We start from the raw sequence: 576,716 nt of genomic DNA, 5'->3' as shown, positions 1-576,716 counted from the left end.
GGAGGGAGTGGAGAAGACAGTGAAGACAAAGAAAAGAAAGACAAACAAATGCACAGAGAAATGGTGTGGAAGAAAATTGGAAAGAAGTAAAAGACCATGAGTGGTTGCACTACAGCCAAAGAGAAGAGAAACTTGTTTGAAGGTAAAATAGTGCCTAAATGATTCGCATGTGCAGTGTAAGATTTGTAAAAGTGTAAATGAAGTTACAAGCATGATAGAAAAATGTGCAGGCACAGAGTAAGATTTGTGAAAGCACAAGTCAAAATGCAAGCGTAAAAATAAATTGCATGCACACAGAATGTTTTGTAAATGTGTAAATAAAGTTCCAAGCGTAAGAAAACATATTAGCTATACTTTTATGCTTTGCATATGTGGAATTCATGTGTTGTGAATCTGTAATTGTGTATTAACACAAAGTAAATTTGGTGTGTATTCTTCTGCGCTTATACTTTTGGCACTGTTTTTGTGCCTAAACATGGCCAAAAACATTGCAAACCTGTCAGTGATATGCAAGTAAAATAAAGGGTGTCCTGACTGATTCTACACGGATTGACCATGTAGAATCAGTCTGTATTTGTAAAATAAACTTCTGCAAACGTGTAAATGACTTGTGTTTGTGGCATAAATACATTCCAGAAATAATCCGATATACACTGTTCCGTCTTCCCTTTGTTGCGCTCACACTTTTGGAACTAATTTCTCATTGAAAAGAGTTTTGCAGCAACAAGAAGAAACATTTGAACACCATTTTGACATTTATATCAATAAACGGTGTCAGCTCAACTTTACACTCGTAATAATGTATATATTAATATTTCAGTTTAATATTTAAGAGAGGAGAGGTACCCAGAGGAACGACGCTGTGCCATATGAAGCCATCTGTCATGTTATTAAACCAATTTAAAACAAATTAAACCAAACAAACCAGAGAAAACTGTTCAAGGAAATCCTCATTTGATTGGTTACTAGAAGAAAGTAGACCCGCCTTCCCCCTTGCTCTTGCAATTCTCTTTTCAGTGAGTAATTCGTGCCAAAAGTATGAGCAAAACAAAAGAGAAGATGGAACAGTATGCAATTACAGATTCACGACACATGAATTCCACTTATGCAAAGCATAAAAGTATTGCTAATATTTTTTCTTACACTTGCAACTTGATTTACACATTAACAAAACATTCTATGCGCATGCAATTTATTTTTACGCTTGCAATTTGATTTATGCTTTCACAAATCTTACTTTGTGCATGTCAATTTTTCTATCACGCTTTTAACATCATTTACACTTTTACAAATCATTCTCTGTGTAGGCAAATCATTTAGACACTATTTTACCTTCATAAACTTGCGTTTACAATTAATGACATTTAATGTTTACAGTATTGCATTTACAGTTGTTGTCTATGGGGCAAGGTATGCTCATATTTTTGTTAAAGCACTTGTGTTAATTCATCCATATAAATACAGTAATGTGCAAAAGTTTTGGGCACATGTTTAAAATGTTTCATAGTGAGGATTTCTTTAAAAATAATACCATAAATAGTTTTCATTTATCAATTAACATCATACAAAGTCCAGTAAACAAAAAGCTAAATCAATATTCAGTGTGACCACCTTTGCCTTTAAAACAGCACAAACTCTCCTAGCCATTGGCCAAGCCATTTGTTGCAGTGGTCCCTTTTCTTCTATTCTAATTGCAAAAGGAATGTTTAAGAGTCTAAAATGTCTATTTCCTATTGATACACTAAAGCTGAAGATATAAATACCCATCTTAAGACAAATGTTTTTTGAAACACCTTATGTGCCTAAGACTTTTACACAGTATTTTATATGTGTTATTAAGTTGTCTAAATTGACAGTTTAGTGGTGAATCTAATGACCGATCTGATCTTTTTCTAGCGGACCTTACTGACATAATACTTGTGGGTGGATGCACTCTATGTTAACAGTACTTGCTTCACATCCTTTTCTGGTATTCTTAAACATAGCATGAAAGTTATCAGGTTTACAGGGTAATATAGTGAAGAAATGGATTGAAAGACTTGATATAACTTTACACAAACAAGGTTGGTGTGCCATTCTATCACACTAGACTCATGTTAACGTGTATAATGTTTCAATTGTGCTTCGGAATAGTGTGTATTTTAAAGTTTATTCCTGTGCAAAGACCTGCTCCATAGATTCCCCCATTCTAAGTGTATTACTTTTGTGTAAATGCTTTTTGCTCATTTTATAAAATTGAGGGATGAGTAAAAATGATTGTCTGTGGTAATCAACAGCATGGCAAAGATTGTCCACAAAGTAGAGCTAAACTTGTATGGAACCTGGAATATTCCTTCACTTCAGATCTTCATCATTATAATGGGTTTTGGCACTTACCATCCATCGAGTTCAGCTTTCACCATTATAAATTTTTTACCTTTTCTAAATCCCCAAGCAGTCTTTAGCTAGATTGCAATCAGAATCATTTTTAATTTATACCTTGATCAGTCTCTAACCCCTGACCCAACCCTTCCTTTGACCACTTGTTCCTGTCCAGTCTCAATCCCCCATCCCACCTGCTTGTTGAGATTCGCCTCCTGGGTCTCGCTGGGCGAGGTGACACAGCTAGCCATGGCCGACTTGCTGTTGCTGTGCTCCCGGCTGCCGTAGCGATCACAAGAGTAAAACTGCTGCTTCTCTGTGGATGAAGAATGGTGCCTCCTCTCATGGGAACGACCCCGGTCATGCACCCTCTCCTCTATGGGGTCAACTGCTGTGCCTGAGAACCAACCACAAAAATTAGGAGAAAAGGGCAAACTATCATAACAAGGAAAGTTAGCATCATCTGTTTCTGTTTATATTCACATCTGTTTTCAAAGAAAACATGTCGAGTGCCCTATATTGAGCACTGAGAGGTTAAACACTTCCTTATTCACTATGTATCATACGGTTTTGTAAAAACATGTTGAGGCCATGCCAACTTGAGTGCATGATGTAAAGAAAAACAGAAAAGGGGTACATACTAAGAAAAATTTAAATTGACGTAAATTATTTTTGTTTTCACTCAAATTAAGTTGATAAAATAATCCGTAATGAAAATAATGTAAAACAATTTTAATAGGGGTCACTCGATTTTGGACCCCACTATGTACAATTTTCAAATTTTACAATGAAATGCAATTTTTAACATCCTGCTGAATTTTCTAGAGAGAACTGAAGGAAAACAGAAACAGAAATGTCAGTATTACTTTACAATGAGGTTCCATTCATTCCCTTTAGATATTGCATTGGGTATCGTGAACTAACATTGAACAAAGTTAAAATACAACTTTTCATTTTAAAAATGTATGCAAAATTAAAATTAACCAAGATTAATAAATGCTGTAAAAGTATTGTTCATTGTTAGTTCATGTTAACTAACGTTATTAACGAATGTTAACAAATAAAACCTTATTGTACAGTACAGTGTTTCTGAAATATCTTGAGTTCCTGAGACCTGGTGCGGCATCACAGTCTCCCCTTTCTCTGGATTTCACATTCTTCAGCAAAACACAGGACATTCTTCAGTCAGAAAACTGACTGCCTCTGAATTTTTCTTCCCTGTTCTCGATTGGCCTGCTGAGAGGTTGCCATAAATTAGCAGGTCATGGGTCTGCATGTCTGTCAGTCCCTTTTATCTGGCTAATAGAGGCCAGCTGCAGCCTAACGCTTCAATGCTCTCACACCAGCCCTGCTGCTGCTTCTGCACTTCACCAGGCTGAATCTTCTCAAGGTCTATGAACAGTCGAACCAATGCAACAAATGAGCCCCAGAGTGATCTTTCAGTGAGCTGCTCTGCTTTAACAACATGCAGCTGTTTTCTACCATTTATAGAGTTGTACTTTACAGTGCTGTGGTTGGGCGGAGGGTGGGGCCGGGCCGTGATTCTGCACACCCCACCCCTAATCAGGCTGATCAAGCCTCAGAGGGATAAAGCTGACCGGAGACTGCAGTTCGGGAGAGAGAGAGTTATGGGCAGCTGTCCGACACCTGTGTGTGTGTGTTTGTCTTTTTGGTTATTAAAATATTATTTATATTGTAAAGCTGGTTCTCGCCTTCTCCTTTCCCTTTTAACTCATTACAAGTACTTTGACATATTCATTTATTTTTAGGAATCTTATGATTAATAAACTGTTAACTTCACTATTGTAATGCACTTTATACTGTTTTACCTAAGAAATACATAGATAAACTAGTACAAAATACTGTAGGTTTAGTGCATACAAAATCTAGAAAGAGAGACCATATCACTTCTGTTTTAGCTAATTTGCATTGGTTGTCCATTAAATACAAGATTCATTTTAAGGTTCATTTGTTAGTTGTTAAAGCACTGAACGACTTTAGAATCTTCATGCATTTGTAAAATCGTGACTTGACTATAAAATCGTAGATTTGTTTAGCACTCAACAATGTAAATAATAAGAGGTCAGGTGAATCTGTTTTTATCTTTTATGCCCCCAAAATGTTGTAACTTTTACTAAATTAAATGACTATAGACAAGCATTCACATTTTTTAAAATCTTCTGAAGACATAACTTTTAAAATAGCTTTTGATTTTTAATTAGCTCTTTATTCATTGCATTAAGTTTTTAGCATTGTGTCCCACTGTGTATGACTCTTTCTTCTGCAGAATACAAACAAATATTTAAAAAATTGTATTTCAGCTGTAGGTCCATACAATGCAAATGAATGGAGACCAGAACTTTCAAGCTCAAGAAATCTCATAAAGCCAGCATAAAAGTTCCATATGACTCCAGTGGTTAAATCTATGTCTTTAGAAGCGATATGATAGGTGTGGGTGAGAAACAGATCAATATTTAAGTCCTTTAATTACTATAAATCTCCACTTTCACTTTCACATTTTGAAAGTGAAAGTGGAGGTTTTAAATATCCTTCTAAAAATCTCTGTTTGTCTTCAGCAAAGTACACTTTACACTTATATTTACATTCTTGATGTTTTTCAGTTTTCTTTATTGTTTTTATAACTTTCAAAAATGAAAGGTGCTATACAAATACAAACATTTACAATAATGGTGATTATTCAACTGTTGGACAATGGAAGTATATATAGGTATTGACCTGTAGTCTTGTGTTGGCCAGTTGGTGACCTGTCCAGTGACCTCTGTTTCTTATCTCTGTCCCTGCGACGATGGCATCTGTGATGATGGTGATGATGTCGTTCTTGAACAGGTTTCTCCAGAATGTAGTCATTAAGATTGACCTCCCGGGGGTGCTGTGGGGCAAAAGTGGATGCAGAGCGTCTCATGGGGGAATCAGGAATAGGCTGCGAAAGAGCACAAGTGGAAGTTAAATGGGCATTGTTAACTGAGAATATGGCATTTGGGCATTGTTAACTGGGAATATTACATATGGTGTATAATAACATTGTGCTGTCTGTTGAGCATCCTTTTAATCTTAGATGCATCAAAACATGGATAAACTGTAAACCACAGTGCTCTAATGAATCACTATGTTATCAAAGTATCAGAGGTGACATTAAAACACAGTGTAACATCTGTAGCAGCTGCCTTAATTCTCATTGAGGAATACACTCATTTTGGGCTTAGACCCTGAATTGATGCTGCTATACACAGGTGCATTTTAACAGTGTCTGTGCCTCTTAATCTGTCTGAAATGTTCAAAGGTCAGATGTTTCCTCTGACTCACAGTACTAGACTTACATTAATTTCATGTTTTGCAGTACAACAGACGGCTAATCTCTAGATTCCTATTGAAACTAAGCAAAAGCAGTCATGTGACTTGACAAATTACATAAAAGTTTAGCTTAGTTCCTTTGGTGGTTCAAGACTATATAATATATTCATGATAGAACATGTCAAATTGAAAAAGTTGATCATACTTCCAGTAAAGTCCCAGGAAATTGACGAGAGTGACTCCTCTGATGAAGTACATATTAGCAAACCAAATGGAAGCCATGATGAGGGAAGACAAGAAGAGACAAAAAAAGACTAATTTTAGTTGCAGTTTCAGTTAGTTAAAGGTGAAGTGTATTATTTGTGTCAATAGTAGCACCAAATGCAGAAATCGTTCCAAAAATACACAGAAGTCCACAGAGGCCATAAATTAAGTTGTCACGATTAGGAAGAAAAATTTAAAATAATGCATGGCCTCTGTTGGCTTCCAAATGTTTGGAAACCATAATTGTGGTGCTGCTATTTGTGCAGAAATTACACACTTTGCCACTTTAAATAGAAGAACCAGATATATCTACAAAATCTGTGAATTTGTGAATCAAGTGGATTAAGGGGGTTCGTCCAATGAAGGCTTCGTCAGACTGATTCAAACAGATAACTTGTGAGTTTAAGACTTTTGAGCCATTCATTAAAAGAACCAACTAATTTTGTTCGTTCATGAATCAGACTATAATAGTCATGCTGCATGTTTGTTTTTGCATGCAGTAAATATAATGCAATGGAAAGACCTGCTGTCTTGGCTTTATTTTACAGTTCACAATTTTCATATCTCATCACATTCAATTCACACTGTAAGCTTATACAGTATTGCGCAAAAGTCTTAAGCACATAAGATGTTTCACAAAAACATTTGTCTTAAGATGGTTATTTATATCTTCAGCTTTAGTGTGTCAATAGAAAATATAAATTATAGACTCCCAAACATTCTTTTTACAAACAGAATAGAATAGAAGAACAGAGAGCCCTGCAACAAATGGCATGGCCCCCACAGAGCCCCCACCTGAACATCGAGTCAGTATGGGATTATATGAAGAGACCGAATCAATTGAGACAGCATAAATAGATAGAAGAACTGTGGTGAATTCTCCAAGATGCTTGGAACATCCGATCTGCCAACAACCAAGAAAAACTGTGTCCAGATGTATCTAGGAGAATTGGTGCTATTTTGAAGGTCACACCAAATATTAGGTCTATTAGATTTAGTTTTTTTTTTATATTTACTGGACTTTGTATGATGTTAATTGATACATGAAAACTATTTATAGCATTATTTTGAAGACATCCTCACTATGCAATATCTTTCACAAGTGGCTAAAACTTTTGCACAGTTCTATATATTCTCTTTATTATTAATATATTCGTAAATAGTTTTTTATACTTTTAAGATTTCTTTTGCCATTGCACTGTAGATTTAGCTGCAGCATTGTGCCGTTATTGAATAGCGGTGCAGACAAATACACTGACTTCTCTGAATGCTCAAACTAAATAAAAAATAAAAAATGGGTTGTATTATTTGATTAACTTTTTTATTTTGTTTGGGCATGCCATCTGTTACTATAAGGCAACTTAATTTTCCCTCTGCAAATCTAGATCATCAGTTGTCATCCATCAATCTCCCATTCATCTAAGCCAGACATCACGTCATACATTTAAGGCACACTTTCTGTATCTTTGCAGTGATCTTACATGTACTACATGCATAGAACATTTGCAAGGCTTTTATGTCATCATGATGCTGTTAGGGTTGTTACTAAACTGAAAAATCTTTAGGAGTTTAATGTATCTAAGGCTGTTATTTGGCTCTGTTGCTTACCTTCTCTTCCGATGAGCATAAGGCTTGGTGGTGGCTTGGTGCCAGTAGAGAACGGGTTTCTACCATAGAAATCAGAGTGATTTTGGCCATATTGGCAGGTGCTGAAATGTTACATACAGCATCTAATGTCTCTTATCGGCCAGTTCAGCACTTTAAAGAGATTTGGATGGGAATCAAATTTGGGAGTGAAATAGAGGCACTCAGTCAGCCCATTAGCAGTGCAGACATGAGGTATATGTGTGATTTGATAGGAGAAATATCCTGATGAGTCTTAATGGACTGTTTTTTGTAGAGTCCAAATGGAATGTGAATTTCTACTCAAATGGTTTTAGGTCTATTTTTCCCATGATGCAGTGGTTTTGATATACTACAACATTAAGCAAACTGAGATACCAAAACAACACAACCCATTAGTGAAATCCAATAGTCCTTTAGCCAGTTCTGCAACTGTGCAAGTTGCATTTAAAACAAATACAGAGAAACGCCATATCATTTTCAAACAACACTCTCATTGTTAAATTATTCAGAATCCATCTCAATGATTTTGTGACTAAAAAGTACTCTATACTTAATCTCTTTCTTGGTAGCCTACCTATTTTCATTGTGAGCATCTCTCCATTTCACTCTTTGCCAGCACAAGCATAAAAGTGATCCAGGACACTAGAAACCTACCAATGACTAATCATGTTCTGTTTGCTTCCCCTGTGCCCTCAAATAAAAGAAATATCCCATTTTCATTAGAGCTGACCTGTAAAAATGATGCACTTACATGCATCAATATATCAACATTTGTCTTGTTGTTTAAAAAATAGGAGTGAGGTTACCGAAGAAGCATAGAGGATATACACCGATCAGCCACAACATTAAAACCACCTGCCTAATGTTGTGTAGGTCCCCATCGTGCCGCCAAAATAGCGCCAACCCGCATCTCAGAATAGCATTCTGAGATGATATTCTTCTCACCACAATTGTACAGAGTGGTTGGCAGTCTGGCCATTCTCTGTTGACCTCTCTTCAACAAGGCTTTTCCGTCCGCAGAACTGCCCCTCACTGGATGTTTTTGGTTTTTGGCACCATTCTGAGTAAACTCTAGAGACTGTTGTGTATGAAAATCCCAGGAGATCAGCAGATACAGATATACTCAAACCAGCCCGTCTGGCACCAACAATCATCCATGGTATGCGATTATCTAATCAGCCAATCCTGGGATTTTCACACACAACAGTCTCTAGAATTTACTCAGAATAAAAACAAAAAACATCCAGTGTTTGAGAATCCCAACCAGCCCAAAACAGCAACACTGACTTAACCAATGGCTTGAGTTTGGGGTTGGACCATTTGTTTTTCTGACTAATGGAAGATGGTGGAGTTTTCAGGAAAACCTGTTTAAAGTGTAACAAATAAAGATCCATTTAATTTTTTATACATCATGTTGCAATTTTAATTACATTTTTTTGCTTCTGTGTAGGATTTCAATGCTGGCAGAATGGTTAATAGCACAATAGTCTGACAGTGTCACTAGTCTGACAGTGTATAACTAGTCACCCAAATATGTGTTAAGTTTACCTGCATCTCTGTGTTGAGTTTTGGCATGGATACTGCACGTCCTTGGCTTTCAAGAGCGGCAGCAGTCGCTGTGTTGGCACTGTTTTCCATCTTCCTCATTTCTACTGACTCCTGACACATATGTGCACACAACAGGGTATTTAATATGCACCAAAAAAGACACAGTATGGTGTGTGACAGATGTTCAATGTTTTTGATCGCAGCACCTGGGCAGTATTTGCATTTGAAGCTTCTTCTGATTGACCTCTCGAGATTGGCCGTCGTTTAGACCTGTGGACCTCCCTGGACTTCTCTGAGGCCCAGGATGAAGATCCTTTAATTGTGTTGTCAAGACTGATCAAGAGATTTGAAAGAAGGGAGAACATGTTGATGTAGATACACAATTAAACGAATCATTTTATTGAGTTAAGCCTATGTGGAATTGGGTTTTATGCTCACTGTGTGCGTCCATTGTTGAGTGTGGTGGAGCTGGATCTGGTTTGAGCTTGAACCTCTGAGGGAAAATCCACACTGTTCATGGCCTGATCTTGCATGTGGGTTAGAGGAAGAATTGGCTCTAAGAGAGCACTGACTTTATTCTTCAAAGGGAGAGAATGGCAACACATTGTTATATTATGAGGGTCATTTAAAATTCTTATTCTGAATATATATATATATAACTGAATATACTATATACTACAACTGAACATTCATTTAAATAAAAAAAGAAGGCAATTCTGGGTGTTATTAGATACAGAAAGTTGTGAAAAATCAAGTTATTGAATACACACATTTTTGGAGCAAAAAAGAGACAATTATTCTGTACATTTTGTTTAGTGTTTTTCAAAATCCCTAAACCAAAATTTATAACACTTACTCCTCCTACAGCTTTCAAGCTACATCCACCAAACTTGGCACAGACATCCAGACTGTTCAGACTTAGTGTTTTATGTATTTTCTAACTAATCAGACTTATGGTTTTCTTAGTTTGGTCTTAGTTTATTCAGAATATGTTGATTACCATGTACACATAAATATTGCAATAGCTGTAGAGCATGTAAACTCTAATTGGAATAAAGGCTAAACCAGAATATGGACATTAATTTGTAAAAGGAAATCTTTGTAAACATGGTCAGTGTTTAATGGATGTGAGTGTTCATATGTATCACCTGTGATCCAGGTCCTGTCTGTTCTCTTTGCTGCTGTTGCTGCATCTGAAGCCTTTTTGCTCTGTTCTGCTTGTAATAGTCAAAGATCATAAGAGCTGCATACACCTTTCCCACTGTAAGCTCATTGGCTGCAAAAAAGAGAAATGCATTGTCATGTGATGTCTGAAATTTCCAATCGTAGCCACAAGAGGTCACTGTAAATTATCTGTTGAAGCTGTTTTGATGTATGATGATGTGTGACTACATGTGTTCTGTATAGATAATTCATGTTTGTCTGTACTTGTGATGTGGGGTTGCATGTCTTTTTGAAAGTTTTTATTTATTAAATTTTTTTTTAACTTTCCATGGCAAACGTAAGAAAGAACTTCCTGGTAGGTGATTCATAATATGTTTACGTTTATGTGGGGTGACTAGCAGGTCCATAGTCTTCTGAGACAGGTTTGGCCAGACTGTAGCGAGCTCTTTCTTCAGTTCAGCATCTGACAGACGCTGGGCCACCATGCCTGTGGAGATCCATGAACACATATGCAGGAGGCTAATAAGCTTGTATCCATTAGAAATCACTTCCCAAAGTAATCTCTGGGTGCTGTGAAAGCTTACAGGAGTTAATTTACTGACATGATTGTGTCACAAAAACAAAACAAAAAAATCCTCTAGAAAAACATTGGTAGTTTTTATTTTTAATAATGTTTTTTTTTTTTGGATGAGTAGGCAAAAATTCAATTACAATGCTTTATTAAATGATGATCTGCATTATGAAATTTGTTTACAATTCAGTTTTGTTCAAATCCTCTTTTCATCTTTTGCCATTGCTACCTCAAATGCACTTTTATTGAGAGTAGATTGGGATCTGGATTTATTGGATTAGTCCAACTGAAAATAGGTCAAATATTTAATTTTTTTATAAGAATTGAATACACAATTTTGTTAATTATGATCAATTAAATTACACAATCAAATGCATTGAATTTCCATTGTATCCCAATGCATTTTTCCACCTACAGAAGGCGACTGTATTTTTCGGTGTTGCTGAGGATTTGGACTGGGCAGTGAAGCTACAGAAACCCCTCCAGTGCCAAAATCCCATAGAGATATGGTAGATGCTACACACCAACCCACACACACTGCTCTAATGAGTGGAGATGACACTAGTAGCAACAAAAGTACCAATCACACTAAATGATGTGGGCAGTGTGAGTGAGTATTTCTCTACATTAAATCAGGCAGTAATTACATTTTGAGTAATTCGTAAAAGATTTCAGTGTAACATTTGAAATGTTCTTTAAATCTGCAGTCTTCAAAAAGAGATGGAGGGCTGGGGACTTTTATCTAGATTTGTAGACAATAATTACACAATCATTTAGAAAGTATAATAAGGGCACTAAAAAGTGCACTAGACTGACCTGATGCCAGTTTGATCTCCAGGGCAGTACGGATCAGAGCCATCAGGGTGGAGGTAAAGTGCACAGTGTTGTCATCTGCAATGGGCATATTCATTTTCACCAGCCGCTAGGGGAAGCCAGGAGGGTCATTAGTAAGATAATAACACTTCTCAAAGTTAGCATTACCCAGAACAACCCAAAAAAACTCAAACAAAACCGTTTGTGTACATCTAAAATAATGCATGTTTAATTAATTGATACAATTAATTTATTCTTGTTGTAAATCATTAAATATAATGGACATATTCTGTAAAGCATGATGTTCTTATCTTAAGGCAGATAAGTTTAATGTTTTAAGCACACAAACCGTTTTGTTCACATAGAGAGTAGAAACGTACAGAATCAAACATTCACATTCACTGCTATAGGCTGCAACCAAAGTGCACTGGTGATAAACCGACACCAATTCGAGAGTGAAGATAAGCATGTACACATAACCATGAGGTGCTTTAGAAGACATGGGAGCTCAACTCTGAGATTTACTGATCAATAAAGCAAAAAGCTACTTTAAGATTTTAGAATTTCACAGTAAGCCAAATAGTGAGCAGAAAAAAGCACTAAATACACCAGGATATTCCATCATCCTAATACAGTCCGCTGTAATTTGTGCCCCACAAGTGGCACTAAACAAAATTATAAAGAAAGCTCAATAAAGATAATAAAGAAATCTATCCAGGTTTGAAGAGATAATGAAAAGATAATGGACATGCAGTATATACAGTCTCTTTATTATTTATTGTACCAAATTAAATTGCCAAAATAACTGTTAACCAAATAACTGCTAAACTGTTTTCAAACAAATCTCCCTCCAGCCACTGTTCGGTCAAACAGGTAGTACCTCCCTATACTCATTTGTGAAGCCAGTGTTGTTTGGACCGGTCCCCACAAACAAATGGATTATTATTCCATTTAGTTCCGTTAGTGGTGCAAAAATTACTCCGGTGTTAGTGTCAGTTACTGTATAGTGAAGAGTTGAGCTCCCCTGATCCAAAAGAGCATACATTTACTAGCAGTAGCAGTGCAAGAGAAATAGAGCAAAGTCAGAATGGAAAGAGAAAAACAGCCTGACACACACACACACACACACAGACATACATTCTCACACACAGCAAAGAGAGAAATAGAAAGAAGGGCAACAGGAGAGAAAATGGTCAAGTGGATGAGAAATAGACAGCACAAGCAAGATGGAGAATATAAACGAACGACTGCCAAGAGAGGAAGAACGAGGTCAAGCGCATAGTTCTCATGATTGAAAGCAACATAGGTTATACATACACTGCTCCATGAAAACAAGGGTGAGGAGGAGGGGCCCTTTTGGAGTGACACCATCTACTCTAACATAAGGGCTTCGAAGGTAAATGTGGGGCCCTTAAAGGTTCAATACATGTTAAGCTCAATAAGACAGCATTTTGTGCCCTAATGTTATTACCTCAAAACATTATTTGGACTCGTCCCTCCTTTTCTTTATATATATATATATAAAGATCAAGGTTACAGCGAACCACTTACAATGGAAGTGGGGGCACATTTATTTTTAGGGTTTAAGGCAGAAATGTGAAGCTTATAGTTTTATAAAAGCACTTACATTAATTCTCTTTTTAAAACTCATGTATTATTTGATCTGTAAAGTTGTTTAAGTAGTAATTTTTTACAGTCATTTTAGGGTTTGACATTACTTCATCATGGCAACAAAGTTGTAAAATTGGCTATAACTTTAAACAGAAAAGGTTAGTACAGTATTTAATCATACTGAAATCATGTTAACATGCATATTGTTTATGTCTTGTAGCTATACTTTTGAAAAAGTGAGAATTTTAACGTAAAAAAATTGGCTCCCATTCACTTCCATTGTAAGTGCCCAGATTTTTGCGTTTTTTAAAGAAAAGACAAGTCAATATTTATTTTTGTGGTAATCAATATTATGCCACAAATGCTGTTGATTGAGCTTAACTTGTACTAAACCCAGAATATTCCTTTAAGGGAATCACAAAGAAACCCGGAATGATCCCAGCAGAAAGAACCAAAGAGCAATAAGGAAAATTTTTATGCAAACTGAGATTACATAAATAATTTTGCATATAGTGCATATGATTGTTATTGAATTTTTAGTATTGTCGTGCACAAACCCTTACACAATGCAACTTATGGGTCAGATTTTATACACATGAGGTATGAAAACAAATCATAGAAAATTTGGGGTCTATGTTTTAATCGTTAATAATTAGACTTTTGTTTATAGTTAAATGGGTTAATAAAATTATGCTAAAAGACTTTGACCATCCCTAGATGACACAGGAAGTGGAAGGGGGTCTAAAATAAATAGGAAAAGGGGGAGGGACTACACCAAAGAGAACAACAAACAAACAAGGAGGGAAACAATGCAAGAGCACAGAGATTGGCTGAAGAATAAGCCAATGGGAAGACAGTACGAGCTGAGGGGGGTGGGGCATGTGAAGTTGAGCTACCTTGTAGGCGATTCTTGGAGGACATTTCTTTCCCAAACCTAAAGGTGGGGACATGTGGAGCAGCATCTCATACATATCGAGGTACTTGATACAGCCACTTCACAGTGCAGACAATGCAAAAATCCCAAAATAAAGAAAAGGATGGGGAGTTAGAGAGACAAGGGGGACAGAAAGTAAACCGAACAAGATGAAATGAAAAGAGACAAAACAAACAAAAAGACATACAGACGACAACAAAAACAAAAACAGAAATCTGTGTTATTTAGATTTCCAAGAGTATCATGGACGGGGATGCCATCCTGGCCTGGCAGGGTCAGAGATGGATCCCAAAGGTTAGAGGTTAGAGGTGAGAGAGTGGTTTCCTGATAAGGAGAGATGAAGAGGTGAGTGATATGGCAGGAGAAGTGGATGGTGACAGCATGGCTGCATTGTTTGGACGATGTCTGCATTTGCATGCTGAGACATCGAGGGGAGTTTCCACTTTCAGTGCACGGAAACAAAGGTTTCAATGCCAGTTTTGTTTTTTATCAAATCACAGTTCCTGTTCTGCTTAGTGTCTTTCAATGCAAATTTAATGTATCTAAATAATGGATATTAGCATTAACTCTTTCCCCGCCAAACACGGAATTTTCCGGGTTTTATGAAAAAACGCTTCCCCGCCAAACACGGAATTTTCCGGGTATCCATGTTTTAGGTGGTATACGGTAAGGAAGACCCGTGCACATGTTTTGAAAGAGTACGCAACTCTTTGATCAAAGAAACAGACTGCGATCGTCTCAAACGTGAAGAAGTGGAACACCATACTAATACTAAAGCACTTGTTTGATAAAAATGCCTTTTTCTCAGCTTTTTGTCCGAAATGTTGTTTTTGACAAAACCTACCTCTGTTCAAGTGGCAATAAAAAAAAGAACAGATGAAGATAAAATAAAATCGTTTTTTTTACCTAAAAGCAGAGGCTCAGATCTTTATTTTGATATATAGCATCTTCATATATTCATGGAAGAAAATATTCTGCGGGCCATTAAAGTTTAGCAAAAATCGTCAAAAACCCTGGCGGTGGCTAGCAACTTTTTTTAAAAACGCTGGCGGGGAAAGAGTTAAAGTCAACCGGTAAGTATTAGCTATAAATGTAAAACTCTATATCACATGAATGAAATTATTTTGGACAAAACCCTGAGATTTAGTCAACTGTGAATATGATAACTGTTCTTAAGTGAGATAATGGTTCAATTATACTTTCAATTTGATTAGGTAATAAGGTTGATCTGTGGCTTTGAAAGCTTTGTTTCCCATTCAGCATTATTAACCAAAGCCAGTCAAGTCTGGTGGGGCAAGTGCTTGTGTGTAGGCAAGTCATTTGTGCACAGCCATTCAAGTTCGGGTCTCTGTTCATTTGCACACAGAGCCCATACGAGTGGAAGAAGTTGCTTGGGTTTCAAACCTTGTATGCTACCCTATTAGGGCAGTTCTTCCCTAAGCCAAGGGGGGGTGAGATAATGCGCAACAAATTGTACATATCCTTATAGGAAATCCGTCCGCTGTGAAAAGAACAAGCAAAACAGGACACACATATATAAAGAAAGCTCGGAGACCACATTTGTGTTTGGACAGATCACATCCACACAAGGATGACCACAATTCTTATTCACACATTATCAAAAGGAACATGGAGGAATATTCAGCATTTCTGTTATTTATGTGTTTGGTCCTGAGAAGACACAAAGCCAGAATCACTCTCCTCTCAACTGCTGCCAAACTGAGTTACTATATCTATCACAAGAGAAGGTCTCCATCTGGTGGGGGAGTGAAGGCTAAAACATACCATGCAGCCGGGTCGTACTCCGCCCACACTCTGATAAACTCATCCAGATGGTGAGGTCCCAGGATAGAGGAGTCGCGTGTAAGATATTCAAAATTGTCCATAATGACAGCCACAAACAGGTTCAACATCTATGAAAAGTGGAAGAAAAAAAGACTTTGTAGGAAAAACATTGGGGTATGATATGAATTTCAAACGCAATGGAATATTTCAGTGCCACATCCAACCAGGTTTGTGTGTTTTAGATAGGACTGTCTATTGATTACAAATTTTGAGCTGGTTAATCATATGATATGTTGCTTAATTAATCAAACAAATCCCAATTAATTACACATATTAAAAGCATAGTTCACCCAAAAATGAAAATTCTATCATCATTTACTCACCCTCATGCCATCCTAGATGTGTATGACTTTCTTTCTTCTGCTGAACACAAACAACGATTTTTTAGAAGAATATTTCTGCTCTGTAAGTCCTCACAATGCAAGTTAATAGTGACCAAAAATGTGAAGCTTCAAAAGCATTTTTTGCTGTCAATCTCCATATTCACTTTCACTTCACTTTTCAATTATTCTCCTGTTGTTTTTGGTGATTCACATTCTTTGTGCATATCGATATCTACTGGGCAAGGAGGAGAATTTATAGTAAAAAGCACTTAAATATTGATCTGTTGGTCACCCACACCTATCATACAGTTTCTGAAGATGTACATTTAATAACTGGAGTCATATGGATTACTTTTATGCGGCCTTCATGTGCTTTTTTGAGCTTCTAAATTTTGGTAACTTAATAACTTGCATTGTATGGACCTGCAGATCTAAGAAATTCTTCTAAAAATCTTTGTGGTCAGCAGAAGAAAGAAAGTCATATACATCTGGGATGGCATGAGGGTGAGTAAATCATGAGAGAATTTTCATTTTTGGGTGAACTATTCCTTTAATATTTTTTTAGAAAGATGTTGTGGCAGGCGAGTAAAAAATTGATAGACACAATAGACATGACAATAAGTTGCTTTGAAAGTCAATATATTGTTTGTTTTATTTCCATATAATTGGACATAAGCCTATCACTTGCCTACAGTCTACAGCAATCTATAATTTTTGTGTTTAACTTAGAACACTTAGGGGTGTTCTTATGTTATATCTGCACTATGTTTCAGTTGCTGGTCTATGTGCACATACTCTATGGTCATAGAGGGTTTCATATGTCATTTATGATTCAGCACTGGTGTTGACTTCACAGCAGACTAATATATAACCAGCAAAGTGTAGACCCAGAGGAAAACTGCATGGGCTGAGGGTGAAATTTGGGACAAGGCCAATAATGAGCATGTGTTGTGTGGTAAAACTCAGCACTGACCAGGAAGGAGCACAGGAAAATGAAGGAGACAAAGTAGAAGTAGGCAAAGTTGCTGCCGCACTCCTTTCCGTGGGTGCCCGAGCGCTCGTCACAGGTGCGCTTGCCCAGACAGGACAGCATGATCTCATGCCAGGCCTCACCAGTTGCACTCCTGCAGGAGACAAATGATGGATCTGCAATTAAAACTAAATTCATGTACTGTCATTTGAGAGCACTGAAGGTTATTTTGCAGCTACATTAGAAACATGATACACTTAAACATACAAAAGCACACAGAGCCTTTGATCAAACATCACAGTAGTGTTACCATCCTCACACTCCTAACACACTGACAACCTCCTGTCAACACAGCCAATTAACAGATATCCTGAGAGCACACAAACCCTGCCTGTGTGTGTGGGAGAATGTGTGTTTGCGACTGAGAAAGAGAGAAAATATGAAACAGGGATGGATGGATGGATGGATGGATGGATGGATGTTATTACATGTGTATAAGGTGTGTGTGCAGACCTGAACAGTAGCATAAGCGCTTGGAGGAAAGTGCGAAAGTTGTTGTGATGATTGATGGCAGTGTCTTCATTCAGCTCAATGTTCCCAAACACCTGCAATCAAAATATTACAATGAATGAATATTTGTTTTAAAACAGAACAATAAAAGAAAAATATATACTTTAATTTGCCAATGATGCCATTGCCATTTCAGTGCATTGCAATGACCTTTTACTGGTAATCACTATTAGTAGATGAAACAGTTCATTGCAGTACCTGCATTCCAATGATGGCATAGATGAAAAACAGCATGGCGATTAGAAGGCAAACATAAGGCAGGGCCTGGAAACAACAAATGAAGAAATCAAGTCTTCTTTCAAGTGAACAATGCAATGCAAGTCGAAGCAGTCAAAACAGAGGAGAGCTACCTTAAAAGACTGGACAAAGGTCCAGAGTAAAATGCGGATGGTGTATCCCTGTCGGAGGAGCTTGATGAGTCTGGCTGCTCTGAAGAGCCTCAGGAAGCTCAGGTTCAGCAGACGGTCCTGTGGGAACACAAGCTTTTTCAATTTGAATCGTCACCCATTTACTCTTTCATTCAGCACTTGACTCAATTCAATTCAACATCCAACTCTCTTAATTGCATCAAGAAGCATGTATAACAGTATTTTAAAGGATCTCTATAAAACAAGATGAAACCCTATGAAACCCTTCACAATGAATCCAAAATATCAGGCAAAAATCCATGGTGTTCTTTAATTCAGAAGATGTTTTTTAGAGTTTTCAGAGAATTACAAAAATATGGCATTGTATTCTGTGAAAAGCATGAAAATTATTTTGGAATATTTTGATGACTGTGATATCACCAAGTAGCACATGTTCCTGTATCAGGATCTTTTCCAGTGACATTTCAAACATGCATAGTATCGCTAAATCACAGTAAGTGGCCTGTCCTGCAACTATTGACAGCAGCTGTGAAGAAAGTTATTGAACTGGCACTTTTATTAAGACATAACTTCAAACCAGACCTATGTACTAGATACATACCTACTAACATGAAAAACATGGGGTTATTGCAAAAATGATAACAGTGGGATATAAGCCGACACCAGTTGGTGGCTCAGCGGTTAAGTTTCTGGGTTACTGACCAGAAGGTCAGGGGTTCAAGCCCCAACACCACCAAGACACCACAAGGCCCTTGAACCTATCTGCTCCAGGGGCGCTGTATCATGGCTGACCCTGCACTCTGACCCCAGCTTAGCTGGGATATGTGAAAAATAAATAATTTCACCATGTATATGCAGAAATGTATGTATAATGTGTGACAATTGATCAATTTATTTTATTTAATTAATTATCAGGAAGGTGGAATAGACATAAATTCAAAGACAAGAGAACAACTCACCGTAGTCTATACATGAAGATGTTAAATCGTGGCAGGAGCCAGCCAAGATTTGAGTGAAGACATTTAATGAGAGATAAAGACAGAGAGAAGGAACACAGGAGAACAAAAACAGCTATCACACACAAATATAGTTACAGTACAAACACAATTACACTACAAGCAGCTTTTGACAACGACATGGATCAAGACATACAGTGTAAAGGGCCGTTCACACAAACATGTTTTTGCATCTATGTAAACATAGATGGAATGTATATTAGATGGATGTATTTTACCATTGTGCCCCCTCAAGCTGCTTTTTCAGAATCTTGCGTAGACGAGATGCGTTTTTTAAACAAGTTATAAAACTTCAACTTTTAAAAATGCGTCTCGAGACACCTGAGCACTGTTCTATTCATTGTACTGGGTCCAGCTTTTTTTGTATTCTCAAAATGAATACGTTCAGTCTGAATGGCCCCTTATACAACACAAGATTGTGAACATCATAAAAACACAAATCAGAGCCACAAGTATGTGCAAACTCTCTCAATCTGATTCAATCAAAGTGAGCATTACCAAATGGATTAATTTTAAACTACAATACTGTTATTATATATGCATTAATAAAACAGAGCCCTCTCTTTGCTGTTACTATAGCAAGAGCAAGGCTATGATGGTTATCCAGCTCATCATCCGCTGGTATGTGCCTGGATGTGTCTATGTCTGGGCATCTCTTCCCAGCCTATTTCTGCTGTCTACCTGCTGAGGGTATTACACCCAGTCCATCTGGCTCTGATACTTTCTTCTATAGAGAAAACAGAGCTCAATGCCACACACTTACATTAATCTCAGTCACTAAGATGTCAGTGATGCTCCCCAGCACAGTCACAAAGTCAAACACGTTCCAGGCATCTTTCAGGTAATTCTGGTAGGAAAAGAATTAAGAGAGATTATTGAGGGAGAGCTGGAGAGGCCTTGAATTTGACACACTCAGGACGTTTTCACTGTGCATTAACATGGCTTTTAGGTGCCACTTTTTGATCATATGGGCCATTGTGGAGTATGTTGTCAAAGGGATAGTCTTTTTTTCAGAAAATTACATTTCTGTCATAATTTCATGTGTTCCAAACCTTCAATACTTTCTTTTTTTCCATGGACCACAAAATAATATATTAGCAGAATGTTAGCTTCAGTCACCATTCACTTTCATTGTATGGAAAACATATGCACTGAAGGTGAATTGTGAATTGTGAGACTAAAATACTGCCTTTGTGTTTCACAGAAGAAAGTTAGTTATATGGGTTTGGAACCACATGTGGAAAACAAAGGATCACAGAATTTTAATTTATTTATGTACTATCCCTTTAAAGGTATGAGTGGAGGTACTTGCCAAGGGGCCGAAAGCAATAATCTTGAGAACACACTCCATTGAAAACAGCGCAGTGAAGACAATGTTGAGATACTTCAGCATCGCCTCGTAAAAGTCAGGTGCCTTGTAGAACTGCAGGTAAAAAAAATTATGTCTTTTGTTTGTTTTGAAGGGATTTACAGCACTGAAATAGTCACTGATCTGACACTAATATTAGCAAAGGGATATGAAAAGCACATGCAAAATTAAAGGCATATTCTGGGTTAAATAAACAAGTCAATAACTATAGATTGTAAAACTAAAACTGAACAAAAAAAAAAGAATGTGGGTACATATCAGTTTCCTGCTCAAAAGTTCAGTTTAAGGCAGCATGAATTTCATGCTGTTCTACTATATGCTGGCTTATGATGGTTAGTGCCAGTCTAGCTTAATCATACTATTCACAAGCGAAATTTCACTTATGAAGCTGGTCTTAACCGAACCAGCCCATGCAGGGGACCAGCAAGCCTTTTTTTTTTAGCAGGGTAACTTATCGTCAAAGCTTAACGGGTGTGTGCTGGAGAGTTTTAAAAGTAAAAATGTGAAGGCAAAGATACTGTCGATTGAGCTGAAGTTGTATTTCAAGGGAAAGTTCACCCAAAAATTACAATTCTCTCATAATTTACTCACCCTCATGCCATCCCAGATGTGTATGACTTTCTTTCTTCTGCAGACTACAAACAAAGATTTTTAGAAGAATATCTCAGCTCTGTAGGTCCATACAATGCAAATGAATGGTGACCAGAAATGTCAAGCTCCACAAATTACATAAAGGCAGCATAAAGGTAATCTATTTGATTCCAGTGGTTAAAGGTATTATATGTAAGATTGACAACAAGCCTTTGAAATTGGTACTGCAGTCCAAATTCAAAATATTGGAGAGTTGTCTGCCCACCCCAGACTCGAATCTCATGCAGGTTGCCAGAATGAGGACACAGAACAGGATCCATTTTAAAGGATTTCTGGGCTTTAAGCTGTCTCCATCTTCCAAAAGCATCTCTAATATTTGTTTTACTACGCCCCTGGTCATGGCTTTTTACGCTGGGTGGAATCTGTTATCTCTGATCCAGCTCACTGGCTGGCGTTCACGGCTGCAGCACGCAGTGTTGTTTGCCTGCAAACCTGTTCAAATCTGGCAACCCGATGGTGTCGAAATACTATTGGTGAGTGGGCAGTGGGTGGGATCATACAGGCAAAAACATAAACAGTAATTCCGGCCCGATATAGAAACTTCAAAGTGGAATATACTGGCTGTAGCATTGTTATCGGAGAAGCCAGTATTTCAACTTAGCATGTTTCCAAATTCTATAATGACATATTATGGACATTTCATGATTTAGTACACTAAAAATATGACATAGAGCAAATTTAAATGAGAAGTAAAAGTAGAGATTTATAATAAAAAAAAAAGGATTTAAATATTGATCTGTTTGTCACCTACCCTTATTTTGTAGCTTCTTATAGATTTAACCACTGGTGTCATAAAGATTATTTTTATGCTGCCTTTATGTGATTTTTTAAGCTTGAAAGGTCTGGTCACCATTCACTTGCATTAAAAAGACCTACAGAGCTGAGATATTCTTCTAAAAATATTTGGTTGTGTTCAGCAGAAGTCATAAACATCTGGAATGGCATGAACGCAAGTAAATGATGAGAGAATTTACATTTTTGGGTGAACTATCCCTTTACTGAAACTTTAACACTAACAAAGAAAGAATTTATTTTCTCCAGTAACAAAGATGGCTGATTAACTGTACCTTCATCATGAGCACCACAGTGTTGAGAGCGATCATGATCATGATGGAGTACTCAAATGGAGGAGAGACAATGAACTTCCACAAACGGTACTGAAAAGACTGCTGGTTCTGTGGCATATAACGAGTCAGCGGCTTGGCATTGATAGCAAAGTCAATGCAGGCTCTCTGAGAGAAAAAAACAGAAAATGTGGAATTAATTCACATAACAGATCCAAAGTGATATTAACATCATCATTGTCCACCTCTGGCTTTTGGAATCACATTTTCTCAAAAATAATCTGAAAGCCAGCAATGCCATAGAAAGACCAGTGGCCTCTGTGTAACACCCAGTCTAACCTGTTGAGAAAAAAAGCAAATAGATCTGTGAAGTAAATGATTTTTCTGGCTGCATCGGTTTGAGTGTTGATGATAAATTGCTTCTCTTGAGGTATGGGTTCTTGCCACAAACTGTGAGTCATGTTAGGCTGGCATATGGAGAGGCAGAATGTGAAACAGCACAGGCTTTTCAGATGACTGGGCCCATCTAATGGGGCCTCTGAGGAAATGGAGTAGGAACATCTTGCTGACTGCTCTTCCATGGGACTGGGTGTCTGTGTGTTTAGTCACTGTGCATCAGTGTATGAATGTATACCTGTTTCTGTACCTTTGTGTGTGCAGTACGCTGCAGGCACATGTATTAATCCGGTTCTGTCATAATCCCCTACCTGGAAATCTGCAGCTGTTTCCATGGCTGGCCTCAATGTAGGTACCATATCACATGACTGAGCATTAAAAAACACCACTGTTTGTGTGTAAGAGGGAGATTAAAGTCTGTCTGTGTATCTCATACACTTGGCCTGAAAGAGGGATTCTTTTTTTATCTTTATAAAAAACTACATCTGTATTAAAAGGAATTCATTAACCAGCTTATAATTATTTATACTGTATTCCATCTTGAAAAACTATCCATTAGCATGAGATTCTGAGTATGTGAGATGAGTGGAAAAACAGTCATTTCCCCTCACTGCTCCAACTGCATTAAGAGTTTCCCATTTCCCGCTTACTGGTAAGCAAAATCCATATTCACTCCATTGTTAAATTTGCAACAATTTACTAATCCACTGTAAAGTTCTTTCAATGTGTTTTTATCAGAATGCTAGATAGATAGATAGATAGATAGATAGACAGACAGACAGACAGACAGACAGACAGACAGACAGACAGACAGATTTGAAGGATGCAATGCAAAGTTTGAAGGATTTACAGAAGCTTAATATCTCTACAGGAATTAACTTTTGATAATTTTGGTCTTGCTTTAGGGATTTTGTAAAACAATAGATAGAACTATTTCTTCTGGTTAAAAATAGATACACAAAACTAGGAAAACATTGTTATGCTTTAGTTAAACATTAACATTAGCTCATTAACATATGTTACGCTTGTGACAGAGCAGCACATAGATTCTCAGACTTCCAAAAAACATGCTCCTCGCCTCCAAGCACAACTCACATACTCTGACTCGATTTTTACTAATATCCATGAGTTTGTGGAGTGACCATCTCTGTACGCTATTTAGTCATACCTCATTTTTCTCCAAACTGCACTCTGACAAGGCCTTATCACCCTGTTCCTGGAATGTGATGATTATCAAGGCCACGAAAATGTTGACAAAGAAGAAGGGGAAGACCACAAAATACACCACATAGAAGATGGACATCTCAATGCGGTAGCCCGGACTGGGACCCTGGTCCTCAAATGTGGCATCCACAGAATGCTTCAAAACCCTGTGTAAAGACAACATGCCACCATTATCAGGTAGGGCAAAAGATTATAAAATCACAGTTTTATTACAGTTTGAATGGACTGATCTAACAGGATTGAGTTTGGTGTAATGACATTTCTAAAAAGAATATATATATATATATATATATATATATATATATATATATATATATATATATATAAATAATATTTGTATTTGCGGTCAAGCCAAATTACTAAAAATTTAAACAAAATGTAGGCATGTGAAACCCTCCAGTGAACTTCCGATCTTAATCTGCAGTCCAACCAGTTCAGCATTTTTACATATCATGCATCACTAAATTCCCAAATACACTGAAATAATTTTATTAAAATTTGAGCGAGCAGAGAGGACAAGGAGTTGCATTACAGATGTGGAAAGCTTACCCGAAAAAAGCTTGTGAACTACTGAGAAATATAATTACATTAACATCCATAATTTGGATGTGAGTTTGGGTAGCCACAAAACTGATACAGATTCATGAATGTCTGCCCAGTCTGCCTGCTGAGAGTTAAGCTCTACCAATAACTCAGAGCCTCAAAGGGCTCCACTTCAAACTGATTATTGCCTTTAAAGTGAGAGAATAAAAGGCCACTGAGGGGTCAGAGGACACAAGGGAAGTGTTTGAAAAGGACAGAATCTTTTACGGAGTTTTAATCCTTACAAATAATATACTGGAAAGTAAACAGGTACACAGTATAAAACAAAATATACCCAACTGACAAAAATCTGTGATTTGTACATAATGGGCCTTTTTTTTTAATCAGGCAAAAATAGTTTATAAATGTGAATGCATGTGTATGTAACTTACGTGGGCCAGCCCTCTCCAGTGGAAACAGTGAAGAGAGTGAGAAACGCCCACAACACATTGTCATAGTGGAAGTCATATTTCCTCCACACCCTAGGCTGGGCTGCCACCCCGTCCTTTTCATAATCTAAGAACAGCCCTCTGATAAAAATAAACAAAATACAGAGCATCTTCATATAGTTCAAATACTATATGATAATTTTATAGAGCATTACTTGACTGATCATTTCACAGTACAATCATTTAACCTTAAGAGTCAGGGTTCCCAATGAATTTCAATGGCTTTTCACTAAGGAATCTTTCAGATTGATGGTGAAGTGTTTTGAGTGATTCATTGAAAAGAACTGACCCAAAAGTGTGATTGGCTCTGAAATCAATATTTGGTTGATGGAAATTATTAAATATTTAAAAGCTGAGCAAAAAAAGAATAGGCAGCATAAAAGGAATCATATGACTAATTAAAATTTCCATATGATCCATATCCATAATGATGCAGATAAATATTTAAGTCCTTTCTTACTATAAATTCCCTTCCCTGCCAAATAGGTGGCAAATGTACAAATCATTTGGATCACCAAAAAAAGGACATAAATATTGATCTGTTTCTCACCCACACCAATCATATCACTTCATGAGATATTGATTTAACTACTGGAGTATTATGGATTACTTTTATGCTGCCTATATATGCTTTTTGGACCTTCAAAGTTCTTACCACCATTCACTTGCATTGTATGAATCTACAGAGCTGAGATATTCTTCAAAAAATCCTAGTTTGTGTTCAGCTGAATACAAAAAGTCATACACATCTGGGATGGCATTAGGGTGAGTAAATGATGATAGAATTGTTTTATGTTGGGTGAACTATCCCTTTAAAGTGCCATAAATCGATTACATTTTCTTCCCTAAATTCAGCATAGATTTAGACAGTACTGCTGCATGCCTGCAGGGAGTACTTCAGGCGTCAGAAAGCAGCCCCCTATATTCAGTTTCCCTGTTTTAATCCCACTCTACCTGCAGTCTTTATCCAGGGACTTGGACTCATCTGTGCAGAAGAAAAACTTGCCCTTGAAGAGCTGCACAGCAATGACAGCGAAGATGAACATGAACAGGATGTAGACAATGAGGATATTTAGCACGTTCTTCAAGGAGTTCACCACACAGTCGAACACAGCCTAAGAGAGAGCATGCATACACATACACTAAATTTTGGCATAAAATCTGGCTCATTAACAACCAACTAAAGTTAAAAAGCTGAATGAGATCGTTTTACAGACCATTACAACAGAATTGAAGTATCAACAGATACAAATTCACACACTTAATCTGTCACAACTGAGAATAAATGATTTCCAGTTATCTGCAAAGCAACACTAACAGGTTTCAAAGAAGCAATACCCGCCTAGGTGGATAACCGGTCTCGAAGGCTGGCCAAAATGGTCAGGCTGGTCTGTTTTGTAGGTTCTAAAGGGGTTTTAGGCACTTGAAAACTGATCAGAATGGGAGACCAGTGGCCGACCAGCTCAACCAGCTAAACATTATGCTGGCAAGGCTGGCAGACAAGCTAGGCCAGCTAAATACCAGCTTTACCAGGCTGTGAGATCAGCTAAACACCACCTTGATCAGGCTGGGTGACCAGAGAAACACTAGCTTGGCCAAACTACCAGCTATACCAGCCTTCTTCTAGTTTTAGCTGATATCTCACTGTAACGAAAACTGCAGGAGTTCAGCATCATGTGTGATAGTTGCATTAACATAATGAAATTAAATATGTACCTTCAGTTTTGGTAGACGTTTAATGGTCTTCAGAGGCCGCAATACTCGCAACACCCTCAGGGACTTAATGGTGCTGATGTCTTTGCCCTTTGTCCCTCTACACAAGTCAAAACAAGCAAAAGGTCAGTAAATGCAGAATCAAACACATGCCAACAAGCTATGAATAGCCACAGACAAAACATGTGAGAATGTGAGTGAACATGATGCAAGTGTTTCCTTTGATTAAAATATAAACATTTGGGCACTAAATGAAACTAGTCTAAACATAATACTCACCCCTCTTTATAGACTCAACAAACTGAATAAAACAGCCAACTCTGTTTTGCACAAAGTTTTAAGTGTTGTAGCTTTAAATCGTTCAGAAATGGATTGGTGTTGTTCCACAAAAGCACATGCCTTGGTGACAAGAGTATGAAATGCAATCTGTATTACATGCAGGTACTGGTTAATACCTATACAATAAACAAGCTCTGTCGTAAATGTTATTAAATGATACATTAGTATTAGCACCACTCATGCAAAAAATAAGAAAGGCATCATGGATTCAACCCAAACACTGCTTAGCATCAGATTCTTACAGAACAAACACACCACCAATTATAACAAAGAAACCCCACCCTCAAAAAGGGCATTGTTTCTTGTCAGCAACCAATGCTGTTTTGTTTTAAGTCTTTATCAAGCTGATGTTCAAATGCTTCAACTCGATTAACTGACTGCACGTATTTGAATACACTGCATGTATTCAATGCAACACAAGGTTCATTGAAAGAAAATACATTTACAAGATGAAGACTAAATCAAATACAGTTTCCAAGTTATTTCACCCTTAAAGAAAAGAGCAGCCCTGAGTGGAAATCATTCATGCTTTAGCTTCTGAATGCTCAAATCATCACTGCCAAGCTTACAATGCCATTTAATGAAGTAAATGCAAGGACAAGCACAGTTGATAACGGATTTATTATATAAACAAATACTTCATGGTCATATGAACAATGGAAGCCTTAAACATTAAATAGGCATATAGCTAAAAGAATCATATTTATTATGAGACATTACATTCATTTAAATAACGCTTACTTTATAATGTTCACACAAAAATTTAAGTCCTGTCATAATTTACGCAACCTCATATTGTTTCAAACCCATACGACTTTTTTTATTCTCAGTGAAACAAAATAAAATGTTAGGTAAAATGACAGCATCAGTAACAACTCACTTTATTTATGTGGAAAAAGATGCAATGAAAGGAAATTAGTAATTGAGATATGCTGCCTAACATCTCCTTTTATGTTCAAAGATACAAAATATATAAAGTCATACGGGTTTTAAAAAACATTAGATTGAGTAAATGATGACAGAATTTTTATTTATAGGGTGAACTATCCCTTTAAGCCCCATGGTTAATGGGTTTACTTTCCATTGACTGCTACATTACAACTATTTAACAGACATCAATATAAAATTGAAGTCCAAATACAGTATGTTGAGTAATAGATCAGCAATCCTAACACTGCATGTGTGCCTGTTGATTTGGACATGGTGATGTCTGTTGGCTGAATCAGAAGTAATGTACTTTGCACTGGTTTGCAGTGACCGTTTGGTTCTTCCAGTAAAGCAATGGAAGAGAAAACAACAGGATCTCTGAGAGAGTATCAAAATCACATCGCAATCAATTAATGGTCTTTAACTCAGATAACAAAGCATTGGTATAAAAAAGGCATTGGCAGATGTATGATTGGTGCTGACAGAAGAATCAGTAGAAATAACTTCAAGAGATAATAGTGAAAATGTTTAAAATATAAAAATCCCAAAAGAGAACTATCCCTCTATTCAGCTTTCAAAATAAAATACCTACAAATTACCTTTCTATTTGAAGGGACAAGTGATGTATTATATTTGTAGGTTTTTATCATTAATCTAAGCGATCTTAACCCCTAGGCAGCAACAATGTCTACACACACATGCACAGTCCATACATTCCTCTCTAAATCCTCTAACACCAATCTAACCACCAATCAGCAGAAACCTTACAGCATGGTCACCAATCAGCATGGTTAAGTAACTCCTTTGGCACAATTACAGGGCTCGGTAAGTCATGCAACTCCACCCAAGCTCCCTGATGCACATGAATCTAGCATGCATTCACTGTACAGGGCCTGTTGTGATTCCCCAAACCCAATACACACAAATAGAACTTCAATAATATCTCAATAGACACTCTGATGACTTTCACAGAACCGCAGCTAATAATTTCGGTCATTAAAAGTTGTTTCACAATAATACAACATTCATTGCGAGGTCCTGATAAAAGATATCAGTGTTATTGTAGAGGCTCCAACCCTGTACAGATACTCTCACTCCACTTATATGCAGCGATAGTAAAGGACATTATCCCAGTCAACCCAGGACAATGGGATAACGAAGGATATCAATGAGAAGGTAGAATATCGGGGGTTCCCCACCTGTTTATGCTTTGCTGTGATCTAATGAGTGAAAAGAACACAAGCACAAGGCAAAACATTATGACATGCTGAGTACAGGAAGTACCTCTGCACTTAAAGTCGAAGGGATAGCTCACCCAAAAATTACAATTTAGTCATCACGGGATGGTTGGCAAAATGTCTAGGGAATGGTCACAGGGACTGACAGCCTTTGTCACTATTACATTTCATTGTACGGGAAAATAAAATGCAATGAAATTGAATGGTGACAGAAGCTTACATTCTTTCTAACATCTTTTGTGTGTGTGTGTGTGTGTGTGTGTGTGTGTGTGTGTGTGTGTGTGTGTGTGTGTGTGTGTGTGTGTGATCCACAGAAGAAAGTCAGTAATATGATTTGCAGCAACACAAGAGAGAGTAAATTACAGAATTTTCATTTTTGGGTGAACTATTCCTTTAACCAAATAATCTTTTTTAAACACTGGACTTAACATTTCAAACAGAACAAAAGAGAGATTTTTTACATTTTGTCACATTCTTTTGTGAGGCTTAAAATGCGAGAAAAGGCATAATGACTGTTCTGTATGCCGAAGTAAAAGGAAGCTATGAGAGTGTTTGTAGGCAAATGATTCGGCAACTGACAAAAGGAGGAAAAGGCTTTGTATGGTGGCTTAAACAGACAATTCCAAATGCATTTTGTTTGTTTTAAGGTTACAGAATGGCAGCTTCATTTGGTGGAGTCTGCAGAGACAGCTGTAGCAGAGATGAAGGGTAGACTTGACAGAGAGAGGAACATCTGAAAATGGATCTGAAAACCAACATGATCAATATCTGGAGTGGATACCAAGACACGCTAAAAAGAAATGCTAGAGATGTAGCACTAACAACAGTTCCGATCTGATTCAGATCATCTTGAGCATGGTTGAAAGGTAATATTCACATTTTGCTTGCTCTGCAATGCCAGCAATGTAATGTTATACTTTACTGTCCAAAAACTATGAACTAGCAAGTCTCAAAAAAGCATATGATTTGATTTTGGCATATGGGCAAAATGTTATGCTTTAATACTATGCTTCAACTCCACAGAGCACACTGGCCAATCCCAGCAGGATCTCATGTGAATATGATAGCAGGCAGTGAGATAAGCATGTAAATATGTTCATATTCTCATGCCCGTCAATTCAATGGAGAGCTGGAGTGATGTCTCAAGTGAACAATGCTGCAACATTGGCCAAAGAAAGCCAGACCTGCTCTGCTTGATATGCCATTAAAACCTTATCTGACAGGTCATCTTTTGATTTGATATGGCACAGGCACTGAGCTGCACAAAATACACATAAACAAACCATCCTCTCTACAGGCACTGTGGGGATTGTCCAGGATGCTCCATATACAGTAAGTACCACTGCGACATACTGACAGCAGTAGGAATATTTTTAAGGAATTAAATAGATGAATAGCATCTATCCCTCATGACTGGAGAATGAAACGATATGAAGAAAGAACAATTAAGAACTTAGGCTGCAAATTAGGGATGTGCAAAACTACATGTTTTCAAATATGTAGGGTGGCCTGAACGACCCTATACGAGACACTGAAAAAACAGCGAGATACAAATTTCACATGTAAAAATATATAAAAACAAATATACACTTACTAAGCACTTTATTAGGGTCACCTGTGCCCTAACTTGTTCATGCGGTTATCTAATCAATCGTGTGGCAGCACTGTAATTCATAAAATCATTCAGATATGGGTCAGGAGCTTCAGTTAATGTTCACATCATTTACATTTACATTTACGCATTTGGCAGACGCTTTTATTCAAAGCGACTTACAATGCAGTTATTACAGGGACAATCCCCCTGGAGCAACCTGGAGTTAAGTGCCTTGCTCAAGGGCCCAACAGTGGCATCTTGGTGGTGCTGGGGCTTGAACCTTCTGGTCAGTAACCCTGAGCCTCAACCACTGAGCCACCACTGCATTCTGATGACATCAATCATCAGAATGGGGAAAAAATTTGATCTCAGTGATTTAGAACGTGGCATGACTGCTAGTGCCAGACAGGCTGGTTTGAGTATTTCTGTAACTTCTGATCTCCTGGGATGTTCACACACAACAGTCTCAAGAGTTTACTCAGAATGGTGCCAAAAACAAAAAGCATCCAGTGAGCGGCAGTTCTGCAGACGGAAATGCCTTGTTGATTTGAGAGGTCAATGGAGAAAAGCCAGACTAGTTCGAGCTGAAAGAAAGGCTACACTAACTCAGATAACCACTCTGTACAATTGTAGAGAGCAGAATAGCATCTCAGAACACACAACATGTCGAACCTTGAAGTGGATGGGCTACAACAACAGAAGACCTCTAGGGAACTTTATTGGGACCATTGTGTCCTAATAAAGTGCTCAGTCAGTGGGTATATATAGATTAACTAGTCCACCTCATTAATTAAATAATCAGCTGTTGGAGACTAGTCAACCATCGTGACCCATCCCTACTGCAGATGCGCATGTGATGCTGCTCAATGATGGATTATGGAGAGGCTGAAAAACTGCAGAAAATTCCATGCATCAACATTTGCCTATGACCTAAGCATTATTCGACTCACAGAGACAGGCAGTAAGACGAAGAGTGAAAGAAAGAGACAAAGACAGAAACAAGGACACAGAGAGAGTTAAGGTGTTACCCCATGAAGCTCCTTCAAGTGATTCCAGGCAGAGAGAAACAGAGGAAGAGAGGGAAGTCAGTGACAGCACAACAGAACACACATATAACATGCCACAACAAAAAACACTAAGACAAACAGGAAGTAGACAGATTAGGCAGTACATGTCTGCTTTGAAGACAACAAGCCAAAAGACCACTTATTCTGAGATGCCCTTGTTATAGCTCAAATTCACAAGCCAATATCAGGAACCGTGCTGAAACCAAAAAACTAAAAAACAGCTTAAACTATCTTAAGCTGGTTTAAGATAGTCTAACTGGCCTCCCATTCTTAACAAGATGATATTCAGGTTGTCTCCCAGCCTGCCCAACAGACATGCGTCCAAAAACTCTCTAAAACCAGGCGGAACAACTACAACCAGCAAAACAGCTTAGGCGTTTTTTTTTTCAGCTCACTTTCTGTTTCTGTTGAACTGGCAAGTTTCCCTAACTGTTTCTAAAAGCATCTAATAGTATTTCCTCAATACTAAAGTGTAGCGGTGGCCCATCCATTACACCACCGAACATGAGCAAACAGCTGATCTTATCAGACAACTCCTTTATTAGCTCCCACACATACACAAACTCACACACACACATAGTAACACAGAGACATACATGCACTCATTCTCTTTAATGAATAACAACAAGGAACGCATTGTCGAAATGCGAATAAAGTGATTTTAATTGACCCAAAGGACAGGAAGGAAACAACAAATCAGAGAGAGCTGGCGAACATCTTAATCAAAGCTTTCTTTTTTTGCCCACTGCTCACAGCATGATGAATGAGAGGAATTTAACGCATATCAAATTTCCAGCTCTGGATTCACACAGCAAAGAAAATCAATGATAGAAGTTGTGCAAAGTAAAGGTTTTGAGAACCGTCTAATAGCTGTGTGGGTTTCAGTCAGGATTTAAAAATACTGGGACACTTACGAGAATGCAAATGCCACAAGTGCACCGCTGACCACAATGAAGTCCAGAATATTCCATAGATCTCTGAAGTACGAACTGGGATGCAGTAATAAACCTAAATCCACCATCTGATGAAGAAAAAAAACATTATACAGTCATTGACAGACCTCTACTATGATTGGACAAGCAGTGGTCCAAGAGTGTTGATATTCCAAGAGTGTTGATGCTTGACAGCTTGTACCACTCCTCTTGTCTGTGCTTTTTGGTGTTCAAAATACCATGTCATTCATTGCATTACTCAGGGTGTCACTCAATATGAACTTCTTGTTTATAGAATCATTGTACAAAAGTAATATTACACTAGCAATCGTGCATGATGTGGCATGATGCTGCCCAATCAGACCCACACAATACTCAATCAATATTCAAACTTGCTTGTGTGATTGCTTAAATATGTAATATCATTGAGGTTAAAACCCTGGCACCCAAATCTTTAACCCAAATAGCATATTAAGACATGCTCACAGTGTTTCATTCATAAGTAAATGAGAGTAGTCTAGAAATAAATACTCTTAGGAACAGAGAAAGAGAGACCAGCATCAAATATCCTCATATAAATCCAGCTCATGAGAGAACTTGAGAAGACTTCTGGGTCTATTAAAAGGATCCTGTGCAGATCTCCGAGAAATAGTGCACAGTAATTTACCTTACACTTACCTTAATGACCATCTCAAATGTGAAAACACCAGTGAAGACATAGTCCAAATACTTCAGCACCTATAAAGTGAATTGTACAAAAATCAATAAATAAAAGAGCAAAGGCATCAGATTGCCCTCGGTTCATTGTGACATATTGGAAAAAAAGGTCAGGTGAAAAAAAGGTGAAATGTGATTTTGAAAAGCCAGACAAAAGATATACATTTTTAAAGTGTTGACTCACATTGTTACGAGGGGCATTGGCTTGGACTGGGTCCTCAGCAGCCAGGGCTATACTGCTCATGGCAATAACCACCAGGATACACATCTCAAAGTAACGTAGACTTACAATGTAGTGGCACAGACGCCTCACCCTACACAAAAATTACACAGCGTCAAAGGGAGGCTAATGACAATTAGATCTTATTTAAAGGGATAGTTCACCAAAAATTATAATTCTCTCATCATTTACTCATGTCATCCCAGATGTGTATGACTTTCTTTCTTCTACAGAACAAAAGCAATGATTTTTAGAATAATATGTCAGCTCTGTAGGTCCACATAATGCAAGTAAATTGTGACCAAAATTTTGAAGCTCCAAAAAGCAAATAAAGGCAGCATAAAAAGTAATCCATAAAACTCCGGTGTTTTAATCCATGTCTTCTGAAGCAATTTAATCATTTTTGGGTGAGAACAGACCAAAATAAAATGAATTTTTCACTGTACATCTTGCAATTGGGGTCTCTTGGCACGATCATAATTTCAAGACCAATTACACTTCCAAGTGCTTGATGCATGGGCAGAGCGCTAGATGGAGCTAGGAAGTTTAATCGAGCTTGAAATCATGATAGTCAAGGAGACTGCAGATGACAAGAGTTATTGTGAAAAATATATTTTGGTCTGTTCTCACACAAAACCTATTGGATCATTTCAGAAGACATGGATTAAAACACCGGAGTCTTATGGATTATTTTTATGCTCAATTTGTGCTTTTTGGAGCTTCAAAGTTTTGGTCACCATTCACTTGCATTGTATGGGCCTACAGAATGGAGATATCCTTCTAAAAATCTTTGTGTTCTTCAGAAGAAAGAAAGTCATTCACATCTGGTATGACATGAGGGTGAGTAAATGATCAGAGCATTTTCATTTTTGGGTAAACAATTCCTTTAAGTCTGACTCCTATACATTTCTTTGGATGTATCTATAGACATATGATCACTGGTAATTAGTATTTTACAATAGTTGGTTCCAATCCTCTAATATTATTGGCCAAGCAGCATTCAAACAGTGCTGACATTTAGTGTAAATGCATTGAGGTGCTTTATTGTTTATATAACTTCACCCTTCTGTGTTTGCGAGGTTCCAATCATGCTGTATGTGGCTAAGCGGCAATACCACTTTGGCTTTGTTTGGAAAAATAGTCTATTTTGTGTCTTAAAATTTCGATATTAACGTATTTATTGAACTGATGCATAAAGGCAATGTCACACTCAAGGCACCGTTATAAAACAATACAATAAGACTGGTACCCCAACAGGGCCATAGACAGCTAGGTTATATATTATGTATTTGGCAGCTGCTCCTCAGTACACAGCTTTAAGTAGAGGTTTATGGCATTGGATGTCTTTTAGACTTGTTCTGTTCTGTCCTGATCTGTTTAACATGTAAAGTGTTTACCTAAAACACACACACAGTCAAACTTTACAGCAAATGTGAGGGATGGTTCAGAAGGGTAATAAGCAAAAACATTTGCCCATATAATAGCCTTGGTAGTTTGCCATTCGCCATCTACAACAGTTGTGCATGTTTGAGATTCCACACGCAAGTGTTGGGGAAGCTACTTTAAACTGTTGCTTGAAAAGGGGGAGGGACATTCTCATTCTAAAGAGCATTTGATTGGACAAAAATCTGTGTAGTGCAAGATGAGTAATCATTTTTTTTGGTCCTTTTCCAACAGTAGTAGAGAAACAATGTCAATTTGAAATCTGTACACCTGCTAAAGGTTCTTTTAGTCATCTTTTAAGCATGCACAAGATGGCTTCAAAGATACTAAACACATCATGAAAGCCACAACACTCATTTAAGTTAATAGCATTGCTACTTCCTGCTTGGTATTCCCCAGCACTGCCACACACTCACGGATTGGTTGGGCTGAAGATGAACATTGAGCTGAAAGGTAGGATGGGACGAGGGCAGCTCTGGTTCAGATCCTCCAGATTCTTCTCAGTCATAGGCATTGTTTCGCTGTCTATACTGTTCACTGAAGAGACAAACAAATGTCATGTGGAAATCAATATATTTTAAAACCTATTCACAACTCTATAAAATGCCAAAAGCTGCATTCTGTATAATTGTAATCTCTCCTAGAACATCTTTTTCCCAGCATCTATAATATTGGCATTTAAAATTGGGGAAGTGAGTAATTTTTCATATGTTAAAATACTTTTGTTTATCCCAGAGATTAATAACAATATTTGTAATACTCTTTCATTCATGGAACATAAAAGTATGTTAGTCTCAGTCACCATTAACGTTCACTGCATACATTGAAAGTGAATGGTGACTGATGCTGTAATTCTGTCTACCTCCTTTTGTGTTCCATGGAAGAAAAAAGTAATATAGGTTTGGAACATATTGAGGGTGGGTCAATGGTGACAGAATTTTCATTTTTTGGTGAACTATCCCTTTCATTTCCTTTAGAAAGTGGCACATGAATGCAACTTAATATGTGAGCATAAAAGCAGTGAAAAAAAAGTAATTGTGAGCTGAAATGGCCTGTATGAGAAATACTGACTGGGTATGAGGGTCGTCTCTCCTGGAGGAGATGTGACGGTCACAGGAATGTGTGTGCTCATTCCTCCAGTCTGACCAATGTTCCTCTTGTTGTCAGAGTCTTCTGGTTTCTCACTTTCACGTCTGAAAGTAAAAGTGAAGATATCTAGTAAAAAATTACTCTGTATATATTGATCTGTTTCTTACGCACACCTATATTTTTGCTTCTAAAGAAATAGATTTAACCACTGGATTATTATGGATTACTTTTATGATGAGTGGTGGTGGCGTAGTGGCTAAAAGCACAGGGCTGTTAATCAGAAGGTCACAGGTTCTAACCCCACGGCCACCACCATTGTGTCCTTGAGCAAGGCACGTAACTCAAGGTTGCTCCGGGGGGATTGTCCCTGTAATAATTGCACTGTAAGTCGCTTTGGATAAAAGCGTCTGCCAAATGCATAAATGTAAATGTATGATGCTTTTTTCTACAATTTTGGCCATCAGATTTCTGGTCACCATTCACTTGCATTGAAAGGACCAACAGAGCAGAAATATCTTTCTAAAAATCTTAATTTGTGTTCTGCAGAAGAAATAAAGTCATACACATCTGGGATGGAATGAGGGTGAGTAAAGGATGAGAGAATTTTCATAATTTGGGTGAACTATCCCTTTAAAGAGAACAAAGACCAATAGTCTCAATTGATAACATACAATGTTCTTTTGTATACAACTTCGGGAAAGTTCAATGTAAGAAATACATTTTACACAAGAAAATTCATTAAAGACTTTTTAGTAAGAAAGTTTTACCTGTGACTGTGTGACTTGCCCTCCTCATTCTCTCCATTCCCAAGTTGTTCCTCTCCCTCCAGCGTGGACTGAGCTTTACTGGTACGCGGCTTGTGACGCTTCCTCCCCCCGTTACCTCCAATCTCCCCTCTGGAGCACCTCTCCTCCTCTCTTGTTCCTGAATGCGAGCCCTCCTTATGCCTTGACCTCCTTTCACTCTTCCCCCCAGCACTGACCACTCCGTTGCCCTCCTTGTTATGTCTGTGGGAGTGATGGTGCCGATGTTCTCTCTCTCCACCCTCATCCACTGAGCTCTGGTGGTGGTGTCTGCGGCCCCCCTCTCGGCTCCGGCTCCTGTCGCTCTTCCCCTCCTTCCAGAGTGTCCCATCATGCTCTTTACTGCGACTGTGATGAACGTGATGTCTGCCCTCTTTGCCATGGACCATGTCTCCATTCTCATTGGTCACATTAGATGGCCGCTCCCTGTGACGGTGGTGCTTGCGTGGTGGGTGGGACTGCAGGGGTTCCATCAAAGGAGGATCTCTTTCATCCTGCATGACGGCATCCCTTTGCAGTTCCTGGGGCTTGTCCCTGTCTCTGTGTGGGCTGATGGGGCCATCACTGCGAGGTTCAACTACCAGAGGCCGGTCCAAGTGGGTCGTGATGTCAGGGCGAAGGAGAAGGTTGGAGGTCAAGCGAGGGTTGAGCTCCTCTTCATACAACGCCTCGCTGCTGGCCTGCATGTGCTTGCGGATCTGGGAGGTGCGCTGCTCCCACACAGACATCATCTTCAGGGAGCGCTGCTGCTCTTTACTAAAGAAGAGAAGATTCATGGAAATATATCTGTCAGCATCAGATAGATTATAGGGGTAGTTTGCCCAAAAATGAATGTTCTGTCATCATTTACTCACTCTCATGTCAAACCCAAATGACTTGTTGTGCAGTAAATTAGGCAGAATGTCAGTCACTATTCACTTTCATTGTAAAACTGAGGTTCTCAGTCCATAACATTCTGCCTTTTTGTGTTCCACAGAAGAAGTGCATAAAGGTTTTGAACAACGTGAGGGTGAGTAACTGATGAGTTTTTAATTAAAATTTTTGGGTGAACTATTCCATTAAATACAACACAGTTAGGCAAGATGTTGATGCTAGTCTCCATCCATGTCGAGACCCCCTTTAATGTCAGCAGATGTGTGATCGGATCTGAACACTTTTACATAAAATGTCATAAATTCATCATAGAATTCATAGAAAAGTGATTTCAAAATAGCGCTTCACATTGAATAGCTGCAATACGTCACAATAAGGGTGGAAGTTTTGAGCAGTTATTCAAACGAAAAGGTCTATATGGATGCCAAATCACAAAGCTAATTTATGGACATGCTTTACTCATCCTGCAAGTGTTTGTGGATGATGGTTTGACTAATGAAATTTAAAGTCAACGTGAATTGCAGATTGCAAACAATTTTACTTCCATAGTGTGAAATATTTCTGAGCAAAACGGTATTTTCATTCTCTGGAATTGAATGGATCTCAGAAAACATGATTCATCAGGAAGCACTTTAATTTATTTATACATTTACGATAAAATTTAGAATGAACAGAAACCACATGTACAGAACTTTATATAGTATACAGTACATTATATTATTATTATTAGAAACTGAATAACTAAGTGACAAAGTCTTATCTATTTTATAGTAACAAAAACGATGTGTATTATAGCTCACATACAGTGAGGGAAAAAAGTATTTGATCCCCTGCTGATATTGTACGTTTGCCCACTGACAAACAAATGATCAGTCTATAATTTTAATGGTAGGTTAATCTAAACAGTGAGAGACAGAATAACAAAAAAAAAAAAAAAAATCCAGAAAAACGCTAATAACAAAATAACAGAATAACAAAAATTGTATACATTTAATTGCATTTTAATGAGGGAAATAAGTATTCGACCCCTCTGCAAAACATGATTTAGTAATTGGTGGCAAAACCCTTGTTGACAATCACAGAGGTCAGACGTTTCTTGTAGTTGGCCACCAGGTTTGCACACATCTCAGGAGGGATTTTGTCCCTCTCCTCTTTCCAGATCTTCTCCAAGTCATTAAGTTTTCGAGTCTGATGTTTGGCAACTCGTGTTTTGGGTCATTGTCATGCTGGAATACCCATCCATGACCCATTTTCAATGCCCTGGAAGAGGGAAGGAGGTTCTCACCCAAGATTTGACGGTACATGGCCCCGTCCATCGTCCCTTTGATGCGGTGAAGTTGTCCTGTCCCCTTAGCAGAAAAACACCCCCAAAGCATAATGTTTCCACCTCCATGTTTGTCGGTGGAGATGATGTTCTTGGGGTCATAGGCAGCATTCCTCCTCCAAACACGGCGAGTTGAGATGATGCCAAAGAGCTCGATTTTGGTCTCATCTGACCACAACACTTTCACCCAGATCTCCTCTGAATCATTCAGATGTTCATTGGCAAATTTCAGACAGGCCTGTACATGTGCTTTCTTGAGCAGGGGGACCTTGCGGGCACATCAGGATTTCAGTCCTTCACGGTGTAGTGTGTTACCAATTGTTTTCTTGGTGACTATGGTCCCAGCTTCCTTGAGATCATTGACAAGATCCTCCCGTGTAGTTCTGGGCTGATTCCTCACCGTTCTCATGATCATTGCAACTCCACGTGGTGAGATCTTGCATGGAGCCCCAGACCGAGGGAGATTGACAGTTCTTTTGTTACTTCCATTTGCGAATAATCGAACCAACTGTTGTAGATCTACAATCTTGTGTAGATCTACAATCTTGTCCCTGACATCCTTGGACAGCTCTTTGGTCTTGGCCATGGTGGAGAGTTTGGAATCTGATTGATTGATTGCTTCTGTGAACAGGTGTCGTTTATACAGGTAACAAATTGAGATTAGGAGCATACTCTTAAAGGGAGCTCAGCTCGTTCCCTGTATAAAAGACACCTGGGAGCCAGAAATCTCTGATTGAGAGGGGGTTGAATACTTATTTCCCTTATTAAAATGTAATTCAATTTATAACATTATTGACATGTGTTTTAATGGATTTTGTTGTTGTTATTCTGTCTCTCACTGTTCAAATTAACCTACCATTAAAATTATAGACTGATCATTTCTTTGTCAGTGGGCAAACGTACAAAATCAGCAGGGGATCAAATACTTTTTTCCCCTCACTGTACATATGTGTGTACACAACAGTTGTAAATCCGGCAGGAATTTAGCTTGAGACCTACTTCTGCTACATATATGCATATATGAGTGAATGAGACCCAAGAATTTGCATTAAGAATGTAAACAGGGTCAATTTTGATTTCATGTTGACTTTAACCATGCATCCTATACATATGATACACAACAAATGCACAATTTAGTGGCCTTTGCCTGGTTTAATGGACTAATATCTACCCCTCCATTAAGAGAGAACCTCGATTAGAAATTAAATGTGAAATGTTCTACTAGGTAATGTTATCCTATGCCTTATTTCTTATTGGGAGTACAAGAATCCCAAGACGATTCTCAGGGTAAAGGAAAGATTCAGTAGAGGAAAAGTAACATATCTCTGCTTTCATTTGCCTTTTCTCTTCTCCTCACCACTTTAATCTGAGCACACCGCTAGCAGGAAGGTGGTGTTCCAGGGTGCAGGCTTGATGAGTGAACTACAGCGATGTGTAGACAGGTGTTGGGAAAGAGAACACTCTGAGTTCTTAGACTGATTTTCAGACACTACTGCTAAGGCTCCTGTGGTCAGATTGCAGTTCTTGCAGACAAGCGAGATGATGTGGTATTGACTCTCTGCATCCAACTCTATGACAGACCTCAAAGTATGATCTTGAAGAAATAGTTCACTCATAAAACTAAAATTCTCTCTCACCCACATGTCGTTCCAAAACCGTATGACTTCCTTTCTTATGGTGAACACAAAAGGAGATATTTTAATGCATATTGCAGGCTGTTTTAATACAATGGTTATGAAATGGCAAAGTCATACAGATTTGGAACAACCTGAGGTTAAGTAAATAATGACAGAATATTAATTTTTTGTTAAACTATCCCTTTTCTTTTTCTTTTCTTTTGGACTTTCTGCCATTTTATTGATTGAAGAAAGGAAAGATGGGGGAAAAAGAGGGGAATGGGATCTGTAAGTTGCATGAGTATTACCAGAGATTATTTAGTGAGACAGGCCACTTCTATTCAAATTAATGGGAGAAATTGGAACACCCAACAGACAACAGATGTAGAAAAGGAAGTCCCACCTTACAGCCAATCACCTTTTAGATACAGACATAGTTTGTCAATCAACTCGAGAATGCGAATGCGCATTAGCTATACAAACCAGGAAAATTGCGTTTTTTGGTGTAATCAGAGGTAAAGAAGCAAAATTTATGTTACCATTGTTGTCAGATTTTACTACTGATTTGAAATATGTTCTTTGATAGTAATCTTGACCAACCATTTTGGAAATTTCGGTCTTTCCCAATTCAAATAGATAGGAGTTGCACTTGTATGCCGCTTATTTTCATAGAAAAACTGTTGCCCAGCCTGCCTGAGAGCATCACGAGAGCTTTAGCTGCCGAGTGGACTGACTTGCTCATAAGAATTTTAGTTTTTACTATGAAACATAGGAATATTTCACCTGAAAATGAAATTCTCTCATCATTTACTCACCCTCATCCCATCCCAGATATATATGACTTTATTTTTTTGCTGAACCCAAATGAAGATTTTTAGAAGAATATCTCAGCTTTGTTGGTCCAAACAATGAAAGTGAATGGTGACAAAAACTTTTAATGGTCAAAAAGCATATAAAGGTAGCATAAAATAATCCATAAGACTCCACACCTATCATATTGCTTCAGAAGACATGGATTTGACCACTGGAGTCATATGGATTACTTTTATGATGCCTTCATATGCTTTTTGAACCTTCAAAGTTCTGGCCACCATTCACTTGCATTGTATGGCCCTATTCTTCCTATTCTCCATAGGATAACATTACCCAGTAGATATTCTTCTAAAAATCTTCATTTGTGTTTTGCAGAAGACAGAAAGTCAAACACATCTATGATGGCATGAAGGTGAGAAAATTATGAGAGAATTTTCATTTTTGGGTGAACTATTCTTTTACACTTGGCAAAATGCTCTGTTGCCATTATAATCTCATGAAAATTAACACACTTTTATTACAAAATTAGGACTGGGTTGTTCTCAACATGTTGGTACCACATTACATACAAGTAACAAGGTGCTGTAAACCGTGTTCCCTTTACAAAAGGCTTCACTACGATGTTGCGCTGCTAAGCGCTACGGGGAACAATCTTGCATTGTGAGCAGCTGTGAATTTGTGTGAAACACGTCAATGAACACTGACCTGAATTTATAGCCTCGGCTGGAGAAGATCATTAGATGCACCTGTGGCCAGGCTATAAAATAGAGGCGTCACCAGCGTGTCGACAGATATTTTTCATTCTGAGCATACTATGCTGTGTGTCTCACAACCTGCTAGAAAACTTTCTTCCCTCTTTGTTAGGAGTTAGAAATTGTTAGGCAGTGCGCAGAACTTACTTTCTTTCTCTCTCTGCTCTGAAAGAGTATATATATTTATATATTAAAAAAAAAAGAAAAAAGAGAGAATGACGGAGAAACAGAGCAAACAATGCGTGTTTCCTTGTCAACGTCTCATGACGGACAAGGACACGCATGAGTTTTGCTTTGTTTGTTTGGGGGAAGAGCACGCAGCTCTCGCATTGGGGCGGGATTGGTGACTTTTCGGTCGGGATGCTTCGCGCTCGCCTCACTTACTTCCGAGAGCCAGCACCCGCACTTCATTCGAGGGGCTCTCGTATGGATCTGGCTGAGGAGCGAGAGATGGGTGCGTCCCTTTCGCTCGCTCTCTCCCCAGATCCGGCTGGTCCTTCTCGTGTTCTTGAAGTGCGCTCCGGCGCCTCTTCAGTTCAGGAGGGGGACCTCGATTCCCTTGGGTCTATAGATTTCGAGTTACCCACATCAGAGCACTCAAAACATGATGCAAAATCCTCTGAGGAGTTACTCGATGTGGTGACTCGTGCTGTGGCCAGACTTCAATTAGACTGGCCACGTGACCAAGAAACCCCCAAACGCTCCAAATTAGAGGATAGATTTCTGTCTGATGGCCAAGGGAAGGGAACACCTCATCAGTCCCTTCCCTTCTTTGATGACCTCCACGATGAGCTTGCTCGTTCGTGGAGGAACCCTTATACCTCGCACATTCACGTGCCCTCGACGTCGTTATATTCGACTATCGTGGGTGCTGAGGCTGAGGGTATTCGAGGATGCCGCCGGTCGAAGAGACACTTGCGGGTTATCTCTCGCCGGGTTCGGCATCGTCCTTGAAAAAACCTGCTCTCCCCTCTAAGCCATGCAGGACTACCTCCATGCTAGTGGGGAGGGCTTATCAAGCGGCAGGTCAGGCTGGTGCTGCGCTGCACACCATGGCTGTGTTACAGGCGTACCAGGCTGACCTGCTAAAAGATCTGAGTGCGGGTGAAACTCTCGACTGAAGAGGCCTTTTCAGAGCTTCGTCGAGCTACAGATTTGTCTCTCCAGCGACCAAGCAGTCAGCCCGTGCCATTGGCCGGTCTATGTCCGCTTTAGTCAGTACGGAGAGGCATTTATGGCTTAACCTGTCAGGCATCCGTGATAGGGACAGAGTTTTCTTAATTGATGCCCGGTTTCGCCTTCTGGTCTCTTCGGAGACGCCATGAATACTGGTTATCTCCAGATTCCAGGAGGCTGAAAAGCCATGAGGAAGCCTTTGGGCAGTTTCTTCCTCGCCGCACTCAGGGGGCGGGGCCGTCGGCCACCCAGTCTCACCCCGCCTCTGCTAGGAGAGAGGCTCAAAAACAGAGCGTGGCGAGTCGTGCTCCCCCTCGTAGGGACTGGGGACAGGCTCGTCGCCCTCAGCAGCCGCCCAAGGAGGACCTCAGGGCTGTGATCTCTAAAAGAAAGAAGCCCTGACGTTCTTGTACCCAACTTTGTGAGGGTAGTTCCCTTCGGGATGGGGCGCGTGTAACATCCACTTCAGCCCTCCCGATACCCTCACAAAACCTCTTCACTCCCGCCGCCTTTGGTGTTTCGGGTGATAGAGGCTTCCAACAAAGAGTTGGGTGTACCGTTGCTTCCTGCCTTATTCCAGGACACGGAACACTCAACACCCCCTCAACAGGAAGTGTTGAAATTAGTACCCATCTCAGAGAACCTGGCAGCGTGGAAACTTCTGCCAGGTATTTCTATGTGGGTTCTAAAGACAGTAGAAAGAGGCTACAGAATTCAATTCGCTCGCCGCCCTCCGCGTTTCAACGGCGTGGTTCCCACTACCGTAAGACCGGAGCAGGCATGTCTACTGTGGAAAGAACTGCAAAATCTCTTGGCAAAAGGGGCCATAGAACATGTTCCCCTTCCAGAGAAAGAGTCAGGCTATTACAGCAGATACTTCCTGGTTCCCAAGAAGGGTGGGGGGTTGCGTCCGATTCTAGATCTTCGAGGCTTGAACCACTCAGTCAGGGTGTTCAAGTTCAAGATGCTAACTGTCAAGTCGGTCGTGTCTTAGATCCAACATCTCGATTGGCTGGTCACGATCGATCTCATGGACGCATATTTCCATATTGGTATTCTGCCACAGCACAGGAAGTTCCTGAGGTTCGCTTTCGGGGACGAAGCCTTCCAGTATCGGGTTCTTCCATTCGGCCTAGCCCTATCACCCCGCACATTCACGAAATGCATGGATGCAGCACTGGCTCCTTTGCGACTCCAGGGCATCCGCATTCTGAATTATTTAGACGACTGGCTGATACTAGCACAATCTCAAGAACTGGCAGTTCAGCACAGGGATATTGTCTTGGCTCATCTAGGTTCTCTGGGTCTGAGACTCAATGTCCAGAAGAGCGTTCTTGCTCCAACCCAGGAAATTACCTATCTAGGGATTATATGGAACTCGTTCACGATCCGGGCACAGTTGTCTCCCGCTCGTGTCAGCTCCATCCAGAACTCCCTGAGCAATCTCAGGCTAGGTCAAAGTTGCACTGTTCATCAGTATCAACGAATACTAGGTCTCATGGCGTCTGCGTCCACGGTGATTCCTTTGGGCCTTCTCCATATGAGATCGTTTCAGCTGTGGCTAAAAGCCAGGGGATTTCATCCAAGGGCCAGTCCCCTAAGGCAAATAAGGGTTACGCGCCGAGCGCTTCGTTCCCTTTCTATGTGGCTCAGACCCCGGTTCCTTACCTCTCTTAAGAGAATCGGGGATCTACAGGCTCTGTCTGTTTTGCCGGCCTGTTTAGAGTTTGCCCCAGGTATGGCCAAAGCTATCCTGCATCCTCATCCTGACTACCTTCCTAAGGTGCCTTTTTCGACACTACACCCTGTCACTCTGGAAGCCTTCTGCTCCCCGCCGTTTTTAACGCCGGAGCAGGAAAGTCTTCACGGACTCTGCCCAGTCCGTGCCCTTCACACTTATGTCCACCGCACTAGCCAGTGGCGTAAGTCTGGGCAATTGTTTGTCTGTTTTGGGGGCCGCAACAGGGGGGCAGCCCCTACCAAGCAGACTATGTCACATTGGGTGAGGGATGCTATTGCCCTGGCCTATGAGGCGCGTGGTCAAGCTTCGCCAGTAGGTGTCAGGGCTCACTCCACAAGAGGGGTCGCCGCCTCTAAAGCCTTGGCTAGAGGGGTCCCTCTGCAGCAGGTTTGTGATGCGGCAGGCTGGTCCTCTCCGCACACATTCATCAGATTTTATAGTTTGGATGTTCATGCTACTCCGGGCTCTTACGTCCTTGAGTCAACATCCCAAGCTCATGCCTGAACGCGTCACAAACCCGTTCAAGCTCATGCCTGAACGGGTTTGTGACGCGGCAGGCTGGTCCTCTCCGCGCACATTCTTCAGTTTTTTATGGCAGGCTCCTGCCTTAACACATTCGTGATGCGGCAGGCTGGTCCTTTCCGCACACGTTCATCAATCTTCATGGGTTAGATGTTTCTGCTACTCCGGATACTTACGTCCTTGAGTCGACATCCCAAACTCATGCCTGAACAAGTTTGTGACGCGGCAGGCTGGTCCTCTCCGCGCACATTCTTCAGTTTTTATGACAGGCTCATGCCTGAACAAGTTTGTGATGCGGCAGGCTGGTCCTCTCCGCACACATTCATCAGATTTTATAGTTTGGATGTTCATGCTACTCCGGGCTCCTATGCCCTTGAGTCGACATCTCAGCTCATGCCTGAACAAGTTTGTGATGCGGCAGGCTGGTCCTCTCCGCACACATTCATCAAAATTGAATGGTTTAGATGTTTATGCTACTCCGGGCTCTTATGCCCTTGAGTCGACATCTCAAGCTCATGTCTGAGACCTCTCACGTTTTTGTGAGTACACTGCACAACCATAGGGGTCCGGACAGCCCCAAGTGCGGCGGCATGGGTACTGCGTTCCCCGTAGCGCTTAGCAGCACAACATCGTAGTGAAGCCTTTTGTAAAGGGAACGTCTCGGGTTACATGTGTAACCCTTGTTCCCTGAAAAAGGCGGAACGAGATGTTGCGCTGCTTTGCCGCACTGGGACGTCCCAGGACTGCTCTTCAGAAAAAGGTATCTGTCGACACGCTGGTGACGCCTCTATTTTATAGCCTGGCCACAGGTGCATCTAATGATCTTCACCAGCCGAGGCTATAAATTCAGGTCAATGTTCATTGACGTGTTTCACACAAATTCACAGCTGCTCACAATGCAAGATTGTTCCCCGTAGAGCTTAGCAGCGCAACATCTCGTTCCACCTTTTTCAGGGAACAAGGTTTACACATGTAACCCGAGACGTTATCCATATTGCTAACTTCCACCAGCACTGAATTACCACAAGTGTTTTTTCTCAGGACACCTATTTCAGTAATATCTGTCAGGTAGAATGGGTATATTATGTGTTGTATTAAACAACAAACAAACAAATAAAACACTGTTTACAACAGCTTTAAAGTGAAAAGAGTGAAATGTTATGGATGAATTACTTTTTCTGGTGAGCAGAAAATTCAAATGAAATCGCAGGCTAACACAATGGGAATATATATAATGAATGTAAGAAAAGAATAAGGGTCAAGATTCTGGAATGTCCCATTTACAATAGTCACTGTCAAACACTATGAGGTGCATCATGGATGAGAATTTGTCTTTTGTCTTAAAGATGATGAAAATATGTCCATTCATACACTGAAACATTAGTCATAGCCTATGCGGAACTATTACCTCAGGTAGTGATGTGCAGGGGAGCAGACATAAATCCTAAAACACATATAGCACACAGTGAAATACACAGACACACACAGACAAATGAAAAATCCCCATATTGCCACAGAAAACCGGTCAGAACACAAATATTTGACAAGAAAATTAGTAAGGCACAACGAAGTATGGAAAGAATACGAATGAAAGAAAAAAAACACAGAAACGTACTATAACGAACAGTGGAGACAACTAAAATGAAAGCAGACTCATCCAGTGGTTGCACTGCAAATCTCTACAGCCTTAAAATGTACAGTAATGCACAAATGGAGTCATTTTATCATAACTATGCAAAATAAACAAATTCACTAATTTGAACAGAAATCCCAGTTAACCTTGTTCTTAAATTTAGCCTCTCAAAAAACAGACCTTAATCAGAGTAAACACTATGTTTACATTGACACCAATGAAAACAAGGCTGTGAGGGATAGCTGTACAATGGATTGTACTGTTGTTTACCTTTGTTGATTGTTCAGTCAACAAATTATTGAAAATAAATCTTCCAAAAAAAAAAAAAAAAAATTCCAGTGGACTAAAAATTTCAGAAACATGAGTGAAGATTTACGTAATCTAGGACTTGTACATACAATGAAAATGAATGGTGACCATGGCTGTCAAGCACGATTTTCAAGTCAAGATATTCAATGAGTAATGACTTAAACTTCAGTCTGTTTCTCCTATGAAGTTATTGTATGCCTTCAGAAGATGTAGAATATTACACAAACTATGTAATACTTTCATTATATTTTGGGGTATCTTTTTGGAGCTTAAAATCTCCTGTTCCCGTCCACTATCATTATATAGAAAAGAGACATTCTGCTACATTTCTCCTTTAGTGTTCCATAAAAGAAAGCCATACAGGTTTGGGACACAATAATGGCAAAATTAAAATGTTTGGGTAAACTATTCCTTCAAGATTTTGTATATCTATCCCTCAAACTCGTTTTCATTCTATCGTTAATTCATTTAAATGTGCTATATGTAAGATTGACAACAAGCATTTGAAATGGGTACTGCAGTCCAAATGTACAATTTTGGAGAGTTGTCTGCCCTGCCCCAGACTCATGCGGGTTGCCAGAATGTTGACACGCAAATTATCCAACTCAGCATCCGTTTTAAAGGATTTCTGGGCTTTAAGCTGTATCCATCTTCCAAAGGCATCTCCAATATTTATCCTTGTTTTACTATGCCTCTGGTCATAGTGGTTTTTAGATGGATGGTGAGGCTTTTTAGGTCAGGTGGAATCTGTTATCTCTGATCCAGCTCGCTTGCTGGCTTCCTGGCTGCAGCACACAGTGCTGTTTGCCTGCAAACTTGTTCAAATCTGGCAACCCGGCGGTGTCAAAATACTACTGGTGAATGAGCAGAGGGCGGGATCACACAGGCCAAAACACTATCAGTAATTCCGGCCTGGAAAGTAAACTTCAAAGAATATACTGGCTGTAGCATTGTTGACATATTATGGTCATTTTACAAATATTACATATAGCAACTTTAATTGTCTAATTAAATTTGGCATCTACTCTGACTAAGGTCCATAGTTGCACTCAACAATTTTGAATGTGACAACAAATTCTGGAATCCTAATTATATTACTGGATTTATTAAGAGCCTAGAGCCTCATTTCTGCTTGCTTTTAGTATGTATGTGTGTGTGTGTGTGTGTGTGTGTGTGTGTGTGTGTGTGTGTGTGTGTGTGTGTGTGTGTGTGTGTGTGTGTGTGTGTGTCTGTGTGTCCGCACTCACAGTGGGCCTGTCTGACAGGATTGCTGACTCATTAGGCACTAACAGTAAAAGAAGCTCTAGCAGTGATGCTCAGTGGGAAACAGACGGATGCTTCTGAGAACACAGCTCACTGCCAACAGCATCCAATGATCCCGCCTCAAAGCTAAACTACCGAATCCAGAGACTCTCTGACCCACTAGCTAATGAAATGCACCAAAGATAATGAGAGTTAAAAGATGAACATGAAACACATTCATTAATTAAAGTTCTAATAAAGTACTGCTAACATGGTTGCAGTAAACTGAAACAGTTTAACAATAATATCTTTCTGACACATCACTAATAGTATAGACTTATTTTTGTTTCTTTAGGTGACACTTTATAATAAACATTATTTAATGTAACATTCAAGCATGAATATAGACATAACGAAGTGGTTATATTTGAACTAATAATTTCAGTGGGGTTCAAAAGTCGACTTTGAAAATCTAGGATTTAAAATATAATTTAAACCTGGAAATAATCTCATACAAAACAATACATATTGTAGTATAAAATGATATTCTGTATATAATAACAATAATGTATTTAATCACACAAAAATGTTTAGGGTTTTAATCATTTTAAATGTCATAAAATTAAGAAGAAATATTTAAGATTCTGCAATAATTAAGATTTCTACATCATTGATCAAATGTAAGCAAAATTGTGACCATTAACTCATTTTTAATTAAACTGTTTACTCAATTTGTTATGCTGATTTCTGTTCATTTTATATATACCTATTTTCAGATTTTCATAATTTGTAATGAACAAAAAGATATTCAATCAAAAAATGCAAAAAGTAACCTTTTCACAAGTGGACTTAACACCACTTTATCATTAATCATAATTAATGAAATTTATATAAAAACAAAAGTCATTATAAAGTGTTACCTTTCTTTCAGCATATTTTTCAACATCTTTCTTATTATTCTCTATGACCCAAGTGAAACAGACTGAGTTGTGTTAAACCATGAACTACATATGAACTTTGGCCGGCGAGACTAGTTTGGCTGCCTGATGTGATGAAAGTGCAGTGTGCTGGGACAGAGGAGGAGAAGAAATTTTAACAGAGAGTAAATTAACTCACGGTGAATGAGAGCTGGAGTTGGAGGAGCTGCATGAAAGAGCACCAGGTTTTGGCCTTAAAAAACTGCATATGCCAAAAACAAAAACCATGAGAGGGTAAAGAAACAGTTTGGTGGGGGCAGAGTCAGTGGCAGGGACTACAGCCATAAATTACACTGTCTCTGACTCCGCTCAACTTAATAGAACGTACATATCAAGAATAGTGTGACTTTTAAAAATAAAAGAATACAAAACAAAAAAGGCATTACAGCATTGGGAAAGACATTAAACCTCCAGGTTAATTATATTGTACAGGAAAGTTATTAATAAAATAGTTTTAAATTAATATATTATTTAATTTCTCTGTATTATAATATAACGAGTAGAATTTAAAAAAAAATGTTCAAGAACTGGAACTCACTAATAACAGTAGGAAAATGTCTTTCCTAATTAAAAAAAAAAAAAAAACACAATAAAAACGGTTTTAAAAAACATTAAAATGTTAATCTTTTTAACTCTTAAAAATATCAAAAAATCTTTTTGAATTTCAATAGGAACATAAAATCAAGGGATCTTGAAAAAATATAAAATCCGCAACCACCATTGGGATTGAGGATGAAAATTCCACTAAATATTTTAAAAAGTGTTTGATTAAATGTGGGTTTTTCCATTAAAAATTCTTAAACTTTAAAGGGATAGTTCACTCAAAAATGAAAATTCTCTCATAATTGACTCATGCCATCCCAGATGTGTAAGTCTTTATTTCTTCTACAGAACACAAACAAAGATTTGTTTTAAATATCTCATACATATTTTGGTCTTAAATATTGATCTGTTTCTCAATATTGATCTGTTTCGCTTTTGAAGATATGGATTTAACCACTGGAGTGTTACGGATGAAGTTTATTCTGCCTTTGTTTATAATGCATTTTTCGGACCTTCAAAGATCTGGCCACCATTCACTTGCATTGTATGGACCTAAAGAGCATAGATATTTTTCTAAGAATATTCGTTCGTGTTGATTCATACAAATCTGGGATGGCATGAGAATGAGTAAATTATGAGAGATTTTTCATTGTTGGGTGAACTATTCCTTTAAAATTGGGTTCCCCCAGACCACATTTTAAAAGGTTTTTTTACATCAGTGGTCGTAACCTACTTTCAATATCTCTACACTTAAAAAAACAAAACAACTAAACAACCATTTAAAGTTCAATTGTAAACAATCAAGGTGGGAACAAATTATCAGATTATGGCATATGATTAATTTCTGATGAATATATTATCTAAATTACCACTTGTGCTGCCTACTACTAACTGATAGCTCAACATAAATCTGATCCATTCTAATCAAACACAGATTTATTTGTCAGCTACATTCAGTAAGAGTGAAGATCCTCAGCTATTTTAAAGAGTAAATCAAGCATACATGTAATTTCAGAGTGAAAACAACCAACTGGTGGAAGTGGGTGCAGGACCAAACATACAGAGAACACTTATAGAGACATACTGATGACCAAATAAATGTGACAACAGAAAATGTATAAAACAACCAACCACGAGAAAGACGCAAACACATATTTTAGACAAACAGAAATGTCTTTCTTGAATGGGAGAAACATAAAAAGCACATGACAGAGAGAACAGGGTTGAGTTATGAACAGGTGTTAGTCAAAGGGAAGGGCAATAGCCTGACTCCAGGTTTAATGCCCCCTGACTTACGCTGTGATGGAAATGTTAGCGGCCGACATGGGGCTGACCTCCTTTACCTCCTTGGCTTTCTGTAGAGCCAGTTTCTTACTGATGGCCTCTTCCTGTTCCTCCGCATCCTAAGAGAGGAGTAAAACAGAGAAAGACAGAAGAGTGAGAGAGGAGTATACATTTGCATCCAATTGCATGCATTGCTACCTTCAACAAATCAAAATGGTGATGTCTCAGGGGCCTTATGGCCTCATAGTATTGGTACCATTTTCAAGTAAGGCTGTAAATCCCATGACAGGTTGAAAGTTTCATTACTTTGATTTATTGACCAGGGCAAACATCAGTCAGATCAAAAGAGCCCTTACAGACAGTCTTATGAAACCAATAAAAGCTGTCAGTGCGTGAAGATAGGATCGCTCCCTCTTTAACTCAGCATCCTTAACATATGTGGAGGGAGATTCATGTGGTGCCGATGCAGGTACAGATGGCTAGTGGTTATTTCAACTATTCAGTAAATTTTCATATTCCCATAATGTATACTGGATGTAATTTCTAAAGTTTAGAATAATATTAGTTTTATTTTATTGCAGTATCACAATTAAGTGAACATAGGGGTTTATTTGAAATAGTTTCACTACTTTGGTTTCAGCATGTTGCAATTTTTGTACCCATGTGCTATAAAAAAAAATTGGCAATTTCTTCATATACTTCATTTTATCCTTACTCTAATCATTAAATTAAATATTATATCTATTTATATTTACTTTTTTCATAAAGTATTTATGGTTTGTATTATTAATGATTTATTAATTGTTTTTCTTTATCCTTTCTCTAATCAAAATGTTTCAAGCAGAACACGTTTTCCTGGGAATATTATTTAAATTAGTAATAAACAATTTATGTTTTAATTTATCAATATTACATTCTGTTCTGCTATTCTCTTGATGTATACTTTAAATAATAAAAGCAAGTTAGGAAGTGATGTCATTTTTTATGGAAAAAGCAACAGTTTTAGCAATTAATTGTATTAATTCTGCAATGTTTTGTGGTATTAGTCTCACTCTAAACATCCCATTCTGTTTGATAAAATTACAGAAAATTGTATTATAATATCAACAGTTCTAAAAGTTGTTTAACTTCTTCAACTTTGAGCCATTTTTCGACTGCTGCCTGCAATTTTTCAAACTCAAATTTAAAAGCTCACCATGGCATGATTGTCAAATAATAAAAAAAGACTCCAATTATTTATAAGAAATATTGTGTGTTTAAAATCATATGATAAATAGATTTAAAACAACTTTTGTTGTTGTCCTATCTTTGTAAGCATGTAATCTAGTTATGTTCACTCCATCTTCCTCCAAATAGTCTTATTCTATTCCACTATATAGCAGCAAGTACAAGAGATATTTTTTTCCTCTATCACATTACCTCACAAAATGCCGAATTGAAATGTAGGTGGTACTCTAATGCATTTTAGCCCTCACAGACTTGCTCATCCATAGATATTCAGTTTAATTTTCAGTCCACGCACCATCCCCATTGTTTCAGCAAATATCTTGGCCTCTGAGTGGACTAGAAACTCAATCAGTTGTCATTAGAGATCAGAGATCCTCCCCTTTGCGGTGATGTATACAATTTTATCAGCAATAGTTGAAAACTTATACTGTATTTGTAATGATTTGTTTAGCATGCTTTACCTGCTGGACCACATTGTAAGGTCGATGCAAAGATGTCTGATAGCCAACACACATCAATTCATGGAATAACAAAGAACTTTTGACTTCAGACAACATCTGAACTCTCTTACAAAAGCTGAAATCTACACCTGAATATCACCACGTGTGATAAATTGCAAATCGCCTTTGCATTGTTTTACAAAGCTAAAATCTTCACCTAAATATCACCACAGTGTGATAAATTGCATATCACCTTGCTGCCCCCTCTTCTCCCCTTCTCCCCTTCAACAGATCAGGACCAATACAAAGACACTAGATTTATATGTAAAAATATAACAAATACCATGAAAACAAAGAATGCAACTGAATGTGTTTGATATAATTTAAGAGGTCTCTCTGAAACTGGTATAATGGTCTCTTTCCCATGTCTGTAAAACTAATGGTGACAAAGTTATAAGGACTTTGCCAAATACTGCATAATTCTGGAGGCCTGTCCCCTCCTTGACCTACAATATAAATGATATCCTGTACATTAATAAGGTTATTCTCATTGTTCAAAGGATAGTCCCATTTGGTACACAATATTTTCTGTCTGGATACTTAAGGAGAGATGGCAAAGGAGCTCAGGGAATCCGTAGTCAGATCTCCCGCATATTTGCTGAGTGTCGTTTTCGCTACCAGGTATGCAATTCTGATTTCTTATGTTTTGATAAATGTTTAAATTTGACTTATTATTGTCTAATTGGAATTTATAAATATATTGTTTTACCTGGATAATAAATAGTTACATTTCAGTTTATTCAGATTTACTCTGAAAATATTGTCTTTAGTAGATTACGTTAAGTCCATGTTTCTGCAAATCTGCAACCGTGTACAGGATCGATATGGAATTTCCATTTACTGTAGGACAACATGAAGTTGATCAACCAAGCCTAAATAGGGTGTAGTCTAAACCTCTGGTTATTGTAATATTTTTCTAGCTAAGTATGCATATAGGAAACTAAGGCTTGATTATATAAAGCTATTTTTAACTTCGGTATAGTTCGTCTCTCTCTGTAAATTTTAGTGGTCATGACATCTGGGGAGAAATAATGTTACTCTAATTAAGTGCTTACTATCTAAGGGGACTATACAAAATATTTTAGATAAAAGGTTAAGTATGAGCAGCCATCTAATTAGTATTTAGTCAATTACCTCTGTCTGATGACCAAGGCTGGCTAATTTGTGACCGTGAGATCTGCGTACACTGCAGGCGTGAGACTCTCTAAGCGGCACAGGAATCAGAATGAACGAGTACAATATAACATAGTTAAATATGATGATAAAATGTTAAACCAAATTGAATAATAATTTAGATTGGAGTCATTACATTAATATATCCTTGGGAACTTTTATAATTGGAGTCAGATAAAATAAACAGGGATCATAAAACGAATAATATAGTTATTTAATCGAAACGAAATAACTTGAACGTAATGTACACGATAAGACAGAACACACAGGAGACCTTCAGCCACGCCATTGGATACCGTCCTTGTGCCTTTGGGTGGCCTCCCCCTTACAGCATATTTCTGGACATCTAAAATATAATATTGGATTATTCACACACACAAGCTCACAGACAAATTGTTTTGAAAACTGCCAAAAGGAAGAAGCTGATTTGTTTTTAGCTATTTGAGGCTTACATCAACAGTTATAAGCACATAAAACGAGACGTTTGTATTTTATATCTTACAGAAATCAAATTTCACTTTTCATCATTCTTTTAAAAATCTTTCGAGCTGTGGTGTTAGAACATCAAAGTATTCAGAGATTTGAACATTTTTAGCGTAAACTTTTTTGCGACATAGTGCCCCCTTTTGGACCTGCCGGCAGATCAGCAGAGTTGAAACCTTTATGCAATGTAAACTAACTCTTACATCCTGTTTGGCATATTGTTAATGTTCTTACCAATGGTTAAATGTTCCAGAGCATGTGAATATATGTCATGTACAGGATTTTCCAATATTTAGGCAGACCAACCTTGGTGAGTTCTTGTGCATTGGCAAGATTATCAACAGCGATGGCCAAAAAGACATTGAGGAGAGTGTCTGATCAAATGTGTTTTAAGGAATCCTGATAAAAGCAGTCATCTATAAAATTGTTAAAATTGTTAGTCAGTTGCCTGAAAAGGATACAGTTTCCAAACAGTGTGAGCACAATAAAGTACACAGAGCAGAACATTCCTCTGTGCACTCCTCCCTGGGACTCAATTCCATGATACATCACAGCATTCCAGTCCTCTCCTGTCAGAATCTGACAAGATAAAACACATTATGCAGATACTACAAATATCAAATGAGAGTGTTCACACACATATTTCCAGGCAGTCATTACCTGAAATACTGTCAAAATGGCAGCTGGGAAAGTGTCAAAGTTGGTAGTCGGGGTCTCATCTTCAAAATTGAACCTAGGAGAGAAATGGTAAGCTGTAAGTCGTTTTTTTTCGGATGAGTCGTATGTTTAGGCTGCAAAGTTCCGTGCTAGAAATCACAGAGCCAGCTCTGCCATTTCCAAAATCTGTTTACTAGTAAAAACTGCAAACAGAGTAACAATGAGATTAAATAGTAGCCTGCATACTTCAGAACCTAACTGAGATGTCCATGCACTGTATGTTTAAGATAATAATAAGATGATGAGATTAAGTGATATGAGTTCACACTCTACATGTGTTCCACACTGCAAAAGCAATACTAATGAATTTTTGTCTTGTTTTAAAATAAAAATATCTAAACATTCTTAAAACAAGACACATTTACATGAGAAGCAAGATACATTAAATATCTTGTCTTGTTTTCAGAGAAATCCCCCAAAAATAAAAATGGATGGATGGATGGATGGATAGATAGATAGATAAAAATGTATACTGATAGTGATACTCAAAAGGCTCCTTGCTAGCCTGAGTCAAATGAGCCAACCCGGAAGTGTCTACCATGTTCTGGTGCAGAGATATGTGTTTTGCTACTTGGTCGCTAGGGCGAGCTCATTTGGTTGCTAGGCAGTAACCAGGGTGATACTAAAAAGGCTGCTTGCTGGACTGAGTGTAATGAGCCAAACCTGAAGACTCTATGACATTCTGATCAGGAGATATCCACCTAAGCCATTTTGAATGGGAGTCAAAGGTTTTTGGTTGCTAGGGTACACTAAATGGTTGCTAGGTTGTATGCAGTTGCTAGGGTGTTAAAGTGATGGAGTGAAAGAAAGAATAAAAGAGTGGAGTGATGTAAAGATAGAAAAGAAAGTGATGGGGTGATAGATAGAATGTATGAGTGGTAAATTAGATAGAGCATCTAAAGGCATATTAAAGGCTTTCTATATGTCTGTATACTTCTGAAGTTTTAACATTTGGAGTTTGAATAGTCATGGCTCATCTTTCTGGATCTCTGCAACTAATAATAAAAAACATAATAAATATGCTTTTGCATTGCTCCATTCTCCTTCACACTCTCAGAGTTCAGCATGGGCCTCATTGCTAGAGAATATAGAGAGGTGAACAGAAATCCTTAAAACAGTAGAAGAAACATGATCTTGTTTCTGTTATTCTGTAGAAAAAAAATGCCTCCTTTCACTGCCCAAGCCCTATATTTTCAATTTTCACATTCTACCAATAGAAGTTTGATTATTATGAAAAACAACTAAAATGTTGCTAGAGTATACTATATATCTAAAGTACAGCTTTGTATCTGTATTAAAATAAGCTTTCAGTATTCAGTAATCATTGCAACTCATTTCATATTCTAACTACTAACATAATGTTTCATACCTAAAGTTTTCATGGTTTCTTAAACGTAATGTTAGGATTCAGACGAGGGCAGACGAGGAGTGAGGATCTAAGTGCAGCTCTTTATTAAATAAATAAGAAAACACAGAATAAATCAAAACACAGGGAACAAACAAAACATCCACGAGGGGATAACAAAAATGTAAACACTAGAAACAACCACGGAGGGCACGGCAGGACCACAGTAAAAGACAACCATAACATACAACGACCGACAACGAATGAACAAACAACAGGGCTTAAATAAGTGGTGGTGGCGAAGTGGTTAAAGCACAGGGCTATTAATCAGAAGGTCAGAGGTTCTAACTACATGGCCACCACCATTGTGTCCTTGAGCAAGACACTTAACTCCAGGTTGTTCCGGGGGGGATTGTCCCTGTAATAATTGCACTGTAAGTCGTGTTGTAGAAATTTTGATACTCATTGAACAGTAATAGTCATTGCAAGGGAATGCCTCTGTGTCTGAGGGATGCAGAGGGGGAGGATCTGCTTTTGTTGAGAAACCTTGGGATAAAAGAGTATAAAATACAAGTCAGCCCTCCCCTCTGGGTCCCACTCACGGCACAGATTAACTCCTGTGTAATGACCGGGTCCTTCTTGCAAGAATAAATAATTTTAAAAGACTGTTGAGTGATAATGGTTGGTTGATAATTTTTTGCCACAACAATTTGGTGTCAGAAGTGGGATTCCTTGGAAGTGCCTTCTGGACCTGAGTGTGGACGGTGTTTGGCCACCTGGACTGAGAAGTTCCAGCTCTACCTCGTAAGTTTAATAGAGAGTGGCCGACCGCACCAGGGCCAGGAGAAACTCCACTGGAATCAAATGAAAACGAACCCGTGGCAACCCAAATATCTCTGGTAAGGGACAAATAAATTATTTTCTTTTGGAAGTTCTCGACCAGAAACCGAGACCTATGTTCTGTGGAGCCAGTGCAAGAAGTTCTCGACCAGAAACTGAGACCTACGACAGGTCAAGAAGTTTTCTAAACAGAGACTGAGTTCTCGAACAAATTGAGTAGGTCAAGAGGTTTTCTAACAGAGACTGAGTCCTCGCAAAAAGTGTTAATTAGGTTAGGTGAAATACTGAGGTTAAGGTTCTTAACCCAATACTTGGGTTAAGAAATCAGATCTGTTGGAGACGTCCGACAGATTATAAGACGTGCGTCGAATGATAAATCCACAGGGAAACAGAAACAGCCAGTATGGGGAAATCTCAAAGCAAGCTTGCCAAATTTGATACACCGGTTTTCTGTCAAATGAGGGGAAAAACTATAGGAGAATCAGTGGAAAAGGGCAGCGGGGCACAAAAAAGTTATTGTGGCTGCGTTCAACATGTGTGTAAAGAATGTGAACAGACAGTGGGCTGTTGCCTTAAGGAAGCAGATAGAAGAGAACAAAAGCAAATGCAGAAAGAATTAGCATGTAGGGTTGAAAATATGGAATGTAAAAATAAAATGTGTGTCAGCACCACCAGAACATTTTTTTTTATTTTATTTTTTTTTGAAAAGTATGTTTGTGTTTTCCCACATGCAACGACAATTGTGCCGGCACCGCCGGCATACAATCATCACTATCCCGTGGCAGAGCTGAAAGCCCTGAAACTGAACCCTGACCTCGACTGCTCTCTGCCCAGAAGACAAGCACCACAAGCAGCTTCTCCCGACTCGGACAGAGAAGGAGACCTGAATGAACTTTTTTCCTGAGACCTGAGATCGCACAAGCAGTGAAAGCAAGTTACATTGAATGGAGTGGGCGATTGACCTCCACCCTAGCGCATGCTGTACACGCAGAGGAACAGCTGCTGACAAAGAAAGACAAAGTCAAGGCGAAGGGAGAGAGAGATCTTCAGCTGGCGACTACGGTCTAATGTCAGTACATCGAAACAACAGCAGAAGTGGGCCGACAGAAAGAAGAAAGTCTACAGAAACCAGCGGAAGTGGAATTGCGGCTTGTGTGAGACTGTCAGGAGAAGAAAAAGGCAGACTGAGGAGGATAGGAGAGCAGCGAAGGTGGGGGCCGGAGACAGGGCGACCGGCAGCTGCTACAGAACAGGGAAGTGAACATTTTTTTTACCCACGCACACATACACTGATTACATACTGCTATCTGCAATGAAGACAATGCTTGCAAATCTTTCAGTGTGACTGATGAAGTTTTATGTGATAATGTTTCCGATGAATGTTTGAGAATGTACAAAAGTTCAGGGTTTTTACAAATGCCTAGATATCAAATGTTAGATAATGTCATTTCATTAATAAACTTTTTGGTAGATTCTGGGGCTAGTCATACCACGATACGACTATGTGACTTGCCATGTGTCCCAGAATTGACAGGTTCAGTGCATAAAGAGCACTTTGGCCTAGGGCCATTTGATTTCTGAAAAATTCACAGACCCATAGAGTATGAGTCAAAGGAGAAGGGGAGAACATTTAAACATGCATTTCTGTGTTCACCAGCTTGTCCGGTACCTCTTATGGCCAGATATTTAATGTGTGAATTGAATTTGACCCTTACTTCCTTTGGAATTAGCATTGAGGAAGAACCACAAATATGTTGTTCTAAATTTGAACCGAAGGTGGCTTATGGATGGTGTGTGAAAAATTATGATTGGGAAAGAATTATCTTGAAATTGGCAAAAGATCGAACAATGTAATTTAACACAGAAAATATGACGCCTGACCAATTGCATTGCACGTCACATGTCGTGATTGAACGTGAACCTCAATATGGGGGGGTTTAACAGGGTAGAAAATGAGACTGTGAAATTTTATAAGATTTTCTGGGGAAAAAATGTGTGTGTGCTCTCAGCTTGCCTGACAGAACAACAAATGCAGTTCTATTTTGATAGCAGGAGAGCTGAGAAACTTTATCAGTGATCAAGGCCAAAGAGCAGCTGTGAGCAGATTTGGGCCCCTTTGTGAGAGAATGCATAAAAGCAACAGATTGAGCTAAATAAGTGCAGAAGTGAAACACAGCAAAAGTATAGGAGCATTTATGTCAAAATGTGATTTTGAGATCGAGGTACAGAGAACTGTAACTGCTATTGTGGAGAGTGCGGTGGAGAAACATGGAAGGGGGGGCTACTTCTGTCACAGACATTCACCCGGCTCTGACAGAAGTACCTCCTAGGTTATGGGTTAAACACAAATATGATGTGGGTTTAATCAAAGGATGTGAACCGGTTATAGTCAAACCAAAATCTGATTACAGACCGTGTCAAGCGCAATGCCCCCTAAAAGAGGAGGCATTGCAGGGTATTATGCCAGTTTTTGACTCCTTGTTGAAGGAGGGCATAATTATAACATGTCATGATTCTCCAGTGCACACTCCAATCTTCCCTGTGAAGACAAATCTGTGCATATGATGAAGCAAAATTGCAGTTTGTGAAACAGGAAATAAAGTTTTTGGGAAATGTTATCAGACCAAACAGTAAACCCATCTGTGACAAACGTGTACAGGCCATAAAAGATGTGCCAAATCCAATTACAAAAAACAATTATTGTCATTTTTAGGAATGTGTGCTTATTGTCGTACATTTATTCCTAATTATGCCATTCTTGAACAGCCTTTGCAAGCCCTGATGACAGGGAAAGGGCTGAGGTCATGTGACAAGTTTGTTTGACAAGCGAAGCCGAAGAGGCATTTGCAAACATGAAGGTGCAAATGGCTCTGGCTCCCACTTTGGGCCTGCCAGATGTAAACAAACCGTTTGTTCAGATGATTAATGAGAAAAATGGGTTTATGACTTTGCTCTTTTGCAGACTCATGGAGACAGACTGCGACCTGTGGCATATTTTTCAACCAAACTTTATGCAGTAGCAGCAGGGCTACCACACTATTTGAGGTCTGTGGCAGCTGCTGAACTGGCAGCACTGGCAACCAGAGAATTTGTGGGGTATTCTGATTTAACTTTGATGGTTCCACACGCAGTCTCCATGATTTTGCAAGAGCAGAGAACCTCACATTTATCTACAGCCCGATGGCTGAGGTTCCAAACAATTTTATTGAACATGCCAAACATAACTGTTAAAAGATGCACAACTTTGAATCCTACCACACTTCTCCCGACAGAGGAGGATGGCGAAGGACTTCACTGTTGTCTGTCAGCGCTTCAACAGGTGTGCACACCGCGCCCAGATCTATTAGACACGCCATTAGACAATTGTGACAATATCCTCTTTGTGGATGGGTCGGCTTCCAAAGATCCACAAACAGGAAAGAATAAAGGTTGGTTACACGATAACCACAGAATTTGAGGTCGTGACATCTGGCAAACTGCCATCAAATTATTCAGCTCAGGCAGCTGAACTGGTTGCTTTAACAGAAGCATGTAAACTTATGGCAGACAAATGTGTGACAATTTACACAGAGTCGCATTATGCCTTTGGGGTAACACACGATTTTGGTGCTTTATGGAAGCACAGAATTTTTTTTAAGTCAGATGGTCGTCCAATATGAAATGCATCTCTTGTGTCTGAGCTTTTGGACGCCATTCTTTTACCACACAAGGTCGCGATTTGCAAATGCGCAGCCTACACTAACGATAACAGTTCAGTCTCAACAGGAAACGCACGAGCAGACGCGGCAGCGAAGGCCGCGGCAGCGATGGAGACAACAGAGACTAAGTGTGCTTTGATATCTGACAATAACCTCAACATTTGTTCTTGTTTACAGAGCATGCAAACTTTTTCCACAGGCAAGGAGAAAACCGATGGAAGGCAGCTGGCTGTAGCTCTAAGGAGAATGTGTGGATGAGCTGTGATGGCATGCTTTGTTTACCCAAACACTTCTTTCCTCATTATGGAAAGTTGATACATGGGTTAGACCATGTATCAAAAGAGGGGATGGTTGCGCAAATGAAAGAATTGTGGTTTGCTGAAATTTTTTGCAAAAGATGTGTCATTTGTAACACACATAACGTGGCAAGAAGGATAAAAACACCTATAGTATCTCAACCACCATCAGGCGGGCCTCTTGAGTATCTGATGATGGATTTCATTGAGTTAACCCCTTGTGGGAAACAGAAATACTGCCTGGTGATGGTTGACATGTGGTCCAAATGGGTTGAGGCCTTCCCTACCTCGAAACAAGACTCGGCAGCAGTAGCGAAGGCTCTTTTAACCGAGATTGTTCCGAGATGGGGAATTCCAAGGAAAATCAGCTCGGACAATGGGACACACTTTGTCAATGAAGCAATAAAGCAGCTGGGTCAGTTTTTGGGAATTGACATGAGAACACACTGCAGTTATTGAGAGGGATAATCAAACAATCAAGAAAAATTGGCTAAGTGCTGTGAGGAAACTGGGCTCACATGGGTTAAAGCACTCCCAGTTGTGTTGATGTACACCAGAATGAGAAAAAGAGTCAAAACAAATTTAAGTCCATTTGAAATACTCTTTGGTAGACCACCATTCATGGCAATAGAAAGGGGTAGACAAGGGCTGCCATCAACAGATCTGTGTGAGAATGACATGTTGAATTATTGCAGAGAAATATCTTCTCTGTTGTCCAATGATTGTGTTCAGGTGAAAAGTTGCATAAGATCAGACCTGGCGATTTCGTTGTGATTCATGACCTGATGAGAAAGAGCTGGAAGGCGAAAAGGTGGCTGGCACCATTCCAAGTGCTACTAACGACTCACAGGCCAGTGAAGGTCGCAGAGAGAGCTACGTGGGTTCATGCCAACCATTGCAGGAAAGTTCAGCGCACATCGCAGGAGAATCAGCAACAGGAAGAGATTGTTCTGAGTGAATGTCAATAAACGCCAAGATCAAGTTTGAACACCAAGTACCACTATCAGTGGAAGAGCAAGGCCAACCACAGAGAATAACATGGCCTGTGTGCAGAGTGAACCCCATCGTGTGGTCACAAGCAGTAATCATCATGAAAACGTACGAACTGAAAAGAATTCAAGAACAACGCGAGACGGTTTAAAGCAGGATGGTCTGACTGCAGGGTCAGAATCAACGTGAAGGACAGAACAGCGGACAACTGCACAGCCGTCATCAACGACAAAGAAGTCAACTTCACATGCCCATTCAGCAAGCCACATGAAACTTCACCTGCAGCAGTGTGGGTGTGTGGCAACAGGGCATTTCATCGGATGCCAAAGAAATAGTCAGGGTGTTATTATCCAGCTTTTATGAATGTGGGTACATCTGTGTATTTGCCAAACAGGGCACCTGGGGTGGGAAGGGAAAAAAGAAATGTTGAAATTTTGCCTGGGGTTTTACCAAAGCACTATGCAGCAAATGTGGGGTGGTCATTGTTCTTATGGGTGGGTACAACGGTAACAATTAATAAGATAAATGGGCTAGCATGGACAGTATTAGCAATAGCTAATAGCACAGAAAATGCTTTGACAATGATAAATGATGAAATGAAACAGTTAAGAGATTCAAAACAGGTTGGTTCTTGATACGTTAACTGCAGAGAAAGGGGGAGTTTGCAAAATGTTGGGCATGTCTTGTTGTTTCAATATTCCAGATTACAGCGACAACATCACAAATGTAATTGAACACATGAGAAAAGCCGTACAGGAGCCAGAACATATTGAAAGTACATGGGTTACTTGGTTTATGAATCTCTGGGGAGGATGGGAGTATTGGCTGATTCAAACTGTGTTACCAATTGCGGTGGTAAGACTGTTGATATTGTTATGTTTACCATGCATCATAACATGTGTTTCCAGCTCAGTACAGAGACTGGTTAAAGCAGGGGTGTCTGTTCAAATGGTAAAAATGACAGTATATCCAGAGGATGATGAAAACAAATATGATGATACAAGTAGCAAGAGCTACTGTGAAATGTGTTAAAATGAGGCATGTCTTTTCTTTCTGAGAATGTTTTGATATGTAAAGAGGGTTATAAGCAGCTGTCATCCGTGTTACGAGATGGCGTACAAGGAGAGGGTTTGAAATGAGAGATTTTATTCTACTTTTATTCTTTGTATTTTTATGCCGACATAACCAAAATGTTAAATTGATGTGTTTTTCCTACTTAATCTGTACACTATCCCTTGTTTATACTGAGGTGACTGAGGGTCTGATTTTATGTCAGACGTGCAGTAACGGTGTTTACTCATTTAGCCCGGCTTCAGATAAAGTCTTTACCGTAATTTCCGGACTATTGAGCGCACCTGAATATAAGCCGCACCCACTGATTTTTACAAAAAATATGATTTTGAACATAAATAAGCCGCACCTGTCTATAAGCCGCAGGTGCCTACCGGTACATTGAAACAAATGAACTTTACACAGGCTTTAACGAAACACGGTGTGGCAGCGGGGCGTGGTCAAGCGCCGGCGCTTACACCTGAGCTAAATTATGTCTTAACACCGGTGTCTAATTTCAGTAAGCATGGGGAGAGCGGCATAAAAGGCAGCAGCCACAGAGCTGAGAGAGTGACACATGTCAGTCTAGTGTTGGCGCATAGAAGAATTGAGAAACTTTATAAAATTGATTGTAAACACTGCTGTGGCCATTAAAAGCCTTACCTGGAACGTCAAGTGCCCTGCTGAAAACTGTCACACTGGTGCCCGTGTGACAGTTTTCCCAAGAAGGACACGTGAAGCAGGGCACTTGAAATTAGACACCGGTGTTAGACATAATTTAGCGCAGGTGTAAGCGCCCTTACAGCTTTTCTCTCCCGGACGGGCGCTTGACCACGCCCCCGCTGCCACACACGTTTTGTAATAAAACATTTGCAGTAAACAGTAGCCTACCAAGAAAGTCATTGGTCACTATCTTCCTCGTCCTGTGCACTGAAACCACTGAAGTCATCTCCTTCGGTGTCGGAGTTGAATAGCCTCAGCTTTAGTTTAGAGTCAATTCCTCAGGCTGCTGTTTCCAACGTCTTATCATAGACTCATTAAGACCAAGCTCCTGTGCAGCAGCTCTATTTCCTTCTCCAACAGCCAGATCAATCGCCTTCAACTTGAAAGCAGCATCATATGCGTTTCTCCATGTCTTTGCCATGGTGAGGGTGACAAAATTACTACCGTAATCAGAATGATGGGAAGTTTGAGCGCGCTTGATTTAATCTAAACAGTAGGCTAAACAAAAAAAGTTGTTTGACCTTAACCCGTTCGGCAATTTCATTGGTCTAATGAAAGCTTCACGCCGCCAAAAAACTGAGCACGTCACAGAATGTTTTTTTTTTTTTTTTTTAATAAAATTTGAAAGCGGGAAAAATCCATATATTAGCCGCGTCATTGTATAAGCCGCGAGGTTCAAAGCGTGGGAAAAAAGTTGCGGCTTATAGTCCGAAAATTACGGTACTTGCTTGCTAATACTTAGGGGACTATCCCCACAAAAAAAAAACAGCCTAAGCTTTTTATTTTCCAAATGTTATTTCACAAATGTTTAAGAGAGTGATCATTTATGCGAAAATCAGAGATGAAGAGTGTAAGTGTGATGGTATGATTAAAATTTGTCTTACACCGTGTCCTAACTACACTCGACGCGACGCCGCGACACGCGATAAAAGGTATCTTTTCCATGTTAATCAGAGTTTTTGTCCTAACCAGACGCGACGGCAACACGCGAAGTTTCGAATTTAGAAACGGTTCCTATTTCTGCGACGTCGCGGCTGACAGATCCGCCCACACAGAGATCTCATTGGATGGAAGTTCTGCGTGTCATGAATATTTAATCATCAAACATGGACGACGAGGAACTGATTGTCGAAGTTCAAAGGCATTCAATTCTCTACGATAAATCCCACAAATTCCACAAAGACATCAGGAAAAAGGATTCCGTCTGGAGAAGTATAGCTGAAGCATTGAATACACATGGTAAGTTAAGTTTAGACTTTCATCTACAGCGAATGAATGAATGAATGTAGCATTTAGCTATAGTAGGCTACTAATGACGCATCAACCTGTGTAAAAAAAAATCCGCTTTATTTTCAATGTAAAGTAGAGTGAATAGGCATGACGATTTGTGTCCCTGTATCCAGGGGTGTCATTCCAGACAATCTACTGAAATACAGGCAGGGTGGGGAGTCGCAATGACAATGACAGTAGGCCGAGCTGTGCACACCATTTCCAATGCGAGTGCGGGCCAGCAGTGCGCTTTCACAGAGAGACTCCGCCCACACGCTGTTCTGAATGGCTGTGATTTTTGATTGACGTGTGGCGTCTCACAGTCGCATCGCGTCTAGTGTGAACAGACACACTTGCTGTCGCTGGAATTTTATCGCGTCGCGTGTAGTTAGGACACGGTGTTATTGTTTATTATTGTGATTGTGTAATCTGAATAATAAAAAGCGGGGAATTGTTGTAGAAATTTTGATACTCATTGAACAGTAATAGTCATTGCAAGGGAATGCCTCTGTGTCTGAGGGATGCAGAGGGGGAGGATCTGCTTTTGTTGAGAAACCTTGGGATAAAAGAGTATAAAATACAAGTCAGCCCTCCCCTCTGGGTCCCACTCACGGCTCAGATTAACTCCTGTGTAATGACCGGGTCCTTCTTGCAAGAATAAATAATTTTAAAAGACTGTTTGAGTCAGAGTGTCTCTTACGCAGTGATAATGGTTGGTTGATCATTTTTTGCCACAACAGTCGCTTTGGATAAAAGCGTCTGCCAAATGCATAAATGTAAAATGTAAATACACAGGGATGATGACTAAATTACACACAGGTGAGAACAATGACACTGGCAGTGATGAGGGCAAGGGATTATGGGAAGTGTAGTTCGGGATGACAAGTGACAGGGGAGAAACACTGAGCAGACAACGGGGAATCGTGACACGTAACTTCCATATAATATATCATACTGTAACCATGCGCAAAGCTTTCTAAAGCATCTGAACATTTTGTTGATCGCATGGTTTTTATTTCTATTAAACCCCGCCCACAGTGAAACATCACTGGTCCAAAATCCTGCTCCACATAACTGTATATTAAACATCAAATTGTAATTGTGTCATGTTGCAAAGCATTTTCGCTTTAAAGCTGAAGTGTGTAATTTCCTCAACGTTAAAATTCTATCTAATATCCCTGATCCAACCCAGAAAATTACTTCATGGACCAGACAGGCAGTTTATCATGTCAATCTACAGTCTTAAATATGAATTATTATGGAGCTAAACCCGGGTGCCAGAGAGGCACAAAAGCAATTTCTCATTTCACTAAGTACAGAGCTGGAAAGACTACACTGATATCAGAAGGGAATTGCCTCTCCTGCAGCTTTCTTCACATTGCTTTGTGTTTCAATATCATTTTCATATTTGTTTATCCAGCAAACTTCTCATTAATGTAGATCACATGACAGCATGTTTGTGCATCTAAGCTGATATTTACCTCTTGGGAAGCATGCACAGATGCAATTCCACTGTGGTAACGTACAATCAATAATTCATGGAACAGAGAAATGAAAACTTCTGCCGTCTGGATTTGCTCAGTCATGTTTGTTAACATGAGGCTGAGAGGTAAATGTAAAGGCAGTGCTTGAAGGAGTCACGGCTGATTATGCAGCAAGGAACATAAATGATAGGGGCTTTTAATCCCATGTCAAGGAGTGATTTCTTCATTGTCAGTTTATAAAAGCAAGTCAAAGGTACAGCACACGAGAGCTCTGAAAAGTAAAGGGCCTACATTAGATCCCCAGTAGTGCTTACTGTCCTCCGAAGAGCTGCATCCCCAGCAGAGCAAACACAACGATGAAGAGAAAGAGCAGGAACAGGAGACTGATGATGGATTTCATTGAGTTGAGCAGAGATACCACCAAATTTCGCAAAGAGTTCCAATACCTGCCGAAGTATTCCATAATAACTCAGTTTAGGGAATGGAATATACTTAGATTTTCAGGACATATGATACATATACAGGGTCCAAAGATTATTTTTTGGCACACTGGCTGGTAAATTAAAATAAATGTACAGGCCATAAATATTTCATACACCTATGAAACTTTATTTTGCAATATGTTTATTAAGAAATCATTTATCTTTATTACAATGGAATTATTTAGCTGTTTTTCCTTGTCACCTATGATGACTCTTTTTTTTTTAATTTATTTATTAATTTTGGTGTCTTAATGAATATTCCACATATGAGTCGCAAAAAGGAGTTCTGGAAAAATAAAAATATGCCACCTTAGATAGACTTTTCTACTGTATCAAGGTTAAAGGTGGGAGTGCACAACACATGTTGTCTTTAGCAGATGACATGATTTGAATGGCATATCACTCAGTGAAGTGAAAGTATCATTCTTACAATTCAGTTATAATTCCTTTTAAAATTACTGGCCAACTCCTTTTTTTACTCACAAATGACACTTATTACTTGCATTTAGTGCTTGGCAGATGTCAATTTTGGACCCTGTACAGATGAAGGGACATTTTGGATCTCTTACTTTGTAACCTTGAATATCCTCAGTAAACGCAGTGCTCGTAACACACTGATGCCAAAAGAGGCTCCTGGTTTTACCGCTGCCCAAATCACCTCAAAAATGCTTCCCACAATAACCTAAACACAGCAAAGACAGAAGACAAATATGCATATAAAGGATTAGTCCTGAAGGTCAGTTTCAAGGTGTTGTTTTTGCTGACCTGTAACAGCAGGGCTTTGACAGCATTCAATTACTCTTGGAAAAAAGGATTGTCAGTAACAATGAGGATCCATTTGTTGACATTAGGTAATTAATTAGGTATCATGAACAAACATTTAATAACATACTTTTTACATAATGTATGAATCTTTGTTAATGTTAGTTAATAAAAAATACCATTGCTCATTGTTAGTTCGTGCATAAACTAATGTTAACAAATACAACTTTTAATTATAAAAATGTATTACTACATGTTAAAATGAACATTAACTAAGATTAAAATTAATAAGTATTGTTCATTGTTAGTTTATGTTTAACTAATGTTGTAAACTAATGTTAACAAATGGAACCTTATTGTTAAGTATTACAGAATTGTCTTTTGCTTCTGAAAAGGCAGACCTCCAGGCATTAATTCCAAATAGAACATTCACTTTTCCAGTATATCATTTGTATCTGGTGGGATGGTACTCACACCAAAGTCAAAGCAGTTAAATGAGGAGTGAAAGTAGGTCCTGGGCCCAAGGCCATACATCTTCAGACTCATCTCTATTAGAAACAGTCCGAGGAATACAAACTCCGCCAAATCTGTACAAACAAAGCATTTATCAATGTGTCAGTCACTAATACAGTAGTAACAGCAATTAACATAGTAACCTATCAATATTTTTCTGTTTTACAGCAAAAAATAATTCTGATACAATTTTTACCCAATAGAGCGCAACAGACCCCGCTTAATTTTTAACTGTATGGGTTCCGGAAGTATTTTTCCCATTAATTTCTTTCATAGACTTTTCATAAAATCCATCATTAGAGAGTTGTAAAGCATGAACCAAACAAACCAGCTCCGAGGTGAATCACAACATTACAGAATTTGTTTTAAAGCAAAAAAGTATTTGAAAATCCCACAAAAAGACAAAGGTACAAGACTTTGTAACTACACAAATATAAAACTGCAGAAACATTTAAAGCTATTTATTTTACATTGTTGATAATAAGTATAGAAACAATATAGTGAACATGTTTTGGGAAATATTCTAATATACACTAATATATAAGTAGTTTGAGAGTGCAGGGAGAATGACTCGTGGAGAGGACGGTTGCTTAAGGTCTTATTTTGCGGGTTTTGTTAGCCACAATTCTCTGACTGGTGAAGCTTTCTCTGCTGGACCGTGGGTAATTTAGTTGTTCAACATGAATTCTGCTATTATTTTTGCATTAAGTGAGGTGTCTCACTATGGGATACATCCCTTACATGTATTCCTTGAAGCCCTATTACATTACGCCAGCCCTTATTGGCTGGCAGAAGTAACGCTTGTGTCAGGAGGAGGCTCCACTTCCCAGTACAAAAGGGCCGACACAGCATCATTACGTCATTCAAAACAAGCACACCTCTTCCTCGCTTCACACAGCAAGAGGGTGATCTGGTGAGACACCTCACGTAATGCTATAAGAGAACCGGGGTTACACAATTAACCTATAGTTCTCTTTCAAGCATCGGTTTTGGTGTCTCAAGACACCAAAGAGTCAAGAGTCAACGCTCAGTACAGCATGTGCTAAAGTCTGTGTCGTAACATCTCATTTATAAAACCTTGCAAATGTGTGTGGTAAATACCAGCTCACCACCTCACAAATATCTTGTATCAATACCCCTTTCAAGAGAGACCACAATGTAGCCATTTGTGTGCCAGCACATTTATTCCCTGCCAAACTGGCTCAAAACCTGCTCGACTACTTCTCTGTTCAATGTAATGTAATGTAAATGTAAATGTAATGTTCAGTCTCCACTTCCCTTAAATTACCCCTGAACATCAAATCCACACCCAGATTCATAATACCCTGTACGTGCATTGCTCTCAGGGGGTAAGAAGTGGGCATTGCACCATAGAATCAGTATGCATGCTAATGTGTGCAGAAGGCGTGATCTAAGACCTCTCTGTCGATTTATATACACTACCACTGTATTGTTGTCTGTTCTCACAAGTACGTCTGGGTTACTGGTGTAACCCCTGTTCCCTGATGGAGGGAACGAGACATTGTGTTGATGTAGTGACACTAGGGACACTAGGAGTTTGATCTTGAGAGCCCCAATCACCTTTGCTTAAAATAGAAAAGGCCAATGAGAATTGGCGAGTGGAATTTGCATGCCACTCTCCACCCCAGACATACAGGTATTAAGGGAGATGTTGTGCATCACTCATTTAGATTCATGCTGAGGAGCCGATAGAGAGTCCCGACCATGTCAGCATGTTCAGTCACAATGTCTCATCCCCTACATCAGGGAACAGGGGTTACACCAGTAACACAGACGTTCCCTGTCTGTCACTCACTCCATGTCGTGTCGATGTCCAAATACACGGGTTCACCAGAAAATGGGCATACCACGAGTATTGGGCAGGGTGCCGTAAATCCTCTGCCGAGTTCATACCCGAACATTGTTTAAAAATTTAAATGGTGTCCAGGGTTCACCGGATACGGGGAACTGTTGTGGACAAAAGGCGCACATTATCACCTTTGAAAAAGGGGAAGGCGCAATGCAAGGGTACACCTAACCGGCCGCCCGGCCTACCTGCTGTTACCACATAACACTCGGATTGAAACCGGCTCTATGCGTAGGCTGTAAAACCTTGTGAAGGTATTGGGTGTAGCCCAACCCACAGCTCTGCAAATATCTGTGTAAAGGGATTCATGGAAAAGAGGAGGCTAGAACCGGCTTGATGATATAAATAATAGTTTCATATAAAACTGAACCAAAAAGACAAATTTAAAGCTCTATGTGCAGTCCAGTTGATGCACAGGGCACGAACTGGACACAGCAACGACAAGGCAGGTCTTCCTCCTCAGAAGGGAGCGCTTGCAGGTTCACCAACTGTTTCCGAAAGGGAGTAGTGGGAACTTTGGGCATGTAACCGGGCCGGAGTCTCAAGATCACATGAGAGTGTGCCGGCCTGAGCTCCAGGCATTCGCTGGTGACGGAGAGCACCTGCAGGTCCACCACCCTCTTGATGTAAGTGAGCATCACCAGGAGGGCCATCTTCAGAGACAAAGTGCTGAGCTCGGCCTGCTCCAGGGGCTTGAAGGGGCCTCTCTGTAGGGCAGGAAGGACCACAGAGAGATCCTAGGAGGGAATCAAGAGTGGTCTAGGAGGATTCATCCTCGGGACTCGAGTCTGTAGCCAGTGCTGAAGCAGACTCATATGTATCAACCCGAAGGGGGAGAACCGCCGCCGAGGATACCATATACACCAGGAGCCTCTGAAATTGTTACACTGGCACTGCTACCTTCTGCTTGAAGGTCTTCAGGCAGGTCAGCAATGACTGAGCACGTTTGGTTGAAAGACATGCCTTGAGAGTGATGAGTCCAACTCCATACCGAGAAAAGTGATGCTCTGCACAGGGGAGAGCTTGCTCTTCTCCCGGTTGACCTGAAGCCCGAGTCGGTCAAGATGCTGAAGCAAAAGGTTCCTGTGTGCACACAATAGATCTCGCGAGTGAGCTAGGATTAGCCAGTCGTCCAGATAATTGAGAATGCATATGCCCTTTTCCCAAAGCAGGGCCAGGGTAGTCTCTGCAAACTTGGTAAAGATGCAAGTGAACAGGGAAAGACCGAAGGGGAGGACCTTGTACTGGTATGCTCGTCCCACAAAAGCAAACTGAAGAAAGGGTCTGTGTCGAGGAAGGATCGATTAGTGAATGTACATGGGATTCAGGTCAATGGCCACAAACCAATCCTGATGTCGTACTGATGCCAGGATGCGCTTCTGCGTTAAAATCCTGAATGTACGCTTGGGTAAGTCTTTGTTCAAGGCACGCAGATCCAAGATTGGGCGCGACCATCTCCCTCTCTTAGGCATGAAAAAATAAGGGCTGTAAAAGCCCTTGTGCAACTCGGCTTTGGGGACAGGCTCTATTGCTCCTTTTGCCAGAATGGTGGTACCCTCGCCCTGCACCATAGTGGCAAGCATCTGGCGAACTGGATCGCTTAATCGTCTTGGACTGCTTCCTCACCGTTGAGAACTGATGGGCGAAATCCTTGGCAGTGTTGCCAAAAAGCCCCCTTTGGGAGATGGGCACATCGAGAAAGTGGACTTTCTAGGCTTCACGCATCTCCGCAAGGTTGAGCCACAGGTGCCACTCTTTAAGCGCAAGAGTGGACATCGTCCGGCTCAGGGCGCATGCCTTGAATTTTTTCGCACATAAGGTGAGGTTGGTCACAGTACAAAGTTCCTGCATCAGCCCAAGGTCTGTCCTACCCTTGTGCAGATCTTTCAGCCCCTTGGCCTGGTGGACCTGCAGGATGGCCATGGCCTGTAGGGCAGAAGCGGCCTGACCCGCAGCCTTGTAAGCCTTCATCATTAAAGAGGAATAGAACTTACAGGCCTTGGAATTGAAAATTACTTCATCCGCTTCCGAAAGCAGAAGCCCACCCTCTGATGCAGCGACCGAAAGCTCATCCTCATCATAAGCCGAGAAAGACACATTAAACTTGCCCTGAGGCGGGCCGCCTGCATCACTCGAAAGCACTACCGGATAGAAAGAATGTGCTGGGGATGGGAGGTCCGCGGGGGCAGAGCCAGCGGAATCGTTCACATGTCCACATCCAAATCAGCCCAGGACAGACCAGGTTGGGGAGTAGCCACGGTGGCCGTGACCACAATGTTCTCATGGACATGTTCACGCAATGAGAACAAGACCCTTCCATGAAAGCTTCCTTGGCGTGCTGGCATCCAAAGCACTCGAGACAGATTTCATAGAGGTCCGGAGGGGAGAGATAACGACCACATCCAGTAGCACAAACGCGGAAGGACATTTTTAAAAAGATGCCAGGCATTTGCGTTAGCTCTTTTAGAAGGAAATATACTCTTATGAATATACTCTTTTAGTATATTCTGCAGACTGCAGAAGCGCCCAGGGGAAGTACAACACTCGAACATGTGAGTGTGACCACTGATATGCACAGTAAAATCCAGCAGCGTAAGCGAAAGTTGAGAGGACAAACATAAGCAAGCATTCAGCTCAGAAGAAAAAATCTGAAGAATTTTTCAAGAATTTCAAGATTGAAACCCTAGTGTTCCTAGTGTCACTACATCAACATAATGTCGAGTGAGTGACAGACAGGGAACATGATGCCCTCTAATAAGTGAAGAAAATGCTTCAGGGCTAAGAAAACCACCAGTATTTACAGATAATTGATATGGTGATTGGTCAAATGAAGACCCCATCTTCCATTTATTATCCTGCTCTCGTGAGTGATCAGAGCTGAGGCCATAACCCCAAAAGTCTGAGGCATGTTCGAAAGGAAACACTGCTTGCCCTCCGAAACTCAGCCATACATTGAGTAAACTTTATTTCTCTCTCCTCTGACAGTCACGCTCTAAATGTCACTGAGTCCAGTGACAGCCCCAGATATGTAATACACTGTGTTTTATCTCAAACAGAATTTTTGAAGATGAGCTATAAGCATCACAGTGTGCTCTCTCGCTATGTAATCCAATTGAGCTGTCACGAGCCAATCAACTATGCATATAATGAGACGAATACCTCCCACTCTGAATTGTCCATATATTTGACAAAGACCCTCAGGCTGAGAGACAGCCCCACCCTTGAAACGCAAACCTCAGTAATTTCCTGTGGGGTGGGTATATGTTTATGTGAAAATATGCATCCTTTAGATCAATGAACTTGAACCAATAGCTTGGATGTTTTGAGTGAGCATTCTGAATTTGTACTTTCTTAAATACTTGTTCAGTGCTCACAGATCTAATATGGGATGGAGAGCCTGAGTTCCTTTCTTTGGCATGAGGAAATACCTTGAATAAAATCTGCTCTGGCTTTGCTAGGCAGAACCACCCTTATTTCTTTCTTGTTCAGCAAGGAGGAAATTTCCTCTTGAAGGACATGAACTGATGCCCCCAAAACCCACGAGTGAATTTTCCGTCTGAATTCAGGGGGTGTGCAGTAAATTGCAGTCTGTAGCTGAACCATATTGTCCTCAATACCCAGCGGGACTTTCGGCAATTGCTTAGGTGTAGCGCTGTGTCGCCATCTCGTGGCTGAGGCCTGAAGGAGCCTGGGCTCTGCGCTGCGCATGTGTGAACACTTAGTGCTTGGACAGAATTTAAGTGGCTTACCACATCTAATGGAATGGTGACTCCCCGAGGTGGCATTATAATATGTTCTGTTAATGTATTTTTCAAAAAACTTTTGGGGCATTTTGTTTTGCAACATTTTTGGGGGGTACAGTAAAAACTTTATTGAACTGTGAGAGTGTAAAGTTGAGCTTGTGACTAGTGGGTGTGCACCACTGCACCATCTCTCGTCCTCTTCACTGCTCTGCATCCCCTTGCCCAGCCAGGCTCTGTTTGCAACATAGAACAATTGGGAACTCCTGAACTCGTTCCATCCTGAATGCTGAATAACTGAGGAGTGGGAGCCAGCATACGGGGGGGCTGTACTGGAAAGGATCATCAGGGTGCCACCTTCTTCCTCCTCGCTCCCTAATTGGGATGAGGAACTGGCTGCTCCATATGAGCTGGAGCAGGCCGATAGTTCTTCCTGGGCCAAGCATTCTTTTGCTCTGGAGCTCTACTCTAAGCTGCTGCATTCACATGTGGTCTCTGCCACCTCAGAATGCAGTAGCAATGAGGTAGATGAGCCGTCATCTGAGCAAATTTTGCTGAGGTTGTGGAGGGGGTCCAGTCTGTGTCTTCCTGGGTAGATAGAGCTGCACAGCTTCATCATCCCTCTTCTTTTCCTCACACCTCTTCTGCATCCGTGTCAGAGTCTATCCAAAAATACCGTCTGAAACCACTGTTGCGTCTAAAATGGCCTCTTTCTCCCTGTCAGGATAACCATGGTGGCCATGGCTTTACCGGCAGCCTGAACAGCACATCTCTGCAGATGGAGAGAGAGATCAGTGACCACACAAATCTCATCCCATTGTGCCTGGCATGGCATGGCAGGCATCTCATCTTGCAGCTCCGCTTGGTATGCGGTTAACATAGAGATTGCGTTCAAAGCCCTAACGGAGAGAGCGACCACTTTGTAAGCGCGTTCCATCATGTTTGACTGGAAAGGTCAGCTTTGGATGGCAATGTCGGATTCGCAGCCACCGTGCGTTTGGGGTGCAGATGCGCTGCTACTAATGGCTCAATGGGAGGCATGCGGAAAAGACCCTCCTTCTCCATTACTTCTACCTTGAGTGCGGAACCCCTTGAATGGACATTTTACTGGTAAAGGGTTTATCCTTCCAGGTGACCACAACCTCCTCCAGCAGCTCTGGGAATATAGGAATTAGCTGTCTCACCACCCATTTTGGTCTCTGCAGCCTTTTGCCCTAATAGCGAGACTTTGCAGCCTCCGCTACCACAGTCGGCCAAAGAATATTTAGTCTTTCAGCCATACATTTGCACACATCATGCAGATCAATGCTGAAAGGCAGAGAGGATGTTGCCCCGCCCACCTCTTCCGTGGTTGCCGCTGCAGTTGAGCATAAACTCCATAAACTCTATCATAATTGGCATGTACTTAGGTAAAGGTTTATGTAGAAGGTGGGGCAATGCACTTTTGTCATCATGGGCTAAAATCCAATTATACATGACTGTATTGTACACATAAAATATCTTTTGATTGGCTGTGATTGTGTCATGTCGCACAGCAGTTTCAAGGTTAGATAAATAGTTTGTTGTTAGAAACTTGTCACATAAACAAAAACATCTTTAGAAAAACTTTTAAGAGATGCAATTCACTTACACAGTGCATATGTGAGCCAGTCAGGCTGATTATAGTGGACTATAGCCACACACAGTGTGTTCAGTCCCACTATACACAGAACAGTCCAGTAGAAGCTCTGGGCCTTCACCATACGGCGGATGAAGAACCGTAACCTCTTCTCTTTTCTACGGAAGTATGATGAGCTCTCATTCTTGCTACTCTTCACGCTTGTACGGGTGAATGGAGAGCCCTGTGGAGCTGCAGAAAGAGAGAACAAGACAGAGAGAGAGAGAAAAAGACTGTTTCTTTTAGATGGTGGAGAGGAGAGCAGAGGAGAGCAATAGAACAAAAGAGATGTTTTACTCCTACACTTTAAAATATTCCTACAGTCTTCATTCATGTCCACAGCAAACACTAAAAGTTCCCCTTAAAAGTTTAATCAGTGTGTAAATTCAAGAGCAAGCTAACACAAGGAAAAACTTGCTCACGCTATATCCAAAGTTTAAAAACAAAATGTATATCAATATATAGATCACAAAAATAGAAATACGAATATAATTATTTGTGTTGCTTAATATCAATACACTATCATTAACATGCAAAATATGTACAATGTCTTCACAATAAATAATATTGCATAGTAATTATAATATAATATAATCTTATGCATGCAGAACTAAGTGTGCCAGTTCTTGGCCACTGATAAAGGGGTAAATGCAAAATTTGATGTCACCTTTTAACACTTTTTTGCCCTTTAAATATAGGATTGTAGGATTTCTTTATTCAGATAAAGTATGCAATTTTTATTTTCTTTAATTTGATACACATTGTGTCATATAGAGAGACAAAAAAAAAATCACATTGGGTAGGATAATTGTCTCCCCTTCCAGCTCTGTGACTAACAATTATCCAAAAAACTGCATATAACCCTGAGGATCTCACATTAAACACAGATGTCAAGTCACCTTGTAAAAATGAGAGGTGAAAAATCATTCCATTAGCATCTTGTTCCTCATCTATCATTTTGCTGGCTATTTTAATGAGGAAATGTGCCTTTAGTGAGGCTGCATAAACCAGCGAACTCCACCTATGTCATCTATCTATTTATCTACTATCTTTCCTCCCTTCTTTAGGTACTTATTCTCTCTGTCATACCACCCCCCACCCCCACCCCACACACACACACTGATTAAAATCAGTGTTTGGGAATAAGTAACTAAATACGTGAAGCTATTAACTTTCAACTACATTTTTTGGCATGACTGAACTTAAGAGCTATGGGGGGAAATAATGAAGTACAAGCATTTACTAACCTATTAAAGGTCAAAACCCTTAACTTAATAATTATTATCTCACTCAAAATAGATGATACATTGTTACAAGAGAAAAATAATCCCTTATACAGTATTAGCCAGTATATGAATACAGCACACATCATTTTCAAATGAAGTGCTTATGGCTTGTCCTCTGTTATATCAAAGGTCACAGGTGCTGGGCCTGTAGCTTACCAACTGATGAGATGTCAGTGAAGTGGTCTTCTCCCTCCTCTGCATTGATGAGGTCATTTTTGCTCTTCTTGGCCCTCTTCAATACTAAACATGTTGGAATGAAAGTATTGTATATTATAATAAAAGCGATAAAAAATAATAATAATTATAACTTGCATTGTATGGATCTACAGAGCTTTCATGACATCCCAGATGTGTATGACTTTCTTTCTTTTGCAGAACACAAACAAAGATTTTTAAAAGAATGTCTTAGCTCTGTAGATCCATACAATGCAAGTGAATTGTGCTACAAAAAGCACAGACAGTCATAGTAAAAGTAATCCATATAACTACAGTGGTTTAATATATGTCTTTTGAAGCAATGCAATCACTTTGGGGGAAAAACAGATAAATATTTCAATAATGTTCTACTCTAAATCTCCACTTTTGTATAGATATTTACCTATTATTTACCTATCATATAGCTTCTGAAGACATACATTTAACTCTGAAATCTTATGGATTACTTTTATGATGTCTAAATGTTATTTGTGGAGCTTGAAAGGTCCGGTCACCATTCACTTGCATTGTATGGATCTACAGAGCGGCTATATTCTTCTAATAATCTTAGGTTGTTTTCAGCAGAAGAAAGTCATACACATCTGGGATGGCATGAGGTGAGAAAATTATGAGAGAATTGCATTTTTTTTTTTTTTATAATTTCTTTGTCTTTTTATTTCTGATTGATTACCTGGGTTGTTGCATTTCCTCTTGTACCAGGCACCATCCTCCTTCTCTTCTGCATTCTTATCTTCCTCAGCGAGCATTACTTCCTCTGAGACAAAGATCACATTTTACTTCTAGAATCTTTGGTCAGGTTATTTTTTCTGCTTGATCTTGAATCCAAGCATCTGTCGGATCTGAGAGCCTGACTTTTTTGCCCAACATAAGATTAACAAATACAAACTACATTTTAAAATTTTCTGAAAAAAATGAGTGGTGCTTGCATGTGCAAAACACACTGCAACAATGCTAAGGTGTTGTGGGTGGTTGCTTCAGCATTACAATGTGGTTGCCAAGGTTATTGAGTGGTTGCTATGCAGTTACATACATTTCTGCTATGTTTTTTGTTTGTTACTAGGGCATTGCTAGGATTATCTGGGTGGTTGCTAGGTGGTACCATACTGGCCTAAATTAACAGAGCCCACAATAAGTCTCTGTGATATTCTGGTCCCTAGATATGGCGTGTGTGCCTCCTTCAGTGCAAGTATAGGGTAATTTATTATCATCAGGCAAAAATCTTTTCTTTTTTTTTTAAACAGGCTTATTTTAACATGCTGATGCCATGAACTGTAACCACTGCTGTCAGTGCATTTCTGATAAACATCCAGCAGGAGGCTGGGACTATAGAGAGCACTGTATCACCCAACACACTAAGGCAATGTTAATGTTTTACACAATTCAGTGAGATTGTAGAAGACAGTAGTGACTGCAGCAAACACCAGAAGAAGTAAAAGCACCAGTAAGCAGTTACTGTGATTTTAACATGACTTTACTGTGCTAAAACATTAAAGCTGGGCAACTATGAAGTAGTTTGGGAGACCACCTCTCTAAGCCAATTGGAACAGCCCTAGTGGTCTTCTAGGAAGCAAAAGTGAGGAAACTACATGCTGTGCCAGAATTAACTAACCCCTGAGCTGATGGAGCATCAGGCCTTTGAAAAACATGTAATTTCTTACCAAGGAAAATTACAATGGGATTAAAAAGTTTTAATCCATATTTTGACAAATATACAACAAAGAATTGTTTTTTACGTTAAAATAAAAAATAAATACTTCCTTGCTTCCACTGAAGAACACAACATGCTTAAATCATGCAAGGATAGCATGGCCAAAGAGAAGCAGATTGTATTAAATTAGAAGAATTAATTGGACTTTCAATGGGAAATCCCACTGAACAAAAAAAAGGGGGGGGGGGTCATTTTGTACTGATTCAATCTTGTTAAGATGGTTTAATGTAAATCATTCTTATCTTAATCCTATGCTTCAAAGCATCTGAGAAGACCATCACCAAACTGGCCCTAGAACAGTGCAAATCTACAGCAACAGTGCGCTCCATCACATTAATTTTGTGAGTCCCAGTGCATCGGCTGATGAAAGAGATGTTAGAGGAAGAGTGAGGGCATGAACCAGCTGGTGAAGCGAGTGGAAGGCTATTTGGTTGCCATGGACCTGCTGGCGAGAGGAAGTGTCAAGCAACAGACAGGCACACATGCATCAGCTCCTGCAGCGGCCGAGCAGAGATCCGGGAACCAAGTGAGATAAACAGTCATGATAGGGAAAGCACGAGGGGACAGAAGTCTCTATAAGGAACAGACCGAGGCCTTCTGGTGGTTGCAATGTAGATAAAGCACATTTTCATGTTCAGCGGTCTTTAAAAATGCATGCAACGAAAATGTGTCTCTAAATTTGAGGGAGTTAGAATTGCCTCTAGGGTAAAATTTTATCAACAGTGGCTAATAAATTGTTCATTATTAGGGGTTAAAGCAAACCAAAAATGTTGATGACTCATCTCGCAATACTAATTTTTTGTCCAATCCAATGCTCTCTAGAATGAGAATGTCTCTCCCCTAAAACCACCTGCAAGTAGCAAATGATGGTTAGGATGTACAGTAACTACAGCCTAATAGCTGTTTAAAATAAAAGGGACATGCTCTTTGATCTGCCCCACCCAAACATCCAGTTTCAACAGGAACACTTGAGTTTGGTTGGGCTATGACACTGACCTGCCTTGCAAATCCACTCCAGGTAGCCGGTCAGCTCTCTCTCGATCTGTTGCTGTCTGCGCAGCTTCAGGAACTCCTGCCTTTTCTCGACACGCTCTCGCTCTTTTGCAAACTCCCTGCGGGAACACAAACATTCACACACACACATGAACACACTATACTGCACACAGTCATCAGGGGAGCAATGCTTCATGGCATGAATTGTGTGTGAGTATAATTGTGTATATTAGCATTTCTGTGTGTATCTCATAATACAGTGATGCATCCAAAGCACAAACCAAAAAAATGTATTTAAAAAATGCCCCACTAACAAGACCACAGCTTATACACTCCAAAGGTAATTTTCGATTTCGTTATTTCTGTCTTGTTTTTCAGTATTAAAAAAATCTAAACATTATTAAAACAAGATAAATTTACTTGAGGAGCAAAATTTTGTAAGATACATATTATAGACTAATTGTTTTTAGTTTGCAAAATGTAAACCTCATCAACAACATTTTGAAACATTTAAGCTTAAAAGGGATAATACACCCAAACATGAATTCTCTCATAATTTACTAACCCTCATGCCATCTCAGATGTGTGAGACTCTTTCTTTTGCTGAACATAAACAAGGATTTTTAGAAAAATATTTTAGCTATGTAGGTCCACACAATGCAAGTGAATGGTGACCAGAACTTTGAAGCTTAAAAAAAAAACCATACAGACAACATAAAAGTAATCCATATGACTCCAGTGGTTTAATATTCTCTTCTGAAGAGAAATGATAGGTGTGGGTGAAAAACAGATCAATATTTATGATTAAGATTACAAATATTCACTTTCACTTTCACATTCTAAAAGTGAAAGAGGAGATTTATAGTATTATAAAAAGTACTTACATTTGTATCTGTTTCTCACACAAAACGATTATATCCCTTCAGAAGACATATCTTAAACATGTCATATGGATTCTTTTTAGGCTGTCTTTGTGATTTTTGAAGCTTCAAAGGTCTGGTCACCATTGACTTTGTGTTCAGCAAAAGAAAGGAAGACACATCTGGGATGGCTTGAGGTTGAGTAACTATCCATTTAAAAGAAGAATAAACAATTTGAAAATGGAATAAGAAAAATCAGCTTATTTTAAGATGTATTCTCTAAAAAATTATTCAAATTATTTTACATAATATTTCTTCTCAAGTCAACTCTGATAGCACACACACATCACACTATTTTCAGATGAAAACACATCTTTTTCGATTTTTGCTGATCTGCAATATGTCTACAATGATAGGAAAAAGAGCAACAAAAAGAAAAGTTATAAAGAAAAAGACAGAAATACAAGGTGTGGCATTCATATTTGCAAGAGCCATAGAAAAATAAATAATTTTAAAATCAATAGAAAACAACACCTAAAAGTCTATAGTTTATGTATTGCCACATGTACAGACACAAAACATTTGATTTGACTAATGCAAAATGGAGGATTAACACCCTCAAGTGATGTTATGATGAAACTCACATTGCTACAGGAGTCAATGCATTATTCTCTGTAATGCTGTAATGCACCCACAGGACTACACACATTATCTTTATCCTCTTTCTCATTTCTCTCTTTTTCTCTCGGCCTCCCTTTAACCTTTACACCACAATATGACAAAACTGCCAATGGAACCTTGTTTAGATACTTAGCCCATAGGTCACAAAAAAGTGGTACTTACTGAGAATTAGCCATGCACTGCCTCTAAGAGGCATATTCTACCCTGCTTTGGTTATTAAATATGTGTCATCCATTTTCCTAAGTATTAGCCATCTCTGCACCTTGATTATGCAGAAGCACTGAGGGGAAAACATACTCTGTGCCCCCTCACAACCTGCCATCTGTTATCATGCCAATTAGAGTAGAGTGTGATGATAGACCACCATTACTCTTTAACAGGTGCATTGAGTGTACATAGAGAAGGAGGTGAAAAAAGAGCTACAATGGGAAGGAAGGAAGGAAAGGAGGACAATAGAAAACAATATATTGTGGAGAGGCATTGTGAGTTGGAGTTCCTAAACACAGAGCATTCTGTCCTTCTGGTCAGAGTGACTGGTCTCGCAAGTGGATAATTGTAGCCATTAGGGATGCAGCAATATGGAATTTCTGAGCCAATACTGATAATTCATAGCTCATTGTGGCCGATACCGATAAATGTAAAACAAAAAAGTTAATTTAAAGCTAAAGAATTTCGTTTCTGCACCAATGGCACCAGCAAACGGAATTGCAAAAATAAACATTGTTTTTAAAACAGCTTTCTGAATACGCCCCATTTCAGCAGCTGATCAAACAAACATATAGTCCCGCCCAAAACTCATGCCTCTGGCCGAGTCAATGTTATTGTCTCTCTTGAGACGAGTTGCTCAAAAAAAAAATCATAGCATCACAGAAAAACTGTAGTCTGGCTTTTTTATGGCAGTTTTGGAGCAGTGGTTTCTTCCTTGCTGAGCAGCCTTTCAGGTTATGTCGATATAGGACTCGTTTTACTGTGGATATAGATACTTGTCTAACTGATTCCTCCAGCATCTTCACAATGTAATTTACTGTTGTTCTGGGATTGATTTGCAATTTTTGCACCAAACTACGTAAATCTCTAAGAGACAGAATGCATCTCCTTCGGTATACTTCCTTTCAGAAACTAATTGGCTAATTGTCTAAAGGCTTGACATAATTTTCTGGAATTTTCCAAGCTGCGTTAAGGCACAGTTAACTTAGTGTGTGTAAACTTCTGACCCACTGGAATTATGATATAGTCAATTAAAAGTGAAACAATCTGTCTGTAAACAATTGTTGAGAAAATTACAGGTGTCACGCACAAAGAAGATGTCCTAAATGGCTTGCCAAATTATAGTTTGCAAATATTAAATCTGTGGAGTGGTTAAAAAATTAGTTTTAATGACTTGTGTTTGTAAACTTCTGACTTCTACTGTGTGCTGATTTAAATTAGAAATAAATGACACACTTTAATGAATAAATTATGAAAAATACATTCATTAATGAATACACCTGCATAAATTGTAAGGTGCCCATTAATGTATTTGTGGTAATCCTGATGAATCTCTTCCATAAAAGTATCCCAATTGTTAACAGAGAGAGAAAAAAACAGACGTAATGCATTAAAACAAAATGAAGCAATAAATTAACAGCATGTAACGAACATTAAACAACAAAACACACAATACAAACTGTAATCTCATTATACATGGTGTAATATTTATGCCAGCAGCCAGACTGCGAGTGCAGCAGTGGTTTGTGTTTTTGTGTGCACATAAGGCCCTTTCTGACTGCATGGATTAAAGTCTGTTTTAGGTACTTTTCTGCGGCACTAGTACATTTCATTGTTTTTACATCTTAGGGTCTATAGTTCCTTGCAGCACTTTTAAGACCATTTTTAGCCCTTAATCCAGGGTAGGTGCTTTTGGGAGAAGAGGGACTGTGGTGCTAGTGTCTTTAGCCATCTCATGTCGGTTTGTGAGGATAATTTAAATGTCTATGCACTGTTACATTATTTTTGGTCTTGTTTTAATCGCCAACCTTTTCTGTAAGTAGCAATACACTATTTTCAATATTATATTTATGTTTCAAAAATGATTTCCCCCAAAAAACATTCATAAATATTTTGTCACGTTTTCGTTTATTGCATTATGAAACCTGAACAGAATTGATTACCGTTAATTACAGCAGATGATCCCGATTGAAACCAGCCCCAAAACCACACAAGTTGCAGAGATGTTGAAATAATCCCCACAGAGCGAGTTTGGCTTGCAATGCGAGCCTGGCTCTCACTGTCACAAATATATCAGCAAAAATATTGTCAGTAATTCCACTATAAACGTGCTAATAATATATAGATTTTTCCGGTTATCTGCCAATAATATATGGGCCATCATATTGTGTATCCCTAGTAGCCGTACAGCAAAAATTAATTGGTGAAGCTAGTCAGCCAGCATGGTCTTTCTGTTGAACCTGACAACAAAGGAAGTCTCACTGGTTGCAGGAATAGTTGACCCAAATATAAACATTTTGGTTCAACCTTATGAGATGCGTAAGCAGCTCCATAACAAAAACTCAATAAATCACATTAGATTTACACCCCGTTTACACCTGGTATTAAGATGCGTCTCTGGTGATCCGAGTTTTCGAGTGTAGGGTCTCTGATTTTATGACGATGTACAACAATCACTATGTCAGTATGTTTCTGCATGATATTATAGCGCAACAAGCTCAAAAGAAAGCGCAAAAGAAATGGCACGCTGTTTCTCCCAGATGCAGTTGAAATTGTATATGGCACAAAGCAGAATTATCTGTTTAGTGAATTACAGTATTAAAGGAACTTCAGATGTGTGTGCTTGTCATCTGTGTCGCTGCATGTTGATATCAGACACACTTAAGATGATCTGTGTAGTTCTCATGCTTGTGTATATATCCCCTTTTTACATTTTCAGGTTAGACAGATATTTCCTTTTAAAACTGTATGTAACTGGCAAAATCTAAACTCTTGTTTTAGCACAGCGGTTGATTGATAGATTAGGGGTGGCAAAAGCTGCTGCCTGGGACACATTAAGTACAGATAGCATTTACACCTCAAATGCAATGTGATCACATGCATTTTTGACTACCTTTGTATGTGGTTTTTAAATATCCAATCACAAAACTTTTCAGATTCCATTTACACCTGTAGTTAATGCTGACTACTTGTAATCGGATCAACTGAAATGCATCTTAATATCCTTAATGGACTACAATTATTACAGCGCCCATCCCTTTTTGTTTTCATTGAATGGAAAAGACCAGCCAGGATATTCTTCAAAATTTCAACTTTTGTTTTTCACAGAAGAAAGGAAGTCATACTGATTTGCAAAGACATGAGGATGAGTAAATAATAGCAGGCATTTTTGGGTTTAAGCTAGTTAAGAAACATGATGGGGACACCCACATCTCATTCTGGCAACCAGGATCCAAAAAACAGGATATGCTGGTATTTTCAGCAGGATTCCCGTGCCCTGTGCAACAATGTAGAAGAAGGACTCTCATCTCCTCTCCTCTTCTGCATTGCAGTGGCAGTGTGACTGTGAGTTAGAGTATATTTGTTTGTGAGTGTGTGACAGGGGAATACTAACTATGTAGCAACCTCTCTGTCTGTCTGTCTCTCTCTCTCTCTCTCTCTCTCTCTCACACACACACACACACACCCACACACACAAATACTCACAGAAGTCAGTGCAGTAAAAGTCAACTACAAACCATTATATCTTAGTATTAAAACAACTTCTCATTCTAAAAAATGAACTCCAGACAGAAACACTGTATAAAGTAGTTTGCACACACATGCACCCACACACACACAGATAAGCAAAACACACACAGAGGCAGATGCACAGAAAAAAACTAGCAATTCTTCATCTATCAGCATGATTTTATACTGTAAACAAAAACAGAATACAGAAACACAGGTGCTGTTTCAATTTCAGTGAAGAAGCTTGTTTAAATCTGTCCTTCCAGAGCAGACTACAAAAAAGTCTGTGTTACATAACTGAACTCAACAGTTGATTCACTGAAAAAGCTTTTAAACTTTTGCTCCTGTTCTTATCAGTGGCAGATGGTGTTCTTTAAAAGAGGGCTAGCACAGATGTCAGTTTTCAATGGCAAAACATGTATTACATTTACATGTACAATTTATTATTCTGGTGTTTGCAATGTTGCTCCCAAAGCAGCCTACTTTGCCTTCCTATCAAATTACTACTAAACAGGGAAATTGCCCAACACAAAAAATGACAAAGCTCAGAACTGTATAGATGCAGTTATTGTTTTCAAACAAACACACTTTGGCACTTCCACATTCATTCGTTTCCAACAGAATCTTGGTGATTTGGGCTTCTTTACATTTCCATCAAAACCGCTGGATCAGAAAAAAATCTGTTTTTTACCATAATTTATGAAATTTCACGGATCACCATAATTTTTGTTGCATCTGCTCTAATAAGACCCAATTGGCCTGCAGCTGATGTTGGTAGATTTGAACTTTTCACAGAGCAATCGCACAAACTCTGATCGCAAACTTCTGTTTTAAATGATCAAACAATGATCTTATAATGATCTCTCTCCAACACCGCAGCACATAAGTCTACTGTTTGTGAAAGGATACTCAAATAAAAATAATGTAATACTTCTAAAATTATGTCTTTGTATTTATTTTTAATACAGTACATAATTTGCTAAATTTTAAACCAGCTGTTAGTAAGACTGAATACTGAATATGATGATATTGAAGTAAAATAGTATTATTTACTGTATGTGAACCAATTACTATAAGCAGTAAAAAAAAAATATATATATATATATATATATATATATATATATATATATATATTTTTTTTTTTTACAAGACTTAAGAGTATTAAACATGAGGATGTGTCTTCATCAATCTGCTAAATGTCCAACATAATCATACAGGCCTATTGAGTCAAGTTAAAACTGGTTTACCGATAGTTCAGGAAGAACCTATATATATTTCTTCACTTTTAACCATAGATATCCTTATATAATAAATGTTATTATCATTAACAAACATTATTACATTATACAATGTTTATAAGATTATCCAAACTGCAGCGCTGCTCATATCATTGAAAGCTGCTGCTCAAAAGAACCTGGAAGCACGGTTGTCTGCTGTGTAAAGTCAGTGTAATTTCATCTGTATTTTCATTCTTTAAAAATTCTTATTTATAATTTCAACGCTTATAAATACTAAACTAAATGTCAGTACCAAAGGCCTGTAAGCATTAAACACTGGCCCCTAAGACTATAATGAGATAGAGAAACAGAGAGCAAAATATTTGATTCGGTATGTGCCTCTTGCTAGATCCCTGCTGTCCAACTGCCCAACTGCCCACTTCTCAAATCCCTAACCCCAGGGCTGTCCTCTAGTCTCTCCATGAGGTCTCAAAGTGGCCTTTAGCTTTGAAGGCAGCATGCTCAGACAGGAGAACTGACCTCCAGACCCCAGCACAACACATACACAAGCACTATGGCAACCAGTGGATCCACTAATGACTAAAACAAAGCAATATTCATACAGATATTTTTGAGGTGTTTAGAGTGTGTAATGCAGGAAACGGTTCCAAAAGTTATCTTGAAGAGCTTAGATATTCATCTGTCCACAGAACAAGAATCAGAATGAGCTTTATTGCCAAGTATGTTTACACATACAAGGAATTTGTCTTGGTGACAGAAACTTCCAGTACACAAACACATGAACAAGAAAGAGATAATAAAAAAATAGAATAAAAATAAAAAGCAAATCGAAAATATAAGTATATAGAAATACACAGAAAAGACAATATATATTTATACAAATACAAATATGAAGACTAAGCTGTTTATTGCACATAACTATTATTCAATGGGGCAGTTCTTGTGCCTGATGGTTTCCAGCCTTTTTCCTCACCCTGGAATTGTACAGTTCTTGAAGTGACAGCAGGGGGCAACCAATTATCCGCTCAGCAGTCCGAACCGTCTTTTGTAGTCTTCTGATGTCCTATTTCGTAGCTGAACCAAACCAGACAGTTATTTCTATCGGGAAGACATGCAGGCTTGAGTGAATTTTGAGATGCCATTTATTTGATAGAGGTAAAAAGGGAGGTGATGTCTCTCTCTTTGGCGTAGGCCCCGTCCGGCAGTCCGAGGGAGTTGTACCCGGAACGTCATGTCCTGCCGGAGATAGGAGGCAGGGGTGAGGAGCCCAGGGGTGAGGAGTATACTACTTTCTCTAAAAGAGAGAAAGTAGTATACTACCCCCAAAAGAGATGATCCAGTTTGGTACGAACCAGGTCTTGTGTTGGGCGTTCATTCTGGAGGAGGAATTAAGAGATGCGAGCATCAGAATTTGACGTGAAATATGCAATACCTCTGGTGTGGTTGTGTGAAGCCTTTGCGATGGGAAAGTTTTTTTTTTTTTGGGGGGGGGGGGGGGGGGGGTTAGTTTGGGGTAGTTCATCCCTGTGCATTTCCTCTTTGTCCTCGAGTGTGATTTTGGGCACTCCGTCGAGAGCCCCTGGTTGAGCAGAATCTTTGCTTTAGGCCGGCATTGCTGTGCAGTGTAGTTTGTTGAAAGATAAACGACATATGATATGAAAACCCTCCGGCGAGGGAAAAGTTGTTTGAGGCATCTTTGCCAAGGGGGACAACATGTGTAGAGCCATACGATAATGTCGACGTTGCGTGCAGTCTCTTCGTTGAAGACATTTGATATGAAAACCCTCCGGCGAGGGAAAGTTGTTTGAGGTATCTTTGCCGAAGGGGACAACATGTGTAGAGCCATACGATAATGCCGACGTTGCATGCAGTCCCTTCGTTAAAGACATCTGGTATGAAAACCCTCCGGCGAGGGAAAAGTTGTTTGAGGTATCTTTGCCAAAGGGGACAACGTGTGTAGTGCCATACGGTTATGGTGACGTAGCGTGCCGTCCCTTCGTTGAAAGAAAACAACATTGATATGAAAACCCTCCGACGAGGGAAAAGTTGTTTGATGGTTATCTTTGCCAGTGTGAACAGCATACATAACGCCATACGATATTGGCGATGTTGTCGTGCCATACCTTGTTGAAAGCCATCTCGTTATGATACGAGCTTCCAGTGAGGGCGGCTGGTTTGAGCAATACCAATGCGAAGGAACTGTGCTTGAGATTATGGAAGTCCGGCGAGGGGGGGACATAGTTATGTGCTGTCCTTGCGAACGGTGAGCTTGCTTGAATTGAATCATTGTGAAGGTAAAGATGAGCTGAGGAAGAGCCACCAACCACCACCAGATATGCATGAGAACTTATGGCTGATGGGGAGTTGAGCTTGTTTGATGATTTGGGTCAAGTTGACCATTTCAGGTACGATTGGGGAGAGCAGCGGCCGAGCATCTTCATTGTAGATTCCAGTATACCTCGAAGGGTGCCCGTCGAGCTGGTCTGTGGAACTCCTGCGATGCGAGGGAGGGGGTCAGAGACTACGTTGAAAAACCCGGGAATGTGTCTGGCTGGGATGATGAAGTTACAGGAAATGCTCTGCCATGTCAGACTTCTCATAGGGGACATGATGGTTCGAGGAGGGCCAGACTTTATTGATTGTAGTAGGCCTTTATTGACTTTATCTACGATGCGTTTCAGTTTCTGGAGGGAACCCATATGACGCTGGCCGTGATGATGGGTGTGGAATAAGAAAGGCCTATTTTAAACTTCTTTTGTAGATGTAGCTTGCTGTGTCAATGCGGAATGAGGCTGCAGTGGTTCTGGGAATGTATTTCCTATTTCTGAACTCAAACATATATTTTACCCCATATAGGGTAAAGAACCATTTCATTGGAGGGTAGAGGGGAAGGTTGTTTGCTGGACCGTATGATGAAGTGCTGTACGAATGCCGAGGAAGGATTTGAAGCTTGGGTCTCGGTGTCATTTCTTTCTTCCCTCCGCTGAGCCGCATCAAGACTGGGATTGTAGATCGAGAACATTTGTTAAATACATTCAATTATGAAATATCTAGCAATTGGATTACTTACGAAGAGAGTAATGGACGCTCCAGAACGTCTGGAATGTAGGAAGCTATATTGAAGAAAGTACACTTCTGGCCATTCCCCTGTGAACCATGGTCTAGACGGCAACCCCTGAATCCTATGGAGGGAGCCATGTCCGAGAAATAGGGGCGTGTCATCTGGAGATTCTCGCCAGCCATCATCGATTGGTGGGTAGGAGAGGCTGTCTATGGAATGAGCTAGTGTGAGCTAGTGTGAGGAGGTGGAAAAACAGTGGTTGCAGATTAGGAAAAACAGATTGCGTTAGGAGACCCAAACTGACCAGGGAACGACGTGAAAATAGACCTGATCCTGTCATGTTTCTTTAGGGCGGGAAGCTTGCATGGTTAGAGAAAGAGTGTGATGTCTAGAATTCTAGAGACATGGCTCGTTGTGGGTTGTTTGTTTTTTGTTTTTTTTCTCTTCTCTCTTGCTCGCTTTCTCTCTCTCTCTCTTTCTCTCTCTCTCTCTCTCCTCCCTCTTATTCCTCGAGCTGGAGCAAATACGGTGAGAAGAATAATGTCTCAGATTCATGAAAGTTCAGTTGTTGGCTGTAAAAAGGAACATGAGAGTCTTATGTAGTCTTGGCATAGAGCCCAGAAGATGCAGTGGACAGTTTAGTTTTTGAAGGAGGTGTGCCCCAAAACATACGAAAATGTGTGCATGTTTGTGCAAATCATCTTGCACGAGACTGCTTTGTGAATGTGTGTTGATATGAATCGGGATCTTCAAGAATGTGATTCTCGAGCATGGATCAGTTCCGGCTGTTCATGTCCCACCTTTACGACCTGAAGATGCAGTATCGCACTTTATCTTTTGTGAATATTTGCAAATCTCCTTCTGAATGTGTTTGATAGCTGATTCGACGGCCGATGTGCCAAGTTACCATTGTCTCTGACATATTCCGGAGACCAGATACACGCATGCATAAACATGCATGCCTGAATTCCGGCATTTACGCAGTCGATCATATTGGTTCTGATTAGTTGTTGCTGTAGTGGTCTGACCACGATGAGTGAATGATTTGTGAAGACAAGCCAACGAATTTCTGCTCTTTGATGATGCCTGAATGATAATAAAATGGAAGTATGCCATGAGATGGGAATTACTCGCTATATGACCTGATCATAGCGAAATGCCTCATCTGAACTGGCGATGAGATCATGGAAGTACGTCTGGAGTAAGAAAATGCTGCGTTTAATGGATCGTGTAAATGCGCCCTTGGAGGTGCTCTGTGAACCTCATCGAATGTTGTACTGAAAGAAGTAAATTCTTTCCCAAGGCTTGGTGAAGGCTATGTTAACCCGTTGATACGTATTTGTTTGCACTCGGGAGTGAAGTCACTCTGCTTACGTTTAATATATTTGCATTCTGATAAATGCATGCATGGATATGCGATTAATGTTAACAGATTATACGTCTTTTCGAAGGTCTAAGTGTTCGACGTTAATATCCGATCTCTGTTGCATGATAGCAGTCCTCCAGAAACAGCAATTTGTTTATTTGTGCCGGAAGTGCGGATGACAACATGCAATATCAAAAACGGGACTTCATACCTTATTATGAAATAGCGATCACCAGATGAATCCAGTTCAGCCTGCTTGGGTCAATTGTCCGTGACAGAGTTCATTCTATAACTTCCAGTAGCACTTTTGTATGTAATTATAAATCTTGATATGTTCTCTATGTTTACATGAGATCTCACCTGGAAGAATAACACTTCATCGTCGTTCTTCGACAGACTATGCAATCTGAGCAGCATTCCCGTTGTAAAACCGTATATTATCTTATATATGAAGTCTTCTAAACAGAATGAGCCCATCTCAAAGTCCAACACTTTTTTTTTTTTTTTTTTTGAGATTGTAGTTTTTTTTGCTTTAAAATAACAACATATATTAATTCTGAAACTTGAGAAGTGACGCCCAAAGTGTCTTCTTTCAAAAGATACTACAACTGTGTCCATACTCCAGGGGAGCCAGTAGATACAACCATTTAAGTTGGGTATGTAATTTGCATGGTTTGTGCTCGGGAAGGGGGGGTGCACATCACCAGGTGAAACTGTGATGTCATGCTCCCTCGGGTGCGCACTCCTTCCGCGCCGGGTTGTGCAATGCAATTGAGAGAGATCTCCTGAGTGAATGAGATATGGGTGAAGATCCGGGTTTGCTGGTTGTTTACTCCCCATGGGTTTGATATTGGCAGAAGTTGAGATGAAGTGAAGACGTCGTTGAAAAGGGAAGGCAGGCTTCCAGAGATGTGCTGTCTTCACTGTTTTGAATGTGTTCAGCTCCAGGTTGTTTTGACTGCACCAGACAGCCAGCTGTTCAGCCTCTATCTGTATGCAGACTCATCATCATCTTGGATGAGGCCAATGACTGTTGTGTTGTCTGCAAACTTCAGGAACTTGACAGATGGGTCCTTGGCGGTGCAGTCATATCAGAACGTACTGATCGTACAGGTGCTGTAAGTGAATTTCCATAGCTTCACTAATTGCTGACTATAGCTAAGTGAATATTGACGCTGACTACCACCCCTGGAGTTGTGAGTTCGAATCCAGGGTGTGCTGAGTGACTCCAGCCAGGTCTCCTAAGCAACCATATTGGCCCAGTTCCTAAGGAGGGTAGAGTCACATGGGGAAACCTCCTTGTGGTCTTGATTAGTGGTTCTTGCTCTCAATGGGGCATGTGGTAAGTTGTGCGTGGATTGCGGAGAGTAGAATGAGCCACCACATGCTGGGAGTCTCTGCGGTGTCATGCACAATGAGCCACGTGATAAGATACGTGGATTGACAGTCTCAGAAATGGAGGCAACTGAGGACAAGTCTCAGTGCCACCTGGATTTAGGTGCGTAACCGCGCCACCAATAGGACCTACTAAGTAGTGGAAATTGGGCATTCCAAATTGGAGAGAAAAGGGGATAAAAAAAAACAATCTGGTGATCCACTGACAGATAAAGGTGGGAAAAATTTAGTCCAGAGACAGTTGGGTTAATTTAGTCCAGAGAATAACTGGAATCATGGTGTTGAAAGCCACAAATGTCTGAAGTCCACAAAAAGGATCCTTGCATGTGTTGTGGCCCTGGTCTGTCCAGATGTTGCAGGATATGATGAAATCCAATGTTGATGGCATCATCCACAGACCTGTTTGCTCGATAAGCAAATTGAAGGGGATCCTGAAAGGGCCCAATGATGTCCTTCAGGTGGGACAACACCAATTTTTTACATGACTTCATGACTACAGATGTCAGAGTGATGGGTCTGTAGTCATTAAGTCCTGTGCTTTTGGGTTTCTTTGGGACCCATATGATGGTGGAGTGTTTGAAGCAGCAGGGTACTTCACACTGCTACAGTGATCTGTAGAAGATCTGTGTTAAGATGGGGGCCAGCTGGTCAGCACAGGATTTGAGAAAAGTAGGTGAAACACAATCTGGCACTGTGCTTTCCTTGTCTTTTATTTCTGGAAGACCCGGCACACATCCTCTTCACAGATCTTAAGTGCAGGTTGAGCAGCAGGAGGGGGGAGGAGGATGGCTGCAGGAGGTGTTGGTGTTTGTGTGAAGTGAAGGTCAGAGTGGGTGTGGCGTGTGAGACTGGGCTTTTCAAATCTACAGTAAAATACATCTCAGTTGTTGATTCCTTACAGTGTTGGTGGATGGTGTAGTTAGTAATATCTTTCAGGCCACTCCACACTGATGCAGGGTCTTTAGCTGAAAACTTGTTTTTCAGCTTCTCAGATTAGCTTCTTTTAGCCACTCTAATCTCTTTTGTCAGTGTGTTACTGGTCTGATTTTATCCCCACTTCTGTAAGCATCCCCTTTGGCCTGACGAAGCTGCCTGAGTGTTCTGTAAAAATCGTCTGTCATTGTTGAACATTAAATAAGTCCTAGTTGGAATGCACATATCCTCATAGAAACTGATATATGATGTCACAGTATCTGTGTGTTTGCAGCTTCAAAAACACTACAGCCAGTGCAGTCAAAGCAGGGTTGTAGTTCCAACTCTGCTTCATCGGCCCATCTTTTTACAGTCCTTACTATAAGTTTAGCTGATTTAAGTTTCTGCCAGTAGGTCGGAAGAAGATGAGCCAGACAGTGATCAGAGAGATGCAGAGCGATATGCATCCTTTAATGTTGTGTAGCAGTGATCCAGTATAGTTCTGTCTCTGGTGGGGCATGTAATGTGTTGTCTGTATTTTGGCAGATCACGAGTGAGGTTGGCTCTGTTATTCTCTGATCACAGAGAATAATAATAAGAGAGTCCGGGTATTTTTTTTCCATGTCCATGATCTGATCAGCCAGCTGTTGCAGCGCTGCACTCACACACGCTTGAGGAGGAATGTAAACACTCACCAGAATAAACGAGGAAAACTCCCATGGCAAGTAGAAAGGCTTACCATTGATAAAGAGCACTTCCAAATTAGGTCAGCACATCTTCTTTAATGTTGTTGAATCTGTACGGCAACTTTCATTGATGTAAAAGCATGTTCCACTGTCTCTCGTTTTCCCCATTAACAATAATCTGCTCTGAACAGCTGAAAGCCTGGCAGATGTAACGCCATGTCCAGAATGGCTTCACTCAGCCAGGTTTCTGTACAGCAAAAAGCAGAGTTTGAAAAATCCTTGTTTGTACAGGTGAGGAGATGTAGTTCATCCATTTTGTTAGGAAGAGAGCTGAGATTCGCTGGATGAATATTCGGCAGCGCTGTTCAATGGAGTTCGACCAGCGGCATGCTGGGCTTGATTCCCTCGCTTGCGTCTCATAGCGCGTTTGAACAACACACCTGCGCCTCTCAATAAAATTGACAGAAAAACGTCAGAAAACTGGTAAAAGATTGTCTGGTATATGCCAAAAAATGTTCAGCAGTTCGTCCCTGGTAAAAACTGATTGGAAAATATTTATAAACACAGGAAAAACAAAGAAAAACAACAAAAGAATTGGAGAGCTCCCCACCATGGCTGCCATCCACAGTGCCAACTTGTATCAATAGTTAGTATATTCTTAAAATGGAGATGAATTAATTCTGTGGCTACTCTCCCTGGAATTTGCCATCCAGCCAAGATGACTCAAAGGGCATGCTCTATGAGGTAAAATAATTCATCTAGAGTGACAGCTAAAGACTTGAAGGAATCACCGGAACTGTTTAACATCTTCTACTATATGAAAAACATTAAACAAGCAGAAATTAAAGATTATAATTGTTTGTGTGTTGTTAGCTTAAGCACATTGTGTTTTTCTATACTTGTGACTTTGATGAATATTAGATCACAATTTATGACCAATTAATTCAGAAAACCAGCTAATTAATGCATGTGTATTATCTTTAAGGTCTTCTATATTCCAGTATACTCCTAAACATTAACAAAATTCACTTTTAGCAGACACATTTAAGTGTATTCAGTATTCACATTTAACTTATTGTCTTCTTGGAAAACAGACCTAAGCTACTGATGACCCATGCAGCACTACACAGATTGTTGTCCAATCAAATGCTCTCATGAATAAGATTGTCCCTCCCCTAATACCACCTGCGCCAAGCCAGCAAATAGCAAATCTTGATTCATGATTGGGATATAACTAAAGAAAATTGTGTATTCTAAAAGAAAAAAAAAACTTTCAAAAAAGAAAATCAACACAAGAAAGAAAATTGTACTCATCAAAATATTTTAAGGGGTCTTTAAACTTCACATTCAACATTCTTTCCTTTTTTAAGCACACACAAAAAAAAAAAAAAACACTGCTAGAGAAGCCTGAGCCATGGCTTTATGTAACACTTTATTTTAGCCTAATTTGATCTGCTCCTGGGCTCCCGTCATCCTTTGCAGCCTGGGGTTTGAAGACATTTCACACTTTAGTAGTTTGTAGGAAAGCCTTTGGAAGTGTTATAATTTGGATGCTGCAAAGCACTCTTGAACTAGAATACTATAGATACTAGGGCTGCACTAGGGTTTTCCACATGTTCAACTGCAAAAAGCCTACTATGGTTTTTACACTTGAGCCCTCTTAAAAAGAACCAAACTGAGACCTTTTTTCAGTTCAACCACAAACAAATCAATATATAAACAGTGAAATAAAAAGTCTTCTTCATATTTAAATGTTACCATCCACTGTGTACATATTTTTGTCCATTTTTTGATAGGGTCTCAGCCCACTAATCATCAACATTAGTTTTTGAAACAGTCAACTTGAATATTAGGGATGCTCCAATCAGGATTTTAACATCTGATACCGATCTCCAATTTTCTTTTCATCTCATCAATTGATGCTGATCATTTACATTTTTATCAGCAGCTCTGTCAAAACGAATCGGTTACTAACGTAACCTCGGTTCTCTCTAGATGAGGGAACGAGTATTGCGTAAGCTAGCTTACGCTACGGGAAAGATTCATCTTTTCTGAGATATCGCTTGGGCGAACTCGCAACCAATGAGAGGCGTCCGCGCGCTCACTGCATCAAAGCCCGCCAAAAAGGGCGTGACTAGAGTGCATATAAGCGTAGTTCGTAGGCTGGAACCCTGGTTTTCATTGAATGAAGCGAAAAATCGCCGTGGCGCTGAAGCACGGCCGGTTACGCAATACTCGTTCCTCATCTAGAGAGAACCGAGGTTACGTTAGTAACCGATTCGTTCTCTTATGAGAGGTTCTCTCAGTATTGCGTAGCTAGCTTACGCTACGGAACCCTTTGTCAACGCCGCGTGCGCCAAGCATCCACTGCATGAGCCCCAGGGAATTAAGGGGACCCGGGGAGCCCTTGTGAGTGGGGAATTAATATTTGGCCGGCAAGAGTGCGGGCCAGTGTGTGTGTAGTACATAAGCACATAGACAGAGCGGCGGTGCCGGTCTGTGTGGACTGTGTCCCATTAATGCAGCTCACCAGGGGAGCTGTAGTGTATTAAACCGCTAGCAGTTTAGCCTGCAGAGCGGATACTTCCAGATTGTAAAATCTGACAAAGGTGGAGGAGGAAGCCCAGCCCGCTGCCACACATATGTCGTGAATGGAAATCCCGCTGGACCATGCCCACGAGGAGGCCATGCCTCTAGTGGAGTGAGCCTTAATACCTAGCGGGCATGGTAGGTCTTTTGACGCGTACGCGGCAGCAATAGCGTCCACTATCCATCTGGACAGTGTCTGTTTCGAGGTGGCGAGACCTTTGGTGTGCCCTCCAAACGAAACGAAAAGCTGCTCGGAGCTTCTGAAAGATGTGGAGCGCGCAGTATACAATCTCAGTGCTCTGACTGGGCAAAGGAGATTGCCGTCGCGTTTGCTATCAGATGCTGGTAGCGCCGACAAGGAAATGATCTGTGCTCTGAAAGGAGTACCGACCACCTTGGGGACGTAGCCGTGTCTAGGTTTTAAAATGACCTTGGAGTCACTTGGTCCAAACTCAAGACACGCAGCGCTGACAGATCTCCCACCTGTTTAACTGATGATAGGGCAGTTAGAAAAACGGTTTTAAGTGAGAGGTGTTTCACATCCACGGATTGAAGTGGTTCGAAAGGGGGGGCTTTCATAGCTTCGAGAACTATAGAAAGGTCCCAGATAGGAACCAATGGGGGCCGTGGAGGGTTCATCCTTCTAGCTCCCCTGAGGAAGTGGATGACCAGCTCGTTTTTACCCTGTGACTGGCCTGTGCAGGGGTTCAGCGAACGCCGCGACGGCCGCCACGTACACTTTGAGCGTGGATGGGGATCTGCCCTTATCCAGCAGCTCTTGTAAAAACACGAGCAGCGGCGACACCCCACATGTCCGTAGGTCCAGGTCTCTGTCGGTGCACCATTTTGAAAACACAGACCATTTTGACGCATAGAGTCTTCTCGTGGAGGGGGCTCTAGCGTGTATGATGGTGTTTATTACTCCTTCTGGCAAAGCGACGGGTAGTCGTTGATCACCCACGCGTGTAGCGCACAGCGCTCTGGGTGGGGATGCCAGATCGTTCCGCGAGCTTGCGAGAGGAGATCTGCTCTCACTGGGATGGGCCATGGCGCTGTCAGTGACAGCTGCGTAAGCTCCGGGAACCATGTTTGATTCTCCCAGCGCGGGGCTATGAGGAGCACCGAGTGGCGCGTTTCCCTGATCCTCTGCATTACCTGTGGCAATAGCGAGACGGGAGGGAAGGCGTAAAGCGGGCGGTTGAGGACTTCCCGATTGAGGTGAATGGGGAAAGAGTCACGTCTGTTAAGTGATACGCAAGCATAGTCACGGTCACAGGACTTACATACAGAGAAGTGTTTGCTGGCCGTGTGACAGAGCGGGCAGAGAATGGGCGCGCGCACGTATTCGTGAGCGCATTTACTGACTCTAACACTCGAGTGGTTGCTTTTGAGTGTGCTCTGATGGGGACACGGAACGTGTAATGCTTGTGTGTAGAGGTGAACACTGGATTGTGGGCACATTTTGTACACATAAGGCTGGTCGTGTGACAGAGCGGCCAGAGAATGGGCACGCGCACGGATTCGTGGGTGCGTTTATTAACCCTAACACTCGAGCGGTTCGTAACCGCTTTATGTGAGTGTGCCGTGATAGGGCCACGGGATGTGTAATGCTTGTGTGTAGGGGTGAACACTGGATTGTGGGCACATTTTCTACACATAAGACATGTTTGCTCTCTGGTATGGACACGGGATGTGTAATGCTTTTGTGTAGAGGTGAACACTGGGTTGTGGGCACATTTTCTACACATATGGCATGCTTGCTCTTTACCAGATTTATTTGGGTCGCCGTGAAAACGACGTTTGAGCGCAGGCAAGCGGGCGTTAACACCGGCTTGTTGGCTGCTGAATCTACCACTGTAGTAGCCTGAAGGGGACTGACAGGGGGCGAAGCTTTGACGGTGGTCCGGCCGCAGTGGGACTGATCCGTCGTTTTGTCAACAAAGCTAGGAGGACTTCGGTTGTTCAGGTTTCAGCGCAATTCTAGTCCGAGGCCCGCGGGGCGGCGGTCTCGCGGCGGCTGTCTGAGCCTGAACGAGGGCGGCCGCCCTGTCGACGCTGAGAAGTCTGGCTTTGTTGAGCTGGGCGCTGTGAAGAGGCTCGTGCAGGAGGCTCACGTGGGCGGCCTGCAGAGGAGCTAGCGCGACGAGGCAGAAAGAGATTCATGGCTTGTGTGGCTTTTTGGCCCTCTGAAAACCGGTCAATGATACCACTCACCGCGGAGCCGAAGAGACCGGATGGAGAGAGCGGTGCGTTGAGGAACGTAGAGCGCTCTGCTTCTCCCATGTCGGCTAGCGTTAGCCACAGATGTCTCTCGGTCACAGTCAGCGCGGCCATGCACTTCCCTATAGCTTGGGCTGCAGCTTTGGTAGCGCGGAGGGCGAGGTCCGTAGCACTCCGTATGTCTGCAACCGCCTCTGGATGCCTGCTTTCCTCATCCCACTCCCGCAGAAGGTCCGCTTGGAGGATCTGTAGGACGGCCATAGAGTGCAGAGCAGATGCAGCTTGGCCGGCGGCGGAATAGGCGCGGCCAACACAGGCGGAAGTTGTTCTGCAGGCCTTAGACGGCAGCACTGGTTTAGACCGCCATCTGTCGGAGGGCGGGCAAAGGTGTGCTGCTACCGCATCCTCGACCGGAGGGATGGAAACATAGCCCTTCTCAGTGGCGCCGTCCACCGAAGCAAGAGAGGTGGAGACGTGGGATCGGACCCTGGCCGAGAAAGGTGCGTTCCATGATTTGGAAAGCTCGGCGTGGAGTTCCGGCAGGAAGGGAGCGGCCCGGGTAGCGGGTGCTGCGCGGCGGCGGCTCTGTAGAAAGCAGCCGTCAAGTCTGTTGGGTGCCTGCTCAAGGGGTGGTGATCACTCGAGCCCGAGGCGGTCGACGGCCTGTGTGAGGAGGCGTGTTAGTTCCCCTTCGACTCCGGCGCGGGTCCTGCTGGATTCCTGGGCCGAGGAGGAGGCGTGTGAGCCTGACCACTCCTCGCTGTCCGAAGCCATGATGGAACAGCCCTTATCCTCCGCTTCTTCGTCCGAGATGGCAGCAGAGCAGCCGCTCGGCGGCAACTGCGCGTCCCGGATGGGCGGGGAGGGTGAAGGCGATGCTCGAGGGATGGGCTCCGGCGAGGCAATCGCTTCTCCCACTGTTTCCGGCAGCCTTTGAAAGCGGCGCTTTTTTCTGCGCGGCTGAACGGAAGGCGGCGCGGCGGCTTCGGTCCTGAGCGCTTCGAGTCGAGCCACAGGGTCGACATCGGCAGCTCCTCGCAGAGATCGCATCCACCTTCGGCGAGGGCGAGCTCTGCATGCCCCAGTCCCAGGCAGAGAGCGCAGATGATGTGGCGGTCTCCGGTGCTGAGAGGAGCGCGGCATGAGGCGCAAGTGGAGCGAGGCATCTTAAAAAAGATGCTCGTACTCTTTTGTGAAGTTCTTTAAGAACTAGCTTGCTTTTAAAAAGGATACGTCGCCGGATGGTGTAGCTCGCAGGACGGCTGAAGGTGGCGAAGACGGCTGGCTTCTTCGAGCGCTGTCCACGCTTGCTTGATGCCCCTCAAACGGCGACGCGGCTTCCGGTTCAGTGATGCGAAGAGCTTCGCTGAAGAGATGAAAATCAGGGTTCCAGCCTACGAACTACGCTTATATGCATTCTAGTCACGCCCTTTTTGGCGGGCTTTGATGCAGTGAGCGCGCGGACGCCTCTCATTGGATGCAAGTTCACCCAAGCTCGTCTATAGGCTGCAGCAGTTGCCGCAGCGCAACCAATGAGCTCGCTAGTTAGCCCGCTCAAGGTGTGCAGCTGCCGCACTGCGTTGACAATGGATACAAAATTAAGGATAATTTTTTGGCTTCAATATCTCAGAAAAGATGAATCTTTCCCGTAGCGTAAGCTAGCTTACGCAATACGAGAGAACCTCTCGTAAGAGAACTGGTTATATATAAGCTTTCTGCTCAGTGTCACTGTTAACTAAATTTCCCTGTTGGTAAAACCATAGTTGTTGCCTAGTGTTTTCTGTCAAAAATAATTTTGGTTGAATGAATAATGCAATAAACACAAAATATAATATAATATATATAAATAATATAATAAAATATAAATGTTACTCTTTATTCGAGGCCTTAAAAACTAGCAGGCTTATACAAACAATTCTTTACTGTATATAAGATAGTCCTAAAGAATGAGGCTTAATGTCAAACTGAAGTTGAACTGATAACCCATTGCTGTAATTACATTTTAAAGTGAACATTTTGGTTAGTTTGTCACCATTTCATTTAAATATTTGTATTCATTTTTTTATTATATTTAATTTAGTAATGCATTATAGTATAGTAACAAAATATTTGATATAGATTTATTATATGTACGTTCATTCCTTGTCATTTTGGTGGATGTTAGTAATATTAGTTTCGCTTTCACCTGTTTCCGCGGGGAGTATAATAAGGGCGACACGCACTCTCCTGAGGTAAACACATTTACATTTATATTTATGCATTTGGCAGATGCTTTTATCCAAAGGGACTTACAGTGCACTTATTACAGGGACAATCCCCCCGAAGCAACCTGGAGTTAAGTGCCTTACTCAAGGACACAATGGTGGTGACTGTGGGGATCGAACCTACAACCTTCTGCTTATCAGTTCGGTGCTTTAGCCCACTACACCACCACCACTCCACACATGACAGGAGAATGGAGGAAGAGAAGTTTCTTGACACTACAGGTGTTACTGTTAATGCTGTTTGCTCAGCAATCATTTACTAAAGATGTTTGAATTATACCCCATCTTGTATTCTGTGATATTATTATGACACCAGTGCCTTGTGGAGACAGAGATGCTGCTACCGCAGACAATAATTAAAAACTTTTCACGCAGGATGTGTCAGTTTAGTGTAAATAAAGCATTTAGAGCATGTAAGCAAATGGAACCGAACTCTGAGCACTTCTGTTACTCTAAGCATGAGAGGGAGTTGTGGAGTACATAAAACCTCTGAAAACACTGTAACAATGCTCTAACTTAATAGAGACTGGACAGAGCAGCGCAAATAAACTTTGAAGAGAGCAGAATATTTATTTAATTAAATTGCAGCCCTTTGCTGGTCATATCGTGATATGGTCACATCGTAATTTTGATTTTATTTTGATTAATTGTGCAGCCCTAATAGATACACAAACACAAACTTGAACATGCATTAATACACATGAACAGTTTCTGACACTAATAACCGTAAAATAGTTTCTGCAAATCCTAACAGGAACTGTGCATCTTTGATGGCCTCCTTCAATTTTAAAGCTTACAATTTAAAATTAATAAATTTCACACTGTGAATGGGGAGAGTGATAACTTCACTTGAAGGACACTGCCGCTAATATGGCTGTCACTTCTCTTTTGAGTGCTTAATCCCATTCTGTACACACAGAGAATTGTATTGTATACAATTGTATTTCTGTATTGTATACAGAAATTAGACTAGAGAGTAAACGGTGAATTTTGCTAAGCAAAATATTCTAGCAATCTCACATGTCTCCTCTAGAGTTTCAATAGTGATCTCAGATTTATAAAGATAATAAATTCTTTAATCAAAAGTCATATGTATAAATACTAATTTCTCATCAAATTTGTCCAGAACCAAAATATCTGAGCTATAAGGAATTTTAGGACAAACATCAGAGACAAAGATGACTCTTAAATTAAAAATAACCCGAGAACTCCAATAAATGGATAGTTCTGACATTGACATTTAGATTTATGCATTTAGCAGCTATACTGTATATCATACTGTCCATAATTCAATGCATTTACTTGGAATCAAACCTATGATAAAAGTTTGCTATAGATAGCACCATTCTCTACCAGTTGAGCTATAAGAACATGATGAACATAAATCATCTAAGCTCTGAAAGCAGAGTTGTCATAGGACTTTGGAGCCTCTCTGAAGGAGCAACAATAAATAGCTTATGCCAAACTGACGGCAGAATAGACATGAAGGGCTATTTAGTGAAATAGAGTAAATATTAGATTTGGTTCCCAGAAAATCATCCATTCAGATCCCAACAGCAGATAGAGTTCACCACAAAGTATTTATCTAGAGACCTTCCATTAAAACAGCCTGTCTGTGTTTGTGTGTGTGTGTGTGTGTGTGTGTGTGTGTGTGTGTGTGTGTGTGTGTGTGTGTGTGTGTGTGTGTCTGTGTGTGTGTGTGTGTGTGTGTGTGTGTGTGTGTGTGTGTGTGTGTGTGTGTGTGTGCATGGGCATGTGTGTGTGTCTGTGAGAGAGAGAGAGAGAGAGAGAGAGAGAGAGAGAGAGAGAGAGAGAGAAAGAGAAGCAACCAGAGAGACAAAGCATGTGGGAAAAATATAGATGCTTTTGCGTGTATGTGTGTGCATTTGGTACTCATTTTACAGAGTGCGTATGTGACTCTTGGCTTTATCACAAGTGATGGAGGAAAAATCTAATTCTGACCAACACTGCATTGGCTAAATACGGCTGCCTAATCAAATTCAGAAGCAGGTCTTTACTGCACTTAACATCGTTACTACGCTGTATATTCATAGGCTGTAGGTAAATGGATTTCAACCTGTAAGACAGATATTATTTTATGGTGCTTTCAATGCTATAGGAAGTCAGAAGTTATTTTGAAATTATTATGGGCATCTCAGTATTGCCATCTTTATCAACTCATGCCACATCCACACTAATACGTTTTCAGTTCAAAACTTTCTAACGTCATCAATTGCCAAAGTATGTGGTACTAAAAGTTGTTTTCAAAAGTCTGTTTTTGGTGAAGGAAAAGCCCAGCCTGATAATGTCGACTCATGCTCAGCAGGATTTGTACTATGTAGGCTAATGCAAACACTTGAGTTATGTTATACAAGCGTTAAATTGTATCGCTAGTGTCTAGATGTCATTAAATAGCATTTTGTGAGGAACAGGGCGAAATGTACATATTTATGAATTAATAATCTGACATTTACCTGTGATCTGTGTAAAAGAGAATAAAAGTAATTGTTATTGTGTGTTTATTTCACAAGGACATTTTGTGATATGTACATAAATCCATTTAATCATAATTTAGCAAAAATGTAGCTTAGGGATGCATGATATATCGGTGGACGATATATTATTGGCAGATAACTGGAAAAATCTAAATATTATTATTGTGTCGATAATGGAATTACCACTGATATTTTCGCCGATAATTTGTTACGGTTTATTTGCGTGCGGCTGAGAATCTCTGACTGCCTTTGGCTTCTTTCCTTCAGGCAGGGACTCGGGCAGCCTCAAGCGACAGTGCTTATGTGCACACACATGGTTTCTGTGTGTTTGAAAGACAAGCAATAGCAATGGCACATTATTACTTACAGAAAGGCATTACGATTAAAACAAGTGAAAGCACAACCGACAACAGTACATTTATCTTGAAATTATTCTCACAGAGTGACTCGATATGGCTAAAAACAATAGTTTGTGAGTGAAATGAATATGCTTGTTGTAATTTACGAGTTGAGACATTTCTAACGTTATGACTCATGACTATTCCATCTGCATGGTGTTACCTATACCTTTTATTATTGTTGTGTTCACATAACATAAGTTATACATTGGAACTGTCACAGATGAGCACTGTAACAAGCGTCTGTGAATAAGACATGCATAAACACAATCCGCGCACATACATAACACACAAACCCCTGCTGCATTCGCAGTCTGGCTGCTATCATAAATATTACACCATGTTTACAGAGATTAGGGTTAGTATTGTGTGTTTTGTTGTTTAATGTTTATTAAATGCCTGATTTTGAATCAGTGCATTATTACAGCTGTTAAAAGTTAATTATTCTCTTTGTGAGCGAGTCATCAGGATTACCATTAGCACTGATATAAATGGGCACTAAACAATTTATGCAAGAGTATAGTAATTTATTTGTCATACAAATCAGCATTTATCTGTAATATAGGTACATTTCTGGTTTATGTTACATCTGCCAAACCTGAAATAGCAGCAAGTCCAAAATCCAAGCTTTTAAATGACACATTTTTTAAATGAGAAGGTTTTAATAAATTAGCTAGCAGTTCCAGGAGGTTAAAATAAAAATAGGTGTAGTAACATGATTCTATGAGACCAGGTTGCAAACACTGTTCCAGTGTGGATGAGGGGTACAAATACAGCAAAATGTAAACGTATCAAGTTAAGAAGAACTTAAATACATCTTTAGACACTTTTGTATTGCTGTGGGAAGCGTTTAAATGCCATAACACATTCGGTCTGATCGGTCACTCAGTGTGGATGTGGCCTCAGTACTGCTATCTTCAGTAACATAGAGACACCCCTTCAGGTCATTTTCAAGAAGTTGCAAGTATTTTCAGAATTTTTTTTGAAAAGTTGGTTATGGGAAATTGGCATTGGTACAGTATATGGGTTGTTTAAATACTTTTGGAAAGTTGACATGTCAAGCAGTATGACAAGCTACAGTATATTGCATCTGCATCTATTTCAAACTGTGGAAGGGCGGAGGGCAGGGCCGGGTTGTGATTTTACACGCCCGGTCCCTTATCAGTCTAAACGCGGCGGGGGATCTCCTGCCCGAGAGAACGAGGGAGGAATGTGGCAAGGTGGAGGGCAGGCCGGGTCGTGATTCTACACACCCGGTCCCTTATCAGGCTAAGCAAGCCTCCGAGAGGGATAAAGGGTGACTGTGGAGGATTGTGCGGGAGAGAGAGATAGTTTACGGACATGTCAGTCATGTGTGTGTGTTTGTTGTCTTTTAAGTTTCTCATTAAATTATTGTTTATATAATCAAGCCGGTTCTCGCCTCCTCCTTTCCATTGACTGCTTTACACAAACATTTTGCTAATTCTTTTATAATTATTATGCATTCTGCATTCATGACGTTATATTACTGTTTTGTTTATTTATTTATAGTATTTGTATAGGGGCAGTACAAAAACATTATTTCAGCAAAAAACTAAAAAAGATGCATTGCACAATTTGCATCTCATTATAAATAACATTGTGATACCTGTGGACCATTTAAAATGATCTAGTGCAGGTAAAAGGTTTATAAGAGAATGTGTAAAATACTGATGACCTGACCCAAGATACAATTTAGTTTTTTTCAATTTTGATTTTGATAAAAAAGGTTCATGGTTATGCATCAACTACATATATGTGTAAAAAGCAGAGTTCTAATTTTGATGCAGCTAAAGATGAGATTCATTGGATCACTCTGGATACAGACTCACCCTGACAGCACCCCCAGAACCAGATTGAGCATAAAGAAAGAGCCGATGATGATGAGCGGAATGAAGTAGAGCCAGTTCCAGGTGTTCCCTGAGGCATCGTTGGTCTGCAATGAGAGAAGGAATAAAAGGGATAGTTCACCTAAAAATTAAAATTCTCTCAACATTACCTGTATGACAGTCTAACTTCTGCTGAAACCAAAATGAAGATTTAAAAAAAAATGTCAGCTCTGTAGGTCCACACAATGCTAGTGAATGGTGGCCAGAACCTTGAAGGTCCAAAATGCACATAAAAACAGCAAAAAAGTAATCCATAAGACTCCAGAGGTTAAATCTATATCTTTAGAAACTATATGATAGATGTGGTTGAGAAACAGATAAATATTTAAGTCCTTTTGTTTACTATAAATCTCCTATTTCACTTTCACATTCTTCTTTTGTTTTTGGCAATTCAAATTCTTTCTGCATTTCACCACCTACTGGGCAGGGAGGAGAATTTATGGTAAAAAAAACTCTTAAATCTTAAAAGTTTCTCATCCACACCTATCATATTACTTCTGAAAATATGGATTTAACCACAGGAGTCATTTGGACCTTCAAAGTTTTGGCCAAAATTCACTTGAACCTACAGAGCTGAGATATTTTTCTAAACATCTTAGTTTGTGTTCAGCAGAATAAAGAAAGTCATATAAATCTTCGATGGCATGAGGGTGAGTAAATGATGAGAGAATTTTCATTTTTGGGTTAGCAATCCCTTTATGGCAGAAATTTAGGAGTTGGGGAGAGACAGAGAGAATAGAACATCATTATGAAAACAAATGAGAGATCAAATCTCCGTGGCTCTTCATGGCCTTCCAATCCACCTATCCTTTACACCAGTTTCACAAAAATCCATTGTAATAATCTTTTTAACACATTTCATGCTAGCACATCCATATCAATAAAGTCTTAATCCTTCTTATTGCCCAGATAATTGCTTTTCTGTGAGATTCCATGGCCTTTTCAGGCTAAAAAAGGAAGTGAAATTTAATCTACTGGCCACTTTGTGAAGAAACTCCTTCTAGACAAGTGAGTGACATTGACGGACAATCCCTCTGTGATTCAGAGCATTTACAACACAGGGCCATTCACAAAGCAGCGGCAGAGGCATGGAAAGCCCTGCTGAAAGGACCAGCTTAGACCAGCATGAATTTCCAGCATGAATCGTTTCCAGCTTGTGGGTCAGCCTAGCCATGTTGTTCGCCAGCAATAAATGCTGGTCTGTTTAATGAAGCTGGTTGAACAAGGGAGGGTTGCTTTTTAACAGGGAGCATAAAGGAGAGACTTCTTCAAGAGGAATTTTATTGTAAATTACCCTCCCATATTGTCTGTAATTGTGAGGGGACCTGAGGGAATGCTGATTCAGCAAGCACACAGAGATCGGCATTGTTTTTTACATACTCCCCAGCACCATTCTTTTCTTGAACATCTTGATGCTCCTTGATTTAAGCGCTGCTTTTGACACAGTCTGCCATGAAATAATGATCTCTAGGCTTTCTGATATTGGCATCACTGGCTCTGCTCTTTCCTGGCTTATTTCCTACATCAGCGACAGAAAGTATTATATCACTATACAAGGTTTTAGATCTGCCACTGCTTCACTCACACAGGGTGTTCCTCAAGGTTCGGTTCTTGGCCCACTATTGTTCATTATCTACATATATCCACTCGGTGGCATCATACGCAGGCATGGACTTAAATTCCATTGCTATGCTGATGATATTCAAATCTATCTAACCACCAGCTCCGATAGGCCATCTCTGCCTGACTCACTCACTGCATGTATCAAGGACATCAAGCATTGGATGTCCTTGAATTTCCTCAAATTAAATGATAAGAAAACTGAGATATTAGTGATTGGCTCTACTGCCTCAGTTAAAAGGATGGACCAGTCCTTTGACATTGATGGAATTCACGTTAAGCCTTAGTCATCGATTCGTAACCTTGGTGTCTTATTCGATCCAACTCTATCTTTTGGCTCTCATATTTCTTCTGTTGTTAAAAACTCTTTTTTCCATCTTCGTAATATTGCTCGTCTACGATCTTCTCTCACTTTAGCTGATGCCGAAACCTTAATTCATGCATTAATCACATCACGCCTGGACTATTGCAATGCCTTATTTCTTGGTCTTCCCAAAAAACTTATTGCAAGATTACAGTATGTTCAGAACTCTGCAGCAAGAGTTCTCACCTCTACCAGGCGTTCTGCTCACATTACTCCTCTGCTTCATGACCTTCACTGGCTACCTGTGGCATCACGTATCCACTATAAGGTAGTGCTGCTAACATTCAAAGCATTAAATTGTCTTGCTCCCCAATATCTGTCTGACCTACTCTACCCTTACCGTCCTGCCCGGTCCCTTAGATCAGCTGAACTTGGTTTACAGTCCATCCCTCGTTTCAGGTTGTCTACTGTAGGTGGAAGGTCTTTCAGTATTAATGCTCCTCAATTATGGAATTCGCTACCTCTTAAACTACGTAATACCTCATCTTTGGCTACTTTCAAGACCCAGTTAAAAACATATCTATTTAACATGCATTTTTGATAAGGTGACTCTGTATCGTACGTGATTGTAATGTATGTGAGCGTGTCTAAATGTATTTGAAATGTACAATGTAAAGCGACCTTGAGCTATGGAAAGGCGCTATATAAATAAAACTTCTTCTTCTTCTTCTTCTTCTTGAACCCCCTCTACGCTTTCTCTCACACACACAACTGTTTCTACGGCAACCAGTTCACCATGCCTACCTCTATCCCTTTATCTCTCCAGTAACTTTAAAATTGCATTTATGGCAAGAACGATAAAGCAGTCTTAGCCAATTTCCACTGCTGCATCTTTCCTCCACTCCTTTGAGTGGTACATTTATTATACAGCTTTAGGGGTGTTTGACTGGTTCTGATTTGCGTTGAAAGATTTTTTAACTGATATTTTTAAAGCTAAAAATCTGTTCCTGTTTCATGCATAGGAATAAAAGATGACAGAAAAATTGTTTATATTTAGCAAAACTATTTCTTTATTTTTTTTTATCAAATTGACTCTGAACTGATCCTGTGAATGGTATGTAATGTCATCTCTGTGCTTTGAAAGAAAAGCTAGAGATTAATGTAACATTAATGATGCAGCTCTTTCTTTAAATACTGGATGAACTCCATCTGACATCAGACAAAAATGAGATTACACTGAATAGTTTCCTCTCATTATGAGGGTGTCTGAAACAATGGTGAATCACCCACACTTCATATAAAGCCTGGAATTTCTGAAATACCAAATGTGTCACGGCCCTGTCACTCTGTCAGTCTGGGTTTTGGTCTGACAGGACCATGGCATCATCATCCCATGTATGTCTTGTGCTTCGTTGTCTGTATTTGGTTCGTCTTGTTCCATGTCGGGAGCATGGTGTCTGGATCCTGACTTCCTGTCTGGTTCGTTATGGTCTGTGTCGGGATCTGGACACTCGTGCTCCATTAATACTGTATTGATGTGGAGGCCACATCACGGTGTTATGAGCCAATTATATATTATTAAATAATATGATTTGCATCAAATTTACTCTGCTAAGAAGCCACATTGAGGTGGCAAATATACCATGTTCACACAGACTTCTAAATGCTGGGCAAAGTCAGCATAAATGTATTTACACAGGAATAACAATCGTGGACAACCATTTATTATGCACTTGAATGTTGATTATTGATTCACAGCATTGACCCACTGCTCAGACAATGCTTGTATAATTTTTTAATGTGATGGCCAGGGTAGTTAAGCAATATTAGAATGTGTTCACCAGTAGCCATAGTGTCTGAAATTGTTTCTGTGGCCCATGCCCCCAGCCCATTGATCAGGTCTATGTTCCTCTGGGTGCTGACTACAGACTTCATCAGATTACCAAACTAAGGGCAACAGCATCTGCTAACAATACATCAGAGTGTCAGGAATATAGCAGTTCAGGATTGTAACCTAATTATCCAGTATTAAACCTCAATATACCCCATTTTATGAGGTGCGAATACATGTGTTCTTAAAATTATAACAGTACACAAATCCTTTTAAGCTTAATAAGGATGGCCTATGGGACATCAGAAAACACAAAATCTTAATTAGTTTCTTAATTACAATATAGTTTACACACTGCCCTAAAATACATGTTCTTGATAGAGTATGTGTGGTAACTAATATGTTTGAATTCACTCTTTCTTACACAAACTTCTATGGAGGCCAAAACCTGCATAAATAATAAATAAATAAATGTAATAATAAAAAAAATAAATAAAGGAATAAATGTCTTGACAAAACAAATATAATTAGTTTTTAATTAAATGTATTCCTGAATGTATTATTGTATGACTTTATTATTTTCTATATTTATTTTTATTCTTTTTAACTTTGAATTATTTATTCATTTAGCATATTTTTTTATTTATGTGTTAATTCATTTTTTATATTTATATATTCCCATATATATATATATATATTTATTTATTTATTTATACATGTATTTATTTTTACTTTTCTGTGTGCAACATGGAAATGAGGGAGGCGGTCCTTGCGTAGCTCCAGTGCATCATTGGTTAAGAGTTCAATAGTACTTATAGGAAGCAGATGGACGTCCCTCCTTAGCACCCTTTGACTCACACAGATTTTGAATATGTAGGAAAATGTTTTGCAGAGAGTTTAACAATCCAGGATGTGCTTCGACACTAATACCGGCATACAGCTCTCCTAAAACATCAATAAGCACCTCTACTCTAAATGAAATAGTAATTTGATGCGAGGTTATCGACTTCAGTCGCAAGTTGCGCAACTCTCTTGATATATTTGAAGTGTCAGCTATAGTTTTTTGAATTTTATTTTTTTTTATTGCAGAACTTATATATACATACCTACATAAATGATCAGGGAAATGAAGCATGGTTGTATCTTTTACAATGAACAATCATAACAACAGAATAGTATGGATTTGCGGACATCAAAATATGAAGTTATATACACAGAAAATAAAAGAAAAGCATAAGGTTAAATCATATCATTTATGAAACTTGCTCATTTTGTGGTTTTGTTGAAGAAACAGCTCCCCATTTATTTTGTGATTTTAGTATAACCAATAAATCTTGGATTGACTTACACTCTTATGTTTTTAGCCCCACAAATAGCTTTAGTTTACACAATATGGCAATGACCTAATGTCACATCAAAACAAGTCAAGAGTAATCGAGCACACGCTTGGTAAGCAGGAACCGCCCACATAATTATCATACAAGAGACAAAAATGTAAGAATAAATACAAAAATAAATAAATGTGGGAATATTTAAATATATAAATAAATACACGTGGGAATAAATAAATATAAAAATAAATGAATGCATAAATAAATAATAATTAAAAACAAAACAAATGAAAGAACAAAAAAGTATTGAATAATAAATTATATAGAGAAATAATAAATAAATAGAGAAAATAATAAATAAAGGAAAAAAGTAATACAAAAATAAATTCAGGAATAACTTTCATTAAAAACGAATTATATTTGTTTTATCAAGACATTTATTCCTTTATTTATTTTCTTATTATTACATTTATTTATTTATGTATTTATTTATTATTTTAGCATGTTTTGTCCTCCATAAACTTCCAGCCCTACATCTGGAAAATTCAACCTATCAGTGTTAGGTGTAATCTAATTACAAAGTAACTAGTTACTGTAATCTAATGGCTTTTTATAATAAAAAAAAAGTTGTGTAATGCATTACATTTAAAATTATTTTAATCGGATTACAGTTACCGACTTTCAATTAATTTCATTACTTTGAAGTACTTATTAAAGTAATACATTATATATTAAGAATACATGAATTATGGCCCTGTAACAAGTCATTGTGAAGGAGAAATGTGAGTGTATGACTTGAGTGTAACAATGAACAAGGAATAATAGACATTATTTTGTATTTGTTGAGCGGAAAATTATTTTAGAAACTAACTTAAACGTAAAGTAATTAGTAATGTGATTACTTTCAATTAATTAGTAAAGTAATCTGATTACAATTTTAGAGAAATAATTAGTCATTTGTAGTGGATTACTATATTAAATTATTTACCCAACACTGCCTATTATCTGTAGTCTGAAAGAAATTTGGAGACAGCATGAACACAGACAGAGGCTGTAATCAAACCTCATTCAAAGTGTTCTGCTTATTCCACCAAAGACAATTAGTGATTTGATTCATTTCCAGATAAGCATTTCTGGGACGCAGCTGTCTCTAAAGTGACATAATCATCAAGCAAGATGTTTCTCTTAGCTGAGAACGACTTTAGGCTTGTTTTATTACCAATATTTAAGTTACATTATTGGTTCCATTAATGCCTATTTCTTCCCATTAATATTGATTTGTGAGACAGAGCCTATATTGGCTAACTAATGGCTAGGTGAGCAACTACATTTGAATGAGATTACGACTTCAATATTAAGACAAAATGAAATGGTTGAAACAATGGCACAGTGGCTAGTGCACATGCTCATTTTGAATAATGGTGCGGTCACAAATCCTCATTACCCAAATCACCCCCCCACCACCACCACTTTCTCTCCCAGTCCTTTTCTGATATTTTCTTAGTTGCATAAAAAGCCCAAATGACCATAAATAAAAAAGACAAAAGAAAATGACAGCTGTGTCTTGTTGAGTTACAGATCATTCAGAACACTTCAGTTCACACAGGTTTTTGTCCCTATTAGTATCCCTATCTTTATACTGCACTTGCTTATTTTTCTTTTGCTTCATTCCCAATTTTTTGAAAGTGAAAACATGGTGAATTTAAAGTTTACATTTTATCGTAAATGTGTTGTTTGGGAGCAAAACTTTTTTTTAAAAGGTTGGCCAAATTTGAAGTCATGATTTATACCACTTTTGCTACCACTATGGCTGTAACTGTTCATGTTGGGGAGATTGCATTTTCTCAGCTCATTCATGTCATAAAAATCCTAGAAGAATATAGAGTAAACTGTATGGCGGAACTTTCCACAAGCTGTTACTATTTTAAGTATTTGCATGACTAATTGCGCAAAATAATTTTTCTTGTTGCAACATTGTCCTCTAAGCATTCAATAATTATAAGTTATTTTACTCAGAGCTTATTGACCATTAGATTTAGAAAGGTAGCCATACATAGTCCATCACGTTCATTACGATCGCAAAATTCTGGTCTGTTATTTTTGTCTAGAAAATCAAAATCCAGGAAAGGAGGTAGATCCTTTTCCTATTTGGCTCCCAAGCTACGGAGTAGTCTCCCTAACATTGCTGGTACGCAGACAAAATCCCTCAGTTTAAGTCTAGACTAAAGACTAATCTATTTAGCCAGGCATTCACCTAATTTATCCATCAACTCATAATTAGGCTGCCAGAACCAGAAACATTTCTCAGAAACATTTTTCATAATCTATAACTCTGCAAAAAAATGTATGGCATCTACACTAATATTATTCTATTTGCTTCCCGAGGTTACCAGAGCCGGCCAGATCCAGCTCTATTCCTGCTTGGTGTCGGACTCCACTGCTACGTGTATCTGAGTGATGACAACTTCATGCAGCCGGTGCCAGCCAGACATCACTTCAGTCTATTACGATGAACTTTAGAGGATGAACTGATGCCAACTCCAACCATAAGAAAAAAAGTCCTTATGGTGGCATAATGACCCATCTCAATCCGGTTACGGAGGACGAATCTCAGCTGCCTCCGCGTCTGAGATCGTCAACACGCGCATCTTATCACGTTGCTTGTTGAGCGTTACCGTGGATATATAGCATGTGTGGAGGCTTCACGCCATCCACCACGGCATCCAAGCACAACTCATCACACACCCCAACAAGAGCGAACCACATTATAGCGATCACGAGGAGGTTACCCCATGTGACTCTACCCTCCCTAGCAACCGGGCCAATTTGGTTGCTTAGGAGACCTGGCTGGAGTCACTCAACATGCCCTGGGATTCGAACCAGTGAACACCAGGGGTGGAAGCCAGCATCTTTACCACTGAGCTACCGAGGCCCCCCATAGACATTTTTATGGCCGGTTGAACTGCGTTGCACCTCACTGAACTCTGCCTGCATCACCTTGGTCTAATGATGGACTACACTCTTAAAATGGAATACAAAGACTATCAGTTTATTGCAAATAAAAATCTTCATCAGCCAACTAACAAAGGTCAATCTATGTGAACTTCTGCAGTTAATCCAGGATGACCTTCAAAGACATAAGTCATTAATCTTACAGTTCACACAAAATCTTTGTTTAAACACTGGCCCTTAACACTTGCTTGGTTGACCATGACTTGCACTGCACATAAATAACGAATATTGGCATTATATTCATGCTTTTTATCCAGCGGGGAACTGGCCCCCACAGTAAGCCTGGTTATTTTTCTTCATTAACCAACATCTTATGAAGTTTTGTGTTCCTTGCCACTATTGCCTTCTGCTTACTTGCTGGGGTTCTAAATACAATTATATTTAATAATTTATATTTATACACAATTTAAATAATATTTAATCAAACTACACAATGATTACTCTAAGACTTTATAGATATTATAGTTTCATGTTTTTATTAATGCATGATTGTCTGTAAAGCTGTTTTGAAAAGATGTGTGTTGTGAAAAGTGCTATACAAATAAAAATGACTTGACTTGACTTGACTTGATGGTCCAAAGAAAAACATGCATCCAGTTATTTTTTGCAGATATTTTTAATAACCTGCATTCAACTAATGATTACTGTAAAAGCATAATTTTTTCTGCAATTTCTAATTTAAATAGAAAATAAAAGTTCTTAATTGACAGAAACATGCCTTGCTTTCATTTATTTGTTTGTTTGGTTATATTTAATGTAAAACCATAATTTAGGCTATAATAATTTATAGGAGCAGATTTAAAGAGGGGTAAGAAAAAAAAAACCCTCCTTGCATTAAAAAGGTTCTTTATAGCACTAGTGAGGTTATAAATAGCATTTTCAAAGAAAAGTTATTTATGGAACCTTAAAAAAGGTTTCTATTTAGCACCAAAAATGGTTCTGCTATTGTAACACTTATTTGGTACTATTTAGAAAAATAATTTAACAGTGTAGGACAAGAAAGAAAGGATACTAGATTCCAATTTTCCCTGATGTAAAGTTCTTGTGTCCAAGATAATCAGATTATACCTATGAGAGCCAAGGTCTGGATGGTATAATCTGGGAACATCCATCCCTTATTAGACCTCATCAAGGACCCTAGAGACTGGAAGACCAGTGTGCAGGAGAACACTTAAGGAGGATGCCATCTTATAGGAGGAGAGACGAAGATGATTCTCTAAGAAAACTATATTGATCTGTCACTTTTCTGAATATTGGACAGGATGCAACCCCCACAATGTATATTGGTTACAGCCATTAAAGGAATAATTTATTCACCCTCACCCGTATGTGTTTCTCTCTTTTGCTTAACACAATAGGAGATAAATAATCGCCTGAATTTACCCAAGTGCTCCCGTGACGTAAGCGCATTGGCACGTTCCTTCGACTCATTGGTTGTGTGTCTGTTCACGTGCCATCGTGCTTATGTCACGGGAGCACTCGTGTAAATTCGGCCATTCATCAAATCCTGACTGTACGTGATCTTTTATTGTTAAAAAGTGCTTAAATATTGTTATTTTTCACACACAAAGTGATCGAATTGCATTAGAAGGCATTAATATCACTGCTGGAGATAGGATGTATTACTCTTATGTTGACTGTCTGTGCATTTTGGACCTACAAATTCTAATCACCATCCTCTCCCATTTTTGATGGCACTTTGATGGCTGAAAGAACACCAGTGAATAAATGGACTAAACTTGAAGCATTTAAGAGACAGAGCTTCTTGCAGAGGGTTTTAATGTGCTGACTGTTATTCACTGTTAAACACAGCAAACTACAATCATGCAAAAACACTCTCCAAGCAGTTGTGTCTCTCGATTAATATGAGAATGGCATCTCCCATTAAAATGACCACCACTAAAAATGTATGTTAATAGTCGACCACACTTATCAACTAGTTGGACTTGTTAGATGACTAGTCGATTAGTTGACCACTGTGGCACATCCCTACAGAAAATGTACACTACAAAAATGTGCCCGTTAGCCCCTAAAGGTAAATGCCGTAACTACACCATTCTGCTGCCAAATAGCATTTTTCTACATTGACGGCTGTTGACAGTCTATTATTTTCCCTGTTTTCTGCCTTTTAAGTCACAGATTGGAATAGTGAAACTTGGGAGTGTGTGCATTCTTTTGGTACCATCAAACAATCAGCATAGTCAGAATGTCAGGATGTCATTGTCCTGTGACTTCAGAGTGATTAGTAATATAGCATCTTCGGCTTAGGTGATTGGTTAAAAAACATGTGCCCTCACATAGGGCTGAACAAAAATCTATTTGCAATTATTTGGAAAACTATTGGGATTTTAACTGTGATATGATAAACATAAAAAATGTGTAAGTGGTTCTATTTTTATAGAAATATATATATATAAAATATATATATATATTTTTAATTTATTATTCAATAGTAATTTATTTATCTAATAATTTCTTAACTTGCTGGTGACATTGCTATGAAGTCTGGATAAATTCTCAAGCCTTTATTTTGGCTGAATGATGAAGAAACTGATGTTTCTGTTGTTTGTAGTTGAGGTGACAACAGCCTTTTAATGCAGTAAAATGCTCTTCCCTTTTCCCTTTCTGTCCACAGTGTCTTTCAGTGTCATAGGGAAATTTCAGATTTGTAGGCAAAAGTAAATAGAAGCAAACAAATTACGCAAATGTTCAATTACAGTAAATTTGGAGCACTTTAAATATAATGCACTCAGGGCACGTTAGCACACCGAAATGAACGCAAAGCACATCTGTCACTCAGGGCAACAGATAGATAAAATTTGAAACCACTGAAAAAACGTGTGATACACTGAGACCATGTTTATATTTATTTAAGAAAGCACAACACATCACAGACAAAAGAGTTTAGCACATAAGTGCAGCAAAGCGGGCAGCGTGTTCAGACTATTTATTTAATTAATTAAATTGCAGCCCTCGTGGTTTGATAATCGCATTGGGTCATATGCCGATTTCTATTTTATTTTGATTATTCATTCAGCCCTACACACAAACCAGCTGAGCAACTGCCATTGTGATGAAAAGGAATGCTAACATATATCTTTCTCCAGGTCTCCTTGGTTCAAACATGGTCTAAAACTGTAGTGTTTGGAATTAAGTAGTTATGAACCTCTAAGCTCAAAACAATTCTCAAAATAACTGGGTGTCTGAGTTTAAAAGGATAGTTCACCCAAAAATTTTAATTCTCTCATCATTTACTCTCCCTCATGCCATCCCAGATATATGCCTTTCTTCAGTAGAATGCATTTGAAGAAAAATAGAGAAATATCTCAGCTCAGAAGGTCCTTATAATGAATGTGGATTGTAACACGATTTTTGATGCACCAAAAAGCACAGACAATCAGCATTAACGTCATCTAATAGTTAAATGAATGTCTTATAAAGCGATACGATCAGTTTTGTTGCTGAAAAGATAAAAATGTAAGTACTTTTCAATCATAAATAATCGCGAACCGGTAAGCAGCAGTGTGCACTTTCATTAGAGAGCTGAGGTCCCTTTCCAGTGATGGCATGGCAACGTTCCATTCGTTACAGCAGATAATCTCTACCTCTGTTGGAATCATTGCCCACATGTGCACCACCATATCTCCTGAGCTCTCTGTCTCTCTGAGGCATGTTGGTACAGCCTCCTCCATCTCCCTGTGATCCTGGTAGGAGACCTCAGGTTCAAATAAATATGGCTGTGCAGAAACATTTATCTCCTCCTCTCCTCTTCAATCAAACTCTTCTAACAGCTTTGCTTTCAAATTTGCTTCAATTTGTTTATGGCATTCGGTCTGTACAGTGTTCCTTTGCAAACTGCGCTGCTCTTCTGGGTGTGTTGCGCATATGGCAGTTCTTGCATGAACATGCCAACACCAATACGCCACACGAGAGACCACGTGACCTCGGCCCTCTCGTGAATGTGCATACCACTGCTTAATGGAAGCAATTATTAATAGTTAAAAAGTACTTAAATATTAAAACATTTTGCATCAGAAGCGATCGTATCGCTTTATAAGACATTCATTTAATCACTGGAGTCGTATGGATGATGTTAATGCAGATTGTCTGTGCTCTTTGGAGCATTAAAACATATTTTACCATCCACATCCATTATCCACAAGGACCTACTGAGCTGAGATATTTTTCTATTTTTCATCAAATATGTTCTGCTAAAGAAAGTAAGTCATATGCATCTGGAATGGCATGAGGGTAAGTAAATTGTGAGAGAATCTTCATTTTTGGGTGAACACTCCCTTTAATGTTTCGGAGATATTGGAACACTGATTGGAGACCATCAAAGCTCTATTAGAAATTAGAAAATTAGGTACAGAGGGGAAGTATATTGATCTCTGGAGAGAAGCCAGTAATTTGATACAAATATTCTTCTTTTCAGCCTGGACTATGTAGCGAGAATACCTAATTAGAGAGGAGACGGTGATGTTTGCCTGCACAAATGCTCTTTAAGAATGAATGAATACTTGTCGTGCCTGAAATTAATCAGCACAGATGCAACACTTTAGTGTAATATCTGCCTAACAAAACAAGTGTGTCATTGTTTAGGGAGAAGACTAAAATACGAATTGATGTGATTTTTCATTAAGCGCAAAGCACAAATATTAGCTCAAGATTCCAGTTCTTTCTGTCTCTCTCTTTCTGTCCACTGAGGTTAAAGAGCAACACTGATTCTCAAAATGGTGAGTATTTGGGGCAGAACTATCTGTTTGTTTGATCAATGGCAGATGGAAGAGTTTTATCCAAAGTTGTTGGAAAGCAATTTTTATTTTCGCAATTCTGATTGGTCGCACTACTGACACATAAACTTCAGCATTAAGCAAATTAGCAGCAATGTGAAAAGAAGACTATCAATTGGAGTGAAGAAAGAGGACCTCACGTAATCCTCCAATTGATATAATTGGATAATGTAATAGAGTAGAGACACCTACTAGCAACCAAATACAGCAGACTTGGAAAGTGGCATGCACAGACCAGAGGCATTTTGTTTTATTTTTGACCAGTGTTGCTTGTTATTTATTTGTTAAACTCCATCCATTAAAAAAGATCTACATCCATGCTGTTAAAAAATGCAGGGCATTTTCAAGGATTGCAGCAGTCTACAACAAGCTCAGCTCAGCTACACATAGAAAACACATCAGGCTATTTCTGGTAAGTTTACAAGCATAAATGTGGTGAACTGAGAAAACATCTTAAAGGTCAGTGTGAAGAGAAGCATTATCTAGATTAAGAGCAGAAAAGGTTGCCACTGAGTCATATTTGCCTCTCTTGACAGCCTTGCTGTAATAAATTATGGAAAAAAGCACATCCCCTCTTACTCTACTTGGCCATCTGAAGGCAACCCACAACCCCAGCAGACCAGCCACCTCCATTAGTCTAGTGTGATATCATGTTGCAGTAGCCCTTAGCGAACCACAGCACCATTAGTGTCTATCCGTCTTTCTTTTCCCTGTCTTTTAGAATGCTGCTTACAACTTCAAGGACCAAATGTCTGGTTTATCATTATATTAAACAAACATTTACTCTGTCACTACCACTAAAGATACAGCTAACTGCAAACTAAGAAGTACATGATGAACAGTATAGAATAATTCCCCTGAAAATTACAACTATGTAATTATTTAGTTACTCTCATGTTGTCCCAAACCCATATGCTGTTGTTTTTTAAACGGAACAGTTTTTTAAGTGGATGCCAACAGATATGTAAATGTATGCAATAATTGATCCTACTCACAAAAAGATGTCGTTAGATATCTCACCGGTCTTTGTGACAGTTCTAGGCTTTGTAAACAGCAAACAAAATGTGTCTGCAGTCTGTGGTCTCTGACACTTTCGAACTGTCAATCGTTATGCATGTTCTAGTATTGTAGTTTCAGTGAATTATTGAGGCTTACAGCCAATTCTATGCCTTGTTGTTTATAACAGTTGACAGTTGTGGGTGCTATTTTGCTACTGTTGTTTTTAACAACTGTTTCTGCATGATGTCGGCCTCAATAAAGCTCATTTGGTATCTTTGGATTGCTGGGTTTTGGAAAGAGGGGGTGTGGCTAAAACAACGGCTCAGTCTCGTGAAAGTAGAACGGCTAAAATCGCTTACAGCACCTTTAACATAGTCGCCATTTTTTATTTGTACACTACCTACAGGAGTTCAATCAATAATTTGATTTGAAAGTGAATAAAAACCTATATTTCAGTCTGTTCATCACACTTAAGAGTTATTGTGTGGCTTCAGAGGACTAGGAAAATAGTGCATTGTAGACGCATTGACTACTTTCACTGTGGTTTTATGGTGTTTTTTGTCCTTAATGGAACTTGACAGCCCAGAGTCATTAGTCACATTCATTATCAAAACATTTGAAGGTATAAAAAAACTACCTTTGTGATAATGACAGAAATATAATTTTGGGGTGAACTATTCCTTTTATATTGTTATACCTAATACCTCAGTCAGATAATGGAGAGAGATAATTTCATGAGGATGAATTTGCGCAACCATATGGTAGCCTAGTGTATAAATGACAAAAGATACAGATTTTTGTCAAAGTGTGTGTTCTTTTCCATTTTGATCACATCTTATACTTCCAGAGCCATCAGCCGCTGTTAAGTAGAGATAATGAGTGAGGATGAGGACCAAGAGAGCATGGGCCCTTCTTCTACATCCCTACATCTCAATCAAACCCATCCCACATTAGCCTTTCTGACACTTCCTAAAGACACTTTATTAATATTACCTTGCTGTTAGATTCACACACACACGCACACACACACAATATATGATGGATAACAGACTAGTGGCAGGTTCTATGTATCCTTCAGTATCATGGGGCTAGATTCAACACTAATAGCCTCATAGGACAGTTATATTAATCATTATATTTTTGGCCTTGGAGAGAGGAAGGAAAGACACTAGGTAATTAAAATCCAGACACAGAGATTATTCATGATGGGATAAGAAAGATGAACCAAAGCAGCCTATAGCAATGGAGCAGAAATGAAGTGAGCATAATTTACTCTGTGATTGACAGCAGCGATTCCAGACACCATCTATAAAGAGAAACATGACACCAATGAAAAATTCTGCAGGGTGGAGTCCAGTCAAACCAAATATTTTAAGATCTTAGCACTATGTAATCTCAGCCACGCACAACTCACCACGCACCCCACCGAGAGCGAAACACATTATAGTGATCACGAAGAGGTTACCCTATGTGACTCTACGCTCCCTAGCAATCAGGCCAATTTGGTTGCTTAGGAGACCTGGCTGGATTCAATCAGCACGCCCTGGATTCGAACTCGCGACTCCAGGTGTGATAGTCATCGCCTTTACTCGCTGAGCTACCAAGTCCCCCAGGGTGCACAGGTTTTTCACAGTTTGTCAGAAAACGTAGTCACAGCGTTTCAGAGAAAGAACTAGTTGCTGGATTTGAAATAACTGGCAAGGTTCATGGCATCAAATCTTTGAAGCATATTTAAAGTTTTAAGGCACTTAATATTTTCTTCTTTGTTTATGAGTTGTTTAGACAAAATGTGATAAAGCAAGGCACAATAAATTACATCTCTTCCATGTTAATCTGAGATTTTGTCCTTTCCGGCAGCGATTGCGACAAGAAACAAGCAACATGGGATTAAATCGATCACTTGGTTTCTCATGTAAATCCAAAATCCTGCTCCTCATAACTACAGTACATTTAACAATAAATATGTTCTGACTGGCTGTGATTGCAGGTTTAATATGGACAGACAAATTGCTTGTCACTGAAATCCTATTGCTTTGCGACTGTTTAGGACACAGTGTTGAGTGGTACCATTAATGTCAGATTTACCCGCCACAAACATATCATAAAAATGCGAACTGTGATGGTTGCTCAGAATGCCCCTTGCTGAATAAATGGGCATTTCTTGGCCAGAATAAGTTCCAAAGTGGACCTCAGCAAGATTAGGTGCTAAGTTACAGTTAGATCCATAAATATTGGGACATCGGCACAATTCTAATCTTTTTGGTTCTATACACCACCACAATGGATTTGAAATGAAACAAACAAGACGTGCTTTAACTGCAGACTTTCAGCTTTAATTTGAGGGTATTTACATCCAAATCAGGTGAACGGTGTAGGAATTACAACAGTTTGCATATGTGCCTCCCACTTTTTAAGGGACCAAAAGTAATGGGACAGATTAACAATCATAAATCAAACTTTCACTTTTTAATACTTGGTTGCAAATCCTTTGCAGTCAATTACAGCCTGAAGTCTGGAACACATAGACATCACCAGACGCTGGGTTTCATCCCTGGTGATGCTCTGCCAGGCCTCTACTGCAACTGTCTTCAGTTCCTGCTTGTTCTTGGGGCATTTTCCTTCAGTTTTGTCTTCAGCAAGTGAAATGCATGCTCAATCGGATTCAGGTCAGGTGATTGACTTGGCCATTGCATAACATTCCACTTCTTTCCCTTAAAAAACTCTTTGGTTGCTTTCGCAGTATGCTTCGGTCATTGTCCATGTGTACTGTGAAGCGCCGTCCAATGAGTTCTGAAGCATTTGGCTGAATATGAGCAGATAATATTGCCTGAAACACTTCAGAATTCATCCTGCTGCTTTTGTCAGCAGTCACATCATCAATAAATACAAGAGAACCAGTTCCATTGGCAGCCATACATGCCCACGCCATGACACTACCACCACCATGCTTCACTGATGAGGTGGTATGCTTTGGATCATGAGCAGTTCCTTTCCTTCTCCATACTCTTCTCTTCCCATCACTCTGGTACAAGTTGATCTTTGTCTCATCTGTCCATAGGATGTTGTTCCAGAACTGTGAAGGCTTTATTAGATGTTGTTTGGCAAACTCTAATCTGGCCTTCCTGTTTTTGAGGCTCACCAATGCTTTACATCTTGTGGTGAACCCTCTGTATTCACTCTGGTGAAGTCTTCTCTTGATTGTTGACTTTGAGACACATACACCTACCTCCTGGAGAGTGTTCTTGATCTGGCAAACTGTTGTGAAGGGTGTTTTCTTCACCAGGGAAATAATTCTTCGGTCATCCATCACAGTTGTTTTCCGTGGTCTTCCGGGTCTTTTGGTGTTGCTGAGCTCACCGGTGCGTTCTTTCTTTTTAAGAATGTTCCAAACAGTTGATTTGGCATGTTTTTGCTATCTCTCTGATGGGTTTGTTTTGATTTTTCAGCCTAATGATGGCTTGCTTCACTGATAGTGACAGCTCTTTGGATCTCATATTGAGAGTTGACAGCAACAGATTCAAAATGCAAATAGCACACTTGAAATGAACTCTGGACCTTTTATCTGCTCCTTGTAAATGGGATAATGAGGGAATAACACACACCTGGCCATGGAACAGCTGAGCAGCCAATTGTCCCATTACTTTTGGTCCCTTAAAAAGTGGGAGGCACATATACAAACTGTTGTAATTCCTACACCATTCACCTGATTTGGATGTAAATACCCTCAAATTAAAGCTGAAAGTCTTCAGTTAAAGCACATCTTGTTCATTTCGTTTCAGATCCATTGTGGTGGTGTATAGAGCCAAAAAGATTAGAATTGTGTCGATGTCCCAATATTTATGGACTTGACTGTATTTTGTACAGTGCAGAGATACACCATCTTTAATACACAGTGGTCATATTCAGTGGGGTCATTGGTAGGCGTCTATTGAACCTGAATCACTAGAGCAGCATGGTTCTACTTCTCAGAGCATGGGGTTCAAAGAATGTAAGGACAACCAGCAGCAAGACATCAGAGACTGATGCGCAGTACGGTGCTCCGTATGACATTCAGCCAATGATTCAAGAAGAGCAGCACAGATAATGTGATGAAAACTAAAAGAAATTGGGACGAAAATCTCTAGAAGACTAAAAGTTTATGTTCATTTTCTGAAAATTCTGAATGGTTTCAGGGACACCCCGAACTGGCTGTGAGTTCTAGATTATTCAGTTAGTCAACATGAATATAAATTAACTTCAACTTTGAGCAGAGATCCAATTTGGCCATGCTCAGCATAATTTTGACAGAAGCCCATGAAATATGAGCATTACTGTGCATTCATGACAAAAAATGTTGCCAGAACTTTTTGAATTTACGATAGTGGTCCTTTTTCTGTGTATTTACCTAAGGAACTGATATCTGTTTTCTCCAGAGTGGGTGAAACACATTTACAGTAACTTTGTAACTTTGCACAAAAACACCCTTCAGCCATCAGCTCATTCCACCAAGGTGCTCTAAGAAGACTGTATAATGTCTCCTCTTCCCGTCATGCCTGTAGTATAGAAGCAAATGTATTTTTCCTTCTACATACTGTATATATTCTTGCATTGCCTGTTACTTTGTGAATTTTCCATCAGAATGAATTAATCATTAAATCAATGAATGAATCTATCTGTCTGTCTATCTGTCTGTCTGTCTGTCTATCTATCTATCATAAAATCATCTCTTTTCTTTTAAAGTTTGCTAAACAGTTTAAAAATGAGAATTTCTGATAATTTTATATCAATTGTTTATAAAAGTTGACAAAACAAGCTTGAATTCTGAACTCACATTATAAAGGATGTCCACCCATCCCTCCATAGTAATGCACTGGAAGACAGTGAGCACAGCAAACAGGATGTTGTCGAAGTTAGTAATGCCGAAGTTTGGACCGATCCAGTATTCCCGGCAAATGGTACCATTCTCACATGTCAGCGCTGGTGGTTCTGAGCCACAGGGGAATTCGGCTGCCTGTTCCCCTGATAGAGCAACATTACTGTCAGCAATCTTTACAGCAGTATAAGAGTATGAGTGCTTATTAACACAATAAACTATAACCACAAGCTCCATTAGTACGTTTTAGCTCACATACCGGTATCGATTCTGAAGCAGGTGCGGTGGAACTTGCCCATATAGAAGTCTAGACCAATGATGGCAAACATGAGGATAGCAAAGAACAGAAGAAGACCTATCTGAAGCAGAGGTACCATCGCTTTCATGATGGACTTCAGAACAACTTGGAGACCTGATTACAAATAGAGAATATATGTAATACAAATTATAACCAGCAATAATTGTCAATCAGTTGCCTGTCAATCAGGAAGTTATAGGTGTAACACTGTATTAACAAAAAAGGATACATTTGTCATAGGAAGGAGAACATTCTTAAATTTGAGTTTGGGGAATGTCAGTTGCAGTGTTACTGGGACTTACTGGGAATTCCAGATACCAGTTTGAGAGGCCGCAACACTCTCACTGCCCGGAGTGTCCGCAAATCGAAGTCTGGCCCCACTACAGTCAGAATCCTGTGGAGAAAACACATCAATTATACAGTATAGCTCTGTTACAAAACCTAGTGAGATGCCTTGCCTGTACAGTCATCCTAACTGAAATTAACAGATTAAAAAACATGTGTGTGGGAGGGGTGTATCTGTGTAATAGTTAGACAAAATACACTTATATTAAAAATACATTATCTGAAAAAGCCTAAATAACCTATGCAGAAAAAGTAAATTTATCTTGTTTTTAGGATTTGTAGATATTTTTCTAAGAAACAATTTAACATTTGTAAAAGGGTTAGAAATAGCATTTTAGCTTAGCATAATGATAAATGTTCATATGACAATTTACACAAGGTTAATTATTTCTGCTCCTCCGAAACTCCCCACGGTATGTACACAATGTCATCTGATCGTATGTGGATTCTCCCAAAACGAAAGTTCCTCTATTACGTCATATTCATCTTTTCAGTCATAACAGTTTGAAAGCACCCTTTGTCTGCTCCTATTACCAACAAATACAATTGTAACTGTAGCGGAATATTGTTACTAACATTTTGTATTTTAAATATACAATCTTGTTACATGTATTTTGTTACTCCCCAACCCTGCACATTGATGGCCTCAAAGCTAATATACTTATGCTAAAAGCTACAAAGTCCAATCTTGATGTCATGGGATCTGCAATTTTCCCATAAAAAAATAAATAAATAATAAACAGAACTAGATAATCTCACCACAAAATATACAGCCATTGCAGGCTGTCCTTGGAATCACTATCGATCACTCCTAAGAGTGTCCATCACATGTATATTTCACTCTGACATTTCAAATATATTTCCCCCTTATTGACCCGCTTTCCTGATGGAAGATCACAGCTGAATTGTGTGAAAAAAAAATCCTTCCCATTATCCTGTCTATCTCTCTCCATCTCCTGTCTCTCTCTCTCTCCATCACACACACACACACACACACACACACACACATCCGGTAACTAGAAAGAACTCTGACTGTTCATTCTCAGGCTTTTAAATGGAGAGAAGTTGAGGCAAGGACGCTCTGCATTGATATATTAATAGCTTTTACACTATCCTCAGTTCTCTTTCATGCTCTCATATCTCAGACATGTAGTCTCCTCTGATTTTTGTATAAAAACACCATACAGAAAACCCTGGCCTCATGGAGAAGGAAAGCTGGCAAATCATGGCCCAAAGTAGAGCTTGCCTTCACAGCTGGTATGGGGACGCAGTGACAGCTAACTAAATAGGTTTGGATGAGGCAGAAGGCAGATGTATGTTCACTCAAAGGATAGGTAGAAGGTAAGCACAGAGACCTTTCTCCTGTGCTTCAAGACACTGGCATGGTAACCAATCCTTGCAGCCAATGGCTTTACATTTACATGTATTAATTTTTAACAGACTATTGTATTCAAATTCCATCATACTGTAGGTGTGCTCCCAACGTGAAGGTTGTTTCGGAAGGTATGCCTCATGATCATGCTGTCTGCATCCTAACTAGATGTGATGAAAGTTTCCAGCGGCAAGCAATTTTTCTGTCCATAATAAATGCAAAACTGCTTAGCGATGTGATCACAGCCAACCAGAACACTACACGATATATTGTTTTATCCAAAGCAACTACAAATAAGGATATTCAGATTTAAAGATTCAAATATAAAAAGTGAGAATTTACCCTGTTCAGAGTATATAACCTCATTTGAACTGTTCAATTGGTTTATGTTTGTTGTGTCCTCAAGGAAAAAAAGAAGCTCAAGATAAAAAATTATAATATTTTTATGCTATGAACATGATGTAAATGAGGGTATGAGAATGAGATAAATCAGATCACTCCTCAAAGCAGAAAAATGCATCTTTGTTCTCATATATATATATATATATATATATATATATATATATATATATATATATATAAAAGTGTCACTGTAACACAGTTCAATGGAAATGAGGAGGCGAGAACCGGCTTAACAATATAAATAATATTTTAATAATAACCTTAAGCAAAAAGACAAACACACACACAGGTGCCAACTCCAGTCACCTTTATCCCTCTTGGGTTTAATCAGCCTAATTAGGGTCCGGGTGTGCGGAATCATGGCCTGGCCCCGCCCTCCGCCCTGCCACAGTCACCTTTTTTGTATCATTCTTGTAGCCAAGAATTTTGACACAGCATGGTGTCAATTCCCTTTACTTTCACGGCAATTGTATTGATTTACTAGCTGTGTCTCTGAGGCTCTGAATCAACCAGAGAGGACTTTAGTGCTATGGCTCAACCTGTGACAACACTGGGACATGAGCATGCTTTAGACATCCACCAGGGAAATCCAATCTTGAGCCAAACACAGCACACTGTTAAACGAGACTTGGCTGAAAGAAAGCACTGCACACTGCCATTTGAAAGCACAGGGAGTGTAAAACAGGCTAGTACATGCTCAGCTGTCTGAACAAAGGATTTGGTATTTAACTTATTAAGGCCCACCCCTTTCAACTTCACAGATTCTGAGAAGAGTCGATCAAAATGGATTACATGTGGGAGCTCAGAAAGTATTTTTCCAAAATAGTGTGAGTCTACAGCACCCCTTTACTACGTGAAAATGCTAGTGAGGTGTTTTCTGACACTCACAGATCAAAATTGGACCTGGCATATCACACATTCAGACAGCTATGAAACATTGCACTTTTTCATGAAACAAGCATTTCATTGTTATGCGTGTAATTCTGCTTAATTTTTAGGTTTCAAATTGTTAAATGTATAGTTGACATAAACTTTCCAAAAGTGAAAGTATTATTACACATGCAAGTTCATAAAATGTTTTACTTTTTAAAATGAACGACACCCTACATTGTTTTAGGCTTAAAAACGTTCACTTTCACATGTGTGTGTGTGTGTGCAGAGGTGTGTAGTGTAGCCAAAACTTTACTCAAGTAGAAATAAAAGTAATCTCATTAAAAAATTACTCAAGTAAGAGTAAGAAAATATCCAATAAAAAGAATACTCAAGTAGGCTAGTAAGTAGTTGCTTTCACATATAACATAATGGATGTTTACTCTCCTATATTGCAGTAAATGATATTCATTTAACATTCATTACAGAATTATTAATAATAATAATAATAATAATATTAATATTATTTTTAATAATGGAAATTGTCATCATTCACCACCATGTAGTTCCAAACCCATATTAATTCTTTCTTCCAAGCATCAATTTAAAGGGATAGTTCACCAAAAAATTTAAATGCTCTCATTTTCTCACCCTCATGCCAACCCAGATGTATATGACTTTCTTTCTTCTGCAGAACACGAATGAAGATTTTTAGAAGAATATCTCAGCGCTGTTGGTCCATACAATGCAACTTAATGGTGATCACAATCAATATGATAGGTGTGGGTGAGAAACAGATAAATATACTGTATATATAACTTTATAATATATAAACTCCTTTTATTTACTATTAATTCTCCTCCCTGCCCAGTAAGTGGTAATATGCACAAATAACATCAGTCTAACATCTTTTGGGTCCCACAGAATATGGAAAGTTTCACGTGCATTGTCAATTACAGCTTCTAAGCTTTAAAACAATACCAATTTTAAGAAATCTGTAGGTCAGCACATCACTGTAATTCAAAATGTAGATATAGCTTTTGGGGACTATATTAAATATAATTGCATGTTTAATATAGGACTTGTTGAATAATAATAAGCTACAGGTCTGAAAATGCCCTGAGATTGTTCGTTGGGTGATGGGACATTATGGTCCTTTGTATGTTTTATCCTCACTAGTTATGCCTTAAACTCCATTGAATCCCTGCTTTTGAGTAGGTTATTTGATCAAATTTGATGGTATCTGTACTCTTGTATACTTATTTTCTAGCAATACACTCTTACAAATTAACAACATATTATTACATATTATAATAAAGATAATGACTGATTAATCAACTCATGACAATGAATAAAAAGTAATATTAATAACGTAAATTTGTGATCATTGGTGTATATTTCACTTCAATAACATAACTGCAAGCAGGTTTGTTCTAACTGACAGACTGACTTACTAAACAACTAACCAACTAAATAACTGACATAAAATGTATAAATTTGAATCTGCAAATCAATTACAGACTAACACTCTCCTCCTGAAAACACTCACTTTCCAGAAAATGTAATAGATTTGAAAATGTGTAGGAGAACATTTCCATAATTTTTATTAAATATCTTCTTTGCTATCAAAATATTGACTCAATCAGCCCCACACAGCAACATTGGCTCAACCAATGTGGTGATTTAGGGTGGAGCTATTTGTTTGTCTCACCAATATAAAATAGAAATCTGCAATGTTTTTTGCAATTCTGTTTGGTGAAGGTAGTGGCACAGAAATTAAATTTCACCAATTAATACCCTATCATTTACCCTAAAGAGCTATCACATGCAAACTTACGAACACCTCAAGCAAGCAACATCTGCACAAGCAGGCATAAAAACACATGTCAGCTCTCCATGCTGGGAGATATGCAACCTAATGGAGCTCATTGCCCAGTACAGAGGGACTGTTCTTTAAAAAAAAAAAAAACGCTATTCCAGCTGATGGGTACGATATTCCAAATGTTGTTACAGACTTTTGAATGTCCATGTACTAAAATAAAATATTTAATGCCATGAGTGTACCTTCATTTACTATTACTATCATTTTGAATGGCCATGGAAAATTAAGCAATGTGATAACAAATTTACCGGGTCGCAAAATGTAGTCTGTTAATTTACCTGATGAAGCATGGGAATTTTCAGCTGCCATTTACTGCTACTGTCAAGCAACTGTTTGATGCTGAACACAACAGCACTTTGTGCGTTTGTGGAGCGATTGACATGCAGGAATTTGGACAATAGTTGCAGCAAGCCTCTTATAAATCGACCAATTGGTGTGCGAGAAGGCACGACTTACAAAGACGGGTTAAAACAATGCAAATTTGCATGCACACAGCCACACACAACAAAGTATTAGACCAGATGCACATCATAATGCAACTAAAGCCGAGTCCCGGACATTTTTGCAAATTTAGAAATCCTGGCTGGATGCTTTTTTTAAGGTCTGAAAAAGAGGATATGTCCAGGAAAAAGAGGACGTATGGTCACCCTACCCCTGAGAGATGTGGATGAAACATTTATGACAACAGAAAGCAGTGGTGAATTTGAGTTCTTTATAATGCACTTTTAAGTATGTGTGAGTGACGTCACAGTTTGTTAAGTAAACCCAAGATGGCAGACAAGGCGAGAGAAATGTTTGTAAAAAATATTTATTCAATCAAAACTGAAAAGTAATTAAAAGTAGTTTTTTTTGTACCCAATATTTGTGTGTGCTATGTATTTGTATATTTATTAGAGTATCACACTGTTAGCTTAGCAGCATGCTAACGTTAAACTCTATTGAAATCAATTACGAGTGGAGGCCCAGGTGTGGAGGGCTATTTGTGTGGTGCACAGAATTGCTGTCAATGCAGAGCATTCAAAATCAGTCACTCAAGAGGTTCCAATGTGCTTAAGAGTCGTAGAATGTAGCTACCTATGTAGGCAGTGATGCAGAATGCCTAGCAGCCACTTTAAAGGAAACATACTTCAACAAAGCTACAGCATAAGCAAAAAGATTCAACCTGTTTAATTGGCTGCACTGTGAATTGAATGAACCTCTGTCTTATGGCTTTTTTAGAAGCTGTATTGACACATCAGGGGAGAGAGCGAAGGGCTTTTCCAACCTCTGAGCAGGAAGGGAACGCTCACTGGAGACAGCCAGTCTCATCACCATAGGAACAAAGGTGTCTACACACTGTTCTCATTAGAACACAATGACAGATAGAGCAAGAGAAAGAAAGAAACAGAGATGAGTTTTGCAAGCTGGGGACAAAAGGAAACAAAAGGAGAGAAGATACAATGTGGAACATGAGGGAGGTTATCTGATGTGAACAGATCATTTCACAGATGTTTTTCAAACAGTATTGACTGGCCCTAGTGAAGGGATCACTCTTTATTAAAACATTTTAAATAAGGCTAATTATATTACAGCCCTTAACCATGAGTTGCTACTTGGCCCATGATTTGCTACTTGGCAAGTCAGTTTCAGGTGGCATTAGTGGGGTGGGACATTCTCATTGTAGAGAGCATCTGAGTGGACAAAAATGAGTCATCAATACTTAAAATGTTCACATTTAATTAACTACTCTTAGGAGTACATTGCATATACATAGCTGCAAATCTAATAGACATGGACTAAAAGCTACAAAACATGGGGTTTTAAGACATCAGTCATTTATATCAAAACTAACTACCCTCCTTTAACTACCCTCTTAAGATCAATTAATTTGAACATAGATGAGTTAAATGAACTTATGGACAATACACTGTAGAATTGCACAGCTAATTTAGGCAGATAAACAGAACTTACACCATAGTAAAGATTACTGGTCTTTCCATGACAACCAATGTCGTCCATAAAAGAGCAACAGGAGTACCAGAAAAATACAACTCATTAAGAACTTGTGACAGCAAATAGGTCATAGGACATTGGCGGCCACTTCAATTGGAGAAATCAATCAAACAGCTCAGTGCTTTTCTCTTAGCTTTGTAGGGCATTTAAAAATTAGATGTGGTGAACACAAAAATAATATAGCTATCAAGAAATAATTAGATTTGAGTGAACAGTGTTTGTGAAAGCTGCTTTATCTTTAAGAAAACATCACATTTTTATCAAACAAAATGTATTTAACTTAAGATGGCCACTGTCAGATGATTCTAAAAGGAACAACATAAAAGCTTCTAAAATTATTTCCTCAAGTCAAGTGGTTTTTATTGTCGTTTCAACCATATACAGTTAGTACAGTACACAGCGAAATGAGACAACCATGGTGCTACATAAAAACAACATAGGACAAACACAGGACCATATGAGACTACACAACGAAATAAAATACCTATATCTATATAAAGTGCACGTGCAAATTACTTGTACGGGACAGTACAAGTCATTTCTGACAATGAACAGGACAATAGGCACAGTGAGAGACAGTGCAGCGCCGACCAGTACACAGTAGTGCAAAAAGATGACAGTTTCTAAAAACATAAACATAACGTACTATGAGATAGAGTTCTATGCACATAGCAGTTATTGAGGTAGCAGACAGTTATAAAGTGACAGTAATTAAAGTGCAACTCAGGACACGTGTGTGTGTGTGTGTGTGTGTGTGTGTGTGTGTGTGTGTGTGTGTGTGTCAAACCAGTCTCTGAGTATTGAGGAGTCTGATGGCTTGGGGGAAGTAGCTGTTACACAATGCTTCGGTACCTCTTGCCAGATGGCAGGAGGGTAAAGAGTTTGTGTGAGGGGTGTGTGGGGTTGTCCACAATGCTGGTTGCTTTGCGGATACAGTGTTTTTTGTAAATGTCATTGATGGAGGGAAGAGAGACCCCGATGATCTTCTAAGCTGTCCTCACTAACCTCTGCAGGGCTTTGCAGTCCAAAACGGTGCAAGTCCCAAACCAGGCAGTGATGCAGCTGCTCAGGATGCTCTCAATAGTCCCTCTATAGAATGTAGTGAGTATGGGGGTGGGAGATGTGCATTCCTCAGCCTTCGAAGAAAGTAGAGACGCTTCTGGGATTTCTTGGTGATAGAGCTGGTGTTGAGGGACCAGGTAAGGTTCTCCGCCAGGTGAACACCAAGGAAATTTGTGCTATTGACGATCTCCACAGAGGAGCCGTCGATGTTCAGCGGAGTGTGTTCACCCTGTGCTCTCCTAAAGTCAACAACCATCGCTTTTGTTTTGTCCACATTCAGGGACAGGTTGTTGGCTCTACACCAGTCCGTTAGCCGCTGCACCTCCTCTCTGTATGCTGACTCGTCGTTCTTGCTGATGAGACCCACCACGGTCGTGTCATCGGCGAACTTGACGATGTGGTTCGAGCTGTGCATTGCTGCACAGTCGTGAGTCAGCAGAGTGAACAGCAGTGGACTGAGCACACAGCCCTGGGGGGCCCCCGTGCTCAGTGTGGTGGTGGTGGAGATGCTGTTCCCGAATCGGACTGACTGAGGTCTCCCAGTAAGGAAGTCCAGGATCCAATTGCAGAGGGAGGTGTCCAGGCCCAGCAGGTTCAGCTTTCCAATCAGGTGCTGAGGAATGATTGTGTTGAATGCTGAGCTGAAGTCTATGAACAGCATTCGAACGTATGAGTCCTTTTTGTCTATGTGGGTGAGGGCAATCTAACAAGAGCTTTTTTCACCTTTAAACAGACCCCAGCAATTATTTGCAAAGTCTGTGTAATGTGAGTGCATTCAAGCTCTTAAGACAATAGCCACAGATCAATGCTTTATGTGCAGATAATGAGAGCAGTACCAGACACAATGCATCATGTGACTCATGTTATAGATAATAGCCTCTCTGTGTGAGCAGCACTCAGCTCAACAGAACTCTAATCATGATTTTAGGGCATCTTATCAGCAGGAAGATATGTATGAGCGTTTAACACATATTCATGGTTTTTTAATTATCTATAAAGATGCCACCTGAAATGGCCAGAAAGCCATTTCAAAAGTTCATCAAAGCTATCTTTCCCAAATCTTTCTGTTAACAAGAGATATACATGTCCAGGGGAAACATGGTAATGGTAAACAAAATAAGGTAATCAATGCAGATAGCACTTGCTGTCACTTCTTATATTCAGTCAACACGGTCGGCTAATAACAGTAAGGCATCATTTTGGTCTCATTCACTAATAATTGTGTACAAGTTGCAAAAGATATATGTGCATAAAAGCCTCTCACACAAATTTCCCACTGGACTCACAATAGGTGAATATTATTATTTATTTATTGTCTCGTTCTAATTTTGATTAATCCAGTTAGCAGTTTGTCACTCTCTGCAAACTTATAATTATGCACTTGAATGAGAGCACATGCAGTGTGCCATTCTGAGTGATATTCTGAATAACTTTGATTCAAAACTAGCTGAAACAGAGCCTTGTATATACATTTGATGTCAGAAGTTTACATACACCTTAGCCAAACACATTCAAAAAATATTTTTTCGTAAGTCCTGACATTTAATCATAGAAAAAACATTCCCTGTCTTAGGTTCAATTCAGATCACTACTTTATTTTAAGAATGTGAAATGTCAGGATAATAGCTGAGAGAATTATTTATTTCAGCTTTTATTTCTTTCATCACATTCCCAGTGGGTTATAAGTTTACATGCATTTTGTTAGTATTTGGTAGCATTGCCTTTAAATTGTTTGTTCTTGGGTCAAACATTTTGGGTAGCCTTCCATAAACTTCTCACAAGACGTTGCTGGAATTTTGATCCATTTCTCCAGACAGAACTGGTGTAAATGAGTCAGGTTTGTAGGCCTCCTTGCTCACACATGCTTTTTCAGTTATGCCATTATCAGATAGAGGTCAGGGCTTTGTGATGGTCACTTTAATACCTTGATTTTGTTGTGCTTAAGCCATTTTGCCACAACTTTGGTGGTATTCTTGGGGTCATTGTCATTTGGAAGACCCATTTGCGACTGAGCTTTAACTTCTTGGCTGGTGTCTTGAGATGTTGCTTCAATTTATCCACATAATTTTCCTTCCTCATTATGCCATCTATTTTGTGAAGTGCACCAGTCCCTCCTGCAGCAAAGTAAAAAATTATGCTGCCACCCCCACGCTTCATGGCTAGGGTGGTGTTTTTCGGCTTGCAAGCCTCACCCTTTCTTCTTCAAACATAAAAATGTTCATTAGGGCCAAACAGTTCAAATTTTATTTCATCAGACCAGAGGACATTTCTCCAAAAAGTAAGATCTGTGTCCCCATGTGCACTTGCAAACTGTATTCTGGCTTTTTATGGCAGTTTTGGGGCAGTGGCTTCTTCCTTGCTGAGCAGCCTTTCAGGTTATGTCGATATAGGACTCGTTTTACTGTGGATATAGATACTTGTCTACCTGTTTCCTCCAGCATCTTCACAAGGCCCTTTGCTGTTGTTCTGGGATTGATTTGCAATTTTCACACCAAACTACGTTCATCTCTCCTTCCCGAGTGGTATGATGGCAGCGTTGTCCCATGGTGTTTATACTTGCGTACTATTGTTTGTGCAGATGATGTGGTACCTTCAGGCATTTGGAAATTGCTCCCAAGAATGAATCAGACTTGTGGAGGTCCACAATTTTTTTTCTGAGATCTTGGTTGATTTCTTTTCATTTTCCAATGATGTCAAGCAAAGAGGCACTGAGTTTGAAGTTAGGCCTTAAAATACATCCACAGGTACACCTCCGATTCAGTACACCTCCTATCAGAAGCTAACTGTCAGATTGCCAAAGGCTTGACATAATTTTCTGGAATAAGTTGCTTAAAGGCTCAGTTAACTTCCATGCACAGTGTATGTAATATTTTGATCCACTGGAATTGTGATACAGTCAATTAAAAGTGAAATAATCAGTCTGTAAACAATTGTTGGAAAAATTAATTGTGTCATGCACAAAGTAGATGTCCTAAATTACTTTCCAAAACTATAGTTTGCTAATATTAAAGCAGACAATAAGTGCCCAACATAAATTGGAACTCCTTCATTACTGTTTAAAAAGCATCCCAGGGTGATACCTCAAAAAGTTGGTTGAGAAAATGTTAAGAGTGCATGTCTGCAAATTCTAGGGGACAAACATCAGCCCCTGTCACATACCCAATAAAATATTGGGATTCACACTACAGGCTGTTTTTGTTTGCTTGGCCAACTGCTTAAAATTCTAGGGGACAAACATCAGCCCCTGTCACATCCTCACTACATTCTATAGAGGGACTATTGAGAGCATCCTGAGCAGCTGCATCACTGCCTGGTTTGGGACTTGCACCGTTTCGGACCGCAAAGCCCTGCAGAGTATAGTGAGGACAGCTGAGAAGATCATTGGGGTCTCTCTTCCCTCCATCAAAGACATTTACAAAAAAACACTGTATCCGCAAAGCAACCAGCATTGTGGACGATCCCACACACCCCTCACACAAACTCTTTACCCTCCTCCCGTCTGGCAAGAGGTACCGAAGCATTCCGGCCCTCACGGCCAGACTGTGTAACAGCTTCTTCCCCCAAGCCATCAGACTCCTCAATACTCAGAGACTGGTTTGACACACACATGTCCTGAGTTGCACTTTAATTACTGTCACTTTATAACTGTCTGCTACCTCAATAACTGCTATGTGCATAGACCATTATCTCATAGTATGTTATGTTTACATTTTTAGAAACTGTCATCTTTTTGCACTACTGAGTACTGGTCGGCGCTGCACTGTCTATTGTCCTGTTCATTGTCAGAAATTTGTTGTACTGTCCTGTACTTTTTGCACATGTTTGCACGTGCACTTTATATAGGTATATGTAGGTTTTTTTATATAGGTATTTTATTTCGTTGTGTTGTCTCATGTGGTCCTGTGTTGGTCCTTTGTTGTTTTTATGTAGCACCATGGTCCTGGAGGAATGTTGTCTCGTTTTTCTGTGTACTGTACTAACTGTATATGGTTGAAACGACAATAAAAACCACTTGAATTGACTTGACTTGAAAATATCCACTGCAATAACACACAGCATCGACTGACATCTGGCTAATAGACTGGTATGGCAAGCTAAATTCTGCTTACACAGGAACACTGCATTCCTTTCAGGCATCTTCTGTTTTCAGCATTAACAGAAACAATAGGATGTTTGCTGTGTGATCATGGGTGCGTTTAATGAACAGTTTTTGTTCTACACCATTATGATGTCAAAAAGCATGTTTTATTATTTCATTTCATATGTCGAATTATTATAAATTAAACTCTCATCATTTACTTACCCTTATGTTTTTACAAACCTGTATGACTTTCTTTATTCCATGGAACACAATTTTGGGCAAAATGTTAGCCTCAGTCACCATTCACTTTCATTGTATGGGAAAAAGATGCATTGCATCTCCTTTTGTGTTCAACATAGGATAGAAAGTCTTATGGTTTTACCATGAGGATGAGTCAATGATGATAGAATTCCTGTTTTTGAGTGAATTATAAGACAGGGCAATGAGGTGCTGTCCCATATGGGGTTTCCCAACATTTGTGAGGTTCGTGGCATTGAATGTTTGAAAGATACAGTTTTTTGAGACACTTTGTAAACAATATCCTTGAGCACACCTGCATACAGTATTGTGCTTTTTTTTCTCAAAGGTATGTCAGATTTACCCACCCCTAAAGGTTTTACACACACACACACCAAAAAAAAACACTGCGCTTTATATGCGAGTCAGACTGCTCCTTCCTGTCTAAGTGGGCTGTTCTTGGCCAGAATAAATTGCAATGTGGACTAGACTTGATGCCAATATTCAAATATCTGGCACTATACCATTGATCCTCATAACAGAGATGTTAATGGACCATAAATAGGTAATGGTGAACAGGTGCTGCTTTTATATTTAAAAAAAAAAAGAAAAAGAAAAGAAAAGAAAAAAGGGAAACAACAGCAATGTGCCACTTCAGGAAAAAGACAAAAATAATCATAGATTTAAATGTAGTGTAACAAAGAAATATGATGACCTGTGTCTGAGTCTGGATACTGAGCAGGCAATAAATTGAAACCCCTATTTAAGGCCACTTTCATGGTGGCTATATCTATGCTTGTAATGGGGATCCATCATCCTAATGGCCAATAAATGAAGGAAAAAGACAGTAAACTACTGATCATGCATACTCTTAAATGACATTTTCACAGCCAGGCCATCCAACCTCAAACAGAGTTGAATATGATTCATAAATCTTTGCAGATTTTTATATCTGTGTATTTGCTCATCAATCCATAGAGAATAGCTGAGTTACAAAGGTCATTTGACTCTTCTGGCTTTACCCAAAGCAAACAGTTTGAATGTCTGTGTGTAAACTGACAATCCCTCTTTAAGAGATCCATGTGACTCAGGACAGATTGTGATGAAATAGACTTCAAATTAGGTCTGTCAAAGGGACTGAAGAGGTCCAAGCTAAATGGACAAGCTCAGATATATTGTTTGCGTTTGTTTGATGGCTGCCTTTATTTGACAGAGCAGCATTCAAATATCTGACTGGGTCACTGTTCACTGTTTAGGATTAAATGACAGATGATGTTGTGCCCAACTGCTCCCCCAAACCACTAGATTTCAGAGTGCTAACAGAATTGGTACAACAGCAGAGAATATAGTCAGGTTTATTTTACATGCAAGCATACACAAGAGCAAACAGACAGTTGCACAAACACAGAGGTGAGACGAGGACAACTGAATACAGTAAGAGACAGTAAGAGATGTTTCCTGGACAATGTACAAATGCAATATAATGAGCACCACCTTCTAATTAATGGGTTTCGCTATTGCAGTTATTTATGTGAAGACACATTTTATTGCTACATTATACAATGACATTTCAGAGAACTCTGTTCTTTCAACTTTGTTGCAACCATTTGGGAAGGGCCATGTTCCTCTTCCAGCATGACAATGGCTCTGTGCTCAAAGCCAGACCCATAAAGAAATGGTTTATGGTGTCTGGTGTTGAAGATATTGACTGACCTGCACAAAGCCCAAACCCAAACCCCACTGAACACATTTGGGTTGAACTGGAACGCAGACAATGAGCCAGGCCCCATCATCTAACATCAGTGCCACTGTCATTATACAACAGAAAAGGTACACAATTCTCAAGAATGACACTGTATGGTGCTGCCTTAAAGGAATATTCTGGGTTCAATACACGGTAAGCTCAATCAACAGCATTTGTGGTATAATGTTGATTACCACAAAAAAATGTTTTTAATTGTTCCTCCTTTTCTTAAAAAAAATGCTAAAACCTAACTTGCAGTGAGGTGCTTACAATGGAAGTGAAAGGTGAAAAAGTGAATTTTTTAAGGGTTTAAAGGCAGAACTGTGAAGCTTATAATTTTATAAAAGCACCTACATTAATTCTTCTGTTAAAAACTATTGTATTATTTGAGTGGTAAAGTTGTTTAAATCCTAATTTTTACAGTCGTTTAAGTTTTTTTTCTTTACATTACATCATCATGGCAACGAGGTAGTAAAATTGGCTATACATTTACACAGAAAAGGTTAGTAAGCAATTTTTATCGATTTTATATTGTTTACATCTCGTGGCTATACATTTGAAATAGTGAATACTTTAATGTTTATGGTTTGGCCCTCATTTCCTTCCATTGTAACTGTCTTACTGGAACCAGGAGGGGCAAGTCAAAATGTATTCTTGTGGTAATCAATATTATGCTACAAATGCTGTCAATTGAGCTTAACTTTTATTGAACCCGGAATATTCCTTTAAGATTTGTTTTGACTAGAATTGCCAAACTTGTTAATCTTAAAATAAAAAAAACAAGATTAAAAGTACTTGTTAAAAGTATGGGGGAGTCCACATACTTTCAGGCATATACGGTATGTTACAGGTGAGAGAGTAATTAAAGATGCTGTAAGCAATTTCAGCCATTCTACTTTGACGAAACTGAACCGATTAATTAGCCACACCCCATCTTTCCAAAACCCTGCACTCCAAAGACAACAAATTAGCGTTATTGAGACCGAAATCATGCAGAAATGATTGTTTAAAACAATACCAGCAAAATAGCGCCATCAACAACAGACAACTGTTATGAACAACATGGCATAGAATTGTCAGTAATCCTCAATAATTAGCTGAAACTACAATACTATGAGAATGTGAAACACTATTGACAGGTCTAAAGCTTCATTGTCCGTGGACCACAGACACATTTTTATTTGTTGATTTCAGAGTCCAGTGCTGTCACAGAGACCGTTGAGATATCGTACGACACTTATTTCATTAAAATCTTTCAATGGGTAGGAACAGTATTTGCATACCTTTCCATTCTTTAAGCCCACAAAGGGTGGTTACTGAAATATTGTACTGAGAATGAATAAGTCCATAATATCACAACTATTTGCGTGATTTAAGAGGTAATGCCTTTACTCAAAGAATATATACTGGGGCATCATTGTTAACACTAAAATACACCACATGCAACATCAGCTCAATATTTTAGCTAGATAACAATGTAAAAAAAAAAAGTTTTAAATCCAGAGCAGCATTAATGTGTGAAAGATTAGGCATTTAGAGCAGTAGTGAACCAACATAACCCCTTGTGCTTAAGTTTAGCAGCTGGTTTTTGCACCCCTCTCTGTTCCTATAGTCCTTATACACGGTAGCACCATTTTTTATTTTTAATGGGAATTACAGGCTGTATCTCTTCAATGGCATGCACAGTATAAAGCTGTAAAAAGCTCCTAGTGCATATCAAATTTTCCACAACTCAAACTCACTGGATGAGTAATACTGTTGGGTGGGGTCTAGGGCTGGGATAAACGATTATTTTTTAAACGATTAATCTAGCGATTATTTTTTCGATGCAACGATTAATCTAATGATTAGTTTTTTCAGTCCGATTCGATTTCGATTCGATTAATCGACTTGTGACAACACCGGTAATACCGGTTTCATCGGGGGTGGGGGTGTATAAAATGTTAAAAAAAAAACACACATTTGCCGGGAGTTTGATTGACTGGCGATCTGATCAATCAATCATAATACGCCATTTTTGTCCGAAAAAGTAGTCAGGAGAGAGAAGATTAACGTCGGTGGATTTGAATTTGAATAATGGATTGTAGGCTACTGTACTGACATCTTTCCGCGGTTAAAACGACAGTCCTTCTGATGTAGGCTACATTCATGTTTAGCCTATTTAATGCTATAAATTAACCTAGGAAAAGATGATCGGTTCACAAGCAGCTTTAACTGAGGCAATCTGTCACGACACATTAAAGAGCCACAAAATAGTTGGCCTATTTATGGTTTAATTTTCTTTGAATGACCAAACTTGAAAGTTGAGACTTTATTAAATGTTACCTGCTTGGTCCTGTCTGTCAGCGCGTTGTCAGTGTCCTCTATGTATTTTTCACGACATTCATAGCTATAAGCGCATTATTAATAGCTATAAGCGAAAACTTTAGGTGTCGACAACGTATTATAGCCTACTCCAACATCGAGTGCAAAGTGGGGAGTCGAAAAAAAACTTACGGTGCTCTGTCATCTGCAGCTGCAACCGGGTGGCGCCTCTTAAGGTGCTGGTGCATTGCCGTGGTGCTAGAATGGAAGGCCATCTCCATTTTGCAAAGACGACATATCACGGAATTGTTTCCTTTTAAATTAAAGAATTCCCATACTTTAGAGGAACGAGTGCATGCCGCCTTGCACTTCTGATAGTCTGAGGAGCCACTCGTGTTGCTACTACAGGTCCTTCTCAAAAAATTAGCATATTGTGATAAAGTTCATTATTTTCCATAATGTAATGATAAAAATTAAACTTTTATATATTTTAGATTCATGGCACACCAACTGAAATATTTCAGGTCTTTTATTGTTTTAATACTGATGATTTTGGCATACAGCTCATGAAAACCCAAAATTCCTATCTCAAAAAATTTGCATATCATGAAAAGGGTCTCTAAACGAGCTATTAACCTAATCATCTGAATCAACTAATTAACTCTAAACACCTGCAAAAGATTCCTGAGGCTTTTAAAAACTCCCAGCCTGTTTCATTACTCAAAACCGCAATCACGGGTAAGACTGCCGACCTGACTGCTGTCCAGAAGGCCATCATTGACACCCTCAAGCAAGAGGGTAAGACACAGAAAGAAATTTCTGAACAAATAGGCTGTTCCCAGAGTGCTGTATCAAGGCACCTCAGTGGGAAGTCTGTGGGAAGGAAAAAGTGTGGCAAAAACGCTGCACAACGAGAAGAGGTGACCGGACCCTGAGGAAGATTGTGGAGAAGGACCGATTCCAGACCTTGGGGACCTCGCGGAAGCAGTGGACTGAGTCTGGAGTAGAAACATCCAGAGCCACCGTGCACAGGCGTGTGCAGGAAATGGGCTACAGGTGCCGCATTCACCAGGTCAAGCCACTTTTGAACCAGTGGCTACAGAGAAGCAGCACTGGACTGTTGCTCAGTGGTCCAAAGTACTTTTTTCGGATGAAAGCAAATTTTGCATGTCATTCGAAATCAAGGTGCCAGAGTCTGGAGGAAGACTGGGGAGAAGGAAATGCCAAAATGCCTGAAGTCCAGTGTCAAGTACCCACAGCCAGTGATGGTCTGGGGTGCCATGTCAGCTGCTGGTGTTGGTCCACTGTGTTTTATCAAGGGCAGGGTCAATGCAGTTAGCTATCAGGAGATTTTGGAGCACTTCATGCTTCCATCTGCTGAAAAGCTTTATGGAGATGAAGATTTCATTTTTCAGCACGACCTGGCACCTGCTCACAGTGCCAAAACCACTGGTAAATGGTTTACTGACCATGGTATTACTGTGCTCAATTGGCCTGCCAACTCTCCTGACCTGAACCCCATAGAGAATCTGTGGGATATTGTGAAGAGAAAGTTGAGAGACGCAAGACCCAACACTCTGGATGAGCTTAAGGCTGCTATCGAAGCATCCTGGGCCTCCATAACACCTCAGCAGTGCCACAGGCTGATTGCCTCCATGCCACGCCGCATTGAAGCAGTCATTTCTGCAAAAGGATTCCCGACCAAGTATTGAGTGCATAACTGAACATAATTATTTGAAGGTTGATTTGTTTTTCTTTGTATTAAAAACACTTCTTTTATTGGTCGGATGAAATATGCTAATTTTTTGAGATAGGAATTTTGGGTTTTCATGAGCTGTATGCCAAAATCATCAGTATTAAAACAATAAAAGACCTGAAATATTTCAGTTGGTGTGCAATGAATCTAAAATATATGAAAGTTTAATTTTTATCATTACATTATGGAAAATAATGACCTTTATCACAATATGCTAATTTTTTGAGAAGGACCTGTACTTGCCGGTGCCGCCATCTTTGTTTTGGGTCCGACGAATCGACGCGCATATTTTGATTACATATGAAATGGCTTACTTATAGTTCACTTATAGTTCTATTTAATAGAAAAATACTTCTATTAAATTCTTAGAACACCCTATTAACTCCTTCTGACAAAGATAAACATACATCCTTCTAAATCTAAAAGATAAAATTAAACATTAAAACTCAGTCCTACAAACTAATGTCATCACGTTCATATGACAGTGCTCACTCCGTCTTCATCCTGGCCGCTACAGCAGATGTCTACAGCACTGGAACACCTGATTTCATGATTCATGATTGGTTTAGATGATCATGATTTACACAGTCATAAAGAAATTGAAAGGCTCTTTATATCTTCTGTGTTCAGTCATAATAATTTACAGGAGTATTTATATTTATGATATTTCTTCTGTGTTCAATCATCTTATTTATGGGAGAATTTGATATATCTTAAATTTTTGGGAAACTTTATAGACTCTACGACAGGATGAGATGGTCACTTTTCAAACTAAGCTAAAAGAAATAAAGGAAATCCTGCTACTATGAATGATAAATCTGGCATCAGTGCAAAAACGTCATATGCAACCATTAAAAAACAAAAGACTCAAAACAGTAAAACTAACATTATACAATGTACAGTTACTCTTAATTCTGATTGGATGAGCCACATTCATAGCCATTGTAAAATAGACGATATTTGCACACCTGAATGAACACACATCAATTGAGTTATATGCAGCAAGTTGCGCTGTTGCTCGGCAAATTTAAACAACTAAACTCCTCACTTTTACTTTTTTGTGACCTGTCCTACTCTATATTTTCACTTAACTCCATGTTTCTTCATCATTCTTAGGCATAAATAACGTAAAGTAATTCTGTCCACTGACAGCCGTGTAAATATATGTACTACAGACTAAATGGTGTTACAAAATCTCATCATTGTGACATCATGCTAATAATACTCTGTCAGTATGTCCTGCGCTGTGGCACTGCAACACCGGCATTTAATAGGCAATGCAGAACATACAGCGCAATCAGTGTGGGCTAATTCCCGAATGAATTACTCTTTTGAGTCAAAACATAAAGTTCTACCTCCTAAACTAATGACTCTTACCAGACAGTTCTTTTAGTGAAGGAAACAATTTACTGAACCGCAAGTCATTCATTTTGTGATGTCAAACTCGAAATGAACCAATTGTTACTGTGTAAGGTGTACTTAAAGGGGTCATGTCATGAGGAAAGTGTACTTAAAGGGGTCGTGTCATGAGGAATTAAATTATCCACAATATTTTGTAATATATGAGGTCTTTCTACTATAAAAACATACTGTAAATTTCAGAAATCAAAACTTAATCCCCAATGCAATAAAAGCATTTATTGAAACCAAAAGGCAAAAACACTTCATTCTCTACTTCCGCGACTTCTCTATGTCACTTGGGAGGGTTATTAATTAATGAGAGCTTCTGCAGCTCAAAAACATCAATGCCTACATCACATCATCACACCCTTGGCCCCGCCCACTGGTGCTTCAGTTCGTAAGATAAAAGGACAAACAAGGCCCACTGTGGTCTAACTATTCACACGAAAGGGGACCCATCTGGACTATTTGGAATTAGTTTGGTATTTAAACATAAATCTTTGACCGCTTGATACATATCTTGTGCCGGTTTTAAAAGATGTGGTGTTACAGCTCTGAAGAGAAGAATCCATTCTCTGTCATTCAGCTGCTGCCTCTTGCTGTTTTGAGCCCAAATCAGTCCATGATACCCATCTGTGCTATTTTTAATTGTTGGTATATAAAAATCTGAGCTGTATGGACATCTTTGTTAGATGCGATTCCGGCTATGGAAATGCATCTAATAGTCCTGCTTTGGACTATGTATGTTCATCATGTGGATGTGGCTTCAGCGTATTTCTGTGTGGGTTGCTTGTGAACAGTCATAAAACAATTCGAGCTTTGCAAAGGAACTATTATTGAAGGATGGAACAGTTAAAACACCCGATGCAAAACGATTTCAATTATCATGACTATTTGATAGTTTAAGGTGCTATCACCCTGTTTACACCGGATGTGTCCATTGACACGACGAGATGCAACGGCTTGAGGCTGTATACACCAGCCACGTCAACACAGACTTTCTAAACCATTTATTTGTGTTGTTGTCAGTAGTAGCACCAGCGTGTACAGTGCACAATGGCATGGGACATCTGTTTACTGTCAGCCTAACGTGACACACCGCAACGGACACTTCCATGGTAAACAGCATCATTGATTATAATGGGTTCTATTTCTTTGACACGACTCTCACGTCTGGTGTAGACAGGGTGTGAGTGTTAACAGTTGTGCTTTATCTAAACAGCTTAATATATTCGGATGCAATGTGTTGGATGTACATTGTGTAAATTCAGAAATTTAGTTTTATAATGATGTGGAGCTTGTTCATTCTCTTCAGATTGAGTTTTAAAAATGCCTGAATTTGAGGGGCTGTACGATGTTAGCCAATCAGATCAGTAGGCGTTTACATTGAAGTTTTAAGGAGGTGCTTATGCCAAAACCTAGCAGTTCAGTCAGATGGCCAGAGACAGGGTGGAAAATTATCATATATGACGAAAAAAAAATTTTACTAACATTATCAATGAACCTCAGGGAAGATAATAAAATGACTAATATATATATATATATATATATATATATATATATATATATATATATATATATATATATATATAGGCTTGTGAGTCTTAAATCAGATGGGTGTACTGGATGGTTGTTTATATGAAAATGTTGTTAAAAAAAACACATTATCTCAATTAAAGAAATATTCGGGTTTCAATTCAAGCTCAATCAACAGCATTTGTGATGTAATGTTGATTACCACTAAAAATAATTTCAATGACGATTTTACATAAATTCTATTGGACCTGCTCTAGATTGTATAGGCTTGGTCTTAAAGACACACCCACCTGCTGGCCATGCCAATCAGAGGATGAGACATAACCCATGTCTTTTGGGGGTGTGTTAAGATCCAGGAGTTTTGCATGAATGTTCAGAGTCTTGTGTGTGATGTTTGGGGCACTCGAGTTTATTTTTGCCCCAGACACTGTATTTTGGGCGATGCGGCGGTCATCGACATTGAGAATAGACACATAAAGAGTGGGGTCCTAACCAGTGGAATGATCGCCAGACAGATACTTTTATTTTTGTCGCTTGAGCTTAACTTGTATTGGACATGGAATATTCCTTTAAAAAGTATTTTATAACAATATGTTCTGTTAAAATAGAGTTATTTTGTCATTAATTGCATCACTCCCTTTACTCCTGTGGTTGAGAAAATAGCTGTGAAAATAACAATGAGACACCTGCTTGAGATGCTAGTAGCAGTATAGATGCTATTGAAAGAAAGAGCGTGTGAGAGAGCCAGAGTGAGAAAGAGCTCTGCTAATTGGACGGTCTTTAATCTAAACCCCTCCCCCAACACAACACCCTGCTCTCACTCATAACATAACACACTGACTCTTGTCAGATTGAAGCCACCCCTGTGTCTCCGTGATGTGCCTCAACAGGAGGCCAGCTGCATGTCTGTAAGCCTCTCCTTGACAACAAAGTCAAGTGAAACCTCAAATGCTTTTCACAGTAAAACACCAAATCAGAACAAATCATTGTGTTGCGCACAACTGTTGAATCACTGTGGTACAGATCTGTTTATCGATATCTGAATAAACAAAGGACTGAATGCACATGAACTAAAGCTGCTGTCTCTGCCCTGAATCACAAACGCTGTAAGAAACAAACTCTGAGTGTTTTGAACATCATGACAGATGAAGAAAAAGTGGCAACAGTAGGAGAGAAGATTTTATGTTAGAGGTGGGGGAAAAATCAGAAATTCCAAAGTACTGCTATATTTCAACTAACATTACTGTATTGATATTCTAACACCACAACTTGATATTTTAGTTACATTTTTCACATTTAAATGTTTGGGAAAAAAGATTTTGGGTACCACTCACTAAACACTCACTGAGCAAGTGTGTTAGAAGAGGAAACAAGAATCATGAAATTTCACTCATATTGCTACTGACTACTAAAATATTTAAATTGTATAATATAAATAATTCTGCTACTAAAGGTTCTGCCCAATAAACATAAATTTAGCTCTACAAGAACAAAAATTATAGGAAACATTGGGCGGAAAAAGAGTAGAACTTGTTGAATGAGAGGTCTTCAAATTCCCCAGAAATTTGCAATGATTTTGTCTGGCCTCCTTAAAGAGCACACCAAAAAATGGCATCACTTTAATGCCATCCCAGATGTGTATGATTTTCTTTCTTATGCTGGGCACAAACAAAGATTTTTAGAAGAATATTTCAGCTATGTAGGTCTTTTCAATGCAAGTGAATGGGGCCCAGACCTTTGAAGCTCCAAGAATCACATAATGGCAGCATAAAAGGAATCCAGATGACTCCAGTGGTTTAATATGTCATCTGAAGTGATTGCATCGCAATACACATCTGGGATGTCATGAGGGTGGGTAAATGATGAGAGAATTTTCATTTTTGGGTGAACTGTCCCTTTAATGCAGTCAAAAGAGATTAAAGCATGAATACAGGGCAGAGAATCAGCACAGACCTACACAAGGTAAATCAGAAATTAGCTTCATCACCTTGTTTTTGAACAATGGCAACTCAAAGTGCTTGACACTGTCCTGATCCCATAATGACATCAGCATTTTTAGGTTGGTGCCTACAGAGAGGATTACGATACTCCAAATGTCTAGAATACTGTTTCTTTTCAAGCTAAGTACTTAAACAACCCACGGGAACACACCATTATTGACAGTTAAGGGTCTTCTGTAGCAACCACAGAAACACAATCTACTCCCTGAGATGTGCAAAATGAGAGAGGCGGGATTTAGGATATTGCTATAAGAGGTACAACCACTGCAAAATCTTCAACAGGAAACTGAAACAGAGACAGTGTAGGTTGTTATTCAATGCAGTGAATGCAATTAATAAATCAATATATAAACAACATATTTTCCACATGTGACATAGGAAGCCAGACTACTCTCAACAAAATATCTAAATAAAGAATAACAGAGCTACAATTAAATAAATAGTCAAATTTTTAAGCAAACATAACACTGCTTGAGGAAAACATTTCACACGTGCAACTACAGCTTTTTGGCTAAATGACTCCCCTGACTAAAGCGATCAAAGAGGACAAAGCAAAACCATAAACACTGGACAGATGGAGCTTAAAACTTGCATTTGTTTCCTGACATTTTGTTAGAAGCAGCAACATATTCCATACCACCTACACAGCCCTTAACAGATGGAGGCGTGAAATATAGAGCGAACGCATACATTTAATGAAATGCTGGGAATTCAAAGTCACATTCTCTTAGATGTTTAATATGTAACACTTTACAATATGATTGTATCCATTAACATTAATTAAAGGGATAGTTCACCCTTAAAGACAATTCTGTCATCATTTACTTACCCTCATGTTGTTCCAAACTCGTAAGACTTTCTTATGTGGAACACAAAAGGAGGTGTTAGGGTGAGAAAATTATGACTTTCCTGTTTGGGTGAACTATCCCCTTAATGCAATAGTTAACATTAGCACAGAATAATAAATTAACAATAACCAAGATGAATAAATGCTGTAAAAGTTATTGTTCATTACTAGTTTGTGATTCCTAGTGCATTTACTAATGTTAACACATAGAACCTTATTGTAAAGTGTAACTGATAAATATCTGAAACCTCAGCGGGTGTTTCCATCTTATTTAATACATGTAAATGTGTATTCAATGACTACAATATGAAGATAATTATTCTTTAAAAATGCTGTTAAATAATGTTCTTTATTTTCTTTAAACATCATATCTCGATACTGGGATTCACATGGTGCATGTAATAATCCATGATGTTATGTAACTCAAGGTGCATGACGTACAGTTTGTCATTAAATTTTTCTATTAAAGGTTTATTACAAGAGGCAAACAGAAAGACATCTAAAAACAGAGCTCTAGATATTGAAGAATAAAAAAAAAATCAGAATTATTGGAAACAGATTTAGAAGGATATGAGTACCTGCGTTCTTGTAATGCATTATTGGATGCATTGCATCATAAATTTTAATGCAAAATCTATTACATTTGTATTGATAGTATATCTCAGCAACTAAGCCTCACACTACACAAATTTCCCTATAAGGCCTAACAAAAGATCTGAAGCTGAGCCATCACAGTTCTTTCCATCCAAACACAAGATAATTTCCTCAACATAATTTTTAAAGCCCTCCTCGGGTCTCTTTTCTATAGGGGTCCACAGAAACACAAAACTGTGAACATAATCGTCCTCCAGGGAATGCAGGCAGCTTATTAAGAGCAATTGATCTGAGCAGGGAACCCCAGTGGACATGCGGTTCATCGCAGCACCAACAGCAGGATGATCCCAGGCTATGACCACACCCATCACCCACTAAAACTGGTTGGAATGAGATGAGAGTGAGAGATGGAAAGCGCTACTCGAACATACAGCCATAAAGAAGATTGGTGTAGCTAAGCCATTCTCTCACTGTTTGGTTCAATACAATATTGATCGGGATGTGAATCTAGGGAGTCAGATACATTCTCTTATTCCAAGTCTAAACATCTTATTGGGGCCATATAAGAGAAGTGAAAATGGATAATAGAGGGGGATAATACTTATTTTTATATTATATAATGGTGATAATTTTTTTTACATTTTATTATATACAATATTTTAGTATATATGCTATTTATACACAGTACTGTGCAAAATTCTTTGGCACATAAAAACAAAAACATTGGTCTTAAGAGGATTATTTTATATATTCTACTTTATTTAACAGGAAATATTAATTTTAGATTTCCAAACACTACTTTTGCAAATAGAACAGAAGTAGAACAGGGAGTCCTACAATAGATGTTATGGCCCCCACAGAGCCCGGATTTCAACATCATCGACAACGGTAGGGTCAGTGGACATTCGGGGCTTAGCCCAGACCTCTGTGGATATGGGGCCAAACTTTGATGAAATATCAGATAATACACTTTATAATAAAAATCTGAATACATCTATGATGTAATTTATATAGTAAACTAAAAAAGTCTAACGAATAGGGCTGCCCCCGTCCAAAGATTTTCCTAGTCGACTAAGTAGGAGTTAATTTAAGCCATTAGTCGACTAGTCGCACGTTTATGATATTAATTTAATTACTTTAATATATTGTTTTTACCCTAACTTTAAAATGTAATGTTAAAATAATAAAATGTAATATGTTTTTATATCAACTTGATGCACAGGTACTTATGACATCACTACAAAAAGATGATCAAAACATTTCAGGGCTCTAAGGAAAACATTTGTGGTTTAAGCCCCGGTAGTCCAGTCCTGGAGCTGCCCATGATCATCGAGTCAGTTTGGGTTTACATGAAGAGACAGAAGCAATTTAGACATAAACCTATGTATAAACCTGACAAGTTCACCAAAATGCTTCAAACAACTTATTGTATCTGCAGAGCTGGGTAGATTAGTTCTGAATTGTAATCTGGTGCTGATTGCAAATTACATGACTAAAACTGCAGTCAGTTTTTAAGGTGGTCTAATCGGATTGCTTTTAGAATACTTTTGGATTACTTATGACCTAATTCTTGTTTATTTAATGTCACATGCATTTAAGTAGGATACACTTGTACCATTTTGTAATAGATACATTTCAATAGATTAATAGATAAAAAATGTAGAATTTATATTCATTTTAGTTAGTGTGTTTTACTTGCTATTTGTCTGTTTCTGAGAGAAATACAAAAGACACTTAAAATTTTCTTAATCTGGTTATAGATCAGACCAGTTATATTAGTGAATCAGCGTCACAAAAAAAGTCTTAAAAGTTGACATAAAAGCAATTTCATATACATTTTTAAAGCTAAGTATAAAGGCAATTTGCAAAACTAAACAAAATTTTACCACACTAATGTAATCGGTTCTGCAATAATGTGTGGATTATTGCTCTCGAATTAAAAAAAAAATTACATTTTTAAATATAAAATATTTAAAAAGAAGAATTAGAGGGATTAATTAATTTTGAACAATTCACTGCCTTTGCCTGATTAATATATAATCATTTAATCCATAAAAAGTAACTGTAATCTGATTACAAGTCATTACAATTTTAATTTAATCTAACTACAAGTACTTTATTTTGTAATCTGATTATGTAATCCAGATTGCATGTATAGTAACCAGAACTGTGTATCTGCCAACAACCTTGTGTGCGCAAGTGTACCTATAGAATTGGTGCTGTTTTAAATGCAAAGGGTGGTTACACCAAATATAAATTTTGTGGGGTTTTTTTAGGTTTACCGTGTAATTTGTACACCACTAGTGTCACCACATGGATTTTGGGGAAAAAAAGACCTATTTTCGAACAGGTTTAGCGAACACTCCCCAACCCCTTTTATTGGTAGGACAAAGAGATAGTCCCGCCCCAAACATGCAACTGGTTGTGCCAATGTTGTCATGTCATGCTGGTCGGGATGCTTAAACAAACAGAGCAATGTTTTTAAGCTGCCTCTGCATTTCTTAGGTTAAGGAAAAGTATTGCAACATCAAAAACATCTCCTTTAAGAACACAACTCTGCTATTCTGTGTAAAACTTTACAGTATGTATTGAAAACAAGATTAACATAAATATAAAAGTGTGTCGAGTGAATGCAAAATCTAGTGTGCAGTTTGTTTTTTTGAATCAACTGTACGATCTATCTATCTAGATACTTCAAATAAAAAATAAGCCAAAATACTGTCACTGACCATTCGTGGTTCGAGACTTCATGGTTACTAATTTTGCCCCTTTCAGTCAAGCCAAGGTGAAGACTTGCATCAGTTCAACATTAACCTATAGAAAAATTTGCTTTATTGTGATGTTGGCACTGCACTGAATATCCTTACTATTGCCATGTCATCTCCACAGGAGACAAATAACCAATGAGGGGACAATTATTACAGTAAAAGGCCTCCATTACATCGTTCAAAAAGAAGTTGAAAACCAAGCACTTTTCCATATCCGAATTACACTCTGATCAACGCATAGCAGTCAGGGAGTTGAAAACTTGGATCAATAAATAATTCTTGAACGGGACTGATATTTCAACGAAACTGTTCATGTGCAGACACTTTTATGATAAGCTATGATTATAATCATTATCATACCATACCCTCCTGCCCCAGTTTAATGATGTACATCCATTTCCTGTCAGGCATATTATGATGTGAGCGATGAACAAGGCTACTTTGAGGGTGACAGAGATTGGTAAATCATCTGACTTTTCACCAGTAAAATACTAAGGAAAGAGACGAACAGGGTGAACTGTTTGTCTGGTGCATATGTCTGGTGCAAGAGTCACACAGTTATTATGTGACTATTTTATGTCTGTTATAAATTATCTCCACTGGTTGCCTCAGATTTCTAGAGGTCTCTTTATTGCAGGGAGGTGAAGGGCTGACGTAATCCTTTGTGGATGGACAAAATAAATCTCCCTGCCATTAGGCAGGACACTCCCTAGTGATGGCAGTAACCATACAGGGACCAGCTCCACCATAACACCATGACCGTCATGGCCTAGTCCCCCAGGATGAGTGCAGATCCCCTGGGCCTGTCAACCAGTGGAGGCAGTTCTGCTGTCTCACTTTATGCCAATATGACATCCTCCTCTACTTCAATACACAAAGAGCATTTGTGGTCAAATACAAATCTAGAAAACAAATATCACTGCTCTCACCCCTAGCACTCTTTTTAATATCTAATGATCCATTAACCAAGAATGTAATTGATGCCTAGCAAAGTTAGCACTACAGCATGCACACAGAACAGCAATAGACCATTCATTGGCTGTCTGGTGTACTGTATACTGCACACAAAAATAGCAAACATTGACAGAATTTGCCAGTTCTTACAATCATGTAAGAACTGGCAAATTGGCTGGCTATCACGCAACTTCTGGGTGCCTGCTTAAATAACAAAGTTGTGTTGTTTACAAGATAACAGGATGATGTTATGAGGACTTGCTAGGAAGAACTAATCAATGTTAGTGAAATCAAATCTTTGAAAGGGGGACACTTAGTAGCATATACTGTAAACTAGAGAAGTGCAAAACTACCAATTTTAGTTGGTCGGTTGTTTAAACGACTAGTCGTCTAGTCTGTGTTAAGTAGGGCTGGGTAAAAATATAAATTTTCCAAAGCATTGCAATCTTCCTTTGAACAATCTCGATTTTTAAATCCCAAAATCAATCTTTCGCTTTATGTGCCAACCCACTCACATTCGCATCCAAATCTTGCGCTATGTGACTAAAAATGTCTATGATTAGCCACTGGCTTGTAAACATTCAGTTTCACTCACCTGTGATTGGGTAGTAAAGTGGAGAACAAGTTATTAACACAAAGGTCCTTTCACTGCGTGTTGAAAGTAAATGTTTGGTTTAAATCATTCTGTGTGTCCAAAAGACAAGATCCACTGATCCATATGTCATTGAAAAATTTCATTTTAATACCCTTTCTGTTTTTTACAGTCAGTTGTTGATTAAAAACAACATGCAAGTTGATGCAACACTTTGATGGCTTAAACGCTTAAACACTTTTAAGCAAAGCAAGCTATAACCACATAAAAATGCTCTCCAAGAACTTGCATCTCTCAATTCATTTGAGAATTGCATCTCCCATTAAAACCACCACCACTAAATATATTAATGTTTGCAGTCGACCTATTAATCGCTAGTCAGTTGTTGGGCGACTAATCGATTAGTAGCATATCCCTACTGTAAACTAGCTCCACTAGCTGAACTGTATATACTGCTTTATGTCTGTAAATTAATTGTAACTTACTACTTTTGGACAGACAGAAAATCTCACACACAAATCTATAAAAATGTTTTGCAATTTTTTTCCCCCCAGTGTTTTATGAACAACCATTCACAGAGACAGTCGCCCCTTTATTTGATCTCTATTATTGCAGACTATTATTTTGGTATAACCTATTTCAGATAAACCCACCACTAATGCCGTGTTTACACTACACGATTTTAGACCCAATTTTCACTCGTCGACAGTTTTGCGGAGATCGTCAACAAAAGCCCGAAATCATAGGCAAATCGGAGCTCGATGGCAATGTACGAATTATCAAAGATGTGATCTGAGAGAAGTGCCGAAGCATCGCCGATGTCGGCGAGATATCTAGAATGTTAAATATCTGAACATGTCTGCGATTCCAAATCGCGCAATGTGAAATATGTTTTGGCTGAATACAACTGCAATGTTGACCTACAGCCAATTAGAGAGCAAGAAACGGGGCACAGGAAGTTTACATGGGAGGAGACCTGATGTACCTGCAACAGAACATCAACTAGCATGGCTGCGGTATCAAGAAAGTCTCATTGGACTGAAGAACTGGAGGAAAGATTAGTGGAACATTGGCAGGAGCGCCAGTACATATTTGATGTTTCATCTGAACTGTACCACAACCGGGTGGAGAAAGAGAAGAGTTGGAGAGAAATTGCCTACGGCACTTCTCTCAAACACATCTTTGATAATTTGTACATTGCGATAGTCACTCACGGGAGCGAGCTCCGATTTGCCTATGATTTCGGGCTTTTGTTTGCGAGCTCCACAAAACTGTCGGTGAGTAAAAATCGGGCCTAAAATCGTGTAGTGTAAACTCGGCATAAGCAAATAGGTGGATTTTTCAGTAGGAGGAACTTATTCATATTGTAACCAATAAAATATATGATGCCTTTAGGCGATTCAAAACATACACATCATATTCTGAAATGCATAGTATATGATCATGCATTTGTCTATTAAAGTGGGTGATTCTTTACCAAAATAAAATGCAAATGCATCAGACTTGAGGACCAGACAATGTCATTATCGAACGTCTGGCTACTTGAGACTGCCCCAGTATTAGGGCATTAGTATTAGTGTCAATACTTAAGATCCATGTATTGATATTTATATTTAACTAATTGTGTATTAATATCATGTATACCGCATATGCAACTAAAAATGTATGTGATTAGCCAATGGCTGGTAATTATTTAGATTGCACTCACCAGTGTTTGACAAAGATTAGAGTAGTGTCAAAGTTCAGCACAGAGATCTTTTCACTACATTTTGTGTGTAAAAGTTTGGTCCTGATTCTTTCTTTGAAATGCACATACAAAGTCAAGATCCATGCAATCCATTTGTCATTAAATAATGTCTCATTTTAATACCCTTTCTATTCCTAACAGTTAAAAACAACAAAAGAAACATTTCATTCTAAATCGTACATAGCACAGATGCTGTAAAGATGCCATTTGACCAAATTACTTCAGTCCCTGATGCTAGTCTTAAAGACACATTAATGTTTTAGCACTTCTACATCTCAATATAAATTCTTGTAAATACAACCCCAATTCTGAAAATGTTGGGACAGTATGAAAAATGCTAATAAAAACAAAAAGGAGTGATTTGTAAATTATATTCACCCTTTGATATATTGAAAGCACCACAACTACACATAATATGATGTTTACCTTGTGAATTTTTTTTAATTTTTTTTTTTTTTTGAGGGGCAATTTAAGGCTAATAATAATTTGACGAGTTGAAATAACAACGCAATGTGAAACAGGAGATGTTAAACAGGAGAGGCAATCGTGTTATTGTATATAGCCTAGTCCTTCAAGAGCAAGGATCATTCGAGACAGATGTTTCAGCAAATAATCCAGCACTTTGAGAACAATGTTCCCAAATACCAATTGGAAGGATTTGGGGCATTTCCCCCTCTACATTGCACAATATAGTTAAAAGATTAAAGGAATCTGGTCAAATTTCAGTGTGTAAAGGGCAAGACGAAAACCATTTCTGAAAGCATGTGATCTCTGATCTTTCAGATATATCAGTCTTAAAAAACAGCATTAATCTGTAATGGATATCATGAACATGGGCTTTGGATAACTTTAGTAAACATTTGTTAGTCAACACCATTCGCTGAAAGTTAAGACTTTACTATGCAAAACAGAAGCCCTACATCAACACTGTCCAGATGCACTGCTGAATTCTCCTGGCTCGGTCTCATCTTAGATGGAAAGTAGAACAGTTGAACTGTGTTTATTGGTCAGATGAGTCCACATTTCAAATAGTGTTTGAAAAACACAGCCGTTGTGTTATCCGGGCCAAAGAGAAAAAGGACCATCCAAGTTATCAGCATCAGGTCCAAAAGCCAGTGTCTGTATGGGCCAGGGGTGTGTCACTGCCCATGGCATGGGTAACTCGAACATCTGTGAGAACACCATGAATGCAGGCATCTATGTACAAATTTGAGCAACATATATTGCCAACCAGCACCCATTTTCCAGGGATGTCCCAGCATTTTCCAGCAGGACAACTTCAAACCACATAATGCCTAGATTATAAGTGCATGGCTGTGTAAGCAGAGAGTGTGGGTGCTAGATTGGCCTGCCTGCAGTTCTGACCATCTTCAATTGAGAATATGTGGTGCATTATGCAAAGAAGCACAATACAGCAAAGAAGAACCCATAAAATTGTGCAGCTAAAGACCTGCATAATGGATAAATGGGGGAAAATTCACCTTTCTAAACTTAATAAACTTGTGTCTTCAGGGCCCAAATGCTTAATAAGTGTTATTAGAAGAAATGGTGATGTTTCACAGTGGTAAACACTCAACTGTCCCAACTTTTTTTGGAGCGTGTTGCAATAATTTGAATTTACTATACATTTAAAAAGATAATTTCTTTCATACTGAATATAAGCAAAAAGAACATTATAACTGAAATATACCCAATGAATTGGAATTGGAAGCTTGTGAATTGGAATGGAATCAAATCATGACACTGTGATATATGTATCATGATGTATCGCGATATATAGAATCGTGATATGTGTATCACAATGCTTATCATATTGTGAGGTGGTGTAACAAAGACTCAGGTAGGTTGGGATCCATAAGCAGTGTTTTATTGAAACTCACAGATATAGGCAGGCAATGGTCAGGCAATGGGGGTATCAGGGCAAACATAGGCAGAGCAGGAGCGTAGTGAGTGAAGCAGGATGTCAGGGCAGGCAGCAAAGGGTAGTCACGAGGAGACAGGCAAGGTTCAGGTAGGCAGGTAGTGTTCAACCGTAGTCAATAGGCAAAGCAAGGTCGGTAGGCAAATAATCAAACAAGAATGGTCGTAGAACGCTCAGTAGAGTAGCCGGAACAAACAAGACTTCCCAGTGAGTGTGTGACTGCGTGTAGCTTAAATAGAGGGAGATGAATGGGGATCAGCTGTGGATAATTAAGCCCGGTATGTGGGTAATTAGAACTCAGGTGAATCGGATCTCCGGTGGCCGATCGAGGAGGCGCCTTCGTGGGCGTTTGTAACAGAGCCCCCCCCCCGTGAGCGGCTCCTGAAGCGAGGACCTGATCGACGCCGTGGTCGACCCCGAGGGCGGAGGGCCGGTTTCTCTGGGTAGGCTCTGTGAAATTCTGAGATGAGGTTGGGGTCGAGGATGGCCTCGGTTCCGACCCAGGACCTCTCCTCAGGACCGTACCCCTCCCAATCCACTAGGTACTGGATCTGACCCCGTTGACGTCTGGAGTCCAGCAGTGCTCGTACCAGGAATGCCTCTTCGCCGCCCACGGTGAGGGGGGGGACCGGGGTTCGCTACCTCCTCCTCCGTCCTCGGGCCACCGGCGGGTTTGAGTAGTGAGACATGGAAGGTGGGAGAGATGCGGTAGTTAGTGGGCAGTTGAAGGCGGTAAGACACAGCGTTGATCTGTTTAATGATTTTGAAGGGATCCACATACCTGGGACTGAGCTTTTTGCAGGGGAGACGTAGGCGTAGGTCCCTGGTGGAGAGCCAAACCCACTGACCCAGAGAGTAGGCAGGGCCTGGCGGCGGCGACGATCCGCCTGTCTCTTGGTTCGATCCACAGCCCGCTGGAGATGGACGTGTGCTTGGTCCCATACCGCTTCACTGCGATGGAGCCAGTCGTTCACCGCCGGGACCTCCGATGGCTCGCCGGACCAGGGGAACAGAGGAGGTTGATACCCCAGGATGCACTGGAACGGGGTTAGGTTGGTCGAAGGTTTCAAGAGGGAGTTCTGAGCGTACTCGGCCCAAGGGAGGAAGCGGCTCCAATCAGACTGGTTGTGGTGGCAGTAGGTGCGGAGAAACTTGGTGATTTCTTGGTTGAGCCGTTCTGTCTGCCCGTTTGACTGAGGGTGGTACCCCGAGGTGAGACTGACGCTGACGTCAAGTAGACGGAAGAAAGCTCGCCATACCCTGGAGGTGAACTGGGGTCCGCGGTCCGAGACAATATCCTCAGGTAGGCCATAGCAGCGGAACACCCAGTGGAGAAGAAGTTCAGCGGTTTCGAGGGCCGTGGGGAGCTTGGGCAATGGAATAAGGCGACATGCCTTAGAGAAGCGGTCAATGATGGTTAAGATGGTGGTGTGGCCTCGGGAGACCAGTAGGTCGGTGATGAAGTCCACGGCAATATGTGACCAGGGACGGTGAGGTATGGGAAGAGGTTGAAGTAGACCAGTGGGTGGTTGCTTCGGGGTTTTGACCGCGTTGCAGGCGACACACCCGTTCACAAAGTCAGTGGCGTCCTCTTGTAAGGTGTCCCACCAGAAACGGTTTTGTAGAAGGCGTATGGTAGTAAAAATGCCGGGGTGCCCGGAACTCGTGGCATCGTGGACCCAGCGAATTACCCTTTCACGGAGGTTGGGTGGAACAAATGTCCGGTTGAGCGGACACTCGGGTGGAGATGGATCGATCGCCTGGGCCTGGGCGATGTCCGCCATGATATCCCATTGGATTGGGGCCAGAATCAAAGTGGACGGGATGATGGGTTCAGTACTGGAGCTCAGGGCGCGGCATCGTGTTGGCGGGAAAGTGAATCTGCCTTGATATTCTTTGACCCCGGAGATAAGAGATGGAAAAGTGAAAGCGTGTGAAGAACAGCGTCCAGCGGGCCTGTCGAGGGTTGAGCCTCTTGGCAGAGCGCAAGTACTCCAAGTTGCGGTGGTCGGTGAAGACTTGGAAGGGGTGTTGAGCTCCTTCTAGCCAATGTCGCCACTCCTCCAGTGCGGCTTTCATCGCCAGGAGTTCGCGGTTGCCTACATCGTAGTTCTGCTCCGCGGGCGAGAGTTTGCGGGAGTAGAATGCGCAGGGGAACAATTTGAGAGGGTTGCCCTGGCGTTGGGAGAGAATGGCACCAATACCGGAGCTGGATGCGTCTACCTCCACCACGAACGGGAGGGCTGGGTTGGGATGATGTAGGATGGGGGCTGAAGTGAAGTGTTCTTTGAGCTGGTCGAATGCCCGGAGTGCATTGGTGGACCAGTGAAGCTTGGTTTGTCCCCCCTTCACCATAGCGGTGAGAAGCGAGGCGACAGTGCTGAAATTCCTGATAAAGCGGCGGTAGAAGTTAGAGAATCCTAAGAATCTTTGGAGTTCCTTCACTGTGTTGGGTTGTGGCCAGTTTTGGACAGCCCGCACCTTGTTCTCGTCCATGGCTACCCCCTGTGGGCTGATGATGTACCCCAGAAAAGCCACAGTGGTCAAGTGGAACTCACATTTTTCTGCCTTGGCGTAGAGTTGGTGTTCTGCTAGCCGTCTTAGTACGGCTCTGACCTGCATGATGTGCTCTGCAAGGGAGTTGGAGTATATCAGTATGTCGTCGATGTAGATGATGACGCACTGGTTAAGCATGTCTCGGAAGATGTCGTTGATATAAGACTGAAAGACGGAGGGGCTATTGGACAGGCCAAACGGCATCACCAGATATTCGTAGTGGCCGTTAGTAGTGGCAAAGTCTTCTGTAACAAAGACTCAGGTAGGTTGGGATCCATAAGCAGTGTTTTATTGAAACTCACAGATATAGGCAGGCAATGGTCAGGCAATGGGGGTATCAGGGCAAACGTAGGCAGAGCAGGAGCGTAGTGAGTGAAGCAGGATGTCAGGGCAGGCAGCAAAGGGTAGTCACGAGGAGACAGGCAAGGTTCAGGTAGGCAGGCAGTGTTCAGCCGTAGTCAATAGGCAAAGCAAGGTCGGTAGGCAAATAATCAAACAAGAATGGTCGTAGAACGCTCAGTAGAGTAGCCGGAACAAACAAGACTTCGCAGTGAGTGTGTGACTGCGTGTAGCTTAAATAGAGGGAGATGAATGGGGATCAGCTGTGGATAATTAAGCCCGGTATGTGGGCAATTAGAACTCAGGTGAATCGGATCTCCGGTGGCCGATCGAGGAGGCGCCTTCGTGGGCGTTTGTGACAGGTGGCTGACGATATCCAGACCAACCCAGTATAAGAAATTACATTAATTATACAATGTTTATTGCACACACAATCATTGGGAATGCAAATACAATGCAACTCCAATAGTTAGAATGCACTAATATTATCATTACAACCACAAGTTCAATAATACTAGGAACCTAAAAAAAATTCAAAAAAATAAAACAAGATCAAACAAGATTCAAAAAGGCCTTGAATTGAATCTTCACCTCTTTAATCATTTCTTTGCTGCCACTCACAAAACCATCCAATATTGTAAATTAATTTTAGAAACACTTAAAAAAAAAAGGATCCTGCAGTAACATATTCAAGTAAATAAAATGCTGACATTCAAAAATCATCAACACCAGGCTATAATGCCAATAAAATAAGAATCAGAATGTTCTTTCTGTATGCTTTTGCTAGATTAACTCCCACTGCACTCCCTCTCCACCTCATTACACCTCCAAAGCACTAGGCAGCCCTACTACTGGAGCCCAAGCACTGCACCCATCCACCTCGATCCCACTTGGTCTGACCGCAGGCAAGCTTCACAAGCATCATATATCTATGTACAGGACCTCTGCTACACTGCCTGTGCCAGGGTCAAACAGACCAAACTGCTTCCTCTACTCAATTCTGCTGAGCTTTTTTTTTTGTCAACAAAAGCATGAAAACGTCGCTTTATAAAAACTTTTTTTTTATGTGGACAGAACTGTATACTTTTTTACTTTTGTAAAAGGCTTTTCATTTGGATAAGAACCTTTGGTACCTTAAACATGCAATGTTAGCTAATGCAGCCATGTCATCACAAGAAACAATTTGATGAATATCAGGACTCACCCTGTCAACACTACAACAAAATCCATAACATTCCACCCGTTGCGGAGGTAGGAGCCTTTATGAAAAGCAAAGCCTAGAGCGATGATCTTGATCCCAGCCTCGAAACAAAATATTCCGATGAAGTAGGGTTCTGTGTCATCCTGTCATGAGAGATGTGACATGTTAGTGATACAAAATATGATGCAAGTTTACAATGAAAACGTTTGTAAAGATGTGTAAATCTCTTAGTGGCACGTGGTTATGCATTGTGTAAGATACAACTTTCATGTTGTTCTTCCACAAAACACCAAAGCAGCACAATTACTGTAAAATTAAGCAAATTCAATTTGGAGGATGGGGAGCCACTTCCTATAAAACCCACTGTATAGTATTTCTCAGTGTGAACATTTAAAGCAATTACAGCTTTCTATTACCAGAGTATCTAAAAACTGCTGCCCGTAAGTGAAGCAAATATTCAGTACCATGACGGTAAATTACAAATGTTAAGAAAGACATATCAAATCAATGGCATGCAATAAACTTAAATCGTTATAGCAACATATAAGCATACAGTATGTAAGATCTTGTGTTTGTTCATAAAATGCTAAAAGAATATTCTGGATTCAGTCGACAGCATTTGTGACATAATATTGTTTACCATAAAAATAAATTTTGACTTGCCCCTCCATTTCTTTTTTGATTTTCGACAAATCTCAGTTGCCTCCGTGTCTGAGACCGTCAATCCACGCATTTTATCACGTGGCTTGTTGAGCGCGTTACCGCGGAGACATAGACTTGGAGGAGAGTGTGGAGGCGTCCCACCTAGAGCGAGAACCACATTATAGTGACCACGAGAAGGTTACCGCAACCGGACCAATTTAGTTGCTTAGGAGACCTGGCTGAAATCACTCAGCATGCCCTGGATTTGAACTCGTGACTCCAGGTTTGGTAGTGGGCATCAATACTTGCTGAGCTGCCCAGGCCCCGACTGCCCCTCCTTTCTTTAAAAAAAGTAAAACTCTGGGTTCCAGTAAGGCATTTACAATGGAATTGAATTGGGCCAATCCATAAACATAAAGCCACAAGATATAAACAATATGCAAGTTAATAGAAGAATGAATCTAAGTGCTATATAAAATTATGAATTTCACATTTCTGCCTTAAAACCCTCCAAAGAATTGACCGCATTCATTTAATTTTGTGTAACCTACATTTTTGCCTTTTTCAAAGAAAAGGAGGTACAAGTCCATACAATTTTTTTGTGGTAATCAACATTATGCCACAAATGCTGTCGATTGAGCTTCACTTGTACTGAATCTGGAATATTCCTTTAACTAAATATCCATTGTTAAACAACTGACAGCAGCTTACACAAGCCTGTCCCTTTGACTACACAAATTGTAAATTGTAGACTTAAAAAAAACATATTTGGGTGAAAACAAAAACTTAAAGAAGCAAGAACTTCTGCACCTGTATAGAAAAATATTATATACATTTTCATTGTAGATAATGCTGCACAGCAGGGTAGCAAACACTGAGAGTCCTGCTCAAAGCACAATAATATGCAAAATTGAAGTGTTTTTACGAAAAGTCCAACTCACCAGACGCTTTGACATGGGTGTCTTGTCTAAAGCTGGTAAATGCTGTTCTAAGCCCAGTACAATACAGTTTGCTATGATGGTTGCGAGAATCATGTACTCAAATGGAGTGATGAAGTCAAGAAAAAGAACATGGGATACAAACAGTATAAATTCATTAATTCACAGTAATAACACGATCATCAATGGGAAGATTGTGTATAAATTAATAAAGAACAGTATAAAGAACACAGAACAGTGATATAACTTAAATTTACTTCAAGACATTTCTGCAAGAGGCAATCTGATTCTTTTGAGCAAATATTGCACCACACTATATCTCCACTATCACCTTTTCATTAAGTGGAAGTACTGTAAATAAATGTATTAAGTGATCTCACTGCAACTCTGGGACCTTGTGAACCAGCCAAGAGCTGCGTGAACTGCGTCACTCAGATCAGATCAGATCAGATCAGCTGGTTAGTGGGGATGATGAACATTGTTTCCTGTAGCACTCCTCTAAACATATTTGTGTGAGACTAGTGGAGACTCGTTCTGAGAGTCTCAACATAAGGTCAAAATCAATAAATGTGGTATTTCATTAATTATTTTACAGCTTACACGAAAAACATTCTCTACTACATGTGTCGGAGACATTAAGGCCGATAAATAATTCTGTACATTTAAATGCATAATCAATCCCCACTGCAAACCAAATCTACCTACGTGTATAAATAAAGTAACCTGAACCTGAATTGTTTGATATAACACCTCATTGCATAATGTTGATCCTGTGTCTAAGGGAGCGTTCACACTAAACACATCCTTATGCTAAAAAAGCTAGAGACAGCAGCAAGAATAGAGGAGAGTGCAAGTATCCCGATATGCGTTCTTAACAGTGTATGTTTTTTTTATACCTTAGACAGTGTCTAATAACACGGTGCAATGGTCAAAGATGTCAGTAAATCCTACACTGTAAGAAATGTACATAAATTTAACAGTAAAATAATGTAAAAATGCAGTAAAAAAATTAATAAATAAAAACTTAATTGATTAACAGGTAGTTACCCCAACATTTACAGTAGAAAAAAACAAAAACATGTAATTTTATATTAAAATGTATTGTTCTAGATGTAAAAATTATAATATTATTGTATAAAATGTTATATTTTATTGGTAGAACTGTACATTATGTTTAACGAGAATATATATAATTTTCGCGGTAAACCATTGTTAAAGTTATGCTGAAAAACAATAGTTGGGCGTTCCCAGAAGTCCCTGCATGACCCATCACAGTTTAGTTATTGTTTATTGCATTATGTCAGTCGTGTTTTGTGCTTGTGTGAGCAACATTGTGCAATGTCTCTACAGCTGTATTTATTATTGCTCCTTGATTAACTTTAAGTCATCATGTGGCCTTTTGTAATTACTATGGTGATTAAAAATACATGTTAAAGTGAAAAGCAGACTTTTATAGTTCCAGAATGTTGTATATTAAGTTTATATAATTTAATAATATAAATGGTAGTGAACTGTAAAATATACAGGCATCAAAATTGCATCCCATAAAGCCTGAAACATGGTCACTGTATTTTTTTACGATACATTTCTGGCAACCACAGATGGCAGTATTTTACTGGAACGAATGTTTTTTTTTTTTTTTTTCAGTGATATGGTTGCATAGAAATTAGAAAAACATTTGTAAAACAGATAGGTTTGTTCTGGGTAAAATTAACCATATTTTTACTATACTACAGTAACAATGTTTTTTTTTTTTTTTTTTGTGGAAGACCATAGTGGTTTTAATGCAATTAACCATGGTGTTACTACAGGAATATGGTGTTAATATAGTAGCCATGTTTAAATTTGTGGTGACTATGATTAAACACAAAATACCATGGTGATAATATGTTTACTGTAGTAAAATAAAATGGTTAATTTTTGTAAGGGAAGGTTAGGGTTAGATTTAGGGGTTGGTGTAGGGCGCTATTGTGATGCCCCTATGCTGTATGTTAGTATTTAATTAGGGGTGCAAATAGCATCTAACACTTTTTGCACTTAGTTCAAATTTGATACTTTTGGTTGCTATTAACACTATTATAGCTATTTGGATGCTTTCTATATGAAACTCTCTTAAATTTCGGAAACGTTCGTGTGCAATCTGGGGAGCTACACAAATCTGACATTTAGCCTGTGTTTAAGATCCAGACTGAGACTTGCGTTAAATTTACATAAAAAATTAGGTCTCCCTCACTTCCTTGAACGAGTTAAAACGCGTAGGCGTTTCAGCACCTTGGAGAGCGCTTCACAACCAGAACTGAAAATTGAACAGGAAAACGACTGAAACTTTTCAACGTAAAAGGAAAACGTAAATTTGATTAAAAAAGGACACGTTAAGATTATGAACAATTTTGAGTTTGAGGGTCCATTGTATAGGCCTGAAGAATGACTGTCGCGCCCATTACATTAGAAAGAGTAGAATAAAAGGTACATCTCAGTTACTTTATGACTGGTATTCCCAGGGGCAAGTCTCCAGAGACTGCACAGCAATTTAGGCAGCCTAATGTAAGAGCTGTTTTTGGTCGCCATGAGCGACAGAGAGGCTCGTCGTTGCCTCACTGAAAAGAATCAATACTGCAGTGACTTTATGTGAAAGGGACAAAGACACTAAAAACTCTAAATTGTACTTTCCAACGTAACTAGTTTAAAATTATATATTACATACAGGCAATCCGGAAATGTTTTCACATAAGAATCGTAATTATATTTAAAAGGCAATTTCAGACAACTGTTAGGGGCATATTTGTCAGAGGACGCCAACTGCCCTCCTTCTAATATTGTTTGTTCCATCAGTGAGACAACACCCTGAATAATGCATGTTATTTTGATCGAAAGTGTTTTTCCGCTGAAATAACAGACACAATATTCACACAATAATATTAAGCGCTTATGTTATAAAAATGCCCATATATTTCAGCTGAAAGATCAAACTTTTGCGACGTTTACTAGAGTATAACCAAAGGAGCACACAAACAAAAAACGCAACAGAGCGAAAAGTAAACCAGATTTTTGATATTACTGAATTATAAATGATCGGATTACAGTACATTTTAAAAACTTTGCATTATTACAAGTGCCCGTGATTTGTGTAAAGGATATGGCCACTCTGTTATTTTCTTTGCATATTTTCGAATGATATTATCTTCGCTAAAGATGAAAAGGGATCTGTTGACTGTGAGGCAGTTCTGTTTGACTGGTATCGGGTTGTATATGGCCATTGTCCTGGCTCTTTGGGCCATTGTTTGCTTATATACTCTCTGTCCAACCGGGGGGCCAGGCTGCCGGCTTGCCCCTCTGCCTTGACCCGCTGGGGAGCCACCGCCTCCATACCGGGTCGGAAGATCGTCTTCAAAGCGAGCCATTCTACAAACGCACAGATTTGACTACAGAAATCCAAATTCACATCAGACAGAGTGTAGAGAAGAAGCATCACAACGCGCAATGTAGTCCCAGCCACGAGTTCATCTCATCCGTATAGGTCTAGCATCCAGAAGAGCTTGTTCCCCCACCAAATAAAGCTAGAGAGTTTCTTAAAGTATTCCAACCATTAGAGCACATTTGGACACATATCTGCAAATCGCACCTCCTTACAAGCGCTGTTATGAACCGAAACTCAGAAGGCAATGTGTCTCGTTTTATATCCCACAATGATGCTATTGTTGCAATTGAATGGAGTCAAGAGCACAGATTTGAAGATCCTGCTTCTTTGCTTGTGATGCTGTTGCAGATGCTTCGATGTTTTCCTCCAATCTTGCGAATGCTCTTCCTTCTAACAGATGACAACACACACACTCCGTCGGTCTTACGTCTGTATCGTTCAAATGAAAATGAGCAAACTATATTGTCACATCTTTTCCACGAGAGAGAAGCCTGGCAATTACATTGTAACCTATTTCTGCAGCCGCTGCTTCTTCTGAATCAGATCACGTGACTCTGAAGCAGCCCGTCAATGGCTCCACCAGTACCACAGTATCCATGGCACTGGGGCAAGAGGGAAAAATACAGCATGTACCCTTTTCCACACCCCAGCACGTCTGTGATGCCAGCAGAGATTGAACGGTTACTTTAAAGCGAGTACATTCTGACTGTATGAGCAACCCGTGCGTTTACATTTCCCACAAAAGCAAACAAAACATATCGTTCAGTCAGAAAGGGCGGGAACAGGGTGGGGCAAATCAGGATTTCATCTCGTGACAGACGCCTTTCGGAGCGTCGATTTCAGATTTAGTTTAACGCAACTTTGTGGTAGAACTTCGAAAATGCTTATTAAAGCAGTATTCAGGGTTCAATAGGCCTACAAGTTGAGCTCATTCGACAGAATCTGTGGAATAATGTTGATTACCACAAAAATAATTTCGGTTAGGCTTATAATTTTATAAAAGAACTTGGATCAGTTATGTTGAAACTCATGTATTGTTTGAGCTGTAAAATGTTTAAATCGTAATTTTTACAGTCATTTTAAGGTTTGTTGACATTACATCGTCATGGCAATAAAGTTGTAAAACTGGCTATAACTTTATACAGAAAAGGTTATTTAGCAGTTTTATAAGAAAATCATGTTAATCACATATTGTTTACGTCTTGAGTCTATCATTTTGAAACAGTGAGTATTTTAATGTTTACGGATTGGCCTCGTTCACTTCCATTGAAAATGCCTCATTTAAACCAAGATTATTGTTTTATAGAAAAGGCGTAGCAAGTCAAAATAAATTTTTAAAGTAATAAATATATTGCCACAAATGCTGTTGATTGAGATTAACATGTATTGCTCCTGGAATATTCCTTTAATATGTTTTATAAACGTTTAATATCAAATAAATGTTGAGATTTAAAGAAAAAATTTACATCGTCAGAGCCCTAGCCTAGTGGGAAGGTAGTGCTCAGACATGTCTCGTGCAGCCCCCTTCTCATCAGTAATTTCTTGTCTCTCTCTCTCCACTAATCTCTCTAATAAAAGTTGAAAAATGCACACACACACACACACACACAAAGCTATCCAACGTGTGCGTGACCAATCTATACTGAATAAATGAAATTCAGTGTGTGCTAACAACTTGCCTTGTGTAAAAGACTCATAGATAGACCACAGCTAAACTACAATTTAAATTAATAATTAAAAACATAAATGAAAATATTTATTTCTCACAGGCACCATTTCAAAAAATGCAGTAATCATTTCATAGTTCCATTTCAATATATGGAAAAACAGACCTAAAACAGTCTTGTCCACCTAGTATAATTTTGTCTTTCATTCTTGCTCATGATAATCATCTAAAAACTTTTTGCTTTTAATACCAGCTGTATACAATCTTATGCTTAAAAATGTATAAATTGTCTAAGATGCTAATGTCTCTCTCTCATACAAGTCTTTTCATTATCCTAAACAAAAAATATTTGTTTGTGATACACATTCACTCTATACAAAGGCCAAAATTCCTTTGATTAAAAGCATTCTTTATACAAATGCTCTTAATGGATCTCTGAAAATAAATGTTCTATTATCATAGCACAAATTGGCTCCCCTTTAAGCAGAGATCTAGGAAATGATGCATTGTGCTCTGACCTTATTTTAATTTTAAAATGTTAGCTGACTAGATGTGTTCCACCTGAGCAATGGTCTGATTACTGATTGTTTGGGCAGAGGTGCCCTGAATGGTCTCAGAGTAACTACATTTCGCAGAACGACACTGACAACAGGAGTACTTGTTTTTGATTTGCCAGTAGGGATCACCATAGTCAAACCTGACAGAATAGAAATGGCAATTAGTTTTAATTCTAGCAACTGGGGAATTTAATTACAGTTGGGTCAATGGATGGATGACACTAACAAAATACATGGGACTGCAAACAATTGTCTGTAAAGATTTACCCTAATTCGTCTCCAGCTTGAATAGGCTTGCTGGTGTAGAGTGCAATTCGGGGAAAGCACAGGACCTGGAGTTTGGAGAACACACGTACTGGAAACAGATTTGGTTCACAAAGATGATTCATAAATGTACTAACATTACCATAAAACTAGGCATCAATGCAGTAAACTTTTAAGACCTAGAAAATATAGATGATACCATTAAACAGACATAAATGTCAGGCACTTGAAAAGATGCATGCACTGATTCAATTTTATGTTTGATATTCATCCAAACCTTTATTCACAATTAAATATACAGTAGCGCCCCCTGAAGGCCACAAGTATGAAAACAGTGGGCTTGAGGAAAATCTTACATTTGAACTCTTGCCAAAACCTTAAAACCTGCCTTATTATCTAGGTTGAACATTCTTCTGACCATTAGCTTCTCCATCTGAAATAACTTCACCTGCAAACATGCATACACAGAAAAACCTCAGGGCACAAGTACAGTATTAGACCAAAACAGCATGAGATTTATCATGTCTGAATAATCAATATTCCTTTAATAGGTTTAATTTTCGCAAAAACGTCACAATAAATAAATATCCTTGATGAAAACTGGGCAAAGATTCCTCAGTATTTAAAGTGATAGGTGTACTTTTTAAAATGTTAAAATTCTTACTGACATCCCTGAAACAAAGGTGCGGACGTCTACAGCTTTTGTTCTGCTATTGGTTTACTAGTACCAAATTAGCAATTTAGCTGCTGGAAATGGGGCCTGTCTAGATTTGATCAAAAATACTTTTTTTCAAATAGTGATGGTGCTGTTTTTTTACATCAGTAATGTCCTGACTATAATTTATGATCATTTGAATTCCACTTTGGTGAATTTAAGTACCAATTTCCTTCCAAAAAAGCTAAATCTGTACATTCCAATCTTTTGGCCGCCAGTGTAATTAGTAAAACTTTGTGAAACCAGCGCAGTATGAGCCTGGCACTGGCAAAACTGATTTTATTTGTATTTCTTCATGTCACTGTACAATTACAAGGTAATTTATTCTGCTTAAGAGAATAACGTAACATTAGTGGCACCTTACCAACACCGCATGCTGAGCTGGCCACAGAAACAGCAGCTAGAAGCACAGTCATCTTTACAATTGCAGTGCTATACTAGAGCAAGAGTGAGAATGTTAAACATTTAACAGAGCCTTAATGAAAGTACAAACCTTCATATGGCCTTTGAAAATAGCATCCTACCTGTAAATGTGTGATGTTCTCATCTATATTTACTTGAATGGTAAAGCAGTTCTCTGGAACGTATTTGAAACTGTCGCGACAGGACTCATGGTCCACCACATTCACACACAGCACAGGGACCTCCTCACAGCCTCGAGATATCTCTCTGAAAGGCCACACAACAGATCTCTTCAAATAAGCTAGCACCACTGAGGTCATGGATTGGACTCCCTGTCAATACGTGTAGATAAAATGCCTTTATGCACTGTAGGTCATTTTGGATAAAAGCGCCTGACAAATGTATGTAATGAAGCAAATGTTTAGTGGTTACTGTAGCAAAACTCTGCAAAATCATTGTATTTTAATTATATTTTATCTGTAAAAAAACACATAGTTGAAGATTTGAGCCCAGTATACTTGCATTTCCTGCAGAGGAGCCTTTCTCTCTAGCTGTCTTTTCCTCTCCTGGCATCAGTTAGGTATTCAGGATCGTCCACATCTTGGAATTTATATTACTGCAGTCCAACGGTGTCTCGTCATCCCTGTTCTTCAGATTTACATCTGCTCCTGGAGACAGAACTTCATATAAGGCCTTTAAGAAACCCCTCTAAGTCTGACATTTTAAAGTAAACACGAAATGGTAAATGGTCTGCACTTATATAGCGCCTTTTTAACCTTAACAGTATTCAAAGCGCTTTACACTGTGACTCATTCACCCATTCACACACATGTTCATACACCAATGGCTGCAGAGCTGCTATGTAAGGTGCTAGCCTGCCATTGGGAGCAACTTGGGATTCAGTGTCTTGCCCTGGCATGTGTGTCTTGCCCTGGCATGTGGATCGTGTGAGCCGGGATTCGAACCACCAACCCTGCGGTTAGTGGCCAACCTGATCTACCAACTGAGCCACAGCCACCCCTGGTGTTTAGAATTTCTGTGGTGAAGAATTTTCCCTTGTGGATTTCTCACTGGGTTCAAGTTTGATGAACTTTGGCAGGTGAATTCGCCACGATGACCAATAGGAAGTTGCTTGGTTTGGCAATGACATGACTTTAGCAGTGAGTTTATTTGTAACAATTTGGGAAAGGAGGAAGCTGGGACTGGCTTGACAAAACATGTACATTTATTGTTGCACTTTTCAGTGTAACAAAATAAGGCTTTTCAGCCGAAATATTCACTGCACATGCTGCTTTTCAGCAGACACGTTCAAGACAATGGCACTCACAAAGACATCACTAATGCATCTCTCTCTCTCCCGTCTACTGTTGTCTCCTCTCCTCAAATACTCCCACCATCCCTCACTAGAATACGAGACTGGTGTGGTACACAGGTGGAACTCATTCAATTATCTTCCCGGCCTCACTCTGCCCAGGCTCTGCTCAGCCTGCCCTACTCGCCACATACTCATCACCAATCTCAGGTCGGGGAATTGTCCGGTCAAGATGGGCGGAGCGGGGGGGGGGTGTTACATCTGTAAATCTTGCCATTGCAGTCTCTAAGCACAATTATCATTTCAAGCTCATTTACACATTAGTACTTGACGAATGCGCAGAGCGCTAGATGGTGCTATAGGAAGTGTAATCGAGCTTGAAATCATCAACTCCAAGGAGACTGCTGTCAAGATGTACAGGTAAAAAGGAATTCCATTTTGGTCTGTTCTCACCCAAAACCAACTGAATCGCTTCACAAGACCAAGATTAAACCACTGGAGTCTGATGGATTATGTTTATGCTGACTTAATCTGCTTTTTGGTGCTTAAATGGATCTACAGAGCTGGCAGAGTTATTACATTTTGGAAAATTATACAAGACAAAAAAAACTTATTTGGATAACATGCCATGATGAATCATACACAAGGTGCGTACACACTGCCAGCGACATCGCGCGCAACAGCGACTCAATACCATTCATTTTCAATGCAAGCACAGCGACTTCCAGCGACACGAGCTGTCGCGACCGTTGGTGCTAGATGTGGGCGTGTCCAGCGACGCGACAAAGTTGAGAAAAGTTGAACTTTGGAGCAACTAACGGAAGCGACAGCCAATAGGAGAGACGACGGGAGAGCTCACGTGATCTTTCTCTCTCTCTCTCTCTCTCAGCTCCTGCTGTAACGGAAAGATGGATGAAAGGCTAATTGTTGCTGTTAGAAATTTCCCAGTGCTCTGTGATATGTCTCTTCCCACGTACAAGGACATTTTTAAGAAAAATACTGCGTGGAAAGGTGTATCTGAGATCTCGGGGATTTTATGGACCCAGACAGACCGGCATTTGCATTTTCGCCGGAGATAAACAGCCGCTATGGCAAACAGCACGCCTTGTTTCTCATTCATCTTTGATATAAAGCATTTTATGAACTGATTCCATTTCTATTTAGTCTTTTCCCTCCAAAATGTTTGTTTTTAGTGGCAAGAAAAGAGATTCGCTGTCAACAGCAATGGAATGGCATCCGTGAATGTCATTTATAAACGTTACTAGGCAACCAGTAGTGGGAACACCCACTAGCGACTTCACCGCCAGCCACTGGCGACCTGCAGCGACAAAGTCGCTGGCAGTGTGTACGCACATACAGTAAGACCAAGGACATGCATTAAAGTAAATGGGGAACATTTGGATTTCAAGCTGACTTCATCTGTTTACCTAATTTCTGATGGATGATGATGCACTGGTACATTTAATAAGGTATAAGAATTGTGTGGACAGGGAGCATAAGGTTATTAGTTGCTTTATAGTTCAGTGTGGATACAACCATATCAAGGGTCTTGCTCCCTGTTATCTACATGCACTCTCTCTGCTCTACACTTACATTACACAGTCCAGCTGGTTCTGTCTGACACCATTGTGGAGAGGTGAGTCTCCATGGATGTTCACAGCATGAAGGTTAGACCACTTCTCAAGCAGCAGCTGAGTGATTTCATCACAACCAGAGAAAGCTGCCCAGTGGAGACATATATTCTCCTCCTACATAACAGATCAGATGAAGTGAAATTAAACTCTATCAGGTAAAATGCCAAATTCATCAAACATACAACTGCAAGTTCTTACAGAAATGTTTTATTTTTTTATATACAGACTTAGCAAATTATGCAAGTGGCTAGAGACATTCCTATATTTTATACTTTTGCTTGATATTATACAAGCACATTCATGTATCTACATTTATGTACTCAATTATAATCAGAATATAATCATATACTTCACATTCATGAAACCAGCTTATATGGCATTATCATTGTATTAAGACTCCATGCAATCCTTGTATGTCCATCCTTGTATTCCTGTGTTTTATACATGTTACCAGCCACAAGCCTTTTATGTTCAATGTGTGTGTGTTAGAAGCTAAATTCATGCTCGTTCTCTATCCTTGTAAATGGTTTGTGCTTTCTGTGCCCAACATACCCATGAGAAACTGGAGTGCTGTTTTGGACAAAGTATAAACATTTTAGACTCTTAGTATATTAACTTGTTGCCCTTTTGATCTGATGAGGTTTCAGAGCTGAATTCAGAGAGCTTGGTGCTAACTTTATAGACGTTATTGTTTCAAGCAATGTGCAGACTGGAGTCTTGCATATACGCACATACAGGATAAGACACACTTGTGTTAGGGCTGGTGTTTCTGCCCGGTGTGTCAACATACAAGGCCACCGCAGCCTTCGCACTTCAGTGGGTCATAACAATATGTCCTTTTTAGTTAACGTCAAACAGTGCAAGAGTGTATAAAGACCTTAAACGTAACTTTTGGTCCTGAGAGAGACTAACATCTCAGCTATCTGGCTCTCCTCATCTGAATTCCAGCTTTGAGGCCTCATCTTACTATCCATACTTTAACTTCTTTCATTTAATTACTTAGTTCATTAGACAAAGACGAGACATAGTATTGTTAGATTAAGTCCAGGACTTAGTCCTTGGACATATCCTTAAGATATATCTACTTAACATTAAATAACCAAACATAAATTTTTTTAATGTATTATTACATTTATTATTAAATTTGTTCTCATTAATTCATATTTTAATGTGTTCAAATGTGTTATTCCTTCTACAAATCATCTGATTTATTTAAGTAATTTTCCGTCTGCTGTATCTTACTGCATCAGCAAACATTTATAAACTACTGCAAAGAGCTTTGAGACTAAACTCTTTCACAGATCATCAAACAAGGTGAATTAATTGTAGAAGTGGTCAAAAGGCAGAAACGTTTGGTTACGTATGTAACCTCCGTTCCCCGAGGGAGGGTGTCGGAGAAGCGACACTAGGGGTCTCTCTTGAGTGCCGATATTCACCTCTGACCTATTGAAAAGGGCCAATGAGAGTTGGCAGTCAGTATTTGCATACCCCGCCCCCGCATACGGGTATTTAAGCGGGGCAAATACGGAAGTTTAGTCAGGATTTTTCTGAGGAGCCGGAGTGGTCCGGCCACAACAGTGGCTCGGTTCAGCGACATGGTGGAGGAAAGACACAACGTGTCGTTCCCTCCCTCGGGGAACGGAGGTTACATACGTAACCAAACGTTCCCCTTCTGTCGCTCTCTCCACGTTGTGTTGGAGAAGCGACACTAGGGGACCCATTCCAATCTTGCCATGCTCTGAACCGTGTACGTGAACCGCCGATACAGAGGCGGGCAGAGATTTCATCCAGCGCATCGTCTGCTTTACCTGGCTGCACGTACCCTTCCCCAATTCCCCATAAGAACATCGGAACCCTTCTAGTTACATGGGAGGGGAACAAGGCGATGTTTGCCAACATGGGAACGGGCCAGCCTGGCTGGGCCTTCTTTTCTCTCTATGTTTCTCACATAGAGCAATCACGGCCGGGGCCCTTACACGCATATAGGGAAGGGGGTCTTACCCAGACCCTGCGGAGACCACACCTGAGCGAACCAGAGCGGGCAGTGGGAGGTTTCCTGGGCGGCGAACAGGTCCACCTGGGCCTTGCCAAACCATTCCCAAATCAGCTCCCCGCCGAAGGGGAGGACTTTGTACTGAAACGCCTGGCCGCCGAACGCAAACCGTAAGAAGGGTCGGGGCAGAATTGAGACGTGGAAGTACGCGTCCTTCAGGTCTACCGCTGCAAACCAATCTAGATGCTGAACGCCAGCCAGAATATTTCTCTGCGTGAGTATTTTGAAAGGGAGTTTTAACAAGGCCCGATTGAAAACTCGCAGGTCCAGGATTTGTCGTAGGCCGCTGCCTTTCTTGGGTACAATGAAGTAAGGGCTGTAGAAACCCTTCCTCATTTCGGTTGGAGGGACAGGCTCCACCGCGCCCTTGGCTAAGAGGGTCGCGATTTCCGTGCGCAGGGAACTGGCATGCTCGCCGTGTACTGCGGAAAAGCGGACGCCCCTGAAGGGGGGCGGGAGCCGGGCAAACTGAATTGCGTAACCGAGTCGAATGGTCTGGTGCAGCTAGCGTGATGCGTTGGGAAGCGAAAGCCACGCTTCCCAGCTCTGCGCTAGGGGCACCAAAGGGACGAGTATTTTGGACGTACCCGGCGGGGCCTCGCAGCGGGGTGGAACAGGTAATGCAGCGTCGGGCGGCTTCGTTGCGGCCTGAGGCTGCGGTGCTGAGAATAGACTCAAAGCATTTACCTTGCTCCGCGCACCCGGCAGGGGGCGGGTTTGTGACTGAGGAGGAGGTCTGATGCTGGCGTCCTCTGGACTCGTCCGAACCGGCCGGCCGGGGGACAGTCGTGGGCAGGCGTAAGGCGGGATCGCCGCGTCCGGTGTACCGGGACACTCGTAATCTGAAAGCAGATTGCCGTGAGAACGGCATTTGCGGGCCAGGAGACCCAGAGGCAAAGGAAATAGCTCTTTTATTGAGAATGTGGGTACCACAGCCCCTTCAGGGGGTGTGGCAAATGAAAAAACAAAGGATTCTCCTCCCGGCCCTCCACCGGGGGACGGAGCGGTCTTACCACCTCCGGAGCTAACGTCTTCGGCTCTGGGTCGGCTGTCTCAGGAACGCTTGGGAGCCTTCCGGGTCCTAGAGGGGGTTCGTGAGACAGGGGGCGTGCGCCGCCTGCGGGGTGCTCGACGCTGGGGCTGAGAGCTGGGCCCAGGTTGAGGCGGAGCAGGAGCTGGTTTCTACGCAGGGGGACACCCTCGGCGGGCAGACGGGGCAGGGCCCGTAGCGGCAGGTCTGCGGCGGGGCATGATGTGAGAGATGGCCTCCGTCTGCTTCTTCACCGCGGAGAACTGTTGGGCGAAGTCCTCGACGGTGTTGCCGAAAAGGCCAATCTGGGAGACAGGTGCGTCCAGGAAGCGGTTTTTATCAGCCTCAAGCATCTCGACCAGATTGAGCCAAAGATGGCGTTCCTGGACCACTAGGGTGGCCATCGTCTGTCCGAGTGCCTGCGCTGTGGCCTTCATCGCTCTCAGGGCGAGGTCGGTCGCTGAGTGCAGTTCCTGCAGCACATCAGCATCAGGTCCACCCCCGTGCATGTTTCTGAGAGCTTTGGCCTGGTGGACTTGCAGGAGGGCCATCGCATGCAAGGTGGAGGCAGCGCGTCCAGCCGCACTGTAGGCCTTCGCGTTGAGCGAGGATGTTGTCCTACAGGGCTTGGATGGGAGTACGGGGCAACCACGCCAGGAGGTAGGGCTACCGGGGCATAGATGGTACGCAACTGCCCTATCGACCTGGGGAATCGCGCCGTATCCGTGGCGCTCTCCGCCGTCGAGGGTGGAGAGAGTGGAGCGGGTGGCACCTAGACGAGCGGAGAGCGGGGCTCTCCACGTAGAAGTCAGCTCATCATGCACCTCCGGGAAAAACGGGACCGGGGGGATGCAAGGCCGCGAATGGCGCGCTGCCCCCAGGAACCAATCATCCAACCGCGAAGGCTGTGGGGAAGACGGAGGGTTCCAATCCAACCCCACGCTCACGGCGGCCCGGGAAAGCATGTCGGACATCTGAGCGTCGGCCTCAGCCTGGGCCTGCTGACCCGAAGGCGGCAGTCCAGGGGAGTCCTCGGCATCAGACACCGCACTCTCCGATGCAGCGGCGAGCTCATCTGCTTCGGACTCAGGAGGATAGACAGCCAGGCCGTGAGGCGAGCTGCTATCGCCGCGAGCATGGATGGGGACCAGCGAGCGTGTCGGGGAACGGGAGGTTTGTGGGGGGCTACCCGGCGAAACTGCACCCGCTGCCGCCCCCAAATCGCCCCCAGCGCCAACCGCATCATCCTCAATCCCGTGGGAAGAAGGAGCAATGCGGGGTGCAGCTGGGGTGGCTTGCTTTCTGTTGAAAGCAAGCCGCGACCGCAACGTGGTCATGGTCATGTTTTCGCAGTGAGAACATGAACCATCCACAAACGCCGCCTCGGTGTGATCGCGGCCCAAACACACGAGACAGCGCCTGTGGCCGTCTGAAGCGGAGAGGCTTCTACCGCATCCAGGAACGACACAGGGGCGGAAGGGCATCTTGAAAAAGACGCGTCCTAAGAAGGATGTTCCATGCCGCTGTGTTTGCTCTTTTAGAGGAATTTGCTCTTTTAAAGGAAATTACTCTTTTAAAAGAAATTACTCTTTTAATACACAGTGTGTGTGTGTGTGTGTCTGCGCTGTCGAAGCGCTCAGGGACAACAATGCACGCCGTGCAAAGTAGGAGAAAGCCGCTGTTGTGTGCCGTCAAATCCAACAGCAGGCAGATTGTCAGAGATACAGGAACGTTCAGGGTGTGTATTCTCGCAGCAGACTGCAAACAGACCAAAGGCTCCGAAGAAATTTTCTGACTAAACTTCCGTATTTGCCCCGCTTAAATACCCGTATGCGGGGGCGGGGTATGCAAATACTGACTGCCAACTCTCATTGGCCCTTTTCAATAGGTCAGAGGTGAATATCGGCGCTCAAGAGAGACCCCTAGTGTCGCTTCTCCGACACAACGTGGAGAGAGCGACAGAAGGGGAATGTTGAGTTGGAATGCTCATTCACAAACCTTATCTCTTATTTGGACGTCAGCTCCTGGTGAGATCAGCAACTTCACCTGCTCTAGTGACATGTTCTCTGTTGCCCAGGTGAGGGGAGCCCACCCACTCTCATCCTGACAGCAAGAACAGGACCGATATCCTTCGTTTATAACATTAGCTTTACTAACAGCATCTTAGAAGTAAAGTATAAATTATTTACTAATCAGAAGAGTTCTCTATTCCACATCTCACATTTCCAGGTTTGCACCAGCCTAAGAGAAACAAAGAGATCATTTACATTTACAAAATGCAACCTTCCAAATAAGTACTGCTACAAGAACCAGTCAACATTGTATAAATTAAACTTGGTCAAATTATGTTAAAACTAGTGCAGTCAGTCGATTAAAAACATTTTAATCACAGATTTGGAAAGTGCAAAAATTTTACACTAAATACACTTCTTTTCCTGTCAAAATGCATGTATTTCCTTCTTAGGAAACAAAACAAAACAATGTGTAACAATATAATGCTTCCAAACAAATCCTTCCACAGTATAAAGATAGAAATACAATAAATCTAATCAATTCAAGTAACATTTAACGATTCCCAAAGTCTAAGTGGGAGTTTGACTAATTGAAAGAACTAGTGCCAACATAGCATATTCATTGCAATGGGCATTACATCTCTTAAACTCTCATCCTCCACACTATTAATCAGCCAAAACTCTGTGGCTATCCATTCTGTAACAGCCGCGTACATGATTGGCATCAGGGCATCAGCATAAAACATCATGTTGAACTCCACATGAAAAGCGCTTGCAGACAAAAAGTCTCATTCGGCATTTGGTGATAATCAAGACTTGACGTGTTTCTGTGGTAAATAAAATGCTCCTTGCTTAAGCTGAAATACTTCTGTCACAAGTTCCATCTAGGCTTGTTCTGCCCTTCCAACCAGGTAAAAGCATTAATTGCATTAAGAAAATTAACACGTTAAACTTTTCAAATTAATCGCACATGTTAACACGTTAATTTTGACAGCACTAGTTAAAACACAACAAAAGCAAAACAAATGCAAAAAATAAAACCAAACAAAATGTAAATATCCAAATTTATGTTCATACTGATGACACAAAAAATATGGAATCATATCTTGCTTGATGATCTTAAAATCTTAAATGTAAAAGGAACACTGATCATCTGTAAATTAACGTTGTTGTGTCCAGTTAACGTAAGTACCTTCACTAGTATATGGCAAACCTCCATATGTCCCTCCTCAGTCGTAGAGTGCAGAGGGTCTTCTCTTCTCACTCTCCATCTGCAGGTTTGGATCCACACCTTCTACTGATCATCATCATAACAACTAAAATTAAAAACTGCACCTTACACAGGACTGACTGCTTGAGAAAGGCCTTACCTAGCATATGCAAAACCCTCTGGAGCTCTCCTCTTTTAGAAGAGAAATAAAGTTGCTTCGGGAGTAGCTAGAACTTCTTATACCTTAACATAGTACATATAAAATTAAACAAAATATGGCAAACTCATATGTGTAGTGCCATCTGGAAGTATAAGTGCTATAGGCATCACCATAGGCACTTTGAGAAAATAAATGTCAGCCCTATTGACAATTATATCAATACTGATCTATGTTTGAAACAGATCCTTTCTTCCCATCCTCCAGCACATTCAGAACACCAGTTTACCCCTTCTTCGAGACACAATCATAACAGATGACTCCAAAGCAATACAAAATGCATTAATACATCATACTATCCAGTATGATCAAAACAAAGTGGCAAACACCTTGAATGGGAATGGTCATTCAGCAAAAAAAGTACTCATTAAGGCAGTGTGTCTCTTTTGTGTGCAGGCACAAAACAGAGTCAGAGTCAGGTTTGGGGATCGTGACCTCTTTAGCGTGACTAAACTCCCCGCCACAATGCGGACAGAAGAGCTGACTTCTGATCAGTGAGGCGCATCTCTGGTGAAAGCGGTGAGAGATGTTCCAAACTAGCTGACATTTCATAAATGATCCCTGGATTAGACAGAATACTATAAATCTTAGTTGAGCAGATTCATTTTATCTACAGAATGTGAGTGGGCTAAGTTTAAGGTTGATAACTGTTAAAGCATTACAAAGCCAGACTCCTCAATTAAAATGATTCATATTTTCAACTCACAGCCCTGCAGAAAAACCTACAGCCGGGGCAGCTCTGGTGTTTCACCATGCCAGCACGATGATCCTCACACAGCATGAGCAATGGGATCCCAAGAGAGGGGCGCATCATTTCCTGCTTCAGAATCAGCTTTCGACATTAACTCAGCTAGAGAGAGAGGAAAAAAAACACAAATTAGTTACACATTCTTGAAATATATTCAAAATTAGGGCTGGGTATTCATAGAGATTACCTGATTCGATTCCAATTCACAAACTCTCGATTCGATTAGGTATAGATTATAGATATAGATTCATATAGGTATTTTTCAGTTATATTGTCTCTTGCTTACATATGAAATAAGGTATCTCCCAGCTAATGCTGTTAATTATATAGGGGAGCTTTCTATTAGGTACATTATATATTATTAAAATATACATTTTATTAAAAGTTTTAGGCTTTTTAAAAATTAACAAATCCTTGTATTCAATCAATTATTAAGATACTATTTTTCATATATAATTTTTTTAATTGCATAATTATTATGTACAAGAATTTACATTTAGGTTTGTTGAACACATGCTAAAACCAGTACTGTTTCTTTAACAAAAAATGGCACAGATGAGTATCAGTAGATGAGTGCATGTTAATGGAAAAGGACTGAAAATCTCTGTACTATGCATTTACATGAATTTATTTGGAAGACGCTTTTATCCAAAGCAACTTACGGAGCACTTATTACATGGACAATCCCCCTGGAGCAACTTGGAGTTAAGTGCCTTGCTCAAGGACACAATGGTGGCAGCTCTGGGGATCAAACCGGCAACCTTCTGCTTACCAGTTCAGCGCTTTAGCACACTATGCCACTACCATGCATGATTAAATTGTGTTGTTTGTTATTGTTTTCGATCAACAACTGACTGTAGAGAACAGAAAGTGTATTAAAAGAGACATTATTCAATGACAAATGGGTCACGTGGATCTCGTCTTTGGAAGCACATTACACAGAACAACTTTTAATCAGTGAAAGGATATCACTGCTGAATACACCACCACTATACTAAACAATTACTGGTGAGTGAAATGAAAACATTTACCAGTAAGTTTCCAGATATACATTTTAGTCACATAGCCCAGAATTCTGTTGCAAATGCGAATGATATACTTTTATTATAGTGGAGGGTTGCGCATAGAGTAAAATCGCTATCACACGATATATGCAATATGCTAGAGCTATCACACAATGATACACACACAATGAGTGAGACAAAAGTAGTATTTACATGGTTCATTTAGACCAATAAAGTTCTAAGACTTTTCCAGTCATTTGCAATTATAATATAAGGATTTTTATAAATTATTATATGAAGCTTATAAAAAGGATTTCTAGCCAATGTAATATTTAATGGCTGAGCAAAACTATAATTTTTTTAATTATTGAAATATTGACATGACTTTTTTTTATACAGTATATAAAATATATTAATTTCATGACTTTTCCAGGCATGAAAATCACAATTTTAAATTTCCCTGAAATGTTCTGTTTTTCCAAACATATATACTCTCCACACCCATGCACTTGCCCTCAGCCAGTGTCACTATGTCCTGGATCTTAGATGTCTCCAAACAACAGCTACATATTGGAGGCTCCAACATGTCATCAGCATCCATGTTCTCTTTATCCTCTGGCAAACCTTATAAGAACAAAAACCACCTGCATTGTTCATTGTGAGCAAGAATAACTGGGATAACTTCATATTCATGTGAATCTATTATTAAAGTTTCTATACAACTGTTTTAGGAATGCATGCCCTATGGTCTATTCAACTACACTCAGCTGTTATCCCTGTCTAGTTACTATATTTCCTCATAAATTGATATTAGATGCAGTAAACCAGAATATGCTAGAAGAATTCATTACTCAAGAATATTGGTGGTTTCACATATACAAAGTCAGATGCTTATTGTTACTTGAGGGTCTGAATGTTGCTGTGTGATCTTACTCCCTTAAAAAGTCAGAATGGTTGTATCATCTCCCTGCTGCATGTCAAATTAAAACAATAAAGGTTTGAAATCTGCCTCTGCTTACTTTGAGATCAACCTATCAAATAAAAAAAGAGTGGAAGTGTGCACATTTCGTGACACTTCACAAGTTGTGGCATACAGAAAGCAGTGGAACTCAATTCTTATGCAGAAACTTCAGGTGCACATATTATCTGCCTGTGGGAATTGCTGTTAACATGTTATCATGAGCCAGAGAATGTAGAGGCAGTTCAGTGTATTTTTCAGCTTAGCCATCTTGAACATTCTCCATGTCCTTGTTCTTGAGTGGTTCTGCTGCATTTCCTCTCTCTACCCCTGAAGTCTGTTTCTCTGGTCTCTCAGGATCAACTCTGTTTGAATGCCTCCTCTATGGACATCTGCCCACCTTTGGATCCAGCTGTATATGTGGCCTCCTGCAAGTATAGGAAACAAAGATCTCAACCCTTTCAAACAGATGACTATTTCACACACCTAAAAGAAATCAATGTGCAAGGTATTTGACCTTTGCATTTGAGGAGAACAACAGGACATTGTGTTTCTTGGACACATTAGATTACTTTTTGGGGACAAAGTTATATAACCCCATCTTTCATTTCTTCATCTTGGAGCCTACAAATAAGGGAAGTAGGACACCATTTACTCATACTGTAAACAAAAACAATCTAAATTAGCTTCGCTTTTTAATTAAACACGATCACCTGATTGTGGTGAGTCTTTGAGTTCCTGAGAGAAACTGAGCTGCTGTGTGGGTGAGGACTCCATGTCTTTCTTATATGCACTTTTCATTCTGTTCATTATCTATATTGTCCCAATAACAGAAAATAAATCAGAAGTAAACTAACAAATAATAAAGAGAAGTAAGCTGAGCGAAGGGAAGTAGCAGCAGTCAAACTACATGTGTATTGGGAAAGATCCTAAACATTACAGTAAATACCTTGGAGACACAACAAATTCTGAACAAGTATAAGAATGTGTGGATATATTATGTGTTTATTGCTATCAGGGGCGTAGCAAGTATTATAACTGTAGGGACATGTCCCCCTCCACATTTATTTTTTTATTATGTTTATTACTTTAATGGGGTAATGTGACAGGAAAAAAATATGGAGAACAAAAAAAATTCAATAAACCGGGAGTTTACCTTCAGAGCATTTGCTGTTCTAACCATGGTTTTCCATGCCAAACATGGTGGAGCAGGATGCACAGCTATCAATTGCCCTGCATCTTGCTGTGAGCTTCTCTGGGCAAATGGGTCAGATCCCCTAAATCCCCTAATTGCATGACTGCAGGTGACGATAAGGTGGCATTACCAGTGTCAGAACACTGCGTAATTTGTTTATCTTTCTGGACAGAGCCACGGTTTCCTGAGATGCCATTTCCAGCTGTGGACTTGAGGGATGTCTGCCCAGAGAGTAAGTGAAAGGCAGGCCCTGTGGTTTTCCTGCTGCCTGTCTGATGTTTACCAGCTTTTTGAGCAGCACCAAGAGATTTGGTCTTCCTTCCTTTCCTTGGAGGGTCAGCAGTGTTGTCCATACCTACAACCACTTCATGAGGAAACATACTTTTTGCATTAGTGGGATATTTTTGACCCGGTGGAATTTAAGCTTATAAAATAAACATTACCCAGTGGTTTTAATTTAAAACCATATTGTAAGTCATTAATAACTTCTTAGCTGTTCATACATGTAAAAAGATTGTATTCATATTTATATGAAATATAATTTTAACGTAACATTATATAGCATTATATGAACATCTAATGTGAGTACATAAATACATTTCCTTTTAACTCAAACAGTTTAAACAACTTGGCAGTCAAAATGTATGAAACCAACATATTCGTCTTCTAACTAAACAACATCAAAACAACTGTACAGCTCAAGAATACAAAATCAATCCTTCTATACTTTTATAAACTTTTATCTATTTTAAGTCTATTCTGTCTACTTGCATGAACTGCCGAATTAAATGTGCAAGTATGCTGCAAGCTGGTTCATAATCAGATGTCTGCTGAGTTAAAGGTTAACTATTTCTCTTTCAATCCCTATTTAGACTGCTCGAATTTAGCTCTTGACACACCCCCTTTAGGCAGTAGTCCATCTGATATAGTTTATTTATTACATCTGTTAAATCTGTAATGTCTATTTTATGCAAGTCTGTGTGTGTGTGTGTGTGTGTGCGTGTGTATTTATACGCAGTCTAAGTGAATGACAAAAACGTGTGTGAAAGTATATGAGAGGCTCATATATACACTGGCATCCAAAAGTTTGGAATAATGTACAGATTTTGCTGTTTCAGAAGGAAATTAGTACTTTAATTCACCAAAGTGTTGTTCAACTGATCACAAAGTGTAGTCGGGACATTACTGATGCAAAAAACAGCACCATCACTATTTTGCTAGACTGTAAGGTGTGTGAGAAGTGACGACAAGACAGCCACATCTATGGCAAGTGTTGCAGGAAGTGTGGGGTGAAATATCACCTGAGTATCTAGACAAATTGACAGCTTGAATGCCAAGGATCTGCAAAGCTGTCATTGCTGTACGTTGAGGATTTTTTTTATGAGAAATCTTTGAAGTAGTTTAAGAAGTTCAAAATCAAATTGTAATAGTAATTTTTCACGTTATTAATGTCCTGACAATACATTGTGATCAGTTGAATGTCATTTGGTAAATAAAAGTTCCAATTTCTAAGAGCAAAAATATGTGCATTATTCCAAAATTTTGGCTGCTAGTGTGTGTGTGTGTACAAATATATACCAAAAAATATCTACATAATATTATGTGTAATGCCACCGTTGATGCCAGGGTCAAAAATGACTGTGAATGCAATCAATGTAACAGTATGTTTTATATGGTTATCTCTCTTAAACAATTTTATAAAAAATATATATATTATGTGTATTTTGATGGACTTGTCAAAGTCACAAAGTTTGGTTCCCATACTAGAAACTACTATTTACCTCTCACGGGTCAAAAATTGCCTGAACGTAATAGAAGGGTTAAGAAAGTAAATAGATGCATTTTGATTTCATGTTGACTTTACAAAGAATGCCAGACTGCTGTTATATAATAATACTTGTTTAGTATGTATCAAATAAATAGCCAAATAATTTAATAACGTTTAGTTAATAATAATAATAATTAGAAGCATTTGGCAAAGCATTTAGTAGTACTAGTAAATGATTACAATGAACCTTTCCTGGACTTGGCCATGACAGTGGGAACCTGGACCAATCAAGAAGACCTCCAAGTTCCTTTCTCTGTGAGAAACCATTGAGTTAGATAGACTGTATCTCAAAATCTAGTGACCTGCCTGTCTAGATAACATTTTAGGCATCATATGCGCGTGCATTGCAGCTGAGCTGTCTCAACACTCACCTATGGTGCCCAGAAATGCTGTCTAAAGTGGACAGCTTACTAGGTTTCAAAACAGAGCCAGAAAATATGTATCCATTGCAGTCACATAACGTTAAAATGTACTTTCTTTGCAGTCTGTAAACTGGCTCGCTGTCTTTCGTAGAATTATTAATTACAAATGTGATTGTTTATTTCGGCTGCAGCTCGCTCACTGCGGGCGGCCTTACAATGAACAGCGTGAAACAATGTAGCTAGCAGACTCGCATCGCATCACACCAGTCATGACACTACAATCAGGACGCAGAAATGTCTGCGTTAGTTAGGCTAACTGAAACGGTCGTGGTCTGGGATTTTTATTTTTTTATTTTCAACACAAGCATAACTGCTTTTATACGTACTTGTACGTTAATATATGATGTTTTCCATTATTGTAAAACAATTTATTGCATTCAGAAAGTGTCTTGCTCACTTCGCTTACCCGCTGCTCTTGCTTCATAAGTACATGCGCTTTTCGACTGTCTTGTGACCAGACTGCGCCCTCTGCTGGTAATGGGATGTATATGTTTGAAGGGTTTGTTTTCACAAACATGCACTATAATGTTGACTACTGATGCTGAACTGTATCAAAGTTTCTGCACTAATTCAACACACTTATTGCTGTTTGTGCGGTAGACATGGCCGTTTATGAGTTAATTATGTTATGACTCACCTATATTGTTGCTTATAGCGACGACTACCAAACTGTTAAGTTGATCATTTTCTCTACCTGGACAGATACTTGACATCCATTCATGCATCAAGTTAAACGGATATTTCACCCAAAAATGAAAATCCTCTCATCATTTACCCACCCTCAAGCCATCCTAGATGTGTATGACTTTCTTCTACTGAACACAAACATAGATTTTTAGAATAATATTTTAGTTCTGTGGGTCCTCACAATGAAAGTGAATGGTGACCATGTCTTTGAAGTTCCAAAAGCACATAAAGGCAGTATAAAAGTTATGCATATGACTTCAGAGGTTAAATCCATATCTTCAGAAGCAATATGATAGGTGTGGGAAAGAAACAGATCAATATTTATGTCATTTTTTACTATAAATCTCCACTTTCAAATTCCTCTTTTGTTTATGGTGATTTGCATTATTCATGCATACTACAACTTACATGGCAGCGAGGACAATTTATGGAGTCTATTGGGTTATTTATATGGTGTGTTTATGTGCATTTTGGAGCTTCAAAGTCCTGGTCACCATTCACTTTCATTGTTAGGACCTGCAGAGTTTAAATATTCTTCTAAAAATCAGCAGAAAAAAAGAAAGTCATGCACATCTGGGATGGCATGAGGGTGAGTTAATGATGAGAGAAATAAAAAGCACAAAAAAATGCAGGACATCTTGTAAGGTTTTTTTAGTTAGTTATTTTTATTTATATATTATTTTGCACTTTTACAAAAAAGCCATTGATTTTCAAAATAATTTTATTAATATGTACACTACAATTAACACTACAAATCACTGTTTCAATAGAAAATGTGTTTTAATATGAAAGTAGTGTGCAATTTGTCTTGGGGAAAAAACAATACTAACAATTGGTCATTCAATATCACATAATCTATACTATTTATTTATAAGGCTATATATAATCTGTAGTGTCATATAAAGACTTGTGGATGATTTGTGCAACCAAATATATAGACATATATAAAAACTTGTAAACTAATCTGGATTTTTTTTAGCTTATCAATAAAATGGGAAACAAAACATAAACTTGCTAATAAAAGGGACAAAGCAAAATAACCTGGCTGTTTGTGTGATTTCAAGAACATTTTGTACAAATGTATAAAATGAGGGACATCCTTAATAATTAATACTCTTCTTAATTATTAAGGATAATCCTTAATACAAGCAGTCAATTTTGCATGAGGTTCATAAATAAAATTAGACTAGCAGATAATTTCCATTTTAAAACATTTAAGTTACTAATTTTTAAATGCTTGGCATCATAGATGCCAAACCATATCTGAAGATGTGTATAAATATCAGATTCTCTTATGTTGATTTACACATTTAGTACAAAAAGTGCTTGAGATCTGCATTTATTAATAAGTCACAGGAGTGTTTTGAAAACAACGTTTTCCTCAAATGATTTATAGTCTTCCTGTGGTTGGGTAAAATCTTATGTGTTGCTGATATCTTCATAGGAAGGTGGAGGCTCTGAGTAGAGAAACAAAGAAAATCCAATTACTAATTAGGTAATATTCATCTTATTAATTATTTGCTTAATAATAATAATCTTCATATTCATGATGAACTCCCAAAACCTATTTCTGGTTTAAACAATGCAGGATAATTTGTATAAGAGGATAGGTCCTATCACTTCATATAAGATGACACTACAGCATGGCATACCATGAGGAAATGCTGAAATCATATAGTTTGGAGGCATACTCATTGGAGAGGAAGGCAACAAGGATCTGTCTTGAGGGTTGGTGTCAGAAATGAAGGGAGGTCCTGATGCATGGTTGGAGTTTTGGCTCTGTCTGAAGCTGAGTCCAGGAGTGTAGCTGAATGCATTAGGGGTCACAGGCTGAGAACCTGACACCTGCAGTGGACTCTTTGTAATTTCCCCATTGCAGTTAGCTGCACCTGGGAGCTCAGGGTACAGATCTGCTGGTGGTGCACTGGGGGATACATAGGTGCTTCGAGGCCTGGGTTTGGGTGCAGTTTTAGGGTTTGTGCGAGAAGGCAGGCTGAGAGGGGTAGAGTCAGAGGGAGCAGCAGAAGGAGAAGGGGCAGAGGCGGGGTTAGAGCGTGGGGCTGGCTTGGGAGGGACAGGCCTTGAGGGGGAAGGCCGAGTGGGATCCACTGCGATGCCTCCAATGTAAATGGGCAAAATTAATGACACCTCTGGGTATTTCAAAGAGACCTGTAAGAGCATGCAGAAACATACAGATGAGATTCAATGAGAAGGAAGCAGGATATACCAAACACAATTTGCATGAACTTCTGATTAATTGAATCTTTATGATATGGATATTCCCACTCACTTACATGAAACCAGCTAATACCAAACTCAAATACTCTGACCACAATGGAACAGAATACTCATGCGAAAGAAAACATTCAAGCTTTACATTACAGAGTTATACCGTGTCCTATTCAGGCATAATGCTACAAGTTTCCAGTGGCAAGCAATGAACCCTTTTCACATTTCAGGGTTTGGATCACAGAAGTAAGTTTAGTGGGGTTAATGTCTACAGCTGTGAATGAGAGACCACAGCAAATACTATTTTTACATTCTCATTTGGTTAGAGAATGGTGAAAACGGCAGTCAGAACTGAGAAGGATCCCAAATTTGCTGTCAGTCCATCAGCAGCTGTATAAGAAACCTCATCGTTAGTAGTGTTGATTTTTTTATTTGATTAATGACAGAATAAAATAACACAAATATTTTAAATAATAATAACATTATAAATGCATACTAAATAATAAAAAAAATGAAAATATAAAAAGTTAGCTAGATTTATGCTGCTAAATAAGGCAGAAACACATTTCACAGACAAAGTCTGTGAAAATGGTCCATTCATCTGTCCACACTGAATTGAGCAACTGCTGTGTTATATAACGTGTTATACTCACAGCCAACCAGCTAATATTTGATATTAAATGCATCAGGATTTTAGACCAATACGTTTTCACTGAGGGCGAGGCCACCAGACCAGTATTTCTAATGTAATTTATTATATTATTATGTACTTTGTGTAACATGGACTCTATAATAAAGTATTACCTAGAAAGCTTGACCTAGAAATGTACCTGAATGTAGTAGCTGATTTGGATGAGGACATCACCAGTCAGAGAGGAGTGAGGAAGAGTAGGTACAATTATCTTCTCCTTCCAATCAGCTTTTTGTCCACCCTTAACACCAGGGCCCTCTACCTCTGCAACAGCCCGCAGGTCAATTGTCGGCTTCTTAGTGTTATATGTGACTTTCTGAAATTAGATTTCAGATTGTAAAATGTACCACTATTTTCAGACATATTAATATTTTATGAAACTTAATGTGCACTCAGTAACGTTTGTCTTTGTGTCATATTGGACTTGCACTGACACTTAGAGGCATCATTTAAAATCAATAGTTTTCAGTTTCATATGTCATTGTAGAAATGTAGTATTCACAGTCAGCCATGATTACGTTAATCATTGAGTGAAAGTGTCAAATAACAGGATGGTTACTGAGATTAAGTGAGTAGTATTCAGCTGGTCATGTGATTCTAACATGGCAGCCCCCATGTGCGGACCCTCTCCATGTAGAATATAAGAGTTTATACACTTACTGATATGACTGAAGTCTTCATTTTAATGTGAGCATTCATGATTCCCTACATATGTTGCCGAATTACAATTCATGTCTTAAGGAGTTAAACTTTTTTAATGAGGAAAACATTACTAAGTGCACCTTTAATTAACCCCTCATTACATGTTTGGCTGCAGTTTCCCTGTGATTTGTTCAGCGGGGGGGCGCCAAAAGAGAGTAAAATTATGTTGGAATCAGATGTGGTTTAAGGTAAATATTAAATGGAGGCTTTAATGAGCAAAACGTTCCTCCCTAACCACAATCAGTTGCCTTAACCTAACCAATAGTGTCTTAAAAGATACATGAGAGGTGAACAAAACAGACATCCTTAACCAACGCCTAAATCTAACCACATCATTTCGTGTTGCTTCTATTGCACTTTCCTTTCACTTTCACTCTGAGTGTCCTTGGCTGGGCTCGAGGCTCGGCCTCCAAGTCCAAATTTTAACACTCTTTCAGGTGAGCTAGAGTGGAAACTAATCATGTTGGAATACGTGTGTAAATGCAGGTGGCTCTGTAGTGTAATGTAATTGTAGTAACGTTAATTCTACGAGACCATGTTCAAAGTATTTGAACTCTACAAAGGTAATATAAAGTGAGTGTTATGGTTCACAATTAAAAATATAATCTATTGCACAGTATAAATAACTTGAGCTTGACTAATGTTGTCATCAGAGGCCATGTCCACACTTATATTTTCTTCATTTGAAAACACATTGATATTGAAAATCGATGACGTTGGGAAACTGAGAATGTAGTTCTCAAATGAAAACTGATTAGAGTGGATGTGGCCGAAGTCATAATCCAGATAAATTAAGATGTAATTTTTTAGCTTTCTCAGGTAAATGTCTAAGCGCAAGCAGCATATTTATTTAGTCAAGTAGTTAGTTTCCAGTCTTACCTGCATTAGACTGGCTACCACATGGCCTGTAGACTTGTCCGATTTATTTTCAATCTCAGCTGATACTTCGATGATCTGTCCAGCTACATATCCCCGCATGTCGCTCTTGCCGTTCAGCACCACTGTCCCATTTTTCACGAGCATGTATGAGAAAGTTTTGGTAATGGATGATGAGCTAGGTTCCTGTACAAAGCAAACATAAACAACAAAGCACAAATGAATATGGTTTGTTGACATTTTCATGCATGTAAGCCAGGTCGGTGTAGTTTGTTTGAATTATAGGTGTAGCACACTTACGAGTATGTCAGGTGCTTCATTGAGGTTGAAGTTGTTCAGCATGCAGAAAGGCTTCTCTATTTTGTAGTCTTTTGCGAACCGAGGAGTGTCTATGAAAGCCCTAACTCTGTAAAAAATTTGTCCATAAGGCCCTTCAAATGATGTTGGTGCAGTGGCTAAAAAAAGAGAAAATTAGACGTTTGTTTCTTCACTGCAGGGGTTAAAAAAACAGCAACATTATTGTAAAATAGGGACAATGTATTAATTTGTTCTATTTGTGCAATTCATTTCTTTATTAAACTGTAAATCTTTAATGAGTAGATAACTGAGTGCAGTTTTAAGCTCAAATATTTCAGAAAAAGCTTAGAAACAATAGAAGCCAATGCAACAGCACAAGAAGGCACATGTTTCCTTAAGAGTGGCCTTGTGTCTCTTAAGGAGAGCTGAACAGTTTTAGATACAAGAGGAAAAGCAGATGGAGGTACCAAGTTGCAGCTGTGCAGCTCTGAACAATAAGAGCAGTTACAGACGACTAGTCGGGTTAGCGTGTGTCTTGGCATAACAGATTAAGAAGATACATTTCTATCACGCAGAAAATGCACATAATGAAGGAATCCAATTCAACCTATACTGTAGCTGTGTGAAAACAAGTCAAGTTTTGGTTTTATCACACCACTCAGTTCATCATTTACACAATCACAAAAAGCATCTTAAATTGAATTATGTTCTTTGTAAGATAAGGGGGGAAATATAGATTCAATGGAATTAATTTTTATAAAACATTAACCTTTATAGTGGAAACTATTTATTCCTGCTCAACTGATTACATCCTATTAAACAAAGGTCTAATACCATTTATAGCTAATTTACAAAGACAACACTCTGAAAATAATTATTTTTGACTCTTATATTTATTAGGTCCTTTTAGTGGTAAATATTCTTATAAAATGAAACCTAAGGAGTTAAAATGGAACGAGAAGGCATAATTTTGAAATGCATCACCAATTGAGGTTTTAGAGACCAAACACCAATAAAAATAAGAACACTATTATTGTGTTTAATATTCAGACACCAAGTATGTGTTGCTCTGTTGCCGTGGATAAATGTAAACAGTGGGTAACTCTGACATATCTTAGAGGAATGCAGGACAGCAGGTGTTTTCAATGACAGAAAACTGCAATCTCACCTGGTAAGAGAAACTTGAAGGGGAAGCTGTGCTCGCCCTCTTTCAGAGTGCCTGGGAAACAGATGGAGAGAAATTGTAAGGGATTGAAACTTGCATATTGTGGCTTTCATTACATTTGAGAGTCACCTGAGTACCTTTATCTGCAATTGAGACTGAGCTGCTGTAGTACTGCTCCTCCTCAGTCCAGTTCACGTCATTTGCTTTGCTGGTCACTCCACAGACTCCCTGGCAGTTCACTTTGATTGCTGTTTGTGGAAATAATTAAAGACATATCATCAGTCATCGAAGACATTTTCCTACAAAGATGCAAAGCATAATCAAGTGAAATGTAATAACTTAACAAGACATGCACAACATTAGTTTATGTTAAATTCTATAGTTTACTCAAAATATGAAATTATTATTTATCCTCGTCATTATTTACTCATCTTCCTATTCTAAATTTTGTTATTTGTTTTTATATTATTTTATAAATTCAGGACTGTGCAAATGTTTAAGGCACTTAAATAATGGCATAAATAGTTAATACAAAGTCCAGTAAATATAAAAAAAAAAGCTAAATCAATATTTGGTGTGAACACCTGTGCCTTCAAGACAGCACCAATTCTCCTAGGCACACCTGGACACAGTTTTTCTTGGTTGTTGGCAGATCGGATGTTCCAAGCATCTTGGAGAATTCACCACAGTTCTTCTATCTATTTATGCTGTCTCAATTGATTCGGTCTCTTCATGTAATCCCAGACTGACACAATGTTGTGTGGGGGCTCTATGGGGGTCAAACCATCTGTTGCAGGGCTCTCTGTTCATCTATTCTATTCTGTTTGCTAAATGAATGTTAGGGAGTCTTTAATGTATATTTCCTATTGACACACTAAAGCTGAATATATAAATAACCATCTTAAAACAAATGTTTTTTTGAAACATCTTATGTGAACAGCACTGTATATATTTATTTATTTATTATATTTCGATTTTCTGTGGAACACATAGGAAGAATTTTGAAGAAATGTCAGATAGACCTTTGGCCACATCCAAACTAAAACATTTTCAAAAACACTCTCCATAGCATCATACTTTGGAAAATGATGAAATTTGGAACTTAAAAATTGAGGTTTCAAACTTAAATGGATTAATGTGGACACAATGACAGTTCATGGTGACCACTGGCTATCAAGCTCCAAAAATGGAAACCAAAACCAAAAAAAAAAAAAAAAACCCACAAAAAGTAGCACCACATGATTTCAATAGAAAAGATCTATGTGAAAATTCTCCTTTTTTTCCATGGAAAAAATAACAGCATACGAGTTTAAAACGTAATGAAGCTCAATACCGTAAATTATGACAGAATTTTCATTTTTGGGCAAACCATTAACCGGAATGAAATAACTTCCTTTATTGAGAACTGCACTTATTATAACCTCACTCTGTCCTTCAGTTTTTACAGCAGGATGTTGCAATAATGCTTTCATGTAACCATGGAGACAATATGGAGTCAACAGAGGAGGTCTAGATTATCAGCTCTTGTGAATGATCCACAGCACATAGAACTAATTCACTTCCCGTTACTCAAAACAATTCTACAGAGGAGAGAGGAAATAGATCTTGCGAATTTACCAATTTGCCAATAACTGTGACTACTTGTCTGATTAACAGAAGCATTGAACTCCCTAAGTTCCAAAATCAACCAACAGTCAATGTCATTAGATAATGTACAGTTTATATTTTCAGATATTTGTAGTCAATTGAGCAAATATAGTGTATTCTTGATTGTTTAATTTTATTGTATATGTCATGTGTACATCTCAATAGCAATAACTAAATCGTTTTGTATTGTATGTTTCAATTATATATAAGGAGCACTATATTGGTCATTGGCAATTTCGCTCTAGTTATCGATATTGCCATTGGCCATAGCAAAAATTAATATCAATCAACCACTGATCAATACAGCTAGATTTCTAAATGCAGTTTAGAAATCTATTCTTTTAATGGTATTACACTATGAATTATGAACATTTGACAAGATGTTCTGACTAGATACTTTAGATAATTATCCATTTTGATCGGAGATGCATGCTCTCAGACATGTTGCATGGTGGCACTTTTTGCAGTGAATAGAGTTTGAGAATGGCTAGAGGTTATTTCCCGATCCCACCCTCCCACTCCCTCTTCCTATTGTTTCATCTGTACAGCCTTATCTGTAATAAAAGCAAAAAGTCCAAAATTTAAAAAAAGAATAAAATCAAGATCTGAAAAGATCAACATGAAACAACAGCATAACTGTAACAGAGCAATGTGCAATCTAGGATCATATGAAAGGTAAGTACAGCATAGTTTTTTTGCTTGCAAGGTCTGGTTTGAGCAGAAAAAAAAAACTTCACATTATGAAAATGTTATTGTAAATGAATTGTTAAAAAAATATTTCAGGTTTAATACAAGTTAAGAAAAAAAAATCGAGGTTACAGTGATGTACTTACAATGGACATGTACGGGGCCAATTTTTGGAGGGCTTGAAAGGCAGAAATGTGAAGCTTATTATTTTATAAAAGCACACATTAATTCTTCTGTTAAAACTCATGTATTATTTGAGCTGTACAGTTGATTAAGTTGTAATAAAAAAGTTCAGTCATTTTAGTGTCTTAGGGTTTGCTGACATTATATTGTCATGGCAACAAAGTTGTAAAATTGGCTTTAACTTGACACAGAAATGGTTAGTAGGAGATTTTATCTCACTCTAATCATGTTAGAAGACTTATTGTGTAGGCTACATGTCATGGCTATATTTTTGAAACAGTGAGTATTTTAACATTTACGGATTGGCACCCATTCACTTCCAATTTAAGTGCCTCACTTTAAACCACATTTTTGCTTTTTTTAAAGAAAAGAAGGGGCAAATAAAAATGTATTTTTGTGGTTATCAACATCATGTTACAAATGCTGTCGGATGAATTTAACTTGTTTTGAACAAGTAATATTCCTTTAATGCCTCTGAGATTTTTGTCCAGGTGAGGTAATCCACCCCTGGGTGCAACACAAATTTACAAGTGCTTCTGCTGTAAGTTCTCTCTAAGAACATGTACAGTATGTATGTGTACATTAGTCTCCTTTTGTCAATTCTGTGTTTAAAAGCTCTGTCTTTCTGGTTCTGTTCTTTAATTCCTCCTCTTCCTCTCGTTCTCTGTCTCTATCTATCTACCCCAGACACACGAGTACTAGTAAGCAGATATGTTACCCAAGATACATAAGCAACCATGGGAAATATGTCAGAAGAGATTTCATCAAGAAATCCAGCGAACAACAAAAACAACATATGGAATCTCTAGATTTCTTGACCTATCACAACTCTGACATATTGAACAGAATATCACTCAATTTCGTTTGATTGACTTTATTGCTCGAAGTTAAAAATGACCTATTGTAACAATGATGTCTTGTGTTTTTTTTTTTTTACTCTCTATTTTTCTAGTTAGCAAAGCATCTCCCACTGATGAACACCTGAACTGAGGGCAAATGAATGGTTGGGTCACACTTTATATTTGATTTCATTAAATTATATTACAATTTAAAGCATTTTCCACAATGTACATATTGTGTACAACATAATCTGCAAAACCACCAGGAGATTTGCAGCTGCAAAGGAAAGGGTTAGCAGCCATGTGTAGGCCAAGGGTAGGGGTTAGTGGTTAACCCCTATATCACCAAGGCAGATAAATCACACAATATTCTGTATTTCTGGGCTTTAAGGTTGCACAATCCAGTTTGGCAAAACTGCTTGAAAACATATCAACAATGATATGCACTTAGAATGGCACGGGAGTTGCATTTTACCAGAATTTGAATAAGCGAATTAAACTACTGTGAACTTGCAAACAAACAGTCACATATAGGACTTCCTGGAGAATTTTGAACATCAAAATAAAAGCGTGAGGGTTTAAAAATGGTAAGGTGTCACGGAGAGACACATGGAGGCAGAGATATGAACTCAGTAGCAGGGTTTATTGAACAAATGATTGAAATGGTGATGTAAACATTGTGAGTAAATCCAGTTGAACAGAGTGGCAAACAGTAATTTCCAGACAGATTATGTACACGATGAACAGATAACTCACAGGCAATAATGGTACACAGGTATGTTTGACATAGTAGAACTATGTGGCATTTCAGAGATACTATTAATGAGAACAGACAAAGAGTGTGTGTGAAAGCAGGGTATATATGCAGTCCTTGATTAGACACTAATGATATGCAGGTGCATGTAATCAGAACTCAAGGGAGAGTGAGCACTGTGAGGGCAGTGTGGAAGAAAGAGAGAGAGAGTCCGGATGATGTGCCAAAAGGTGTAAGATTCCAATATATTATGGTAAATGGTCTGCACTTATATAGCGCCTTTTTAACCTTAACGGTATTCAAAGCACTTTACACTGTGACTCATTCACACATTCATACACCAATGGCTGCAGAGCTGCTATGTAAGGTGCTAGCCTGCCATTGGGAGCAACTTGGGGTTCAGTGTCTTGCCCAAGGACACTTCGACATGTGGAGTCGTGAGGGCCGGGATTCGAACCACCAACCCTGCGATTAGTGGCCGACCCGCTCTATATTATTATTATTATAATTTTTTTTACAAATTACAGTAAACAGTATATGAATATTGTATTTGAATCTTGCAAGAATTTTCACAGTACCAGACTTACCATAAATTACAAATGTAATTACATTACATGCAGTTACTTTAAATGTACGTACAGTGTTACAACAGTATAAAAGTGTAAAGCAACAAACTGAATATATAACAATAAGTCAACAATGAGTCAATAATTTAAAGTTGACACTCAAATTGAATTGTTATCATTTCAGTTTATATATAAATATGTTAATTAAAATAAAAAAAACGTCAAGGTAGGGTACAGCTGAACTGTAAACTCTAAAGAAATAAACACTGCTGAATGACATCATATCTCCATTAGGCTAGTTGTAATGATGACTGTGAGTGATCATTAATAATGTTTTCCTTGATTCGGAATGCTAACAAACCAGTCTGGTGAGTACTCATCATCAACGCCCTGACCACAGATCTTAGCTCAAACAACATCAGTCCCTGTCATAACCACATGACTCTCACACACACACACTCTCACTCACTCACTCACTCACTCACTCACTCACTCACTCTCTCTCTCTCATATCATATCATATCATTGTAACCATATTAATCACTTCTGTAATTTTTTTAAATTTTCTTACAACCTATTTATAGAGTCAATCTGACTGTAGTATGACTCACTTTTCTTAGTCTTATCTAAGACTAAGTCTTATCACATTTTCCTAGCCCAAAGCCGTTCCTACAAGCGGGCCAAAGCCCTTGATCGCACGACCAAGGCAAAGTCCAAACCACAAGTCGAAAAATTGTCTGTTCTGGCAACTGATTTTGTTGGCTATTTTCATGTTACAGGTGTATCAGTAAATGACCGTAGTACATACAATAAATATATTTGATATAGGCTACATCCACTATACTTTTTGAACTTGGCAGTAAGTGATGAAAACTTTTTTCATGTTAGTCATGTCACACATGCTGATAGCTAAATAAAGGAATCGACCACACATTGACCACAGTCAACAATCCGGATATCCGATTAGTAGATTCTCTCAATGATAATTAAAGAGAAGATACAGTATATGTCTTAATATAATATTTTAGTGGATAGGCTAAGAAATATTGACTATAATAATGATTTGGTTCAGCTGGTGTCAAGAGACCTGACCTAAATATGACCACATGTACTGTAAAGCATTGAGACTGTATGAAAACAGGTGCTGTTATTAACAAGTGCAGGTGAGTAGCAGTATAATACACTGTAAAAATATATCCTGTTAATTTTACAGTAAAAAAACTGGCAGCTGTGGTTGCTAGAAATTCACAGTAGAAAATACAGTAACCACGTTTCAGGCTTTACAGGATGTAATTTTGATGCCTGTATATTTCGCGGTGCATTACCATCGATTATATTGTTAAAAAATAAACCTTCTGAAACTGTAAATTCTGCTTTTCACTTTAAAATATATTGTTAATTACCATAAAAATTACAGAAGAGCACATGATGACATGAAGTTCATCAAAAGATGCCCTTCCTGGAGCAATGACCAGTAAACATGTAAAGACATTGCTCAGTGTCACTCACACAAACAATAAACACCATCAGGGTAACACATGTGAAATTGAAATAATGCAGTAAACATTAAATAAACGACATTAAATATAAAACAGAACACCCCAATGTACATGACTGATATTAAAAATAAGAATAATTTCTTATTCTTATTCCCATAAAATATAACAAAATGTAATGGGTCACACAGGGAATTCTGGGAACACACGATTATTGTTTTTACCGTAATTGTAACAATAAGTTACCGTAAAAAAAAGTACATGTACTCATTACATTACTGTTAATTATACAGAAAAAAGAAAAATATATATAATCTCATATATATATATATATATATATATATATATATATATATATATATATATATATATATATATATATATTTACAAAATGTTACCACAAGTCTACATGTATTGTTTTTTAAAAAATATTTAAAAAATGACCGTATATTTTAAGGTAACTACCCAATAACCAATTAACGTTTTTGTTTTACTTTTCTTATTTTTCTTTTTTCATTCTTTTACAGTTCAAATTAAGAAAAATTGTTACAGTGTGCTTTAGTTTTGTTTTAAGCTGTCTTACTAGTATTGTAACATACTAAGACCAGACTTGATATTCACCTAACAGTAGATGGACAGGTTAAAAGATGTTTAAATGTCCAGTCTGAATTATTTATTTCAAACACGCTGTTTGAGCAGGCTTAAAAATATGCAAATGAGAAGTTCGGAAAAACAATAAACACAGGCGAGAAGCTGCTCGTGCGTTACATCCCGATGTTTTCTTCAAGACTGATGTCGGTCTTTTGCTTAAATACACTAAAGTCTTTGGATTGTATTTTCTAAGTCACTGTTCGGCTCAAACTGATAACCGAAACTGTGATTTGTTTACCTGGCACGGTATCGAGGCACACTAGATAATATAGGCGACATAACTATCTAAACATGTTTTAAAGATGTAGGTATTGTAAATGTACTTAAAATCACTCGACATAAAAGGGGGTATAGGCCTACTCGCGGAAATTTCAGAGAGCTAATAAAAAAAACTTTTATGCGCTATTCCTCATTGGCATGTCAATAAAGGATCTGCAACAACCTTCGCTCTACACCACCACTATCAGTCCTCGATGCGCAAGAACAAAATACAATATTACGTCTAGAAAAACCACTAGCAACATTTACGTCTGATACAAGAATTTAAAAACGTAAACTTTTAAACATATCACTTTTAAATCAGAAATAATCATGTAGAAACAAAATGAGTGTCTGCGGTGTCCGATCATTTGTAATGGGTTTATTGTTGTTGTTATTATTGACCTACCTTTACAGTGTATGGACTCTGCAATTGTGATCTTCAGTGTTCCAGAGATCGATTCACCGGGGCTGTACACCGTTTTGTTGTTATTAAGGGTTATTTCGAATTCCTGAAGCTTTCCCATTCTGTTTTCTATCCACCGTGAACAGGTGGTTGAACGAAACTGAGCTACAAGGAAGCAAGGAAATGATCTACCTGTGGCCTACGTCATTCAATTTACATCGTGACGTCACACAAGGAGTCAATAGTTTTCACCGAGGAAAGCACAAATCATTTCATGCGAATTCCGAGTTAGTTTTGCCAGTGTGCCAATCAATAACATGTTATATCATATTTTACATGATCCATAGGACCTTAACACTAAGTCACAGTGCTATACACTATTGGAATGTTGAATACATTTTACGTCGAGTGCGCGCGCATTCTAAATAATCCTTTTAAGTGTATCTTAGAATAGAACTCCATTAAGAAGATCCAACAGAAGAAGTGTAGGGTTGCTGGCTTAATTGCGGTTTATTTTAATGCTCACATTTACAAAGCTCTTACTTTAACTAATATACATTTTAATTAAAAAAAGACATTTAAAAAAAATGACACCATATATCTTATTCACTGTAGCGCCATCTTTGATTTTTATGGGAATGACGAGGCTTTGAGGGAGACATCTCTTAAAAAGCACGAACCGTATAAAGTTGTAAACGCTCACTGATCACATCTGGTTTTCCACAACGTATGTTGTCTGGAGGTTTTTGTCTTCTAAATGTTCTTGAAATATGCTTTTTAAATGTTTTGTTCGTGTAATGATCCAAAAACACTTTAACTGTAGTACAACCCATTGAAGAGAAATGTACATATCCCTCACAGCCTCATTCAAATTTCTGTCAAAAATAAAAGATAGCGCTGCTGTGAATAAGGTCTGTTGTGCTACAAAACAATTGCTTGAGCTCAACAGCAAAGGCTGAGGTCACAGTTTTACTACAGTAATACACAGTAGCCTATTTATACTGCCAAAAGTAACTTGATTAAAAAGTACATAAATACATTGTAATTGTAAACTTAAAAGCAGTGCTTAAATATATATGTTTAACAAAGACAACCAAATCAAAACTTTAATTCACTAAGAGATTGTATTTATTACATTTCTGTTTGCACACTGACCTAATGTGCCTGATTCACTTTTGTGGTCAACATTCCGCCTGACACGTATTGCTCTGAGAGAGCTCTGGAATGCTTTCATAAAATTACGTGAGCCAAAAAAGTAAATTAGGGGGTCCAAGCAGCAGTTGATTCCTGCTAATATATAACATGCATAATATGCTGTTTGCAACCGCAACATGAGCATGCATTTCTTAGGGTAAAGTTTTATCACAACTACTCCTATGGTCCGAACAACATTGAGAGGAAGAAAGCAAAGTCCAAATATGACTACACATATGCCTATCATCCTCATCGACTTGGTCTTAACTGACTTACCCTGAGCAGAATTTATGTTAATATGGGTTAATGAGCTGGCCAGGCGACTATAGCAAAACAGAGACACAGTTAAGGGTAAAATACACGAAAAGATGAAAATCACAAAATTGATAATAAAGTATGCTTCCGTGAACGTTTTCTGATGGATAGTAAGACACTGCATATGGTGTTCCTCAGTGGTCACAGGAAGCATCCATCCATAGATAATGCCAATCACTATCAGAAAACACCAAATCCCAGCACATAGTTTCTTCATGAAAGCCTTTCTTTTCATCAGTGATGAGCGGCTGAAGTGCACCACACAAATATAGCGATGAACACTAATGAGTGTAAGGAACAGGATGCTGCCATTGAAGTGGATACTGAGCACGGCAATCTTCAGCTGGCAGACGAATGTCCCGAAAATCCAGTTGTTGCCATTCGTGGCAAAGTATACTGCCATCAGTGGGGTGATCGGAGAAATTATAGCATCAGACAGAGCCAGATTAAACTGCAAAACAGTTCCAGAGTTCCAATTGCGAATGCGACACGTGAAGACCCACAGACTGAAGCTGTTGAGCAGGAGGCCCAACAGATAGACCAGAGAGAAGATCCAGCAAGCGATATTTGCTGAGGTACAGGCGAACATGTTGTATTGATGCTGTTCGAAACCATCTTAGAAGAATGTCACTGTGAAGGAAAAACAATTATGCTATAGATAGGTGTAACAAGGTAGGTGCAAAACAATGCGAAAACGTTTTTCTCTATAAAAAGTTTATTTGCATTGCCATGTCGACAGCATTTGCATGTCAAGTAAGTAATTGCATACAAATTAAAAGCAACATAAACTGACCAACATGCAATTCTAAATCTTAACCCTAAACCTAGTCCATGCCATGAGCAAAAGCTTAGTTACTTGTAAACTGGATAGCAGGTGGATTTTTAGATTTGTTCTTAAAGGGATAGTTTACCCAAAAATTAAAATTGTCCCATCCTTTACTCACTCTCATGCCATCCCAGATGCTTATAACTTTCTTTCTACTGCTGAACACAAACAAAGATTTTAATAGAATGTTTCAGCTCTCTATGTCCTCACAATGCAAGTGAATGGGTACCAAAATATGCTCTATTGAAAGCATCTTAACTAATTGCATCATTGTGTGGTATGGTCACTGCACTTCTTCAAATCAGAAAGCACTCCGGCGGGTGGTGAAAACTGCCCAATATCACTGGTACCCAGTTACACTCAATCAAAGACATCTACCACAAACGCTGCGGGTGAGAAATATCATCAAAGACACATCACACCCCAACTCTGGCACTAAACTGTGCTGAGCCCCCCCAACCAAAACAAAAAACAAAACTGTACTGTACAACATTACTGCTGTTTGCACACTACCTGTAATACTTGAATCCTATGAACCTTCTGTCTTGCATTTAACTGTTTAGATCTGTTCCATGTAATTTGCACTACAATGCTAAATGCCATTTTATACCTCATCCTCAAAAAAAAAAAAAAAAAAATTTGATTAAATAAACTAATACATTTGCGACGTTAAAAGAAACAAAAAACGATTTTGTAACATGCACAAGTCAAAGTATTAAAAAAGAAAACTAATCAAACTAATCAACTAATTGATCAATTCAATTTCGTTTTAGTAAGGTTTGAAGCGATGCATGATTGTTTAATTTTAGTTTTAGTTTTTTAAGAAGATCTTAGTTTTAAATTTCGTTTTTCTAGGTTATTTTTTGGAATTTCGTTTCAGTTTTAGTTTATTTTTAATTTAACTATAATAACCTTGGTCCCATGCAGCTTGTTAGTGTCAGAATTATGCCATCACTCAACCTTGAATGGTCATAGAAATATAATGCATATTTTAAAAGTATGCATTTAAAAATTGTTTACACAAAACTGAAAATTAAATACTTGCATTATTTGTACCAGTGTCAGAAATCAGCCAGGTCTCTGGACAAACATGACACCAAAAGTGATGAAAATGCCACAAAATTCAAAATGTTGGGACCAAAATGCCCCCAAAAGGACTTCCTCGGTAAATTATTTCCAACATTTTATATATTTCTATAAATAGTTAATGAATTAATTACGTTTAAATTTTCAACATAAAAGGATGACAAACAGTATATACAGTATCTATATGTTTATATAAATATAGTCCCTCATAAAGGTAAATTATGCACCTGAAAATCAAATCCAGGGGACAAACATTGCCCCTTAAGGGGAAAATGTAATTTGTGTAGCGATGCAAAGTAAACCTAGAAGATATATACACATACATACATAAATACATACATAGAAAAAAGTAAAGAAACTGAAATGCATAGGTAAATTACCAAAAGTGAAATCATTCTTAATGAATCTTAAGCCACACAGACCACTTACCAAGTCATGCAATACTCCCCTCAAAATACCTTTGGAATATGGAAATTGTGCAAATTGTGTCATGGGTTGAGAGATGCCTGTGATGTGAAAAACTTCACATAAATATTTATATGAAATATTTCAGTATATCAAAGAGGAAGGATTTCCTTTTGTTAGTCAGCAGTAACAACTCCACCTATCAAGCCTCTTCATTTATGGCTATGACTTTAACTAATATATCAGACATAATCGTTCATATTTTAAAAAGATAAATGGTTTCTATTCAATTACATGTGTATGAAATTTCACTGCAATTTTAAAAATACTTAATGAATTACCAACACAAAATAACAACACTGTTTGTTTTGTACCTGCAAATTACACATTATACTTATAAAATCATCTATATTTTATATTATTATAACAAATAATATTTTGGACACTTGCTTGTTTAATGAGGGAATGAGGATCTTGTTAACATGAGGTAATTCTTGTAAAGGTTCATCATGACCCATTTCAAACTTCACACCTATTTCAGTAAGAGAGATGTGGAAAGTCTTTGTGAATTTCTGAGAGCTGAAACAGTAGATTATCGAATCAAGACCGCAGTTGGTGCCACCCAGAATCACTGACACATAAGAATGCAGGAATTTCTGCAAGAAGGAATTCAGGAATGAAGACAACGAAGTTGACAATTAAATATATGTCTGTGTGTCAGGGCTTGACTGGTAATCTGGCATACTGGGCATTTTCCCGGTGGGCCGACACACTTTGGGGCCGATTAGGGGTGGGCTGGCCATCGGGAGAAATGAGCGGGCTGGTGGGTCGGCCGTGAAACGGGCCGGGATAAGCTAAAACGAGTCACCGCGTTATGCAATTCTGAAAATATAACATGTTGAACATTGAGGCAGATGGGCTATAGCAGCAGACGACCCATCTGGGTACCACAACTATCAGTTTAGAACAGGAAACTGAGGCTGTAGTGGGCACAGGCTCACCAAAACAGTAGACAATTGGAAAAACATTGCCTGATCTGACAAATATGGATTTTTGCTGAGATACACAAATGTTAGGCCCACTACAGACCCAGTTTTCTGTTCTTGGCTGGCAGAAGTGGAACCTAACATGGTCTTCTGCTGTTGAAGCCCATCCGCCTCAAGTTTCGACATGTTGTACATTCTGAGATACTGCTCACTACAATTATACAGAGTGGTTATCGGAGTAAGCATAGCCTTTCTGTTAGCTTGAACCAGTCTGGCCATTCTTCATTAACCTCTCTCATCAACAAGGCATTTATGTCCACAGAACTGTCACTCACTGGTTGTTTTTCACACCGTTCTCTTTACACTCTAGAGACGATTACACGTGAAAATCCCAGGAGATCAGCAGTTACAGAAATACGCAAACCAGCCGTCTGACACCAACAATCATGCCACAATCCAAATCACTGAATCACATTTTTTCCCCCATTCTGATGGTTGATGTGAGCATTAACTGCAGCTCCTGACCCATATCTGCATGATCTGCCGCATGATTGGCTGATTAATCACATGAATATGTAGATGTACAGGTGTACTCACTGCAGTGGCCAGTGAGTGCACATACTGTAAATGTAAGCTTAAAATGAAATAACATTTTAGTAACTACAAACAGATACAGTGTTACCATGTGTAGTTTGCAGAAAAAGCATCATGTGGTAGAGTTGCCCATTTTGTCAGTTCAGACAACATCATGCTTGCCTCACAGCACCATTGCTGTCTCATTTTATTATTCATCAAATGTTACAGCTGCTCAAAGCATGTTACATGAAATGTGAGGCTGAGAGTGTTCTGCATGTTCAGCTCAGATGCATTTCTAAAGGACTGCTACTGTGAAAACACAGGGGAAATAAACATCTGCTTCAACCATGTACACAGTGGCAACATTTCTGGCTTAAATGTTGACATAATTCTTGGTAGCTCTGTTCTAAAATGCAACTTTAATCGTATTTTAATGATCTTTTATGTAATGATAATCGTATTTCCATCTATTGTCGTGGTATAGTATTGAAGGTAACTTAACTTCATGGGCGGTGTCACGACCAGCTCGTTTCAAGCTGTAACATAAGAGTGATCAGACAACAAAGTCTAATCAATTCAAAATGGCTTTATTTTAATTAAACGATTACCACAACCAATAAATAATAAACATGAGTCTAGGGATCGTGAAGGAAAACACAAAGAGTTAACAAAAAATATAACTATAACAATATATTTATCCTACACGATTTAAGAAAAGAAAAACAATAAAAGTGTCAATGAGGTCTTACATACTGGGACCAGCCACTCCTAAGAAAAAAACTATACCAGCAAGTCTGTCCCCCAAATAACCCACAACATTCTTATACTTATACTAATTGATAATTAGCATGGGGAGAACCAATCAAAAACTCCCACGCTCTGCTCCAACAGAATCACGAGAAGATTCAGGGTCGTCACGCGGGTCTTTGGTAATGATGTTTCAGAAGCCCCTAAAATACATTGCACATATCCACACAGTGCTGGAAGAACTGCAGCTCACTGGATGTTTTTTGCACCATTCTCTACACTCTACAGACTGTAGTGTTTGAAAATCCCAGGAGATCAGCAGTTACAGAAATACTCAAACCAGCCCATCTGGCACCAACAATCATGCCACGGTATAATCACTGAGATCAAATTTTTTCCCCAATCAGATGACTGATGTGAACATTACTGCATGATTTTATACATTACACTGCTGCCACACAATTGGCTGATTAGATAATCTCATGAATAAGTAGATGTACAGGTTTACCTAATAAAGTGGTCCAATGAGTGAACAGTGGTGTCAAAAAATCTGAGATCTTTTATTATTTAAACCTGGATATTAATAAAGATTTAGGATTTAGAAAAACAATGATACATAATGAATAAGACAAACATGAGATTCTGCTTTATTTGTAGGTAACTAATCAAATGTAAGTACATTTGTTAACATTAGCCTTTTTTGTATGAATGATCAGATTTCCTTGTTTCCATTGAAGCACATAACATGCTATTTGGAACATTCTCAAAACACACTCAACATGGATTATCAGATTTTGCAATAATGTATGTATTTCATGCCAGCCTGAGCACATGCTGTCATAAAAGCAAAAGGGGGACATACCAAATACTAAGAATTCTAAATGTTTGTTTCAATTAAACTTTTCATTTCAATTGCTATGATGCTAATATAGTTTATATTACCAAGCCAATCTAACAACAAAATTTATAATTTGTATTAAAATAGAAAATTTCACTAGTTTAAAAATAGCATTTTCACTAGTGGTCCCAGACTTTTGAACCCCGTTATATATGAAAATGAATTAATAAATAAATAAAGATTTATTAATACTTTTTGGAATGCTGCTCTGAAGAAACAACAGTTGCGTAGATCTAACTGGGGTCCAGAGCAAGAGTGTGAACCAACCGAAACAGAGTTCAATTACTATCAGACAGAGACAAAAGCAGAAACAAATTTTATTTGTTTAAAATCTGCCTGTCCAAATGGCACTGGTTCAGTTAATTGTTGTTTCTCCTGAAGAGTTTATGACGCCTCTACAATGGCATAAGATAGTAGTACCCTTCCTGTAACAGCTTCTGTTAAATATATCAGCTGGTTATAGTTGATAATAATGCAGAAAGCTGTGACAATAATACAGAGCATGTCTTTTCTAATTCAAGGAAAAAAGGAACAATTTGCAATCTTTGTGGGTGTTAGGTCTCTTCTCGGTTTTTAATACTGGCATGCCTTCCTTTTATTTACCTTTTAAATTCCTCTTTACTTCAACCAGATCAGTTGAAGCAGTTTCCAGAGAATTTCATTATTAATGCTGTTATTTTAATTCCTGTGGGGAAACACTGTACATCTTTTACAATTTCCAGCACGTGATTCTTGGGAAAATCAAGACTGCCATGCAGGTAAATTAGATTGCCCTACATATATTTGCATATTTATTGCTATTATGCAGTTGATATTATTTAAGATTTTGAACCCTAGCAGGACATTAGGTTTTGGAGAGATTACAGAGATGCGTCTCTCTGACTGCTCAGAGCTACTGTACAGCACACACGCAAACAACAACCAATCTATTTCAAGACATAAGGCCAAGACACTAGATGGAGACAGCAGCACAGGACTTCTCCTTAGTCGCTTTCCATGGCTTGAAGGCTTCACATCACATCAGTTAATAATTATCTTTATCAGTTTATGGGTTAGTTCAGTTCTCTCATTATCTACTCACTCTCATGCCATCCCAGATGTGTATGACTTTCTTTCATCTGCAGAACACAAAGAATATCTCAGCTCTGTAGCTCCAAACAAAGTAAGTGAATGGTGACCAGAACTCCAAAAGCTCTTTGTGAAAGGTAAAGTCAGCGTACAATTAATCCAGAAGACTCCAGTGGTTTAATCAATGTCTTCTGAAGTGATCCAGATTGTATTGGATGATAACAGACCAAAATAGAACTCCTTTTTCACTACATCTTGACAGCTGTGTCCTTGACAATAATGATTTCAAGCTTGATTACACTTCCTATAGCACCATCAAGTGATCTGCACACGAGTCAAGCACTAGGAAGTATTTTCAAGCTGGAAATCATGATCATGCCTTGAGACTGCAATGGCAAGATGTACAGTGAAAAAGGAGTTACATTTTTGTCTGTTCTCACCCAAAACCAACTGGATCGCTTCAGAAGACATTGATCAAACTACAGGATGGATTGTTTATGCTCACTATCATCTCCTTATTGGAGGTTTTGGAGTTCTGGTCAGCATCACTAGCATTGTATGGAGCAACGGTGCAGAGAAGTTCTTCTAAAAATCTTTGTTTGTTTACTTCAGAAAAAAGAAAGTCATACACATCTGGGATGCATGAGAGTAATTGAGAGAATTTTCAATGAACCATCCTTTTAAGTGCATCAACAAAAGCACTCCAAAAGCAAAAACTCATACTGTAAAACATTTTCCAAATTATCTTTTTATTTACAAAACATATTTTACCATGATGACTGTACATAAGACAGTATATTTTATTTATTCACCAATTAAACAAGACTACATTCTTAAAACAAGTATATAAATTGAAAAGGACTTTAGCCCACAAAAAGCTTTAAAATGACCCACATATATATATATATATATATATATATATATTAAAGAAAAATCAAAATAAACAAAAAGTCAATTTGTCACAATTAAAATAAGCACTGTGTTCAAGTCAACCATTATACAACTAGACGTGTAGTCTATATCCTCCTGGACTTTAGACTAGATTGCGGCTCTCTAGTGGTAGTCTCTCTCAGTGTGGGGTAGTGGGTGTGGAGGGAGTGGGTGGGACAGTAACAGGGTGAAGGCCTAAATCCAGAGAGGGGGGCTCCTCTGGTTCTGGAGGGCTTTTCTTAGAGGCCTCAAGTTTTTCCTTCAACAGGGTATACAGCTCCTTCACTGGCTCACTGCTCTGTAATCATGTGTATTAACATTTGGTTACCATAATGTCTCAGCATAAAATGTCAGCACAACAGAATTAGTCAAGAAAGAAACAAGAGGAAGCTTGTTATTACAGAACATAAGTGGATAAGCTGCCATCTTCACCTTTCAAGTCAGAATATTACTCACACCTACAGAGCTTACCTTTACATGACTCCTGTATGCAATATATAAGATCATGCAATCCTCAGTTTAGTATTCAAGTACAAACTTCTACTAAGCAATGATGATTTATTTCCTTTAAAATACCTGTTTTGGTGGTTCAAATGTTTTCATCAGTGTTTCCAAGAAGGATGGCAGCATCTTCTGATGTAGATGGTTGAGTAAGCGAAGACTGTGACGGTGAACGTTCTCCTTACTGCAAATGAGAACATAATAGAACTGTCGTGAACAGAGATTTAGCATTAAAAGAATAGTTCACCTAAAAATTTTAAACAGCAATTTTTTTAATGATGTATTATGTTTGTTTGCCCATCCAATTCATGTCAAAAAAGTTCAATATTACAAGCAGCAAAAAGGACATGAATGCTGCATAAAGTTAATCTTCACGGTCAACCGCAAGGAAGTATAATAAAGCTTCTTTCATTAGCGCACCAAGGAGACAGCAGATTTCAAGTTTTATAGAGAAAAATTTGCAACATTTTGGTCTGTTCACACCCAAAAGTGATCGTATCACTTCAGAAGACATGGATTAAACCACTCAAGTATGGATTGCCTTTATGTCCTTTCCGGAGCTCATTGACTTGTACTGTATGGCAAACACCATTACATTATATATCCTTCAAAAATTCCATTACAGCTACATAATGTTACATGTGATGATACACACCTTGAAAAGGAAGAGAGGAGGAAATTATCAAAGACAGCAGTACAAAACTCTTCTGATCCAAATTCATCAGAGAGTAGAGTCAGATGACCAGTGAGAAGATGAAGGAAGATGTCTCCAAATGCCATGTCATTATAGGTATCCACTTTGATTGTGACACACATAAAGGACAAGAGATGATCAGTCTCTCGGCAGCTCTGCATCCAGTGTCTTTTAAGCCAATTTCATTATATACAGTATAAATGTTAGAATGTGAAGTGTCTCACCCAGTGCAGGCAGAAGCCTCTGTAGTGCATTCTTATTCCTCTGCTTGGCAATATGAAGCACATAATAAAGACCAATCTCACAAGCCACCCTGTTTTCTTGCAAATACCTATACAAGAGAGAAAGAAAATACATTTTAGAAATAAATGAATTCTTGGAAAAGTTTTTACATTGAGAACCGGGTCAGATGATGCACCTGGAGAAAGTTTCAGGCAGGGTGGTGGGGTACGTGAGAGAGGTCTTCTCCTCACTGGGAAGTTTCTGCTCCACAGTGAACGTGTAGTCATCTACAACTATTGACATCATAGCAGGTAGGAAGCGTGTTACCACCTCTAAATCCTAATGTTGAAAAAGATCAGTTGCCTTGTGAAATGTACACGTCAATTTCTTGCACAACACAAACAGCAGAATTTGCATTGGAGTACTGTTTAATACAAAATGTTGGGATTTGATAATCTTACCATACGGGGCTCTTTGAAAACCTGGCTGTCAATCATGTCCCACGCCCCCTGCCCAAGAGAAAGCATCCGCAACAGCAGGAGAAGATCTGGGCTGTCCTGCACATACACACATCACACAGTGATATCACAGCATGATAGTACACTAAATAGTATAAAACTACAGAGCTGGTGTTCTTACTCTGGGCAGGGCCTCCTGGCTCAACAGTTCCTGAAGGTTCCTCACTGTGCTCAACACTAATGTGTTACAGGCAAATGGGTCACAGAGAATCATTGACAAGTCACTGTGAAAAAACAAGGATGGAGTGTGTTACTGTAGCAGTTTTACAGATATAATGGGATTATTGTATACCGCTATTATCCACAGAGTTATAATATCATACCCCAAAACTTGTTCTTGTCCTTTCCTCACCCCATCTAGGAAGCCTTGTAACTCTCGAGCCCGTTTAGCATCCACAAACTTTTCCCTGATGCAGGCATCCAAACACCAGGAAAACTACAACGTAAAAGATCAAAATGAATTATTTCAAAATGTTATAGTACATACACAGTGTGGAAAACATTTCGGCTTCATCACGATTTAAAAAAAAAAATGTAAAAGAAAGGAAACTTTAAAATCTAGATGTTTATACATAAAATGCTTCAAGAAGAATCATATTTACCCTGAAGTGAATTTTGCAATAACATGTTTTCACCAGAGTATATTTCTTATACAATCAGTACTGTGCAAAAGTCTTAGGAACATAAGAAGTTTCACAAAATTATTTGTCTTAAGGTGGTTATTTATATCTTCTGCTTTGGTGTGTAAATAGGATATATCAATTTTAGACTCTAAAACATTCCTTTTGCAAATAGAATCGAATAGAACAGGGAGCCCAGCAACAGATGGTTTGATCCCCACAGGGTATGTATGCATGTATGTATGTATACACACACACACACACACACACACACACACACACACACACACACACACATCTACACAGTGCATCCGGAAAGTATTCACAGCACTTCAATTTTTCCACATTTTGTTATGTTACAGCTTTATTCCAATTAAATTAATTATTTTCCTAAATTCTACAAACAATACCCCATAATAACAACATGAAAGAAGTTTGTTGGAAATCTTTGCAAATTTATTAAAAATAAAAAATAAAACAAAAAAAATCTCTCCAGAGATGTTCAATCGGGTTCAAGTCTGGGCTCTGGCTGGGACACTCAGGGACATTCACAGAGTTGTCCTGTAGCCACTCCTTTGTTATCTTGGCTGTGTGCTTAGGGTTGTTGTCCTGTTGAAAGATGAACCTTCACCCCAGTCTGAGGTCCAGAGCGCTCTGGAGCAGGTTTTCATCAAGGATGTCTCTGAACATTGCTGTATTCACCTTTCCCTCGATCCGGACTTGTCTCCCAGTTCCTGCCGCTGAAAAACATCCCCACAGCATGATGCTGCCACCACCATGCTTCACTGTAGGGATGGTATTGGCCAGGTGAGGAGCGGTTCTTAGTTTCCACGCTTGTCATTCAGGCCAAAGAGATCAATCTATGTTTCATCAGACCAGAGGATTTTGTTCCTCATGGTCTGAGAGCACTTCAGGTGCTTTTTGGCAAACTCCAGGCGGGCTGTCATGTGCCTTACAGGCCTGATTGGTGGAGTGCTTGCAGAGATGGTTGTTCTTCTGGAAGGTTCTCCTCGCTCCACAGAGAAACGCTGGGTCAGAGTGATCATCGGGTTCTTGGTCACCTCCCTGACTAAGGCCCTTCTCTCCCGATCGCTCAGTTTGGTCGGGCGGCCAGCTCTAGGAAGAGTCCTGGTGGTTCCAAACTTCTTCCATTTACGGATGATGGAGGCCACTGTGCTCATTGGGACCTTCAATGCAGCAGAAATTTTTCTGTACCCTTCCCCAGATCTGTGCCTCGATACAATCCTGTCTTGGAGGTTTACAGACAATTCCTTGGACTTCATGGCTTGGTTTGTGCTCTGAAATGCACTGTTGTTAACTGTTGGAGCTTATATTAGACAGGTGTGTGCCTTTCCAAATCATGTCCAATCAACTGAATTTACCACAGGTGGACTCCAATCAAGTTGTGGAAAGACATCAAGGATGACCAAGTGGAAACAGGATGCACCTGAGCTCAATTTTGAGTGTCATGGTATTTGTATATATATAAAACACACATATATACATACATACACACACTGGCGGTCAGTTTGGAATAATGTACAGATTTTGCTCTTATGGAAAGAAATTGGTACTTTTATTCACCAAAGTGTCATTCAACTGATCACAATGTATAGTCAGGACATTAATAACTTGAAAAATTACTATTACAATTCGATTTTTTTTTTTTTTTCAGAACTTCTTAAACTACTTCAAAAAGTTCTCATAAAAAAATCCTCCATGTGCAGCAGTGACAACCTTGGTATTCTAGCTGTCAGTTTGTCCAGATACTCAGGTGGCATTTCACCCCACACTTCCTGTAGCACTTGCCATAGATGTGGCTGACTTGTTGGGTACTTCTCACACACCTTACAGTCTAGCTGATCCCACAAAAGCTCAATGGGGTTAAGATCCATAACACTCTTTTCCAACTATCTGTTGTCCAATGCGGTGTTTCTTTGCCCACTCTAAACATTTCTTTTTGTTTTTCTGTTTATAAAAGTGGCTTTTTCTTTGCAATTCTTCCCATAAGGCCTGCACCCCTGAGTCTTCTCTTTACTGTTGAACATGAAACTGGTGTTGAGCAGGTAGATTTCAATGAAGCTGTCAGCTGAGGACATGTGAGGTGTCTATTTCTAGTTCACTAGAGTCTCTGCTGTACTTATCCTCTTGTTTAGTTATACATCTGGCCTTCCACATCTCTTTTCAATCCTTGTTAGAGCCAGTTGTCCTTTTGTCTTTGAAGACTGTAGTGTACACCTTTGTATGAAATCTTCTGTTTTTTGGCCATTTCAAGCATTGTATAGCCTTCATTCCTCAAAACAATGAATGACTGACAAGATTCTAGAGAAAGCAGTTTCTTTTTTGCCATTTTTGACCTAATATTGCCCATAAGACATGCCAGTCTATTGCACACTGTGACAACTCAAAAACAAACACAAAGACAATGTTCATTGTCATTCAACGAACTTAATAACAACTGTGTTTGGTACTAGAAAATCACTAGCCATTATATCAAATTAGCATGACTACTCAAGGATAAGGTGTTGGGAGTAATGGCTGCTGGAAATGGGGCCTAGATTTGATCAAAAATGACTTTTTTTCAAATAGTGATGGTGCTGTTTTTTTTTTAAATCAATAATGTCCTGACAATACTTCGTGATCAGTTGAATGCCACTTTGGTGAATAAAAGTAACAATTTCTTTCCTTAAGTGGCAAAATATAATTTTTGTGTGCAATATGAGCCAGTTTGGTGACATGAAATGAATCCACGTCAGCTAGTGTTTACATAAAACAGCTCTTCGTGATCCCTTGTGTTACTACTACTAAAGCTAGGAAATAGCTTTAAATGAACAACTTAAGCATTACGGCTCATCACAGCTGAGAGACGCAACAGACTGATTAATTACACAATGGGTGCGGTTTAAAATGATGGAGGACATAGCGGTTTCTATAGTGATCGACTCTTGCGCACCGGCTACCGCAAAATAGGGAGAAATACCCTGCTTGGACACCATTTCTCCACTGAGAAAGCCGATCTTCAGAAAGCTGACAGCATCTCTATTTGGGTGTGATTGCACACGCTCAGTCTCTCTCTCGCTCTCTCTCGCTCGCACTCACGCACTCATTCACTCACTCTCGCTTGCACAATCACACACATATACATACAACCTTGTTTGTCCAATAACTTGTTAGAAACAGCAAAAGCCGTGATACTATTTCTGAAATGATATTTTTGAGGAAGGAAGTCTTGGACACATCATTTGGTTTGAACCAGCAATGGCAGATTCTGATCAGTCACGTAATAAAGTAGTTCCATGCACAAATGCATTTTTATGACCATTTTTCCACATTTAAAAAAATTTACTTGTTAATTGAACTGTTGTATATAAGCAATATCACACTCACAATCATGCTATATAGCCCTAAATCAGCACTGCTGTGATTACCTATGCACTCGGACTGCGGCCAAATCACAGCAATGCTGATGTAGGGCCATATCGCACTCTTGCTTAAATATATATATACTGTGGTCAGTACAGGCCAGTAAAAATGTTGGCAGGGCAAGAATCTGTACTACAGGCCCGACTGGGCTTACAGAAAAAAAATCTTATAGATGAGCCCTGTGTTAATTTGTATAGTTTATACAAAGTCATTTCAAGCCTGTTTTTTGAAGCCTGTTCAGAGAATAAAAGGATTGTTTCGAGGTCTCACTTCTAGCTTGCAAAATGTCAGGAGAGCTCCTTGGACCACTAGATGATGATTTTAAGTCAAATAAATGCAGTATATAATATGTCATTTGTCATTTAAACATTCTGCATTCATGGTGCTATTAAACACACTTTGTATTGGTAAAGCTGGGAAACTGATTCCACACCTTGTGGCAGGGGTCCACTGAACAGATCTCGCTGATGTCCAGGTCATGAAGGGACATGAGCAGCTCAGCACGCAGGGTGCAGTAGTGCACGTTCCGTGTCCGAAGGAACAGAGTCCGCAAAAACTGAAGTACCATATCATAAAGCTTCACGTTCTTCCCAATCATCTGTGTCAGCTTCAGCACTACCTGTTGAAAAATGACAATGTTTCATGGTAAACATATAGATGCAATAGGAGATAGAGGGAGTAGCTCTACCCCCACCAAAATAAATTTTGTATTGTGGACCGTTGTATTTAGTTCTAGTGGGCCTACAGTTAGATACTGATAGACAAGTGAACAACTGTATGTTTTAAAGAGAGATATGTACTCACCTCACCCTGCCGGCGTGTTTTGGGAGAAGGACTAAAAAAGTTGTGTAGGATGGACAGATCACTGCTGAACAGAGCTGCTTCCTTCTCCACAATATACTGCTTCAACAAAGGAGACACTTCATCTCCAAACAGAGCCTGATTGTCCTGCCAAATCTGACGTTTCACCTCCACCGCACAGACTTTATAGAGCTCTTTATCAGCCATCACCTGCTTCAGCTTCTTCTCAGGCACCTGCATGAGAATCCAAAAATAAATGAATAATTTTCACCTGAATAATACTGCGAGTGCATGTTGAACACGTTGCCGCAATACCTTTGGCAAATGTTTCAGCACTTGCATGACAACAGGCTGTATGGATGGCATCTTCACCAATGGAAAGCTTTTCTCCAGAAGTTCTTCCAGCTTAACATATCTGTGTTATATTAGGAGAAACATTAGCATGTTGCATGATCCACCAAGCAAAGTAAATGACTACAAATTTCACTTTTCTGTCACCTGTCTTCATCTTTGCCATCTGCAATGGTGGCAACACGTTCCATCAGTTTCTCTCGAAGCTCATCAAACACAGACTGATGAAACTCCAGTCGCGGAGTGCCGTGAAGATCCAGGAAAGGCAATGCAGACTGTAGGGTTGGCAACAATATGCCATTTTCCATCTGTAAGCCACAGTTATAATGAATGAACGCACGACGAGGTAGGTCTATGAACGCTTTACAAATAACGTGACAAAACGATGGTGGTCATCGGTCAACACATCGCATAATCACTATCTATATTCCGGACTATACGTAGCCCATTACATCTGATACATGACATTTGTAATGTGTTCGAATTTTATTTTTTTTACCTGAAACTGGTCGATGGCTTTCAGAGGCTCTGTACAGTTAGTGAGAGTTTCTTTCAGATCTTCTCCATTGGATATTCCAAGCTCTGGTAACCCTGCGAACATTTTGAGACACTTCTCTACTCGCAAATGACTTTTAAAAGTAACTTAAATGCATTGACAGTGGAATGTGATTAATGTTTGCTATATTTGCATTGTCCGTTGCTATCTGTATTTGCGCACGTCCTAACAGTGCAACATCGTTAACAAACTCTTGTTTCTGATACATAGTGAAAGGTTCCGCTTCAGAAATGTTCCTACCTGTTGGTGGCGTGTACGCATGCTTTTCCAACGATAAATAAATAAATAGGGTACATCGAGGCTAAAGGAACACGAACTGCTGCTTACAAAGTGTATTAAGATTGAAATGTTTTATTGATATTGATAGACCAACATAATGTGTGTGAAGCAAAATAATAACGGAAGACACTCAGAGCTGGCCCTAGGGTTTTGGGGGCCCTAAACAAAATTAGTGTATGGGGCCCTACAGGTTTCTGAACCAGCCAAAAAGAAGAGAAAATAGATATTTTCTAAATAAAAAAGCTCTCATTTCAGTGAGAGAATTTTACCAATAAGTTACCAGAACAGTTCGTAAGGGCCATTCACTAGCAGTGTCATCGGTGGAGGTGGTTTGTGGTGCTGTCCCGAAATACTTTAATAGTGCTCCTGAGGACAAGGAAATTATACATACAAAAAAATGGATGGAAGGAGCATTACAATTAACCCTCTGGGGTCTGAGGGTGTTTTGGGCCCTGAAGAAGTTTTGAGATGCCTTGACATTTATGCTTTTTTCAGTTGCTTAAAAACATATTAATGGCTAATGTCTGATAACACTGTAGGACTACAATAATATGTGAGCAACATGTATGTACATGTTTGTATTTTTGAGAAAATAAAGTTTATGCTTGGTTTTTGAAAAAACAAAAAATGTAAGTAATTGAAATAAGGCCATATAACACATACTCAAAATTTGTCCACAAGACTTTTGAGGACTGGATCTTGTAGCCTAGAGTTGTTGCAACAAAATGATGTGAAAATCATCCTGATCACACATTCATACAAAACAATATAGTCCTTTAACTTTTATAAGACACATAGTGTTAGAAAGGCCATATGCGAGGAGGCGTGGATAATCATGAATATTAATATGATTTACAGCTGAGGAGACAAAGACCTCCCCTGGGCCTATCAATGAGGAATGTGACTGAGAGAGAATGAATGTGAGGAGAATTAATGATCAACAATGTATGATCAACTTAAACAAGTAATCTGACTATACATTTTCTTCACATAAAGACTTTACATAAAAACTTGAGACCTACACTACTGTTTAAAATGTTTAGATTAGTAAGATTTTTTTTATGTTTTTAAAAGAAATCTCTTCTGCTCACCAAGGCTGTTATTTGATCCAAAATACAGCAAAAACAGTGATATTGTGAAATATTTTTACAATTTAAAACAACTGTTTTCTATTTGAATATTGTAAAATGCAATTTGTGATCAAAGCTGAATTTTCAGCATCATTACTGCAATCTTCAGTGTCACATGATCCTTCAGAAATCATTATAATATGCTGATTTTCTAATATGGGCATATTTACAGCACATTTTACACATTTACACCAGAATAAATATTTGCAAGCACAAGCTTTGTTGATGATAATGAGGCAGCATAAACACAAGTTAAAATATAATCTAAAAATTCACATTATTTTTATATCATATTACATATCATATTTATATCATACAGCATACAATTTAAATACCTGCTTTAGCCAAAACAGCATTTAAATGTAACTAAAACTTGCTTATTAGGACATATTTCAAATGTCAATACTCTGAATCCTGGCTGGCAAGTCTGGAAACAGTCCCACTAGTAAAATATGTACATGTTTATATAAAATAGCATGTCAACTAACATAGCTTTGTTTCATACAGATTACATTGCAGGATATTATTTTAAATTTACATATTTTAAATTGTTTTAAATTTGAATTGTTTTATTTAAAAGTAGACATTTTAAGCTTTTAGATATATGTTTCATGTTTGTGTGATAAGTATTTGCAGAGTTCCAGTTCATTTTTGTGATGTGTTTCAAAAATATTCTTGCGGAGACAGAGACGGATGTATTTTCTTTATTTTACAAAAGGTTTAGTTGTTATTGTGAGTTTACACAAATAAAAGTAGACCCTTTATGGACTCTAATGATGTCTTACAGTTCTGTATGCCCAAAATGACGGAGTAGTTTAAGTTGTTTCCGCTGTAATGACTGTAAAATCCAGCACACAAAAAGTAGCAAACAATATTAAAAGAGCTTCTGGCATGCACTAATGTCTGATTCGGGAAAACAGCATTTCTCTGCTCCAGGTGGGTATACGTTCGCTTCATGATAGCTGGATGTCTGTTACCTAGCTACTGCTCCTGGCAGCTGACAAACGGAAACAGCAGAGTGCTGCATGCATCATCCTCTCGACACCCACACAATTTAAAATCCTCCATCCTAGTTCCAAAAATAAAATTAAGATATTTAGAAAAATATACGAAACGAAACATACTACGTTTCATTGATACGGTTGTGTGTTTTGTTGATTAGAGTAATTGATTTTCAAAAAATAACATAATTAGGGGTGGTGGGGTGGTGGGGGGGCCCTGAACCAGTCGCGGGGCCCTAAACAAATGTTTAGTTTGTTTATTGGGTCGGGCCGGCCCTGGCCACACTCGGAGTAAAAGTCCATGGCATGTAGGGTAAAAGGACCCCAGAGGGGTTACATTTATATCTTGTAAGGAACCAAAGTTATAGGGCAAAATTTGTCAATTTAAAAATAGTGTAAACTTATTTTAAATTACTTCAGAAAATGGTTTTCCATTACCTTTTCATTTAAATCACAAATTGGAAAATCTCAAGTATTCTATATGCAAATTAATCCCCATTGGGATTGGATCAGTCAGTGTGAGCCCACTTTAAATATTCTTAATAACAAATCTATTTTACCCCAAACACTATCCTTACTTATTGGACAGTTATTAAACAACTTTGTATTTAATCACATTGAATAAAACTGAAAATTACAAATAAGCATTTAATGCATTAACCTTGAGAGTTCACACAGCACACAAATTATCTCTAACATAATTAAGCATTTCGAAAGGAACTTAAAAAAAGTAACAATTGCAGGCCTAATAAAATCATGGCATGTTCTAAGCAACACATACATATACAGTAGATGAAACAATACAAAAATGATTTTGAAAGACAATACAAAAGTTTACATCTTTACACTAACAGTACATTCTCATGATTTCAGTCTGTTGTAAAAAAAGACTAACTGAAGAGGTAGCCCAAACATTCTTAAAAAACAGAAAAATTATTTAGCATAATGATAAAGGGGAACAATTTAATTTAGTGCTATTCTTGTGGTAGGTTCGCAGCAGAAAAAAAATAGCTGCGATGAGAAACACGCAAAAGAGGAAGTTCGCAGCACGCCAGGCTTCTGGGCGCAGTGCTGTTCTGAGTGACACTTTTTCGGCAGGCAGCAAGTTGCTAAGACTTAGCATGTAGCCAAGTGACCATCCCACAGAGGTGTCTTCAGCCTGCAAACCAGAGTATTATGACTCGTACGAAATCATACGAAATGCCAACTTGTAAAATATAAAAAAAAATATTATGAGACTGGGTTGGATATTGTCTTGGCAAAATATAATAATTTGAAGTTCATTCATCCACTAAGCTAAGAACTGAATAGACCTTTCCTGCTTATGGCTTACTTTTTCCTGAAAGGAGATCTGTGGGAAGGAAATCTCATTGAAGCCATATCCACTGATCAGAAGCATCTGCATAAAGACAGAGTCTGCACAGTAGTCCTTCAAATGGTTCCCCTCATCTGGAAACTTATTGTGCATCTAGAGAGGGGGAGTGAGAGAGAAAGAGAAACAGAGATAGAGAGCTACTTTGATGAACTGTATTTTTTCAATTGCAATAATTTATCTCATTAATTCTCTTTCCTGGGGGAATATCTCAAATTTAATCACATGTAGGTTTAATTAAAAACTATTTTTATGAATTATCTCATCATTCAAGTCTGGGGAAATACAAACTTTAAAGTGTTGGATTAAATTTGAATGACTATAACATCTTAAATATTGCATCAGTTGTAAAGGCAAAGTTCTTCTTCATATAGGATAAATTCAAGTTCTCTTTAATCAAGACCTGAGAATCTTATGTCCTGTGGTCTGAGATACAAGTTAATTAAATTTAGATTTGCAAGGCTAAAATTTATTTAAGCAGGGTGGTACCTCCTGAAAGCTCATGTTGCAGACATTGTGCACGGCATCCTCTAACTGTGCTGGGGAAGAGATGGTGATGCCGGAAGCTTTCTGAATGAAGGAATAAGTGTGGAAGAATGCAGAAAATGCCTGTACAGAAAGAGATTACATTGTCATAATTATGGCATATGCTAAGTGCCCCCACAATGAAGACATTAAAGAGATTTTATTTTCAGTTTAATGACAGTCTGTCACTTCTGTGGCATCTGTTACTTTAATGTTCCTAAGGAACAGTGCTGGGTAGATTACTTCTGAATTGTAATCCAGTACTGATTACAAATTACATGACTAAAATTTTAATCAATTATGAAATGCCTTATATTACTGTTTGTATGTAATCTACTCTGATTATTTTCAGATTACTTTTAGATTATTTCTGACCTAACATTTTGATGTCCCATACATTTGAGATAATCTTGTACCATTTTAAAATAATGTTGCTTAAATGCATTGAAGAAAACTTAATGAATGAATCAAAATATGAGAGTTGATATGATTTTTTGTGATTTACTCACTATTTGTCTGTTATGAGAATGATGAGAATAATTCACACCATCAACATACCTATTTAGAAGAAGATTTACATGAATTTTCTGAGAGACTTGTTTAACAAATTTGGTCTTTCTCCAGCAATTTAAGCATTACAGGCACCATCCGTGTGAGGTAACAGATCAGACCAGTTATATTTGTCAATCAATGTCACAATGTTTCAAATGTTATCGCAAATTCACATTCATGTACATTTTTGAAGCCAAGTGCAAAAGCAGTTTGTGAAACTAAAACTTTACCATGCTAAATCAGTTTGTGAATACGAAATGTCATGTATTCAGGTCTGTGTGTGCAATTCCACAACCCTCCCCTCTCTTCCGAAAACGCTCAAAGATTTACCAAACGTATATCAGAGTTAGGCTTATTTAGAATATAAAACATTTAAAAAAATCTAAATATGAACAGTTTATCGCCGTTGCCTGATTAATAAGTATTTAATTTATTAATATAAAAGTAAATGTAATTAGTTACCTCCCAGCACTGCTAGGAAACATAAAAACAAAATAACTGTTCAATGTAAAGCAAATTATAAACTCATACCATAAAATTTCCTGTAATGTTGGGCTGGAAGGCTCCATCAAAAGAGCATTTGGAATAAGAACAATTATTAAAAGAGAAGAGATGAGAAATGTTTCCCAGACATTGATTGTAGTTTCCAGTGCCTTTTATTTGCAGGATGTCATCAGAGTTATAGGGTGTTTGTCTTTTAATGCATGGAGTATCAAACACAATGCCTAGTTTTATGGAGTCATTGTAACCTGCAGGATAGCAAGAGTGTACTATAGAGCTGTCTGATCCCTGAGTCTGTAACGCACACAAAGAAAGCCAAAACATCAGCTACATGTATGATAGTATACTTTTAATACTACTTATATGTAAATAGAGAACTTACAGCTTCTATGTCAATTGTAACACTAGCACTTACAGATACATCAGGCAAATAATTTGTTTTCAGAAATTTAATTATTCAGTCTAAATGTCTGATATACAGGTAGCACACTTAACTGTAATCAGATGTGCTAGTAGTCTGAGTAAGACCTGGTCTCTTCCGTAGCACAGACAGCACTGAGTGTAAACCTGATAGTCTTGCCCATATAACCGAAGTGTCATTAGGTTGTCCTTGTTTTCCACAGTTTGTTTAGTCGCAAAGGTGATCTGAGTTGAAGCTCCACCTAAGTCAAGGGCACCAATCATCTTTTTACCAGGGGACAGCCACTGACCCACAAAACCATACTATAGAAATAAAGGATGAAAAGGGGAAAATAAAAATGGGGTGGTGGCAAGTAACAGATAATTATTAAAAGTTCACCTCATTTAAAACGTTTGACTTCTAAAGAAATGAGAAATACATTTGAAACATATATATTACATGAAGTGTTCAGTCATATCATTAACCATATAAAAGCTCTTTTATTCTGCATGGGGCAGGGGCGTCTCATGGGGGGAACCATGTTAGCATCACATGACTAGCCGAATACTACTTGCTTAATCTCAGTAACTGCCCTGTTATTGGACACTTTCATTCATGGATTTAATTAATTGTGGCTTACTGTGCATAGTGAATTTCTACAATTGCATTGGTTACTGAAAACTGTTTGTTTGAATGATGCGGCATCCAGGCCACTAGGTGTCAGTGTAAACCAATGTAAGACACTTTGACATGTTTAAAACAATTACTGAGTGCACCTTTAAAGGGAATTCAGACATTCTGAATTAAATCATTCTGAATTAAATCACAACCATATTACCTAATAAAAAGTAAACCGACTGAAAAAAGTTTACATAACTACAATGTATTATCTTTAAATAAGTCTCTAAATTTGCTATCAAAGCATTAAAAAAAAAAAACTCTAGCCCTAACCTTGATATAGTTCTCCAGCAGATAGTTGACTGTGACCCATCCATATGCCCCCTCCTCTTGTCCACTTAAGATAGTGGCCCTTTTGAAGCTGAATGGATAGGTCTTCAATTTGTCTCCCAATTCTTTCAAAATCTCATCTGATTCCTTTGGGTCTAGATATACTGTTATTTCATACAAGTGTAGATTTGTTATCTCCGAGTCCATGTATCAACATTTGACATGAACCAGTCAACTCAATGTTAAAAAGTCGTGGAGCGACCATTGTTAAATGAGGATAGGACATATTTTTCATTAATAATTAGCTCATTCAGTGTTTATGGGAATAGAGCCTTTTGACTCACTTGAGTAGTCTCATGCCTGCTGTAGCCCCAAGATACAAAGGGGTGAGTTCTTGTCTAGACTTTGTACATGTCCAGTATGGCCTGTTCCATACATTCCTCAAGGCTACTGGCCGCTCCTCCTCTGTTACCTGCATAACTGGAGATTCCTTCTCTTGGATAGCAAGAGATATAAAAATATACCAAGATAATGGAGATGTGATAGGAAATCAGTGGAAAGAGAGGGAGAATGGGACACAAATAGGTGACTTTTTAGGAATGTGATACAATGTCAGGGTCATTTGTTTCTAAAAAAAATTAAATAAAAAATTATTCAAATTCAAAGTAAACACAGAATAATGCACACATACAGTCTGTTAGTAATATCTCACACTTTTTGTCTACCATTTTTCTTTTCCTCTCTGTCTCCCTGACCTACTTACCCTGCACATGGCACTCGCTATGTTGACTGACAATGCCAGTTCCATTGTGCTTGTCCGCTGGCCATTTGTAGATGTACATGGCAGTATGGGAGGATCCAGCATCCAAGACTATTCCATACTGTAATCAAACACAATGGAGACTCATAAAGGAAGAAGCAAAATTGAGGCTGGCTACAATAAAATGATATGCATACCAGACAGCTATTGCCACCCATATTTTATTAGCTGTATTAACAGGCAACAAGTACCACAACTCTTTCTCATACCCCCCTATAACAAACTAAACAGTATATTCTGTTTAGTTTGTTATAGGGGGGTATGAGAAAGAGTTTCTCACCCAATCTTCTTATCATTTATCATAGTTGGGTCTGTTTTGAGTATGTGAATCACATGACTTGGTTCAAACTTTCTGTGATTTTTAAGTCAGACTGACCTAAAACCAACATGGCCAAGGTTCAGGACATTCTGATTATGTGATAATTAATTATATATTAATCTTACTATTCTTCAGAAAAAAACAAACAAACAATAAATCTGCTAATATGAATCATGAACATTTTCTTAAGACGCGGAAGAAAATTAAGACATATGATATTCATGCTGTTATTTAGCATCCTGAGATACATATGATTGAGGGAAGAAAAAGGGTTAATCCACAATATTACACATACACATTTATTTCACTTACACTGGTCATATATGTAACCTCAGCTAACCTTTTCTCAGTTTTGTCACACTCACGCACACACACACACACACACACACACACACACACACACACACACACACGCATACGTACGTATTATATGTTTTAAAATTAGAGGGGGAGTAAGAAACGTGTCATTTTTCTGCATAAAAAAAAAAAAGAAAAATGGATTAATTTTTTGTACCTTAATGGGGCAACGTTTCCTGGGCGATACAACTCATAAAATCCAAAATATGTCAAATATATAAAAAATTCCTTTGGATATGTTTTACTAAAGTCCCAATGATGTAAAAAGTGACATGAAATAATTTTTTGCTAATCATTTTCCACTCTTGCCTGTTTAAGGGTTCAACACACTGTTTTCTTTAAGTAACTACTACTAATAATATATATACACTGGTGGCCAAAATTTTGGAATAATGTACAGATTTAGCTGTTTCTGAAAGAAATTGTTACTTTAATTCACCAAAGTGGCATTCCACTGATCACAAAGTAAAGTAAGTAAGTAAGTAAAAAAAACAGGACCATTACTATTTGAAAAAAGTAATTTTTTTAATAAAATCTTGACAGGTCCCATTTCCAGCAGCCATCACTCCAACACCTTATCCTTGAGTAATCATGCTAAATTGCTAATTTGGTACTAGAAAATCACTTGTCAAACACAGTTGTTATTTGGTTAGTTAAATGAAGCTTAACATTGTCTTTGTGTTTGTTTTTGAGTTGCCACAGTATGCAGTAGACTGGCATGTCTTAAGGACAATATTCAAAAATCAAAAATTGCAAAAAAAAGAAATGGCTTTCTCCTGAAACTAATCAGACAGTCATTATTTTGAGGAATGAAGGCTATACAATGCTTGAAATGGCCAAAAAAAACTGAAGATTTCATACACTACAGTCTTCAAAGACAAAAGAACAACTGGCTCTTACAAGGACAGAAAGAGATGTGGAAGGCCAGATGTATAACTAAACAAGAGAATAAGTACAGCAGAGACTCTAGTTTGAGAAATAGACGCCTCACATGTCCTCAGCTGACAGCTTCATTGAAATCTACCTGCTCAACACCAGTTTCATGTTCAACAGTAAAGAGTAGACTCAGGGGTGCAGGCCTTATGGGAAGAATTGCAAAGAAAAAGCCACTTTTGAAACAGAAAAACAAAAAGAAAAGGTTTGAGTGGGCAAAGAAACACAGACATTGGACAACAAATAATTGGAAAAGAGTGTTATGGATCTTAACCCCATTGAGCATTTGTGGGATCAGCTAGACTGTAAGGTGTGTGAGAAGTGCCCGACAAGACAGCCACATCTCTGGCAAGTGCTACAGGAAGTGTGGGGTGAAATGCCACCTGAGTATCTGGACAAACTGACAGCTAGAATACCAAGGATCTGCAAAGCTATCATTGCTGCACATGAAGGATGTTTTTATGAGAACGCTTTGAAGTAGTTTAAAAAAATTAAATCTAATTATAATAGTACTTTTTCACGTTATTAATAACCTGAATATACATTGTGATCAGTTGAATGCCACTTTTGTGAATAAAAGTACAAATTCTTTCCATAAGAGCAAAATCTGTACATTATTCCAAACAATTGGCCGCAAATATATATAATATATATATTAGTGGTGTCGAAGTTAACGCTTTAATAACTCGTTAACGCAAAATACGTTTGTCGGCAGAATTCTTTATAACAGCGTTAACGCGTAATGTGACCCTTTGAATAAACCGTAGTTAATGAGATGCGAGTCAATTGATTATGCTGTTTCCTGCGCCAAGCATTTTATCAATATAGCACAGCAGTAGAACATACCCGCAAAGCACAGATAGAGCTCGGAACTTTGTAAAATGATTGCAGCTGCAAGACAACTTGCGGTGCGCTACGGAAGTTGGAAGGCGCGGAGCGAGCGCGAGGCAAAAGTAGCGAGGTGCGGTTCGAGCGTGAAGTAAAAGTGTAAGCCCAAGGCGACCGCCTGTATTCCGCAACTGCTACCGGGTCCTTGATCAACGTATAACGTGCCAGAAAAGTCAGCCAGTGGAGTTTCTGGGGAGTTGGTGCCTTTTCGTTACTGCGTAATATGTGTATAGGGAGCGGCGTGACTCATTACCGCCGAACGGAAACCCTGCTTCTGTCTACAAGGTTCTGTCACAGTCTCTGTTTGATAGTGCACTAGCCAATGCAGAAGTTGGAGACATTTCTCTACTCTACTCTATATTGTCATTAGCCAATTTAATCCCAACAGTTACAATTGCGACTGGGGTCTAAAAATATTTTTTTATCTATTTATTTAGAATTTGTTTGTCAGTTCAGATGTCAATTGTAAATGACAGTGCTGACTCACTGCATGAGTGGTGCAAATAGTCACATGACCAGAGCTATAAATTCCACTATGCTCCTGGAAAGATTATGTCTGTCATAACTCCATAAAAAGAAATCCTAAAAGAAATCCTGTCATAATACACATACAACCATATTTTGTACATAATTTGAATTGCGTTGTGTTCATTTTCTGTTGAACTTTGTTGGTGTGGTAGATTTTGTGTGGATGATTGAAAAATACATCAGGATATTTGACAACTGTCATTGTTGCAGGAGCAAGATTCAAAAGCAGCAGGTCGTTTGAGCGGTTTGGCCAGCCCCTGCCAGCAAGAGTTTCACTTCTCTCTCAATCTTGCTGGATGAATCAAAGAATAACTGAAACATTCTGTTGCTGGACACTCTTTTTTGTGGTCTTTGTTTGAGATGTTTAGCCTATTTAACCTTTATGAACATTTATGAACTTCCAAAATGTTCTTACCATGAATTGTGCTGGTTCTTTGAAATCTTCAGTGTTGATGGCGAGCAGAAGAATGCCTATAAATGAAAGAAACAGAGTTGCTGTAACTGTAAATATTTGGCATTGCAGTTGGTTACCCATTGCATTGTAATCTGTTGTAAGCCAAAAACAGCGACAACATGCATTGGCAAGCCAGATAATATAGTGAAGGTAACACAGTTGGAATGCTGCCTTTTGACTCTTGTGTTTCTAAAAATCTACTGACATTTGACGCTTTTACAGAAAAGTAAACCAACCTGCCAGACCTGCTCAGGCATGCAAACAATCTGAATCAAGAACTAAATGAAGACTATGCACTGCCTGACAGTGGTATACTTACTGTGAATTTCTATTTTGGCAATGATTTTTCTTTTCTTTTTTTTTCTGTGTGCTGATGATTGGTCATTCAAAAATGAAAATTCTCTCATCTTTTACTCACCCTAATAATGCAATCTCTGATGTGTATGACTTTCTTTCTTCTGCTGAACACAAACAAAAGAGGAATATCTCAGCTCTGTAGGTCCATACAATGCAAGTGAATAGTGACCAAAAATGTGAAGCTCCAAAAGGCCATAAAGGCAGCATAAAAGTACTCCATAATAATCAAGTGGTTAATTCCACATCTTCAGAAGAGATCAAATAGGTGTGGGTGAGAAACAGATTTTTGCCACCACTACTCCATGCATGCAAACATACAGTATATCCATCTGACAATATATGGCACTATAACAAGTGAATTAGGTTTAGGAATTATTTTGAACTTTACCAAAAACAAAATGTTCAAACTAGTTTGGTTCTTTTAATTGTCATTTTTTAAAACAATGTCAAGATATTTCAAGCTTTTATGGGTGAAAACTGAAATGAATTGAAAATATTAACTATTTTGTAAAAGTTTTTTGAGAATGACCCAAAATTGGCTTCAACCGGCAGTCAAATTTATCAGCTGGCAATTTCAATTGTGTAAGGTGCACTTTCTATGCTGTCCCAAAAGGGGATGCTGTAATATAAATTCTAACTCCAAATGTTTGATCAAGGACTTACATTTGGATTTTTTTCCACTTATTTTTGTAACTATGCTAAATGGAAAGAATATGAACAACAATTACTGCCAACAACCGCCCACTTAATTTCAACAGCCATGAATTATATGTGAATCATGAAGGACGTATCCTCAGCACTGCCTGCATCCCAATTCCCTCAGTACGATGGATTCCTATCTTACAATAAGTGATCATTATTATATCAAATATAAAGACAATCTGCCCTGCGATGGACTGGCGACCTGTCCAGGGTGTCCCCCGCCTTTCGCCCAATGTTAGCTGGGATAGGCTCCAGCCCCCCGCGACCCTGTACACAGGATAAGCGGTTGACGATGGATGGATGGATGGATAAAGACAATCTGATGAAGTTTTTCATTGCCATTTTGCATGTGACTTGCTCATTGGGGTTAAAAAGCTGAAGGTTTCTGGTGCATAAATATTGTTTAAATGAACATCAATTGCACACTACAAATCAGAGTGGGAATGTTCACAAAGAATTGGAAGCATGCAACAAAATTCGGACACTCACCTACATAGCGAACTACAGAAGGAATAAGTCCCTTCATAAAGCCCTCTTGAAGTAGTCAGTATGATATTAGACTCACTGTCAATTGTTTCTAATGGAAACTGAAGCTGACATGAGGTTGGAACCTATAAATAATCCGTCCATCAAAACATTAAAATGGTAGTTTATTTTCATCCTTCTTTAAAAAAACAAACAAACAAACATATATTGTGTTTCATAGAGAGAGATAAAAGGAATTAATAAAGGTTTGGAACAACATGACTTAATGCTGACAGAATATTTATTTTTGGGTGATCTATCCTTTTAAGGTTTTGAAAAGTCCCTTGGAGGATATCTTAAACATACAGAGTGTGCAAGAGAAGCTATGGATATTTCTGAACTAGAAGCAATCTGTATGGTGGAAGAAAACATATCTAAATCAACAATAGAGTAATATATAGCTGGCTACAATAAAATGCTGCTAAAATGTGCCATGCAATTGTAGGAATGTTTTGATGAGTTGTCTATTACTCATTCCCAGTAAGTACAGGTAAATGGGCTTTCTAAAGAAGCCTTTTCAATGGAAGCCTTCATCTTGCAAGGTGTGTTGCCAGCTGCTGAACGTGGTGGATTGTGTGTAATATTATAGGTTTCCATTGCATTGCAGACAATAAATCTAGTGAAACATAGAGGAACAGGAGCACCTTATATGACATAATACATTTATCATGGCATATACCAGGGTGTAGGAATGATTTGAAAGTGGAGGACCATATTAAAGAATGGGTATTCATTATTTCCCAGAGAGCACTTTTAGACAGAAAATGGCTATAAGTACATGATTTCTTCTATGCCACTGGTTTTTACATCCAGTGCTCCGTTTATGTAGATAAGATAATATGTCACATAGAGAAGGTAGTAAACATGTTAACTTATTTAATGACATTAAATAAACTGAAGCAAGCAATACAATTGCAAAATGTATGTATTCACATACAGTACAACTTCAAGATTTCAGTGCCTTGTACTTCCTATTACAACACAAAGTATACCACACAAATAAATCCAGCAAAACACGATAAAAAAAAAAAATGCTTCCAATTTCTAATACATGCAGTTAACACAGAGCACAAACACAAGCTATCTAACCGAACAGAAGTACATTCTACAATATCAAAGGCATTTGAGTGCCCTTGAGGAAGCTGACAAAATTAGCCCTAATAAAATCATGGAAAGATATTTTCTGTTCTGAGCAATTTTGGAACACATTCTCTTATAAAATTCTAATTGATATAAAAAATATTGAAATGTCGATGAAAGGTAATGCAAAAAATGATCACATTTTCAGAGGTACTTCTTGTAGATCTATACTGTTTTCAGTGTATTGTTAACCGAAGAGGTCGGCCAACTATCCTTGCAAAGGACAGAAAAAGTATTCAGTGCATAATGATGTAGAAGGGAAGCAGTATAACTTAGTCTGTGTCTTGTGCTTGTTATTAAATTACACATTATCATTTTCTTCCATGCAGTTCGCTAGCAGCAGACAACATACTGCCATAATAAGAAGGAAGCAAAAGAGGAAGAAATCAGCACTCCAGGCCTCTGGACGACGTACTTTTCTCATGAGCATATCTTCAGCAGGCAGCCAGAACTTTGAAGCTCCAAAAAGCATATAAAGGCAGCATAAAAGCAATCCATAAGACTCCCGTGTTTAAATCCATGTCTTCAGAAGTGATATGATAAGTGTGGGTGAGAAACAGATCAAAAATTACATTTTTTTTAATAAACTCTTCTGCATACCCAGTAGGTGGTGATATGCATGAAGAATGTGAATCTCCAAAAACAAAAGAATGTAAAAGTGAAGGTGGGGATTTATCATAAAAAAGGACTTAAATATGTATCTATTTCTCAACCACACCAATCATATTGCTTCTTACGATATAGATTTAAACACCAGAGTCTTATGGATGACTTTTACGCTGCATTTATGTGCTATTTGGAACTTCAAAATTGTGGCCACCATTCACTTGCATTGCAAGGACCTACAGAGCTGAGATATTCTTCTATAATCTTTGTGTTCAGCAGAAGAAAAAAGTCCTAAATATCTGGGATGGCATGAAGGTGAGTAAATGATGAGAACATTTTCATTTTTGGGTGAACTATACCTTTAATTCAACATGAAAAAATGATTCCATTGTTCTTCCATAATGTGAAATCTTTTAGGATATATGCACAGCAGAACAGGATATAGCCTACACAGCAAAACACTTGATTTTATCCATCGAGAATAAAGAGTTTCACATTTTCTTTTACAGCATAAATATACACAGAATCATACCTCAAATTTGTGTTTTGAAAATTTCAAATTCACATTTTAGGTACAGTATGACTATGTGTAATTTTTGTTAAATTTATTCAAGTAATGTTAGTAATGTTCAATGTAATGTTCAAGTAATGCCATTTTAGACTTTATTTGAATTTATACCAAAAAACTAAATTGTGGTTGCCATTCATTTGCACTGTGAGGACCAACAGAGCTGAAATATTCTTCTATAATCTTTGTGTTCAGCAGAAGAAAAAGTCATAAACATCTGGGATGGCATGAGGGTGAATAAATGATGAGAACATTTATATTTGTTTGTGGACTAATCCCTTTAAAGACATTTCAGAGGTGAAAGTGTCATTAAGTTATTACATTTTAATGAAAGATTACAAAGACAAATATTTTTCAATCATTTAAAATAAGAATGTCCATTACTAAAGAAAATAGGGTCAAATTTGTTTTCATATTGATGCATAAAGGACTGTCATACTCAGTGCTTACTTTCTTCTGAAAGGAGATCTGTAGGATGGAGAAATCATTGAAGCCATATCCATTACTCAGGAACACCTGCATGAAGACCAAGACTGCACTGTAGTCCTTCAAACGGTTCCCCATATCCAGATCCTTATATGAGAGTGAGAGTGAAAGAGAAATCTGAGTGGAAGAGGTTGCAAGTTCTTTTAAAAGGGAAAAGTTCACCAAAAACAAAAATTCCTCTCATGACATAATTCACTCACCCTTATAAGGAGACGTCAGGCAGAATGTTAGGGACTGACAGCCTCAATCACCATTCCATACACTGAAAGTGAATGGTAGCAGAAGCTGTTAGTTTCTTAAATTCTGCCTATATCATATGCCTTTGTAAAGACACAAGTCATTAGTAAATGATCAAATAATATTCATATACACAATTTATTTAATTCATTTTCCTAGGGGAATATCTGAAACTAATTTCATTTAAAATTAGGCTTAAAAAACACTTCCTCTGAAATATCTGGCTAAATAAAAAGATGAAAACAGATCTGTTGATTCAATATTAATTAATTAGCTAATTATTCAATAAAACAATACAGAGTCTATGTATTACATATATTCTTTATAGATGATTCAAAGCAAGTTCTCTTAATCTCAGAACCTGCAACTCTCAATCGTAGGTCCTGTGTTCGATTGCTGAAATATAGGGAAAGTCTTCTCAGAATAGTAAGGCTCAAAATTAGATCAGCAAGGTGGTACCTCCTGAAAGCTCATGTTGCAGACATTGTGCACAGCATCCTCTAACAGTGCTGGGGAAGAGATGGTGATACCTGAAGCTTTCTGAAGAAAGGAATGTGTGCAGAAAATGCCTGCACAGAGAGAGGGACAGGTGGAGGAGAACCCATTACACAGCGAGTGAAGGGGGTAAAAAAGAGATTGCATAATCATGACACATGCAAGATTTGAGCTGTCACACTAATAACTGACTGCATATCACCTCATCCATCCCCCACCAGTACAAGACATTAACCTATACTTAGAAACAAGAGATGAAATAACAAACATCACATGCTATATATTATAAAAGTAATTCAAATAACTTGGAATTGTGTAACATTTTCATGTGCAGTAATGCAATATGGAACTCCTACCATTACATTTCCTGTAATGTTGGGCTGGAAGGCTCCATCAAAAGAGCATTTGGAATTAGAATAGTTATTAAAAGTGAAGAGATGAGAAATGTTTCCCAGACATTGATTGTAGTTTCCAGTGCCTTTTATTTGCAGGATGTCATCAGAGTTATAGGGTGTTTGTCTTTTAATGCATGGAGTATCAAACACAATGCCTAGTTTTATGGAGTCATTGTAACCTGCAGGATAGCAGGAGTGTACTATAGAGCTGTCTGATCCCTGAGTCTGTAACGCACACAAATAAAGCCAAAACATCAGATATGGTAGTACAGTATTCTCCAAATAGTCTTCAAGTCATTCAAAATATGTGGCTTCTCTTTGTTAACACATTAACATGTTTCCAAATGTGCACTAGCATCAATCATATACTGTAATTCATTCAGATGATAAATACAATTGTTCATGTTTGATATACAGGTAGCACACTTATCTGAAATCAGGTGTGCCAGCAGTCTGAGTAAGACCTGGTCTCTTCCGTAGCACAGAAAGCTCTGAGTGTAAATCTGATTGTCTTGTCCATGCAGCCAGTTTCATCAGGTTGTCCTTGTTTTCCACAGTTTGTTTAGTCACAAAGTTGATCTGTGTGGAAGCTCCACCAAAGTCTAGGTCACCAAACGTGTCTCCGCCTGGGGACATCCACTGACATACAAACCCATACTAGGGAAATGATAAAGGAAAACAATAGAGATTGAAAATAAAAGCAGGCATGGTAGCAAGTAATAGATCATTATTAAAGGACATTAAGACATTGAAACATAAGCTCATTGTAGCGTATTAAGATCAAATGGTATTGGCTTAAATATTTTTAAATTCTCTTTTTTTTATCCTTGTGCGACCCCACGTCCAAATACGTGGACGTTGTATTTTGGCTTTGCTATACACAACACACAATTTAAATGAATTTAAACCTACTGAATACTGTTAACAACACTCTTGACTGTCATTTAAGGGTTAAACTTCTGGCACACAGTCACGTGACACAACAACACAATATCAATTTCCGTGAAGTTTTTTCATTGAAACCTGTTTGTGTGTAAAGAGTAGCGTCTCTATTTTTGTTTGAAATGCTGCTTTAAAAAATTTATAATTTTTTTTATGTCAGCGTGCTGATAAATATGATTTGGGACATTATTCCCTCAAAAGTTAAAAAACAATCAACACATTTGTGGGTCATTTCACTACATTTTATTCTTAATGTATTATATTTTATTTTGTTATCACTGTACAATATGGTTCTATTCATTCACATTAGTAAATGCATTCCTATATTCACTGTGCATTTTCACACTGAGAATCAATGGGTTTATTCAAAAGCTGAAAATGTTTGCTTTCAGAGGCTTGATATGAAATAAGGTTGAAAATAAGGTGCATTTTGAACTGTTCTGAGACCAGTGCAGACAGACAGCACACTGAAGGTTTAGTCATTCAATAACAGGGAGCAAGGGAGCATCCTATATCTCTCTTTGAAGCTAAGTGCATTCACTCCTAAAATGCACTCAACAAAAAGTTGTATATAGATTCAGAATTTATAATGTATAATTTTATTTTAACATGGTTGGCAGTGATTGGATGATGCTGTTCATTACTTGAAAACAAAATTAATTATACAAATGTATTATGTAATGTCTGTGACATCTCATAAACATGAATAACCAACACTCCTTAAAACATTAAACAGTTTGATGGGGGAAAAAAAATCTGACTATCTATAGCTTGGTATTATTTAAAATGTCACAATTTAGTCCCGTTGTCACCGATGTGGAGATACATTTTAGGAATATATATATATATATATATACACATGTTATTTATTTATTTTTTTGCTTATCAGATTCTGCTAATTACAAATTAAAAAGGGAAATGCAAAATGGACACAGCTGCCATGCCTGGGCCTCAGGAGGTTAAATGTTCTGTTTTTATTTGTAGATTATTAAAAAACTCTAGCCCTTACTTTGATATTGTTCTTTAGCAGATGATTGACTGTGACCCATCCATATGCCCCCTCCCCTTGTCCCCCCTTTGTGCAACCAATACAGCACCAACCAAACAGATGCTATTTTTCTCACCACAATTGTACAGAGCAGTTATCTGCGTTACCGTAGACTTTGTCAGTTCAAACCAGACTGGCCATTCTCTGTTGAACTCTCTCATAAACAAGGCATTTCCATCAACAGAATTGCCACTCACTGGAATGTTTTAATGGCTCCATTCTGAGTAAATCCTAGAGAATGTAGTGCGAGAAAATCCCAGGAGATCAGCAGTTACAGAAATACTCAAACCAGCCCATCTGGCATCATCAATCATCCATGCAATTATCTAATCAGCCAATCATGTGGCAGCAGTGCAGAGCATAAAGTCATGCAGATATGGGTCAGGAGCTTCAGTTAATGTTCACATAAACCTTCAGAATGGAGATAAAATTTGATCTCATTGATTTGGACCATTTTGGTGCCAGATGGGCTGGTTTGAGTATTTCTGTAACTGCTGATTAGACTCTAAAATGTACTCTTAATGGTGCCAAAAACAAAAAAACATCCAGTGAGTGGCAGTTCTGTGGATGGAAACGCTTTGCTGATGAAAGAGGAGAATGGCCAGACTCTTTCGAACTGACAAAGTCTACAGTAACTCAGATAACCACTCTGTACAATTGTGGTGAGAAGTGTTTTGGTGGCATGAGGGGGACCTACACAATATTAGGCATGTGGTTTTAATGTTGTGGCTGATTGGTTTATTCAAATTCTTTATAAGGCATGTGATAACTTTGTGTGATAAAAGACCAAAAAGTAAGTTGTTATTGACTGATAATCTTCCCCTCCATTGAGCTCTTAACCCCAGAACCACTTCAGACAGATAATTGACAATGTTTACATGGACCTCAGAATGCGGCTTATTTTGAGATAGTGGTGTATTGCCAGAAAGTAAAATTCCCATTTACATGCACTGTATGAACATTGTACTCCTCACTCTCATCTGCATGTGGCTCGGTCAGTATGAAGCTTTCTTTTGTTAATGATGACAGAATTTACTTTTTTTTTGTGGTGGTGGTAGTGGCACAAATATTTCACTTCATGTATGCATTTAATTTAATTATTTAAAAAAAATGATGGAGAAAGAAAATATAGCAACAGATATTGTGATTTTCTGTCTTCTTTTGGTTTTCTTTCAACTTAAAACCAATATACTCAAAAGCGGTATAGCATTCATGTGGACATCAATTTGACACCTGCTAACTACCTAAACATTATTGCAGACCAGGTACACACCTTCATGGCAATTGTATTCCCTGATGGCAGTGGCCTCTTTCAGCAGGATAACGTGCCCTGCCACACTGCTCACATTGTTTGGGAGTGGTTTGAGGAACATGATGAAATGTTCAAGGTGTTGCCCTGGCCTCCAAATTCCCCAGATCTTAATCTGATTGAGCATCTGTGGGATGTGATGGACCAACAAGTCCGATCCATGGCGGCTCCACCCTGCAAATTCCAGGACTTGAAGGATCTGCTGCTAACGTCTTTGTGCCAAATACGACAGGACATTTTCAGGGGTCTTGTAGAGTCCATGCTTTGGTGGGTTGGCGCTATTTTGGCGGCATGTGGAGGACCAACAGCATATTAGGCAGGTGGTCATTATGTTTTGTCTCATCGATGCATGCTGATGTTCAGCAGCCTATATGTGTGAAAAGGTAAACCATTAACTTTGTAGGTTGTGTAGAATCTCACAGGACAAATATGTCATGTTTTTGAGCTTTTGCAGAATGCTGAAAGAAAAGGGGGTTACCATGTTTATGATGTCACCATAGTAACTGTCATTCAAGGGCCAGAGCTTATATGCAACATAAGGTGCACTGTTCTAGTCCACCACAATTTTCTGCTTTAACACTGTATCTGTTAAAGGGTTAGTTCACCCAAAAATGACAATTCTCTCATCGTTCGCTCACCATTATGCCATCCCAGATGTGTATGTCTTTCTATATGCTGCTGACCACAAATTATGATTTTTAGAAGAATATCTTGGCTCTGTAGGTCCATATAATTCAAGTGAATGGTGGCCAGAACTTTGAAGCTCAAAAAAGTGCATAAAAGTAGCTTAAAAGTAATCCACAAGACTTCAGTGATTTAAATCCATATCTTCAAAAGTGATGTGATGTTGATGGTGTGGGTAAGAAACAAATCAATATTTAAGTTATTTTTATAAATTCTGTCTTCTGCCCAGTAGGTGGCGATATGCACGAAAAAATGTGAATCGCCAAAAACAAAAGAAGAATGACAAAGTGGAGATTTCATTAAAATAAAGACTTCGATATTTATCTGTTTCTCACCCACACCTGTCATTTCACTTCTAAAGATATGGATTTAACCACTGCAGTCATTTGGATTTCTTTTCAGCTGCCTTTATGTGCTTTTTGACCTTCAAATTCTGGCCATCATTCCCTTTCATTGTATGGACCTACAGAGCTGGGATATTCTAAATATATTTGTTTGTGTTCAGCAGAAGAAAGTCCTTCACATCTGGAATGGCATGAGGGGGGTAAATGATGAGAATGTTGTTCAGCTAATGTTTAGCTTAAGTCTATTTAACATAACCTTGTGATTGATATTGAGCTCATTGTATTTTTTCTGTGGTGCGTTATGTAAGGATCCATTAGACACTAAGATGAGCAGATGCTTGTTTATTCACACCTTCTCCAACCAGTAACAGTGCAAGCGATTGTGCTTGCATGGAAAAACTACAGTCAGAAATAATTGATGCTCTTCACACATGTGCACACAAAAGAACAGAAGACTTATTTGACAATATACAAAACCAGCATTAGCTTATACAATCTGATCACAAATTAAAACCACAGAAACTACTTTTAACAGTAAACAACATCAGACAGATCTATTCTAATTAACAACTATTTACATTTCCACAAGTCCTATGTCCATCTTAGAAAAGCATATTCAAATGGCAGAGGAAAAACCTGAGTTAGAAACCTGAGCCCCCTTGCTTATCAATACAATATTGTGTTATCTTTCCATTTTTCCCCCCTGAGCATTTCCCACATTTTATATAAAAGAGCGAAGATAAACACAATAGCTCACAATTGTATTAATTGTTGTATGCCTGACATGTCTATCTCTGGATTTATGTATTTATTTCCTCTCCCTCTCAGTCTCTTTCTGCCCGTCCTTGACATTGGAATGGCAGTCTTTGTAAGCAGCTGTCACATATTTGCTTCAGGCTGGGCCATATGAAGAAAGCCGCTGCTCATCCATGTCAAACAGCACATACTCAGAACTCTGCTCCAGGTGCTGGCGCACACTGTTGACAATAAAACACTGGTAGTTCCATATAAACAGCAGAACCATGCCACACAGGGCAAGGAGTACCAGGAGTACCAGGCTGACCAGCAGGAGGTGCACTTTGTCTAGGGAGGATCCTTTCTGAGAGCTCTCATCAGTGAGATGGGTGTACCTCCAGAGAGATGTCTGCTGAAGAGAACGCGAGCACTGATGTGGATACAAAGGGACAGGAAAATCTTGTGGTTGAGCTGGGATCTCTGCTGTAGTCATTATATAGACAATACACAGATAGTCATACAAGCTGCTGACTGAGAGGAAAACAAGTGGTAGGGCAATAAAGGTGAGATGAATAATCCAGTCCAGGTTGCACACCTCTGGCTAGGGTATTTATGCTGTATATCATAAATATGAAAACAAAGATTCATGTATCTTATATTGTATAAATAACATTAAAACTTAAAGACTTAAAAGAGAACATACATACAATTTTATAAGATTTAATTTTTAAAATTAGCACGTACAGATCTTTTTTTGTTGCACAGCTATTGGCTTTTTTCAATGACTCATGCAGCGAAGTACAGCTCAGAATCTCTCATGAAAATTCTGTCTTCATTTATTCACCCTCATGTTGTTCCAAACCCATATGACTTTCTTCCATGGAACCCAAAATAAGATGTTAGGCAGTATTTAAGTTTTAGCCACTATTCACTTTAATTTCTTTTGCATACAACAAAAGTGAATGGTGACTGACTAACATTCTAAACCTAACATCTCCTATTGTGTTCTTTGGAAGATAAATTATATGTGAGGAAGTTATAGGGGTTTGGAACATCAGGTTTAATTGCAAAAAGTCAATGCAAATGCTGCCCATCTGTACACAGTGTTACAGCAATATAGAACTCAATAATAAAATATAAACTTTTATGATTTTACAATTAATTAAAATGTATATAAAACTTGAAAGCAGCAGCAGTAACAAATACTTTCCTCTCACTTAACTCTCTGCCTAGCTTTCCAGTTGATGTAGAAGCTATAGGACTGCTTGCTTACAAAGAAAAACAAGCAGTCGGCTTTAAGATGCCCCAGGGTATGTCCATTTACTGACCTGTGCTCATGTTTGGATTACTTCTGCTCAAAATATCAAAACAAACCGATTCAGAGCAGCTCCTCCTCTCCTCTCTTGGCACAACACCTTCTCTTAAACAGATTGTGACATGTCTGTTTAACGGAAGAGGCAGATTGTGATTGGGTGAATAAAGTGGGACACTTTTGACAATTTTACTTTTCCTGGCTTTTCTTGGCATAATCCAAATGCCATATGACCTAACATTATACATTTATAGAAAGCTTAGTATGTCTCCTACCATTTTTTCAGCCAATACTGATAAAGTGGGACACTTGTAATGTCATGTCAGTGATAAAGGCCTGTACCTGAATATATTATTTAATTCAGTTATTTAATATAGTAATTTAGTTTGCAACATAGGCTTATATAAAGATTGATATGTTCACTTGTTAAATCAATGTAAATTACGTGAATTAAAATATCGATTAAGATTACCATTTGCATGTTTTTAAAATTATTTGTGTATTATTATTATTATTATGTTATTAGTGTTTAAAGTTTTGTTAGTGTAAAATATTTTGTAAACAGGAAAAAAGTTTCCTCTGGAAAAACATACAGTTCAGTATTTGAATACAGTATACCTTTGCATGCAACAGTGTACAGGCTCAAAGATTAATATAAAACTTCACAAAGCATGCACATCCTCAACACGATGGTTGAGGTGTTATACTAAATCAAATCATCTAAAAGGGAAAAAATAGGCTAAATTCATTTGTATTTCATATTCAAGCTTCATAAACATTAGAATATGATCAAATTGTCATTACATGTAAATACACTGCTCTGTGCACTGCACTACACACATGTAAAGACATGTTAAACTACAGTATGCTGTCATTTAATCATTACTATTGCTATGTTTGTTAATAATAAACACATAACTCATCTTTAAATGTACAAAAATTCTGGATGTAACATTTACAAACATTAAGTCATTTTTTTATCTTAACATTTGAACAATTTAAAGGAAATTTCGAAGTCATTTTCTTTACCATTGCGTTTTCCACCAGTCATCATGAAATGAGCTTTGCCACACATTGCAATGTACCATTATCAACTAGAAATGTTTTAATCTCTCATCATTTACATCCCAAATATGTGTGACTTATACAGAAAACAAATGAAAATTGTTTATAGAATATCTCAGCTCTGTAGGTCCACACAAAGCAGCATAAAAGTAATCATAAGACTCCAGTATTTAAATCCATGTCTTTTGAAGCAATTCCATGGATTTTGGGTGAGAACAGACCAAAATACCACTCATTTTAAACTTTAAATCTTTACATCAGCTGTCTCCTTGCCAGGGCCATCTAGTGTTCTGTGCATGCATCAAATACTAGGTGTAATGGAGCTTGAAATCACGATCGTGCCTAGGGACGGCAACGGCAAGATGTACAGAGAAAAAAGAGGTATATTTTGGTCTGTTCTCACCCAAAATCGATTTGGTAATTTCAGAAGGCATGGATTAAACCACTGGAGTTGATGGGATTACTTTTATGCTGCCTTTATGTGCTTTTGGGAGATTCAAAGTTTTGGTCACCATTCACTTGCATTTTATGGACATACAGAGCGAAGATATTCTTCTAAAATTGTTCATTTGCATTATGCAAAAGCAAAAAAGTCAAACACAGGAATGGCATGAGGGTGAGGAAATTATTTAAAATGATTTAAATTATTGTCATTTTTATTTTGGGGTAAACTATACATTTAGAAGCTAATAAAGTTAATAGTTTACATCCAAAAGATTAGTTTAGTAACCATTTAAGGAAATGCATATGGATATAATGAATATCAAGCTAACTGTCCCACTTTTTTTTTTAATAAAGTTTCCCATATTCACCCTAACTAATACATCTTCATTTAAAAATGATGACTACGAATCCATGAATGGTTGTACATTCAAACAAAGATATACAGTATATAAATATTCTCTATACAGCTGCCTAGTAAAAATTTTCATTTGTGAGAAAATTGATGTTTAAACCCTTTCATATATTTTAACTTTGAAGGAACAAAATAGATTTATTCAGTTGTTTTCTGCTTTGATCAGATCCGTTTTGAATCATGACACTGAAACAAATGGCTATGTGTGCTGTCTCACTTTGCAATATCCCCATGAGAGCAAAGTAGAGTCAAGATACAGATGATATACATTATCATGGCATATTTCATATCTTTTTGAATAATGCATGTGGGCATACTGCTATAATGTTGCTGTTGTGCCTCGTGGTGAACCCATTAAATACTTATGGAATATGTAAGCAGTCAACTCAAAACCAGGCTATATGTATATAAAATCCAGTGTCTGCATTGGAATGCCTACACACAGAGAAATCTACAATGCATTCAGTGTGAAAGTTCAAGATGTAAAAGAGCAGCCTTCATTATAGAAGAGAGCCAGTTGACCTTTGCCCTTAGTCTTGTAGTGAATCTTCATATCAGGTTTTCAAAGTTCCTGAGATTTCTGAGAAACTTGCCACCCACTTCTAGTACTCCTTTATTAAATAAAGATGATATTGATTCGCTGATACTGTCTTTCTTTAAAACGCAGAAAGGGAGACAGAATGGTGAGCATATGACTAAAAAGTTATCCAATCAAATATTGTTTTTTTTTATTCATTTGATATATATTTTATTGGCACACTGGAGTACAGCAATTATACATTTTTAAACATATATCTTTGCTTGAGTTTTTTTCACAAACAGTTTTAGAATAATCATCAAAAGCACATTTGGTGATAGAAAATATGATGAAAGCAGATTAAAATGGTCATACAATATAATATGTTTGTATAAAACAGTGAACCAGACAGGTTACATTGCTTTGTTTTTCAAAGATGTGCTCCCTTTTTAGCCAAGACCTGCATTCCATTTATTTCCATTTTTTCTCAAGTAAAATTAATTACTGTCACTACTGTTGGTTTTCACCACTTCGTAAAAATGCATCTGTCTTAATATTCCAATTATGTGATTAAATATTTGCATGATTGACACAGGAGTGCATACAACAGCATGTATTTTTATATAGGTCGTATTTGATATTCAGGAATCTACAGCGAATTTATGTATGTGCTTAATGCATTATGTATTTCACAACAACTCTCACTTTGACATGAAGCAGTTCACAGTCATTTTCACAGTAAAACTGGACTTTTTGTTGAACGCTACCTAACAAAGTGAATAATATTGCAAAGGCCACCAGACCCTGCAAGATTTAACTACAGTTTTCCATTAAAAAAAAATCCCCATTTTCTTCTAAAACATATATTTTCCTCATTTTAATGTCGTCATCTTATAAAATAGTTCCATAATTTACTGTTACAATTACAGTACGCATAGTTCACACTCTAAACTTCTCACAACAGTTAGCAAAGCCCTCGGATTGTTTCAAACAAACAATCTATACAGTTTCCTAATACGTTTTATTGGCCTATTATTGGTCAGTATACTTTTAAAAGCTGATGGGACAACAAACAATAAAAATAGCATCTAGTGTTATTATTACACACATACAAAATAAAATACTGCCCATATATTAGAATGACATGATGAAATAATGCGAAGAAAGGTCCCTTTGTGGTAGCTTAAGGACAAATGCCACCATTTTCACACAATGATACAAAAATTATTACAGGGAATTTCAAGCTGGACATGTCAAACAGAAATAAAACTCAAAAAAGCCTGTAATAATATCTACTTCATTACATCTACGCCACTCTTAAGTGTAACTGGGTTCCTTTCATTTGTCATAAAAAATGTTCAAGGTCGGATCTGCTACATTTAGCCCCTGACTGATTAGACCCCACATTATCTGCTGATATTCAGATAATTCACATCCAAACATGAATTCTTTGTTTTAAAAAACATAAATGAATAAATAGAGAAAAAAGATTGTTATTCAAAAATCCACAGTATTTTTTTGTCCAAAGCAACCTGAACTACTTCAGATGATTGTGTTTTGAAAATGGCAGTGAAGAGAGAATCTGATATTAACAGATGCAGTCTACAACAAAGTGCAACTAAATGTACCACTTTTGTGCCACCAACATTGAATTCTCCTACAGTATTATTTATGGTACTGCATTTTTCTATCGTCTAATCTAAATATACAAGTAAATTAAAGATATGTTCTGTTTTTGCTCTATCAAACCTCTTTTCAGTGGGAAAACATCAAAACACTACCAAAATTCAGTGTTGAGATAAGCTACATATACTCTATCTTAGGTGGAGGTAGACAGACATTTGTATGAAGCATTTGTATGAAGCATAGTTGTGTCTGTATCATAAAAGTGAAAAACTAATACATTGTTCTATAGTTTAAAACTTTTCTTCTGATGACACTAAATAGTGACCTAATGTGGGCGGAGAAACAGAACTCTCTGACTACATATTTACATATTTCACACACATTTGTTTTGATATGTGCAAAATCATTTTAAAAAGTGAAGCACTTTGTACAGTATGGGTGTTGTGTGTTGATTTAGGGTGAGTGTCAACTATGTGGCAGTGTGGGTTTGCTTCATTGTGGTTGATTTTGGCACAGTGTGTCCATAAGTGTTTCAAATCCAGTGTGCATACAGTATGTCCTGGTTGGGTGGGTTTGCGCAAATTATGATGTTGTTGGCTCAGGTGGGTGAAGCATCAGCAGCTTGGGAACAGCAGGTCTGTTTCAGAGCCAACCAGCCCCAACCACCTCCTGCTCTTCCACTCTGCAAAGTCTCTCTCTCTTTCTGCCTGTCAAATTCTCTTTCACTTTCACACGACTGTGCTCACAGAGGGGTCTGACAGGTTGAGCTGGCCGGTAATATCCGTGGGATATGGCTATAGATGAGGGAAAAAATAAAATAATATAGTCCATTATTTTTAAAGAGTAAGAACATATATATTTACACAATCCAATAAATCTTTGTCTGAGGCTATATTTGACCAGTATTTAGTTTACATTGTTATGACGGAGGTAATCCCTCCACCCACTGCAGGCTGTGTTTACCTGTCATCCAGAATAATTTGGCTGCATTTCAAAAACAAGCATAAACAAAGCTGAGGCCTCCTCGGACTTTGTTGTGAGATAAATTGAGTGAACAAGGTCACAGATTCATTACTATACAAATGTTCACAAGGCTTTATCCTTACAGGATCACTGCTCACACTTAAGAGTCTAAAATTGAATATGCTTCCTTAAATGAGCACCATAAACCTGTAGTGACACAAACGAGAGCACTCTGTCTCCTGGCCCACAGCCGGGGTTGGGGAGTAACGGAATACAAACACGGGATAAAAAGTGTAAAATATAAAATTAAGTAACCTTTTTCCACAACAGTTACAATTTAAATGATTGGTAATTAGAATAAAGTTACATTCAAAAAGCATTTTGATTATTAACGAGATTACTTTGCATTTTATTGTCATTTAATTTAATATTTAGTCCTTTCAGATGGTAAATATCATATTCTTGATAATAATTTTTTGTATCGATTTCCTGTAAAAATATAAAAAAAAAACAAGATCAATAGATGTATCTTGTTTAAGAAACAGCACTGTATAAGATATTTAGGTTTTTTAGAGAATGTATTTTTAATGTGTATTTTGTCTCACTGTACTGCCAGAGTTTTTATAGTCAGAACAAGTGAAAAAAATCTACCAGTGCGAAAGAAGTAATCCAAAGTATTTAGAATATGTTACTGACCTTGAGTAATCTAACGGAATACATTACAAATTATATTTTACAGAATGTATTCTGTAATCTGTAGTGGAATACATTTCAAAAGTAACCCTCCCAACCCTGCCCATGGCTAATAGTTTACCTGACCTAGAAGTACTGTCACCATAGTAACTGTCCTGATGAACTACAAGGGCCAGTGCTGATATGCAGCATAAGGTGCAGTGCATTCTAGTTCAGCACAGGTTTCTGTCTTAATATCTCTTAAAGGGATAGTTCACCCAAAAATGAAAATTCTCTCATCATTTACTCACCCTCATGCCATTCCAGATATGTATGACTTTCTTTATTCTGCTGAACACAAACAAAGATTTTTAGAAGAATTTCTGAGCTCTGTTGGTCCATACAATGCAAGTGAATGGTGACTACACCTTTGAAGCTCCACAAATCACATAAAGGCCACATAAAAGTAATCCATAACAGATAAATATTTAACTTCTTTTTTTACCATAAATCTCCACTTTCACTTTCAAAATGTGAAAGAATGTGAAATTGGAGATTTATAGTAAAAATGACATAATTATATTGATTTATTTCTCACCCACACTTATAATATCACTTCTGAAGATATGGATTTAACCACTGGAGTCTTATGGATTACTTTTATATGGCCCTGCTTCACAGGTCTGGTCACCATTCACTTGCATTGTAAGGACCATAAAAGCAATCCAGTGAGAGTAGACCAAAATGTAACTCATTTTTCACTGTACATCTTGACAGCAGTCTCCTTGGGGATCATGATTTCAAGCTTATACTTCCTATAAGCTTGAAATCATGTAATCGAGCTTGAAATCATGATCGCCAAGCACATTGCTGTCAAGATGTACAGTGAAAAACAAGTTACATTTTGGTCTTTTATCACAAGAAACTAATAGATCACTTTTATGCTGACTTTATCTCCTTTTTGGAGCTTTTGGCATTCTGGTCACCATTCACTTGCATTGTATGGACCTACAGAGCTACTGATATTCTTTTAAAAGTCTTTGTTTTTTGTTCTACAAACAGGATTTGTTTTTCTCCACAAACAGAAGGGTTACGTTTCTACAACATGTTCTGGTGGCATCTTCAAAACTCATATTTAAGGTATATAGTGCCCAAATGTGCCTTCAGTGGATGGCCTGATAACCTCACTCATAACAAGGTTGTTTATGATGTTTCCAGTCAATTCTGAGTCAGAACCACAGAGCCCCCTTACTACAAACAGTTAAACAGCATGACAGAGTTCTATTCTACAACAACCAAGAAGGATCATGCTGGTAGAGAAAGAGGGAGGCAGTGTGGCATGTGGTGTGGACACCGACATTAAAACACCATTCAAATCCATTTATATATATATATATATATAAAATAAAAAAACACTGATAGAAAAGAAAAGGATGATTAGGACTGAGATGGGTAAACATCAGTTCAAAGAGACAGTTTTTTTTTGTAATCTCCTCCTATTCTACCTTAATCTTTAGAAATCATGTTATAAAATCATAATTGATTTGTTTAAAAACTGCACATTTTGCCAGCACCCTCACATCTGTAAATGTTGTAAGTCATATTATTGAGAGAAAACCCTACTGACTACAACTCCCTGCTGAAAAGGCCAGCATTGCTGATCACCAGTTTATGTCATGTTTTGGGTGCTGGTTCCCCAGCAAAGAATGCTGTTGTGCTGGTGTCTCTGACAGGCTTTTTAACTAGCTTCATTGGCTTCTTTACAAAGACCATACTGGTCTACAAGCTGGCTATGCTGGTCCACCAGTTAGACCAGCACCAAACCAGCACTAACCAGCATAACAAGCCTAGACCAACATGGGAATTGCATGCTGGTTAAGCTGGTCTTTTCAACAGGGCAGAGTTAGGAAATGATCTCTACATGGATGCAAATGATTTCGGATGTTTCTTAGAAATTCAGACTGTAGATAGATATTAACCTTTGAAAACATTTTGCTGCCAATCAGCAAAATTGTGTAGGTCAGTGATTAGTTGTTTGGTTGAGGGTATACACAACAAAGTCCCAGGTCGATCTTGCCATACCCAAAAAAATTTAAATCAAGCAATTGAATTAGAATTCCATCTAAAATATTAAAAGTAATGCAATGAAAAATCTTTATCAAAAATAGATGATTGCAGGTTTGTTTGTATTGAATTCTCAAAGCCAGTAGCTTTGTAACTGGAGAGCTACTTCTTATTAAACCTATAGAACCAAGGACAGACAGTGAGCATTCAATATATAGTAAACGCAGACCCAAAACCCATCTGAGGACCATTTCCTGAAAATGAAAGTGAAAATGTTTTTTAGTTCATACAGTAGCACTGCAAAAGAAAACACTGGATGGTTAAAAATAAACGTTGGGATCTTAGTTGAGCAAGCCTGCTGGGGAAACAGCCCAGGTTATTCTAGCAGACGTGTTGGTTGCTTTTGGCTGTTAACGGAGATACTGTGCATTTTTGGAGGCATACAGGGTGACTTTGTGAGACCAACCACATAAAATGGGATAATAATAAAAAAACAGGATGAGGTACATGGAAATAATTGGTACAGGACCGAGCAGTGAGAGGAGAGACACAAACACACATAAAGAAAGGAGAAAATTAAAGGTGTAAATAGCAAAAGTGTAAAGTCACATGGAGAAAGGCAGCACAGGCACTTGAAAGGAGAAGCTATCTTGCTATCATGGTCAAACCCAACAACCCGAAATAAGGCCCCTGACCCCCAACCTTTCCTCTGTTCCCTCTGCACACTTTCCCTGTTTCAAGCGGCTACATCCCTGATTGGGCTTTCCCAAAAGATGTTTGGATGGAGTATAGATGGCTGACTGACAGACATGTGGCCATGACTGTAACTCCATGTGTGAGGGTGGAGATAGTCTGAGATGAGACGTTGTTTTGAGAGGAAAGATGAGGTGACAGGAGAAAAGAAGAGAGTGAAAGAAACAGGGCAAGTCAAGGAGAAAGAAAAGGAGGAAAAATAGAGATAGAGGGAGAGATAGGGAAAAGTGAGAAGATAGAAGTACAGGTAGGGCGTCATTTCGTAATCTCCTTACCGTGTCTTTGGACGACCTACGTCTCTTGATGTTGGAGGTCAGGTTGGTACTGATGGACCTAAAAGAGGCATTCTTTTTGGGGTCTGGCTCTGCTCTACCACTTTTCCTATCCTAAAATAAATATACAGTATATGTAGAACAATTATTTGTATTCTCTGGAGGAGTGTGTATGGTTTAAGTCTCCAACCATCACCACCCACTACTATTACTAGAACTAATAGTGCACTACTTTGCTAATGTTACTAGTACTTAATTTCTACAATTTAGTCAAGATTATCTTTTTTCTTTTTCTTAATTAGCATGGTTTCTCCTGTCCACTCTCCATCTCCATCCTGGTTTTGAGTCAGAATGGTTATTTTGTGCACCCACAGCACTCTATAAGAAAAGAGGAGACTGGCATAGACTGGGTGAGAATGTGTACAGAAAGTCTTACTCTTTTATAGTCCTGACACTCTATAGAGGGGAGGAGGACTGATGAGGATAGTGTGATCGTACACCACAGTTCTAGAGCTCCATAATGGAAAGCAAAAGCATTAGCAAAGAAAAAAAAAGCGAAATGAATGTAATCGGATGGGAAAACGAGTCTTCGTTTTTGAATGGGATAAGATGTTCTAGTGTTTAAGGGGAAATTAGCAACTCAATAATAATCAATAAGTAGTTGAAATTTAACACAGTCCCTTGGCATTATACCCCAGTGAGAGTATGATGAGCTTAGGAAGGAGGGGTATGCAGGCTCATAAGAGGCAACGAGAGCATTGGGAAGGGGTAGTGAATTCAACCAGAAGACATGCAATACATGGAACCAAAAAAGGGAATGCAAAATGAATGACATAACAGTTGACCTTGGCTGGCACCGTCACTCCCTCATTGACTAGCAGAATTGGACCTTGATTCTGGTCCCTGTTTGGCTGCTTTATCAACAAATTGTTTGATCCCCTACAATGAGCTTATTCTGAACTCATTATGATAAACAGTTAACCAAAATGTGACAATCTGCATGGCTCTACACAACAATACAGTGTACCACAAAGAGGTTAGTGAACCATGTCAGTTAAATGGATAGTTCACCCAAAAATTATAAATCTGTCATCATTTCTCTCTTCCATGGAACACACAATGAGATGTATAGCAGTATTAGGGATGGGAATCGTAAGGAATTTATTGATTCCAGTGTTGACATCTATGTGCCTCCTAATCAAACTATTATACGTGTCGTTTATGCCTCTGAAGAAGGCAGCACCTTGCATTGCAAAACAAAAACTTCAGCTAACTAAACTGAAGTTCTCTTTTGATTCAGTTCACTTGAGAGTGGTGTAAGCATTATGGGGAGTCCTTCGTAGATGACCTTATTGAAACCCATATACTTGGCAATGGTGTTGGAGCCCCGCTATGCCCCTTTAGTCGCACAGTTGGCCTATATAGGCAGCCCTTCATTCACTATTTCTTCCTTCAAGACTGTGAACTTCATCTTGGAACCCTCATTGCTTTGCTGTCGAGATATACTTACAGCGGACAGAACTTCTCGGCAAAATGTGAACAGGACGACTCGTTACCTGTACTCATGGCCTGCAGAGAGAGACTCACCACTCCCCTGTGTGTTTCATGAAGAGTTCTCCACATCGCCGTGAATGGGTTCTATGCTTCAGATGCACATCATTGATCAACGCGGCACTCCTCATTCAGCGAAACTCCTACCCGCATCCCACAGTGCTCCGGCTGGAGTTACTCTGTCCTTTATATATATATATATATATATATATACAATTATACTAAAGAGCCACTTGTGGGATGACTTTTTAAAGATGTCGTTCCGCAAGTGTTTCATATTCAAATGGCACATCCTGCTGCCTGATGAGCACGAGAGCTGTGTTCGCTGCCTGGGCCTGCCTGGGAGACAAATTGCCCACACTGCGAGGGCATGAATCTCTGTTGCGCTCCAGGATCGACCTCGTTCTAAAGGAAGACCCAGCCTCTCGCGACCTCCCACCCGCCTGCATGTCCCTCCGAATCCCGAGGCATGAAGAGGCACGGTGGTACAGTAAGTTTGAGCTGGAAGAATTAGAGGACAATTTTGTGCTAGCGCAAGCCCCCCGAACTTCCCATCTAATGTCCTCACCTGAACAATATGCGCATGTTGAGCTCCGGCCCTCTATTGGAGAGCACAGCCTTTTTGTTTGGCGGCTCTGATGATGTGGATGATGCTGTCATTCGTAGCTTTAGGCGTGTAGTCCACGGAGGATGTTGCTGCCCCTTCCCCCAGTGAGGGTAAAGAGCGTGCACACGCCATGGACAAGGAGCTTCTTCACATCCTTGCAGGGGTGGTTGAGGAGCTAGGTCTTGGGTGGTCCCCTCAAGAAGAGCCAGAAAATTCTTGTCTGGAAGAATGTTTTTTTGCAAACCGGCCCAACAGAATGTGGTCCAGAGGAGCGAACCATTCTTGCCTGAGGTGCACGTGGATCTCACAAAGACCTGCCATGTGCTCTACGCGCAATCAGGTTAGAGGAGCTGCCGTCCTCACTAAAGTGGACCGGACCGAGGAAAAAGGCTCCTCAAATCTTCACCTGGTGGAAGAGGCGGGTGCAGCATATTTGGTTCTGGACCAGCATATCTGGCTGACTCTCACAGAGATGCGTTATGCAGAGAAAGCCACCCTCCTCGACAACTACACCTGACAGTCTCTTTGGCAATGCCATGGAAGGCTTTTCAGAGCGCTTCATCGCAGCTTCATTGTGTGGCTTTTTCCATCAGTGGTCCGACCACAGGACAAGCTGGTGTTGCGAGCAGAGATTCACAGTCTCCTCGTAAAAAACATGATAGAGTCTGTCCCAGACTGTGGCACACACAGCGAGGTTGTAACAGGTTCAGGTTCATGGGGTGAGAAAGGAGGAATCGGGTATGGTAAACTTCAACTCAATAGGTATTTAGTATCTACTCAAACAAAAAACCCTCTCTTTTCACAAGCCAGCACTCGACTATGCCCCAGTGAGAGTATGATGAGCTTCCTACGCTACCACAGGGGTTTACAGCCATTATTTTCTTGTTCCAAAAAAAGAGAGCGGGCTTCGGAACAATAAAAAATATCTGAGACACTTGAATCGTGCACTTATGAAGCACCCATTTAAAATGTTGACTTAGAAACAGATATTATCGCACAACTCTCCTCAGGGTTGGTTTGAGTCAATAGATCTGAAGGACGTGTACTTTGATGTACCAATTGCACAGGCGTTTTTTTAAATTCGCATTCGAGGGAACTGGGTATCAATTCAAAATCTTCCTTTCAGTCTGTCTCTGGCTACCGGCACATTCACAAAATGTATCGATAAGGCGCTCGCCCCATTGAAAATGAATGGTTGAATTACCTCGACAATTGACTATTCCAAGTCCAATCAGAGTCACTACTGAGCGAAGACAGAGACTCAAATCTGGGTCTGAATGTCAAATATCAAAAGAACACTTTTCCCCAGCCAGATATTCTCCTTTTTAGGGTTCATCTTGACTCTGTGAGCATGTGTGCGCATCTCAGGGATGAGTGCGTACAGACCATTCTTTGGAGTCTGTCTCATATCAAACTGGGGAAAACATTGCCACTGTAGTAATTTCAGAGAATACTGGGTTTTATGGTGGCAACATCTACCTTCATACCATTAGGTCTGTTACACATGAGACCTCTAGTACTGGCTCAAGCGACATGTACCACAGTGCGCCTGGAGCCACGGGTGCATGCGCATTGCGGTAACTCAATGCCGCCTTGCTGCTCTAGCACCATGGCCAGCGTTGTCCTTCTACCAGCAGGGTCAAATTTTCAGAAGGAATGTGGTGACCACAGATGCATCCAACACAGTTTGGGAAGCAGTGTGTGATGGACGCCCAACTTTTGGCACCTGAACAGGTGCAAAACGGGTATGGCATATCAACTGCCAAGAACTACTGTCTGTCTTTCTAGCTTTGAGGGCTTTTAATTCCGACATTGTGAATCACCACGTTCTGATTCCTTCAGACAACACAACAGTAGTGGTGTACATAAATCACCAGGGTGGACTCTGATCCCCTCCTCTCTCCCTGCTATGGTGCCGATTTGGGCTTAAATCTGGTGCTGAAGGCACTCACAAATGTTCGAGCCATTGGAAACTGTTGAGCTGTGGGTGCTTTCCTTAAAGACCACACTCCTATTGGCTTTGGCCTCATTTAAACAGGTGGGTGACATGCAGGTGTTGTTGACTGTAAGCTCATGCCTGGAGTTTGGTCTGTCAAAAGCCATCATTAAACCTAGAAAAGGCTACAGTCCTAAGGTTTTATCAATGCCCTTCAGGGCTCAGGTGGTTCATTTGCAAGTCATCTTTCCCCCACCATTTAAGTCAGATGAAGAGCAATCTATACATATGTTCAGCAGGTGAGCTTAATTTTTATTGCGGGTGGGCTACCGACTATAATCAACACATCCACCTATTTATATGCTGTAAAACTGCCCCTTTTAAAAGTCATAAGCATTCCCATAAAGAAATAAAACCTATTTTTTCAACCATGTTGTGAAAGGATTTATAAACCATACTGCGTATATCTATATGGTTCATATAGATTCCCAGACTACATTCATTTCCATCTGTCGTCTTATAATCATCGGGACTAATCATATACACTTAGAAATGTCTTATAAGTCATCGACCTGTGGCTTCTGACTCCTTCTGGATTATTTTTATTTAGTGTTATAACTCTGGGAGTGTGATGTCACATAGTGCGCCATGATGGGATATTGTTCCCCATAGTGCGCCATGATGGGATATTGTTCCCCATAGTGCTTACAGCAATTTTGAGTGAACTGAATCAAAAGGGAGAGTCTCCAGTTACACATGTAAACTTGGTTTCCTGAGATGAAGGGAACGAGACATTGCGAAAGCTTGCCGCACAACTTCAGAGTTTCATAATATGAGTGACTCACTCTTGGCCCTCAGTCAGAAAATTATGAAGAAATGGTGACTGAGCACCCACTTATATAGGCCAACTGTGCACCTAAAGGGGCGGGGCTCAAACACATAATTACTAATCAGAGGATTGGCGTGATTGTATAAGGGTTTCAACCAGGTTGTCTAAGAAGGACTCCCTATAGTGCTTACAGCAATGTCTCGTTCCCTTCATCTCAGGGAACCGAGGTTACATGTGTAACCGGAGACATTTTCACAACTACATTCAATCAGTTCAGATTACTTTTTAATCTGTGAGAAAAACTTATCCAATTAAGTAAATTAAACAAAAAAAAAAACAATGCAAAAAGGCACTAAATATAATGAGTTGAATCAACAACTAAAAAAATTTACAGTGTAGATTTAAAAGAATCAACTCATAAGAATTCAGAATTTGACAACACTGGTCACACTGTATGTTTCGCACTGCTGATTTAGTAGCGGTGTTTGAGTGCCACTGAATAGTAGTGCAGGAAACACTGTACTGAATATTTTAGCACTGTGTTGCCTCTACTGTAAATGGACAGAATGTCATAAAAAATCTTTCAGTCCTTGTATTTTTGAACTCGGTTCCCAATGCTAGGCAGTATGTTAATCTCAGTCACCATTCGCTTTTATTGCATCATCTTTCCATACAAAGGAAATGAGGCTGTAATTCAGCCTAACATCTTATTTTCTGTTCAACGTCAGAGAGAAATTCGGGTTTTCAACCACATGAAGATGAGTAAATGATGCCACAATTTTCATTTTTAGGTGAATTATTTCTTTAACATTTCTCTCTTAAACACCTACATAACCAACCATAATGCTTCTGTATAGTACAGTTTACTGTTTTGTATTATTTCAGCATTTGTAAATGATCAGTCACCTGTTGGCTCTCTCAAACAACATTGCAAAATAAACAAGACACAATAAAAGCCCATAAAAAGATTTTCATATATTATATTTGCACATAATGCTTTCTTTTCTCTTTAGGTCATCAGAACATCTGGGTGGCATAGACACGGTGACCATACAAGCATTTTTAACCGTCAATGCTTTCATCTATTGCATTTCAAAGCCCTGTGATGAGGTCCTCTGAAATGGGCATCTAGCTCACATCACATGGGCTCCTGATCTGCTCCTGGCTTGTTCTATTTGAAATGCAAATGCATCAGGACAGATTTGACTGTTCATGCATTCAGGAAGCAGTTGTGTCTACAGTGTGAGATTTTTAGGCTTTTGCATACATCGCATGTGCAATTGTCAGTTTTTATGTAATATAATTTATTTTAGTTTTCAGAAAATAATTATTCATTGTAGACTTGGTTGCCATAATCACTGGTTTAATGTCCATGATTTGCACATTCTTGGAATCTGGAGTTTGATGAGGCTTACATGGACAATGGGCTCACTTGCAATTAAATTATATAAACATTATTTTTCTTTTCTCTGATAAACAGTGGGAGGACAATTTTAAAATCAATCAGATATCTGTCACCTTTGGTAATTCACAGACACTTGATCCATTAGACAGTCAATCTATTTTGCTTGTGGTGAAATATGTGCCTGCTCAATAATGAGTCAAAGTAACAAGACCATGCTTCATGACTTGCATCCCATTAGGAAAAACATCTCACTTTTAATTTCAATACTGATTCTATAACACACTAACTTTCACAGAAGTTCTGTTATGCGCAGACCCAGTCGGAATGTTTTTTTCTGATTTTCTGTGCTGATTTTGTGGAGAAAACTGAGCTGAGAATAGTAGATTTTTATTAAAAGCTGCAAGCATAAATTAAGTTAGCCAAAATATTTAATGAACAAATATTTAAGGGGTGATGCATGTGTAAAACTTTGTAAGAGTTGGGATTTCTGCAAAGTTCTTGTAACAGATTTTGAGTGGGCCCGCACGTATGTCATTTGCAAGCCAGCGTGGTCATTCTCAAGTGGGCTGCCCTTGTTACTTTTAACCAACATACTGGCATTGTGTTGGCCTGTGATCGAGCGTGTATGGGTACAGCTGGAGGCAAGTGGTGGACAGACACTGATCTGTACAGGGCATAAGGACACTCTGATCCCTGCTGGGGCCCTGTAGAGACATACAGCCAGCCTGCTCAGCATGCATCTTCCTGACTCCACAGCAGCATCACAGGCTTCTTTAGTATGTGTGTGTGTGTGTGTGTGAGTGAAGCTGCTCAATAAAAGCAATGCCACTGGCAGTAATGAGGCTGCAGGAGCTGCTTTAATGGTTAGAGACACATCTTTGAATGGAGAAACACTGTTGTTGTTACTGTATAATGGAATTATTTTGGAAACATGTATGTTATTACATGGCCCAATGTCCAAATGTATGCATAGGCCTTATATCCTTTTTACCTCTAGGGATTATCTTACTACTGTGAGGTTATATTTATTCTGTGGATATTTATATCACAGTCACACTGTATTATAGCCAGAACTTAACTGTGGATCATACTTGGTAGGGTATATTTGCTTTTTTAGTTTGTGCTACCACATGCTCTTATGTAAAGCTTATTGTGATCATTCAACCCCTTATAACCAATATTGATCAGAAATTCATGTTTAGCATGCATTAATGTATTGACAAATACTGTATTTATCTGCATAATTTATTGTTCTGCTCAGGGATACCTCACTTTTCACAAATTAATTTGCATGACATTTCTAGTCATGCCTAGATAAGGTATTTTTTAATAATTGTACAGTGATTGCACTCACAAAGAGCAATTTCTAGCCAATGACATATTTTAGATCCGAGCATAACTAGACAACCTTGTAGTCACTATAGAATTTTCCATGACTTTCCCATGATTATTTAGGAATTTATTCATTTGCATGACTTTTGCAGGCCTTATATTTCCAGGCTTTCCATGACCATGGGAACCCTGTCTGTTTTGACTCTTATTGAGCTGAGTGCACTGTTGGAGTGCTCTGTTTGATGTATATGTGCCTCATCATGACCTTTAAGGTGTACCATTGACAGATGACAGACATGGGACTAGAAGAAATCTATGAGACATCTTCGTTCTGTGGCAGAAACCAGTGGGTAGCAGCAGAGACTGGCCTTTTATTGGCTCAATAGATTCCTGCAAGAGTTGAGGGGGAGGCGGCTGTACCTGTAGGTTCTTCCTCCAAACGTTAACTGCGGCAAAGGCCAGCTGCATCTGCTTCCTACGAGCATCCTTGTGTCGCTTGTATGCAATTTCAATAAAGATGAGGAAGATCCCGGCAACGATGCCACCAGCCACCAACATAAACACGCCTGTGTAATGAAAAATACACTTGTAATCTTCAGAAAGTCTTCAATAGCACAAAAAGGGCAACAGATATAGAATGCAATTTGCAACATAAAACAAAAGCATTGCAATTCACTTGAATTCATTATATTTTAAGGCATAGTTCACGCAAAAATGTAAATTCTGATGATCATTCACTCACCCTACAACTATAAATCAGGATTTTCTCCCTGTGAGAGGTTGACCATACCTGCCATATTCTCGAAAGTGAGTGTGGCTGGTGCATTGCTTCTGGAGTCACACTCCTGATATCGGACCCAGGTTTTATCCAAGTCCTCCATGAAGCCATTCTCATGGGAACTATTTATTCAGAGACCAGAGACATCAGTCAAACAATCCGTTATTCCATAAATAGAACAGTTGACAGATTGCACTAAGCCAAGGTATTATCTCAAGGGAACAGAAAAAAAAGATACAAACAAATGCAAGTACAGTATAGTGATGTAGTTACCTGAGAATGGCCAGTGAGACATTTTGCTTCCATGGGCTGTCTTTTCGCATACCGATACCGAATCCAGAACGGAAGAACAGTTCGCCCGTGGTGACCAGGTCACATTTTTGCGAGGCCTCAAACTCCAACACTGCTGAATCCCATATAAAAGCGTGGAGTTTGCTATAGGAAGAGAAAAATTATATGGAACACACAATGAGTGTTGATAAGTCAAACTACAGGCTAAAAGATTTTGAATTTAGTACTCCACAGCAGGATGAGTACATATTTATGCTGCATTCATTTGCTATCGGAATTATCCTACTTCCCACTTTTGAAGTGGTAATTACGAGTACATCACGTTCAAGTTATTTTTTGTCTAAAATAACAGGAAACATGGATGACGCCAGGTTCATTTATACATATTTCTTGAGGAACTTTTATTTTGACACCAACATACATATTACTCAGTTAGCCTGCTGACGATAATGGAATTGTGGTCAAATACAAGCAATTTTCACTGTGTAAAAATTTATAAAATGCATCAAATGGTTGCTTATATACATAAATGAATATGGCAGAAACCGTCCTCTCCTCCGCCATGTTGAAAGTTTCTGTCTCCTCCCAACTGGGGAACTCTTGAATTAAAATTATCTCAGAGTTCCCTAGTCGCAATTACGGGAAACTCATATTTACGATAATTCCGATAGAGCGTGAAGTCAGAATTAATAAGACATTCTGGACATTTACAATGCTTTTTTATCAACAGCTGAAATCTCGTAAGCATATTTTAAGTGCCGATAAGCAGAATTAATCACTGGATATTTTAAAAATCAGCAAAGGAAATGTATTTTACACAACTGGCAGTCTGCCATGTGGTCCCGTCTTAGCCTTGTAGAACATAATGTCTTGTGAAGGTTCTTTTATCAAATCTTTTATAACTCCCTACCTTGCTTTGTATTCAACAACAACACTGAACTGAATCAAGATATGCAGAAGCTAAGCCTCACTCTGTTCATCGGAAACTTGCTGAGGAGAGAAGAAAGTGTTCACCAATCATATACTGACTGTAATGCTTTCTGCTACACATTTCCTGGTGAGAGCTACATTAATATCTATGACAGGCCACTTTGACTATAGAGTTTCAAAGGAATATTCAGGGTTCAATACAACTTAAGCTCAATCGATAGCGTTTGTGGCATTATGTTGATTACCACAAAAATTCATTTTGACTTATATCTCCTTTTCTTTAAAAAAAGAATACAAATCTTGCTTAGAGTAAGCAACATTGTGAGCTCAAAAAATACATGAGTTTTAACAGAAGAACTAATGTAACAGCTTTCATAAAATGATTAGCCCTCCAATTATTAAACCTCCCAAAAAGTGAATTCCATAAGTGCCTCACTGTAACCTCTGTAATTTTTCCCAGGGGTATAACTACAGGGAGGGCAGAATGGGCAGCCACCATAGGGCACGTGGTGAGAGGGGGCCAGCAACTATATATATTTATTTTTTTGTTTTAACAGAAGAACTATTGTAAGAGCTTTCATAAAAATATTAGCCCTCCAATTATTAAACCTCCCAAAACAATTCCTTGTATGTGTAAGCATACTTGGCAATAAAGCTCATTCTTCTTCATCATCTTCTTCCTTCTTGTTCTTCTATACCTCATCCATTTTTTTGAGTTGTAACCCACACCTGTTTATTATTCCTCAATCTCTCTCTCATAAATAGTGTAAAAAAAAAGTATAATGGTTTAAGTACTGTTTAGGATCATTAGAGACCCTAGTCATGTAAGAGTGTCTGTTTTTTGGTTGTTTGTTAGCTTTTTCACTTAATAAATTTTATTTTTATGGATATTTCAAATCTACTGTATATAAGTTTACTATCACAGGATATCTATTTTTTGCTTATTAAAAGAGGAATGAGTACAATATTCATACAAATAAATAATATTGCACATTGATTTTCTGTGTAAAAACAATGGCGATTTATAAGTATGGGATGTACACATACATATTATACATGTTATTTCTTAAACTGGCACTGTTGTTTTAGTGATTTAATTTATTTACCTTTGACATTGCTATTTGACGAAGAAAAAACATGGAATTAAACTATAGCAAGTACAACACAGGAACAGTATCATATGACTATTGTCATTTGGGTATACTACTGAAATTATGTAAGTTGTGCATCTATTTAGACTCAATAAGTGCCTGATAAAATACTAATGTGTAACTTATGTGTAGCTTAAGATTAGCTTATGTGTATCTTGTATTATGTGTAGCTCAATATGTTTTTGACAGCCAGTTGCATCTCAGGAATTTTCAGTGTAAAATTAAGAGTAATGAACCCTGTTCTAGATTTGTCCTGATTTGTTGCATGATCTCTTAGATATATGAAAAATAAAATATCAAAATATATCAAAATATATTTTATTCTATTTTTTCTAATTGACTTGAAAATATTTAGAAAATTTGACACCATCTGGAAATTTGGTTGATTGATTTTTTGTGATAGAAATAAGTGCCGGGTCTCTAAAGACCTGAATATGTAAGTGTTTGGTGAAATTTCCATGCATTTAAAGGTTGATTTGATGCTGACTTCCCTTACTTGTTATTTTCTATATTTCTATTAATGTCATATTCCCTGTTGTCTTTTGTTTTTGTACTTTTATGTTTAAATTCTTGTTTAATTCCTGTTTCCTGTTAGTTTTGTAGTCCTTTGTAGTTTTATTCCTTGATAGGTTTCCCCGATTATTTCTCATTCCCTGATTGTTTCCCCAGGTGTTCCTCGTTCCCTTATTTGTTCCCTTGTTTATTTAAGCCCTTGGTTGCCCTGTTTCCTGTGTCAGTTTTTGCATGTATGAATGTTTTTGTCTATGCTCTGTGCCAGGTTCCCTATTGCTTTTTCTTTTGCTCCGGGTGAACTTGTTTGTTTTTCAGTTTAATAAAGCTGCGTTTGTATCATTATTCCTTGCCTGCCTCGTCACAATTAAACTAGGAAGGCCTGCTGTCGAGGAATGTAGTTGTAGTTTTCTTTTGTGATGTTGTCTTGTTCTGTTTTATTTAGAAACATTAATAATACATGCTTTAAATGTTTAAATAAACCTAACAGAGTGGCAAAATAGATTTTCAGAAAAAATCCTCATTAATAATGTACATCTCTCTACTCTATGTATTTATAAAGATCAATAAAAACAAATATAATGAAATAAAATAAAGTTTAAAACAATATTTACAGTCAATACATCTTTTTTGGCAAAGAAAACCAAACTAGTTTGGTATTAATGATTTTAAAAGTGTTGTTATGGTAAACAGGTTGACTGACTTGTCTCGCACAGCCTGGATGGCTTCAGCGGCGCTCTCATAGTTGTGCTTTTCCATGTGGCGGTACATGGTGCTTAGCTCAACTTGACGCCGGAAGTAAATGTCCACAGAGCTTTGCTTCACTGTGGCGTAGATGAACTTGTCTGATGGGTTTCGCAGCTGGAATAAAAGGTTACAGTGAGACTATAATTGAAGTGACAGTTTATTCCAAACACACTAAATAATTAAAGTAAACTGGTGTTTGGGTCCTGCAATTCAAAATATTATTTTTTTTTTGTCTCAGCAGTTCCATTAAATATTTCTGTGAGAAAAATGACTTTGGGAACAGAAGCAAACCAAAGCATGACCAAGAAATGTTATGCCAGATTGCTGTACACTCACAAAAACAAGCATAATCCCATTTTAAATCTATGAATGTGTCTCCAAGGTAATCATGAAATACCATTCAGAATGTACTTATACTTTTTTCCACTATATTATTACTATTTATTTTACTGAACATAATGCCGGTAACTTTCTCATTCATATGTTAATGTTTAGGTGAACTATTCCATTGCTAATTTTCTTTGTTGACTAATTTAGCTCACAAGACACAATCAACGTAGGTTGTCGTGATGAAAAAATCCAAACAATAACCTTTGAGACGAATGACCTACAATTACGTGTTCTGGACAAGCTAAATTACCCATTGTGCTTCTATAGTGTGTGAAATGTAAAATTTGCATGCACAGTAATTAAGAATGCCATTTGATATTCTGTTTCATAACATGCAAAGCTGCATCATATTTAGGGCTCACCCTAGGGTCATTGATGCCGGTAATGCGCTCCTCAGGCCGATCCAGCACTAGAAAGGCTGCCAAATTGGCAGTATAGGATGCAACTATAATCATAGCAAAACCAGCCCACACCATACCTAAAATCCTTGCTGAAAAGCTCCGTGGAGCACCTGCAAATATAAGCAGCAGGTGAGAGAGATAAAAAATGTGTGCATGCTGCAAAATCAGTCAAACATCGAGTCAGCCATTTTTCTACCTCATAGAGGTAATAGACTGAATAATAATTGTTATGCCGATGACTACCTTCTCCAATACCAGAGTTCAGAAGTACTCCCCAGGAGAACCACATAGCAGAGGATAAGGTGAGGGCATCTTCTTCTTCCTCTTCACTATTCACTTTAAACCTTCCAAATGGGCTGCAAAGCAAAGTACATATCAGCCAGAGACACATGCTTCAATCTTCAGCCAAACCTCTGCAATCTTTTACAACTTTGTAATAATAAAATTATATTCTTATAAACTCTTTAAAATACAGGTTTCAAATGCAGAAACCATTAGGCTGATTTAAAGAATCTATAATGTAATATATATATAAAAAAAAAAAAAAAAAACGTTTTTGGATAAAGTACAGCATGCTAAAGCCATAATATAAAATGGAAATATGAGAATGTTAAATTATTGTCAAATAACAATTTTTTTTAATGTATATTTTTTCTAATTAAGAGGAATGATTGTATTATTATTATGGATGTGTCTACAGTATAATTTTCTCGCGATGTTTAATGAGACATTACTAATACATTATATCCATTATTAGTTATGTAACTAGCATGAGCAGTATAAAGTTTTCTATCGCCATTTCATTACATTTGTTGTTATAATAAGAAAAGTTGTTGCTGCTTAAAAATTAAAATAGAAATCAAAAAGGAATATAATGACTAGGATGAGTTTGTTGCATCACCTTGTTGCTTTCATAAGGATGGTTCATTTACTTTCTTGTATTACACAATGTATGTACAAAAGTGTGACGAGGAGGAGGGCCTAATCGGGCTAATCAGCCGAGGAGAAGGATAAGGCCGAGCCGGATACAGCAGTTTGGGAGAGAGAGAACCACACGCAGCTGCAGTGTGTGTTTATGTTTGTGTCTTTTTAAGTTTTCATTAAACATTATTTTGACTTTTCAACCAGTTCCTGCTTCGTCCTTGCCCATTTTAAACCCTGTTACAGTAAGTGAAAAATGTCTTCCTTTACCTGAAACGGTCTAATAGGTAGAGCATCACCGCCACAACATGGACCGATAGACCCACCAGTAACCACAGAGTGCTCTGAAAGGGCTGCATGAACGAGTCCAGTGTACTGCGTGGTATTTCCTGAAAAACAACAGCTTTATCCAACAAACACCACATCGCATTGCCGCATGCATTGCCATATGGAACATGAAATGCAGTCTACATCTAGGCTGATCAGAGGTGTAATAATAGATTTCAATGTACTCCAGAGTCAATTAATTTATCACAGCTTTAACTGAGTATAGAGATAAGCCCACTTCAGGGAATTCAATTAAGCAAAGAAACTGTTATGCTATTTCCAGCACAGAAAATCATGTTCTCAGAGGATTTTTTTCCCTGAAAATTAATTACATTACAGTAACTTTGTTTTAAACGAAGTAAAAGATTGAAATTAAATTGACCCTCAAATCTATGCTTGTCTCTTGCATTCATTTTTTGATTCATGTAACATGTCTCCTACTTGGCCACACTGAATAAAGCAGTTTAAAGTCTGTACATTCAAATGATCATCAGTGGGTTATCTGAATTTTACCTTTTTGACAAGTATTGTGAGCCCCTGGTACTTGAATGGTTTAGAGAACTCTATATACTGGGCTCGTTCATTGTTGATTGTCAGTGGAGCCACGATCATGTCCGCCAAGCCACTTAGGAGCTCTCCCATCATGCCATTCCACTCCTTCTTGTTGCTGTTGTTAACCTGGTATCAGGAAGAATACATTATGCAATTTGTCAGTACTTAACAATGTGAACTGCTATGGATTCTTAATTGTCAAGGAAGACTTAAAGGAAAAATTGGAGTCTTGTGTTCACTAGCTTTTGAAGCCATTTACTGCATATGCTAGCGCACTCCTTAAAGTTGACCAAATTAACTTTCAGCAGATTACACATTCAGAATGTACAGTCTTTCTCTTGTGGGAAAACAGACCAAAACTATTAATAACTCATGTTGCACTACACAGATGTTTGTAGCAAAGAAACAAATCATAATAGCAAATCATGGTCCATGGCTGTGATTTAACTAAATCCTATTGGTTACTTCAAAAAGGGTATTATCTCTTAGATAATGAATGTCCCACACTAAATTCCTGTTTCAATAGGAAATACATCAACACAGGACAGAGAACTGGTCAAGTGATTTCATAGGGTCTAAACAAATCCTAAATGCTCAAAAAGGCAGGCAGCCTACTCTCCCCAGCCTAGTTGCATGCCCTTAAAAAAGACACGCAAATCTTCAAGCAAGGTGTTCCAGGAGACAAATCAATAAATTAATCATATTACTCACACGCTCCTGAGTGCCAAATTTTCCATCAGCCACTAGATGTACTTCATAGGTAAAGTTCATTGTCATTGCAAGTTTGATCAAGAGGTCAATGCAGAACCCATAGCAGCACTGAGGCACTATGGGGCGACCTATAGAGTTACAGAATAGAATAGAATTTAAATAGTTCCTCTTTGTGGGTACAAAAACACTTGTGTTGCAAAATACAATACACATACAAACATCATAAGGATAACATGGATTTATATCAGTCACAGCAGCATCAGCCACAACCTGCATCACAGTACATAATAACCCTTAATCCCTACATACGCAACCCATTTTAAATACATTAATTTGGCCCCAGTTATCATTTATCGCACAACTTCTTTGACCCTTATAATGTTGATCATAGTGTGCAAGATCTTAATGGCCATAGGGTGGAATCAATTCCTGAATTGGTTCAATCTGCGCTGGATCAGATGTTGTCAACCCTGAGCCAACTTCTGAGTCTTGCCAACATGATCACACGGGAAGTCGGCATGTTGTTTCAGAGTTGTTTCGAATTTTGGTAATCACAGACCGATTTTTTCTAAAGAAAACTCAACCTACTGTTTCTGATTTCACTGTGAGATCAATCTGGTCTTGTTCCTGAATGGTTACCTGGAATGGTCTCATTGGGGCCAGTGCAGATCACTTTTTTAATCAGGACTCCATTTACAGTGTGCTCTTCCTTGCAGGTTCCATCACGTAGAGTCGGTTTCACATAGACAAATGGCTCTTGATGAATGGTGACAATCTACCATAAGAACAAAAGAACAAGTAAATGTGAATACACTGCTTAAATCAGAGTAAACTAATAACTAAATGATGCAATTAAAGCCCTACAATGATTTCACTTTCAAGTGGTACCTTTAATCTTGTCGACATCTGATAGCCTTTCGGCTTTTCAGTTTCTCCTCCGGGCCAAATAATCTTCCTCTGAGTGTTCATTATAACCTGTAATGCATTGGAGATAATCAAAAGCTAAAAGATGCTATAACATTTTCAAATGAATTAATGGACACTATTATAAAATTACAGAGCGTTAATGTCCGAAAGGACCCTTTTCACAGCATGTGATGAGGTGTTTCCACCTTATTTAGCAGTCTAAATCTGGCAAACATTTTAAAAATATTTTATTTAGTGTAAATATTTAACAGCATTCTTTGTGTTATATTATTGTGTTACAGTATTAATAGACAAAAAACAACAACTAGTCAACACTGCTGTGATGGGGTTTCACATAATCAAATAATTCAAATAATCTCTTTTGGAAAGACATGTAAACGTAATAGTGGATTATTTTATTTTCTGTAGGAGCAAATGGGAATGCAAAAATAATATTTGCTGTGGTCTCCTAATTATCTCTATAGAGGTTTACTTTTGCATTCCAAACCCGGAAATGTGTTGTTAAAATATCACAGCAAATGATTTCCTTGAGCAGCTCATTAAAAAGACAGAGCCGATTTCATACTTGTGAGCCATTGTAGATGCCCACTTGGACCAGTCTGGTTTTCTGGTAGTTCAGAATGCTGTAGTGGGCGAACCTCCTGTCTCCATCATCATTAAACTCCACGCGGCCTGTCAGGCCATCTGGATACTTGGATGACATCAGCACTCTAACAAATCAGAGGGGGTATTTTAGAAATGGTACAAAATCCCCATTTAAACACAAAGGAAGACACACATGATGACTGGAAGTAATGGAAGTTTACCAGATTCGGAAGATGGGAGATGCAGGTATGTCTAGGAAAGAAATGATGACTATCTAGGGGACGGATAAGCAGTGTTCTGTGGGGGGTGCAGATTATGTGCAGGCACAGACATAGGAGAACAAATTTGACACCTGTAAGGGTCTTTAAAGGGATACAAATTGATGCCAACAGATTTCACAAAGTCAATGTAATTCAACAACTTAACAGGCTTGAGATGTCCTTGCATTTGAATCAATACTCAATCGGATATTGGCATTTATTTATTAATTTTTTGACTAGACTGAAGCCATATTTTTTTACATTATTAACACCATTTACAATTTCAATATTTGTGGTGTGAAAGCTCCCACTCTTGTCAGTGCCAGTGGTAATGTATGATAATGTATGACAGCAAATGGATGGTTTGTTGGAAAGCAAATGCTAGCCAGCACTCATCCCCTGGCCTCACCGTTTGAAGAGTGGGCCAGTCTTCCAGATGTTTGTATTGCCAACACAGCCTCGTGGAGGCTCTGTGATATTCTCCTTCTCAAAGAGCTCCTGGATGGACTGGGCCACCACAGCCACTGCATCGTAGATATGTGCAGACTCGTTCTTGCCATTGATTAGCTGAAGGCCGAGCAAGCCTGCCCAGTTGACAACATTACATGGTGTTGGCCAATGCCTCATAACACTACTCTCACATCAAGAGCACCTCAAGACATACTCGTAATAAAGAAATCCAAGAAATACCAAAGAAAGAAACAAGCGTGCATTGCATATGAATGACCAATTGTCTCAAGACAGACAGAAGGACTGTGAAAGTCATGAGGGGTTAGGACAGGGTAAGCACTGAGCAGAATGATGTGAAGTTTAACACGGATGTGTATAAAGAAGCCAGGAGCAAAGAAATGCTGTTGTTGCTTACCATCGAATCCACACCTCAATTGGAAGTAGCAAAGCACCACTTACAAATAAACTCATGAGAGCCAAACCTTAAAAATTAATGCACACTCAAAGCAATATGGATTACCACAACTCTCTATTGCGTCATTTGTTGTCTACTGAAAGAAAGTACAAACACTCAAAAATGAAACAAATTATACATTAGACAAAGCACAGTACAATGAGTAAAGAATCACTGTGTTTTAAAACCTTTAAACATAGAGATGTTTAAACATTTAAACACGCAAGTACAGCACAGACACTGATTTGTCAGTGGGGATTGCAAATTGTAATCGTACAAAAAGCTTACAGCAAACATGTTCAATTTGTTAAACAGTCTGGCAGTGAGAGTGCGAGAGAGAGAGAGAGAGAGAGAGAGAGAGAGAGAGAGATAGAGAGAGAGAAAGGATGAAAATGGAGAGGATGAAAAGTACGTACCATCTGGGGCTTCACTCAGTGCTTTACCAGACATCTCCCTTTCTCCAACCAACCACACGTAACCAGAGCCTGTCATATTGAGCTGGCGTGCCGCTTTATAAATGGCTGCGGCCTCATCTTCACTGCGATTGGACAAAGATTGCTTGTAGTAACGGCATCTCACAGAGTAAACACCTCCGATTTGAATGTTATGAATGAATCATGAAGGGCAGAGAAAATGACTGATGGCTTGTCAACAATAGATGAATGTATGCTACCTTTACAAATGTACTCACTAAAATTGTTAACCTTTGAAATATACACAAACAGGGGCAAAAGTGACACAAATAACTCAGAAATTCCAAATATCTAGGCCAAAAATTTCACCGTCATTAAATGTCATTAATTTCTGTTTTTATTTGTAACATCTGATATAGTTCTTCATATTCTGTTATAGGAAAAGTTATAAATATTATCTCATAATATATTAGTCTATTTTGATTAAAGACATGGTTCGTCATGTACTCACCCTCATGCCATCCCAGGTGTATATGACTTTCTTTATTCTACAGAACACAAACAAAGATCTTTAGAAGAATATCTCAGCTCTGTAGGCCCATACAATGCAGATGAATGGTGAACAGACATTTGAAGCTCTAAAAATCACACATAGGCCACATGAAAGTAATCCATAAGTCTCCAGTGGTTTAATATACTGTATGTCTTCTGAAGCTATCCTATCACTTTGGGTGAGAAACAGACAATTATTTAAATACTTTTCCCCCATATAAATCTCTATTTTCACTTTCACTGGAGATTTATAGTAAAAAATGACTGAAATGTTGATCTATGTCTCACCCACACTTATTATATCACTTCTGAAGATATAGATTTAACCAATGGAGTATTATGGAATACTTTTATTTGGCCTTTATGTGATTTTTGGAGCTTCAAATGTCTGGTCACCATTGACTTGCATTGTAGGGACCTACAATGCTGAGATTTTCTTCAAAAAATCTTAATTTGTGTTCTGCAGAAGAAAGTCAAACACATCTGAGATGGCATGAGGAAGTATTTTTGGGTGAATTATCCCTTTAAATATATTTTATTTCATTTATTAATTAAATTATTTTCAAATGTAATTATTTAGATAAGAATCAACTTTATGTTAAGGAATTGATTAAATTGAGGAATTTGATGTGAAAGGATGACACACAGTATTTTTAGATGGTTAGAAATGAATCTGCTCTAAAATTTTTCCCCTTAATGGAATAGTTCATTTCTGACACTGTGCATGAAAATCTTTGAAAAATATTCCATTCCTATCTTCCATTGAGCTACATCAGTTTGATGGCTGATGATCAGTTTGGTAGTCAGATGGGTTAAGGAGAGAGAAATGAACTCACCTTGCAGACAGGATGATCACTCGGGCCTCCAGCTCTTTGGCTTCCTGGAGCAGAGCCGTCAGATTTGTGTCTTGGCTGAACAGGAGCACTTTCTCTGCCTGGGATTAGGACACAACATTAGTCAAGTAGATGATTCATCCCCACCATGAACCATGCTCTTTAAACGCTTGCATTTTCTTTTATTCTTTCTCTCTTTTCTTTATCTTTTATTGGGGGGGGGGGTGAAAAAATGATGTTAAAAAAGTTTCTGAGATAATCTGCTTAAATAAAAAAAAAACGCAAGTAAGCTTGGAGCAGGAAAAAAGTTCTGCATTTTCACATGCAAAGTGAAGAGAATCAAGATTCCAAGGAAGAACGTGCATGTTAGAGCAACAGGGAGAAGAAGACTGATGCAACTGGAAAGCAAAAAACAGGTGAAGGAAAAGGAAGATGATGGTGGTGGCTTTTTTCCCCAAACAAAAAAAACAACCAAAAGGTAGAAATGCTGCAGAAAGGTGGGAGTTCCATCTGGATAGTGCCTGTCCCACACGACCAGATCTCCACGCACTGTGTCAAAACAATAGACTTGCAATCTTGCTGGCTTCAATACATGCATTCCTTTACACAAAAGTAAAAAAGTGAGAGGTGGGGGAACGATTTTTTGTACACGCTTTAACAGAAAAAATAACCCATTCTCGTTTGAAATCATAAAAAGAATCCAAACATAAATAGACGTGCTGGCGGGATAAGGATCTCTGGAATCGGTTGTTGATTGTTTGACTGGTTTCTAGTGGCTACTTTCAGAGAACTTTTGGGCGGCGTGCATTGACCATGCAAATATACCTTGGGTCCTCGCTTGTTGTCAAAGGACAGTTGGTCGAGGTTTTCATAGTTCCTGTTTTTACTCTGATGAATAATGTGCACAGAGAAAATATGCAGACACAGAATATTATAAACAGTTATAAATGGTGCGCAGTAAAGCATTCCAACAAATCTCCACTTTTCTGCTTCAAATTGGGAAACTTTAATCCTGAGGCTTGCAAAAACATCAACAAAGACTACAGGGAGCAGGCAACCTTATCTATCCCCGCAAATGGTTTGAACTTGGGTGATATTTTGATGATTTTCCCTCTTTAACTATTTGCATCATCTTTTTTCGCCAGCATTTAATTTAAAATACTTATAAAAATGAGCTTTAACTTGCCCTTGAGGGTGCTCAATGCTTTTCCACAATTAATAAAAAATGGTAATGTCTTCAAAATGCATCTCATTAAGATGCATATGTAAAAAAAACAAAAAAAACATTGCTTTTTATTAATTGTGCAGCAGATCCCAGGGCAACTTATTCCAGTTCACGCCATCCCATCCATCATTTTAAATTTCATCAATCTACCATGAAAGAACATTGACTACAGTCTATGAAGCACAGCTTGTTGTTGCCACAAGAAATGCCTGTCCAGACATATGGCCAAAAATAAAGAGAATATTTAAAGTGCTCTATTAAGATAACGCAATTTCTTCAGAGCCACTGCATCTGCCCTGCTTTAGAACACGTAGACCGTCTTTCTATGCTTTTCTTTCTCATTTGCCTTTGTCTGAATGTTTCTGCTAGACTGGATGGATGGACAAGGATTCTTTGATATTTTTATTTTTGTACTGAATCCATACTTTTATTAAAGAATGTATTTAATGTAAAACAGAATACACTTCAGCAGTTCAGAAATTTGGGGTGATTAATTAAGTTGAAGTCTAGTTGTGTTGCGTAAATGCCAACCTGCCTGCAAACTTGGACTTCCAAAGCAAAATGGAAAAAGCAGTCATTATTCAAAGCTTGTTTCCCTCAAACCACAGCTCTAGTCCAAGACTGAGACATTCAAGCAGAAAACTCATTGATGTTAATGAAAAATTAAAAAGCCTGATTATGCATTAACTCACAGCAGGCTGAGAAGTATTGATGTTTTTCCCATTTATCATAATACCAATGTCCTTTGTATGCAGCAATCTAAGACCTGTAGTCAACTAGCAGCCAATAGTAATTACAGACACAAACAAAAGATTTTCATGAGTCCTTCTGCTGATTAGTTCCCAGAATGGGAGAATGTGCCTATAAAACCAGCTGGTCTTCGGGCTGCCATTACAGGAAATTACATTGCAATGACATTGTGGTGCAGCCGTCCCAAATATACAGGGCCATCCAAATGGATTCAGACCCTTAAAAATTATCTCATAACAAATTCTTTAAATTTTATTTCATGTGCAGAGAAAAGTAGAACTAGTTAAATGCTTACACAGTTTGTAACTACCCTTATTTTTGAATATTTTATGAAATACTTTCATATATTCTCTGGGATATTGTGAAATTTTGAGCAGTGTGAAATATAAGAGCTACAAACAGATCAAAAATTAATTCTAACCACCAGAGAGAACACAAAATATTTTAACCACAGTCTCTTGCTGGGAAAAAATTCTCACAGATCTCCAGCTTAAAACCTCAAACCAGCCAAATCACCTGCCATTGATTTTTTTTGCATAGCCCCAGGTTAAGTCCCTCATTTTGCTCCTGTTGTGGACAGACAAGTAGGAGAATCTGACTATGGTAAAAAGCAACATGAGATGAGTAGAAAAGTACAAAGTTTTGTAGATAAACCACTTAAGACGCTGCTGATGTCTCTAGCATAAATAATGTTAGCCAATGGAAAGAAATGTGTTTATATAACAGAAAAAATAAAACATTTAACATATACAGAGGACCTCTGAGGTACTGATTACAGAAACACACACTGACTTACACAGACACTCATTTAGATGCTGGGTCATGTGAGTTGGCAGCTCACGCATCTCACCTTCGTCTCCCTCTCCTCCAGCAGGGTTTCCAGTCTTTTCTGTGCTGCTCTGCCCTCATGGTCATCGCTCACAATCAGGATTATGTGATTCCACTGGAACTCTCGCATCATGTCAAACCACACTTGGGCTTGGTGGGAATAGGGCGGCACCGTGCGCAGGAATGAAAGGTGGATACTCTAGAAGGACGGGTAGGGGAAATGAACTGGTGACTCTCGAGAGGCTACACAAAGGCCCGAAGCAATTTAAGTTAATTAGAATGTAATCACTTTAACTGTATTTAAATTAGAGACAGATCCCAACATCACTTCTTAGTGTGCCAAGATGCCATAAGGCAAAAACTGTATGTGAATGTTGTTTTATAGTCTTTCTGTGGGAATCTAGATGAGTCCAGAGGACCACCATCTCCAGTCAGACACTAGTATATTATAACAAAAGCAGGATTAAATCATAGTGAGGTGTAGTCCTATACAGAATGCCGCTGCTAGTGCCCATCAACACTCACCTTATCTGAGTAGATAGACATGCGTGTGGTGAGGCCCACCACAGGTATCCGGTAAAATCCAGCTGTGTAGGACACCGGTGTGGGGGTCAGATGGTCGTTGGACTGGGGTGGGTGGCTCACCAAGATCGCATAGACCTGTGGACATCGGGATCTTAATGAGGAGAGAAATCTGAGAAAGCTTCATCACTCACTTTTGCTTTGTTTTTGTCACATAGATATCCTGAACTTCAGAATGGGCCTGTTCATGAATAATTTACATGTAACCCCGCTGTTTTAATCTATATTTGTTATTAAAAGTATTTATAAAATATTCTTCAACGTGGCTGAAGAAGCAAAACCAAAAGTTAAATGTCAAAAGTGTAGCAACAGCATCCGCAATTTGAAGTTTGGTTTTCGTTAACTTCATCCATACAAGTCTGTGCGCGTGTGAGGCTCTGTTTGGCGGGTAAACACAACTTGGATGGTAATCCGAACTGCAGCGTTGAAGAGTTTAATCTCTGCCTCCATTGATGTTTAATATTCTGCTAGAGCTTTTCTTGCCAGAACAAAGCAGCTGTTATGAATGGGGCCGACGCCATGTTGGCCTCGTTTTTCATTAAAATATTCTAAATGGGCCAGTTGCGGTGCAATGGCGCCTAGTGCAGGGGTCAGTATTGTTGCAATAAACGTTTTACTTCTGCTGTAATTTATATTTAAATGACGCCACATGACTCACAGACAGTCCCACATATATTCTGTCAATTATTTCAGGTTCATTTCAGTAGATATAACCTCTGAGAACAGCCTTACAGCCTTAACAACATCAATTGAATGCTGCGGATGCTTACTCATCGGTGAGGTCAAAATGGACCCTCGATCCTGTTGAATGTTTTCATTTGTTCAAGTGCTTTATTCCTGAGATGCAAGTTACGGGGATTAAATAAATAAATAATAATAAATACAAAATTCGTGTTTATCAGAAACAATTATATAGTCGCCTGGCTATCAAAAATATAATAATTAATAAAAAATAATTAATTAAAAAATTAAAGCTTGGTTTTATTGTCTGGTATACAGGGCTAAATATTCAATTTTACTGCAGGGAGTTATCTGAAACGGTAGCTTAATGTTTTAAATAATAATATTATTATTATTAATAATAATAATAATAATAATAATATATATATATATATATATATATATATATATATATATATATATATATATATAGTCGTTATTATTTTGATAGATAGATAGATAGATAGATAGATAGATAGATAGATAGATAGATAGATAGATAGATAGATAGATAGATAGATAGATAGATAGATCGATCGATCGATCGTGGATTTTGCTCTTAAAATGCAAATAGTTTAAAAGTGCGTCTTTCAAAGGATCCTCGTGAAGTGAACAGACTGTTTGGTTTTCGAGTTTTACCTGGTTGGAGATGAGGTCCTCACATACGGAGAGTGCCATCTGGATAGCGTTGGGTTTATGGGTGACAGAAATAGCGTTCATCTTGAACTTATCTTTGCCGTATATATTGTTGGCTTGGGTGACAGCGTCTTTAAACACTTGTTCATATCTCTTCTGGCTTAGGACAGCCCCGATATTTACAGTCTTCGGTTCGCACCCACCTCTTGCACAGGAGCAATAGATGAGGAAGGCGAACAGAACCAGACGCATTTTGCCCTGGATCGTAGAAAAGTCAAGCTGAGTGCCCTGTGGAGGATACGTGTCGATGTCCGTTGGTTAGACAGATGCTCTGTCAATGCGTCCTCTCCAGTAGCAGTGGAATGTGATCAACTCAATCTACTACGCTGAGGGATGTGCTTGATTTATTGACTCTTTGTGCAATGGTCATAAAACCTGTTCATTATCGAGAAATCCATGTCAACACGCCTTTGTGGAATGATTATCGCTCCTGTTGATAGTCGTTTCACAGATGTACTCTCTCTCTCTCTCTCTCTCTCTCTCTCTCTGTTTCCCAGGAGAACGTGCAAAAATCAGTTTTGTAGTATTACTGAAGTCATCTACATAAAAAAACAATCTGTCAGTTCTCTCGCTCTTGTCGTGTCTGAATTGTAGTCAAGGTTTTGCACGTACCGTCGCGCGCCTAGGTGACCTGATGCTGCTCTGTGGGAGACGCTGTCCTTGGTGCTGAAAACTGTGCTCGCGCACTGATGCGCGCGCTCACCCGTAGATTACGCCTGAAACCACAGAGCTGTCACGGTCGAATAGACTTCAAAACATTTGCGATGATTCGAGGAAAATCTCAGGTCAACACAGTATCGTCTGATTTAACCGACTGAACGGATTTCTTACACAGCGTTGTTGTTTTTAAAACACCAGTTAGGCTATGTATTAGTTATCATTAATGTTAGTTTTGTGCGAATAATTGCTTTACGAAATGCATCTGTTTCGTTTTCGTTTTAGCAATTGGTAAAAATTGTCTGAGCCAATCAGCAGCTAGACTACCACGACACAATCTGGTTTATTGTGAAATGAAATAATGTATGTTTGTTTTTTTGTTTGTTTGTTTTTTTGTCTTTCTTCACCATACACTTAGATTAGTATATGCTATGTTTGTTCCTTTGGTATAACACACGTTAATGTAGCATTAGTGGTGTCTTTTTAAAAAATAAATAAATAAAAAATTTCTGACAGGCTGATAAATCCTTCACATTCTTAATTTATGTATTATCACCATTTACATGCGGCACTGTCGATGGACTTGTTTTGCTTTCATTTAAAACAGAAAAATATGTTTTTCTCATAAAAAATAATCAAAGGGAGCTTGTCAACATCTATCACCCGTAGATAGCTCCAGAACAGGCGCGTTCAAGTGCATTGGAGAAATTCAACGAGACCCCGTTACCAAGGAAACAAGCATCTCCGGCTCGAGGTGCAAGTCTTTTCTTCCAGTCACCGTAACTTACAATTATGAAAACTGCATATGATTCTTAGGAGATGAATGTAAAATATGATTATTTGCTCAAAAATAATAAACTGCACTTTTACATCTGCACATCGCACATATAAATTCATTAAGAGTTGCAATGTTGCATTTAAATTACATCATTACTGCTGCCTGGGAGGACATCTCATGGCTACAGATAACATTCTGCAACTTAAGGCAAGCATGGACGGAATTTTGATTTTAGATGTCTTGTCAGCTTGTCCTTCATTTAGTTATGCTTAGGGCAACTTTTGCAGATATGCAAGCACCTTCATGCTCTCTCAAACCCAACCACTCCCAGTAAATATGGATCCACAAACAATGACTGCATTACTTACCACTATTTACACCTTTCTGTTTGCCTGTTTTTTCTGTATGAGTTCATAATTATATTAATTGATTCACATGCCATTATGATCGTTAACTCAGTCTAACATTTAAACATCTAATAAAATAATTTAAAATGAGGAATAGATTGAATGCACAAAAAATAAATAAATATGAAGCCTGCTGTGTCATATAGCTTACATACACAATGCTTTGCATATTAGTCACACACCCACAAACAAATGCAGAGGGAGATTAAAACATGACATCAGTTTAGTGCAGGCTCAAACAACAGGAGGAAAGGAAATGCATTGTACATGTGCAGTATATATTTACTGCATTTTATGAACCCTGTTATCTTCAAACTAGTTTTCCCCACACAATGAAGCTATGCATTCACATTAAGCTATGTGCCCTCATTAAAACAATTGGAATCTTTAGACAGCAATACACAGTGCATTGTGGTGTGCATGAATCCTTATGAGACATTAGGGGGACATGGCAACCGAAAAGCCACTGAGATGCTTTAAATTCAGGCTCTCAATAAATGATACCAGCAGAGTTAGTCTCAACTGGGTCTCAGCTCTTAAAGTGTCATTTTGGATCATGCAGTGGTGATGCACTCTACAATTCGTGCTGCACTGGTTGTTATGTGGTTTCAGTAAATATGCACAATACACACTCCTAGACAAACCTGTATTCCCTATATAGTATCTCCTGGCCAAACTTGTATTTGACCAATCAGAATATATGCAAAGCACTGCCACTGTGCACCTCTGCTATACATATTTTACTTAAATTAATATAGCTGTTATTTACAGCCATATTTAATTGGGTGTATGCTTCAACTTTTTTTGGAACCTATTTTTGTGGTCCTTTGCATACATAATTGAAACCATTCGGCCACATGCAAAAAATTATCCTAAATGCCTGTTTAATTATTCTTAACTGTGCCTAAGTCTTTTGCTCATTAATATCAAGTACAAAAAAATAGGCATAGTCTTGTAATGGTGCTGTTAGTGTAGAGGGGAATGGGATTCAGCTGAATGTTATCACTTCTGACAAGCACCAATTTCTATGACTCTAAAAGAGGGTTCTTAAGGAATTAAAGTGAAAAGTATAAGCACAATAGAGGATGGGGAAAAATGTCATGTGCATGCAACATTTAAAGTATTACAGGTTTATTCTGCACAGAACTTGGGAGAGCCTCGAGGTAGATTCATTTCAAACACAACAGATAATGTTTTGTTTTTGGTTGTTTTAATTCTGAATAAAGCAACAAGATTGCCGTGCGGTTCTCATTTCATACAGAAGAATGCTTTCAGAATTAATGCAAGATTCCATTTATATTACTGCATTAGACAGATTATTTTATCCAAGGTGACTTATAGTGCATTGAAAATATACATTTAATCAGTTGATGTGTTCCTTGCAATTTAACCCATTACCTGTTTATTGCCTGCAACATCCTTTACCAATTAAGCAACAGGAACACTTCTTGGGGAGAAATGGTACTGATAACTGAGGCAAGCTGGTGGCAGAAGGATTTATTGTGAAGATGGAATAAATAAAACAAATAAAAACTTTCCTGATTCAGTACGAAATGATTATTTACTGTTATCATGCAATATTTTTTTCTCACACTGCTGTTTGATTAGGACTGTGCTACTGCTAGAGGTATTAGAAATAGTGTGGTGTTGTGAAGATGGAAGAGCAATCAGACTGGAAAGCTAGGTGGCAGGAAAATGGCTCCACCTGTTGGCCTCACAGTATAACCTCAATCTGTCTTAAGGATGTAAAGCAGCCATCTGAAAGAATTTGTAAAGTTATATTATAGTAAGTATCAGGAGTGCAAATGTAGCTGCTGTTTGAGTTTCCAGTTCAATGAAAGCATGAGACCTTGGGAAAAAATAACTGTTCATTTTCCAGTTTTATCCACAATTTATATTGACCTTTTCATTTTAATGGAAAAACTGAAACAAAATGGAACAAAAGGGTCATATATATGTTGCTACCGCACTCTACACAGGATTGGCTAAATTCAGAATAGCATACTATCATACTATTCTTACTATTTCTACTGTATCTACTACAGTAGGCCATATGCTTCAAAAATACTAAAATACTTTTGTCAAGGGCATTTCTAGTATGCACACTTGTCAGAGGAAGTGGCAAGGTGTGTGGTGAAGGACTTGCCAGACTGTACAGGGTCAGCATGGAAAGCTTCTATTATGTGAGTGAGCATGTTGAAGAGATGTGATCAAAACCAAAGTGACCAGAAGAGATGGATGAGTGTAAAGTGTGTAACTTTTTTATATTTAAGGAATAGTTAATCCAAATGTGAAAATTCTCTCATCATTTACTCACCCTCATGCCATATCAAATGTGTAATCTTTTTTTTAGAAAAATATTTAGAAAAATATCTCAGCTGTAGTTCCACATATTGCAAGTGAATGATGCCCAAAACTTTAAAGCTCCAAAAAGTAAATACTGTAATATAATATATAAGCATATGCGCTCACCTAAAGGATTATTAGGAACACCTGTTCAATTTCTCTTTAATGCAATTATCTAATCAACCAATCACATGGCAGTTGCTTCAATGCATTTAGGGGTGTGGTCCTGGTCAAGACAATCTCCTGAACTCCAAACTAAATGTCAGAATGGGAAAGAAAGGTGATTTAAGCAATTTTGAGCGTGGCATGGTTGTTGGTGCCAGACGGGCCGGTCTGAGTATTTCACAATCTGCTCATTTACTGGGATTTTCACACACAACCATTTCTAGGGTTTAACAAAGAATGGTGTGAAAAGGGAAAAACATCCAGTATGCGGTAGTCCTGTGGGCGAAAATGCCTTGTTGATGCTAGAGGTCAGAGGAGAATGGGCCGACTGATTCAAGCTGATAGAAGAGCAACTTTGCCTGAAATAAACACTCGGTATGCAGCAAAGCATTTGTGAAGCCACAACACAAACAACCTTGAGGCGGATGGGCTACAACAGCAGAAGACCCCACCGGATACCACTCATCTCCACTACAAATAGGAAAATGAGGCTACAATTTGCAAGAGCTCACCAAAATTGGACAGTTGAAGACTGGAAAAATGTTGCCTGGTCTGATGAGTCTCGATTTCTGTTGAGACATTCAGATGGTAGAGTCAGAATTTGGCGTAAACAGAATGAGAACATGGATCCATCATGCCTTGTTACCACTATGCAGGCTGGTGGTGGTGGTGTAATGGTGTGGGGGATGTTTTCCTGGCACACTTTAGGCCCCTTAGTGCCAATTGGGCATCGTTTAAATGCCACGGCCTACCTGAGCATTGTTTCTGACCATGTCCATCCCTTTATGGCCACCATGTTCCCATCCTCTGATGGCTACTTCCAGCAGGACTATGCACCATGTTACAAAGCTAAAATCATTTCAAATTGGTTTCTTGAACATGACAATGAGTTCACTGTACTAAAATGGCCCCCACAGTCACCAGATCTCAACCCAATAGAGCATCTTTGGGATGTGGCGGAACAGGAGCTTCGTGCCCTGGATGTGCATCCCACAAATCTCCATCAACTGCAAGATGCTATCCTATCAATATAGGCCAACATTTCTAAAGAATGCTTTCAGCACCTTGTTGAATCAATGCCACGTAGAATTAAGGCAGTTCTGAAGGCGAAAGGGGGTCAAACACAGTATTAGTATGGTGTTCCTAATAATCCTTTAGGTGAGTGTACATAATCCACAAGACTCCAGTGGTTTAACTAATGTCTTTTGAAGCAATTCAGTCGGTTTTGGGTGAGAACAGACCAAACTGTAACTCCTTTTTAACTATAAATCTTGACATCAGCAGTCTCTTTAGGGATCAAGAGTGCCCCTTCTAGGAGCAATGACAGAAACTACAGCAAATGTAGAAACTACAAAAATATAATATAGAAGAACCAATGTACTGTACATAACGTATATAAAAAAGAAGAAGAAACATAACTATTTCCATAAAATACAATAAAATATGATTTGCAACGCAGGGACTTCTGGAAATTCCCAATTATTGTTTTTCACCATAATTGAAATAATGGTTTATCATTTAAGAATATACATGCATTCTCTTGTTTAACATAATATACCATTTTACCATTAATTATATGGTTAAATTATACTTTTTAAATCTTAAAAATATATATTTATTTTCAATATTTACTGTAAAATGGTATATTGTCTTATTAATTATATTATCATTTTATACTGTATATGCACTGAAAAAAGGGAAAGCAGCTCTAATGAAAATACTAAACCAGTGCACATGAAATCAACTAAATATATTTATGTTTGAGATGAGAACATAATTATATTAAGAGATATTCAACACAGACATCAAAAAGTGATATGATCACATGTTCACTCAATGTTATTTTTTTACTGCTTGCTCAGTTAACTTATTTAAAATGAGCTAATGCAACACAAATCTTTAAAATTTGGTCTCAACTCAATTTCATTGTGTACAATCCATCTATGTTCACTTAATCCAGTTATGTATGTGAATAATATTTGTTGGATCAATTAATTGCTGAAACTGGGCATGGGATTTCCAGTTCCCAGAATGCTATCCATAGGAATGGATTGGGGGAGTACATTTTTAAATTAAGTGTTATTTTAATGTATACTTAATATGAAACAAGTAGGAGACTTGTCAGTGTTTAATGTTCTGTTAAATTGGGATTTAGTCATGTTTAATTTGTTTGGAGGTTACCATTCTGGAGAAGAGTGGAGCTAATGATTGTGTCGAGGTTGGGTACTACTTAAAAATCTGGGTGAATTGTTTTCTCATTAAACAAATACTGAGGGATTATCAGTATGATGGCTGATTGGGGATCTTTAAACTCTCAACAGCATCATCCATGTCATACAGCACAAAAATAAATCATGTATAATATGTTAATGTGTTTGCTGAAAATGTAATTTAGGTTAATTTAAATTTAGGTTTACAAAGTATTTCAGTTTAGTAAACCCAACATAATTGAATTTTGCTGCTTGTTCAATTTACTTAAAATGACAGAAATGCAATTTCACTGTGTGAAATACTCTTAGATTTGTAAAATGTAAGTTCACTAGAGCCATTTGTGTTAGGACAGCAATTCTATGGGAGTATTTTGCATTACTGAATCTCGGTAGGGGATTTCTGTAAAAATGTCTTTAATTTTAACAGAAAACGAATGTAAAATGCTTTCTGTGCATCTATTTAGACTCAATAAGTGCCTGAAGAAAACGCTGATGTGTAAGTTATGTGCTATGTGTAGCTCAATATGTGTTTGACAACAGGGCAGGGGCTCAAGTGGAAAAAAATGGCACTTCTTATAATTATTATTTTTTTTATGTCAAATGTATGCAAATTAGCACATGTTAATTAGTTAACACTTAATTTGCATATCAATATACCGATTGTGATGATGTTATTAGACACAAAATTTTATGTATTCACCTGTAGTGTCTCCATAAAGTACAGTACATTAGACTGTGTGGCCATGATATATTGCCTTAGCTAAACTTTAGCTAACTTATAACATTAGCTAGTAGCTAGAGTCATGCATGTTAGCAAGACTCAAGTTAACTATATTTGGCTTTTGGCTTGTGGCTAATTAGCTGTAAATCACCACTCACCTCCACACAAGCCAAGAAAAACACAACTGGGAAAGGAGCTGGGAGGGGCTGCTGCCTGCCTGTCTGTGTGTCTGATGTGCGGATGTGTGCTGCACTGTGCGGAGACGCGGAGGGAGAGAGAGAGAGAGAGAGAGAGAGAGAGAGAGAGAGAGAGAGAGAGAGAGAGAGAGAGAGATTATTCAGAACTCGACTGAGTCTCATCTCCTGAATGAATATACTGTATATATTTGTTTATTTAAAAAAAGAAAAAAGGGCACTTTCTCTTGAGGATGGTAAATTGGGCAGGTGCTCAAGCCCCCTTTGATGTTTATGTGTGCACATGCCTGTTTGACGACCAGTTGTGTCTCATGAAATTTCAGCATGAAGTAATTAATCTTATTCTAGATGTGTCCTGATTTGTTGCATTATTTCTTTGATATACGAAAATAAAACATCAAAATATATTAAAATATATTTGATTTTATTATTTTCTAGTTGTCTTGAAAATAATTGGAAATTTTTACACTATCTGGGCATTTTGTAGATCTGTTTTTGGTAGATTTACAGTACATGCTGGGTCTCTAAAGATCCAAATGAGTGTTTGGTGAAATTCCAATGCATTTAAGGGTTAAAGGAGAATGCTTGTTTGTTTGTCTTCAGTAACACATAATCAGTTAAGTAACAGGGAAAGTATACAATTGGTGTGAATAAATTTATTTTAGGGGAATTTCAACATTTGATTGAAAAATGTGGTGTCACTGTTAAATTATACTATATGTTTCCTGTAAAAATACTTTGGTGTTGCAAGTCTCAACACTTCAGAATATTTATTTACATTTATGTTTGTCCAGTTGCAATAGTGTGAAAAAAAACAATCTTTTTTTTTTTGTCTTTGTGTAATAATTTTAACCAAACCTGTGGTGTTGGAAACAGCTGTATAACTCAGTTTAATTTTAAATCAAGAAAGAGGTGTCCTTACTATACATTGTGATCAGCTGAATCAGTAGAACCAATTTCTTTCTATAAGAGCAAAATCTGTACATTATTCAAAACTTTTGGCTGCCAGTGTACACACACACACACACACGCACAGTATTTACAGTACAGTATACTTTTATGTATATATATATATATATATATATATATATATATATATATATATATATATATATATATATATATATATATATAAGAATTCTATACAAATTTAGTTTTAGAATTACAAGAATATAAGATATTATTAACTGGATAATACAACTTGTGAGTAATTATTATTATTATTATTTTTTTATTTCAGTACTTAGTCCGCCCTCTCACAGCAAGTAAACATGTTTGTCCTTTAAAGCACCGCGCATGCGCTGTGAGCTTCTGTCGCGCTAAAGCTGCTACATGCTTAGCTTGTTCTCATTGCACTGAACTTCACACCTTTTTGACACTCATTTCGTGATCTGTGATAGCGAGGCTGAAGACTCGGTCAGTATCCTTTCTCTAATCAAACATCAACTTATTACCCCTCATGTCTGGATTGCACTTGCGCCGGATTCATTACGGATATTCAGTTCTTCCATCTGCGCAAACGGCTCAGATCAGCAGTGTGAAAGGTCGTGAGGTGTTCAAGATGGCGACTGTTTGAAGTTCACACTCTGTGCGGTAATAAAATAAACTGTTTAAGAGGCAAATTATGCATGTTTAGTGTTGCACATTTGTCTTAGAGTAGCTCGGGTTTTAGTAAAATAAATACCAAAAGATGTCATGATTGTTGGTCATTGTTAAAGCGGTCACTGCTCAGCTCTGTGTGCAGTGAATAATGTGCTGTTGTCATACAGGGCGGCGTAATAAAAATACTTAAGAGTTTTGGTTTTTGTATACGTTAAAGTTACTGTGAGATTGAGGGAAACGGTGAAAGACCTTTAGATGCATAGCAAGTTTAAGTATCGTGAAGTTTAGAGTCGATATGTTGTGCCTTCAGTTTTAATGAGCACTCGCAGTTCAGCTTTGTTCGAATGAGACTTTGAATTCAACATGACAGGCTACAGTTGATTTTAGTAATTGCTGTGATTCAGCAGCTAGCGACCTGCCTAATTCGTCATCATATTTGGGTATCATAGACGTGCAGCATTTTACTAATCACACCCTTACAAAATGCTGTGGCCGTTCCATGGGACCATACCATGGAACTAAATGATTACCATATTAATCTTTCATGGTGTTTACATGGTACTCCATATTGTCTCAAATAATCTGCTGCTGCTCTAGCTGTGCCAATGCTGCCCATAATGTTGTAAAGGTATGCAGCTCTCTAGGTTTAAAGACACAGCCAATGTGTTTTAATAGCATTATTGACAACATTTTAATGTTGATGTGGTGTTTTGTCACTTTTGTCAACAGTTCCTGCATAGGCACCCCATGCTGACATCACAGGGCATCGGTTTACGCTGTGACAAAGGCATCAGTCCTGTCCACTGTCTTGCACAGCTATGGCCAAGGACCAGCCAAATGTGTTGGACCTCCTCCCTCTTCTGGAGTCCACTGACTTGCATGAGCTGGAGCAGGTCAAAAACCTGCTGCAAGAGACCCTCAGCAAAGGTCCGTCAGCTCTTGTATTTTCAGCATTTGTCAAAACCAATCAGCTTAGTGGAACTAATTGTTGTAAAAAGAATGGATACATTGAAATCACATTGTAAATAGTTTGCCTATTGATCTGTAACTGCTAGATAAAGGGACCATGTTGCTGAATAGCCTTGTGGACTATTACCTGGAGACAAACTCATCTCAAGCTATGGACATACTGTCTTCTGTCAGAGAGCCCCATGATAAGGTGAGGGCAAACGGTTTCCCAACAAGGTATACAATATTTGTGAAACCAGTGAAATTTCACGGTACTCGATATCATTTTCGGTACCAAAGCAAAACACAAAAACAGGTTACTGAACAACACTCTTTTATTAACAAAGTTAACAAATTAACAGCTGAACTAAGAACAAAAATATACCATTGAGCAACACTTCAAGTTAAATATATTATTTTTTTAATTATAACAAAACTGTACAATGTATGCTTAGAAGTATTTTTGAACACTTATATAAGTATATTGCTTCAACTTTTACTTTAAGTTCAAGTTTTTACCAAGTACTAAAAAAACTAAATAAACAAGCATACAATAGAATGAATAAAAAAACTATTTCCAAACTAATGTGCAAAGTGCTCTCATAAATGTGTCAATAAATCTGCATATTGCCAATTTTCTTCAATATAAGAAATGCACAGTGACAAATATTATGATTATATAAGTCGCTAGCCATCGCATTCTAATCTAGCTGCATTAAGCATCAGCGCTCGAGGGATGAGCGTCCCCGAGGCAGAGTCTCTCTCAGCCGGGTGCAGTTTCAATCTCTCCCCCTTAGATCGGGACATTCGCGCAACTCATAGAAGAGGCACCGACCACACAGAGAAATGCCAGTTTCTGAGTTTATAGTTATTAACATGAGTTGCTTCTATATTATTTGAACTTTAATAAAGCTATGAAACATTAAAATAACTGCATTTAAGATGTAATGCATGTTTCCTTTAAAGAGCTCTGCTTCTGAATTTATTATATATTTGTATATTTTTTTATAATTCCCTAATACTTTGGGATCTACATAAGATGAAGCTGTGAAAGTTTAGACTGCATCTAGACCGATCTGTGTAATTCTTCTCCTCCATCAGGTGTGAACTGCAGTGCTGCTCTCACGCTTCATTACAGTTTAATGTGATTTCATGTTACGTTAAATGCGATCAAACATCTAATAGACAAAGAAAAATGTTCTCGACAATTTTTTAATTTTCGATGTTGTCGATAATGTCGACTAAATGTTTCAGCCCTAATGCAAATGATAATATGCTTTTAAACTCACCTGCTTTATTTGCTTGAATAAATCCGGGTGTCTTGTTGTTTGGGAGCCCCAACAACAATTTTACATGCATGCAATGACAAAAAACACTTTTGTTGTCTTATAATATGTATTTATGTTTACCTGATTTGCTCACCGACTCCCAAATGATTCGTTCAACGACTCATTTTTCCAAACCCCTCCTTTGCGTGACGCTAATCTGCGGTGATTGGTCAGATGACCCAGTCAGTTGTGATTGGTATACTCTGTGCAGAGATTGTCGGAAACGGAATGCCCATCACCGCTTTGTAGTAAAAAAATCAAAATCAGAGAAGGAATTTGAGTTGATTTATGTTAGCGATCATAGCCCAAAGTTCGGTGGTAAACACCCAATCAGTTATTGTTTGCGTTAGCCCAACGCATAAACATATTGGTAAAGCACTGCATTACTACAAGTTATTGCTCTATTCTTTATGACAACTCCAATAACATCGACAAATATTTCACATATTTCAAAAAAATTGACATTGGAGACCTAGAAGCTGCGCTGAGCGTAACTTACACAACACACACAAATACTTATTAAGCATGCTGAAAAACACATAAAAGAAACAATTATTAATAATATTTACAGGTTGTGATTCGGAGGAGGAAGCTGATCCAAATAAACCTGGTACTGAACCTTCCTTCAGTATCAACCGGCTCGCGAATCCACACTTGAAAGCATTCATGTTCGTAAAGCAATCGTCATTAAAATGATGCGAACACAGCACAAGTTTCGGGCTATACTTGTGTGGTATAGTTGTAAATATAAACTCTAGCCACTGATTCTTCACATGCTCGTCCCTGGGCAGTGAAAAAAAGGTCGCTTTTGATATGCACTTCAGAACACAGCGTATTGTTGTCGACATGATGTCTTCAAGTTTTCCCTGGTGTCTGCGCGCGCAATGAGTGGGCGCGGACAATTTGAGCAGCAGCTACTTTGCTTGTCGTCATATTTTGCTTGTTGTGAGCGTTCGAAAGTTCCCGACTCTGATTGGGAACCGGGTAGACCTGGTACTCGGTACTCCGGTACCTTCAGAAATTCTGGTATCGTAAAAAACATTTTGTTTGACTACCGACTTGGTTCCGGAGTACCGATATTTTTGACAACACTATACAGAACATCTAACTTTCAGTGAATTGATGAATGGCAACCTTGACTGGATGCATTTCTCTCTAGTATCTTTTAGATAAGATGAATGAATGTATGGGCAAGCAGAGCTGCCGACTTTCCACCATCACTCTCCTTGGCTATGTTGTCCGCAAGCAGCCGCCATGGATCCACAAGATGGCACGCTTCCCTCTGCTTGCCTCGCTGCTGAAATGCCTCAAGGTACCAAACTAAAAGTGTGACGGAGTTTTGAACATGAATAATGTTCTACATAAAGAGGGTTGTTCTGTCTGTAGTTGGCTGAACATGAATGACAACCAAAACAAAATTAAAAGTTGAACATTTAAATGAATATTTCACCCAAATTTGACAATTGTTGCTTATTCTTGTGTTGTTCCAAACATCATAAATAGTCCATATGACCTGTGTGCTATTTTCCAATCCTTGGAAACCATGTAATAGCTCTATGTGAAAGAAAAGACTGAATTTTAAATCATTATTTGCTGAAAATCTTCCCTTCACTGTATATTTAAAATCTTATTCAATTAAAATATCGCAGTTTAAAGGAATAGTTCACCCAAAAATTTAAAATTCTCATGGGTGAGAGACAGAAGAATATTTACTATAAATCTCCACTTTCACATTCTCACATTTTGAGCTATCGTATGGTTTGCAAGTCATGGAAAATGGCATACAAGTCATCAGTATATTTTTTTGTGTTTCTGCAGAAGAATATTGATCGATCGTTTCACATTTTTCTTCTATCATTTCTTATTTCAGACTGACTCCGATGTAGTAGTTCTCATTACTGGTGTTCTGGTGTTAATCACTTTACTACCCATGATTCCTCAAACCAACAAACAGCTTCTGTGTGAATTTTTTGACATCTTTGGACGGCTTGCTGCTTGGAACCAACGGCACCCAGGTAGTCTGGCATTTACATGTCTAATATCTTTGTTTTGCAAATTTAGGTGTTTGTTAGACTTTAGATCCTGGAAGTTCTGTTTCTTGATGGACAAGGAAGATCTAGATCTAGCTTAAACAAAGGAATTATCCTTTTTTTTTTTTTTTTTTTTTTTTGGCTGCATGTGTCCTATAGGTTATGCTCAAGGAGTGTATGCAGTCCACCTGCATGCCAGCGTATACTCGCTCTTCCACCGGCTCTATGGCATGTACCCCTGCAATTTCTTTTGTTACCTTCGTGCCCACTACAGCATGAAGGAAAATGTTGACACATTTCAGGAAGTGGTTAAGGTGAGCCTGTATGTCTTATGCCACACAACTTAAAAAATGAAATTTCTGTCATTATTCACCTTTATGTTGTTCCAAGCATGCATGACACAAAAGATGTTGGGCAGAATGTTAGCCTCAGTCACCACTCACTTTCATTATATAAAAAAAATGCAATCCAAGTTAATGATGACTGATGCTGACATACTGCCTTACATCTCTGTGTTCCATAGAGGGGGGCATAGGGGTTTTGATCAACATTAGGGTGAGTAAATGATAGGACTGATTTTAGGCTGATCTAGCTCTTTAAGATTAAAGTGATTTCCTGTGTATAGTTCTGTCTTTTGAAATCACTTCCATGTTAATACAGTGCATTTTTAAGTAGCAAAATTGTATGTCTATTCTAACACATGCTGTAAAATCTCATTCTGCTTTTATATTAGCCAATGTTAGAACATGTCCGGATCCATCCTGAGCTTATCACCGGAACCAAAGACTATGAGGTTGATCCTATTAGGTATGTAAAATAAAATGTTATGCTTTCTGTTGGTTAAGAGTTTATACGTTTGTTCATACATCATGTGGTTTTTTTTTATGTAGATGGAAGCGATTTGAGCCCCATGACATTGTTATTGAATGTGCCAAAGTTTCTCTGGATCCTAAGGAGGCATCATGTGAAGAGGGCTACTCTTCTCTGTCTGATCACATGGCACGGCGCCCTGTAGACCATAGCCGATCATGCTCAGAGCTTAGCATGCATGGTAAAATGACGTGAAATGTATTGTGAGGATGTAATATACTTCTCTGGATCCTTTGTCAATAGCTTTCTATTATAAATGAAATGTTACACTGTTCTTTTCAGAGAATCTTACCTGCTTTTCTTTTAACAGAAATCACCTCTGTCACACCAATGGCCACTCTTTGCCAGTCTCTCTCTCTGTCACTACCATATCTCACTGTAAGCCAGGACTCTGATTCGAGCATACAAAGCGCCAACCATCAAGTAAGACATCCTTCATGTAGATTAGATCAGGGTTCCCAAGGTCATAGAAAACCTGGAAATATCAGGGCATTTTAAAATTGTGTTTTCCAGACTTTGAATAAACATTTTCTTAATATGCTCTGCTCTAAAATATTTGATTGTGTATGTATTGTTCTTGTGCAGACTGAAAAGTTTTTTAGAAAAACTTTGAGGTTGGCTTGATAAAGACTGGTCTGAATGTTCAAGAAATTTTGAAAGATGGTTGTAGCATGTAACTAGGCATTGCTAACATGTTTTAGCATGTCGCTAGCATGATTTAGCATGTTGCTTGGCGTTGCTAGCACGATTTAGCATGTTGCTAGTCATCGCTAACATGTTTTAGCATGTTGCTAGTCATCGCTTGCATGTTTTAGCCTGTTGTTATCATGTTTTATCATGTAGCTGGTCACTGATAGCATGTTAGCATGTAGCTAGTAATTTTCTAGCATGTAACTAGCATTTTTAACATGCAGCTAATTTTCTAGAATGTAACTAACATTTTTAACTTGTAGCTGGTAATTTACTAGCATGTTATAGCATGCAGCTAGTCATTTCTAGCTCATTGTAGCATGCAGCTAGTCATTGTTAGCATGCTTTAGCATTTTGCTTGCATCTTTTAGTACTTAGCTAGGCATTAGTGGCATGTAGCTGGGAATTTCTAGCATGTTTTAAAATGTAGTTGGGTGTTGCTAGCAAGTTTCAAGGACCACCATAAAATGCTCAAAACAAGCCTATAAATTTGCCTTTAAATGTATATACAGTACATCCGAAAAGTATTCACAGCGCTTCACTTTTTCCACTTTGTTATGTTACAGCCATATTCCAAAATGGATTAAATTCATTATTGTCCTCAAAATTCTACAAACAATACCCCATAATGACAACGTGAAAGAAGTTTGTTTGAAATCTTTGCAAATTTATTAAAAATAAAAGAACAAAACAAATCACATGTACATAAGTATTCACAACCTTTGCCATGACACTCAAAATTGAGCTAAGGTGCATCCTGTTTCTACTGATCATCCTTGAGATGTTTCCACAACTTGATTGGAGTCCACCTGTGGTAAATTCAGTTGATGGACATGATTTGGAAAGGCACACACCTGTCTATATAAGGTCCCACAGTTAACAACAGTGCATGTCAGAGCACAAACCAAGCCATGAAGTCCAAGGAATTGTCTGTACACCTCCGAGACAGGATTGTATTGAGGCACAGATCTGGGTAAGGGTACAGAAACATTTCTGCAGCATTGAAGGTCCCAATGAGCACAGTGGCCTCCATTATCCATAAATGGAAGAAGTTCGGAACCCCCAGTACTCTTCCTAGAGCTAGCCGCCCACCCAATGAGCACAGTGGCCTCCATTATCCATAAATGGAAGAAGTTTGGAACCCCCAGTACTCTTCCTAGAGCTAGCCGCCCAGCCAAACTGAGCGATTGAGGGAGAAGGGCCTTAGTCAGGGAGTTGACCAAGAACCCGATAGTCACTCTGACAGAGCTCCAGCATTTCTCTGTGGAGAGAGGAGAACCTTCCAGAAGAACAAGCATCTCTGCAGCACTCCACCAATCAGGCCTGTATGGTAGAGTGGCCAGACAGAAGCCACTCCTCAGTAAAAGGCACATGACAGCCCGCCTGGAGTTTGCCAAAAGGCACCTGAAGGACTCTCAGACCATGAGAAACAAAAGATTAAACTCTTTGGCCTGAATTGCAAGTGTCATGTCTGGAGGAAACAAAGCACTGCTCATCACTTTGCCAAAACCATCCCTACAGTGAAGCATGGTGGTGGCAGCATCATGCTGTGGGGATGTTTTTCAGTGGCTGGAACTGGGTCAGGATCGAGGGAAAGATGAATGCAGAAATGTTTGCAATTTTCTTGGCCGATTCCGATTTTTTGCAAGTGTGACCTGCCGATACCGATTTCTTTCCGATTTTCTTTCTAAGAACTATTATTGACCGCATATAAAAACAAAATCTACCTTTCTTCAATGCAACATTTTATTTTCTTAATAAAATAAATTATTAAAAATTACAATTTCCCCCAAACTGCACTAAGTTACAGGATCTTCTCTCACTTAAACAACTCTCAAAATAAAGTGCTCTGTGACTGGAAAGAGGTAGAAATAACAATTAACTGCAAATGAGTTGCTTTATATAACAGATGCCATTTTCCACTATTTTTATAAATGGACCTTTTTCTCTTTATTACTCGTCTAACAAAACAATTCCAAAGATCTGAAAAACTGAAGTGTCCAATACACTCAACTTACGTTAGATATCCAAATATCCAGTTGCCAGATCTTGAATGAAAAGCATCCTACTCACACAATCGACACATCATACAAATTACAAATAATTTATGACCTCAACCTGGCAACCTACAACCCATTTGCGCTGTTGATATCTGCGCAGGCAGTAGACGCTGGATGTTAAATCATCACTGGTAGATGGGAGGAGAAGAATCAGCTGGTGCTCCGGTGAAAAAAACTAAATATACATGTAAGTTTAACAACTGCTGGATGGAAGAATTTAATTTCATATCCCGAAGCCATATCGACAATGCCCACGCCTTTTGCCTTTTGCATTTGCCTTTTGTGTTGCACTGACTTTAATATCGGACACAGTGGGAAAAAATACGTTACTCAGCACATTAAATCACAGCGGCACAATTTGTATGTATTTAGCCTGCCTCTGCCATCCAGCACCCCACTTCCCCTCTCCCGGATTTGTGTACCCAAATGTTGACGGGTAACAGGCTGCGTGTGTGACACGACACGAGATTAAACGATTCTGGCAACGAGACGTCGGAAAGTAGCTCCTACTCTGTATCGAGGAAATTATCAGATTTCTGATCCCTCTGTCCTCAACTATGGAGAACAGCTGGTCATCCAAGGCCATGAATTCCATAATTTTCCTCGTAATTGCTTTGGTCTTTTCGCTGCTCATACCAAGGGATGATAGGAGAGGCTGCTGACTTGTGGCTGGCTCTGAGCTCTGGCTAGCTTTAGCCGCTTTCCCTTTTTAGCTTCTTTTTTAAAATGGGCATTTTCAGCTGGGTGATGGTGTTTTAAATGTCTAATTAGGTTTGTTGTTCCGAAAGTTATTGTGGTGGTTCCCCTGCGGTTTACTTTGGCCTTACAATTATTACACATTTTGAACTTTATGTATTCTTCACTCACAGTGAAGATCTTCCACACCAATGACATGTTTACATGCGTCTGTGACGATATTGCCTGTGCCGCTGTCAACAAAACGGACCGGCTTGGAATCGGAAAGACGTGAGGCTGACCGGCCGAGCATGCGGAAAATGGGCTAATTCCGGTCCCTGGCCGGTCGATCGGTGCATCTCTAAAAAATAGGTGTGCCAAGCTTGTTGCATCATACACAAAAAGACTTCAGGCTGTAATTGGTGCCAAAGGTTCTTCAGCAAAGTATTGAGCAAAGGCTGTGAATAATTATGTACATGTGATTTAAAAAAAAAATAAAAATAATAATAATATTTATTATAAATTTGCAAAGATTTCAAACAAACTTCTTTCATGTTGTCATTATGGGGTATTGTTTGTAGAATTTTGAGGGTAATAATAAATTTAATCCATTTAGTTTACAGAAATATCTACTGATGCACAACCTTGGACACATCATGAGTGTTGTTTCCAGGAGTCACTGGGTGTTTCGGGTCTTACAACAGACACCCTCGTCCAGGCGACCCGACCGAGGCTGATCAGGCCCCGGCCTGTGTCCAAGTAGCATTCTGCTGCCCCCACTGCTCTCCCCTCTTTAACCAGAGCCATCTGGATGCTTTTTCTGCTGCCTCCACGTTGTTGCCTATGGCTCTTCTTTGATTAGCACCTTTTATGCCCAGCGTACCGTAGGCCTTGCTCAGGGAGTAACTAGCAAATCCCCTACTGCCCACCTCTACTGGCATACACCTGGTCCTCCATCCGTTCCTCCGACAATCCTCCACCAGTTCTTGGTATTTCTCCCTTTTTCTCTCTTGAGCTTCCTCCATCCTCTCCTCCCAGGGCACTGTCAGCTCTAACAAGATCAGATGTTTGGTGGCCTCAGAGACCAAGATGATGTCAGGTCTCAATTTGGACTGGGTGATGTGTGTTGGGATTTTCAGCTGCCTTTCCAGGTCGACTGTCATCACCCAGTCTCGGGCCATGGAGAGCAAACCTACAGAGCAGTTTTTTTATGTTTTCTCTGGCTTTTGTCCTTCCTTGATGAAGTGAATTGTCTTGGCTGAAGCTTGGGTGTATCAGCTGTCCTTGATCCCCTTGCTGATTGCCTCATCGATGGATTTGAGGACCTGGTCGTGCCTCCATCGATACCGGCCCTCACCCAGCGCCTTAGAGCAGCTGCTCAGGATGTGTTCTAATGTTCCTATTTTGGAACAAAGAGGGCATGCAGGTGTTTCTATTTTGCCCCATGTGCACAGGTTGGATGGACTTGGGAGGACGTCATAGACCCCCTGAATCAAGAACTTGATTCTCTGGGGGTTCCACTTCCAGATTTCCTTCTAGGTGACGCTCCACTCCATCGCCTGCTCCCACTTCATCCAGGTGCCTTGCTGCCGCATGGCCACTGCTCTGCTGGTTCGCTCTTCCTCGACTGAAGCTCGCACCTCCTCCTGTACCAGCCTCTGCCTCTCCTTTCCACTAGCAGAGTCATATCGGGTCGCTGTTAGACTCCCGAGTCCGGCTCTGCCTTGCGCCACTGTTCCAAGGATTGCCTTGTGCTTCAGCTGCGCCTCTGCCTGCTGGACTGCCTCGGCTGCCCTCCACTTCCTCCCTGTCCTCACAACAATCCCTGCGCCGGACACTTTGGTATCTCTGGATCCAGAGTACTGCAGGTGTTCTCGTGTCCGTGCAATGATGAACTCCTCCCTGACTGAGCTAAAAGGGAGCCTGAGCTTGTTGGTGTTCCCATATAGCCCGATGTTACTCAGGCTACGTGGCAGGCCCAGCCATCTGCGTAGATAGCTGCTCACCTTCTGCTCAAAACCTTCCACCACTGTCATGGGGACCTCATAGATAAGCAGAGGCAGAGGATTCTTGGGAGGATTCCATGCTGGTAGACCCAGGCCTTGAATCTTCCAGGGAACCCAGACTTATCCACTGTTCTCAGCCATCCCTCTAGGTCAGCACCGGTTGCCTTGATGGAGTCTCTGTCATTCAGGCTGCATTTGAAGACCTTCCCAAGGCCCTTCATTGGTCTCTCAGTAACTGACGGGATCTGGTGTTCTCCCAGTCTGAAATGGAATTTGTCTGTAACCTTCCCCTTCTTTAGGACCAGAGACCTGGACTTTGCAGGTTTGAAGCTCAAGCATGCCCATGACATGAGTCTCTCCAACCCCTGGAGGATCCACCTAGCTCCTGGTACCGCCGTTGTTGTCACTGTGAGGTCGTCCATGAATGCTCTTATGGGAGGTTGCCTTACTCCAGCCTTGCTGAGGGGGCCTCTGGCTCTGCACTCTGTTTCAGCTGCCTTGACCAGCATGTTCATTGCCAGTGCAAAGAGGGTCACTGAGATGGTACAGCCAGTGATTATCCCCACCTCCAGCTGGTGCCAGTCAGATGTTAGCTGGCCAGTGGAGACTCTCAAGCTGAACTTACTGTAATAGTCCAGGATGAGATCTTTCACCTTCTGCGGTACATGGTGTTTCTCCAGTGCAATCTCCACCAGCTTGTGTGGTATTGAGCCATAGGCATTGGTGAGGTCTACAGCCAGGTCCCCTCTGCCTTCTCTTGCTTCCCTGATAAGCTGGGTTACCACGCCTGTGTGTTCCAGACAACCAGGAACTCCTGGTATTCCTCCCTTTTGCACAGACGTGTCGATGTACTTATTGCTCAACAGGAAGTTGGAGAGCCTCTTGGCCACGATGCTGAAGAAGATTTTGCTCTCCACACTGAGCAAGGAGATTACCCGGAACTGGTCGATGTTCTCAGACTTCTCCTCTTTTGGTATGCACACTCCCTCCGCATACCTCCATGGCTGGGCGATCTTCCCTCTCCTCCAGATCACCTTCAGAGCCCTCCAAAGCCGATGTAATAGCTTTGGGCAGTTCTTGTACACCTTGTAGGGCACTCCACTTGGGGCTGGTGCTGAGCTCGATCTTGCTCTCCTCACCACTTCCTCCACTTCCCTTAGGCGGGGCTCCTTCAGGTCGAAGTCTAATGAAGGCTCTGGTGGTGTTATCAGCGCATTGCATGGACCCAGCGCTTGTTCTCTGATGGAGTCACTATAGGTGGCCTTGAGGTGGTCGTTTATTGCATCCTTGGAGCAAGTGAGGCGGCCAGCCCTCTTTTGGCCAAGTAGCTGCTTGGTCAACTTAAATGGGTTGGCCAAGAATGCTGCCCTCTTCCTGGCTCTCTCCTTCCGCCGCCTCCTGTGGAACTCTGCCCTCCGTAAGGTTAACAGTTGTTTTCTTAGGATTGCTCTCAGGTCTGCTAGGCTGGCTCTCTCGACTTCCCCCGCTACTTTGTATTGCCTCTTTAGCAGCCTGAGTTCGTCCCTGAGGCACTGAATTTTCTTTACTCTGTGGCTTGGAGCATATGCAGATGGAGCAGGTTTGGGTGCCTCGGTTCCAAATCGCTCAGCTGCGATATTCACTATGAGGGTGGTCATCGTTCTCAATCGATGGTCCACATCACCCTTAGCTGTCACTTCCAGGACCTGGCTTACATCTTCATCAAATTGTTGCCACTCAACTCTCTTGTGGGATTTGGGCCACTGGATCTTTGGTTGGACCGCAGGGGCACAGCCAGTTGTTATGGCTGCAGCTTGCTGGCTTCTGAGGCCATGTGTGTTGTCGGGAGATGCTGACTTTTGGGTTATAGTGGCATGTGAGCTGCTGACAGCAGGTATTGGTGACACTAGGAGGCTCTGGGCACAGTGGGTTGCCTCCGGGCCTGGCTCCTCCTGCGTCTTACCAGAAGTCGCTTCTGTGCGTTGTCGTCGTTGCCGCTGTCAAGCATTTCATTCTGCCTTGATGAATTTTTAAACCCCTCTCATTCTTGCAGATCCTACCGCAGATGCACTGAATTGTCGATGTCGTAATTCCTTTGTTCTGTGTCGTTGTCCTTGAGTCCGTCCTGTTGGGGTGCTCATCCTCCCCCCCCCTCTCGGGCACCCCTGGGGGTATTTTTCTTTTGTAGGTTTAGTAGCTTGCTATTGGGTTCTTCCTTACGGAAGAAGTGGTTTGGGCTGCCAACCCTCTCCACCCCGGGTTGCCGTCTCTCCGGCCGTCGTCTGTCTCACCAGATGTCACCACACAGGAATAAGGCTGTAACATAACAAATTGTGGAAAAAGTGAAGCGCTGTGAATACTTTCTGGGTGCACTGTAAATTACAATTACTTGACCTGCTGATAAATAAATGTCTGTTTGACGTGGTCTGTTGGCAGAGTGATAAGATGAGCTCCTCAGGGATAAAGGAGGAGATGTGGAGTCCTTCCTCAGTATGTGGGATGAGCACCCCTCCCAGCTCTAGAGGAATGTCCCCCACCACTGTTTCTGAAGCCTCACATAGTGCCTCCCACCTCTCAGGACGGATACTTAGCACTCCAGGTAAGCCAAATTCTTTCCGGTCTGAACCAGTGTTTCCCAACTTTTTTTTTCTATACTGTACCTCCACAGCACCAAACCTTCAGCATTATCTTTATTATTACACTTTTTTTTTTTAATTATTATTACAACGATTCACTTGCTGTTGTTGAAAAACAGACTCATCATGGTTCTTCTCCTCCCTTTAATAAAATACCAGAATTTGTTCGTCTTTCACACGTTTAGATCATTTTTGGGTGGATTAGAATCTAGATTAGATTAGGGTACATTTTGTGATGTGTTATAGAGCATTGTTATATTTGCACATATATTCCACTACAAGTCATTCACACAAATTAGTGAACCTAAAATTTTAATTTTATTTTTTCCTTTAAAGCCGTTACTGGGCAGTACGCTGTCAGAGCCAAAGCTTTGGATATAGACCAATTGATACTATATCCTGAGAATTTAGAAAAGGAATTAATAATTCTGTGGAGGCCAGGCATAGATCTTGTGGGTCTGAGACGAATGATAAAATATAATCTGCGTAAAGCAACAGCTTATGCTCCATACCTCCTGCCACCACCCCTGCAAAGCATCTTCCTTTCTTATCGCAGCTGCTAATAGTTCCAGGGCATGACAGAACAATAATGGGCAAAGAGTGGGGAACCCTGCAGAGTGTCCCTATTAAGAGTAAAATAATCCAAAATTAATCAATTTGTTTGTACTGCTGCTACCGGGTGTCTATAAAAGTAACTTAATCCATCCAATAAAAGTATTCCCGAACCCATATATTTCCAAAATCTTAAAAAGATAGATCAGACTCCGGTCGCTGCCATCTCACTTGACGCCGAAAAGGCATTTGATATGGTAGAATATTTGCCACTGACCACATGATATTGATGAAACGCCTAATGTTATCAGAAGAACAGCGGCCCCGAATAAACCCCACCTGATCTATATGTATAAGAGATGGCATAACTCCACTTAATCGGTTAGCCAAAATGTTTGACTTTTTATGTCTAGCTGGATCAGGGAAATTGGACTGTAACTCTTGCACTCGCCTGGATCCTTGTCCTCCTCAAGAATCAGACTGATCCGGGCTTGTGTCGTGGTTGGCGAAAGCTTTACATTCTTTAATGATTCCATATAAACTTCTTACAAAAGTGGAGCCAGATCTGCAGCTTAAGATCTAATAAATTCAGTGGCAAAGCCAACTGGCCCCGGAGCCTTGCATGTAGGCAAGGCCTTAATTACCTTGCCTCTAGGCATGGCCTTAATTACCTTGCCAAGCTCCTCCAAGGTTATCTCAGAATCAAGAGTATATTTTTGCTTAGTTGTTAGCCTAGGGAGTTCTAATGGTTCCACAAAGGTTGTAATATCTTCATCAGTAGACACTAAAGCATTATCAGTATCAATGGCTGAGGTAATCGCCTTACTACCAGCAGATTTCAGAGAGGGATTGGCAGAAAAAGGCTCTCCCTGCTCCACACATCCAGCCAAAAGTTTCCCCGCTTTGTCCCCCGACTCTGTCCTGCCCTGAATAGCCAAAACTCCACCCTCCACGACAAAATGGCATCACATCTGTACCTCAATCTGATCAACTCTCTAAGGCCATGAGATGACACCCAGCGCTTCGGTTCGGCTCTGCCTCGGCACCTCCAACATTCCCCTCCAACTCCATGAGTTCTCATGCTTTGGATCTTTTGATGAATGAGAGACACTGTATGATCCAGCCCCTACACCCAGAGGACACTGTATGATCCAAGCTACACCCAGAGGACACAGAGGACCAATTTGTCTCCATACAAACATTGATTTCAGCCTTTAACATTTGTTGAAATTCAGGATTTTGCAATAGAGATACATTAAAGCACCAACTGTATGATTTATTTTTCTCTGTATGTGGCAACACCTCTAAACTCACCAGGAAGTGATCCGAGACTAAGATGTTTCCAATTAAGCATTTAACAACAGATTAAATGAGGGTCATAGATATAAAAAAAATCTATACTAGAATAAGTCATATGGACTGATGAAAAAAATTATAGTCCCTACCAGATGGGTTCAAAAGTCTCTAAATATCTGTAAGCCCAAGCTACCTACACATCCCGTGAAGTCAATGTTGTGCCGGGGGGCCTACACACCTCTGCCCCACCATGATCATCAGTATACCGACCCATTTGATTGCCACATGAGTGCACAAATGACCCAATCACTCCAATGTCCCGCAAGAAACACTCCACAAAACAAACTCCAGCCAATAGGAGGCACAAGCACAAAGAATGTCCAGATCCATCCACAACATAATCCTGAAGGTGTACCACTACACAAAACAAACTCTAGCCGCTAGGTGTGACCAGCTTAAAAAGAAACAAAAAGGCGACCAGCCTCCTCAGACGGCCAAGTTAATTCTGAGTGTGTCAGGCCCACTTGACCGCAACGTCAGCACATCAAAACTCTGTTGGGACTCACTCAGTCCATTGACCCCATGAAGGACATGGCTCGCTGGGGACATGCAAATATTCCACGGCCATCCCCAGCATCCACTCTCAACCTGGTCGGGAACACCAGAGCAGAAGTGACCCTCTGTTGATGCAAGAGTTTCCTGCTCTCCTCAAATCTTTTATGCCCCTCTCCCATCAAACTCGCAAAGTCTGGAAACAAGAAAATGCCGTGGCTCCTCCAAAGCCCTCCCCCACTCATTGCCTCCAACAACATGAGATCCTTATTAGCAAATGGCCGCGCTGGAACCCTTTGGGCTCGCTCGACCTCCAGCCTATGGTTTTATGTCAAGCAGATTTGGAAAGAGCCTGTCCAGGTATTGCACCATATCTCGTCCTTTGTCTTCAGGAATTCCAATAATTTGGATGTTATTTTGCCAGTTACGATTTTCCAAGTCTTACAACCCCCCCCAGATGCGCTCCAGATCTGCCTTGGTCGGATTAGCAGCCATTTCCTCTCCGATGACTCCAGACCATCAATCCGCCTTTCAACACCCCCCAATCCTGCAACCATCCCAGTGAACCTCTTCTCCATGGCCGTGACCGATCGATGCAACGCAGCAAGGTTCAGCAACGACCCCCGTCTGCATCGCCGACACGTTCAGCAACTCACGCCGAATCGCCTTCACTTCTCCGGCCAAATTTCAATATTGCCTTCCTAGAACAGTTATGTACCAGGTGAAATCGAGTTTCACCGGTTTATATAATTAAAATTAGCAAAGGGTGCAGAGCTCTGTTTTCACATGTCCGAACCTCGCAAGGTGACTCCATTAACTGAATGTTTTAAGGCATTGACAACAACAAAATTCTTAGGTTGCGATTAATTGTTAATCTTTTGAAAGCCTTAAATTACGGTTTAAAAATATTAGTTTTATTGGTTCGAGCAAATCTAAACGGAACTTTGTTCTGTTTGTGTGATTTTCAGTGGATGGAAAATTGACTCACTCTACCACCTCAGAGTCATCTCCTTTCCCATCACACTCAGAAGAACTAGAGCAACCTGCCCAAAACACCAGCAGTACTCAGGCTAAGGTACGTAATATATATAAAGCATTTGCGTTGTCACTTATTAAACCTATACAGAGAAATGTTCCATGTGCATATGTTCATGAAAACGCTTCTGTTTAATTTGGCCAAAACTGCTCAGGTGAATCAGCCGGGTAAGGAGCTGAAAAAAGTAATGCCCAGAAGTATTAACAACAATGGTGAGAATATCCCCTGAGAATATCCTACTAACTTTGAGTATCATTCTATTGAGAAATTGACCTCGGCTGCTCAGAGAAACTGACATACTGATTAATGTGTTATGCTTTTGCTACTCTTTAGGATGTCCCGGTAATGCCAAGAGTCCAGTGTCATTGGTGCAGCTCCCTGACATTGTCAGAAGGACAGACGTGGAGAGCGAGGATGGTGAGAGAGGAGATATCATGCAGAACAATGCGTTCCTCAGCTTTCAAGTATAGAAAACTGTTTTCAATCATGCCTTTGTTTTCAGTGACCTCCGATCTCACCATACTCTCCAACGTATTCTTTCCAGATGCCATCACACAGGAAATTTTGAGCTTGACCCATGGGAGACTGGACTTTGGAACAAGGCCAGACCTGGATTCCTCTCTTTCCTGCTCCTCAGACACCCTTCTCTCATCTCACTTCAGCAATGAACCGAATTTAGTTTCCACACCAGACAGGAGTAAAAGCTCTGACAAAGGAATGGAGCAGCAACCTCCATGGGTGCTCGGGCCTGCTTTCACCCCCATAGAGAATGACAAGGGCAGTCTGAGTTCCCTGTCTGATCTGACAAAGGAATCCATGCCTTACGAGCCACTGTTTGACCTCACCATACCTAAGGTGGCATCACTGTTTTTGGAGAGGAGGACCATGGAGGCCTTGCGGAGGGCTGAAGGAGAAAGGGTGCACCGAGAGGAGGTGGAGGGGGAGGATCTTTCTGCTACTTCCCCTCTGGAGGTGTTGGACCGTGTTATTAAGCAGGGCCATGAAACCCATGATAAAGTGCTGAAGAGGTTAGTTTTGGTTTTTAATTCAAGAACGCACTGTGATTAAGTTAATTAGCAATTAGTGAGGAAATGTGACAAGGGTTTGTGTTTGCTGTCTTACAGAACTCTGTCTTCTCAAAGCCAGTCAGCCAATCCACACTCTGGAGGTAAACAGCATAGCAATAAAGGAAAAGGTATTTAGGATTTATATTAATTCATAGGCTCTCCATGCTCAAGAAGATTGTGTCCTCCAACCTGTCTCCTCAAACTTGTCCTGTGTTCGTTTCCATTTTCCTGTCTCTTTGCTCTAAATAGAAGTTGATATTTTTCCAAGACTGTCTTACACTGTAAACCCTAATGTTGTCTTAACTTGACATTTAAGGAATGTTTAATTTTGGGCTCATAACTCAAAGATCTATGTTCTTTTGAACTTATTTCTCTTAAAAAATCCATAGGTTTAACATTTTAAGTGTTATTAACTGATTAAATGATTGAGTACAAAATTGAGGCTATGGTGCCAGCATAATTGCTGGCACTTGAGTTCATTAATAATGTTCCCTTGGAACATATGGATGCATTTAAATGGTTCTTAAGAATTATTTTAGGTTTTAGCAATTTTGTCGAATTTTTTTTTATTATTATTATTATCGTTTAAGAAAAATTTTAATTAAAATTGTTTCGTATGATGTCTCTATTCAAGTGATCTGTGTCCCCTTTGGTCAAGATGAATCCTGTTAATTCTATCTGAGTTCTATTGAAGTACTGTGCAATTGAAGTACACGCATATATGCATTTCTGTTTAGAAATCGGTTATAATCTTTATTTGAGCTATTTTATTGTATGATCTAAATTTGAGTCAATTTTAGAAACGACAATAAATAGCAAATCTGAGTTAAGTCTACTTGCATCTAGTAACATTATAGTTCATTCTATATGAACACGAAGTTAAGTGAACTTAATTACACAAGTTTTGGAGACACTGTTAATCAATTCAATTGAGGGAAAAAGTTTACTCAATCATCATATGGTTTTCAGTGTACTGTCTTCTAGGTAGTATATTGTCAAATCCTCAGTTTCTCAAATGAATACAGCTTTGACACCGTTTCCACCTGGTATTAAGATATGGTTTGGGTGATCTGATCACATGTGTTCCACCCTAAATATAGGTCTAAATGGGGTTTAAAACATTTTGTGATCAGATTTTTGATCTGTGGTCAAAAATGCATATGTCAATATCACATTTGAAGTGTAAATGTTATCCCATCCAGTATGCGTCCCGGCAGCAGTGAAGCGCCACCCCTCAACTGTCAATTGACTGCTGCGCTAAAATGAGTTTAAACTTTTTGCCGTTTACGAGCAGCATTTTAAAGGAAATAACCATCCGGGCAGAAAATTAAAAAAAGCTCCATACACAATCACGAGAGCTTCACGGATCTTTTTTTATTGTGTCTGAGATCAACACAGATGAGAAACATGATCAACTGAATCTCCTTCAATAGAGGTAATCCACTAAAATAACGGATAATTCTTCTTGACATGTTGCATTTGTGATTAGGCAAAATTTTATCTGCATCTGGGAAGAACATTGCACCCTTTTTTCACGCTTTTTCTTTTTCTGACATTGTTGGGCTTTATTATCATGCATTAACACACTGACGTAGTATGATGTATGATGTCATGAAACGGAGACCCTCACATCCAAATCCGAACACAAGTTGTCACAGGAGACATATTTAAGTGACCAGGTGTAAACAGCGATGTGTCTCCCTAGACTGCGTGATCGGATCATAACACCAGGTGGAAACGAGGCCTTGGATTGCAATGGTCTTCCTCATCATGTAATAAATCATAATCTTAAAATTATAATTCCTGCAGGTTCAAAGGTCCTGTATTTGTTTCCATTTCCTTTATGTTTCCTCTAAATACAAATAGATAATTTTCTCTGATTATCTTACTATTTTGTACGTAGTAGTTCACCAAGTCCTCGGTTTCAGAAAAGCATTTAGCTTTGTGGTGGTCCTCATCCTGTAATCAGTCAATATCTGGGAATTTCTGGGACTCTAGACTACAGCTGGATTATGTTGCATTTGTATTGAGGCAGTGGATTTTTGCAGGTTCTGTGTCAGCAGCATCTGATGAGCTGGGAATGTTGCGTAGTCAGCTGCTGTTGCTGCATACCCAGCTGCTGTATGAAAGACATAAGAGAGAACAACATGCACTTCGTAACCGCCGTCTGTTTGGCCGTATTGTCAACGCGACTGCATTGGAAGAGCAGAACAACTCCATGGTAATGAATGAAACTGGATTATCCATTTAGCCGTAATCAGGCTGGCACCTAATCTATACACAGAAGTCCTCAGGCATCTCCACAGATTTTCAAAGAATTTCAATGCCTGTCATTGACAGTTTTACACATCCCTCATCCTTTTTGTGTTTGTTTTAATTAAGTGTTATGCTAGTATGAATATGCTTTCGGCTCCATTTAACACATTTGACCATATTTAAACCCATTTTGTGGAATTTTACCGATTTACCTTTTAAATTCCATGTAAAGTAGAAATAGCTATAACTGGCAACATTGCACTGTTAGAATCTCATTGAAGTCATGTCAGGCTCAACAAGTCTTGTAAGTACAAGTCTTGTTAAGTTTTCAGGATTTTGCTTACAACTTTACAAATTATCATGGCCTAGAATTTATTTTGTTCTTGTCTATGTGTGTTTTACTTGAAGTTTTTGGTAACTGTGATTCTCCAAATGTGTGTTTGTTCGTGTATGGCAGAAAACCCAACTGAAACTTCAGGATATTGAGATGCAGACTGTGCAGGTAAGTCTGCAGGAGGAGCAGCGGCGCTTCAAGTGTCTACAAGAAGACCAAGAGGCTCTAGTGAACCAACTGCAGACTCAAATCCAACAACTGCAGCAGAAGCGGAATTACTATTACTCAAAGATGCAGGAGCTGCAGGTGATCATTGGCCTATAAGGAATAGGGAATGAATCTTGTTGCACAGCACTCAGACATTATACACCAACAAAAATGGTCCAAATATTTTAAGATGCAGTTTGGTTGCTGGATTGTAGAGGAGAATATGTGATATCCATGATAAATGCTAATGTTTTGTGTGTTGTCCTTTTACAGACTGATTTAAATGAGAATCGGAAGAAGGTAGGAGAAATGGAGGCAGAGCTACAGAGAGCCAATAACAAAGTCTGTAATATGGGACACCTGCTCAGCCAGATGTCCATAAAGGTAAAAGATGTTTGTGACATCCTCCGTTTTCAACACTATCCATCACACTGTGGAAATATTTCAAGCTTTTTCATTTGAAAGCACATTCTACAGTAGGTATTACCCATATTTATTAATATAGTTGAATTCTTTTTTGTGTGCTTGATTTCTTAAACCTCAGCTCAACAATAGTGAAAATATGGAGCAGCAGATGGCTTTTTTGAACACACAGCTACTGCTTTTAGGTGAAGCCAACAAGATTTGTTTGGAGGAAATCAAGCGCTTAGGACCTGAGGCAAGCAAGGTAGGCATGACGGTCTTCACAAAAAAAAATATTTATGACTTTGATCACTGTTCATTATTGCATCATTGCTTAAAACCAAGCAGAAATCTAGTTTAACTATGTAGTCTTTTATAAATATGTTATCACAGTAGGTGAGTTTAGACTTTTACAGTATTTTTCAGTTTTGAGATGTGTGTGAACAAGAACCGATGATGAAAATAAGCTTTAGCAATTCACTGGCTTAAGTTGTAATGTTGCCAAAAAAAAGTTACATATTGATGCTATGTGGGCACAAAGCTGTAACATCACAAACTTCAAAAGGAAGAGACAATTATTGCATGCTATTTACATGTAGGCCTATGGCCCTTATTCACAGTAGTGCCATCTTTGATTTTTGACAAGAATAGCAATGAGGCTGTGAAGGACAGATTTACAGCCTCCTCTAATGGTTGTACTGTTGTTTAACCCTCTGGGGTCTGAGGGTGTTTTGGGCCCTGGAGAGGTTTTGACATGCCTTGACATTTGTGCTTTTTTTAGTTGCTTAAAAACATATTAATGAAGTCTGATGACACTGTATTCAGCACAAACTGGGCTACAATTATATGTGAGCAACATGTGTGTACATGTTTGTATTTTTGAGAAAACAACGTTTATGCATGGTTTTTGAAAAAACAAAAGTCATTGAAATAAGGCCATATAACATAATACACATTTGTTCACAAGACTTTTGAGAACTGGATCTTGTAGCCCAAGTTTTTGCTACAAAATGATGTTAAAACCATCCTGATCACTCATTCAAACAAAACAATTTAGTCATTTAACTTTTGTAAGACACTTTTAGTGTTGGGTCATATGCGAGGAGGCGTGAACTATCATTAATATTGATGTGATTCACACCTGAGGAGACAAAGACCCCTCCCCTGGGCCTATCACTGAGGAATGTGACTGTAACAAACTTCAGTCCGATTTATAATCTTATAAATTTATAATCCGACCTGCCATCGGATTATAATGAGCTGCCTGGAACAGGATTTACCTGATTTATTGCACCTGTGTCGGCGGACACTTCCACCTGAGGGGGAGGTCGGCGGGGTGCTGTAGAGGAAGGGGACGTCCACTGCTTTGCGCGGGGAACTGGTCACGTTGGCGGGGCTCCTCGCCTCTGCGGGGCAGGACCGGGCACTGTGGAGGGAGCTGAGTGAGGGGGAGGAGGGGAACACACAGGGGAGGGGAGAGAGAGAGCAGGACTCTGTCGTCCTTGGGTATGCCGCCAAATGGTCCTCAGCAAGCTGGACAGCCTCCTCCATGGACGCCGGGCGGGGGCACTGGACACATTCCGTGGTTCCCTTCGGCAGATCGTGAATGAGCTGCTCCAGTACCACCTGATCGATTACTCCCCCGACGTCAGGTTTCCCTGCTAGCAACCACTTCCGGCACGTGTCTCTGAGCCGCTGGGAGAAGGCAAAGGGGCAGTTCTTCTTACTCAGCTTTAGCGACCGGAACAGCTGACGATATTGCTCCGCGCTGTGACCCACCCGCTGCAGGATAGCCTTCAAGTCCGCGTAAGCCAGGAGACTCGCCGCCCGTTGTTCACGCGGCCAGCCCCAGATCTCCGCCGTTCTCTCGAAGAGGTTGACTAAGGCCTCTGCATCAACTTCCGCCCCCATTTTCAAAAGCGTGGGGGGGGGTAGCTGAGGGCTGATGTCGGGGATCGGGGCTGGGTTTTTCGTCTGACCAAGGAGGCTCCAGATTGCGTTGCGGTCCTCTGCTTGAGCCCGCAGAACTTAGAAAAATTGCCGGTCCTGGTCTTGGCGCAGCTCCACCATAAACTGTTGGAGGGCCTGGTGCATCCCGGCAAGGGACTGGAGGACATCGGCCAACTGAGAGGGCTCCATGGGGCGTACTTGAATTTTTTGTGTCCCGAGTTTTGGCACCAGTGTAACAAACTTCAGGCCCGGAGGGGAAGGAGAACACAGGAAACTGGTTTCTTCATCTCACAGGTACAGCTTTTAATTAATAATCTCCAGCACTTTACAGCTTCAACACCACAATAGTTTTTCCAGCTCAACAACAGATCTCTGACTCTCTCATATCATGCCAACACTAGACTGGCACGTGTTTCTCTTCTCCCTAACTGGAGGTTCTGTGGCCAACTTTGTGCCGCTCTCCCCATGCTCACTGAAATTAGAGACCGGTGTGAGACATAATTTAGTTCAGGTGCAAGCGCCCTTACCGCTTTCCCTGACGGGCGCTTGACCACGCCCCCGCTGCCACAGTGACAAAGAATGAATGTGAGGAGACTTAATGATCAAAATCAAGTTTTAATTTAAAAGTAATCTGACTATACGTTTTCTTTACATAAATATTTTACTTAATTTTAGACCTACACTACCATTTAAAAAGTCTCTTCTCACCAAGACTGCATTTATTTTATCCAAAATACATTAAAAAGAGTGATAATTGTGAAAACTTTTTACAATTTAAAAGAACAGTTTTCTATTGAATGTATTGTAAAATGCAATTTGTGATCAAAGCTGAATTTTCAGCATCATTACTGCAGTCTTCAGTGTCACATGATCCTTCAGAAATCATTATAAGATGGTAATTTTCTAATATGGGCATATTTACATCACATTTGACACATTTACACCCGAACGCATATTTGCAAGCACAAGCTTCGTTGATGATAATGAGGCAGCATAAACACTAGTTAAAATATATTCTAAACATTCATATTTATATCATACAGCATACAATTTAAATGCCTACTTTACGAAACAGCATTTAAATGTAACTAAAACTTGCATATTAGGACATATTTCAATACTCTGAATCCTGGCTGGCTAGTCTGGAAACAGTCCCACTAGTAAAACATGTACACAAAAAAAAGTACATGTTTATATAAAATAGCATGTCAACTAATGAAAGTAAATCTAAATTACTTATTAGAAATTGTATCCTCTGCTGGATCAAGTCTCTCTTCAAAATGATAACGTTCATCGTCCCACTCTTCTGAGGAAAATGTGGACTTTCCCTAACCTGTGTATCATGGTATCTTCCAAACACGCAGAAAAGTGATGTTTTTAAGGCACAGTCAGGGGTGTTTACCATTTGCATTGATCACCTCAGCACATTACCGTATAAATGGCGCCCTCTGCCCATGGGTGTGATCACATTAGGGATAATTAGCTGAGCCAGGAGAAACTGTACATCACTTTGTTTCATACAGATTACATTGCAGGAGAATATTTGTTTAAAATTGTAATTGTTTTATTTAAAAGTAGACATTTTAAGCTTTATAAAAGCACAAGGTTTTGTTTTTATAGTCTCTAATGATGTCATACACTTATCTGTATGCCCCAAAATGGAGTATTTTATGTTGTTTCCGCTGTAATGATGAAAAATCCAGCAGAACGCATCGGTGTATCAGTCAACCCCAGAGGGTTAAAGTGTTTTGGATCATTCCGCTGATGGTACGGCAACAGCACCGCCCTCAACCGCAAAGCCCCACAAAGGGTAGTGTGAACTGCCAGACACATCATCGGAGGTGAGCTCTTCCCTCCCTCCAGGACATCTATACCATGTTTTGTTTGAAAAAGCTCTGCAGATCATCAGAGACTCCAGCCACCCGCCATGGGTTGCTCTCACTGCTACATTCAGGCAGGCGGTACCACAGCATCAAGACCCGCACCAGCCAAGTTCATGACAGCTTCTTCTCCCAAGCAATCAGACTTTTGATCTATTGATCTCTCATGATCAATATACATCAGCACTGCACTTTATTAATCTCACACTGGACTGTCATAAATTATATTCTCTCTTAACAACACACTGGCAACTGACTATCAACCGACAGCCTGAATGTAAATACAGCACATTACAACGTACTGTGTGTATGTGTATATATATATATATATATATATATATATATATACTATTTATTTTATTCTATATTGTGTGTATTGTATACTGTACATTTGTATATTTTGTTGTGTGTAATTATGTGTATATAATATATGCAAATTGGGTTGTGTAAATCTGATGTTTCTTGTAAATTGGTATATGTCTTATCACTGTCATGACTGCTATGTTGCTCGGAACTGCACCCAAGAATTTTACCCACTTTTGCACTTGTGTGTGTATATGGTTTAGTGACAAAGTGATTTGATTTTAAGAAACTGTAAGTCAATCCCACACATCTTTGTTTTCATTCACTTCAAAAATCACATATGGCATCAGTGTGAATAAGGTCAATATGAGGTGGGAGTTGAAAAACTGCTTTGTTGTTGGGGCATGGGCAACTACATAAATGTAAACATTTGCTACAAAAATACTGCAAAGAAATAACATTGCATAGATTGGAAGAATTGGTAAATGTAAACAATTCTACTATTGATCTCAAGACACCTACTTTATATCCAGTGAAGTCCGCTTTATTCCTTTTAACCTGAAGAATGTTACTTGGTCTACTCCGATTTACTCCTTGGTCTCCTTTGTGACTGTTAGGAGCTGAAGATGCTGCAAGCTTCTTCACTGCGGGAGGTGGAGCGCTTGAGGCAGAGCTCTCTCCAGCAGAGTCAGAGACTCGAGGCAGCCCAACAGCGCATCACAGATCTAGAGACCCAACTCAACAAGAAAGAGCAGGTCATCCGAGAGCAGAAGAAACTGCTGGAGAATGTTAAAAGCCAAGCCGTGTATGAGCTTATCTCTCACACCTTTTCTAACATTCTTCCTAAACATCTAGTTTTGTGTCACAAAGAATTAAGTCATACAATAGATGTTCCTTTAATTTTATGAATCTATTTTCATATATATGTGTATGAACTAATGTGTTAAGCATGATATCATGTTTGCAAAATACACTCACTGAGACCTTTATTAGGAACGCCTATACACCTACTTATTCAAGAGATTATCTAATCAGCCAATCTTGTGTCTGCAATGCATAAAATATCACAGATATGTTTCAGGAGCTTCAGTTAATGTTCACGTCAACTGTCAGAATGGAAAAAAATTATCTCAGTCTTTCATTTTGAACATGCTAGTCGGGCTGGTATGAGTGTTTCTGTAACTGCTAATCTCCTGGGATTTTCATGCACAACAGTCTCTAGAGTTTACCCTGAATGGTGCCAAAAATAAGAAACATCCACTGAGCAGCAATTCTGTGGATGGAAATGCCTTGTTGATGAGAGAGGTCAATAGCGAATGGCCAAACTGGTTCAAGCTGACAGAATGGCTACAGTAACTTGGATAACCACTCTTATTGTACAGTTGTAGAGAGCAGAATAGCATCTTTGAATGCACAACACGTTGAACCTTGAGGCGGATGGGCTACAACAGTTGAAGACCATGTCCTCAGTGTTCCTAGTAAAGTGTTCAGTGAGTGTATATATTAATGGTTGTTGTTTGTTGAAGTGCCATCTTACTTTATATAGGTCTGTGGAATATTGATCATTTGGTTTCTATCAAATGCATCTTGGTGTGAGATTTTTCAGTTATTCGTGGTTTTCTATAGGGAGCAGCTGCAGGCTTCAGAGAACCGGTATTTGGCCCAGAAGCACATCACTCAGGCATTGCAGTCAGAGCTGCTTGAACTCTATAGCCAGATAGAGTTAAAAAAACTGAAAACCAGTTCACCAGCAGAGCACACTTCTGAGGCCAGCAGTCCCACCAACCAAAGGTATGTTCCAAACCAATATGTCCTGCCCAGTATTTCTCCTCCACAGATTTATGTACTAATGATATCTAATGTTTTATAAGGTTCCCAAAGTCATGGGAATTGTTCTGGAGTTTAATTCAATGTTAAAAGGCATGGAAACAGCTATAACAAATAAGCATTTTTTTCTGGTTATACTTTTCTCTAAAATATTTCTTTGGCTAGGTATTACTCGTGTGTAGAGTAAAACTTGTTTGCAAGCCTTAGTTATGTCGGATTCAATAAATCTGTTGGATCAGACATGTTGAGGTCCGAAAGATTCATTAGCAAATCTTCTTACAAAATTCTTATTGTAAACTTCAATTCCGTCAATTCTTAAACGTCTGGAAACGTTATGGAAAAGTCATAGAAATGTATTGGTCCAAAAGTGTTCGTTATAATGCATGACAACAGGAATGCGATGGGTTGCTGAATTTGCACTGGAACATGTATTTCCATTTGTGTTTCAGGACAAATGGCAACAGCACTGGCACATCTGCTCCATCTCTATCAGCTGACCCAGTGAAAAGAGAGGAAGGCACATACATGTGTGTCAATGGCGAAGTCTCTGTAGGGTCTCCTCAAACACTCGATAATGACAGTCAGGAAGATCTTTCCCTCCCCTGCGACTCCCCACTGGCGGTTGGCTCTTACCCCAGTACCAGAAGCTTCTTGGGCAAGCGAGCCAGAGAGTTGTTCCGCAATAAAAGCGAGAGCCACTTTGAGACAGAACCAGTAGCGCTCAACTGCTTGTCCCCAGATCTAAAGATTGAGCCCAGCACAGACCCCTCAGAGAACACGCAGTTTGAAGGGGCCACTGACCAGGCTGACCTGCAGCCCATGGATAGACCCCGGGCATATAATATTCAGTGTAGGAGGCAGCAGGATCTGCGGATCATGGACTACAATGAAACCCTCCATGAGCATTGATTATATACTGCTGATTGTCTACAATTAGAAATGAATATTTTGGACCCAGTATTAGACTGCATAACACTTTTTTCTTCTTCTTTTTAATGGGTGGTAGGCAGAGTTTTAGTTTATTTTAAAATCTCTGTTGTACAATAGAAACAACTTGTCATCAAAAATGGTTCACAAATCTTGTCATAATCAAGTTAATTATGAATTAATTGTATTTCAGTATATTTTTATTATCACCATTCAGCAAGCAGCTGTGGGTATTCTGTTGTGGTTGGATGTAACCCAGTCCTCACTGTACTTTCCAGCAAATGTATTGCCTTAATCATTGTATTTGCTCTTGTAATGGCTCCATTTGTTTTTACATCTTTCTAAATTGATCCAAGCAAAACTGCCCCTTTGAGACATATAGCGAGACGTGTCTCAGAAATTGCACAATACCAAGTGTGATCATTACATCAGTTCCCACTTGGAGCACTGTAAATAGTTCATGCCTTTGAGAAATCAATCAATCTGATATAAATGTGAAAGAAGCTGTGGGGAAGGGATAGGTATTATGTTAGATATTATAATAGAATAAGAAATCACATTTCATTGCTAAGGCTAGCCATAGCAATGCTTTGTGTGTTTTGCCTAGACAGAAAATGTGTAAGCAAGTGTTGTGTTGTAGCTCTAGTAAAATATTTTATTTTTATGCATTAACATTCTTTACTGTGATTGGAGAGCCCAGTCACCTGTGCAATAATTCTTAGCGTAAAACTTTATGCCTGATCAATGGTAAGAGATGATGGGTGAAAAAAAAAACATATTTTTGCTACTTTTTAGGGCCGTCAGGGCCTTACAGAACACAGGCTATGCTGCTGTAGGTGCATTGTTTTTGCATTTGTCCTGTTAAATGAAGAAATTGGGAAATCTTTGTGGTTTTGAGGTGTATTTGAAAGTCAAATGCTTATGAATTAATAGAGTACAAAATACAGCCACTGCAATACTTTGACACTAAACTTGGAAAAGAAGCTGCTCTTGTTCTTCAAAAGGCTTTTCCCCTTCTGTTTTTTCCTTATATTTCTGTCTTACACAGGTCAGATCCCATCTACAAAGAAAAGGCTTTATAATGGGCTGCAGATGGCTGAAGTAGAAGCACTTTAAAAAAAAAGAATCAGGGCTTCATAAGATTACTGAACTCTAGCCGAGCATTAGACTTGTCTCTTTCTAAAACAATTCCCTTGGGGTTTGTTTTCGGTGTGAGATAGAGTTGGAATATGTGAAGCGCAAAATATGTTGGCTTCAGCCTGCCAACTGTGAAAATGCCTCTGTTTACGTTTATGTTTCACTCGAACATTACTTTCCCTTTTTATACCAAAAGCCCTCAAAACATTTTGTGTTACAAAATGCCTTATTGGAAAAAATAGTAAGCCTGTCCCTCACCTGAAACCATTTGTCAATAGTTTTTTCTGGTACAATAGGCCAATGACTGGTGTTACAGGTAACCAGGGGCTCTCTGTTCAGAAGTACTCTTTTGAATTCAAGAAAACGTTCTGTGTTCTCCCACTTGTTAATCTATGATCAACAAAAATAAAATGTATATGTTTTGCATATTTTTGTCATAGTCTTATCAATTCTTTAATTGTTATTGTATATTTTATCATTATAAAACTTCTTTAATATTATATTGAGCATGAAAGTAAATATGTGTTTTAATGCCTTGTCTGGCCTGGTGGCTTCCAGGCTGGTTTTCCAGCATGCCATCCTCCTGTGCCTTTCTTAGATGTAGAGTTGTTACTGGTAGCCTTATCAAGGTCAGCAGACATCCCAATGCTCTTTGCTTCTGTTTGCTGTGTAGATGTTTCTGTAACTGTGGGAGTGACAGGTTGAGCGCCTCCTTTAAAATAGGCAGTGAGGTGGTCTAAAGCCAGTGGAATCAAGCTCACAATTCCACCATAGAAATTCTTTGCTTCGTCACAACTCAGGCGGTTTATCTCACTGTGTGGGTAGCTGTAAGGAAAAATGGTGCAGTTATGAGTATTTGAGTTGCATGTTATTTAATATATCAACCAATTAAGACAGGATTATAGCATCATTATACAAGCTTTTGGGTAACTACAATAATTTAGACGTCAATCTAAATATACAATCAAATTCTCGATTAAACACATGCACTGTAACTTAACACTTAACTGTGCCCTTAGCTCATTTATGTTATTGCTGGGGCTGAGGAGCTCCTTGCAGGTTTCAAGGGTCTTGCAGAAAGTGTTTTGGCTGGACCATGAGGACTGCAGAAGTTTTAAAACAACGCCAAGATCAGAAATTATCTCCAAAAAGAGCGAGAAGATGCGTCTGTCAGTGGCATTGCTGCAGTGTTGGTTCATGTACTTTTGAACCTGCAGAAGTACGTGATCACTTATAAGGTCACACTTAACATTACAGTATAATTGCATTAGGATGAACTGAGTAACACTTATAGTAATAGTCCAGGTTCAATACAAGTTAAGCTCAGTCGACAGCATTTGTGATTTCCACAAAAAATTTTTCGACACGTCACTCCTTAAGAAAAAAAAAGTTACAGTGAGGTACTTACAACAGAGGTGAATGGGGTCGGTTTTTGGAGGGGTTAACGAGAAGCTTGTTTTATAAATGCACTTGCATTAATTCTTCTGTTAAAACTCGTGTATTCTTTGGGCTGTAAAGTTGTTTAAATCGTCATTTTTTTCAGGCGTTTTAGAGTTTGTTGACATTACGTCGTCATGGCAACGAAGTTATAAAATTGACTCTAACTTTACACAGAAAATGTTAGAAAGCGATTTTATCACACTAAAATCATGTTAACACACATTGTTTATATCGTGTGTCTATACTTTTGAAACAGTGACTGAACGTTTACAGATCGGCTTTACATTCACTTCAATTGTAAGCGCCTCACTGGAACCTAGATTTTAATTACAATTTTTTTTAAGATGAGGGACGAGTCAAAATATATATTTTTTAATGGTTATCAATATTATGTCACAAATGCTGTCGATTGAGTTTAACTTGTATTGAACCCGGAATATTCCTTCAAGCTGGAAATATAATGACACTGAAAATGTTCCCAAAGATAATGAATGAATCAATTCATAACCTGTGTCACGGTGGAGACAGGCTCAGTTTTGTCCCTAGCATGCTCCCTCGACCGTTCAAGAGCTGTTATGAAAATGAATTGCTGCTGTTTGAAACGCTTATACTTTTCTTCAGTGGAATGGAGTTGCTCTTTTACGTCAGTCATGTCCACTGGGGTACTCATCCTGTTTATAATGGATGATATAGTAATGTTAGAACGCCGTGTAAAAACATTACAAGAGCAAACACATTAGACTAAAGAATGAATGCTATATTAACACAAAACCCGTCAAATATTGGAGACCAAGTTAAAGTAGGATTAAAATATGAGGTGTTGAAGTTTGAGCTACCGGAATTGCATAACAGCCCGTTTCATATATGATAAACAAGGTATAATATTGTTGTCAACCTGTAGCCTACTGGTTTACCTGTACTACTTGCTGTGGAGGTGTACTTGTTTCAGTGAATTAAAAAAGCTTTGCTTAGCAGCAAGAGTTGGCTACCTAGTAGAAAAGTGTTCCTCTAACGATGATTGGTGATTGGCTGAGCAGGTAACCACTAGCAACGAGTAACAACGAGCGCGTGCGCACAAACTAATAGCAACATTAACTACACTTCAAAGTAACATTAAATAGATGTATTGACTTTGACTCACAATTACAGCAGAAAACAGCATCGTGCTGTATGTAAATGTGCAGTTTGAATGTGAAGTTACGTGTTAAGTAACTATCCGCTTAAGTAGCATGCAAGACGAAACACTACATACGGACTGCTATAAAAATACAAAATAAATTATCCAAACGAATTTAGTCAAAAGCAAGATTTTCCGTTACTTGTTCTATTTAAAAAGGTCTTTCGAAAATCATATATAAATACAAATACTACTACTACTACTACTACTACTACTACTAATAATAATAATAAAATCACCTATCTAAACCTCCGCATATTTAGCCTAGTCATCACTTTCTTCCATTCACTTAAAGGAATATTCGGGCTTCAATTAAAGGTAAATTCAATAGACATAATTCGTGGCATAATATTGATTACCACAAATATTTATTTTGACTCGTCCCTCCTTTTCTTAGAAAAATAAATAAATCTGGGTTATAGTGAGACACTTACAATGGAAGTGAATGGGGCCAAGTTTTGAACTTTAAAATACTCACTGCTTCAAATCTAAAGCCATAAGATATACATAGGTGTGTGATAAAAATCACTTTCTAACCTTTTCTGTGTAAAGTTATTGCCAATTTTACAACTTCTTTGATATGATACTATGTCAAAAAAATAAAATGACTGTAAAAATGAAGATTTAAACAAGGTAACAGCTCAAATAATACAAAAGTTTTAACAGAAGAATAAATGTTAGTGCTTTTATAAAACGATAAGTTTCCCAATTTTGTCTTTAAGCCCTCCAAAAATTGGCCCCATTCACTTCCATTGTGAGCGTCTCACTGTAACATAATTATTATTAATATTTTTAAAGTATGGATGAGTCTAAATTAATTTTTGTGGTAATCAACATTATGCCACAAATGCTGTCAATTGAGCTGAACTTGTACTGAGCCCGGAATATTCCTTTGAGAGTTTTTCTTTTTTTTCCTCCTCCTTCAAAGACTCGTCTTAAAACCTAATTTTACAGATTTCCAAGCGTTTGTGACCTACTAGTGTCTTGTGGTGTAGGCCTACTGCATAGATGGATGCAACTGCAAGGCCCCTCAGAATTATACCTGAGATGGCCGTTTATGCAGCAAAAACATGAAATATTTGGTCCAGGTATAAAAATGTCACTATAATGTACAGTAAGTCTTTGTAAAATCTAAGGCAATTTTGTCCAAATAAATGACATACTTTTGCAGGCACTAGTGATACATTTGTTGGTATACAAACCAGAGGAGCCCATTCAATACCTGATTAATTTCCTGAAAAGGGACAGTGTTGATGGTAAGATTTCTGCAATAATGCTCATGTTATAAACATGTTTTGTGTTGAATACTTAATTAAACTGATGTTTTTTCTAACCACAAGATGGCAGTCTTTAACACTAGATCATGTAAAATTAGTCCTTACTATGGAAAGTTGAACGAGCTGCGAATATGAGGCATTTAACAATAAAACGGCAGTCATAATATTCCCATCATCACCTTTTATTCACTTCCAGCCTTGATATAAACTAGAAATATATTAGTAGATTTCAATAACTGAAATCTATATCAATGATAGATTGTGAACAACTCCTTTATTTGAACAAACATTTCAGTTCCAATGCCAGTTATCATTTTGATATAAAATATTGTCATTAATATGAATTGCTGCTCTTTGAAATGCTTATAATTCCAGTGTCAATAATTATATTGATGGGTCCTCCAGCGTCCGGCAAAAGAACCATAGCAAGTGCATTATCTCCATTACATAATTATTGAGTAGCTCATTTAATGTCTGCTCTTTGAACTTTATTTTAAATCAAGATTAAGCCATTCTAGTGTTCATTTTTATTATTTATACCTTCTGAAGTGATATTCAGCATAGTAATGCAGTTACCACAGTTATGTGCCGTGCAATGCATTACAGTGTATTGTGCTACTTTTAAAATAATTCTGTGTATATTTATTTATCTTTGTCTGTGATTCTGAGCAAACTTTCCTCAGACTTAAAGCATATTTAAACTACTAATTTCATGTTTCATGCCTTCATAAATCAAATCAGATACTCAAAGTACAGGAGATACAGTGTGAGGCCACAGAGATCCCGAAACATCTTTAGTCATCTGTACAGGGTTAGCCTACCTGTTCTGTAGCACAGCGTTTTGATTTCTGTTTGTTTGTCAACACTTTATATGCTGTTTCAAATTGTCCTCTTTATCTTGCCACAGGCTAAAAAGTTGTGTTAGCGCACTCTGGCTATTCAAATAACTCTTAGCAATATCTTAAAGGATGACACTGATCTGACCAGAGCTGCACATCAATACCAAGAGAAAAATCAGATGAGGTCACTCTCTTCTTCTTTTTTTCGATTTCTGCCCCTGTCTCTATGATAACAGATGTACTTCTATAAGGGCTGCTATCTGTATTCTGGAGTGCCTAAATCATGATATTCTTTTTAGATAAATAAGTGGAAAAGTTGATCTTATCAGCGTTTGCTACATTCTGTGGATGCCAGTAATTGTTGTCTCTGTGGTATTGTAAAGACATAGGCCTACTGTAGAACTTATTTTGTCTGAAGTCTGATCATGCAAATGTAATGCAGGCTAGTTAGTTCATAAATCAGGAGAGTTGAATAGAATTAGAAGTAGAAAAGAAAAAGAGATGTGCTTAGAAAAAGTGACTCCCAATGGTTTAATTATTCTAATTATCCTCTCACTTAAACTCGCCTTGGCCTTGAGTTTAAAATAGAATGATCCAAAAGATTCCATTTATCATTTTTATTAAATTCACAAAGGAGTGTGAGATGAAAGAAGCAGAGGATGACAGAAATAAGTAGGGATTCAACAGCATATTTGCCTGTATCTTTTTAATAGTAATTGGATTGTTTTTATGGACAGTTGTTTATTAGCGAAAGGAGATGTATGTTTTGTTATTAGGCTGCTAAACTAATGTTAGTGAACACAAATGACAGGTGTCAGGTTTTCTATATTTAGTTTGTTAATTTTTCATGCTTTTAATTTTTGTGCATACCTTGATTTTTTTTAGATTTGATTAAAACATTTGCTTGTTTGCTTGTTGACTCTCAGATTATTGATTGTTGTTATTTATTGTCTGATAGAAGATCCCCAAAGAGCTTTGGATCAAGTTGATTCGGCAACGGCTGTCAAAAATGGATTTTGTTAGATGGGTAAGGATTTATTTACAGATTATCTCTTTTGTAATTTATTTAGAACAAATAACATTCTTCAAAATATTACTTGACCTGAATTAAATTCTAAAGTGGTGAACAATAAAGCAATTAAATGGGAGACACATATTTCCATCTTAAACTCGACATACACATGGTGATCTGAACGTATTTTTTTGTATAAACGTGTTGGACCAATAATGTATTGTTTTTTAATTATTATTATTCTTAATACTGTGATAAATTATTAGGCGTGAGTGTGTCTCTGCCTTTCTTGCGGAGTGCTGGGATGGGTCTCAGGGAATGTAAGACTTCCACTGACTGCTGTTGAGAGTTCTCTGAGAAAAACCTTTCATCAGCAGGCCCCTCACCGGCTGCCAGTTACATGTGATCTCAGAACTAAAGCCACTTAAGAGCCTCACCACTGAGGTGTCCATTCATGTACCCTCTCAGATCTCAAACTCTTTCATTCCTGCTTTCATCTTTCTATAAAATCACACAATCAGTCACAATCTCCCTGATTGTCTCTTTCTCTGAAGTGTCAATTTCTCCTATGCAACAGCACAGAAGAATATGTAAAGCAATCGAATCCAAACGTATTATCCTTTTTATTCCTCGCTAAACTCTGCAAATGGCTTTACTCAATCAAGAATCCCATTGCTAAACTTTTTTCATTGGCATCCTTTAACTTTCACCTTTTAATCTCAGTAGTTTGTGATTAGCGACTCCTTTGAATCTAGTAATGGATGTTTATCCCTTCAGGCAAACTGTCTGATTGTATTTATCAGGTTATTTAATTATTTTCCTTCCCGACTGATCTGCATATGAGTAGAGAATTGAGGTAGAATTTTTCCTCTGTAGATTTAGACACCTGACAAAGCATCTCTGGCTCACCATGAAGAGCCTTCATCTCATGGTCTCCTGCTTCGCACAAGCTTAAATGGGCCAGAGTGCAGAATGATTGACATGTCACATCACCACTGGAGCCTAGACAGCTAAGCTTAATTGCTTTGCCACTGATGTCTGCGTGTGTGTGCTTGTCTACCTGTTTTTCCAAATTAAGCAACATTGAATGTTAATCATGCCTAATCTAGGTCATCTAGTTCATCTCTGCCTGTCAACGCTTCTCAAGCTGTCTTAATTCGTTCACTCTCTCATTCATTCTCTCTTTCTCTCATGAGCCTGCTGTTTGTAAAACTTTGGACTTGTACTCCTGTGGAAAATGAAGACAGTGTGCATAGGTAATGAATAGTGATTTAAAGTAAATATAAATTTAATGAGTGCTTTTCAGATCTGGAAAAAGATGGGCCTTAAAGTAAATGGATAAAAAGAAGGAGGGAAGGAAAGAAAGAAAGATCATGGGGCGCATGTCTCAGTCATCCAGATCCCTAATGAGGCTTCCAAATAAAGTTATGCTCTTTGAATTTGCATATTGTCTGTAATTCTATTTTCAGGGAGAAAGAATCTGAAGAAAAGTTTGCAAATTAAATAATGTTGAAACTTTTTGAGCGCACACAATGCAAATAATGGTTCACAGAGTTTGTTTGATCTGAAATGTTATTTTAGAGAAATGTTCTTTGAATCTGAGTGTGCACACATTTGTTGTGTGAATACATAAAACTCTGTAAAAAAAATGGAGAATGTGAATTTCTATTCTATTCCAAAGTATTGGAAGAAAAATGAGAGCACAGAGCCAATGCTTAATTGATTAGTGGTCGACAAATTGAGATCCAACTGTAAAAGTGAAATGCAATATGATTCAATTTAGCAGATGTTAAAGATTTATACTTAAAGTATACTTTGTACATTGTTTTAATAGTCTTATAATTTTCCAAAATAACTTGATATCAATTTCTATTCTATTCCAAAGAATTAGTGCAGAATGTAAAATTTCAGACAATTTTGATGTGAATCTAAGTGTGCTTACAGTATACCCTATACTTTATATTAAAATCCATATAATTGTATATTTCTATAATTATCCTATTCTATTTAAAAAAAGGAACACTAGAATTGGTTTTTATTTGATTCAGTTTAACAGAAGTTCAAAATGTCAGGCATAGTTTGCAATATACTTTGTACATAGTATTAATAGACTAACAATTTTTCAAAATATACCTAATATGAATTTATTATATTATATTATATTAGATACAATTAGATTAGATTATAATAGAAAACTAGAGCAAAACAATTATTAAAGCACCAAGCCAGTGGTTAACTGATAAGTGGACAAGTAATTGAGATCTAATTATAAAAGTCAAATGCTGCCATATTGCTGGTCTATTGTGTGTGGCAGCAGTGTATTGAGATCAGTGGATGGCATGTCGGGATGTCGCTTCTGCTCCCCTGCCTTGCCTGCTGTTGGGCTGGCTGGTGACATCTGCTTCATGCATGTCCCTCCTGTGATAGCTGTGCCTCACTGCAGATGTTCCGATGCTGGGATCTCTGTCTGTGCCCATTGCTACAGCACATCGGCCCCTTTTGATGTGAGGATGAAACGGAATGAAGCAATTTGCAGTGGGGCTCTGTGTTCTGGTGTGTGTGTGTGTGTATGTGTGTGTATGTGTGTGTGTGTGTGTGTGTGTGTGTGTGTGTGTGTGTGTGTGTGTGTGTGTGTGTGTGTGTGTGTGTGTGTGTGTGTGTGTGTGTGTGTGTGTGTGTGTGTGAGTTAATGTGTGCAGAGAGTTGTGGAGAGTGTATGTGTGTGTTGGGAATATTGAGGAATGGGTCTAAGACTTTGAAACCTGTTTGATTGAAGTTGGTTTGGACCTTACCTAAGTTTCTCAGCTTATCTAAGACGTCTGGCTCTCTATAGATGCATGTGAACTCTGAGTTTTGTGTATAATCTCCTCTTTACCTGATTTCCCTGTGTGTTTTCTCATAAATATTATTTACATCACCATGCCTTCTAAGAAATGCTGCATGCCAGTACACATAAAGGGATAGTTCACTCAAAAAGCAAAATTCTGTCATCATTTACTCAACCTCTTGTTGTTCTAGACCCATATAACTTTCTTTCGTCTGTGTAACACAGTTGAGGACAACTAACTGAGATCTTATTGAAAGTGAAATGTGATATGATTGCAGAGGTTAAATATTTTAGACAATTTTATATAAATGAGTACACATATACAGCATTTTAGCTTGCTTAAATAATACTCTGTTCTTTGTATTGATAGCCTTATAATTTTCCAAATATTAATTTATACTCCTATTCTATTCAATTATATTCTATTCAGCAACAACAACAACAAAAATAAATTAATGTGCAGAGCCAGTACACAACTAATTACAGACAACTTACTGAGATCTAATTTTGAAAGTGGAATGTGAAATGATTCAGTTTGAGGTTAAATATTTTTTTTTAAATCTGAGTAATGAAAACACAAAAGGAGTTGTTAACAGCCTAACTTACCATTTCTTTTTTCCTTGAATGAAATAAAGATGCATTGAAAGCAGAGAAAGTGAGTATGAGGTTGGAACAGCATGAGGTTCAGTAAATTTTGACAGAATTTTCCCTTTTGTGTAAACTACCATTTGACTCATTACACTGTTTACTACACATTAACCCACCTGAAACTAAAACATTGTGGAATCATCAAACTGTAGCGATGAGATTGCAAAGACAAAACCCAGTAAATCAGGCACCACACTACTGACCCTTGTGACCTTTGAAGTGGTTGACAGTTTGCTTAAGGATTAGCTGTGAATGTTCCCTATATTCATGCCTGTATATATTCATTATTCTGTAGACCAGAGGCCTTTCAGACAGTCTGTGAATCAAGCCCCACTCATGGGCTTCCCAGCCACAGAGGCAATCAAGTGCTTAATGGGAAAGTAAGTGGGAGGAAACTTGTGCGCTGCGATCAGGTGAAGCAAAGGATGGGTTTGGCGTTAAAGATCAAAGCCAGAAAAAACAAAGGATGATATCAAACAGACACTCGATACTCGGCAGCAAAAACCCACATCTCCTCTGATAATACTTAGATCTATAAATGTTAGTTGCATATATTTATTTATTTTAAGATTATTCGCTGCAGTAATAAGTTGGCCCCTAACAAGCACTTTTGGGAGATGGTTTCTTTGACTGTTCTTTATTTTACCGCACCATTGCACAGCAAGCCTTGGGATTTAGGAGACTATTAGAGAGAAGGATTTTTTTTATGGATTTGTAGCTAATGAATGATATGCATGCGGTTTACTTTCTTCTTGTGCTGTTTATTGCTAAGTGAGAAGTGTGGAGAGGAGCTGGAGAATTAGGCACATTTTCAAGGTTTTTATGGATTTAACCCTCCATTTGCCTCCCTGCATGAGACCCCATATGGGCCAGTTTTAGTCCTCGTTCATACAACAATTTATACATTCATTATTTAGACTCGTACAGGGCAGCAATTTTATATGAATTATTCATATAAAATTATTCATTCAAAGCCTATTACTGTTTTAAAAGTATTTTTTCCAGGAAGGAGATTGTTTTGCTAATAAGAAAACAATTTTAAAATGTCTAACCTCTGCCTATCACTTTTAAACTTGATGGTGGAAAAGCGCTTAATGTTACCAGGAATGTTGTACTCTGTCACCATAGACTAGAGTATGATTATTAGCATATTGTTTATTGTAGATTGTTCCTTCCTTCTCAAGAGAAGCTTAGGGGTGTGTGTACATAACGTGCATCATGCATTTCTACAGGGCTGGATTTTTGGAAGCCATTCCCAAGACACAAGCAGAGGTATTATGTCTACAAGAAACAGACATCACCCCTGATCATGTTGGTAAGTGGCACATTGTCCAAACACTTTGCTTTTCCAAGCTGAAAAACAAGAGATTTGAAATCAGGATTCTATAATAAGACTGGCCAAATATCTGAATCGCTATCAGTCCCCAGAGATTGTGTCAAACTCTAGCAGCTTTTTAATTCTTTCCTTACAGTAGTGCTGGAAGCTCCTGATCTCGTCTTGATTGAAAGAAGCTTGAGCAAGAGGATTGACCCTGTCATAGGAGGTAATGTTTGTATGATCTTTACACTTTCCTTAGTTCAGAGAGTGAGACTGTGAGACAGGCAGGCAACACACACCCTTGTTAGCATGTATTTCATTATCTGTGGACCTTGACAGCAATCAACCTGTTTGCTGAATCCCAATCGGGCCTCGTGTCCTCAGGGTTTTGGAAAGCCCAGCTGTAATGAACAAAAGCCAGAGCTCCCCATAGATTTTTGATGGTGTGGATGCACCATTTCCACATAATTGCCATTTTCCCTTTTGTTTATTTATGGTCTCTGTTTATGAATATGTTTAGGTACATTTACTCTCAAAATAAATGCTATAAAGGATGTTTTTTTTTTACAATACACTTGGCATGCAATACTTCCACTAAAGTGCAGTGGTTCTCAACATCAAGTGGCAGTGTTGGGTGTAGTACAATTGCAAAGTAATAAATTACTATAAAATAATTACTTTTAAGTAAAAAATAATAGTGCAATGCATTACATTTTAAATACTTGTAATTAGATTACAGTTACTGACTTTCAATTAATTTAATCACTTTTAAGTACATTATAGGGTTATGCTTATTTCTGATATAATATTTATGTAGAATACATTAATTATGGCTGTAATGAGTCATTGTGAATGAGAAATGTGAGGTGCTACGGTATGACTAAGAATGAACAAGAAAGAAATATAGATGTTATTTTGTATTTTTGGTACATATAAACCCATATTTAATGTAGTCTGGGGGTCATATTTTCTTTTACGTTTCATAGTTTTGTTCATGGTTTTCAAAGAATAGGGCATGTCATGTAAAATGTCCATGTTGGCATATAATGTACATAGTTTAGCTAGCTTCTACCAGTGACAGATTAATTTGTGCCAAAATACAGTAGAGTTTGATAGGACACACAGCCAGTGATGGCAACAATAAAGTATATGGGATGCATTTCTCCTCCCTTTTAAAAGTTGATAAGAATTTACTATCCTATCAATGCACATTTATATAATTAGTTGCATTATATTATTTGCATTTAGCACTGTTTTCCCTGCTATCTGTGACATTTCTGGGTCATGACACCAGTTGAGAACGACTGCTCTAGTGTATAAAATATAAATGTTGGTTTTAATGGATAATATCATACTGGACTTTCAGTACATACCATGTTCAGTATCATGTTTTCTTTCTATGTTTCAGATGTGTACCATTTGACCTTCATTTGGCCTGAAATTGCAGAGCTAGCTCAGTGATTAGAAAGCCTCTAGACATTAATGCCAATGGAACTGGTAGCCAGAAAGCTGCAGGAGTACCGCACAGAAGCCCATTCTCTGAAGCACACCTACTACAGCTGCCTGAAGAACATCAATGCTGACCAGCCACATATAGATTTTTTCTCACAAGGTAAACTTCACCACGCTTGCACGCTCTGGAAATAGTGCCTAACACCTACATTTTCCACTTAATCAGTGTGTATATCTATTCTTATTATGACTGGCTTTGCTTGCTTGCTTGCTTACTTAACCTTTATTGTCCCCCATGAGGGCAATTTGTTCTGCAGCAGTGAAATACAGCACATACATAATAAACAATACAAATACAAATTACACTAAAAACATATTATACATTTCAAAAGAATAAAATCAACAAGCTGGAAATCATTATTACAGCCTGAACCCTTGAGGGGTGAGGGAAAATGTGATCTTACATGGGATTTTCCATTTATTGTAAATACTAACAGTTATATTAAATTAATTGTATTTGTTAAATTAACTTAAGCTTAATATTTTTGTTTATCAATATCTGTTTTTAACCTACTTTCTTAATTTTTTCCACTTTGTCCACTTTACTTAAGCCAAATAAGTATGCATGTTTACTAACATTTTTATTGCAACCAGTTTGCTATTTTAAGGTCTTCTACTTGGCGTGCTTTCACTTTTATTTTAATTGATTGTACTGAACCCAAGCTCGCTTCGTCCCCCATCCCACTGCCCCCACTGGTCTCTGTTCACATCATATTATTTGCGTCCAAACTGCAGTCCAATTGTGTCATTAACAATTACAAACAGGCAGCTATTTACCACTGTAACTTGGTAACAACTCAAGAAGATGTCAGCTTTACTGTATTAAGTGAAGTATTAAAGTTTGTCTTTTTGGAATTACCACCAAAACTTGCCATTCACAGAACGACACTTGTACATTGCATTGAATTACTTGTGCAATATGCACAGTTATGAACTGCACCAAAGTTCACATGAAGCATACCCCAGACCACCTTTTCAAGCAGACATGGGAGCAGTTTGTGGGTCTACACCCGTGTTCCGAAAACAGCGCTTACATCATCTAAATGAAATTAACTTTGATGTAATTCGAAGTGTGCATCAAGAGTGCTAGTGTGAAAGGCCCTTTTGATTTTAAATTATAGGGTGCTAATTTATTTTAATCAAGTCCTATTTTGGGATATGGATTAAAATGCTAAAGTCTCTTAAAATTGTCTTGCAATAATACAAATTAGTATTAGGTAGGTCACTGAATTCCATTTAGAGCTTCCCAAACATTCCTACTTATATCGCCTACTCATCTCTTTGCACCATTGTCAATTATATTAAACCAAGATCTACTGCCCCTATGGTTTGGAGGTCAGTAGTGCAGCAGCTGTATTCAGAGGCTGTGATTGACCTGCTTGTCAGGCACTCTCCCAGTTGAGGAGGTTGCCTCAGGCAGCTCTGCAGGCACAGACTATCCCACGAGAATCTGGGCAGGGATGAGCGGTCTTCACCAATTACATTAAGGCCCTCTGAATACAACCTGTCTAAATATTATACCACTCAACTTGACAAAATAATTTTGTCACTTCCCTTCCTTTAGTTGCGAGATAAGGAATTGAGCTTGGTGGTGAATATTTAAACTCGCCTTTGCATACATTACTTTGACTGTAGCATTAGGCAGGTTTGCAGTATTTTGTGAAATTCAAATCATAGTTTTTTTTATTTTAATACAGATGCAAATATATCATAGGTATGAATATCCATGGAACTAATATCTAGTCATTCAAGATTACAGATAGCGTTTTTAGAGATGTCATAAAATCCAACCTCTGTCTATCACTATTTTATCACTATTATTTATATAAAATTATTTTGCCTGCTGGTTTTCCTACCTTCAAATTCAGATTATTTACACAGTTATTTTCTCTCCCATAGCAGCAAACGTTTTTTCTCACAAAGAAATCTGGTTTATCTGCAGGAAAATTAAGGCTCATTTAGTCTCATGGCACATTAGTATTAAAGTCAAAAGCTCTGTTGAGTGCCTATTAAGAAAACGACTCTGTAGCCTAATGGCTTTGTGCTGTGGGCTTGATTTGTACATTGTAAATTGTAGATTTAGCACAGCGTGCCAATTTGCCTTAATCTTCACTTACCAGCACCTGACTTTCTTGAAATCTAAACGGAGGACATTAAATAAATATTTGCAATAAACTCTGCTATAAAACATTCATAAACCCAGACTGAGGTGCAATAAGGCTGTCATCTTAAATCTTGATTAGCGCTAATTCAGCATGCGGTTTGATTGTAACATCGCTACTTTCCCCCTGACTTAGCCTTTTAGGGCATAAACATGTTTGGCATATTAAGCATTTATCATGTTGTTGTATAACAATTAGCAGCATAAAGGGTTGGATGAGAGGGACTCATTAGTTATAATCAGGCTGTTGTTAATCATCACACATTAAAACAGAGGCACAGCACAGGATCTAGACAAACAGCATTGTTGTGAGTGAGACCCAACTGCAAACAGATGGCTTCGTTGTGGATGTCACACTACAAGCAAATGCCCCTGTGGACATGAAAGGAAGACTCTAATGATTAATTAATCAAGTGGCTTTATATTCAGTTTAGTGACAATCTCTGTTTATGATCTGACCGATTGGGCTTTAAGAGGAGGCTGTCACCAGCCTCGCAAATGCACTCTATTATTTTACTGCATTAAACATTCAATAGTGTATACAGTACCTGGTTTGTGAGGTATTAAAGTGTTTGTACAGTACTGTTACTGAACAATCACCAAATACATTTTTTTTTCACCTGCAATTTCTGATGGTGTACCTACAAGTAGTATGTACAACAGTGGCTTATAACTTTAAGTTCAACTCTTCCAATAGATTTGAATTTATTTAATATATTAGCCTGACACACTGTCTTTCATTTACTGGAAATATATATTTCTCTAAACATTTCTGAGACATATTTTACACTAAGGGTGGAGGTGACCTCTGTTATATATCCAATGTATTTTCTCATTCATACATTTTAACATAACAGATGGTTATGTTGTTTCTATACTACAACAATGAACTACATTCTTTCTCGACAATGCTCTGCCTCACCGTCACACCCAGAATTCTACTGCTTGGACCCCCAGGTTCAGGAAAAAGTCTTCAGGGCAAACTAATTGATCTGAACTATGATGTTGTCAGTAGTAAGTTCCCTATAAATTCTAAACCTACTGATAAAGGTGCTGTAAGCAATTTTTTTCATGGAAAGGTATGCAAAAACAATTACTAATATTTATTATCCCTGAAAGATATGAATGAAATAAGTCTCCTGAGATATCCCTCTAGACTCTGTAAACAGCAAAACAAAAAAAATGTCAGAGGACTATGACGCTTTATGCATGTCAATAATTATGCACGTTCTCATAGCATTGTAGTTGCAGTGAAATATTGAGGCATAATGCCATTTTTATGCCATGTTGCTCATAAAAGTTGTCTGTTGAGGGTGCTATTTTGCTGCTGTTATTTTTGACAATCGTTTCTGCTCATTTTGGTCTCAATAATGCTCATTTGTTATCTTTGGAGTGCAGCGTTTTTGAAAGAGGAGGTGTGGCTAATCCAATGAATTCTAGAAAGGCTAAATGCTTATATGCTTATAATACCTTTAATTCTTCATATATGCCTTATTTTGTTCTGATTCTGATTAAGCAAAAAGACGATGTCAATCAGCTATCGACATTATAACAAGATTATACATTCCCAAAGTTACATTGTAGTGTCCATAGTACATTGTTTATTTAAAACTGAAAAAATAACTTTCCTCTGTTCTGTCCCGAATCCCACTCTGTCATTGGAGTTTGTTGTGGTGAGCTTCTTGAAGGCTGTGTCATCTGATGAGAGACATATGGGGGAGCTCATTAAACCATACCTGGAGTCAGAACAGCAAGGTATGCCTCCTCAACTCCTCTATACCTACTGCCAAATGGGTCAATCACACAGAAAAATTGCAACTTCCGCCTGTAAGCTGATTTTGGAGTTCTGTTTCCTGCTTTTGACCAAATAATTGGACCCCCAATAGCCAGTATGGTCTAGCCAGTAAACATGTCACTAAACCCATTGTTTTATATTCAGATCAATATTGGTTTAAATTAATTGTAGTCTAAATACTCATATAATTGATTGATTTAAAGCTGAAGTGTGTAATTTTCAGCTCAATATGCAGAGACAACTATTAATAAACAATGTGTAGGTTTATTGCCCTGAGAAGCGTAACGCTGTGGCTATGTGGCTCTGACAAATCATGTCTTTGTTTGTTTGAGCATCCCTAATGACAATTTTCCACTGCACGTTACGGTTCGACTCGCCTCAACTCTACTCGCTTTACTTTTCGGAGATTGCATTTCCACTGCAGTTTAGTTCCATCTCTATGTGGGTGGGATTATAGGTTGATCGTCATAGTTGTGCCACATCTGCTTGCTACTCATTATGCTGCATAAAGTAGTTGTTGTATGGTGATTTTACACAAGTGTAACATTAAATTGGCCTGGTTGTTTTAGAAGCAAGCTTCCAGTAGCTGGTCAAATAAATAAAGTGAAGCGGAGTATAGAGTTAACATAACAAAACATACCATCCTCCATCATGGATCAACCCCAGTCCAGGGCATTCTCCCTCCCATTTCTCGCTGGTTTAGATGGTGTCCATTTGGTCGAACCACTTCCACTTTTCCTTGATGGTTCTGTAGTCACTTTTAAGTTTTTTAAACTTTTCCCTACACTGTTGGTAGGTCCGGTGGTAGCCATGTACGGCCAAAAGCTGAGACACTTACTGAGAGACTTTTTTGTTTTTCGCTCATCGCTAATGAGTGGATCGTCAGCACCTCGTTTATTGAACACAGTGTGGTTTTGCGCACAGCCATTTCTTTTTTCACGATTCGAAAGTCGTGTGAACAAATGATACTGCTATTGCTATTTCTTACTTTAAAACTAGCGGGTTGATGTCACGTGTCGGCAATCCAGTCACGCTGCTTGTGATGAATCTCCCTGTCCAATCAGTGATCTGCAGGATTTTGACGTCACATTTAGTACCGACTCAGCTTGCTTGGATCCTCGACCGAGGTGGTACTAAAAAAATTGTCAGGTACTGTCCATAGTGGAATACCCTCAAAAAGCGAGCAGAGCAGAGTCGAGTTGAGATGAGTTGTACTGTGCAGTGGAAAAGCCCCATAACAGCCCGACACAGCAGTATTGATTCAACCAATGCTGTGAATTTGTGGTAGGGCTACCTGTTTATTGACCAATGACAGACAGGGAAGTGTTCTGGAAACTTGTTTGAACACATCATTATTTTTGCAGAAATTAAACACTTCAGCTTTAATTCTGCAAACGTGTCTGGATTTTGTAACTGACCCAGTGAGTATATAAAAAAGTACTTTCTGTCCTCTGCCCCCTGCTTTCATATTTACTGCAAAACAACCCTTACTTTTATGGTCCAAACACACCAAAAATGCTCTTTTTGTCTTGACTCTCTGTGACCTTACATTCAATCTCATCATTGTTTTTCTCTTCCTCACACCCTCTGTGTCTGATCAACACCACTCTGTTCTGAATCCCTCAGAGACCATAAGTAAATACATAAAGTCCCGCCCCTCAGAGAATGCATTCAACCGCTGGGACTGCCAATCACTGCTTTTATCACAGCTCTGGCCCGAGCCACTCGCCTTGAGCAAGTTTACATTAATTTAATAAAGATCCTCACGGGATGTAAAGCATTGAATGTAAGTGCAGATGTGTGTGTGTTTGTGTGTGTGTGTTGTGTGTGTGTGTGTGTGTGTGTGTGTGTGTGTGTGTGTGTGTGTGTGTGTGTGTGTGTGTGTGTGTGTATGTGTGAGCGTGTATTTATCACTTTGTGGGGACCAAATGTCCCCATAAGGATAGTAAAACCCGAAATTTTTGACCTTGTGGGGACATTTGGTTGGTCCCCATGAGGAAAACAGCTTATAAATCATACTAAATTATGTTTTTTGAAAATGTAAAAATGCAGAAAGTTTTCTGTGAGGGTTAGGTTTAGGGGTAGGGTTAGGTTTAGGGGATAGAATATAAAGTTTGTACAATATAAAAACCATTATGTCTATGGAAAGTCCCCATAAAACATGGAAACACAACATGTGTGTGTGTGTGTGTGTGTGTGTGTGTGTGTGTGTGTGTGTGTGTGTGTGTGTGTGTGTGTGTGTGTGTGTGTGTGTGTGTGTGTGTGTGTGTGTGTGTGTTTAAATACAATTTAAAAAAAAAATTCAACTTGTTCCAAACCTGTATGACATTCTCTCTTCCATGGAAGATGTTAGGCAGTATGCTAGTCTCAGTCACCATTCATATTCATTGCATCTTTTTCACCCATACAATATATGTGAATGGTGAATGAGGCAGTCACTCAGCCAAACATCTCCTTTTGTGTTACATGGAAGAAAGGGAGTCAAGGTTTGGAACAACATTTGGGTGTGTTTCAAAAACATTTTAATTCTAAAGTGTTTTATTTTGGGTAATACCCATGCCTTGTACTACTCTAGACCGGCTACAGTTATATCATTTTCTATCATCCTCTTGTGGATGGCAATGCAAATATATCGATGGCAAGGCCAATATACGATGCCTCAATATGATATCGATAAAATAACGTGCTCAATACTCAATATATTGATATTTTATGACATGCCTAGTAACACATAATGCTAACTTGACATTATTACATCATATTATGCTTAATAGATCTTTATGTAAAGGTTTCATTCACCCAAATATTTTCATTCATGGCATCCCAGATGTGTAGGACTTTCTTCTACTGAACACAAACAAAGATGTTTAGAAGAATATCTCAGCTCTGTAGGTCCATACAATGCAAGTGAATGTTCCAAAATGCTCCAAAAAGGAGATAACATCAGCATAAAAGTAATCCATAAGACTCCAGTGACTTAAACAATGTCTTCTTAAGTGATCCAGTTGGTTTTGGGTGAGAACAGACAAACTGTAACTCCTTTTTCACTGTACATCTTGACATCAGTCTTCTTGGCGATCATGATTTCAAGCTCGATTACACTTCCTATAGTGCCATCTAGCTCTGCACATGCATAGCACTAGGAAGTGTAATCGAACTTGAAATCATGATCGTGCCTAGAGACTGCAATGACAAGATGTACAGTGAAAAAGGAGTTATATTTTAGTCTGTTCTCACCCAAAACCAACTGGATCGCTTCAGATGACATGGATTAAACTGGAGTTTTATGGATTACTTTTACGCTGACTTTTTGTATCTTTTGGAGTACTGATCACCATTCACTTGTATTACCTGGCCCTGCAGAACTAAGATATTCTTTGAAAAACCTTAGCTTGTGTTTGATCCATTATATATGAATATTTCAAATCACATGAACTCTGATTAGTTAAGCATTATATAATGTTTGTTGTTGTTTTATTAATGAATGTTATAATAAAGTGTTTCTAAAGCGTATTTGTTCTCTTTATATACAAGGTGCTGTGAAGATAAAAGCTATTATGGCTTGTAAAGAAATCTTGACTATTTAAGTGGACACAACTGATTTTGGGTTTACTTGCAGTTTATATGATCCATCCATGTCCAATCCACATATACACATGCTTAGCCAGCATGATTTTCAGATCTGCCAAGTATATTTAGTATATTTTTTAGCTCTAGCTGTGTCTCTCACAAGCAGCATATGATCATAAAGTGATGCTGCAAGTTTGTTGAAGAAGCGATGTTTGCATATGAAATGCTATGTAAATGTTTTGTTAGCTCATATTCCATTGCCTGGTTGAACAGGGCTGTGGTATCATTGGAAAGTAATTTTTGTGCCGTCTAAAAACCTCTCCCTCTCTTTCTTCCCCCTCATCCTCTCCTTACCTCTCTCCTTCATTCTTAGTGACTGCAAGGGTTTGAGGCAGAGCGCTTGCCTAAATAATTTACAAGTTGATTAATGGCCTCACAGGGGTATAATTAGGTGATATAGAGATGGTGGCTAGTGTAACCAGTACAGTGCTTTGGGGATTTGGGAAGTCAGATTATTAAGCAAACCAAAAACTAGTCTTATGAGAAGTGAAGGACGAGAGGAAGGAAAGAAGAGAAACCCACTCCAGGCTGCCTGATGTTTGAAGCCGGGCTGCAGAGATAAGCAAGCGGCTGTGCGCGTTTGATGTGGAAATTGGACAGTTTGAAACCGTCGACTTTAATTTTTCACCAGCTGCAGGGACCCCCCTGGGTGCCAGCTTGCTTTCCTTAAAGAATGCGGTTCTATTTTCTTCTCCCTCATTATTTGTTTGTCCTCTGCTGCTCTCGTTATCTTCCATTTTTCCTCAACATTAGGAGCGCCACCTTCATCTGTTGCACTTTCTATCGGTTCTAAGAGGTGCCATCATCCCCTTAAACAATTCAATGCTGTTGCCTTTCAGGCAGCCGCTGACTGTTTTTGTACTCTGAAAAGGACCTGCGAAATATCTTCAAAAGACAAAATGTACATACATGAATTTAAATGACACTATGCCTGCTAATTATTTATCACCTCACATCTGAATAAAGCCCATGATTTGATACAGATACAAACAAAAGGCACATCCTTGATAATACTGGTTGATGTGAGATCACTGATTTTTTTTACATGGAGATGATGTTTCTTTCTTTTTTCTGTTCTTCTCAAACCATCTCTTTAAATTCAATCTTCTTGATGGTGAGTTCCAAGGCCCTTACCTGATCACAATGCTCTAAATTTGTTACATGCCCTGCACCTCTGTTTAAATGAAACATAAAAAAAAATCTGTATCTTCATATGTTGTCTTATCAGATCAAATTGACTGTTCATTTGGCTGAGTTTCTTGAATGTCTGTTGAAAACCTTAGGGGAGCGCATCCTGTATCTAAATGTGTTATATTTTCAAAAAGTTATCCTATTGTTTTTCTTTCTATAAAGTGCTATATTTCCTCCGTACCTGAAAGTAAGTAAACAAATGAAAGAGACCTTTCTCAGGTCCGTTAGATCTGTAACACTGTGATCTGACACCCTACAGGGAGGAATATATACAATATTTCAAACAAAATGCTAAGCAGGTGTGTTTGTGTGTGCATATCGTAGGGTAATCCCCACTGAATGTCATGTTTACAGTATATAGGATGAGTGTCATTCAAAGGACAATGCCAGTTGAGTCTCAGGAGTCTGAACCTTTTGCATCAAAATATTTTAGATTCTCAAAGTTTGACTTAATGAGATTTCTCCTTTTTTACTCTTCTCATTGTTGTACTTCTATCATGTAATTATGAAAAAGCACAAAAAAATGATAAATATAGGATAACAGAATAGTATCCTCCCGCTTTATTAATGTAATTTTTTATACTTACAATGCCTTCCAGTATAGTGCTTCAGATCCTGACAGAGAGACTGAACAGGATGGACTGTACCACCAGAGGCTGGATGCGCCATGGCTTTCCTCAAGATGTGGAGCAGGCAGAGAAGTCCAACGTTATACCTAACAGATAAATAATAATTTAATTACCACAGAAAATAATTTCAACTCATATTTCAGTTTGTAAAAACAAACAAAAAATATGCTGTACTGGTAGGCCCACCCAGAGGCTTCTTTGTAAAGGAATATTCTGGGTTCAATGCAAATTAAACTCAATTGACAGCATCTATGACAATGTTTATTACCACAAAAAAGTATTTAAAAAAGAATAAAAAATCGAAGTGACGGTGAGACACTTAAAATGTAAGTGAATGGGGACAATTTTTGGAGGGTTTAAAGGCAGAAATGTGAAGATTATAATTTTATAAAAGCACTTACATTAATTCTTCTGTTAAAACTCACGTATTATTTGAGCTGTAAAGTTGTTTAAATCGGGGGTTTTTACAGTCATTTTAGGGTTTTAGGGTTTGTTGACATTACATCTTCATGTCAACAAAGTTGTAAAATTGGCTAAAACTTTACACAGAAGAGGTAAGTATGTGATTTTACACACATTGTTTATGTCTTGTGTCTATACTTTTGAAATGGTGACTATTTTACCGTTTACAGATTGGCCCCATTCACTTCCATTGTAAGTAACTCATTGGAACACAGATTTTTGCGGGCAGATTTGACGGGCACATCAAAATGATTTTTTGTGGTAATCAGTATTATGCACAAATGCTGTCAACTGAGCTTAACTTGTATTGAATTGTAAGTGTCATTCTGTACAACAAATTTTTAGGTTTTTACAAATTGATGTCGAAATAATTTTGTCTGCTAACCGATAGCATGCCACAGATAAGTCAGACCTTCACTTGCATTTAACCCAGAACGTTCCTTACAATGGCTATACATGTCTAAACTGAATAACATGAATAACTTTGTGCTAAGAATATGACCGAACAGGGAACTAAACATACATTAATAAACAATATATTAATTTCTTCTGTCCATTTTCTTTATTGATTTCAACCTATGAATCATCTATCCATTGTATTCCCATTTATTTACTGGACAAATTCTGAAGGACTGTCACAGTGACGGATGTGGCGATGTAAACAGAGATGTGTAGAAGGATAACAAAAGAGAGGCAATGTATGAACTATGTGATTCTGTCAGGTTAATTTTTGTAATTTGTGTCGTCTCAGTAATCCTAAATAGTGAGTGTAACCGTAAGGCTCAGATTGCCTTCTCAGATTACCCTTTACTCAGCTGCCTTGGAGGATCTGATAGCACAGATTACACAACATGTCCTCTGTATGTTTCCCCTCATCAGAGTGCTCACGTGGAGGTTAGGTCATCAGTGAAAATAACCTTGTCCTAATTCTGTCTCCTCTGACGTAGAAACAAGAGAGGAAGCATAGATCTGTGATGTTTTTCTGGACTTCAATTAGGATAACAAGAACATTACCATTCTCATCTGCTCACCTGAGTAGCCTTGGACCTGTTTTAGATTATTGCGCCCTATCCTGCTGTTTTTCTCATCATTATTCCTCACTTCAATGTGATCTAAAAATGTTATGTGCTCTCTTAAAAAATTAGTTCATCCATAATTTAACATTTTGTTTTTTGTTTACGCACCCTCATTTCTTTCCAAACCCGTATGACTTTCTTTCTTCAGTGGGCCATAATAGGAGACATTTTAAAGCTTCTTGACATTGCTCTTTTTTCCATACAATGAAAGTGAATGGGGACCCTGAGTCCCTGACATTTTAGGGTGCTTTTACACTGGCACTTTTGGTGTGCACCCGGGGTCGAATGACATCAAAGTTCGGTTCATTTGGATAATGTGAATGCTGTTTTCTGAACTTGGGTGTGCACACGTGAACCGCACCCATATCCGTTTTTGTTTTTGGTGAGAAGTATCTCTTTAAGATTTGATCACAGATGTCAACGAGCAGCTACAGTGTCTGTTTCCCTCTCTGCTTCTGCATAGCAAGGCCTTATTTCCTCCATTAACAGCCCCTCTTGTTTAGGCTAATGGCAGGAGACCTCATTTACATAGCATTAGCGTAATTGATTCGTAGGCCTGCGGTTAGCCTGGCCCTGAAACAATGGGGAGATAATGTTTCTGATGGCCAGTGATGGCCCAATGGCGGCACTGTACCTGACAGCTTTATTAATTAACAGCTCTCTGGTTACCAAGGCTTTAGTGAGGATGAATAAGTCAAGTTCTTCTGGAATAGTGCCAGGGCATGTGCATTTAATATGTGTCACTGGTAGAAGGGAGAGGGGACAGAGTGCAGCAGTGTTGGCATACTGGCTAGACTGAAGTGATCCCTTTACCCATTTCCTGAAAGGGCTTGATTAACAGAGCTCATTTGAGTTGGTGCCTGCAGGTGCCAGACAATGTTCTTTTTGTGGCACCAGAGTTTTTAGCTTGTATTTACAAACTTAGGTTCAGATACTTTGGGTTGTTAATACTGTGTTAAAGTGCATTAATACTCAGTGTTTAGGCATAACTTATAGAACCCATGAAATTGGAGTTACGCGGCTTTCAGTCCATGCATGTTAGCTTTTGAGTCATCTATATGCTAGTGTACTCTTATAACTTTAAAAAAAATATTTTTACAGATTAAAATTTACAGTATTTCTCTTCTGTTAATGCAGACCACAAATATAAATGACTCATCCTGCACTGTACAGATTTGTGCACAAATGCTTTCTAGAATGCGAATGACCCTCCCCCCAAAACCACCTGCAATCAACTAGCAAGAAGTAATGGGTGTGATGTAACTAAAGCCTATTGGCTGTTTTATTGGAAAAGGTGCAGGCATACTACACTTCGTGCTCCATTCACTCCCATTCAAATGCATCTGAACATGGGAGACCGGAAACACAAGCTCATGTGAAGAAATTTCGCATTCCACTGCAAATGAAAGTACAGGTTTGGTTAACTCTGACCTGAAGATGGATAATGAGAAGACGTGGGACCAAAAGAAGATCGAAATGTCACACACGGACCTCTTGGCTCAATACAAGGAATACATATTTCAAAGCTGCAATATAATATTTTTTGTTATGTGTAATAGATTATTTATTAAAATCAGCAGTCCTCATGCTAGGGGCGGTTCTAGGGTCAGTGGATATTCAGGGCTTAGCCCAGACCTCCTTTGATGAAACATTGGAATATAATACACTTTAAAATAAAAGTTTAAATGTTACATCTGTTAGATGTCATTTATATTGTACATTTTTAAATATTACTGGGACTAAAAGGTCCCGCTAAGAAATTGCATGCTTTTAACTATGTTCTTTAAAGTAACAGTTTACTCAAAAATTATAATTCTCTCATAATTTACCCTTATACCATCTCAAACTACAATGCAAGTGAATGGTTACCACATTTTTAACCACCAATAAGGACATAAAGGCAGCACAAAGGTAATCCATAAGACTAGATAAATTAAACACACACACACACACACACACACACACACACACACAGAAAGAGCAGAGCACAACAGAAAAATGCACAAAATAACACAGGCTGTAACAGTGGTTTAATCCATGTCTTTATACGTTCATGATTTCAAGCTTGATTAATGTGGCAGAAAGAAAAACTTTAAATCCATTATAACAACTATATAGACAGTCTTCATGCTTTCAATTTGGATCTAGGCACAGCTAGGAAGACCTTCTTCTCAAACATTATAAACAACATCATAAACAATGCCTGCACTCTTTTATGCTACTGTAGAGAGACTAACCCCCCAACACAGGTTCCCAGTGAAATGCTCTCTGACAGCAAATGCAACGAATTTGCATCTTTATCATGAAAAAGATCAATTATATTTGAATAGTGATCAGCTCGTTCTCATGTTGCACTGAGAACAGACAGCACCCACCACAACAACTTCAGAAATGAGTCATTATGCCAGATTTTGAGGCAATATATGGCAGAACTCTGGAAAAAATAGTAAAGCATCTTAAAACGTTGACCTGCTGTCTTGACACACTTTCTACTTGCCGATTCAAGCAAAATATCAGTGCTGGTATTACTAGATCTCAGTGCTGCTTTCTACACTGATGACCACAACATTCTCCTAAATAGACTGGAAAACTGGGTGGGGTTTTCTGGGACGTCCTCAGCTGGTTCAGGTCATATCTAGAAGGGAGGGGCTGCTATGTGAACATAAGGAACTATGAATCTGAGTGGACATCCATGACGTGTGGAGTCCCACAAGACTCAATCCTTGCACCGCTCCTGTTCAACCTGTATAAGCTCCCACTAGGCCAAATTATGAAAAAGAACCAAATTGCGTACCATAGCTATGCAGATGACACCCAGATATATCTAGCCATATCGCCAAATGACTACAGCCTCATAGACTCTCTGTGCAGTGCATTTATTAAATTAACAGTTGGATGTGCCAAAACATCCTTCAGTTAAAAAACAACACAACAAAGACAAAATTCCCATGGTGAACACATACCTTGACTCCAGGGGTCTTAAGATAAAAGGTTCAACTAGACACATCAAATCAATAATCAAATCAGCCTACTATCATCTAAAAATATAGCGAGAATGAGATATTTTGTATCCAGTCAAGACTTAGAGAAACTTGTTCATGCATTCATCACCAGTAGGGTGGACTACTGGAATGTACTTCTCACTGACCTTCTCAAAAAAGACCATTAGACAGCTGCAGCTCATTCAAAAGGCTGCTACATGGATTCTTACCCAAACCAAAAAACTGAGCATATTACTCCAGTCCTCATGTCTGTACACTGGCTTCCATTTAGAATTGGACAGACTGGTATTTAGAATTGATTTTAATGTACTATTACTCATTTAAAAATCCCTTTATTGCCTAGGACCTAAATACATTGCAGATATGCTTGTTGAATATAAACCTAACAGACTCATCTCAGATCATTGGTATCAAATCAGTTAGACATTCAGAGGGTTCACTCAAAACAAGGTGAGATTTAGCTATTATGCCACCTGCGGCTGGAACCAGCTTCCAGAAGAGGTCAGGTGTGCTCCAACAGTAGCCACATTCAAATTCAGACAGGTTGCAACATGAAATATTTATCCATATTTCCATTGATCATGCTATAAATAATGTGTTTGTGTGGGGGGGGGCTTGCTTGTTTTTATTATTCCCCCAGAATCTAAGTGCCTGAGTGTGACCGCCCATTAAGACTGTCGATATGCCCCACCTAAACTTCCTGTTTCAATAGGAAATACGTTGATACTACTTTGCTCATCAAGCAATTTAATTGGGTCTTTTCGAGCTTAAAAAAACTGTTTAAATTAATTGTTTTTAATTACGCTTTTGTAGCCACCTTATTTTTCAGACTTTGGCTTTGTGTGGTTAAAACATACTGTTAATGTAATAATGACCTCTTTACCTTGCTGACTGTTTTGTGGCTGCAAGCAATCCACTGTAATGACTGTCAGTTCCAGTCAGTGCTCCGTCTATTGTCATGTAAAGGAAGTTACCTGATCCATGAAAGAAGATGAAAGAGGGAGAAAAGGAAAAAGGATGCTCACTGATGAACTTCCCTCATCAGATAATTGAGAATGCCTTTGCTCTGATTTCTCTCAAGGCACATGTGGCTGATCTTCTTTTGAAAAGATGATCAGTCACAATTTGCCCTAAACTTAATGAAAAGGCAGTCTTAAATTTCTAAAAATGACTGTCCCACGGTCATGTATGAATCGTGGATCATTATTAGTAATGATGGAACATCACAAAATACAGCTGAAGACCCATGTCCAAACACCCCTTACATGGTCATTGTCTGACTGTATTCCAGGTCATTGTGACTTTGACAGTTTCACTGGTCTCACTCCCTCCCCACCTTCCAGTCTTTAACTACTCTCCAGTTTGGCTATTCATTAGACTCTTACAGCCTTGACACAGTCACAAACAATCAGAGTCTTTGGAAGCTCTGAAATATGCATGGCTACCCATGACAGGTAGATAAAGAAGAGCAATTAGCCATGTAATCTAAGAGTTTGGCCCAATTGCCTGCTTTCGTCTCTCTCTTACTCTCTCTCTCTCACTCACTCTCTCTCTCTCTCTCTCTCTCTCTCTCTCTCTCTCTCTCTCTCTCTCTCTCTCTCCCCTCAGCCCTTGCTTTCCACCTGCACTGTGCACTTGCTCTCTATTAGTTATATGTGTCTGGTCCCCATCAAATCAAGCAACACTTCCTCTGATTGGCTTATTAATTATACAGCAGGGGCAGCATTACAATTTAATCAGTGGTAAACATTGCCGTGGCTACCTGTAAAGAATCTTTCCCTCATTAATTTCTTAATTTGGAGAGATAGAAAGGGAGGCAGAAGGGAACGGCAGAGCTGGGAGAGATCGGATGGACTGAGACCTTCTTGGATCACCTCTGCTGAGTCAGTAAGCTAAAAAACAAAAGAGTCAAAGGCTACCAGCTACTCATACCATATACTAGTGGAAGAATAGATATACACACACATACACTGACTGCAGGGTATAGCAATACTCATCACCTGTGCATAAGGTTGGGCAGTAACGGAATACATGTAAAATGATTACGTATTTAAAATACAAAATATAAGTAACTGTATTCCACTAGTTACAATTTAAATAATTGGTAATTAGAATACAGTTACGTTCAAAAAGTATTTAGAATACTGAAGAGAATACTTTGCATTTTATTGTCATTTGTTTCATTTAATATTTAGTCCTTTCAGAGGAAAAACATTTATACATATAAAAGATGTGAACCAAAGTGCATTTGAACAGCAGTGAAACACTTTGTTATGATGTGTTACATTCATACGAGCAGACAGAGGAGTTTTAAGCAGAAGAAATAAAATAAACCTTGTGTAAATTGTCAGCTTTACGCTAAGCTTAAATGCTATTATAGCCATTTTCCATGTACATGTTATCAGCCACGATCATATTTTTTTAAGAAGAAAATTCACGTTTTTTTCTAGTAAGACCTTTTGATATTAGGGCAAAATCATATTCTTGATCATATTTTTTTTTTTTCCTGTAAAAATATATAAAAATCCTGTACAACACTGTATAAGATATTTAGGTTTTTCAGAGAATGTATTTTTAATGTGTATTTTGTTTTACTGTTCTGACAGAGTTTTTATAGTCAGAACAAGTGAAAAAATCTACCAGTGCTGAAGTAGTCCAAAGTATTTAGAATATGTTACTGACCTTGAGTAATCTAACGGAATACGTTACAAATTACATTTTACAGTATGTATTCTGTAATCTGTAGTGAATACATTTCAAAAGTAACTCTCCCAACCTTGCCTGTGCAATTTGGGAACATTTGTTAGCAGCAGAGGACTGTCAAGCTCTTGTTATCTGCCTTGTTTTAGTCAGCCATTTGTTAGAGGATCTCAAGCTGTCATGTAAAAAACATCTAATGTAAATCAATTCATCTTGTAGAGTGGGAAGAAAGACAAACGCAAGCCCCCACTCTCCCATCCTCCAGCCGCAGACACAACGCTCCATCCTTGTGCTCCACCACATTTATAAATATTTCATGAGGAAGCATAAATATTAATTCTAATAGCTTTGCAGAGTAGTTATTATTTCTTTTTTAAGACAAATATTCATTAAAAATTGAGCGAAGCCTTTTTCTGAAATAATTAAACCTACACACACACACACACACACACACATATTATCATGCCTCAACACATCACATATTTTGCCATTTCAGTTCAGGGTATTAGTCAGTTAAAGCACCATGTCTCCTTTGTCCATTTCAGAGGACCCAGTGGTTCACAGTGGTACTGAGAGCCAGGAACACAAAGACATTTAAATATTTTATCAAAAGCACCAGCTCAGATCTCTCTCTCCCCACATTGTTCCTTCCTTTTCTCACCCCTTTTGTGAAGCGGAAGGCCTCATACTTAAAAAGTATGCTGAGCATTCATAACCTCTTTTAGGTGGCTAAAAATGTAATTATGTTATGAAGGAGGAGGCAAGGTTGCAGTCCTCTAGGGGCTTGGAAGAAATCAGTTGGGATGAGACTGACATTTGCACCCCACCACCTGACCACACCATTAGGCCCACTTTGTGTCTGGACAATGTCAAAACAGAATGACCCCTGGGTAGAAAACCCAACATTCCTCTGTTGATGTCCTGGCCCTGGCCCAGGAGAGTATCCCTGTTTTCCATTATTTTCATCATTATTTATTTAGTTCTAATACCCACGCATTATGATTATTCCTCTTTGAATACTCGATGCAGTCTACATATAATGGAATAATGGATTGATATGGTTTTCGCATGACCTCCTTTGATTCTAGAGGCACTGTGACATTTGTTGACTTTTGACTTTCATGGTATTAAAATGATGAAGCCTATTTTATCAGCCTTTATTAGATCATGGTTCTTTTGCTTCAATGTAATGTCTTTAAAAACAGTAGCACATATTGCACAGGTGATTTGAGAGGGTCACAGTTATAATGACACACTTTCTCATATTTATGGCCTTCATCCACTCTTGGGTCTTCTCTCTGGAGATGACTGATGACATTGCAGTTAAGAGGGTAACACTGAAGGGTGTGTATCCTGCGACTGGAGAATGGTGAGAAATAATCCAACACATATGCATATACGCACACTTCTTTCTGTAAATGCTTTTTTTGTGGAGGCTAGTTACCCTAGTGTACTTCTAAATGTTGACAAAAGTCCCTTTTACTGGAGCAGATATTTATGTTGGACTACACAAATTTCTGTCTAATCAAATGCTCTTTAGAATGAGACTGAGAATGAGAATCTCTCCCCCTGCATCCAACCAGCAAGTAGCCAATCATGTTTCATAGCTGTGATGTAACTAAAGCCTACTGGCTACTTAAACCTATTAAAAAGGCACAAGTCCTTCAGTCTGTCCTTTACTTGCTGTTCATTTAGAAATAAGGACATAAAAGTACCATATTTATGCTCAAAAGGCCACTGAGTCATCACAAGCAGTTCACTTCCACGACTTGGTAAGATTGCATTCATATCAGCAGCAAACCGTACCAGAGTTCACATGAACCGTACACCAGACCACCTTTTTCAAGTGGACCCGGTGCGGTTCACTGGTGCACACCTGAGTTTGGAAAACAGCTTTCATATTATCTAAATTAACCTAACTTTGACATCATTCGACCCCGGGTGCACACCAAAAGTACTAGTGTGAAAGCACCCTTAGTTGGAGGCATGGACTGTTAGTTGGGGCACATTCTCTGACACCCACGCTGAAAAGACCAGCATTATTGGTCACCAGCTTATGTTGTGTTTTGTGTACTTGTCCTCCAGCATGGGATGCTGGTGTCCTGGTATCTCCACCAGGCTTTTAAACTAGTTTAAGCCGCTTCATCAGAATAACCGTGCTTGGTTTTACTGGTGAAAAGAATGGTCCACCAGTTAGACCATCACAAAACCATCATAACTAGCCTAGACAAGCATGGGAATTGCATGCTGGTTAAAGGTGCAGTAAGCTATTTTTTCATGCAAAAAAAATGTTGTACTCCCTGAAATATATTAATGAAATAAACGTTGTGGCTAAAATCTCTTACAGCACCTTTATTCTGGTGTTTTTAGCAGGGATGTTGAGCTGAGGTGCTCATTCTGGGTATTGTGAGTTCGAGTTTTGCTTGTGTCATTTCCTGATCCAATTTCTATCCTTCTCTCTGTATTATTTCCTATCCTCTTTTTACAGTGACTGTCAATAAAAGTTGCGAAAAAAGGCAACATTTCATTTTTTACATTTTAGTTAATGATAACATGTTTTTGTTCTAATGCATCATTCAAATGTGTTTGTACTCTGCAGGAACCAAAGTTTGTATAAGTCTGCCCCGAATTCAGAAGTGCAGGCCCGGCTTTGGTTTAACCCACAGGATTTATAGGTGCAGCTGCTAAAGAGGCTTAAAGATAACTGGTTCCATGCAGTGAGCCTACAGGTCTTCTACCCACAGGCAGTGTGCATCAATGCTGACCAGGACCCGCACACAGTGTTTGAGTCACTTGAGAGCTGACTAGTGGTTCGACTGCTAAAAATACTGTCTAACAAAGAATGTGGGCTGATGGGCCAGTAAACATTGTTAAAAATACACATACTGTAGATCAGTCTTTAAACAATGCAATAGATCTTCCCATTGTAATTTTCTTGTTATCCCACCTTGTTCATTTCACAAGACTTAATAAATTGTTAATTAATATGACTTTGGTTGTGCTGGTGTGGTCTTAGTTCTGACATTTATGATATTTTCATGAACAGTAACATGCCTTTACCCCAACTGTCAAATGCATCACAGAAAAACAGATTACCCAACCGCTGGTGTTTTCTTCTCTCCAGTAATAATTCTTGGCTTGCTGACCCTGTGTGATCTCATGGGAGTGCGTGGCACCTGCTAATACTACGTATGTTTAATTAATGTAGCGAGAAAAGGCAGACCAGTCAGACCCTTTGTGGAGGGCAGTATTAGTCCCACTTCAGTGGCTTCATGCTAAGGAAACCAGTCGATCCTGCTTTGATTATTAAATTTCCTCTTTTTCTCTTCACTTGGAGGTCACTGGGGCAGGAGTCAAGTACACTGGTTAGAGGACCATGTTAACAGACTGATTTTCAAATTCCTCTCAGATAATTCATTATGACAGGCAGACACTGACTTAATTACTGCAGATGAGGTCCAGAATATGTATCTCCTCTGAATATATAAACATGAAGGCAGTGCATATTCAAAGTGAGAGGTGGCTACAGAAATGTAATGCATCATAAATCATAATCTGTTTATACTCTGAAGAAGGGCTGTGATTTTCAAGATAGGTGTTAATTGTTTTAAATTTGCATAGACTACTTGATGGATAGGAAGTGCTATGTAAAAAAAATTTTGGATTGGATTGAATCTTACAAAGATTCACGTTTTAACTTTACTCATCATTCAGAGAACAGGCGCTTTCTGAAAGACCTCACAATAACATCTTTACACAGTTTAATTCACAGAAATTAACACTGCAAGACACACTTGTGGTTTTTAATTTGTCACAAATTTTAGATTTGAGGCCATCTATATGCTAGTGTAATCCTAAAAGTTGACAGACTTGATGATTCATCTTAAAAGTGCACTCAGTAATATTTTTCTAAAGACATTAATTGTAATTTTGCAATACATTGCAATATATATATATATATTAGTAAATCATGACCACTCACATTAAAATGAAGACTCCAGTCATATCAGTAACCTAAAGCTGTTTTATTCTGCAGAGGGTCCATGTTAGAATCACATGACCAGCCGAATATTACTCGCTTTATCTCAGTAACTGTCCTGTTATTTGACACTTTCCCACATTTATGAAAGTACTCATGGCTGACTGTGAATGTATTGATATTAAATTATGCTGCATCATAGTCCAAGACTACACACAGTCAAAAATTACAGTGTGCACCTTTAAGCAATATTTAAAAAACATTGTGGGTACCAAATGTCCAGCCAGCGGTCCACAAGAGGGAAATGGCTTATTAAACATACAAAAATATATGTTTTTTAATATTATTATTATTTTAAAATGCAAAAAGGTTTCTGTGAGTGTTAGGTCAATGGAGTGTCCCCACAATAATATAAAAACAAGTGTGTGTATCTTAGAGCTGCTTAGTTTAGCGCGCGCGCGTGTGTAGTGGGACTTTTATTTTGATAATTGAATTACCCGGAAGTGCCCACACGCTGTACTGTTCGAAGAAAAACACGTGTGAATCTTTACTCTCACAGCTATCCAGGATAAAGTGTTTTTGCATGTTACTCGCATTTTGATGAACTGAGAAGCCTCACATTTAAACGCAGGATACTAAGCAGTGTGGCGTTAGCTACTAGTTTTTAAAGATATTAATTAATTTAGGCGTTATATGATCTTCCGTATATTACCATGGCCGAGGATGTGATAATGCTCAACATTTCTTCAAATCCCTTTAACTTGCACAGAAAGAAAAATAATCAAAGATCACCATCAACAGCAGAGAAATTGGTTTGGGTAAGTCAGTCAGTCACTACTGTTTGTGTTATCATTTTAATTACCCACTGCTTGCCGTAGTTCCCTTTTTTATTTGATTATTAATCTTGATTGTGTTGTATTGTACTGTTAACATGTATTTGTTGATGTTATAGAAAAATAAGGAATCTTTGAAGAGGAAGGCAGTCTTTAAGCCACAGGAGAATAGTGCCTCCAAACAGAGGAAGATTAATCAGACTAGTCAACAACATACACAGAAGCAAAAGCTTCAAACCCACAGAAGCCCCTCTCGGAGGAATAATAATAATAATAGAGACACAGAGGAAAGAAAGGACCAGAGAGAAGACTTTGCTGCAAAGTCCCCATCAGAGATGAAAATATCTCCAAAGAAAGGTTCTGAAGAGCATAGAGACCATGGCAGACCATTTATCAAGACCTCCTCTCTCTTCAGAAACAACCCAGAGATCCCTGATGTCCTTCGGTAAAAAGACCCATTTGAGTGGCATTGTGTGAAGAGAGATGGTCTGTCTACTAAACATCAACCTTTTCTTCTCTCAGTCCTATAGTGACTCAGGTAAAGGAGAATGTCTTCACCAGTAACACGTTTGAGGAACTCAATCTACATCCTCATTTGGTAAGAAGTTTTGATAAAGACCTTCATAAGTCTTAACATTCTTTTGAAATAATTTTAAACAGATCTATCAACTGGAAAGTATAAGTTACCTGTATAATCTTATGTTTACCTCTCCTTGTCTCAACACTTCCACACAGGTGGCAACTCTCCATAAGGTCTTGAATGTGACCAGTATGACAAGGTGCAGTACCCTTTATGTCCCTCATATGTTTGTTTTGGTTATTGTGTCTGCATCTTTAATTTCCTAATTTTCATCTGTGTTTGCAGTGTACAAAAACAAACTATACCAGTGTTGATGTCCGGCAAAGATGCTGTAGTGCGCTCCCAGACTGGATCAGGTGGGAACATATTTTACATTGGCTTTTTATTTTTCATTAAGAAAAAAATATTCAAGTAAATGTTCAATTGAAGATTGTAAATCAATTTTAATGGCGTTCAGTGTAAATCAAATAAATAATTTAACAAATGCACAACAATACAGCATGTTGTGATCTTATCCACATCTGTCTTCTGCAGGAAAAACATTGGCTTATGGAATTCCAGTGGTGCAGTCCTTACAAGCAATACAGCTTAAAGTGAAGGCAAGTCAATCTGGTTTTCTAAAGCAACACACTTCATGAAAAGTTAGCCGACTGCTCATAGTGATATTCTTGGTAAACAATTCTTCTGACTGTAGCTGCCTAATGAAATGCATTTATTTATTCATAATGATTGGATAATGATTGGCCATGTTTTGTGTTCAGTCCTGCGCCACCTGTTCAAGCTCAAAGACAATTAATTGTACTGTGTGTTTAGCTAGAGGGGGCATGAATGTTGAACTGACACTATGTACGTTTTTGAGACCGATTCAAAACATTATCAATGTAATATAAGGTGAATTAAACTCTAGTTGTTTGGTCTCTTTCAGAGATCAGATGGGCCTTTGGCTGTAGTGATTGTTCCAACCAGAGAGGTAGCTTTCATTAATGATATCAAGCTGTTATCATATTTTTATTAATCTGTGGAGTATCATATATATATATATATATATATATATATGTATATATATATATATAACCATATTGTGTTCTTTTTTGTTTTTTTCTTGACCATGATGCTTTGATTCTCCCCCAGCTTGCCCTGCAGAGCTTTCAGATGTTCCAGAAACTTCTAAAAGTGAGAATATGCATTGGTGTTACATTATTATTACATATTAAAATAACTGAACCACTATGTTTTCAATCTTAAACACCAGCCATATCTCAAAGCCCTTGTCACTTTTCTTTACAGCCGTTCACGTGGATCGTGCCAGGAGTTCTGATGGGAGGAGAGAAAAGGAAAGCAGAAAAAGCCAGGTGAAAGACAGAAAAGGGTCTTAAATGTAGAAAAAATATTAAAGGTTAATTCACACCAAGACCGTAATGACAGAGCGACCCAAAACATGAAGCAAATAATTTTCATGCTGTGCAACAGGTTTGCATAGTGCAACTCATCTAACGATACGAATTGCAGTTGCTTTAATGCAGATTTTACAACAGTTAGTTCTGTTCCTCTGATTTGATTGGATAAGCTGCACCCAGCCTGTGGCTTTATGTCTATGGACGAATCAGAGCTGTGCTTATATTTGCAGTATTGCTAAAAGGGATAGTTCACCCAAAATCCAATCACTTACTCACCCTCATACCATCCCAAATGTGTATGACTTCTGCTGATCACAAAGATTAAAAAAAAAAATATCTTTGCTTGTACAATTCAAGTGAAAGGTGGCTAAAATCTGAAGGTCCAAAAGGTCTATATACAGTAAATATTTATCACGATATTCAATCACATTTGCACATTGCACATTTTTTTTAATTGCCAAAAAAAGAAGAGAAAACTAAATCCTAAATAGTTTTATTTATTTATTTATTTTTTACATTAAAATTACTTTCATATTTCTTTACATACAGATATCCAAGTATGGGGGCATAGAAGCCCTTGTGACTGAGGAATGATACTGTATTGGGGTTCAGGGGTATCCTCAGGGGTATCCTCCTTTGAAAATGTAAAAGTCTTAATGGACCATTTTTCTATTTTCTTTAAAGTTAGAAAGACTATGCTACAAACTAGTAATTGTTTTGTCTTTCATCCTTGTCAGAGTTAGAAAATTAGAACAGATATCTATTTGTTTATTATTAAAGACTTGGAACATGCTGATTAATAAAACAAAATTTAGAAAGAAAAAAACTGTATGTCTAAAGGCACTCTGGAAACACGCACCTCATGTTTACTCACATGTGGGGAAAAGAGGAAGCGGGTGCGGACCGGGACAGGGCATCAGTGAAGAGTGTTTCAGTGCTAGAGAAAAACATTCAAGAATACAGTGCAGAAAGATCAGATATGATGTAGCTGGCACTGTTGTTTTGTCGCACTGCTCACTAGATAGTGACCTGAACTACAATTTACAACTAAATTTGGCACTTGCTGTGAATAGAACATTTGTATACATCTAGTTGTTATGACTGAAAATATTTTCCATTATTGAATGTCACTTCAATCTATACTGTGTTTTCTGTCCTTCCATTTGTCTTTATTTTTCGTTTTCTTTGTCTTGGCTTCAGATTGAGGAAGGGCATTAATGTTCTAATCTCGACCCCAGGCAGACTGGTTGATCACATCAAGAACACTCTCAGTATTGCTTTCAGTGCTGTGCGCTGGCTCATTCTGGATGAAGCAGACAGGTCAGAGAACTCCCATGTGTGCATATTTTAAAACTGAGAATGACTTTGTGGTTTAAATATCAGTATGCCTGTATTAACCATTAGCTTTCTGTACTGGCAGGATACTGGACCTGGGCTTTGAGAAAGATCTGACTATAATTCTTAATTCCTTGAATGCCACTGGACTTGCCAGACAGAATGTTCTGCTTTCAGCCACACTCACTGAGGGTAAGCTGGTTGACTGCTTACTGCTACTGTCACACAATGAAGGGTGTTTGTCTGGAGTAAACTGAGACTGTGGTGGAAGTGGTCACTTTAGGCTGTGGGAGGTATGGTACTATTCTGGCTTTACTCTAGCAAAAGCAAGCTGGTATGAGTTGACAGGAGTTGCTGTCTCTCTGGGCTGGTCTGTCTCTGCTGCCTCTGTATGAGAGGACAAGCCTATCCTAGGTTTTTTTTACAAGCAAACATCCATAATTTTTCTTTAGCCTACCAGAGCACTTTTTAATTTAAATATTTTTCCCTTAATTTTTTATGAGATTTTTGGGGAAACCTGTTTGGAAACAATAATTTTTGCTAATTTCATTTGGTGCTCTCGTGATTTAGAACATTGTTTCTCAACTGTTGGGTCGCATGTTTATTCAGTAAGAACAATACCATGGTTCTCCCATTTGACATATTTTTGGCGTCCGCCCAAGTGAATGAAATTGAGGGCTATCGATACAAATTTAACGATAATCTTGCATTCAACTAAAGGCTTCTCATCTGCAATGTGACGTTTTCACAATGCGAATATGCTAAAGTTTCATATTAAATAATCTATTAGGTAGAATCTATTGGACCTCATTTTTATAACAACAGTGGCAGTTGTAGTTAAAATGTGTTTCGGCTACAATTTTTTCATAAAACCTAACCATGGTAATGAGGAGCCTTCAATTATCTTTCCTGTGCTTTTATGTCATTGCACTGTAAATGTAAGGGTGAGCACATAAAGGGTTTTAAAGTCTATACCTCCAAGACTTATGGGGACAAATTATGACATTTTCCTCCCATGTAATATGTGTTTGAATGAAGTTTGAAATTAGGAAATAAACGGGATGATAAATATAATCGGCTCATATAAATAGGCCTTTCAATTATTAAAAAGGGGGAGAAAAAACTACCTGTATCTTTTGCTTTTGATTTAAAAAATAATGTGACTTGATACATCCCCTTATACTTGGAAACCATGAAAAAAATTATGCAAGATAAAAGAACATTTTAATACAGGTTACAATTTTTTACTATGGTGGGTTGCGACATGATGTACCATACCAAATCTGAGTCCCAAAGCAAAACCAATTGAGAACCACTGATATAGGTTGCACACCTTTACCTTTAAAAAAAATCGTACTGTTCTTTTATTACAAAATTAAAGTATTTTTAGTGTCTTTAAACATACAACAAACCAATTATGCTGTCTCTGTCCTGTTTACATCCAGGGCTGTCTCGCTTGGCCAGTATCAGTATGAACGACCCAGTGACCATCCATGTGTCAGAGGGGAGGGAGGAGACAGCTGAAGTGTGTCCCCAGGCGGTCCCTCAAGCTCTGTCAGACAGCTATGCAGTGCCTGAGAGGCTACAGCAGCACATGGTGGTTGTGCCCAGCAAGCTCCGCCTAGTCTGTTTGGCCACCTTCATACTGGCCAAATGCAAGGTAAAGGAAACCATATCTTAGAAAAGCAGTTATTGGTGCTTGATGTTGTTATAAAGAAAAAGTACTATTTTTACTATTACTATTGTTATGTTAAATCAGTTTGTTTTTCAGTCTTTTTTTGTTTGTTTGTTATTCCCATTCATGAAAATTATTTTAAATCAACGACTGGCATAGTTTTAGTATATGATAATAAACTTGGCTAGAGCTTACCGTAACGGGCTCATGTTAAATGCGATGAATACTTGATATCACTGGTATTTAGTCTGTTTTTGTGTTCATTTACACAGATTGAACATGGACAGAAGCTGATTGTGTTCATGTCCAGCTGTGAGGCTGTAGAATTTCTGCTCACTCTCTTCACTGCAGTCCTATGTGAGAAGCCCAACACCACCTCAAACAAATGTCTCAACTTCTACAGACTCCATGGCAACATGAAACAAGAGGTAAGACAATCGGTGTGTTCAAAAACTTAGTGAGCTGCCTTCTATGGCATTACCCTTACTGAAATGATGCCTCATAAAAGACCGTTTTGGAACGTTCTTCAAAGACGGCAGCTCCGCACATCATTCAAATAGCACACGTCACACGCATCGCTCGCGAGACTTGACTCACAACTGATTTCAATACAGGTGGCACGAGAGCAACGCAAAACTCTAATGAGCATAAATACGCATAGTACACACACATTTTGGGTGAAATGGTCAGTTTTCTATGATGGTAAACTATTTTGTGTTCATGCGCCATCTTGGATTTATTTTCCCACTGAGCTCATCACGTGCATTCTGGAATCGCCAGTTAGGGGGGAGATATGACCAATATCTTGTATCATGATATGAGTAATTTTATACCATGATAACAGTATACATCATATAGGGCTGGACGATATGACCTCAAATCAAAATCTCGATTCATTGAACATTTTACCTCGATTACGATTATTGAACAATTATTTTTTTTATTTTTTTTTGTCCTCATAGTTCACTGACAAGGTTTGTACTGTAAATATGCTCAACTATTAAAGGTGGGATATTTTTTTCTAATGAAAGAGTGCATTTCTTTGTGATTTAAAAATATTTATTGAATATTTCGTACAATTGAAATCAAAGCACACATTGCTTGAAATGAAAACGTCACATTTCAGTTTGTGTAAAAAGCAAGATTCCTAAAAATTTGAAAATAAATAACTTGCTTTTTTGCAAAGAAAATAAATTATTTTAAATATTGTCATGTGAAAAGTAGTAAATAACTATTTAATAAATATTATTTTAAGTAATGCAATGTGAAAAGTAGAAAATAACTTGCATCTCCTGTAAACAAATGTTTTAAATAATGCCATGTGCAAAAATTTAAAAGGAACCCTGCTGATTAAGAGCAAGAGCAGGGCTTGGACAGGGCACCTCTAATGGATTAGCAGGCTGTGTGCTCATACCGTTATAGATTTGAATCGGACTCATGATCGCTGTTGCATTTGATCTTCCTCTCAGTGATCTTGTACTGTCAATCTATATTCAATAATTTATTCTAGGTTCTTACTAAGAAACACTAGCATGTTTACCTTTTCATGTTTCAGGCAGGATGGGAAAAATATGGTTGTGATGGATGTCAGAGTGTATCTCTGGTCCAGAGTTTTAACGAGGTGTTTAAACCCACTGTGCTCCACTGTAGCTATGGGAGCCATATCCTTCAAGATGTAGTAATACATGGCGTCAGTTATTATTTTCCATCTTGTATCCTTTTCATATTGTGTGGAATTTGTAAATGCTTGTGTTATCGACACCTGCTTTGTGGAGGCACTTGTTACTGGGCGCTTGTCAGTCTCTCTCTTTTTTTTGAGCCATGCACTGTTCGTATTCGTTAAAGTTATTGTGCTCCAAGTGTTGAAACCGATTGGTGGTATTACCTTTGACTGATGCCAAAATGTGTCCAAACGACGAACACTGCATTTTCTTTGGTACAACTTGCTCTTGCTGCTCAGTTGACTCAGTGTTTGAGTTCGCCTCCATGTTGCTTCCATTCCGCTGACTGGACTGGATGGGGCGGAGTCACGTGCCCACATGCGGTAGTATGTTTTTAAGGGGAAATTAGCAACCGATTTAAAAAAATGAAATAACCGACATTGGAAAATGACAAAGGTTAGAGTTTCTGAATTTCGATTTCAATTACTTTTTGATTAATTGTCCAGCCCTAACATCACGATATATTAAAATATTTTGGAAAATCAATAACAATTGGTTATTATATTAAATAACCATATTGGAATGCCTATATTTGTAAACTCCAGTCAGTGAATTAAATTCTTGATCAATTATATAATTTGTAACCGGACAAATATAGTAAAAGGAAAAATTTAAAGTAAGAAAATTAAACACTCAACTTGTTTTTAAAAATCAACCTTACCAAAAATTTCACATAATGCCACATTTCAGTCTATGTTGTTAACCAATATTATTATTATTATAAACTTATTTATTTTTTATTTATTTATTTATTTTCAAGCAAAAATAGTGTGACAACAGAAAAGATACACAATAATAATAACTTATACACTTATGCTTGAAAATGGAGTGGGAAGAAGTAAAACTTATTAAACCCCACCCCAGTCTATCAAAGAATTTATACAACCAAAAAATAGCTGCTTCCTTCATCAATAATCTCAAAGAGAAAATAATAATAATTAAAAAAAAAAAAGAATAATAATAATAGCAATAATAATACCTCATTTAGAAACAGTGGTTGCACAAGTCAAAACCACACATTCATACCATACATATTAATAATATACAGATATTTCCACAGGTAACAATGATAATCAAATACCAACAATGGTAGACTAAATACCACAAGGGTACATAACAATGATTTTCAAATACCGACAATGGTAGATGGAATACCACAAGAGTACATAATGACTAACAACTACCAACAATGGTAGACGGAATACCACAAGAGTACATAATGACGAACAACTACCAACAATGGTAGACGGAATACCACAAGGGTAACTAAATAATAACTAATCCAACAATCCACACAACATGAATACAATCAAAGCACAATGTCATTGTAATGGAACCAGACCTTTCGTTTGTAAAGACGTTTGAAATTGTGAATGCCTTGACACTGCTTTAATTCAAGCCCCAGATTATTCCACAAAGTAACCCCACAAACAGACATAGAAAAACTCCTCCTGGTGGAACCCGCCATTGGGACCACAAAGTTTCCTAATCCTCTCAAACTGTACTGAATGCTCCTTATGAGAAAAAATATTTTGAATGTTCACAGGTAATAAATAGTGATACGCTTTGAACATGAACTGTGCATTATATAATTTTACAAGATCCTGCATTTTTAATAGCTTGGATTTAAGAAAGAGTGGATTTGTGTGTTCGAAATAGGCGGCCTTGTGTATAATTCAGTATAGCTCTTTTCTGTAGCAAAAAAAGTGACTGTATTACATTTTTGTAATTATTGCCCCATACCTCAACACAGTAGGTTAAATATGGCTGTATTAAAGCACAATACAGGGTATGGAGTGCATTATAATCAAGAATATGCTTAACTCTACTTATTATGGCAAGGCTTTTGGAGACTTTAGTTGTAATATGTCTGATGTGGGCATTCCAACTTAGCTTGTTGTCTATCGTTACACCTAAAAATTTTATTTCCTGAACATTTTCAATGTGTACTCCGTCTATCTCAACCAGTTTCTGCGAATCAGCTTGATACTTTCCAAAAACATCACTTTGGATTTATCTAGGTTTAAGGATAATTTGTTGCTTTCCATCCATTTTTTTAATTTACTTAGTTCTTTGTTTATAACGCTAATCAGTCGCTCCAAACTATCATTACTATAAAAAATATTTGTATCATCAGCGTACAATACACATTTAACCAATTGAGAAACATTGAAAATATCATCAATATATAAATTAAATAATTTGGGGCCCAATACTGACTCCTGCGGGACACCACAAGCAATGTCAAGACATCCAGAAGAGAATTCACCCATTTGAACAAACTGTACTCTGTCGCTCAAATAACTTTTCACCCATTTCCCAGCAACCCCCGTATTCCATATAGTTCTAATTTCTTAAGTAATATATCATGATTAATGGTATCAAAAGCTTTTTTGAGATCTATAAAAATTCCTATTGCATGTTTTTTGTTTGTTAGAGCCTTCGATATTTCTTCTGTAGGCGTCAATTATGGCCATCAAGTAGATCTATTGGGTCTGAACCCATATTGTCCTTCATTAATTAGCTTATGCTTATATGTAAAATTTCTAACCGTTTGTCAAAAACCTTTTCAAGGATTTTTGAAAACTGGGGAAGGAGAGAAATGGGTCTGTAATTAGTAAAGTGATTCCTATTTCCATTTTTGAACAATGGTATGACCTTAGCAATTTTCATTTTTCTTGGCACACAGCCGTTTTTAAGCGACAGGTTACAGATATGTGTTAGAGGCTTTATAATACTTTTAATTGTCTTTTTTATTAGTACCATATCGATGGAGTGACAGTCTGTAGAGAACTTGTTTTTGGATTTTTGAACAATATTCATTATTTCACACTCACTGACAGGAGAGAGAAAAATAGTACGGTCATTCCTTACAGTGTTCAACTTCAATTCTTGGTTAGGAATTTTAGCTGCTAAATCAGGACCAACATTTACAAAGAAATTATTAAAATCATTTACTAATTTATTCATATCATTGTTTTCTCCATTAGAGTCATCAAAATATTCTTGATATTCCGTTATATTCGATCCTTGCTTAATGACACTATTTAATACTGCCCAGGTTCTTTTTATGTTAGATTTATTAGCAATTAATAGTTTTTCATAATAATGTTTTTTCAGCCATTCTCATTATAGCTGTCAATTTGTTTTTGTACAGCTTGTATCTGTCCTCAGCATCTTTGGATTTTGATTTGACAAACAATTTATAGAGGTTATTTTTTTCTTACATGCATTCAGCAGGCCTTTGGAAATCCAGGGGCATTTTAGATTTTTTTCGGTTTACTAAATACTCTGAAGGGACAGTGCTTGTTGTACAAGGAAGTAAATATTTCTATAAAATGATTGTAAGCCACATCAGTCTGCATCTCTCCATGAATAGTATTCCAATCTTGTGACCTTATTTCTTCATTAAATGCATTAATAGCTTCCTCAGTTCGTACTAGTCTATAGTGCACATTACAAGTTTTAATATGTTTAGAAACATTACAGTCATATATAGTAAAGACTGGTAAGTGGTCAGTGATATCACAGATCAATAGCCCATTAACTGTTTTGTTTAAAAGGTTGTTAGTAAAGATGTTATCGATTAAAGTTGCACTGTGAGAGGTAATCCTACTAGGCTTTGTGATGGATGGAAATAAGGACATACTATACATCCTATCAACAAATTCACAGGTAGGTTTGTGGTTGTTTGAGTTCAAAAGGTCAATATTGAAGTCCCCACACACAAATAAGGGCTTATTTTTATCTTCAGAAAACAATTTCACCATCCATTCATTAAATAAGTCTACACTTGATCCAGGTGACCTATAGACACAGCTTATAATAATATTCTTTTGCTTTTCATTTTTTAGTTCAATAGTTACACACTCCAGGACATTATCAAGTGCTATTGACAGACTATTTACTATTGAGAAATGTATTGTTTTATGGACATACAGTGCAACGCCACCTCCCGTCTTGTTTTGTCTGTTAATGTAGTTGAGGACATAGTCATTTATTTCAAAGTTGATTCCTTTGTCATCTTTAAACCAAGTTTCGGATATTGCTATGACACTAAAAGGATGAATAAATGACTCTAAGTAATCACGTATTTCACTATAATTGGAGTACATACTTCGACTGTTGAAATGGACAATAGACAATTTACCCTTTGTAATCAAGTCAGTATTATACTGTGCATTAGTATAATACTTACAATTAATATTAGTAGAGGAAAAAAATTATTGTCCGGGTCAATGTCTGTTTCGGTGTCATGATTATTGAATTCTGTATAACTAAACATATTCAGGTCCAACAGTTGGAGTTCATGGACTCTCCTCAATAGTTCAGTATTAATGTCTTTTGGATTGGACATACTGTATAGTTATCATAGTTCAACTGTACGTCAAAAATTACCTTGATGTATTCACGTCGGCATAAGCGTTTACTCATTGCATTCACTGATACTTGTCCAATTCCTCCAAATGTCTCACGGTGAGAATCTTAGCTTCCTCCGCCGAGCCATTCAACTTAATAAGGATTTTACAATTGGTTACCCATGTATATTGGATTTTATGATGTTTCTTGAGGTCTCTTGCTTTCCAGGCTATTTCGGCATTCTTCTTTGTCAAGTGTTCGTTCAAGTAAACATTTGTTCCTTTGAGTTTACGTCCTTGCTTCAACAATGCTATCTTATTCTTCCTATTGACAAATCGAACAATGACAACGGACTTGCTGTTGCTCTTCCTGGGTAGAGGGTGGCATGCTTCGATGTGATCCAGGTTTAGCTCCACTCCTTTACTCTGGAGAAAGCTTTCCACCTGTTGCTCCACCGAGCGTGACTCCAGCTCTGGCTCATCCCCATTGTCCCCAACCACTGCGCGTGCATACGAGCGTGGTTTGATCGGTAGACCAGTGATGACCAGGTCGTTCATCCGGGAGTACTGCTCGAGCTCGTTCACCCTCCACTCCAAATCCACAATCCGTTTGTCTTTGACTTCTATTTGGAGCCGTAGCATTTTCACCTCCTCCACTAGGGCCAAGAGGTTTTCCTGCTGCCTCCGGACAGTAGTTACTTCTTCGAACAAAAGATCGATGGACTTTTTTACGTCCTCGCTGTTTTCTGAAGCGTTTTTCCTCTGCCGACTCATACTGAGAATAAGGCGTTTGAATCAGAATTTGGAATCCGTAAATCATCAGTCCAAAGGTAATTAACAACAAACACTCAACTTCCCTCAAGAAACTAAATTTTCTCAAAGCAATGCAACAAAGGAAATGATACATAAGTTAAAAAAAGTGAAAATACATATCAAATGTATATAAACACAAAAAATCGAGATAATACAGATTACATGTATAACGAGTGAATACCATCGTGAGACACAGATTGCACATGAGCCTAAATTGTTCTGCTCTGTGTCAGCTTTTGTGAACCCACACCACAGATGTTGCACCTGTTTTTATAACGAGCTCCTCTTCATTTTCATGACTTGTTTGGGAATCGTCCCGTTCTGTGGAGATGTCTTTCTCCATTGTTTTTTTTTTTCTTGGTCAAAAATTTATTATTATGAGTGATCACGCACTCCCCTCTTCTGTCTGTGGAGCACAAATATCTGGAAGCCTTCTGGACTCACGCGCACTTACGTGCTCCAGAAATAGCGTGTGCCACATTCACATGAAATATGCGACATGAAATGAGAAGCATATTTAGTGCTTTTGAATGTCATTGAATTTGCTTAGGCGGCTGCAAAATAAAAATGTCATGCAGGAAAAACCCATGTTTCTTCAATTCTCTCAGTTTCATGTGAAACCCTGCCCACTGATAGATAAGCCCAGACGATATAGCAAAATCTATCGATCGTCACTTTATATCATCACCACAATATCGTCAATTCGCTCTGTCCTAGATTCTTTCTTAGAAATTGACCAAGACGAGATATCTTAGCATTATAATAAAGATGCCTTCCTTTTGGAACAGCCTTTGTGTCGGGAGTGTCAATGATGTCTTAAAATGTTGGTTCCAAAGGAAGCTTACAAGGTTTTGGAACAGACCCATTATGTGTCAATTCAATAAATTTTACATCTAGCCTAACTAAGCACTAAATATGTTGTATGCATTGAGATTTAAAGGGTCCGTATTCTACATTTTTGTAGCATTTTATTACCTCCACTGTCAAATTATAATGTTAGTCAAAGTATCTTACACTAACAACAGCCGAAATTTAGGTCTGTGTGACCATCCGCCCTTCCTCTAACCTTAGAATTGTCTGTTAGCTACTGTACCTTTCAGTGTACTGTATGTAAATGAACCTGCCTAATATTGTGTTGGTCCCTCTCGTGCTGCCAAAACAGTGCCAACCAGCATAGCATACTGAGATGATAGTCTTCTCACCAAATTTGTACAGAGCAGTTAACGGAGTTACCGTAGACTTTTCAGTTCTAACCAGTCTGGCCATTCTCTATTGACCTCTCTCATCAACAAGGCATTTCCATCCACAGAACTGCTGCTTACCAGGTTTTTTTTCCTTTCGATTTTGTTCTCCCCTTTTCACCCCAATTTGGCATGCCAATTCCTGATGCGCTCAAAGTCCTCATGGTGGTGTAGTGACTCGCCTCCGGGTGGATACAGTATTTTTTTTAACTGCTGATCTCCTGGGATTTCCACATACAATAGTCTCTAGAATTTACTCCAAATGGTGGCAAAAACAAAAAACATCCATTGAGCGCAGTTCTGGGGACTGAAACGCCTTGTTGATGAGAGAGGTCAATAGAGAATGGCCAGACTGGTTAGAAATAAAAAGTCTATGATAACTCTGTTAACCGCTTTGTACAATTGTAGTGAGAAGAATATAATCTCAGAATGCTATTCTGATATACGGGCTGGTGTTGTTTTGGTGGCAAGAGGGGGACCTACACAATATTCGGCAGGTGGTTTTATTGTTGTGGCTCATAGGTGTAATTGGCTTTGAATGTAAAAATGACTTAAAAAGTTTCCAGCTTTAAGTTACCACTGATTGTATTATCATTGGCTGAACACACCCAAACATAGTTCTTTCAATATCTGTTTTGTATTTACATGCATTAAAAGCCAGTATGCGATTGCTTTAAGACTGCACTGGAAGCACGGTTTCACTTAAAATTGCATGACATGCTTATCAAATTACATATAGCCTCTCAATAATTCAGATAATTATTGTGCCATCTCAATATTTAAGGAAAAAGCCTGTGCTTCAATGGGACTCTACGGCAGAGGCATGTCCCATTGAATTGAGTGAAGCAAAAGATCTATTTTCTCTAAAGATCTAGTCTCACGCTTGTTATCCAGTTATATATGTGTGTGTGTATATGTGTAATTTTTTTTTTTATATACATGTATATGTGTAAAGTAATAAAAAAAAATATATATATATATATTATGTTTTTTCAAAATGATCATATCATAGCTCTATTTAAACATCCAAAAGCACTAGTAGCATATGACACTAGGTTAGACCATCAGGGTCTGGTTGACCGGTGGGTTACGTTGGCTCTTGGCCAGCTGGCGCGCAGGCAACAGCAGCAGTGGGTGCCCTGTGGCAGTGTCAGGGGAACTGCATCCTGCCACTGTCCAGCCTGCACCCGCACCCCCTCTCAAATGGAGCTGTCGTAGGTCGCCCATATGGCACTGGAAGAGCAGGGGACTATGCAGTCTCTATGGTCAGATGTATGAGTGAGCAGGTCTGGGTGTGGTGCTGGCCTGTAGTGTTATGGATGGGTTTGGTAATGGGACAGCACAGGCTGAGCTCTGGACGTCTCCTCCGATGAGGAGAGCTGCAGGAGATGGGCAGCTGTTCCAGCACAACAGATTGTGCTCTATAGAGAAAGAGAGCAAAATAAAGCAGCTATTGGACATCCTATTTTCGAATGGGCTCTCAACCATGCTTCTGCCTCATGTTTTGTTTTTAATTTCTCTCATTTAATTGAAAATTGTTCTCCAATGCCCCATTTTCACATTTCTGGGTCCAAAAGCAAAGGAAAGGGCTCAAAAAGCACAAAATAAAAGGAACAACAGAGGAAAAAATAGAGAACAGTGTATTACTGCAGTCTGTAGAGAAAGATTTCAAATTGACTCACTCCCTCAGCAGCTGTATTTGAAATCCCATCTCAGCATTGTTGACTATTTTTATTATTAAATAATAATATTATAAGTTCACATTTAATAAAAAAAAATTCAAATATAAAAAGAGGGGACAAATATATGTAAAATAACATGAAAGCAGGTTGGGAATGGAGAACTGGTTCTTATTCACCATTCTGCATTCTTCAGTCTTGTAATAAACCTGTAATTTTCTTTTGAGAGATCATGAAGACGAAAAAAGATGCTTTTGTTTTTCTAGATTAAGCACTCCGTGACAACTAAATATAGCTACAGTGTGTACTATGTCCATTCTACGGATGGGCGTTTTGGTCGTTTTGTCTACATGAATAGCCATGCCCCCTCTTTCCAAGATGGATCAGACGGAGGGTGATGGGTGATCCCAAGTGTTTCGTTTACCCAGCCTAGGGCTGTTACAGAGACAGGTGTGATATTTCATGGCACCTATTTAGTCAATGCTGCAACTTCTCAGTTCTCGTGCCCATTCCTTTTCATTCTGCATTAACCAGCCAAAAAACTCATCCAGCACTGAATCAGCAGGAATTCAATCTTATTCAAACTAAACATATCCAAAGTTTGACCTCCACAGAAACCATTTCTATGTGAAACTTACCTGTTTCTCTACTTTCAGGAGCGCACTGAGGTTTTCCAGGAGTTCTCGCAATGCAAGACTGGCATTCTGCTGTGCACAGTAAGTCATTCAATTAAATGGCATTTGTACTGTAATATAGATGTTGACTATGGTCTCTTTACATTGTAAAAAACCAAGAGAGAGTTCACCTAAAATGAAAATACTCTTCATCATTTACTCACCCTCATGCCATCCCAGATGTGTATGACTTTATATTCTGCTGAACACAAAGATTTTTAGAAGAATAAATCAGCTTTGTATGTCCATACAATGCAAGTGAATGGTTACCAACATTTTAAAGCCCCAAATGCACATAAAGATAGCATAAATGTAATCCATATGACTCCAGTGTTAAATCCATATCGTCAGACACTATGAATATTTAAGTCATATTTTACTATCAAGTTACACTTTCACGTTCTTCTTTTGTTTTTGCCAAGTTGCATTCTTTTTACATATTGCCACCTACTGGAAAGGGAGGGGAATTTATAGTAAAAAAAAAAAAAGACTTAAATAATGATCTATTTCTCACCCACAACTATTATATTGCTTATGAAGATATAAATTAAACCACAGGAGTCTTATGGTGTCTTAATGGATACACATTTAGGATGGCATGAGGGTAAGTAAATGAAAGAATTTTCATTTTTGGGTGAACTATCCCTTTAACTCTGTGGAGTAATAATACTAATAGTAATGCATCATTTTAGGAACCATTTAGCTTTTAAATTACATTTGCTGCAGGGACAGTCCCCCTGAAGTAACCTGTGGTTAAGTGCCTTGCTCAAGGGCACATTGGTCATGGCTCAAGACTCACTCCTTGCAGGGCTCGACTCAGCAACCCTCTTGTTACCAGCCCTGATCTGTTAGTTACCATGGATCTGTGGGTGCTTTATTGTATTTTAAGCTTGCAGGCATGGCATTATGCCAATCTGAGATGCCACATACCAGCCAGATCAGCACCTGCACTTCCCTTTATTTTTCTTTCTTCTACTCTCCCAGCTGTGAGCTAACTGTCAGTGACTATATTTAGATGGACACCAGTGGCTTATTTCGAGAATTCGTTCCGGTTTACATGCACTGTATAAGCAGCATACTCTTTACTACATATACATGTGGCTCATTTAGTAAGCAGCTTTCTCCATTGCAACATAATTTCCCTACGACACTTGTGTAAATAACAAACGAGGCATCCGATGAAGACTTTGCAATTACATTCTTGTTTACATGATGTTTCAGAATGGCGTTTTCTGCAAAAACCCTGGAATAAACCGCTTTCTTAAGTGCATGTAAACGTGGTCATTGAGGCAGGGTGTGTGGAGCTGTTTGATGTCTTAGCCTTAGTGTAAATGTGTGTCTCTCTAGAATACAGTTGCAACAGCAGCTCTATCCTCGCTCATCACAGAGATCAAATGTATTGCCACCTTTGGGTCAACCGACACATCTCCATATTCTTTTGTCTTTACTGTCGCATAAAAGGTTAGTTCACCCAAAAATGTAAATTTTCTCATTTACTCATGCCATCCCGGATGCGTGACTCTTCTGCAGGAAAAAAAACTATGATTTTTAGAACAATATCTCAGCTCTGTATGTCCATACGATGCAAGTGAATGGTGATCAGATCTCCAAAAGCTCCAAAAGCAGATTATGTCATAAAAGTACTCCATAAGACTCTATTGGTTTTATCAATGTTTTCTGAAGCGATCCAATTGGTTTTGGGTGAGAACAGACCAAAATATAATTCCTTTTTCATGGTACATCTTGCCATTGCAGTCTCTAGGCACAATCATGATTTCAAGCTCGATTACACATCTTAGAACTTGACACATGCGCAGAGTGCTAGATGGTGCTATATTAAGTGTAATCAATCTTGAAATCATGTTTGTGCCTAGAGACTGCTGTCAAGATGTACAGTAAAAAAGGAGTTCAATTTTTGTCTGTTCTCACTCAAAACCAACTGGATAGTTTCAGAAGACATGAATTAAACCACTGGAGTCTGATGGATTACTTCTATACTGACCTTTTCTCCTTTTTGGAGGTTTTGAAGTTCTGGTCACTATTAATTGTATGGTCGTACAGAGCTGAGATATACTTCTAAAAGTCTATCGGTTCTGCTGAAGTAAGTCAGTCACACATCTGGGGAAATGCCATAAGCGTGAATTAATGATGAGAGAATTTGTATTTTTGGGTGGACTTTCCCTTTAATTGAGACCCCTTTGAAATATAAATGGTTGTTGAGTGACTCACTGATTTAATAATTTGCTCAAATCAATGAATACATAAGTTTTAGAGAGAGTTGTCATTTTCCTCCATCCAGTCACTCTGCAGAAGGTATCCCAGAGTAAATAAGCGGTTCTAATCGTGCTGACAGCTTGGCATAGCCTTGTGCTGGTCTCCATCTGTACAAGCTGCAGACTGCAGACACCTCATCAATAGAGTTTTTATAGTTTCAAATCATTACATATTTTTATTTTGCCCCAAGGATGTGGCTGCACGTGGATTGGATCTGACTCGTGTTACGTGGATTGTACAGGTTAGATTTCTTGACGTGTATAATCTCTGAAATAATTAGCATAATCCACAGTGTGCAATGAACAATTTAGGCTGCTGTGATTACATTGCTATTTAAAAAAATTTACCACTTTACGGTCACAGTAAAATGATGAGAGTTTTCCTGTTGCAGTATAACCCTCCCATCACTGCTGCGGAATACGTTCATCGTGTGGGGCGCACAGCACGGATTGGAGCTCAGGGCAGCAGTCTGCTTTTCCTCACCCCCTCAGAGACCGCCTTTGTGGATGTGCTGGCCAATCATAACATCAGGTGTGCTCACTGACACCTCATTTATTTCAGATTTACTTATCAAGTTAATGCACTCAGACACAGCAGTAAAGGAGTTACTTGGGTGCAGGCCCAGACTGGTGAATACAGACTGATCATAATGACAGATCACTGACTACATTATGATTTAAGGTGGTCAAACTGGTCTTTGTCCCTGTTCCAAAGCTGTCAGTCTGACCGTGGGTAGATGAGTGGTGAACTGATAAATCTTTGCTGCTGTCTACACTGGAAGCCAGTGAAGTAAAAACACTCTCTCAGTCTCTCTGCATGAGGGGAGAAACAACAGACTTGAATGAATATGTTCTGCTGGCACAAGGGTTATGAAATTGGCTCACATTACTGTTCACAGTGCTAAAAAGGCTGACAGGAGATTGGTGGGGCTAGCAGAGTTGGATACTACTATTCCTTCAAAAGCCTTGAAGGAATAGTTTACCCAAAAGTAAAAATCGGCATAATTTACTCATCCTCATCCAAACCCTTATGACTTTATTATGCAGGACAGAAATGAAGGTGTTTTACTGAATATTCCGAGCTTTCTTTTTAATACAAGTGGAAAGTGCCTCAATTTAAAGGCTTTTAATGCACCCAAAGTATCATAAAAGTTGTCCATGCTACTCTTCTGAAGGCATACAATAGGTTTTTGTAAGAAACGACCTGCAATGGTAGTGTTTTGCAGTGAAAAATCTATTGCAATATCATGAGTGGTATGAGAGAATCTTGTTTAACCCTATAAACTCTGAAGGTGTTTTTTTTAAAGATTTCCTGTTTCAGTGGCATGCCCAATATTAAAGGCTTATAATTCTACAAAAAAATAAAACGATAAGGGTCAATTGTTTGGTATCATTTTAAAGAAAACTTTTAAACTTTTTTAAATGATTGTCACAAATTATGAGAGTTATAAGCCTAAGAAACTGAAAAATCTAAATAAAAGTTAACTTTATTTCTTATAGTTGTGATTTTACATTTATGTATCATAAGGTAGCTTCAAAAACTGCATTTGCTTTGTTCCCAATCATGTCACCTGTGACAGGTAAAATTTTGTGTTGATATGACAAAGCAATCAAAAGATACAGCATTACAAATATAATGTATCCTGGTGTCCAAAAACATCTCCAAGTGTTAAAACCCTATCCAAACAAATAAAACATAATGATATTATTACATAACTAATTACACATGCAAATACAATGTCTGAAGGTATGCTCTATCTCCAACGCATGCAGGTATGAGTAACGTTATCTCATTCAGTTCCATTCTGTGTCATTTGAGCCATCATTGTGTCATGTACTTGGCGCCATCTACAGGTGGTCATTAGATTTGCCATGATATCATAATTTTCACACCGGTGCGGTGTTCACGCTTCAAACTGACTAACACTGGAATTACCACTGGTTGGATGGTAATTGGTACTATGGGGTAATTTTCGTTAAGCAATAGCCTAGATAATAACTTAAGGCAACTTGATTTCCAACTTTTAACTTTATTTGTTTATTTATATTAATTAAAATAAAACTGAAAAAAATTAAGTGCAATTAAAATGTGTGTTGTTCAACAGTTGTGAAGGGCAACATCTCTTTGGTATCTTATTGTGGGTTGTTGCAGTTTAATATTGGTGTTTTTTTTTTGTTTGTTTTTTGTTTTTTACATATAAATAAATAAAAATATATATATATATATATATATATATATATATATATATATATATATATATATATATATATATATATATATATATATATATATATACAGGTCCTTCTCAAAAAATTTGCATATTGTGATAAAGTTCATTATTTTCCATAATGTAATGATAAAAATTTAACTTTCATATATTTTAGATTCATTGCACACCAACTGAAATATTTCAGGTCTTTTATTGTTTTAATACTGATGATTTTGGCATACAGCTCATGAAAACCCAAAATTCCTATCTCAAACAATTAGCATATTATGAAAAGGGTCTCTAAACGAGCTATTAACCTAATCATCTGAATCAACTAATTAACTCTAAACACCTTTAAAAGATTCCTGAGGCTTTTAAAAACTCCCAGCCTGTTTCATTACTCAAAACCGCAATCATGGGTAAGACTGCCGACCTGACTGCTGTCCAGAAGGCCATCATTGACACCCTCAAGCAAGAGGGTAAGACACAGAAAGAAATTTCTGAACAAATAGGCTGTTCCCAGAGTGCTGTATCAAGGTACCTCAGTGGGAAGTCTGTGGGAAGGAAAAAGTATGGCAAAAAACGCTGCTAACGAGAAGAGGTGACCGGACCATGAGGAAGATTGTGGAGAAGGACCGATTCCAGACCTTGGGGACCTGTGGAAGCAGTGGACTGAGTCTGGAGTAGAAACATCCAGAGCCACCGTGCACAGGCGTGTGCAGGAAATGGGCTACAGGTGCCGCATTCCCCAGGTCAAGCCACTTTTGAACCAGAAACAGCGGCAGAAGCGCCTGACCTGGGCTACAGAGAAGCAGCACTGGACTGTTGCTCAGTGGTCCAAAGTACTTTTTTCGGATGAAAGCAAATTTTGCATGTCATTCGAAATCAAGGTGCCAGAGTCTGGAGGAAGACTGGGGAGAAGGAATGATGGTCTGGGGTGCCATGTCAGTTGCTGGTGTTGGTCCACTGTGTTTTATCAAGGGCAGGGTCAATGCAGCTAGCTATCAGGAGATTTTGGAGCACTTCATGCTTCCATCTGCTGAAAAGCTTTATGGAGATGAAGATTTCATTTTTCAGCACGACCTGGCACCTGCTCACAGTGCCAAAACCACTGGTAAATGGTTTACTGACCATGGTATTACTGTGCTCAATTGGCCTGCCAACTCTCCTGACCTGAACCCCATAGAGAATCTGTGGGATATTGTGAAGAGAAAGTTGAGAGATGCAAGACCCAACACTCTGGATGAGCTTAAGGCCGCTATCGAAGCATCCTGGGCCTCCATAACACCTCAGCAGTGCCACAGGCTGATTGCCTCCATGCCACGCCGCATTGAAGCAGTCATTTCTGCAAAAGGATTCCCGACCAAGTATTGAGTGCATAACTGAACATAATTATTTGAAGGTTGACTTTTTTGTATTAAAAACACTTCTTTTATTGGTCAGATGAAATATGCTAATTTTTTGAGATAGGAATTTCGGGTTTTCATGAGCTGTATGCCAAAATCATCAGTATTAAAACAATAAAAGACCTGAAATATTTCAGTTGGTGTGCAATGAATCTAAAATATATGAAAGTTTAATTTTTATCATTACATTATGGAAAATAATGACCTTTATCACAATATGCTAATTTTTTGAGAAGGACCTGTGTGTGTGTATATATATATATATATATAAACCACCTTTCCATTTACTGTCAGGCAATTATCCATCTATGGCAACAGGTGGAAATTGACTAATACAAATTAAGATCTAAAAACAATTCTAAATGTAAACAGTAATTATAATGATAATCAATTCAATATAAATCATGGTTGTGCACATTGTGATTATCTAATGATCTGTGTGTGTGTGGGCTTGTTTAATGGAAATACACTCCTCTAAGTAATGGTATGTGATATAACTTCACAAAAAATAAACAGAACATGAAATAAGCAAAAAAGTGGCTTATAAGCAACACCTGATTAAATGTAACATGTCAAAGACATGCACTTAACTATTACTCGCTATAATACAGATAGTCTGTTTGTATTCTACGCTTTGAGAGCTTTCCAACGACATAAGATACATGGCTATTTAATCAGTTTGATGTTTTTTGGTGACAATAATATGTAGTGCAAAATTATTGATAAATTATCAAAATTGAACTATTTATTTTTGGTCATAATGCCTACATGCATTGTAAATTAGAGCTTCAAGACTGTAATTTTGATAATTCTCTACATGCGTGCCCATCTGAGCTTAAAGGGTTTATTGATAAATGCCACTGGTGGTGAGTAAATTATGACAGAATTTTCATTTTGGGGTGAACTAGTGCTTTAAATCACACTTAAAATGTAGGAATAAAAATGAATTAGATAACTAATGTATGTCCAATTATGTAACATCTGCAAACAGATAATGCTAGAGAACTAAAATGACTAACTTCACTTATGAGCCATTTTTGCAGTTACTTTAAAATAAATTTGGTGTCAATATTATTTTAAGTGGATGTATCAAGTCAGATTGGACAATCTATCTATATTACAAATGAACATAAAACTCACAAGATTTATTTTTTTTATAAAATATAACATTTTAGCTTTTACATACAGACTCGGAGATGGGTGGTTTTATGGTATTATACACTTTATTTTTAACCCAAACCTCTCTCTCTTTCTCAGTTTGTCTGAGATGAAGATGTTGGACCTTTTATCCACTCTGATGCAGGACGAGCGCTTCAAAGGCAGAGGCAAATGGAACAGTAAGGTAATGCCACGTCTATTTGTGGGTTTCCTTTTTCTTGTTGATTTTGTTGTATAATTAATATTAACAACATATAAGAACACAACAGCTCTGCTAGGTTGCATTTACACTGCAGTGCCTAATGCACAGCTGCAATAATTGAACACATTTAAACATAAATACCCATGTAATTGTTTGAAAGCAGCCACCTGTCAGATAGACAGCCTGCATCTACCGAAATGAGTTGGTAATACTGATACTGTAGAGAAACTGGTACCGTTTTTTTTTTTTATATATATATATATATATATATTTGTGTTGACTTGGTACCAAAGGAACATTACATTTGACATCACTAGTTTGGCTGCAACCGTTATTGCTGAATTGTATGATTTTGGCAGAAGATCACATGTGGTTGAAGAAACAGTACTAGAGAACAGCTGTGGGAGAAGAATGGCTTTCACGTTATCTCCTTTCTTCCCTCTCCCTCCCTCATTCTCAACAATGAGAGCCCTCAAACAACAATGGGTGAATGTTTCTGCCAGCTCTCAGTTAGTCTTAATCCTGATTTAATGTCCTTTTCCCTCTCAGCACCAATCGGCTGGTTGTAATCCTTACCCATGCCCCCCGCCTCCGCAGCCTCATTTGGGAGGTCAGAGGTCATTGAATGGGAGGGGTGGTGTCAATGTGTACATCAATAACATTTTTGTGACGCTCTTGTTTTTATTATTGCCATTTAATATGACAAAAATATTGTATTATGTTTTTTAATGTTTGGTATACATTCCATTTGCATATATTTTTATATCATTTTATCTTTAACTTGCGTCTCTTTGTATGCCACTCTGTAGAGATCAGCCACTGAATTTGAACAAGAGGTGCGGGAGAGAGCCACCGTTCTACAGACTGAATTTGAGAATTATGTTCATGCCAATAATGAGTCGCTGCAAATAGCTAAGAGTGGTAAGTTCATGCCACACTTAATGTGTTAAATTGATAGTTTATTTTACAGTGTTTTAGCCCAGCTATTATTTAGTTATTGTGGATCAATTCACAAAAAAATATATTCTGAATATTAATTTAATCATTAAGTGTATATTGAAAAATCATACGCAGTACAAGACAATTGGCATGCTATGATGTGCAAACAGTGTTAATCTCGTCAACCCAATAATAACGAATATGAGACGAAAAAGACACGTCATGACAATAATTATATGATTTCATTAAAGCATATTGTTGACGGAAATATGACGAGAAATAAAATAACACTGCAAGATATTAAAAGAGCAAGAAATAAACATCTAGATAATCATATGATTATAGATGAAGATAATAGATATGGATTCATCTAATCCAACAGGTTTTTGTAATGTTGCAAATTATTATCAACAAATTATTATCAACAAATTATTATCAACTTAAAGATATTATTAGTAAAACTGACATAAAAGACTGAATATGACAAATTAAATATTGACTTATTTTGACATCAAAAGACAAAAATAAAATGGATAAAAATGAACACTGTGCAACACTGTAAAAATGGCACGGAGCACACATTTTTGTGGTATTCATAACACAAACAAATTATCTTTATTGCTAGAGAAACTCTTTAAATTGCTTGATTTAATATCTCTGCTCTGAATGTCTTTTTGGTTCTTTAGCACTGCAGTCTTTCCTGAAAGCATACACCACCTACCCCTCCAGTCTGAAACACATCTTCCACATCCACAGCCTGCACCTGGGCCATGCTGCTAAGAGCTTTGGCCTGAGGGATGGACCCCAGGGTCTGACCAGCTCCATCACAACTAATCCTGCCAACAGCAAAGACAAGAAGAAGGGCAAAGACAAAGCAAAGAGGTACAGAAAGTTTTCAAAACATTTGACAGTGATTTATGATCTGAAGATGCAGCATCTGCATGTGTGCCCAAAGATTGTGATGCCAGATTGTGTGATCTAGTTCTGTTTTTGGATCAGTTTAAAATTGTAGGGCTTCTATAATGTTTTATTTGATTGACTTTTCTCTACTTTTTCCAACATTTCACTTTTAACACTACAAATTTGTTCAGTTGAAGTTGAGGCATTTGAAATGTGATTTGTAAGCAGATGTTAGAATAGATTTCAAACCATAGTAGTATAAACGTATACAATGGTGGCACAATAAAGATGGAGTAAGACTCAAAATGTTAAAACGCTAACCAGGGTTCCCTCACGTCCTGAAAAACCTGACATTTTGTGATGCAGTTTTCCAGTCATGGAAAATTAAAGCATTTTCAAAATGTCCTGGAAAAAAAATATTGGTCCTGGAAAATACTTTAGTATAATAAAACTGTTTGTCTGTGCCACTAATAGTACAAAACATGGTAATGATCGGATTTCAGTATAGGTGTCAAATACACATTCATATCACTTTCTTACTGCTGGTGGCTGTGCGTTGTTCCAACGGTTGATTTTCATGAACAAAGCCCTGTCAGGTATATTCTCTGCACATCTACTGTCATCTCTGCTTTGTTCTGATGAAATAGTTTAAGTATTGATAAAATGCAAAATATGATTTTTTTCATTCCAACTTTGCTGTTGTTGAGTTGTAAACGTTAGACAATGATGACGGTCGAAACTGATTTAAAAAAATAAAGTAAAAAAATCCCAAGCCGAAGTGGCAGCATGGTTATGCAGCATTTACACATGTGAACTAATCTTCAATAATTCGTTGTTTGGGGTCCGCTTATACTGCAGTTACCACATTTCCCGATGTGGAAAACGTGTACCGAATCACTGAAAAAATAGTATTAGCTATAAAACGCAATATGTCATGGAATTTGACATAATTGGGATGAAATGTAATGTTTGAATCAGAGTATGTGAGTGGATTGGAGCGGAGTTGGAGTGGAGCAAGGAGTGGAGTGGTATGATTTTGCCTGGAGCAAGGAGCAGGTTTTTTAAAAATCGGCATGTCATTGTTTTCTCTCACTCCAAGAGTGCTCCACTAATGCTCTATCATGGGCAAAACATCTGTTAACGGACCTTAATTCAATAATTGACCACATGTTAAGCAGTGTTAAACACTTTTGCCATCAGTGCGAAGGTTACTTTCGCTTTGTTTTCACGCTCCCGCTTGCGGTAAAGCTTGACTTAACTACATGCTCTTTATTCTTGCGTCAACTGGCATATAGTGAAAATTAATGATGGGATGGTGAAGGAGAACACGAGTGGGGAGGTGATTGCCACCATCAACGGTTTTTTGTGAAATCCTAAAAGACATGTCCAAAAACATGATGATAATCCGTTCACATGTGGAGAGAAAATCTAAAGGTCAGTAATACATCTATATCTCTCCCCTATTAAATATTTTGAATAATCGTATCAACATTCTAATCGAATGCATCTCAGTTTTAACTATAGGCTATTATGACCCACATTAAATAGAATTGAACTTTTAACGATGTAAAACACCAACTGAACTAATCAACATGTTAATATTACATAGTTTGAATGGATTGTCATTTACATTTATTTTAGTGCCGTAGGCTAATTTATGCATTATACATTTGCAGATGAAGAAGCTCAGTAAATGCAAATAGAGAAACAATTTAAATATTAAAAAATTCAAATGATAGTATTTCAAAAATGTAACTGCATTAGACACATAGTTTTGATGGTCTTATCTTGTTTTGATTAGAAAAAGTGTAGAACATTTTGAGAATGTATTTTTCTTTTTTCATGGACTTATAGGGCAAGGTTAATTAAAAGAACTAAAATAATAGGCAATAATTAGGCAATAATACTAGACTTTATAATGTGGTGTTTTGTTTTTGGTAATTTATTAATTTAATTTAATGTTTTGTTTTTGTTCTGGTAATTTATATCTAAAAATTTTTGGTTTGGTAATTTATATTTAAAGTTAATGTTTTTTTTGTTTGTTTTGCATCTAGAAACTTATTTAATTGATCAAACCTAGAGAATGCTGCCAATATGTTTTAAAAGTATAGTCAAATGATTTAGTCTTGGGCTAATGTTAGTGTTCTAATAAAGCACATTGTAGCTTTTCTTCTAATATTGTGTATTTATTTTTCATTTAACACAACTTCTGCATGGATGGTTGTGATATTAAAAAGCATACTGAAATAACTTTACAGTGGAGAGAGGTAGTTAGGTGCTTATTTTGCCATGGAGTGGGGTTTCCCTAATCCAGGAGTGTGGAGTGAGCAAGAAGCAGGAAATGGACAACCCGGAGTGGAGTGATTAAAGAATGTTTTGAGCATGGAGGGGAAAGTGTTGCCACACCACTCGCATACTCTGGTTTGAATTCATAATTAATCAAAGTAAAATTGCGGTTTGTCCTAGTGTGATTATTAAAGTACAAATGCTTGATTTTATTAAATAAATAAATAAGTTGCATATGCTGCATGCTTCTAAATGAATGTTTGAAGCCGGCAACTCAATCACTGACAACACATGTTGAGCACATGTTGAGTCATGAGCATCACGCACACTCTTGAGTGTGTAGTAGATGCATCGCTGTACAGTGCGGTAGTTTTGCTCGCGTTTGCGATAAAGAATATGTGCGAAAAGCAATTTTAACTCATTCGCACGTGTGCAACAAGTTTGAGCTCTTGGAAAGTACACAAATGACAACTATTAACAGCGTTGCAACAGAGAACACGTAAAATAAGTCTGATGTCTACTCGCTTTGTGCTTTTTAATTAATTACATTTTCACAGTTTTTATAATACAATTTTATTAAACTGTAGATTACGGAATTAAGAAAAAAGCTACCATCCAATTACCACAATATACATCATGACCTTTCATCTGTTTTTGCTTAAATATAATACCCAATGGGCATATAAAATAACCTGGAAAACTGTGCCGTGAAAAGAGTGGGAACCCTGATTTTAAATTTTTTTAACATTTAGCTTTTATATAGTCACATCATGAAGAAAAGGAGAGAGTAGTGCTTTCAGGCCATTTCAAAGGACATTGTTTTTCTTGTACTCTAACATAATGTCCTGACCAGGTGCAACGTGTCGAGATTTCCGTGTTAAACAATTTTCCTGTCCACACTGATGCAAAATTGCTGCGTGAAGTGGCACAATCACCGACAAAACATTTTTATTGGATTTTTAATATAGTTTTATATTGTAGAGTGGGATTGTGGACCATAAAGATTTCATTACCCAGTGTGATGCCATAGGTACTGAAACCAAGCAACCTGCTGTCCCTGCAAATGCTAGCATTGCTGTGTTGGAGAAAAGCCCACCGATCTTGGCAGCTGTGAGTCTTTCTCTGTAGCAGAGCTTGGCAGGTTCAAAGAGGACTAGTCAAGTCCTGCCTTTACCAGCTGCATGTCTTACCTTTCACCTTTGGCAGCATTGTACTTGCCTTTGTCCCCCAACAGCCCTTGATGGTATGAAGCTAATAGCACAGAAGCTACTTTCTATATTACAAACCATTGTCTGATCCTACATAGGAGTTTACTTAAAGGGATTGTTCAACCAAAAATGTACATTGTCATAGTTTATTCATCGTCATGTTCTTCCAAACCTGTATTACGTACATTTCTTCAAGGAACACAAAAGGAAATGTGAGGCAGACCGTCTCATTCACCATTCACTTTCGTTGCATTTTTTATTTTTTTTTATGTAAGCAAATGGTGATTGAGGCTAACATAATGTCTAATATCTCTTTGTGTTCCACAGAATTAAGTCATACAGGTTTGGATCCACGTGAGGGTGATATGACAGAATTTGTATTTTTGGGTCATTTCCACAGGATGGAAACTGGCGCTGCAAGCATGGCCTTCTGGTTAGCAAAGGCCATGTCCAGACTTGTGTGTGTGGCCAGCTTATGTGCAGAACACTTTATTAAGCTGAGCCAAACACAGCCCAAAATGTTTGTTGTCATATAGTGAGGTTTATCGCTATCAGATTGTGCATGTATGTGGTTATTTAAATGAAGAATATTCACATATGAGCCCCTCGTTTGGTGTTTGGCATGTTTCATTTGTGACCCACGAATACTGATCACAGTTCCCTTGTCAGACCGTAACATCATCTGTAAATTTCTGTCTTTGTAACTGTATTCGGCTGCATTTTACTGCTTTCTCTTTCATCCCATCTTAAGTTCTTACGTGTGCCTGAGATAAAGGCCCTTGTGTTCTTTCTATCTAGCGTAAAGGGAGTGTCAGATACGGTTTGGGAAAATCTGATGTTGAAGTTGCTTAACTTGAAATTGGTAGCACATGACATTTAATTGAGAGTTGTGTAGCTTTTTATATTTCTTGTTTCATACTGACAAACAAACTCCCTAGCCAAGTTATTTCTTTACAGGAGATAACAGGACAACATTGTGGGATGGCTCTCTATGTTCTAATGCGCTATGGTCTTTATATGTAGAAATAGTCCCATTTCCCTCCTCTGGTTTAAAAGCTTTGTCTACATTATATATTAAAGGGATAATTCAACCAAAAATGATATTTCTGTCATTATTTATTCACCCTCATGTTCTTCCAATCCTGTATAACTCCATTCAATGAAAGTGAATGGTAACTGAGGTTAACATTCTGTCTAAAATCTCCTTTTTGTGTTCCACAGAAGAAAGAAATGGTTTGGAACAACATGGGGATAATGACAGAATTTACATTTTTGGGCTAGTGAACTAACCCTTTAAATTATTGTTGATTTCTGTCTTCATGTAAATGACATCTTTATGGTAGTGTCGAGATTTAACTGTACTGTTGTGCCTATAGAGAGAAGCATGTGTCTAACCACTATTAATTGGCAGAGTGACCTGCAGCAGGACCTGTGAATGAAACCTATGGAGCAGGACAATAGGTCATTCCCTGAGGATATGTCCCCAGAGCACCCATAATGCACACACGCACTCACTCTCTGCTGCCCAGACAACAGACAACACCCGTAATGAATTATCAGCCATCATAGCTGACAGGTGACATCTATATTTACCAACCACTGCTCTCAGAATATTAATGCTACAATATGTCGATATGACTTAAGTGGTCAGTGTTTTGGCCGTTAATGTGTGTGTGTGTGTGTGTGTGAGAGACATTGCTGTGTTGTGCTACGCCTTACTGTCTAACTCCAGTCTAGCCCTCCTGTCAGGAGAGACTTCATTACAGCAGGTTGTGGTATACACTGTCCATGTCCAGACAAGATTTCTCTAATGAGCAGATCACACCAATATAAACATCCACACACATTTATAGACACTTGAGTGAACAACAAAGACCTCTGGTACACAGGAGAGAAGCAATTACAGGTAATCTCACTGAGACAGCACCCAAACTTATACTTTCCTACCAGATTCTAATTTTATTTTTGCTGGATATTATTTAAAGTAGCCTAAAAACAGTACAAAAGTTGTCTGGAGGTCCTTATAACTAAAAACTTAAATACATTTTCAATTCATTTATAATCATAAAACTTGACATCTGCAGTCTTCTTGGCGTGTTTATGAGAGAAGCGCTTTCACACGCTTGACGCATGTTCAGAGTGCTGTACATGAACCAGGCATAGTGATGCCAGGTTTTCATGGTTGTCATGTCAAGCTATTTTTGAAAACGCTGACGCGAGTTCAAATTGTTTTTTTTTTTTTTTTGGGATACTTTTAGAATGTTCCACAGTCACCAAAATGTTGATGATAAACACTAGAAAATAGTGCACAGTTTCAAAGAATCACTGTTGAAGCCTGCGCTGTTCCAACTGGGCCAGATGTCAAGTTATATAGTGAATAAGGACTTACATTGTGGTCTGTTTCTAGTATCAATTCAGGAGACATGGAATAAACCATCATATTAATTACTTAATACTTTTTTGCTGCTTTAATGTCCTTTTTGGAGCTTGAAAGTTTTTGACCACATTGACCGTTTTTTCCACAGAAAATTAATTTGAGTTTGACAAGTTATGAGGGTGAATAAATGATGAGAGAATTATAATTTTGAGGTGAACTATCCCAATATTTAATGTCTGATAAATCTTAAGTCAGGCACTGCCTTTGGAAAGATAGCTATACAAATGTATTACAGCAAATCTCACTCTCAACGCTTTCATCATGAAATTAATCATGCCTAATTTTGGATAGGCTTTGTTGAGATTTCAGATGCTTTATCTAGAGACTACAAAGTGTGAAGATTTGGTGAGGATTATTCTCCACTCTGAGCACTTATTAGTTACTACCAAAACTCTCTTGGCTTTGCTTGCCACATTCGCTTGCCTCTTTCAGTCCTTCGGTACTTCTCAAGCTATTCATTCTACTATTTCTTGATTGTTATTTTCATTTGAGGTATAATTGGTTGGACAGTGTTTTCTTATTTGTCTTGAGATCACACGATCTCTTTTGTGTGTTTTTCTTCAGTGTATCTTTAATCTGGCTTCCAGTGCTGTTAATCTCAGAGTTGAACAGTTTTTAGTGGACCAGTTGTGAACATGGCATTTTATTCCAGGTAGTTTGGGTATATGACTATATTAATATACTTCATTATCACTCCATTTTGTAGCTCGGCCAGCTACACCTGCTGACCTCTCTCTATTTGTTCTGTTTCTAAGGAGGACTTTGAAGATTTGTTGCTTTAACTCTGTAACCTAGCCGCTGCTGAGCAATGAATCCGTGTCTGACCATGAGTGTAAATATAGTCAGGGTTGGGGAGTTACGGAATATATGTAAAATGATTACGTATTTAAAATACAAAATATAAGTAACTGTATTCCACTAGTTACAATTTAAATAATTGGTAATTAGAATACAGTTACATTCAAATAGTATTTTGATTACTGAAGAGATTACTTTGCATTTTATTGTCGTTTGTTTTGTTTAATATTTAGTCCTGTCAGAAAGAAAACATTTACACACATAAATGATGTGATCCAAAGTGCATTTGAACAGCGGTGAAACACTTTCTTATGATGTGTTATGTTCATCCGAGCAAGCAGAGAATTAAGTTTGGAGCAGAAGTAGAAATAAACCTTGTGTAAATTGTCAGCTTTACGCTAAGCTTAAATGCTATTTCTAGCCATTTTACATGTACATGTTACCAGCCACAATCATATTTATTTTTAGCAAGAAATTTCACGTTGGCTCTTTTTTTTTTTTTCTAGTAGGACCTCTGATATTAAGGCAAAAATCATATTCTTGATGATAATTTTTGTATAGTCTTCCTGTGAAAATATCTAAAATCCTTAAAACAAGGATCAGTTTGATTGAAACAACACTGTATAAGATATTTAGGTTTTTCTGAGAATGTGGTTTTAACATGTGTATTTTGTTTTACTGTTCTGGGAGTAAGTTTTTATAGTCAAAACAAGCGAAAAAATCTACCAGTGCTGAAGTAATCCCAAGTATTTAGAATACGTTACTGACCATGAGTAATATAACGGAATACATTACAAATGACATTTTACAGCATGTATTCTGTAATCTGTTGTGGAACACATTTCAAAAGTAAACGTCCCAACCCTGAATATAGTGATATTCTATACAGTGGCAAGAAAAAGTATGTGAACCCTTTGGTATTGGTTGGCTTTCTACATTTAGTCAAAATGTGATCTCATCTTCATCAAAGTTATAAGTATTGATAAACACCATGTGCTTAAGCTAACAACACACAAACAATTATAAGCTTTAATGTCTTTATTGAACACATTCACAGTGCTGTGGAAAAAGTAAGTGAACTCTTTGATTTAATAACTGGCCGATCCTCCTTTAGCAGCAATAACGTCAACCTAGTGTTCCCGGTAGCTGTGTATTAGACCTGCACAACATTTAGAAGGAAATTTGGACCATTCTTCCATACAGAACTGCTTCAGCTCAGCCATATTCTTAGGATGTATGGTGTAAATGGCTCTTATGAGGTGATTCTACAGCATCTCTATTGGATTAAGGTCTGGGCTCTGACAGGGGCAATCCAGTTGGTGGATTTTCTTTTTTTGAAACCATTTTGTAGTGAATTTACTCCGATGTTTAGGGCCATTACAGCCAACCTGCCATTATCCTGTAGGATATCTTGATTAACTTGGGAATAAATGTTTTCCTCTGATGGCAAGTGGTCCAGTCCCTGTAGCAACAAAGCAGCCCAAAATCATGATTCTTCCTCCACTGTACTTCACCTTTTGGATGATGTTTTCATGTTGGTGTATGATGCCCTTTTTACGCCATACGTAGTGCTGCGTGTTTTTCTCAATTCAACCTTAGATTCATAAGTCCACAAAACATTTTCTTAGTAGCGTTGTGGAATGTCAAGGTGGTTTTTGGCAAACTTCAGGTGTGCAGCAAATTTTTGTTGAAAAGCAGTGGCTTCTTTCGTGGTGTGCTTCCATGAACACATGGAACACAATTAAACATGCCTGTTTAATGTTCTCCATAGAGTAGACTCATGAACCGAGATGTTAACCAGTTCCAGTGATTCCTTCAAGTGTCTAGCTGTCACTGTAGGGTTTGTTTTTTTTACCTTATTGTGCATTCTGTGCCATTTGAGCCAACTTGTCTGGATGGCCACTTTTAGGTAGAGTAGCCACAGTGTACTGTATCATCTCCATTTGTACACAATATGTCTAACCTGGACAGATTCATATTTAAGCTCTTTGTAAACCTTTTCAACGTTATGTAAAGTAACAATTCTTTATCGTAGGTCTTCTGAGAGTTTTTTGATAATGGTAAATGTTCTGCTCTTATATAGAGCCTTTTTAACCATAGCAGTATTCAAAGCACTTTACACTGCGTCTCATTCACCCATTCACACACCAATGACGGCAGGGCTGACATGCAAGTCGCTAGCAGTATTGCCATTGGGAGCAACTTGGGGTGCTTTTTACAAGTTAAAGGGTAACTAAACACCTGCTCAGAGTCTGACTCCACCCTCTAGAAATATTTGAAAATGCAGGAAAAGTGGGCAGACCCCGGCAGGGATAGAGGGAACGAACCGAGTGCGGGGCTGAGCGGGGGCACCTGAGACTCGTAGTGACGGATTAATTGACAGCTGCTGTCAGACTCTATGTTATTATTATTCCTCACAACGGTCGCAAGACGACATGTACATGAATCTGCCGTGGTGAGGTGGAACCTGCTTACGTCAGCTGTCACCGCTTACTTCACGAAGTACCGCAACAGCCAATAGGAAAATTCAACTGCAGTAGCCACCGTTCAACCTGAAGAGGGCAGCACTCAGACGTTTTTACACCATATATTGTAGAATTAAAACACTTTATACACAAATGTCAAAAAAATTACTTGAATCAATGACCAGTACTAATAAAGCCCCATGCTTACAGATCATTAACTAAAAAAAGTTGGTTTAGGGTTTAGTTACCCTTTAAAGGAACTCTAATCCATACTTCCAATCTTGTTTCATGCATTGTTTGCCATCTCTTGACTAATTATCCTTGGGGCTCACATACTTTTCCCAACCTACACTGTGAATGGTTGAATGATGTATTCAATATGTGCAAGAACAATTCAATAATTTGTGTGCTGTTAGTTAAAACAGATTGTGTTTGTTCATTATTGTAATTTGGATGAATATCAAACCAAATGCAGGTAATTCCAAAGGGTGCACATATATTTTCTTGCCACTGTTGATTATACACACATTTGCGTATGTTTATATACATCATATTTTCTGTAGGGGTCGCTGTAGAGCAGTCAGGGACTAAAATAAAAATATCTGCTGTCTAAGCCCTGGGGGTATTGTGTCTCATCAAGAGGGTAGGTGTGTATGTATGCGTGTGTGTGTATTGGATCCTTAAGCAGCCCCACGGGCCGCAAGTGCCGCTTCATTCTCCCGAGTTATTGATTTAGATAAACAGTCACTAGTTTTTCATCAAGCCCCCACTGCTGTCTACAAGCCTTTTATTGACGACAGTGGGAAATTTGTTCATCCAGCCTCAAAGCTTGGTCAGACTATCTACCACCCTCTCTTTTATAGGATAATTTTGAAATCTGTGTTTTGTGTCTTTTGATGCTTTCAAAACATGCAAGCAATTCACATTTTTTGTCATTGTAGTTGAGAGGTTCATTTTGTTATTATTTTATGATTTGCTGGGATTTTCTCAAGTGCTGTATTTTATAGATTTGTGGTAAAAGCATTAAAATACACATTTATTCTTGTTTAACTAGTTATAGTGTGATGTTGTGATTCTTAGTTCTTATAATGCACTATAACTTTCCTTAATTTATATGTTTTGCAGGCCTCCCAGGAAGCTCACAACGAAAGAGCGAGTGTCTAATCTTATGTGCTCCGAGTACGTCAGCGGGATAGAGGGAGAATCTAAGTCTAAGAAGAAGAGGAAAAAGAAGAAAGCTCAAACAGAGAAAGAGGAATCTACTCCTGCATCAAGATAAAGCTGTAGGAGCTATGCAAGATGCTGTTTTCAGCACAGAAATGCTGAGGTCAGAGCCCTCACGTCCAGGTGGATTCTCAGGGTTGAACTCAGAGGTGTCCTTACACAGAGTGTAATGTTTTTACCTCTAACAATGCATGACCGGTCAGTAGCATTGTCTGAAAATGTACTCCACGCAAAAACGTCAATGCAGATGGTAAAATAAGAAAATGATTATTGGATTGAAATGTGTTTGGAATATTTTATTGGTCTGAGTTCCCCAGAATCACTTTTGACCTGCAAATTAATTATTATAAATGTGGTTTCATAAATATGGCTTGTGGTATCTATTTAAACAATTATGATTTACATGAAAAAGGTTGCTTTCTTGTTGTCTTCACATCTAAATGTTGCCAAAATGCAGTCACTATATTTTAAATAAAATAATTTGTATTCAACATTTGTTTGTCTGGTTTAACCTGATTTTGCAATCCAACACAGAAATTCTTTCAGAAGTGGCCAACTAAACATGACTTGGACTATGTCGAGTGTTTTACAGCTGGTGGAAGCAACTAAACACTTCCTTTCAAAAAGAATGCAAATTTAGGTATTTTGTTTTATCGTTAATGGCTATTTAGCTGGTTTGGTTGGCTTGAAATTAAGCTAGGTCAGGTTAAAAAAAAAAAAGTTTATATGTGGAGGATTACGCTGACCAGCTGTCCAAGCGTTCAGTCTGACTCGCCCGGTCACCAGCTGCTGTCTTTTGGCCAAAGACTTCGCTAGGAAAGCTAAACGAAATTTGACCAGAATACTAGGTTTAAGGGCCGCTTTATTAGGGTAAAAGCCGCTTGTGTGGTTGCCCGGAACGTTTTGGTTGGTCTGTTCTAGTGAAACGCCTATTATGGTTGGTCAATTAAACCCAAACAACAAACCACTTCGCAGATACGCTCGTTTCAACTTGTGTAAGCTTTTCGTTACGAAGCTCACGTGACGCTTTAAATACATAGACATCACAAGGTTTTGATTATTAATCAAAATAAATATTAATATAAAATGCCAAACTTAAATGTGTGTTACATATTGTGTAAAATGAAAAGGCAAAAAAAAAAAACAGCTACCCGCCAAAATAGCCCGCTGTTTTGTCTTGCTTCGTGTTTTAGTCACCTGCGACACGGACTGCTGGTAATTGTTGCAGCTACGCTTTAAATTCTAAAACAAATCACATTCATGTGTGTGGGTAAACTTTTTGCATCGACCATTTTCTGAAGCCCATTTTAAGGAGGCTATCATTCACATCCGATGATATTAAAGAATAAATCGCTAGCGTTGTATGCGTCTTCACAGTCTTTATTTGAAAAAAATATTTTGGCGCATTTGGAAGTTGTAAGCTACCATTAACAACAACACAATTTCCACAAAGGCTGTTTCAACATTTGAACAGGCTGCAGTTCCTTGAATTTGCGCTCATCTGTGCATTAGGAAAACTGTCATATTTGAGTAGCTAGCTACTAATAGCCTAATAATAGTAATGCTCAGCACTATGACCACAATCACAATAATCTGACACATTACATTCATAACAACAACGCATTATGATTTTATTATTGTTTGTTGTATACTTCAAATGCTTTTTATCATGTTTAATAAGTTATATCATTCCGTTGAAATTGCTTTGTCTTCTGATGATATCTGTAATGTTTATTTTGATTTGCTTGCGTCATTTTTTTGTGCAAATAAACCACCACGCCATTTCTGATGGGGAAAGCATCATCATCATCATGTTTTCTAGCCTAACCTGTTTGCTGATCAGAAAACAGTCAAGTCTCACGAGGTTTTTTTTTTTTTAATCCTCGTAAAAAAAAAAAAATAAATAAAAAAAAAATTAAAAATAAATCTGATCACTTTTTCAGAATTTTAAAGTTTAATAAATAATTAGGATTCAACTTTTGGTCAGAGTCATTTGGAAAGTCTGTTATTGCGCATTAAGTTTTTGTTTCATTGGCATGTCCAAGCGCAACTCTGTTGTTCCTGAGTTTGGAGCTGTGACAGGTTGGACGAGTTCATCGCGGCGTGTGTCGAGGTATCACTCCAGAGAGAGATGCTGGATCCCCGCCGCCCTGAAGACCGTGCAGGAGGATTCGCGGTACTAGAGGCCGTTGAACGGGTGGCGGAGGCGCGGATGGTCCTCGGTATAGATATAGCCCCGGTCCCGGTTCGAAGTTGGAGACCAAACTTTGTGGATAAAAATAGGGCGAAGGAAACATTCTTTGAAGAGCGGAGTAATTTCCTGCTTCAGCGAGGAGCTCGAGTCCAACTGCTGTCTGCCGCTTCCACTTAGTTCTGCATTTAAAAAACAAAGAAAAAAAAAATGTTGAGCTGGAGTCCTTTGTGTAACACTTTACAATGCCACATAGTCCACGTTTTCCATGACCAGGAGAAATGTTTTATATAGTCAATGTTGAAAAAAGTAAATAAATGTTTTGCCGTTTAAGTGATTGAAGGAATGTTCCGGGTTTCATTCATTAAGTATTTCTGGCATAATACTGATTACCACAAAAATTGTATATATATTTTTGAATATTTTCACTTGCCCCTCTATAGAAAAAAAGAAAGAAGCTATGGGTTCTAGTGAGACACTTACCATGTAAGTGAATGAGGGCCAATCTGAAAACGTTAAAATTGTCACTATTTCCACAAATATAGCCACTAGACATAAACAATATGTGTGCTAATATGATTTTAGTGTGATAAAATCGCTTACCAAAAGCCAATTTTACAACTTTACCATGATGATAAAATGTCAACAAACCTTAAAACCCAATAAAGACTTAAACAACTTTACAGCTCAGATAGCACATGAGTTTTAACAGAAGAATTAATCAAAGTGATTTTAGAAAATTATATGCTTAATATTTGTGCCTTTAAACCCTCCAAAAATTTTCCCCATTCGCTTCCATTGTAAGTGCCCCACTGTGACCTCGAATTTAGCTTTTTTTTTTTAAAGGAGGGGCAAGTCAATAAATGTTAGTCGTAATCAACATTATGCCACACATTCTGTCGATTGAGCTTAACTTGTATTGAACCTGGAATATTCCTTTAATCCGTGTAATGTCCTGTTGAACACCCATCCGTCAAATTGTCACTCAGCAGAGAGCCATTTCAGATAAATAATTTATCATTTAGGCAATTGTTTAATTACTACTCGGAAACTAAATTATTGATTCACCATGCATTTATTTATTATTTATAACTAAATGTGTTAAGCTCTTGTGTGTGTTTTGTTGTGTATGCACAACTTTTTCCAGTGGAGGTTTAATTTTTTTTCACAAATTAATAACGACAAAACAATCGCTACAAGCATTTCCTTTGCAGACTAGCCTACAGCATAATATTTCTGAGATGTTTCAGACTATTTCCGAATGTAAAAACCTTTAAGAAAGAATTCATAAAGCCCAAATGATTGCCTCTGCCACAGTAACCCCATATAATGATTGCTCGTCAGTTCCATTAAAACTTTATAATTTTAAAGTGTCAAAAATATCTTAAATTTCACCAGACATAGCGTCTTACCTGCGGTTTTGGTACCATGTTTTGACTTGTGTGTCAGTAAGATTTAGAGACGCTGCCAGCTCCATCCTGTCCTGCACACTCAGGTACTTCTGACGCTCGAAGCTGCGCTCGAGCTGCGCCAGCTGGTGATCAGAGAACGCAGTGCGGGCTTTGCGTGGCTTCTTCAGCCGGGAGCTTGGACTGTCCCTACTGCTTGAGATTTCTCGATCAGCTTCGTCTTTCACTGAAAAGAACGTGCACATATACATGTAATTTGATATACTTTATTTTTTCAGTAGAGTTCCATTTACATGTTTGTCTCACTATGTTTTCCACGCTTTAAATGTATTAGCTTTAAATACATTTTAAAGCCATTCTTATGTCAAATTCGAAGAACATTTTCATAGTTATGCTTAAATGTAATTGGGTTGTGTAAAGGGTTAATTTGATTAATTTTACTATGTCAATGCGCAAGACAGGTATTTCAACGTTCAACACTTTTTGCTAATGTTTTGTAGTAGGCTTATGTTGCACAAAAAATAAGCAAAGGCAAACTGTTATGAAGAGACGGCTTTTGAAACCACTTTTGGTTTCTTCTACTTTTTTATTTATATATTTATTTACTTTTAAACAGTATTACTGTATTACTAATTGTGAGCACACAGACCCTCGCAGTTGGGTGAAATTCTGTCATCAAATGAATTACATTTGATATAGATTATTATTATTATTATTTTTTGAGTTTGTGAAACTATTTTACATTTTGACCTGAGGTCCAAAACAGAGATTATTTCTTAATAAAATTATAATTTAAAATTTGTCCATCAATTAGTTTGATTGAATCAGTTACATGAACGAATATAACGTTCAAAAAATTTCAAATATAAGCCACCCTAAAAATGTATTATTTTGCAATTTTTTTTGTTGTTGTTTGTGTTGTAAGCAAGGTAGCCTTCTTTGATTTTTTTTTTTTTTTTTTTTTGGTGAGCTTGCGAAAAACATCGGCTTTCAGTCTGATCCTATTATTTTAAACTGCAAAATAATTTAAACCATCCTCCATACTGAGTGTTTCTCAATCAGAAAAATGCAGAAAGCATTATAAGTGTTACCTTTTAAGCCTTTATATTTTTAATGATAATCTTTATTTACATTAATATGAACCAAAGAAAATTGTATATTGATAATAATATTGTCAAAAGCAACTGATTCAATATGTTTATAAAATGCAATCCACATTTTGTGTGTCTCACCTCTGTATTCGCTGTCTGAGGAAGAATTGCTGTGAAGTTTATCCATGCAGTCTTCAGGATCTTGGGCTGACTGTCCATGACTGGAATAAGGAGCACATGCTGCCAGGGGTTTGCAGTCCGCTAGTATGTCTCTGATCAAGAACGAGGACGTTACTGTTCGTGGCTGCTGGGATATTTGTAAAGGAGAGTCCAGTCCGAGTGTGCGCGCGTGTCTTTGCACCGCGTCTTCCACAGAGTTCCGTCTCGGCGAGGGAGGCGACGAGCAGTCGCTGTCCGAGTCCGACCGCAGGCTCAACTGCGCCGGAGACCTGCATTCTCTCTTTGAAACACACGGACTGTTAGATCTGTGAGAAAGTATGGACTCGATCCCAAAGCTTGACCCGTTTGTTGATACCTCCATCGTGAGTCAAATCAAAATCAAATGTGCATTTGTCCTTTCTGACACTGGTGTGCTTTTGGTAATAAAAGCTCTGAAAATCTGCAGGTTCAAACCTGTAAATTCAGATCATCATTCTGGACGATTTTCTCAGATCTCAAAAACTCAACCAAATCTCTTTTGACCCTGTCCCAGCAAAAAGGCACAAAGTCCACTATTTTAATGACTGATTTTAACAAGATCCTTCTCTTCAGTTTTTTGATTGCAGCTCAGATTTGTTTGTTCTCGTACCGTTTCTCAAAGTGAAGCACAAAAGTCGAATCAGTAATACGCAAAGGTCAGTTTCAGCACCAAGGACAGGTACAACTATTCACCCGCGCACAAGACCAAAGGAAACGAGTCAGCACTCATTCTAAAAATATTAATTAGCTTAAAAATATAGCCTCCAACTCTTCTGGCGTTTTTAGGAATAGGACTACTATTATAACTATTGTAACCACCCAAATCCTCGTAGTGACCCAAAGCTGATGCTGATGTGTAAAGTTCTGTTCCAGGTCTTCCAGGACTAAACCTGTAACAGAGTAGGCTATAAACACAAGCAGTGATCTCCCCGACATGAAACTGACACCCCCAAGGAAACAACCAATACCAGAGGAGGAACACGCTTTTAAAGGTGTCCGTTCCGCGTTTGTCCTGAGCACCACATCGTTATTGGTTAAAAGGTGTTTTTTTTAGGGGGTGGGGGTTGATGATGATCACCCCACGTACGAGTTGTGGGAGGGGAAGTAACATAAGCACCCCTAAACCCCCCTCCCCATACACACACACACACACACACTCTCACACACATAAATCACAGACATGTAAAACGTGACATATGGATCCAGCACAATGTGCTGTGTTTTTCATTTGGGAACTACCATGTAGTACTTATTCAGAAAAACATCTTAAATCTGAACTATATAGAATTATTCACAATTTAGTTCTTACCATAGAATAGAAAAAATGAAGCAAACAAATAAAGACAAAACACTTTTTTAGCTTCACAATTTATTAGTACTACTTCAAATATAAACCTGATAAACAGTAGCATTGAGATGTTCATAATAACCACAATCTCTGTTAATCCACTGTGTAAGTGCCTTGCCCTAGAATCCCTCTCCTACTTGCAGACTCTTCGAAGTGGGCACCCATAGCTCTTTTCCGGGCTTCAGGATCTGGAAAGGTGTCCAAAGCTGGCCCTACCTTCAAAACACAAGACAGACAGTATAAAATAAAAACATACTCTTATATTTTATGCACTGGGATGTTGTCTGGGTAGGATGCGTGTTGAATGGTCCAGGCTCAGCTCTACAGTCTGTTGTGATATACTGTACATGAGAAGCAGAAAGATAGTGCAAAAGAATATGCCATCTCTAATTTGATCTGGAAAGCAATTTTGAAAATAGTGTGAAAGGCCTATTTCAGTTTAATAACTTAACAATTAAAACAAAAAGTAGAGGGAAACATATATGTGACAGGAAAGTAACATGCACACATTGTTGGAACATGGAATAGTTATAGTAGATTAAATAGACATTGTAAAAGCCAGCATACAGTATATGTCTTTCCCATGTTTTACATTTCCCTGCTGCATCTAAACTGGAAGTTAATATGTATACTGACAGGAATTAAATAAATTTGAACTTGTTGGCACAGCATATTTCTAATTTGAATAATGTCTCTAAACACCAGATCTGTCAGCCAGTGAGTTAAAATGAAACTGGTAACACTTCACATTAATGTTCCCTTTGTTAAAGGTTTATAAAAGGGTTCATGAATGACTAATAAGCCCTTTACATATACATTATAAATAATTTATATGGTGCTATAACAACATGCACACAAGGGTGGAAAACCTGCAAAATAGTCAGTCATTTGACCTTGCATGTTATAAATGCATAATAATACTAATTTAACATTAGTAACCTTATTAAGGTTAGATTAAAATTCCTCTTTTAATAAGGTATCATAATCTATAAAAATGTATTTATGTTTGTGACTATCAATTAGGGCATACATTTGTTTTATTAATATGTATGAATAAGTGTATTTATTAAGCATTTATAACAAAGTTAAAATGCTCACTATTTGAGAAATATTGCTAGGAAATCCATTATCCATGATGTTATATCTATATATTAATGATTTATAATGCATCTGTAAATTACTTATTACTCATTAATAACCCATATTATTAATTCTTAACAAAGGAAATTAATGTAAAGTGTTACCACTATATATATTGTTAGATGTTTAATGTATTCCAAAGGCTAGCTTATGTTTATGGCTTATTTAAAATTTTTGAGAACAATAATAAAGCACACTAATACACTCCTTTACCAAATACTTTGGAACAGCCAAACAGACTGATTCTTTGTCAAATATATTTACTTGTTTGTTATGTTTTTCCTTTTCTATTGTAAAAAAAAAGATCTGTTGCCTTTTGACACTTCTGAGATCTCCAAACCTTTTTAAATTAAAGAGGAGGAACACACGTCTCAACAAAGGTGAATGAAAGAGATGTAAAAGAAGATGACAAAACAAACAAACAAACAAACAGGAATGAAGAAAATGAGTGTAGAATGAAGAAGAGAGTTGACGATGCAAATGTCGAACCCAGCGCTATCAGGACAGCTACTTGACAGGCTGTAATGAGCAGAGGTAAATCTTTTATAAGGTTAACGCTCCTCTCTCTCTCCATCAGCTGTCATACAAGAAAGAAATTTAGCGCAGACGTGCAACCAAAATAACACTCTCCCTCCCTCATTAGAGCCCACTGAGGTGGACGACAGGACAGGCAGCCACGGGATATGTATGTGTGTGTGTGTGTGTGTGGAGGGGGGGATTCAGACTGAGCAAAATTGGATGGTAAAGAGCAGGCAAAGATTTAAAAGGAGAGAAACCATCAGTATAGGATATCCACGTGTGTGTGTGGGGGGGATTATTTATACAATATAAACAAAATATGCATGTTTAACAATATGCATGTGTCTGATAGTTATGGAAATACATGAATATACCCAGGTTTATGTGTGCACATGTTAGTATGTGTAGCTTTATGTGTGCCTACATCTGTGTTAGAGCCCTGTAAATGAATGTGTAAACTATTGCTTGTGCCCATGTATTTTGGTGTTCTGTCAGTGCTTGTGAATGTGTGTTGAGATGTGTATAACGGAGTGTATGGGCCATCATTAGCTCAGCAGGAGTCTGATGCCTTCATAATTGGAAGCATTGGGGATTATCAATGGAGAATTTTCATACACCACTGACAGGTAGAGCTGTCAGAACGATAGTCTGCTTGTCAAGGTAAAAGACTGTTAAAAACAAAGCACTTTTGATTTAGTAGGTGATTTTGCATTAGACAGACGTTAAGGCTGGCAGAGGGACCAATATTGGAGAGGTTAGTGTGTGTGAACATTCGTAATGGCTTGAGGCAGATGTCATTACTTTAGTGTTGATTTTCAGCAAGACATTCTTTTACTTCACACTGTGTCACCACACATACACATTTTATGCATGTATACACACACAGTACATTGATCTTGATTAATACCTTCCAGTGAAAGTCAGCTAAGCCTTTGAATATATATATATTTTACATATATATATACAATTACAAACAATGAATAAAGTTTTGACAATCAAAGACCCACAAATATGACAGTTATGTGTGTATTCATTACTTTGTGTACTGAGGAAGCATTCACCTGCTGGAAACGGGGAAGTTTCCACATGGATGGAGCCTCTGGCAAGGGGTGGCTCTTGCGCAGGAGGGTTGTTCGTGTGTCCTTTATACGCCCAAGCTAAAAAAAAAATTGGTAGTTTTCAAAATTAAAACATACAGTGGCCCCAAATAGTGTTCACACACTTGCACTACACTTAAATGTGTTTACATCATAGAACAAAATATCATATCAAGTGGTATTTGTTTTAAAGAAAGATAGCACAAGCAAACTTTTCAAACATAAAAGTTTTTTAGGTTTCATATAATAAATCAACAGATATATTGTGCAAAATTTATAATTTATTGTGATGAACTACACTTGTGGTTACACTTCAAGGGCAACTGTATTAACTTATTTCATACATCCAATAAAGATGACTAGGACACCAGTTAAACGTTATTGTAAATATGGCACAGAAAAGTGAGTTAGTTCTGAGAAAAGATCTAGAATCATTTGTTTGCAGGTGCCTCTTGCTTTGATATCATTTATGCTGCAAAAAAGTAATTTATGTGGCAACATTTATGTTTGCTGGTTTTATTCAAGTCAAAAATATGATTTAATACAACTGAATCAACATGAATTAATTAGGTTTCACCAACAAAAGGAATCTTTTAGGGGTAGATTAAGTACAAATAGAACCTTAAGGTAACTGTCATGTTTATTCTGTTGGTTCATGTTTTCATGTCTTTTACTTTAAAACATGGAATCCAATAAACCTAATAATAAACGTGAATCAAAACAAAACAAAATCATGAATGACTAGACTAGACTTGACATGACATAAACGAAACTTGACTAAAACTAGACGTGACTTGGCTTGGCTTGAGCAAAACAACAGTTACATTCACAATACCTGACAAAACACAATGGCAAACATGAGGGCTTAAATACAAGGACATGGTTAACAAGAAATCAAGACTAAACTATAAATAAGATAACAAGACTAAAATGAACTTAAAACAATGATAAGACAATACTAATAACAAAATAATCAACCAATGAACCAATGAAAACAAGACACATGAACAGGGGAATCACATGACAAGATCACATGAGGGAAACAGGAATCACATGACATAAAACAGGAACTAGATTTAAAAAATAAAAGACATGAAAACATGAACCAATAGAATAAGCATGATAGTAACAATGGCAGGTTATAATGTTGTACAGTTTAATACAATGCAAGTCATACATTTTAAGTAAGATCACTTTTACTATTTTACTATTCACTTTTGTTGTAACAGCAAAGGTCATTAGTAATGTAATTTCTCACATGCTTCTACTGACCTTCTTGTGCTGATGAGTCTGTAGGACTCTGTCCTTTGCCTGTTGCTCTTCTAGCCATCTCTGAGCATACTTATACTCCATGAGCTCTGAGATTGGGGTAGATGGTCTAAATTGGGACAAAACATGTCCTTCAGAATCACTTACTGTATCACTTGCTTTGTATTTCATGCATCAAAGTAATCTCACTTTGAACCACTTCTCTATGCTTCCATTCAGCATATCACACGGTCCACAGAGGCTGTCTATACATGTGCAATATGTGAGTATTATAAGTGATATATCAGATAATAATATGCAGTAATATGTGGCTCCCCACTCTACCCCATGCTGTTAGCGTTATTTCTTAATTATTACATACCACATGTCTCAGTGATCACTGGCTCAACATCCTAATAATTATGAATAGGCTACTAAGAGAGACTCCCAAACCACAATCATCCTAATACTGAGTGCAGTGGAATGCTGAGTGCTGTCCCTTCACTGATATTTGTGAAATTACTTTTTTATCTTTGTTCTGAACTGCCAGGTGTAAAGTTGCACAACCAACATTCTTAAATCTTGGATAGACATCTCTAGGTGTATTATCGCTACTTTGGTGTGCATGCATGCTGCTGTAATGTGTACATGTGTGTGTAAGGGGATAGTGACATTTTGTGCAAGGATCCTAGCACACCCTCATTAGGCCTGACCATGGCAATGGCAAACAGCAATTGATGGATAGTGTGCAGGACTAAATAAGTCCTTGAGGGCCCCTGATCTTACCTCTCATTGCTCCAGCTCTCCTTCCTCCTGACTGCCTCTGAAAACACACTCTCACCCAACACTTTTCACACTGAATGTATCAGCATCAAGTGTGTGTGTGTGTGTGACAGAGAGAAAGTCTGGAGACAGAGCTGTGTTTTCAGTTTAATAATTCAGCTCCATTTCAACAGTATCAAGGCCCAAGAGGATGAGAGCAAAAAGAAAGGAGGCAGAGAAGGAAAAAAAGAAGGGAGCTTGTGGCGGCATGGACCACTGTAATAATCCAACATCTGCTCTCAGCAGAGAGCTCGTATCATATCTCAATTGTTATAGAGCTCAAAGATCTCCCTGTTATATCCGTGCACCTGTACCTCAACCATCTTCATTTTTCCTCCCTTTTGCCTCAACCACTAAAATGAGAGGAGACCCAGAAACACTTTCGAAATTGAACCACAGCCACCTATCCCGTCCTGTTCATGGACCCATTTAGAGAATCTACTCTCTCAATATATGCCTACAACCTTTGATGAAATGTTTTAGTCACAAAACTGAGCTTTGTGGCTGAATAAGAAAATCGTAATGTTTTGTGTCAGGTGGTTTTGAGTGTTTTAATATCTTCCTATACTTCGTATCCTACCTCTGACATGAGACTGTGTATATGTGGGTGGGAGATGTAAACAGAGAGGGGGAATAAGGCAAAGACAGAAACAAAAGGAGGTATCATTAAAATGCATGTTAATAAATAGAGACAGCAATGAAACACAAACTTTCTTTCTATGAATTTGACTGTTCACTAATTTGTTAGTCTAAATAATTATTTTCCTTTGATTAGTGCTGAATGTAATTTTCATTAAGAATAAAGTTTTTCCTCATCTGATTTAATAGCATCTCAGCAGCATAGTTTTTGTTTGAGAGTCTAGAGACTGTTATGTATCCCTGTTGTAGTTATTGTGATTGTATTACCTCAAAGATGTTTTAGTGCTCTCAACCTATTAATAACTTGTCTACTGTCAGCCTACTGCAACTTCACTCACTGAGCACTTTATTTGGAACACCTGCAAACCTACTTTTTCATGTGATTATCTAATCAGCCAATCGTGTGGCAGCATTGCAATCCATTAAATCAGGCAGATACGGGTCAGGAGCTTCAGTTAAACTACCAAGATCTCAGTGATTTCAACCATGGCATGAGTAACTGCTGGTCTCTTGAGATTTTCACACACAACAGTCTCTAAAGTTTACTCAGAATGGTGCCAATCAAAAAACATCCAGTGAGCGGCAGTTCTGCGGATGGAAATACCTTGTTGATGAAAGAGGTCAACAGAGAATGGCCAGACTGTTTGAGCTTACAGAGAGGCTATGGTAACACTTTGGCAAGTAGAGTAAACAGTTAGTCAGACTAACCTGCCAATTGGCAGGACATTTAATAAGAAACTGCAATGTAATTACGGATTAAGTTGAATTGTAAGTATCATAGTTTGACCCACTTTTGACCCACAAGTCAATATTATACAAAATAATACAAATTAAATTATTAAAGTAAATATCTGTTGTGACTCATGTTGAGGCTTTTTACTACTTTTATCTGTTATCTCAGTAATTTAGGATGCCTTCAAAATCACTATGGGTATTCACAGTTTTGTGACAGGTGCCGTTTCACAGAGAGACTCATCTCGCAAATGATTCCGTGAGTGACATGTTGCCTTGCACTGTTTGCTACAAATAAGGTAAACAGATAAATAATTCCTGTAACAGGTATATGTACAATAATGTGCAAAAGTCACTAAAGATATTTCACAAAAACATTTCTCTTAAGATGGTTATCTTCATATTTAGTGTGTCAATAATAAAAAATAAATTTTAGATTGTCAAAAATTACTTTTGCAAATAGAACAGAAGAGCAGGGAGCCCTGCAACAGATGGCTTGGCCCCCAAAGGACTCTAAACGAAAAGCAAAGCGTTTCAAGTTTTCATGCCCTGGCTGAAGGAGAGAGGCATGCAAGGCTGGGCCGGTGACAAATCCGACTAAAATCTCAGTGCTCTACCCCATCCTTTCGCGCCTCTCTTGTATGTCCCTCTGCAGCTGCCGTGGGAGGAGAGGGGATCGGCTTCGGGCATTAATGAAAAACAGCGCTCGTTCCCATCTGACAGAGGGATTTATTGCTCACAAGGTGGAAACATTTGGGGAACATTTGCTGAATGATGATGACTAAATGCAGCCGGTGCCAGCCAAACATCACTTCAGTCTATTATGATGGACTTCAGAGGATGAACTGATGCCAACTCCAACGATAAGACATGGGATACTTCATATGCCATTGTCTGAACCTTTATTTTGTATTTAGGATGGACCACACCAAACCTCACCGAAATTACCGGTCAGGTTGAACTGCGTTTCACATCCCTGATCTCTGCCTGCAATACCTCAGTCTATTGATGGACTACGATCTTGAAATGGAATGCATAGACTAACAATTGCCAACAAAAGCCTTCATCAGCCAATTAACAAGGACAATTGCATCTATGTGAACTTCTGCAGTTAATCCAGGATGGACTTCAAAGACATTGGTCATTAATCTTATAGTTCAAACAAAATCGATGTTTAAACATTGACCTTTAACACTTACTTAGTTTCAAAATTTTAAACCATGACTTTAACTATACATAAGATAGTTAGGGGAACTGGCCCCCACAGTGATTCTGGTTTCTCCCAAAGTAATTTTTCTCCATTAATAAACATCTTATGGAGTTTTGTCGCCTTCAGCTTGCTCACTGGGGTTATTAATACAATTATTATTTAATTACTTATTTTTAACTATCGTATTTTATCTAATTACACAATGATGATTCATCGACATTATAGACATTACAGTTTTATCGTCTGTTAATGCTGATCTTCTGTAAAGCTACTTTGAAACGATGTGTGTTGTGAAAGGCGCTATACAAATAAAATTGACTTTACTTGAACAGCGTCTTGAAAAAGATGTCGCTAAATAAACAGCTCTTTAATGTTCTCTATGTACTGTACACAATAAAACACAATGTGATAGCGTTACAGATGCACAAGTGATAAAGGATAGGCCTACTCTATTTGTTTGACCACAAGCAGGTAGGTAGAAATAATCCACTCGCTGTCAATTTGTGTAAACGCACACATGCTGCACATGTACGCACACAAACAGACATACTCTACATGCACACTGCGCACACATTCACACGATGCAACACAAAGCAAACTTGTATATGCACACCGAAAAGAAACAACAAGCATTCAAATGCACAATGGTTTTTCTATCAAAGCTGTTTTCAAGTTCGTTTAAGAAATGTTTTCGTTCATTAGTATTAGTCTTTCACACAAACACAGGAAAACAAGTATACTAGATACTACAGCATATATTAGATAAGATAGTTAAGTAGCATTTTTAGAAATGCTCTGGATCTCTTTAGCCAAGTTGCTGTCTTTGTCATGTTGCTGTAATTTTATTATTGTTTTCAGACAATATTAAAGTACTAAAAGAGCTATTAGTGTCACTTTTTATTTTTCGCAGGTTTGATTGGTTTTAGAAAGTAACTTAAAAGTAAATTAATTAGTAATCTGATTACTTTTCAGTGAAGTAATCAGTAAAGTAATCCAAATCAGTTATCAGTAGTAAATTACTTTTTTGAAAGTAACTGACCCAACACTGCTAAAGACAAACCTGTAACAACGTAGCCAATATTTTTCGAGATAAAAATGTAAATGTCATTTATCAAGAAAAATTGTAAAATAATCTTTAGAGCATGTGTTATGATAATTGTCTTAATGAGGCTCTTGACAAAATAAAAGGCTGGGCCTCTATAAACACATTATATAAACACACCCACACTTACCTTTTAGAAATACCAAATGAAGAATCTGATGGTATGCGAGGTGGAGCAGGCCTGCGAAAGCCCTCTCTGGTCACTGGCTGGCACCTGATGTCGTGGGTGGCATGGTACTGGTGCAGCTCTTTAGCAGTAACCAATCCTGACTTGACACCCTCTCGGTTAAGGGTGATAAAATCCCTCTCAGCCGCCCTGTTTCTGGTGGACATTGTGTGAGTTTGCCAGCTAGAGATAGCTGAAAAGAGAGATAGGGAGAGATGGGCAGCTATTGACAGATCAGCAAGCAGTTTGAGGCAGGAAAATGGTTCATTGGCTTTAGTAACTGGCAGATCTATTAATCTGGCAACTGGTTAATAACATAATAATGGCTTGGGGTTCAGATTGGCATGTTCAAAACCTACCAATGTTTAGGTTTTGTTGTTTCCGCAAAAATAGTTACATTAGGATTTCTGTTGAGTAATTTTAGATAATGAAATGGTACCCTTGGTAAGGGAAATGGCTTGACACATGCAGTCATTGTCTGCCATCATTTGGAAGTGCATAATTAAAGTGTTAGACAGGGGATCCACAGACAGAGCAGCATAGAAGACAGGCACAGTTTAGCGAGTGTGCTAACAGGAATGCGCTGACAGCACAGGCTAAGTGCCTGAGGGGACACTTACTCAAGAAAACGCATAGTGACATCATCCTATGACAAGATTTGATGGGGAGCGGGGTGTGTTGTCGGACATTGCATACATAAACAAAAGGCTTCAAGCTAGTGTAGATGCAGAAATGTTAGATTATTTATCTTTACATGTTGAGTGTAAAGACAATTATATAAAACTACTCCAGTTAAACAGTCAATTTTTTAGAAAGTTTCTTTTTTCTGTAACCTACCCTCTGGCACTCCTCCATCCTGGATTGTTGTCGCTGTCCCACAAACAAAGCCAGGTCCTGGACATGACAAACCTCTTGACTTGGTCTTTCCAAGAGTAGGCTATTAGAGAGCATACAAAACTGAGATAAATACTGGGATACCATTTTTTTATACACATCTGCTTCCTTCTTTTTTATTTTATTTTTGTTATCTATTTATCTCACAGACTGTTTTGTGTATATTTTCTGACAGAGCACAGTAGCTACATTTTTTCTAAACATCTAGAAACTGTCAATCACACAGTCACTCTGCCTCAATTACACCATAATAAAGCATCACAACACAACACATTTTTGCATCAAACAGTCACATTTTTAAGGACTTCTAGAGTGGAGGCTGATTTCTTGATTGACAGCCAGTTTCCGACCCACACCATCAAATTCTATCACACCATAGCCTCTCACTGATTGTGTCTATTAATAAAATCTTAATTATGCAAAAACCTAGAACCTATTACCATAAAACATGTTGCAAAGAAGCCTGAATGACTGTGATGACTGTCATTCCCCACTGAACATTCATGTAAATGATCTTGATGGCTGATTTCTTCAGTCAGGACTCAATCTGAATTGCTAGCACATTGTAGTCCAGTCAGTTCATGTAGAGTGTGATTTATGTCTCCAGAGTCATAACTGTAAGAAGATTGACAGCTAAGGAGGCGAAAAGCAACTTTTATCCCCCGTATGTGTAAGTGGTGGTGGTGGGGGGGTTTAACCCCCGGTTTATCCCCTATCATCATCCACACATCTCACAGGGCAAACTTATCTTAGAAAAGGTGGAAAATTGAGAATCAAACCACAGCAAAGGTGACAACTGGATCAAAGGTGATCTGTGTGTGGAATATGGTGCCTGAGCATTCCAGAAGCATGTATCTTTGATCTTTCATGGAACATGAGGGAGGTGTGTTCACGTGTCAGTCACAGAGTTGCATTTCTGTCAGCGGTTCTACTCCAACTGTCGTATGTGATTTTTTAATTCTTTTTTTTCATATTGTTTGCTGAGTCTGCAGGAAAGAACAGTCCTCTGTCATCTCTGGAGATCTATGTCTGTTTTCTTTGTTTTAAAGACTTTATTCTTGGTTTAAAACCGTGAATACTTTAATTATTCTGAGGTTTGGATAGAATACATTGAAAAGTGAATTTGAAAGATATTTGTCGCTGGACCCCCACCATTCATTGTAAAGTAAAGCCCTCTAATACAGAACATGACAGCCAAACTTGGGTCTTTATATGGTGAATTCTTAACCTAAATCTTTCTTGGCCTTTAAAATTCACAGAGACCCAACCCCATTTACAAACTCTAGTTAACATATCTGCTGAAACGCATCAAATGCTTCTTAAAGCAACAATCCTTTGGGATAGTGCCACAGTGCTTCTTGGCCACCCCTTTAATCCCCTTTGCAATTTTAATCTGCAGATTGTTTTGAGGAGATCACTTAGAGATGCCTGAAGGAACGTGTTGACTGCTGGCGTAAAACGGCTAATCAGACTCCTCAAAACATTATTGGGCCTTTCATTCGCAATAAAAGGGCTGAAAGAAAAGGGGACAACAGAAAAGGCAAGTTGGGTGGAGGATTATGTTAAGCAAAAGCTCCTTTTATATTGTCATTTACTGGTGATCTGTCTCTATATTGTGTTTTCATTAACCAGGCATGGACCCACTGAATGAGCTAGAGGCCAGCAGAATGGGGCTGCTTCAGGAGAAGCTACACAAGGGTCACTGAGAGCAGATTATTCACACAGGCTAAAAGAGACAGAGAACAGGGGGACATAATCATCTCTTACTAAGGAGACCCCTTTAGTCTATGCAGCCCCATGTGCTTTAATTTCACCACCCTTTTATTCCTCTCTTGCTCATGTGTGCTTTTAGGATTTTGGTTGAGCTGCTGAGATTAGTTTAGTGCTAACCCTGGGAGTCTATCACTACACTTCTCAGTCCCATCACTGGTCTTCTTTGAACACACAAACTGCCTCTCTATACCTACTGAAAAAATCTCAGCTGTCTGGTCACCAGCATATGTTGTGTTTTGAATGCTGCTGGTCCACAACACAGGATGCTGGTATGATGGTGATCAAAGTATTTTGAGGAGGGTTGGGGGAGCTGTCGCTGTCCTTTTCTACTTATTGCGGTCCACTTCAGCACATCGCGGCAGCGTTTTGCAGCCCTCTTCAGACAGTCGCGGCCCGTTTCAGCTTTTCGCCACCCGTTCGGTACCATTCGGCCCTGTTTTGTGGCTGGCCCACTGGAAAAAGTTCCGGTTCTCCCTATGGCCTGTCCGCCCCGATTCAGGCTCAACTTTTGCAGTTGTTGGCAGTCATAACAACTTTAAATAGTTAATGAAATCAACGTAACTAACCTCGGTCCAAAGCTTCCTGTCATCCCCAAGTAATACACAAAACATCACATTATCCATTAAGAACACATGCCAATGTATTTATACTTGTTAACATGATTTTAATGTGATAAAATTGCTTACTATTCTTATAATTGTAAAGTTATTTCCAATATTATTACTTTGCCAAAACATTTTTTTTTAATGTTTAAGTCTTGTGGCTATACTTTTGAAACCATGTTTATGTTAGCATTTATGGACTGGCCCCATTCACTTCCACTGTAAGTGCCTTAATAATAAAATAATTTTTGCAACACAGGTTCCCAGTGAAATGCACTCTGACAGCAAATGCAATGAGTTTGCATATTTTTTCATGTAGAAGATCAATGATATTAGAATCGCAATAAATTCGTCCTCATGTTGCACTGAGAACAGACAGCACCCACCACAACAACTTCAGAAACATTTATATTCTCCCACTAGGCAAAATAAGAATAAGGAAAAAACAATAACCAAATTGCATACCATAGCTATGCAGACGACACCCAGATCTACCTAGCCCTATCAAATGTAGCCAAATGACTACCATCCCATAGACTCCCTGTGCAAGTGGATTGATGAAATTAACAGTTGGATGTGCCAAAACTTTCTTTAGTTAAATAACGACAAGACAGAGGTCGTTGTAATTGGCAACAAAGTAAATATTCCCGAAGTGAACACATACCTTGGCTCCAGGGGTCTAAAGACAAAAGGTTAAGACAGTAATCTTCAGTAAAAAGTGTCATTTTGAAGTTAGACCTTAGTTCAGTAGTCATATCAAAGCAATAATTAAATCAGACTATTAGTTTTTAAATCACTCAATGGCCAAGGACTTACGTACATTGCAGATATGCTTGTTGAATATAAACCTAACAGACCTCTCAGATCATCAGGATCAAGTCAGATAGAAATATAAAGGGTTCACCACAACAGTAGCCACATTCAAATCCAGACTGAAAACACATCTGTTTAGCTGTGCATTTACTGACTGAGCACTGCAATATTTTATTTCTATATTCTTTCCCCATTTTTATTATATGTAACAATTTTTAAATATATGTTTTAATCATTTTATTACTTTTTATTTTCATTTCTTGTACTTTGTTGGTTTTAAAACTGATTTGTTTTATGTATCTTGTATTTTCTTTATCATGTTTATGTACATCATTTTGAATTACCATTGTGTATGAAATGTGCTATAAAAATTAACTTGCCTTGCCTTAAATGATGGAGGGATGAGTTTAAAATATATTCTGTGGTAATCAACATCCTGCCACAAATGCTGTCAATCGAGCTTAACTTGAATTAACCTGGAATATTCCTTTTAAGAAGCTTCTCTTTCTCTGGTTGAGATGTTGCCTCCATAAGTGAGCACCATCTCTGCAGCTACCTGTGTTTTTGTAAATTTTCTCTATGTGTTGAAGATCTCTGATGGTGTATGTATCTTCTGATCTGTATCACTCTAAATACCACCATTGTGTGTAAAACTCTCACTCAAGATCATCCCTAACAGCCAAGCTGTTGTCCAAAGCCTACCATGTTTACGCTGTCCCTATGGAACTTGTTTAATCTCCTCAAGCAGTGGCGCGGAGAACTGCGAGCCAGGCCTGATCATCTTATATCACTCAGGGCTGACAGACAGCCTCACCATGCAGTTCCTACCTCAGACTTACAAATAAAAGTACCTAGGATGATGATTAGACGGTAATGGCACGAAATGCACACAGAACTGTCTCCATTAATTATTATCCTGCTTCTCCAGCCTGGTTCAGCGCCATCTGGTGCCTGATTACAGGACAGCAGACACATTGGCTTAAAATTAATCTTCTCTTCTCAACTAAAGCTAAATAGACAGAATGGAGGGAGAGAGAAAAAAAATTAATGTGGAAAAGAAAGCAAAAGGAGAATCTGTATCTTTGTAGCTGTAAGTTTTTGTCTATCCAAAACTGATCTAACCCCTTTATGTAGATCTGATACAATTAATTGAGAGAGTTCAATTAACAGATATTTTCTCTTAAATCAATACTATGAAAAAAGCTGAAATTTTTCATCTAAAACATGACCTAAATGCTGGTTCAAAAAGATCTAAAAGTTTCATTTGAAACGTATCCCTTAAAGGAATAGTTCACCCAAAAATAAAAATGTTTGTCATCATTTTCTGAATTAATGATGCAAGTTAGCCTCAGTCACTATTCACATTCATTGTATGGAAAAAAGATGCACTGAAGTGAATGGTGACTGAGGCCTCCTTTTATGTTCCACAGAAGAAAGACATATGGGTATGGAATTTTAAAAATACATATATTAATAAAATGTAGTTAAAAGGATAGAAATGAATCCTCCTAACCCAAACTTTCAAACCAGATCATAGCTTTTCTGTTCTCTAGCAAAATCTGTCAACTCTAAATTAATATACACCCACCTCTTAAATCCCCAGAATGTCAATGCGCACATATGTGCAATGCAAACATGCACACAGATTCATCTCATCTCCTCTAGTCTGGCTTGTTATTAAGATGCTAACTCTCTTTATGTGTGGCAAATCCTGAAGCTTTGGGTATAATTGATGAGGTATTTCCATAAAGAGTGCCAGCTAATTGGGAGCATATGTCTGGGCAAGCCTGTGCTACTCTCCTTCAATACAGAGTATTATCCTACTACTGCTTCAGTTGTATGTATGCTCGAGTGTGTATATGTGGGTGTGTTTAATAGAAAAACTTTAGTCCACAACTTGCTGCATAACTCACAAGCTGCCTTCATACCATGTAAATGAGCAGTGCAGTGGTTAGACCAATGATCTAACCATCCCAGACCTGGTCTGAATTTTTACATAGACAATCAACAGAATGCAGTTAATAGCATGGCCATAAAAGCATGGTCAGAAGTGTCATAGCCATTCGAACTGAGGGGGCACATGTATGCTCAGATGTTTAAGTAGATTTCTAATGCAAATTCTTAAAATAAAAAACTGTTTTTGATAATTAAAGGAATATTCCACATTCAATACAAGTTCATCAACAGCACTTGTGGCATAATGTGAATTACCACAAAAGTTATTTTGACTCATCCCTCCTTTTCTTTAAAAAGCAAAAGTCTAAGTTACAGTGAGACACTTGCAATGGAAGTGAATTGGGACAATTTTGGAAGGGTTTAAAGGCAGAAATGTGAAACTTATAATTTTATAAAAGCACTTACATTAGGTAATTCTTCTGTTAAAACTCATGTATTATTTGAGGTGTAAAGTTGTTTAAGTCATCGCTTTTACTGTTTTATTGTTAGGGTTTTGTCGTCATGGCAACGAAGTAGAAATAACTTTACGCTGAAAAGGTCAGTAAGCAATTTTAGCACACTAAAATCACGTTAACACAGAAATCATGTATTCACCCGTCTAAATTTGGTCAGTCCAATCAAGTTGCCCATTCCAGAGATCATTTGCTTAAAATAGGGGGGAAAAAACTCATCATCTGCCTACCCTCATGTCGCTCAAAACTTGTTTTTCTTGTAGAACACAAAAGGAGTTCTTATCAAAATGCCATAGCTTATTTTTCCTTAACTAAATATGCATGGTGATCAATGGCTGTAAATTTAATTTGCAATTTGGCTTGTTTTATTTCTTTTTAAGCAATAATCACTTATTCGGTCAGGATTTTAACCCTGTTTTCCTTGCAAGTCATACAAAAAATATACCACCAGACTAACTTAATGAGTCAGGACAACCACTGGTGCCCCCTCAAAATAAATAGGTGCATGCCACTTATAGTCTACATGAATTACCCATACTAAATAAACATGGACAAGAATTATTTCCATATTATATATTATATTCTCAATTTTCCAGGTACATGCATAAATTAAGGCATACCGCATATGCATGACAGACTACATATGGCAAGCAGTCCCTTTACACATCTCATTTACATGTATCTATTATGCAAGCAGTTTACAGTTAGTATTGGGGTTCATGGTTATGTATCTGTCTCTCTGTGCTTGTGTCTACATTAGTCCCAGCTGGATCCCATTAATAATAAGGCTCTGCGTTGCTGCAGCGACCACATGGAAGTTAAAGCATCCTTTAAAGGTTGTAGTGATAGCTTATAAGGCACTGCACACAGGGGCCAGTCTATAGAACTGTAGATGCCTTGATTTCCCCACGTCTATGTATAGCTGGGGTTGGTAAAGGTCAAGGTTGAGGTCAGTTCCTTTGTAATTCAAATACATTTCTGAGGCAGATTAAAGTCGGCAGAGCAATTGAAAAATCTGCCTGGTAATTTCTGTTTTTGAATTTGTAATTCATTTTAGCTGCTTTTAATAATTCTGATATACAAATATTGCTTTTTAAAAGCGCCCTCGTCCTCCTCAGGCTGAAAATGTAGAAGCACTTACTACTTTCAAAAGAGAGTTTTTCTTTCTTTTGTTATTATACGTTTAAGTTTAATTAAAGCAAAAACAGCTCTAGGCCAGACGGCATACACATACACATACAAAATGTGTGCTGCAGGCTAATATCGGCTACAGTGCACATTTGCTTAAGAATAAGTGAACAGAGTGCTGTGTGTCTAACATTAGCTACATAGGGTGAATGAAGTGAATGGTAATGAGTGGGAAGAGGGGACAGTGAATGAGGCCCAACCAGCCTGCTGCACAGCAGGGCTCTCTCAGACACCAGAGAATAACAAAAGCCCCAAATCTGCTCCCCTGATCTCTAATTTACTGGTCATCAGGGAATACAGGCATAAAAACAGGATTTATTGGCCATGCCTCATCAAAAGGGAATTAACGAAAGGAAAGGGAAGGAGAGGTGTGTACATTTCCATGTAGTGCTATTGTCTAACTTTTTAGTGACATACACAGAAAAAGCATTGTTTAGGTGCTCAGCTTGCAGATATCTCACTAACATACAGTACTAATTCATCTCCTTTTCACTTTGAGGACATTAGCACATTACTAAGATATATGTTCCCTTTCCTCATGAGACAGCCATACAAAACCCCTCCGATGATGAAATGCTCCCTTCTCTCTGTAAGTGCATGCCTACAACAGATACTTTCTCCCTGACTCACAGCACAAGGGACTTGCTGCATTTGGCCTATTTCTAAATGAAAATGAGCCTGCAATGGGTCCCCTTTTTCACAGCAGAAGAGCCTTGGTTGATTCAAGAAGGTTGAGGGTGAATGTTCCAACCAACAGCTCTAAAAACTAGACACAAGTGGAAAGAAATAGAGGAACATCAGGCAAGGCCACATGAACAAAAGCTTGAATCCACACAGATGACTCTGTCATTGTTCCAGCGCATTGCCAAAACCTGTACCTATGACTGCTCACAATAAAAAGAATGAGAAATCCTTGATCTCATGGGACTATGGGAACATGCACACAGTTCATTATCATAGTCATTTAAATACAGTAATCCTATTTTCTGCATCAGTCAAAAGGGGCATATCAAATAACCCTAGAGAACATTAGAGAGAAAGGAGGGGCGAGAACAAGCAAAGGTCTAACAGAGGCATCTTATCCCACCAGGGATGGACAAAATGATTGGATGAGTGTGAAAAGAGAGAAAGGGGATGGGAAGGGAGAAATAGAGCATTGTGCAGGTTCGTTTGATCCTCCCTTCTGCTCCACTGGAAGAGTTGATGAAGTTGAAATGAAGCAGAATTAGATGACAGATTTGTTGTAAGTACTAAGTTAGAGACACAAGACTTGAGCTAGGTCTCAAAAAGAGGGTTAACTAGAGTAGAAGACAGTGAAAAGAAATGTGTTGGTCTTTAAACATCAAACACAATATTATTCAATATTATATACTCTCTTAAAAACAAAGAAGGAGGTTCCACTCATCCACAAGATGAGGACTGCAAATTATCTTTGTATTCTTACCCTTATAAAGGTTTACCTTGTTGTACTGCCTAAATTGAAGAGGTTCTGTTAAATAAGTGTAGTGTAAAATGGGGGAAAAGTCACACCTTAAGGAAAATGTGCTTTTTCTGGTCACAAAGTGTATAAAAAAATGAAAAAAAATTTTTTTTATTGAATATTGATGGGGCAACATATTTGTGCGAAAGGAAATAATAGTGGAAGGTTGTTTTGATTAAAAAAAACATTTTAAACACAATTTTTTACCCACACTTGGGGTAAAAGACCCCCAAGGTTGTTAAAGTGATATTGTGTAAATATAGGGACAAACGGTATTGGGCAAAATTTGTCAACTTAGGCAAATACTTTTAAGACAGCAAGATGCTTTTTGAGGTACAAATTAAGATAATACTTATTCAACATAACCACTTCAGAAAAGGGTTAACCATATCCTGTTCATTTCTAACACATTTGGCATTTCACTGCATCTCAAATATTTTATAAACAAATTAATTTCCATAATAATTGGATCAGTTAATGTGAGCACACTTTGAACATTCTCATTACTTCCACTTAAGAAAATCAATATGTTTTTATGGGGATCTATAGCCCCTGCAACAGGGGGGGCTTATTACCCCAAATACCATCATTTCACTTATTGGGCGGTCATTAAATTGGTTTTTACTTAATCAACTTGAACAAAAAATACCTTCTTTTTTTTTTTTTATTAAAATAAATGTGAAAATTTCAGGGATTCTCATTAGTAACATAAATATGCGATATTTTAAAAACTATTAAATATTAGACCAAATCACCTAAAAATCTAACTTTATTCACTGTATGCATTAATCTCATGGATCAGTAATATTTTTGCAGTGTATTGTGACAAACAGATGTTTAGGAAAGTACTGTGGTGGTTTTTGTTGCTGTTTAGTGTTTTGGGAGTAAACAAAAATGCCTTTTATCCTGGGGGGCCTTTAGCCTCGTTGTACCCTATTAAATATTATCATTAGAATTTAAAAAAAGAAGAAAAAAAGAAAAAGAAAAACTTAAAGTTTCATTTTCGTGTTCATGTACAACAAACGTATGATTAGGATTGAGCTTAAATGGGTTTAGATGAGAGCCTTCTTCTGAATTAAGAGGGATAGTTCTGCCAAAAATTTAAATACAGTCATTGTTTACTCATCCCTGTGTTGTTATAAACCTATAGGACTTTCATTCTTTTTCTGAACACAAAGGGAGGAATTGTGAAAAAAATGTGTGCTCAGTGATACATTGGCAGTTTATAGTGATCACCTCTTCAAGCTTCAAAAGAATGCAAGAGAGTAATTCAGAAGTCTAATAAATTATTCCTTGATACTCGCAGCCCCCTCACGGCATTGGGGTGTTCAAGCGAAAACTCGCTAAAACAGGTCCGCCACAGCAACAGTGACAAAACAACACTACACAGCTTCACAAAAACCAGAGAACAGAATTTACTAAACATGTCTGAAGAGTTGTAGTTGAAGAATTGATGCATTTCTATGCCCAGCCATATTTTTTGTAACGTTTTTAGACTAGTGCCAGTTCACATGTGCCGTTTGCTGTCAGGTTTGGACACGGTATGACATGTGGCTGCCTGTAGCCTCCTCTATGTTTCTATTTGATTTCCCAGTAATTGGTTAAAAAAAAAAACAAGTCTGGGCATAGAAATGCATCAATTCATTGACTTCAAACTCTTTAGACATGTTTAGTAAGTTCTGTTCTCTGTTATGCGTGCAGCTGTGTTGTGTTCTGTTGTAACTATTGCTGTGGAGGAACTGTTTTAGATAAACAAAACAAATTTTCACTTGAACACCCCAGTGACGTGAGGGGGCTTTGTGAACTGTTGCTCTCCTGCCCTATCATGAAAGTGCACATGAGTTCAATGTCCAGTGAACATTTATTACTAAATAAGACATTATATTTCAGTTAGATTTTAGATTTCATTACAATCATGAGTATCATGGAATCATTTATTAGACTTCTTATTTATAATTTTGCATTCTTTTGAAGCTTGAATAGGTGGTCACTATAAACTGCCATTTTTTTTGCAATTTCTCCCTTTGGGTTCAGAAAGAGAAGGAAAGTCATATATAGGGTTATAACAACACTGGGGTGAGTAAACAATGACTGCATGGAGCAACCACGACCCCTGCACTGCAAATTCAGGATTTTTCACTGATTCAACTCATTAGCTTACTTAATGATGTAGGGAGACATCCAAAAGGCTGGGATACACTGGACTTGACGTATATCACAAGTATGCCATGACGGGATCTCAGAGATTCACCCATAGATTAAAGCTGCCATCTAGTGATCGTTTTAAGTATGGTGTTATGTTTTCTGACTAACTGTTTATTTGTTTGTTTTACCGGGGGCCACTCTTACAAGGCGTTGTGCAGAGAAATATCTTGAAGTACTTTCCAGTAATAAAAGTAAAGTTTCTGCTTTTAATCAATCCTGACCTTAATTAGGAGAGGTCGATGTAGCATAGACTCTCTCACCACTCCGATACGAGGACTTTCCATCTTTGCTCCGCTGAAAAGGAAAGCCTGTGATTTAACATAAAAAAGGTATTCTTATATTATTGAAATTGTCAATGCAATGTGCATTTGTAAACAAATACTTTCAATAAAATAATAGTGCAGAGTTAGCTTTGACAATTTGACCTAAATACATTTTTTTCATGGTGAGTACTCCAACCTGTAGGGCGAGACACCTCCTTTGGATAAACAAACTTTGTTTGAGGAAAATAGATAAATAACTGCACTAACTGCAGGATGGCACCACTGAAATACACTAATGAAATACAAATCTAGAGACGATGTTTCACAGGCCGTGAGCCAAAAGTTTTCTTTCTGGTTGCCTTGCGTTGTCATGGAGACGGGACGCTTCTGCAAGCACCAGTATTCACATTGCGGTGTTTATAAATAACCATCAGTTATTTAAATAGTTTCGTTTTTAGTTAATAAGTATAGCATTAATATCCACAGGGTGTGTGTTTTTTATGTTTTTGCTGTTATTATTTCCCCATTTATGAGTTATTTCGCCTACTGTGACCTATAAATGTTCAAATACACACTTTTTAAAAGTAGGACTATAGCCACAAGACATAAAGAATATGTTAACATAACTTTTCTGTGTAAAGTTATAGCCAATTTTACAACTTTGATGCCATGATGATGTAATATGAACAACCCCTAAAACATTAAAATTAGTGAAAAATATAATTTAAACAACTTAACAGCTCAAATAATATACAAGTTTTAACAAAATACTTAATATGAGTGTTTTTATAAAATTATAAGCATACATTTTCTGCCTTTAAAACCTCGAAAAATTTGACCTATTCACTTTCATTGTCCCAATTCGCTTCCATTGTAAGTAGCCTACTACCTCACTGTAACTTCTACAGAAGAACAAGTCTAGGGGACGAGTCAAAATAATTTTTGGGGGGTAATCAACATTATGCCACAAATTCTGTCGACTGAGCTTAATTGTATTGAACCAGAAATATTCCTTTAAGTAATCTGACCAAAAAAGGTAAATAAAATCACTCCTGTAGCCTACGATAGAGGGCAGAATGGTACTAAGAATGAGATGAACCCTCAACAATAAAGAGAGGTGGAGAATGGGTGAAATGTGAAAATGTATATATTATATGTTATTAAGTATCTATATGCTAATTATTATATAATGTTATATCATTTAAAACAAATACTCAAAATAATAAGAGACTGTTTTCTCAAAGGATTGTAGACCCTGCGTCCATTGGAATGGACATCACGTGTTTTTTGGTGTAAACAAATAAAAACACATGCTTTTATAATATGAATAATGCTGGGTCACTGATGAGTCCCTGGTCATCCAATCACTATGAAAACATGACCCCTAACTTAGTCTGAGAGAGCTTCAGGCATCACATTAGACAGACGTGGCTCACCGACTATAGACAGAAGGAGTGAGCACCTTTTTTAACCTTTTAAAAACGAATTTATGTTCATGGGTAGCCTCATCAACTTGCACCTGTTATAATCTTAATAGTATCAAGATACTATCAAAGTTCATTTGAAGATCTTTCAGAGTTGTAGAACATGAGTTTTGTAAAGTTTACTGTCCATCCCATTGGACGTCAGGTCTTGAAAGATATCAGCAGGAACCTCATTACTTAGTATCAGTGTGCCAGGTGGGGAAATTTGTGCAATAGTTTCAGAGCTAAAAAATATGCAGTTTTGACAAGTGATTGTTTATATAATGTCTAAAACTATCCAATGCATTACTTGTGATAATAGATAGAAATTAAGTTTGTTACAACATTGGCTGATATAGAGATCAGCCAATGCAACTAGCACTGAAGCATCTATTGGAAACAGCTGTAATTTCACGTTATTGTTATTTTTGTTCCACAATTCATGACATATTTTGATGCTTTGACATTCTTTCAATTTACTGAAATTAAGGTTTTTATTGAAGTGAAGATAACTGGCATAAGTTATTAATATAGAGCCAGTTAAGTCTAAATACCATAAAATCCTTATAATTTTTTTTTTTTTTTTTTTTTACAACTTTAGTGTTGTTTTATATTATTCAAGTTAGTGTTATTACATTTATTTCATAAAAATAAGAAAATATATCGTTTATTGTTTTCGAGTCAAATTTGACCGAAGAGTACAAGTGTGATTCTGAAAAGAGTGCACAGTGCCATGCAAAGTGGTACACTGGGTCTCAAAACAGCTAGTATACAGGATAAATCAGAACCCAAGTTGGTCTCCACCTGGCTACATGAGCGATTAAATTGCCAAGAGTGTCCATGTAATGATATTGGCATTTTTAGCCATGTGTTGGCACAATTTTCTATAGTGGAGGAAAGTAAACATCAACTGGGCAAAAAACTTTCTTTTTTTTTTTTTTTTGGTCTGATGGGGTTAAGGGCTCTTTTTCGTTGTCTATTTCAAAATAATCTGTTTGCAATACAGATTTGAGAACACTGATGTGCGAAAGAGACCTGTCCTATACTTTGATGGTTAAATTCACATTACATTGTGCATAAATTCCACATTAATTAACCGCAGCTCTTGCTTTCCCTTTCATGATGAACAGCGACCTCCGCTGGTGGAGAAAGATTGCAACATTGCAATGAGCAATTTCTCAGGTCTGGTGAGTGGTGCGTCATCAACTACGGCAGACTAAAATCCCAATGACAACCAAATATAGCCTATGTAGTCCTCCGGGAGTCGTTTTTTAAATCACCACAGCCTTAACAATATAAAATAAAATTGGTTCACGTGTATCATCGCATGCACAGTCTGCATGTCGATTTAAATTAATGCAACAGTGTCCGTGTTCACTTATAATGATACTGGAAAAATATATGAAATAAGAATAAGCCATTGAAGATTAAGGCATCCCATGCAGAATCGATGTGTGCCGACGTATAAAGGTTTTCAGTCGTCATTTGTGCTTGTACATGTGCTACATGCTCGACTGCGGTAGAACTGCGGGCTTCCTCAGCATCAGCATCTCCATCGATTCGCGTCATTTAGGAGACTAGAGTGCTTTGGCTTGCAGACGAGGGCACGGTACGAATCGGTTTGAAGGTAATACAAACAGCTAAATTAAAAATGTGCGTGTGTTGTCAGAGGTCCAGACACACATTTGAGAAAATATTTATGCTAAAAATGATCCCATTGATGTGTTATTTGAATAACTATACCCTCGTTGAAAAGATGTGGGAGGTGTCGGACTGCGGTATCTGTATTATTTGATCTAAGCCGAAGCAGTTTGTTACTTGTACACATATTGTGAATTCGACTAGTGTGTTTGAAAGCTGAATAAGACGTCTAAAAATGGGAATATCACAACTGGTCACCCATATTTCGGTAGGCCACGTAATGACCTTTAAATCTCTCTGGTTCTTTAGATAATGTCTCGGCACATTACGTGTTATTTGTTGAAAGTTATATATAGTAGGCCTACTAACATGTTAAAAAATGTTTTTCCCATATCTGTTCAGCAGCAGACATAGATGTTGAACCCTGCATGGGAGAGGCGATGAAGTCTTATCCATCAGCAGAAGCTTGTATGGTGTTATGTAAGTAAAATTTTGTCCTTTAACCTTAAGTTGTATCGAGAAAAGTAGGAAAATACAGGAAGATTACAAGATACATGTGTTAAAAAATTATAGAAAAATTAACAAGAATTGATTGTGTTTTTCTCGTTCATTTATATCTTGTGGGATGGTTATAGGCCTTCTATGTTTTGTATTGGGTAGGGGACATGTAATCAGGGCCATATCAAGGAATTCTGGGCCCCATGACTGTATATAAAAATAGTTTAAAATGTTTTGTGGGCCCCTCCCCTGGACCTGTGGGCCTCTAGAATTATTACCAATTTTCACCCCATTTGCTACAGCCCTGCATGTATTATCAAGCTGGACCATTAAACCGAAATAATTTTGAATTAAAGGGCACCTATTATGGCATTTAAAATGTTCCTAATATTGTTTTGGGAGTCCCCAACAACAGTTTTACATGCATGCAATGACAAAAAACACTTTTGTTGTCTTATAATATGTATTTATGTTTACCTGATTTGCTCACCGACTCCCAAATGATTCGTTCAACGACTCATTTTTCCAAACCCCTCCTTTGTGTGACGCTAATCTGCGGTGATTGGTCAGATGACCCAGTCAGTTGTGATTGGTATACTCTGTGCAGAGATTGTAGGAAACGGAACGCCCATCACCGCTTTGTAGTTAAAAAAATCAAAATCAGAGAAGGAATTTGAGTTGATTTATGTTAGCGATCATAGCCCAAAGTTCGGTGGTAAACACCCAATCAGTTATTGTTTGCGTTAGCCCAACGCATAAACATATTGGTAAAGCACTGCATTACTACAAGTTATTGCTCTATTCTTTATGACAACTCCAATAACATCGACAAACATTTCACATATTTAAAAAAAAATGACATTGGAGACCTAGAAGCTGCGCTGAGCGTAACTTACACAACACACACATATACTTATTAAGCATGCTAAAAAACACATAAAAGAAACAATTATTAATAATACTTACAGGTTGTGATTCGGAGGGGGAAGCTGATCCAAATAAACCTGGTACTGATCCTTCCTTCAGTATCAACCGGCTCGCGAATCCACACTTGAAAGCATTCATGTTCGTAAAGCAATCGTCATTAAAATGATGCGAACACAGCACAAGTTTCGGGCTATACTTGTGTGGTATAGTTGTAAATATAAACTCTAGCCACTGATTCTTCACATGCTCGTCCCTGGGCAGTGAAAAAAAGGTCGCTTTTGATATGCACTTCAGAACACAGCGTCTTGTTGTCGACATGATGTTTTCAAGTTTTCCCTGGTGTCTGCGCGTGCAATGAGTGGGCGCGGACAATTTGATAGCTTTTTGTCTTGATGTCACAACGAAAAGGAAAATGACTCGTTGGAAAAATGATTCATTACATTGACTCAGAGTCGACTCCTACTTTTGAGAGACAATAACTTTTTTTACGGTGAACTTTCATATATAAAACTTTGCAGGATGTTTTTGTTCACTTAAATCTGTTACACACTACATGAAAGGTAATTTTCAAAATTCCATAATAGGTGCCCTTTAATCTAATACGTTATTTTATATGGAGTGGCCTATGGAGGACCAAATGTGACAATATAAACAATAAATAAACAAATACATGTGTAAAGAAATGTAAAAAAAATTATAATAAAGTGTACATATAGGCTAAATAAATAAATACATTTTAAAATCTGACATAAATCAGCATTTTCACTTTTATTTCCTTATTTATGTATTATTGTATTTATTTATTTCCACATTAATTTATTTCCACATTTCCTCATTTATTTATTTATACATGTATTTATTTATTTACATATGTTTATATTTCCATATTTATCTATTTCCACATTTAAATATTTTTTACATTTATGTATACATTCATTTATTTCCACATTTATGTATTTCTAAATTTATGTATCCATATGGTAATGAGGGGGCGTGCTTTCTATTTCAGGTATAACAATCGAGTTCAGAGTGCTCTAGAGTGAAGCTTGGAGGCCACAGTGACATCTTGTGGTTGAAAAATTAAATACTTGAAATATAGCCACTGGTGGGTGTGGGTGTGGGTGTGCCTTGAGAAATTGTAAAACTAGGAGGTGGGCAAAATGACCAAAATCTTTTATCACTGTTTAAGTAATTTCATATTTCTGTAACTCTGTGTACATAGAGTGACCATACCTATACAGACTATTTTCTAAAATGTCTGTCATTCTTGTGAAAATCTTGGCAGACAATCTTAGTCAAAAAAGTTATGCACAGTTGCTCCACGGGTTTGAAAGCAGGTAGTTACAGAGAGTTCCCAAATTATTTTTGATTGGAGAAAGCGACAGAAAGCAAAACGATGTGTGACAATTGAAATGCCTGAAATATAACACATATTTGCATTTTCCAAGATAATCCTCATGGATTCTGAAGGATATGCATCTCTCATTCAAACAGATCTCACGCATGCACCTGTCTTTGTTTGTGGGGTTGAAACACCCTGCTTCCCACAGATTATTAGAGATTTGATTTCTTTTAAATCTCCAACAGATCGTTGCATCAGGAAAAACTCAGGATTTTTCATGAAAAAGGATATTTCACATGTCAGCGTCATTGTTATAACATCTTCTCTATTAGACAGATTTGACCTGCAGCAGCCACAATCTTATTGCACTTTAATGTTTTTGCATCAGTGTTTTGCCGTTTTGAGCGCTTTAAAAGGTGAATTATTTTGCATAGCAATTCGTTCAATTAATTGGTTCAATTACAGTTAAGGAAAGGCACATTTATTTATGTAGTACATTTCATAAACAGTGGAAATTTAAAGTGGTTTACATGGAAATTATATATATATATATATTTATGCATAAAAGTCCATTTTAAAATCACATACGAACAAGAAAAATAAAAAGACATTAAAATTATACACTGGCTTCAGGGCGCCTCTTCAGGGGAAATGCTATGTAGATATAGCTGCAGACCTGAGATCTCAAAATGTGGACGGAATCTTTATAATATATCTTTAATAGCGATTTGGAGTTCACGCCCCTTTTTGAAGCAACGCTTTAAAGTTGATCACCTTGTGATATTGACCCTGTTGTCAAATTGCATACTTGATATGGACTTGCAGTCTCGTGGCCTTCATTTGTGCATTTCCGTGAAGTCCACAAGACCTTATTGTCCACAAGTGTCCCATTTGACATTTTAGCGCTCTAAGGTGTGCTCGCAAGCGCCCCCTTTGTACCCTCTACCCCCTTTGGCTGAGCCCACATTAGTATGGGCTCCACAGTCACCGCTACTGCTCCTCTCGACCAGTCACAGCTGACTGGAGTTTCCTTGCTAGAGGAACAAACATGGTGGACGAGGCGATGTCAATCACGGATTAAAAATTTATTTTAATCATTATTTATTTACTGATTGTCAATGGATCACTTGCTTATCATGTGCATATAATATCACTTTTAAGTCTGATGTGTTGAACTGGTTCAAAATTTAGTTTTATTTAATTTTCCAGAGATGAAATGACTCCTATTCAGTTCATTGAATATGGGGGGGTTACATTCATAAAAGTAAATAATTTAACAATAAACCTTTGCTATTGTTGTTTCAAAGAGGATTTTAGAATTATTGTGAGTCTCTAAAATATCAAGACAGGAGAGAATAATTTAATGCTCATGGCTGTAGCTGGTAAGATTCACTATTCACAACATTCGGTCTAACAGTGTTATTTATACCTGCAGAAATGTATTTTAGAACTATTTTCTTTCTATAAATTTAACTGTGTTCAAAGCACCTGTGTACATCCATGTGTCGGAATCATGTTTATTTGTTCTCTAAAGATTTAAAACAATGGGGTTTTGTTGCTGTAGTCAAATGTGCGCTCTGTTTTTTTAGAGGTTCTTGATTAAAGGGACATTCATTAGTTCTCTTGATAGCTTTAACATTGCTCTTCTTCGTGTACTTCAAGTAGGCCTACTAGATGGGCAGATCGATCCTAAAAGTATCGATACTTCCGATACTGATGTTGTATTTGACCCGGAACTTTTTGTATCTAATAACGCCGCAGCACCGTTGAATGAATTATTATTTATTATTATAATTTTTTTAGAGATTCTCTCTAAACATGCTCGTAGATGCACTGGGGAGCACTAGCAAGACAGACAGTCGGACTAAGCTGATCCACCAATCAGAACGTTCATTTCAGACACGATTAGATATTTCTTAACCAATCATATTTTCCGTTTCAGTAAGGGGTGGGACATTTCCAGGGTCTGATACACAAGCATCCCTGGAGAAACTATAATTTGCACAGCATATTTATTTCCCTGCTAAACGTAAATATATTTATATACATTTAAATATAACTTATGCAATTACATGCACCCCTGATAGTTTTAATGCTCTTTTTTTATGTTCTTGCCCTTTACTGCTGTCCGTGATATCAAATAATTTATATTTAATTTATAATTTATAAGTAGGAAAACAATTTCACTCTACACAGAAAAGCACATAATATTACACAAATAAATAAAAAAACATAAATTTTTATGTAGGCTATATATGGTAATTCAAGTTATCGTGAACATTACTACACTCATATTAATGCTTAACAGTTTATTGCGTATTATTAATTAGTTTATTGGTTAGAATAATAATCAAGTATTAACAATTTTCATAGTAGCATAATAAAAGGAACAATAATGACACCTATTCATTTAAATAATGACACCTATTCATTTATTCAGTTACTTTACCATTAAACCCATTGATTTACAACAGTAATATTGTGGTAGTAACCATGATTCATTGTGTGGTACCTAAATACCATGGTTAAACTATACTGTATTACTGTAGTGAAATGGTTCATTTTTGTAAGGGTAAACAAAATAGAAGTCTAATTATTTTCTGTTTAGGCAAAAATAATAATAATAATAATGACTTGAATAATGACTAAAATTATTATTTTAAATTACCCATTTTATCCCAACAATGGCAAAATTGTTTTTTTATTGTGTTGGTATCGACGATATTGGACTTGAAAATATTGGTATCAGATCGAAAAGAATATAAGTGGTATCGCCCATCCCTAGTTGGCAGATACAGTAGGTTGTTCCAAGAAAATTGCCATAGTTCTGTGTATTTGTCTTTATTTGTCTGTATCTCGTTTCTGTTTCTTCATGTAAACCCAGACTGACTTAATGATGTTGACACCTGGGCTCTGTAGGTTTCATACCATCTGTTGCAAGACTCCTTGTTCTACTTTTATTCAATCTGTTAAAGGAATGTTTGGAAATCTAAAATGGATATTTTCTATTGACACACTAAAACAGAGTATATAAAATAACCATCTTGGAGTGGTGGTGGCGTAGTGGGCACATAACTGTTAATCAGAAGGTCGCTGGTTTGATCCCCACAGCCAACCACCATTGTGTCCTTGAGCAAAGCTCTGGGGGGGGATTGTCCCTGTAATAGGGCACTGTAAGTCGCTTTGGATTGGATAAAAGTGTCTGCCAAATGCATAAATGTAAATGTAAGACAAATGCTTTTATGAAACATTTAATGTGCCTTAGACTTTTGCACAGTACAGCATATACAGTAAATATATGTATTAAAAAAAGCTTATTATTACAAATATCTCTTGTTCCATATTTCAAATTACATATGTGGTTGTGTTTTTCTTCCAGTAGTGTTTGGGACATGTATGGTGGGTGTGGTCACTGCCACAAATCCATATCAGAAACCTGGATTCTTTGACTTTGACTCCTGGTTCTGGAATACTCCTCGAGGACCACAGATGTTTGCCTGCATCACCTACATGGAGAAGAATCTTCAGATTGATTGTGAATTCCCAGAGACACAGAAGATCCCCGGGCCATTCTGCGAGTTCAAACAGGATGGGCGACTCATGGGTTCTACCTACCCTAACACTCCGGTCCACATGATCCCACCTATTGAGACTCGAAGGCGAACAAATGTCTCTTTGGTGCAACCTAACATTTGTCGCCTCACCTGGATGCCTTTGTCTGATGACCGTGCATACAGCTACACGTGCAGGGTTTATCAGGGCAGCACCTGGAAAGAGAACAGTATGGCATACCATCAAAGTGAGTTTAAATGTATCTCAACAAAACCTATGCAGAAAGATAGTAAAAAATGACTTAGGAGTTATGCAACACCTGTTTAGGTGTAAGTGAAGAGTGTAGGGTATTTGGTATGCTAAATTTAGATGAGAACCGTTAAAGTGCCCTCATTCTCACACCATTATATGTAAGGGAAGTTAGGGTCTCGAAATATGTGAACTATGAACTAAATTAAACTGTCCTTATTCTACATTATTATGTATTGAAATATATAATGGAATTAGTCACGTTCGACAACCATTTTAAATTGGATAAATTACAAATAACTTAATCATTTGTCTAAATACATTTCTCCACCATTAAATCGTAATACAACATCTCGTTGTATCCGCTTACAATATCTACTGTAAGGAATTAGCTTTAATAAGGGTGATTAATTCACTTATTGGAGTAATATTATTCTCATGGCATATTGAAAATAATATCCCACGTATTTAGGTAAAGCATTGAAGTGAAATTTTTTAGAAACAGGGATGAGATTATTTATCAAAATATACCACAGTCAAATCATCTTTGAATACAGACAAACTTTATTGCTATTCTAAACATAAATCTAATCTAACACATATACTGTATACATGAGACAGGTTGGTGAGAAGAGTGACAAAATGTGAAATAAATGATCAATACAGTGATAATGTACTTTATGGAGTCTATTGACAATGCCTTAAGAACCATTATCCTTATTTGAGTCTACATCGATTTGCTATCGGATTACCCAATGTATTGAACTAATACTCCAGCACTTTGAGCACAATACTGAAGATGTACTTGCATGTCGTTGAGTTTCCATGCATTCTTTGTATTACTTGGTTCTTGGCTCTTGTTCGAAAGTTTGTTTTCGTCGATGATTTGGACCTCTGTAAGATCGGATAGTTATTGTCTGTATGAATGATGAGGTTGGCTTTGAAGCGAGGCCTTCTCATGGAGGATCCGTGACTCCCGTTGGGTGTGTGAACCGTAGAGAGTGAGAGACTTCCTCGGGACTTCGGGATCCCCAAAGGTGTCCTGCGCCAATCGGAAGTGACTTTTCAGTCTCACATGGTCAACTCGGCTGTCTTTTCCGACTGGGCTGTTTTTTTTTTTATGGTCCTTTGTTTCGGATTCTTACAGAAACTCCCACTTAAAAATAGTGCATAATTAATCATGAACTTTTATATCTTGACAATGGTACAAGAGACATTATATTCGTTGTCATCAGCTTCCTCCATGTAACCAAGCAAGCTTTTGCATACTAATCATGACATTCTTTCATGAATATTGTATGTGTAGGTAACAAAACATGAAAATCCCTGGTTACAAATCATAATGGTTAATTCCTTGGTTATACAACATGGATAAAACATTAAACACATTTTAAATAGGTACATCATGAGGTACATCATGCTATAATCATTTGTCAGTTATACAAGTTACCACAGTTCCAAGCGATTTTCATAATTACCTAGCAAGACTAGGTATTGTATAAATCGTGGATTTAAATGCATTCTGTACATTTTAGTAGGTTAAATCGGTAAAGTACTGTGACTTTGTATAAAATGTTCCTGGATTAACATGAAATGTTTTAGTATTAGAGTCATGCAAATCCGATGGTCTTTTGGAAACCTTTCAAAGAAAAGTCTGCTTTAACTCTGTGTAGAAGTTCAGAAGGTCATGCTGAGGGCTTTTCTGACCAATGTTGATGCCTGGCCTTTGATTTATGACGTTGAAGAATTCCAGGGTTAAAAGGTTGGGTTCTTCACAGATTCAGATCATGTTGCTGCAATTCTTCTGCATGTATTATACTACAAGAGTGTTGTCACTGCTTGGGACTTTTCTTCTTAATCTATATGTTTTCACAAAATGTGTTCTTCTGCTTATCTTATATTTTCTGTCTCTTTGTTTGAAACAGGAAATCTTCTGGTGTGCTCTGCATTGAGCATATTGTTCCACACAGGACCATGGATACATGGAGTTGTGATATCACTTTCTGTTTCTCTTGGCCTTCTGTAAGGATGACCTGTCCAACTTCCAGCACTCTAAAACTTAAAGCCATTCTCATATATTATTTTCCTTTTACATTTAAATGTAGATTTGTATTTAGTTGTTTTTGCCATTTTATATTGTTATGTTGACTATTTGCATAATTTTATGCTTTACAGACCCACTTAAAGTTTCTATGGAGCTCAAAATCATTACATCATTAGGATTCATTATAAAAGAACAAACTAGAAATAGAACACGATGCACATTACCCACCGAAATTTATTGAAATGTGTAGTTACTTGATTTTCCTATCCAAACAAACACAAATATTGCAACAGTTCTATCTATGATAGAATGGCCTGAAATGATCATTTACAGCCAAATTAGTATTGATGAATGTGGCATGCCTGAAAACTGAAGACTTGTATGTCAATTGAGCACTTTGCATTGTATTCATTGGATGGCACCAAAAAATATATTCAGAAGTTTGAGGTGGTGAGATGGCATCCAAAACATTTATCACCTAAATTATTCTTTATTATCATAAATGTATATTTTTGTTTTGATACATTGAACCTGTATACAATATCCAGTCATATGCTTCCTTCACAATTCATAAAAATCAATAATAGATTTGCTCAATAGAGTAAAATCTTTATTGCTGACATTTTTTTATATTTATAAAAAAATTATTGAGTGAAATCATTGTAAGAGTAATCTGAAAACCTTATTAGTTGGCTAGTTTATCGATCCAAGCATTATGTTCAGTGCAATATGCATGACAGTGCTGCTATATACATTATCATTGCCATAGAGCCTCTGTTTGTTACCTATAAAAAGACTGCTCTCTCTGAGGAACATCCCCACTGCCAACATATTTTATTCCAACACTTAAACCTGATTTAGAGTCAGAACTCATTATACTGTTCACAAAAGCAACTCAAGGACATTTTCAGTCAAGTTTCAAGGCAAAGAATGATATAGGCGTGGTAAAGAAAACAAGTACATAGGAATGATAGTATTAAGGCAATATAACTAAGCGTGACAAAGTATATTGATGTACTCATACATGTATTCATTTATGTCTTAAATTGCACTAGCATGCACAGTGCAGCTGCTTATGCACACACTTCACTGCACTGCCTGCTTCAATACAAAGTTAAGCTACTTTTTGCACATGCTTTCTTGCATAAAACTTAGGTCCCTTAGATTTGCTTAAGGTGTCACAAAACTAAGCTTTTGCAATGTCTGCAATGTTTGAATTAGGCTATGTGTTTCAATTTGGGCATAATGACTTACAAAGATTGCATAGCAATATACTCAAGCACTAAAATGCACATTTCATGCACATATACATGTGAGGAAAACTGTCTCTTTCCCTTTGTCTCTCTTTCTGAAGGATCTATTGAGAAATGTCACAGGAAACAATAAAGGAAAACAGAGTTTACCCTGTGCAGGACTTTTTATTTATATCCAACTTTTATCAACACACATTTAAAAATATAGAAGTCTTGTTATTTAAGAGCTATTCAAATTAAACAGATTATGTTCAGAGGAAACTCTGCTGCATGTCAACAACTAATTTTATACAACCCAGTGTCAATGATAAATAACTGAACAACTAAATTAGATTTTTAATTTGGCAGCAGGCTAAAGATGAAAAAGCATTAATGAAACCAATTATCTACATGCAGTTTTACCTTCATTGTGTTTTATGAAATAGAAGTCTTAAAATTGTCTGCTATCCACACACATGAAACTATGCACACAGCGGTTATTGTTAGAAGGTGTTATCCTTTGACTGCTATGATTGAAAACATAACTGGGGGAATACAAATATTTTCAGTTTGGAGCAATGATCATAATCTTTAGCTAATATTACAGTATGACCTGCCTTAAAGTTGGGTATCTATGGATGATGAGAGCATGTTCACTCCCCTAATTGTACTGTATAATAATAGTATTTTCCTTTTGATTCTCTTTTAATAAAATGTACTTTAATAACAGAAATACAAATATATAGTTTCTTGCTCTTGTGAATAAAACATTATCAATGACTGACCATAAAAGGAAACTTTCCTTGTTGTAATTATTGATTTGTCTACTTAAAATTAACATATTTTGGGACATTCTAGGATGCAGGGTCACTGAGAAAATTAGGCAAACATGCAAGTTGGTTAGTCGGGGACAGATGTTACAAATGCTCCTTCTGGAGTTCTGTAGTAGATTTTTCAGTACACTTACTGAACACTTTATTAGATATACCTGTACACCTACATATTCATGCGATTATGTAATCAGGCAATCGTGTGGCAGCAGTGCAATGCGTAAAATCATGCAGATACGGGTTAGGAGCTTCAGTTAATGTTCACATCAACCATCATAATGGGAAAAATGTGTTCTCCGTCATTTTGACCGTGGCATGATTGTTGGTGCCAGATGGGGTGGTTTGAGTATTTCTGTAACAGCTGATCACCTAGGATTCTCACACACACAACAGTCTCTAGAGTTTACTTAGAAGGGTGCCAAAAACAAAACAAAACCATTCAGTGAGCAGTAGTTCTGAAGATGGAAATCCCTTGTTGATTTGAGAGGTCAACTGAGAATGGCCAGACTGATTTGAGCTGACTGAAAGGCTACACTAACTCAGATAACCACTCTGTACAATTGTAGTGAGCAAAATAGTATCTCAGAATGCACAACACATCAAACCTTGAGGCGGATGGACTATAACAGCAGAAGACCACGTCAATCTCCATAGTGTTCCTAATAACATTCAATGAGTGCATATTTAGTCCAAAAATATGATCGTAAATGTGTATTTTTGTTTGCATTTATGTTGAAGTCACAGTGTCGTATAATGGTTAGGAAAACCAAGAGAGTATTTCCAGCTGTTAAAATTAATACATATGCAAGCATATTAAATATTTGAAAACAATCATGCAGTATAAAATATGTCAGTGTATTTAATTTTTGTTAGGCCTAATGCCTTTTTTAGCACTTTACTATTTGTTTTTCAACTGTTCAGTTACAACAGGGTTCCCTTACGACTCAGTACACTTGACATTGCGTTTATGGGAGTGCCTTCTTACACAATCTAATTGAAACCTCTCTACAATAATGTCAATATTCTAATATTGTGTGAAAGTTCTTGGGCAATGGAGGAGTTGGGAGACAGCGATCAGATGACGTGAGTATTTATTTTTCTCAACAGTCAGGTTTAACAAAACAAATGGCAAAAAAAAAAATCAAACAGGGCTTTCTTTAGTATCTCCCCACACAGTCCTTCAGACACCAGTTTCCTTCGCTACTCTCTCTTCCAATCTGACGCTCTGGCATGCCTTATCAGTTCTCCCTCTGCCATCACCTGGCTGTAATTACAGCCCAGGTGATGAGCCTTACCGCTTTATCTCTTCCACAGACATACACATGACCATGCACCCATGCCAAATATTGGCTATGGTGTTTGAGCCCTGCCTGATTTGGAGCGAAAATGTCCCCTACAAAAACTGGTGCACAAACACCATTTCCTCAGAATTTCTTCCTTCATTACAGCGATTTTCTCTTGTCTAAGCCCTTAACCTTCGCCATTGATATACAGCAACAGGAATCTTCCCGGGAAGTCTTTCCGCTCCCCTGCAGTGCTCCAGCGAACATCACACGCCTCGCCGCTTAATGCTTCGCTGGTGAACAGGCCTCAGCCTCCTGATTCCCTGCAGTGCTTCGGCAGGGTTTGTGTATCCTTACAAAGCAATCGTATGTATATTGTGTGATAAAAATATATATTTATGTATACATCTAAAAGAGACACTTACGTGTTCACGTCTTTTTAAAGATTTCGTTCCGTAAGTGTTCCTTGTGCGAGAGGCATATCCCAGCATCAGATCAGCATGTGAGCTGCTTTTACTCTCTGGGCCGCGCCCACGCAGAGACAGCAATCATGGAGACGCTTCACTTGTGAATCACCCTCGTTTTAAAGGACGATAAAGATTCACACGAGGTCGTTGGACTTTGAGGTGGTCCTCGTGGAAAAGTCCCAGTTCCCAGTACCTGCTCTATTCAAAAGTCTTCAAAAGCATACACCATTCACATAGGCTTAATTAAATATATTAATGAACACCAACACCTCACAAACACCTAATAAAAGCATTTTTTCTTATTATAGTAAGATTCGCTATTATATCCAGTGAAAAGGAGGCAGAAAGCATGTCTTTCTGTTCCTCCCAGAAATTACCGTAATTAGATTTTAATCACGGCTGGTTTGACAGTGAAATTCAAATTGTGGGTGGATAAAATGACACCCGGGATGGAGAGGTTTGGTGACCTGGTGTGCACTCATGTTAAGTTTACATTTACATTTATGCATTTGGCAGACGCTTTTATCCAAAGCGACTTACAGTGCACTTATTACAGGGTCAATCCCCCCGGAGCAACCTGGATTAAGTGTCCTGCACAATGGTGGTGGCTGTGGGGATCAAACCAGCGACCTTCTGATTGCCAGTTATGTGCTTTAGTCCACTACGCCACCACCACTCCATACAGGGATGATTTCACCTTTAAAGAACTAAACTGTGCCAAAAAATTACCAAAAACAATGACTAAAACAGCAATTGCGAGTGGGATGGCCAGGCTTCGGTCCATGGTTGCCACGGCCACCCTGTATCTCTGCCACTGCTGTCCACTGGATAAGATAGCCAATCTTACAATAATAACACAAAACCATTTACTAGATGTTTGTGAGATGTTGGTGTTTAAATATAATATATTTGATTTAGCCTAGATGTGAAAGTTGTATGGTTTAGAAGACGTTTGAATAGGGCAGGTGTATGCTTATAACCGCAGTTTACTCCATTAACATTAGATAATATTACATTAAAGGGTAACTAAACCCCTGCTCAGAGTCTGACTCCACCCACTAGCAATATTAGAAAAATGCTCGAAAAGTGGGCAGACCCCAGCGGGATAGAGGGGACGAACCGAGGGCGGAGCTGAGCGTGGGGGTGGGGGGGGGGGGGTGCACCTGAGACCCGTAGTGACAGATTAAATGACAGCTGCTGTCAGACTCTAAAATGGAGAGTGACTGGAGTGACGCAAGTAGCTTTGCCACGGAGCGGTCTTTTGAAGTCGAGGACCTTCACCTGAAGTGGAGGAGGGTGAATTGTCTGTGGACACAGGGCCGGAGCCATATCATTTCGAGCCGCTGGCTCAAACTGCGGTTTTAACTCCCTGTTGAGCATCCGAGTGCGCATTCACCTTCACTCGCGTGCAGGAAAAACAAACGAAATGCTGTTCAGTGATGTTTATCCTTTTAGCAGGATTTTTATTTAGCAAGCTTCACTTGAACATAACATCAGTTAGCTGTTCTCTCAACTTAGAAGAATGTGACGTAAAGCGTAACGTCATCATGTACAAAACCATATACCTCCAAATAAAACTATACAGGTAGTCAATACCGTAATACAATGTATAAGGGTGCAATAGGTTTAACACTCCCGCATCGCGAACGCGCGTTTGTCGACCCCAGAGGATTAACTTTAGCCTAACCATAAATTGTGATGATCACTCACCTCAAGATGCCGCTGAGGTGGTGGAGTCCATGCAGGAGGAGCAGCGTTTGGCACTGCATCGCTTTTCAGCGCGAGCTGTTTGGAGAAGCCCATTTCCACCTCCATTGCGTTGGAGAAGCAATCCCACGTAAAATGCAGTTTGCACACTCCTCCAGCTCTAGGCGGGAACTTCATGGTCTTCCAGAACAAGGACGTGCAACCCCTGGCGTCTAATTTCCAAGTCTATATGGAACGCAATACAGTCCAGCAGTGCTGTTGCAAGCAGCAACATTACACCTACGTACCATCCTGACCACTGTACTAAATACAGATAATCTACGCTAACTTGAAGCTATCCTAACTGACGCAATACTATGCTACTAAATAACTATGCTTCTAACAATACTACACTAACAAATATGCTAATTAACTACCTAGGCTACACGAAATAATCTAAATATCTATATAAATGCTATGCTAAATAGATACTAAAATACTCTATCCTGATCGTTTTCAATACTCGCAATTCAAACTCCTGACTCGCTACAGTGGTTTTGACGAAACGAGATGGTTTTTATACTGCCATGGGCTTGGTAGCTCGTACCAAGGGCGTGGTGAGTTGGAACCTGCTTACATCAGCTGTCACCGCTTACCTCACGAAGTACCGCAAACAGCCAATAGGAAAATTCAACTGCAGTAGCCACCGTTCAACCTGAAGAGGGCAGCACTCAGACGTTTTTACACCATATATTGTAGAATTAAAACACTTTATACACAAATGTCAAAAAAATTACTTGAATCAATGACCAATACTAATAAAGCCACATTCTTACAGATCGTTAACTAAAAAAGTTGGTTTAGGGTTTAGTTTCCCTTTAAAAATTTCTACCAAGGATCTGTCATTGTAAATGTCATCGATATGTACCTTGTAATAAACGTTGAATGGTAGAGTCCTGTAGAAAAATCCAATCATCTTTATACGAACGATAGATAGATAGATAGATAGATAGATAGATAGATAGATAGATAGATAGATAGATAGATAGATAGATAGATAGATAGATAGATAGATAGATAGATAGATAGATAGATAGATAGATAGATAAGATGAACACTTCTTGCAAATTACCCCATCAAATGCCTTAATGAAAAGCATATTTACATTATCACTTTGGACTAAGATGCATGTAGGCCCTAGTAAATAAAAACGTCAAAGAGGTCAGAGTCCTGTATAAAGGTGATTTTAAAAGTAGAAAAATTGAATGCCAATTTCTTGAAAGGGACCACCCACGTTATCTGAACCCTTAATATCAAGCTGTGTCGTTTTGGAGTAAAAGGCATCCAATGTCACAAAACGCAGGTTTTAATGAATTTAGACGCTGGAAGCGAGATGAATACAATTGACTTTGCTTCTGCGGGTGTTAACGTCAAGCCCATATTTATGGCTATGATGTATTTGGCTCCCTCTAGTGACTAACACTGAAAACTGTCATCTAAATTTACTGCACATGCGCAGAGATGATATGCCTTGATCGTCTGCTCTTGAAGGTAAACAGGTAACTCCTTTGTATGATTTCTTTAGGAAATATTTTATGGAAAAGAGTAATGTATGCAACACACGGATATTAGATATTTAATCTACCTCAATATCAAAAACAAGCTTTATTTTAGGTAATATTTATTTACATTCGTCTCTGTTTGATTAGCATTCATGCTAAAGGCTGTTTGGTGTCAGTTTATCGTCATGCATTGTTTTTGGTCTACCAAGTTAGACGTTGCCTTGTAAAATTATAGTAATGATAGTGATAGGATAAATAATATTGCAGCTAAAATTACTATTAAAACGTGGTTTGGATCGTAGTGCAAGATCCAGGTATCTTCTACAGACCCCTGCTGTCTTAATCTTCTCCTTTCCTTTCCTGTTCTGTTGTTACTGTCCGATTGTAGCTCAAAACCTTCTGAGGTGGACGTTTAAGTATTAGGAGGATCACAAAGCTAAAGCTCAGACCACGACTCACATACAAGAATGAAGTGAGTATAATTTTTGAATCCCTCCTTGTGCTCATTTTACCGCTCAAATCACTGCAAAGTACAGAACACTAACGTAGTGATATTACATGCCCCACAGGAAGCAGGGCAGAACATTTACAATTATATGTTTATTTTTAGCCTCTCTCTATTATTATTATATTTTTTTCATTATTAACAGAGAACAAAAAAGTCCTGATCCTGGTGGAGATTCTCCCATACTGCACGACGGTGAGATGTTTAAATTGAATTGTATCGAATTTAAATTTGAGTTGTAGCAATTTACAATGCGATGAAAGCATGTATTTTTTTGTTATGGGAAAGAATTAGCAACATGAAAATGCTTGTGACAGCCATCTGAACTTTCATTCATGAGGTGATTCTCACCAAAACCTATCAAGGAAATGTCCTGGTCCTATTTTGCATCAAAATCTCACAGAACAAAACAAAAAATGCCCTCCAATGCTCATTACCACAATGCAAAAAAAGTTAACGCAACATGAAAGAAAAAGGATTTAAATTGTCAATTATTTCTACATAAATTTTTTACTGATATAAAAATAATTGCACAACAGCATTTTTTTAATCTGTTACAGTAATAAGAATCATCTTCCACCGCCAGAGGCAGTACTGAAAGCACTAGTGGAAAACTCTTGTGCTTTGACCGAGAATCGAATTAGAAAGTTGTCACCCTTTGACGCATGATGTGTCTTTAAGATTTCTTCTCTCGCATAGAGAATTTCATAGTAGAATTATCTCACTTAGTCGGCAACCTGTTGCTTTCGATTCCTGTTTCGGGATGAAGTGGCACATAACTGCTGGTCAGTTCCTCAAGCCAAAACCACAACTTAACGATAAGTGAAATGAAAAAAAAAAAATGACTCTAGATTAGTGGTTGCAGATAACATCTGTGACATCGCTTGCTGCATTCATGCACAGAGAAAAAAACGAAGGCATAATTTGTGAATTTATATAATTTGTATTTGTTTTGGGATCATTAAACATGATTTCATCTAATATATATATATATATATATATGGACAATCTCACTTTATGCAGGACAAATGTTTTTTTATTTGTTAAATCCATGGTTAATCCTTGCTGTACATATAAAGAGCGCATGCACAACACATGATCGTTTGATGCATTTAAAGTCCAGATTCACTCCACGTGGTGGTTCACATTGTGTAATGCCTGGTTCACACATCCTCTGTGAGTGTGGCGTGAGCAGTCGCGTTGGACATTCACTTTGGCTGCGTCTCTCCGTGAGAAATAGCAGCGCCTCTGTGCAGGAAATAAAGTTACCTAAGGGGTCCTATGCCAAATTTTTCTTTAATAAGTTCGTAATAAGCTGAGGTTATTGCTGCTTCAAGGACAACAGCAGGCAATCACGTGCACTTCATCTTTAACAGCACACTTGGTTGTGATTGGTTAATGTTGTGTCTAAACTGTACACCTACATACACAGAATGGCAAATGGTCTGGCAGTTTATTAATTCTTATTTTATTGAGTTCACTTGTATGCAGACATATACATTGTAGTGTGTTATAGGTTCGGTTTGAATAATTTTGATTACCTTTTGTGTCTTTTCTAAAATCTCCTGATTATTATTATAGTTTTGTACTGCACCCAAATCTGCTGAGCTCAGCATGAACCAGTTTTTACCTGAGGCCACTGGTTGCCATACAGTAACCTCTATGTCTTTACCAGGTGTTATTGCAACAGCAGATGACCCATTGGCTATAGCAGCCATCCAGTCAGCTGCCACATTCTCCACAGATCAGCAAATCAAGTATCTTTTCAAAACTGAAGGAACAGCGGGGCAGGTAAGAAAGTCTTACTTTATAGGCATTTTAACACTCCATCTAGGGGTAATGGTGCTATTATGGAATTTAAAGGAATAGTTTACTAAAAAATTGTAATTCTCTTTATAAATTTTATGCTTCTTCAACTCATCTGACTTTTTTCTGCAGAACACTAAAGAAAATATTGTGATGGAGATGTGATGGAGCTCCAAAAAGGGCACAAAGGCATCATAAAGTTAATCCATAGGACTCGAGTGGTTTACTCCATGTCTTCTGAAGTGATACAAATGGTTTTAGGTGAGAAATGCAAAAACTTAATTCTTTTTCACTATAAATCTTGACATCTGCAGTCTCCTTGGCTTGATCATGATTTGAAGCTCAATTACACTTGCATTAAGCATGAGGAAGTGTAATAGAGCTTCAAATCATGATTGATAATTTTTTCCACTCAAAACCGATCGTATCACTTCAGAAGACATGGATCTAACCACTAAACTTTTTGGAGCTTAAACGTTTTGAACCCCCATTGACTTGGAAATATATTGGAAATATACTCACCATATCTCACTAAAAATACCTTCATCTGAGTTCCTCAGTAGAAAAAAAGTTGAGATGAAGGTTGGGTTAATGAAGGTAGAATTATACATTTTGGGTGAACTATTCCTTTAAGGTAGACTACCGCCGTGGTAAAGGGAGGCAAACACAGAATTATACAGAAGTTATGTACTTATTCTAGGAACATTAATGGCTACAGTGTTTCCCAAAATATCAAACAAAATCACAGAAACTGTAGAACCTACACCAAGTAAATGAAAATAAAACAAACCAAATAAAATGGCCAAGGCCTTGGTTGGAAACGAATGCATATGTACAAAGAAGATAACGGCAGAGAAAACAAGAACATGCACATCAAACAAAAAGCATACACATGATATAACCGGCATATAGATATACATATTAAATATAGCTATAATGGGCAGTTGATGATTAAACCCATGACTTTCATGATTCAGGTAACGTACCGGGTGATTCATTTGGCTGATGGACAGGTAGAAGGACAGGCAGATGGGACTGCTGCAGTCAGTGTGGTGGCGGGGTTTCCTACTGCAACACAGGCTCCACCTGTAACCCAGGTTTGACTTTTTCTTAGAAAGGGAATAGAAATTTGAGCTTGATCAAAATAAATATCTATTTCCAGTGTTACGATGTAAATACCTGATGCAATATAAAACATGTCATCTTTTATAAATGGCATAGTTCACACCAAAGTGATTGGGTCTCACCCTCACGTTCTCCTGTGGAACACAAAAGGAGATTCCTTTTTCTTCAGTCACCGTTCACTTTCATTCTATGCCAAACAACTCCTTTTGTGTTCTGCAGAAAGTCATATTTGTTTGGAACAACATGAGGATGGATGTATGATTACAGAATTAAAATTAATTTTAGTTCTGAAATTTTTTTCCCTTTAAATGAAACCTTTTTATGAAATAATGCATGTGTTTACAGGCTATGATCTCTCATTCTGAGAGTCTAGAGGGAGAGGCATCTGAAACTCAGTACTACTACCCTGCCACCATCACTGACACAACTGCTGGTACCATGGTAACCAATGTCCACACAGCTGATACGATACTATCTCAGCCCACCCCTACAGGTAATACTAACCCCAATTACTTACTGTGATTAGTCACTGTTTGTGTAAGAGCAATTTTTTGTTAGGGAAAAATGTTGTTGTGGTGGGCATTATGGGTTTATCTAGTGTGCAGATATGTATTTTAAAGGGGATGCAGAAGTCTGCCCTCTTCTCAAATACATTTTAACATCCAAATTTGCTGCCATGAACCTATGCGCTTGATTTCTTTTTCTCCTCATGTGGTATCAGTTGCACTCGCTGAGCTGCATTTATGTAATCGATTAGGCTTCAAATTTTCAAGCTTCAAATTTGGGAGTGACCCAAAAAATTGAGAACCACTGCTCTATGGAGTAGTTCACTACTTCATTAAACATATCATTATATACATTTTAATGTTTAAGTTGAAACAATGATTTCACCTAATGTTTTGAGAATCATCTGCTTTCTGTTGTTTGTCCACAGGTCAACTTTATGTGATGATGTCACCTCAGGAAGTTCTAGCCACAACTCAGCAGAGGTTCTTGTCTCATATCACACACATAAAACAAAACGATTGTAATATTTTTCTTCTCAACTTCTTCAACCATTTCTTTATTTTGTTTGCCCTGGTTTTACAGTAAGCCGGGAACTCAGCGTGGCTCCAGGGATGACAAGCGGAAGGCTCAACACAATGAAGGTTATTAATTTGTATATTTATTTTTAAATCATTATAATATTTTATCCACCTCATTTTCCATTCCACTCCTTTTATATATATGTCTTGGTATTTTTGGTGTTTTTTTCTTAGTGGAACGTAGACGCAGGGACAAGATTAACAACTGGATTGTCCAGCTTTCCAAAACCATCCCAGACTGCAATGTGGACTCAACTAAGAATGGTCAAGTAAGCGTACGTTATCACAAGCAGCAACAGCAGTATTCAGTTTCCCGTTTTAGATTTTAAATGCACTGAAATTTAAATTCTGATCTAACCAAAAATGTAGATTTTTTTATTATTATTTTTTTGGAATGGCAATATAAAATCTATTATTTATATTTATTTTTTATTTGATCCCATTTCTCCCCAATTTGGCATGCCAAATTCCCACTACTTACTAAGTCCTTGTGGTGGTGCGGTCGCTCACCTCAATCCGGGTGGTGGATGACAAGTCTCCGTTATCTTCTGAGACAGTCAATCTGCGCATCTTATCACGTTGCTCCCTTGTATGACAGCGCAGAGACTCACAATATTTGGAGGCTCATGCTATTCTCCACGATCCACGCACAACTTACCATGCGCCACATTGAGAGCGAGAACCACTAAACAATTCGCAACCATGAGGAAGTTACCCCATGTGACTACCCTTCCTAGCATCAGGGCCAATTTGGTTGCTTAGAAGACCTGGAGTCACTCAGTACATCCTGGATTCTAACTCGTGACTCCAGGGGTGGTAGTCCGTATCAATACTCGCTGAGCTACCTAGGCCCCCCTATATAAATTGTATTATTAATAATAATATTTTAAAGTGATTACACCATGCTCTTTCATTAATTAGTGTGACTTTACTATAACATATAGCCTCCAAACAATTTTTACGTACTGTTTAAACTAAATGAAAATTAGACAGAAAAATACCAAAATTATTATGCAAGTGTTGAGGAAATAAATTATTAACTTTATACAAACTTTATTCCAAACAGAGTAGATTTAGCTTTTTGTAGAACACAGTATTATGATGTGCAGCAAATGGAATACTAGCAATGTTCTCAAAATAACAGATTTTTGGCTGATACATGCACATCTGCACCCCACAACAGCAAAGTGCTTAAATAACTAGCTGTAGCTATCTTACTTTGATTCCTTCACCCATCACAATAGCTAGGGCAAAGCAGAAGCAGCTATAAAAACCTTCCTTTTTCATTTCGGCTTATTTTGCAGCACAATCCTTTGAACTATTTTTGAATTTGCGTATCAGATGTAAACAGTGTATATTCAGTGTATACAACATCTAGTTTCAATCACGAATAAAGACAGGCCAGGCGGTGTTGCTCACACGAAATATCCTGGAAATGTCCTGGAAAATAATGTCTTAAAAAGAGTGGATATTTACATACTTGTTTTCTGGTCTTTCATATAGAGTAAAGGTGGGATTTTGTCCAAGGCATGTGACTACATCCAGGAGCTTCGTCAGAGCAATGCACGACTGGAAGATGAGCTTAATACTTTGGCTAGACTGAGGATGGACAATCAGCTTCTCAAGCAAGAGGTATTTTACCTGCAAAATGGTGATCTAGCTCTGCTGTTTCACACTTCAAATCTAAACAGCATTTTAAACATTTATTATTTATTATATCTGAAGGATTTTTTTAAGAAGTAATATAATATATTTTATTATCAAGTATTTTGTAAATTAATGAACAATACAGGATGACCACAAGTGCAACAACAACCTCTACTATGAGTATTTCTGAACATCTAGTAGTCCTTAACACACTCTTTTATTTGCTCATTCTGCCTTGTTTTACAGGTGGAAGAGTGGCAATCTAAGAACCAGATGATCAGGACTCAGTTAAGACAGCATGGCATAGTGGCAGCATCAATGGACCCTCAGTGAAGGACTAAAGATCCACCATAAGATATCTCCTACTGTGGTCTAGTCATGAATTCTGTTTAAACCGGTTTGAAGTAAGAAATCATTCTGTCTGTGGCCAATCCCACAGCCTGTAATCTGAATGACTACATTTGAAGTCTGATTTGCCTTTGAAAAATAAGTGGTAAATTATTAATTTTTAAAGCTCCTGAACATGGCCTTGATTTCTCTTCCCTTTCTCAAATGTTTAACTTCACATGCAACCTTTTATTATTTCAGATTATTTTCACAGTGATTTATTATTTTTATTTTTTTACTGCACTGAAATAGTGTATAATTGTTGCATAATCTGTTTTCAGATCTGTACATTTTGTTTTCAGGACTACTGTAGAGGTATGTTTCATTTGCTTTTTTATTGTAATGTATAAATCATGGTGACCTTCATTATGTTTTATTTGAATAAAATATGATAAATAATTTGTTTCATCATCTTTCTATGCTTCTCTATTCCAGCCTCCGTGTAGTATTCCGTATCTTCAACATGAACAATTGTTATGCTTTCATGTATTTAGTTCTGAATCTTTTAAACATTTCACATTTAGTCTAAACCTAAAATTTTGAATATAGCCTGCAATTTTATGAGAACACGGCCATCCATCAGTATGTTTTTCCTTTGATTGAAGTAGTAATAATTTAATATTCATGTGGTGTGATTTGTGGTGCAAATTCAACTCTAAATGAATCACAACCTCATGTAAGCCAATCCCAAGAACACTTGTGGCATTGACATATTTGTAGTCTAGTTGGTGGAAAAGATAATTGCTATGAATAGTAGCCAAACAGCAGCCAATAATAATACAAGAGACTGAATATGTATTTGCAAAATAATTTACTTTACAAATCCTCTACATGTTTTAAAGCTGTCTGGTTTTGATGTCACAACAGCATTCCACAGTCCAGTGCAGATACAATTTACACGTAATGAGCCATTATTGTCAGTAGCACATTGATATTTTGGGCTATATCCTAAAAATGAATATTTAATTATGAGTATTAATTTAATGTAACGCTATAAGGCACTTTACATGAAAAGAAGTGCATAGAAATAAAATATATTCCTTTCTTATGGTTTTGATTACTTACATCTACCACTGCATCACTGCTCACAGAGCTCCCTTCTCTTTCAGTAAAATCGAACAAATTAACACATGACCACCAACATAAACATTTCACCAATACCTGATTGGTGTTCAGCAACTTGGCCCATCCAGTCATTATAAATTGATGAGGAAGTTGGACAGAAAATCCTAAACACCAGAAGAAGCTATTATTATTCCTGTTGGCATATAACTAACAATAGGATATAGGGGGAAGTTCACCGAACGTTGTGCCGTTCCTGTCTCTGAGTTAGGATGAATTTGTGGCTCCTGTTACACATTAATGTGGCGACAGACTTGGAGTGACAGTGTGCAAATTAGGGGAACATCATTTTTTCAACTAACTGGTGTTTCAAGTCTGAAGGAATGTACCAATGGATTTGGAGTGCCTGTAAAGGAATTGCATGCTAACATTTGTAACATGAGCTATCCTGTTTAATAAGGATAAATAGGGGTATATTTTATATTAATTAATCTATGAAAAAAAAAAAAAAAAAAACACTTGTGGACAAAAGGACATAACAGAAATGATTAATATCCTTGCAGGATTTAAACCTATAACATTTCAGTAACAAGTCTAGATATTAGAACATACCACTTTTTGTGTGTCCTGGGTTAGAGTCAGAGAAGAATTTTATTAATGTTTTCTGATGCCAATATCTGGACAGCAGAGAGGAAAATGGCTGATATACAACGTGTGTGTGTGTGAGAGAGAGAGAGAAAGTATATTTAAATAAGAGGTACACAAAAAGGGGCTGAAATTGAAGTTTTTTTCTTATACAACATTTGCTTAAAATTGACACCAAATATTTGTGTAAAATGTAACAAAGTGTTTATAGGCTCTCATTCTAACAGTCTAGAGAAGTGTACGAATTGCAGTTTTGTACCCTGCCACCCTCACAGACAGCTGCTGGTACCGTGGCAACCAATTTCCACACAGTAGTCACATTGTATCCGCCCTTACAGGTTATACTACACCCAATTTACTACTGTGTTTAGCCACTGTTTGTGTACGACCTATTGTTTGTTGGGAAAATGTGTGACACGGTTGATTTTATTTTTCCTGCAGAATAGTTGTTCAAATTTATAACCACAGCTAATTAACAGCTAGTTAAAATTGATCAGCTTTTAACTGTAGTGTCGTTCTAATAATATGGCGATGCAGGTGATAAGTAAAATAAAGGACAGTCCTAGTAAAAGTATGATTTAGGAATAAGCTGCCGTTCTTTCATTTACTATTCAACAACTTTGTGTAATGATGTCCCATTAGAAAGTTAATCCAATATTTTTAAGGTTACTTTATATTTCATTTGAAATCATTATAATCTTTCTCTAATGTGTCATGTATCACTAGATCCACCTCATTATCTATTCCATCCTGTTACATTTCTAACATGTTTTTTGAGGTCCATCTAAATGTAACCTGCTTTTTAAACTGTACACAGACACAAGGGAAAGATCAATAATTTTGTTGACATAATGCTAAGGTCCATGACACATTTGAATGACCTTTAAATGAAAGAAGAATAAAAACTGGGTCAATTTTGATTAATTTGTCTTTTTAATTTTTACTCAAGGGTCTTCTAGGGAACCAAGTCAAGTTTTTGTTCATACTAAATTATTTTAGTACACCTATAATTTTATATAATAAATACTGTCCCGTGGCAAACTTGTGTATTTTTTTCTCACAGCCTGTAAATTTGAGTTTTGCGTGTAAAGGCACTAAGAAACACTGTGGCACTCATCAATTAGCAATGAAATTAACATTTAATTGCATATACCTAGTCATGTATGTATGTAAAAGCATGTACAGTTGTCGCTCCCAAATTGGTTTCATTTTGTGAATCTTTCCCAGAAACATTTCTTTGAATTTGTTTGCTTTAATTGCGTCATGCAGTGGGACTGTGTCCTAATGTCGCCAAGCAATCAGCCATATAGACCAGCCTCATCCGGAAGGGCGTAGTTTCAACCTGGCAGGTTATCTGACGGAAGAATACTGTAATTCAGTTTCGTGTGGGGCCCAGCAAGCAACTCCTTCAAAGTTCATCTAGCGTAATATAGAGCCAGGTAAATTCTGAGAAGAGGAATACTTACTCTGGATTAAGGGAGAACATGTTGCTCTTCGCCTTTGTGATCCTCTCTGTTTCAGCCACAGGTATGATGCATGTTTCAATGAGCTGCAGTTCAAAACGTATTTACTCTTTGTTTTTGTAACTTTGTTTACTCATGTCTTGGACCATTTTCTTCAGTCAGTTGTAAATTATTCGATAGCTAGCCTAAATGAAACCTCAGCATTACCATAGAATTGTGAAAACTGACTTCTATTTTGTTATTTGAGTTTCTGTCAGTGTTTTTATTTTATTGGTTTCTAAATATGATTGAAGAAAGATTACCAGAACCAAAAACTGTATCGCTGTTCACCTTTCCTTCAAATTTGGCCTACTGTTGTGACGTCCAAACGAATCGTTGCTGGAAATATTTATTTTCTGTGAAAAAAATTAACACGTAGAACTGTATTGAACTTCTGACTAACAATTTAAAGTCGAAACGTTTTGAAATAATTGATCATGCGAACACCTTTGGAGGAATGGCTGATTTAAGTAATGAGTCAGTTCACTGTACCGATTTGAGTGAGCCGTTCGAAAAACGACTCGACTGAGCGAATCATACGTAACAACACGGTTTACCTGCTTAATTAACTTTTGTGTTAATTGTCGCATTTTAAGATGGACGTAGATGCATGTTTTGCATTTAAAACTTGAAAGAAGGCTTTTCACGTCTCGGCAGTATCACCTTGGTTGGAACCTGTATTTCCACTTCTGCCCATCCCCCATCCGAAACCCGAGGCCAGTAAACAACCAGGAAATTGTGACAACTAATAATGAGGACGTTTGACCTAAATACACCGTTTTTAAAATAAAATACCCATTAACAGTATATTCGCGCTGTGTTTTGACGGATATATTGCTGTTGTCGAATGAAGTCTTCAGCTAGTTGACAGAACCCAACTAACACAACTTACTGGAGATCAGTGTTTGAGTATCGTGTTTGCTTATCCCCGTAACTCACGTTCCCACGTGATAAACAGTTTTAAAAAGTGTTTTATCCCTGCTCTCTACACTTTGGCTAAATTAAGTCGTGTAACTTAAAATATATGCCTTTTACTGGAATTTCTTTTTTACTTTTGACTCTGGTAAGTAAAGAGCCGTGTCAATTTGTCAAGATTAATAAAAACGAAAGAAACATTTTGCCAGGTTTTGTCGCATTCCACCTGTACCGCCGCTTCCGCAGTCTGCGTAGGGCACCAACTCTCGAGGGGGGCATCAGAAAGTCCACCTGCGGCCCTTACTCGCACGTTATACGTTATGCAAGGACCCGAAAGCAGGTGTGGAACACAGATGATCAATTTGCGCTCATATCACGCGAATAACCCATGTGTTTTTTGAACATTAAAGCATGTAGACCTATTCCAGTAGACCCCCAAAATAAAATGATTAACCTGTAAATGAGCATAATATGGGCTGTTTAAGTTTATATAACTCAAACAGTATTCCTTTTAAAGGTACAGTATGTAAGATTCAGAAACCCTTGTCATTAAAAGCCTGTGGCGTTAAGTGAACTGTAGCCAGCTACCTGTTGCTCGTGCTCGTGCACACAATCCAAAGGGATGAGCTAGTGAGCATCGGCCAAAACAATGACGTAAGGTACAAAGTGACTGAACATGCTCCACCAGCATCATGCTGACAGATGAGGTAATTAAAATGACACCATTATGATTGTTTTACTACAAACTTTGAGACTATTCTAAAACTACTTATCAGCTATCATAGCATACTGATACACACATTCAGCTACATACTACTGAACTATACCAGACGGTTTACTGTTGCACTTTTGTATGTTTTGTTTGTCATATGTTGTATTATGATAAGAAACCATCGTATTTGCTTAAATTTAACCTGTATACCTGACTTTTAGTATAAAGAGAAAATCGTTTAAATTATTTGACAGTTACAAATCAAGGTAGCTTGCAATTCATCAGTGTTAGCAGGCAAGATCAAGTTATCTAAAATTACACAGATCAATCCTTATGGGACTATATTTCACATGCTTTGCAATTATGTAAGCTTACCTGTCCAATATGAAGAATGCCAATTCAGGGTCTGTTTTGATCCCCAACACTGAACGAAGGTCCCTCAAATGCCCTGCCGATATTCACTCTAGTCACTCTTGACCACGATCACATTCCTGCTTGGCCAGATGAGATTCAGTAGATAAATGTTTTTTTTGTTTTGTTTTTTGGCTTAATCAGAGTTTATGTAGGAGTCGGTGTTGTGCTGGGAGCTGGCTGTTTCCATCTCGAAGATAACGTTACTTAGTGTTACAGTTTGTTGTTGCTGTTGAATAGCGGAAGAGATGCACTGAGTCAAGGCTCTCAGGAGTGCACATAAACGTCACATACTTTGGATTTTCCCAACAAAACCGACCCGCTCCCTTTGCATGAAAATCAGTCTACAGGCTTTAATAGGCAATCTAGGAAGTCATTTTTTTAAGTTGCGTTACAAGCCTTTCACACATTGGCAAAAAAATGAAAATTGTTTTATACTGCACCTTTTAAAAAGTTATAAGATACTTTCTGTTCAAATATGACTTATGTCGATGCTAAATATGATTAACTAATGCAGTGGTTCTCAAAATTTTTGACTCCAAGGCCCCCCATTGTTGGAAAAAAATATTCAAAGGCCCCCCATGAAGGCTATTAGATATATTACAAGATACGTATATCTATTATAAAGATATTTCCTTAAAACTTGTGATTCCAAAAGTTATTAAGAGTTATTACATTTGTGGCATTTTCAGTGAGTTAAATTATAATAATTATATAAAAATTATAAACAATCATATTTGTAAAAATAATTTAAGAGATCTTGAGGCCTCCCTGGAAGTATGCTGAGGCCCCCTAGTGGGTCTCGACCCCCTGGTTGAGAACCACTGAACTAATGGGTCTCTCTTCTTTACTTTAAACACTCATAATAATGCGTTACTGACATGACCGTTACAGATGCTTCATACCAGATAATATTGATGTCAATGAGAAAATCAAACATGCACCACTTCTTTTACTATGATGATTCTGATAGATTGCAGACTATTGCTTTCAAGCTTTCTGCACCTATTGTCCACATTTGGGACAAACTTTGCGATTCAAATTGTAATACTGCCAAAAATATTAGATGTTGTTTATCGTGAGTACTTTTTATGAAGTTAAATTTCACATTTTCACTGCAAATGTTATGTCTATTATGCTGGACTTGCCCAGATGTTTTATTCTACATGGAGAGGGTCTCCTTATATGGACAGCCATGTTCTGATCACATGACCAGGCCAATACTACTCACTTTAACTCGGTAACCGTTCTGTTATTGGACACTTTTACTCATGGATTCATTTCCATGGACAAATTTATTATTTATTTTTTATTTTCTCCCCAATTTGGATTACCCAATTCCCAATGCACTCTAAGTCCTCGTAGTGGCGGAGGACGTGTCTCAGTTGCCTCCGCATCTGAGACGTCAACCTGTGCATCTTATCACGTGGCTTGTTGAGTGCGTTGTCTTGGCGACATTGTGTGCCATCCACCGCAATATCCACACACAACTCGCCACGTGCCCCACCGAGAGCAAACCACATTATAGCGACCACGAGGAGGTTACCCCATGTGAGACTATGCTCCCTAGCAACCGGGCCAATTTGTTTGCTTAGGAGACCTTGCTGGAATCACTCGGCACGTCCTGGGATTAGAAATTATGAACTCCATTGGTGGTAGTCAGCGTCTTTACTCACTGAGCTATCCATGCCCCCTGGACGAATTGATTTATAACAATAACCTTTAAAGGCTGACCTACCGTGAGCTCCGAGGTTGTTAATCCATGGTATATGCTTCTGATGAAGCTTCCAATTGGTGTTATTTATCGGGTTTAATAGCGGAATTCCTGGTGAAAAACTACACTACACGTGGTACAGCAGTAAAAGATCCTCCAATCAGAGAACTGCAGCCAAGCAAGCCCACGAGAAAAGCCAGGAAGAGACCTCCCACTTTCATGATTCACTCTGAGTGATGCATTACAGTCGGTCTTCCTTCACCCTCAAACTACTACTTTATTTTTGTGTATTGAAATATTTTGCAATAAACGTATTAAACATATGAAAATCTTATTAAAACTAGGGCTGTCGATTTAATACGTAAATTCAGTGCGATTAATTACATGAAAAGTAATGTTTTAAAAAAATTTAAGCAATTAATCAGACTTTACTAAGGAATATTCCTTCCAAATGAGCAATTCCAGCATGGAGTACCACCTGTTTTCTTCAGTGGCAGTAAGTGAAACTCACTGTATAGGCAAAATGCCGCTTATACAGACAGAGAACAAACCACACTTACGGAGAGCAGACATCACAAGATGAGAATGCATTCTTGCTTACAAACACAGCTTTATAGAGCATAACTCTGAAGGCAGGGATCTCAAGACATGTTTTTCTAAGTTTCAAACTTTGTTTAACTTGACACAGCAACCTAAAAATTGTGTTTATGACCAGGGTTTTCTGTAATGGAATACATGTGACAGCACTGCGTATTCAGAATACAAAAGTGATGTAACTATTCAGCCATATTACATTTTCAAGCATCTGTATTCAGAATACAGTTAGTTAACATTTTTGTTGAATACTTATTAATATTCTCATAGTGAACACAAATAAGGCAGATGTGAAAGAGAAAATTATTGTCAATCAAGTAAGAAACATGCACGCATCACATTCGCTCTCTTCCTTTAGAGCAGCAGCGCGTGTGCAGTTTTGCCAGGTTCGCGCTCGCAACAAATCAGGCTAATTTGAAAATAACTGTGGGTGAAAATCATTGAATCATGGGTTTCGTTTTTGGAATACTTTAAAAATGGACCACGGTCAACAAAAGTAAAAAAAAAAAAACGTATCAAATATATTGTTTCTATACTTATAATCATCAACCTTAAATCAATATTTGTATATATTTCCATCGTTCTTTGTTTGACTACATCATTCACAATGCTTCATGGGATTGTAGTTCGTGCCCTCGTGAAAGATGGTAAGTACACAGTGTTGTACCTTTTGTCTTTTTATCTGATTTTCAAGTACTTTTTTTGCATTAAATCAAAGTTTGTAATGTGATTCACATTGGAGCTGGTTGGTTTGGTTCATGGTTTAGAACTTTTTTTTTATGAAGGATTTGGGAAATTATGGGAAAAATGCTTCCGGAACTGACACTGAAAAATTGGGCGGGCACTGTTGCGCTCTGCTGCTTTTGAATGATGATGCATCCACAAACCTAGGTGTCAAGTGTAAGTCCAAAACGACTTGCATAAAAAATTACAGTGTGTACCTTTTAAGGCTTGAATCCCTTTCTTTTTTCCACAGGCCTACATGGCTTTTCGGTTGATGTTGGTAATCCTTCACTGAAGGTGAACGAGAACGAGGGTAATTTTAATTTTCTCTTTACTATTTATCTTTTGTCTTTGTGTGTGACTTTTCAGTTTTCATTGTTTACATGTATAATTGAGTTGTAGCTAGATAGAAAATTCAATTGTGGTTAAATTGAACGTGCTACTGTTTTTGCACTTAAGAATTGTAATTTGTGTAGTGCTTCAGAAAATATAGACATCTGAAATCTTAATAAATGTAAGTTTAATATTGTACTGGAGAGCTTAAGGACTGGTCTGCCAGCTTTGAATAATCCTTAGTCAAGTGTTTAGATGTGATTTTGTTTGCCTATTTATACATCAGGTTAAATGGAGTAATTCTTTTTATTTCAGGAGTTGACATGAAATGTAGCTACACAGCTGATTTTGGAGCAACAGCCAGAGTAGAATGGAAGTTCAAGGATCTCAAGGGCTCGCAGTCATTTGTCTACTTTGATGGCAAACCAACTAGTATGTTTAAAAGTTTTATTAACTGTGATGTCTATGATTGTTATTTACTCTGTTGTCTAGTTTATCAGTAAACAAGTTCATATACCCAATCTTACACTGATTATGCTCGATAAGACACCAGTTTGTGTGGTCACGTAAACATCATAAAAGGCACTCATAGATTTTTGCCGATTTAGTGTTGTATGTAAACACCTTTACTGGCATGCGTAGCCGCTTATCCAATGTGCACAAATGTTATGCACATGCCTGTTCATGTTTTGATGTCAAAAGCAGAAAATAATCCAATGATTCAGATTATATTTTGAATAAGATAAAAAAAATTTGTGCGCGTGTGTGGTTATCAGTATATTGGTGTGCATGTAAATGCACTTGTAACAATCAATATCATTCATTGTGTTTTGTGTGTATGATGCAATGATTTATATGCCATATTAATATTTCTTATTTAAAATGAGAAAATAAATATGATTGCATTGTCTTTTTTCCTATTCATCAGCTCAATATGAAGGCCGTATCACTATGTATAATCAAGGAATGAGGTTCAACAAAGTGACACGAGCAGATACTGGAGATTATACCTGTGAGGTGTCCGGCAGTGGTGGATATGATGAAAAAACCATCAAGCTAACAGTCCTTGGTAAATTTGACTCAGAACAATGCTTATAATTAGCATTTGGTGATCAAAAACACTGAGTCTTATGACATCAAAAAGCATCCAATGGCTTGTGTAATATTAAAATATTTTAGTGTTAACAAATGTATTAACCCGCAAAAACAACTAGAGATGGTTTGATGATTTAATAAACTTTGATAATAGGCAAAACCTTTGCTTAATAATGACTTGTATTCAACAAAAGTAATTTTTTAAATGTAACGTTAATTACAGGTGAAACTCGAAAAATTAGAATATCGTGCAAAAGTTCATTAATTTCAGTAATTCAACTTAAAAGGTGAAACTAATATATTATATAGACTCATTACAAGCAAAGTAAGATATTTCAAGCCTTTATTTGATATAATTTTGATGATTATGGCTTACAGCTTATGAAAACCCCAAATTCAGAATCTCAGAAAATTAGAATATTACATGAAATCAATAAAAAAAAAGGATTTTAAATACAGAAATGTCGGCCCTCTGAAAAGTATAACCATGCATATGTACTCAGTACTTGGTTTGGGCCCCTTTTGCATTAATTACTGCCTCAATGCGGCGTGGCATGGATGCTATCAGCCTGTGGCACTGCTGAGGTGTTATGGAAGACCAAGATGCTTCAATAGCGGCCTTCAGCTCTTCTGCATTGTTTGGTCTCATGTCTCTCATCTTTCTCTTGGCAATGCCCCATAGATTCTCTATGGGGTTCAGGTCAGGCGAGTTTGCTGGCCAATCAAGCACAGTAATACCATGGTCATTGAACCAGGTTTTGGTACTTTTGGCAGTGTGGGCAGGTGCCAAGTCCTGCTGGAAAATGAAGTCAGCATCTCCATAAAGCTTGTCTGCTGAAGGAAGCATGAAGTGCTCTAAAATGTCCCGGTAGATGGCTGCGTTGACTCTGGACTTAATAAAGCACAGTGGACCAACACCAGCCGATGACATGGCTCCCCAAACCAACACAGACTGTGGAAACTTCACACTGGACTTCAAGCATCTTGGATTGTGTGCCTCTCCATTCTTCCTCCAGACTCTGGGACCTTGGTTTCCAAATGAGATGCAAAATTTGCTCTCATCAGAAAAGAGGACTTTGGACCACTGAGCAACAGACCAGTTCTTTTTTTCTTTAGCCCAGGTAAGACGTTTGACATTTGAAGCCCATGTCCAGGACCCGTCTGTGTGTGGTGGCTCTTGATGCAGTAACTCCAGCCTCAGTCCACTCCTTGTGAAGCTCCCCCACACATTTGAATGGCCTTTCCTGACAATCGTCTCCAGGCTACGGTCATCCCTGCTGCTTGTGCACCTTTTTCTTCCACACTTTTCCCTTCCACTTAACTTTCTATTAATGTGCTTTGATACAGCACTTTGAGAACATCCAACTTCTTTTGCAATTACCTTTGAGGCTTTCCCTCCTTGTGGAGGGTGTCAATGATGGTTTTCTGCACAACTGTCAGGTCAGCAGTCTTCCCCATGATTGTGAATTCAACTGAACCAGACTGAGAGACCATTTAAAGGCTCAGGAACCCTTTGCAGGTGTTTAGCTGATTAGAGTGTGACACTTTGAGCCTACAATACTGAACCTTTTCACAATATTCTAATTTTCTGAGATTCTGAATTTGGGGTTTTCATAAGCTGTAAGCCATAATCATCAAAATTATATCAAATAAAGGCTTGAAATATCTTACTTTGCTTGTAATGAGTCTATATAATATATTAGTTTCATCTTTTAAGTTGAATTACTGAAGTTAATGAACTTTTGCACGATATTCTAATTTTTCGAGTTTCACCTGTAATGTAATGCACACAAACAACTTTGTAATACCTAATGCCCTCTACAGTGCCTCCTTCCAAGCCCATATCCAGAATCCCATCATCAGTGACAACAGGCAGTAATGTACTCCTGACCTGCAATGACCCGGTCGGCTCACCCCCACCCACCTACAAGTGGTACAAAGATGATGCTCCTCTCCCTGAGGATCCGAGCAAGTTCCCTACTTTTAGGAACCTCACCTACAAGATGAATGTTTTTAATGGTAACCTGGTGAGTGTTCATCCACATTATTTCAAGAAGAGCATAATAAGGTTAATAACAGGATATGCCTAAATCTAGAATTCTTTGTTTTGATTTTTTTTTAAAGATGTATCATCCTATTGTAAGGTAAATTACACTACATAAAACTATTTGTTTGTGTATCTGTTCAGGAGTTCCCTAGTGTGTCTAAGATGGACATCGGTAAATATTCCTGTGAGGCCAGTAATGGAGAAGGCATCCCTCAGCGTGGTGACACAGTGCTTCTGGATGTCCGTAAGTACCATTGGCACTGAAAACATTTACACACTGTCAGTGGATAGTACTGGAATTCAGAATAAGGTTCACAAATGTCCAGTGGATGTGCTCTGTTTAAATAAATAAATAGATTTGTTTATATACAAATTAGTGTTTCATACTGCTGTTTTCTCAGATTGTCACTGCACTATGGCACTTCACATGGCTACTTCTCAAAATAACAATCCTTTGCTTAGCTGCAGTTGCAGGCAGGTGCATAGGAGTTGGTTAATAATACTGTAGAAATGATACAATAAGTCCAGCTTACTACCGTAGCATGCCAATTCACTAATATTTATTCAAAGAGCAATGTTTTGGTTTAACAAACTTAAAACATTTAATAGCTTTAATTAATAGTATGATCAACCTGTTTACCATAATGTATAGGTATAAAGTAAAGCATAGTTAGTGTTGTAGTATTTATATATATATATATATATATATATATATGAATCTTTGAATAAACCATAGAACATTTTCTAGCTACGTTAGTGTGCAAAAATAATTCATAAAATTAATTTTTAAAAGGGTTTTGTCATGCCAGAGGAAATGTATTTAAATTAAGAGCAATATTTGATAAATGACCTGTGATATCTTTTTTGAATAAATAATAGTGGTTGAGTAATAATACCAAACTTTTACACAGAAATATCATTCAGTCACTGGTTTAACAGATGTCTTGATTTTATTTTATTATTTTAGGTGATCTAAATGTTGGTGGCATCGTTGCGGGGGTTATTGTGGCTTTGCTGGCAGTAGTGTTGCTCCTCTTTGGACTCTGGTATGCCAATAAGAAGGGATATCTACCAAGTAAGTTATTGTTCATAATGTATGTGTGTCTACGTGTGTGTGAATGAGAGGGAGATGAAGTGTGAAGAAGAATTTGAAATATTTATCCAAAGTGATCAGACTGATTTCAAACTTTTTTTTTTTGCTCTCCACAGAAATGGCAGAAAGGTACGTTTTAGTTTTTTTTTAATTATTGTTATCTCCCATGCTATTAATGTAGATTAATAATGGGGGGGTGTTAGCACCGGGCAATAATATTTATTTTGGATTGATAAGAATTCTTATATCTTAATAAAAGGATATAAATTGTCTCTCACTGCAGGCCAAAAACAACTGTTTATACACAGCCTAGAACAGAAGATGTGGATGATCAGGATGTAAGTACAACTCACCTTGCTTAGTTGTGTAAATCATATGAAACCTATGGAAAGTAATTACAGTGCCAGAAGATGTTCTGCAGAGGTTTTATTTTCCTAATTGTGCATACTGGTAAAGGTAAATAATAATATTTAAATGGGAAATATTTTTGATGTGCCTGTTTCAGGGGGAATTCAGACAGAAATCATCCTTCGTGGTGTAGCCTGGACTGCTCTAGATGAAATATGAAGATTTGTTGCCTAGATCAATTTATTATTTTTTATTTAATTTAATAGGAATCAGGATTGATTTGTACTAAAAGGATTTTTTTGTGTGTGTTTTTCTCCCTGCTCTGTCTACCACTATGGTTGACCTGAAAATGTATCCAAAAGTTGTATAGCTGCCATGGCAATTGTGTGTTAGATGTAGGCTGAACTTGCATATTTTCTTTATAAATCTTAAATATTATTGATCCGTTTTCTAGAAATGAACAGAGAAATGTGAAATATAATTTTCTGAATTTTAAATAAGCAGTGTGTTGAAAACAGGCCTAAACATTTGTTCTGAGTTTATGCAGTTGCTTAGTTGGATATACAGCAGTGAAGGTGTATGTGTGCTAGCCTATTTTTACATGACTGCACTGTGATATTAAAACCCATGGGGAAAGAACCATTCAGGAAATAATCCCCCTTCATATACTGTAAACATTTTATGTACATTGTATTCTATAAATTATATGCTGTTTGTTTACTTCACTGGTAATATTCTCATGGTAGTATACATTTGTATGAGATTTTTTTTGTGTGTGTGTTTTATACCTCATGAAATGTAAATAACTTTTTCCCCTCTTTTATTGGGATTTTAAAGGATTTTCAATAATATTTGATCATGTTTCATTGACCTCAGCCTCACTGAATTTCTCATCTGATAACAAATTGATCACAGCGACAGCACATTTTTGTCTTGTATGATTGTAGTTTTAATGTTTGACTTGATACTTTTCTTCTAATAAATGAAAATTACTGAATGTAATTTTATCAATATTATAGATAATTTTAACCTTCTCAAGCCAACACATAAAATGCACAAAATAAAAAAAAAAACAGCAGAATTTATAAAAGCTCACAATATGAGTGTAGTACATTCAGCTCTATTTAATGAATTTTACTATTTTTCAATCAAGCCCAAAATCAACACAGAAAATGCCAAAAAAAAAAACTTGCAGATTATCTCTGGACCTGTTTAGACCAAATTGAGTCCAAATAATTATTTGGCGGCCCATAGATTGAGAGGCCTGGAGTGGATAAATCAAATGTAAAAAAAAAAAGCTCATGTAAAGTTGATATAGAAGGAAGTGGGACAATGTGAAATTAAGAAATGTTATCTGTCTCTAGGCCCCTCCTTTCAAAAAAAGTGTCCTGAACATCAGGACAATATCACGCGTCTGCCCATCCAACATCTGTTTCAAACTGGGAATGTGTAGTTTCTTTTAATATATATATATATATATATATATATATATAAGGGTATTTCTAAATGTGTTGTAGGCAACATTACTTTGCATTAATGTTCTGAATATGACCACTGGGGGACAGTGTAGGACCACTACACATTAAGAGCTGAGCTGTTCTTATAAAAATGTGTGTTCTGCAGAAGAAATTCATCCTCATCTGGGATGGCATTAGGCAATAATGCAATGACAATAATAATCGGAATAGAAAGAACATGTTAGCATCACTTAACTGAATAATAATAATAAATTGCACAATGTAGTTTGCAGTGGTTTTACAGGTTGCCTGTGACTTCGTTTAGCAGTTTGTGGCGATATATTTATTTAGATTTTCAAAATGTAAAAACTCTACGTTCAATCTGTGCGTAGTTACATAAGAATGCGAGCGAAACGTCATGATGATGATGATTCTGTCTGAACGGCTCAGTCATCGAATCTGCTCAACGTCACTTTGTAATACTGCGACTTTAAGGCTGAGGGGCGGGGCCGAGTGGAGTCTGTCTGCTGATAGGCTGCGTCCACCATCAGTCAAGCTCCATTCCCCCATTCATAAATAAGTCATCGCGAGGAGGAACCGATGTAACAAGTATCGATAGATTTCGCTCGCGACGCGCCTGCTACAACATTTCTAGCTATACATTCAGCCGCGAGAGGCCCAGGCTGACAAGGTTTCTTCCCGTCGCAGACAGTAAAAGCGATGGTTGCCGATACGTGGAGCAAATGTGATTGACTTCCGACTGTTGACCCCTTTCTTCATCTGTAATGACATGAGCACTCCAGCAGGAAGCTCAAATCATTTTGTGTTTAGAAACATTGCAGCGCGTCCGTCAAGACTTCTGACTGTCCGACTGCGGGGACTAATGGATAATTTTTGAACCATCAGTTACTGTAGGTTGTAGCGCATGGTTTGATGTTTTAAATGTGTGCCGTGTCCGTAGTTTTGGGCGTATCAAAAGTAGGCTAAGCAAGTCGCTGTTTTGAAGCCAAATGGAAAGCTGAACCATGGCAGCAAAAGATGACCTATATGCCAAAGTCGCTCCACGGATGCAGCGACAAAACCGGCCAGGAACTGTCAAACATGGAAATAGTCTGGACGTTTTGCTGTCAATGGGCTTCCCTAAAACCAGGGCGTAAGTATCAGAGTTTGATCTCTCCCTACAGACCCGTTAGACCGATTACGTATCTTGAGTATCACGCAGCTGCAATCACAGCTGTAAATGTTAAAAACACGGACACATGTAAAATGCCAAAGCCTTATTAAACATAGAAAAACTGCAGATTTTTAAACCATGCAGTGCAAGTTGCTTTTGTAATGGCGTCCATCTAGTTGGATTATTGATTAACATGACGAAGTAGGAATTGGCCTTACTCATCAAAGGGTTACAGGGTTTGAAGTTTTTTCACGTTGCCTTAAGTCATTTTCTTAACCTCGCTATACACGGTCTCCACTGGAGCCGACAGCATGTTTCTGTGCAAACAGCGCTTCCTCGAGCGGATGAGCCGCGTGTGAGGTCGCATCATCGCTGTCCATCGTTTCAGCGCATCCATAGCTGAAAGTCGGAGCATAGATTTTCGTGACATGACACTTAAACAGGCAGTGGGCTTTTTGCGGCCCCGAAATTATCTTTAATCACCACCAGCAGTTTGTCAAGGAAAACTATAATTTAAAGCAATATTCCGTGTTCAATACAAGTTAAGCTTAATCGACTGCATTTGTAGCATAATGTTGATTACCACTAAAATTAATTTCGACTTGTGTATTTTCTATATAAAAAGATAAAAAAAAAAAAAAAAAAAGCCAAAATCTGGGTTATTGTTAGGCACATACAATGGAAGTGAATGGGGCCAATCCATAAATGTTATAATAATAGTTTTAAAAGTACAGCCACAAGACATAAACAATATGCATGTTAACGTGATTTTAGTGTGATAGTTTCTGCGTGAAGTTATATCCAGTTTTGCAACTTTGTGACATTGTAATGCCGTAAAGCCTAAAACGACTATTGAAACGATGATGTAAACAACTTTACAGCTCAAATAATACACAACGTTTAACTGAAACATGTATATGTTATTTTACAAAATAATATGCTTAAAATTTCTGCATTTAAACCCTCCATAAATTTGCCCATTTACTTTCATTGTAAGCACCTCATTGTAACCTTGATTTTAATTATTCAAAATTATTTTGTGTAGTAATAATTTTTATGCCACAAATGCGGTCAATTGAGCTTAATTTGAATTGAACCTGGAATATTCCTTTTAAGAGAATTCAGTTCTTTACAAAACGAATGTGCATCAGGGTTTAACGATAAGGATTATTCCAGTATATCAGGTTTTTACTTTCCATGCCAATGTTTTCAGTGGCTCCACCACAAAATAAGTATAAATTAGTTTATGTTTTTTCATTAAATGTAAGGTTTCTTTCCACAAATCTAGCTTATTCAAGAGTTTTAGATGGCATTCGATGCAAAACATTACTGATTACATTTGAATTGTAAAATTTTTGAACTTTAATTGTTTTAACTTTGTGGCAAGTTTACATCAGCAGAACTTGCAACAATGTTCAATTTATCGCAGAAATACAAATGTTTGTGGAAAATAAAAACACTTTTACAAGATTGACAAATGTTAGATTTAGTGGCAACGCATTATTGGACCAATAGGGCAAGTAATTCTGTAAACTGGCCCAAAATGGTCTCACACTGGCCCCGTGCCAGTGTGTCATACCACTTTGGAAAACAGTATGTGTCTTAGTTTTAGATGGTGAAGTCACAAAGGCTAAACTTTTCCATCAGTTTTCTACTCTGAGGAAGAATATTGGAGAAGGGGATATCTAGCCAACCATGAAGGTAGCATTGGGTTGCTGTCAGTGAGGAGCTAGATACTCATTCATCAAAATTACAGTTCATCTCTGCCTCTTAAGCGCTCTCTCTCTCTCTCTCTCTCTCTCTCTCTCTCTCTCTCTCTCTCTCTCTCTCTCTCTATCTATCTACTGCTCTCTCACATCTTTACTTTTATCTTGGGCTTAATCCTGCAGTTTCCATAATCTGTGTGGAATCCACATGGTCTCTGTTATTTTGTGCTGAGATTGGATTGTACAGGCCAAATGTTGCTGTTCACATATAATCCAAGGAGAGCATAACAACTGTGATGGGGCAAGAAGTCTTATGGCGTGTGCCAGATTTTTTATGATTATCTCGATTGCTGGTTTTGATGCAGATTGAGGCTTTCTGCCTGTGGACAGAAAAAGAGCTTTTGCTTGAATGTATGCAATCAGTGTATTAAGGACATCTGACCCTAGACATGAGATTTCAAACATTTGGCCAAATATTTGTCCATTGCTGACATCAGATGCAGTGGTATGCACTGTTTTCTGGCCTTCTTTGGTAGGCCCTCTGCTTTTGACAAACTTTGAAAGATTTGTGCTCGAGTGACATCAGGTAGTTTGCATTTAGGTGATTGACATGACATGTTTTAAAATGTGCCATGGGTGCTATACATAAATTAAAAGATTTGTTAAAATGTTTTTTAAAATGCATTTATGTTTTTAATCAAGTTAGTAGGGCATAATGGAATTTCAGCCGGTCAGAATTTTTAGCTGAACATCAAGGTGCTCATATATCTTTTTCACACTTGAACTGCTCTATTCCCAACCAAGGAAGACACATCAGAATGTTTAGATGTTGCCATTTCCATGTAGTAGTGGGTTTGCTCACTGGGATTAAGATGGTGTTTTGTATGTTACACCATATGTATATCACCAAACATATAGATCGTGTTTGCATAAGGAGAACGTGAATAGAAACAGGATTTTATGTTTTCATTATTATAATTCTGCATATAATTCTTACACTTATGTTTTAGTTTATTTATTCAGAAAATGTTTTTTCCTCAGTTTTGACTCATGCAACTTTGACATGTCATCAGTCATTACAATTAAATGTATTGAGTCAGATGTAATTAAGTACACAAAGGTAGACGTTATGTTTATAACATCTAGTCTGTATAGGTTAATTATGATTGCAATATTTGATAATTGTAACAGTAATTGAAAAAGCTCTATAATGTGAATGGGCTATAATTAATTTATGGGTTCATGACAATTTTAGTCAATACAAAAATGTCCTCAAACAGTAGGACATCATCAAATTAAGAAGCACAGGCTTTATTTGTTACATCAGACTACATGTAAACATACGGCAAGCAAGACAAACAAGTTGATTTGGAAACAACATATCGTGATAGATTTTAAAACACAGAGACACTTTTTAAACATGCACTTGACCAACATTTCTGTTTTGCTACATATCTGTTGCATTCATACAGCCCGGCACATTGTAGATGTTTTTGTTATATTACCAAATCAGGCCAGAAAACAACATGAAAACAGTTTACTTTTGATGGAAATTTAACCATTTAAGATGATGTAGTTTGATTTACTGTAAATAAATTAGCAACTCTAAAATTAATCTTACTGAAGAACCTTTCATTAAACCATGTTTTTCACAACATGTCCATGTTGACCCTGAAATTGTTTGTTATTTTGGATGAGGTAGAGGGTTGAATTGGATGTGTACAGTCCTTTTAATGGCTACAGCGAGTGCATTTTGCATAAAATGATTATAGATGTTACATTAATTGTTCATTACATGCCAGTTCTCCCCTACATTTGGACAATTATGTGTTGTTTTAAATGTTAACAAGTCATTATATTAGATGGGCTCTTGCATCCTGTTGTATTTCACCTTATGCATAATAAGTTTTTTTTATACAGTGTTTGTTATAAATTGTGTTGTCCTTTGGTGGGTTACTGAATAATGTAATGTCACATTCAAATTAATGATCCTGTTTTTGACAGTAAAAAGTTGTTATAATTTAAAGTGATTTGGTTATGACTTGAAATTAAGTTATATTATTTTAAGAAATAGGAAGGGTGTTGATACGGTTTGAGTTACATCAAACATGCACTAATTAATATTCTTAATTGTATTAAATCTGTCACTCCATATGACTGTTTCAGGGTTCAGCTTTGAAGAATGTGACACAATTGGGTTATAATTGGATTTCATTTTTTTAGCAGATACTTTATATGATGTGATTGGTTTTATTAGGTTTGATTTTTCTGCTTCTAACCTTTCATGCTTAATTGTCAACCCACATGTACGTATATTCCACATTCTCAATAAATACCAGTTGAAGAAGTATTAACACTGATAATCTTTTTAAGCTTGTGATAGAACATTTAGTGTAATTATAATGTGTGTCAGTGATACAAACAGACCCAAAAGCAGAGGAACAGTTCAAAGGATTTATTTACAATAATAAGTATACGTAGTTACTGAGTAAGAATCCTCTATGGAAGCTCAGCTGACATGCAGCAAACTGGAAGGCAATCATACACCCGACGTAGGGCAACCAACATATACGTGAGACAGGACCAACTAGGCAGAGAATGTAAGGTTAGTTACTTCACATCAAACAACAATAGCCAAACACTCAGTCAACACTGAGCAACATTTAACATTCAACATTTAACAATTCAGCAAAGCACATGACACATGAGGGAATAAAAATAGGCATGAACAAACAAGGGGCAGGTGCCACTCGCAGCTCTAAGTTGGCATGATCAGCGTTCCCATGGAAGCAATATGGGTTCCCATGGAAATGCTGATTCTGTGTGCCAGTGGCACCTGAAACACATGAGGAAGGAAACGTCAACACGCTTGGAACAAAACAAACAGGGAACAATGATTTCATGTTCCCGTCAGACAAAAACCCAACCCGACAAGGTGACATCACCGGAGAGCACACGCCGGTAACTCGCACAAGCCGGTAACTCACAACTGAACCCATGGACTCACACAAAGAACGTACACGAAACACAAGACAGACAGGGAACGATGATGTCACAGTCCCGTCTGACAAAAACCTAACCTGACAAGGTGACAGGACCGTGACATCACCGGAGAGCGCACAACGGTAACTTGCGCATGCCATTAACTCCCAACCGGACCCGTGCACTCGCACAGGACTGGACACAAAACACAAGACAGAACATGAGCCGATGATGTAACGTGACCGTAATGGTGTCTGGACATACAGTAACTCACATGCATAACAGCCAACGGGGCTGTCTTGCTTCTCTGTGAACACATGCCATCCAGCTGGGATTGACATTGAAAGAGAAGGGTGGGAGGCTACGTTTTCTGTATGGAGATTAGTGAAATTATTCGATGAATAGCTATTTTATTAGAAATAACTTTTAGAGTACTTCTTTTAGTGACTGAAATTATATTTGTTCTGTTAAGTTTCATGTAAATAAGTTATATTTTTCTGTCACTTTCATGCTTGATTTGAATATTAAGGCTAGTAATACATAGACTCATCGTGCATACTGTGTCAGTACTCAAGTCCGGACTCTATCTCGAGATCATATTTTGATGGTCTTGGTTTTGTCATGGGCTCGGAAGCATTTGGACTGTCTTGACTCAGACTCAAACAAGTGTGGAATCTGGCTTCCCCGAGACCAGTTGAGTCACTTAAAAAATAAAATAAAATGAGCTCTTCGAATGATCTGAAAAACGTTTCTTTAAATGACAATATCGCCGATCTTGCTGTCTTCCCCAAATTTCTATTGGCTGTGTAGGATCAGAGTGATGTTCCATTCATGAATGAATCATTCTTTTGAGCTCTTGTGAGTGAATTGGCCAAACGGGTTAGCATTAAGGGTATGGAATTTTCAATTCAATTTGATTCATGCTAACCGCTATTTATCTGAATCATCATCATCATCATCATCATCAGCAGCAGTTTCTCACTATGTAAAACAGTTTTAGGATATTGAAGAACACTGCTGGATGAAGTGAATATTTATCTACAATCATTAAACTGAAGGCTACTTTGAAAGGTAACTTTGAGAAACGTCAACTGGTAAAGTGCCTCAAGTTTTGTTTTAACTTGAAGTGTAAAAGTTTTTAGTTGAAACTGTGTTCTATTTGGAGGTTTCCATGTGAGATTGTGGCGGCCATTTGTATGGTTGGTATAGTGTGTGTTAAGGTCAGTTTGAGTGGAAAGCTCTCACACACACGAGGTGGAAACATTGATGTTTCTGTGTCCTGGCTGCTGAGGGACTCTTTCCAGTTTCGCCTGCTGATGCAGGAGTTTCATAGATTTTCCGCAAGAGAAATACAGAAGGAGAATAAAGAGGGAGTATGAAACATGAGTTTTGAAAGGCAAGTGTGAGTCTGTCTTGAGGTGGAAACATTCAGTTCAAAGAAAACTACTAATTCGAAGCTGAAAAAAAAAAAGTTCAGTCAATGTGTCATTCAAGGGTTTCTTACAGAAGATACGATTGATAAAGATTGCCTATATTAAAGAGACTAATTAAAGATAATAATTTTCAGTTTTTCTAGGTGAATTTCAAGTAAATGTTTAAGAAAATGTTTAATAGACCCTTTACACAGATTGTGATGACACGTTTCAGCCTTATTGAGCAGCATAAATCTATCAAACATTTTTATATTTGCAATTTTTTTATTATTTTGTGTAAATGTAAAACATAATACTCATCATAAATCATAGTTACCTATAATTTGTTTTAAAACTGAGTTAACACAGCTGCGATGAGGTTTCTAATACAGCTGCTGAAGGAAGTGACTGAAAATTTGGCCTTTTCACTTGTCTGACTGCTGTTATCCACCACTCTTTTTTCTTTCTTCTTTTGGAAAGCCATGATAGCGTAAGAGAGGATTTTCTCTTTTGCTGTTTTGCTGCAAAAATTATATATGCCGTGGTCTTTCATTTATCACTTTACAAGTTTACCCTGCTATTGTTATACTTCCCCATTCTAAAGCTGGATATGTGAAAAGGGCCAATTACAGCTTATGCGTGTAATGTACATCTCATTTGTTTTAGTCTAATGGAATTGCATTAGCCTAAGATAAATTACATATACTGTATATTGGCATTATATATTTGCTATTAGCCACCACACTCTCTAGTTATTATTATCATTACTTTATATCCATATCAGTCAACAAGTGAATGAAAGCCAAACTGTGCTAGTGTGCATGTATTTTTGTAGGATTTATTCCTGTTACCCCTCACCTGCAGCGTGCTTGTGTTGTCATTTTTGGATTATGTTGCATTGATCCATGTTACATGGCATATAGTTACTAGTGCTGAAGATTGATTTTCAACCATGAAACATCGTTGTCTGTTATTCATTATGCAACATAATTGTATTTGGCCATTCTCGGATGCACAAAAATAACACATCTGTGACATTTAATGACAACAAAGGTGTGTGTGTGTGTGTGTGTGTGTGTGTGTGTGTGTGTGTGTGTGTGTGTGTGTGTGGCCATCACATGATTAACTTTTCTCAGAGGAAATATGGGATGTGGGAAGGCCATGATAGTTCAGTATCTAGGCTTGAACTCAACAAAAACCAGTCAACCCTTGCTGTCTCACACAATTCTTGCAAGCAGCTGACAGTAGGATATCCAGTAACAACACTATTTGTAATATAACAGTTGAACAGAACATTGTCAAACATGTTTAATTATTCACAGACTCTGTAGAAGTTTAAAAATACAGTACAATGGACAGATTCCTCATGGAGCTGGAAGACTATTGAGTTAGAATTCCAATTTCTTATTCTAAGCACACTGATGCTAAGTATTCAATCTGGAAAATCTGAATAAAGATGCCTTTAAGTGTACAATCCTGTTAGATAAAGGCTCAAAAAATCTCAAATGAGTTCTCTTTAATATCTCAGTTGATTATCCCAGACAACAATGAGATTAAATAAAGGTCAAATGGAAACTGCATTTCAGATTTTTCCTGTGATAAAAGACCCTGGTAATCTGACTAGTGTCAGAAGAGATCTCAACAATGTCACACACTGGGCTGATATTTGCTAATATTGCTATAATCTTGCTGTATGTTTACAATAATTGTATTTTTCTTAAAGAAATTTAGGAGAAACATCAGAGACATCAATTTAACTGAGAACACTATTAAGTCTCCTGAGCTGAAAAAGATCACCCACTGAGCAATGCAATCATTTTCTTCTGGTCAAGGGTGTAATGGTCTTCTGTTGTATGTTCTTGGCCACCCTCAGTCTATCACCTTAAGTTAGATTTACCTGAGAAATAGAACGGATCTGAAATCACAGCCCCAGTACTCTTCCACAACACAGATTGCAGAAAGTTTTCCAGTGTTAATACAGTTACTTAGTAACTTGGGTATCGATTGCGCTAAATAGTCTCACTTTTTTTCGTTCAAATTGATTAATCAATGCTGTCTTTTAACCTTTATTGAAGAACACTCACCGAAATCACACTTCACTGTTGATGACGTCTTTGAAGTTTTTTGTATTGTAAAATAATATTTACATTTTAAAGAATGTTGTATAGGTGTTAGAAATACATTTTGGTTGTGAACAGACATGCATTCAAATGCTCACACACTATGTACTCCTACGCTCATACTCCTTGTAAACTCAGTGCAAATGTTGTCCGCTAAGAGGAAGTGCCCCGTTTCAGGAAGTGGTTTGTGACCTTTAGAGAGCGGTGTGGCTGCTGGGACATAAAGGAACCCATATGTGCTGAGACACACAGAGACTTGGGGGTGGAAAGACGTACGCATGCATAGAACTTCAAATAAAGCGAGGTACATGCATAGACATATGTGCATAATCTGAAATACCATGGCAGAGGTTCACAGAAACTACATTAAAGAACAAGTGGTGTGTGCAGATATGTATAAACAGCCACCTCTTATAGCCACAATAAATATGAACCCATATGCACCCATTCAAATATCTGTACTGAAATGTGTGTGTAAAGTAACCTATGCATAGAAAGACAACAGAAAGGAACAAAGGCATCTCTACTACTATATTATTCACAGCATATTGAAACAGTTCAGACAGCTTACCTTAGATTATAATTTATATTGCAATTCAATTATTTTCCATTATGTGTGGTGAAGTAGCCCTGCACCAAAATACCACATTTACTACAGTTTTTGTTATTGTCAGATCATCAAATGAATTGGTGATTTGGGCATTTATTTAGAATGAATAAATGGAAGGGTTTAGATTTTATGTTTTGTTTCGTGGGGCTCTTCTTATTTACCCTGTCTCTTCTGGCTATAAATAAACTTGTTAAAAAACCGTAACTATTGAAATTGCATGTCTTCTGTGTCCAACCATCACAAAGAAGTACTGTGGCTGTACCATGGTACTTGCATTATTACTATTCATATGCCTTGCTTTTTGAAAGACACTTCAAAGAACACTATGGTTAAAAAAACATATTACAATGGTACTTTTTTGTTGGTGGCATGTACATTGTGTTTGAGTGCTCTTTATACACTACAAAGCATCATGAAAAGCATTTGCTTAGGCATGTATGAAAATCTGGTAATTTATTTGTGATGTAAAAGACACCAACTTTTTGACAACAACTAGCTACACTAGTTACAGCTAGAATTACAGCTGTGACATCTCTTCTGGTGATTATATTTGATCCAAACTGAACTCTAAATCGGAGAATATGAAATAGACACTCTACAGAATCAAGCTCAGTTTTTCCGGTTAAGCTATAATGGAAGAAGCTGCAGTGTGATTCTGATGATGTCTGTGGATTATAGACCTTTATAAGTCTCTTTCCTTCTATTGTGGCATTTTTAAATGGCTTAATTCTTTGTTTAATGTTCAGTCACAATGAATCATGCTTTAGTCATGCATACATGTTCAAACCCAAGGTCACACCTAGACACCACACATAATCACACACTCTTTATTTCAATTACAATTTTTATTGATATACTTCTTATGTTTTTGGGCATTTAAAAAAAAACAAAATTGATTCAATTTGTTTCTTGTTGGCCTGTCTCTTTTCACACTTAACTGCGTGGTCCAAACCACTGGTTCTTTTCACATTGTACATTTGGGTTTGAACCACAGAATGATTGCAATTTGCTGCTGTGCACCCAAATTCGGAAAACCATTTTCACACAAACCAAACTGACGTTAAACAGACACGGATGTGCAAAAACTCTGGTGTGAAAGCACTCTAAGACACGAAGACACACGAAGGCATGTCTGTTTCTGTTCCCTCTGTCAGTGTGAAATTATATAATGATGTTTTTGCTGCATGAATAAAACCCTTTTTTTCTTGGTGCACCTGATTCGGTCTCGTTTATGTCCTGTTGGTCTTTCCCTTCTCTGTCTACTTCATGTTGCCATCTGCCCAGTCTCATGCACCCAAACCAAGTGAAAACACGCACACAAAAGCTGTGAATGTCTTCCCTGTAGTTTTAACATAATAAGCTGTTAACTAGTGGGAGAGAGAACTCGAGTGTAAAAAGATCTGCATGGCCAGCCAACCCTGTTAGTTACAGAGTCAGAAGGGCTTATTGTCAAAGGATAACAATTGTGCATGAGGATATGTGCATGGCAGAACAATCAGAGACATCACGTAATGCATTCATTATTCTTTCCTCTCGTTTTCTCTGTGTGGTGTGGAAGGGAATTAAAAAGAAAGGAAAAGAGAGAGGGTGTAATAGTAAGACAGAGACAATAATGATGATGTTATTAATCCTGTGAGAAAGACACACTAAACTGGGTTATGGAGTGAAAATCTGTAGTAGGAATAAGAATCACAAATATCTTTATTGAACTGTGCAGAAAGTGGATCTGGCTTTATTGTTTAATTAAATTCTGGTAATTTGCGCTGATAACACCAGTTTGTATTTACAATGGGGTCCAAAAGTCTGAAAAAATCCTTCTAAAATAAATGTTTTCAAATTTATAAAAAAAAGAGCTTTATAATTTAGTAAAAAGGTACATTAGTTTCAGCATTTCTTAGTATTTGTAATGCACCATTTTGCTTTAAAGACAGCATGGACTTTTTCCAAAGAGCATCTTTTATGCTTCAATGGAAGCAAATCAATCTGAACTTTTTTACTAAAGGAGTTATTATGTTCAATGTCACACATTTATATCTAAAGCTTATATGATCCTTTACCCAGAAATAGTGCATAATCTTTAATATTTTTCTTTCATTTGAAATAATAATGTTTCTTGGTTTTCAATTTCTCAGAACTCTAAATCTTTCTCTTTATTTCCAGGATTTAGAATCCCAGATTTTCAATATGGTTTGAGACTGTTGGGCCCCACTCTGTGTGTTTCTGGGTTTTGTGCTATGTTGTGCTGAATGGGGATACATGCTAAATTACTCCTCTGTAAACAGGAAATGACTATTTCCCCATAGAGTTTGGAGATTGGGCCAAAGGAGTGAGAATGATGGCGCAAGTATGCACTAACACAGCAGAAATATACTTACTTGGACAGTTTTTTCTATGCACATATTACAAACTTTTAACTCCACTCCTCAGAAGAATATGTTACATGGGTAGATAAATAACTGACAAACAAAATAAAATAAAGATAAAAGTATATATATTTTTTTGTTGTTCATGCATACTCATTCATCCAAGCCCACACACATGCAGACTTATGTTCTCTCTGGACCAGACTCTTCATCCCTCTCAAATGCTGCACAGGAAATACAGGTTATAAATAAATCATTGAGTTCCTGCCTTGAGCACTGACCAGAGGGGAAGGGAGGAGATGGACTGTAACACAATACAGCTCTCAGACACATACATATACTCTAATATATATATATATATATATATATATATATATATATATATATATATATTAGATATATAGATATATAGATAGATAGAGAGGTTAATGGATAATCAGACAAGTCAAATGTGTGTGTGTGTGTGTTTTGGTATATATTAACAAGGACCATTTTTTAGTTTACACACTGGTAATTATGAGGGTATTCTTCCATAAACATGGTTTATGAGAACACCTCAAGTGTCCCTGTAATTCAAATTGCTTAAAACTAAATACTAAAGAGCATACTAAACTCTGTTTTTGAAAATGTAAAATTGCCAAAAGGTTTCTGTGAGAATAAGGATTAGGGAATAGAAAATATATTAAGTCAGTATAAAAACCATTACATCTGTTGTGTCCTCTTAAACCAAATACACACTGATCAGTCACAACATTAAAACCACTGACAGATGAAGTGAATAACATTTATTATCTCATTACAATGGCACCTGTCAATGGGGTGGGATATATTAGGCAGGAAGTGAACAGAAGTTCTTGAATTTCATGTGTTGGAAGCAGGAAAAATTGGCAAGTGTAAGGATCTGAGTGACTTTTACAAGGGCTAAATTTTGATGGCTATCCGACTGAGGTAGAGCATCTCCAAAACAGCAGATCTTGTGGGGTGTTCCTAGTATGCAGTGGTTTGTACCTACCAAAAGTGGTCCAAGGAAAGACCGGTGAACCGGTGACAGGGTTATGGGTGTACAAGGCTGTTTGATGCGCGTGGAAAGTGAAGGCTAGCCCATCTGATCCAATCCTACACAAGAGATACTGTTGCACATAATGCACTATAGGAAGAAGGCAGGCCGGCGGAGGCAATGTGATGCTCTAGGCAATGTTCTGCTGGGAAAACTTGGGTCCTGGCATTTACGTGGATTTTACTTTGATGCATACCACCTACCAAGATGTTGACTTGGCCTCCAAATTCCCCAGATCTCAATCCTATTGAGCATCTGTGGGATGTGATGGACCAAAGAGTCCGATCCATGAGAACCCCACCTCACAACTTAAAGGATCTGCTGTTAAAATTTTGTTGCCAGATACCATATAGGACACACTTATGTGTGGTCTTATGGAGTCCATGCCTTGATGGGTCAGAGCTGTTTTGGTGGCATGAAAGGGACCTACACAATTTTAGGCAAGTGGTTTTAATGTTGTGGCTGATCTGTGTATAGGCCTAAAAGCCTAATTGTGTGTGTGTGTGTGTGTGTGATTTTCTATTCTGACTACATGTGCCATAGTGTGTACATGAGGTAGAACAAGAATATCAGCTGTTTAGCATGTGGACTGTATATAAGTTGGAATGTGTACGCATTCACATGGGCTTGTGTATTTCTTGTGCATGTTTCTCTGTTTATGTGTTGTTGTGGAGGTATATGTGTTGAAGGTTTGTGTATGTGTGGGTGGAGTGTCAGGTTTGGGCTGTGATGAAGTCTTGTGAAAGTGCAACCAGAGACTTCATTAAAATGCACAAGGCTTCTTTGATACCTGTGTGTAAATTATTTTGATTAGTGCAGCATGGTCCACCCTCTGTTGTTTAACTGTAGTTGAACTTTAGGCTAACCTTGAGAGGCTTGGGAAAACACTTTCTCTACAAAAACTTCTGTTGTAGATTTTTTTTATATATTAACTTAAAAAAAACATACCAGATGGTTAAGGTTTTCATGTGGTATCATTGAAATTGGATGGGGGGATGTGCAGCTACAACAATAAACACCTTGTGCAACAAAACCCACTTGTATGTTTTCGTGCAACAGGCGTTTTGTCATTAACTGTAAAACAAGTTCCTGGGTAGCGGTGATAAAGTAAAAATATACAATTTTCTTTTCTTTTCTTTTTTTTTTCATTTTGGATCTTCTTTGAAGTGAGTAATTTTATCAGTATTAATGTTTCAATTGCAGCTTATTATGCAGAGACAACTATAAGTAAGCTGGGTTGATTTCTCTGAAAAGTTTAAGCATATTGCTCTGGAGACCTGTTTGAAAATATTTTTTTTTTTGTGCAATTCCATTTAGTAATCCTAGCGGCACAGAAATGACATAGTTCAGTCCATGGCAACATTAATCTCGATAATTGAAAACTGTGTTTTTATTTTCAAAACTCTCTCCGTCCAGACTGATGTTTTGAAACATTTTCCAAAAGTCCTCTGGATATGGCCAAGTGTAATCATTAAACAGCAGAAGGATGTAATTTCATTAAATATTATACAGTCACATGCGCTGCATGCTACAGAATGAACATGAGGTACCACACTGCTCTGTCATATGATTCCCACACACATACACATGGGCGCACGCACAAACTCAACACACACACTGCTGGTGCTTAATATTCATGCAGTGTGTTTGGAGTATAAATGGCTGTTAACACTTAAATGAACTCCTCCGGTGCGGCTCGGAAATTTCAGCTCGAAAGTCGCAGGATTATCCCAGCATTAATGGAAAGCTTGATATAACTAACCTGTCAAAAACAGGAAGAACTCAACGGTCTGTCAAAATAAAAGTCCCACTTTAATGAAAGCATTATTCAACTGGATGCATGAAATTGAAGGCAGAAAAATATAGATACTGATTTAAAAATATTTAAAAAGTAGTAATAATACTCATAATAAAAATTATATAATATTAAATGGTTGTATTATTATTATTATTATTATTATTATTATCTGTAAGCAATATCACAAATGCAAGTGTTTTATCAGCATTTTGGTATTCAGCCATAGCAGACTTGTGCCAAAGGTAATAAGATTTTATTTTCATTAATATTTTCATTAATACTATGAAACTCTGTTATGCAGCATTTTATTTGACCAAAAATAAAACTGCAATTTTTTTTTATTTTATAAACAAAATATATATATATCATAATATTTGATAAAATCTGTATTCTTCAATTTGATTAAACACCATTTGATCATAACATTTAATTAAAATATGAACATGGAAAACGCATAGAATGTATCTGTGAGACTTTATGTGGTTCACAAGTCATTTTCTGTGCAATTTCTTACAAAATCTGAGGCTTTTTATTTGTTGATTTCATATTGATACCGAAATACCATAGCTGGTATCATACAGAAGCCAAAAATGTTTTATCGGAGCAATCCTAGACTGAAATGACAACAAATACATCATTGCTTTCAGATATCTCCGTTTTCCCTGTCCACACTACGCAACCCAGTCTCATGATAAATAAATTCGTACGAGTTCAATCATATAAATTTGGATGATTTCATCACGTGCAAATGCCCGGATGTCTAATGCAGAAGTAAGCATGATTTTCGCACATGAGACGTTAAAGACATGCTTATTATGCCCTTACCAAACCCCTTATTTAAACCTAACTGATCAGTAGAGTGTGTAAACATGATAGGAAGCTGTTATGTGTGACAGAAGCAAGTAATTGTCATTGTGAATCTTATGTACTATATATCCCCAATGTAATTAATTCATTATGTTGTCTTTCTGAGTGTTGGTTTACTAATGAAACATCCACTATTGGTATATTTCATATTGTGAAGATAAAACATTTATACTGCATACTTGGTATGAAACGGTAAAGGATCTGTAAGTTGCTTTGGTGCATCTGCTATTTATACTACGTACTTAGTGTAAAACAGTAGAGGATCTGTATCGTAAATTGCTATGGTGCATCTGCTAAAAATATAAAGCATTACTGTATACTTGGTATAAAACATTAGAGGATTGTAGCAGGTCTTGTCAGTGTGGGACAGAGTAAGCGAGGTTCAGGAAACCGTTTCTTCAAACTTTTTATTAACAGAATGATAAATTGGCATCAGTTGGGTTTTCAGCACATCTATACATAAACATACAAGCATGCCACACTGCTGTGCATCTACTGTATCTCCCCCCTTCCTCTGGCCTGGGCTCTTCCCAGGAATACTGGAACGAGAAACAGCTGTTAGACATAATTATCACCCAAGGGTGAATCCTTACCACTTTCCCTCTCTTTAGATGAACCATCGATCGCGCCCTTGCCACCACAAGGATCTAAATCAAAACTTTGGTGCATCTGCTAAGAATGCAAATGTAAAGCAATCTTACTGTATACTTCTTGTAAAACAGTAGAGGGTCTGCATCAGAACTTGTTTTGGCTCATCTGCTAAGAACATATATTTAATTATTTGCCTATTGTTAGTTTGCTTAAATACACGGACACATTGTCAAGTATGCATTGAGGACCGCTTGATCACCAGAGGTTTCCTGTACTTTGAAAAATCTGCATAATTCCCCTCATCTCTGACGTGTGACTTCTCTTTTCTTTTGAAAGAGGTGTGAAGGGAACAGGTCTTTTCACTTTTTGTGAAATGTTGCTCTGATTAAATTTTTTTGTTGCATTAATGCATCATTGAATGGCTTCAACTCATCATGAGTTACATGACATCAAATGGTTACATGAGACTGAATGTATCGAAATACCATAGTAATCGTATTTCCACGGACTTCTCCTTGCCGATCAGCCCATCCCTAATCAACAGTTATTCCAGAAAATGTATTGTCCAAGGGATAGTTTACCTATAAATTAATGTTATTATGACTTTCTTCAGTGGAACACAAAAGAAGATGCAGTACATAATTTTCCAAGCAATTAAATGATTGGTGACTGAGGCTGTCAGTTCAGCCTAACATCTCCTTTAGTGTTCCACGGAACAAAGTAATATGGGTTTGGAATGACATGAGAGTGAGGAAATAATGACCAAATTTTCATTTTTGGTTAAACTATGCCTTTAAATTGTGTGTATTTTGGGGAGTTTTTCTGCTTTTGTTGCTTTTACTCAACTGTCAGTCTGAATTTCAGTTTTGCTGCATGGTTTCAAACAGATCCATACACCTCATTTCCCTGGAGAGTCAGTGTGAGTGCGTGATTTCATTTTTTTTTTTTTTTTTGAGCTTTTATAAAAAGACCCTAATTAGATTTAGAAGATAATTTAATCAGCTCGTAAAAAAAAAAAAAAAGCCTTTGAGATGTGAGACATGAGGAAATGGCATAGTGAGTTAAGCGTGACCTTAGATTGGATTATGTGTAGTCTTACAGTACAGAAAATATAATCCTACACACGAGAAGATTATGTGCAATTATATGTACTGAGTATGAATACTTCCACTAACTGTGAGTATGAGGGTGTGTTAGTGTTTGCCTCAAGTCTGTAAACGTGCGAGTGTGCGTGGCCCTAAATTATTGCACCATCTGTGTCAGATTGTGTTTATTACTCCTTTTCCTTCTATATGATAGAAAAGAGCATTAAAGGGAGCTGGAGAGAGATAAAGAATGAGAGGGAGGAGAGTGTGGCAAGTATCTCATGAACTGACTGAGATAAGACACATTTCCTTTTTCAGACCAAATTAAATGACTTTTCCAATACAGACTATTTAGACCAGACACCTGTTGAATTATTCAGACTTGGGTAATTCACTGGAGTATTAAGTGTTTTAGAGATGCTTAATTCATTGAGAAACTCAGGGACTGCTCTTTATCATACACACCCACAATATGATAAATTATATACTATACTAAAATACTACACTATACTATGTGCGTGTATATATATATATATATATATATATATATATGAGAGCGAGAGAGAGCAGAGTGTATATACTGTACGTATGTGTTTTAGAGTAGATATGTTGAAAATGTAAGGAGGAAGATTGTTTATATATCTGCACTGTAATGTAGAAAGCTCTTCTTCTAGGTGCGTTTGTCTCACATGAAGCTGTTCTAATTAATCTTAAGAAGAATAAAGCCTCCTCAGTATTCATAAATGTCAGTAAACAAGTGATTATGCAGCTCAAATTAACTTTCCCAGTATTGCTATGGGGAAAGGGAATGGTATGGGTGGTTAATGCAGAGTGTGAGTTTGTATGTGATAAATGATATGTTTCACACATAGAGGGAGAAACATCTCAGTGATCTCATATTTAGATCTCTGAGCAACTCCTCAGCACTAATGTACAGATAAACATCCTCCGGAAAGGAGGCCATTGATTTTGTGACCAGTACAGCAATTGAGCTGATCTCTCTCTCTCTCTCTCTCTCTCTCTCTCTCTCTCTCTCTGTCTCTCTCTCTCTCTTTGTCTGTCCTTTCTGTTATAGGCTAAAAGCTCTGGTTTCAACTGGGGGCAGAAATGTACAAGCAGCCTGTGACTGGTGAGTGCACATACAAACACACCAAGATACATGCTCTGTGACCCATGCAGATTTTGACAGCTGTTAATTTAATTTAAACCGTTTTGAACCACAGACACTTTTTGGGGTTTGAAGTGATGATATGATACATTTTAAAACCACAGACACAAAGAAACAACATACTTTCAGATAGGTTCATTTACTCATCTACTTAACATGTACTTAAAGGAATAGTTCACCCAAAAATAAAAATTCTCTCATCATTTACTCACCCTTATGCCTTCCTGGATGTGTTTGACTTTCTTTCTTCTGCTGAACACAAATTAAGATTTTTCGAAGAATATCTCCACTCTGTTGGTCCATACAAAGCAAGTAAAAGGGTGCCAAAATGTTGAAGCTCCAGAAATCACATAAATCAACATAAAAGTAATCCATAGGACTCTAGTGGTTAAATCAAGGCCTTCAGAAGTGATATGATAGGTGTTGGTGAGAAACAGATAAATATTTAAGTCCATTTTACTATAATTGTTCTTCTCTGTTCAGTCTACTTGGCAGGGAGGAGAATTTCTAGCAAAAATGTATTAAAATACAGATTTTTCTCACCCACACTTATCATATGTCTTCTGTAGATATGGATTTAACCACTAGATTACTTTTATGCTGTCTTTATCTGCTTTTTGGAGCGTCAACATTTTGGCACCCATTTACTTGCTTTGTATGGACCTACAGAGCTGAGATATTCTTCTAAAAATCTCCATTTGTGTTCTGCAGAATAAAGAAAGTCATACACATGTGGGATGTCATGAGGGTGAGTAAATTATGAGAGAATTTTCATTTCTGTGTGAACTATCCCTTTAACCTTTAATGGTTTACTACTGCTCTCTGCTGGCCAGGGAGTTAGTATTTCTACCAGTATACAGACCATGGCCAGTATTCATGGCCAAAAGGATGTGGACGCCCCCCTCCAAATTAACAGATTTAGCAAGGCCCCTTAATTCCAATGAAGACTAATCTTAATGCTTAGGCATACAATTACATTCTAGATAATTGTGACTTCCAGATGAGGACCCTTTTCTGCCTCAGCATGAAAATACGTTTCTGCAAAAACAAGGTCAGTTAAGAAGTGGTTTACTGAATCTGGTGCGGAAGAACTTTACTCACTTTCACAAAGCCCAAACCTGTGCCCCACTGAACACCTTTGGGGAGAATTTGAGTGCAGTCAATAATCCAGGCCCCATTGCTTAACATCAGTGGATGACCTCACTGATGCTTTTGTTTCTGAATAACTGCAGCCATGTTTCAAAAGCTTGTGAAAACCCTTCCCAGAAGAGTGGAAGCTTTTAGGGAGGACAAACACCCTATTAATGCCAATGATTTTGAAATGTAATACTATATGACAGGGATTTGCCAGGGTGGTTGACTAAATGACTAGTCGTCCAACAACTGACTTTACTAACATTAATAATTTTAGTGGTGGAGATTTTAATGGGAGATGCATTTTTGCGCGATGATAGCTTGCTCTGTTTAACAGTGAACACAACAATCAGCATGGTAAAAACCCTCTGCTGGAAGTTTAGTCTCTTTAATGCTTTAGATTTATTTTTTGTGCTGATGTTATAGCAAAGCACAGAATTAACAATACATTTCTAGACTATCACTGTCAGAGGTTATATCCTCTGCTTTGACTAATATTCCTGTATTTGTGAGTTGGTGTGGAGAGATTAAAGTATTTTGCAGATTTTTTTTTTTTACTTTATTTTTATAATCATTTTACCAACAAACACAACAAATCATAACCAACAAGAAGGAAAAAACAAACAAACAAAAATAACAACAACAACAACACATATGTGGGGTATCCATTCAGCTGTTTGCACAGATATATAAAATTACAGATTTATGACACAATAATTAATTGGCGTCTTTACTGATATACAGTCTCCATTTTGCCCTGTAACTTTGAATTAAATCATTTTTAAGCCTTAAATGAAATGTCAGTTCATACATACTGTAGATTTCTTTGACATTATTTCTAATAATTTTGTGTATTAAAATACAAAAACAATCATATCATTAATATCCAACCCAAACAATAAGTTGCAGCATTTACCTTATATATTCATTATATATAGGCAAAGTATATCAAACATGACATGGATTTCCATTTTCTGCAGGTTGTTCTCCCATGTAGATGACCCATTCCTAGATGATCCTTTACCTAGGGAGTATGTGCTGTACCTGAAACCCAGTGGCCCTCTCCTCAACCAGCTCTCCAACTTCTGGCAACAGAGTCGCATCACATGTGGCAAGAACAAAGCCCACAACATCTTTCCTCACATAACCCTCTGCCAGTTCTTCATGGTCAGAGCATTTATCAACACAATCAGTTGTATATGTGTCATCGTCATTAGCATGATTTAATAGTATTTATATGTTAAATACTACATTTAAAATAAAAAAATTGTATCCCCTTTTCTCCCAATTTGGAATGCCCAATTCCCACTTCTTAGTAGGTCCTTGTGGTGGCACGGTTACTCACCTCAATCCGGGTGGCGGAGGACAAGTCTCAGTCTCCTCCACTTCTGAGACAGTCAATCCATGCATTTTATCACGTGACTCACTGTGCATGACACCATGGAGACTCACAGCACTGGAGGCTCATGTTACTCTCCGCGATCCACACACAACTTTCCACACGCCCATTGAGAGCAAGAACCCCTAATCGCAACCTTGAGGAGGTTACCCTATGTGACTCAACCCTCCCTAGCAACCGGGCCAATTTGGTTTAATAGGAGACCTGGCTGGAGTCACTCCGCACACCCTTGATTCAAACTCGCGACTCCAGGGGTGGTAGTCAGCATCAATACTCACTGACCAACCCACGCCCCTCCCAAATACTACATTTTTAACAGACAGTGGATCACGGTGGGATTTTAGTGGTTGAATAAGGATCTGAGTCTATATTCTGGGCTTATTGTTAGATTAGCTTGTTTCTCTATAAATTGTTTTAGGGTCAGATGTGGGTCGTCGTATATACAGTATTGTGTGTTGATCTATGTAAAGTTGATCTGTAAATTCTGTGTTCCTGGCAGTCTCACCGTAGTACTGTATCTCTCTCTCTCTCTCACTGTAGTGTGCAGACAGTAAGGTAGATTCCCTCTGTGAAGCTCTGCAGACAGTGGTAAGCCAGTGGAGAGGTCGTTTTCCTTCCCCCCTCCCCCTGGAGTTCTACTCATCCTCTAACTTCATCGGCCTATTTGTGGAAGAGAAGGTGGCTGAGGTGATCAAAAACTTTGCTGCAGACTTTGCCACTGAGGCGGCTTCCAAAGCAGGTTTGTGCTGAGAGGTTGTTTGTTGGTATGCCTTGCTATAAGTGATGATGACATTAACAATGAAGCTCTAATAAATTATGATACTTTGTTTTTACCATATTGTTCCTTTCTTCCCCTCTGTCTTTCTTTTCCTCCCTCTTTCTCTCCCTCCAGATGTTCATGTGGAGCCCCATAAGAAACAGCTCCATGTAACTCTGGCGTACCACTTTCAATCAAATCATCTTGCATCATTAGAGAAACTTGCCAAAGGTGTAGACATAACCCTGGGCTGTGATTGGCAAGCTGTACTCTTTTCACGGGACATCCGATTTGCCAATCATGAGGTAGTCTAATTAATGTCATTATCAGTTTATTTTGTTAATAACCTCTTAAAGGTTAACAAAATACAAAATAAAAAACAATACAAAATGAAGAAGTACCAATGAGCCACATCAGTACATCTCTATTTACGTTGTCAATTCTTTTTCCAAGATTTTGTTGCAATTTGTGCTTTTTATAGTGTACAGTAAGTACACTGAAGCTGTAATCTGACAGATTTATTTTACTTGAGTTGTCATAAATGGTGCAAAAACCTAATGCTAGGTCATGTTGCTGTAGTTTCTGGATTGGTTTCAGGGCACATTGCAAGAATTTTGGCTTGTATGTGAAAAAGAACACTTAAAATGTCAGTAGTGCTTTGCATCATGATCCCTCGTACATGCTTTGTAAATGCAAAGTGCTCCTTGTTCACCTTTTGTTCACTTTATGCTTAAGCTTAATTTAAAATATATTTGCATATATTTGAAAATGTATTGCAAGCACATACACAGAAGACAGTTTGTTAACGGAGGAATTTTGATCGTACTGTCACCATATGAAACAAGTACTCGGCCAAACCCAACTCGTCAAGTAGTGGCAAAACTAACTGACTAACAGAGTAGTCAAAAAGTCGGTGCAACCCCTTATATAGTAGGCAATGGATTCTACTATGGCTACTCTTTTCTTCATTTCAGCAATTTCTTAATGATTTTTAAATTGAAAGATCTTGTAAAGGTTTTGTTGTTATGTTGTAAGAAATGTTTTTACTTATTGTTTGTCATATTTTCTTGAACTAATTTGATCTTGCCATGAAAATAGCCTTTGATGCTGACATGTAAATAAATATTTTTGAATTGTAAATTTGACCAAAACACTTTGTGGATGTTATTAGTGTTTGTGTTAATAGGGTTAATACTTTGACAAGTGGATATCTTTTATTTTTGTATTTATTTTTTTGTGTTGCTGAAACTATGATAGTGAAGTAAATCAAAGTTATCGTATACTGACCTTTTAACCCAGTGGAGTATGTTTTATCTCCCTGCTATCTCTGTTTTCAGACCCTGCGGGTGATGTACCCTTATGTGCCTCAGAATGATGATGAACTGGAGCTGGTGCCTGGTGACTTTATCTTCATGTCGTCCTTAGAACAGGCCACTGCAAGTGAGGGCTGGGTCTACGGGACCTCTATGAGTACAGGGTTATCTGGACTACTGCCAGAAAATTATGTCAATAGGGTAGACGAGTGTGACACGTGGGTCTTTCATGGGTAAGTTGGAGCATGAGAGGTAATTCATGGTACCAACACTATGTTGATAGTATGCAAAAATTTAAAGGGATAGTTCATGCAAAAATGAAATTTCTGTCAGCATTTACACACAGGTTGTTCCAAACCTGTATGACTTTTTTCCGTGGAACACAAAAGATGTTATGTTAGGAAGAACTGACAGACAGTCACCATCTACTTTCTTTGGATGGAAAAAAGATGCAATAAAAAAACTAATGGTATCTGAGACTGTTAGTTCTGGCTGACATATTATTTTGTGTAACTTGAAAGAAAGAAACTCAACATGAGGGTGAGTAAATGCTGACAGATTTGACATTTTTAGGTGAGCCATCCCATGAAGACAATAACTGCAACATTTGCCTGTGTATTAGCTCTCTACATTCTATTAATTAATTTCATATATCTTTTTACAGATCTTTTTCTTTCCTTAATGGAACCTCCTCTACCAATAGCAGGGGTGCAATGGGTGGGTTTTTTCTTGACACACACTTGGATGGCCGTGATGACCCCATCTCAATTGATCCACTCACTCTTAGTGTCATATGTCAGCCTATGCAGGTAAAACCTTGAGGAGGACACAAGTGCTGATTTGACGGAATCTAAAAGCTTTTTCTAATGAATTATGACTTATTTAAACATTTGTGGTCTGTTTTAGATGCTGCGACCCAATCAATCTCGATTGCCTAAGAGAACGTTGTTTGTTTGTCGCCATGGTGAGAGAATGGATGTAGTTTTTGGGAAACACTGGATAAATCAGTGCTTTGATGCCAAAGGTTCGAGTTAAAATCTTTTTAATTTGCGTGTTCTTCTGTTTTCTGTATACCTCAATTTCTGAAAGTATTTTTTTTTACTGAAAATTAATGCTCAGTTTATGGATGTTTACTTATTTGTGTGTGCATGCTTACTATGTCCCTGAGCAGGTCGGTATGTGCGGTCTAACCTCAATATGCCGCCGAGTCTGCCAGCGAGGAGTGGGGGGTACAGGGACTATGATAAGGACTGCCCTATCACTGTGTTTGGATCCACTCAAGCTCGTCTAGTTGGTCAGTCCCTCGTCACTGTTAAATATCCATTAATATCAAGAAGCACTACTTTTTTTTTTTAAGATGAAGTGTATCATTTCTACGTCACAAGCAACACCAGACAAAATTGCCTTATCCTTTTTTTTTTTAATCCAAAGGATCAGTTTTAATTTGTGTTTGATTGTTTTATAGGGGAGGCCCTGCTGGAGAGTCATACTGTGGTAGATTTTGTGTATTGTTCTCCATCTCTGCGCTGTGTGCAAACAGCCTATAATATCCTTAGAGGTATAATAACACCTCCATCTCTCTTTTCATATTCCTTGCATGCCTTTATGAACCAGAAGTTTTGCTTATATGAATGTAATGTGAGGCGAGGATTGTAATCAGTTTCATTTCACAGGAATCATGCTAATTTCCACCCTAAAATTTTTTTTTCCCATATGCCTCGTTGTCTGTTATGAACGGTGTCTCTCAGGTCTTCAACAGGATGCAAAGACTAAGATCAGAGTTGAGCCAGGTCTGTTTGAGTGGACTAAATGGGTATCAGGAACCTCGTTACCTGCTTGGATCCCCCCTGCAGACTTGGCAGCTGCTAACCTCAGTGTGGACACAACATACAGGTATATACAAGATACCATAGAAAACATCCATTCAATGATTGTGCATCCTAAATTTATTTTATTTGTCTGTCTCTCCACTATATGTTCTTTTTTCTTTTCTTTTTGCTTTACGTTTTTATTTAAATGTTGTTTATGGATAGCATATAATTCTGAAGTTGCACAATGAATAGTTCTGATAGGATGAATTCATGTCTCCCAGCATTATTTGGTTACATATATCAATTCCTTTAAGTTGCCTTGTTCCACTCCAGACCTCATATACCGATCAGTAAACTGGGCGTGTCGGAGTCCTATGAAACATACATCAGCCGCAGCTTCCAAGTGACACGTGAAATACTGTCAGAGTGCAATAATTTGGGTAGGCCATGAGTGTTTGGATAAATGTGTTTGTATCAGGGTCAGAAATTAACCAGAGCTCTGGGAAAAATGGCACCAAAAGTGGCTTTAATGCCACAGATATTTCAAAAGTGGGGGTAAAAAAATGCCACTGTAGTGAATCCCTGTTTTTTATCTGACATTTGACATTTCACGATATTGTATTCTAGGTTTATCCAATTATACTGTAGGTTAAGATGCCATAGTGACCATTTTAATGTATTAATTCAATAGAAGTATTTTATATAAATGGACAACAAATAAAATATCAGGGTTCACACGGACTTGGAAAACCTGGAGGTTTCAGGGAATTTTAAAATAGTGTTTTCCAGGCCTGTAAAAGTCATGGAAATTAAAGGTGCACTCAGCAACTTTTGCATTTGTCTAATCTTGGACCTTTAGTGACACACAGCGGCATGGATGCAGCATCATTCAAAATCAATAGTTTTAGTAACAGATGCCATTGTAGAAATTCACTATACACAGTCAGCTATGATTAATTTAATCCAAGAGTGAAAGTGTCCAATTTCAAGGTGGTTACTGAGATTTAGCCAGTAGTATTTGGCTGGTCATGTGATTCTAACATGGCAGCCCCAATGAGGAGACCCTCTCCATGTAGAATAAAACCGCTTTTGTAAGGTTACTGATATGACGAGTCTTCATTTCATGTGATTGCTCATATACCTATGTTTCAAAATGACTATTCATTTCTTTAAGAGTAAAACATTTTTTAATGAGGAAAAAATTACTGAGTGCACCTTTATCTAAATCCTGGAATAAATCATGGACATTTCTATAGTTCATATAAATTCTTCTTACACTTGCTCGCAAGCCATAATGATGTCTGATTTGTGAGCAAATTCGTCTTTAAGTACATTCTTTTCAGTTAACTGGACGAAATGGTTCACAAATTGTTGATTCATTAGCCAATCTGAATCAAAATTATAATTTTTTATTCCTGACATCACAAACGACTAGAAAAGTCATGCAAAAATCATGAAATTGAATTGGTCAAAAGAGGTGGGAACCCTGAAATATGCCCTTGTAAATGTAAAAATGCCCCAGAAAATAAATTCCCTTAATAAACAGATAATTTCTGACACTGGTTTATGTGTGCGTGCATGCGTGTGTGTCTGTATATGTATGTGTATATACATATATATGTATGTATGTATATGTATGTATGTGTGTGTGTGTGTGTGTATATATATATATATATATATATGTATATATATATATATATATATATATATATATATATATATATATACAGTGAGGAAAATAAGTATTTGAACACCCTGCTATTTTGCAAGTTCTCCCACTTGGAAATCATGGAGGGTCTGAAATTGTCATCGTAGGTGCATGTCCACTGTGAGAGACATAATCTAAAAAAAATCCAGAAATCACAATGTATGATTTTTTAACTATTTATTTGTATGATACAGCTGCAAATAAGTATTTGAACACCTGAGAAAATCAATGTTAATATTTGGTACAGTAGCCTTTGTTTGCAATTACAGAGGTCAAACGTTTCCTGTAGTTTTTCACCAGGTTTGCACACACTGCAGGAGGGATTTTGGCCCACTCCTCCACACAGATCTTCTCTAGATCAGTCAGGTTTCTGGGCTGTCACTGAGAAACACGGAGTTTGAGCTCCCTCCAAAGATTCTCTATTGGGTTTAGGTCTGGAGACTGGCTAGGCCACGCCAGAACCTTGATATGCTTCTTACAGAGCCACTCCTTGGTTATCCTGGCTGTGTGCTTCGGGTCATTGTCATGTTGGAAGACCCAGCCTCGACCCATCTTCAATGCTCTAACTGAGGGAAGGAGGTTGTTCCCCAAAATCTCGCAATACATGGCCCCGGTCATCCTCTCCTTAATACAGTGCAGTCAGCCCTGTCCCATGTGCAGAAAAACACCCCCAAAGCATGATGCTACCACCCCCATGCTTCACAGTAGGGATGGTGTTCTTGGGATGGTACTCATCATTCTTCTTCCTCCAAACACGGTTAGTGGAATTATGACCAAAAAGTTCTATTTTGGTCTCATCTGACCACATGACTTTCTCCCATGACTCCTCTGGATCATCCAAATGGTCATTGGCAAACTTAAGACGGGCCTTGACATGTGCTGGTTCAAGCAGGGGAACCTTCCGTGCCATGCATGATTTCAAACCATGACGTCTTAGTGTATTACCAACAGTAACCTTGGAAACGGTGGTCCAGCTCTTTTCAGGTCATTGACCAGCTCCTCCCGTGTAGTTCTGGGCTGATTTCTCACCTTTCTTAGGATCATTGAGACCCCACGAGGTGAGATCTTGCATGGAGCCCCAGTCCGAGGGAGATTGACAGTCATGTTTAGCTTCTTCCATTTTCTAATGATTGCTCCAACAGTGGACCTTTTTTCACCAAGCTGCTTGGCAATTTCCCCATAGCCCTTTCCAGCCTTGTGGAGGTGTACAATTTTGTCTCTAGTGTCTTTGGACAGCTCTTTGGTCTTGGCCATGTTAGTAGTTGGATTCTTACTGATTGTATGGGGTGGACAGGTGTCTTTATGCAGCTAACGACCTCAAACAGGTGCATCTAATTTAGGATAATAAGTGGAGTGGAGGTGGACATTTTAAAGGCAGACTAACAGGTCTTTGAGGGTCAGAATTCTAGCTGATAGACAGGTGTTCAAATACTTATTTGCAGCTGTATCATACAAATAAATAGTTAAAAAATCATACATTGTGATTTCTGGATTTTTTTTTAGATTATGTCTCTCACAGTGGACATGAACCTACGATGACAATTTCAGACCCCTCCATGATTTCTAAGTGGGAGAACTTGCAAAATAGCAGGGTGTTCAAATACTTATTTTCCTCACTGTATATATATATATATATGTATATATATATATATATGTATACGTATATATATATATATATACATATATATATTCTTTTTTTTAACAGCATATATACGGATCTAAATGTATGAGGTATTATACGTTTCAAATCCAACCTTGTCATGGTGCTCTTCAAACAGGAAATACAGTGCTGATTGTGGCCCATGCTTCCTCTCTGGAGGCCTGTACTAGGCAGATACAGGGACTTACTCCACAGAACTCTAAAGACTTTGTGCAAGTGGTCAGAAAGGTCAGTTTTCTTGTACATTTTCAAAATATTTTATCTCTATGAATTATTTTGAACATAAATCACTCCTCTTTTCTCCCCTTCCATTCTTTTTCCCTCTTTTTATCTCTCTGTCTCCATTTCTGCATGTGTCTCTTTCAGATACCTTACTTGGGCTTTTGTGCCTCTGAGGAGATGGGTGAGACGGGCGTGTGGCAGCTTGTGGACCCTCCAATTCTGCCACTCACCCATGGTCCCAATCACAGCTTTAACTGGAGGGAAACGCTGCTGCAGGATTGAGAGTCTCTGCAACTTTACTTTCATTGCTTTTCCTCCAAAGACTGTGACGTGCTAAAAGTCACACATCTATTTCACATCATCACAGACCTGCATCATAGCACTATAAAAAGATCATGCTTCCATAGCCAAGTTCTTGCACTGCTGCAGTACACCTCAGTACACCTAGACACTATGTCTTAATATATAAGAGCAGTAATATTTGTGAAATGCTCCTGGAATGTGCTCTAACACCATTTGCAGGCCTATATAATGGTCAAGGATGAAACATAAAAGTTTAATGCTGCAGTAGGCTCTTTCAGAGTTGAGCTTAACGCTTGCATCCAATTGTACCCAAAACATAACAAAAATCTAAGAGCTTCATAGACACCGAACATATGACATAAACAGAATGTCATGCTTGGTGATAAACTCAGGTTTCCTGCCTCCCTGAGGAGGAAATTGCTCAGAGTTGTGTCAAAATTGATGAGTCATCATTCAAGATTTGCCACTGTACTTGGTTGGGTCCCGCACCCGTTGTAAACTCCATTTAAAAACACATGACTTCTCCCTATTACACTGTGAACAAAGTAGACATGCACAACCTCTTGCATCAAGAATAAGATCCCCTCAGATCTGCTACAAGCCCACAAACCAACCTCCTGAAAGCACAAGAGAATAATTTGGCAATCAGAAAGACTGAGACAAAGCAGCTTTAAAGTAGTTTAAAAATGGATTTGGAGGACAGCACTTTTGTCCTGTGCCTTGCTGTCACGCTGCTACTATTAAACACTTTGGAACGATAGGATACATTGGGAGGACTGTTAGTTAGGGCTTATTTGGATACAGGTTTTGCATGTAGGGTTTATTTTGCAAAATGGATTATTATAAGCCCTGTAAGGCATCATCAAATGTTCAAAGATAGTGTCACAAATGGTTACAACTTCTTAAGGACCATTTTACTAACAGCAGCTTGACAAATGTTATGTGCAGCTGTTAAACAGGAAAGTATTGCTATGTGCATTTGAAAATTGCACCAAACAGGAAAGAATGCTTCAACAATGTAAAGAATTGTACATTAATGCATTACATGTCTGTATATACTAAGTAGCATACTGTAGTACAAACCATTTGATGTGTTTCATCCTTAAATGGGAGATTTAAAACTGCATTTATTTATGTATCCATAAGATAGTTGTAAAGATAATATGTTGGTGCTTCAGATTTGTTTTTTAATTATTTCCTTTTATTGAAATATAGAAATCAAGCCATAGCAAATGACAATATAAACCACTATATAATGCAGTGTTTCACTCCACACATTACATATCTATTACTGTTATATGCCATCTGTATTGCCTGATCCTCACAATAATTTTAGCCCACCTATGGTTTGCCATGTAATGATGACAATGAGGTTTGCAGTACTCTGCATAAGCAAAAGAGGTTTATGGGATATTTTTTAAATCATATTTAAAGGTGTATTGATTTAGTGCATCTACTTATAAAGTTTATAAAGGTATGCTGTCATAAATTTGGACATTAGGCTGGACCAAACGTGCCAAGGATGTGGGATCAAGGTTAGATCTGTCATGATATGTTCAAAACAGATGTATGAATTTGCAGTAGACTTTATTTAGTTATTATTATTATTATTATTATTATTTTATTTCTTGTGTAAATGGTTTATGTCAGGGGAAGAATCTTGGAACAATTAAATCATTTCAATGTCCAGGGAGTCTAAAACAAATCTCTCCTCATTAAGTTGGCATTTTCCAGTTACATAACGTTCCAGCACAGCTCAGCACAGATTACTTATGAAGATTCTTAACTAGCCATATTTAAAGTTTAGCTTCCTGAAACCCAGTGTAAATGTGTTTGTTTGTGTTTGGAATGGTTGAGTGTTTGTTCATGAGCCAGAAGATAAAAATGCTATTCTCCTACAAAAATAATTACCTTATTAAATCACCCGTGTCTACCATACAACATGTCTACCGTGAATAGATCGTCAAATCTTCCAAAACTGCGCCAGCAACACACAACCCTCTTATCAGTGTGCATTACCACGGAGGACTGAACAAATACAGCTTGACAAATGGTGATCAATACAGTGATTTACCCAGTAAATAGAGGTAATATTGTATATAACCTCTATATTGTAAATAATAAGCACTTCATGCTTTCAGAAACATGCTACATGTTGAGCTTCTTCTGACTGTTTGAAAAGGAAGAGTCGGGTACTCTGTGCAAAAGTGCTTCATTTATATTTTTCTTCTTCTGAGGAACAGAATGAATCATTGTTTTCTCATGCTCTTGGACTTAAAACATACTCGGTTTTGGCAATGAGGGTTTGTCTTTGTCCTGATGCTCTGCAGACTGATGACGTGTAATTTTATAAACTCTTGGAAGACTCACTAATCAATTACTGAAGCAATGAATAAATAAAGGATATGGGAAAATAAGGGTAAAAACAGATTGTATTACAGATTTAGTATATGATTATTATAATTATTATTAGCCTATTATTTTTGGTGCTCTCTGAAATCTTTCCTTTTTATTTTTAAAATGAATTTCTGCTTTTATTCATGTCATCTGTTTTATTTAAGGTTATTGAAGTTAAGTCGGCATTTTATCAGCATAAACATGATCCCTACTTGTACAAGAAAATGCTAATTTCATCTCTTCATGGTAAAAGTTTGTACATGAAATGACTGCACAAAACACAAGCTATATATAGTTCAGTGCTCAAAGTATTTGAATTTGTGTTTGAGTTTACTTTAAGAGTGCACTCTTAAAAAGTTTCCGAAAGCATGTGACATTCCGTCATGAAAATTAAATATGGTTGTTGACATTTATTTTAAGACTTAATGCTTAATGTTTGTAAAGCATGTTTGCAAATAAATCATTTGTCATCCTGCATTTAAGAGTTTTTTTGGGGGGTATTTTTTGGTCATACTTTTACATTGCAGTGATCATATTACATACAGTGGCAAGAAAAATTATGTGAACCCTTTATGTTTAAATTTGTCTTAAAATCTGGTTTGATCCTCATCTAAGTTACAATAATTAACAAACAAAATTAGTTCATTTAACTAATAACACACACATTATTGTATTGTTCTTGCAAATATTGAATACATCATTCAAGCATTCACAGTGCAGGTTGTAAAAAGTATGTGAACCCCTAGTCTACTGATGTCAACAAAAGCTAATCAAAGTCAGGTGTTCGCAAACCTGGCATCCAATTAATGAAATGAGATTGGAGGTGCGGGTTAGCGCTACTTTGACTTATAAAAACCACTCAAACAATTTTGAGATTCCTATTCACAAGAAGCATCTGCTGACATGCCTCGCCAAAAAAAAAAAAAAAAAGATCTCAGACGACCTATGATCAACAATAGTTGCTTTGGATAAAGCTGGAAAGGGTTACAAAATTGTCTCGAAGAGCTTAGATATTCATCTGTCCACAAACTAAGGTTGAATTTTTGGGGAAGAACACGCAACACTATGTATGGCATAAAAAGGGGACTGCATACCAAAATAAAAACATCATCCCAAGCACTGAAGTACGGTTTAGGGAGCATCATGATTTGGAGCTACTTTGCTGCTTCAGGGCCTGGAGCACTTGCCATCATCGAAGGAAAAATTAATTCCCAAGTTTGTCAAGATATACTACAGGATTACGTAAGGGTGGCTGTGTGCCAGCTGAAGCTCAGTAGAAGTTGGGTTATGCAGCAGGACAATGACCCTAAACATAGAAGTAAATCCACTACAGAATGTCTTCAAAAAAGTAAATCCACATTTTGGAGTGGCCAAGTCAGAGCCCAGTCCTTAACCCCATAGAGATGCTGTAGAATGACCTCAAGAGAACTGTTCACATAAGGCATTTTAAGAATTAGGCTGACCTGAAGCAGTTCTGTATGGAAGAACGGTTCAAAATTCCTTCTGAAATTTGTGCAGGTCTTATCTGCAGCTACCGGGAACACTTGGTGGAGGTTACTGCATCAAAAGGAGGCTCAACCAGCTATTATTCCCAAGGGTATTTTTACTTTTTCCACAGAACTGTGAATGTTTAAGGGGATTGGTTCAATAAAGACATTATAATTGTTTGTGTGTTGTTAACTTTAGCACATTGTGTTTGTCTATACCTGTGACTTTAATAAAGATGAGAACACATTTTATGACCAATTAATGCAGAAAACCAGCTAATTGCAAATGGTTCACATAATTTTCTTGCCACTGTACATATACTATGTATAATATGTGCTATAATAGAACTGTTATATGAAGTGTTACCTTTTTTGGGATACATTCTGACTGCACCGGTAGCTTGACCTTAAGTGCAGGTTCCCCCTTTGCTCTAACTGCTGGCCAAAGAGGCATTTACCCAGAGATTTCTGATTTGTGTTAGTAATAACACTACTGTAGTATTCATATTTATTGCGAAAATATTTGTAAAGTATTGTTTTAAGTATTTATTTAAGTGGTAAGGTGAGTCAAAAGTATAAAACTCTGCTTGGTGAGAATGTTACAGTTCTCTCACTTTTTGCATTTTAAACAGTTTGAACCTCTTATGCTCTGAATTTCCTACAAAGTGCTTAATCGATCTGTGAAGGGATGTTGGAGGGTGGTCCACAGAGATAGCAGAGGAAGTGATTTGATTCATTGTTTGCTAAAGGCATATTATGCAGTAATACAGTTAAATATTTTACTTTCATTTAATTTGTAATGTTATCTGTTGTTATCCCATAGGACTATAACTGAGAATGTGACATATTTCTAAAGAAATTTAATGATAAATCATATTATACAGTATATTGCCACAGCTCTGAGAAAAGGGGTAAATCCCAGACATGTATGTGTGAAATATTTGTACATATAAATTATGTTAATTGTTTTAAATTATTCTATATTAAAATGTGTGTTTGTTTATTTATCAGAGCTTTAAATTTTCAGCTGAGTTGTGTGTGTGTCATCCAAGTTGCTGTTTTTTTAAAAAATTTTTTATATGGTTTCATCTCACTGTTGTTTTCAGTAAAAATGCTGCAATGACAGACCTGGAAATTTTTGGCCTCATATTACCAGGTGCGCTGCATGTCAAAGTTGTAATGATGAGGGTTTGGCAGGTAGGAGTTTTGACCCGAAATGCAGCACGTTTATTAAGTAAATGAAAATCAAAAGCCATAAAGATCAAAACAAAATGAGAGCTGAGCCAAGCAAATAAAAACTAAGCAAAATAAACAAAAATTCACCAAACTACAAAGACATCAAATAATGCAAGACAAATGAAAGGAAAAAACATAAGGGCTGTATGTACACTAATTAACAAGGGTAACAAGACAGCTGGAATAATTCAAAGGGAACACAGAAAACAGAGGCACAACAAAAAACAAACTTCAAACTAAAAATCTTAAAACTCCAAGCGAACTCTAAAATCCCAAATATTACAGAGCCCCCCATCAAAGGAGCGGATCCTGAAGCTCCTTAACACATTAAAAAAAAATAGTTCATGGGAGATGCAGGAGGTGGAAGCCCAGAGTGCAGAGCCAAAGGAGACCCATGAGGAGAAGCTGCAGAAACCTTAGTCTCAGGAAATGGAGTTCCAGGGGGTGGAGCCGCAGGAGGTGGAGCCATAGGAGGCCCAGGAGGAGGAGCTACAGAAGGCTGAGTCTCGGGGGTGGAGCCTCAGGAGGTGGAGCCACAGGAGGCTCAGGAGACAGTGTTCCAGAGGGTGGAGCCGCAGGAGGTGGAGCCATAGGAGGCCCAGGAGGAGGAGCTACAGAAGGCTGAGTCTCGGGGTGGAGCCGTAGGAGGCGGAGCCACAGGAGGCTCAGGAGGCAAGGGCTCAGAGGTTATGGCATCTGGGGATTCAGAGGGCTCATAGGGCTGGGGCACCAGGGGACTCGAAGAGCAAGGCACCAGGGGACTTGGAGAGCAAGGCACCAGGGAGCAAGGCAGCTGGAACTCAGAGGGGTCAGAGGCCAGTGAAGCTGAGGATTCAAGGGGTGGAGACATGGAAGACTCGAGGGGCGGAGCCATGGAGATTCGGAGGTCACCGGGGGCTGGACAGGATCGTCAACGGACACAGGGAACTGGACAGGCTCGACTTTGATATTCATTCTTTAGAAACAATGTTGTATCGTCAGCAAACTGACTTATAAGTATATGTCTATCCAACACTGAAAGACCTTCAATACCATTATTTTTAATCAATATAGATAATAACTCTGCAACCATTATAAATAATAATGGTGAGCTTACCAGTCACCACCGAAACAGAAGAATCCAGCTGTTTTAGTTGAGGTCTGCCTTCTTTCTTTTTTTTGACTGTTTTCCTCTCTTTCTGCTACTGCTTTTATTGTTTCTAAACTAAAGACTGTTCTTTAATATATTAGCAGAGCACAATGTAATGGTTCCATATTTTATTTTGAAACTGTGGTGTTTTCATTTGAACTGTTACAGTGCTAAAACTTTAACTCTGTGTTACTCAGCTTTTTTGTAAATTAATCTGAAAGAAATGTTGAATGAAACACTATGATGTTTTGGCCAAACCATTTGAATTATTACAGTGGGGGGAATTCTTTTTTTTATTATTATCTGAAAGAGATTGTGAATAAAACTACTGTAGGCCTATATTGTAATGGCCAAACTAATTAAAAGAAAATAGTTGACATCTTTTCTGCTTCTGGGTTTTTAAAATTGCTCATTATTAAAATTGCTTTTATTTTATAAACTTGTTAGTTTTATGAAAACACTAAAAATAATAAACACTGGCTCTCAAATTTAACTTAATGGATATATACAGGGATGACAAAAAACTAAATTAATCAAAAATGTGCTTTATTACTACATTTGTTTACAAGTAACTTTATTCAAGTTAAAAAAAATAATAAAATCAATAGGATTTACGTAATATACTGTAGAATTTAGCTTTTTTTTTTTGGTCACTGGCGACCACCCCGTTTGGAGGCAGTGCCCCAGCATGGCCCCCTCACTGAAAATGCTCTAGACACGCCCCTGCACATTTATTAATATGAACATTCAATTTTTGATTTGATACACTGTATATTGTGTATATTCAAATATTTAGAAATATTCTAATTATAAATAAGAACGATTATTGCTGCTTACCTTTTCTAGTGAGATGATGGCATGTCTGTTTGCTGGAGGAAAACATAAATATAGATGTCAATGTTTAGGCTTCAGTGATATCAATACAAAAAAGTATTCCTCCCATTATGCCCTGTGTCTGTACGACTTGCTGTGTCAATAACCAAGTGTCCAAATTTCACGAGTTACTCGGTGTATTGGCTGCTGTAGGATAATAACTGTCGGTTCGCGCCAGTTATGGAAACAGGCCCGATCTGTTTGACAAAAGACCCGCGAGGTGAACGTTAATTTGGTGCGTACGCTCGACCTCGAACGACTGTTATCGGTAATGCTTGTAATGTGAACTTTTGTCAGTATTTCAACTTGTGAATAAAATACTAATATGACAGGAAGTAGGAATATATATGAAGACATACGCTTCTGCACCACACGTTTCTGGGGACGTGATGTAGTCCTGACAAGGCGAGTTTATTGCCGAGCACATTGTGGAAACGTTATAGGTCTACGGGTTATTTGTTTTAGCATGGAAATGTCGACCGACATAATCCCAGCTGGTATTTGAGGTAAATATTCCTTAGATAATTTAATTCACAGTAAAATAAAAGTTCGAGTAAGGGGTAAAGGGAGTAGAGTAAAAGGAGTCAAGGCCTTTTGAATTAGGGTGAGACTGGGGCTAGTTGTCACACCTTTATTTATGGTATTTTTTTTTTAAAGTAAATAAATACAAATACCTTGTCTTGGCTACAAAAGTGCTACGGGGAATTTCCACTGTTAACGCTCAAGAAAAATACAGTTATTTGAACACGTTCAACATTTGTGACTACAAACATGCCTCAATAGCTGAGCATGTTGTGACAATGAGAAATATTTTTTTTTTTTAACAATTAAACAATTATGAAACAGAACAAATATGCATCGTTGCATACTAAAATAGCAAATATCATGGTTTCATAGTTGTTAATAAAGTTTACACAATGATAGAATTCAGGTGCTGCACCTCTGTAAAGCTAGTTTGCGGTTTGAAATTCAGATTGATGTGTCGTTCATGAACGATTCGTTCATTTTGAACGAATCTTTAATATGACTCGGGACTACCGAGTTGTCTCAGAGAGTGATTCGTTCATTTTGTGTTGACCGCGCATGCGCGCAACATCGCATAAGGTACATGAAGTCATAAATGATTAGTTCATCTTTCGCGAGTCTTCGGGTTCGGCCGGGTCCGAGTCTTTCGTTCTTCCTGTCAGTCCCATAGAGACTATGCTGTCAGTACCGGAAAGAGAAATGATTAGTTCGTCTCTTCGGTTCGAGTCGTTCGTTCTTCAAGTCAGACTCACAAACCCATAGCACAGCATAGTGCTATGGGTATACCCTATAGTTTATTTTTATTTATTTATTTCAAATTGAATCAACATTTTCGTAAGTAGACTACTTGATGTTTTGGGCTATTTAACATGACATTTAATTATATTCTGCTGAAATGAACGAAATGACTCGAAAAAAGATTCGTTCATTTTGCTGAACGAGACTCAAAGATCCGAGTCAGTAAAATGATCCGAACTTCCCACTACTATTAGCTATAAATCCACTGCGCTGTAGTTCATATGTAAATAATGTTGCTTGTGATTCTTCATGATTTGTGAATTCAGATAACAATCTTAATTCTTAATCTTAAGAATCTAATCCAAATAGCTTCAAAGTTGAACACCCACAATACTGAAATCACTCTCATCTTGACCAGTCTGATTTGTGAACAATTTCACAGCAGTTTGTTTTCCTGTCAACTCTTTTTAAGTCCATGAGTTAGGAAGGCGAAAAATAAGCGATCTTCACTTTTAACAGCTATTTTAAGTAAGCACGCAATCGGAGTTCATGCAAATACACCTTTATTAGATAGTGCCTGGTTTCACAAACCTGTCACTATCACATTTGGTCACGTTTGATTGCGTTTTACTGCTCTGCCCCTATTGCCTTGTGTAATAATAACAATATAGGCTATGCCAATGGATAAACCCATCAGAGAAATAATTTTATAATTCTAAAAATGGCCAACCTAGACTGGTCCCAGTAAGCTTAAATAGACCTTCACAATTTGTGAATTTTTTCACAGATCAGTTTTTGTCTCTTAACCCTTTTTTGAGTTCTGTGATCAACAGATTACCTGAAAAAAATCAGTGTTATAGGCTTTGAGAGGGCACATTTCGCAAACACATGATAATTATGATAGATAAACACTAATGTCTTACAAAACTGGATTTGTGAATACTTTCACAGATTGAATTTACTTCGTTTGATGGCTTCTTACATAGTGGTATTGTAAAATAAAACATTTCTAAGCCATAAAACCACAAAAACACTAGACTTTGATCATCCTGATTTATTCACAGATCAGTTTTTGTCATTTAAACCTTTTTTGAGTTCTTGAGTCAACAGTTTACCTGAGAAATCAGTGTTATAGGCTTAGTGTTATAATTGCTCTGTGTTTTAGTCTATCCCATTCATTTCCTATATTGGGTCAAGAATGACCTGGAACACCACAAGTTTCACTTTTTTGTCATGGGGGCTAAACTCATCAAATCCAGTCCAATGTTTTTTGTGAGTTCAGATGGAAAATGAAAGAAAGGTAACCCAGCCTTGGCCCACTGAGATGAATGAAACCATTTATATTAAAGAAACGAAAACAAAATGAGACAAAAATGATCCGAACACCACACAAGGTTTAAATAAAATTACTTTTTATTTTATTTGTCAGAAACAAACCAAAGTATTCAAACGCTTCCATGTGAAAAAATTCACAAATCATGAAGGTCTATTTAAGCTTACTGTGACCCGTCTAGGTTGTCCATTTTTAGAATTATAAGCTGATTTCTCTGATGGCTTTATCCATCCAAGACACAATCAAATGTGACCAAATGTGATTTTGAAAGGTTTCACAAATCAGGCACTATCTAATACAAGTGAATTTTCATGAACCCAGATTGTGTGCTTACTGGAAATAGCCATTAAAAGTGAAGAGCTTATTTTTCACCTTCTCGACTCAAAGACTTAAAAAGAGTTGACAGGAAAACAAACTGCAGTGAAAATTTCACAAATCAGACTGGTCAAGATGAGTGATTTCAGTCTTGTCATGTTCACTGTTGTCTTTTGTTTTGTACTTTTATGTTGAAGTTTAGTTTAGTTCCTGTTTGGTTTTTGTAGTCCTTTGTAGTTTCATTTTATGATTGGTTTTCCCCTGGTTAGTTCTTCTGTGACGAAGCAGGCGGAGAATGAGGATCTAGGCACAGCAGTAATTCAAAAACATAAAGAAAAACTCAGAAACAAGCAAAACCAGGGAGACCTGGCACAGAGCATCAAAAACATGCAAGAACTAACAAGGAAACTAAAAGGGCTTATATACAAAAAAGAACAAACAAGGGAATAAGGAACACCTGGGGAAATAATCAGGGAAGGAGAACTAATCAGGGGAAAACCAATCATAAAATGAAACTACAAAGGACTACAAAAACCAAACAGGAAACAGGAACTAAACTAAACTTCAACATAAAAGCACAAAACAAAAGACAACAGTGAACATGACACTTCTAGGTGTTCAACTTTGAAGCTATTTGGATTAGAAAATGAGTCGTAAAATTTAAATGACCGATTGCGGAGTGGAGAATAATGTTATCTGAATTCACAAATCATGAAGAATCACATGCAACATTATTTACATGTCTATGACAGAGCATAGTGGATTTATAGTCAACCGAATTCTAAATTTCAAACCGCAAACTAGCTTTACTGCGGTATCTGCTGCTGGTTTGATTTTGGTAAGAGTGAGATATTTTACATTTTTTTCAGTACAGAATTCAGTTTTCAGATCAATATGTGATGACATCCAGGCTTTTATTTTTTATTTTAGCACTTCAGGTCTTTGTGGAGCTTAGAGGAATATTTTTTGCTGTCTTTTCAGAGGAGAAATTGTCCATCTACTGTGACATAATGGAAGACTTAAGATATCAAAGATGCATCTTCACAATGAGACAGAAAGGACACTTTTGGACTAAAGTAAGTTCTATTTTCCCTTTTGTCTTTTTTATTATTATAAAAGTTATTTATTAACTATTATTAATTCCTGGCACAGAATTCTGAAAAGGTATGTATTAGAAATCATGTATGACTAATAATGCTCATATTATATACAAACAGTATAGCTATATTTCACTTGGGCCTAATACTATTTTATCCAGCATATGCATATTAAGACTACGGAATTACTATTTAAATTGGGAAAACTGTGTAATAGTGTACAGATAAAATAACAAATGCATTAAATACTCTTATTAGCCACTAGATGTCATACTGTAACTCCAGTTTCTATGCTGCCTACTACTAGATGCTGACAGACCTCTTTCATATGGATCTGTTACCTCTACAGGTTTTCTTGTTTTGGTCATCATCTTTAATGTGAACTTAGTACATTTTCGTTTTTAAAAATGTTTACCCATAAATAATTAATAGTACTTTTGGCAATAGCACTTTCTGACAAATGATGTACACACATGCAATGAATTGACTTGTCTCTTAGAATATTTGAAGGCAAATATGACCAGTTAGATCAGGAGTAAGTACAAAATTCATGGATGTCCAGACTTTTAACCCCGCCAATTTAATTGTAATTGCCCTTAGAAAAGTTTACCATTGTTCTTCCATTGTTAAGCAGTGGCATTTGTAATAAAGCCATAACCACAAGTAAAACCATGCATGGCTCCTCATTACATACAGAGTATGCATGCTTCCAACGTGTTCATATTCGGTCATAGTCAAAAGAGCATACTTTGAAAGACAATGCCGTCGACTGGCTGCGATCTGATACAGAACGCAGAAATGAAGTATACCCATATATATATTATATTGTAAGGATCATGCCTTGTTATCTGAGTTGCCTTTCAAAGTATACTCTTTTGGCTTTGAGCGAATACAGATGCGTTTGACGCATTTGCACTACGACAGGCACATTCGTCGACAGTGTGCACAGATGAGGCCTGTATGAGTGTCGAGAAAATCCGGGCAGCGCATGGACAGTACTATGCGTGTTTTAATTAGCAACGTGGACAACCAAAGTATACTTTGACCTTAAGAGTGACAGAGTTACACACCACTGTTGTGATCTACCTGCATTTGGTTGGTGGGGGGTGTTAATGTCAAGCCCTGCTACTACTAGTACTGCTACTGCTACTACTACTACTACTACTACTACTACTACTACTACTACTAATAATAATAATATATTTAATGTAGCACATTTCCAGTGGTCAAGGTTGCCCAAACTTCATGCATCCATGCCGATAGGTGTCAATATAAAGTCCAAGACCACTGGGGCGAAAAAGCATAAAACTTACTGAGTGCAACTTTAATGTTTCAAATGTCAAAGAGTCTTGAAGTACTTGAAAGTATCAAGAAATTTATAGCCTCATGACATGGATAATTTTTTTTTCATGACTTTATTTTGTGTATATTTCTTTGAAAATGTAACATGCTCATTCCAATAATAGTCTGGCCTAGAATGTCACCCAGATTGCCCTCCACAGCAGTAGACTGTGATAGGTTAAAGGTCAGAGGTTAGGCCCCTGGGATGCTGTCTTCTAAAGCCAGCGTCACACTAGCCTATTTTTTTTTATAGTGGTTTTCAAGTGTGAGCTTCATTAACATAATCACCAGCCAGGCAGAAGGAGACAATTTATGCATTAGTGTCTGCCATCGGAAGGTTGTTAATCACTTGACTGTCAGGACTTCCTGCTGAGTTAATGGTTCCAGCAATGCAAAAAAGGATCCAACATGATAGAAAAATCCGCTCTGTCTCCGAGGTGGGATCTTGTGGTATTCTCAATTGACATTGCGCATCTTCTTTTACCGAAGAACTGACTAGATGTCAAGCTGATCTGGACATCTTCACACTCAGCTGCATATCATCACAAATACTGATTGTAATCCATATGATTCTGTCACCAAGCATTTCCCCCCCTTTGTTTTTCCCTACAAAAATTATAAATTAAATCAGAATCCGGAAGCAAAATTCTGTTTTTACGGAAAGTCATTTCTTTACTCACTGAAAGCTGCATATGGACATATGCCTCGAGGGGATAAATACACAATCACACAGTTTCACAAGGAAAGGTTTCTCCATGAATTGCCTCCTAAATCACTATTTTATGCACACGCGACACTCCTGATGTTATTTCTACAAGCTCCATGTGACAGGGAATCAGACAGGGTTATGGTGAGTTGGTATGTGTCATCCCTCCACCATTTTGTATTGGCAATTCTGTCATACCTCCATATAAGAGAGCGAGTTCTCAGCAAATTTGTCTGCATGTGTGACACCCTTGACCAAAGCAAGTTTGTTTGAGTCTGCTAGTGTGGTGCCAGCTTAAGTGGCCATGCCACAGACTCCCTCTGCTCTGTTACAGATCCTAGATCCTCAAGTTGACAAAGCTGTTTCCCTTCACAAGTATTAGAGTTGAGCAGCCATCAGAGGCTATTTCCACTACCTAGTTAACTATGAACCAGTGTTTTGTGAACACAAATTCAGGCACTAGCAGTCTCGATCCACTAAACATTGGGACACTAAGTAAGATTATTAGATTCCACATTGAAACATCTTTTTCAATATGCCCTTCCGTCCTTGTCCTATTCCTGAATGCGATCGTTATAATTTTTATCATTGAAATTTCAATGGTATTGGTACCGACTACTGAAATTTTGGTACCGTGACAACACTAATCTCAACTATAGAAGTACATCAGGTGACATTGTTTGAATGACAGAATGTTAGTTGACTGTGTTAATAGGCTGCTTAGCAAATTAAAGATGAACTCCTCTCAATTGCTCAAGCAGCCCTTACGGCCATGAGAAACCTCTGGGTCACAAGGCCTGCTTAGTGCTGAAGAGCAGGCCTTCAATCTCAAGCTGGTGAATATATGTAAAACTAATCGGAAGACAGAAAAAATACACAAAGTATCCAATCCCATCAAGTGATAATAGAGCAGTGCTGAAATAACTGCTTCAGATTCTTTGGCTTTGAAACATGAACGCTGATGCCTTTTCAAGGAACAGATATTTTTGAGCAAAAAACTGAACCATCAGACTCTGGAAAAAAAGAACATCATCTGACATTATAGTCCCTTTGAAAATCTCTTGAAAAGCTAATTTCCCCTTCTGTCACTCACTCGATGTTGTGTCGATGTAGTGACACTAGGGGTCTCTCTTGAGAGCCTCGGTTACCTCTATCTTTGAGAAAAGGCCAATGACAATTGGCGAACAGAATTTGCATGCCGCCTCCGCCGGAAATACGGGTATAAAAGGAGGGAAGCGTGCGTCTGACAGTTTTTTTCTTCAGATCCAAGCGGTTGTGTTTCAGTGAGCTGAATAAATCCATTGCTGTTCCACTCACATCTACAAGAGCATATGCTGTTGGAGATACGGTGTAAATCAGCGGCTTTTGTCTTCTCTGCACCCCAGTGCAGACTACGCCCCTGGATGCTTCAACAGCCATCTAAAAGAGTACAGTATATACAGTTAAAAGAGTATATTTCTCTAAAACACTTTGATGTTGTACGTCTTTTTTAAGAAGCATATTTTTCAATATGCCCTTCTGTCCTTGTCCTACTCTTGAATGCGATCGTTACCTCTCCACTTCAGATGGCCACAGGAGCTGCCTCACGTGTTTGGGCAGAGAACACACAGCGGCAGCGTTTAAGGTTGGTTCATGTTCTCACTGCGAGAACATGACCATGGCAATGTTGTGGTTGCGGCTTTCTTTGTTCCGGGGGAAAGCCACTCTAGCCAACCCCCACCCGCGTCGCGCCTTCTACCCACAGGTATAGAGCCGGCGTAGCCGGCGCTGGAGGCAATTTAGGGAGTTCAACGGGCGCGGTTTTGCCGGGTAAATCCCAGCGGACCATACGTTCCCCAGAACGCTCGTCTGCCCCGTCCGGGTCCGAGATGAGAAATGTCTCTTTTGGAGCCCCCGAACTGAATTAGAGTTTCACCGCTGCTACGGAGAGCGTCTTAGTGGACTCCGAAGCTGAGGACTCGACTGGGCTGGCTCCTTCGGATGTGCCCGTCCAGTCTGAGCTATGTCTGCTATGCTTGCCCGGGCCACTGTGAGTGTTGGGCTGGACTGGAACCCTCCATCCTCCCCTCAGCCCTTGCAGATAGACGATTGGTTCTTGGGGACGGGGCCGCTCACCCCCCCCCTCCTTCGACTGGGCTGGCTCCTTCGGATGTGCCCGTCCAGTCTGAGCTATGTCTGCTATGCTTGCCCGGGCCACCGTGAGTGTTGGGCTGGACTGGAACCCTCCATCCTCCCCTCAGCCCTTGCAGATAGACGATTGGTTCTTGGGGACGGGGCCGCTCACCCCCCCCCCCTCCTTTCTTCCCGGAGGTGCACGATGAGCTGACGTATTCGTGGAGGGCACCTTTTACTGCCCAAAACCGACTTCCTCGCTCATCCGCTCTCACTACCCTTGACAGCGTGTGAGATCCACCGCCACTCCCCTCCAAGGCCTGTAGGTTGACGTCGTCTCTGGAGACCAAGGCTTACAGTGCTGCTGGACAGGTCGCCTCCCCCTACACGCAATGGCCCTCCTGCAAGTCCACCAGGCCAAGGTTGCTAAGAGATATGTGCTTAGGTAGTCCTGGTCCTGATGTGCTGCAGGAACTGCGGTCAGCGACCGCCCTCGCCCTCCGGGCCACGAAGGTCACGGCGCGTGCACTCGGACAGGCGATGGCCATCCTCGTGGTCCAGGAACGCCATATTTGGCTGAATCTGGATTTCCAAGATCGGCATATTCGGCGACATGATAGAGGACATTGCCCAGCAGTTCTCATCTGTGAAGAAGCAGACGGAGGCCATCCAACATTGCAGTTGGGCCCCCATGAACGTGGACCCTTCACCTTCACATGCCCAACTGCACCACACTCATGCCTCAAGCCGGCAGGTGATGACGAGTCTAGAGGTCATCGCTACAGAACCTCCTCCTCAGTCACCTACCCACCCCAGGCCAGGTACGCCCCTCAGCACAACCACCTCAGGACGCTCCCCGACATGACGTCGCCTGCTCCCCCCGCCGTGAGGCCCCACCTCCAGGTATTTCACATGTGATCGTCCCCTTAATGCCCCTCGCCAGGAGCTTGGATGCATGGCTATCGCTTTCCAACCCGTCTCTGTGGCTGGCCAGGACCATCCAACTCGGCTACGTGATTTAGTTTGCCAGTCGCCTGTCCTGTTTCAGCACCGTCCACTTTACCTCCAAGATAGAGAAGGGATTCTACAGCCCTTACGTCATCGTACCCAAGAAAGGCGGTTGGTTGTAGACAATCATACCTGCGAGTTCTGAACTGTGCCTTACACAGACTCTGTTCAAGATGCTAATGCAGAAACGTATTCTGACATGCATCCGGCATCAAGATTGGTTTGCGGCGGTAGACCTGAAGGACGCATAATTTCATATTTCAATACTACCCCGTCACAGACCCTTTCTAAGGTTCACTTTCGATGGCCAGGCGTATCAGTACAAGGTCCTCCCATTCGGTCTATACCTGTCCCCTCGCGTCTTCATTCGCATACTCAACTACCTCGACGACTGGCTAATCTTGGCGCACTCTCAACAGTTGCTCTGTGCACACAGGGACCTAGTGCTCACGCACCTCAGCCGTTTAGGGCTTCAGGTCCACTGGGATTAGAGCAAGCTCTCGGTATGGAGTTAGACTCAGTCTCAATGACAGTGCGCCTCACAAGCGCGCGTGTGCAGTCAGTGCTGAACTGCCCGAGAACGTTCAGACCGGGCACAACGGTTCCACTGAAACTATTTCTAAGGCTCCTGGGGCATATGGCATCTTCAGCAATGGTTGCGCCGCTCGGGTTGATGCATATGAGATCGCTTCAGACTCGAGTCCCGAGATGGGCATGGCGCCATGGCACATACCGTGTGACCCTCACCCCTTCCTGCCATCACTTATTCAGTCCTTGGACATACCTCTGTTTTCTACGGGCAGGAGTCCACCTACAGCAGGTGAGACAACACAGCGACAGTAGCATATATAAATCGCCAGGGCGGTGTTTGCTCTCGTCGCATGTCACAACTCCCCACCATCTCCTCCTTTGGAGTCAGCAGTGGCTGAGGTCACTGCACGCTACTCATATCCTGTGCAACTTAAACATCACAGCGGACGTGCTGTCATGACAGGTAACGCACAGAGGAGAGTGGAGACCAGAGGTGGTCCAACTGATTTGGGCTCGGTTTGGCACAGCACAAGTAGATCTGTTTGCCACCCGAGATTCCACCCACTGCACCCACTCTTTCTGACGGAAGCCCCCTTAGCACAGACGCACTGGCACACAGCTGGCCCCGGGGACTGCGCAAGTATGCATTTCACCCAGTGAGCCTACTTGCACAAGTCCTGTGCAAGGTCATGGAGGATGAGGAACAAGTCATTCTCGTGGCCCCCTACTGGCCCACTGACTAGGTTCTCGGATCTCACGCTCTTCGCAACAGCACCTCCCTGGCAAATTCCCCTGAGGAAGGACCTTCTTTCTCAGGGACGGGGCACCCTCTGGCATCCGCACCTAGACATCTGGAACCTCCACGTCTGGCCCTTGGATGGGATGCGGAAGATATAAACGGTCTACCACCAACCATCATAGACACGATTTCTCATAGGCGCTTATTCGCAAGTTGGTGTTCTTCCCGATCAGAAGACCCACAGAGGTGCGCAGTTGGGTCATTTCTCTCTTTCCTGCAGGAGAGGCTGGAGGGGTGGCTGTCCCCCTCCACCTTGAAGGTTTATGTAGCCGCCAAAGCAGCGCACCACGATGCAGTGGACGGTAAGTCATTTGGGAAGCACAACCTGATCATCCGTTTCCGTAGAGGCACCCGGAGGCTGAACCCTCCTAGGCCATGCCTGTTCCCCTCATGGGATCTCTCCGTTGTCCTCTAAGACTTTCGGGGAGCCCCGTTTGAGCCACTAGAATCAGTTGAACTAAAGGCCCTCTAATTAAAACAGTCCTCCTGATCGCGCTCACTTCCATCAAGAGGGTTGGGGAACTGCAAACGTTCTCTGTCAGCGACACTTGCCTGCAGTTCGGTCCGGCAGACTCTCACGCCATCCTGAGTCCCCGACCTGGCTACGTGCCCAAGGTTTCTACGACCCCTTTCAGGGATCAGGTAGTGAACCCGTAAGCACTGCCCCGGGAGGAGGCAGACCCAGCCTTAGCATTGCTGTGTCTGGTGCATGCTTTGCACACCTATTTGGATTGCACACAGAGTTTTAGACACTCTGAGCAGCTCTTTGTCTGCTTTGGTGGACCGCTGAAAGGGAATGCTGTCTACAAACAGTGGCTTGCCCACTGGATCGTGGATGCCATTGAATTGACCTACCAGACCCAGGCCGTGCCCGCCCCCTTGCGGGTTCGAGCACACTCTAAAAGGAGTGTGGTATCCTCGTGGGCTCTGGCCAATGGCATCTCTCTAGCAGACATCTGCAGAGTGGCGGTCTGGGCAACACCAAATTTGCAAGATTTTGCAATATTGAGCTGGTCTCGTCTCATGTTTTGAAATGACCAAACACATAGAATTCGGTAATACGGTACAGCTGGCCGGGTGAATAACTTGCGCATAGCACTTTTCCCCTCCCCTGAGGTGAAGACGTGCGCTCTACTCCCCCAGTCAAGTCCACAAGTCATGGACCCTGGGTGACCTTCCTCCCTAGCCCTCTGGCTCCGAATTCTGCTCAGGAAGTTCACTGCCAGACCCACCGCAGGCACAGACTTGCCTGTACTGGAACAGGTGCTCCACAGGTTCTGATTATTCCTATATATCCAGGACCTACCACCGCACAACTTCCATATGCGGCATTTAAGCCCATGTTACGTATTTGCCACATGTTAACCTCCCCTGCAGGGCTGGATATGGTCTCCGCTGGGTCTTTTCCTCCTGAAAGTATAGGATTGGAAAAGAATGCCTTCCCCGATGCATGTTATAGCATTAGATGGTCCCAGCTGCATTTAACACTCTATGGAGAGAAAACATAGAGAGCCTGCTCCCATGCTAGTTACTTCCCTTACCTCCCTCAGGGATGTGTCTTTTGGGGCATTGGGGAAGGTAATGTTCAGTCTGATGCACCTGCTATTTTCATATGCAGCAGCTTGCTTGCACCTTCATCAGCAGTCCACGTAATAGTATGTAAAAGTGTTGTGCCGTTTTTAGATAGGGAACCTCTAGTGTCACTACATCGACACAACATTGAGCGAGTGACAGAAGGGGAATGTCTCGGTTACTGTCGTAACCTCTGTTCCCCGATGGAGGGAATGAGACGTTGTGTCCCTCTTGTCACAACATTGTACTAAGCCGCTGAAATGGCCAGGACCTTGCTCTCAAAACCTGTCTCCCGTATGTCCAGGAGAGGGGCATGCAAATTCAGTTCACTAATTCTCAATTGGCCTTTTCTCAAAGATGGAGGTAACCAAGGCTCTCTAGAGAGACCCACTACATTGACACAATGTCTTGTTCCCTCCATCAGGGAAGGTTACGACAGTAATCGAGACGTTTATTTCTCCTGTTTTCTCTCCTGTGTTTGGATGGAACACATCATAGGGCTCGTGCCCCTTTTTTAAAATAGCCAATGGGCATTTGTTACATCACAACAATGAACTATAAGTGGCTACTTGCTAGTTGGTTGCAGGTGGTATTAGTGAGATGGACTGAGTCATAAATAGGGATGGGAATCGAAAGGAATTTAATGATTCTGTTCTGATTCCTCCTAATGATTCTTTTAGCACTTTTGAGGAAGAATTATTTGGAAATAAGAAATGCAATTATTATACTTAAAATGAAGCCCGAACCCAACCCTGCCCGGCCCGAACAATACCATCAGATTATAAGCCTGAACCGGAAATTACTTACCATCTTATTTCTTCTCCTAGCAAGTGCTGTTGCAATAGGCTGTATTTTATGTAAGCATATAGGCAACATTCATAATAGTACTGAAACAGTAAACACATTTTTAACAAGGCACAGCAGCCCCTTTTTACTCTTGAGCAGAAGGGGATTTTTTCCCCGGCATTACCTTACCGTTTATTTGCTGAAACTTCACCTGGTGCAGGACAATCTGGAATAATATGAAACAATGCAACAGTCCCCTCTATGCAGCCTGAATTTGTTTAGAATTTTGAATCTTTGTGGCAACTGCATTAAAAACAATCTAGATGCTGCGCAAAGAATGAAACGGGGCACAAGTATATCAACATAAGTTTTTGACCATTTGAAGTTCTTTTTAACTTGACATGATGTTTAAAATATGCTGATCCTGCACAAAACGCTGAAGAAAAAGTGAGACGCGGTGCAAATGTCAAAGGCATTCGATAGGATATGGATGGAAGATGGCACCACAGATGGCAGCCACGGTGTGGAGCACTCCAATTCTTTTGTTGTTTTTGTTTGTTTGTCCTGTGTTTAGCCATCTTTTTCCAATTCCACACTCAAAACAGTGGAGATGATTGTGGACATTAGGAGGAACACCCCAACATTGACCCCTCTCACCATTCTAAACAGCACTGTGTCAGCAGTGGATTCATTCAAGTTCCTGAGCTCTACCTACTCATAGGACCAGAAGTGGGAGACCCACATGACTCAGCAGAGGTTGTACTTTGCCATTTGAGGAAGTACAACCTGCCACAGGAAAGAAGACTACAAAGGACAGTTCGGACTGCTGAGAGGATTATTGGTAGCCACCTGCCTTCCCTTTAAGGACTGTACACTTCCAGAGTGAGGAAAAATCACTCTGGACCCCACTCACCCTGCCCACTACCTTTTTGAACTGTTACATTCTGGCAGGCGCTACAGAGCACTGTATTTTCCCTCAGACTATCCATCTCATGAACAGTAAAAATTGCCCCATTGAGCAATAATTAATGTGCAATACACAGCTTAGTTTATTTATATTTATCCACACACCATACCTCTTCTGCCATTACATTCCGTTGCTTCTGTATAGAACAGATTGTATTTGTATATTGTATTATATATATATATATAATGTCCTATTGTGAAAATAATAGGACATTATATATTGAAATACTTTATTTTCAATTCACTTTTTATTTTTATTAAATTTTTGCTTGTTGCTGTATTGTTTGTGCACAGGAAGCTACTGTCACCAAGACATATACCCTGTAAGTCAGGGCTCTACGCTAACTTTTTCCCAAGGAGTACATGCGGTAATAAATGCAAAAATTTAGGAGCACACAAAGAAATTTAGGAGCACAGTGAAAATTAAATACAGAGTTTATTAACAAACAATTTATTACATATATATTTATACTGTGTTTATGAGTGTGTGTGTGCGTGTACTAAGGGACACACATCTGTGGAACAGCACATACCTCCCAAATCACAGATTGAACCCATGCCTACTAAAATCAAAGGATATCGGTTGTCCAGCTGCTTTTGTATGTTGACCGTCTGGCATACAAAAAAAAGCACATCTTGTTCGTTTCATTTCAGATCTATTGTGGTGGTGTATAGAGCCAAAAAGATTAGAAATATGTCCCAATATTTATGGACCTGACTGTATATGCACTTTGTTTATATACAATAAGTTATACTTTAAATGCAAATGTTTAATAGTATTATTTTTCTTAACAAATCAATGCATTTTTAAATAAATTGTGGTTAAGGTAGAGTGTAATTACATTTAATAATTGAATTCAAATTGTTATCTGCACTATCTGAAAAGAGATAGTGTAGCGAAACATCTCACGGCGGCATATCCAGTGCTCTGGATGAGACAGGAGAAACCATCAAGCTCTGTGTCAGCAGCCTTGAGGAGGCAAGAGGAAGCTGACCATTACTTTTGGTCCCTTAAAAAGTGGGAGGCACATATACAAACTGTTGTAATTCCTACACCGTTCACCTGATTTGGATGTAAACACCCTCAAATTAAAGCTGAAAGTCTTCAGTTAAAGCACATCTTGTTCGTTTCATTTCAAATCCATTGTGGTGGTGTATAGAGCCAAAAAGATTAGAATTGTGTCGATGTCCCAATATTTATGGACCTGACTGTAAATCTAACCATTCAAAACGAATACAGTCTGAACAGCATAATAGACAGGGCCACCACTGGCCAAATTGATGCCCTACGCGTGATAGGAGCGTGAAGCGATTGTCTGTGTTCCGCAAATGCTTTCGGGTCCTTGAATAACGTATAGCGAACGATTAAGGGCAGCCAGTGGACTTTCTGGTGCCATCCTAGGGTAAGATGGTGCCCCCCTAGGGAGTTGATGCCCTACGCAAACTACGTAGTATGCATGTAGGTAGCGACAGTAGCCTACTGATAATAAAATAATGCACCATATCAAAGAAAAATAAATAATTTGCAAAACTGCAGCATCCCACAAATTGAAATAAATGTAAAAAAGAAGGATGATATTTCACATGTGCATTTAAAGTATAACTTTTCAATGTATATAAACAAAGTGCATATAAATGTAACAATTCAAATACAATCTGAACGACATATGTTGGCTCCGCCCTCCCTCACGCATCTTTGGTTCATTGGTTGACACTACGTGTCTGATTGACAGGAACAACAGGTGATGCTTTTAGTCTGAGCAGACAGTCAGAACTAATGTGTGCATTTAGGCCTATATTGTTTTATTAGTTTTTTTCGTTATTTTTAAATCTTTTGATTATTCATATCTTAATTTTTTTTATATATTTGTATAAATAGATTCTGATATGCGAGCCGGCTCCCAACGTTCACCTACAAGAGCAGACTCATTCGCAAGCGACCCATCACTATTTCAGATGCGTGTTTCCTGACACGAAGGACGAGATGCCCACCTGTTTCTGCCCTCCACAATATTTGCAGAACATGACGTTGTTTTCGAACTCTAGTCATGGGATCATTTTGAGACAATTTGCATTGAATCTATATGTTCTCCCTCCAAACGTGGACGTTGAAGTGACAGCTGTGGTCACGTAGCTTTGCTCTCAGTATCTCTAACATTAGCCGTCTCCGGTAAACCTTGTGAAGAGACTTCGTTAGTTGAACCTTGCGAATCCTCCTCGCCAAATTCCTCTTTCTCCTCATCTCTTTTTCGCTTAAAATAAAATGCGATGTCGCCTATACCGATACTTTTCTCTGACTGGACCGCGTCATCACAGAAAACTCCCCTTGTGGAATGTGGGTTTTGTAATTTTTAAACAAATATCTTAAAAAGGGGGGGTTACGTTTGTAATCTTTAATCGCACACTGTGCTCATAAATAATTTTTCCAGTTCGCACATATCTATTTTTAGGGGCAAATGCGAGTGAAATACTTGCACTGTAGAACCCTGTAAGTGTAAGCATACTTGGCAATAAAGCTTATTCTGATTCTGACATTCGTCCAGCATGTGTTTAAAGAATGGGAAAACAGAACAGGTGCACGCAAAAACACATTCAGTATGGACGGCTCCTAAATCGTCCGTTCACGCATGTCTGTGAGTGAGAGCGCGTGCCCAGAATAAGTCTGTTTCATTTTTCATTAATTACAAACCTGAACCCGACCAACATACTCTCATGGCAAAATCGTCAGAATATGTATGACTTCACAAAATTAGGCTAATTTGTATGATTTCATGCGACTGCACTCGTTTCAATTCCTACGACTTTCACTCCAGCCAATGACGTCGATGGACATCATTTCCATCTAATATGCGACTGTAACATGATCAATGGAAAGGAGGAGGCGAGAACCTGCTTTTCAATATAAATAATGGTTTAATGGTAAACTTAAAAGAAGACACAAACACACACATGCCAGACATGTCCGCTAACGATCTCTCTCTCCCGTACGATACTCTGCAGTCGGCCTTTAAACCTCAGAGGCTTGATTAGCCTAATACGGGACCAGGTGTGTATGATCAGGACCCGGCCCCGCCCTCCGCCCTACCACAGCGACAATTACTTGCTTCTGTCACACACAACAACTTCCTATTATGTTTACACACTCTACTGATTGGTTAAGTTTAGATAAGGGGTTTGGTTTAGGGCATAATATTAATAAGTATGTCCTTAACGCCTCGTGTGCGAAACTTGCGCTTCTGCATTAGACATCCTGGAATTTGCACGTGATGGAAGTCGTACGAATTTATGCGAACAACATTGTGCAAGACCATATGAAATAGCCAACTCATAAATTATGTTTGACTTTTCATGAGATAGGTTTGACCCAACCCGAACCCGAAGTCCTACTTGAAAAACTGACCCCAAACCCGGCCAGAAACCTGTTGGGTTCTCTGGTCCTATCAGGCCTGGATCGGGTTGCAGACCTCTAATGATAATCATTAACTACACATTGTCATATGAACAACCATTATGTAATTGCAATGTCTGATTGGAGTTATGTAGCCTAATGTTGTTCTTATTTCATTCTGAGTGTGACATTCATAATTTACACATCTGAATAAGATTGAGTTCAATATAAGTTTCAGTTACTGCTCTGACAGATGTATGTCTGTTAGACATAAACACAAAAGTGTTTTTGATTCACTAAAAAGAACTGGCTCATAAGAGTATTTTTTTTTTCTCTTGAATTGGACGACACTGGAAGCACTGGATATTTTGTGCTGTAGGTTCAAAATAACTGGCTCATTAGAGTCATTTGTTTGGAAATCGAACAACACTAAGCACGCTGTGATTCAAAGAACTAGCTCATAAAATTCATTAGTTCGTGAATCAGACAACACTGGGCGATGTTTGTTTTGTGCTGTTGATTCAATGATCTGGAAAGAGCCGGCTCATAAGAGTCATTCGTCGGGAATCAGAATCCAATAGGCACGCTGTGTGTTTCACTCTGTAGATTCAGTAGGTGGCAGCACTGCCACAGAAATGCGCTGCAGGAAACCCTGTCAGAGTAAAATTAAAATATTAAATTTAGGGATTAGGGATTAGCAAAATTTGGCACAGAGATCTTTTCAGTGCGTGTTGAGAGGAAAAGTTTGGTTTAACTTGTCCCATTTATTGTCTGTCCAAAGATGAGATCCACGCAATCCATATGTCATTAAATAATGTCTCTTTTAATATCCTTTCTGTTCTTTACAGTTTTTTTGAACATAACAAACAAAAATCTACACATCTGGTCACCTTACATATACTGTAGTCCAAAAACTTTTCCCATCAACCACTTGTGTTTTGTGTTAGAAATGATTATATGGTGATTTCTTTGGGGTCAATGCCCTGAGGGAGGCCCAGATAGTTTTACTTTCAGGAAAATGTTCTTTCCCTTGGCCCTTTTTTTTCAACTTTCATTGGTTCGGCTTTACTTTAAAAGTGAACAAGTCCATGTCCATGTCTCTGTGCACAACCTCTGTCATTCCCCTCCTTCCCTAGCACCACACACAAACTAATACATATTTCGAAAGACTGCTCACTTCTCTCTCACTGCGCACAAGAGCTCTTTTGTTCTATACGTTTCTCATAGCCTTTGACCTTAGGTATCAGCCGGGTGCCCATTGGGGTCTAAGAGGTGTTCCCTACTGTGTTTGTCTCTCTTTCACACAAACAAACCTTAACAAAATCTTCTTTTTCTTGTATGGTTTACACATAAAACACAATGAACATTTTGCCAACTGAAAAGACATTTTGATAAGTAAGAAATAAATGTATCTTTAATTTAAGCCAAAGTGCCATTTTAGAGAGCTGTACGGTTGTATATGGGCTGCAGTTTATTTAGCTGAAAGTCTACCCTCAAGTGTGGATCTTACTGACCTGGATCTACCCGACCATGTCTGGCTGCAAACATAACCAAGCAAATGTGTTCCATAGTGACTGAGAAAAAAATGCACAAAATGTTTGGAATTTCTGATTTTCCTTCACTATCATTATATCTCATCTTCCGCTATGTTTTACAATTTGTGAAAAAAATCATCCATTGGGCATTGGCAATACTACTCGACTCGTCCGCACGGCAGGCCACCAATCGGGCTAATCAGCCGAGGAGAAGGATAAGGCCGAGCCGGATGTGGCAGTTCGGGAGAGAGCCACACGCAGCTGCCGCATCCGGCTCACCCTTATCTCTCTGCTCGGCTAATTAGCCTGATTTGGGGCCTGCCGTGCAGACTACCGGCCCAGCCTCACCCACCTCCTTGTCTGTTCCAAAAGTTAGGTATCTTAATTATGCTGCCTCATAAGATATCTCATTTTGGCTAATTTTAAGGTATTATAGTATGCATTCTGAAGTGATGGACGGAGCAAGACAAATTTTGATTATAAATATATACTTATAATACACTCAACGTATAGTAAAAAAAATTTCTATCATGAAAAACTGACTAACAATGTCCCAAAATGTGTGTGTACTATACATATTTATGCTCATTAGAGTCTTGCGTTGTTCCTCTCCTGTCATCAGTTGCGAGTTGAATCTTGCGTGCTCCGTGCATGATGAGCACTATTTGAATGTTGCCTGGAGCTACCGCTTATGTAGACCGTTTCAAATTGGTCCCTTACAAGGCATTGTTTCAGTAAGGATGCTGTCATAGAAGACAACCGCCTCTGTAAATGCAGGAGACAGGAAGGCAGCTCACTAAGTTTTGGAACAGACCCATAGTTCTGTCAGGCTTTGGTTGACAGTTTGCTCATTTCAGCGGTATCAGAATGATTTTTAAGAATTTGCAAGGCTTGTATGTGAATACTTTGAAAGAACTCAGACTATAGCGTGTCAGCTGTGCCAGGACAGTTTTGTTTATACCATTCTTGTGAATGTAAAGTGCTCCACATTTTACTTTATTGATGTTAGTACATTTACATTTATGTGGATGTTAATTATTCTACCTTACCCAAATCATCACAATAAAAATAAGCTTCTCAGGCTAATTATTTGGATCATATTATTTGACTTATTATTGTACTATAACATTACCTTAAGATCCACCGTCTAAGCCCAACTATATTAGTCAAAGTCTGCATGTCGCTGCTGCTGTGGCTGTCCTCAGTGTTCTGCTTATTGCTATGAATCAGCAGAGCCAGCAGAGCATAGTACAAAACACAGACAGAATGTTCTGTCTGCTCACTGGATTACTAGAGCTATTTGCAGATAGCACTCTGTAGTTCTCGTTCTGCCGCACATACACAAACACACAAGGTTTTTAAGGGTGGCCTGCCTCTGGGGTCAGCTATGCCTTTCTGAGTTAGGCTCACTGAGCCATGGGTCCTATACATTCACATGTGACAGGAATCTTGGCTGCATATATTTCTATAAATACAGATGTGTGCTGGCCTTTCACGCTTCTCGGAATTCATGAATTCATAGATGCAAGACTCTGCGTCTTGAGATGCAGATAGTTTTAAGATGTCTATTGGTTGCTGGACTTGACTCTGATGGTTTATGGCCTGTTCAGCCCAATGAAAGATCCTGCTGAGTATTTGATTAGATCAAAAGCACAGTGAATAGAGGTATTGTGTTCTGAGATGGATGCATGGTTTTGACAGAAGCTCGGATGCTGTCTGATTGACTGTGGTACATTGTGTACCATATCTGGTGTGAAATTGATAGAATGTATGTACACACACACACACACACACACACACACACACACACACACACACATACATATATATATATATAAAAAGAGATTATATGCAGACAGATCTGCTTTTTGTGTCAGTGCTGTGGAATATATTAGATTGAGGGATTTCTAGGACAGACACCAGAGAACATTTAGATTGCCTTCAGCCAAACACACAGAGTTCAGGATTCATTCTACAACCCACTTACATTGCTATGTATATACATTTCCTGACATTAAAGGTACAGTATGGTAATAGTGTATAGTAATATAGATATTATAATATGCATTATCAGTATAGAGATTGATCATGCCTGCTTGTTCTATATTATGAGTCATTTCCACATTGTAGAACAATGGTTAATTCATCAAAACTATGAAATAACACAAACGAAAGTATGGGAATCATGTAGTCCAGTCAAAATTATCATATGTAATGCCCTTTCTTGGCATTTCCGCAACTTCACAAGATACTAATTTGATGTTTTCCCAAATATGCTGGACACTTGTTAAATAAGAATTGCAGCTTTTATGGACTTATATTTGTCTGCAAGCTAATTTCAAGCATTTGAGCAAAAGGTCTTAAAGATCATTAGAAGAACAATGGTTAATTCATCAAAACTATGAAATAACACAAACGAAAGTATGGGAATCATGTAGTCCAGTCAAAATTATCTTATGTAATGCCCTTTCTTGGCATTTCCGCAACTTCACAAGATACTAATTTGATGTTTTCCCAAATATGCTGGACACTTGTTAAATAAGAATTGCAGCTTTTATGGACTTATATTTGTCTGCAAGCTAATTTCAAGCATTTGAGCAAAAGGTCTTAAAGATCATTAGAAGCTTTGCTTGTGCCATAGATACTGATTAATGTTGAAATATAGGAAAATAATTTGTGCGCTATTGTTTTGTAATTCACTTTGAAATATTCTTCTACTGTAAATGTATAAATGTAATTTTTTTTATTTTAGATTTTATAAAAATGCACGATTTTAGACATGTCTGTTCTCATCATTTTTATCGGAGCGCATGTGATGGGAAGATAAGTATGCTGTTTGAAGTCAGCATAATGTAAGATTTAGAGAGGTGAGATTGAAGATAGAACCATTTAGATTTATTTGGGGTCACCGTATGCCTTTAGTCTTGAGACATTCATTGGCTGTATGTCTGCTCTCTCTCTCTCTCTCTCTCTCTCTCTCTCTCTCTCTCTCTCTCTCTCACTCTCATTTGAGGTCTGTAGAAAAGCAATAAGAGGGATTAAATGAAAAAACTTGACCTAGTTTTGACAACCTGACCTATACATAATCTAAAAATTGTGTAATTTACAGGCTAACATTTACATTTGTGACCTGCATTGGCTAAAATTTTGTGAGTAAATTTGACCAAATTAAATATTAAATATATTGTATGTGCATATACTGTTGGGAGTAAGACATGACTCGAAATATAAGTCCTGCTTAACAAAAGTCCTACAGTAATACAACAACCTCCATCTACCAGTGCATAGCTGTCAAGATAAAGCTGGTAATATGCCTTTCTTTTACTCTCAGCCAGGCAAGATTTTTTTACTTTTTCACAGCTCCGGGTAATTTAGCTCATCTGTCCACCAATCTGTATGACTCAGAGTGATATTTGACAAGAGGTGTCGTTGCTTGGACATCAAGACTAACTTGAAGGAACACATTTGATTATATTTTGAAGAACAGACGAAAGAAAAGCCGTGGGCGTTTGTGTCTGATTCGCTTTTCGCTGAGATGTTCAATGGGGTTCAACCACTCATGAGCATAGAATAAGAAAAAGTTAGTTTCATAACCTGCAACTGAGGTGCGGAAAATGACAAAGATTTCACCTGCGAAGATTAACTATATTAAAGGAATATTCTGGTTCAATACAAGTTAAACTTAATAAACATAATTTGTGGCCTAATGTTGAATACAACAAAAATGTACTCATCCCTGATTTTCTTTAAAAGGTACAATTGGAGGTTACAGTGATGCACTTACAATAGAAGTGAATGGGGCCAATTTTTGGAGGGTTTAAAGGCAGAAATATGAAACCTGTTATTTTATCAAATCACATGTTAATTCTAATGTTAAAACTCATGTGTAATTTGAGCTGTAAAGTTAAATCATAATTGTTTACAGTAATTTTAGGGTTTTAGGGTTTGCTGACATTACATCATCTTGGCAACAAAGCTGTAAAATTGGCTGTAACTACACCGAAAACACACTAAAATCATGTTAACATGCATATTGTTTATGTCTTGTGGCTATAATTTGGAAAAAGTGAGTATTTTAAAATAAAATAATATTGCCTCATTGTCACTTTTTTTTTTTTTTATAAGAAAAGGAGGGGCCAGACAAAATAAATTTTTGTGGTAATCAGTATTATGCCAGAAATACTATCGATTGAGCTTAACTTGTATTGAACCCGGAATGTTCCTTTAAGAAAATGCATTTAGTGCAGGAAAATATATATTCCACTTGATCTTAGCACAGCATATTTTCCAATGCCTATTATCTGTGACTCTTCCTGTGTATATATGAATGTGCCCTAAAATATGGGCTATATAGTTTCTATTAAATGTACTAATTACAGTTTAATGCGTTAAGACTTATGCTGTAAGATGTTAGAGTTCAAAAGCAGAAAGAAGAAAGGTTCAATAAAAGTAATTAGCTTTTTGTAACAGAATAATTTATTTTACCATTCTTATCTTTAAGGGACATTATTGTGTTAGGAATGGTGCATAATGAAAGTTTTTGCCAAAACTGTTAAACATTTTACTATAAGCAGCTGTTTGGCTAAATTATGGTTAGGAGAAAGTAATTTTCTAATGAACAAGTATTGCATTATTATAATACGTATAGTATCGTGGCCTCTGTATTATGATGCATATCATATCGTGACATTATTGGTGATACACAGCCATAATCTAAACCAGGTACAGTGCAAACAGTTCTAGATAAAACACAAGCACACACATGCAGGAGATGAAATGGACTTTAGACCATGCTGGATGGCTTCTGCTCTGCTACAAGACAGAGTGTCTAAGAGGGGAGGGCAGGAGAGCAGAGGAGAGTTGGGGGTGGGAGAGTATGCAGAAATGTGGCAGTGAGCTTCACTGAGCTTCTCTGTCTGGAGCGTTCACTCGCTTCTCACACTCTCTCCTCTCTTGCTCTCTCACTCTCATTGTTGTTCAGGGTGGAGGTTGAAACTGGATTTAACTCACTCCTAAAGGAAGAAAGTCAAGAGAGATCAGGAGAAGAGCAGAAATTGTGTTGTATATGTTTTTCAGATATCTGTGTGTTGATGAAAGAGTGAATATAAAGAATGGACCGTCGCAGAGCGCAGAAGACTGAAGTTGTGGAATAGTGGGTAAGTTGATTTCTGGAGATGGCTGCATGCCGTCTGTGTCCACGACGTGTTTGTTTGTGAGGTTAAGTTTGGGTACCAGCATATTTTTGCATGTTTTTCTCAGTACAATTTTTCACTTCATAGCAATGGCAGAATCTAAAGCTAGCACACACACAGGTTGTTTATGTACGCATGCTGATTTAAACATTTATGTCGACAAATGTGCTTATGTAACAACATTCCACTTTTGTCAGCTTTGTTTCAGTTTAGAGGAGATATAGAACTATATTAATTTAGACAAGGCTATTGTGTATGATTTGTGAGTACATATTTGATACAGGTATCTTTTTGTTATGTTGACGTGGATATCTCTGGAATATGTGTGAGGAATATTTGCGCATGCTTATTGGTGTTTCATGAATGAGTACAAATTAGAGTGTGTGCATGTGATGTGAGTAAAAATGCTAAACACTTCTAGTGTCACTTGAGTGTCTATGAATATCATAAATGTGTCCATTTGCATGTACAGTGAATTCAGAAAGTATTCAGACCCCTTAATTCTTTTCCACATTTTGTTATGTTGCAGCCTTATGCTAAAAGACTTCTAATAATTTTTTCCACACGTCAATCTATACTCCATACCCCATTTCTTTTTTTATAACTTTGCCAATGTAAAAAACTGAAATATCACATTGACATATGTCTTCAGACCCTTAACTCAGTACTTAGTTGAAGCACCTTTGTCAGCGATTACAGTCTTCTTTTTGGGTATGATGTGTCAAGCTTTGCACTCCTGGATTTGGGGATTATCTGATATTCTTCACTGCAGATACTCTCAAGCTCTGTCAGGTTAGATGGGGACCGTCGGTCGACAGACATTTTTAGGTCTCTCCAGATTTGTTCGATTAGGTTCAAATCCAGAATCTGGCTGGGCCAATCAAGGACATTCACAGAGTTGTCCCTTAGCCACACTTGCATTGTCTTATGGGTAATTTTCCTGTTGAAAGGTGAACCTTTGGCCCAGTCTGAGGCCCTGAGGGCTCTGGACCAGGTTTTCATTAAGGGTGTCTGTCTGTTTTGCTTCGTTCAGCTTTCCTTCAACCCTGATCAGTCCCTCAGTCCCTGCCACTGAAAAACACCCCTAGAGCATGATGCTTCCACCACCATGCTTCACAGTTGGGATGTATTGCTCAGGTGATGAGTGGTGCCTGGTTTCCTCCAGACATGACACTTGGAATTAAGGCCAAAAAGTTAAATCTTCGTTTCATCAGACCAGAGAATCCTGTTTATCTCAGTCTAAGAGTCCTTTTGGTGCTTTTTTATGTGTCTTGCACTGAGGAGAGGCTTTTGTCCAGCCACTCTGCCATAAAGCCTAGATCGGTGGAGTGTTGCAGTGATGGTTGTCCATCTGAAAGTTGCTCCCATCTGCACAAATGATCTCTGGAGCTCAACCAGAGTCACCATTGTGTTCTTGGTCACCTCTCTAACAAAGGCTGTTCTCCCCCGATAACTCAGTTTAACTGGGCAGCTAGCTCTAGGAAGAGTCCTGGTTGTTCCAAACTTCTTCCAGTTAAGAATTGTGGAGGCCACTGTGCTCTTGGAAACCTTCAATGCAGCCTTCCCCAGATCTGTGCCTCGACAAAATCCTGTCTCTGAGCTATGCGAGCTGTTCCTTGGGCCTCATGGCTTGGGTTTTGCTCTAATATATATTTTTAGCTGTGCTTTGTTATTATGGTTTATGGAGTGTAGATTGATTTGAAAAAATATTATTTTATTTTAGCATTAGACAGCAACATAACAAAATGTGAGGAGTCTGAATACTTTCTGAATGCTCTGTATGTGTGTGTGTGTGTGTGTGTGTGTGCGTGTGTGTGAGTGTGTGCATGTCAGCATACTTGAGTAGATTATGAGTTTATGTGTACGTGTTACTGGATGTATTTGAATGCTGAAAGAGGGGTTGCTTGCTGCTGCAGTAAATGATGCACTAAGCTGCTGTCTTTTTCCCCTGTCTTGTCTGTGTCTCCTTTGTTCAGACATCCAGACATCTACTGCATCCAAAAATAGAGACTGTCACTCTCCCTGGTGTTTTGAAAGGGCACACTTACATAGTTTAACACAGCATCAAAGCAGTTCCTCACAGCTGTCTGTGTGTGCTGCTGGTTTGATTGATAAGACGGTGCTACAAAAGCAACGTAAGAAGCAGCACTGATCTGTTCTTATCACTCCTAATCTACATATCATGAATTAAGAATTTACAACAGCGCTTTGCATTGCTTGTACTTGTGCTGCATTAGTGACAAGTGGTGTGTGCAGAGCCTGCAGAAGTTGTTGGGTAACTTTCTGTGTGAATGTGCATGCGTGTGTCAGGGGGGTGGGGTAGGGTAATCTGCAGGAAAATTTGAAAACATGCATGTCCAAACGGATATCCTGAGGGGAAACAGCCTAAAATAGTCCCACTTTTTGAACTTGCTTTCAATCTCGTATCACCAAGTTCTGTGACTAAAGAGAATGTTTGTTTCTCTCTTTCACAGATTCTCTCTGTCAAAATTATGAACAAAAGAAAGTTAACAGCAGTAAGAAAGAGTGAAAGAGAATGTTTGTTTCTTTCACAGATTCTGACAGTCAAACTGATGAACAACAGAAATTTAACAGCAGTAAAAAAGTGTAAAAGAACAAATCAGGAGAAACAGAGAGATATAGACTGAAAATGAGAGAAAGATAAAGGAACAGAGGAAAAGAGTGCAGAAAAGAGCTTACTAGGAGGAGATGCATATGCAATCTTTGCATGTTGTGCATTCTTATTGGCTGGTCCTTGTGGAAAATTACAACAGGCACATATGAAGGTCATTCAGTCATCATCCTCCCCTCATGCAGACCACTCACACATCCAGAATCTTCCAACCTGTCTGCTGGCCATATACTGGACTTTCAACACTTGCTTTGCTCACAGACCTGTCTGTCAGCACTGTCAGCACTTGATAAACAGCCAGCCCTGATTCTTCATTGCTGTCATTTACACCAACAGAGAACAAGCGGTTTTTGAGTGCATTTACACCAATTTAAAGAGAACTTGGAAACCTGAGAATTTCCCTTGTAAAAGAGTAATTCTTAGTAATTGAGTATTTATAGTACATTTTAAATATATTATGTTCTTTAAACATAAATATAGTTAAACATGTTGAAAATTATTTTGAGCACATTTCAAGTTGTCCTCTATTGGAAAGGCTAATCTAATAATGTCATCAGATTTCTGTGGGGGTTAGGTTTTGGGGTAGGGTTATGGTTAGGATACTTTAAATAAAATAAAAAAATATTTAAATAATTCTTTTATAATTTAAATAAAAAATGATTCCAAAATGAAGTTAATAAATGTATTTATTTTTATTCTAAAAATGGGACAGAGATATGGTTGTGTGTATGTGCAGCAGTTCAGACTGATTCTCCTATCCTGTTTTTCCTCTTTTAATCTGATTAGTTCTGGTTTCTTTGGTCTGTTGGCTCAGCTGCCTCATACCGAGGAGTGAGAGGTCATGATGACTCCCTTTGTGTGTCTGAAAGGAAAGGTTGAGGTCACGAGGGACATTGGTCCTTCAGAGGTCAAAGTTCAGATTAGGTTCAGGCTGTGCTCTTGGTTGGGTGCTAGTTTGAGTGGGTAAACTGAATTATATGGTTACAATAACAACTGGAGACACCATCAGATCAGTTTATAATTACTGTTACTATTTGCTAACGGATCTGTGTTTAAGTTCATTAGAATGAAATTTGACACACGAAATCTAAATGTCCCACATTATTCTCGATGAATGGATGATGTTGCAGGTGTGTGTGTGTTCATAGACTTTTATTGTGTTTGTGTGTTGTTAGTGTCCATGGGATATTTGAGTAAATACTCTCTTCCCCTCTTTACCTTTGCTCCACTTCTGTTTTCCTGTGCTATTGCTCAATGTCTGAAATTTTCACACTCTGAAAATACAAAATACACTCAGAAAATACACCTCTGAATACACAAATAATTAGAAACCCATACATACTGAATGAATAATCAGCTGAGGTACAGAGGTACATAAATAAAAAAAGCTGTTTAAAGTGCTACTTGACCTTCTTCTGATGTGTATTGTATATACCCAGTTAGTTACATATGTCTGTTCCACAGCACTCAAGATTTCACAGAAAATTGAGGTCTGGTAATTTTACCAATAATTTCACTTATCATTGGGCTAGTTTTTATATAGCAATGTTATTTAATATTACATCTCAGGTTAACTATAACCTATCTAGTGAATTCAATGATAGCTGGGTTCCCCACAGGATTTAAAAATCTTTGTTGATAGAGTATAACTTGACCTCAGCCAATGGGGTCCCTTAGAAGTGCAGTTATCCCTCCCACATGTAAAAAAAGGCATGTTGCCCGAAGCAACTGCCAAAACCGTCATGCTTCATATGAACTGACCGAAAGTACCTTTTCCCACCTCTGTCTCTCTTCCTCTCTCTCTCTCTCTCTCTCTCTCTCTCTCTCTCTCTCTCTCTCTCTCTCACACACACTCATTTCTTTTTTTGTTCTGTTGTTCATGGGAAGAGAAAAAAAAAGGTTTGCACCTGTATACAAAGCACTTTTGTGCTGCCACTTGCATTACCATTTGTTTTCTGTGTCAAATTGCTCAAGTCCATAATTAGCAAGTGCTTTCAATTTTGCTTGCTAAATGCAGAAGAGATGCTTCAGCCGAATATGCAGACAGAAGCTTGGCTATTAGCCTAACTTATCAAGTTGACTGCTAATGCATTGATATTGAGTTCTCAGCATATAGCCTGTAAAGGAGCATGTGAAGTTGTTTAAGCCAGATGAAGTCTATTGTGAGATGCATCACAATTACAGCCATTCAGAATTTAATTTGATCTTGAATGCACAGTTATGAGAAGCAGGATTCTGAGTCATGGAAAGGAAGAGGTGATAACAATATAAATTCTATTTTATTAAGAACTTAATCCAAAAGACACAAACACACACATATGACGGACAGCTGCCCATAAATGCTCTCTCTCTCTCTCACTCACTCCTTTTTTTTTTTTTTTCCTGTTGTTCATTGGAAGAGGAAAAAAAATGTTTGCACCTGTATACAAAGCACTTTTGTGCTGCCACTTGCATTACCATTTGTTTTCTGTGCCAAATTGCTCAAGTCCATAATTAGCAAGTGCTTTCAATTTTGCTTGCTAAATGCAGAAGAGATGCTTCAGCCGAATATGCAGACAGAAGCTTGGCTATTAGCCTAACTCATAAAGTTGACTGCTAATGCATTGATATTGAGTTCTCAGCATATAGCCTATATGTAAAGGAGCATATGAAGTTGTTTAAGCCAGATGAAGTCTGTTGTGAGATGCGGCACAATTACAGCCATTCTGAATTTATTTGATCTTGAATGTACAGTTATGAGAAGCAGGATTCTGGACTGTATTGGGAGTTATGGATAGGAAGAGGTGAGAACAATTGAAATTATGTTTAATTAAGAACTTAAACCAAAAGACACAAACACACACATATGATGAACAGCTGCCCATAAAGCTGCCCTCTCTATGTGGCACCACCGTCTGCAGTCGGCCTTTATCCCTCTCGGAGGCTTGATTAGCCTGATTAGGGGCTGGGCGTGTAGAATCACCCTGTCACATGGACCAATTAAAATTGAGACAGTGGGCGGGGCTACACTGCATGATACCAAGTGTCACTCGTCACTTGTCATGGCCTCGTCTGGTTTGAATACAATGCAAGACAGTGTACTAAACTAAAAATGCAATCCCTACAATATTGCTTTTTCATTACTAACATATTAATGAGTGTAATACTTCTCACATGAAGGAGGACAGGAAACAGGTCTTCACCACAAGGTAAGCTTTTAATTCCTGTTGTTTCTTACAACACCACTATCACACACAATACAATATCAGCGCACTGAGTTCGCTTGTCATCTCTCTCCTTCTGGAGGCCCTCTCGCTGCCTTTTTATGCCGCTCTCCCCGTGCTCACTGAAATTAGAGACAGGTGTTAGACATAATTTAGCTCAGGTGTAAGTGCCCTTACCGCTTTTCTCTCCCGGACGGGCGCTTGACCACGCCCCCGCTGCCACATACCCCCACCGCCCGACTCAGGCCGGGGCGTCATCCGGCCTGCCTATCACTCCCCCCCCATTTCTGGAGAGGAAGTCGGCGACAGCCATCTGCACCCCCGTTCTGTGGACCACCTTGAATTTAAAGGGCTGGAGAGCTAGATACCAAGGGGTGATCCGGGCGTTAGTATCTTTCATGCGATGGAGCCATTGCAGTGGGGCGTGATCCGAGCAGAGGGTGAAGGCCCGCCCCAGCAGGTACTAACGGAGGGTGAGGACCGCCCACTTGATGGCCACTCCTTCTCCACGGTGCTGTACTTAGTCTCCCTTAAGGAGAGCTTTCGGCTAATGTACAGCACCGGGCGCTCCTCCCCCTCCACCACCTGCAAGAGTACGGCCCCCAGCCCTCTGTCTGAAGCGTCCGTCTGTAATACAAAAGGGAGAGAGAAGTCAGGTGCATGAAGAAGCGGCCCCCCACAAAGTGCGGCTTTAATCTGCATAAACGCTTGTTGGCACTGCTCCGACCACTGGACCGGATCTGGAGCCCCCTTTTTAGTGAGGTCAGTCAGGTGACATCCGAATAATTAGGCACAAACCTACTATAATAGCCAGCCAGCCCCAGGAACTGCCTCACCCCCTTTTTGGTTTTGGGTCTAGGGCAAGTCGCAATCGCCGCGGTTTTGTCAATTTGGGGACGCACCTGGCCATGACCCAGGTGGAACCCCAGATACCGTACCTCCACACGCCCAATCGCGCATTTCTTAGGATTTGCTGTGAGCCCCGCCCGCCGCAGCGATCTCAGGGCGGCCCTCAGATGTTGCATGTGCCGCTGCCAGTCATTGCTATAAATGATGATATCATCTAGATAGGCAGCGGCGTATGCGGTGTGAGGTCTGAGGATCCTATCCATAAGACGCTGAAACGTGGCTGGTGCCCCAAACAAACCGAAAGGAAGCGTCACGAATTGGTGTAATCCAAACGGTGTAGTGAAGGCGGTTTTCTCACGGGACATTGGTGTCAAGGGGATCTGCCAATAACCCTTCGTTAAATCCAAGGTTGAATAAAACCGAGCAGTACCTAACCAATCGAGCAGTTCATCAACATGGGGCATTGGGTACGCGTCAAATTTAGACACCGCGTTAACTTTTCTGTAATCCATACAGAATCGAACAGACCCATCGCTCTTAGGAACAAGAACAACCGAGCTGGACCAATCGCTGTGGGATTCCTCTATTACGCCCATATCGAGCATCACATCTAATTCCTCCCAAACTATTTTCTTTTTATGTTCGGGTAAGCGATAGCGGCACCGTACCACCACGCCCGGTTCGGTCTCGATGTGGTGCTGTATGATGTTTGTACGGCCCGGTAGAGGGGAAAACACATCCGCAAATTCCTTTTGTAAATCGGAAACCTGTGAGTTGACGCGGTGAGAGGTGGTCTCCACAAGTAACCGGAGTGTTGCGACTGTGGGATTTGTTTACCTCCGGTCCGAGCTCCGCCCTCTCCGGAACTACCGTGGCCAACGTCACAGAGGCCGCCTCTTCCCTCCACAATTTCAGGAGGTTGAGGTGATATATTTGCCGCGCGCCCCCTCTATCGGTACGTTTAACCTCATAATCGAGATCCCCAACTCGTCGTGTGACCTCAAAGGGTCCTTGCCACTTGGCGAGTAATTTAGAGCTCGACGTTTGGAGCAATAGAAGTACCTTATCTCCCGGTGCAAATTCCCGTAGCCAAGCACCCCTGTCATACAGCCGGCGTTGGCGTTCTTGAGCCTGGAGCAAATTCTCCTGTGTTAGTCGCCCCAGTGTGTGGAGTTTTGCTCTAAGATCAAGAACGTACTGAATTTCATTTTTGCTATTAGAAGGTCCCTCCTCCCAAGCTTCGCGGATGACGTCGAGGACCCCGCGTGGGCGTCGCCCGTACAGCAGCTCAAACGGGGAGAACCCTGTGGAGGCTTGTGGGACCTCTCGTACTGCAAACAACAGGGGGTCCAGCCACTTATCCCAATTTCTAGCGTCATCGTGTACGAATTTACGAATCATGTTCTTGAGCGTTTTATTAAATCATTCCACTAGGCCATCAGTCTGCGGATGGTAAACGTTAGTGCGAATCGACTTAATGCCCAAGAGCTCGTAAAGTTCACGGAGTGTTCGTGACATAAAAGTTGTGCCTTGATCGGTGAGGATTTCTTTCGGAATCCCCACCCGGGAGATTATCTTGAAGAGTGCCTCTGCAACACTACGTGCGGAGATGTTGCTCAGAGGCACTGCTTCCGGATATCGCGTCGCGTAATCCACTAGGACTAACACGAAGCGATGCCCGCATGCTGTCCGTTCTAATGGCCCAACGAGGTCCATCCCAATTCTTTCGAAGGGGACCTCGATCAATGGTAGACACCACCTGCGGACGTCACCGCCAATGCCGAAGCTGTTGACCATCAATTACTCTCACTTGGTCAAGGGCATGTTTAAGGGTTTCGTCTCGCGACTGCTCTAGAGGGAAGTCCCCCTCAGGGCTCAGCCTCCCCTGCCAGAGCATCGCACACCTCTTTATGCAGGACCCATCCGCGCAAATACCCTCTAAAATATCTTTAAAACTCGGCCAATCAGTACCCAAGATTAGCGGATGAGTGAGGCGGGAACTAACCGCTGCCTCCATACTATGGTTTCTTCCCCTGAATTTAATCGCCAAAGTCACCATGGGATACTTGTGAACATCCCCATGCACACACCTCACCCTCACCAGTCTAGCTAAACCCAAAGCCCCGGGTTGAACCAAGCGTTGGTGGATGGTGGTCTGATTGCAGCCGGTATCCAGCAAAGCTTGGTAAATACCCCCCCGATCCTTACCGGAATCCGGTATGCTTCAGCCCGATTGGGGGCAGCCTGCGGGACGTCGGAGACCCACACCACCGTCCCCACCTCCATCAGCGGACACTGATCCCGGGTCTCCGCACCTCCAACAGGCCGGCCCAGGCGTTGCGGCCGCACTTGTGCTGGCGGGCGCCCCCACCTGAGGAGGAGAGCGGCTGAATGACGGGGAATGGGAGGGTACATTCTCCCAAGGCCGGGAAGCTGGTCTCTGGAACCCTCCATGCCTGCGCGGGGCAGGAACAGGCCCTGGGGAGAGAACAGAAGGAGAGAACATAGGGGAGGGGGCGAGGGCAGGGGCAGACACAAGGGAAGGGGAAAGAGAGAGAGAAGAAGAGGGCTCGTCCGCCCTCGGGATCGCCACCAAGTGGTCCTCCGCCAGCCGAACAGCTTCCTCCAGCGACGCCGGGCGATGGCACTGGACCCACCCCGCCGTCTTCCGAGGCAGCCGTTGAACGAACTGTTCCAGTACCACCTGGTCGATAACTCCCTCGACGTCGCGGTCCCCCACGAGCAGACACCTCCGACAGGCGTCCCGGAGCCGTTGAGCGAACGCGAACGTGCGATCGAACATTTCTAGTTTCATGCTCCGACCGACCCGCTGCAGAATAGACCTCTTCAGATCAGTGTAGGCCAGGAGGTTCGTCGCCGGCAGCTGCTGTGCTGCAAGTTGAGCTTTCCCAGACAGGAGGGGAATCAGGCGGGCTGCCCACTGTTCGCGGGGCCAGCCCCAGATTTCTGCTGAGCGTTCGAACAAATCGAGGAAGGCCTCAGGATCATCTGCTGCCCCCATCTTCTGTAGCATGGGGGGCAGCATAGCTGAGTGTCCGGGTCGCGGTTGTGGCCTACGCGGCCTCCTGGCTGAGGAGGCTCCGGATGGCGAGCCGGTCCTCTGCCTGAGCCTGCATGATTTCGAAAAACCGGCGATCTTGGTCCTGCCGGAGCTCAAGCAGAGATTGCTGGTGGCCTTGATGCAGCGTCGCGAGGGACTGGAGGACTTCTGCCAGCTGGGAGGACTCTATGGGGCGACCACTTTCCATGCTTCCTTTAAATTCCCGGGTTTCGGCACCAGTGTAATACTTCTCACATGAAGGAGGACAGGAAACAGGTCTTCACCACAAGGTAAGCTTTTAATTCCCGTTGTTTCTTACAACACCACTATCACACACAATACAATACAATACAATACAATATCAGCGTCATCTCTCTCCCTCTGGAGGCCCTCTCGCTGCCTTTTTATGCCGCTCTCCCCGTGCTCACTGAAATTAGAAACAGGTGTTAGACATAATTTAGCTCAGGTGTAAGCGCCCTTACCGCTTTTCTCTCCCGGACGGGTACTTGACCATGCCCCCGCTGCCACAATGAGGTAAGCCAATAATATAGTGGGAATATAGCACAATATCTCAACAATGTAAACTATTTAGGGGCGGCTGTGTCTCAGTTGGTAGAGCGGGTTGGCCACTAATCGCAGGATTGGTGGTTTGAATCCCGGCCCTCATGACTCCACATTCAAATTGTCCTTAGGCTAGACACTGAACCCCAAGTTGCTCCCAATGGCAGGCTAGAGCCAGTTCTGCCGCCATTGGTGTATGAATGTGTGTATGAATGGGTGAATGAGTCACAGTGTAAAGCGCTTTGAATACCGTTAAGGTTAAAAAGGCGCTATATAATTGCAGACCATTATTACTAATATATTGCATGAGGAGCTGACTTACTCTTAGATCATTCCATAATCTTGTAGCATTTAACATACACTAAACAAAAGTAGATTTTGTGACATAATTGTGATTATCTAAACAGACACATATTGTAAATAAGAACAAATTTTAATGATGCGAGTAGTGTAAGAACTATAAGATCAGGAGGAAGATTTGGAATTAAAGGGGGCAGACGAACATAAAGGGAGAATTCATGAAGCACTTTGTAATTTCTTCTTTGGAATGAGGTGAGAATGACACCATTAGCAGTGTGGTAGACAAAGAAAGGGAGAGTGAGACAGAGGTGCCTTGGGCTAAGTCTGACCCAGCTGTGTAAAAATACCATCTATTTCTTTGTATACTCTCAATCGTTATCACACACACAAACACCTGTACGTGCGCGCGCGCACACACACATACACGTTGGTGCGGCTATCCTTATGAGGATTCTCCATAGATATAAATTTTTATACTGTACGAACTATAGATTCTATCACCTTAACCCAACCCTACCCCTAAATCTAACCCTCACAAAAAACGTTCTGCATTTTCACATTTTCATTTTCAAAAAAAACATTGTTTAGTATGTTTCTTAAGCAATTTCAATTATGGGGACACTAGAAATGTCCGCTTAAACCACATTTACAGCATAATACCCTTGTAATTACCAGTTTGTAATCTAAAAAAAATGTCCTCTTAAAACACACACACACACACACACACACACACACACACACACACACACACACACACACACACACACACACACACACACACACACACTTGTCTAACAAAGATACTGTTTATTTCCCTGTACCTCCAAATAAAACCGGGACACAACTCTCCATACTGAAATAGATCAGAGCATGGGTGCAGTAAATTACACTATGTAGTCCTGACCATTTTCTTGTAATTCTTTTGAACTTTATTTAAAATTGTATAGTTAGAGATGTATAGTTCTGCTTTGGAGGCCTTAAAGTTACAAAAATATTTGCTGTTGTACAGTTGATGGTGCTGTAATTGTGAATGATACTTCCGAGATTGGTATTGTGCATCCACGTGCATAGAGAATAGTTCCAAATAATGACAGGAAGTGGGTTTCTATGGTTGTTGCTTGCAGGGCCGGCTCATGGGTTTGTGGGGCCCTAGGCAAAATTATGAAAATGTAATATTGTTATTTAAATGTTATGTTCAAATTTACATGCATGAATAAAGGAATATGTGTATATTAGGTGCTTTGAAAAGTCCACATTTTATCACCTTATTTTGATCACCTTTCAACCTTTTTTCTAGAAGTACAAATAAACTACTGTCTTAAATTAAAACGAGGTCATGGAAACTGCAAGTTTGACAATTACTGAGTAACATTTTTCAATAAGGTTTGAATTAGCTATCATTAACAATGTATAATACAATTTTCCAGCATTTATTAAGCTTGGCAAATGTCAATTTATAAAAATACAATTGTTTATTGTTTGTCCATGTTAGTTCATATTGTTTTAACAAATGTTAAAAATGGACTAGTATATGTAGAAATTAAGATTAAATAAGATTATTAAGTATTGTTCATTGTTAGTTAAATATTGTTAAATAATGTAGTTAAATAAGTTAAATAATGTAGTTAAATAAAAAAATACAACCATAAGTTTTACCCATTAAAGTTACACTAAATAAGAAAATGCTGTTTCAAATAGATTTAGACTTAATTGTAGAAGACACTGCACTGAAAATGCTTGAAAAGTTTATTTAGAGTAACAAAATCAATGAAAATAAAAAGTTATCCAGAATGTGTGCAAAAGTGAATAGAAGTAAAAACATCAGGGAAAATAAGGTTACTACAGCAATGTATATTGTATAATTATTTATAAATAAAATTACATATGTATTTTAAATTGGGCCTATTACAGTTGTTTTTAAATTGTTTAAGCACAATTTTGAAAACAGGGCCCGGTTTGTCAAAACACTACACACAATTAGCACAACCCTACACCAAAGTAGCACAACACTTCAGATAATTTGCAAAATGGAACACTTTTGTCAAAACTATACACAACTTCATAAAAAGAATATTTTGTTACCATACGAAACACACACATTTCATATGACTTCAATCTTTTTGAACCAGTTACACACTGCTGTTGCTAACCTAAAACACTTTTAGCAAGTCTAATTGTCAGTGATTAGAGTACTGTAAATGAAGTACAAAGAGAAAAGTGCAACTATACAAACACTACACAAGACCAATGCTGCAGACTGAGGAAAATATCATTTATTTCTCTCCATATACCCAAATCAGTCAACATGGAGAATCACAACAAAACATGTCCCAGTTTTCATGCTACTACAGTAGTGTGCATAACACTGTTAGCGCAACAAACAGACAAACGTAAAATACTGTATCCAGTACAGGTTACAATTACAGTAAATAACAACAACAACAAACATAAAAAATAATTTGAAAAAAAAACCGGACAATATTGTACAGAAAATACTACAGTAAACATACTATACATTATCTCTTCGCCTAGCTGGATCTGGCCAGAGTATTTCATCAACATCACAAGCAATATCGTATCCATCGAATCCATCCTTGCACAGCTGCGGCGTCGACTTGGTCACAGGCGTCATGGCCTGAATGAGGGGTACCTGAGCCTGGGGCTGGAGATCGTAAACCTTCCACCACCATGCAGAGAAAAACTCTTCGACAGAGTTTAGAAACAGAGAGTATGGTGGAAGGTATAGTACTGTCAACTGTGGATGGTGCTGAAACCAGTTCTGGACCAAAGCAGAGCGGTGGAATGACACATTGTCCCAGATGACCGTGTATTGCAGCTGGTGCATTTCATTATCTGCTGTGACGATGTGGTGCAATCGGTCCAAAAATGCGAGAATGTGAGGTGTGTTGTAAGGGCCCATTTTGGCATGATGGAGGACAACCCCATGCTGTGAAATGGCAGCGCAAAGGGTGATGTTACCCCCACGTTGCCCTGGGACATTGATTATAGCCCTGTTGCCAATGATATTTCTGCCTCTCCTTCTTGCTTTTGTGAGGTTGAACCCTGCCTCATCAATATATATGAATTCATGCAGGATTTCCTCAGTATCCATCTGCAAACTCCCTGAAATACAGTGAAATACAAGATTGTGTAGTTCAGGATAGGTCTAGTATACAGTCATTGTAAAAAAGTCATGTGTGCAGTATGCAACATCACAGTGCTAAAATGAACAATACAAACCTCCACATACTCGTGCCGCAGCCGTTTGACCCTCTCTGAATTCCGCTCAAAAGGCACTCAGTAAAGTGGTTTCATTTGAACCTGATGTCTTCGGGATGCGTGCCAGTGTTGACTGAGAGACCTGATGGACATTATTGAAAATGGCATGGTCACCGATAATGTTGGCTTGTAGTTCTCTGAGCCTGATAGTATTATTGGCCAAAACCATGTTTATTATATCTCTCTCTTGTTCTTGCGCGAATATGGGCCCCCTTCCTCTTTGTCGTTCCCGACCCTCAATCCTATGTAGAGAATAATACATGTAACTTACTGTACAATGTCACAGGATGGGGTATCACAAGTGCTGATATGGTGCATACAATAAGCGGCTGATCACTGTAACTGTAGACAGATCTTCTTTTACCTGTTTTCCTGTCAAAAAGTAGTTATGACAGATGCCACTGTATATCTGCTAAGATTTGGCTGAACTCTCAGTCCAGCCTCCCTCAGTGTCAATCCGTGGTTCACAACATGGTCCACTAGTGTTGCACGAATGTCATTTGATAAGTTTGGTCCTCTTCTTCTTTGTGCACGTTCTCCTCCTGCTTCAGGTCTTCCTCGACCTCTGGCTCGGCATCTGCCTCTTCCTCTACCTCCTTCTCCTCCTCTGTGTACTCCTCCTCTCACCCTCACTCTTCTTCTGACTCCTTCCATTTTGGTTGAAGGCAGATGAACCTACCTGCTGCATTTTTATAGTGCTTAAACCTGATTGGTGTGTCTACAATTTAGCAATCATGTGTTTGTGCACCTGATGGCTGTGTTTAACAGATTGGCTCATAGGTGTGGTAATTTGACAGTCAGTGCTTTGGAATTGCAAGGAAGTGACATCATGATATACTTCTGTGTCTGATGTATACAAGTGTGTTTAGTGTTTTGCAAATAACTGTGTGTAATGTTTTGCAAATAGTGTGAAGCTGACAATATGCTTACAGTTGTGCAAATCTAGCCTTGTGTTTTGCTCCTTGAGTGTAAGGTTTTGCTAATTGTGGGAAAAGTTACATTTTAGTGTGTAAGCAATCGTAAAAAACTGTAACATAACACCTCGAAATATATATTTGTAAACAAATTCAATGAAAAAGCACACACCTCTTCAAGAGCTGACATCTTTGCAGATAGGATGGTTTGGTTATTTTCCAGATTAATTGTTTTGAGTTTTTTGCATCTTTATATCGGCAGTGTCTGAATTCCTTCCTGTCTAATAATACTGTGAAAAGAAGCTGAGCTCTAGTTCCCACCAATGATTTGCTTTATGAATAAATTATGCAGATTAGTGTGTAGTGCTTAGCCTTACTTCTTGCTGATTTTAGATACACTGCTGTTATTTTATTTGTTGTCGCTTTCAGTTATTTGTCTCTTTGTGATTTATTCAGTGCTAATTTTATACATAATTTGATGTTTTACGTTTTCACCATTATTGTGATTTGTATGTTAAATTATCAGGTCTACGCATTAACCAGTATGTAAGTCAATTATGGGTGATACCACTTATTTTCTTTTCAATCTGATTTTATTACGTTTAGGCCAGTATTGCTGATATTGATACCAATTCTGATACCTCTAATGACTTGAATTTTTACAAATTCTTTGGATAAAATTAACTTTATTAATTAATTATTTGTATATATTTATAGGTCTAAGCAAAAAATTATTAAGCTGCTTTGTTTACCTTCTAAAAATGATCAAGTATAAGCAATGTATAAAACTAAACCATAGATATTATTATATGGTTACTATTTCTAAAACCAAGTTACCATATAATGCTACAGTAATGCTGTAGTAAAAACATGGTTAATTGTATCAAAACCTTGGTTACTGCCAAAAAAAATAAAAAATACATGGTTACTAGTCATGGTTAATACAATATTACTACAGTAAATCCATGGGTAGTTTTCTTATGGGTATCATTTATTAACCAGGATTACAGAACAATATCAATGTTTTAACACCTGAATTTAAATAAACCTGTAAAAATGGTCACACAAGCCCATTATAATACATGTCATGTCTAGGTTTGTCATTACTTGGTTTGAATAACTCCAGATGCTGTTTTTCTGTCATTACCTCAGGAAGCACTGATCCCTCTTTGAACGAGAGCTGTGACTGAAAGGGTGAGCGCTGTCTGTCTACTGGTGTATTTTAGCATTTCTGTGCGTCACGATGAGCGGAAGAAAAAATTGTCCCGGTGCCATGCAACAATTCGCTCATATAATTATTCTTTTCCACTTCAAAGCTAATGAGATACATTAATATTCATGTTATATAAATAATAAGATCACTAGTTTAAAAAAAAAACCTTCAGAATCGATATTGTAATGTGAGGATCGATATACTTGATACCATGTCAGTATCGGAAGTATCGATACTTTAGTATCGATCCGCCCATCCCTAATGTAAGCACTCTGGAAACTATTGGACTGCAGAGAGTTTTTTTAATTAAAAAACTATTTTAAATTAATTATTTTAAATGAAATTTCATTAATGTTTTAAATTCTATAACTTGTTAATATGCTTTGCGTGTGTCCGCGGAGCCCCATCAGACACGTCAGGACCCCAGGTGGTTGCCTGTATTGCTTGTAGGATGGGCCGGCCTTGGCTGCTGAAGTCAGGCAGGGTCAACTGTATGCATGGAGAAGAAGACTGGAAAACAAAATTTGAGCTTCTTAGTCCACAGTGGTACACACACACACACGCACGTCTACTCAGGGACATTATTCAAATGGTGTGACGAAGACTTTTTTGCTCTTTGTCATTGGGACTGTCCCAGAGCTCTTCCTGCAGAAGTGCGTGTATTTTTACATTTGTGCATATGTTCTTAGAAGCGTTAGTGGTACAAATTGTCAGATATGGAAATACCATCTGGCAGTCACGCAAATTAGTATTATTGTAAAACGTTCCCTTGGGGAATGCCACAACAACCCAGAAGAACATTGTATTACTCAAAGATTGCTCTTTTATAACTCCGGAGACTTAATGGATTTCTAATTTATGTAAATGTAAGTTTTAACTTTGTATCAGATGTTTTTTCTTAAGGACAAATACAAATAAGACAAATTGTTGACAAAAGAGTCAAATAACTAGGCCTAGGGCTGCATGACATTTCAAAGAATGCATGGGAAGGAGGAATCTGGGAGGAAACCCCCCCTCCCATTTCTAGGGAGGGAGCGTTGGCATGTCAGGTTGGTCTCCAGGTCTGACCCGCACATGTCTGGGAGTGGGAACAGGACGAGGGAGAGGAGGGGGAGAATAGAGAGAGAGGGAAGAAATGGGCTCGCCGGCCCCGGACACGCTGTCGACTGGTCCTCAGCCACTCCTCCTTCCCCTGGGGATCAGCAGCTTTTCCTCCGCCTCCTGGTATATGGCAGCGAGTTCTCCATCCCCTGGCGGATGGCAACAGCTCCTCCTCTTTCTGGCAGGCGGCAGCGGTTCCTCTGGCTCCTGGCGAATGACAGCGCCGAGGACTCCACAACAGCACATCAGTCCTCGTTCCTGTGTTTCGGCACCAGTGTAAAAATTCAAGGTTGGCAAAGGAGGAAGCTGGGACCAGCTTGACAAACGCTTAAACATTTATTATACAACTTAAAAGACAAAACCAAATGTACTGCTTCCCTGAAGTCATGTTGCACACACACAGGTCCTTGCATCTCTCTCTTCCCGTCTGCCGCTGTGTCCTCTCCTTAAATACTCCCACCACACCTCACTGTAACACAAGACCGGTGTGGCACACAGGTGGAAATCATTCACCACTTATCTTCCCGCCCTCGCTCTGCCCAGACGCCACTCGGCCTCACCCTGCTTGCAACAATCATAATTGTCTATTATTGCCATTGATATTGTAATCATGATTATTAATGTCAATTACAAGATTAAATTACTGTGATGTCACAAAATAGGGAACCACGTAGTTCTTCAGAGAAGCAGATTTTAAGTGTGAATAGGAGCTTATCTCCAGTAATTTTTTTACAATACAATGTGGAGAGAAATCAATATTTTTATCAGTGTGCAGTACTGGACTTGTGTGTTGTGCATGTACTTTACTCTAACAATATCTCTGAAAAAAATCAAACCCAGACTATTTAATTAGAAAAGTAGAAATGTTAAAAGAGATTTTAGATTGAGCACAGCAGTGTGTAACTGGTTCAAACAGAATCAGATCGTATGAATCATGTGTGCGTAATATTGTGTTAAAATTAAATGTACGTATAGTTTTGAATGATGTGTTTCATTTAGGATGTTTTGCTACTTGTGTGTGTGGTTGTGTGAATTGTGTGTAGTGTTTTGACAAAATGAGCCCTTTTTTCAAAATCGTGTTCAAGAATTTTAATAATTTTCTTTCTACAGTATGCAAGTTCTGAATATATAGACATTAAATTCTGTATTACTTGCAGAAATTACAGTATACAATTCATTGTACTACTGTAAGTTTTGTGATTTACTGTAGTGTCTAATCAGTTCTCTGTAGTGTTTATATATTGACTTGATATGTCTATGATCTGAAAGCATTGTTTGATTTTGAACACTGACTAAATGGTTTTGAGTCGATTGTTTGATTTTGCCAGAAGAGTCAGGTGCTTTGTGAATGTAGTTTGAAGATTTGGTTTTGTGTTTTAAGATGTGAGAAAATGGGTGAAGTTTTCAAGGAATGTGTATTAGCAATTCAGAAAAACTGTCAGCATTAAATATTATAAAAAGGTTTGTTAATGTTAGGCCTAATAAAAGTTATTATAAAGACAAATATATGCAGTTTTCTGAGCTATTGACAAAACATTTTTTTTTACTTGATTCAATATGCCTGCGTGACATGTAGGGTTGATAAATATAATAATAATGTGAAATATGTCATTCATGTCATATTCTCTATGTTGGCTACACCTCATAAAGAACTATGCTAAATTACTTTATTGCTATTTTATACAAATCAAATCTACATTGACCTACTTATTAAAATTATAAATCTAATCTGTTTTTAATAAATTGTACACAGAAATCAAACAATGAGAGGAACTCTCCCATTACAATGACTAAAGATGTCACTCACTGTAAGTTTACACTGTTTGAACATAACAGCTGAATGTGAGCTCACTGACAATCCAAACAGAATTCTGCACCCTCTTGAATGCTCTAATGTATAATCAGCGTAATAAATCATTATTTATACCACGTCTATGCCTTCATTAGGACGGGAATGTTTTGGTTTTGTCTTGTTGCTTGTTTGCAGTGTATTTACCATCTACATTGCAAGTGAGCGGTACAACATGCAGTGAATCCAAAATATTTCTTAAGTGCTTTTCGTTTTTGTGGGATAACAATTTAATATTGGAAGAAATTGACGAGAAAAGTTTGAGTTTCAATTTAAATCCATGACTTTTGATTGCATATTATTATATTTTAACAAACATGAGCACAGTGCATGATATTGTTCTTCTGAAACGCACCTGAAATTACTACTACTTTTTCTGGAGAAAAATCTGAGAAGCAGGAGTTAAGGAAACGTAATTAAATTTGATTATATCTTTCTAGTAAACGCAACTAAGGGTGCTTTCACACTAGCACTTTTGGTGTGCACGAGTTTGAATAACATCAAAGTGGATTTCTTTTGGGTGACGTGAATGCTGTTTTGAGTTCATGTGAACTCCAGTATGGTTCGCTGCTGATAAGAATGCAATCGTACCATAAATCATGGAAGTAAACTGCTATTTGTAATGTATGTAATTTGCATCTTTGAATGCTCCCGATCACAAAAATTATGGTATAATGCATTACTCGTACCTGCTTGTCTCCAAATAAATCCCCTTCAGAGAGCAGCTCACATACTTCACATCTCTTGCTATGCATCTGTGGGCTCGCGGCAGACAAATGCTAACATTTATCACATCACTGCACATTCAATGCATCCATGGGAACAAATGCAAGTCTTGTTCTGTGCATGTAAAGTTTTCGTGGTAAATCCAAGCTTTATTACTTCACTTAACACAGTGAAGCTGACATCGTCTTGAGTTGTTGCCAAGTTACAGTGATAAAACAGCTGCTGCATGTACTCATGTTGATGATGTAATCGGACTGCGGTTCAGACCCAAATAATATGATGTGAACAAAGACCATCGGGGCTAGGGGGAGGAAATGAACTCTGGTTCGGTCCAAGCAATCGAACCAAGTTTGAAAGCACCCTTGAGATATTAAACCGATCTAATTTGGATTTTTCCCCTTTTGAGAAACACCAATAAAAACTAAACAAATCTACATCAGCAAAATACATTGGAAATACCAAACTTTGTCCTTAAGGTTCCTGTAGCATTTCTTTAGGGAGGTGTCACTGAACATGTTCCAGGTGCTCCTGTAAATCCAGCCACACAGATAAATCACATTCCAGTGTTAATTCACTGATTCATTTCAGTAGAGTGAACTTTCTCTCCTTACACTAGATCACAGTTTAATGATTTAAAACATTTTCGCCTGGGAAACATCTGTCCATGACATTCTTGTGAAAGTGTTTCTTACTCCCTTTGTCATGAAGCGCAGTTGAGCGGGTTTATTTAGCAGATCTCAAACAGATTTGCTTTGTTTTAGTTCACTTTATCTAGCAGATATGTCACCTAGCATATCGTTAGACTTTCAGCTTGTCTTAGCAAAACACAGAATTAGAACAAGACTGTGTGTATGAAAGTCAGCCTGTGCTGTTGAAGAATGCTATTAAGTGACCGCTATGTTTATTATACTTTCATAAGTAGTTCAGAGAAGCAAATCGTAAATCATAAAGCTGCGGAAACACACACACACTGTACTCAACAGTTAAATGTTATTCTGTTTGCAGGACATAGGCATATTTACTTATACAATTATTGGCTTAAAAGGTTGACTATACATTTTAAGCATCTTATTTCTAAAATGCTTAATTCTGTCTGGGAGTAAGTATATTGTAAGACTTGAAACACAACGTCCCATTATGCCATCTATTTATTTGAAAAGTGAGAATCAAGAACACCAGTTAGAATAAAAGAGCTCTGGGTTGTCAGGTAAATTATTGAAGTGTCTTGAATTGATACTGTTTCTGAGTTCTAGCCACAGTCCAAATACTGATTCCATGAACAGCTCGTTGAGGGAAATTTTCCTTAATTCCTTCTTTCTATTTTCAGTGTAGTCTATGAATGAACATCTAGTAGAATCACAAAACATATTTTTTCTGACCAAAAACCTATGCAATATTTAATATTAAATATTTTAGAGGGAGAAAAATGTCTAGTTACTGAACTGTTTTGAAAGTTTTTTTTTCAAAAAGAATAGAGATCTGTTACTGATACCATCATTATCCTAACAGCTACAACAGCATTTGGTTCTGTTTGTTCTAAAGTTGTTAAGCACTTTTTTTGTGATCTAGACATTCAATGAGTAGGACGTGAACATAGTCTTCTGCGTGCGTTTTGGTATGATACAGTAAGCATATTAGCCCAGAGACAGAACAAACTGTAAAATTGTTTTACTTAAGCTGGCAAGGGGGAGCCCTGGAAAGCGTCTTCTTTGATATCCCACACAATGTATACATTCATTATACATTAGACTTAATACTAAAAAAACAGATAAGAAATAAAGATTACTATAAATTAAGAAATTAATCATGATTTATGAGTCATGATTTTTTTCCCCTCCATTTTCTTTTCTAGGAAAGACAACCACATGCTGTGTGTTCTATAAATTGTCTACTTGCTGATTTTTTTTGGATGATTGGATTTAGTTTGTTTGATTTAACGTTACTTAATATTAATGGTAATGCTAAGTTATATACTGTGTAATTAAGTTAAAATAAACCCATTTCTGGTTTTGTGTTGATGAAGGGGTACTTGAACCTTATTGTTCGTGCTTTTGGAGGTGCTAGATGCCTCCTGATCTGTCTCAAAATATGACCTCAATCTGATGGAGAGCTTGGATAATATGTGTATTTAATGGTACAATAATTAACAAGGGGTCCATTTTTTCCATGTATTTGTCTACTTCTTAGGAAAGGAAATGGCAAAATGCGTGCACATGTTGGTGTATGTGTGTGATAGTTTTTAAGAGCTGCTGGTGTCAGATGGAGAAGGCATGTGTGTTTCCTCCCAAAGAGGCCTCCCTTGAGCATATGTGTGTACGCATGTATGTGAATGAACTTGTTGCACTGCCCCAGCTTCAAGGGTCATAGGGTGCAGTGATTTAGAGCAGTACTGTATGTTTACGGTGCTCATGCACATACATTCAGAAACACATATACATGTGCACACGCACATTAACGCACTCACCTACACAATTGGATCAAGAAAATTCTCAAATAGAGCTCCTGCTTATGCGTAAATCAGCCGTAAAGATGTCAATCAACACTGTCAATTATTTAAAACAGTTGACTTTTTGTTCTGATTTGAAACAACCAAAAGTCATGGATAATATGTGAAATGGCTAAAGCTTTTCCCTACCTCTTATGAGAATACCTGGACTGTTGTGTACTTGTAAAACATAATTTGCCTTTGGCCAGATGAGGGACAATGAGTAAACGTCATCATCTCCTTGTCTTCTTTTAGTTTACTACTGCTATTATCACTCCTAATTATTGTTATCTTTATTTTTACTATTATTGTTATTTTGATATATAAAAAAGACAAATAAAAGCACTAGAATAAAACAACTGAAAAGTTAGAGGCCAGGTAGAAAGAGAAATAAAGAGAAAGGACAGCTGAATGAAATAAAGATGTGAGAGGCTGTTTTAGGCATTTTGACTGTATTGAAATACAGAAAATATTGGACCGTTAAAGGCTCTATTGTCTTTACTTTGCTCTGGGCTCAAGATATCCGCATAGTTCTACCTCTCCATGAGGCCTTTTCCACAGCTGTTTGTGTGTGCGCAGGTATCCTCTTATGTATGATGGGTTACAGTGTAACTGTGTCAGTGTTTTCTCTAGGAAGAGAGTTTGTCTTACAGGCCAGTAGAGAGGCCCTTTTGTTTAACTTGGTGGAGAGATCTCCCTAAAGCGAAGGCCTTAAACAGTTCTATATGCTCACTTGTTTATGCATAGGTAGCGTGTGTCAATGTGTGTCTGTGTGAATATTACTGTGCTAATGCAAGTTTGTACAGTGCCTACGCTCCAAGAAAACTGCAAGCAGTAAAAGGGCCCAGCTCATCTAAAATGAATCAAAACAGCAGTCAGTGTTTTTTGTTTGTTTGCCTGGTTTCAGTTTCTCGATCTAATATGTGGATCCCATCAGCTGCACTTTCACAGATGCTTAAAGTAATATAAAACAGCAAACAAGTGAATAAAGGAAAAAAAAACACTAAATAAATATGCAAAATAAACAGAAAAACAAACTGCATGTTGCTGCATGTTTTCTTGCAAAAGACTGATTTCATTAAACTTGCGGATTCAGAAGATACATTTGTTTATATCTCATTTTTATTTTGTTTGCATTATAGGCGACAAAATTCTCTCATCATTTACTCACTCTTACGCCATCTCAAACTCATCTGACTTTCTTTCATCTGTTGGACACAAAGAAAGATATTTTCAAAGTTATATGATGTGTTCATATCCTTACAATGCAAGTCAATGGGGTCCAACACTTCCAAGCTCAAAAAAGGACATAAAGAAAGCATAAAGAAAATCCTTATGACTTGAGTATGATATTTGCATGATCGATTACGGCAGTGGCCAATCATGGGCTTGGTTACCGCAGACAGGTTGTGTTTTTTGCTACATCAGCTCGTGCACAATAATCATGCGTTTGTGATCATATTGTTACTTTTTAATGGCTTACATGATTACAGATTAATTACATCAGGCAATGGATATAAATTGTTCATTTTCTAGTCAAAGCCTAAATTATGTGAGGTAGGGCTTTTGTGTTATTTTAAATAATAAAATGTTGCACAGTTGTCATAATTGTAATTGATTAAATGTTTATTTTTTTAAGACCAGCTTATGCTCAGTATTTTGTATTCATGTGTAAAACAGGATCATGTGCTCCATACCAAGATACCCTTTATTTGTGCAGCTTATTTGGCAAAGTTGTGCAGTTAACTTTCAAAATTTAAATAACTTAAATAGCTTGAAATTGGTTCTATTAGTTAATTCTAAAAAAAAAAAAGCTCGATTTTCTCATTTTTTTCACCCCACATGAGTTGGGTGCATCCCTTAGAATAGCTGCTTTCAGTTTAAGTTAACATTACTTGAAAAGAGACTTGCAGGGTTTGTTCTATAACAAATTGCACCCAGTCATACTTCAAACATTTTTTTACGCAAGTTGCTAAATAAGGGTTAGTTAACACAAGGATGTGATTTTACATGCTTGACAAATCGGACAACCATTGTAATTCTTATGTTGCAACTTTTTGTAATTTTCCTAGAGACCTTCAGAACACTAGTCAGTTGAGAACTGTTGTAAAGAAATGTCTGTGAAACAATACTGCCCTCTTCTGTAAAGAGAGGAGCAATATATGAAACAGCAAAAGAGGTCAGCAAATGATCAAAGACTGCTCTAGGAGGAATAGAAATCATTGCAGCTCATGTGCTGTCAGAATAGCCTCTAATGGAAGTAAAATACACTAAACCAAAAGAAAGATAACTCCACAAAGTTAAGGTCTTACATATTCAGGGAAGTTCTCACTCAAAATCAAGGTCATCCCCACAACCTCCTGCACACTTTGCTACTAGTTTATATTTGATTGCCTCATTTTACAAGTACAATCTGCTATTCTTAAATTTTCGATAGTTTTAGGATACTAATAGTGTAATGTAGCTAATCAATTTGTCTAAATGAAGGGCTAAGACAGACATTGACAATTTTCACAGCATCATACTGTCGCACAAACACACACACACATTTTATTCATGTGCATTGGTTGAAATGGAGCTGTCTGGTCCCATGGCAACCAATGCGGATATCCACCCCAATTCCCACCCCCTTCCTCTTCACACAGAGAGAGAGAGAAAGAGAATGATAGAACATTAATTAAGATGTAAGCTGGGAATAACTGAAAAGAAGAGGGAGGGAGAGAGAAAAAATCATTGCTTTTACAAGATAAAAGGTTAGGCTTTGCCTACAATGCAAACAAAACAAAAATGAGACATAGACAAATTTATCTTCTGAATCCGTAAAGTTTAATTAAATCTGTGAAATGAGGTCCAACAAAATTAAACAGATGTATCACAATTTTGACAATATGCCAAACAGCGAACATTTTAGGAGGATATAAGGATTGACTTAGCACAGTTGCACAGTACTAATACTGTATCTTTGCTTGTGATCAAATTATGTTTTCTTGTTTGTCTTCTCATTTGAACCTACTTGACTACTGATATTACCTTCTTAATGTGTATCTTATCTTTATAATCAAATGCTTACAGTTATTATTATTATACATTTTCTTTCTTCTTATTGTTCTTTTAGTAATTGCTTTGGCAATAAATAAGTATAGTTATCTGTCAAGCCTCTGAAGCACTTTGAAACACTGAAACATTCAAACACACACACACACACACACACACACACACACACACACACACACACACACACACACACACACACACACACACACACTAACACCACACACAAAAAGGAAAAGAACCTACATGCGAGTAAGCATGGCACCAGGGCATCTGAGGACAAAATGGGAGGGAGGAAATAATGGAGGGTGGGGAAAGAGGTAGATCTAAAACAGAAGAAAATAGTAATTCCACAATACACAGAGAACGAAAGAAAAGAAGAGAGATCAATTGTAGAGTGAGATAGACCGTTTGCTTGTCTTGATAATTCTTGGAATCATGTATTCATGTTAAGCCAAAGGCATTAAGTTTGGACATGAACTGCTGTGTCTGTCTCCTGTATTTACCCCTTAGACATATTCACGCACATTTCTCTCTCTTTGTCTCTTTCTCTCTCAACAAACGAACACATGTATTTTTTTAGGAACTGTGTGTAAAATCTTTATAAATTAAATCTGATCCTTAATTCCATCCTAATATGCAAAACAACAATATTTTTACCAACATTTTCTGTTCGTCTAACATCATTATAAAACAGAACAGATCCTGTTGCTTGATTTTTTAAGAGAGTATTTACTCAGCTCTATTTACTCTAGCATTTAATCTAATGTTTGTTCTTATAAACTTAAAATGATAAAATGTTGTAAATGCTGTTAAAAATTTATCTTTTTTAAACATTCTTAACTAAACTAGGGTATGTTTTTTTTCATTTTCTTTACAGATGAACCTATGATCTCAAAACGGACTTCACACAAGAGGTAAGAATGATGTGATATTGTATGTCCTATGGTTGCATAGGGAATATGTCCCTTGGGATATCAAGTGTTGTATGGTTGCAGTAATGTAGCAAACCTGCAGGTGGCAGGCTGTCACACCAGCACACTGTTGGAGCTGTCTGTTTAATTTGTGCCTTTAAACATGACCCAGCAAAACAGTGTGGTATTAAACAGGGAGTGGTTGACGACACCGCCCCTGTATAGTCACAATCCGTGAGTCAGATGGATGTAATCATAACTTGGGGAGAGGACCGATGGGTGTGCACGTGTGAGTGTGCTGTTTTATTCCATTGTAGAAGATGGATTATTCCAAAGTTTACACTTCTATTTTGTAGACTGTCCAGCTCTGGTGTCCAAAGTAGTTGGACGACACAAAAGCTAATCCCTGTGCCTTACCTGCAGCTAAATACAATACTGAAAGGTAATTATAAGTGTAAAAATAACATAAAGGATAACCAGAATTCAAAATGTTCATTCTTTGTTACCAAGCCAAACTTACAAAGTACTAGGATCTTATTGGGATAAACCTGACAATGTATTCGCTTTTGAAACAACAGATATTGTGTCAGGATTTGACACATCTGTGCAGGCAGCAAGAGAAAGAAAACATGACTCAGCAGTCTCCTGGCACCCTCTTAGGCCCTTCTTTGTTGTGGGATAGCTGCAGATGGATGCACCCAATCAAATAAACCTTTAAGGCCAACAGGCCGGTCCGGCTCCATCCAGTACTATCTAGGCAGGCTGCCAGTCTGCCAGGGCCTTGCTTGCAAAGTCATGCCCACCTCGCCCTCCCCACACTCTCTACGGGACCGGGGGGAGTAATGTGTGCACACCCAAGTGTGCTAGGAATAGCAAATGGTATAACAATTTCGGACAAAGTTAAAGTGGTTCGAGACACAATTTCATCCAATCAGAGCAAGCGTGGGACAGGGGTAATAAGGATAAAGATAAGGTGAAAGACAAAGGAAATGGAAGCATGGGGATTGACTTGTAACAAGGAGGAAGAGTAGAAACAGGGAAGGAGGAGTACAGCGAAGAACATTTTGTCTGTTGGACAGGAAGAAGCAGCTATTAACTGTTGCTGCAGTTATAGATCTTTCTCAAACGCTGTTTCTTCACACCCAGCCCATAAACTCACACATTTGCACACCCAGACAAGCAAATGCACCGTGATTTTAGTAATGGTAACTGCCAAGATTGCGGCAGATGCCTCTGTTCTTTGAATAGAAACACCCATATTACGAATTCTAGACCTCAAGGCAGGACACAGACACACTCTGTGTGTCTTCCTGCCAAGATTTGCCAAGTTCATTCATCAGTGAGAAATTGGTTAGTGTTGCAGACTGACTCCTTCACCACCTCATATTGCTCACCCATTTCCAGCCATCAATAGACAAATGACCCAGGCAGAGCAGAGGTGATGGAGGAATGAGCAGAGAGCAGAGCTCCCACACTGAGAGTCTATCCATCCTCCTGTCTGTTTCCATATAGGATGACTGGAGAGTGAAGAGATATGATTGAGTGAGTTGAGCTGCAATGTTTTGGGCTCTTGGAGCACTGGAGTTCTACTTCAGTCTTTTCATCTCTGTATCTTTTCATCTTCCCTCCTCCCTACATTTCTTACCACTGTTTCAACACTTAGGGCACTTTGGCGGTTGCACCAGCTATACATACATTACAACTTAGCCTAGTTGTGATATAAATGGGCACTACTAAATATTTGAGTGTTGCCCCATTTAATTTGGGTAGGACTTAAACCTACGTATAAACTAAATATTTAAGGAAACTCTGACCAGGAATAACGGATGGAATAAAAAAGCAGACTCACTTAATGACATCAGTGAGCTCATGTTTTGGTTGACAGGCTTCAGTCCTTTCAACATATATGATGATGTTGGCATTTACACTCATTTACATTTACTGGAGAGAACATTATGTGAAAAAACTTAACTCTTCAGCATGAACCCGGTCTAACGGTGCACTTTTTTTGCACCCCACCCGGTGTCAAGTATCAACGTATACGAAATAGATATTAAAATGACTTAATGTCTATTTTTCCTGCCTGTTGTATTAGTATTTAATTATTTATTGTCCCTTATTCATTGTAGATACTATTATTGAATATTGTTATTTACATAAGCTAAAAATATCATTAATACAATTTTATTATGTGTCCTATTTCAATGGGGACATCATTTATTACAGCTGACAGTTACGATAGTAGGAGCAAACAAGGTTTGAACAAGATCAAACTGAAAATCACGACTGTTTAACTCTTCTGTGTGCAAATTTGAAGGCTGCTTATTGGATTAATATGGTCATATTATGTGACTACACATTACTTTTTGGAGAGTTTACAACCTTCTAGTTATGTCTTGCCTCACGAACAGGTGGTGCAACCAAATTAAGCACTGACTTAGTTACAACCTAACTAGTAGATACTAACATCATGTACATGTTTTTTTTTTTTTGTTAAAAGCATAATTTCTGTAAAGCTAATTTGAAATTATGTGTGTTGTGAAAAGCTCTATACAAATAAAATGACTTCACCTGACTTGATTTCTGACCCCTAAACATCACATAAAAATGCGAACTGTGGTCATTTACATTTTGTTTCTGTAAGCAAGCACAATCTGATTTCTATATGCAAGCTCAGTGTCATATCTTTGTAAAACTGGAAAAGTGACACTTCGAATGGTAAAATATAGTCCCTAAATAAAATTTGTGTCTTAAATTCAGCCAGATTGTCTCTATAACAGAATAAGTAGCTGTGTGGTTTGGATGGTACAATTTTGACATTTTCCACATAAACACACATATCCTGGCACAGATAGCACTGTTAACAAATACAAAGTTCTGTAAATATAATTTCACTAGTTTTGCAATACATTTTCATACATTGCCACTCTCATTTTATATAAAACAAAACTGAAACTAAATAAAAATGCATGTGAAACCCAGCCTAAAGGGGACTTTAAGCAGGGTGTAAAGTAACGAATTACAAATAATCACGTTACTGTAATTAACTACTTTTTCCCAAGAATTGTACTTTTAAGTAGTTTAGAAATGGTATACTTTTACCTGAGTATATTTTAAGTTCTGTAACTGTACTTTTAGTGCGCTATATTCCCACCGCCTGTGTTCGCTACTTCCCGTCCTGATTATATTTTTTATCTATCAACATGATTGGCCAAATCAAATCACACTTAAAAAACTTGAACGGCAGCTGCAGATCTTGCACCAACTTTTATGGATGTGGAAAATGCCTCAAGCATAGTTTACAGTTGAACATCACGGCTGCACCTGGAAGGGATTTTCGCAGTGAAAAAGACCAATTGCATAATCATGTCATGTGAGTTTAACTTGCTCAAGCCAGATATCAGCATTAATCCTACCTCTAATTTGAAGAAACATATCATGGAAAATTTCATATTTCTACTTACTAGATTCTGTGTGTCATTAATGTAGCCGTTAATTTAACTATCTATTACTGAGATTGTTGGGCTGCTGTGAGAGATTAATGCAATGTTATCAATAGGGCTGGGCAATAAAATTATCTGGTTGATTGATCTAGATCAGTGGTTCTCAACCTTTTTTGAACAAACGCCCCCTGACCTCTTCATGACCCTCTTAACGCCCCCAAAAAAAAACAAAACAAAACAAAAAAAAACAAAAACACTTCAGAAATACTATTACAGCCAAACAATTGCAACACTGATACCTGTTGAGTAATATTGTGTTTGGAAAAAAATGCAAAAACACATGGATTGTTTGAAAGGTATTGCAAATGTATTTAGAAATTCAAACAAATTCAGGCTCACACACATTTTTTTAAGATGAACCAATCACGTGAACAATAACGTAACTAACCTAAATGGCCAATGAAAAAGCAGCGGTCGTTCGCACACTCAATTAGGCAATATATACTAGGCTTCAAATTTGAATAGCCTACAAACGGTCATTTGATTTCAAATGACGAACAAAGACGACAACAGCTCGGCCACCTGAACTGAACCGAAGAAAAAACGGCGTCAAAAACAGCCACTTTTTTAAAATTAATTACGGTCATTAGTGTGAGCCCTGAGCACTAATTATGCGCCTAATTATGTATTCCGCGTTATGTACAGAAAAAGCCGGTGAAAGCGCGCCTCTGTTTTGCGCTGAAAATTCTCCGCCTCTTAAAAGCATGTGTAACTTAGGAAGCAGCTCTCCTGGCATATCCTCCTGGTGAAGTGGCAGCAGTAATCCGAGCAAGCCGAAGACATAGGCTAAGGAGAAGAGCTGAAAAGATTTTTGCGCAGGCCGTCTGTTGAGTACCTCTGAGTATCGCCCCCCCATTTGTGCCTGAGCGCCGCCCCCCTCTCTGCTGCCTCGTTCACACCGCCCCCCCAACACTGTCCAAACGCCCCCTAGGGGGCGGTACCGCCCCCGTTGAGAAACGCTGATCTAGATGAAATATAAAAGATTGACTTTTTATTTCCTGACACCTGTAGCTGCTTGTTGTTTGATTGACAGGCGGCTAATGTTTGAACGCTAATGCCTAAATGGTCAAATACCCTTTATAATTCCGCCAACGCCTGTCTTGGTGAAACATTAATGTAAACGCAGTCGTTTATGTCTAAAGTGAATTTAACACTATGAGGTCTGAGGGTGTTTTAGGCCCTGGAGAAGTTTTGAGATGCCTTGACATTTGTGCTTTTTTCAGTAGCTTAAAAACATATGAATGGCTAAAGTCTGATAATACTGTATTCAACACAAACTGGGCTACAATAATATGTGAGCAACATGTATGTTCATGTTTGTATTTTTGAGAAATAACTTTTATGTGTGGTTTTTTAAAAAACTAATATTTTAAGTAATTGAAGTTAGGCTACATCTTGTAGCCTAAATTTTTGCTACAAAATTATGTGAAAACCATCCTGATCACTCATTCATACAAAACAATATAGTAATTTAACTTTTGTAAGACACCTTTAGTGTTAGAAAGGTCATATGCGAGGAGGTTTGAACTATCATGAATATTGATGTATTTCACACCCGAGGAGACAAAGACCCCTCCCCTGGGCCTATCACTGAGGAATGTGACAGAAAGACTTAATTATCAAACTCAAGTTTTAAGTTAAAATAAATAATATGACTATACATTTTCTTTACATAAATACTTTACTTAATTTTAGACCTACACTACCATTTAAAAGAAGTCTCTTCTGCTCACCAAGGCTGCATTTATTTGATCCAAAATACAGTAAAAACAGGGATATTGTGAACTCTTTTTACAATATGAATATATTGTAAAATGCTATTTGTTATCAAAGCTGAATTTACTGCAGTCTTCAGTGTCACATGATCCTTCAGAAATCATTATAATATGCTGATTTTCTAATATGGGCATATTTAAAGTGCATTTTACTCATTTAACCTGAACACATATTTGCAAGCACAAGCTTTGTTGATGATAATGAGGCAACATAAACACTAGATAAAATATAATCTAAACATTCATATTATTTTTACATCATATTACATATCATATTTATATCATACAGCATACAATTTAAATACCTGCTTTAGCCGAAGCAGCATTTAAATGTAACTAAAACTTGCCTATTAGGACATATTTAAAATTTCAATACTCTGAATCCTGGCTGGCAAGTCTGGAAACAGTCCCACTAGTAAAATATCTACATGTTTATATAAAATAGCATGTCAACTAATGAAAACTAAATGACTTACTTGTCCGAAATTGTATCCTCGGCTGGATCAAGTCTCTCTTCAAACTACAAACGTTCATCGGAGTCCCGCTCTTCTTCTGAGGAAAATGTTAACTCTTCGTCACTATACTGGAGTTTCCTCGCCTGTGTATCTTGCGATCTTTCAATAGCGCCCTCTGCATTTTGGTGTGATCACATTAGGGATAATTAGCTGAGCCAGGAGGAATTGTACATGGATTGTTTCGTACTGATAACATTGCAGGAGAATATATGTTTTAAATTTGAATAATTTTATTTAAAAGTTGACATTTTAAGCTTTCTTTAGACATGTTTCATGTTTGTGTGATAAGTATTCGCAGAGTTTCAGTTCATTTTTGTGACGCGTTCCAGAAATATGCTCGTGAACATAGAGACTACTGTAAACTCACCCTTTTTAGTTTCTTTATTTTACAAAAGCACAAGGTTTTGTTGTTATTGTGAGGGTACACAAATAAAGTAGATCCTTTATAGCCTCTAATGATGTCTTATACTTATCTGTATGTTTTTATGTTGTTTCCCCTGTAATGATGGAAATATCCAGCAGGATGTGCCGGCGTGTCCGTCGACTCGAGGGTTAAACAGTGGGACAAAAAGCGTGTAACCGAATTGAGCACTGATTAGTAAGCTATGTCATATAAAGGCTATTATTCAAACAACATTAACAAGGACACGAGAAAACCACTTACTACTTTTGGCTGAATAACTTAAGTAGCTTTAAAAGTATTAATGTAATAGAATAAAACAGTGACATTTTGAATAATAATATTTATTAATAATACTGACCCCTGATGTAGAGAATGTGTTAATTGGTATAATAAATAACCAGGAAAGCAGAGATGATAAAATCATTTTATAGTATAGCAATACTTCAGCAGAACATTCCACCTGTCACAAACTTCAGAAAATTATGCGTCATGCATTAAACTATTTCTAGGCTTAAAAGATACAAGAACTAAATCAATGTGGAACATTGTATCTCAAAAGGAAAGGCACATGTGGCCCCCCATGTGCTACTTAAAGAAATAATTCACACAAAAATGAAAATTCCCTTATCATTTACGCACCCTCATGCCATCTGTCTGTGACTCTCTTCAGAACACAAATTAAGATTTTTTAGAAGAATATTTCAGCTCTGTAGGTCTGAAGGGGTGCCAACATTTTTATGCTCTAAAAAGCACATAAAAGCAGCATAAAAGTAATACATAAAACTTCAGTGTTTTATTCCATGACTTCAGAATTGATATGACAGGTGTAGGTGAGATTTTTGCTAAAAATTATTCTCTCTGCCCAGTAGGTGGCAATATGCATGAAGAATGTGAATCACCATGAACACAATAAGAAAGTGAAAGTTAAAATGGAGATTGACTGAGCAGTGAGAAGAATTAGTAAAAGAGGAATTAAATATTGATTTGTTTCTCACCACATCTATCATATCGCTTCTGAAGACATGGATTTAAACCACTGGAGTCACATGGATTAGACTACTTTTATGCTCATTTATGTGATTTGAGGAGCTTCAATATTTTTGCACCGATTCATTTTCATTGTATGGACCAAAAAAGCTGAGATATCTTTCTAAAAATCTTAATTTGTAGAAAGTCATACACATCCAGGATGGCATGAGAATAAGTAAATGATGAGAGAATTTAAATTTCCCCTGCTGTCACTCACTCGACGTTGTGCCGAATGAACATAAGGGGTCTTTTTGGGATGCCAAACGTACCTCTGAACCTGAGAAAAGGCCAATCTCAAGTTGGCAGTCAGAATTTTTCTTCGGAGCCAAATGGTTGTGCAACATCAAGGCTACAACCTTCGGGTCTGCTTGCCCAGTCTTAGGCTGACGCGCAGATGTTCGCTATGCTTTCCTGGGCCGCCGTGGGCATGAGGCTGGACTGGAAACCTCCATTCTCCCCCTCACAGCTACTCGATCGGTTACTCAGGTCAGGGCGCCACTCATACTCGGTTCCATTCTTCCCGGAAGTGCATGACGAGCTGACGCGGTCGTGGCACCTTTACGGCCTGGAGCCTACCCCTCCGCTCGTCCGCTCTCACTACCCTGGATGGCGGTGCGGCCCACGGGCGCCGCCACCTGGCGCAACCACCTGGTACTCCCCTCCAGAGCCTGTAGAATGACGTCATCACTGACCTCGAAATTCTACAGCGCCATCGGACAGGCCGCCTCTGCCCTGCATGCCATGGCTCTCCTGCAAGTTCACCAAGCCAAGGCACTCAAAGATCTACACCTGGGTAGTTCTGACCCCGACATGCTGCAGGAACTGCGCTCTGCCACCGACCTCGCTCTCAGAGCCACGAAGGTCACAGCGCAGGCACCCGGGTGGGCAATGACCGTCACCTCTGGCTGAACATGGTCGAGATGCGTGACGTTGACAAGGCACGCTTTCTCAACACCCCCGTCTCCCAGCTTGGCCTCTTCGGCGACACCGTCAATGACTTCGCCCAGCAGTTTTCGAGAATGCCAGCACCTTACGAGCAGAGATCACGTCCCTGCTCCTCAAGGATGCAATAGATGTCATCCCTCCAGCTGAGATGGAGAAGGGTTTCTACTGCCCTTACTTAATCGTACCCCAAAAAACGGCGGGTTGCGACCAATCTTGGACCTGCAAGTTCTCAACCGGGCCTCACACAGACTCCCATTCAAAATGCTCACACAGCAACCGATTCCTACCTGCGTTCGACAGCTAGATTGGTTCGCGGCGGTAGACCTGAAGCACGCATACCTCCACGTCTCCATTCTGCCTTGACATTGACCCTTCTTATGGTTTGCGTTCGACGGCCAGGCGTATCAGTACAAGGACCTCCCCTTCGGCCTGTCCCCTCGTGTCTTCACGAAGATCACAGAGGCAGCTCTTGCCCCGCTAAGGGTAGTGGGCATCAGCATACTCAACTCCCTCGATGACTTGCTCATCCTGGCTCACTCTCGAGAGTTACTGTGCACTCACAGGGACCAGGTGCTCAGGCACCTCAGCCTTCTAGGGCTTCAGGTCAACTGGGACAAGAGCAAGCTCGTCCCGGTTCAGAGCATCTCTTTTCTCGGCATGGAGTTAGACTCTGTCTCAATGACATGTTGTCTCACCGACGAGCGCATTCAGTGCTCAGGTGCCTCGCTCTCTTCCAGCCCGGCACAGTGGTTCCTCTAAAGCAATTCCAGAGGCTCCTGGGGCATATCGGGTTGATGCATATGAGACCGCATCAGCACTGGCTACAGACTCGAGTCCCGAGATGGGCATGGCGCCACGGCACATACCGTGCGACAATCACCCCTTCTTGCCGTCAGACTTTCAACCCTTAGGACCTCTGCTTTCTGCGGACCGGAGTCCCCTTGCAGCAGGTGTCCAGATGTGTCGTGGTGACCACAGACACTTCTTGACAGGGTTGGGGTGCAGTGTGCAACGGCATGCTGCTGCTGGCCTCTGGACAGGACCCCGGCAGCGTTGGCACATCAACTGCCTAGAGTTGTTGTCTGTAGCTCTTGCCCTATGAAGGTTTCTCCGACTAATCCGGGGCAAGCACATCTTCATCCGTTCAGACAGCACCACGATGGTAGCGTTAATAAATCGCCAAGGCAGCGTGTGCTCTTGTCATATGTCACAACTCGCCCGCCATCTCCTCCTTTGGAGTCAGCCGCGACTCAGGTCGCTGCGCGCCACTTACATCCCTGGCAACCGCAACATGACGGCGGACGCGCTGTTGTGGCAGGTTTCACCCAGCGGAGAGTGGAGGCTCCACCACCAGGTGGTCCAGCTGATATGGGACCAATTCAGCAAGGCACAGATAGATCTCTTTGCATCTTTGCAACTCCCACTGCCCGCTCTGTTACTCCCTGACAGGAGCTTCTCTTGGGACAGACGCGATGGCACACAGCTGGCCCCGGGGGCTATGCAAGTACTCATTTCCCCCAGTGATAATTCTTACACCGGTGTTGTGCAAGATCAGGGAGGACGAGGAACAGGTCATCCTGATGGCCCCCTACTCGGATCTTACGCTCCTCGCGACAGCACCTCTCTGGAAAATTCCCCTGAGGAAGGACCTTCTTTCTCAGAGACGGGGCACCCTCTGGCACCCACACCCAGACCTCTGGAACCTCAATGTCTGGCCCCTGGACGGGATGCGGAAGATCTGAGTGATCTACCACCTGCAGTCGTAGACACGATCAACCAAGCCAGAGCTCCCTCCACCAGGCAACTTTACGCCCTAAAGTGGAATTGGTGTTCTTCTCGAGCCGAAGACCCGCAGAGGTGCGCAGTTCGGTCAGTGCTTTCCTTCCTGCTGGAAAGGCTGTAGGGGAGGCTGTCCCCCTCCACCTTGAAGGTGTATGTAGCTGCTATCGCAGCCCACCACGATGCAGTAGATGGCAAGTCCCTAGGTAACGTGACTTAATTATCAGGTTCCTGATAGGTGCCCGGAGACCGAGCCTTCCCCGGCCTAGCCTGTTCCCCTCCTGGGGTCTCTCTGTGGTCCTTTCGGGCCTTCAGAGACCACCCTTCGAGCCGCTTGATTCAGTTGAGCTCAAAGCCCTCTCTCTGAAGACGGCCCTCCTGATCGTGTTTTCCTCCAAGAGGGTTGGGGATCTGCATGCGTTCTCTGTCAGCAACACCTCCCTGGAGTTCGGTCCAGCACATTCTCACGTTATCCTGAGGCTGCGACCGGCCTACGTGCCCAAAGGTCCCTACGACTCCCTTCAGGAACCAGGTCGTGAGCCTGCAAGTAAGCTGCCCCAGGAGGAGGGAGACCAAGCCTTCTCGTTGCTGCATCCGGTGCGTGCTTTGCATATCTATTTGGACCGCACGCAGAGCTCTAGATGTTCAGAGCAGCTCTTTGTCTGCTTCGGCGGACGGCGGAAAGGGAACTCCCTCTCCAAACAGAGGTTAGCTCACTGGGTCGTTGATGCCAATCCTTTACCCCCTTGCGGGTTCAAGCACACTCTACGAGAAATGTGGCATCCTCGTGGGCACTGGCCCTTGGCACCTCCTTAGCAGACATCTGCAGAGCAGTGGGCTGGGCAACACCTAATACCTTTGCCAGATTTTACAATCTCAGGGTTGAGTCATTTTCGTCCCGGGTTTTGTCAGGTCCGAGCTGGTAGAACTCGGTAACGCAGCACAACCGACCGGGTGTTCCGCTTGCACACAGCGCCCTTCACCAAGTTGATCCAGTGCTCCTTCTATCCCAGGTTAGCCACTAAGCGTCGTTCCCTGGATGTTCTCCTCCCTAGCCACAGAGTCACAGGTGCTCTGTACTGGGGTCAGGCTCCACAGGCTTAGTTCCCTTTTCAGGCAAACTCTCTGTGATGTATTTCCCACGGTACAGTCCCCCTGTCGTTGGACCCGCGTTTCCCTTGGATATTCCCGCTGCCCCGGTCGCCGTGCTTGTAGAGTCCCCCCTCATTAGGCTGGACCTACCGGAAAAGTACCTCCTACTCTGTATCGAGGAAATTTATCAGATTTCTGAACCCTCTGTCCTCAACTATGGAGAACAGCTGGTCATCCAGGGCCATGAATTCCATAATTTTCTTCGTAATTGCTTTGGTCTTTTCGCTGCTCATTCCAAGGAATGATAGGAGAGGTCGCTGACTTGTGACTGGCTCTGAGCTCTAGATAGCTTTAGCCGCTTTCACTTTTTAGCTTCTTTTTTAAAATGGGCATTTCCATCTGGGTGATGGTGTTATAAATGTCTAATTAGGTTTGTTGATCCGAATGTTATTGTAGTGGTTCCCCCACGGTTTACTTTGGCCTTACAATTATTACACATTTCGAACTTTATGTATTCTTCACTCACAGTGAAGATCTTCCATGCCAATGACACGTTTACATGCATCTGTGACATTATTGCCTGCGCTGCTGGCAACAAAACGGACCGGCTTGGAATCGGAAAGACGTGAGGCTGACCGGCCGGTTACCGGTCCGGGCCGAGCATGCGGAAAATCGGCTAATTCCGGTCCCTGGCCGGTCGATCGGTGCATCTCTAGTTATCATGTCTCCCTTTTAATTTTTGGAATCAGATTCATGTAGTGTTTATCATAGATAAGTGATATATTTTAAATGTTGGTATACAGCAGGGGTGCCCACACTTTTTTGTGTGATGATCTACTTTTAAATGACCAACTCAATAAGATCTACCAACTAAAAAAACAGTTTTATTTAAAATAAGAAAATGCTCGTTGGGACTACTGCATGTATGTACTGTAACATGGAATTCATCTTCTAATTAATAAAAAAGTATATAATAATATTCAATGTTGATATCATTCAGTTTTAAAACTAAACCCAAAACACCTACAGCACAATAGATTACAATAGCCAGGGCATTTACCTTATTCTGATGACTTGCACTGAGTGGAATCAGACAGTTTTGCCTAATCCGGGCAGTAGCATCGCAATTTCGCGATCTGTTCTCAGAAGTCCTTGGAAGGCTCGGATGCGAAAACCTAGTTTTCTGAATAAACAACTGAATAAACAACCTCGCCTGGTCAATATTTACTCGTCAAGTGCAAGTCAGACAGTAACTAAAAGAAGGAAAGACATTATATTTATTTTTATTACAATTTATCGAAAGTACATACAATTTTTGTGCGATCTACCAGCATTGCCTTTGCGTTCGACTGGTAGATCGCGATCGACGTATTGGGCACCCCTGGTATACAGTGTTCATTATAATGGGGCATAGGTTTTGCAACTTAGTACTCAATACTCGCTACTCATGAGTACTTTTAAATGAGCTATTCTTTTACTCTTACTTAGGTAGTTGTGAGGACAGCTATTTTTACTCTACTCACACTGCATATTTTTGGAAGTAACAGTACTTCTACTTGAGTATGATTTTTCAGTACTCTTTCCACCCCTGACTTTAAAACCTTAGAAGCTATTTTAAATATGTTTCTGTTTAAGGCTCATGAGACTGATGAGTTACTTATTAGTCATTCAAAAAAAACAAACATTTTTTTTGTTGTAATATGTAAGTGAATAATTTTTAAATAATTCTAAATGGACTATCTGGCAATTAAATATTTAATAAATAATAAACAATACCATTTTTTTAAAAAAACTTGTAAAAGGGCAAAAAAAGTGTGGTAATAAATCTGACTGGCTGGTAATTTGTTAATCTACCTGGCCTGCTGGTGGGCTTCAAGGCATTTAGCACACTTTCTTACCCAGAGTTTGTATCAAGTCAGAGCTCCATAACCCCTCCATAAACTGTGTAATGTTCAAATTAAGCAGAATTTCAGATAAACAAATTACAACATTAATACAGCTAATCATAGTCACCTCTTTAATCACTGATAGTCACTTTCACACATACAGCTTTTTCCAGTAATTTAAATTTTTGAGTTCAATACGTTAGAAAATACTGGTAAATTTTGCACTGGCTGTTTCCCTGAATCAGAAGTTGTAGCATTACCTAGTTTTGATGGTGAGAGTCATAAAATGAATGGTTTGGGCACGTATGAAGTCAGGACACGCTGACCTAAGACAGAGTTGATTAAGTTACCCTGGAGTCAAATAAATGTCTGCAAATTGGACAGATAGTGAAATTATTCAGATTAGTAGGATGATGTAAATTATTTAATATTTTTTAGCCAACTTTAGAGGAAATCTCATTGTGTATGATGCTTGCCAAGATTAAAATCTGAAGTCATATGGCGAGCCACCAATGGAAATCGACCATAAAGAAATGGAGATGGCATACGAGTGATTCAAATGGAGAAAACATTTTAAGTGATGTAGTGCAATCCAGCCTAATAGGGCTTCTCTTCATCTGAGCCGATGAAGAAAGTTGAAAAATAACAACACATCTCAGAGTTTAATTGCATTTTGATGCTGATGTGTAAATGGTAGCAAAACTGATAAAAGATGGAAACCGTTGCATTTGTGCAACCTACCTGAAACCTGCAATTTACCAGGTTTCATGTGTGAAAGTGGCTTTATCACATAAATATTTACTTTTTTACTTATTAAACAATTAATCTTGTTTTAAGGATTTTTAGACAATTTTTAATGGAAAACAAGACTTAAACACTTGATAACAATAGTTTTTTTTTTTTTTTTAAAGTGAATTTCTTTACCTAATTAAACTTAATAAAAAGTATTTTCCCCTTTAATTCAGTGAATGTCATTTAGAGGTTTTTAAAAGATGATTTATTTTTCTCTTTATTGTTAGTAAGCACATTTAATACAACCTTTTAAGCTGGAGCACAAGCTGAATAATCGGTTTAGCGCTAACAATTAATCGTTGCAATAATCGCAGAATAGTTGATCAATCGATTATCAAAATAAATAGGTAGTTACAGCCCTATTTAGAAGTTATAAATTTTTGCGCTATTTTCTGCTCTGATTTGGTCACAACATTACAAAACGTCTGTGATGATCCCATCTGTATGAATGCATGAGCTGTTATTTGAGTGAACCAGGACCTCCCCATCTCTCCCCTTGTTCGAACACTTTCCTTATTCACAAATACAAACAAGTGTTGTTAGTACAATAACCCTAATTCATATACAATAAAACCTAATTGTCCTTTTTATAAATATTTATATACTTTATATACTGTACAACCCTATTATAACAATAAAAGTGTATATCCCCATTTAAATAGCTAAGTAAATATTTGTGTACTGTATGTGTACTTGCAGTGTCTTGGAGTGGAGATAAGGGGAGATGTTTGAAAGATGAATGGGAGGTGTGTGCTGAATTAGATTTTTTCTGAATTTGAGAATTTGTGTTTGTAGGAAGAAGTGTGTGCAAGTGTAGCATGCTACTTGTTAATCTTTGTGTAAGTATTTGATTCAGCCTGGCTGGGTGTGTTTTCTCCAAATATGCGTGTGTTTAGGATATGATTCATTCTAGGATATGAGCAGGCTTGAGGTATTTGTGCAGGTTTGTGTAGAGGATATGACTCAGGAGGCATGCATAGGTTGTTCGGTGTAAATCGTCTAGTTCAACTGGAGTAATCACATTGTTCAAAAGTCTGAGCCAACAGTGAAAGTGCTCTGTGACTCATACAGACACATGGAAAAGCCACAAATATACACATACATGCAAAAACTTTATCCCCAAGGGCCTTCATTCACTGAACATGAGATAATTTGAAATCAACTTTATAATTAAGGGAAAGGCCTTAATTGATTGTTTATTTTTTTGATAGTTTTCTTTCAACTGTCAAATTAGTTAGTTGCTTAATTAGTTAGGCCACACACTCCCAAAAGATGCAAACATAAATCTACTCATGCATACTGTCCATGTTTACTCATACACATTACTCAGTAGATTTGATGAACTTTATTAGTGCTCAGGCCAAAGCTTAAATATTTAGTATAATTATTTTGGTAACCTCATGCAAATATCAAGTATATAACACAGTTAGTTATGGACCTTGAAATATGAATAGTCCAGTGCCATTCCAAGGAGTGGTGCACCGATCAGGAAATTTGTGGCTGTTATGATCACAGATGTTTCAAAACAAAAATCAGCCAGTATTGATCAGGGATTTGCAAAACTACCAATTTATACAAGTCGACTTGTCTTTGTTAAAGATAATAATGTACACTCTCTCTCTCTCTCACTCTCTGTATATATATATCGACTAATAATACTGTATATGCATTGTATATGCAATTTCATGGCATAATTTTATATGGAATTCATGGACTTTGCATTTTTTTTTAAAGCTAAAATGCAACAAAAATGAAAAAGAACTAATGATAAATTAAAATTTATCTTTCTGTAGGCTAATTTATCAAGTTAGAAGGTCCCCATGTAGAATTACTGTCAGCATTAGCTGAAGAGAATTTCTTTAATAATGTATGTGAGCAAAATGGAAATTATAACTGAAATATACTCAAATGAATTTGAATTTGATTTGAAATCGGAATGGAATCATGATATCATGATATATCGAATGTATCGTGAGGTGGCTGGAGATACTCAGCCATATGTAGTGGATGTAGTGTCAGGGTTTTTTACTGTTTTTACATTACATTTACATTTATGCATTTGGCAGATGCTTTTATCCAAAACAATTTACAGTGCACTTATTACAGGGACAATCCCCCCGGAGCAACCTGGAGTTAAGTGCCTTGCTCAAGGACACAATGGTTGTGGCTGTGAGGATCAAACCAGCGACCTTCTGATTAACAGTTATGTGCTATAGCCCACTATGCCACCACCACTCCAGTTTTTACCAGGGATCCTGGTAAATTTTCTTAACTGATTGGGCTAATGTCCTAGATCCTAGAGGTATTAGGAAAGCCAGATGGTTTAATTTCAGATTTTTAGTTGTACAGTGTGTTTATGTTGAAACGTCTAGATTACTGTTGTAACCCCCGTTCCTTGATGGAGGGAACGAGAAGTTGTGTTGATGTAGTGACACTAGGGGTCTCTCTTGAGAGCCTCGGTTGCCTCTGAACTTTGTGAAAAGGCCAATGAGAATTGGCGAACAGAAATTGCATGTCCCTCCCCCGGACATACGGTTATGATAGGAGGAAATTGTGCATCTGTTTAGTCAGGTTTTGCACTGAGGAGCCGAGAATAAGTTTTGGCCGTTACAGCGGTTGGTACAGTGATGTAGCAAGAGAGCAAAACATCTCGTTCCCTCCATCAGGGTGTGGGGGTTACAACAGTAACCCCCACACCCTGGGGAAGGGGAATGTAACCTAGACATTCCCCTTCTGTCACTCACTCGACGTTGGGTCGATGTAGTGACACTAGGGATCCCTATCCAATAACGCCACGACACTGAACCTTTACGTGAACTGCTGAGACGTCATATACATTTTAGGTTCCCGGCATCCCTGATGGGGGAAACAAGCGATGTGACAAGCATGGGAGCAGGCCATGCCAGCCGCGGCCTTTTCTCTCTCTGTGTTTTCTCTCCATAGAGTGTTAGATGTGGCAGTTTTGTGGGCTCACCTGTGAATAAGAGCGCATGTGTTCGCTTCAGAGGAGGGGAAAGGCACTATGCGTATGTGGGGCCATCTATACGCTACTTTTTTTTTCTCACACGCATAGGGGAAGGTGTTCTTTTCCAATCCTATTCTTTCAGGGGGAAAAGACCCCACGGAGACCACATCCTGCCCAGGCTGGGGAAGTCAACATTCGGCAAATACATCACATAGGTTTACAAGCCACACGTGGAAGTGGCGCGGTGGTTGGTCCTGCCTAGTGAGGGAGGAGCTCTACAAACACAGCGACCGGGGGCAGAGGGGACTGTGAAAATACGACACAGAGTTACCATGATAACCGACACCTGTGGAGCATCTATTCCAGTACAGAGTAATTAGTACCCGTAGTGGGTCTGGCCAGGAATTCCTCCGCCGAATTCACGAGCCAGAGGGGAATATATACTGGGAGCATGAGTTTTGTGGGCTCACCTGTGAATAAGAGCACACATGTTTGCTTCAGAGGAGGGGAAAGGCACTATGCGTATGTGGGGCCATCTATACGCTACTTTATTTTTCTCACACGCATAGGGGAAGGTGTTCTTTTCCAATCCTATTCTTTCAGGGGGAAAAGACCCCACGGAGACCACATCCTGCCCAGGCTGGGGAAGTCAACATTCGGCAAATACATCACATGGGTTTACAAGCCACACGTGGAAGTGGCTCGGTGGTTGGTCCTGCCTAGTGAGGGAGGAGCTCTACAAACACAGCGACCGGGGGCAGAGGGGACTGTGAAAATACGACACAGAGTTACCATGATAACCGACACCTGTGGAGCATCTATTCCAGTACAGAGTAATTAGTACCCGTAGTGGGTCTGGCCGGGAATTCCTCCGCCGAATTCACGAGCCAGAGGGGAATATATACTGGGAGCATGAGTTTTGTGGGCTCACCTGTGAATAAGAGCACACGTGTTCGCTTCAGAGGAGGGGAAAGGCACTATGCGTATGTGGTACACCCGGTAAGCTGTTCCGTATTACTGAGTTCTGCGTGCTCGGACCTAACAAAACACAGGATGAGGCCAACTCAACCCGGAGATTATATAATCTCACAAAGATATTGGGTGTTTCCCAGCCCGTCACTCTGCAGATGTCTGCAAGAGAGGTGCCATTGGCCAGTGCCCACGAGGATGCCACTATCCTCGGCACGGCCTGGGTCTGATAGGCCAATGCAATGTGTCAACGACACAGTGGGCAAGCCTCTGTTTGGAGACGGTGTTCCCTTTCCGCTGTCTAAAGCTCTGTGTGTGGTCCAAATATTTGCGCAAAGCACGCATCGAACACAGCAACGATAAGGCTGGGTCTGCCTCCTCCCGGGGTAGCGCTTGCAGGTTTACTACCTGGTCCCTGAAGGGGGTCATAGGAACCTTAGGCACGTAGCCCGGTCGGGGTCTTAGGATGACATGAGCATCTGCTGAACTCCAGGCAAGTGTCGCTGACAGAGAATGCGTGCAAGTCCTCAACCCTCTTGATGGAAGTGAGCGCAGTCAGAAAGGCCGTCTTCAACGAGAGGGCCTTTAGCTTGACTGACTCCAGGGGCTCAAATGGGCTCTCTGTAGGCCCAGCAGGACCACAGAGAGCTCCCACGAGGGAATGAGGTGCGGCCAAGGAGGATTCAACCTTCTGGCACCTCTAAGGAACCTGATTATCAGGTCATGCTTCCCCAAGGAATGACCGTCCACCGCATCGTGGTGTGCCATTATAGTGGCCACATACACCTTCAAGGTGGAGGGGGACAGCCCCCCAACCTGTCCTGCAGGAAGGAAAGCACCGACCCGACTGCACATCCCTAGGGGTCTTAACCTTGGGAAGAACACCAATTTGCGAACAGACGCCACTTCAAGGCATACAGCTGCCTTGTAGTGGGAGCCCTAGCCTGAGTGAAAGTGTCTACCACCGCCAGTGGTAGCCCACTTAGGTCTTCCACATCCCATCCAGGGGCCAGATGTGGAGGTTTTAGAGGTCTGGGTGTGGGTGCCAAATCGTGCCCCATCCCTGAGAAAGGATGTCCTTCCTCAGGGGAATTCGCCAGGTAGGGGCTGTCGCGAGTAGCTTGAGCTCCGAGAACCATGTCTGGGAGGTCCAGTACGGTGCTACCAACACGACCTGTTCTTCTTCCTCCCTGACCTTGCACAATGTCTGTGCAAGCAGGCTTACTGGGGGAAACTCATACTTGAGCAGAGGGCCAGCTGTGCCCCAGCGCATCCATGCCGAGGGTTGCCTCGGCTAGGGACTACCACAGCGGGCAGTGGAAGGAAACAAAACAGCTCTACCTGCGCTTCACCGAATCGTCTCCAAATCAGCTGAACTACCTGGAGGTGGAGACTCCACCCTCCCCTGAGCATCACTTGCCACAACAGCGCATCCGCTGCATGGATGAGTTAGCCTGGAATGTGAGTGGCCCGCAACGACTTCAGTCACTGCTGACTCTGACTCTGAGAGAAATTTTAGAGAACTTACCTTGCTCCGCATACCCACCATAGAACCAGTCAGCGATGGGGGAGGAGGCTGAGCATCCTTGTGGCTCATTACAACCACCTGAGTGTGGGTGTGTATGTGCCGCAGCTGGTGCGTAAAGGCAGATAAATGCACCTGCAGCACCCCAGCAACGAATGTTCAATGTACGGCTGTTTCTAAGCCTTGCTGTTGTTTTTGGCGCAAGACAGTTGGATGGGGTGTATCAACTTCCTATGGGGGGGCTCTACGCCGAGGCAGAGGCTTGGGCTGTGGTGGAGCCGGTGTTGGTGCTGTAGGAAGATGCCCTTGCCGATGAGCAGGCAGGGTGCGGGATCTCGACGGTCTACAGGACAAACCACGCTGGGGCAAGATGGATGGCCTCCGTCTACTAAGACAAACCACGCTGAGGCAAGTTGGATGGCCTCCGTCTGCTACTTGACCGTTGAGAACTGCTGGGCAAAGTCCCAGCTTCGTCGCTCGAGGTTGAAGGTTGAGCACAGCTTCTGCATCACTCCCGGGTCAGGACTACCCTCGTGCAGCTCTTTCAGTGCCTTGGCCTGGTGAACTTGCAGGAGGGCCATAGCATGCAGGATGGAGGCGACCTGTCCAGCAGCACAGTAAACCTTGACCATCAGGGATGACGTTGGCTTACAGGCCTTGGACGGTTCCTAGGACATTTCCAACAGGTGGCTGCATTTTGCGGTCACAGGTGCAGCGAGGCTGTGAGTGGCGCTCCGAGCCCAGGAACCAGTCATCGAGCTGCGAGGGCTCAGGCCAAGGTGAAGATTTCCACTTCAGCCCGATGCTTGTGGCAGCCCGGGCAAGCATGGCCGCCAGCTCCGCATCGGCATCAGAATGGGCAACCACACCCAAAGGTGGGAGACCGGGGCATATGAGCATACTGGGGAATAGGAGGTCCATGGAGGTTCACCCGGAAGATCTACTCCCAATGGGATCCCCAAAAGTTGTGGATATTTTCTATGAGTTTTGCTAAAATATGCTGCCTGTCTGTAGCTACAGACACTATCCTTACATGCACCGAGAAATACCTCTAATTTTGTTTTAAAAAATAATTATTTCATCGAAGGGGGGGGCTGCACTATCAAGAGTACTAGAGAAGACTATATATTTTCTGTTATTTCATCAAGTTCTTCTAGAAATTGTGGCTTATTGAGTGTATGAGATAGATCTTGAAGTTTATTAGTGAAGCTATCTTTAGTGGTCGAAGGAATAGTTCTACCTGAATGATAGCGTAGTGTAGATTGAGTAACATTAGCAGATCGCAGCATACAAGAGACAAGGTAATGATCTGAGATGTCATCGACTCTGCGGAAGAATTTCTATAGTATCAACATCAACTCCATATGACAGAATTAAATCTAGTTTATGATTATGACTATTAGTTGGTCCTGTCACATTTTATCTGACTCCCAAGAGATTTGAGAATATCGATAAATGCTAATCCCAATGTGCCATTTTCATTATCTATGTGAATGTTGAAGTCACCAACAAATAAAGCTTTATCTACAGCAGGGCTCTACGCTAACTTTTTTCCCAAGGAGTACATGCGCTCCTAAATGAAAAAATTTAGGAGCACAGTGAAAATTAAATACAGAGTTTATTAACAAACAATTTATTACATACATATTTATACTGCGTGTATGAGTGTGTGTGCATGTACTAAGGGACACACATCTGTGGAACAGCACATACCTCCCTAATCACACATTGAACCCATGCCTACTTAAATCAAAGGATATCAGTTGTCCAGCTGCTTTTGTATGTTGACTGTCTGGCATACTTAGAGGTCAGCCAGCGTTCTCTCATTATGTCAGGAATTTGACCGATCAGCTCCACACATTGTCGTATGTGGGATTCATGTAAACTCAGTTTTTGTGGTGGAGTCTGATAAGCGGCCCAAATTTGATGAAAGGTTCTTCTTTTTCACAATGAAGTATGCGATGTTTATCTTTATTTTCAGCTGCTTCCACTTCTCCTCCTCAGACTGCAGCACTTGCCTCCTCAAGGCTGCTGACACAGAGCCTGATGGTTTCTCCTGTCTCATCCAGAGCACTGGATATGCCCCCGTGAGATGTTTCGCTACACTCTCTTTTCAGATTAGCAATGGGCATTCCGGCTCTTTTCATAATTGGTGTTAAAACAATTCGTTCAATTATTAAATGTAATTACACTCTACCTTAACCACAGTTTATTTAAAAATGCATTGATTTGTTAAGAAAAAATAATACTATTAAACATTTGCATTTAAAGTATAACTTATTGTTATAACTTAAGTGCATATAAATCTAACCAATCAAAAGGAATACAGTATGAACAACATAATAGACACGGCCACCGCTGGCCAAATTGATGCCCTACATGTGATATGAGCGTGAAGCGATTGTCAGTGTTCCGCAACTGCTTTCGGGTCCTTGAATAACGTATAGCGAACGAGTAAGGGCAGCCGGTGGACTTTCTGGTGCCATCCTAGGGTAAGATGGTGCCCCACTAGGGAGTTGATGCCCTACGCAAACTGCGTAGTATTCATGTAGGTAGCGGCGGTACTGATAATAGAATAATGCACCATATAAAAGAAAAATAAACAATTTGCAAAACTGCAGCATCCCACAAATTGAAATAAATGTAAAAAAATAAGGATGTTATTTCACGTGTGCATTTAAAGTATAACTTTTCGATGTATATAAACAAAGTGCATATAACAATTCAAATACAATCTGAACAACATAAGTTGGCTCCGCCCTCCCTCACGCATATTTGGTTCATTGGTTGACACTGCGTGTCTGATTGACAAGAACAACAGGGGAGGCTTTTTGTCTGAGCGGACAGTCAGAACTAATGTGTGCGCTTGAGCATTTAGGCCTATATTATTTTATTAGTTTTGTCATTATTTTTAAATCTTTTGATTATTCGTATCTTATTTTTTTGTATATTTGTATAAATAGATTCTGATATGCGAGCCGGCTCCCAACGTTCATCTACTAGAGCCGACTCGTTTGCAAGCGACCCATCACTATTTCAGATGCGTGTTTCCTGACACGAAGGACGAGATGCCCACCTGTTTCTGCCCTCTACAATATTTGCGGAACATGGCGTTGTTTTCGAACTCTAGTCATGGGATCATTTTGAGACAATTTGCATTGAATCTATATGTTCTCCCTCCACCAGCTACAGTGGACATTGAAGTGACAGCTGTGGACACGGTAGCTTTGCTCTCAGTATCCCTAACGTTAGCCGTCTCCGGTAAACCTGGTGAAGAGACTTCGTTAGTTGAATCTTGCGAATCCCCCTCGCCAAATTCCTCTTTCTCCTCGTCTCTTTTTCGCTTAAAATAAAATGCGATGTCGCCTATACCGATGCTTTTTTCCATTGTTCACCTTTCTCTCTCTGACTGGACCGCGTCATCACAGAAAACTCCGCTTGTGGAATGTGGGTTTTGTAATTTTTAAACAAATATCTTAAAAAGGGGGTTACGTTTGTAATCTTTAATCGCACACTGTGCTCGTAAATCATTTTTCCACTTCGCACACATCTATTTTTAGGGGCAAATGCGAGTGAAATACTCGCACTGTAGAGCCCTGTACAGTAATTACAAGATCTGATAAAAAATTAGCAAATTGCACAAAGTCTATTTCTCAGTGGCCTCCACTAGATGTGTGTCTCTAACTCATTAACCTTCAATCATAACTTACAGACAGTGCCATGCCGTGCCCAAACCTTAGCACGGGCAGGGACAGATGGATAAAATAAGACTAAAATGAGTACTACTCATTTTTTTAATGAGTAGTACTCGTATATTAATATTTCTTTGCGTTTACCGTATTTTTGCATTTTCTGTGGACTTTTTATCTGACTTGCACTACTATACTGTACATAGAGTGGACTTTTTATCTTACCTGTTACACATCTGAGTAACTTCGATGATCCCAGGGGTAAATTCTCAACTGCATTATTGCACCCTTGAAGGGCAATGCGCTTCAGCACTGAAGAGAGATGTTATTTGAAGGGTTGTTCCAAACGAAAGTGAGAAAATTAATCCTTTCTCGAAGAGCCCTTCTACAAGACTGTTACCGCAAGGTACATTCATACAGTAATGGTTCCATATTCCTTTCAGAGTACCTACTTCAAAGACTCTGGAGTGAGTAGGGCATTGGGATGATCACTTTCGATAGGAATTCGCCACGATCTGCAGTAGCATATGCCGTCATGTTTTCTTTAATGCTTCCACTATTTACAAGGAAATCTCACATTGACACATTATAACTGTTATTGTGAGATTATTAAGAGATATTAACCCTCTGGGGTCGACCAGAGGGTTAATGCTGGCGTGTCCTGCTGGATATTTTCGTCATTACAGCGGAAACAACTTAAAATACTCTGTCATTTTGGGGCATACAGATAAGTGTAAGACATCATTAGAAACTATAAAGGGTCTACTTTTATTTGTGTACACTCACAATAACAACAAAACCTTGTGTTTTTGTAAAATAATAGATAATAGAATAATGCACCATATAAAAGAAAAATAAACAATTTGCAAAACTGCAGCATCCCACAAATTGAAATAAATGTAAAAAAATAAGGATGTTATTTCACGTGTGCATTTAAAGTATAACTTTTCGATGTATATAAACAAAGTGCATATAAATGTAACAATTCAAATACAATCTGAACAACATAAGTTGGCTCCGCCCTCCCTCACGCATCTTTGGTTCATTGGTTGACACTGCGTGTCTGATTGACAAGAACAACAGAACTCACAATAACAACAAAACCTTGTGTTTTTGTAAAATAAAGAAAATAAAAAGGGTCAGCTTTCAGCAGTCTCCGTGTTTGCGAGCATATTTCTGAAACACGTCACAAAAATGAACTGAAACTCTGCGAATACTTATCAAACAAACATGAAACATATGTCTAAAGAAAGCTTAAGATTTCTACCTTTAAATAAAACAATTCAAACTTAAAAAAATATTCTCCTGCAATGTAATCTGTATGAAACAAAGCGATGTACAGTTTTTACTGGTTCATCTAATTATAGCTAATGTGATCACTCCCACCAACATAGCGCGCCATTCATACGCTAATGTGCTGAAGCGATCAAGGCAAATGGTAAATGCCCCCGACAGTGAGGTTTGATGTAAACAGAATTAATTAACTTTACTGCGCATTTGTAATGATACACAGACGAGGAAACTCCTGGATAATAATGAAGAGTTAACATTTTCCTCAGAAGAAGAGCGGGACTCTGATGAACGTTTGTGTCAAATGCACTTTAATTTCTGAAGGATCATCTGACACTGAAGACTGCAGTAATGATGCTGAAAATTCAGCTTTGATCACAAATTGCATTTTACAATATATTCAAATAGAAAACTGTTCTTTAAAATTCTAAAATGAGTTCACACAATGTTTTTACTGTATTTTGGATCAAATAAAAGCAGTCTTGGTGAGCAGAAGATACTTCTTTTAAATGGTAAAGTAGGTATAAAATTAAGTTAAGAAAATGTATAGTCAGATTACTTCTTTTAACTTAAAACTTGATTTTGATCATTAAGTCTCCTCACATTCATTCTCTTTCTGTCACATTCCTCAGTGATAGGCCCAGGGGAGGGGTCTTTTGTATCCTCAGGTGTGAATACCATCAATATTCATGATAATTCACACTTCCTCGCATATGACCTTTCTAACAGTAAAAGTGACTTACAAAAGTTAAATTACTATATTGTTTTGTATGAATGAGTGATCAGGATGGTTTTCATATCATTTTGTAGCAAAAACTCTAGGCAAATGTTTAGTATGTGTTATATGGCCTTATTTCAATGACTTAAAAATTTTGTTTTTTTTAAAAAAAACCTGCATAAACGTTATTTTCTCAAAAATACAAACCTGTACATACATGTTGCTCACATTGTTGTAGCCCAGTTTGTGCTGAATACAGTGTTATCAGACTTTAGCCATTAATGTGTTTTTAAGCAACTGAAAAAAGCACAAATGTCAAGGCATGTCAAAACTTCTCCAGGGCCCAAAACACCCTCAGACCCCAGAGGGTTAATTTTGTTTTATTTTATAATAATACGTTTATATAAATAAAAATAAAAAAATCCTACTTTTTTCTTCACAATCAGAAGGACATCTTTAGATTTGTGAGTGAAAGCACCCCTGCAGCCCCCCCCCCCAGACCACAGACCATAACTTTTAGTCAATACAGACCACATGATAGGTTGCGGTTACTGTCTCATTAAAGTTATGGTTGCCACAAATACTCCTTTTTTAGACTGTAATATAGCCAGCCTCTCCTCTCGCTGTAACTCAAGTTACTAAAACACTGGAAGTTTCATTTCCCCTTAAATACAGTTTTTTTTTTATTTGTGTATTTATATTATTTCAATGTAAGTTTACGTTTTGAGTAGGTGCAGATGGTCCTGGATCATTGCAAAAGAAGGAGTTCAAGTTAAGAAGGTAGCAGCATTGTAACGATGGAAGTTGGGATAGTTCTGGGTGTCTGAATGGGTTTTATTGAAAAGGAAATCTGTCAGAGCCTGATAAAAGAGAATGGGCTCCTGGACATGAAGAATGGGTCAGAGAGTTCATTCTGAAAAGACTGCCTTTTCATCACTGCATGACTCATTCTTTGTGTGTATGTGTGTGTGTGTGTGTGTTTGTGTGTGTCTGTGTGTGTGTGTGTGTGTGTGTGTGTGTGTGTGTGTGTGTGTGTGTGTGTGTGTGTGTGTGTGTTTGCATAGTTTTCAAAACTCTAAGCAATGTAAATCCAGAGTCTTTACTACATTTATTAAAGTGTGAGAGATAGCATTTATTGTAATACAACAGTGTGTGCGCTCATAGATTGTCCTGGTTATAAACTAGACACTGTGTGTAAGTGGTTTTGAAAGAGAAGCATAGTGCAATTGTGTGTTTGAAAGAGTGAGTGTGTGTTCTGGCTCACTGAAGTATAGTGCCCTCTTACCTCACCATTGAGGCATCCCTGTGCGGAGCAGAGCAGTGTGAACAGAAAGAGAGAAAGTCTCACAGTAAGGGTATTCATATACACAAACTCCCCTGCTACACTCCTAGCATTAACAAAAGAGAGGGAGGGAGGTGGGAAAATGAGAGAGACAGAGGCACATAGGACCACACCGAGACTGTGGAGGCTTAAACATTAAACAAAACAAATAATATAAATTTTATGAATGAAGCAAAAGTAGGTGTGAATTAAGTCTTGGTTAGTAAATGTGTAGAATAACTATCCAGCTGCTTAGTGCCTTGAAGGGTGTTGGCATTTGCAGTACTGCTCAAAAGTGTATGCTCCATGATTCTTTCTCTTCAAATGTGTATTGGAACCTGACCCTCTAGATCTTAAACACACACTCTCTCTTCTCATATCTGTTTCCCTTTGCCATTCTCTTCAATCACCGTAAACCCCCCCTCCCCCCAATCCATCAAAACTGTCCAATCCTGCTCCTTTGGACACACTTTGGACTGTCTTTCACCCTCCTTTTTCCCTCATGCAAAGTTGGATTCCTAGAGGTCCAGATGTGGCGCTGCGTCCTTCACAGGCCCCTTAGCAGGGCCCTCTCATTCGTATCGGGTGGCCCGGTTCACTGTGTCCTCAGACAACCCTAGTTGAGCATAGGAAAGGGGCCACGATCTGGGGGAGGCCCGCCTCAGTTTGTGCTTTGCAGCTCTTACCACTCTCCCTCAAAGCAGTCACAATGTAGTGTAGGGCCTCTGACGTTAACACAACCTTATAGGGGGACAATGCAAAGTTTTTAGAAAAGAATGGCGGGATGTCTGCAGTGTAATAGGTCATTTTTGTCTACAACACAGTTATCAATTTAGAAAAAAAAGAGAACTTAACTCTCAGGGTTTTTGAGCCCTGAAGAAGTTTTGACATGCCTTGACATTTGTGCTTTTTTCAGTTGCTTAAAAACATATTAATAGCTAATGTCTGATAACACTGTATTCAGCACAAACTGGACTACAATAATATGTGAGCACATGTATGTGTTTGTATTTTTGAAAAAAAATGGTTTATGCGTGGTTTTTGAAAAACAAACAAACATTTTAAATAATTGAAATAAGGCCATTTAACACGTACTAAACATTTGTCCACAAGACTTTTGAGAACTGGATCTTGTAGCCTAGAGTTTTTGCAACAAAATGATGTGAAAACCATCCTGATCACTCATTCATACAAACCAATATAGTAATTTAACTTTTGTAAGACACTTTTAGTGTTAGAAAGGTCATATGCGAGGAAGTTTGAATTATCATGAATATTGATGGGATTCACACCTGAGGAGACAAAAGACCCCTCCCCTGGGCTTATCAGTGAGGAATGTGACAAAACTTTAAATGAGGAGACTTAATAATCAAAATCAAGTTTTAAGTTATAAGAAGTAATCTGACTATACATTTTCTTTACATAAAGACTTAAACATTTTAGACCTACTCATCAAAATACAGTAAAAACATTGTGTGAACTCTTTTTAGAATTTTAAAGAACAGTTTTCTATTTGAATATATTGTAAAATGCAATTTCTGATCAAAGCTGAATTTTCAGCATCATTACTGCAGTCTTCAGTGTCAGATGATCCTTCAGAAATTAAAGTGCATTTGACACATTTACACTTGAACAGATATTTTCAAGCACAAGCTTTGTTGATGATAATGAGGCAGCATAAACACTAGTTAAAATATAATCTAAACAATCATATTATTTTAATACCATATTACATATCATATTTATATCATACAGCATACAATATAAATACCTACTTCATCCGAACCAACATTTAAATGTAACTAAAACTTGCTAAAACTAAAAAAAATATTTCAAATTTCAACGCTCTGAATCCTGGCTGGCAAGTCTGGAAACAGTGCCACTAGTAAAATATGTACATGTTTATATAAAATAGCATATCAACTAATATGTAAGTAAAACTAAATGACTTACTCATCCGAAATTGTATCTCGGCTGGATCAAGTCATAAGAGTCCCGCTCTTCTTCTGAGGAAAATGTTAACCTTTATCTTCTAGTGTGTTAAATTGGATAAAATCGTATCTGATGGAACGTACTCAGTGTGTTAAGGTTAACAATTAACAATTAACAATACATTATCTCAATTTAAATCATGTAATCTGGGAGTCCCTCAAGGATCAATACTGGGGCCATTGTTATTTAGCCAGTATATAAATGAGCTTCCATCTGTGTGTGATGATGATGTAGGTATTTTGATGTATGCAGATGATACTGTCATATATGCACATTGTAGTAATGCTGATCAAGTAGCAGCAAAGCTCTCATGTATCATGCAAAAAGTTTTAATTTGGCTTAAATCTTCAGATCTTACATTAAATACTCAAAAAACTGTAACCATATATTTTAATAAGACGAGTAAACCTAGAGCTTTTCCGTATGTTTATGTTGATGGTCAGAAGTTAAACAATGTACAAGAAGTGAAATATTTAGGGGTTATTCTGGATTCAACTCTTTCTTTTAAAAAACATGTTAAAAAAATGACTAATACATTGAAATATAATATAGCGACGTTTAGACATTAGAAATTCTCTTAAATACGAGGCATCATGGGTTTATTTGAATGCAAAGATATTTTCTCATATTATATACTGTATTTCTTGTTGGTTGCAAGCAAACAAGATAACTATTAAGCCAATTATATCACTTTATAAACAGGCCATAAAAGTATTAGATAGGAGATCTTTACAGTATCATCATTGCAGTATATTGAATAAATACAGGTTATTAAGCTTTGAAAATGTTATTGTTTTTTTTTCAAATGTAAGGTTTGTTTTTAAAATAGTTAATAACATTGCTCTTCCCCCTTTTAAAAGATTTGTACATCTTTTTTCAGAACAGATGACAAGAGTTACTGCACGGAGAGATTGCAGAATTCCTAAAAGAATTTCAGCATTTGCATACAAGGCAATTAAAGAATGGAACCTGATGATCTTAAAATTTCTTTAGATTTTTATACATTCTCCAGAAATGTTAAAAATTGGCTTTTGGGAATTCAAACCTGTCATCATTAATTTTGTACAATGTTAGAATTTTATTGTTGATGTATATGTGTGTATGCATATTCTTGTTGTGTTTTATGTTTATATTCCTTTATCTACCTGCCCATGGACTGCAGATGGAAATTAGGTCTTGTGAGATTAATGTTTTTGTGCATGGTCCCTGACAAATAAATGAATAAATAAATAAAAACCCTTCGTCATTATCCAGGAGTTCCTCACCTGTGTATCGTGCCATATTCCAAACACGCAGAAAAGTGAACGAACTTGATGCTTTTTAAGACACTGTCGAGGGCGTTTCCATTTGCATTGATCGTCTCATCACATTACCGTACGAATAGCGCCCTCTACCTGTGGGTATGATCACATTAGGGATAATTAGCTGAGCCAGGAGGAATTGTACATAGATTGTTTCATACAGATTACATTGCAGGATAATATTTGTTTTAAATTGGAATTGTTTTATTTAAAAGTAGACATTTTAAGCTTTCTTTAGACATATGTTTCATGTTTGTGTGAGAAGTATTCGCAGAGTTTCAGTTCATGTTCGCGGACACAGAGATTGCTGAAAACGCACCCTTTTTATTTTCTTTATTTTAAAAAGGTTTTGTTCTTATTGTGAGTGTACACAAATAAAATTAGACCCTTTATAGGCTCTAATGATGTCTTACACTTATCTGTATGCCCCAAAATTGAGTATTTTAAGTTGTTTCCGCTGTAATGATGAAAAAAAATCCAGCAGAACGCACCGGCGCGTCCGTCAACCCCAGAGGGTTAATGTAGACAAACCTTTAAACCCACAATACACTCACATATTTACATATTAAGCTACATTATTTTAAATTTCTATCTTCTGTGGAACGCAAACAAAGATATTTTCAAGGATATATATGATGTGTTAATATCCTTACAATGCAAGTCAAAAACTTTCAAGCTCCAAAAAGACCCTAAAGGTGGCATAAAGGTAATTCATACTTCTCAAGTGATTTAATCCATGTCTTCTGAAGCGATATGATCATTTTCGGTGAGAGACCAAATGTAACTACTTATTCACTATAAATCTTGACAGTTACAGTCTCATTGGTGTGTTCATGAAAGAAGCTTGAATACACTTCCTTGTGCTTGACGCATACGCAAAGTATGTGTATAGTGTACAGCACTTGTACATGTGCAGAGCTTTAAGGCAGAAACATACTGTTTGCAAGCACTTCAAGCTATGCCAGCCCGATTTCGTGAGTTGTTGCGTTGCAACATGTTTCAGATCACAATTTATAACACAATGCAAGTACAAATTTACATGCTGCATTTTCAACGTTGCCTCAAAGGGCGCAATATTGGACATTAGCGTTAACTGTTTGCTTCTACTGTAAGTTTTCTCTTCTCATGCTAACTACTGTCATGGCAAAGCAACAGTTATAAGAGAATATTGCTGAGAAAGTACATTAAAATCAATACATTAATAGCTACTTATCTAGATAATAACACATCAAGTTTTATGGCACACACTTTTGAAGGTACCTCTATCACCCCCTTGAGTGCTGAGGTTTGTTACTTCCACCATAATGCAAGAATGCATGTTAGAAATGCTTAACCAGACTACATGTTGGCAATGTGTTGGCCAAGCACTAGCATTTGTTTATGCACACTTACGTAAATTACTGTATGTTTCTGGTCTTACTCATGTTTTAGTCTCTTACTGACATGCCATTTGGCCTCTTTGGGAAATTTGACTGTGATTTAATGAATGACATTACAAATTACGTAAATTATGTAAACAGCACAATATTGCATCAGAAGAGGATACAGACCACAGAAATTGTGCAGTGCGCATGCAGTGCAGTATTTGTGATAATAAGTGTTAGAGCTAGATAAAGTAAGTGAGCCTGATGGGTATTCAATCATTCTGCTGCATCAATAACTTACCAGACTAGCCATCACATGATCAATTAGCACATTTTTTATTGGTGGAGAAAGAGCAAAATGCAATGTTAAACTAAATTAAGTGCCTTATAGGACATGCAGAACATGTTTTGAACCAAACACCATGTGGTGGAACAGCGGGTAGATGCATAGACACCGCTTCACACTTGTGAGTCAGCAAATTTAACAATCTAACAAATTCCAAAGTTCCCAATTAGTGAATCGGTATGATTTTGATGTGTGCATGTGAGTCTGTGTCTATATGAGATGGCGCTCAGTATTCAGACCACACTGCAGACAGTCTCAGCAGCATAATGGGAGGTTGACTGTAGAGGAGAGGAGGGGAGGCAGTGAATGAGGGCTGAAGGAGGGAGGGAAAGGGGTAACGGACGTGGCAGTGCACCAGAATCAATTGGCGGTGTAATGAGATGGCACGACGCCTGGTAACCATGGCGCTGCCCCCACCACTCTCCTCCGGAGTAAATTAAAGAGGAAAAGAGCGAGAGAGTGCATGCAGAGAAAGTGAGTTAGTTCCTGAGAGTGACACAGAGAGAGAAGGATGAGACAGAGATGCAGACAAAGAGGAAGAAAGAAAGGTGAAGCACATAGTAAGTGTTGTAGAAATGGTCAAGAGAAGGCAATAAATGCTAAGCAAAAAGCAAACAACAGAATTAGAGAGAGAGAGGCAGTTAGCTCAGACAATGAGCATTCCTCAACTCTTTTTCTCCCAAATCTGTTACCTCTGCACTAAAGAGAGAGGGCAGAAGGGATGCCAAAGTTTGAGGCCAGAGGGGATTTTATATTATTATTAAAATTTACTGAGACATCTTTTTTTATGGCCTCTGGAAGAGGAACTGGCATGAGATGAATTAGTAGATTGTGTCCTCTTGAGTCCCAGCAACCCTCTACTCCACTCACTCTCTCTATTACCCCATTCTCTCTCATCTCTCTTGTTGTCAATTCATTTTAATTCAGGGTGTGTTATTTATTGCCAAAGCAAAGCTTTCTTATAAATTCAGTTATGAATTGCACACAATTGTGCAATAATAGTGTCAGTGGTGGTAACAGATAAAGATAAAAGATAATTGAATAAAAGCAGTAGGACAGAAAGAACAGAAATCCGAGTCTGCAATTTCTTGGACTGCTGTTGCGTAGACTGATTCAACAGTTTCAGAATTTAATGAAGATGTAACAGAAAGGCCTTTCCTCCAGCTACAGTGGTTTCAAAGATACATGGTCTGTTGAATAATGCACTCCATGAGTTCTTCCTCAAGATCATTTTCAAATACTCACCACAGTATGCAAACCCTGCCCTAATTTCCTTTAGCTCACACCATATATCTAAACATCCAACACCCCCCCTCCAACCTTCTCCACTTTTTGAAATATCCTTCCCATCCTCCCTTTATTAATCTCTTTCTCTGTCAGTGTGCTGATTTTCTGCTTGGATGAGATGCATCAGTCAGTTTGATTTCACTGAGACAGTATACATTTCTTCATCAGCCCCTCTCTCTCTTCTCCTGCCGAGGGGCTGAGATGTGTTAATTCGGTGTAGTTGGCTGCATTGCTCATCTGATTAGTGAGCATGTGTGATGTTACTGGAGATGAATTGAAATTAAAGCTTGATTAATATTGTAATTAGACATTAATAATTAATAATTTGATGATACACATAACACGTCATCTATACCTAATCTACACATAAAATATCCATAAGATACACAAATATTTTCTCTGGCAATTGAGTTTAAATACTGTATATACACAACTTACATAATTTCAAGAGGACACTCAAATGTCAATAGTCATATCATACTGTTCATGTGTTGTACTATAGTTTACTTCCATGTTGTTTCTTCATCAAATAGCAATGTCAAATATAAATCAATTCCATCACTGAAACAACAGTGCCATCTTGAGTAAGCATGTATATGTACACGCATATGGGATCCTGATAATTGGTACTTAAACCCTTTTCATTTTTTGTTTAATTTATTTTTATTTTTTTGCATTTTTTTGTGTGCATTTTTTTGTGTGCATTTTTTTGTGTTACACTTTTTATAAGAGATAGATTGAGGAATACTAAAGATGTGTGGAAACTCAAAAAAAGGGATGAGGTACAGGGGGTGAAATGAGGTCCCGGGTCTCTAAAGAGCCGAGGGATGCATTTAAGGGTTAAAGGGTTAGTTCACCCAAAAATGAAAATTCTGTCATTATTTACTGTACTGACCCTCAGGTTGTTTCAAAACTGTATGACTTTTTTTCTTCAATGGAGCACAACTAGAAATGTTGGCAGAATTTTAAAGACTGACAGCCTCTGTCCCCTTTCACTTTCATTGCTTCTTTTCCACCTCCATACAATGAAAGTGGATGGTGACCGAAGCCGTTATTCTGCCCAACATCTCCTTTTGTGGTCCACATAAGAAAGAAAGTCATATGGGTTTGGAACAACATGAGGGAGAATGAATTAATTACACATTTTTATTTTATTTAATGAAAGTCATGGTGAGGGTAATTTTCATGCACTACAGTGCAGATCGCTAATTTTGTTAAAACCGACTATCCGCTTTTCCTTATGGAATATTGTATTTACCTTATAATGCCCACCATGAGTAATTGTATAGTGTTTGTGAACGAATTGAAATGCCACCTCTCCTATGGGTTTATTACAGAAGAGGCAATAATGTTTACTGGCTCTGATCTGATCAATACTGCATCATCTTTTTTGTTGATTGAATTTTGTGTCAGTTACACAATATTATAGTGCACCATTGGTATGAAATGTACCTGGTGTTCATTGACCAATGATCATGCTCAGGTACTGCAGTGAAAATGTGATGTGATTAGAGGTTTAGGACTTTAAAGTAAGGGATCTCTAAAGCGGCAGCCATTGACTCGGGTTTTGTGGCAATGCATCTTGGGAGTGAAAGACAATGACAGTATTATAGTATTATAGTACACCATTGGAATAAAATGTACCTGCCGTTCATTGACCAATGATCGTGCTTAGGTACTGCAGTGAAAATGTGATGTGACTGGGGGTTTATGACTTTAAAGTAAGGGATCTCTAAAGTGACAGCCATTGACTCAAGTTTTGTGGCAATGCATCTTGGGAGTGAAAGACAATGACAACACTGTGTATTTAAGAGGTACTGTAGATGAATAGGGAGGACTGGAGACTGGGTGCCTCAATAGTGTAACAGGAGAATGTCAGACAGAGACAAGAGAAACTGAGATTAATAAATACAAAAAGAAAGCGAAAGAAAGAAAAGCAGTGTGCACTCTATTTTTATATATCTTTATTAAGCATAAAAAGTGATGAGAGCAGCTAAAAGTAGGGAAAAAATAATCTGTAATAAATTCTACAAGCCATGGTGCACCTTTATTCATTTCCTTAAACATTAATTAAAGGTAAAATAAATACGTTTAAGTTTTTTAATTAAACCTTTTAAATAATAGCTGGGTAAAATGTATTGTATTTATTAAATACTTGTGTACATATAGGACAATCAGATCCCTGCAGCCAGATTGACATCAACATACACAACTCCTCTTTGTTTTAACCTGAAAACAGAAAGAACAGATTAGAATCAGAATAAAATACCCTTGATATGTTTCTTTTTCAGTTGGTGACCTGAAAAAAGCTGCCATTTACCAAGTATACTGAAATCGCAGAAATAATCACTGGAATTTTCAATCACTGGGCTTTTTTTTTTTTTTTGGCAGAATATCTGAAAATTGAGATGAATGTCTTGTCTTGGAAACTGGGCTCTTTATTTTACTAAATATAAACATTGATATTTTATACTATTTTATACTGAATGTTAACAACAAATGCTTAGTTGATTGTTTATTTTTGCTCTTAAACGAACATCTGTTATTTGGTAAGAACTACATAATTCAAGCAAGGGCATTTGATGAATGCATAATTAAAATATTTTTATTTAATTGTCCATTTAATTGTTTGTTCTCTACCTAATTGTGCATTACTTTATTTCCTTGTCTCTCATAAATAAATAACCAGCATAATAATTTCAGAAACATGAAAAAGAAGAAACTACACCTTCAATACTTCCTTAATAATTTTTCAAACAAAAAAATGCATCTGTTGGTAGACAAGGACAGAAAGGGACACCAGAGATGGTGGGAGATAGACAAGAGACAGGATGACTGCAAAAATTTTTTTCCCTCTTCATAAAACAGATGCTGCTTGTTGTTTGCTTGACAGGTTTTAATGACAAAAAATGGTCACCAGCAGTGTTGGGTAGCGTTACTTTAACAGTAACACGTTAGAATATTGTGTTACTCTTTAAAAAAGTTACTAAATTAATTAAAAGGTTTTTTTTAATGGAATGTAAAGCATTACATTACTTTTGCCTTACTTTTTTCTCACAGCCACTTTCTCTTCTGCTATGCTATGCATTCCTTACAAATAACCATGCATGCATACAAGAGACGTTACAGGTCATGCTAGCCACTGTACAACACTCATGTCAAAACAACAGTAGTAAACAAACAGATATTTAGAAAGTAGGTCTTCACTTCATATTTATAATAAAGAATCAATAACATGAATATGCATGATTTGTTTTTCCATCGACATGCCAGCCAATTTGAATAATGAAAAATAACTGTTGTCTTAGCTTAAACAGCAAAGTCCAACACTTAAACCTGTAGCATACGTCATCATGTGCTGTGCCCATGGACAATGCCAAAGACCACTTGAGATGTTTTTCAAAAGTCACTTAATTTTTCAATTAAGTGGGGGAATGCCAGCCTAACATGTTCAAGGAATTTGTCTGATAATAAAAAAATATTTTTCACTTAAGTCATCTCAGTGCATGCTTGTTTTGTTTTGATCCATGTTGTGTACAGACACCACTAGTTGATCGCATATGTAGGGTATTACATATATAATTTAGAGATGTGGACGGGATCAGTTAAAATGCCCGAATTCTCACACCATAATATGTAGGATATTTTGCATGCATTCTACCACCATTATATGTAGGGAATAAAGGAAATGTGACATTTAGGAGGGAACTTTAAATTGATTTTCATTCTCACACCATTATATGTAAGGATATCTGGTATGCTAAATTTAGAAGGGAATTTAGGGTCTCGAAATATGTGAGCTATGGACTAAATTAAACTGTAGTTATTGTACCTTATTAGGTAATGAAATGTATAACGGAATTAGTCTCGTTAGACAACCATTATAAATTAAATGAATGACAAATAACTAGACTATTTGTCTTCATAGATTCTCCACCATTGAAATCGTAATACAATGTCTAGTTGTATCCGCTCACAATTTCTACTGTAAGGAATTAGCTTTAATAAGTGAATTATGATTAATTCACTTATTGGAGTGATATTTTTCTCTTGGCTTATTGAAAATAATATCACACGTATTTTGGTACAGCTTTGAAGCGAAATCTTTTAGAAACAGGGATGAGATAATTTATCAAAATATACCACAGTCACGTCGTCTTTGACAAACTTTTAATACTATTCTTAACATAAATCTAACACATATATACATAAGACAGGTTGGTGAAAAGAGTGATCAGAACAGTGAAAATGAACTTTACAGAGTCTGTTGACAATACCTTAAGAACCATTTCATCCTTCTTTGAGTCTACATCGATTTAAGATTAAGATTCAACTTTATTGTCATTGTGCAGAGTACAGGCACAGAGCCAATGAAATGCAGTTGTTTTCGCATATCCCAACTAAGCTGGGGTTAGAGCGCTGGGTCAGCCATGAAACAGCGCCCCTGGAGCAGAAAGGGTCAAGGGCCTTGCTCAAGGGCCCAACAGTGGCGGTGCTGGGGCTTGAAACCCTGACTTTCAGTCAGTTACCCAGAGCCTTAACCGCTGAGCTACCACTGGCCAATTTGCTATCGGATTACCCAAATTATTTGATTAATACACCAGCACTTTGAGCACAATATTGGAGATGTACTTGTGTTTCCTTGCGTTCTTTGTGTTGCTTGGTTCTTGGTCAAAAGTTCATTCCATCGATGTTTTGATCTCTGTATGATCGAAGTTATTGTCTGTATGAATGATAATTTTGAAGTGAGGCCATAGAGAGTGATGAGTTTTCTCAGGACGTCGAGTCCCGAGCTCCCTTGGACCTCACATGACATGGACCTGGTTCCGACGAGATTCCGAGAAGACCACAAGGGAAGAGTCAGAGCGAAGTCTGAGCAGTCAGAAGAGGCCGGACAAGAGACGATGACAGAAGAGAATGAAGAGAGCATGTTCTTCCTGTTTGGAAATATTTGAACTGAAATTGGCCGCATCCCCAATGGTGTACAGTGCCAATCAGAAGTGATTTTTCAGAGTCACATGGTCGACTGGGCTGTCTTTTCCGACAGTCGATTTATGGTCCTTTGTTTGAGATTCTCACTATATAAAAAGTGCATATTTAATCATGAACTTTATATCTTACAAATGGTACAAGAGACATGATATTCGTTCTCATTAGCTTTCTCTATGTACCCAAAAAATGCTTACATACTAAACATGACATTTTTTCATGGATGTTATACGTGTAGGTAACAAAACATGAAAATCCTTGGTTACAAAATCATATTGGTTTTACTCATCATTGCATTTTATCAAGTTAAGCCTTATAGTTACCATTCTTAGTAGAATGAGATAAATCATACAAAATTAAAGATTATATTTATCAATTATAGGTGATTGCACATCGCTACACACTTTTAAAAGAGGTCCATCAGTCTATAATCATTAATTTGTCAGGGAAAAACGTTACCACCGCGATTTTCAGCATTGTATAGCAAGGCTAGATTAAGATGAAATGTCTTCAAGTCGTGCAGATCTGATGGTCCTTGTAACCTTACACAGAAATGTCTGCTTTAACTCTGTGTAGAAGATCAGGAGGTTTATTATTCTTGTTTAGGCTATTATAAAGCAAAAATTTTGAATATTTTTCTGTGCATACACAATCGATGTAGAACGCTGCTCGGAGCCACTGATCCAAATTCAGCTTTTCTCATCCCATTCTTCCAGATATGGGGAGCTGTAACACGGAGCAGTTTGGTTGCATAAGTCTTGAGCAAGTATTTCACCCTTTGTATCATATTGTGGCCAGTGGAAGGCTAGTCTTATAATCCCTCTGCCTAATTGTGTTTACTGATTTTTTTAATGCATTGTGTACAGTACTGCTCAAATGTTTTAGGCTCTTGTGAAAAATGTTGCACAGTGAGGATGTCTTCAAAAATAATGACATAAATAATTTTAATTTTTCACTTAATGTCATACAAGTCCAGTAAACATATAAAAAAAAAAACAATCAATATTCGGTGTGACCACCTTTACCTTTAAAACAGCACCAATTCTCCTAGGTAGGTGTGTGGGGGGGGGGGGGCTTTGTCGGGGTCATGACACTGTTGCAGGCCTCCCTTTTCTTCTATTGTAATCATTATAATAGAAGTAATGTTTGGGAGTCCAACATTTATATTTACTATTGACACACTAAAGCTGAAGATATAAATAACCATCTTAAGACAAATGCTTTTGTGAAACATCTTATGTGCCTAAGACGTTTGCACAATACTGTATTTACACATGAATCAATCATGTTTCACTCAACACAGTGTTGAATGTAAAATGCTTTAAAGCGGAGCAGTTTGGATGCAAACTGATCCTAGGGCAGTGGTTATGGCAGCTTTATAACAAAGCAATTCGGAACAGTCAGTGATCATGCCACGTTGCATGTAACTATAATCATGACTTGGCCACAGAAAGACTTCTCCCGTCTTATGCCTTTGCTATATTATGCCATAAAAATGTGTGTTTACACAGTTTTAAATGCAACATTGAATCAATCACACAAAATCATAGTTTCACTTATGAGGACACATTTCTTAACTCTCGGTTTAATTGTCATGACAAAGGCAACATTTATCACGGCTGCTCACGTAAGCTCCAGTGCACAACAAATCCACCGCTACAAATGATGAGTACAACTGGATTCCACCGAAGAATTCAGATTTAAATTCCTTTACCAGCAATATTTAACAGTTTTAAAACATAAATCTCAGGGTGGGCTAAAAGTAGAATTATTGTGCTGTGCCCATTGCTGATAAGCATGGCTCATACTCTCTAGAACTGCAATACCATCATGCACACACATACTACAACTTTATTGTCTATGCATCTCTATTAGGCAAGCCTCACACACTTTTTAGAATTCAATGCCCATCATGCACTATGTCTCCTCCTCGACGTTTGCATACTTCTCACAATATTGGGAAAGAAGTGTACAAAAGCAACGTGTTACTTTATTTAAAAAGTTCTAAAAAATATTATTGCATTACTTAACTCCTTATTTGAAAAAATTAATCTGATTAAGTAACGCACGTTACTTTTCCTGTGTTACCCCCAACACTGGTCACCAAAGTAGATGCTTATTTTTCTCATGAGCAGATTTATCATTTTTGTTCCTTATCGCTTTTTCTCCGTCTCTTTTCCTTACCGTGTTTGTGCTGAGTGGGTGTTCTCTCTTATATTGCTCTCTTTTGGCCTCAGAGGGTTTGACTCCTTAGAATCATTGCCAAGACACCATCGGTATGTCACCATAAACAGACTCTGAGCCATTGAGCACAAAATGACATTGTTCTTCCTGTTGAAGCTAATAGTGCCCTTGTGGCATTTGTGCTTAAGGGTTGGTGCTTAATACTTCTCAGACCTGACCTGTTTTTGGAAATGTAAACAGCCTTAAAACTTCGCTAAATTAAAACGTATCCATAATGTTTGAGTATCAGAGCTTCACCACCTGTTAAATGGTGATAAGTAAAAAAGTGCAACTTGTGTTCTAGCTGATCCGACCCTACAAAAAAATTACTTATGTGTGGTGTAATGATGGGAAAGTAGGGTTAAAACTCCTGACCTGTTGTGCTAAAACATTTGATACATTTCAATATCTATTTTTAGTAGACATTCTTACCAGAGCGATTTACAATACAGTGTTCAATTCACATTAATGGCAAATACCAGGACAGTTATGAATATTATTAAATAACATTTTTGGCTAGAATAAAAACAGCATTAATGTACACTTACTGGACACTTTATTAGGTACACCTGTACATCAACTTATTCATCCGATCATTTAATCAGCTAATCTTGTGGCATCAGTTTAATGTAAAAAATCAGGCAGATATGGGTCAGGAGCTTCAGTTAATGTTCACATGAACCATCAGAATGGTGAAACATTTTTATCTGAGTGATTTAGACCATGTCATGATTTTTGGTGCCAGACGTGCTGGTTTGAGTATTTCTGTAATTGCTGATCTCCTGGGATTTTCACGCATAACAGTCTCTAGAGTATAAAGATAATGGTGTGAAAAACAAAAAACATCCAGCGAGTGGCAGTTCTTTGGGCGAAACTGGCTTTTTAATGACTTTGAGAATGGCCAGACTGGTCCAAGCTGATAGGAAGGTTACTGTAACCCAAATAAACACGTGTTACAATAATGCTATTCTGAAAACTATGTCTGAATGTACAACACATCGAACATTGATGTGGATGGGCTACAGCAGTCTTCTGGATGCCCCTCTTTAAAAGCTGCCAGCCTGCCCATCTCTGAACACCACTCCTGAGATTGGGGCACTCCAGCTGACTTCCATCCCATACAATTATTTGTCTGGCAATCGTAATGCTAGTTAGGACCCAGCTTTTATGTACTTATTCCATATATTAATGACTGCCCCATCACCTAAAATACAGAGTCTGGGGCTAAATAAAATTTGAGAGCCCAATACCGCACACATAAAACTCTGAATCTTCAACCAAAATTCTTCGATCTTAACACATCACCAAAAGACATGAGTTGTGTCTCCATCTTCGGATTGACATCGCCAGGAGGTGGGTGTGTCTTTGAGACCAAGCCTATACAATTGGAGGGGGTCCAATATACTATGAAAAATCTTGAATTGCATACGGTGAACCTCTCTAAATGCAGACTTGATGTTATTTAGAATCCTAACCCGCACTCCCTCCTCCAATACCAAGTTTAGATTTTTTTTCTTTCTTCCATAATATCTTAAAAGAAGTAGAAGTTCCATCCCCCAGACTTTGAATTAGAAGGGAATAATACACTGATGCCTCATGACCTTTTCCAAAAGCAGTATTCACCACTCCCAGAGTATCTGCCGCTATAGGGGGGTGTAAACTACTCCCAAAAACAGTACAGAGCAGGTGGCGCAGCTTTAAATACTTATAGAACTGAGATCTGGGAATCCCAAAAAGTTGAACCAAGTTTTTAAAGGATCACAACACTCCACTCTCATATAGGTCACCCCCCTCACAATCCACTCTGACCAGCAAAAAGGGGACTTGTTGATACATAATTTGGGGTCAGCCATATGCTCGAAGGCAACATTTAAATAAATGGTCGAATTAAACACTGGGCAATTTTGTCCACACCGAGTGCAAATGTGAGACAACAGGGTGAAGCATAACTTCAGTTAGTTTGATAGAAAGGCTTTGCAATGGCAAAATAGGGGCCAGAACTTCCTGTTCAATACAAAACAATGGAGGGGCTCTCTCAGGTGGAAGAGACAAATTAGCCTGTCACGATCCCCTGTTGTCTGCCCCGTGTTTCACCTGTCACCTCTCAATTACTACAATTCCCATGATTCCCGGCCCTCATCACTGCCAGCCCTGTGTCATTGTTCTCACCTGATTGTCGTTTGTTATCATCATGTCTCCTGTGTATTTAAACCCTGTTGTTTCTCCATTCCTTGTCGATCGTTGTTTGTGGATGTCCGATGTAGATGCTTTGCCCTGTTCTCCCTGTTCGTGTTCCCTTGATGTTTTCATGTTTTGGTTTTATTTTTCCCCTCGTGGTTGTTTCCTTTGTTCCTGTCTTGTTTATTTTCATTTTGTTCAATAAAGAACCCACTTGTAGATCCCCAGTCCTCGTCTACCTCACCTACTTATGTAACAGAACGATCGACCATAATGGATCTAGCGGTTCAACAGGCGAACTATAGACTTCTCTGCCTCAAGCAAGAGGACCGTCCTGTGGAGGACAACATCCACGATTTCCTCGAGCTGGCGAGTGTCTCGGACTTCCCAGACTCCTCCCTGGTGGCTTTCTTCAGGGCCAACCTTAACAGTTCGCTCAAGGAGCGGTTGCCACCGGCGACGTGTGGCTGGACTCTCCTTGAATTCGTGGAGGAGACTCTTCTGGCCTGTGGCTCACCGTTCACTGTGGGTGTTGTTGAGGAGGACCCTGCCTCTCCTCCCACAGTGGTGACCCTCCAGTTGTCCATGGCTCGCCCTTTCACGCCTGCCCCACCTGTCAGCGAGCCAACCCCCACGCCTGCCTTGGTCAACGATCCAGCACTGCCAACTTCGTCCGCCCAGAGGAGGAGGTGAAGAAAGGCTTCCGCTCCCCAGCTCACGCCTGCCACGGTCTGCGATCCAGAGCCAACGCCTGCCACAGTCTGCGAGCCAGAGCCAACGCCTGCCACAGTCTGCGAGCCAGAGCCAACGCCTGCCACGGTCTGCGAGCCAGAGCCTATGCCTGCCATGGTCAGCGAGCCCACGCCTGCCACGGTCTGCGAGCCAGAGCCAACGTCTGCCACGGTCTGCGAGCCAGAGCCTACGCCTGCCACGGTCAGCGAGCCTGAGCCCAATCCAGCCACGGTCAGCGAGCCTGAGCCCACGCCAGCCACAGTCAGTGATCTAGCGTTGCCAGTCTCGTCTGCCCGCAGGAGGAGGAGAAAAGGAAAGGCTGCTGCTCTCCAGCCTCCGCCTACCACGGCTCCGTCCCCAGAACCTCCCGTGGCTCTGCCCTCTGTGTCCAACAAACCAGAGCTCACGCATACCACGGCCAACCAGCCAATGCCTGCATCCCCAAAAGTCAGTGAGCCAGTGCCTGTAGCCTCGAACGTCAGTGAGCCAGTGCCTGTAGCCTCGACCGTCCCAGAGCCAGCGCCTGTAGCCTCGACCATCCCAGAGCCAGCGCCTGTAGCATCGACCGTCCCAGAGCCAGCACCAGTAGCCTTGACCGTCCCAGAGCCAGCGCCAGTAGCCTCGACCGTCCCAGAGCCAGCGCCTGTAGCCATGACCGTCCAAGAGCCAGCGCATCTCGAGACTCCCAGGGCTCCACCTCTCGAGCTGCTCAGGACTCCGCCTCTCGAGCCTCCCAGGGCTCCGCTTCTCGAGCCACACAGGGCTTCGACACTCGAGCCACCCGAGCCTCCCAGGGCTCCGCCTATCGAGCCTACCAGGGCGCTACAGAGGATGGTTCACTCTCCGTCTCTGTTGCGGATGTAACCGGATCCTTCCGACGGGTGAACATCCGTAAAGCCGCAGGTCCAGACGGCGTTCCGGGCCGCGTCATCAGAGCTGGTGTTTCTACGGACATTAGGG

General features: G+C 38.6%; 15 protein-coding genes and 3 pseudogenes across 27 annotated transcripts in view; 7 read left to right on the top strand and 11 right to left on the bottom strand.

The window, feature by feature from the left end:
- LOC127625288 (voltage-dependent N-type calcium channel subunit alpha-1B-like) overlaps nucleotides 1-167,250 on the bottom strand; it is a 171,832-nt gene extending 4,582 nt beyond the window's left edge. Inside the window, exons 1-49 of the mRNA XM_052100485.1 lie at nucleotides 166,988-167,250; nucleotides 163,853-163,958; nucleotides 162,273-162,412; nucleotides 126,069-126,160; nucleotides 125,728-125,880; nucleotides 125,427-125,614; nucleotides 106,670-106,773; nucleotides 80,941-81,056; nucleotides 78,893-78,990; nucleotides 78,177-78,285; nucleotides 76,708-76,926; nucleotides 69,432-69,544; nucleotides 68,765-68,877; nucleotides 68,028-68,159; nucleotides 55,962-56,034; nucleotides 55,763-55,880; nucleotides 55,608-55,675; nucleotides 51,931-52,037; nucleotides 50,231-50,293; nucleotides 37,078-37,869; nucleotides 36,293-36,414; nucleotides 35,638-35,758; nucleotides 33,743-33,872; nucleotides 33,520-33,579; nucleotides 32,824-32,930; nucleotides 31,871-31,882; nucleotides 29,210-29,230; nucleotides 26,748-26,844; nucleotides 25,986-26,146; nucleotides 24,975-25,112; nucleotides 23,945-24,146; nucleotides 22,384-22,548; nucleotides 20,609-20,719; nucleotides 20,054-20,143; nucleotides 18,263-18,379; nucleotides 18,111-18,176; nucleotides 17,856-17,947; nucleotides 17,346-17,496; nucleotides 15,990-16,117; nucleotides 14,167-14,263; nucleotides 11,663-11,768; nucleotides 10,613-10,762; nucleotides 10,260-10,387; nucleotides 9,550-9,689; nucleotides 9,318-9,444; nucleotides 9,112-9,222; nucleotides 5,879-5,917; nucleotides 5,098-5,302; nucleotides 2,556-2,758 (exon numbers count right to left, since the gene is read on the bottom strand). Of these exons, the coding sequence (XP_051956445.1) occupies nucleotides 2,556-2,758; nucleotides 5,098-5,302; nucleotides 5,879-5,917; nucleotides 9,112-9,222; nucleotides 9,318-9,444; nucleotides 9,550-9,689; nucleotides 10,260-10,387; nucleotides 10,613-10,762; nucleotides 11,663-11,768; nucleotides 14,167-14,263; nucleotides 15,990-16,117; nucleotides 17,346-17,496; nucleotides 17,856-17,947; nucleotides 18,111-18,176; nucleotides 18,263-18,379; nucleotides 20,054-20,143; nucleotides 20,609-20,719; nucleotides 22,384-22,548; nucleotides 23,945-24,146; nucleotides 24,975-25,112; nucleotides 25,986-26,146; nucleotides 26,748-26,844; nucleotides 29,210-29,230; nucleotides 31,871-31,882; nucleotides 32,824-32,930; nucleotides 33,520-33,579; nucleotides 33,743-33,872; nucleotides 35,638-35,758; nucleotides 36,293-36,414; nucleotides 37,078-37,869; nucleotides 50,231-50,293; nucleotides 51,931-52,037; nucleotides 55,608-55,675; nucleotides 55,763-55,880; nucleotides 55,962-56,034; nucleotides 68,028-68,159; nucleotides 68,765-68,877; nucleotides 69,432-69,544; nucleotides 76,708-76,926; nucleotides 78,177-78,285; nucleotides 78,893-78,990; nucleotides 80,941-81,056; nucleotides 106,670-106,773; nucleotides 125,427-125,614; nucleotides 125,728-125,880; nucleotides 126,069-126,160; nucleotides 162,273-162,412; nucleotides 163,853-163,958; nucleotides 166,988-167,250 (6,564 nt within the window). The remainder of the gene's footprint in view (nucleotides 1-2,555; nucleotides 2,759-5,097; nucleotides 5,303-5,878; nucleotides 5,918-9,111; nucleotides 9,223-9,317; nucleotides 9,445-9,549; nucleotides 9,690-10,259; nucleotides 10,388-10,612; nucleotides 10,763-11,662; nucleotides 11,769-14,166; nucleotides 14,264-15,989; nucleotides 16,118-17,345; nucleotides 17,497-17,855; nucleotides 17,948-18,110; nucleotides 18,177-18,262; nucleotides 18,380-20,053; nucleotides 20,144-20,608; nucleotides 20,720-22,383; nucleotides 22,549-23,944; nucleotides 24,147-24,974; nucleotides 25,113-25,985; nucleotides 26,147-26,747; nucleotides 26,845-29,209; nucleotides 29,231-31,870; nucleotides 31,883-32,823; nucleotides 32,931-33,519; nucleotides 33,580-33,742; nucleotides 33,873-35,637; nucleotides 35,759-36,292; nucleotides 36,415-37,077; nucleotides 37,870-50,230; nucleotides 50,294-51,930; nucleotides 52,038-55,607; nucleotides 55,676-55,762; nucleotides 55,881-55,961; nucleotides 56,035-68,027; nucleotides 68,160-68,764; nucleotides 68,878-69,431; nucleotides 69,545-76,707; nucleotides 76,927-78,176; nucleotides 78,286-78,892; nucleotides 78,991-80,940; nucleotides 81,057-106,669; nucleotides 106,774-125,426; nucleotides 125,615-125,727; nucleotides 125,881-126,068; nucleotides 126,161-162,272; nucleotides 162,413-163,852; nucleotides 163,959-166,987) is intronic.
- Nucleotides 167,251-169,479: 2,229 nt separating this feature from the next.
- On the bottom strand, nucleotides 169,480-186,278 carry LOC127624809 (histone-lysine N-methyltransferase EHMT1-like; annotated as a pseudogene).
- A 1,621-nt stretch (nucleotides 186,279-187,899) lies between these two features.
- Nucleotides 187,900-200,787, bottom strand: LOC127629621 (arrestin domain-containing protein 1-like). Its single transcript, XM_052106746.1, has 8 exons — nucleotides 200,632-200,787; nucleotides 193,279-193,389; nucleotides 193,145-193,195; nucleotides 191,980-192,134; nucleotides 191,683-191,865; nucleotides 190,241-190,417; nucleotides 188,834-189,350; nucleotides 187,900-188,638 (listed from the first exon to the last, which is right to left on the bottom strand). The coding sequence occupies exons 1-8, from the start codon at nucleotides 200,747-200,749 to the stop codon at nucleotides 188,601-188,603; spliced, it is 1,350 nt and encodes a 449-aa protein (XP_051962706.1). The 5' UTR covers nucleotides 200,750-200,787; the 3' UTR covers nucleotides 187,900-188,600.
- Nucleotides 200,788-201,742: 955 nt separating this feature from the next.
- On the bottom strand, nucleotides 201,743-202,752 carry LOC127624805 (P2Y purinoceptor 4-like; annotated as a pseudogene).
- A 6,753-nt stretch (nucleotides 202,753-209,505) lies between these two features.
- Nucleotides 209,506-217,520, bottom strand: nelfb (negative elongation factor complex member B). The gene is made up of 13 exons (XM_052107672.1): nucleotides 217,289-217,520; nucleotides 216,937-217,097; nucleotides 216,754-216,853; nucleotides 216,442-216,672; nucleotides 216,071-216,256; nucleotides 211,918-212,030; nucleotides 211,716-211,818; nucleotides 211,538-211,633; nucleotides 211,273-211,415; nucleotides 211,079-211,185; nucleotides 210,816-210,957; nucleotides 210,236-210,344; nucleotides 209,506-209,957 (listed from the first exon to the last, which is right to left on the bottom strand). The coding sequence occupies exons 1-13, from the start codon at nucleotides 217,388-217,390 to the stop codon at nucleotides 209,799-209,801; spliced, it is 1,752 nt and encodes a 583-aa protein (XP_051963632.1). The 5' UTR covers nucleotides 217,391-217,520; the 3' UTR covers nucleotides 209,506-209,798.
- Nucleotides 217,521-220,445: 2,925 nt separating this feature from the next.
- entpd2a.2 (ectonucleoside triphosphate diphosphohydrolase 2a, tandem duplicate 2) lies at nucleotides 220,446-228,470 on the bottom strand. Its single transcript, XM_052109780.1, is given in 11 exon segments — nucleotides 220,446-220,914; nucleotides 221,089-221,223; nucleotides 221,617-221,736; nucleotides 222,736-222,999; nucleotides 223,201-223,428; nucleotides 224,057-224,206; nucleotides 224,208-224,217; nucleotides 224,398-224,453; nucleotides 224,455-224,543; nucleotides 224,817-224,934; nucleotides 228,314-228,470. Coding segments are annotated over 11 exon segments (1,512 nt in total). The 5' UTR covers nucleotides 228,434-228,470; the 3' UTR covers nucleotides 220,446-220,692.
- Nucleotides 228,471-233,432: 4,962 nt separating this feature from the next.
- Nucleotides 233,433-237,132, bottom strand: LOC127624803 (ectonucleoside triphosphate diphosphohydrolase 2-like; annotated as a pseudogene).
- A 5,770-nt stretch (nucleotides 237,133-242,902) lies between these two features.
- On the bottom strand, nucleotides 242,903-274,327 carry grin1b (glutamate receptor, ionotropic, N-methyl D-aspartate 1b). 4 transcript variants are annotated; one of them, XM_052112103.1, is made up of 21 exons: nucleotides 273,613-274,327; nucleotides 272,197-272,331; nucleotides 271,694-271,870; nucleotides 269,694-269,756; nucleotides 268,872-268,969; nucleotides 267,487-267,608; nucleotides 266,576-266,750; nucleotides 265,887-266,031; nucleotides 265,283-265,369; nucleotides 265,034-265,169; nucleotides 264,395-264,522; nucleotides 263,645-263,809; nucleotides 263,075-263,193; nucleotides 262,127-262,239; nucleotides 261,845-261,993; nucleotides 261,049-261,206; nucleotides 257,737-257,898; nucleotides 257,476-257,585; nucleotides 257,106-257,251; nucleotides 249,029-249,139; nucleotides 242,903-245,095 (listed from the first exon to the last, which is right to left on the bottom strand). In XM_052112103.1, the coding sequence occupies exons 1-21, from the start codon at nucleotides 273,859-273,861 to the stop codon at nucleotides 245,030-245,032; spliced, it is 2,814 nt and encodes a 937-aa protein (XP_051968063.1). In that variant the 5' UTR covers nucleotides 273,862-274,327; the 3' UTR covers nucleotides 242,903-245,029. The 4 variants fall into 4 exon arrangements, with proteins under 4 accessions (XP_051968063.1, XP_051968085.1, XP_051968075.1 ...); XM_052112125.1 differs by lacking the exon at nucleotides 249,029-249,139; XM_052112115.1 differs by lacking the exon at nucleotides 269,694-269,756.
- Nucleotides 274,328-282,460: 8,133 nt separating this feature from the next.
- On the top strand, nucleotides 282,461-312,114 carry tsc1a (TSC complex subunit 1a). Of its 4 annotated transcripts, none has more exons than XM_052104681.1 (22): nucleotides 282,461-282,740; nucleotides 283,479-283,676; nucleotides 283,805-283,908; nucleotides 286,185-286,337; nucleotides 286,896-287,040; nucleotides 287,215-287,369; nucleotides 287,789-287,862; nucleotides 287,946-288,106; nucleotides 288,236-288,348; nucleotides 295,772-295,934; nucleotides 299,340-299,446; nucleotides 299,562-299,619; nucleotides 299,741-299,824; nucleotides 299,952-300,435; nucleotides 300,532-300,575; nucleotides 302,523-302,695; nucleotides 303,188-303,370; nucleotides 303,545-303,655; nucleotides 303,816-303,938; nucleotides 308,424-308,611; nucleotides 309,433-309,597; nucleotides 310,083-312,114. In XM_052104681.1, the coding sequence occupies exons 2-22, from the start codon at nucleotides 283,568-283,570 to the stop codon at nucleotides 310,540-310,542; spliced, it is 3,357 nt and encodes a 1,118-aa protein (XP_051960641.1). In that variant the 5' UTR covers nucleotides 282,461-282,740; nucleotides 283,479-283,567; the 3' UTR covers nucleotides 310,543-312,114. The 4 variants fall into 4 exon arrangements, with proteins under 4 accessions (XP_051960641.1, XP_051960624.1, XP_051960625.1 ...); XM_052104664.1 differs by having other exon boundaries at nucleotides 300,532-300,602; XM_052104665.1 differs by having other exon boundaries at nucleotides 282,472-282,563; nucleotides 300,532-300,602.
- A 101-nt stretch (nucleotides 312,115-312,215) lies between these two features.
- spaca9 (sperm acrosome associated 9) lies at nucleotides 312,216-314,077 on the bottom strand. 2 transcript variants are annotated; one of them, XM_052104694.1, is made up of 4 exons: nucleotides 314,052-314,077; nucleotides 313,646-313,808; nucleotides 312,706-312,908; nucleotides 312,216-312,522 (listed from the first exon to the last, which is right to left on the bottom strand). In XM_052104694.1, exons 2-4 carry the CDS (start codon nucleotides 313,805-313,807, stop codon nucleotides 312,225-312,227), a joined length of 663 nt encoding a protein of 220 aa, XP_051960654.1. In that variant the 5' UTR covers nucleotide 313,808; nucleotides 314,052-314,077; the 3' UTR covers nucleotides 312,216-312,224. The 2 variants fall into 2 exon arrangements, with proteins under 2 accessions (XP_051960654.1, XP_051960660.1); XM_052104700.1 differs by having other exon boundaries at nucleotides 312,706-312,800.
- A 1,245-nt stretch (nucleotides 314,078-315,322) lies between these two features.
- Nucleotides 315,323-343,257, top strand: ak8 (adenylate kinase 8). The gene is given in 16 exon segments (XM_052099707.1): nucleotides 315,323-315,381; nucleotides 315,467-315,570; nucleotides 315,967-316,016; nucleotides 316,499-316,607; nucleotides 317,387-317,457; nucleotides 322,150-322,158; nucleotides 322,160-322,232; nucleotides 322,390-322,461; nucleotides 323,644-323,847; nucleotides 324,675-324,716; nucleotides 326,830-326,922; nucleotides 327,573-327,589; nucleotides 327,591-327,663; nucleotides 333,114-333,245; nucleotides 341,681-341,762; nucleotides 342,993-343,257. Coding segments are annotated over 16 exon segments (1,455 nt in total).
- A 1,627-nt stretch (nucleotides 343,258-344,884) lies between these two features.
- Nucleotides 344,885-380,640, top strand: ddx31 (DEAD (Asp-Glu-Ala-Asp) box polypeptide 31). The gene is made up of 20 exons (XM_052103917.1): nucleotides 344,885-345,190; nucleotides 345,325-345,650; nucleotides 345,728-345,803; nucleotides 345,941-345,984; nucleotides 346,071-346,141; nucleotides 346,320-346,384; nucleotides 346,711-346,755; nucleotides 346,917-346,958; nucleotides 347,073-347,137; nucleotides 348,383-348,502; nucleotides 348,603-348,709; nucleotides 349,963-350,177; nucleotides 350,465-350,620; nucleotides 360,661-360,720; nucleotides 363,143-363,193; nucleotides 363,344-363,483; nucleotides 367,825-367,909; nucleotides 368,737-368,848; nucleotides 369,553-369,748; nucleotides 380,086-380,640. The coding sequence occupies exons 1-20, from the start codon at nucleotides 345,086-345,088 to the stop codon at nucleotides 380,237-380,239; spliced, it is 2,235 nt and encodes a 744-aa protein (XP_051959877.1). The 5' UTR covers nucleotides 344,885-345,085; the 3' UTR covers nucleotides 380,240-380,640.
- A 1,532-nt stretch (nucleotides 380,641-382,172) lies between these two features.
- barhl1a (BarH-like homeobox 1a) lies at nucleotides 382,173-386,020 on the bottom strand. The gene is made up of 3 exons (XM_052110573.1): nucleotides 385,017-386,020; nucleotides 383,788-384,010; nucleotides 382,173-382,557 (listed from the first exon to the last, which is right to left on the bottom strand). The coding sequence occupies exons 1-3, from the start codon at nucleotides 385,414-385,416 to the stop codon at nucleotides 382,278-382,280; spliced, it is 903 nt and encodes a 300-aa protein (XP_051966533.1). The 5' UTR covers nucleotides 385,417-386,020; the 3' UTR covers nucleotides 382,173-382,277.
- A 494-nt stretch (nucleotides 386,021-386,514) lies between these two features.
- Nucleotides 386,515-407,002, bottom strand: cfap77 (cilia and flagella associated protein 77). The gene is made up of 7 exons (XM_052109797.1): nucleotides 406,919-407,002; nucleotides 406,681-406,767; nucleotides 395,934-396,033; nucleotides 395,061-395,289; nucleotides 390,450-390,555; nucleotides 389,142-389,237; nucleotides 386,515-386,637 (listed from the first exon to the last, which is right to left on the bottom strand). Exons 2-7 carry the CDS (start codon nucleotides 406,741-406,743, stop codon nucleotides 386,515-386,517), a joined length of 717 nt encoding a protein of 238 aa, XP_051965757.1. The 5' UTR covers nucleotides 406,744-406,767; nucleotides 406,919-407,002.
- A 2,438-nt stretch (nucleotides 407,003-409,440) lies between these two features.
- On the top strand, nucleotides 409,441-419,839 carry si:ch211-215c18.3 (uncharacterized). 4 transcript variants are annotated; one of them, XM_052109840.1, is made up of 4 exons: nucleotides 409,441-409,812; nucleotides 410,232-410,306; nucleotides 415,976-416,392; nucleotides 418,320-419,839. In XM_052109840.1, the coding sequence occupies exons 2-4, from the start codon at nucleotides 410,255-410,257 to the stop codon at nucleotides 418,418-418,420; spliced, it is 570 nt and encodes a 189-aa protein (XP_051965800.1). In that variant the 5' UTR covers nucleotides 409,441-409,812; nucleotides 410,232-410,254; the 3' UTR covers nucleotides 418,421-419,839. The 4 variants fall into 4 exon arrangements, with proteins under 4 accessions (XP_051965800.1, XP_051965791.1, XP_051965782.1 ...); XM_052109831.1 differs by having other exon boundaries at nucleotides 410,229-410,306; XM_052109822.1 differs by having other exon boundaries at nucleotides 409,444-409,812; nucleotides 415,973-416,392.
- A 5,597-nt stretch (nucleotides 419,840-425,436) lies between these two features.
- usf1l (upstream transcription factor 1, like) lies at nucleotides 425,437-432,435 on the top strand. 3 transcript variants are annotated; one of them, XM_052103755.1, is made up of 11 exons: nucleotides 425,437-425,487; nucleotides 425,887-425,970; nucleotides 426,149-426,198; nucleotides 427,679-427,794; nucleotides 428,787-428,906; nucleotides 429,280-429,427; nucleotides 429,869-429,923; nucleotides 430,024-430,082; nucleotides 430,194-430,288; nucleotides 431,523-431,651; nucleotides 431,913-432,434. In XM_052103755.1, exons 2-11 carry the CDS (start codon nucleotides 425,966-425,968, stop codon nucleotides 431,997-431,999), a joined length of 864 nt encoding a protein of 287 aa, XP_051959715.1. In that variant the 5' UTR covers nucleotides 425,437-425,487; nucleotides 425,887-425,965; the 3' UTR covers nucleotides 432,000-432,434. The 3 variants fall into 3 exon arrangements, with proteins under 3 accessions (XP_051959715.1, XP_051959725.1, XP_051959732.1); XM_052103765.1 differs by having other exon boundaries at nucleotides 425,449-425,495; XM_052103772.1 differs by having other exon boundaries at nucleotides 425,456-425,487; nucleotides 427,697-427,794; nucleotides 431,913-432,435.
- A 2,664-nt stretch (nucleotides 432,436-435,099) lies between these two features.
- On the top strand, nucleotides 435,100-446,244 carry f11r.1 (F11 receptor, tandem duplicate 1). The gene is made up of 8 exons (XM_052093485.1): nucleotides 435,100-435,287; nucleotides 440,585-440,644; nucleotides 440,980-441,096; nucleotides 441,593-441,733; nucleotides 443,584-443,786; nucleotides 443,948-444,050; nucleotides 444,774-445,237; nucleotides 445,405-446,244. Exons 1-7 carry the CDS (start codon nucleotides 435,245-435,247, stop codon nucleotides 444,926-444,928), a joined length of 822 nt encoding a protein of 273 aa, XP_051949445.1. The 5' UTR covers nucleotides 435,100-435,244; the 3' UTR covers nucleotides 444,929-445,237; nucleotides 445,405-446,244.
- A 1,056-nt stretch (nucleotides 446,245-447,300) lies between these two features.
- Nucleotides 447,301-478,812, top strand: ubash3ba (ubiquitin associated and SH3 domain containing Ba). Its single transcript, XM_052104778.1, has 14 exons — nucleotides 447,301-447,857; nucleotides 465,545-465,598; nucleotides 467,752-467,938; nucleotides 468,711-468,909; nucleotides 469,063-469,232; nucleotides 470,265-470,473; nucleotides 470,905-471,049; nucleotides 471,147-471,264; nucleotides 471,412-471,534; nucleotides 471,706-471,798; nucleotides 471,989-472,133; nucleotides 472,385-472,491; nucleotides 475,538-475,647; nucleotides 475,786-478,812. The coding sequence occupies exons 1-14, from the start codon at nucleotides 447,730-447,732 to the stop codon at nucleotides 475,921-475,923; spliced, it is 1,926 nt and encodes a 641-aa protein (XP_051960738.1). The 5' UTR covers nucleotides 447,301-447,729; the 3' UTR covers nucleotides 475,924-478,812.
- The last annotated feature ends 97,904 nt before the right edge of the window (nucleotides 478,813-576,716 follow it).

The sequence above is a fragment of the Xyrauchen texanus genome, chromosome 3 (genome assembly GCF_025860055.1).
Source record: "Xyrauchen texanus isolate HMW12.3.18 chromosome 3, RBS_HiC_50CHRs, whole genome shotgun sequence".
Lineage (NCBI taxonomy): Eukaryota > Metazoa > Chordata > Actinopteri > Cypriniformes > Catostomidae > Xyrauchen > Xyrauchen texanus.
Note: the sequence above shows the minus strand (reverse complement) of the source record. Positions and strands in the feature narration are given on the sequence as shown.

Coding starts and splice junctions, on each gene's coding strand:
- LOC127629621 (XM_052106746.1), bottom strand. CDS start 200,749: ATGGGAAAGCTTCAGGAATTCGAAATAACCCTTAATAACAACAAAACG. Junction 192,135..193,144: donor CTTCAAGTTTCTCTTACCAG/GTGAGATTGCAG, acceptor CTCTTTTTTTAG/CCACTGCACCAACATCATTT. Junction 188,639..188,833: donor GATTTCAGCATTTCCTCATG/GTATGCCATGCT, acceptor TTCTCTACTCAG/AGCCTCCACCTTCCTATGAA.
- nelfb (XM_052107672.1), bottom strand. CDS start 217,390: ATGTTCGCAGGGTTACCAGAGCTTGGAATATCCAATGGAGAAGATCTG. Junction 211,416..211,537: donor TTTTCAAAGAGCCCCGTATG/GTAAGATTATCA, acceptor TTTCAACATTAG/GATTTAGAGGTGGTAACACG. Junction 210,345..210,815: donor CTCCTCTCTTCCTTTTCAAG/GTGTGTATCATC, acceptor TCTCATTTGCAG/TAAGGAGAACGTTCACCGTC.
- grin1b (XM_052112103.1), bottom strand. CDS start 273,861: ATGCGTCTGGTTCTGTTCGCCTTCCTCATCTATTGCTCCTGTGCAAGA. Junction 265,170..265,282: donor AGATGTCGACAAGATTAAAG/GTACCACTTGAA, acceptor TTCTTATGGTAG/ATTGTCACCATTCATCAAGA. Junction 264,523..265,033: donor CCCCAATGAGACCATTCCAG/GTAACCATTCAG, acceptor GTAACTCTATAG/GTCGCCCCATAGTGCCTCAG.
- tsc1a (XM_052104664.1), top strand. CDS start 283,568: ATGGCCAAGGACCAGCCAAATGTGTTGGACCTCCTCCCTCTTCTGGAG. Junction 303,656..303,815: donor TCAGCCAGATGTCCATAAAG/GTAAAAGATGTT, acceptor CTTAAACCTCAG/CTCAACAATAGTGAAAATAT. Junction 303,939..308,423: donor TAGGACCTGAGGCAAGCAAG/GTAGGCATGACG, acceptor TGTGACTGTTAG/GAGCTGAAGATGCTGCAAGC.
- spaca9 (XM_052104694.1), bottom strand. CDS start 313,807: ATGAGTACCCCAGTGGACATGACTGACGTAAAAGAGCAACTCCATTCC. Junction 312,909..313,645: donor CTGTCTCCACCGTGACACAG/GTTATGAATTGA, acceptor GTACTTCTGCAG/GTTCAAAAGTACATGAACCA. Junction 312,523..312,705: donor ATAAATGAGCTAAGGGCACA/GTTAAGTGTTAA, acceptor TTTTCCTTACAG/CTACCCACACAGTGAGATAA.
- ddx31 (XM_052103917.1), top strand. CDS start 345,086: ATGGCCGAGGATGTGATAATGCTCAACATTTCTTCAAATCCCTTTAAC. Junction 346,385..346,710: donor CAATACAGCTTAAAGTGAAG/GCAAGTCAATCT, acceptor GGTCTCTTTCAG/AGATCAGATGGGCCTTTGGC. Junction 368,849..369,552: donor GCTGCAAATAGCTAAGAGTG/GTAAGTTCATGC, acceptor TTGGTTCTTTAG/CACTGCAGTCTTTCCTGAAA.
- barhl1a (XM_052110573.1), bottom strand. CDS start 385,416: ATGGAGGTATCAACAAACGGGTCAAGCTTTGGGATCGAGTCCATACTT. Junction 384,011..385,016: donor CTCAGACAGCGAATACAGAG/GTGAGACACACA, acceptor CGTTCTTTTCAG/TGAAAGACGAAGCTGATCGA. Junction 382,558..383,787: donor ACATGGTACCAAAACCGCAG/GTAAGACGCTAT, acceptor TTTTAAATGCAG/AACTAAGTGGAAGCGGCAGA.
- cfap77 (XM_052109797.1), bottom strand. CDS start 406,743: ATGGAAAGTCCTCGTATCGGAGTGGTGAGAGAGTCTATGCTACATCGA. Junction 395,290..395,933: donor GGATGGAGGAGTGCCAGAGG/GTAGGTTACAGA, acceptor CTCTCTTTTCAG/CTATCTCTAGCTGGCAAACT. Junction 390,556..395,060: donor TCATTTGGTATTTCTAAAAG/GTAAGTGTGGGT, acceptor GTCCCAATTTAG/ACCATCTACCCCAATCTCAG.
- si:ch211-215c18.3 (XM_052109822.1), top strand. CDS start 410,255: ATGGGAGAGGCGATGAAGTCTTATCCATCAGCAGAAGCTTGTATGGTG. Junction 410,307..415,972: donor AGAAGCTTGTATGGTGTTAT/GTAAGTAAAATT, acceptor TTTTTCTTCCAG/TAGTGTTTGGGACATGTATG. Junction 416,393..418,319: donor CAGTATGGCATACCATCAAA/GTGAGTTTAAAT, acceptor TGTTTGAAACAG/GAAATCTTCTGGTGTGCTCT.
- usf1l (XM_052103755.1), top strand. Junction 426,199..427,678: donor TTCTCCCATACTGCACGACG/GTGAGATGTTTA, acceptor TGTCTTTACCAG/GTGTTATTGCAACAGCAGAT. Junction 428,907..429,279: donor AGGCTCCACCTGTAACCCAG/GTTTGACTTTTT, acceptor ATGTGTTTACAG/GCTATGATCTCTCATTCTGA.
- f11r.1 (XM_052093485.1), top strand. CDS start 435,245: ATGTTGCTCTTCGCCTTTGTGATCCTCTCTGTTTCAGCCACAG. Junction 435,288..440,584: donor CCTCTCTGTTTCAGCCACAG/GTATGATGCATG, acceptor TTTTTTCCACAG/GCCTACATGGCTTTTCGGTT. Junction 441,734..443,583: donor CATCAAGCTAACAGTCCTTG/GTAAATTTGACT, acceptor TGCCCTCTACAG/TGCCTCCTTCCAAGCCCATA.
- ubash3ba (XM_052104778.1), top strand. CDS start 447,730: ATGGCAGCAAAAGATGACCTATATGCCAAAGTCGCTCCACGGATGCAG. Junction 467,939..468,710: donor CCCTCTGCCAGTTCTTCATG/GTCAGAGCATTT, acceptor CTCTCACTGTAG/TGTGCAGACAGTAAGGTAGA. Junction 475,648..475,785: donor TTGTGCAAGTGGTCAGAAAG/GTCAGTTTTCTT, acceptor TGTCTCTTTCAG/ATACCTTACTTGGGCTTTTG.